Here is a 576716-nt window from a genome sequence, read left to right on the forward strand (position 1 = left end):
GGTGTTTTAGTGAAATTGCATTGAATTTATAGATTACTTTTGTCAGTATGGTCATTTTCACAAAATTGATTCTACTTATCCATGAGTATGGGATGTGTTTCCATTTGTTTGTGCCATCTAAGATGATTTCTTTCAGCAGTGTTTCGTAGTTTTCCTTGCAGAGGTCTTTCATCTCCTTGGTTAAGTATATACCTAAGTTTTTTTTTTTTTTCAGCCATTGTAAAAGGGGTTGAGTTATTGTAAAAGGGGTTGAGTTCTTGATTTGATTCTCATCTTGGTCACTATTGGTGTATAGAAGAGCTACTGAATGTGTCCAATAGTTTTGTATCCTGAAACTTTGCTGAATTCATTTATCAGTTCTAGGAACTTTTTTGGAGGAGTCTTCAGGGTTTTCTAGGTATACAATCATATCATCAGCAAACAACAACGGACTGATTTGGATGCCCTTTACTTCTTTCTCTTGTGATTGCTCTGGCTAGGCCTTCCAGTACTATGTTGAATAGAAGTGATGAGAGTGGGCATCCTTGTCTTGTTCCAGTTCTCAGAGAGAATGCTTTAAACTGCTTTTTTCCCTGTTCAGTATAATGTTGGCTGTGGGTTTGTCATAGATGGCTTTTGAGGTGTGTCCCTTGTGTGCCAATTTTGTTGAGGATTTTAATCATAAAGGAATGCTGGATTTTGTCAAATGCTTTTTTTGCATCTATTGGGATGATCATGTGATTTTTTTGTTTCAATTCTGTTTATGAGGTGTATCACATTTATTGACTTGCATATGTTAAACCATCCCTGCATTCCTGGTATGAAACCCACTTGATCATGGTAGATTATCTGTTTGATATATTGTTGGATTCACTTAGCTAATATTTTGTTAAGGATTTCAGCATCTATGTTCATCAGGGATATTGGTCTGTAGTTTTCATTTTTGGTTATGTTCTTTTCTGGTTTTGGTAGTTAGGGTGATACTGGCTTCATAGAATGATTTAGGGAGGATTCTCTCTTTCTCTATCTTGTGGAATAATGTCAGTAGGATTGGGACCAATTCTTTGAATGTCTGATAGAATTCAGCTGGGAATCGCTCTGGTCCTGGACTTTTTTGATTGGTATTTTTTTTATTACCATTTCAATCTTGCTGCTTGTTATTGGTCTATTCAGGGTTTCTAATTATTCCTGATTTAAGCTAGCAGAGTTGTATATTTCCAGAAATTTATCCATCTCCTCTAGGCTTTCTAGTTCATGCATTTAAAGGTGTTCATAGTAGCATTGAGTGATCTTTTGTATTTCTGTGGCATCGGTTGTAATTTATCTTTTCAAAGAACCAGCTTTTTGTTGCATTTGTCTTTTGTATTGTTTTTTGTTTGTTTCAATTGTATTTAATTCTGCTCTGATCTTGGTTGTTTCTTTTCTTCTGCAGGATTTGGGTTTGGTTTGTTCTTGTTTCCCTAGTTCCTTGAGGTGTGACCTTAGGTTGTCTATTTGTGCTCTTTCAGACTTTTTGATGTAGACATTTAAGGCTATGAACTTTCCTCTTAGCATTGCCAGAGGTTTTGATAGGCTGTATCATTATTATCATTCAGTTCAAATATCTTTTAAATTTCCATTTGATTTCATTGTTGACCCAATGATCATTCAGAGGCAGGTTATTTAATTTCCACGTGTTTGCATGGTTTTGAAGGTTCCTTTTGGAGTTGATTTCCAATTTTATTCCCCTGTGGTCTGAGAGAGTACTTGATATAATTTCGAATTTCTTAAATTTATTAAGACTTCCTTTGTGGCCTATCATATGGTCTATTTTGGAGAAAGTTCCTTGTGCTGATGAACAGAGTGTATATTCTGTGGTTGTTGGGTAAATGTTCTGTCAATATCTGTTAAGTTCATTTGTTCTAGGGTATAGTTTAAATCCATTGTTAGAATATAGCAGAGATCTACCAAGAACTTTAAAACTAACAGCCATGGTTTCTTTCTTAAATTGAGTGGCAAATAGTTGGAAATTTGGTTTACAGTTACTTTTTAAATCTTATAAATTTTCTTTTTAAAATCATCAACATATAATAAAAATAAATACTTAAAACTAACAGTCTTGCAGTAACCACCAAGATTTGAGGCAGCTGGAGCTTCATCTATCAGTCAAGACTCTTTAGGTTGCAGATGAACAACAGCAAAAACAGGTTTGAGCAAAACAGGAATGTACTGGCTCAAATAAACGTAAAATCTAGGGCCTCAGCCATAGCTCAATGGGAAGGAATGTGAGGGAAGAGCATGGCCAAGCTATGCCACCTGATCCTGACATCTCTGAGCTCTACTTCCTCTTGGTGTTGGACCCATTCTGGGATGGCTTTCCTCCTGGGTTGGCCTGATGGCTGTAGGGATGCCATTATCATATTTTCTAGGTTCAGGCCTTCAAGCATCATAGAAAATAAAACTTGTCTCTTATCCAGTAGTCCTGGCACATGTTTTTACTGTCACATTGGCTCATTTTGGATTATATGACCATTGTTGACCAGCACTAGTCAGAGGTATATAGTGTTCGGATTGACTGGAACTAAACCATGTGTTTACTCCTTGAGCTGGAAATGGAATTAGCTCCATTAGATGTGCATAAGCAGGAGTGGAGAAGAGACAAATAGCCAGAAAAAAATAAAGATTATTTTGCCAAAAGAAGGCAAATCCAGTCTAGGTGGCCAAAATTAAAAACCAAACCAACTGCAGAATCTAAGTCATTCCCTCAGTGAGGTAGACCAGAAAGCTTAATCCAATTTAATTGAAATCAGGAGAAATGTCCTTGAAGGTGAGTACCTGTCTATGCCTGGGCTCCCAGAAAACTGAGCCTGAAGCAGAGGCTTTCATGCTTTTAATTTACAGGGAACTCCACAGAATAAAAGGGTAAGGAGAATGTAGCAAGGAAGGAGAGAGAGAGACAGTACAAAAGTCACTGATGCAACATCATCATTAAGTGTGACATGCTGCTCTGCCTTTGAGGACCATCCACCAAGAAGTGCTATAAATTGGCCCCATTCTTTACTAGTTAAGGTCTACCCCACAAGTTACTGATGCATGGTGCTGAGCAGAGAAACCCTGAACTGAGAAGCAAGAGGCAGTTAGCATAGGCATAAGGTGGGATGCTTCCAGGTTGTGACTGTGTGTGTTTGTAACCCTACAGAGCTGGTTACTGCAATACCAGATGAAACAAAAAGCAGGTGAGACAGGTTGCATCCAATGCTGTGCCTTGGGTAGGGAGACTCATGGGAGCAGAATCCATGACAAGTCCTTGCTCTTACTCCGTTGTATTCTTCATAGTGTTGGCAGCCAAGAGTACAATTCCCATCACATCAGTACTACAACAGGGCTTCCTCTGTCTTGCCTCAGAGGCTTCAGACCTCCATTGATCCAGTTGTTGTTTCTCAAAAACTGTCCAGAGGCAGCACTGTCTAGCAGACCATCAAAGATCAGGTAGGAAGAGTCTGTTCTCTAAGTAAGGAGTCTTCAAGCCCCAGGACACAGACCAGTACTAGTCCGTGGCCTGTTAGGAACTGGGGTGCACAGCAGGAGGTGAGCAGTGAGCCAGCAAGTGAAGCTTCCTCTGTATTAACAGCCACTCCCCATCGCTCGCATTACTGCCTGAGCTCTGCCTCCTGTCAGATTAGCAACAGCATTAGATTCTCATAGGAACATGAACCCTATTATGAACTGCACACGTGAGAAATCTAGGTTGCATTCTCCTTATGAGAATCTAATGCCTGATGATCTCTCACTGTCTCCCATCACCCCCAGATGGGACTGTCTAGTTGCAGGAAAACAAGCTCAGAGTTCTTGCTGATTCTACATTATGGTGAATTTTATAATTATTTTATTCTATATTTAACAATATAGTAATAATAGAAATAAAGGCACAATAAATGTAATGTGCTTGAATCATCTCGAAACCATCTGCTCTAAGGTACATTGCTGATTTGTCTGGTGACTTGCTAGATTGACTGCCTGATTCCTGGGGAAAATTTCAGCGTATAATCAATATCAAGTCAGGGGTTTTTGTTCAGTCTCACTTTTACCCAAGTCCAGCAACTATAAGCAAAAGTGGACACCTAGGGAGAGCTCAAGGCTGCCGTGAGAATGATAAACAGATGAAAGACATTGGGGATGACTTGACTCAAGGCAGCAGAGAGGACTTCTAGAGTACGCGGATTGCATATCGTCAGGCGAATAGTATTCAGAGTAAAAGGACTGTTTTCTTGTTGTGTGAAGTGTTACAGCTCCTTGAAGGTTAACTTTTCATGTAGCATTCTGCACTGCTCTGATGCATAATTGGTTTCTGGGAGGTCAGCAGTGCCTCATGAAAAAGCCCATTTGAAAAAAATCAATCTCAAACATTAAAGTGGAAATAGTTCCATGCTTAGCTACAGAAACTACAGAAACATATTTCATTGATGAAAAGCTTTTAAAAATAATATAGACCTTCATTTCCTAATCCATAAAATGAGAGGATTGGATTTGGTGATCTCAAAGGTCACTGGTTTTCCTTTGTCTCCATTGCTAGGAAGCTGAAACTTCTGTTGCTACAGATTTTAAAGAGGAGTTTGAGGTTTGGGTTTCTCTCTCTCTCTCTCTTTTGTTGTATCCGATTCATCTTTTCAGCCATGTTAACAGCTTTGTTATATATGGATCTCTGGGCTTATGGTGAGCCATGATCACCATATGGTGAGCCATGATCTATGCTTGGTGAGCATAGATAACCAAGATTCCTTTTGTCACTAATTCTCTGATCCTAATAATGACACCATACTTGTTTTTCCCATTTGAAAAATATAAGCATTAATTCCTGCAGCTCTCTTTACCCAGCTGTTGAAACTTGGGTAAAGCATTCGATGTAAGTAGCAGTGGTGATAGACTCCCAGATGTCCTGTGTTCTCAGAGCTTGGCCTTTGACCATGACAACCTTAGGATGCCCCAGTGTCCCAGCTTTCATCATTACCCTGGCTCCCTCCTCAAACACACACTCCATCTCTTCCATCCTTCACTGAGGTGTAGTCACAGAATTAAGTCATCATATATGGCTCCTACACTCTACCTCCTACCTCAGTGGCACAAAGACATTGGATATACCTGAGGCTGTCTTCACCCAGGTCATTTCATGCCTCTTGGGGTGCCCAGAAGACTTGGCACCAGCACATGGAAAGAAGACCTTGTGACTGCTGGGCCCCTTACCAGGTGGTCTCTCTACATTTCAAAGCTGATCTCTTGAGTATGGAGGTGAGAGGTGCAAAGAGGTGTCCCTCAGCCCAGGTTCTTCTCTTTTCCTTTCCTGTGCCCCTTCCTTTGCTGCTGTGCCAATTAAATTATTGGCAGCCACAAATGTGAACTCTCTTTGTAATATCCTGTTTTAGTTGCAGCTCTTGAATTTCCCTTTGTTTGCTTTTTCTTTTGCTTTTATCTCTTCTCTCGTTTAATCAAGTGCCTCTTCCCTTCAGAAATAGCTTACAGGCTATTTTATATTCTACAGTGTAGGTCCAGATTTTTAAATAGAGGGAAATGACTTTCATACAATCTTTTTTCAGCTCATTGTGGTGGTCTAGAAAAAAATAGGTAAAGCTGTGACTTATCACACATATAAATCCTGGGCTTGCACCTTTCAGAGTTGGTTATTGATCTTTGTGAAATGTATGGTGTGGAGGCTCCACATTAATGCACCTTTCCTTCTCGTCACTTCAGGCGGAAAAATCCATTCCTGACTGCAGTGGTGAAGTGGATGCATGGAATCCCCAGCAAGGTCCTGGCAGGCAAGTCCTTGTTGGCCCCGATAAATCGATGATGGTGGCGGGAGACTCACTCCCTCCACGGGCTCCGCATAAGCCAGAGCACGCAGTGGCAGACAAAGGAGGGTGAAACCAGCATGTGTGTGCCTCTCATAAATGCTTTCCCTATGTTCATAAATTGTCATTTAATTTTAATAACAACCAATTAGAAGATGATTGTGAAACCATTAAACAGATGAATAAACTGAGGCTACCAGAGATTATGTCTTTCCCCAGGCTATACTGCTGGTGAGTAATCAAGCCAGGATTACTACCCAGATTTGTCCGACTGCAATACTCATATTCTTTTTACCAGGCACCATGCAAAATGGTGTGCATGTATTTTCTCATTTAATCATGATAAAAATCCTCAAAGATGGATATTAGCATCTCGGATTTACAAATAAAGAAACTGAAGCTTTGCAGAGTTCATTAACTTGCCTGAGTTCTTGCTGTTATGAAGTGGCAGAGGGCACTCCAACCCAATCTCACTCCAGAGTCCACATTTGTAATTACCCCACCAAACAGCCACAGCACTTGATCCCCAAGAGGGTGGCATGAAATGCTCAACGCCTTATGTTCAGAGCAGGCAGATTTTGACTTCAGTAGGCAAGATCTCTCAGACTTCTGTTTGGCTTCCATCAATATGTACTTAAGCCCCAGGGAGCTTCCCCAGACAAACTATGTGCTGCTCTCCCCAAGACAGGTGCATTTGCTCAGCACACCCATTTCCATCAGCACTTTTTTTTTTTTTTTTTTTTGAGTTTACTGCTCAGTTGGGGCAGCTGCACCATCAGCAACCCATCTGGCAAAAGCTGCAGCCCACTTATCTGTAAAGGATGCACCAGGAGGGCTTGACAAAAGGGAGCAGCTTTGCTACCAGCAGCAGGATCCCATTTGGAAACAGAAGCAGGGGGCCTGGAGTCCTGCAGTCACTACTCTGCAGGCCCAGCCAACCCTGGCAGCAGGAGCCAGTTGCTATGGGACAACTCTGTTAACTTTCGTGCATAAGAACTGCTTACCAGAGTCTCAGCTGTCCCCACCTCCCTTCAAACAAAACAGTGTCAGCAGAACCCCTGTCCTACAGAAAACAAACAAACAAACAAAAACCCTATGGAGTCAGAACTCACTAGGAAAACAGTAAACCAAACTAAACCAAAAGCAAAACAAACTCAAACTTCATCATAGAAAAATGGCTTACACCCTGGGTTCTGCAACTGGGGTCTGTAGCATGTACTCCTAGTGCTTCAGAATTTCTATTTTAGGAATGAATCCTTTCTTCTTGATATTCTGGCATCCTCCTTAAAACTGTTGAACTCTCCCTTGGGTTTATTTAGTTATTTTTCAAAAAAGCAAGTGGGGAAGCATTAAGTTTGTCACTGGAGGAAGCGTAATGCTGGGAACGAGGGAACTGGTTTCACGGTGGGTGGCTTTGACATGGCAGCTCTTCCAGAGCTCTAGCCCAGAGGCTGGATGGCCAGCAACAGCTGCACCTTTGATAGCAAAGGAGCTGCCTTGAAGAGGGGCTCAGAAACCTTAGTGCACTTCAGGAAGAAGCCTGGGGAACTGTGAAGCACACCTCACCTTGAAGTCTTCCCAAGGTGGTAAAAAGGTATTACTTTTAAGATGGGCTCCCAGCAGTCCTTCTTTACATGGATCAGGACTCCACCTACAGTTCTGGCCAGATGGAAGCCATCCCTGGTGTGAGAAGGCAGCAATTGCTCATCACAGCAGAAAGGAGCGAGCAATGGTGAGATTGAAAGGGAACAAGTGCAGAGTGAGGAAGTAATGTCTACAGGGCATTTGAGGACTGAGGCACAGGCTCTGGGCTCAGAAGTTTTAGGGAATGGCAGCTGCCAAATGCTAGCATTAACTGAGGAAAAGAATGCATTCCTGGGAGGCCGAGGCAGGAGGATCACCTGAGGTCAGGGGTTCGAGACCAGCCTGACCAACATGGCGAAACCCTGTCTCTACTAAAAATACCAAACTTAGCTGGGCATGGTGGTGGGCACCTGTAATCCCAACTACTCGGGAGGCTGAGGCAAGATAATTGCTTGAACCCGAGAGGTGGAAGTTGCAGCGAGCCATGATCATGCCATTGCACTCCAGCCTCGGCAACAGAGCAAGACTCCATCTCAAAAAAAAAAAAAAAAAAAAAAAGAATGCATTCCAAAGCATGCTATGCTTTGGTCCTAGGGTAAAACCTGCATTTATGGAAAGTATCTTATCCCCTGATGCACTAGTTATTGCTCCAAGACCCAAAGAAACTTGACTGATAACCAAACGGGAGAGAAAAAGGAATAAAAACTTGGAATGTTACCATTTGGGAACAGAAGAGTAACATCTTGACAGTCTGTTCTCCACAGGGAAATACTGAGATATATCACAGAAGGTCATGTTTATTCCAGGATTAACAATCATAAAAGTTAGAGATACCCCTGAAATACATAAGGCTTATAACCTCGAAACTGAGAAAAGTGTTCTTTGTTTACTAATGTCTAATAATTCCACTTCTCCCAGGGGATTAGATGTATGAAGTTACGTTTGCTTCAGTCAATTGAGAATGGCGGAAGTGATTCTATGCCATTAAGTCATAAAAAGTCAAACAGTTTCCACCAGATTCAATTAGGGGCCTCCCTCTCAGAACCCAGAAACTCCACTAAGAGATGCTCCAGCCACATGGAGATGCCATGTGCAGATATTTTAAGTCTTCAAGTAATGCTAGCCTACGTAACAGATATGTGAAGAAAGAAGGCCTGAGTGTATTCCAGATCCCAGCTATTTAAGTCATCCTAGCTAAGGCCTCATTGAGCAAGGACCATGAGTGATTTGCCATGAAAATTTAGGATAGGAATCTGGATGGGCATGGTGGCTCATTCCCATAATTCCAGTGCTTTGGGAGGCCAAGGCAGGAGGATCCCTTGAGGCCAGGAGTTTGTGGCCAGCCTGGGCAACATACTGACACCTCCTCTCCACAAAGAAATAAAAAATTAGCTGGGCACGGTGGTGCATGCCTGTAGTCCTAGCTACTTGGGAGACAGAGGAAGGAGGATTTCTTTAGTCCAGGAGGTTGAGGCTGCAATGAGCTATGATTGTGCCACCACACTCTAGCCTGAGTGACAGAGTGAGACCCTGACTAAAAAAAAAAAAAAGAAACAAAGCAAAACAAAAAACCTCCCAAAACAAAAATAGCACAAGTATGAAATGGTGTACAGTAACCATCTATGTATTTGTTATCTAGGATTTGCTGTTTGTTTAATGTACAAAAATTAAAGGGATCTATTATTCATCTTGGTAAGTATGATACAGTTATTTTTGTGTTTTCTATTTTTTGCATTATGAATATAATTCCAAGATAAATATGATGAAATGTGAAATAGTGTTCTTAGGTAACACTATTTTTATTTTTCTAAGTGCCACATATTGTTCTAACACTTTGAACATTAAGTAGTTTAATCCTCACATTCTCATAAGTTATTTTTATCCTCATTTTACAAAAAAAAATAGAAACTGAGGCATAAAGTGGTTAAGCAGCTTTTCAAAAAATGATGCATGGTAGATAGCAAAGCTGAGATTTTAACCTAGACATTACCCATGTCTAGACCCCTATGTTTTGTTGACTTTGTGACTGTCACAATGGCACATTAAAAATGCTAATCATCTGTGGTCTCATAAAACAAATGCCATTCTGCCAGCAGGTGACAGTTTGGAAATGACGCAGGACTATGTGGAGTCCTTTTCATCCCTCATCACCACCCTCTGAATTAGGAGAACTGATAGATAGTTCACATGTTTCAGGAAGTCATTTAAAAATATTAAATAGGATGGTCAACTCAGACAGTAGAGAGGCTGGTCAGAAAGTGTAGCTCAAGTCTTCCTGCAGAGCAGTTGGGCTCAGATAGAATCGAGGGACAGAGTTCTTCCTAGAAGAAAACCATTTCTTTCCAGTCCTGAAATAAGTCCCATCTGCAGCTTCCACTTCCTATGGGCATTTATGTCTTCAAGATCACATCTTCCATTATCTCCCCAGCTCCCCATGCAATCATAGGTGAGAGAACCGCTTCCTAGGTCTCCAGCTTCATAGTTTTTTTCTGAGAAGTTGATTTTTTGGGTACATTTAAAAAATCTGTATATGTCTTTTTTTGGATAAGTACCATGTGAAAATGGGAAAATAAAAATCAAATCACAAATCAGAAGAACTAACTTGTGGTTTTGGTTCTGGGCGTAACTAGCAGAATGACTTTAAACTTACCATTTCCCTTCGGTGGGCCTATGTTTGCTCATCTATAATATGAAGATTCATCCCATTAATTCGAGCAGAAAACATTTTTAAAGTGTCTCTTGTGTGCCAAACACAATAAAAGGCACTGGGGAAATGATGGGGGAAGACTCAGTCCTGATCTCCGCACAGCTTAGAGGGTATTTGTTTTTCTACAGTAGGATACTGCACATAACATAACTGACATCAGTGCAATGATATAGATATTTTTTTTGGTGGGGGAAAGGGCATATAAGAATTTGGGATAGATAATCCCCAAAGTTCTTTTATTTAGGTATAATTTTCAAAATAGTTAACAAAGAGTAAGGGAATGCATTGCCAAGTCCAAAACTACGCACGAGTATCATGCACCAGCTAACTATTGACCTTGCCTCTAAAGTTATAGCAAACACTGCTTTTTGCCTCATTTCTTCTTTGCTAACAATGCTTAGTTTTGTTCAAGTGGAAATGTGCCAGGTCCCAGGAGATGAACTGTGGTTATTCTCAGTTGAGCCTCTGGATAGCATCTCCTCTATGAATGATTGATCTAGGGGTAATATTGGCTCAATTCAGACCAGTGAAATGTAAGATAATGTATGCTGGAGAGCTTCCAGGAAAGATTTTTCTTTCAGATGAAATGAGAGGGTCACAAGAGGAACCCTCTCTCACTTGCTGTTTTGTTCACTTCTTCCTCTCTCCGAGAGCCCTGGTCACTCTCCTATTTCCTACCCTTGGGCAAAGTCATATGAAGATTTTATATCCAGTGTTGAAGTAGTCACTTGGCAACCCCAAAGAGAATGGCAAGAAAATCTCAGACATATCCACCAGCTCTGACTTGGAGGTGCTGTACCCATTTAGAATCCAAATGCCTATAGATTTATTATTAAGTAAAAATATATATCACATGGCTTAAACCACTCAGTCAAATTTTCTATTATTTGCTGCTAAATACATTCCTAACTCATGCAGTGGTATAATATTTTCTGGCACTGAACTTCCTATTTATGAACAAGAGAAACTTGTGTAAAGTGAAGACTCTAATTTTATCTTTTAGACATACCTAGCTCAGAGGTTCCTCTAGGCTGGGATATTTGGAAGGTTTAGCTTTTTAAATCAATCAATCCAAGAGAACTCCCTCTTCCCTTCTAGGTCTGCCCCATTTTCCCCAGGACTGCTCCAGTGGCATGGTTCTTTGATGCTGTGTGAAAAGGTCATGTCAACAAAGGCCTCTTTGTTCCTAGGTGGGAATTCCAGGCTCTGCAAGGGACAAATATGGCATACTACATTTAGACATAGGTTCTTTTCCCCTTCAGCCTGTCACATTTCTGTCCTATTCTGACCCTTGTGGAGAAGAGATTGCTTAAAATAATATCTTTTTGTAAGTTATGCTAAGAAATGGTAAATATCCTACAAATAATTGTTTTTATGTTTGCTTTACTTCAGAAAGTAAAAGATCCATAACTTACATGCTAAGCCCAACTCACATCAGATCTAGACCCATTCTCTTCAGGATTTTGGGTTGACAGAGATAGGGGAAGCAATGCAACTGTGCTTGAATTACCTGAAATACAAAGCTCAGGGTTTTAAAATGGTAAATGTAGATTCAGTAGGTCCCAGTGGATAAGGAATCTGAACTACAGTTTAAACATAATAGGGAACTCTTACAGGAACAAAATGTCTCTGAGGTTAGGGAATGCAGGGGATTATGGCAAGTTTAGAGGTTGCACATGGTGTAAAAGTCATGAAACTTAAGTAGCTACTTGCTCTGGAGCGATATTTTTGGAAGATTGGAAACTGCTGAGAAAGCATGTGTTAAATTATTGACCACCTGGCAGAAAAAAGATGGAAGGACTCCCAGCTTTTGATGAGGTTAGAAATATTTTTGCATCATTGAAGAGAGGAGGATGTCATGAGGGGAGATACATTTTGCAAGGCTTGAGCAAGTACTGGTGGGAATCTCATAAACCTCAGCTCTGCCACTCCGCTTCATGCATTTTGAGAGGTCTAAAGGATTCACCCTGTTATTTCGATTCATTCAGATGGCAGAGAACAAAAGTTGCCCACAATCAGAGAAACAAACAGCAAGGGGAACCAGGACCAGCAAGAGAAGCAAAAAATATTGTACAGAAGCAAATGTATAAGTTTCTTCAAAAACAAGTAAAGTGTGAACTTCTTGGCTGGGCGCGGTGGCTCATGCTTGTAATCCTAGCACTTTGGGAGGCCAAGACAGGCAGATTGTGTGAGCTCAGGAGTTCAAGACCAGCCTGGGCAACATGGTGAAACCTATCTGTATTAAAATACAAAAGAAATTAGCCAGGTGTGGCAGCGTGCGCCTGTAGTCCCAGCTACTGAGGAGGCTGAGGCAGAATTGCTTGAACCCTGGAGGTGGAGGTTGCAGCCAGCTGAGATCGCACCACTGCACTCCAGCCTGGGCAGCAGAGTGAGACTCCATCTCAAAAAAAAAAAAAAAAAAAAGAGTGAACTTCTTAGGCAGATTCCTGGAGTCTCCTTTGTCAAGGGAGGCCCCATCTCTACTTCTAGAGAGGGAAAAAGCACTTGTGAAAGATGACACTGTGGAAAAATTTGGAGGTACAAGTGTAATTAGACAAATGGCTGGGACCTCACCGTAGAACCAGTCAAGCCTCAAGAAGCTCTTGGTGCTATTCTACATGTCTGCCCAAGCCTACTCCATCAGGGGGATTTCAGTGCCTTCTCCATGAGGTTAGTGGACTCACCTAAAACAGGGAGAGTTATGCCCAGCAGAGCTGGAGAGCAAGTATCAGGTATTTACATACCCCAGTTAGCTGTGAATGACACTGAGTCCACATTCAGCTACCACAGCTAATGGGACCTCAGTGATCTGAGCCTAGAAACATACCTTAGCTGGCTCCCTCCCTTCAAACATTTTCTTTTCTTTCTTTTTTTTTTTTTTTCTGAGATGGAGTCCCGCTCTTTCACCCAGGCTGGAGTGCAGTGGCGCGATCTTGGCCCAGTGCAACCTTCCACCTCCCAGGTTCAAGAGATTCTCCTGCCTCAGCCTCCTGAGTAGCTGGGATTATAGGCGCATGCCACCACGCCCTGCTAATTTTTGAATTTTTAGTAGAGATGGGGTTTCACCATATTGGTCAGGCTGGTCTCAAACTCCCGACCTCATGATCTGCCCACCTCGGCATCCCAAAGTGCTAGGATTACAGGCATGAGCCACCGGGCTGGCCTTCGTACACTTTCATACAGATATTTCTCCTAATAAAATTCTTGCATGTTTAACCTGTCTTGGCATCTGTTTCTCGGAGAACCTGGACTAATGCAAGAGTTTTCTAGATCATGAATTTTCAATGTGGGTGACATCACCACATTGATGAGGTATGGGGATAAAAATTGGTTCTTGGGTGCACAAGAAAACTATGATATTATAATAGTTTGTGTCCCTCTAAAGGGCCATTGTACAAAAACAGATATACTACATATCTGGTATTAAAATTTTATGGGGTTGGGTGGGAGAGATATATCTAAAAAGACTCCTTGTGGGGACATAATTTTAAAAGGTTGAGAAACTCTTCAAAATGAATAATTCTGCCTGAGAGCAGTGGTTTCAGAGCTTGCATTAAAAATGTCTCTATGAATTCCTCATAGTCAAGCCATATGTGAACATGCCTCTCTGATTGTGAGGTGTGGATTAAAGGACCCAGAACAGATGAACTAGGACTGATTAATACACCCTGCCCCAAACTTAGGAGGTTTTAGATACTCAGTAAGAAGCCAGTGGTTCTCAACTTTAGCCCTAAGAAGTAAGAACTTCCCCATATGCTTATTGCTCCATCATGCCTGGACGTATCCCGGGGCAACACTCTGGAGATCTCTTCCTTGATAGCACAACTTTAAGTCTGTAACAATTATTACCTGGATAGCCAAGAGCACCTTGAAAAACTGTTGGAAGGTATTGCTTGATGGATCTCTTGAAATTCTTTACATTTTGTGATGAGGTATTGACAGTTTATTTCCTAAATACCTTAAAATGACATTTCTATAGCAAACAGCCTTTGAAGATGGAAATAGTGTCTCCCTCCAAGGAAGAGGGAATATCTGTTTCCTGACCAGGATAGTAAAGATAATGGAACCTCCAGATCAGAGGTTGGGCATGTTTGCTAGGAGCCTCCTTATAAGATTCGGGGTTGACTAAACTTGGGACTCTTTAGACTCTTCATGGTCCTTAACAAAAGCATGACCAGGGAGGAATCTTGTCCTTCCTCAGTGAGGAAGTAGCAAACCAGGCAAGAAGATGAAGGGAATGACTGACATCCAAGATTGGGGATTCGATGGTGCTTTTTCTTTGAGAGAGACTGGTACTCATTTTCCTGCAACATCAGGGGAGAGTAAATCACTTCCCATTGACCTTAACCTAGATGCCCTAGAATCCAAGCTTGCAAAACCCAGTTGATGCAGTCAGAATGAGAATGTGGTGAAGATGTAGCATAGTCTCTGCTCCACATTCCATGTGACTAGACGCTTAGGGTGCTCTGATGCAGCCATTCCTTCCACTCAGCTCTATCTAACAACTAGTGGAAGAAGAAGCAGAACCCCATTGTTCTGAAGATGGAAAAACTATACAGGACAACAGAGTGGCAAGGTCACCTCCATGCCCTTCACTGCATGACATCATCATCTGAGTGAAAGTTTCTTTTAGTTTTATAACATATTAGAGCTATTCTAAGAGAAAATCAATAAACAAAAGAAAGTCCACTCTATCTTGTAGATGCTTCATGCTAAAGAATGTGTGTCTATTCTTCACATAGAACTAGGAGTTGTGGGAGAATAATGGTTTTATGGTGAAAGGGAGAGTATGAAAAAAAAAAAGAGGTAGTAATGGGATGCCTATCCCAATGAACTTCCTAGAAATCCAAAGGGAAAAAAAAGGAAATTACAAAGAAACTTATACTGGACTGTAAAACTGTTCATGATAAGCCACTATATAATTATTCTATGATACTATATGTAATATATATTATATATAATATTACTATAATTTTTACTAAAATTTATTGAGGACCTACTATATTCCAGTCACTGTTTAAAATGCCCTATTAACTCAATTAACTTTCTCAGCAGCACTCTGAGATAGGACCATTATTATTTCCATTTTATACATGGAAAAATGAAGTCACAAAGACAATAGTAACGTGACAAAAGTTACAGAGTTAATAAGCTCCAATCCAGCCGCCTCATTTCCAAAGTCCGCACTCTTGACTTCTCTAACGCTCTACAGCTTCTCTAATATTCTATTTCTCCCTCCCAGATACTCCCAGGCCTCCTTCTATCCCAGGCCCCAAAACTGTCAGCAGAGGAGTGTTCTGATAATTTTTAAAAACTCTTAAAGATAATACTGAATCTCATTAAACTTTTCTTGATTTTATGGGGAATCCCAAATACCCTGTCATGGTTCAGTTAAACTTCACAGATAATTCAGTTGTTCTGGACGTTGTGCCTGCAAACCAAGACAGCTGTGCATGTGACCTTCGTGCCTGCTTATATGGCAATTTCTCTTGCCTTCCTTTTAATTAAGTTGGTTGGTATAATTTTTTGTTGTTCTGATAAGTGAGGCAGTGTTATGTGAGATGCTAACATTAGGGGAAGCTGGGTGAAAGGTATATGAGAAGTCTTGTACTATCTTATTTCTCTGCTGTAAATCTAAAAGCATTTCAAAATAAAAAGTTAAAAAGTAAATGGTAGAGGACGTAAAGCCTGGTGACTCCTACTGTGAATCTTCAGGCACACCATGGCTCTGCCACTAATTATTCTATGACCTTGCTTTTCCTTTTGGAGCCTCAGATTCCTCATCTGCAGGAAGCTGTCAGGATGACAACAGTTATATATGATCATTTTGTGAGGATTAGATTAAGTAATGAATATTATGATTTTAGCAGACTACCTAGTAAGTGTTCAAAAAATTATAGCTCTAGCTATCATTATTATTACTGTAAATAGAGGCCTGTATCTGAATCCATGGAAGACTTCAGAGAATTTATAAAAACCCTAAAGCTCCACATAAAATTGCCTACGTAGGCTGATGTGCACTGGGCAAAAAGCCTATAGATTCCATTAGATTATCAAAGAGGACCCTTCCAAAGTGATCTGAAGAACTCTTGGTTTACAATATCCCTGATGAACATAGATACAAAAATCCTCAACAAAATACCAGCAAACAGAATCCAACAGTATATCAAGAAGATAAAACACAATGACCAGATGCATTTTATTCCAGGAATGCAAGGATGGTTCAACATATGGAAATCAATAAATGTGATTCATCACATAAACTGACTTAAGGACAAAAATCTTATAATCATCTCAACAGATGCAGAAAAAGCATTTGATAAAATTCAGCATCTCTTCATGATAAAAACTCTCAGTAAACTAAGCATAGAAGGAACATACTTCAAAATAAAAAGGCCGTATATAACAAACCCACAGCCAACATCATACTGAATGGAGAAAAGTTGAAAGCATTCCACCTACGAACTAGAACAAGACAAAGATGCCCACTTTTGCCACTCCTATTCAACATAATACTGGAATTCCTAGACAGAACAATCAGGCAAGAGAAAGAAATGAAAAGCATCCAAATTGAAAAATTGGAAGTCAAATTATCTCTGTTCACTGACAGTATGATCTTATACCTAGAAAACCCTAAAGTAAGCTTGTCTATCCCGTGACCCATGGGCCATATGTGGCCCAGGACAGCTTTGAATGAGGCCCGATATAAATGTGTAAATTTTTTTAAGACATTATGAGATTTATGCATGGACTTTTTTTTAAAGCTCATCAGCTATGGTTGGTGTTATTGTATTTTATATGTGTCCCAAGACAATTCTTTTTCCAGTGTGGCCCAGGGAAACCAAAAGATTGGACATACCTGCCCTAAAGATTCCTCAAAGTTTCAGGATACAAAATCAACATACAAAAGTCAGTAGCATTTATACACACCAATAACAATCAAGCTGAGAACCAAATCAAGAAGTCAATCCCACTTACAGTAGCTACAAAAAAAGAAAGAAAAAAAAAACTAGGAATACATTTAACCGAGAAGATGAAAGATCTCTACAAGGAAAACAATAAAATATTGATGAAAGAAATTGTAGATGACAAAAACAAATGGAAGAACATCCCTTGCTCATGGATTGGGAGAATTAATATCATTAAAATGACCACACTACCCAAAGCAATCTGCAGATTTAATACAATTCCTATACACATACTTCCATGTTTCACAGAATTAGAAAAAACAATTCTAAAATTCATATGGAACCAGAAAAGAGCAGAAATAGCTAAAGCAATCCTAAGTAAAAAGAACAAAGCTAGAGGAATCACATTAACTGACTTCAAATTATACTACAAGGCTATAATAGTCAAAAGAGCATGGCACTGGTATGAAAGTAGACATAGAGATCAATGGAACAGAATAGTGAACCCAGAAGTAAAGCCACATATCTACAGCCAATTGATCTTTGGCAAAGTCAACCAAAACATACACTAAGGAAAGGGCACCCTTTTCAACAAATAGTGCTTGGAAAATTGGATTGCTATATGCAGAAGACCCCTATCTCTCACCACATAAAAAGTCATCTCAAGATAGATTAAAGAGTTAAATGTAAGACCTAAAACTATAAAAGTACTGGAAGAAAACCTCGGGAAAACTGTTTTGGACATTGGTCTAGGCAAAAAACTTATGACTAAGACTTCAAAAGCACAAGCCGAAAAAGCAAAAATAGACAAATGAGACTTTATCAAACCAAAAAGCTTCTGCACAGCAAAGGAAATAGCCAACAGAGTGAACTGCCTGTCAGAATAGGAGAGAGTATTTGCAAACTATAGATCTGACAGGCGATCGATATCCAGAAATTACAACGAATTCAAACAACTCAACAACAACAAAAAATAACCCCACTAAAAAGTGGGTAAAGGACATGAATAGTCATTTTCAAAAGAAGACATACAAATGACCAATAAGCATATGAAAAATGCTTAACATCACGAGTCATCACAGCAATGCAAATTAGAACCACAATGAAATATCATCTTGGACAAGTGAGTATGGCTATTACTAAAATATCAAAACATAACTTGTTGAGGACAAAAGGAAATTTTTATATATTGTTGGTAGGAATGTAAATTGGTACAACTTCTATGAAAAACAGTATGGAGAGTTTTCAAAAAACTATAAAGAAAATTACCATTCAATCCAGCAATCCCACTATTGGGTATCTATCCAAAGGAAAGGAAATCATTATATTAAAATGATACCTGCACTCATATGTTTATCACAGCACTACTTACAGTAGCAAAGATATGGAATCAAATTAAGTATCAATCAACGGATGATTAAAGAAAGTGTGTTTTATATATATACTGGAATAATATTCAGCCATTAAAAGAATGAAATTACGCTTTTTTGCAGCAACATGGATAGAACTGGAGGCAATTGTCTTAGGTGAAATAACTCAGAAACAAAGTCAAATACCGCATGTTCTCACTTATAAGTGGAAGCTAAATAATGTGTATACATGAACATGGAGCATGAAATAACAGTCACTGGAGCTTCAGAAGGGTGGGTGAGTGAAAGGAGAGTGAGGGATGAGAAATTACTTAATGGGTATACTGTACGTTATGCAGGTGACGGTTACACTGAAAACCCAGACTTTACCACTGCACAAAACTATGCTTGTACCCCTTGATTTTATTCCCATAAAAATCAAATTAAAAAACAGAACTCTTGGTCTAAAAGAAGAGCTTTGAAGAATCTAAGGAGAAAAATGAGGGACTTCTCTCCAAAGTATATTTTGTGTTTTGGTTTTGTGTGTGTTTATGCAAGTTTATGTTTGCTCAGCGACTGTGCTGCTCAAGTTTTTTCTACATATAGATTTATTTTTCCCCTAGGACAGGTTTTGCCTGAAGAAGTAGGACAGAGCATAGGATTTCCAAAAGTGAAGGCGTACACATACAAGGGTCACCTCCTCAGGGAAGACTGACTGAACCTTCTGAAGGAGCCACTCCCGTCACCCTCATTCTTCCTGCTTTACCCTTCTTAGTGATATTTATCACTGCTGGGCATACCTACCTGTGCATTTATGACAGTCTGTCTCCCCACTAGCCTGTGAGCACCAGGAGGGCAGGGATATGGGAATTTTTTTTGTTCATTGCTCCATGCTCAGCTACTAGAACACAGCCAGGCATTCCCAGACACTCGGTAAATATTAATGCAGGAAATTGAGCTGGCAGTGTGGGGATTGCAGGGAGAAGGGCTTCAGCGAAGTAAAGCTGGGAGCAGCGCAGCTCCACCTGGCTCTTTGAATTGTCTGCAGGAAGCTGGGCCTGCCCATCTCTCTGCTCAGATTCCACTCTGGGGCGCATCTAACACTGTCTTTTCCCCTCTCAGCTTGCATGAGGCCCTCCAGGACGTGGAGGACCACCAAGGGGCTCCTTCCAGCACTGCCTTTCCCATCAGTATTTCTAAGAGATGCTCTGCTTTTGTAAAGCTAAGACCACAGAGGGATGTTGTTATGGGCAAAATTATCCCCCCCGGCAAATCCATAAATTCATATCCTGAAGCCCTAGCCCCCAGTACAGAATGTGACTCTATTGGGACACAGTGTTTTAAAAGAAGTTATTAACTTCAAATAATGTCATTAGGGTAAGCCCTAATCCAATATGACCGGTGTCTTTATAAGAAAAAGAGATTAGGACATAGACACATAGAGGAAAGGTCATGAGAGAACACAGTGAGAAGGCAGCCATCTAAAAAGTGAGGAGAGGAACCCCAGAGGAAATCAAACCCACTGACACCTTGATCTTGGACTTGGAGTCTCAAGAACCATGAGCGAGTAAATGTCTGTTGTTTATGCCATCCCATGTGTGGTATTTTGCTATGGCAGCCCTATAAAACAAATAGAGGTGTTTATCAGTATTTAGGATGTAACCTTAGGCTTCTGTTGAGAGTTGAGCCCTTCAGACAAAAAGATGGAAGTTCTTGTCTTCCCTCATGTGGTGTGGGCAGTGGTTCTCCAAGTGCAGTGCTCAGACCAGTAACATTGGCATCAACTGTGAATTTATTAGAAATGGAAATTCACAGGTCCTAACCCAGACCTAGTAAATCAAAATATCTGGGGATGGAGCCCAGAATCCTGTGCTTTAAAGAGCCACCCCCAACCTGCTCCACATGTGAAAGTGTGAGGATCACTGGTGAAGAAGCTGTTGAGCATGAGTTTCATTTCCAGGAATTTGCCTCAACCATTTTACTTGTCACAGTCCTTTTCAAGGTCTGCAAGAGTAAAATAGTGAAAAGAGTGTTGTTATTTGTGGCTTCCCTTGAAAATAAGGATGCAGGGCTCTCTAATGTTGAAGAAAGACAATGAATTCACCGAGGAGTACAATTTTATTTATCTATGTAGATATATAAGTAATTGGCCTGAGGAACCACACTGCTGGTAATTCAGTCAAGAGAATCAATCACAATTAGTGTTTTCCTAAAGGAAATCAATAAAAAATTGAGCAGAATATTTCAGAAACCTCTGGTACTCCAAACCTTTTCTAGCTGCAGGACTCTCAATGGGTCTCATTGCTCAAAGACACTTCTACATTCCTTTGCCAAGGAATATGAACTCAAGTTTGAGGCTTCATAGTCTTTTACCACTTTCTGGATGGGCAATTTTAAGGAATGATTATGCTGATAAATTTTGTAATTCCTGGGAAGATGAAAGGCCAGTGCAGCTTTCTGGCAAAGCTTTGCAAACAGTGAAGTTTGAAAAGGAATACTGAGGTTTCCAAAGTCAGTAAATTCACAGGACCTTGTTTCATTCTATGCCCGCTCACTGTGCATATGCACAAATGGGCTGTGTCTCCCAAGGAGCTTGACAGCTTTGCTTCTACTGCTCATGGGTGGCAGAAAAGGCTGGTCTCTTTTTCAGACCAAAAGGCAAGTAAAGTCCACACCTTCTCCCTCTCTGGTTTCCTGGACAATTCTGAACATTTCACTCCCAGGATTTCAACCACCACCTGCACCAAATACCAATCCATATCTTCAGCTGTGACTTTCCTGATCCATTTTATTAATCAGTTCTGGTGGTCTCAATATGAATATCCTGTGAACTATTCAGATTCCATATGTCTTGGGCTTCAGAATCATTAGTAGCTACAACACGTTCATAATTTCAAAGCCAAGCGGCTCATTCTGTTTACCACTTCATATCTTTTTACTCTCTCAAGGCATTGATCTTGGGAGGTTTTAAGTCTCTCTTCACTCTTCAGTCCTCATTTATCCCCTAGCCCAGCTTAAAGTTATCGCTTGCTTCGTTGTCTTCAACTGCCTTGACCCATTATCCCATTGTCATCATCAACCTATCTTTTGTTAAAGTCAACTCTCCTCCACTCAATACCTGCACCATGTAGATGAACCTGGTCAGAGAGCAAACCCCAAATCACGCAAACTGGTCTCACATTCAATGTATGAGCACAAAACTCAATGTGCCCCTTAGTAATCACATTACATTTTATTCCTTCCCTTTCCAAGATGACTGCTTCATTTCTTCTGTCTCTTCTAACATCCAGCACTCCCTCCTTTGTCATGCTCAGTTGATGACTGCTTCCCATTTCACTGATGAAATAGAAACAATCGGAGAGAATTTCCATAATCTCCTGCCAGCTGCTACTCGTCTAGCTCTGTCTATGCCCTTATGCCATGCCCTCTTTCCTACTAAGGGTAAACTTGCCTATTCCTAAATAAGCCTAAGTGAGTGCATGATCCCACTCCCTTTTACCTACTCAGAGACATGTGTCTAGAAATTATCCCCTCTCTATGCATCATCCAATGCTCTCGCTCTTCTGGGGGTCATTCCTATGTTCTTATAAACATATTATTATTTCTCCATGTCAAGAACAAAAGAGGCTGGGAGTGGTGGCTCACATCTGTAATCCCAACACTTTGGGAGGCTGAGGTGGGAGGATTGCTTGAGGCCAGGAGTTTGAGACCAGCCTGGGTGACATGGCAAGACCCCATCTCTACAATAGATACAAAATTAGCCTGGCATGGTGGTGCACACCTATAGTCCCAACTGCTCAGGAGGCTGAGATGGGTGAATGACCTGAGCCCAGGAGATCGAGGCTGCAGTGAGCTATGGTGGCATCTCTGTACTCCAGCCTGATGACAGAGTGAGATCTTGTCTAAAAAAAAAAAAACAAAAAAAGAAAAACAAGGAAGGAAGGAAAGGAAGGGAAGGAAGGAGGGAGGGAGGGAAGGAAGGAGGGAGAGACAGAGGAAGGGAGGAAGGAAGGAAGGAAGGAAGGAGGGAAGGAAGGAGGGAAGGAAGGAAGGAAGGAAAGGGAAGGGAAGGAAAGGGAAGGGAAGGGAAGGAAGGAACGAGGGAGAGAGGGAGGGAGGGAGGGCTACTTCCTGCCCAGGCCATTCTCTCTTCTGCAGGTGTGGGTTCCAATGTGACCCACTTCTGACTCTGTCAGTATTCCCTATCCCTGCTCCTGATTTCTTCTTTTTCATAGCCGTCGCCTTAACACACACTCTATATTTGACTTATTTTTCTTTTTAATCATCTACGTCCCTCCACTAGGCTGTAAACTACAGGATGACAAAGGTTTTGTCTGTTTTTTTCATTGCTGGCTGTTCAATATCTAATCTAGTGCCTGGCATGTCATGGACAATTAATAAATGTGAACACATAATTTTAAAATAAACAATATATTAAATGATAGAGGAGAGGTCTGGAGGGGTAGAAGTGCACCTGGCCTAGCTAGCTCCCTCCTGGCTGGTTGGGCAGTACTGAGACAACATCTGAGCCCCTTGTCGGCTGAGTGCCCCCAACCTGCCTTCTTGGCAACACACCCTTTCTTGGTGGGAACAGAGTGAAACTTAGAAACTTGGACTTTTGCAGCCACACAAGCAAAGAGCAGTTGTAGGCTTGAAAAGGCAGTATCTGCTTTAAGAAGCTGGGCCTATTTCCTCTGGCTCACCTACGCACCAGCTATGCCAGCAAAGCTGATAAGATTAGAGACAATCACCCCATCCCTGCCTTCCCTATCCCTCTCATAGGGAAAAATGGAAAGATAAGGGTGGCATTTTAGATTTCCCTGAAAAGATTTTAGGAGAGAGAAAAATGGTTGGTCTGAGGTCAGGGTCGGTGATTTCACTTGTTAGGTGGGGAGTGAGGCAGCTTCTGGCAAGTGAGTGGTGGAACCCTTGTGTGTCATTTTTCCCCAGTGATGCCTTATGGGATGGGGGTGGCATAACATTGCACTTGAAATGAAATGTCTGTAGAACTCAAATTGTAGGATTATAAGGCTAAAGTGAATTGTTTTCCATCTGGTACCACCAAGCAATGCCTAGCCAATGAAGAGGATGGGAAAGAGAAAGAAGAGAACATTCAGTTTCCCAAAAGAGGATTCCAAACCACTCCATGGGAACAGTCAGGCAGGCAGCAAGGCAGCAGTGTGGCCAGGAGTCATCACATCGTGGGGTTCAGAGCAAGTGAATCACAGGCAAACCCAGAGGGCCCTGAGCTGCATGCAGCTGTTCACAATGCCTGGGCATTACTTGCAGCTCAGTCTACTGATTTTAAAGGGCTAGGCAAGGAGAGACACCTGGCACACAGTGTGGATAGAAATGCACTCCTGCCTGTCTTCCCCGCCTCATCTCTCCTTTTTTCTTCTTGGCACTGAATGTGAGTTCTCTGGTGCCAACAAAACAATAGTTTTAAGAAAATCAAGTTAAGAAGCTCTATGGGAGCAGAAGGTCCTCTGAGTCACACCATGCAGATAGCTTTCCTCATGCTGATGCGTGGAGTTGGCTGTGCCCAACAGCTGTGCTCAGTTTTTTAGAAGCCCTGGAACTCATTGAATCCCAGGACACCCCAGTGGATCTCATTTCATGCTCATAACAAGGGCAATAATTTGACCTTAATGAATGAAGATTTGGCTCCACATATCATCAGGAGCTGTGGAGGGAGCATAATTTCCCAAATCTATCAGCTACTGAATGAAAAGAGACCCGTTTCACAGTTGAGGATCAATCCATCACATGTCGGCTATTCAGGCTGCAATAAAGAAGGAGAAAAGATGGATGTCAATGTAAAATAACCTGTGAATTTTGACATCCTTGGCCAATGACCATGTGGAATAGTGTCCTGGTAGGCAGTCATTGTCTTCAACAGCCACTGTATTCAGCACAAGAGCCTGAAATTGAAAGACTTCACAACCTTTTCAAAGAAAGCCCACTTACCTGTTTGCTGCCCCATCTGAAGATAAACGAAATGCTTTCATGCTAAGAGGTGGCACATGCCTCCTTGCACCCAACTCACCATTGCCTGTGCTAGGTCACCTGCAGGAAGGTAGGTAAAGACCTGTGATCACAGCCTCACCCTCTTCTTTTCTTCTAATTCATGGACTCTATATTTAGTGATAGGATTTCCAAACTAGCCTTGGACATCATCTGAAATTGAGTATGGAGACTTCCTTCTCTGATTATACCACACCCCCACCCCCCCGCAAAGATTGACAGTGATTGTCTCTGGGAGCTGAGACTATGGTTGATTTGTACTTTTATTTCTTTGTATTTCTCTGGATATCCCAAATTTCCCAATAAGAAGGGTAGACTCTTTTTGTAATTAAACAAAACTATTAACTTTTAAAAGAAGGGTGGGGGGATAAAAGAGAAAATGAGGAATTTCTTCTCAATGAAAAGAGAAAAGTTGACAAGATATAACCACAGTTGACAGAAGAAAGCCTAACAATCTAAAGGCGACAGACCAGGTTCAATGCCAGCTTCTCACACACAACTGTGGTCTTTTCATTCCTGCATTGTCTTGCAGCTCTGTGAAGCACAGTAGCTCCTGCTTTCTTTTAGTCACTCTATCGAGGGAGGACAGAAAGCAGGTAGAGATGGACAGCGAGTAGAAAGTGGAATCTTGATAGTTCTGTTCAGCCCCTTGGTCCCCATTACAGACATGCATCCTCCTGCCACAGGAGGGGATTGGGGCCTGCTGATGGGTGCACCAGTTCCTGAAGGAAAGCTGTCTGCCAGGAGCACTGCACTGGTGTCTCCATTTCCTGCCTTGCTTGTCTCCCAGGTGCATAGACAACACCCACACTGCCCAGACCTGTAGCTTCCCTGTCTGTTTAAACAAGTTGATGTTTCTTGGTTGAATTTTAACCCAAACTCCTTCTCAGCATTGAAAACTTCCTACAGGTGCAAACCCTCCTAGTATCACCCGCAGGCTCCTGTACCTGAGGAAAATGAGCTTCCCTTCTCAAATTCTGATTTTAGGCAGAAGGCAAATCCCTGGGCATGGGTTTACAAGCCCTTCCCTATCCATCTGCAGTTTAGAATTTCAGTTTTACTTCAACTCCACTCACCTGACATTTCAATTTTCCAGATGAGTAACAGCTGCCTGACTTCACCGTGTGCTTTTATGCCTCTATCTTTGCTGCTGTTTTTTTCCCTTGTGTCAAGAATACAGCTCCTTTAAGTTGTTATCCATTTGGAAAATTTTGATGCATCCATCTATAGCCAATGTTCTCAGATCTCTCCCAGATCCGAGGAGCAACCCGTCCCATCTGATTGTTTATTTGCCTTATCATATTTCTAGACTTTGTGATTCACACACAGAAATTGTGCATTCATCTCTGTGTTCTCAGTAGCCACATAGCAGCTATTCTCTAAGTGTTTGATGAAGAAATAAATGCTTTCTTTCACCAAGCTTTATCATGCTCTGCGATTATTCATCCAAGCCCAATCACAGTGGAATCTGTTTGCTTGTTTTCAATGTATTCCTCTGTGGCTGGACTATTTTGGTTTTTCTTTTTTGTTTTATTTAAGGGAGCAAATAATTATAAATTTAAACAAACAAAATATGCAGGTGAGTATATACCATTCCATCAACGAACAAGTATATATTGAACCCTCATTTTGAGGCTAGCTTTGCATTGGGTCCTGGGAAGACATATTTCTTGTTAGGCAAGAAAGAGAAGGAGCATATTGTCTGAGACAAAGCTGAAAAGATGGATATGTATTTATTTTGGTTAATTAAGATTAGTAAGGTGAATATGATTCACATTGCATTTCAGTAGTGCCTGTCTATACATGCATTAATTCAGAGATAAACGATATCAGTGTGCATAGGAATACTAGGAGAAGGCCGAATGAAGAAAATGAGCAGTAGTTGCTCCTTGATGTGTCAAGCGTTGCACACACATATGTGTGCAAAAATGTGTGTGTCTACACTTCAGAAAGAGAGGAAGCCTTTATTTTCTCTATGTAATGCTGCCTTTAACACATGGGGCCATCTCATGCTCAACAAATTTATTCACTTTCAGCAGGGTTTCTCAGCTTCAGCACTACTGACACTGGGATGGGATAATTCCGTGTGGTGGGGGTTGTCCTGTGTGTTTAGAATATTTAGCAGGATCCATGATCTCCACCTACTATATGTCAGAGCATCCTTCCCTCCCCCAGCCCCATCATGTCAATCAATATTTTCTCCAAACATTGCCAATTATCTTCTGTGAACAAAATTCTCTAAGGTCCAGTTTTGGCAAACGTGCTTTTCAGACTGGCTTTGGAGGAGTATTCTTAATTTTTTGTTAGGATTCTTGCAGGGGAGGGGAGGGAGAAAAAAAAGGGAGAGAGGTGAGGGAGAGAGAGAGAGAACACCACAGGCTAACAAGAAGATAATTCCTAAAGAGTTGGTGCTTTTGTTTTGTAAATAGCTAGCATTGGGAAAATGAAGAAAACACACTATTCATTGTCTATTTCCTAGTGTTTATTACTCATCCAAGATGAACCAATAATACTCTAGAGTGATATTAAAATCGTACCCAAGGCCATTGAGTATGACTTTGAATTAAGCTTTGGAAATATTCCTAGCAACACATTTAATTAACTAGGATACTTGGTTGATATTAAATCCACATCAACTAATATTAAAAACATATATATTGAGGCTTAACAGCTTCAGGAGAGCTCAGGATCTGATTGTGATGTTGTTCATCTCAATGTACAGGTTCATTGAATCTTTCCAAATGGAGCACTGGGGACTAGAACATTATCACTGATTTGGAGAGCAAAGTGGGGAAAATTAAGTTCTTGTGTAACAATGTTTATATTCTAAGCAATGTTTATAACGAGCTATACAAACAGGTTGGGAGAACTTGCTCCATTGATGGCAATATCTTTCCTCTACCTCAAAATGCTTGAGTTTCAAAAGCAAAATTAGAACAAGCAAAGGGGTAAAATGACCATGGGGTGCTACTCTCCTTATTTAGAGGATGAAATCTTGCCCCTCTAGCAATGTCAACTTCAATGTCCATGATTTTCACGAAGGTTATCCTTTTTTTTTTTTTGATCTGGGCTTGGAAGAAGAAAAACAGACCAGTATCTAAAAGCAATTTGTTCCCACCTATCTAAGATGGGGTAGGCATCTGATAACAGGATTGGGGAGATTATCCAGTCAGGGAAGATGCTGGTAGATTAAAAAAATGGCAGAAAGAGTTTCCCTTAATGTTTCGTCCAACAAATGTGTTAATTATCAGTATATATAATCTGATCTATAAAATCCAAATTTTATGGAGTCAACCCTCTTACTTATTCCATATATAAGTCATCAGCTGCTTATTAATAGTTTCTTGTGTGTCAGTTTTGTGTTCCAGGAATATTAAAATATTCCTAAAGACTAAATTAGGAAAGGGAGCAGAGCTGGTGAAGAAGCAAATTTCAGCTCCCAAATTCCTACCTGAGCCCCATGCTCCTTCAGGAATCTGTTGTCCTGATCCTGGAGAATATCCATGGACTTGCCATGCTCGCCAACATGAGGCCCCATGGTGGGTGCTGGGATCTCACTTTTGAGCCCATGTGTCATTAAGCACCCATTTCTTAGCCTGTGCCCACTTGCCAGAGCCCAAAAATGTCAAAATAGCAAAACCTTGATGCCAGCCTCAACATCACCCCACCAGCACTCTCTTCCTCTTCTCCTGTGGGTGCCTGCCAGGATGTTTTCCTAGACATGCACCACTCCTACCACTCTGACAAGCTACAATTATTTTTTTAAAAATACAACAGTGCCTGTGGGTTTTTCCTCCTGGTTAAAAGGGACAGCGAGATTTTGTATCAATAAATTCCTATAAACCTGCATTTTTTTTTTCCTGAGTGAGGTTGCTACTTCACTCCTCATCAATCAGTGTTTCAACTCAGCCGACCCTGGATGGGATCAATATGGCTACGTGCAAGTTTGGCTGCTCCACCGAAGTACACAAGTATCTTTGTGCTTGCCTGCTAATCAGAAGAGAGGGCCTGGATGGGTGGATGGGATCTAGTCTTATTCTTTTCATTTAAAAAAATAAAATATAACGGTTCCAATACTTTGCACTCAGGGTAACTTACTGTTGCTAGAGACCATGATGACAAAAAAGCAGAGAAGGGTAAAGGCAATCCGAAAACATGGAGGCATATTAAAGGCATTTAACAATGTGTTATTATTTTTTTAATTGCCAATCTCACATCTTAATAAACAAGACAATATCCTGAGTGTGGCTGTATTTGTTCTCCGGAGAAAAATGACCAATAGGATATATATAAATAAGTAGAGATATACAAGAGGGATATACCATGAGAATTGATTCATGTGATTATGAGGGCCAAGAAGTCCCACAACATGCCATCAGCAAGGTGGAGAATCAGGGAGGCCAGTGCTGTAAGTCAGGCCAGGTTCAAAGACCTGAGAACCAGAGGAGCCAGTGGTGTCATTGTCAGTTCAAGGCAGAAAGCCTGAGGGACTGGAGGCCTACTGGAGTAAAGACCCAAGAACCTGCAGCTCTCATATCCAACGACAGCAGGTGCATGTCCCAAAGAGACAGTGAATTTGCCTTTCCTCTGCCTTTTCTTTCTATCCAGGCTCTCAATGGATTGGATCATGCCTGCCCACAGTGGGGTCAGATCTTCTTTACTCAGTCTATTGATTCAAATGTTAACCTCTTCCAGAAACAGCCTCACAGACATACCCAGAAACACTGTTTTATCAGCTGAGTGTCTCTTAATCCAGTCAAGTTAACACATAAAATTACCCATCACAGTGGGATTCTGAGAGGTTCCTGTCCACTTTAAGATCTAGTTTTGGCTGAGACTTGCCTCTCTTGCTTATTTCTTTAACCTGATGCACTTTTTGAAACCTTTGAATAAAAATAAAAGTAGCCACTGTATCAAGTACCTGACAGCTCTGGTCTCCTGACTCAAATCTTGGTAAATAATGATGCCCTCAATCTTTGTCCCTAAGACTGTCATCTCCCCATAGTTCTAGGGTTGAGCAGCGTACCTTCAGGCACATCTGACAAAAAGTGCGAACGGCGACTGATGGTGGAACAGTGATCATAGGTGGGAACGGCTCACCACAGAGCTCTAGGAGCGCTCAGGTAGTGTCTCTGCTCTTTCTCTGCCAATCTTTCGTTTTCCTGCTCCAAAAAATATTACGCCAATGCATGACCTTCAGAAGTCCAAACTTCTGACTAACTGAAAGCTCTGGGGTAGCATGTCTTGATTGCATCTTGACAAGATTTACTGCGGGGGGGAGAAGTTGTCTTAACATTGGCTACAAGCAATGCTGCTATGGAGGCAGAGTTCCCTGCACTAGGGTCCGAGCTTCCATCTCTCACTGGAAAGAACCTGAGGACTTTCACAATGAAAGTTGATGTGTATGTGACAGGCACAACTATATCTGTTTCCTCTCTTCTCTCTTAATTAATTACATCTCACAGGCATACACATTTGAGAAATGTATATATAAGTGAATATAAATACAGAGATTAAAAGCTACCATCCAAAGAGGTGTTTAGAGTTATGTATGTACTCGTTATAACACCTATTAGTTAAAACTAAGAAAAGTCCATTAAAAGCTAAGTTCCTTTCACAGAGTGACCAGATTTGAGCTTGAGTTTCGTCAAGGCAGCACAGCACAGCGCTCTGATTTGCCATGGCATTTCGCTTCTGACCACTTGCTGTATTGAGTATTTCCCCAGGCAAAGGGGCACACACCTTAGTAACTGGGCTGGAGTCTCACATCTGCCCAGTAGCACATTTGCAAAAGAAGATTAGCTCCAAATAGGTCTCCCTGGCTCTTTGGGGGTCATGGGGCTTCTCCCAGGTACTTGTAACCATCCTGTCCTATGTGGCATGGCTGTCCTACACCCTCCACCATTGCTCCAGGTGAGGCCAGGGTGAATCTCCAGTCTTCACAGTAACATTCTCTCCTGCTGCTGATGGGCAAATTTCCTGCTTTGTGGTGGCTCTGTAGGTTCCCTGGGTACTGACCAGTTTACAGATCAGAACTGCCTTGAGCTCTCGGCCTGTGAAACAGACTTTAATGGTGTCATCTGTTCTGTTTTGTCAAAGCCTCCTCTCTTTGCTCCTGCTCCTGCTTTCACTCTTGTTTCCCTTAGGGTGATTTTCTTGCCATTAAGCTTCTCAGTGAATGCTGAGGGGTTTCTCCTGGGTGGCCACCAAAAAACCCTCTTAAGTCTAGCCTCAACGCCCTTCTGTAGGCCCCATGAGACTTAGCTCCCTTGCCTTCTGTAGCTCTGGTCAGGGTGGGTTATTGTTGTCCACCTACATGCATGTCTCCCCCAAACTACAACCATGAGCTCCTGGAAAGTTGAGTCTCATTCATTCCTATGTGTGGATTTGTGTCTCCTACCAAGGGCATGATATTTCCACTTGGGATAACAGATAGACCTTCCAAACATAGCACCTACAAAATGAGGCTCCTGCCTTTCGCCTCAAGCCTCTTCCTTCCCAAATGTTCTTCAACTCAGTAAACAAAAATCCTGTTCTCTAGTTGCTCAGGTCAAAAACTGGGGACCATCTCTGATTCCTCTTTTTTCTTATAACCCATATTTAGTTCAACAGCAAATCCTGTTAGCTCAGCCTTCAAGATACACACAGTATGTGAACACATTTCACAGCCTCCACTGTTTGGACTAGGTTTAGTCCAAGCCACCTCCGTTTCTTGCCTGTACAATTTTCAGAGCCTCCTAAGGGGGACACGGCTTGCTTGCCTGTCTGTCATCTATAATCCATGCAGCAGGGGGCAGTGGGCTGAATGGAGGCCTCTGAAAACACACGTCCATGTCCTAACCCTCAGAACCTATGAATGTGATTTAGTTTGGAAAAGGGGTCTTTGTAGATGGGATTATGCTAAGGATCCAAAGATGGATTATCATGGTGGGCCCTAATCTCAATGACAAGTGTTTTATAAAAGACACCCAGAGGAGAGACATGGGGAGAAGCAAAGAAGATAATGAAGACAGAGGCAGAGATTGGAGTGATGTAGCCTCAAGAAAGATCAACAGCCACCAGAAGGAATTAAGGAATGTCCCCTAGTGTCTCCAGGAAAGGACTAGCTCTGCTATTATCTAGATTTCAGACTTCTGGCCTCAAGCACTGTAAGAGTATACATTCCTGTTGTTTTAAATCACCCAGTGTTGGAATTTGTTATGGTGGCCCTAGAAAACTAAACACAGCCCAAAGCACTCTTCAGGGTGTTACACCCTGTATGTCCCTCCAGGGTTCTCTGTCCCACCCTTGAAGGTACATTCCCCCAGCTTCCTAGAGAAAGCTGAGACAAGTCCTTCTTTAAGAGAGCCCAGTAAGCATCCTAGCCTCACAGGGAGGTACTTCCTACCCCTTTCCAAAAGCAGCATCAGCAGCGTCCTGAGCACCAGGTGAGTATCAGCTGTTCAAGAGAATCCCCAGGGCAACAATGGCGGGTCAGACAGTGGCAAGACCAACCCCAGATGTTTCGGAGGCATTGCTGGTGGATGAAGGACTGCAAGGGGAAGGGCAGCGAGCATTAGTCGTGCCGGCAGGATGCCCCAGGGCCTCTGAGAACCTGTCCTTGAAGAAGGCAGTGATGGTCCACCCAGTGATTCTGCTTTGTGGATTCTCATACTGCTGCAGGGACACCTTGAAGAAGGCAGTGATGGTCAACCCAGTGATTCTGCTTTGTGGATTCTCATACTGCTGCAGGGACACCTTGAAGATTTGCCCTCAGCCTTGCATGGACCAGAGAATTAAAAGAATGAGGAATTTCCCACCTGCCTGGCTCTCTCCATTTGCAGAGGCCTGAACTTTATGTTATTTTACTGGAAACTAACAACTACCCAGGAAAAGTGATAGAAACATCCCCCTGCCCATTTTGTTTTAATCTTATAGATGAGAAAACAGAAATAGAAGAAAATGACTTCCCTGAGGTTGAACTGTCAGTAAGAGGTCAAGCCAGAGCTTAAACCTGGCATCTAGAGCATTTCCACATTTTTAAAAGTTGTCTCAAACATGCCTCAAACTTATTTCTTCAAGCCTATACCAGGCTTTGTTTTCTAATAGGAAAATATAACCAAACAGCTTGAGATATTCAGAGTCTGTCTGAAATTTTGTTCTTGCTGTTATCCTGGGCTAATTAAAAATTTAGTATTAAAAAGGAAATGTCCTTATTAAGTTTCCTTTTGACATTCCATAAGAAATCCTAAGTACTCTACTTGGAAAAGACGCTACTGATTTTCACAGTCAATGCATCAGGACACATATATTTGGCCCAATCAGGAGACTTTTCACCGTGAATTTGATTGCACTGTTTTGCTGGTCAATCTAGTAGTGGATACATTAAGAAGGAAAGATTATAAGAGAAATATCACATGCAAATCATGTGTAACTCTTAGGAAGGTATACACAATCAGGCCGGTTGTGGTGCCTCACTCCTGTAATCCCAGCACTTTGGGAGGCCGAGGCAGGTGGATCACTTGAGGTCAGGAGTTCAAGACCAGCCTGACCAACATGGTAAAACCCCATCTCTACTAAAAATACAAAAATCAGTCAGGTGTCGTGGTGGGCACCTGTCATCCCAGCTACTTGGGAGAGGTTGTAGTGAACTGAGATCACACCACTGCACTCCAGCCTGGGTGACAGAGCGAGACTCTATCTAAAAAAAAAAAAAAAAAAAAAAAAAAAAAAAAGTATACACAATCAAACTTGCTCTAAGTTTTTGTCTTTTTTGTTGGCTTCCAAACAGAGTATGGAGGGAGGGAGGGCAAGGAACTAACCTGATGAAATTCTTCTATGTTCTGGTCTTAGTGCTTGGAGGCTAAGTGCTTGTGGTCTTCATACAGTCATTTTATTTAATTTTCCCACATTCTACTTCGTTGGGTTATTTATTTGTTTATTTTGCATATAAAAAGAAACAGATATGAAGAGGTTAAATATCTTACCCAAAGTCACCCAGCTTACAAATGACCAAGAATTATTTTGTTTGTTTGTATGGTTATTTTTTGAGACAGAGTCTTGCTGTGTCACCCAGGCTGGAGTGCAATGGCACGATCTCAGCTCACTGAAACCTCTGACTCAGGGAATCAAGTGATTCTCCTGCCTCAGCCCTCCGAGTAACTGGGACTACAGGCACACGCCACCATGCCCAACTAATTTTTGTATTTTTAGTAGAGATAGGGTCTCACCATGTTGGCCAGGCTAGTCTCGAAATCCTGACCTCAGGTGATCTGCCCACCTCCGCCTCCCAAAGTGCTGGATGAGAGATGTGAGCCACTGCACCTAGCCAAGAACGTTTTAAGATAAGCCATCATCACAGATTGTTTCCCCGCACCTTGGGTGCAGCACGTGTGTGCTATGGAACACTGTGGGAAAATGAGAGTTCCTCCTGAGGATTCCCATGAAGATCTTTTATACAGAAGGCATTTTTTTTTTTTCACAGATTGGGCAACCTGTCTTATTGAGTAAACAGCAGCAGCATCTGATGTTGAGTAATGTCTGGGAGAAGGGAGAATGTGACAGCTTCCTTAACATCATTACTAGCAGAGTTCTTAATTAACCTACCGATAAAGTCAATAATGGAGATCCCTGTTGTTTTAGAAATGAAGCCTATTTGATTACTTCTTCCTCTGGGACATTTTGGCCATTTGCGCTCCTGGAAGTTTGGTTCAGAATTCTAAGACTGCCCTCTAGCCAACTGTACTTTTAAAATGGCCCTTTCTGGTGCTTCCATAGCTTACCAAACTTTTTGCATGTATTAATGCAGTCAACCTTTGTGACAATTTTAAGGCACACAAAAATATGTTAATTTTCCATATTAGTAAACAGAGATTCAGAGAATTTGAGCACCATGCATAGAAATACAAAAATAGTAAAGACAATTTGAGCACCTTGCACAGAATTGCACAAATGGTAGAGAGTAGAAGCAGGATTTGAATTGATGTCTTGGACCCCCATTCTGGTCCCCTTTCCTGTTCTTATCCACCAAATGCCTTGGGCTTCCAACTATGATAGAGGCTATTGGAATGTAGCCGCGGTGTTCTCTAGATACCATATCTAGCTTTCCAAGAAGAAACTGAGGGTGAGCAAACATCTTATGGTGCCAAGGTTCGCACAAGAGCTTGCTACATATCCACATCCTCATCATTCTTGAACCTTTCTTTACTCATAGCCAAGTTAAATGACTCTAAAGCTATTGGATGCTATTTTTTTCTATAAATGTTCAACAGAAAGACATGCTGGCTGTGAAACAGGAACTCAGATGTTTGCTTTTGAGTTTTCATCAGATGGCATCCAGGACCTTGGGAACACAGAATACTGTCTCATACTTTCCTACTTACCACATATTTGCTCCTTTCTACGTATTTGTCTATTAAGTCTATTTTATCAAGAAGGAACCAGAATCACGAAGCTAAGGACTAAGAGCTCCACCTCCACGTTGAAAAGTAGCTTTCCCATCAAATGGGAATAGCTTCCTCTCAAAGGTTGAATAGTACAGCACTTAAAAAAGACTTCCAGCTGGTTACATTTAAGGGACTGGAAAAAAGGCTGCTCCCAGAATATCTACTGGCTGGAACCCGTGATGTATTTTTGTTTGATATTGAATTGGAAACATTCTCTCTTGTGCTCTATTCCTGCCCCTCGAAATTGGGTCCTATGGCTCGCAGGCATGAAAGCCTCGGTGGCACCCAGAGCTGCCATAAAGGCTGCAGGAGCTCTCAGCTCTCATTATCGCGGCAGCGCTAAGAGGGTCTCCCACTCAGACTCATGCCTGAGGATGTGCACACAGGACCAAAGGCTGTCTTCCGACATTATTTTGCAGTCACAAACTCTTTCCCAAGAAGAGGTTGTGAAAATGGGCAAGAGCAGGCCCTCTAGAGCAGGGGAAGCAGGCTCAAGTCTGTCTTCAATATCTCTTAGGATTTGTCACCTCTGACCACCCAGCATGCTGCAAGCTGTCCTGGGCTCCGTCACGTGGCCCTGTGTCTTCTCTTGAATGCCACCCCAACTACTTCGGGATCATTTTCTCCTTCTTCTCTCTCCCCTGCCAACCCCTGCTCCTCTTCCTTTACCACCCTCTCCTTCTCCTTCTCCTCCTCCTCTTTCTCCTTCCCCTCCTCTTCCTTCCTCTTCTCCCTGTCCTCCTCCTTCTCCTTCCCCCCTTCCTCTTCTCCTTCTCCTCTTCCTTCTCCTTCTCCCTCTTCTCCTCCTCCTTTCCTTCCTCCTCCTTCCTCTTCTCCCTCTCCTCCTTCTCCTCCATCTCCTCCTTCTTCTCCTTATCCTTCTTCTCTTCTTCCTTCTCCTTCTCCTCCTCCTTCCTCTTCTCCCTCTCCTCCTTCTCCTCCATCTCCTCCTTCTTCTCCTTATCCTTCTTCTCTTCTTCCTTCTCCTTCTCCTCCTCCTCCATCTTCCTCTCCTCTTTCTCTTCATTTTCTCCTCCTCCCTCTTCTGTTTCTCCTTCTCTCTCTCCCCTTTCTCTCTCCCTCTCCCTCTCCTCCTCTTTCTCCTTCTTTCTTCCCCTCCTCTTTCTCTTATTTTCCTGATGTTAGACTTTGTCAGGCTTTTAGTCTCTGCTTTTAAAATCTCTGCTTTTCTAAGTCTCCTCTTCTCAAAAACTATTGAAGTAGTTTTTGAGGAGTGCTCTGTTCCATCCCAAATATAACTCCTTCTCACAGTGTCTCATATTCAAAAGGTAAAACAAATAGAAATGTTCTGTGGTGCAGTTTTGCTGTTAGATCTCCTTGCTGACTCATTTCTTCATGTGTATCTGAGCCTTACTTCGGCAGTAACCATAGTTATGTGTTTATCTGTGGAGATGACTCCAAAATTGGAATGTCTCACCCTGACCTCCGGTGTCAGCTTCAATATGGAAAGTTAAGCCACCTCCTGAACATTCTGAATTCTTTGTCATGCTTTTAACATTCACCATCATTGAGGGAACAGTGGTAGTCATACATCTCACAGGAATTCCTTGCAACCAAGCAGGGATTAACTGGCTCTGATAGCAAACAAAGACTGGTGGTATCCAGTCAAGAAAGAAAAACTAACCATCTCTGGAGAAGGACCAAGATCTCAAATCACTTTCTCTAGAGCTGTCACAAACACAAATCCACCCCACACTAGCATCCACGGTTAAGGGATTTGATTTACTTGGGGCCAGAGGATTAAGTGGCAGCAGCTCTTGTTATCAGGAAGATACCAGCATGATAAATCAAGGAGGAAAACCTAAATGAGGCAGACAAAGCCAGAAGCAAGGTGCAGCCCTGGGGAAAAAAGGCAACAAGAACTTGACAAAGTGTCCATTGAAGTCTAACTTGGTCTCAGAAATTACTTCTAGACCCAGTGCTGACCTGCAATAGGAACATCAAATTCCAATGCGACGAAGAAAGTAAGTCAGGTGAACAGGGCCCTCAAAGTGTCAAAGAGATGTAGGGATGTAGGTTGGGCCCTGGGACTAGCAGACTATGGAAAAGCCTCCTCCTCACTTGCAAGAAAGAGCTCCTGAAGAGCTTGATGTTTGTGTTCTCAGTAGTACAGAAATTAGACAAGGCTGAGTCTGTGAGATGCAGGCCTTTTGTGCCTTTGGCCAAGGAAGGCAGGGACAGGGTTCAGGGTGAGCAATGACTGATGGAAGTCTCACCTGCTTGAACTGGACATCTTTCTCCAATACTCCTCCCATGTTGATAAGTCTCTGCTGCTATTTTCTCAGACATCGCATCTGAAAGCTTTGCTAGATTTGACTTTTTCTACCTTTCACTCTGTCTTATCTATGCCATTATTAAGTCCTAATTAGACCTGTGTTTGATCATTAGTGACATTTTCATTATTTTCAAGAATTGGTAGCCATGTTGGTTAAGCAGTTTCCATTTCAATGAATCCATTATCCACCCCAGTTTCTCCCCATCGGTCTATCCTGCATGGTACCAGAATAATTTTTCAAAAATCTAAAAATCCTTATTTTTTAGTCATACCATTCCCCTCTTCAACAGTTCTCAAGGACCTGGCATTATCTACAGAATAAAGTGTAAATCCTCTAATTTAGCATGGAACCACTGCATGATCTGGTCCCAGCCCATTTTTTTTCTCACCTTACCTTTTACTCAGTCTTAACGAAACTGTTTCCATGGAGACAAGACTACCTCTTGTACCAACTCCTGCTAGCTTTCTTCTTGCAGCCTCTGCCCATGTTGCTCCCATTGCTCGGACGGTGTTCCCCACCTTTCCTCTCCCTCATCACTGCTCCCACCAGCCTGGCTTCACTTGTTAAAATCCTGCTCAATTACAAAAAAGAGCTAATGCATGCTGGGCTTAAAACCTAGGTGATGGGTTGATAGGTGCAGCAAACTGCCACAGCACATGTTTACCTATGTAACAAACCTGTACATCCTGCACATGTACCCTGGAATTAAAAAATAAAATAAAATAAAAGGCCGGGTGCAGTGGCTCATGCCCGTAATCCCAGCACTTTCGGAGGCCGAGGTGGGAGGATCACTTGAGGTCAGGAGTTCAAGACCAGCGGATGGAGAAACACCGTCTCTACTCAAAAAAATACAAAATTAGCCAGGTGTGGTGGCACATGCCTGTAATCCCAGCTACTTGGGAGGCTGAGGCAGGAGAATTGCTTGAACCTGGGAGGTGGAGGTTATGGTGAGCCGAGATCATGCCATTGCACTCCAGCCCAGACAACAAGACCGAAACTCTGTCTCAAAAATAAAATAAAACAAAAATAAAAAGTAAAATCCCGTTCAACTCTTCTCTCAACTTCCTTTGAATCTCAGCCATCCAGGAGTTTTCTTAGTATTTCCCGCCTATTCCACTATTTTGGTGGTTTTTTTTTTTTTTTTAATATAGCTGCTCCTCTAGTTAGTTATTCTTAAATGTTTTTCCCGCTACATTCTAGTAGATAAGTACCACTGGGGATACTACCTCGTGTTTATTGATTTTTACCAGAGCACCTAGCTCCCTGGTAGGTGTTCAACTTTTTTCAATGAATAAATGTTTTTCTTTTTAACACTGAGGTCTGCAAACTGTCATGGCTGCTATTCCACTTAATGCATTCAATGCAGTGATAAGTTCTACTTTTCTAATACATAGAACCTACTTTGAGCTGCATTCCATCTAGTGGGAATGGGTTGGTATGGATCCATTTACATTCATTCATGAGGTTTCCCCTGTGACCAATAAAGGGGATTTGCATGATAGCATCCCAAAGTCATAACTTCTGAAAAGGTTTTTGCTTCTATAGAGCTAGCTGAACATAATGGACTTTGAACCCACAACCTTGGCCTTTTTAACAGAATGAATTTAACCCTCAGAGGGACATGGGTCCTGATTGACTTCAGTTTGGTTCAGTTCTTTTCATTGTAAATGATTCCAATTTCAGACATGCCCACAGATGTACTCATTACGGGAGACATCCCTTCTCTCCTCCTACCCCATCCCTGTATTATTACATTCCCCTTAACAGTTGAGCCTCAAGCCTCCTATAGACCCTTGAGGGTACAGGGCTAAGGCTGGGCCATGAAAACCCAATGGCAGCAAAATCTTTGAGGAAGGGAAATGAATAACGCTTTTTTCTCTGTTTTAGTTTTGAGCAAATTCAGCAGTTAGGCAAATAGAAATAGCTGCCAAATATAACCATTTTACTGGTAAAGTCTATATGGAAATACATGATTTTTATATATGGGCAGCTAGTCTTCTTTTTTTGAGATGGAGTCTCGCTCTGTCACCCAGGCTGGAGTGCAGTGGTGTGACCTCTGCTCACTGCAACCTCCACCTCCCAGGTTCAAGCAATTCTCCTGCCACAAGTTCACTTCACCGTGCGCCAAGCTAATTTCTTGTATTTTTGGTAGAGACCAGGTTTCACCATCTTGGCCAGGCTGGTCTCAAACTCCTGACCTCAGATGATCTAGCAACCTCAGCCTCCCAAAGTGCTGGGATTACAGGCGTGAGCCATTGCCCCCAGCCTAGGCAGACTTTCATGCCTGTTAAGTGCCAGGACCAGACTGGACTAGGGTAGCCCTCAGTGCCTGAGCCGCATCCGATGCCCTGCTATGACAGAGACCATCCTTGGAGGTGAACTGTGGAATATGGCAGGAGATGAAACAAGCAAGGTGGTTCCTTTTCCCCAAATTTCCCAATCAAATTAGTCACTCCACTTTCCCTACGAGACAGGAAGTGAAGGAGCAGGAATGTTTTACTCCCTGAGCTTTCCTACCTGGGAGGAAACATCGGAAGTGGGAAGGAAACCCCACACTCCACAACAACGGATACCCTTATGCCAGACCTGAACTGAAAGCGTCCACCCATCTTATCCCCACTGAAGTTCAGAACACTTCCAAGTTACTTTTTTCTCATCTCTCCAGCAATCGGTTATTCACCTAATTAAGGTCAGAGCAATATTTAATTTAGGACTGGAAGTTTCAAGAGAACATGTATGCTAGATTCAAAAACAGGGTCTGGATAAAAGCATGAGTAATTCAACAGCTCCATTCCAACTTCTGGAAAGAAGCTTATGCAAACATGACAATAGCTCAGTGAGGTCACTTGGCGTTTGAGCCACACAGCAGAACCGCACACGTGTGAGAAGCAGCTGGAGGTCTGAGAGCACTAATTCTGAGGGGCTGGTGCTATGGCAACTTGCTAAGTCTGCTCCAAGCTGTGGCTTGGAATTTTCTTTTTCTTTCTTTTCTTTTTTCTTTTCTTTTTTTTTTTTTTTTTTTTTTTGAGATTGGGTTTTGCCCTGTCACCCAGGCTGCAGTGTAGTGGTGTAATCATAGCTTACTGCAGCCTTAACCTCCCAGGTTCCAGCAGTCCTCCCACCTAAGACTCCTGAGTAGCTGGGACTGCAGGTGTGCACCACCATGCCCAGCTAGTTTTATAATTATTTGTGTGTGTGTGTGTAGAGATGGGGGTCTCACTATGTCTCCTGGATTGGTCTCCAATTCCTGGCCTCAAACAATCCTCCCACTTCAGCTTCCCAAAGTGCTGGAATTACAGGTATGAACCACTGCACTCAATCTTTTTTTTTTTTCCTTTTTTTTTTTTTTTTGAGGCTGGAGTTGCAGTAGTGCAATTATGGCTCACTGAAGCCTTGAACTCCGGGGCTCAAGCAATCCTCCCACCACAGCCAACTGTGCAGCTGGGACGCATACCACCATACCCAGGTAGTGTCTTGTTGTTGTTGTTGTTGTTGTTTCTTTTCTTTTTTTTTTTTTTTTGAGATGGAGCTTCCCTCTTGTTGCCCAGGCTGGAGGGCTGGAGTGCAATGGCATGATCTCAGCTCACTGCAGCCTTCACCTCCTAGGTTCAGGTGATTCTCTCGCCTCAGCCTCCTGAGTAGCTGAGATTACAGGCACCTGCCACCATGTCTGGCTAATTTTTTGTATTTTTAGTAGAGACGGGGTTTCACCATGTTTGCCAGGCTGGTCTTGAACTCTACTTTTTTGTAGAGACAGGATCTCCTTGCCTCAAGCAATCCTCCCACCTTAACTTCCCAATGTGGTAGGATTATAGGCATGAGCCACGGTACCTGGCCTAAGCAAGGATATTAAATTGATCTAAAGGCTAAACTTTCCCAAATTAATTGCAAAACATAGGAAATGGAGCACCTATTCATTTCTTATCAAATCTGTATTTGTTTGTTTTCAATTATCTGTGTGTCTATATGTTCTGGGACTGATGTGCAGCTTCCTATTCTTAGAGATTGAGCCCCTTCTAGGTGCCAGTCACTGTGCTGGGACTTATCTATATTAACTCATTCAATCCTCACAGGAAAAGTTTTGAAATATGAGGAAAACAGTTCCCAAGATAGCAACATTAAAGAATTTCCTCCAGGTCACGGGGCCAATATGCATTTGAGCTAGGATTTGAGGCAAGGTCTTAGTGGTTTCCAAACCCATTTTTTCCCACCATGTTAGATCAAAAAACCCAGAGTCTAATAGAAAGAGGTTGGCCATTTGAGTCCCACCTTGCTGTGAATGCAATGAATAACCCACGGTGCACTACTGCCTGCTCCAGTCCTGTGTCCTTATCTGTAAAGTGTCTGTCACTCTGGGCTGTTGCAAAGACTAAAGGAAACCCCTTGTGAGGAAGCATCATGTCGACTGTAAGGAAGCCCAGGAGGGAGCAGGACTCTGCTCCAGGAGACTGAATCTGCAGGGCTCTGACCTGGGCTCCCTAATGGTCTGTCCCCTCACTCCTGTGTGTCCCCAGCTCCTTCTAGCTCTTCATTCTCTCTCTTTCTCCTTCCAGTATTGGCCAAACAGGTGGGGACAGACGTTTGACATAGTCTTGACCTGTAGAGACAGAGCGTGGAGGCAAAGACCTTTTTTTGTGTGTGTGTAGAGGTGGGGGTCTCACTATGTCTCACTGATTTCGCTTTTCTTTGGAGCATGTGCAATGTGGGTGGAGGGAGGTCAGCGGAGGAAATGACTCAGGGAGATACGATACCTGGGGTGATGAATTCACTCCCCTCATGTGGATAAATCAAACACAAAACCACTCCTGACTCGGGTGTTGGTCAAGTTAATCCCACGCTTGCCTTTCTCTTGGTTTGTGGATGCATTTCCTTGGATTAATTCCTTTTCCAGTTGAGTCTCTAATAACATGTTTCTGATATTAAAAGCCCAGGAGAAAAATAATTCCCTTCAAAGGGAAAAAAGGATCACGTGCAATAATAAGTATAAAATGCTAGGAAATTCAACAACAAAGTGCCTACCAAAAAGAGCCAGGAAATAAACATTATCCAGGGAGAGACTGGTGACCCCCCTGAGAGGAGGCCAAGGCACTGAATATGATACAAAATGGGTTGTAGGGCAGATGGCATGGGAGTTCCCAGCACGATGGGCTAAACTGCAAAGACAAGGCTATGGCTTGAAAACCTCAAAGTGAGAAAGCTCTTAAATACCCGAAGTTGACTTCCCTGCCTACTTGGTGGGATGAGGGCTGTGAGTCCGTAATAAACTGGTGTTTTAATTTACAAAATGAAATATTTATCATTGCACATTTTGTGCGATATTCCTTGCACCCCTGAGTTTGAGAACTGAAAACCAGAAGAGAGACTCACAATGATTTTAAAATAGAAATCAATCTATATGAAAATAGTTGCATTTTCCAATATGGGAAGAACAACTATCTTTACGTTAATAAAGGGTAGGATAGAACTAAATTGCTTTAAGACTGAAAATTCTCAAATATGGGTTATAAGCAAAGCAGGTACTGGGTGCAGCTGTTGGACTTTCTTCCAGGATTTTCAGATTTTTTATTTGTTTAGCATGAACAAATTCTGCCCAGGAAATAAGTTCACTCAGTGTTTTCTAACCCCAGATTCAGGCAGCATAATGGAGTAAAAAGGCCTCTGAGATGCAGAAAAGAGACCTGGGCTCAATGAGAAGCTCTGACTGAAGGGCCTGTGTCCAGACACTGGGGCCACATTTCCCCATCAGCACATGAGAAGTTTGGATTAATTCACTCTCAAGCAACTGTACCTTGAGGCAGGCCGAGGGTAGGGGTCATGCCAGTGCAAGGAAAATTTTATCACTGGCATTGTTTAGAATTACCTATGCATGGGTAATAAAAAGCAGACTTTTATTCCTTTTTCTGTTGTTTTTAAGTTCTTTTCAGATAATGCATCCATTTATTGTCCACAGTCGGGGAAGCTCAGACCATTCTCTCCATCCCAACTTTGTTCCCCGTGCACCCAGTTCCTGAAATCTATGGCTCTTCTTTTTCTCATCCACATCTAAAGGCATCTTCCATTCTTCTCCTGTTATTTTTCTGTAGGGCTGGGAATAATAACAAACCAGGACTGCATCGGGTTACCAGGAAGGAGATGATCTTGCAGATTGTTAGGGAAAAACGCAGGATGAGCCTGCCAAATCGTGAGTGTCACTGATGGATGTAAAATACTCCATGACTTTGATAATGGGAAGAAATGGCTTGATGCGAACTCTAACTGCCAGCCCAGCAGAGGGAGTGACAGCTGATCCATTAGGCCTTCTAGTTTCCAGGCACGTAAGTTCTCATTGATCCCCTGTGGCTTATTCAGAATCTGGCTTGAAGTATTAATTTGCAACCTGCTAAGAGCCTTGTGGACTTGGATAAACACAGATAAATACCAGTCAGCTCATTTAAAAATGCTCTTTCCCTTGTTTTGTTGATTTCCTTCCGATGGGTATAGTATTTCAAAGAACTCTGAAGTTGCTGTTTTCATTCCTTATGCATGACTTTTATTAGCACTGCTGGCCATGAAAGCCCCTGGATGCTGAGAGGCAGTGACTTGAATTCTAGCTACAGAGGCTTCAGAGAATGGGGAGTGATGTGCCCGAGGACAGAAACCCTCAGAAGTGGACAACCTCATGTCAACTGCAACCCCCACTCATCTTTGCTATGACCCACCCTAGAGCTTAGAAACTGTATGTGCAAGGCTCACTGTTTACAGTGGGGAACAAGAAGAAGGATTGAAAAAGGGGCAGGAAAAATCAAAACCCACTCTCAACACTAACCTCCATTCTAGCTATTCATTTCTGCTTCCTTTTTAATCTTTTGGATAGTTCAACATTTTTGGTTTGGGAGTCTTATTCACCTTCCAGGTAAGCTTAACTCATCTCTCTGTTGTTCAATCCAAACTTCTTACCTTTTTTATTTTCCCCACAGTCCTGAAGTTAACTTCCCTTTAGCCATCCACCTGAGATGGTGGATGATATGACCCTGAGATGGGTCATATCAGGATTTCAAATCCCCATCACATCCCTTGGCAGTGACCTCAGAGCCCAAGGCAAACTCACACACGGAGAGGTTAGAGATCATTGCTGAGCCTGTGAAGCCAGGAGCCTATGCGTGAACTGGGGAATGTGAACAAGAGGGGATGAAGAATGGAGGATGGAAGATAAAGGAAACCATTTAGGAGACAGCATTGGCTCTTATCCTGTAAAAGAAGGCTGACCTAGAGTGGGGCCTTGGAGCACCAGGAAATTTCATGGGCTGAGGCTGAGCAAAGAATTATGATGTTCTCCAGGCTGGTGTGGTTTGGAGAACCAGCAGTTGTCTGGGGGAAGATTCTACAGGCAAAGTCTCTTTAAACAGGGTAGCATCCATATTTAATAAGTTTTTATTGAATTTCCATGATGTGCAGGGCCCCATGCTGGGCACCATGTTGAACATGACAGACAAGGTCACTATTCTCATGGAGCTTACATTTCAGTGAAGAAGACAGACAATTTCACAAGCAGCTACAAATGTGACACATGTTACCGAACAGAAGATACAAAAGACTGTTGGAGCATCTAATGTTGGAAGAACATCTTGACCTTATCAGAAAAACAGTAATAAACTTCAGAATGTCTCACCAGTGAAAGCGTGGGTCCAATAACCAAAGGATTTGAACATCAACGCATCACACAGTCTAACAGTGCCAGAGGTCAGGATGGCTTTGACTAACAGATAGCCCTGTCTGGATTGGCCTTGTCCACATTCAAGGTGTTACCTGCATGGTATGCAATCTCTACCTAGGATACCTTGGCCTGATACCAGTATGTTCCCACTCCCAAGGTGCACTTGCATCTGATTCATCTCAGAGCAATATCCTCCTAAGGGTAGATGCTGCAGGAAATCAAACATCTACAAATAATTTTTTAAAAAATCAATATTAACCATGTTTGCAGTGTTATGTATTTTTGAACTAAGTGTTCCATTATTCCACATAGATTATTCAGAGAGGACAGAGTGATAACACTGTTGACTCTATTCTTTTCTTTTTTTTTTTTTTAAGTATTTATTGATCATTCTTGGGTGTTTCTCGGAGACGGAACACCTGTCCTATGGCAGGGTCATAGGACAATAGTGGAGGCAAGGTCAGCAGATAAACATGTGAACAAGGGTCTCTGGTTTTCCTAGGCAGAGGACTCTGCCGCCTTCCGCAGTATTTGTGTCCCTGGGAACTTGAGATTAGGGAGTGGTGATGACTCTTAAGCAGCATGCTGCCTTCAAGCATCTGTTTAACAAAGCACATCTTGCACCGCCCTTAATCCATTTAACCCTGAGTGGACACAGCGCATGTTTCAGAGAGCACAGGGGTTGGGGGTAAGGATATAGATTAACAGCATCCCAAGGCAGAAGAATTTTTCCTAGTACAGAACAAAATGGAGTCTCCCATGTCTACTTCTTTCTACACAGACACAGCAATAATCTGATTTATCTTTCTTTTCTCCACATTTCCCCCTTTTCTATTCGACAAAACCGCCATCGTCATCATGGCCCATTCTCAATGAGCTGTTAGGTACACCTCCCAGACAGGGTGGCGGCCGGGCAGAGGGGCCCCTCACTTCCAAGATGGGGAGGCCGGGCAGAGGCGCACCCCACCTCCCTCCCGGATGGGATGGCTGGCCGGGCGGGGGCTGCCCCCCACCTCCTGGACGGGGCGGCTGCCAGGCAGAGACGCTCCTCACTTCCCAGATGGGGCGGCTGCCAGGCAGAGGGGCTCCTCACTTCTCAGACGGGGCGGCCGGGCAGAGACGCTCCTCACCTCCCAGATGGGGTGGCGGTTGGGCAGAGACACTCCTCAGCTCCCAGACGGGGTCGCGGCCGGGCAGAGGCACTCCTCACATCCCAGATGGGGCGGCGGGGCAGAGGCGCTCCCCACATCTCAGACGATGGGCGGCCAGGCAGAGACGCTCCTCACTTCCTAGATGGGATGGAGGCCGGGAAGAGACGCTCCTCACTTTCCAGACTGGGCAGCCAGGCAGAGGGGCTCCTCACATCCCAGACGATGGGCGGCCAGGCAGAGATGCTCCTCACTTCCCAGACAGGGTGGCAGCTGGGCAGAGGCTGCAATCTCGGCACTTTGGGAGGCCAAGGCAGGCGGCTGGGAGGTGGAGGTTGTAGCGAGCCGAGATCACGCCACTGCACTCCAGCCTGGGCAACATTGAGCACTGAGTGAGCGAGACTCTGTCTGCAATCCCAGCACCTCGGGAGGCCGAGGCTGGCAGATCACTCGCAGTTAGGAGCTGGAGACCAGCCCAGCCAACACGGCGAAACCCCGTCTCCACCAAAAAAATACGAAAACCAGTCAGGCATGGCGGCGGGCGCCTGCCATCCCAGGCACTCGGCAGGCTGAGGCAGGAGAATCAGGCAGGGAGGTTGCAGTGAGCGGAGATGGCAGCAGTACAGTCCAGCCTCGGCTCGGCATCAGAGGGAGACCGTGGAGAGAGAGGGAGAGGGAGGCAGTGGAGGGAGAGGGAGATGAGGGAGAGGGAAATGAGGGAGAGGGAAATGGGAGAGGGAGAGGGAGAGGGCGACTCTATTCTTTTCACAGAATCATACACTATCATGGCTCAAGGGGTCTTTAGAAAGGATTTAGCCTGATGGTTCTCCTCTGGGTCAGGGTTTCTTCATCTCAGTGTCTGCCAAAGATTGTTCAAAGTTCATACCCTGTCTATGCTGTACCCCAATTCTGATACATTTGGGTTGGAGTTGGTGCAGGAGGCTCACATGCTATTTAGAATATGATCCCGCATAGATTCTGGTGCATTTTGTGAAGTTTCCCCCACAATTACTTTTTGCAATGATGGGGATATCTCAGGTCTGCAATCAGGAGCTACTGAGCACTTCAAATGTGGCTAGTGCAAATTAGGAGGCTAAAGTTAAGTGTATTTAATTAAAATTAATTTATAGCTACACGTGGCTACTGGTTACTCTATTGAACAATACAGATCTAAAGGATACACACTAGACAAATAAATGCTAGGCACCAGATCTATGGCTAAAGCAAATTAAGTTAAATAAACTCGTAATGTCAGTATATCCTGCTGCTTGAGATCGAACAGATAATTCAAACAGCAAGAACAGGGGAGCTAGGAAATTCTATTCGTTTTGAGGGCAAGCCATAGACCCTAATTGCTCTGGCCCCTATTTAGGGAGAAGGAGCAGTGAAAAGAAAATATGCATTGGGCCTAAGGATATATTTTTGATATAAAAGAGGAAACACATTGTATCATCTAGTACAGGACACAAAAAAATATATTTTGAAAGCTGTTGCTTAAATTCTCAATCTTAAGAATGGGAACACTTTATAAAAGGAAAGTTGAAAGATTAGCTGTTGAGACACAAGTTGAGATGAAAAAAACCTGAGAATCAGAAAGAGATATAAAAAGTTGTTAGGTAAAATAAGGAAAGATTATAGACAATTGAAATGCAATCATAGAACTGCAATCTGCTTTAGAAGTCCCCAAAGACAAAATCAATACTGCAAAAAATCAAAGGAGTAATCTAGAGCAGGAGCCTTAAAAGTTCCACTTGACTGTAGATAAAAAGGCAAACAGATGCAGACAACCAAAGTTAAGATGAATAAATTGAACAAAAGCAATAATAAAATATATAACCAGAAAAAAAGCATTTATAAATATAACGTCAGACCCAAGGCACAGATTTTAAAAGGTCACTAAAAGGAAGTAAAATGAGTGAGAAGAAGCAAATAGCCAGGTGTGTGTGTATGTGCACGTGTGTGTGTGTGTGTGTATTTAAACAAGGTCTTGCTCTGTCACCCAGGTTGGAGTGTAGTAGTCCTGTCATACCTCACTGCAGCCTCAACATCCTGGGTTTGAGCAATCCTCCACCTTAGCCTCCTGAGTATCTGGTACTACAGGCACTCACCACCATGCCTGGCTAATATTTTAAATTTTTTTCTAGAGACGGGGTTTTGTTATGTTGCCCAGGCTGGCCTCAAACTCCTGGGCTCAAGAGATCCTCCTGCCTCAGCCTCTCAAAGTGCTGGGATTATAGGCACGAGCCATTGTGCCCAGCCAAGCCAGACATATCTTAATACAAGTTTTGCATCTCAGTAGTCAGTCAAAAACTCCAAGAGTTTTCAGATAAACCTATCTCTCTTCTACCAAACCCAAAGAAAAAGTAGAGGAAATATGGCAGAATAGCAAATGTCAATATTTCTGTATCGTGCCCCAGTGCCATACTCAATGGGCAATGCCTATGGGTAAAAGCACAGAGCTTGCTCTCATCTTCAATCTCTTACTGGTTATAAAGAACAGGATCTTTCTTAAAAATGGTAAAGTTACTTTTAAAATAATAAGATAATAAGGTAACTAAAATACTAATATGTTTGAAAGGATGTCAATTTTTTTCTCAGTATTCAACATTCCATCAATAAGATCATTTTTTTCTTATTAAAATAAAGGACAGTATAGCCTCACCAGCATTTTTTTTTCACAGACTATGCAAGGTAATCACATCTTGAACCCTTCATAAAACTACATTTTTAACAATATTCACAAATTGGTCTAAAATGGGCTATCATTTTTCATATTTGTATCTTTTATGATGGCTAAAACTGTTAAACTTTTATGTAACGTGATAAAATTAGATCAGAAAATTGTTCAGGTCAAATCCTTCATTTTATATCTTGCTTAGAATCTGGACTGTGATTTGCACCAAGTAGGAACTTAATAATAATTTTAATATCCCCTAAAACTTTCATTTTCCAAGTAATGATGCACTGCATGACATTAGATTTTGTTTATTTTTAAGCATCTCTTTTCTGGAGAATCTTCTGAATTTGTAAGTTCAAGTACAGCAGCTCCCTGGGAATAACAGTAATTGCTCAGCACTGATTTAAACTATTTCCATGATTTTTCCTATTCTCTTTCATCTTACAGACCCTACATCTTAAACCTCACTCCATGGTAATGAGCAGAGCCAGGCCTGGGCAGTTCTTCCCAAGACCATTTATTTATACCAATGCAAAGTGGGGAAGAACAAGTTATTCTGCCCGGGCTGCCCACAGTCAGCTTCTTCTCTCATCCCCATGAAGACAAGCTGCCTGTTGTGTGAGACGAGCAGAGCAGACTAGTGATGAAGAAAGGTTGAGAAGGTGCAGGCCCAGTTTCCTGGGCCCTACCTAGAATTTCTTCTTTTCAGTCCTGAAGCCCATTGAGTTCTCTTTTTGGTTCTGCTGAATTCTATAACTGCCACCTGCTACTAAAAGAGACCTGGTTAATAATTACAAAAATAAATAAAATTGAAAAAAATCATACATAAATGTAGATTTTAAGCTTATCGTTTGTTAGAAACAGGTGCCTATTATTACAATTACTTAATTTGCCATTGAAATCTATTCTCCTAAGCAGCTACCAATAACCTTTTATATTGTTTAATAATTGTCCGTTTGTATGCACTTATCTCTTGGTAATCTATTTCTGTGTAACAAACTATTCCAAAACGGAGTGGCTTAACATAGCCATTTTATTCTTTCTCACAATGAAATGGATCAGGATATCAGGCAGGGCTTGCCGAGAGAATCCTTTGCTCCATGTGGGGTCCACTGGCTCACTTGTGGTATTCAGCTGGTGATAGGTCTATCTGGTAAGTTCAGGCAGTTTCACTCACATTTCTGCACTTAGTGGGGAGGGCTGGGAGGCTGTGTTCTGCTGGGAGCCTCTTCCTTTTTATGCAGCTTCACAGTCTCTCTATGGTCTCTCCAACAGAGTGATCAGACTTATTATTTGTGGCTCAGAGTTCTGTCAAAGAAAGGCACTGGGAATTGCCAATCTATAAGGCCTGAAACTGGCACCATATCATGTCTGCCATGTTCTAGTGGTCAAAGCCTCAAAAAGAGGGGACACCAATCCCACCTATTGGTGGGAGGAATGTCAATGAATTTATGACCATGTTTTATCCACTGTACACAGTATTTTGTGAGCATCTTGAAAGCAAGAAATATGCCTTATTGATCTTTGCATTCCCACGTCAAAAAATCCAGCCAGAAATACAGTGATGAAAGATGGAGAAGGAGAAGGACACTCAGAATCTGGATTCTTGGGTTATCTTTTTTTTAAGAGACAGAGTCTCACTCTGTCTCCCACACTGGAGTGCAGTGGCACCATCATAGCTCACTGCAGCCTCAAACTCCTGGGCTCAAGAAATCTTCCTGCCTGAGCCTCCCAAGTAGCTGGAAATTCAGCTATGCAAGAATCTGGATTTTTTAAGACATCCTTGAGCAGCTCTACTATTCCTCAATTACTCACCTCTCAACTTCTTGCTACATGAAAAAAAAAACTGTGTTTAAAATATTGTTAATACAATATCAGACTGGACTTATACTTCTCTTGTTTATCAGATCTCAGAACACAATTCAGCAATGTTCACATTAGGGTTTTCTTGAAAGGGAATAAGGGGATGAGACAATTTTGACCTAAATCATACTGATTTCTTAAATTCAGATAAGATAAAATTAAATGATACTCGATTTTCTAACTTTAAAATTTAAGAACTATAGTTTTAAATATATTCTTCAAAAAACTTAAAGGTAACCATTAAACAATTGAAATTTTATTTAAATTACAGATTTCTAGAGAAAAAAAGAAGAAACATAGTGCCTATAACAGAGTACAAAAGAAAAGGAAGGTAACACGCAAAAACACAAAGCAAAATGACTTAAGACTAAATGTTCTAGGAATGCCAAAGTCTATAACAGCTTAGTTTTTCTGGTAAATGACAAAGACTCTCAGCAAGGATTAAAACAAAAACGAAAATACAATGAAACCAAGTAATATACTTTTACAGGGGACACATCTAAAATAAAATGACACAGGAAGCTAAAAGTTGGGGAAACTGAGAAAAGATAAATCAAAGTAAAATTTAATAAAAGAAGGATGGGGTCATCTTAATAATGGAAAATAAGGCATAAAGTATTAATCAAAGCAGAAGTTTAGTTCATAACGTTAGAAATATTATTCATGGCCAGGCGCGGTGGCTCATGCCTGTAATCCTAGCACTTTGGGAGGATAAGGCGGGTGGATCATGAGGTCAAGAGATCGAGACCATCCTGGCCAACATGGTGAAACCCCATCTCTACTAAAAATAAAAAAATTGGCTGGGTGTGATGGCGTGCACCTGTAGTCCCAGCTACTCAGGAGGCTGAGGCAGAGGTTGCAGTGAGCCGAGATCACGTCACTGCACTTCAGCCTGGTGACAGAGTGAGACTCCGTCTCAAAAAAAAAAAAAAAAGAAAAGAAAAAGAAATATTATTCATAACATACATATAATAGTTGTGACACTTATGACCGAATCATTCTGAAATACTTTTGGTGAGAATATAATGGTACTAAGCACTTTTTACAAATACTATTTGATGGAATCCTCACAACTGTATTTTTTAAATTATTATACTTTAAGTTCTGGGATACATGTGCAGAAGGTGAAGGTTTGTTACATAGGTATACTTGTGCCATGGTGGTTTGCTGCACCCATCAACCCGTCATCTACATTAGATATTTCTCCTAATGCTATCCCTCTCCTTGCCCCCTACCCCCTGACAGGCCCTTGTGTGTGATATTCCCCTCCCTGTACCCATGTGTTCTCATTGTTCAACTCCCACTTATAAGTGAGAACATGCAGTGTTTGGTTTTCTGTTCCTGTGTTAGTTTGCTGAGAATGATGGTTTTCAGCTTCATCCATGTCCCTGCAAAGGACATGAACTCATTGTTTTTTATGGCTGCATAGTATTCTATGGTGTATATGTGCCACATTTTCTGTATCCAGTGTAACACTGATGGGCATTTGGGTTGGTTCCAAGTCTTTGCTATTGTGAATAGTGCTGCAATAAATATATGTGTGCATGTGTCTTCATAGTAGAATGATTTATAATCCTTTGGGTATATACCCAGTAATGGGATTGCTGGGTCAAATACTATTTCTAGTTCTAGATCCTTGAGGAATTGCCACACTGTCTTCCACAATGACTGAACTAATTTACACCCCCACCAACAGTGTAAAAGCGTTCCTATTTCCCCACATCCTCTCCAACATCTGTTGCTTCCTGACTTTTTAATGATTGCCATTCTAACTGGCGTGAGATGGTATCTCATTGTGGTTTTGATTTGCAATTCTCTAATGACCATGGATGATGAGCTTTTTTTTTCATACGTTTGTTGTTTGCATAAGAAATGTCTTCTTTGGAGAAGTATCTGTTCATATCCTTTGCCAACTTTTTGATGAGGTTGTTTGATTTTTTATTGTATATTTGTTCAAGTTTCTTGTAGATTCTGGATATTAGCCCTTTGTCAAATGGATAGATTGCAAAAAATTTCTCCCATTTTGTAGGTTGCCTGTTCACTCTGATGATAGTTTCTTTTGCTGTGCAGAAGCTCTTTAGTTTAATTAGATCCCATTTGTCAATTTTGGCTTCTGTTGCAATTGCTTTTTGTGTTTTAGTCATAAAGTCTTTGCCCATGCCTATGTCCTGAATGGTATTGCCTAGGTTTTCCTCTAGGGTTTTTATGGTTTTAGGTCTTATGTTTCAATCTTTAATCCATCTTGAGTTAATTTTTGTATAGGTATAAGGCAGGGGTCCAGTTTCAGTTTTCTGCCTATGGCTAGCCAGTTTTCCCAACACCATTTATTAAATAGGGAATCCTTTCCCCGTTGCTTGTTTTTGTCAGGTTTGTCAAAGATCAGATGGTTGTAGATGTGTGGTGTTATTTCTGAGGCCTCTGTTCTGTTCCATTGCTCTATATGCCTGTTTTGGTACCAGTACTATGCTGTTTTGGTTACTGTAGCCTTGTAGTGTAGTTTGAAGTCAGGTAGCATGATGCCTCCAGCTTTGTTCTTATATGGGCTTTTTTTTGGTTCCATATGAAATTTAAAGCAGTTTCTTCTAATTCTGTGAAGAAAGTCAATGGTAGCTTGATGGGAATAGCATTGAATTTACATATTACTTTGGGTAGTGTGACCATTTTCGCAATATTGATTCTTCCTATCTATGAGCATGGAATATTTTTCCATTTGTTTCTGTCCTCTCTTATTTCCTTGAGCAGTGGTTTATACTTCTTCTTGCACATCCCTTGTAAGCTGTATTTCTAGGTATTTTATTCTCTTTGTAGAAACTGTGAATGAGAGTTGACTCATGATTTGGCCCTCTGTCTATTATTGGTGCATAGGAATGCTTGTGATTTTTACACATTGATTTTGTATCCTGAGACTTTGCTGAAGTTGCTTATCAGCTTAAGGAGTTTTTGGGCTAAGACAATGGGGTTTTCTAAATATACAACCATGTCATCTGCAAAAAGACATAATTTGACTTCCTCTTTTCCTAATTGGATACGCTTTTTTTCTTTCTCTTGCATGATTGCCCTGGCCAGAACTTCCAATACTATGTTGAATAGGAGTGATGAGAGAGGGCATCCTTGTCTTGTGCCGGTTTTCAAACACAATGCTTCCAGGTTTGCACATTCAGCATGATATTGGCCATGGGTTTGTCATAAATAGCTCTTATTATTTTGAGATATGTTCCATCAACACCTAGTTTACTGAGTGTTTTTCACATGAAGGGGTGTTGAATTCTATCAAAGGCCTTTTCTGCATCTATTGAGATAATCATGTGGTTTTTGCCATTGGTTCTGTTTATGTGATGGATTACATTTATTTATTTGTGTATGTTGAACCAGTCTTGCATCCCAGGAATGAAGCTGACTTGATCATGGTGGATAAGCTTTTTAATGTACTGCTGGATTCAGTTTGCCAGTATTTCATTGAGGATTTTCATATCAATGTTCATCAGGGATATTGGCCTGAAATTTTCTTTTTTTGTTGTGTTTCTGCCAGGTTTGGTATCAGGATGATGCTGACCTCATAAAATGAGTTATGGAGGAGTCCCTCTTTTTCTATCTTTTGGAATCGTTTAAGAAGGAATGGTACCACCTCCTCTTTTTACCTCTGGTAGAATTCAGCTGTGAATCCTTCTGGTCCTGGGCTTTTCTTGGTTGGTAGACTATTAATTACTGCGTCAATTTCAGAACTTGTTTTTGGTCTATTCAGGGATTAGACTTCTTCCTGATTTAGTCTTGGGAGGGTGTATGTTTCCAGGAATTTATTCATTTCTTCTAGATTTTCTAGTTTATTTGCATAGAGGTGTTTATAATATTCTCTGATGGTAGTTTGTATTTCTGTGGGATCAGTGGTGATCTCACCTTTATCATTTTTTATTGTGTCTATTTGATTCTTCTCTCTTTTCTTCTTTGTTTGTCTGGCTAGTGGTCTATCTATTTTATTAACAGTTTCAAAAAACCAGCTCCTGGAGTCATTGATTTTTTGAAGGGGTTTTTCATGTCTCTATCTCCTTCAGTTCTGCTTGATCCTAGTTACTTCTTATCTTCTGCTAGCTTTTGAATTTGTTTGCTCTTGCTTCTCTAGTTCTTTTAATTGTGATGTTAGGGTGTTGATTTTAGATCTTTCCCACTTTCTCTTGTGGGCATTTAGTGCTATAAATTTCCCTCTAAACACTGCTTTAGCTGTGTCCCAGAGATTCTGGTTGTGTCTTTGTTCTCATTGGCTTCAAATAACTTATTTATTTCTGCCTTAATTTCATTTTTTTACCCAGTAGTCATTCAGGAGCAGGTTGTTCAGTTTCCATGTAGTTGTGTGGTTTTGAGTGAGTTTCTTAATCCTGAGTTCTAATTTGATTGCACTGTGGTCTGAGAGACAGTTTGTTATGATTTCCGTTCTTTTTCATTTGATGAAGAGTGTTTTACTTTCAATTATGTGGTCAATCTTAGAATAAGTGCTATGTGGTGCTGAGAAGAATGTATATTCTGTTGATTTGGAGTGGAGAGTTCTGTAGATGTCTATTAGGTCTGCTTGGTCCAGAGCTGAGTTCAATTACTGGATATCCCTGTTAATTTTCTGTCTCATTGATCTGTCCAATATTGACAGTGGGATATTAAAGTCTCCCACTATTATTGTGTGGGAGTCTAAATCTCTTTGTAGGTCTATAAGAACTTGCTTTATGTATCTGGGTGCTCCTGTGTTGGGTGCATATATATTTGGGATAGTTAGCTCTTCTTGTTGCATTGATCCCTTTACCATTATGTAATGCCCTTCTTTGTCTTGTTAGATCTTTGTTGGTTTAACGTCTGTTTTAACAGAGACTAGGATTACAACCCCTGCTTTTTTTTTTTTTTTTTTTTTTTGCTTTCCATTTGCTTGGTAAATCTTCCTCCATCCCTTTATTTAGAGCCTATGTGTGTCTTTGCATGTGAGATGAGTTTCCTGAATATGTGTGTCTTTGCATGTGAGATGAATTTCCTGAATACAGCACACTGATGGGTCTTGACTCTTTATCCAATTTGCCAGTCTGTGTCTTTTAATTGGGGGCATTTAGCCCATTTACATTTAAGGTTAATACTGTTATGTGTGAATTTGATCCTGTCATTATGATGCTAGCTGGTTATTTTGCCCATTAGTTGATGCAGTTTCTTCATAGTGTCAATGGTCTTTACATTTTGCTTTGTTTTTGCAGTGGCTGGTACCATTTTTTCCTTTCCATATTTAGTGCTTCCTTCAGGAGCTCTTGTAAGGCAGGCCTGGTGGTGACAAAATCCCTTAGCATTTGCTTGTCTTTGAAGGATTTTATTTCTCCTTCCCTTATGAAGCTTAGTTTGGCTGGAATGAAATTCTGGGTTGAAAATTCTTTTCTTTAAGAATGTTGAATATTGGTCCCCACTTTCTTCTGGCTTGTAGGCTTTCTTCTTTTATTTATTTATTTTTTTGAGGTGGAGTCCCGCTCTGTTGTCCAGGCTGGAGTGCAGTGGCGTGATCTCGGCTCACTGCAAACTCCGCCTCCCAGGTTCACGCCATTCTCCTTCCTCAGCCTTCCTAGTAGCTGGGACTACAGGCGCCCGCCACCACACCCAGCTAATTTTTTATATTTTTAGTAGAGACAGGATTTCACCACATTAGCCAGGATGGTCTCAATCTCCTGACCTCGTGATCTGCCTGCCTCGGCCTCCCAAAGGGCTGAGATTACAGGTGTGAGCCACCACACCCAGCCCTGGCTTGTAGGTTTTCTGCAGAGAGATCCGCTGTTAGTCTGATGAGCTTCCCTTTGTGGGTAACTCAACCTTTCTCTCTGGCTGCCCTTAACATGTTTTTCCTTCATTTCAACCTTGGTGAATCTGATGATTATGTGTCTTGGGGTTGCTCTTCTCGAGGAGTATCTTTGTGGTGTTCTCTGTATTTCCTGAATTTGAATATTACCCTGTCTTGCTAGGTTGGGGAAGTTCTCCTGGATAATATCCTGAAATGTGTTTTCCAACTTGATTCCTTTATCCCCGTCACTTTCAGGTACACCAATCAAATGTAGGTATGGTCTTTTCACACAGTCCCATATTTCTTGGAGGCTTTGTTTGTTCCTTTCGATTCTTTTTTCTCTAATCTTGTCTTCATGTTTTATTTCATTGAGTTGATCTGCAATCTCTGATATCCTTTCATCCACTTGATTGATTTGGCTGTTGATACTTGCGTATGTTTCATGAAGGTCTCGTTCTGTGTTTTTCAGCTCCATCAGTTCACTTATGTTCTTCACTAAACTGTTTATTCTAGTTAGCAATTCCTCTAACCTTTTATCAAGGTCCTTAGCTTTCTTGCATTGGCTTAGAACATGCTCCTTTAGCTTGAAGGAATTTGTTATTACCTACCTTATGAAGCCTATTTCTGTCCATTTGTTCAACTCATTCTTCATCTAGTTTTGTTCTCTTGCTGGCAAGGAGTTGTGATCTTTTGGAGGAGAAGAGGTATTCTGGTTTTTGGCATGAATTTTCAGCCTTTTTGCTCTGGTTTTTCCTCATCTTCATGGATTTATCTTCCTTTGGTCTCTGCCATTGGTGACCTTCGGATGGAGTTTTTGCATGGTCGTCCTTTTTGTTGATGTTGATGCTATTGTTTTCTGTTTGTTAGTTTTCCTTCTAACAGTCAGGCTCCTCTGCTGCAGGTCTGCTGGAGTTTGCTGGGGTTCCACTCCTGACCCTGTTTGCCTAGGTATCACCAGCGGAGGCAGCAGAAAAAAAGATTGCTGCCTGCTCCTTCCTCTGGAAGCTTTGTCCCAGAGGGGCACCCACCAAATGTCAGCTGGAGTTCTCCTCTATGACGTGTCTGTTGACCCCTGCTGGGAGGTGTCTTCCCGTCAGGAGGCACAGGGGTCAGGGACCCACTTAAGGAGGCAGTCTGTCCCTTAGCAGAGCTCCAGTGCTGTGCTGGGAGATCTGCTGCTCTCTTCAGAGCCAGCAAGCAGGAACATTTAAGTCTGCTGAAGCTGCAGCTACAGCCGCCCCTTTCCCCAGGTGCTCTGTCCCAGGGAGATGGGAGTTTTATCTATAAGCCCCTGACTGGGGCTGCTGCCTTTCTTTCAGAGATGCCCTACCCAGAGAGGAGGACTCTAGAGAAGCACTCTGGCTACAGAGGCTTTGTGGAGCTGTGGTGGGCTCTTCCTAGTCTGAACTTCCTAGTGGCTTTGTTTACACTGTGAGGGGAAAACTGCCTACTTAAGCCTCAGTGATGGCAGACACTCCTCCCCCCACCAAGCTGGAGCCTCCCAGGTTGATTTCAGACTGCTGTGCTAGCAGTGAGAATTTCAAGTTAGTGGATCTTAGCTTGCTGGGCTCTGTGGGGATGGGATCTGCTGAGCTAGACCGCTTGGCTCACTGGCTTCAGCCTCCTTTCCAGGGGAGTGAACAGTTCTGTCTCACTGGTGTTCCAGGTGCCACTGGGGTATGAAAAAAACCTCCTGCAGCTAGCTCAGTGTCTGCCCAAATGGCTGCCCAGTTTTGAAACCCAGGGCCCTGGTGGCGTAGGCACCAGAGGGAAGCTCCTTGTCTGCAGGCTGTGAAGACTGTGGGAAAAGTGTAGTGTCTGGGCCAGTGTGCTCAATTCTTCATGGCACAATCCTTCACAGCCTCCCTTGGCTAGGGGATGGAGTTCCCTGACCCTTTGTGCTTCCTGGGCGAGGCAATGCCCCACCCTGCTTCAGCTTGTCCTCCATGGGCTGCACCCACTGTCTAACCAGTCCCAATGAGATGAGCCAGGTACCTCAGTTGGAAATGCAGAAATCACCCACCTTCTGCATTGATCTCACTGGGAGCTGCAGACTGGAGCTGTTCCTATTTGGCCATCTTGTCCCGGAATGGTTCTACAACTGTATTTTGAAAGAGGTATTATTATTCCTAAATTATAGATGAGGAAATAAGACATCTGGTCTTAGATCTTAGATGACTGCACAGAGGTGAAGCTTTGGAAATGCAAATGGCAGATAAGAAAAAGCATGGGCTGAGCTGGTGTCATTCTTTAAATTCTGTCAAAAACAAAAGAATTGGCAGGAATAAAGTTAAGAGCTGGCCTTCGTTCAGATGGCTGTTAGGGAGAATTCCCTCCCTTCCTCCAAATTCCATGGTGGAATGGTAACAGAGATTCTCAGGATGCCCAGGAGACCCAGGATATGGTGTGGTGGAGGGTGGGGTTAGGCAGCTAGAGCTCAGCATATGCCCACAGGAAGAGTGTTTATGTGGGGAAGGAGGAATGGCTGGGAGTTGATGGAGGGGAATTGCTGTTCTAACCTCCTACCTTCTCACTGGTTCCAGGACAGGGCCCAGCTCTGTTCATGAGAACAATTCCAGGGATACTCAAGTAGCCAAGCACTGGCAGCATTCTGGGTACCTCCTAGTACCAGTTGGTGGGCTCCTGGCCCCAGACAGGGCAGTGTGAGACAGCTTTGCACACTCTTTGAACAGCTAACAAATAGCTCAGGGCCAATTTTTTGCTGGGTACAACTCAGCTACTAAAACTTTCCTGCTTCCTGACTTTTAAATAGTAATTTGCAGAGGGATAAGTAAGGATACACACAAGAAAAAAGAGCGTCTGATGAGGTTGCCACCAAAATATGCGGTCTTTTGTTCATACAATGTAGCCCAGGCATGATCTTTGTTGGTTCTGTTAGTTGAATTGTTACATTTGAACTTAGTATTGAAGTGTTTCACAAATATCATAAAACTCAGCAGGCCCAATAAATACCAGAGGAGAAGGTGTGGAATACACCAACACAAAGGGATGTTTTATTAGGATTAAAAAAAGTTAAGTTAACTCAGAAAAAATAATTAAAAGTGGATATTTTTGGCATGACAGATACTTCGTGTGCTTATGGAAATGAACCATTGGACTGTTGCAATGATTCTGGAGGTCAGAGAAAATTGTGCAACATGCAAAGCATGCAGTATGGCAGCAATGACCAGGAAAATTTATGAATAAGAAAAGGACCAAATGGAGCTCAGGAGATGGGTGGGAGTTTTTGCAGGACTCAGCGAAATGGAATGGCTACATTCCGTGAGCCCATGGTAGTACGTTGGTTTAAAGACAATGTGAATGGAATAGCTCACCTGTTACATTTCTAGGATCTTCAGTATTTTTACAGTGTGTACAAACTGCTGTACTTCATAAAAAGAAAGTCTGATATAATGTGCAGGTAAGCAAGAAGAAGTATCTACTGATATATTTGTGAAAGGGTACTCTCACCTTCTTTTGGAAATATAAACTGAGGTTGCAGATTAAACCATCATTGGTTAAGGATAACAAACATTTTGGAGACTAGTATATTCTTTGGGGTTTTTTTTTGTGGGGGAGGGGTGGGGAGGGCTTGGGTCATGAGTTCTCAAACCTTAGGGACACATAAAGCATTCTCGGGGCCTGACCCAGGTAGAGGGATGCTGAGCTGTGATATGAGCCCTTTGTCACCTAGACCCCAACTCGAGTTTGAGAAGCACCAAGTATCATATTTACAAAGTGACCTTACAACCCAGAGTCTGGCCCTAATCCTGCACTAGCAGCTGGGACTTCAGGCAAGTTATCTACCTTTCTTTGACTCCTTTTAGTCAGCTGTAAAATGGTACACTCCAAGGACATTGGAATCTGAAGGGAGCAGTGATGTTGCAAGGGTCTGTCCTTAGAGAAGGACGTTTGGGGAGCTGGTTCCACTCTGGGCACCCCTGTTCTAGGTGGGGCTTGCTTTTTCTATTTGGCTCAGCCTCTTGGCACCGCTAATAAAGTTATGACTTTGTTCTTTTTATTTTTTTTGTGCATGCCTGTGAATAAGACTTTCGTTCTCTCTGATTCATTTTTAAGAGACTCTGACCAAATTCAATAGGCATGTCTCAGTTATGATTTTGTTAATTACTTCTTACCATCTATCACTTGCATTACACATCTGATGGCCTTCATATTTCCAACACAGCAATTACTTCAACAAATGGGTGGAAATAACCAGTTTTCTCCTGTCTCTCACAGAAGTCATTTTCACTCACTTTTAGAGGATTAATGAGGTCTAATTTTCTTTTGCCAAAGTTACTATGATTAGCAGACTTTCCTCATTGAAGGAGTCCATGGATGATCTATAGCTTTCTACAAATGTATGAAGAACAAACTCATTGTTCCAGCCCATAGAGTGATTTGATTTCATTTATTTCTCAAGATCTGAGGTGGATTTTTTCTGAAGGAAAAGGGTAGATATTCCAAAAGTGGTTTAAAACCTTTAGATCCTTCAGAGTATTGGCTGACTCATGTTGATGGCTTGAACCAGCCTGGCATATTTCATAAACTACCAGAGGAAATTAACATGACAAGTTATTTTTTGGTGAAGAGCAGAACACATTGGCCTTTAATCAAATAGACAGCACTTTCATCTATGTTTTTGAGAGCTTCACATTACTTTAGCACAGCCTCTCAGTACAATAAGCAAATTACATTTTTCTATGCACATAAACTCGAATACCAATGATGTGATTAGCAATTGCACTTCTTTTATATGTATATATATATATATATTTTATTATACTTTAAGTTCTAGGGTACATGTGCACAACGTGCAGGTTTGTTACATATGTATACATGTGCCATGTTGGTGTGCTGCACCCATTAACTCGTCATTTACATTAGGTGTATCTCCTAATGCTATCCCTCCCCACTCCCCACCACCCTACAACAGGCCCTGGTGTGTGTGTGATGTTCCTCTTCCTGTGTCCAAGTGTTCCCATTGTTCAATTCCCACCTATGAGTGAGAACATGTGGTGTTTGGTTTTTTGTCCTTGCGATAGTTTGCTGAGAATGACGGTTTCCAGCTTCATCCATGTCCCTACAAAGGACATGAACTCATCATTTTTTATGGCTTCATAGTATTCCAAGCAACTGCACTTCTAATTAGAACTTTAAGTCTGTGACAAGCACGGGTTTCTCCTTAACCTAAGAGAACGTTTCTATACTGTATTTTTAGCTTCTGAAATGCATTGAAACTAAATCTGCAATAGTGTGACTTGTGCCCACAATATAGCCCTTCCTTTTGGTGTTAATTTGAGAGTAGATCAAAGAGCCTATGTTAACACCGTCAATGCAGAAAAATGACAAGTCTCAATCATTTTAGGACATTTATTTGCCAAAGTTAAGGAGGCACATCAGGGAGACAGGTCTATTCCTTTCTCCGAAGATGATTTTGAGGGCTCCAAATTTAAAGGGGAAATGTGTGGCATATGAAGTACAGAGTTTTCAAGTAGGAGGGGGTAGGGAAAAATAGGCCCTCCTGCCTTTGTCTGGCTTAGTGAATCTGCATTTTTTTTTTTTTTTTTTGAGATGGAATCTCGCTCTGTTGCCCAGGCTGGAATGTAGTGGCGCGATCTCAGCTTACTGCAACTTCTGCCTCCTGGGTTCAAGCGTGAATTTGCATTTTTTTTTTTTTTTTTTACATAAGATACCATGAACAAAATAGGTCAGGGAAACAATCAGATATGTATTTGTGTCTGGTGGGCCAGGGCAACTGCACCTGCAAAGGTAAGCTATCAATTTCTATTACCATAGTAAAATTTTAATAGAAACAAATTAGGGCAAATATCTTGCAGCTCACTGGAATTTCCTTGTAGACAAAATATGGCGGAGGCACGTAGCTTTTCATCTTGTAGCCATCTTATTTAGGAACCAAAAGGGGGAGGCAGGTTTGGCCACCCAGTTCCCAGCTCAACTTTTCCCTTTGGCTTAATGAGTTTGGGGAGTTTTTTCACAACATTTACATGCAGCCTATATCCACCTGCCTCTCTTGGCTGCAGTCTCTGTTCTCCAAATTCTCTAAGCCAATATCTTGTGAGGGCATTATTCAGCAGCAGCTTCAGGCCCACTGAGCCAGATCCTGTATTACCCATATAATCCCTGCATCTCAGCAGCTGAATGCCATGGCTAACCTGACCATTCTGGCCATGATGGACTGGAACAGAAATCAGATATTTATCCTATCACAAGCAGCTATGGGTGGAGAAAACTGAAATAAAGTTAGAGTAGCAACCAACAATCAGGCAGAACTTTGTGGGTGCTTGGGGAGCTGATTCTGCTCTTGCTGCCCCTGTTCTAGGTTTGTCTACTTGGCTCTGCCTCTTGGCACCTCCAATGAGGTGCTTTTTTCTGGATTCTGTTCTTTCTTCTGGCTTCTAACTCTCTGCCTCGTCACTGCATGTGTGCCCTCTCCTGGCTTTCACTCTTGCTCAGCCCCTTCTCAGTCCAGGGATGGCAGGTTGTAGCCACCTGCTGCCTCCTCCAGATTCATCCAACTTGGGTCCTGTTTTTGATGCAGTCCCTAAAGCACCAGCTGAAAGCCAAGGCAAACCCCCGGCAGCTCACCTCCTGTCCTGACCAGCTCTTGATGTGTGTTTTACTCAGATGGCTACATTCTAGTCTCTCTCTTTCCAGCCTCTTGGCAACATTTGCCTGGCCATGTGGTCCTTTTCCCTTATCCACATTCAGATTGTGCTCCACTGGATGGGAACACTCCCAAATCCCACCAGAGTTTGCAAGCTTGTTTTGGAAATCACTCAATGGTCCTTCATGCAATTCTTGCTGTCACGAGTCCTTGCCGTTTGGTCAGTCTCCTTAGTTTCCGTCCAGATTCAGCTGTATGTTTGTTTCTGCTGATGTATGATGTTCAGGTCTCTGGGTATCTCACTTGGGAAGGCATTCAAGATGTGACAAGTCTCATTATTCCAAGGCAGTGCTTCATGACAATAGATTTCCACTGAAGATTGGCAATGATCAGTAACCAGAAGGTTCCCTCAGCATCTCCTTTCCTGAAAGGTCTTGTTCAGAGAAAGTATGTACACTTGAGGCAGAAAGTTAACATCAAACAGAGTGAGTTGGCCAACCCTCTCAGTTTGTTTTGCAGAGAAGTCAGGGCTTGATTTGATGGTTTTTCTGATATATCCAGAGAATAGGTAGGAGGATGAGCTGGAATGACTGACCAAAACAAATACCTTATGGATCATCTCACACCAATCCTACATTTGTTTGTTTGTTTTGTTTTGTTTTGTTTTTTGAGATGGAGTCTCGCTCTGTTGTTCAGGTTGGAGTGCAGTGGCACGATCTCTGCTCACTGCAACCTCTGCCTCCAAGGTTCAAGCAATTCTCCTGCCTCAGCCTCCAGAGCAGCTGGGACTACAGGCACATGCCACCACATCCAGCTAATTATTATATTTTTAGTAGAGATGTGGTTTCACTATGTTAGCCAGGCTGTTCTTGAACTCCTGACCTCTTGATCCACCTGCCCCAGTCTCCCAAAATGTTGGGATTACAGGCGTGAGCCACCGTACCCAGCCCAATCTTACATTTTATAGACTAGAAAGGTAAGGCTTAGAGAAGGTCTTTCCCAGAGTCTCAGAGTTGGTGGCAGAAATGAAACTAGAACTCTGGTGCCTGAGCTTTTTGTAAACAATGGCGGGAGGTCAGGGAGATACCTTGAAGGTCACCTCCAGGCATCACGCAAACTGTTGGCCTGTCCCCCGTCTAGGTGACACAAGAAAGGTAAGTTTTCAACTTATCTTCTTTATATGAGTATCAAGTGGAATGTCTAAAGAAATGTCAGAAAACTCACACTTTTCCTTCTTCCTGAAGCCCTGGTTTTGCCTGAATTCTACTTTCCCATCCTCCTTATTTTCCTATCCTCTCCCACCGCAATCTAGAACCTTTGCTGAGCTACAACAGTTTTGCAGAAGCCAGCCCTCTCCTCCCTGCCAGGAAGGAGCCAGTCCTCTCCCCTACCCAGGAAGTAGAACTCACATAGTGCCTTAATATCCCTCGGGAACATTATCATCATTTGATATGCCAATGTGACAATGGGCAGTTTGCCAATCTTGTCATTTTAGAAGCAAATTGGCTTAAGTAATTACCTAAAACATCCCCTTCCAAGGGATGTTTTTTACTCCACATAGGGGACAATATCTGTCATTTCCAACTGTGAGAAACAGAAAATATTTTCCCTACTAAGTGAAATGAGGGATGTTTTTGAGGCCTTTGCGGGCCTTCTGTTTAAATAAAGCTCTTTTTTAACATAAAAATTCAGTGCACACTCACAGGATCTCAGTGTTTTCAAATATTCAATTTAAACTCCCTGTTATTTACATTCTCCATCCTAACAACCATTATTATACCAGAGTTTTTCCCTGCAGTGAGCATTCATCCATTGCGGGGCTGGTTTATTACCGGAGCAATTCTCTTCACTGTGCTGTGTTCCAAAGCCCTATCCCCATTGTTCCCTTTCTCCCATCCAGCACCAAGTGGGTGTTCTCCACAACAGCAGACAAAGATTTCACATTTTTCAATAGTGGGTAGATTTAAATGGAATTGATCGGAAGGGACGGGAGCCTGGAAGCCACCCCGGCACTGTGCTCGGGGATGGAGAAGGCTCCATTTCCCTCGCCCTGCTCCCAATTGCAGCTTCTGATGTGAGAAGAGACAGCCCCAGCCTCTTCTGTTTCTCATACAGACATTTGTTAGCATGCCTCCAACCAGGCTAAGGGATGCTGCCTCATTTTTCAAAGAGCTCTCTGGCATGTACTGTTTCTCTCTGGCTCAGGGGCCAGGAGGTAGAAGAAGAACATTCTGTTTGGGCTGTACTCACAGAGGCCAGTGGTGATGACTGACTCCTATTAATGATTAGTGGCTACACATCTGTGGGTTTTTTTATTTTGTTTTTTTTTATTTTGTTTTCAATCGATACATAATAGTTGTACATATTTATGGGATACAGTGTGGTGTTTTGATACACGTGTACATTGTGTAAAAATCAAATCAGGGAAATTAGCATATCCATCACCTCAAACATTTATCATTTCTTTGTGGTGAGAATATTTAACAGTCCCCTCTTCTAGCTATTTTGAAACATCCAATACAAAATTGTTAACCATAGTCACCTTAATGTAGATAGAACACCAGGACTTATTCCTCCTGTCTAGCTGTGACTGTGCACCCACTGACTAATCTCTCCCTATTCCCCCTTCCTCTGACCATCTCCATACTCTGGTAACCATCATTCTACTCTGTATTTCTATGAGGTTAAATTCTTTAAATTCCACATGTAAATGAGATCCTATGGGGTATTTTTGTTTCTGTGCCTGGCTTATTGCACATAACAAAACATCCTCTGGGTTCATCCATGTTGTTGCAAATGACAGAATTTCATTCTTTTTTATGGCTGAAGAGTATTCCATTATGTACATATGGACATACCTCAGATATACTGTCAGTTCATTCCAGACCATCACAATAAAGCAAGTCACACTTTTTTTGGTTTCTGAGTGCATATAAAAGTTATGTTTGCACTATACTGTGGTCTATTAAGTGTGCCACAACATTATGTCTAAACAAATATACATATCTTAATTAAAAATACTTCATTACTAAAAAATGCTGACACAAAGACACAAAGTGAGCACATGCTATTGGAAAAAAATGGTGCTGATAGACTTGCTCTACACAGGGTTGACACAAACCTTTAATTTATAAAAATCACAGTATCTGCAAAGTACAATAAAGTGAAGTGCAATACAATGAGGTATGCCTGTATATCACATGGTTTTTCATCCATTCATTCATTGATAGACATTTAGGTTGATTCCTTCTCTTGGCTACTGTGGATAGTGCTGCAGTAAATAGGGGTACAGGCATCTCTTTGACATATAATTTCAAATCCTTTGAGTATATAGTCAGTAATGGGATGGCTGGGTCATATTTCAAATCTTTTGAGTATATTATATAGTCAGTAATGGGATGGCTGGGTCATATGGTAATTCTATTTTTAATTTTTTGAGGATCCTACATACTGTTTACCATAATGGCTGTACTAATTTACATTCCTAGCAGCAGTATATAAGCGTTCCCCTTTCTCCACATCCACACCGGCATTTGTTATTTTTTGTCTTTTTATGATAGTCATTCTAACTACAGTGAGATGACATTTTATTGTGGTTTTGACTTGTATTTCCCTAGTATTTAATGGTATTGAACATTTTTTCATGTACTTGTTAGCCATCTGTAAGTCTTCTTTTAAGAGCTATCTATCCAGGCATTGTGCCCTTTTTTTTTTTTTTTTTTTTTTTTTTTTTGAGATGGAGTCTTGCTCTGTTGCCTAGGCTGGAGTGCAGTGGCATGATCTCGGCTCACTGCAAGCTCCACCTCCTGGGTTCATGCCATTCTCCTGCCTCAGCCTCCCGAGTAGCTGGGACCACAGGCGCCCGCCACCATGCCCAGCTAATTTTTTCTATTTTGTAGTAGAGACGGGGTTTCATCGTGTTAACCAGGATGGTCTCAATCTCCTCACCTCGTGATCCACCCGCCTCGGCCTCCCAAAGTGCTGGGATTACAGGCGTGAGCCACCATGCCTGGCCTGTGCCCATTTTTAAATTACATTGTTTTTCTGCTATTGAGTTGTTTGAGTTCTTTATATATTCTGAATATTAGCTTCTTGTTAGAGCATAGTTTGCAAATATTTTCTCCTATTTTGTAGGTTGTATTTTCATCTTCAGTAGTTGATTGTTTTATTTGCTGTGCAAAAGATTTTTAGTTTGATGTAATCCCATTTGTCAATGTTCACCTTTATGACTGTACTTTTGGGGTCTTATGCAAAAAATCTTTGCCTATACCAGTATCATGATGTGTTTCCTCTGTGTTTGCTTCTAATTGTTTTATCATTCCAGGCCCTATATTTAACTCTTAATTAATTTTGACTTGATGTTTGTGTATTGTGAGAAAAAAGGGGTCTACCTTCATTATTCTGCATATGAATATCAAATTTTTCTAGCACTATTTATTAAAGACAATATTCTTTCTCTATTGTGTGTTTTTGGCATCTTTGTCAAAAATCAGTTGGCTGTAAGTGTGTGGATTTATTTCTGGGTTCTCTATTCTGTTGCATTGATCTATGTGTCAATTTTTATGCCAATTCCATGCTGTTTTGATTACTATAGCTTTGTAGTATATTTTGAAGTCAGGTAGTGACTTCATATTGCTGTGAAAAATGTCATTGGTATTGTGATAGGGATTGCATTGAATCTGTAGATTGCTTTGGGTAGTATGAACATTTTAACAATATTAATACTTTTAATCAATGAGTGTGGGCTATCGTTCCATTAAGTTGTGTCTTTTCAATTTCTTTTGCCAATGTTTTATAGTTTTAGTGTAGAAATCTTTCATCTCCTTAGTTAAACTTACATCTATGTATTTTTTTGTAACTATTGCAAATAGGATTGTTTTCTTGTTTCCTCCTTTAGATAGTTCGCTATTAAGGTATAAAATGCTACTGCTTTTTCTATGTCGATTTTGTATCCTGCAACTTTACTGAATTTGTGTATCAGTTTTGAATTTTTTAGTGGAGTCTTTAGCATTTCATATATATATATATATATGTAGTGTTTTCTATATAGATATACAATATTATGTCATCTGCCAACGGGGACAATTTAACTTCTTTCTTTCCAATTTGGATGTCCTTTATTTCTCTTACCAAATTGCTCTGGCAAGGACTTCCAGTACTATCTTGAATAAGAGTAGTGAGGGTTGGCATCCTTGTCTTGTTTCAGATTTTAGAGAAAAAGATTTCAACATTTTTCCATTCAGTGTGATATTAGCTGTGGGTTTGTCATATATGACCTTAATTGTGTTGAGATACATTCCTTCTATGTCTAATTTGTTCAGCGTTTTATTGACACTTCATAACTATATATATTTATGGGGTACAGTGTGATATTTCAATACATCTATACATTGTGTAATCATCAAATGAGAATAATTAACACATCCATCATCTCATACATTTATAATTTCTTTGTGGTAAGAACATTCAGAATCCTCTTTTCCAGATATTTTGAAATATGCAATAAATTATTGTTAACTGTATTCACCCTGCTGTGAAACAGAACACCATAGAACCATGTGCATGGTTCTGACAACACATAGGCTGCAGAATACTCTGTCACTGTGGCTGGGATGAGAACTTTCCTTCTGCTCCCTGTAACCTACATATTGATTTGATCTTGAAGTCAATGTTCTTTTTTTAAATTGTTTTAATTATTTAAATTGCTTTACATATTTGGTTACAGAACTAAGGCAGCTCTGTCACTGTAAACTGAAACCAGGGACATATTGGACAATTGCACATCCGCAATAATGAAAAGTAAATGAGTCAGAAACCATATTATATGAGAGGCCAGTGGAGATGGCATCAGAGTAAAAGCTAAGGGCACAGGGTAAAATCCAGAAATGCCCTGGACACATTTGGGAGTTGATGCTAGTGTAATATTCCAGACAAAATCATTGCAAATTTCATTTACTGACGCAGGCAGCATCAGTGCTATCCTCGTGTGCTCTTTTCAAATTCACTTTTCTGAGTTGTTTTAATTCACATTCTTAAATACTGAAATTAACTTAAAGCAGGCTGTACTACTTTGTTATAATCTATGGCAGTAAAAATGCACAGTCACTTTCTTTAATAGTCCATTGATTTCAAATATACAGGGCAGTAACTGGGACCATTAGATCCATCTCCCCCTAGTTTTACCTTAAAAAGTTGGGGCTGGAGAAATAAAAGTAACTTGCTTTACAAAGTCCCAAGTTTCTCTACTGGGAGAACATGGCTAAAACCACTGTCTCCTAAATTTCAGTTCCCTTTTTGTGACTGCATTTTGATGCTTCCAATTCATAGGCAGAGTTTCAAATTACATTCATTTTTAATTCTGTGAACAATTTATTTAATCCATTCAGATACCTGAACCAGTGAAGCTGGTTTTTTTATAAAAAAGTGTGCAGACCATATAAACTCATGCCTCCACTCTTTTTCTCTACTTGTTGGACTGTCAGTGTCCTGTCCACAGTTGATGAGAAGACTCCTAGCATGAAAAAGGTTGGAAGCTTAGTAATTGCTGGCATAAAAGAGCTGACCAGAACAGAACTCACCTCTGCAGGGGAAAAATAGTAGCACACCTCATCAAGATTGAGGGGGCTGGTGAAATAAACACAACTTCCATTTAGGGACCAGGCTCCATGAAAAGGGACCTAAGAGTAGAGTGCTAGACAGAGCAGTCATCACTTGGGGCACATGTTGAGGACTGTACAAGGAGACCAAAGCCAGATAAGTGAATACGTAGCAGTGTGAATAGCACAGGAACCCCAGGTTCTAGGTAGAAGGGCAACAGTGTATTCCCAGACCTCTCTCATTGCCAAGCAGGGCTCTCATTGGCTCAGGGACTTCCTAAACCTATCATGCTTCGCACAGAACTAAGCAGAAATAAGTAGGCTCCAACCCACGGGAATTCACTGTCCACCCCCAATCATGAGGATTCTGTCTACACACCAACCACATGCTTGCTTCTCTGGTATTCATGACGTGAAGAACTCCTTGAATCATAGGGCAAATTTCTGAACAAAGACAGCATTCTAATCAGTCAACAGTAAAAAAAAATCAGGGTGTCAAGCTGCAGACATATTTGGAAGACTGGGTTGTTGGAGCTTCATGTCCGTTTGTAGTGAGCCAACTTTCTGGAATTTGGGGCTAACATGTAGAAAGCTGATTTACGCCGTGAGTTAGGCTCAAACTCACTGAGTTTATGACTCAGCAATGTCTGTCTGACATTTATTACCACTCAAACAGACTGGCGGTCATAAATCCAGCTTCATGTTTAGTTAAATGGCTCCTATCATGAGCAAAAGAACAAAGGGGAGACATCCACAGCTGTGTTATTCATTCTGCACCTCACTAAAGAACAGGAAAGAATGTCAAAATAAATAGGCCGTGCTGTAGTCGATTTATATTTATATGCATATATGCATGTACGCTGCATACAAATACTATATAAGAACATATGTTGAACTCTGCTCTTCCTGTGGGAAAATGTTGCGAAGCAGCATGTCTTTTCCTTCTGTGCTGGAGTAAAATTGATCTCAGGCCCTCCTCGCCAGCTGCTCCCAGACACCAAGAGATAGTAGCTTACATAAAGAGGTAGGAGAAGGGCTTGTAACTGGCCCATCTCCTTACTTGAATATTCTTCAGCCACATGCAAGGGTGAGGTCCTCATACTGATTAAAAGCCTGACTGGCTGCTGGCAGAGAGGCATGAGGCTTGAGGGGCAGGAGGGGATGCTGGCAGAGATACATGAGTGAAGATGAGGGGGAGGAGAAAACAGGTGCCTTTTGGGAACTTACACTGACAACTTCTGGAACACTTTGAGTTTTACCTTTCTGGGGACTATTTGCTACAAGAGTTATACTAGAGCTGATCCTCTCCTTCATAAGGTTCTATTTCATGGCATATTTTTAACAACTAGAATGTTCAAAATAAGGGAGACGGATAACATGGTCTCAAAGATATCTTCCAGCTCTCCATTCAATGGTTCTGTATTAGACTGCACAGTTATTAGCTAGTTTGATGGTGGAGAAGAGAAGAAGAAATGCATGTAGTAAGTTTGTTTCCTCTTTACGACTCAAGAAGAAATTCTATTATCCCCACTTTAGATATTAGGTAACTGAAGCTTGCCCGAGATCTCAAGACCAATGAATGGCAGAATCATATTCTAAATACAGGTTTTCAAACTCCTGTACCATTTCCTCTACAAGAACATTCTTTGAAGCTTTATATTCAATAATTAATTACTTAATATGTAAATATATGATAAACATAATATAATGATCCTTTTACTACTTGTTATAAACTGGATAACTAGAGTTTAGCACAGAAATGGGTTTTATTATTGGTTTTTCCATTTTAGGGGTACCCATCTCAATTCTCAGAAAAAGTTGGCTAAAGAAGATAATTTCAAAAGAAAAAGGATATATTTGCCTCAAATCGCAGCAATAAGTCAGAGAGTATCAGTCATTTCCTACAAGTGGGGGCTGTATTCCTTCTTGCACTGCACATCTACAGACAAGAGACCCTAAAGTAATGAAGATGTGTTACTAAGTATAAATGGAGAAAGACTGAGTCAATTCCACATAGAGAAAGGTTCGCCATGCATAAGGAAGATGGGCAGTTTTTGAACCCACGAGTGACTAGAAAAATAAAAGCTCAAGCACTTAGTTCATTTACAATTCAACACTATCAAAGAAATAAATGTTTTTTACAAATCCCCAGGGGGAACATCATTTTATTACATACCCCCATAGGGGGCTTTTAAAGGGTACTTGATCAGGTTTCATCACAATTAAACTCTCTACACCTAAAGGACACCAAAACATGGTAGCTTATATAAAGATGTAGGAGATGGGCTTGTAATTGGCCTTCAATTAAGTGGTAAAGAAGGGGATAATGAAGAAAGAAGCTTATAGAAATATAACTAGTTGAACGTGGAAACCTGTTGGCTTTCAAAAAAATACGTCTCCAAAATGGCAAATATCTTCCATATACCGATTGTATTGTCATGTTACCAGTCACCTTTTTAATAGCAACGTGCTCTGGTTAAACCAAAGAGTGGTGGAAAAAAGGACTAAACACCCCAACGTTCTGAAAATGGGGTCCTTAGAGCCAACCAATATGAAAGCCACCAAGTGGATCTAACAAGTGACAAGAAGAATTGATTCACAAGAAGGATGACAAACTTAAACCATGTATGGATGGCCCTAAAGCCAACAGTGGATGCCCTCCAAATGGGGACAGCTGAGGGTAGGAGCTGTGGTTTCGCTGCAGGGTGTGCTGACTCTGAGGCTCTGAGGATAAGGGCTGCTGTAGAATGCCTTCCTTGCATAGTGACTGCCCGTGATTCCATTATTCTCAAAATCAGCCAAAAATATTATAATTTTGAAAAATAGAGAAATATTCCGGCTTCTCTGCTTACACATATCTAGTATTAATGAGTTCCTTGGAACTAATATCAGGGACACAAATCATATCCCCTGATTATGAGATTCTTAGAGACTATTTACAGTCAGAGTAGTGGATTAATGGGATATGAGGTTGACTCAGCATGGTAACTCTTTGAATTATCAACAGTAAAATCATTAGCACTAATGTTATTCACCCTGATTAACACCCCATCCAACAATAAAGACAATTTCAAGAAATATGAGAATTTTAAAAAATTGATCTCAAAGTAGACCCCTTGGCCACTGACTTGGTAACCCCAAGGAAAACTCATATTGTTAATTTTGGATGGTCTTAGTGTCAGACACTTAATTGAGCAACAATTCAAGTGGAAAATGTGCTGAGAATTCTCAAAAGAGAGCTGTGAGTAAGGATGCAAAAGGGAATCCATTATTGTGTGTACCTTTTCTCATTTTTCTTTAATTAAAAAAATAAAATGTACCAGTCAGATGTGCTACATCATACATTACCTCAACTCTCTGAAGTTGGAGCATCCTTACCTCTCACTGAACCTACTGACCCCCTGAAGGATGAGGGAACTTTAGCCTGGATTTCAAACAACCACCGTTAACTCAAGTATGACACTGTACAATAGTTTCACGGTATCCCAGAAACAATGTAACCCGCTATGGGTGGCTGGTGGTGGGAGGCAGGTAAAATTGGATTTTTTTTCCTTTGCTCATGTAATTTGAAGATTATAGAATGTAGTTTTTAAAGGTCAGAACGAATTGCTAATTAAGTGGAGGCATTTGAAATTAGCAAATAAAACTGCTACTCAGAATAGTGACTAAGGAGTAATTAATCATAAGGGGAAAATGGCAGTACAGTTCAGCCAGCAGTAAAATCATCTTTTAACTAGTTACCATAGAGCCTTCAGATGGTGTTACTAAGAAACTGTTAGATATTAATTTAATTTTTTTCTCTTTAGGCTACATCATTTAAAAAAATAGTACTCAATATTTTTCTATGAAGACACAAATCAAGTTGGTCTGCACAGTCTCTCTTGCAGGTATTTAGAAATATGTGGACTAGCTATGATTTCCCTTTACCTTTCACTCAACATGGGAATGAAGTAAGGATTACATTATCATAGTCTTCACTTTAAATCCTGTCTACTTTTTATATAACTCATTGATGAATCTTGGCATTTTAATTATTAGAACACAGAATTACTTAATATACTCCTCAAACCAATGCTGAGACTCTCTCCTTCCCTTCTTTTAAAATACTTTTTTAGTTTCTTTGTTTGTTTGTTTTGAGACAGAGTCTTGCTCTGTCACACAGGCTGAAGTACAATGGCGCAACGTCGGTTCACTGCAACCTCCGCATCCTGGATTCAAGCAATTCTCCTGCCTCTGCCTCTGGAGCAGCTGGGATTACAGGCATGCACCACTACAGCCAGTTAGTTTTTGTATTTTTAGTAGAGATGGGGTTTCACCATGTTGATCATGCTAGTCTTGAACTCCTGACCTCAAGAGATCTGCCAGCCTCAGCCTCCCAAAGTACGGGGATTACAGGCGTGAGCCACTGCGCCCAGTCAAAAATGCCTTCTAAAAACATTTTGGTTTGGTTTCCAGGTGCTTTTTGTTTCCCTAGGTGCTATATCTGCCAGTCTTGGGTTAGATGCTCTCAACCCATGCTAGGATTCCATTTCACATCAAAATTTTTATATCTTAAATTTAAAGCCAAATTTACAAACATGAATATTACAATCAAATATTCAGACAGTTGATTTGACATGCACATCTTAAACTAGAAAACAAATTAAGGCAGGATTTATACAGAGATCCATATTTTTAAGCACTTGATGTTTATTAATTAGCGAATCCACACCAGAATCCTATGAGGTAGCCTAGCTTGTCTTTATTATAAATAAATTAGGTAGAAGCCAGAAAAAAAAAAAGGCTATCTTCACAAAAATATGTTGATTGGACCCTCCTTATTCTGGTCACAAAAGAAAAACAGTTCCTCATATAAGTGGGCCAAGTGAACAATGAATATTTTGTTTGGATGGAATATAGAGAGAGTATAGTTATTTTATAGCTATAAAATAACTACACTGGCAGTATAGTTATTTAACTGGCAGTTTAAAAAGGTAATTTTCTTAGTGGGGCTTTAATATTCTTTGTTCACACTGACCCATCAGAAATTTCCGACTCAAAATATCAGCTTTGGAAGAGTTAGGATGCCCCCACACTCCACCCCCAGCCCCAACCAGAAGGCTCAAATTTTCCTATGGGACTTTTAGTATTTTTCATGTATCTTAAATTTTTCATCCTTTGGTCTGGTTGACCTAATAAACTCATGTCAATATAAAAGTGTAAAGACTCTTTCAGTTCCAATTTATGCTTATATATGTCATCTAACAGGCAAGTGAAACACAAATCCTATTTGTCTTTGTAGTCAAGCAATTGTGGATGAGAGTTTTATTGCTACCTTTATCAGCCAAAGGAATCACTGTAGTCCCCTCTACTTAGCAGATTACTTTATGACTATATTTATTAGTTCACTGGGCTTTGGAGACTAAATTTAACGAAGACCTATTAATTTGAGTTTCACTACCGTGGCGTTTGTGGCCTCTGGCACAGGTGCTAGCCTGAAGCTTACCTCTGTACTGACGGAGAAAAACTTTTTGCAAAGTAAATTAACTGCATGACCAAGACTATAGGAGTGTTTTATCTTCTTAAGAAGACAATTTCAACCACGTAACCACTAACCTTTTAAATACAAATAATTTTACTCTGATATAGTATAAGGAGTCCATTAAGCTTGTGTGTTATGTTAATTTTGAATAATTTTTCCCCCACTGCAGCAAAACTTTAAATGGGCAGTATTTGGTTAGTTTAGTTAACATTATTATAAAAACTCTGGAATAGTAAAAATACTGTAAATATTGATAATTTGAATAGCTTCACTCTTTCAAACATATGGGTTCTCTCCTAGGTCCTTTTAATTAACACTTTACAGAAAATCACTTGACTCATGTTCTCAGCTTGCCCGGAGTCTCTGCTGGGACCACGTGTCAGCAGCTCCGGGTGGACTGGACGTAAGACAGGGACACACCTGGGTTTGTGTGGGTCTCTTTCCTCTCCTTCAGAATTGATTTGGTTATTTGAAAATATTTACCTTCCATCCCACTCCCATCCACTCATAAAAAAATGGGAAGGTAAGATATGACTTAGCTGAACAAACATAACCACAGCAAACCAAACAGAAAAGACAACCACAAACAGCTAGCTTCCCAAGTAGGAATCTTTCCATTCCAGAATTCCCAAAATGTAAACAACATTAGCAGCCCCTTCCTGCCTAAAACTAAATATGTCATCTCCAGGGTACACTAGAATGATAATTTCCATTATCTGCATGGGCAAAAATAAAGAAATTTGAAAACAAACAAACACACAAAACCTCTGGCAGGGTATTCACTTGCATTTGACAGGTTGCCAAGGAGCAATGGTATTTAGATGAGGAATTCTGAAATAATCTGATTATTATGGCCGGAAGATTATCTATAAAGGGTTTGGCATAGCCTCTCTGTAAAGTAAAAGAAATCTATGTTCATAGACTTTTCTATATTAGGTTATTTTAAACACACACACACACACACACACACACACACACACACACACACGGCACTTTAGGGCATAAGCTCACTCACTAAACCCAAACAGAAACAGTGTTTTGTTGTTGTTGCTGTTTTTACTTGGACAATGCTTATTTTACAGCGGAATTGACAAATAAAGCCTTATTTTACACATCCGAAGAAACACCATCACAGGAGGTTTGTAGGTCGGCTGTGTGCTTTCCAAAACAGCAAAATAGATTCTTCCCATCCAACCCCCTTTCCTCTTGGAGAGTAGGGTGTGGCTCGTGAGGCTTCGTCTCTCTGCAGGCACAGAAACTGGCAGACCTGGTCCCTCCTGAGCGGGCCCTGCTCAAGGGAATGGTGCCAGATTTTGAACACAGGGAAACAGGCTCCTTCATAACAACACTGTGCATTTCTGTGTCATTTTGTTTATTGCTCACTGAGTTGTTGCCACCTAAGCTCTTGGTGGAAAACAGTGGGTGTCCAGAAATTGCAGACACAAGAAGATGGATTGCCTATGGTCCTTAGGGACACAGGGCAGCCCCAGCCAGATCCCAGCTGGTCCATGCAGGGCATCGTCAGTAGAAGCTCAACGTCCCACTTCGTAACCAGGCTACAAGACACCAAGTCCGGTCACCATGGAAAAGAATTAAACCTAGAGAAAGAGCCTCATGATCTGCACTCAGACGCTCCCCATCAGAAAGGAACTGTTTTCCTTATCGGTCATGCTCTTTCCAGAGTGACTGAGTCTTGGCTCAGCAGTAGGACTTCAGTGAGAAACAGAAGAAATAGGGGACCCCGCCTAGCCCAAGGCCGCCATTTCTTCAGAATTTTCTCACTTCTTTCCAAACGATCAGTATCCCCCAATTAAAGCCCACAGTTCAGGCCAAACATCATAAAAAAAAATACTTGTTTATTTCCATCTCATTCTGGGGTTTATAATTCTTCTTTTGGATGCTTTTGGGGAAAAAAATTCACCAAGGTCAAGGGCTGTGAAGACGTTTTTGCCTAAGAAGATCATCATGCAGGCAGACTAATTCTTTTCCTAAGCTATTATTTGGCAACTTGCAAGGAGGACTTGGCTTAACCTTGAGAAACTGTTCTTTGAATGATCAGGAAAAAAGATGAGAATTCTTCCTTTATTTACTCCCTTCGTCTTCATTGTTCAGATGGTAAACCTGGCTCCTGTGCTTGGAGAACGGAGAACGACTGGTATTTATTTGTCCATTTGGTATTTTCCACTAATAGTGATCTGTTCCAGTTCTGTGCATGTCACCCTCAACTGTGTCCAACATGATGAGAAAAGAATGTATATTTCTGGATAGAGGTGGTTTACATCACACTCATTGAGGATTTAACAGAATAATTATGCTCTGAGGAAATCTAGAATAAATTGGAAATTTAAATTTTTCCATTTTCAGTTTGAATAATGCTCCAACTGTTTGCTATAGGATTATAATTTAGAACATGTGCTAAATATGTTATCAGGAAAGAATTTAAAAATCCATCCAAATATCATAACTTACCCCAAAATTAAAAAAAGGAAAAAGAAAAAAGAAACCTCATTCATTTCCAAAAATCAAGATCAGTCGTATGTGAATCTGTGAATCCTTGTAAGAAATGTTTATTGTTCAAGAAAGAAGCCTTCTCTGGTGGTTGATAAGCAATTCTCCACGGCAGAGAAATGCTGATGTTTTGTTCTTATCTCTTGATTGATGCTTTCACTACTTATTCTTCAGGCTATAAGACAGAAGGAAACACAGTGTTACCTTCTTTCATAATTACAAATTCCAACACCTCTTTCTCCCCGCACCCCCTGTCTCCCTTCTACTTCTCATATTACCTTAACCATCAAATTCAAATGCATCTGAATTTGTAAAGTTAATCTTTCAGGTTCTAAATAACCTGTATATATAATATCTCCATTACTAATGCCATCTCCACATACGTACAAGAAAATGTATAGCTCTACATTGTCAATCCAGACACTAAATTCATTCCAAATGTTTTTAAATAAAAGTAATGAATTGATTTTTATTTATGGCATGCTGCATACACCCATCTTTAAGTTTCAGGTATAACTACATGCAGAACCCTCTTGTTGAAAGTGGAGAGCAACATTACAGTGGCTAAATTTCAAATTAATATAAGCCTCGTTGTCCACTCATTCAGAATTTTCTCTGTTAGATGAATAGAAAAAAAAAATTGTTTCTGGGCCAGGTGCAGTGGCTCATGCCTGTAATCCCAACACTTTGGGAGGTGGAGGTGGGCAGATCACGAGGTCAGGATATCAAGACTATCCTGGCCAACATGGTGAAACCCCGTCTCTACTAAAAATACAAAAATTAGCTGGGCATGGTAGCGTGCCTGTAGTCCCAGCTACTCAGGAGGCTGAAGCAGGAGAATCTCTTGAACCTGATGCAGTGAGCTGAGATCGTGCCACTGCACTCCAGCTTGGCAACAGAGGGAGACTCCATCTCAAAAAAAAAAAAAAAAAAAAAAAAAAAATTCTTTCTGGCCTTACTTGCAAAAAGTATTGATTTAATCAAATTGAGAGCCAATTTTTGAAGGATTTTTAGTTTTGTTTTTTTCTTTATGACAACAAGATACTACCTCTTACCACATGCCTACTACGAGTCATGAATTTTACATTTACTTTACATTTTAATTTAATCCACAGACCACTTTTACTATGTGTGCCATTTCCACCCCTTTTAAAGGTGAGAACACTGAGGTTTCACTTGGCTAAATTAATGGCACAAGATCAAACAGCTGTTAAGCGGTGGAACTTGAACCCTGGAAAAACTCATAAGCAGGAGGTGAGAGAGCTTGTTGACATCTTCTGCCGGGGATTTCTCGCATGCTGCTGAAGAAGTGCTCCAGCTGAAAGGAAGCTGCTGGAAAAGCATCTTCTACTGGTGGCTGTTTCCCTTAAAGAATATTTTAGAGGGAAGGGTGGCAAAAGTGTTAGAGCAGGTTAGACTCTTTTCACAGGTTTTCCCATCTTCCTTCGCTAAGGTCCAAATGTCTCACTGGCAGTCTGGTAAATGAAAATTCAAAAGCTACAAAAGAAAATTCTATCACTCACCTAGAAACACAGAGCATATGTTGAAATTTCATTTTCCAAAAACAGTGCTGTCATAGAATATTCTTAGGATCTGAATAAGAATTTGAACATTGTTGGTATAATGTAGACTAAAAAAATTGAGACTATATGCATATTTTTAAAAATAGCTTTGAAATGTTTGAAATTTTGCCTTAGCATGACCCTGGTAGCTATAGCCACTTTTTAGTAGTTGTTATAAAAATTAAAATCCTGTTTTAGAATCTCATACTCTGCTACCATCCGGTCATGACCTAAAGAAATTCAACAGTCCTTGTCATCTTCAAAAATTAATGTGACATAAGGGTTGAAAGTTCTCACTGAGCAAATAAGTATAATTTCATTTTTATAAACTGCAAAGATGAACACTTTTGAGATTAAAAAGAGTTTGAAGGACAGCATCTTCACGTAAGAGTAAGAAGACCAAATATTCACAGCTAAACAGTCTTTAGTCATGATTACATAGTTAGAGAAAATCAGATGAAAGGGTTTTTTTTTAAACTTATAGTAAAAGTGGTATATTAAGAACTTAATCCCATAATGAGGAAAAATATCACACTCTTCCTTTTTATAGTCATTGTAATTATTCAGATCCTTTCTGAATACATAGAAATAATGACAAATTAAAATGTCTTTCAGTTCCCTATAGCTTTTGTAATTATTCATCCATTACTGTTATTTTTGCTGGAAAGGCTACTTCATATTTTAGTCAGCATCCCATTTGATACAAAAGAACACGGAAAATTTCACTGCTATTAATAAACATGCAGCCATCCAATCCAAGAAGAAAATTCTTTTTCATCTGAGAGATAAGCTGCATAATTCATGTATTTTCAGAAATTTCTTTAAATAGAAAATTGAAGAAAGGCATAGGGAAAAAAATTCATCACATAGCTTCCATTTGTGGCGAAGGGCAGTCTTTGTTCTCGGACAGCCTTAAATATGATTCCATCTGAAGAGAGAATTTCAATTGCGCCATATACATACCAATCATACTCAGATAGCTCATCTTCTTTTTGACATATATGAAACCACAAACATGAAAACATGGCCTCAGTTTCACATTTGCACATTTGCTACCTTTTTTTTTTTTTTTTTTTTTTTTTGAGACTGAGTCATGCTTTGTCGCCCAGGCTGGAGTGCAGTGGCACAATCTCAGCTCACTGCAACCTCTGCCTCCCAGGTTCAAGCAATTCTCCTGCTTCAGCCTCCCAAGTAGCTGGGATTACAGCCACGTGCTACCACACCTGGCTAATTTTTGTATTTTTAGTAGATACAGGGTTTTGCCATGTTGGCCATGCTGGTCTCAAACTCCTGACCTCAGATGATCCACCCAACTCAGCCTCCCAAAGCGCTGGGATTACAGGTGTGAGCCACCGCGTTCGGCCCACATTTGCTACCTTTCTAAAACTAATGTAACTGAGTGTTAATAGGGACTTTTCATGGGGTCTCAGGAAGCAGTTAGAAAAATGTTGGGCAATTTGGAATGGGTACCTCTGCCTTCCCAAAAGAGAAGTGTCCCTGTCAGGGAATGTGGCGCGACATAGAACTTCTGTGATGTTCAGCCCCTATTGAAGTCTGGGCCACACGGGGCATGTGGCAGCCTTCTAGCACAAGCCAGATGAGAATCACATCTGTAGGAACAGCCATGTCCAAAAGCTTCCACTTCTTCCACCACTAGTCTTTCCCCTTATTCTCATCCTGAAGGTCCAGGATAGGGGGATTCTCTGACCTGGTTTTGAGACAGAAATTTAAGATAGACTAGTAACAACCATTGAAAATGGTCTCACCTTGGCCAGGTGTGGTGGCTCACGCCTGTAATCCCAGCACTTTGGGAGGCCGAGGCAGGCGGATCATGAGGTCAAGAGATCGAGACCATCCTGGCCAACATGGTGAAACCCTGTCTCTACTAAAAATACAAAAATTAGCTGGGCATGGTGGCATGCTCCTGTAGTCCTAGCTATTTGGGAGGCTGAGGCAGGAGAATTGCTTGAACCCAGGAGGCAGAAGTTGCAGTGAGCTGAGATTTTGCCACTGCACTCCAGCCTGGTGACTGAGCAAGACTCTGTCTCAAAAAAAAAAAAAAAAATGACCAGATATGTACACAATCTTCCTGAGATATTAACAATATGGAGGAAGAATGAAGAAAGCACTTTGACCATGTGAGTTTGAAGGTGGTAGCTAGAGAAATATATAATGATTAATTGGTCCCACACTGAATGTAAACTATTCAATAAGCCAGTGAAAAAACAGAGCAGAACATCCTTAGCCATCATGAAGCTTAATTTCTGATAGCCAGGTAGCAAGCTTATAGTGACAAGGAAAAGGCAGTCATGGGCCATGGTTTACATGAAATGATACGGCCAGAGTTTGTTAGGAGAGGAGGAGTCATGTCTAAGGCATTTTTCACAAAAATGTTGCTGAACAGTCATGACTTGGAACTTGTTCAGCCTATTGCCTGAGAACTGAATGACATCCAAGGACGTAACACTTTGGGCCCATAAATTAAAATAGTGCAGTGATAAACCAAATGAAGTTATATTTCCAAAATTGAACATTTCCTAATTTCTATTCTTGTATTTCCTAACTTGGCCAATAAATATTCAAGACAAAAGTGCAGCATTTTCCCTAGCCAGTTCCTTTTTCTCCATCAGCCCATAATCAATCAATCCCAAATCTTATTGGTCTCCTACTTCTCTCTTAAATGTCCCATTTCCTCTGCATCCCCTGCCCCATGTCCTACTCCTGGTCTGTGGCATTGCACTAGTTTTCTATCTGGGATGTTTGCAGTCAGCTCTGCAGCCTCATCACACTGGTGTTGCAATGCCTCACTGGGTTCCCAGCACCTTCTGAGAAAATAAAAATGTCTTAATATGACACATAAAGGTCACTGTAATGTCACTGGCATCTTCTTCTCCATTCCTGTCTTTTACTCATTATTCCTTGCGATTACTCCACCTATCTGGATCACAGAAAATCAGGTGAGGCTCCTCTACGTGCTGGCTCTCACATGTTGCCATGGTTGGTGCGGGCAGTTCCTTCTGCTTGGAAACTCATCTCCCACCTCTCTGCTTGCCCAGCCTCTCCTATCCCCCTTGGTGGAAACCTGCTTCTTCCAGATCGTGTTTCCTGAATTTACCCTGACACAACAAAATGTATTTGGAATATTTTGAGCAACCACCTGGGAGTGGAGAACAAAACTTTAAGAAAATGCCCAAGCTACAGAAGGAAACTGCTGTGCTTAAGACAAGGGGCACAAGGTGTCTTGCTTCTGAAAAGGGTGAATGGCAGGGGGATGAGGGGGTTTGGAGAAAAAAAAAGAGAAGAGAAAGAGAATATGAGAGAAGGGGAAGAGGCCTAGAGAGAATAGAATCAGGAAGATGGCTTTGTTCTCTGCATGGTGATAGCTCTGTATGACAACCAAATCTTCAATACAGTCATCTAGACAAATAAAATACTTCCAAAGTGGTAATTTTTATTGGAAGCCTATGTAGTCTGATTGATATGGGGAGTGGGAAAAAGAAGCACTCAAATATACAGGGGAGAAAGATGAAGAGAGATCATTAAGATGTTGGGAATCAAAAGTGGAGGCAGGACTTTGGACCCTAACAGGTTATAGACTTTGTTGGGTAGTCCTAAGCCCATTCAGGACGACTGAAAGTAGAATGGGGTTCAGTTGACACCTCTGAGATCTGATGAACATAACAATTTATCCAAAACCTTCTTGAAAAAAACAAATCACAAATGTTTTAACCCATGGAATAAAGAAATAATTTAAGAAAACTCAGGCTAATTCAGAGAAAAGTCAGGTATTGGGAACATTCAAGAAATTGGGAACATTCGAAAGTATAGCACTTTTAAAATGAATTCAGCTCTTCTGCTTCCTAATACATATACACTAGCAAAATTGATAAGAACGATTTGTAATTGACTTACCAAAACACCTAAGAAAACAAGCCTCCTCTGCTTATATAGAATTTGCATTGTTTATATGCAAATGACCACTCCTGATGTGCTTCAGAACAGTTTATTCCCTTAAGAAGGCAAATATTTCTTTATAATCTTGTTTACACTATTCATTTGCTTTGCAAAACGTTTTTCATAAAATCACAAATTAATGAAATGTTAGAGCCAGAAGGGATCCCAGAGATTATCTAGGGAGGTCGAACATCATCATTTTACAGATGAGGAAACTTGCTGGAACTCCTAATACACACACATCCTCCTCATTCCTGAGATCCACAACATCACAACCTGACCTCCATTATTTGGGTGACTCCATTCCCTTCTACTTTGGGGGTTCTGGCTACAGCTGAGGCAGAGCAAGGGGTCTGCAAAGTGCTAGGCTTTGGGCATCATCAGGACCGTGTAACCAAAAAATAAAATTCTAAGAAACCCTCCCCATAACCATTAGAATGGACTTCCTGCTCAGCCAGGGCTCTTTTAAAATTTAACCTAAGAAACTGTTTCAGGCCATGATGGAAAATGGGGGTCGGACTTGCCTCATTATACCTCTCCAGCAGGAACATCAATACAGACTTTAAGTCTGATGAGAAACACTTTGCAACCTATTTTCTCGGGAGCCTACTATCTGAAGGCTTCCTCTGCAGATAAAAACTTGTGTCTCTGCAACCCTTTGTTTTAACCCAGACATTCCTTTCTGTTAATCCCAGGTCTTTAGACAAACTCAACCAATTGTCAACCAAAAAATGTTTACATTTACCTATAGCCTGGAAGCCTCCAAACCCCGCTTCTAGTTGTCCCACCTTTCTGGACCAAACCAATGTACTTTTAAAATGTATTTGATTGATGTCTCTTGCCTCCCTAAAATGTGTATAAAGCCAAGCTACCCCCCCACCACCTTAAGCACATGTTCTCAGGACCTTCTGAAGGCTGCATCGTGGGCCATAGTAACTCATATTTGGCTAAGAATACATCTATTTAAATATTTTACAGAGTTTAACTCTTTTTGTCGATGACAACATATTAGCCTCCTCATCTGAAGTGAGAGAGTTCAGTACCCCTCTTCCATTCACTTACAGAACTCGAAATCTGGTTAATCCTTGTTTGTTTCCAACCCCTAGCTCCTGCATTCTCTCCCCTAATCTTTCCTGACTCCCCTTTTCCTCTCGCCCCTTTCTAATTAGAACTTTCTTTTATTGTTTCCTTTATTGCATTTTTCTTTCTCTTTTTTTTTTTTTTTTTTTTTTTTGAGACAGAGTCTTCCTTTGTCACCCAGGCTGGAGTGGTGCAGTGGCACCATCTCAGCTCACTGCAACCTCTGCCTCCTGGGTTCGAGCGATTCTCCTGCCTCAGCTTCCCAAGTAGCTGGGATTACAGGCACCCGCCACCACACCTGGCTAATTTTTGTAGTTTTAGTACAGACAGGGGTTCACCATGTTAGCCAGGCTGGTCTTGATCTCCTGACCTCGTGATCCACCCGCCTCGGCCTCCCAAAGTGCTGGGATTACAGGGATGAGCCACCACAACCGGCCTTTTATTGCATTTTTCTAAGTGCTTTTCTTTATTGTTTCAATAGCCATGTCACATTGCAATATTTTATGTACTGTCTGCGTCCTCTTCAAGGAAGCCTGGGGACTGTGTCTCTCTATTTGTGTATTTTCAATGCTTGCTACACATTAAAGGCCTGACACACATTAAAATGTAATCTTTTGTAAATAAACACATGAGGAAAATCAGAAAAGGAATCACTTGGCACATTGGGAAGAAGCCTCACTACCAGATCCTCACATTTCTCCTTGACTGTCCTATCCTGGGCAAGTCCATTCCCATCCTGCATTTTCAGATAAGAAAAACAATTAGGTGTTGAAAGCATCTATATCTCTATTCTTATCTCCTCCTACTATTCTTGTAATGTATTCAAAGGGCTTGTGATTGAAAGTTAGGTTTTAAACTTGATTTTAAACTTCCATACCAATTGTTACTAGTTGGATGTTCATGTACATGGTTATTAATTTCATTTAGCCTCAGTTTATTCATCTATAAAACAAAGACATCGATAATATCTTCCTCCTAGGAATGTCATGAAGATTAAATGATATAATGTAGATGAATGTGACCAGTAACCACTAAACATTTAGAAATGCTTGTTTCCTTACTCTTAGTTACTTGAAAGAAAAATTTCTGATGTAGCTCTTGTACAATAGAGTTTGTCAGGTCTTTTTTCCAAGTTCTTGAGGTGGAGGTCTAAGCCCTTGGGATTTCCCAAATGATAGCAGTATCTTTGTAATTCATGGTGGAACTTGACAGCTTATGCTAATGAGGTGACTCATAGTGAGTCCCTAGATAGATTCAGGATGAAGTCTGGCCATGCTGGAAAGATAAACTGTGTGATCAGAGGGTTGAGGCCAAATAATAGTAGCCCAACCTTTAGGGAGGAGAGGCTGGACAATGAGTTCAGTCACATGACCAATACTTCAGTCATACCTAAATAATGAAAGCATAATAAAACTCTGGACACCAAAGCTCAGTTGAGTGAACACATCAGCGTGATGAGGGAGTATTGTGTCTTGATAAGACAGCTGAGTGCAAAGAGGTTCCTAGGAAAACTCCAACCAGCCTGTGCACTGGGGTGGAGCCTCAGGAAGTTGGCACCCTTTGCAGTGGACAAGGAGCCTGGCCCCTCCTCTTCCTGTGTGGAACCTGGGATTCAAGCTGCGGGCAGGAAGCGCACCAGCAGGGACTCTGGCTTGTGAAGGGTCCCTCCTTCCCTTTTTTCCCTTTTCACCCAATAAAATCCTGTCTTACTCACCTTTTAAATTGTCTGCAAGCCTAAATTTTTGTGGCCATGTGACAAGGACCCCATCTTTAGCTGAACTAAAGAAAAGTCCCACAACCCTGATTTCATAAGAAGAGGACAAACAAGCTCCAAATTTGGGACCCTCCTAGACCTTCTTATATACATCTTGTCATTTGGTTGGTCCTGATTTGTAGCCTTCATAATAAAACTGTAATTGCAAGTCTAGCTCTCTCCCGAGTTCTGACATTCCTTCTAGGTATTAAACCTGAAGGAGTAATGGGAACCCCAAATTTGTAGCCAATTGGTCAGAAGTGCAGGCATCCTGGGACCCTCAGAGCTTGCAGCTGACATCTGAAGTGAGGGCGGTCTTGCTGAAGTCTGTGCCCTTAAGTTGTGAAGTCTGCACTAACTCTAGGTAGTTAGCGTCAGAATTGCATTGCAATATTGCAGTAGCAAACCTCTCTGATTCTGATTCTGTTTCTGTTTTTTAGTATACAGAGCTCCATCCCACTCCATGTTGGCAGGCACAGAGAGCATCCAAGATGCCAGGCCAGGAATTTCTCTGCAGGGGAGCATATGGCAGATGCAGTTCAATAGGTGCCCAAGAGTGAGGTTTACTATCAAATGCCCAACTTCAAATTCCAGTTCTGGCACGTAGTAGCTCTGTAGCTCTTGCCTCAGTTTCCTGAACTATAAAATGGGTATAATATAATAACACACAGACCTCACAGGGCTGCTTTGAAGATTAAATGAATTAATATATGGAAGTATTACATACCTGGTACATATGGAGCAACAAATAAATGTGATCTATTATTTATTATTTATTATTATTTATTTGCTACATGAGCCTCGGTTTTAGGCTAAGTCAATTACTAAGTTATATAATTGGCAGAAACAGAGACGGGGGACTGAAGTCAGATATACCTTCTAGAAGCCAAGAGTAGCCCTGGTTTTACCTGTTCAAGGGCAAGCAAAGGATCATGGGACGTGGTGGGATGTGGCAAAAAGATGGTAGAAGTGGGGGAATGTTAATATTTGATTTCACAATTCTCCCCTCAACAAAGGGTATAATGGTCTAATCTACACTGCCCACTTAGGTACCCAGTAGCCATGTGTGGCTATTTAAATATAAAATAATTAAAATTAAATACAATTTAAAATTCAGTTCCTCAGTCACACTAGCCACTTTCAAGTATTAGCAATCGAGTCTGGCCAGTGGCTACTGTGTTGTAAAGTAGATATAAAACATGTCGCTCACCACAGAACATTCCACTGGACAGTTCTGGGCTAGTGTCACTGAAAGTGTCTGAAATCAGATATGTTTTGAAATGCAAATCAATCCGCTGATTTTTCCCAAATAGAAAATAAAATGAAAAAAATAACAGGTGAATATGAGAGAGAAACGAGCCACTGCTATGTTGTAATAATTTGTGTCTCTCTCTCAAACACTGCAGTACCTCGAAGTGCAGGGAGCAGGGGAAGGGAAAATGTTGGACTCCCCTTTAGCTCATGAGCACGTCTCCGGGAGTACACATTCTGTGAAAATCTAGAGTCCCACAGTGCCAGCAATTACTACTATGCTCAGGTCAGCCACTGGCAGGAGTGGAAAGTTACTCTCCAAAGCTGGCCCTTGGGCAGAGTGGGACTGAAGGATAGAGAGGCAGAGCAGCAGGTGCAAGGGATGAGTTGGCAGAAGTATGTTTTGTTGGGGGGAGGAATGTGTGGTGGAGAGGCCGGAGGGGAGGGAAGGACTGGGAACAGAAGCGGTGAAGTTTGAAAAGAAGCACTGTATGTGGTAGGTTGCTGAGAAGGAGTAGTGTGGAATGGGATGCAGCCCTGCTTGCAGAAGGAACATGCCAGGCTGAGATGGAGAAAAAGAAGTTGGGAAGCTGATGGAGAAGACCAGGGAGGCTGTACTCATGTGTGGGCCACTGAGGGGTCAGGGAGGACCCTGGTACAAGGGCTGGCCTATGAGAGGTAGAAAAAGCAGTAATATGATCATCCGATTTTTAATTTAATTTTGTTTTATTTATTTATTTATTTATTTATTTTTAGAGACAGGATCTCACTTTGTCACCCAGGCTGGAGTGCAGTGATGTGATCATAGCTCACTGCAGTCTCAAACTCCTGGGCTCAAGTGATCCTCCCACCTCAGGCTCTGGAGTAGCTGGGACTACACGTACATGCCACCACTCCCAGCTAATTGTTTTATTTTTTGTAGATACGGTGTGGCACTATGTTGCCCAGGCTGGTCTCCAACTCCTGGCCTCAACTGATCCACCCGCTTCTGCCTCTCAAAGTGCTGGAATTATACGCATGAACCAGTGTGCCTGACCTCATACAATTTTTACAACAAAGTATTTGATAATAATTATACTATCGGGACAACGCTGAAACAACATTATGTAATAGAATAAGTGAACTGTGGAAAAGAATGAAATGACGATCAATCAACACAATGGATTTATCACTAAATGGCTGCATTAGAAATGTCACTTCATCTCCACAAGCCTCAATTTCTTCATCTATTCAATGAAGAATTGGACCAGGCCATTCCCTAAGTTCCTTTCACCTCCACCAGGCTGAATGCCTGTGGCCTGGCCAACGTCATTGCAGCAGAGATGGGCTCACGCCTCTAACGTCACTCAGCTCCAAGTTCAGCAGTTTCTGTCAGTCCTGTCTAAAATGATCACAAACTCCAAAATGACAAATCCACAGATAGAGTGAATTCTATGCTAACTTTTTTTTTTTTTTCTCCTTCAGGCTCAGAGTTTATGTGCCAACCAGCACCCAGCTACAAACACAGCCAAACCTTTCAGCAGACGTCCATATCCATTACTGAAAGCTGTCAGCACATTCTGCAGACAGGGCCAAACTGTAACTTATAAACGTGCTGATAGGCCACGGAAGAGGATAGAGAAAGCCAGCACATGCTTGCGGAGGCTCTGGGAGACTGTGGTCTGATGTGGCAACCCCCAGGGCATCCAGGTCTGGACGAATACAAAGCAAAGCCCATACTGCAAAGGCAGTGATGGGTGTAGCATCTGCTGTAGTCAAACTCAATGTTGTAGAACAGTTCAGCCACGTCTGGGAATTATCTTAGTCAAAATCCACCCTGATCCCCCACCCCAAATAACGATATACTCCAAATTGTTCCAGCAGGACATCGAGGATATGGAATGGGACACAGTGCTGTGGAGTGTGGTCCTGCTGGTGCCACTCAGCACCGTCTAAATCATGGAACCTAGAGCAGATGACTTCACCTCTATGAGCCTCAGTTCCCTAATCTCTAAATTAAGAAGACACTGGCCGTATAGGCCTTTGGTGAGGAATAAATGAGTGAAAGGAAGCCCTTTATAAATGGTAAAGTAGTCGTAAAGCTATTCAGGTAGAAATCATTAGAATTATAACTTTATATCATCATATGACCTTACCACCCCTTAAAGACTATTTTATACATTTTAACTGAGATAAGGTAGAGGGAACAACATTAGCCAACCAAAGCATTATCGATGATTTGCTTATATGATAAATACTATCATCATGGACTTCCAAGTGTCCAGGGAATTGAATTTAATATATTGAAGCTATTGGAAACAAGACATGTCAAGCTGGGTGTTGGAAATTTCACCCTATGCAGTCAAAAACTGCAAAAAATGTTGAAGCCAGTGGTGGAGAGGGAAGGACAGTCAGGGAAGGGGATGCCACAGGGAGGTGCACATGTGTGGGAGGAGCCAACTGAGTCTATTTTCAACCTCACAACTCTGCCCTGGCCAGCACTAATGAACTTAGTGATTGAGCTGGGATTTTCAAGCAAAGGGCTGAAGGTGCCATCTGGCTTTTTTGTGCTGCTTATAGTAAACTGTAAGAGTGATAAATTGAAGGAAGAATTGTTAAACATGAAGGAACCAAGACCTGATAATTTTGAAAAGTCTCAATCTCTCTGGACAGCAAAATATGCTAGAATTAAGAAATGGCTTTTGAGTACTTTCAGGAAAACGTGGTATAGACATATAGCCACAGGTAAGACTGCATAACTACTGGTTAAGACTTCAAAAAGATCAAAGGATCAGCGTGTTATTCTGTCTCACAAGGAGCCTTTTAAAGAGATGAAAGGTGTGTCTTACCGATTGTCTCAATGGAACAGTCGGACGACTAGGAAGCATCAAGACATGATCTCTCAGGCTTCTGAGCAGACCCCAAAGGTGGAGAAGGGCTTTTCTTGGAGAGAATTGTGGGTATAACTTTTTTTCTATACAGTAAACTCAAATAAGATTCACAGAAATCCCACAATATTTTTTAGTTAATGTCACCAGCAGAAACACTGTCGTTTTGTACCAAAAGTAGCAGAGACAGTGCAAAATGAAAAAAAGGTTAGTAGACCCCAGGAATTCTAATGGGAAGTAGCAAGTCAAGTAAACTAATCAGTTACAAACAAGCTCTAGTTTTCATGAAAAGGGATGACTCAGAGGATGGACCAAGGTAGCAGCTTCTGAAATTGCTTTCAAAGGTCCCTGAATCCTGGGATCCATGTCCTGGTATAATCCCCTCTCCTTGAGTGTAGGCTGGGTCTGATGACCAGTTTCTAACAAATAGCATATGAATCGTATTATTTCCAAGATTAGGTTATAAAATACTGTGTTTTCCATCTTGTTCCTCTTTTGCCCTCTTGCTTGTTTACTGTGATCATTGTGAGTTGCTGTATGTTGTGAGCTTCTCATGCCTAGAGATGCCTCTGGCCTGGAGTTCAACAGGAACTGAGACCCTCATTCCAACAACCCACAAGGAACCAAATCTTTGTGGATTTTTTCAAGCAACCGCGCGAGTGAGGTTGAGAGCAGACTCCCCCCTAGTTGAGCCTTAAGATGATGATGGCCTTGATTGAAGCCTCAGGAGAAGCTCAGAACTAGAGACCAGAACCCAGTTACACTATGCTAGGCCATTCCTGAATTCTGGACCCATAGGAACTGTGAGATAATAAATGTTGTTGTTTGAAGCCACTAAGTTTTTGAGTGATTTGATAAGCAACAATTGATAACTAATAGTCAGTGTTATGGTAGAATTATGCTCCCCCCAAAAATTATATGTTGAAGTCCTAACACTCAGTGTCTCAGAATGCAACCTTATTTGGAAATAATCATTGTAGATATAATTAGTTAAGATGAATGGTACTAGAGTAGGGTGACTCCTAACCCAATATGACTGGTGTCCTTATGAAAAGGACAAATTTGGGCATAGAAGAGCATGTACAAGAAGAAAGCCATGTGAAGACTGGAGTTCTGCTGCCACAAGCCAAAGGTCTACCAGAAGTCAGGAGAAAGGCCTCAACAGACCCTTCTCTTGCACCTTCAGAGGGAGCACAACCTTGCTTATGCCTTGATCTTGAGCTTCTAGCCTCCAGAATTGCGAGAGAACCCATTTCTGTTGTTTACGTCACTCATTTTTGGTACTTTGTTATGGCAGCCCTAGGAATTGAGACAGTCAATAAAAAGGAAGAAAGGTGTGATACCAAGCAGGAAAAAGTAACCAAGGAACAATTTGCTCTAATCCTAGCAGTCCTCTGAAATGCTGACCCCCTCACCCTGAAGCCCAGTAAAAAAAAAAAAAAAAGTCTATGTGTTTATCCCTATTCAAACACCATCAGCATCAGGCTGTTCTGATCACAAAGGAAGTTATGGAGCCAGTGTAATGAGTGTCCCAGGTGGGCAGGTCTCTCCTTCACACAGCCCACAAAAGTAAGAGTAGCTGGAGGAAAACAACGCAAAGCAAACCACAAGGCACAGTAAAAAGAAAAGCAAATTTAAGAAAATCCACATGAATCTCATCTTCAATATGAATTTTCTTTTTAAAAAAGAGGAAGGAAAATTTGACTCCCTCCTGTGTAAATTAATTTACAGCACTAGCTGACCTATTTAAAGAAACCACAGGGTGAATCACTTGAACAAAAAAAAAAAAAAAAAAAAAAAAGAAAATCATCTTCAAATGCATCCCTTACATAACTCTAGGTTCTATGGAGACGTACCAGAGCTCAATTCTGAATGTGACTGAGTGGGATTCGAGGTGTTAGGATCCATCATTTCTCAAACTCTATATTCACTTTCAATTAATAGACAAAAAGAAATTGATTATGGAAAATTTGGGGCTGAAAAACAGTCACTCTGATTAAAATTCATGCTGACTGCTCTCATCCAATGCAGGCAAGTCCTGGTGGGAAGAAAATCCTTTTTGTTGACTTTGTTAATACTCAAGAAGAAAGACAGAAGAAATGAATTACATTCCAGTGGTCCTCACAGGAAAGTGCCAGTTCCTGAGGCAGCATAATTATCTGCTTCCAGCTGATGACCTCTCCTCCCTGGTGACAGACACAGAAAGGGAAGGGAGAAAGGCCCTCCAGAGCTCGGTGTGAGCTGCGAATGCCAGGAAATCACTCTGCTCCTAACCAGTTGCTGTAGAAATGTAGTTTATGTGCGGTACATAAAGCTGCGATGGATTGTGGCTCCTACTGCCTCTGCCAGTTCCTCTGAACATAGATTCAGACACATCCCACCACCAGCGCCTGATCTTAGTAGAGTAGATTTTTAGAAGAATTGAACATAAACACACACACTCACGCACACACACAGAGCAAACTTTCATGGCAACAATATGGAAATGCAATCATGATAAAGAGTGACATTTCTTAAGGTGCATCATTTGCAATATTTTGATTAACTCCCATTTCGGAATGGCAAAGCAGCTTATGTTAATAAACAGAGAACTCCAATTAGACATCTGTGCATGCAATCTAAATGGAACTCTTGGCGGGCTTGCGTGTGTCACCAGTTTTCCCACAGTCTGTGTGCGGGCAACCCAGCCTGGGAGCCAGGAAGAAGGTGTTCAGTGATCTCATGAATGGCTGCTGGGGTTAGCCTGCAAATCCCGCTGTTTTGTTGATGGTGTTTGTTTCCTCTCTAGACCTCTGACATGGGTCTCTCACAATCTGACTCCCTGATCTAAAATCCAGAGTTTTGAAAGCAGCAGCTCGCTGTTAAGAAGCCTCATCTTCATTCTATGAAAGCATTTCACTGTTTGGAAATGAAGGAAGCCACAGCACGAAGGGTAGGGCATGGACCTTGGGGCCAGACAGATTTGAATTTGAATTTTAACCTTGCAATTTATGAATCATGTGACTTGGGCAAATTACTTAAGCTTTCTCACCCCAATCCCTTTACACATGAATGGGAATGTTAATATTTACCCCTCACACAGATTTAGAGCTGGGCACTCTTTTATTTTATTTTTTAAAAATTATACTTTAAGTTCTGGGTGCATGTGCAGAACGTGCAGGTTTGTTACATTACACATGCCACGGTGGTTTGCTGCACCCATCAACCTGTCATCTACATTAGGTATTTCTCTTAATCACTTTTAATATGCCGAAAATACAGCAGAAAATCAAAGTGGCAAAAACCCACACTTTATATTTAATATGGAGAGACTCACGATGAATGAAAATAAATACATTATATAGGACATTGGAAAATGATAAGGGCTGTGAAGAAAAATAAAGCAGGAGAAGCATTATGAAGGATGTGGAAGCAGGAATTTGCAATTTTAAGTAGGGTGATCTGGGACGGCCTCACTGGGAAATGACCATTTGGCATGTGGTTGTCAGGGGAAGAGCTGGCAGAAGGACTAGCAAGTGCAAAGCTCTGAAGCCAGAGTTCCACGGAGGTCTTCAAGGGGCACCTAAGAAATCCATGTGGCTGGAGCCCAGGGAAGAAGGGTAAGAAGTTGGAAGGAATGCAAAGAGATAATCAAACATTTAGGTGTAGGAAGGACCCTTCAGGCCATGACACAAGATCACACTTTTATGCTGAACAAGATGGAAAACCATTTGTTTATTTTGAACCACAGAGTGGGTGGTTTGATCATTAAAGATTTAGTGCATTAAAAGAAGATTAAAAAAAAAACAGAGAAGGAGGAGGAGGAAGAGGAAGGATATAAAGCATATAGCTATCTCCTGGCATAGATAGGTGATTTTTAAAATGCTATTTTGAAAGCTTCTTCACATTCCACAGAATCACAACAATCTTTCATTCTCTTCTTCATTCCCCCAAGACTGTGATTTATGCATAGAAGTTTTGTTGGAAATGTTTATGTTGCCTGAATTAATGTCATGAAATTTAAACAATAGAAATGAAATTTAAAGCCAAAGTATGTTATTTTCTTAGAGATTCTGATGATTTCTGTGGGTGAGTTCTGCATGGCTAAGTCAAGAAAGTCAGATAATGTCTCACCATCGCTCATAAGAGGTCCAGAGATAAGGGGGTTCTTGAACAATGTGTGCAGATTCACTCCACACATCTGCTTGAAATGCAGTAATAGAGTCTTAAAACAAAACAAAACAAAACAATAAAAGAGAGAAAGACAAAGACAGGAATGAGGCTGATAGAATTCTTTGTCCATTTGGTGAAAAACTTGTTTTGGAATCTTGTGATCTTGTAGGCATTACATCAATTTATGGCCGTTCTTCTCTTTACTGACTTCTGCTAAGCTGACAAAGGTCAAAGGAGATGCCAAGATTCAAGAGAAGCAAGCTAACCAATACCCTTTGCTATGGTCTAAATGTCTGTACTCCCACCCACAGAATTCATATGTTGAAACGTAATCCCCAGGTGAATAATATTAAGAGGTGGAGCCTTTGGGAGGTGATGAGGTCATGAGGCCTCCACCCTCATAAATATGGGGGCCTTATAAACCAGGCTTAAAGGAACGCTTTTGCCCCTTCTGCCATGTAAGGACCCAACAAGAAGCTGCCATCTATAAGGAATGGGCCCTCACCAGACACTGAACCTGTTGCCACCTTGAACTTGGACTTCCCAGCCTCCAGAACCATGAGAGATACATTTCTGTTCTTTATAAATTACCCAGTCTGAGGTATTTTGTTACAGCAGCTAGAACAGACTAAGACACCCTCCCTTTACAAGATTTGTGGTTGTTGACTGACTCCACTAGGGTTGCTAAAAATGGCTCCTGAGAAAGAAAGGCTTACAACTCCCAAGTTTGCATTTCAAGCCTTGAATTATCTTTTGGCTGCTGGATAAATCAGTATCTGAGAGACCTAAAATGCTTCACTGTCCAAATCTTAACTAGTTTTCCCCCAAACCAGTGTCACTTCATGCAATCTTTTGATGAGGGAATGGCTCCTATCTAGTGTCCAAGCCAGAAACCAGGTAATCAGAGATTCCTCACACACAACTGGTGATCCAGTGATGTTAATTCTACTTTTCAAATACTTTTTTAGCTTCCACATTTCCACTGTCACTGCTATAGTTCAAAATATACTCTGTTCCAACTCATCTCCCTGCTTCTTATCACATCTTCTAATATGTCCACTAACTGATTTATTTGAAGGAAAAAAAAAACTAATTGAGTCCTTCCCTACCTAAAATTTGCCAATTTCTCTTCATTGCCTAAATTCCTTAGATTTATACACTAGACTCTGATCTGACTACTGATCATATCAGAGTCTAATGTACTGAGCATTTCTCTGACGTTATTTCTCAATATTCTCTCTTTTTGTCTTCTTGTTTCTCCAACCAAAGGGCACCTTATAATCCTGCCATATTGAGCTTGTCATTCTCCTAAAACGCACCAAACTGCTTTAAACAAATTCTTTGCCAATTTCCCTCTCAGCCTGGAGTACCAACTCAGGGTGACTGTGGTAGCCCTGAGAGTGTGTCCCACAGAACTTTCCCTACGGGGAGCAGTCAATCAAGGTTCCAATTCCTGAGTTGTGATGGGTTCTCTTGGGCCATTCCCAGACCATGAATGCAGCAGGGATTTTAAAGCAGACCCCTCCTGGAAACCAGAGGGCTCCTCTGAAGAGAAACATTGGCTCCATCTCCCAAAGGCCCTGCTTTCTGAGATTGCACAGTGTCCAGGATGCTTCCACCTGACCATCCTTCCCTCTGTCTTCCACAAAGGCTTAGAATAGTGGTCTAACAGCTCTCCCAGTTCCTCCTAGATCCTGCCACATTTCTCTCACAGGTGTTTTCCATAATAAAATTCCTGCATGTTGAATTCTGTCTTGGAATCTGCTTCTCAGAGGAACAGGTCACACACTAACACAATGACCATCTGTCAAGGCCTACTGATATGGTTTGGCTCTGTGTCTCCACCCAAATCTCACCTTGAATTGTAATCCTCATATTCCCCACATGTCAAGGGTGGGACCAGCTGAAGGTCATTGGATCATGAGGGTGGTTTCCCTCATGCTGTTCTCGTGACAGTGAGTGAGTCTCACGAGATCTGATGGTTTTATAAGCATCTGGCATTTCCCCTGCTTGGGGCCACTCCATCCTGCTGCCCTGTGAGGAAGGCGCCTGCTTCCCCTTTGCCTTCCACCATGATTGTAAGTTTCCTGAGGCCTCCCCAGCAATGCAGAATTATGAGTCAATTCAACCTCTTTCCTTTATAAATGACCCAGTTTCAAGTATTTCTTCACAGCAGCATGAGAACAGACTAATATACCTACTTTTTAGTCGACAGGTTTCTCCTCTGGAAAATAGCTTATCTCCTGCAGGTAAAACAATATATAATAGGAGAATATCATATAGACTTTAACTATATAACAGAACCACTAATATTAGGTTTGTACATTTTCATGTCCCTACTGTATCCCACCTGAAATGCCATTGTATCTCCTATTATGCTTCATTTGTTTATTACAGTGATGTTGTCTCATACAACATCTCTGTATCCACAAAAGTGAGCAGAGTGGCTGGCCTACAATCCATAATCGTTCTTTAGTGACTAGGAAAGTACTTAGAACATAGTAGATAATAAATACATGCTAAAAGAGTTAATGTTTATAGAATTAATGAATGAATTAATGTTTACTGAATACATGGATGAATGAATGGCACACAAGCCTGGGGGACAGGGGTAGAAATCAAAGAACCCAGAAAAACATAAGGGCAAAAGAGAAAATATTTTCTTTCCTTGAAGGAAGTACAGAAAATGAGTAAATTCTAATCAGTAAGGATCATGAGAAAGATATCACGTTGTTCTATTAAACTTTCAATTAAATATATCATCATCAATCAAGGCTTTAACATTTTGCAATTGTGTTATGCTTGACTATTGTAGTGGTTACATGGTTATTAGTTTTCATACAGTAGACGATGTATGAGTGTAGTCTGGATGATCAAGAAAGGTAGATGATTTGTGTTGGGGAAGATTCAACCATACCTCTGAGTGGGACAGATCTGAATTTGCAGGACAAACTCCAAAAAGAAAATCACCACTCTCACTTTAAACATTGCTACAATAAACTTCTGTTGTTGAGACCAAGGTATTTTTCATGAAACAAGATGGGCTCGCTGCTTACCTAATACTAGTCTCTCACTTAGGTAGATGCTATATTTTAAGAAATGTGATTTAATCCATGATATATCTGCACTTGTAATTTCTCATTTTCAGAAATGAAAGTTGTGGCATGATAAAGTTTGAAAACTTAGATTCAAATCTCAGTTTTTCTCCTTGCAGTGTGACCTTGAATAAGACACATAAGCTCCCAGAGCACTAATTTCTTATCAAAGAAGAAGAGTACTAAAACTTCCCATACAGGGTGTGTGAGGATTGAATGAGATTATCAATGTGCACGCCTTAAGAACTGTGTCTGACACACAATCGCCGCTCAACAAATGCCGGCTGAATCAGCAGCCAGGGCCAGAATGGCATCTAATGCATTTTAAATGTCTGAGATGAATTTACAACATGGTATGTCTTCAGGATTAAAATCTACTTGGAAAGATTTCTCATAATAGCCCTCTCTTCTCTTGCTGGACCCATTTACTCTTTGGTCACTATTCCCAACTCCAGTTCTGAGTGAGCTCTCTTTTGCAGGTTTTGAGAAATGTCCCCAATGTACTTCCCACTCTTTAGGTCATCTTGCCACCAATCAAGCTGCTACTATGCTTTTCACAGGGCTTAGTCCACCTTCAGGTCTCACAGTTAGCCCTCCCTAAACACACGCAGTCATAAAGCTATGCTCTGAGCACCAAATTCTGCATCTTTTCCCCAGTTGGTCCCCTTCCCTTATTCCTACTATCCAAGTCTTTATGTCCTCTCCCTCTTTCTCATACCAAAATCTGTGTACTGCAAAGGACTGGATAAGCCATTTGTGTTAGGGAGACTTCAATACATTTAACTAACATTTACTGAACTCCTACTTGTGCCAGGCATTGTGTTCTGTTTTGCCAGAGACATTATATTTTAAAGGAGACAGTGTATGAAAACACATATATAAACATAAGCCAAACTCTACTGGGAGAACTTGAGACCCAGGGAGATGAGTGGAGAAGGATGAGTCTCCTATATTAAGTGTGTCATCAGCACAGGCAACCACACACTTTGCAGATGACCAAAAGGCCACAAGGGGCCTCTTTAACTTTGACTATAGCACAATGTAGTAGTGTTAAAAATACATCCACAGATTATTTCACACTCTTCCCTTCAAGAGGAGGAGCCTAATCTTCACCCCACCTCCCGTCGCTGTGGCTGAACTTAACTTGCTTCTAACAAATAGAAAAAAATGTAGTTGCCACTTATGCCCAGTGTTCCATTATTGGAAAGCTAAGCACGTGGGAGTTATTTATATCCTGCTGCTCAAGGTCATCACCAAGGACTGATTGTAAAAATTCAAAAAATTGTAACCTCAGGCATAAATGGGTTAATGGTGTGTGACTTTGGAGATATGGTCATAAAATGAACTGTGTCCACTCCTTATTCTTTCTCTTGGACTGGCCACCCTGGAAAATGTTAGCTTCCATCCTAGGAGGAAAGAGCCATGGAACAGAGGCCTCCTGCCCACAGCCGTGTGAGTGCAACACCTTGGAAGCAAATCCTGCAGCCCCACTCAAACCTTCAGATGACTGTAGCCCCAGACTACATTCTGACATCATTCCTGATTCACAGTAACTATGAGGCAATAAATATTTGTTGTTTCAAGCTACCGAGTTTTCAGGTAATTTCTTATACAGCCCTGGATGGCTAATAGAAAACTTGAACATTCTGATGTTTTGAAGTTCATTAAAAGTAGAGGGTGGCATACTGCATTTCAGCTAGCTTCTGAATTTCTTGTGCCATCAGCTTTGAGACCTAAAAATGCCAAAAAAATTTTTCAACACTATGGTTGACTGTCATCCCAGGATAGGAATGTCTATCTGGGCAACAGGTGGCTGTGAGGACCAAAATAGTCGCACCTTGCATCCAGACAGAATTTCATGCCTGATATCATTTCATCCTTACAATAATTCCACTGGAGAAGTAGGAAAAATTACTATTCTCCATTGTATAGATGATACTAAGTGATCACCTAAGGTTGCATAGATAATGAATGATATGGATGGCATGAGAATTCAGAATTCCTGAATTTCAAACCAACATGATTCCATCTCTATTACACTTTCTAGATCAATCTCTTCCTAAACCAAAGACTGTTAAATGATAGGGAGAGGAAAGAAAGAAATTTACCAATTATTCATTCTGTGCCAAGGAGCACACCAGGTACTTTATATTTATTTCATTTAATCATCACATCCAATGATACAGCTCTTGATAACATCAGTTTACAGATGAGGACTCTCAAGGGTGAAAGAAATTAACAAGAGCATTTTCATGGCCACTCATGCCACTTAAGGGTACAGGTATTATACATATACATGTCTTGTCATGTCATACCATATCATATCATAGCATATCAAAGTCACCACAGTCTGGTTTCAGTATTTCTGTCCCTTTTTAGTTTTTGTAGTTATAAGCTGACACGTTATAAGGTGAGATTATCCCTAAGTACTTTTTTGGGGGTCACTTAAAGTTTTTTGTGTTTGGGTAAAAAGCAAGGATAGAACAGATTTCAAATACAACCTCAATCAAACCACCACCTTCAAGATTACCACCAACTTCTGCTTCTGCTTTTGATAACTACAAACCAACCATTGTTTTTTTAAGACAAACAAAAATTAACTAAAGAGTTAATTAAGTTAATTAGTTAATTAACTACTAATTGGTTAATTAACTAAGTTAATTGGTTAATTAACTAAGTACTTAATTAACTAAGTACTGGGAATACACTGGTGAAAAAACTAGATATAAACTTCTGTCCTCACAGAATTTGTCTGAAAATGTTAAGCAATCATAAACATGTGGAAATCAAGCAAAAACCTTTGGGAAAAATGTCATTCTGTCTCATACCACTTTCTCATTCATCCCAGTTGGGTCATCAATAGCATTTTTATCTATGAATAAAATATTTAAAATATCCGTATTGGTCTTTCATCAACTACTTCTCAAATACTTCTTTTTTCATTTCTAAATTTAATTGATGCATAGTATTTTACATATTTATGGAGTATAAGTGATATATTGTTACACACATAGAATGTGTGAAGATCAAGCCAGCATATTTGGGATATCTATCACCTTGAGTATTTATCATTTCTATGTGTTGGTAATATTTAAAGTCCTCTACTCTAGCCACTTTGAAATAAACAACACATTGTTGCTAACTATAGTCACCTTACTGTTATCAGATACCAGAATTTATTTCTTCTATCTGACTGTATTTTGTGTCCATTAATCAGTTTCTCTTAATTCCACCTCCTCACCTATACCCACACCCACACATCCTTCCCAGCCTCTGGTATCTATCATTCTACTCTCTATCTCCATGAGATTAACTTTTATACCTCCTACACATGAGTGATAACATGTGATGTTTGCCTTTCTGTGCCTGGCTTATTTTACTTAACATAATGAGTTCCATCAATGTTGCTGCAAATGGCATGATTTCATTCTTTTTATATGGCCAAATAATATTCCATTGTGTATATACTACATTTTCTTTATCCTTTCATCCATTGATGGACACTTAGGTTAATTCCATATATTTGCGATTGCAAATACTGCCACAATAAACATGTGAGTGCAGGTATCCCTTGGATATACTGATGTATTTTCCTTTGGATGAACATGCAGTAGTGAGATTTCTAGATCATATGGTAGTTCTATTTTTAGTTTACAAATACTTCTTAATCACCATCTCAGATATACTCCACAGTCTTCAATATTAACAACCACCATCACGAAAATAACAGGTAACATTTAGTAAAAGCTTGCTCAGGCTAAGCACTTGTCCTCAGATTTGTGATAATGATCTTCAATTCTCATAGTCCCATGAAACAGGAAGTGGAATTCCCATTTTGTAAATAAAGAAACTGAAACTCACAGAGGATAAGCTACTTTCCCAATGTCACACAGCTAATGAGTTGTAGTGGCAACGCATAACTACAATGTCAGAGTCCATACTGTCTCTTTTACGGTCTCTACTCCTCTTGTGACTGATCATTCCTTTGTCACTGATGAGATTGATCATTTACAGCATGAATTCCCCCAGCCTCCTTCACTAGATGAATAATAGACTATGGTCTCTTCTATTCTTCCCCAAATCTCAGAGTGGGTCCCTCCTCCTACTCACAGACAGGATTCTCCCATTCTATTTAACACTTAACACACTGCAATTTGTTTTCTCTCCCAACCACTCAACCAACTGCCTTGGCTAAGGTCATCAAAACAGCCCACTTCTAGAATATGCAGATGGTATTTGGACTTTATCTTACCATATTTCTCCCTTGCGTTTGACTGCCAACGGTCCCCCACCTTAAAACTCTGCCCTCTATTCTGAGATACCAGTCACATGGTTCTCCTACTTCTATAGCAATTCCTTTTTCATCTCCTTCCTCCCACACTTACATTTTGTTGTTTTTTAGGGTTTATCCTTGCTTGCCTCTCTCCTTACCCTATATCCTTTTTTCTACCTAGCACCCATGCTCATGGTTTTAACTACCACTAGATGAGAATTCTCAAATCTTGTATTTCCACCCTTATCTTATTGTGTGCTTCTCCCAACACTCTTGTTCAGTTTTTTACTTAAAAAGTTCTTCTTAATAATTCATAGACTTCTCAAATTTAACATGAATACAATTCAACTCATGATTTTTCTCATTCTCTCAAACTAGCATTTCCTCCTTTATTGGAGTGATACCTCCATCATCAATCCAATTTTTCAATATGAAATCTGGGATTGTTTTATACAACTGTCTTTTACTCATCCCTCTCTCCAACTTAACAGTGTTGTTAATGTCTTAGATAAATCTCTTGTCCCTTTTTCCACCCAGTCCTACAACCACTCTCCTGAGTAAGAAGCACATCACATCCTGCCTGGACTACCTAAATAGTTTCTTAAATGTTATTTCTGTTCCTAGATTTTTCCTTCTTAAACCAACTTCCCACTTGCTGAATTAAAATCACTTCCATGTGACTGCACCACCTGTAGAATACTTTAATTGATACAAAATATTTTACGTATCTATGGGGTACATGTGAGTATTTTGTTAGATGTGTAAAATGTGTAATGATCAGGTCAGAGTACTTGGGATATCTATCACCTTGAGTTTTTATCATTTCTATTTGTTAGGACTACTTAAGTCCTTTCTTCTAGCTGCTTTGAAATATAGAACACATTGTTGCTAACCGTAGTCACTCTCCTTTGCTAATGAGTATTAGGGCTTATTTGTTTTATCTAACTGGATGTTAGTACCCACTAACCAACTCTCTTTAACCCCTACTCCCACCTACAAACCCTTCTCAGACACTGATACCTATCATTCTACCCTCTACCTCCATGAGATCAATTTTTTTTAGCTCCCATACATGAGTGAGAACATGAGGCATCAGTATTTCTGTGCCTGTCTGATCTCACTTAACGTAATGACCTCAAGTTTCACCCAAAGGAAAAGAAATGTATATTTCAAAAGGATACCTGCACTCTCATGTTTATTGCAACACTATTTACAATAGCAATGATACGGAATCAACCTAAATGTCCATTGACCAATGAATATATGGTATATATACACAATAGAATACTCTTCAGCCATAAAAAGAATATAATAGTTAATTTAAAATACCATTTAGGTTCTTAATCTAGCTCCTACTCCTACTCTAGCTCCTACCTCCTGCTAATGTCTCAGGCTTACTTCTTTCCTCTCTGCATTCCAGGGTTTTTTCTAGTACTATTTTAAAGATTTGTAGTTCCCTGAAGATATCATGCAAGTGTCCGTCTTAAACATATAAATCAGCCTTTACTTATGGTCCTGAACCAACCTCTTTACTCTTCCTGTATATCTGTCCATTCTTCAACAACTCAAGTCAAGTACCAGCTCTTCAAGTTCTCCTCACAGGTGAGGTTGGTAGCCCCTCTTTTATATTCCCATAGCACTCTCTGCTTTTTCTTAACAAGGCATTTCCCATCTTATAATAACATCCCCTCTCTCTGGCTGTCTCTTCCCAACATTAGAGTGCAGTGCCTGCCCTCTGGGTGCTGGTCCCTTCTAAACCCTGGAGATGCAGCTGTGAACAAGACCCAGAAAAGCCATACACCTCTGCAGCTTTTACTCTATTTGTAAAAGAAGAGATAGATAAATAGATGATAGATGGATAGATGAATGGATGGATGGATAGATTGATTGATTGATAGATTGATATGATAAAGAGATGGGAATATAATGGGGGTTAACTGCTAGATAGAGACAAAATAGGATGATGTGACAGAGAACACTGAGGTGAAATTTGAGCTGAGCTTGGGTTGACAAGAAGGGGCTAGTCATGTGATGAATGGGGGCAGTGCACAACAGAAAGCAATTCCACCTAGAGCAGGAAACGCCAGTTAGGCAGGAAAAAGTCTGGCTACTTGAAAATCAGAAAGAAGGCCAGCCAGGCTGCCATGGGTGTGGTGGGGAGGAGAGATTTGCCTGAGCCAAGGCAGGGAGGTAGGTTGATATTGGATTACACAGGGCTCTGGGAGCCAGCACGAAGAGTCCGAATCCTCTTCTGAGTACAATGGGAAGCTGTCAGTGGATTGCCAGCAGAGGGGACTATGATCTGGATGATATTTTCCAATGTTCACTCTGGCTGCTGTGAGGAATGGCACATAGAAAGGCAAATGTCCCCGCAGGGAGCTAGTTAGGAAGCTGTCGTGGGCAGCCCATCAAAGAGAGAGACTGGAGGCTTGGACAAGGGACTAGCAGGGGAAAGGGAGAAAAGGGGGCAAATGTGAGGCGTGTGGAGGTGGAGTCACAGAACTGGCTTATGGACAGATGTGGAAATGGAGGGGAAGGAAGGAACTGCCATAATCTTCAAGATTTCTGCCTTGAGAAACTGGATAAAAATAGTGTTATTTAGAAATAAGGGGAGATTTGGGGAGAAGGAGGTAGAAGATCATTGGCTGACATCAAGTATTCTCTTTATGACCATGTGAAGTTTGAGGTGCCTGCTGCACATCTAAATTGAGAGTCTTGAGTCCCATGTGAGAACTAAAAATAAAATCCTAAGGCCCCCAACTGACAGAATGGGCTCCCCCTTCTTGGCCGAGGGGACCCCAGAGATCCCAGCCACGACAGGATGAGAGGTCAGATATGCCTCATTAGGCCCACGCCCTTTTGTGTTTTAGACACGACAGCCAACCAACATTAATCTTAAAAGAGAGGCCATAAGACTGACAGAACAGACTCTTTGTGGCAATAAGATACCAAATCATAAACAGGACCTAAGGCCATGCCAGAAAAGGGTTAAGCCTTGCACCCCTGCACTTAAAGAATAAACTAATAAACTATGTTTTAACTGCCACAGGTTTGTCTTTTTCTTCAGCAGCTAACAAGCACTGGCTTTGAGACAAGCAGTTTTGAAACAATTGCAGCTCGCCCACCACCAGACACTGACTAACTGAGTCCTCCTGTTCTACAACCATAACTATAGCTTTGATTGCACAATAGACTGGTCTGTAACTTTCTTCTGATAAAAGACCACTGACTGTGAACTGGTTCTGGCTGGCTTTACAGAGGCTGTGCACTGAGTGCCTTCATGTCCCTGCTTCACCTCTTCACATACAGGGCCTAATTATAATACACTTAAATGTTAAGTCTCCACCTCAAAGGGAACATGGGATACATGTAACATGCATGTTTGTTCCGTATGCATGCATCATACTGAACCCCTTCATGAATATGCATTCCTTCTCCTAACATAACCTAACCCCTTCATGAATATTCATACCTTCTCCTATAACCTGTTAAATATGTGTACTTGGCCAACTTGTTTAGCACAAATCCTTGTGCCTCCCTCCCCTCCTGTGAAGTGCCTGCTTTTTGGCCTCTGCTAGAGACAATGCTTCCCAACCTGTCAGAATGCCCATCTTATAGGTTGTAACTCCTTATAAAAAATAAAGTCTCCCTTCAAAATTTATAAATGATATAATTTTTCAGTTGACTCAGTGGATAGGGCAGAGTTGTAGATATAGAACTGAAGGCACACACACACAAATACACACAACCACACAAACAAACACAAAAACACACAAACACACATGCGAATACACATAATTACAGAAACACACAGATATACACAACCACATAAGTACACACAAATACAAACACACATGTTTGTGAAATTAGATTAGAGCTTTTCCTGAGTATGTTAATAGAAAAAAATAGATGACCCAGAAATAATCCCTATGGCCCCTTTGGGATCAAACTTATGCGATAATCTTCCTCAGGCAGAAACCACAGAGGAGATAATGGGGCTGGGCAAAGACTCCATGTCAGGTGTAATTTTTGTGCATTTTTGCTCACTGAGGTCTGTCCCACTCTCCCACTAATTCCTGTCCTAATGACAGTTTGTCCATGGCTTCCTGCCACTGTCAATATCTGTGGCTCTAATACACTTCTAGCTCAAGCTAGTCACACAGTGCCAAGCGATTTCCTTTTGAATTATCTTCCATAATCTTGTCAAACATATATATATATATATATATATATATATATATATATATATATATATATATAAAATTTGACCAAGGGAAATTGTACATTTTATCTTAACTCATTGTCCTGAACAAATTATGTAAATAATAACACCGCCAATTATAGACAGTCTATTTTCCATTAAAGCTCTGTAGTAAATTCCTATGCCACAGTACCAGCAGAAATATATTTTTTCATTTTATTCATCAATGCTTTTTCTTGGAAAACAAATAATCATATCTTTCCCCTCAAAGTAACCTCAGAATGCAGATGGAGCTATGAATTCTCCAGGTGATATTTCAATGCTTTAGCATCCTGGGTACAAGTCATCCTAGATATATATTAAACATTTACTGTGAAAGTTTTGAGATTCAAAATGGAGTCACTTGTGTCTTGTGTCACTTGTTGTCAAACTCTGGCAAAATAAAGACAGAGAAGATCATGGTGGGAGGGCTGTCCTAATACGATTTGCCTGATAATATGAATGATCACAAGGACAGCCAGCCACTTATGCAAAAACACTTGCCTGACACACTATTTCACAAACTCAATCCAAAGAAACAGCTGCTATGACTTTGAGACTACAAGTTTTACCTAGCAATGCCCCCACTGTCACTCACCAGAGCTTGCCAGATCCTGAAAGACATCGCCAGCCAATGAACTTTCAAAATAACCTGTATAATCTACTCTTTCCCCAATTAAACCCTAACCTTTTCCTCTGTTCTCTGGACATGCAGGAGGCCACCCTGGTCTTTATGTATGTCTCGCATTGCAATCCTACTTCTTGTATATTAGTCCCCAAAAAACCCTTTTACTTAGTAGAGATTTACCTCTCCATATTTTCTATGTTGGCACTACACATATGATTCTAGAATATTTTCATTAAAATAATACAGTTCTGTTTAAAGAAAAGATGGTCTTTGATTTATAAGTTTTTCTGTGTACTGTGCAAAGAGATTCAGTGTCATTTGTTAATAAAATAAGCTCATTTTTCTGACAAAAATGGAAACATCTTAAGTTACTATATCTTTTTTTTTTCAAAGAAGGACAAGAAAACTCAGCACTTTTAATGCTGTGGTCTTTCATTTGACATTTAACTATCCTGCTGTGTAGTGTTAGTTGGCAGCTTTAGAGGGTACTCTGGTGGTTTTACAGTGTACTAACATGGCCAGCCTGCACAGCGTTCTTATAATTCCCTTAGCTATATGTTTCTGGTTTTCACTCTCAGAAGGTCAGGGCTCACAGCTTCCACATGTAAGCACCAGGTTCTCCTGCAGAACTACCACTTTATTGAGGTTGAAGGTGGAGAGAACTAACTCAGGTTTCAGTCTGTCCTTAGAGGTCCCAGCTGGTGCTCAGGGTATGAGTAGCACTTTCTCTTCCCCACCCAAAATCTCTCCTCCAACAGCCTGTCTTCCAGGCTCCAAGCACCAGCATTAGAGAGGGTGCTGAACCAGCTCTCACAAAGGCTCAGTGCAAGCTTGTTCAACCCCCAGCCCACAGGCTGCATGCGGCTCAGGATGGCTTTGAATGTGGCCCAATACAAATTCGTAAACTTTCTCAAAACATTATGAGAGTTTTTTGCAATTTTTTTAGCTCATCAGCTATCATTAGTGTTCGCGTATTTTATGTATGGCCCAAGACAATTTTTCTTCTTCCAATCTGGCCCAGGGAAGCTAAAAGATTGGACACCCCTGGTAAGGTCTAATCCCTGTTATAAATCCAGTGTGAGTGTATGTCTGTGTGTAAGAGAGAAAAAGAGAGGGAGACAGACACACACCTCCTAGTGGTCTTGCTTCTCTGACTGAAGTCAGTCAGGTGCAATGCCTAGGGCACGGTTCTTTCTCTCTGCACCTTTCTCTACTTTGGACGATACGTCTTCTCCCTGGCTTTAACTTGTACCCATTTAGCTGACTCCCAAATGTCCATTCAAAGTCTGGTTCAAGTCTTCATATCAGGTCTGCTTTCCAAGAACCCGTAGGACATTCCTGCTCAGTCAAAGCACCATTCCATCAAAAGCACTGTATCTAAAACTTAACTCCCTCACTCCCGGCCAGATTCTGTCAGAATTTCTCCCATCTCCTAAGCTGAAGACAGGTAGGCACCTTAGGCCATCCTCTCAGAAATCCCATCATCAATGATTATCAATGGTTCCTCAGAGTTCTAGGGATCAGCAGGGGCCAGGGAGGAAGTTCACTGGGTAGCACTTTTGACCCAACATGTCTAATTCCAAAAAAGACTACTTTTATGAAATTCCACCGGCTACTTATTTTAAGAGAGGGTTCTGCTGTTTAATTTGAGTTCTTATGCAAACCCCTTCCCCTATGCATGGCAAACAGCTACACACCACCCTCCATTCTCCTGGGTGCTGTCATCAATGGGGCTGCTGGGGCACCCTCCCTCATACAGGGGCACACTGGTAAGGAACTCCCCTTCTTTCTTTCTACCCCAGCCATTGTGGTAATCATGGTCTAGAAACTTCTACAAAACTCCCCAGGCAAACAATGACAACCCCTCCTGATTGACAAGCCATCTGTCAATCCTCTTTCTACTTGACTCTTTCTGGCATTTAATCAGTTTGTTCTACACCTTCCTTCTTGAAATGTTTTTTTCTCCCTTGACTTCTGAAGCACTAATCTGTCCTGTTCTCCTACTTAGAAAAGAAATACAAAATGTATCATTATGAGAAAAAGTGTTGACTTCTCTTCCTTTGTCACGACGTGTGTGTGCACACATGTGTGCAGTGTAAACATATGTGTGTTTATTCCTCAAGTTCCTCTTACTCTACACACTCACCTTGAGTGAACTCGTCTACTCCCATATCAGACACTTCAACCAGCTCCTGTGACCCTAAGCATCCTGAATCTGAATCTTCAGACCTCATTTGTTTCTTGAACTCCAGAGCCATAAACCTCAATGCCCACCGGCATCTTCATCTGAATGTTCTTAGGCCCCTCAAACTCATCCATCTCAAACTGAATTCATTCTCATTCCCCAGCCCAGGTTCATCTCATCCAGGCAGCTTTCTCTCATTACTCATGTCTGCATCATCTCTCCCTTCTCTCAAGTCCTTACATGGTATATAAAGTCAGTCTCAAATATATTAGCATTTAAATGTTCTTTGATTATTTTCATCTATTAATTTGGTCTCCTCAGTTAAACAATAGGTTTACTGCAGGCAGGAATCACACTGTTTGCTGGTGCTATATCCTTGCGATATCTGACACTTAGCTAGACACAGAGTAAATACACAGAGCTGAACTGAATCTCTCTCAAGTATTAGGTCTCTAGCAAAAGTGGAACATGCTAGGAAACCATAAATATATCTGCTGTCTAAATCCAAAGGTAACAGATGCAATTCATCTTCTTTGAGCACTACTAGTAGAAGAAACAATTTTGAAATGAAAAGACAGATAAGAACATGAAATGTTCTGAACTAGACTTTAAAATTTGAATTACAATGATGTCTTATGAAATTATTCCACATGCATGATTCTGCTTGACTTGATAAGGTATCTCTCTCCACCTCCAGCTCTCTTTTTAGACCCATGAATTTTGTGACAGAGGGTAAAGGACATGATTTATTTGACCACAGTGGCTCTGTCCTTAAAGGTAGCTGTTCCTTGACTCTGAAAACTAGTCCAGAAACTGGGGTGATGCTGGTAGGCTGTGAGGGAGCAGGAGGGCCTCTTAGTTTCCTCCAGCCCCTACCCTTGCTCCCCATGGCAGGTCTCCTACAGGGGAAACCAATGAGTTTCCACCCAGTGGCTGAGGAAAGGGATGTCGTTTCACTTTCTCATCCCAGGCTCCCTCAGATTGTCAGAGATCACACATCTAATCTCCACCAGCCTTTTCTGAATAAATATGATCATGAAATTACTTATTCTTGGTCTGTCCTCCAAAAAGAAAAAATACATGAATGAGGTCAAGTAGTTCCAGAATACTTGAAATATTTGCCTTATGAACACTAAGCTGGAGAACGCAAAGAAATCCTCATGGAGAAAGCTACCATGGTAAGGGAGTCCAGGAATGTGTTCATGTAGAAGACAATATTTAACTCACTGAGTTTTGTATTGATCACTTCTCTTTTTATAAGTCGAGAGTATATTGAAGCAGGTGTTATTTCTACAGGATTGCCTAACCCTGGACCCTGAAAGGCCAAGATTTTCCTTGCTGGTGCCAGCTTCCTCTTTCTGCCTTCTCTCCCCCTGTCAATGACACTCTATATTTCAGTCTCGGGCCACCCCCCTCTAAACTTCTCACAGATAAGATTTTAGTATTTGTCATTTGCACATCTCACTGTGCAATTATCCCTGCCTGCAAAGTAGACAAAAGTAAAGTTTTCCTCTGTGGAAAAAATGTTGACAGTTACCTAGCAGGTGTGTATAGGGGAGAAGATATCACTTTGAGAAAAGGAAGCAATTTATTGAAATCACATCATAAGGCAGGGCCACTGTTGCAGCCTGTTCCATTGTCTCATGGGAATGGAGAAATTACTCACATTAGTAGAGTACATTTTGGAATGATATTCATGATATTCATTGATTTTAGTCATTCAAATTATGTGTTGGCCTCAACCCTAATTAAACAGTTGAGAAAAGAAAGACCATTAATTGTTGAGCATCCATTGTGGGCACAGGATGAGATATTTTAATCAGAAGACACAGGAATAATCTTACTTCAAGGTTAAAAGAAAAATTACCTGCACGGATAGTAAAAAATCTGCTTTAGAACATTAAAGCAGTTCTTGTTAACAAAATCTGACATCCAGTCTTACTCTTTTATCTGTACACTGTCTTATTGGAGCTGCTCATTTGCTACCAATTCCTTAAATGACACTAGAGCAAGTGTTATTAGGGAGAAAGAATAACCAAAGTAATTTTCAACAGAGATTGGACAGATTGATGTCTCTAATCATCATTCTTTGATCACAAATGTCATTTGTTCTTAACTTAAGTTTTAAACCCTGGTTTCTTCCCTTACTTAATAGCAATGAAATATTCTATCAGGTGTTACAAAATTTAAATCCTCATATATAAGTGATGAGGGCTTTTCAGAGAATGCCCAGAAAATATGAGTTTCTAAGTGACAAAAGTAATTTCCTTGGGTAAGTCCTTAGAAGTCAAAGCTTCTATATCAACTCATTCAACACAACAGCAAGTGCTGGTTTGGTGCCACCATCTTTTTTTTTTTTTTTTTTTTTTTTTTGAGATGAAGTTTTGTTCTTGTTGCCCTGGCTGGAGTGCAGTGGGGCGATCACTGCAACCCCCGCCTCCTAGATTCAAGCAATTCTCCTGCCTAAGGCTCATGAGTAACTGGGGTTACAGACATCCGCCACCACACCCAGCTAATTTTTTGTATTTTTAGTACAGATGGGATTTCACCATGTTGGCCAGGCTGGTCTCGAACTCCTGTCTTCAGGTGATCTACCCTCCTCGGCCTACCAAAGTGCTGGGATTACAGGTGTGAACCACCATGCCTGGTCATTGCCACCATCTTTTTCATATCTGGCATCCCTCCTAGATCCTAAGCCTGCCTTCTTTCCCAACTCAGGTTCTCAGGTTCCAGGCTACCTTTTTTTTTTTTTTTAATAAGAGCTCCCCAGAGAACCTACATTGCCGGTGATAACTTGAGCTTGGAAGAACTGCAGGTCCATGTTGGTGCCCAGTCACCCAACACCACACTCCTGACAGCTGCTAATAGGACTCCATGACCTTCACCACTGTGAAGGCCCCCAGCACTCTCTTCTGTGATTTCAATGAGTTCAAGAATTAGGGTGACTTTTCTGGAATCATAGCGCTTTAGGGTTTAGGCGTTTTAAAAATTACCTGAGCATTTTAAGGACAAGAAATCAATTTATTTACTTGTCATTTACTATGTGATTCAGAGCCTAGCACAGAGTGGGTGGGTCACTTAATAAATATTTGCTAAACTATTGACCAAATCAAGGAAAGTTCTGATGTTCCTCCACCATGACACACTATCTCACTGAAAACCTCCAGATCGTGAGTGAACCAGATTTCATCCACAGAAATAAACTCTCTAGATTCACTCCAGAAATATCACTTGCATGCTCCAAAAGGTTGACTAGTTATTTTATACTGGGTTTCTTTAGAGTAACTTGGAAATGAAAGCTGCCTCTCCAATGTGCACATAGAATGAAGAGCATTGACCAGATCTTTTTTTAACTTGTGCTGATGTTTTCCGGACATGTGGGTGTGAGAGAACCTGACCTCCTTCCTATTACCTTTAGAAGGGGTGCAGCAGAGGGTGGTCATTCAATTTCCAGGCTGGGATGACTTTCTCAAATTACACTGTGACCTGATCTCTCCTTTCCATGGGAGGTGCATTTTTACTTTCAGGACTCTCACGGGATGTGGAATACAGAAATGATGACATCTGGTTCCAAGACTAAGAAATAGAAAACTGTATGACTTCCAAACCTTCTGGTATGGAGGATACTGAAAAATCTGAAGCTCCCCCCTACTCAGTTGCCTTGAATAGGAATTATACTGACCAAAAGCTAGATTTAAAATGAGAAACTTTAACATACCCAGTTAGACCCACCTACACAGAGACTTAAAGTGTCCATTCCAATACAGATACTAAGGGACAACTAGATGCTAATTTAGTAAGCTATCTGGCCATGACATCTGAGTTATCTAGTAAGCTTATGTCATTTAGCAGTGGAAAGTTGTCAGAAAACAGAATGTATTATTTGAACTTTATCCATGTCCCAGGAAATAAAACCAGAGGTCTGAAACTCATCTATTTAAGGCATTTATAAGATCTTTTTGTTAGAATAGAAATCAGTTCAGTGGTGATGGTTTTAGAAATCAAAAAGAGTAAAGTGCACATGTTATCCTGTTGGGTGTCTTTAGAAGGAAAGGCACTTACATAAGGAAGAGAAAAGACAGATATATCTCTGGAGAGTACAATAGCACCAGAGGCTGTAGATAGAACTTTGAACTAATTGTGTCCTAGAGCTTGAAATATCACCAACATTTCTGAAAGCGAACTTTATAGATTTTGATTTGTATTTGACTACTCGGCATGAAATGGACTGAGATTTTTCTGTTACTCTAAAAGCTAAAGAAAAACGCATGGTTCCTATTTGCTGTTAAGGACTATTGCAGGTAATACATATTACTATTGATATTTATATAAGTTTATATTCTGAAGGAGGTATAGATTCTGGTTACATCTGGCTATTCTTAACACAATATAGAACAGTCTAGATAACATTAACTCAAAAAAGAAGAAAAGCCAGGCATGGTGGCTCCACTACTGTAATCCCAGCACTCTGGGAGGCTCCAGCGGGCAGGTCACCTGAGGTCAGGAGTTCGAGACCAACCTCACCAACATGGTGAAACCCTGTCCCTACTAAAAATACAAATATTAGCTACTCCAGAGGCTGAAGCAGGGGAATCACTTGAACCCCCCCGGGAGGCGGAGGTTGCAGTGAGCCAAGATCATGCCACTGCACTCCAGCCTGGGGGACAGAGCAAGACTGTCTCAAAAAAAAAAAAAAAAAGAACAAAAAAAAAAACCCAAAACTCTTTAAAATGTTTATCACTAAATAATTACCTAAATAACAGTGTTTAACACTTAAAGAGATGTCTCTGTCATGCATAGACATCATTTGTTTTTTGAAAAAATCCTTCCAACTCTGGAAAATATAGCATTTATCAAATGTCATCACTCAGATTTAATCAGTGAATATGGAGATTAGCCAGAATATACTATCAGTGGTAGCATAAAGATTCCTGAGTAGGCAGTGTATATATGTTTAATAATAAAATGAAAAATGCAAATGGGAAGAAAAATAACCTTCCTAAAATCAAAATGGTAAAGAAATTCCACGTAGAGAATCCCACAGACCACTGGGAGAATGATTTAGGAAATTCATCCAGGAAAATAGTTTCATTTATTTTATTTATTGTCAAGGTTAATACTCCATGGTCTCCAGAGAATAATGTGCTAATTGTACATGACTGACAAGATGAACTTGGTCATTTTGTCAAACAGCTAGAGGAAGTGGGAGTCTGAGTGGGTAATGGCCACATATAATTGAGAGCATTCAGGAAACATTTCTTCCGAGAGTGCAGGACTGAATATCAAGCTTGAAACTGTTGTATAAAACGAGGCAGAAGACCACAAGAAACTCAGAATGAGAATCATCTTTCGAGACCTTTCCTGGATCAATTCTTCTATCCTGCAGCTTCACTGAGATCCACTGGGGTTCTAAACCCTGAGCAGGCCGGAACTTTGGGAGAATCCAGAAACCCCAACCTTGGGCAAGAAACTAGCCATGCAAGGAAAAATTCTGGGCATTTTCTTAATTTTGGGATAGAAGTATTGAGGGTTACACCTCAACATTCATCTACCCGTTCCTCAGGGCCCATTTAGTACTTATTATTATTATTGTTGTTGTTTTTGTTCTTAAAACTCAATCCTCACTATAGTCAGTTTGGGTAGGTACTTTTTATAACTATTACATTTCACAGATATGGAAACTAAGCCATAATGAGGTATTTAAGTATCTGTTCAGAAGGTCACAGAATTAGTAGATAGGTTCAGGACTGAACCCAGCCAGTCTCATTGCCAATACACATTACTGCACCCAGTCCACAATAACCTTTCTTGATGGCTCCAGGCAGATGCAATTACTTCTTCCCCTGAATTCTACCCATGTTTTGCACCTCTTTTACTCACCATATCATATGTTGACATTAACTGTAATCACTACTTGTTGCATCCCCTCAACTAGATTATTAATTGTTAAAAGGTACAATCATCTCTATAATCACTTTGCATTGCCCCTAGGGCCTGTTTTAATGTCCCAAACACAGTCAGTACTCAACGGATTTTGATTATGGGATTAAATTAAATGGGATGGGGGAGCTGATTTGTCTAATAATTCACACCACCACTCCAGCTACAAAATGAAAATCCCAGCCAAAATGAGCTCTTATCCTCCACCCCAAAGAGAAGTGATAAATAACTGATTCAGGAACACAATCGAGGGCATGTCCATTCCCAACTTACCTTCTCTCCCTACTTCCCCAGCAAAATCTAATTAAATGAAGTGACATTTCTCATTTACTTAATTCAATTGCTGGGTATTCCACAATCCACAACTTCTAAGAGATCAGAGAAATGTTGGCTAAACTCAAAATTCTACTAAAGTTTTTGTAAAAATCAATGTCAGCTATAGATAGTCTACAAATGGACATATTTTAATTTCTTATAAAATTTGGTGAAATGAATGAGAAGGCACTACACTAACTTACAGAAGACCCAGAATGAGGGTAAGTCCAGCAGCCTGGGCTGCTCAGAGGAGAAGCCAGGATCTCCTTTAGAACCTTCTTGACTCCCTCTTACCCATCTCTGTTTGCCTGAGAAGTCATTAGAGTTTATGCTCTGTATTCATAGCAGGAAATAAAGTGAAAATAAGCTCCTTTCTTCACTTTCTCCCTGTAAAACCGACTTTATCCCTTCTGCCCCAAGTCATAGCCACCTGAACAGCCCTATTGCCTTTAACGTAAGAACAGGAAAAAGAGGCCTCCACAATGTTGTTCTTTGTAGTAGGCCTAGCTGGACTCAACTGCAGGGTGGGTCAGCTTCTAGGCCACCGTGCAGTAAAGAAGAAAGCACTGGAGAAAAAAGATTTTACAGACAACCTTCTGCCAGCTGGAAAATATAAAAACACTAAAGAAACTTCAGTTAAACTTTAAGGTCATAATATTAGAGATTGTTGGAATTGATTGGAACCTTGACTACTCTGTATTCCAACCCCTCACATGTCAAATGAAGACAGTAAAACTCAGTGAGGGAACTTGTTTTATTCAAATCCACAAAGGAAAAGAAAGAACTAATGATGCATGTAATAATGTGAACAACTCTCAAAAACATTATGTTGAGCAGAAGCAGCCAGACAAAAAAGAAAGCATGCCATATTATTCCATTAAGTTCTAGAATAGACAAGACTAGGCTACAGTGATAGAAATCAGATAATGGTTAGCTGTGATGGGGGTAGGAAACTGGGCAAAAAGGGGTCCAAGAGAACCTTTGGTGGTTATGAAAATGTTCTACATCTTGATTGGGCTGATGGTTGCATGGTGTAGATGACTGTCAAAACCCATCAAATTGTATAACTGAAATCTATGCATAGCATTGTATTCAACTGCAGCTTAATCGGTTTATTTAAAAGTAACTTGTGGGGCCACGTGCAGTGGCTCATGCCTATAATTCCAGCACCGTGGGAGATCGAGGCAGGAGGATTGCTTGAGACAAGGAGTTTGAGACCAGCCCGGGCCACACAGCAAAACCTCGTCTCTACTAAAAATAGAAAAAGTTAGCCAGGTGTGCTGATGTGCACCTGAAGTCCCAGCTACTCCAGAGGCTGAGGTGGGAGGATCATTTAAGTCCAGGAAGTGGAGGTTGCAGTGAGCTGAGATGGAACCACTGCACTCTAGCCTGGGCAACAGAGAGCACCCCTGTCTCCAAAACAACAAAGAACAACAACGACAGAAAAAAAACAAAACAAAACAAAACAAAAAAACCTTGTGAAGTTTTTAAAGCCACTCAGGATCTCAGGATTTGAGAGACAGGGCTGACCCTGGGACTCTGGCCATCTGCTTCCCAGGCCAGGTCTATAAGGCTCCACCACAGGCCAGGTCTATAAGGCTCCACCACTCTCCTTCCAGTTCTTTTCTTTCTTGATGCAAATAAACTTCTCAGAACCACATCGGGTAATGACCTTGCACCCGTGGAGATTGGTACTGGAGGACTAATCTGAAGCAGCATCGTAAGAGCATGAGAGGTATTCCGTGGGGTTCACAATTAAAGCTGAGACATTAAATCATCAGCTCGGAACCACTCTGGAGGCAATCATGACTCATGCAAATTTCAAGCAAGACAAAATAATGATTATAGGTCCCCCAAGAAGGAAGCAGGGAGGAAATGAATGAGCTAAACAATATTAGGTGTCATCGGTAATTCTAGAAGTGATATGAAAGAATGAACATGCTCCCCATTTAGTTCTTTTCAAGTCTGCAAAACACCTCATCTAGTCACATACTGTAATTATAATGTATCCCTAGGTACAGCCTGTATAGCAAAAGCATGCAAGTACAACTTAGGAAAAATAGAGCTGCTAAAATTGCCTATGTATTAGTGCTATAGATATAGAGAGATATAAACAGTCTTTTTTGGCATCTCTGAAATTCTCTCTGAAAGCTACTGCCTTTTCCATGTGAGAAGTTAGAGCCTGTTTCTTCTGAGGCCTTCCTCATAGAATGGAGGGCTCTTAACAATAGTGGATTTCAATGTTCTACCAATTAAAGACAGGGCTAGGTAGAAAGCAGCCTTTGGCCCAAAGGCTGTGACACAGCCTCATTCCTGTCGTTGTCACAGTGACGCTGATTACCCAGATAGTCCTTAGCTAGAAAGACTTGATGACACACCACAAGTCTTACTTTCAGGGAGAAGAGGTATTTTTTACATTCAGAATTATAAAATCGGGCAAGCAAAGAATTAGCCATGGGTTCCAGATTTCACTCTTTATTCAGAGCTTTACTATCAGCTTACAAATGATTATCAGCTGAAGAGAAATAACTTTACATTCTTTGGAAAAGGATAGCTCTATTTTCAATATTTTCTTATGGCCTCTTATCTCAAAACTTTACTGGTGATACATATTTTGTATTTTTCAGAAAAAAAATGCTTTCTCATGAAAAGCACAATATCGAAGTCTCAGGTTTCTTGGTTATTGGGGTTCTTGGTTAATATCAGTAAACTACATTGAAAATTCTACAAAGAATATTAATATGTTTAACTTTGGAAATCCATGCATGACTTATGATTTGTTTGATTGTTTTCAAAGAGAACATCTTCTCAGGCTTTTAAGCTGCTTTTATTTTTTTATTAAATATAAAAGGTTCTTTGTGGTTCACGTATCTTACAAAAGTGTCTTATTTATTACTGTGCGACCCTCAGCTAACTCACTAGTATGCTGAATGTGGGAAGCGAATTCCAAAATATTGAAAACAAAGATACTCCATCCCTGAAAATGAGTCTGAACATTCATTCAAGTACTTCCCAAATAAATGAGTATAATGGGGAAATAAATAATACGAGGCTTTTGTCATGAGGATTCACACCAGTTAGAAAAAAACCTCAGAGAAACAAATGGATATCATGCGTTAAGGCCTCTTCTCAAAGGATGAAGCAGATTTAGAAATTACTATTAATTTTTGGTCAGTCTGATTTATTATCTTAGACACTTGTATCTCATTTTCAACCAACTGAAGTATCAAAGTAAGTAATGACAACTTTCATATCCTTTATTTCTAGGTAACATCATGTCCTGAGGCCTGGAGTGTTCCCTAAGCTCAAATTTAAGTATATTAATGGGGAATTGTTCATTAGTCTATGGTACATACTCACAGTGCCTTTACATTTTATTTTAATCATTTGTACTAATTGACAGACTATATCCCCTGGAAGCTCTGAAAAATCTACTAATAGGCAATTGCTTTAAATATTGCCATGAGCATTTGCATTTCCAAACCTTTAATCTCATCAGATAGTTAATATTTCTCCTGTTGTTTAACAATGGAGAGAAATTTGACTGCCATTATGCTGTTTACAGCTTTTCCCAAAAAATGTAAAAGACCGTGTCTGTGTTACTACCAGCAAAGAGCAATCTGACAATTACAGTTTGATTAGTTATCATAATAGTAGTAGTAATAAGGGCATATGACCTGACTTTTGCCTCTGCTAACAATTACTTTTAGGGCCTTGGAAAAGTCATTTAACTTCTCTGAGACTCAATTTTCTAACCTACAACCTGAAGATAAGAACATCTGGCCAACTACAAGAATGCTGTGCATTTTAGATATGTTAGTACTTTCAGAACAATAAAATTTGTTGCTGTACTCCAGAGGCTCACAAGTTACACTCCAGTTATCCATGGTGGCATCATCTCTATCATCATCATCACCAGGGCAGGCATTGTAAGCAGTGGCTTAGTAAAATGTGTCTAAAGGGTTGCCTAAAATGTATCACAATGTGGGTAGTTTACAGCAGAAAATCATTCTCTCCATAAGAGAAGAATTAGTCACAACCTTTGGAGTCCAGAAGTGTGAAATCAAGGTGTCAGCTTCATCACTCTCTCTCCAAAGGCTCTAGGAGTGAATCCTTCCTTGACTCTTCCAGTTCCTGGTGATTCCTTGGTTTGTGGAAACATAACTCCAATTTCTGCCTTCATCAGCACTTAGCCTTCTTCTCTGTGTATCCAAATCTCCCTTTCCTTTCTCTTTTAAAGTCACCAGGCATTGGATTTAAGGCTTACTATAGATTTAGGATGATTTCATCTTGAGAATCTTAACTGATAACATCTGCAAAGACCCTATTTACATCTAAGGCCATATTCTGAGGCTCTGAGGGGATCCTGAATTTTGGAAAGACATTATTCAACCCACTATACATACAAAGTGCTAGCTCCAATAAAATGGCAAAGGCTATCTGGAAATCTGTTTTGAGAACAATTTTAAAGCTATAGTTAGGATGAGCTGGAAAGAGTGCCAGGATCATGAGCAAGGGCATGGAAAGTGGACCCATATTTGTCGTGTTCTTGTCATCACTAATCACTAATCCATGAAGGAACTTAAGATTGAGAAAAGATTTGTCAGTGTACAAGGCCACTGAGTGGCAAAGTCACAAAAGGATTAAAATCTCCTAACTCACAATTCAGTGCTCTTTACACCACACAGTTTAATAATCTTTTTTCTTACCAACACTTCTTTAGATATTATTATTAAAAATATAAATCTGATACCTCTATAATCACTGGCACCTGAATACTTACGTTTATTTAATTGGTCAGATTGCAATAGTTAAGTACATTTGGCTGACTTACATTTTCAACTATGGTAGAGTTAAGTATTATCACACTAACCTTCCATCTGAAAACAAAATAAAATCTGGATATTATTAAATTTAAAGGAAAAAATATTTGAAATCCTTAAAAGCTTTGAAGAGTTAGTGTAATTGATGTTGGTGTACACTAATATCAGAAAGGGTATACTTTAAGGAAAAAATACTATTAGGGAAAAAGAAAAACATTTGATAATGAATAAAAGTTGATACAAAGGGCCAAATGAATGGAAATAAATTGTTAAAATTTACATTTGTAAGTATCTAATAATATACTTTGACTATATAAAACCAAAAAATATACAGAAAAAGGGATACATAGGCAAATCCATATTTATAGTTAAAGGTTTTCAACTGCCTGTTTCTCCTGGGTAGAATATGCAGACAGAATATAAGTAAGGAGACAACAGCAAGATGGCTGACTAGTGGTGCCTGACATTTGTTCCTCCCACAAAAAAAGAACCAAAATAAAAAATAAACAACTAAAATTTGATTGGAGTGTCTGAAAGAGAGTGTTGATGTACAGCAAAAAATTGGCAAAATCCTTGTGGAACGCAAAAGTCCAGCATAGAGAGGGGAATGAGGCACCCACCTCTGCTACCCTGTCTTCTCCATCACGTTTGACTCAGAGCCAAGAAGGACTTTCCCATGTGGAGAAAAGATAGGCAGAAGTACCCTCACCAGCCCACATTGTCACTGCAGACACCTGTAGTTCTTACTACAGGGGAATCCCAAAGTCTTCACAAGTCCTGAGCCCAGTTTGAGGAGATGCTTAGAATTCTTGTGGCTACATTACTCCAAAAGTAGGAGCCCACATTGTTTACTGATCATAACCCCATGATCTAAGCTGCTGCAGCATGGCATTATTTTGAAATCAAAGTCACTGCTGGAGTGTGACCTGTTCTGGGGAAGCTGATAGCCACTGTGCTTTTCTAGACTTGGGACTCTGCTGTTGTTTCACCAAGCTCACATGAGTGGCTGCAACATGACCACCCTGGCTGCTCAAGGCTGAGGCTCAGAAATGGCCATGACTCTAATTTTGCAGAGCAAGGAAGTCAACCCCAGGCTGTCCAAGCCAAACAGCTCAGCAAACCTGCCCCCAGATAGTCTTCCCTAGCACCACTGGCTGGAGAAACAGCCTGTCAGACATGTCCCTGAATTGCTGAGCCACTGTATGCTATGCGCCCAGCCAGAGAAACACACTTGTGGACCCACCCCAAGTAGATACAGCCCTGAGAAGCCCAAGCCACCAAACCCCTATGCCTTGGGCTAGAGAAACAGCTTGAAAGCTTCATCCCAAGAGAATCAGTCTCAGAGCCAGCTGACCCACCAAGTGTATGGCCATGTCCCCAGACTGAGAACCAGCTCACTAAGCTCACCTTCAGCAAAGCCACACCACTGCCACCACAAACTCCCACAGCTGAGGCCACTGAGGCATTTACAACATCACTACTGTTAATTACAGCTGGAGAAACTATACAGAGACCATACTACTGTGTTTACCTAGAATCAAAGTCAGTACACTCTATTCTACTGAGACTCTGGGATCCATCTACAGGAAAAAGTCTTTTCTATGAAAGCTATTCCATAAAATTGGAAGAGGTGACTATTCTACTGAATGCACAGTTATCAATGTAGAGACATAAAAAACATGAAAAGTGAAGGAAACATGACACCTCCAAAGGATCATAATTCCTCAGTAATAAAGGCATAAAAAAGGAAATTACAAAATGCCAGAAAAGGAATTCAAAATAGAAATATTAAGGAAATTCAGTGAGATACAAGAGAACACAGATAGACAATTCAACAAAATTGGAAAAACAAGTCATTATCAGAATGGAAATTCAACAAAAAGTTAGATATCTCAAAAAAGATAACCAAACAAATCTTGGCAATGACAAATTCAATGAATAAAATAAAAAGTACCATCAAGAACGTAAAAAAAAAACAGACTAGCTCAAGCAGAAGAAATAATTTCTAAGCTTGAATATACACCTTTTGAAATAACTTAGGCAGACAAAATAGAAAAATAATAAAGAATAAAAAAGATGAAGAAAGCCTAAAAACATATAGGAAACCATAACACAAATACTTGTGTTATGGGAGTTCAAGAAGGAGTAGAGATGGGAAAATGTGTAGAAAACTTATTTAATGAAATAACAGCTAAAAATTTATCAAACCTACTGAGATACATAAACATCCAGATAAACACAGCTCAAAGTTCCCAAGTAGATTAAACCCAAAAAGGTCCTCTCTGAGGCACATTACAGTCAAACTGTCAAAAGTCAAAGACAAAGAGAGAATTCTAAAAACAACAAGAGAAAAGCATCAGGTCACATGTAAGGGAATCTCCATCAGACTAACAACCGATTTATTAGCAGAAACCTCACAGGCCAGGAGAGAATGGGATGACATATTTGAAGGGCTGAAAGAAAAAAAAAAAAAACTGTCAGTCAAGAATACTATTACCTGGAAGGCTATTCTTCAGAAATGAAGTTCCTAAACAAGCAAAAACTGAAGAAATTAATCATCACCAGACCAGCCTCACAAAAAACGTTTAAGGAAGTCCTACCTCTAGAAATAAAAGAAGAATAACTACCATTATAAAAATATGTGAAAGTATCTCACTGGTGGGACAGATAAACAAAAGAGAAAGGTAAAGGAATCAAACCTTATCACTACGAAAAACCATCAAACTGCAAAGATAAACAATAAATCCAAAATCTAAAAATATAACTACCATATGATCCAGTAATTCCACTACTGGGTATGTATCCAAAGGAAAGAAATTCAGTGTATTTAAGAAATGGTGGCTGGGTGTGGTGGCTCACACCTGTAATCCCAGCACTTTGGGAGGCTGAGGCGGGCAGATCACCTGAGGTCAGGAGTTCAAGACCAGCCTGGCCAACATGGTGAAACCCTGTACCTACTAAAAATACAAAAATTAGCCAGGCATGATGGTGGATGCCTGTAATCTCAGCTACCTGGGAAGCTGAGACAGGAGAATCGCTTGAACACAGGAGGCAGAAGTTGCAGTGAGCCGAGACTGTGCCATTGCACTCCAGCCTGGGGAACAAGAGTGAAACTCCATCTCAAAAAAGAAAAAAAAGAGATGTCTGTGCTCCCATTTCTGTTGTAGCAGTATTCACAAGAGCCAAAATATGGAATCAACCTAAGTGTCCATCAATAGATGAATGGATAGGGAAAATGTCATCTATATAAAGACATATAATACTATTCAGCCATTAAAAAGAATGAACTCTTTCTATTCATGGAAGCATGGATAAGCCAGGAGGACATTATGTTAAGTGAAATAGCCTGGCACAAAAAGAAGATCCACATCTTCTCACTCATATGAAAGCTAAAAGAGCTGACCTCATAGAAGTAGAGTCAAATCGTGGTTACTAGAGGCTGAGAAGAATAGTGGGAGAGGGGAGAGGAAAATATTGGTTAATAGATACAAAATTCCATCTAGATAAAAGAAACAAGTTTTAGTGTTCTACAAAAATGTATTGCATATTTGCAAATAGCTAGAAGAGAGGATTGTAAATGTTCCCAATATAAAGAAATGATAAATGTTTGAGGTGATGAATTTGCTAATTATAAATATATATCAAAATATCACACTAGGTCCCATAAATATGTACAATTATGTATCAATTATAAACAATAATAGATTTTAATTATTATTTAATTTAGTAATTAATTTTAACAAAGAAATTATTAAATAATCAAATTTATTCTAGTATCCCAAAACAATAAATTCTTAGGAATAAATCTAAATAAAGATGTTTAAGACCTCTACAAAGAACTCTACAAAACACTATTGAAAGAATTAAAGAAGATATAAACAAACGCTGGTATATACCATGATTATGGATTAGAAAACTCAGTATTTTGAAGGATTTTTTGAGGAAGTTGACAAGCTGATTCTAAAAATTATAGGGAAATGCAAAGAGGAAAGAACAGTGAAGACAGTCTTGAATAAGAAGATACAATTAGAAGATTTACACTATCAGATATCAAGACACTATAAAACTATAGGAAATAAGTAATGTGACACTAGCATAAAAAAAGAAATATAACACTGAGACAGAATATAGAGACAGACACACACGTACACATATATGTAAATCACCTGATTTACAAAAAAAGTCTATGATGGTCTTTTCAGTAAATAGTATTGGATTAATTGGTATCTGTATGGAAAAAAATCATGAAACTTAATCTCTCCCTCACACTATGCATAAAATTAACACTAGGTGGATCAAAGACCTATATTTGTAAGGAAAACAACATAATATCATAGGAGATTATCTTATCGACCTCAGGATAAGCAGAGAATTCTTAAATAGCACTCAAAAAAATTTAACCATAAAAAAAGACTGATAAATTAGACTTCCTTAAAAATTAGACACTTCTACAACTTACTAAAAAAATTTGATTTTTATAAACAGACAAAAGAATTGAACAAACATTTATCATTTATTCTCTCTCTCCTCTCTCTCTCTCAATCTCAATCTCGATCACAAGCATGCCCGCACATGATATGCAAATTAGGTCTAACGGCAGATAAAACAGGCATGTGAAACAGGACAGTGTAATTATTTTCTTCACAAAGAAAGCAGCTTTGTTCTTTTGAGTTAGAAATGAATAACATCTTATTTATAGGAAAGAAGGCAGCACTATAAGAGATGTTCCCTTCTGAAGTCTTGTGTATTTAAATCACTTCAAGGAAGTGGAACCCTCTTTTCAAAATGCACATACTACTCTCTATTGGCTCCCATTCCAAGCCTAAGTTTGTGGTAACTGAATGACACGGAGTAAGTAGAGACATAAGTCAGACACCACTGTGATCAGTGCTGGCTCTGCCATCTGCTTTCAGGGCGATAGTGGGCAAGTCACTTAACCTCTCTAAGCATTAGTTTTCTCATGTAAGATAACAGGTCAATAATATTAATATTTATCTCAAGGGTAGTTAAGGGAATTAAATGAGATAATAGATGTGAAAATACCTAGCACAGATTCTAGCCCATGAAGTTATATATGTACAGAACAGAGAAGAGAGACATTTTTCTGAATCTGGAGGTACTCTCTGTATTAGTTATTTAAATAATTCGTACCATTTAAAGTCATTGTTTATCTTTTTCTATGTATTGAGTGATGAATACATGCTCCCAAAAAGTTATCTTTTATTGTTGCAGGTATTTGTGTGTCTGTCTGCACATCAGATACAGGTTAATTCAAATGTGTATGGTGCCTGTAACAAAATGTTACTTAGAGAAATGATGAAAACAGCTTGGGGGGATGAGCAGTATCCGATAATTAATACAAGAACTCTAGTATTCCATAACAAATCAAGGAAAATCTTCTTTTTGAAGAATTATTCCAATAAGAGTCCTCTGGGCGGACCAGAGTAATGCAAGCCATGGAACTGGCTTTGACTCACAAGGCAGAATATTGAGAAGAAAACTGAGAGTCAGTAACTAACTTTGGGTTTAAATTTTCTCACCTGAGCTAGACTCCCTGTGATGTACATCTTTACAATATCTTTGCAAAACAATTTCTTTGCTTGTAATGCTCCATTTCATACTCCTGCTTAGAAAATTGTTACTCATCTTTTGAAATCACATATTCATTTAATCAAAAAAGTGTATAAAGACCCTAAAATATATCTGATGCTGTGCTAGGAAACAAGGATATTGTATTGAGCAAAATCAGACCATGACCTCATCCTTATGCACCAACCTCTGCACTAGTGTCCCCTAAAGCTTGCCCTGGATTGCTCCCTCCCCCATGCTTAAAGCTCCGGGTGCACACGTGGCATTAGAGAACAATCTATGGGTTTACGCAGCTATTTTCTCAGCCTGGCAGGGGGAAGAGGAAGGACTCGATGTATTCATCTTTTTTTTCTTTTTTTTTTTGAGACGAAGTCCTGCTCTGTCACCCAGGCTGGAGTGCAGTGGCCTGATCTTGGTTCACTGCAATCTCCACCTCCCGAGTTCAAGAGATTCTCCTGCCTCAGCCTCCTGAGTAGCTGGGACTACAGGCACGTGCCACCACGCCTGGCTCATTTTTTGTATTTTTAGTAGAGACGGGGCTTCACCGTGTTGGCCAGGATGGTCTCTATCTGCTGACCTCCTGATCCGCCCACCTCAGCCTCCCAAAATGCTGGGACTACAGGCATGAGCCACCGCGCCCGGCCTATTCGTCTTTTCTTCCCTAGTGCACAGCTTGAAGTATGAGACATAGTGGGCTCTCGACAAATGTTTGTTAAATTAACATTCATAATTCATGAGGTCTTGATACAGTCCAATCTGTTAAATGATCCTCCTAATGAATATTAGAGAAATGAAAATAATTATGCTCAGGAAAATTACATCTTTTTGAGACATTCTTTGCTTTTTTCATATTTTATTAGCATTTTATTAACAGTCCTAGCAGCTGGTTTAAAAATGTCCAGTGGTTTTTAAAGAGCTGCATAGTATAAATATAGGTGAAATGGTGCCTGGTGAGACTTTCTCAGTTTAAAATTATGGGAATATTTGAAAAAAATGGAATAAGTTTCCATTCACTTGGAAATAGTGAATGTCATTGTATATAAATGTCATTGTATAATAGTGAATAGTCATTGTATATAAATGACTTAATATCCTGGGGGATTTGTTATGTTTCTATAATAATCAACAATATTCATCCAGAAAGGGAAAGTGGTAGAAGACATTCATAGAATTTGTCATCAAAGTTTGGTACATCCTACAAATAAGAATAATATTATTGATTTTAAAACACTTAGCATAGATTTTAATATGTCCTAATTTCATAAAAGTATGCTAAACTGTCCTTGAAAAAATGAAAAAGAGATTCTTATTACTCATGCCAAATAAAGGGAAGAAGCCATTCTTCAAGTAAGCATAAATATCATGCTAACTTTGAAGCAAAAGAGATGTAATTTCCACTCTACTTATTTAGAAATAGATGAAATGTTGAGCCTTTAGTCATCTTACTAAAAATTACATCGAAGAAACTGAAGAGTGAAAGCACAAAAGTACCTACTTGGTCTGGTGTTTAGATCCTTTCAGATGGGCATGATACTGTTCTATTGAGTTTAGGGAGACACTGCAGATGGTACATCTGTAATTGCGCCTCAGACCTGTGGACAACAGACAGACCTGGTTAGCTGCATCCAGTCATCAACCACCTGAAATGAATCTTAGCATCTCCAGAAGTTCAGGGACACAGTGTCAGAGATAACTCCTGATCTACCCCACCAACACTTCAACCCTTCCTTGCAGAGCACAGCCAACAGGTCTCTTAGCAGAAGTGTAATTATGAATATGTTAGAAGCAGCTTATTTCATTTCTGGAAGGCTTAAATTATTAGAGCATCCTTCTTTGAATTGAGGTAAGGTGTTCCTGGGCGTTTTAGACTCAAACAGAGATGCATTCTATTTTTCTCTAGATCATATAGACATAATACACTGTCATCTCTGCAGTGAAACTTGAGACTCCAGAGAAAAACTCTATCCTAATTCCTTTCCACTCTACTCCAATGACAGCAATGAAAATTCAACTTTAGACATCACTCATTTAGGTGTTTCTTCTAGGATTATTTTATAAAATGTAAATACCAGGAGGAGAATAATACATCAATCTGGTTCATGTGAAGTCTTACTTTCCACCAGAATTTAGAAGGCAATCTATTCATTCACTTTTTCATTCATTTAATTAATTCACTAATACAGTATCAACTTTGGGCCAGGTACTAGGGATTCCAAGATGGATAAGATGCTCTTTGCTTTCAGAAGTTTAGTAAAAATCTTGACTGATCTAGAGCCAATTTATGTTAGAAAACAGCTTTAACCAAATAGCCTTAAACATTTGCCACAGAGCTGAGACCCATAATGAAACATATTCCTTCAGCTAGTATGTCCCTTCAGAATAGACAGAAAAGTAAAGTTGGTCATGATCTGAAACTTTGGATTTTAATTCTGACTCAAGTCATTTCTAGTTTTGTGATCTGGAGGAAGTCATGAAATTTCTAGCCTCAGTTTCTCCATCTACAAGAGGAAGACAAGGCTGATCACACCACCAGGTGTTGTAAGAACTAGGTGAATAAGATATTACAATGGCCCATAATCCCAATGATTTGGGAGGCCGAGGCAGGAGGATAGCTTAAAGCCAGGAGTTCAAGACCAACCTGGGCCACATAGCAATATCTGGTCCCAAAAAAAAATATTTTTAAAAGTCAGGCATGGTGGCACACACCTGTAGTCCTAGCTACTCAGGAGGCTGAGAGCCCAGTTCAAGATCACAGTGAGGTATGACAGTGCTACTGCCTGCCTGGATGACAGCCTGGATGACAGAGTGAGGCCTTGTCTCAAAAAAAAAAAAAGTGACATATATATACAACAATGTTTAGCAAATGAGTACAAAATTCTGTTCTAGCATTGTAAATGCCAGGACTGAAAGCTGTAGCATTTGTTTTTATCAATGCATAGTATTTAATTTTAACAGGCAAAGTTATTCCTCTTTTCCTGAAAAGAAAATAATGCACTATGCTGGGACAGCTTAGCAAATTACTACCTGGGTAAATTTATGCAAATTATTTGACCCTTCTGGACTTCTGTTTTCTTACAGTATTGTGGGGAGGGCTGAGTGAGATCTGGCATGTATGTGAGAGTGCCCAGCACATAACAAGTGATCAATATGGGCTTGCTATTTTTACTATTTTGAAGAGATGTTAACATGGAAACACTTTCTGTTTGAGTGTCCAGTTGAAGCCCTACTGGGAAGTGCTAGACACAGATGATAACTATACCCACATTACCAAAATGAGGTAAGAGAGCATCAGTGCAGAACGTCCAGGGGAAGTGGTCACGAACCTGTGCTGACCACTCACCACCAGTATGAAGAAGAGACTGAAGAAGAAAGAAAGAAATGGGTAGAGACTTTCTTAAGAGAGAGCTATATTGTACCATGAGATCCATGTGGGACCGTGGAGTTCTCCCTCACCTTAAGCCTGTGGAGAAGGGATTGCACAGAACTACCTAGAGGGCTTGAGGAGTACCTTCTTGTTACTTGGGAAGTGGTAGATTGGACTCTGTCATCACCTGCAAGATCCAAATGGCTAGAGACTGTGGTTTGTTATCTTCTCTGGTGGCAAAGTATAAAAGGTGACAGAATTGGGCATGGCCTGTGTTCTCAGAGCTTGTCAGAAGAAAGGATATATGAAAGCTTCTCACAGACTGTGTGTACCCTGTATGAAAGAAGCTGATTTGATGACTTCTTAGATACTACCCAAAAGGGCTGCCTGAAGTTGAGGGCAATGATACTTCAGCAAAAAGATGCTGGAAGTGTTCACCTGGCTAATCTAGGTGCTTAAAGTGATACCAGAGGAGCTACTTAGCCCGTATTAAGTAATGACAAGTCCCTGAAAAAGTCATGAAATTGTAAACCAAAAGGTATCTGAGACAGGTCTCAATCAATTTCAATTTAGATAATTTATTTTGCCAAATTTAAGGACGCATCTCTGACACAGCCTCAGGAGGTCCTGAGGACATGTGCCCAAAGTGGTCAGGGTACAGCTTGCTCCTGTGCATTTTAGGGAGCCACGAGGCATCAATCAATATGTGTAAGATGTACCTTGTTTGGTTTGGTAAGGTGGGACAACTTGAGGCGGGGACTTCCAGGTCATGAGTAGACAAGAGACAAAAGGTTGCATTCTTTTGATCCCTTGATCGGCCTCCCACTAAATACAGAATTTAGTCTGGCTCAGCGAATGTGCATTTTTACATCAACAATAGGGTAGAGGAAACAATCATATATGCATTTGTCTCAGGTGAGCCTCAGATGGATGACTTTGAATTCTGTCTGCCCTTCGTCCACGAGGAATTTCCGTGAAGGCAAGTTGTGAGGGAGGTGTGTAGCTTTTGAAATTTGTAGCTATCATATTTAGGAAGAAAATGGGAGGCAGGTTTCCCAGCTTGACATTTCGCTTGGCTTAGTGATTTTGGGGTCCTGAGTTTATTTTCCTTTCACAAAAGCATCCTGAGGAGAATCAATTCGCACTTCCTGCCCAGTCAAGCAGTATCCATGCTAGCTTTGCACAGGACCTACCAAGTAAACTTCCATTTCCCTTGCTAGTCTTCCACCTGTGTCCCTCAGCCCTGGAGGAGCCGGAGCAATGTACTGAGGTCAAAGAAGAAAAGCAAAAGCTCCAGGCAGAACAAAGAGAGAAGCCTCCCACACCCTCTTTTCCCGTGTTAAGTAGACAGCGCCAAGCAGGACTGAGCCGGAAGAGGGGACAATTAACTTTTAATAAATTTTGGAAATATTTAAAAATTACTGCTCTATCATGGATATATTAATTAAGGAATACAGAATTTATGTATTTACAAGTAGCAAAGGACTCTACTACTTAAAAATAAGTGAAAATTCGTGAAACTTGCCCTAGATTCTATCTAAAAGCTTGGAAAGAATAACCCCACAAAGACAATTTGAATGAGCTAATGGAGGAAAGAAATAAAGTTTTTTATTTTTTTTTTTTGACATGGAGTCTCGCTCTGTCACCCAGGCTGGAGTGCAAGTGACATGATCTCAGCTCACTGCAACCTCCGCCTCCCGAGTTCAAGCAATTCTCCTGCCTCAGCCTCCCAAGTAGCTGGGATTACAGGCAAGTGTCACCATGCCCGGCTAGTTTTTATATTTTTAGTAGAGACGGAGTTTCACCATGTTGGCCAGGCTGGTCTCAAACGCCAGATCTCAAGTGATCCACCCACCTTGGCCTCCCAAAGTGCTGGGATTACAGGCGTGAGCCACTGCACCAGGCCTAAAGTTACTTTCCGATTGCATCAAATCCAATGAGTCCTGCTCCCTGAATGTCAGTGTCCTTAGAACTGCCCACATCTACAATCTGAACAAAGAGTAGAGTTTCCTGGAGGCGTTCACATTCTTATGGCCAAGTGAGCATTTCAGAGAGACCTCTTTGAAATGTATATAGTAAGCTAGGTGGGTTGGCATGAGAGCTAGCTTTGTTTTTGTTTTTGTTTCAATCACATAATCAGGTACTGACTCACCTGATTGTTCAATTAATAGTCCATTTAATTATGAGAAAAGAACAATGAAACCACAAATATCTGGGATGTTCTTAGGAAGCAGCCTAAGAGACTGACAACTTTTCAGGTACAAACTGCCAGTTCAGAGATAAAACAGATAAATGTTGAAACCTATTTTCTCAAGCAGTGACTCCCAAAGGTCAGAGTGTGGATGCATCCTCCAGTGATCATGAGAAAGTCTAGATTCCCAGGCAAAACTTCGGGAGATTCTGATACTCTAAGCTTTGGTTTGGGGCTTGGAAATGTACAAGAAGTTTCAGATCATAACCCCCAATCTCACCATACACCTGCACTTTACAAAGAATACTCCCATAAAAATCATACTCCTTTTGGGAACTTAAATTTGTCAGAACAATACTGGACCTTTAAAAAAAAGCTATTCCATAAAAAAGTGCTATAGTTATACTGACTTTCCATTTCACAGGGATTCATGATTCAGTAAGATTACTACGGTCCCCAAACCCAGAGGCTATAACTTATCACCACTAGTGTGTGAGTTTTTAAATGCTTATCCAGGTCTGACCCATTCTCCTCTTCTATGCATGGAATCAGAATACTAAAACCAGCTTCAGGGTTTATTCCTTCCAGAGTTCTCCATTAATCTTGTCATAATAAATATTAACTACTATTTATATGGGTCTTCTTCAGGCTACAGGCTAATCAAAGTTCTCATAACAAATAGAGGCTCAGCTTGCAATAGGCATAAATATTTATGTTTAAAAATGGGCATTTTTAAGAACTCCAACAAATCTAAAACATATTCTGATCTGTTGCTTTCCATAACAGTTCTCACGCTCTGCAGCCAGAGGCATGGGCAGGAAATATTTGGCACTTTATTGCGATGCAAACTACAGGGATTATAAATTGGAAAGGCAGTGCATATAAACAAGAACAAAGACAGAGAAGGGGCAGAGGAGTCCTCCCCCACGCATGACACAGTGTCCTTGGTGGGAACTGTGCTTTATTAATGCACAGTTGAAATCCTAATTACTTTGGTATTATATGAGTCTTCTTTTCCTTAGAGAACCAGAACATCTTATTAAACCAAAAAATGCTAACTTCCTTGTTCAATTCATTTTCAGCGCAACACCATATTAAGAGTATCCTAAAATTTCTGCCGACCTAAAGGCTATTTCTGCAGGATTGCCTAATATGTGTTAGAAAAACATAGTTCCTACCTGCAAGGACCTGTCAGACAATCCAGTTGGAGACAGAAAACAGATATAGAAGTAGCAACAGTTCAAGATAGACCATTAAAAGTATTACAATGAGGATGAAGTGAAATGTTATAGGAGCTAGAGGAGAGGAGATTGTTTCTAACTCAGAGGATCTGGAAAAGCTCCTTGAAGATGCATCACTTTTGTATTTATATTTCCTAGCACAGTGTTTGTTAAACATATGGTCCTGGAGACTTCAGCAGCACATGACTACTCAATATGTCTTTTCAAGTCTAGCAAAGCTAGAAGTCCCTATGACTTCAATTGTATCCATTCTACGTTAGAGACATATCATTGAGCCTTTATTACTGTGTGAGATATTTTGCTGAATGCTATGAATATGGGAGAGAATAAGACAGAGTACATTTTCTTATAGAGCTAATCAGGGAAAAAGACAAGAAACAAGTAAACAAATTAAAAAATATAATTAAAGGTTGTGAAAGTGTTGCACAGGATATAAGCAGGATCATGAGGGAGAAAGTAAGTGGGAAGAAGAGTGATTTGGGATAGTATGGTCAACAGAGTTCTCGGAGAAGTGTGAAATGGAACCAGACAATGCTGATTAGCCTGAGACGTGAGGAGGAGGGTAAAGAGCTATCCAGGGGTAGCAAGCAGCAAGCATAGAGGCCCAGAGTGGAAATGGGCCTGAACTGCTCAAGGAACAAAAAGTGATAAAAGAAAAAAAAAAAAAAGGAAAAACAAACAGAAAACACCTGTTCACTCAGAATTCTATTTCTAGCAAAAATTTCTGTCAAAATTGAAGGTAGGCTAAGAATATTCTCAATGAACAAAAATAAAATGAATAGTTTGTCAGCAAACCAGTACTACAGAAATGCTATATAGAGGTCTTCTGGTGGAGGGGAAATGCAACCACACTCAGACTATGGGGAAAAAAAAGAAAAATCTCAGAAATTATTAATATGTGGGTATCTATCTTTTAAAATTCCTCTTGATTTATTTGAAAGAAGCAAACAATTTAAGCAAAAATTAAAACACTGTATTGTGTATTATGCTGTTTATAATGTACAGGCATGTAAAATCTATGACAACAGCAGCTCAAGAATGGCTCGGAGTAGAACAATATTGTTGAAAGACTATTATATTTTATATGAAATGGAGCAGTGATAATTTAAGGTTGTATACTGTAATCTCTTAGAGCAACAAATAAGCAAATACAAAGAAAGAAAGCTAAAAAATATAGAGAAAATAAAATGGAATAATAAAAAGTATTAGATTAAGCCAAAATAAGGCAGAAAAGAAGGAATAGCAAAACAGAAAATGGAAGAAACAAATAGAAAACAGATAGCAAAATTATGGAGCTAAAGTCAACCATATTAATAATCACATTACATATAAATGAATTAAATAGTCAAAAGGCCAAAACTATCAGACTAGACAAAAAGGAAGATCAAATATACACTGAATTCAAAGGATGCACTTCAAACACTTATAGGTTGAAAGTAAAAGGATAGAAAAAGACATCCTATGAAAATAAGTTTAAGAAAGTAGAAGTGTCTGTATTAATATTAGACAAAATAGATGTCATGACAAGATGTTTTTACCAGAGATTAAGAAAATATTTTATAATGATAAAAGAAGAAATTCATCAGGAGAACCTAATAGTTCTAAATACAATTTAGCCAATAGCAAAGCTTAAGAATGCCTTCCAATGCACATCAATAATAACATTGACTATATATTTAAATGTAAAAACCAAAACTATAAAAACATAAAAACAAGAAATATCTTCTAGAAAAATATAAAATAATATCTTCATGAAATTAGAACAGGCACAGATTTCTTAGGAAACAAAAAGTATTGACTCTTACAAAGTGACAAATTAGATTTTATAAAAAGCAAAAGCTTCTGTCTGTAAAAGAGACCATCAGGAAAACAAAAAGATAAGACAGTGCCAGGGGAAAAATATTTGTAACACATGTATCTGATACAGAACTTGTATCCAGAATATATAATTAACTCCTACAACTCAATAATAAAAATACAATCTAATTTTTTTAAAGGGCAAAATCATATATTACATGTATCATAAAAGAAGACATAGAAATGACCAATAAGCACATGAAAAGGTGCTCAACATCATGTGTCATCAGGAAAATACTAATTAAAAGAACAATTAAATACTATTGCATACCCACCATGAATGCTAACATCAAATTAAAACAATACCAGATGTAAATGACCATATGGAACAACTAGAATTTGACACATTCTTGAGGGGATTGCAAAATGGAACAAATAATTTGGAAAATGGATTGATAGTACTTAACAAAGTTAAACATATATCTACCTTATGACAAGAAATGTCTAGCAGTAGAAATTCTACTCCTAGATATTTACCTAAAAGGAGCAAATACTTAGTGTTAAAAAAAGATTTTTACAAGAACGTTTCTAGCAACTTTATTCACAATAGCCAAAACCTCAAAACAACCCCAATGCCCATCAACACAAGAATCGATCGTAACACTCAAAGAAATATTTACGTATGATCTGCATTATAATGTTCACTAAAGCTGGAACTATTTTGAAAGATGACTAATAATACAAAGGTAGAAACAATAAGGTCTTTGTTTTTGAGTAATTTCTTTCTTTTCCACTTCTGATACATCCATTAATCAAACTGTCTTGTACATGGATTTGTCATCTTTGAGCAGAAGGAAAATAGCTAATACTGATATATGCCATATATAAGCACGGATGTGCTCACTTTACCCATTTTCCCATTTACTCATTTACTCTTTGCAACACTCTGGGGGTAGATACTATTGTTATACCGATTTAACAGAGAGGAAACTGAGGTATGCAGACTTACTCAAAACCATCTAGCTAGTGGGAGACAGAGATGGGTTTTGAACCCACACATTCCGGCTGTAGAGTCTATACTCCTCCCACTGTGAATATTGCCTCCTATGACATGGACTAGAAGTAGAATCAAGGAAGTATGAAAAGCTCTTTCAATATCATCTGGTCCGGTATTCTCATATCTGCCCACCTGACAAGTGAGAATCATGTAGGAGTTGTTAAAAACACAAATTCCAGCCTTATCCTAGATGATTATGATTCAGTAAATCTACATTGGTACCTAGAAATCTATATATTTTTAAAGCTTAAAGGATTGAAGAAACCATTGGTCCCTCCGAACTCCATAGGGTTTGTAGGAATTTGTTAAATCGTTGACAAGCAGAATTGATTTTTGTAACTGCGCTAATACCATTGGTGCCATGAAACATCTTACACTTAGAAACCTTCCTTCCTTCTTCCTTCTTCCTTTCCTTTCCTTTCTTTCTTTCTTTCCTTTCTTTTTTATTTCCTTCCCTTCCTTTCTTCTTTCTTTCCTTTCCTCCTCTCTCTCCCTTCCCCTTCCCCTTCCCCTTCCCTTCTCTTCCCCTCTTCCTCCCTCCCTCCCTCCCTCCCTCCCTCCCTCCCTTCCTTCCTTCCCTTCCTTTTTAGATGAGGACTTGCTCTGCACCCAGGATAGAATACAGTGGCATGATTGTAGTTCACCGCAGCCTCGAACTCCAGGGCTCAAGCATGACTCCTCCCTCAGCCTCCTTAGTATTCTGCTGGGACCACAGGCATGCACTACCATGCCTTGCTAATTTTTTTTTATTTTTTATTTTTGTTGAAACAGAGTCTTTCTTTGTTGTCCAGGCAGGTCTCAAACTCCTGGGCTCAAGCAATCCTTCCACCTTAGCCTCCCAAAGTGCTGGGATTACAGATGTGAGCCACCATATCTGGCCTAAATACTTTCTTAAATACAGCTGAATTCTATCCACTGGCCTAAATTCTGCATTGTGTGGGTCCCTAGCATAAGTGTATTCTCATCTCTTTAAATACATCAAATACTTGAGAGTTATCATCTCCCCTAAGGTTTTGTTTACCAGGCTGAAAGTCAAACGGCTCTTTTACAGTGTTCTCATTGGAATATGCATTCAAGCTTCCTGCATCACCTCCAGGCCATTTTAGACGGCACGTCCTCTTTGTTGATAATTTTCTTAAACTACAACTGTCAAACTGAGGGCCAAGTCCCTACTATGGTCTCATCAGTGCAAAGTAGAGAAGGACAGTCACAGATCTTGTACACTATTACTTCTATCAATACTTTTAAAGCTTTCAGTATAAGTGTGTGTGTGTGTGAGCCTTGAGACACAAATCAATAGTCATATTGAACCTGCTATCGATCAATTCCCTTAAGACTTTTCTACACACATTTCTGCTAAGCCACATCTTTATTTTCTCTTTCTGCTTGATTACTTAGATATTAACGTTTGTCCCCATTAGGCTCCATCTCAATGAGTTCTACCTATTCCTCTAGGGATAGCAAATATAATTCAGCTCATGTGTCAATTATGATTGGCTGGTAGTAACTGTCTAGAGTGCTCTGAAAACACTATGAGGCTTCACCCCAGCTGATAGGGAGAGGTTTCTATCATCTATTAGCCTCATCTGTTTGCGGTGAGGGGTGGGGTGCTAGTGGCTGACTCTTCATGTCTGTGTCTTTCAAGCTCCAGCCTATCAACATATATTGTAGAAAATTCAGGGCAAGGAAGGTGCTGGTGGACCAGGGAGTCATTAACACTTAGGTGGCATCTAAAACCACAGGGATGGTCAGATCATGTATGAAGGTGGTGTAGGTAAAGAGAAGGAGGTTCCAGAGTGTGAAAGAGCAGTTAGTACAGTGACACTTGGTGTGGAATCATTGCTAATCTGCTGTCTCACCTTCATGCATGGGGCAAGGCCAAGCCCATAGGTACCTCCAGCTCCCACTGCATCTCCACCCTCAAGGTTGCTGAATCCTGGGCCAGATGTGTGTGCAGGAACCAGGTGCAAGGACCCAATCTATCCTGCAGGTCGGTCACCCATGTGACTGAGGCTGGGGACACTAAGACAGAGTCACAGCCTCCAGTTTGTCCTCCTGGGCTCCAGTTTCCGCCTCCCCACCCCAGTACCATTTCTCTTTGCTCCTTCCTGCCTCACCTCCCTTATTCTTCTAGCAGGCCCATCAAAAGATGCAGAAAAAACAGCCTTACAAAGACTGCCTCACCAACTCCCATAATTGCATGAGGTCTAATCCTTATCATAAAGGTCTTATTCTGTATCATTCGTAGTGGTTTATTCTTCTCATCAAACCCTGGTATGGAATTTGGTGGTATCAAGGAAGCCAAGAGAAGAAAGCTTTCCTAAGAGGATGAAAGGGTTGTTATTATCACAGATAATCCTCAAAACCACCTTACGAATACTATGAGCTCTTTTTACAGATGAGAAAACCACGGTTCAAAGACATTAAAGTCAGAACTAGTAAGCAGAAAAGCCAGATCTGAAAATATTTATTTCCTATTTCAAAATTAATTACCTTAATGACTGCACTAGGTCTTTTATGGAAAAAAAAATAGAGGGAGGGAAAATAGAAGAACCCTGTTTCTTTTGTTTGTTTGTTTTAAAACACCTAATTTTGAAACTGTTATGTGAAATAGATGAAGCATGGCTGCTCTAGTTGAAATGGGGGGTAGGGGTGTGGAACATCAGTTAGTTTCCCATCAAATTTTAAGCACAGCTCTTAGGGTGTCCCAAGTAAGGAACCTCAGGTACAAACCCATTGGGAAATCACAACAGTTTGCCATGCCATTCCCATAAGGATAATATTAGGAATGGGGGCACATCCAATCTTACACTTGCACAGTGAAAACAGCTCTTCCCTCTGAGTTCAATCTAAGAAAACTCACCAATATCAGGGTTTGACACAGCCCTAGTTAAAGAGCCTGTATTACTCTATTACTCCATACTACCGTCATTCCAAAGTACAGGATGTTTAAATGTTTAGCCTTCTGAATTCATCTCACTGCCTGCAGGCATAGACTGCAGGGTACCAAACAGTCGATTAAACAAAGAACACACAATTTCTAAAACAATTCTTTCTCTATTTAAATAGTATATATGCAAAGCTTTGAAAATTTAATTGGGAAGCAAATGGCTTTGCATCTTCAAAAGTTGTTTCCAAACAAACGAAATCTAAAGCTAGGGAATAAATTTATTCTCAGTCATTAAAAGACAATTTTAGCCATGTTGGATGCCTGACCCAAGAAAGGGCTGGAAAACTGTCACCCTACAGTGAAGATTCAGATGGGACACAGTAGATCATTCTAAATATTTAAAGAGCTTGTTTATTGGAAGATGGTTTAGATGTATTCTATACAGCAGAGGGAAGATGATAGATTTTAACACTTGAGCAAATCATCTTCAGACAACCTTGATTTTGGTCTTGGAGATGGTCACTATGGCAAACTGCAAGAAACCTAAGGAATTAAGCTGTTTTTTTGTTTTGTTTTTTTGTGCTCTGAATTGAACGTTAAGAAAACATAAATAAATAGATCTACTCTGAAGCAATCTATTCCTTTGAAGTGTACTCAAAGTGACTTTTAACCACATATTAAATAACAATACATGGGAGAAATATCTTTTTGTTGGTCTGGGTTTTGATGTGATGCAAATGAAAATTCATAGATACGAAATGTGTTTTTTCTTTCCTTCCCATGCCGGTGCCATAGATCTCGTCGGATATAGGGAAGCACTAACACAGCAGGGCAATTTTTTATGTACAGTGTTTTCATAAAATTCGTTTTTCTAGAACACAATTGTTAATTCAGCTTCCTTTATGCCTGAAGTGGATTGGGCTTCTAACATGGATTTGTGGATTATGGTATCAAGATACACAGTGGGTTGGATTAAAGCTCAAACAGTTGCTTGTTACTATCTGGGGTGGTAGAAAGCGGTATGTATGCAGGGCACAATGAACAAGTCTAGAGGCACGCTTCTTCCCTTCCCTCTGCTTTGCCGTGGCATCTCTTCCAGGCTATTTCTCATTTCTTCCCAAATATTGGGGATTGTTGACCTCTATGATTTCCCTGAGTAAGCATCAATAGTGATAGGTGACAACTGTCGAAGGATTGTGATACTTGCCTTTTAGCTACATCAGCTGAAAGTCCTAATGTGTCTTCACCAACCTCCACTTTAGAGCTTTACCTGCCACCTGGCCAATGAAAGGGCCCAGGGAAGTGGATGCAGCATTGGTGGTGATTTTCCAGACTCAACCAGGACTCGACGTTGAGTCGTTAAAAGAAGATGCTAATTGTCAATATCTCCTGTTAACATGTTTTATTAAAACCAGATTACACTCTTTCTCTCTTACCCTCTCTGCCATTCACATACAAGCCAGCTGTTGGGTACCTGCGTCTAATCTTCGGTGTCCTTCTAGCTCTTAGATCTTCATTCTCCCCTGCTTGGAGACACATCGCTTACAGCAGGTCTTTATCTTTTTTCAGCAGCCAGACTGCCAAATGTTGGGTTAAGTCCTGGTTGTCTGCTGCATCCCTGCAGTATTGGCCTTTTAAATGAGAAAGTCTTCAACACCAGAAGAAAACACCTTTAAAGATGAAATTTCAGGTGTGGCCAGTTAGGTTGGAGAGAGTTTCATAGACAGTGGCCCCCGAGGCACCAAAGCCAGATGGCTGCTTGCTTCTCCTTTCCCCTCCACCAGCCTGACACTGACACCCTGACACCTGACAGCCCCACTGCCACTTTCATGGAAGATTTTCTGTGGGACACATGACAGGGGGCCTCCCAGTTTAATACAGTTATCTCAGTGGCCTTATCTATTTATAGAAACATACCTGACCTCAATTGATTTACAAGGTAACAGAGAATAACAGAACTCACAAATTATAGATAAGAGAAAGTGTTGATATGTAGAAAACGAAAACATTCTATAAAGCCTAGAAATGACTCTAACTCAAAAATTTCCAAATATATTGAGGCCTGAAGAGACAGAAGAAATGAAGGAATAACATACCTACAGATCATTTTCATTGAGAGGAGCTCCCTAATTTCTCCTTTTTCATTCTATATGTGTTTGTAACCTTTATGTGTCTCTGTTTCCTAAAATGGAGATAATAATTGTACCTACTCAAAGAGTTAATATGAAAATTAAATGAGTTAATATAGGCAAACAACTTTGAAAAAGCCCAAACAGCTCAATCAGTGTAAACTATGATTATTTTTAATCAGGATGGTTCTTTGCTTTGGACAAAAATAAAGACCTAACTCGTGAGTGGGACATTTTGTAACAATTTAATATTCTGGAAGGAACACTCATTTTTGGCATCCTCAGGCATGTTCAAATTATTCTGGCAGGCTGCCTTCTCTACAGATGCTATTTATACCCATCTTTTTTGACAGGTCAAATGCTTCCTTATATACTAATCATCCTATATTTTCTTGGCATATATTTGAATGGAAAATTATCTCGAGTCTTCGTTCTTAAACATTTTTTGAAAACATGGAAGATACAACATTACACGAACATCTTCTAAGAAAGCTGTTGACACAGTGGATCTCAATATATTTTCCCTGCTTTGTTCTTAAATTGAGTGATTGAGGTTATTAAATGGGTAATTAGTTAAGTTCATAAACCAGATAAAAAGAAAAAGCAAAGGATATATTGAAAATCGTGTAATTGCACGTTTTTTATTTTTAAGGAGAGCACTCCAGGATCCATCTGAAGCCTTGCTTTTCCTTTCTATCAACAACCTCTGCGAACAATGCCATTTGTGCTCTAGGGTTGTTTTGAACTCTGAGGAGGCAGTGGCTTTGGGGAGAGTAGCAATACCTTTCCAACTGTTCAGACTGATCTCCCAGTAGACTTTGAAGCACCCAAATAGAAAAAGTATACACACATACATACACACACGTGTATAAATGTATACAAACACACACACACACACATATATATGTGTGTATATATGTATACACACCACACAGTGATATGTTGCTTTATGATAGGGATATGTTCTGAGAAATGCATGATAAGGGAATTTTGTTGTGTGAACATCAGAGTGTACTTACATAAACCTACATGGTATAGCTTACCTACATGGTATAGCTTACCTACACACTTAGGCTATAAGGTATGGCCTATTGCTCTTAGGCTACAAACCTATACAGATGCTACTGTAGTGAAATCTGTAGGCCATTATTACGCAATGGTAAGTATTTGTGTATCTAAACATACCTAAGCACAGAAAAGGTACAGTAAAAATATAGCATAAAAATAAGAATGGTACACTTGTATAGGGCACTTCTCATGAATGGAGCTTACAAGACTGGAAGTTGCTTAGGGTGAGTCAGTGAGTGAGTGGTAAGTATTTATGTAAAAAGTACTATAAAACCACAATGTAAGGCTGGGCACGGTGGCTCACTCCTGTAATCCCAGCACTTTGGGAGGCCGAGGCAGGCAGATCACCTAAGGTCAGGAGTTCAAGACCAGCCTGGCCAACATGGTGAAACCCGTCTCTACTAAAAATACAAAAATTAGCCAGGCATGGTGGTGGGCGCCTGTAATCCCAGCTACTAAGGAGGTTGAGGCAGGAGAATCACTTGAACCCAGGAGGGGGAGGTTGCAGTGTTGCAGTGAGCCAAGATTGTGCCATTGCAGTCCAGTCTGGGCGACAAGACCAAAATTCTGTCTCAAAAAAAAAGCAAAAAAAAAAACAAAAAAAACCCCACAATATAAGATAAGAAATAGTACATTGTATGGGGCACCTACTGTAATTGAAGCTTGCAGGTCTAGAAGTTGCTCTGGGTGAGTCAGTAAGTGAGTGATGAGTGAATGGGAAGGCCTAGGACATCACTGTACACTACTGCAGACTTTATAAACACTGTACGCTTAGGCTACGCTAAATTTATAAAAACTATTTTTTCTTCAATAATAAATCAACTTTAGCTTACTTTAATTTTCTTCATAAACTTTATTTTTTGACTCTTGTAATAACAGCTTAAAACACAAATGCATTGCACAGCTGTACAAAAACATTTTATTTCTTTATATTCTTATTCTATAAGATTTTCTATTTTTGAAATTTTTGATTTTTAAAAAATTTATAAACTTTTTTGTGTGAAAAATGAGGGCATAAACACGCACATCAGCCTCGGCCTACATGAGGTCAGGATCATCAGGACATCACTAGGTGACAGGAATTTTTCAGCTCCATTATAATTTTGTGAGAACACCATCATATATGTGATTCGTTGTTGACAAAACCTTGTTATGTGGTGCATGACTGTATATGTCTATATTCATTCAGTCCTCACTATTATCTACAGATTCATATTTGTGAATTTGTCTACTTGCTAAAATGTATTTGTAACCCCCAAATCAATAGAGTAGCCCATGTGCAAGTAGCCCGCTGAGGCTGAATGAGACAACCTCCGTCTCCCTGTTCCAACTCTCCCACAGAGAGGATGAAGGCCATAGGCACAGCATAGGGCAGTGCATGGAGTTCTAGCTCTGGGGCCAGTTGACTGGGATTTGAATCTCAACTCCCGCTCCTGCTAATAAGGTGGCTCCAGGAAACTCACTTATGGCTTCCGAGCCTCATTTCCTCTTTTGTAAGTAAAGAAAATCCAGAATGAGTTGTTTTTAGGAATTAAGGTTATAATCTATGTGAGATATGGGGATGGATGGATGGATGGATAAATAGATGTACATATTTCTTGTAGGAGCAATGTTTTCAGTATTGGCTTATTCAGTGTCTCAGGGCAAGATGACTATAGAAGATAACTACTATGAATAAGGAGAATTTAGTGCATGTATACACTCAACACGAAAGGTCAAGACAATGTGAGGACTTGCAGGCCACTTGATGACTTTGGCTTTTGATCAGAGTCATTGGACTGGAATATTATGAATAGGATTAATCTAACTCTTGTGTTGATAATTGTCTAGTGGAGGTGAAAAAGCAGAAGGAGAGAGACTGGTGTGCAGGCCAGTTGCAATAACTCAGATTGGAAAATTGGGCCTGGGCTTGCTGCTTCCCCTGTCTGATCCTGGATCTGTGCGGGGGTCACCCTCAGCTCCTTCTGGGCTTCCTTCGAATGTCACCTTTGTGAAGCCTTTCTTGAGTGCTCCAGCTAAACTGCAAATCTCAACCCCAGGCCCTGTTTTATCTTATCCTTCTCCACAGCATTTAGCAATAGGTAATATATTACATATTTTACTTTTTAATTTTTTTCTGAAATGCTGCATTGAATCTAACATTCAAAAGGCAGATTTTTCTTTTGTCTTTTGGTAACTCATATCTCTGAGTTCAGAGGAGTGCTTGATACATATAGGTGCTCAAAAAATGTTTTCATGGATGAATAGATGAACAAATGAAATGAATAAACATTAAAAGGTAATGTGGATAAATTGAACTCTGAAGGAATGTTTAATCTTTAGAGAAGTATCCAAATGATTCTTTTTCTTTAACCTGGATGGAAAAATTTATCAAGCTATTATTTGAATTTCATGACAATTTAAAACCAATGCTTATGGATGAGAGAGGAACATTTAAGAGTAACTATAATGTGTCTCTTCATCCCATCAAGACAGTAATATGCCTTTTCCAAAAGGGGATGTTTGAAGGGGCAAAGACTATGTGCATTTTTAAAGCTCCCTGAATTTTGTTTTATAGGATTATACCACAATTCAGAAAAAAGAGCACATTTAATTTAATGTTTCTTTTTCATACGTCAATATGTGAGTGATATGCTTTCTTTGAACATGAAAGTAATGCACAATGTGTATATATATATTTTGTTTGTTTGTTTGCTTTTTACTTTAAGTTCCAGGATACATGTGCAGAACGTGCAGGTTTGTTACATAGGTATGCATATGCCATGGTGGTTTACTGCACCTATCAATCCACCATCTAGGTTTAAGCCCCACATGCATTAGATATTTGTCCTAATGCTCTCGCTTCCCTCACCCCCACCCCCTGACAGGCCCCAGTGTGTGTTGTTCCCCACCCTGTGTCCCTGTATTCTCATTGTTCAACTGTCACTTATGAGTGAGAACATGTGGTGTTTGGTCTTCTGTTCCTGTGTTAGTTTGCTGAGAATGATGGTTTCCAGTTTCATCCATTTCCCTGCAAAGGACATGATCTCCTTCTTTTTATATAGCTGCATAGTATTCCATGGTGTATGTGTGCCATATTTTCTTTATCCAATCTATCATTGATGGGTATTTGGGTTGGTTCCAAGTCTTTGCTCTTGTGAATAGTGCTGCAATAAACATACGTTGCACAATGTATATTTTTAAAGTGTATAATGAATTTATTTTGGAATTCTATGTCAACATGCATAAGAAAATAAATAAAATATTAGTCCTAGAATTCAATGAGATAAAGTCCCAACAGCTAGAAAGTACTTCCTTAATGTTCCAAATGCAGTTTTTAGATATAGTTATCACCATAGATTTGGATTGTTACGGGGTTTTCCTGATCAGCCAGTACGAATGTCTGCTATTTAATGAATTATTACAATTTGGGGTGGTGGAGGAGGAGTTTGACTGCAAAATAGTTAATTCAATAAGAGAAATAGACACAGACAAATCAATCATAAGTTTTAAATATAAGATTTTCTGAACTCTTAAATGCCTGACATTGACCTTTAGTCTAATGTCTGACATTGACCTCTATTCTAAAATACTTCACAATTGAAATCTTAAGGTACTACACATTCCCTTATTGTAATTTCTCTCTCCTCCATCTCTCTGTTTTCCTCATTACACTTTAGTCATCTAACACTCTGCCCTCCTATACTACTTGGTTATAGGCCCCTGGGGAATAAGAAATGTCTGATTCATTTATATAGTTCCAACATAGGATCTGACACATAGTAGGTATTCAATTTTGATCTATAATTTAGGTTAATTAGTAGGAATCTCATTGTCAAATACATCACACATATGTACACACACATACATATGTATACACAACACATATATATGTGTGTGTATATATATGTGTGTGTGTGTGTGTAGACATAAACGTTTTTCCATACTGACTTCCAGAAAGTTGAAGAGCTATATTTCCCAGGTAAAATTGGAAAACTTGACCAAAGAAGGGGTTTTTTAGTATTTAAGGGGTCTTCTCCATGAAAAGTTAAGTTTCTCCTCCCTTTGGTAAAAATAGAGGAACACATTACCTGATGAAATACCATCTTAAGGAAATGTCAGCTTCCCTTCAACCTGACAGCTAAAGTTTAACAAGAGCTGCGGAAGCAGATGGCCTTGCTGTCCTACGTGTGGCTTTCTCCCCCAGGGCTATGCCTAAAGGCAGGTGGGAGAGTGGGCTGAAGACATCTGGATGGGAGACACACGAGGGAGGGGTCTGCCTGAACATATGCTGTGTAAGGAGAGTGGTGGGAGGCATAGGGGGGCCCCTGCCCCTCCTCCCAGTGAGTCCTCGGTTCCCAGCACCGGTCCCTTCTGTTATCTTTCCTTACCACGCACAGTGCCTGAGTCACCCTTTGGGTTCCTTAGACTGATTATCTCCTTTCATCAAGCAGAGTGTGGGACTCCCCTTGGTCCTGATCTACTCGAGCTAGCACAGTCTCATGTGTTGCCATGCTTGCATGTCCCTGTTCGAACTAAAAACTGCTTCAAAGCAACAATGCCATCTCAAGACAGGCATCTTTCTATCTAACCCCACCTGCAAGAGCGCTGCTCCCTGTGCTGCTCACTAAATGGCTGTTTAATTAAACATGTGTGTGTATACATGTATTGGGGCTATTTACTGGACTGCAGAGGACGGAGAAAGGTGTTTTTTTGTTTGTTTGTTTGTTTTTGTTTGTTTGTTTTTGCTTTACTTCCATAAACTGGATATCCCAATCTGCAACGTCTCCAACACCCATTATTCCTCCCAGGACAAAAGTCAGCAGATAAGCAAAGCAAAATATCTCTTGCATTCAGATATTCTGTTATTCTAACCTCCATTCTGGCATGAGCCATGCTGACTGTACCAAGATAAAAATGGGCAAACTAAAGCATTCCTACACCACTTCATACAGGGTGTGGGCAGGCTCCTGCCTGGGTTCCAGCCCACATAGCCTTCTTACTCCTTCTCTGCTGAGCCTACCTTCCCTTCACCACATGCTCAGCCTCGCCTTTGACAGTCTCTGGGCTGTCCTAATCTCAAGAAGAGGAAGTGAGGAAGTTCTAATTCTATGCCCCAGGACAGAGCAGTGAGTCACACTTGCTATAATCTGATCTTGCTAGGGTGTCACAGTCCTAATAACAGGCCTTCTGAAGGGCTCCAAGGGTCTAGAGTGCCAAACTCCAGTTCCTCCATGAGTATGCAGATCAGATTCCTGACTTAGTCCTGATACCAGGACCTTTGTCCAGGAGAAGCACTCATTTCCTCATGTCAGCCCACACTGCCATCCCCATCCCTTCCCAGCTGTCCACAGACAGACTAGCAAGCTGCTGCATCCTTCTCTTAATTAATAGGAACCCACTGGGCAGAAAATAAGCAACTTTTGTCCCTCTATCCCAATGGGTTAGGAAAAACATCTGCTGTTCCATCCACACCTGAACTCTTAACTGCCAGGCATATGTCATAGACTGACAGCAAGCAGTATAAGACTCACCTCCATCCCATCAACTTGAAAATGAGACTCACTTTTAGCACCCCATTGCTTGAATATTTTCAGCTGTTGAAAGAAAACAATGTAAGGGATTCAAATAGAAATGAAAAACTTTATTCAGTTGATGCATCATCAGGAACACTGGAGACCAGGTGATTCCTGGTAGTGGAAACAGGGTCAGGATTTTACAGGGTAGGGGAAAGTCCAGTATGTGTCTTTGTAATTTTGACCTAGGCAGCATTTTTTTTTCCACTTTAACAGAAACTGCAGTCCAGGGTACTAATAACCATCAAAATAATCTTTTGAAATAAGGGATTTATTTTGGTTTAAAAGGTCTTCAAAGTTCCCAGGTAAAGAGGCTGATAGCCAAAAGAAGGAAGGAAGGAAGGAGGAAAGGAAGGAAGGAAGGAAGAAAGGAAAGAAAGAAAGAAAGAGAAAGAAAGAAAGAAAGAAAGAAAGAAAGAAGGAGAAAGAAAGAAAGAAAAGAAAGAAAGAAAGAGGGAGAAAGGGGAAGGGGGAGTGAGAAAAAGCAAGCAAGCAAGCAAGCAAGCAAGCAAGCAAGCAAGCAAGCAGGCAGGCAGGCAGGCAAAGGTAGAAGGCAAGGGAGAGACTAGGGACCCTATAAGTCGTGTTTTATTCCTCTTACATCGTCAATGCTTCTCAAAATATCTTATCTTTGGTACAGGCAACAGATGTTTTTGTTTTTATTGACTTTTAATTTTTTCAGTAGGGTTTTGGGGAACAGGTGGTTTTTGGTTACATGAATAAATTCTTTAGTGGTGGTTTCTGAAATTTTGGTGCACCCATCACCCAATAAGTGTACACTCTACCCAATGTGTATTCTCCTTCTCCCCCTTCTGCCCTTTCCCTTGAGTCTCCAAAGTACACTGTATCATTCTTATGCCTTTGTGTCCTCATAGCCTAGCTCTCACTTAGGAGTGAGAACGTATGATGCTTGGTTTTCAATTCCTGAATTACTTCACTTAGAATAATGGCCTGCAATTCCATCCAGGTTGCTGCGAATGCCATTATTTTGTTCTTTTTTATGGCTGAGTAGTATTATGTGTGTGTATACATATATATCACGTTTTCTTTATCCACTCGATTGATAGGCACTTGGGCTAGTTCCGTATTTTTGCAAGTGTGAATTGTGCTACTATAAACATGCATGTGCAAGAATCTTTTTCGTATAATAACTTCTTTTCCTCTGGGTAGATTCCCAAGCAGTGGGAATGCTGGCTGGATCAAATGGTAGATCTACTTTTAATTCTTTAAGGAATCTCCACACTGTTGCTCCATAATGGTTGTATTAGTTTACATTCACACCAAACGGTGTAAAAGTGTTCCCTTTTCACCACATCCATGCCAATCACTATTTTTTTTTAAATTTTTTGATTATGGCCATTCTTACAGGAGTAAAGTGATATTGCTTTGTAGTTTTGATTTGCATTTCTCTGATAATTAGTGATGTTGAGCATTTTTCATACGTTTTTTGGCCATTTTTATGTCTTCTTTTGAGAATTGTCTATTTATGTCCTTAGCCCACTTTTTGATGATGGGATTATTTGGGGTTTTTTGTGTTTTTGTTTTTGTTATGCTTTGTTTTGTTTTTTGCTGATTTGTTTGAGTTCCTTGTAGATTCTGGACATTAGTCCTTCGTCAGATGCATACTGTGTGAAGATTTTCTCTCACTCTGTGGGTTGTCTGTTTACTCTGCTGATTATTTCTTTAGCTGTGCAGAAGTTTTTAGTTTAATTAAGTACCATCCATTTATCTTTGTTTTTGTCACATTTGCTTTTGGGTTCTTGGTCATGAACTCTTTGTCCAAGCCAATGTCTGGAAGAGTTTATCTCATGTTATCTTCTAGAATTGTTATGGTTTCAGGTCTTAGATTTAAGTCTTTGATCCATCTTGAGTGAAATTTTGTACTACTCAAGTACAAAATTGTGAGAGCTGAGGATCCAGTTTTATTCTTCTACACATGTCTTGCCAATTATCCCAGCACCATTTGTTGAATAGAGTGTCCTTTTCCCACTTCATGTTTTTGTTTGCTTTGACAAAGATCAGTTGGCTGTGAATATTTGGCTTTATTTCTGAGTTCTCTATTCTGTTCCATTGGTCTATGTGCCTATTTTTACACCAGTACCATTCTGTTTTGGTGACCATAGTCTTATATTATACTTTGAAGTCAGGTAATGTGATGTCTCCAGATTTGTTCTTTTTGCTTAGTCTTACTTTGGCTATGCGGACTCTTTTTTTGGTTCTGTATGAGTTTTAGGATTGCTTTTTCCAGTTCTGTGAAGAATGATGATGGTATTTTGAAGGAAATTACATTGAATTTGTAGATTGCTTTTGCCAGTAATGTCATTTTCACAATACTGATTCTACCTATTCGTGAGCATGGGATAGGTGTTTCCATTTGTTTGTGTTGTCTATAATTTCTTTCAGCAGTGTTTTGTTTGTTTATTTGTTTGTTTTGTTTTGTTTTGAGATGGAGTCTCACTCTGTTGCCCAGGCTGGAGTGCAGTGGTGCAATCTTGGCTCACTGCTAGCTCCACCTCCAGAGTTCACGCCATTCTCCTGCCTCAGCCTCCCGAGTAGCTGGGACTACAGGTGCCCGCCACCATGCCCAGCTAATTTTTTTGTATTTTTAGTAGAGATGGGGTTTCACTGTGTTAGCCAGGATGGCCTCAATCTCCTGATCTTGTGATCTGCCCGCCTCGGCCTCTCAATCAGCAGTGTTTTGTAGTTTTCCTTGTAGATGTCTTTCATCTCCTTGATTAGGTATATTTCTAAGTATTTTAATTAATTTTTTTGCAGCTATTCTGAAAGGCATTGAGTTATTGATTTGATTCTCAGCTTGGTTGCTTTTGGCGTATAGCAGTGCTACTGATTTGTGTACATTGATTTTGTATCCTGAAACTTTACTGAATTCATTTATCAGATCTAGGAGCTTTTGGATGAGTCTTCAGGGTTTTCTAGGTATACAATCCTATCGTCAGTGAACAGTGACAGTTTGACTTCCTCTTTACTAATTTGGTTGCCCTTTATTTCTTTATCTTGTCTCACTGCTCTGGCTAGGACTTCTAGTACTATGTTAAATAGAAGTGGTGAAAGTGGGCATCCTTGTCTTGTTCCAGTTCCCAGGGAGAATGCTTTCGACTTTTCCTCATTCAGTATAATGTTGGCTGTGGGTTTGTCATGGATGACTTTTATTACCTTAAGGTATGTCCCTTCTATGCTGATTTTGCTGAGGGTTTTGATCATAAAGTGATGCTGGATTTTGTCAAATGCTTTTTCTGTATCTATTGAGATGATCATATGATTTTTGTTTTTACTTCTGTTTATCTGCTGTATCACATTTATTAGCTTGCATATGTCAAACCATCTCTGCATTCCAGGTATGAAACTCACTTGATCATGGTGGATAATTTTTTTGATATGCTGTTGGATTTGGTTTGCTAGTATTTTTTTGAGGATTTTTGCATCTATTTTCAACAGAGATATTAATCCGTAGTTTTTGTTGTTGTTGTTATGTCCTTTCTTGGCTTTGCTATCAGGGTGATACTGGCCTCATAGAATGATTTAGAAAGGATTTCCTCCTTCTCTATCTTTTGGAGTAGTGTCAATAAGATTGGTATCAATTCTTCTATGCATGTCTAATAGAATTCAGCTGTGAATCCATCTGGTCTTGGACATATCTTTGTTGGCAATTTGTTTATTACCACTTCAGGCTCACTGCTTGTCATTGGTCTGTTCAGAGTATAATTTCTTACTTGTTTAATCTAGGAGGGCACATTTGTATGCATAAATGTGCTCATAGTAGCCCTGAATAATCTTTTGTATTTCTGTGGTATCAGTTGTGATATCTCCCGTTTTGTTTCTAATTAAGCTTCTTTGGAACTTCTCTCTTATTTTCTTGGTTAATCTTACTAATGCTTTATCAATTTTGCCTTTTCAAACAACCAGCTTTTTGTTTCATTTATCTTTTGTATTGTTTTCCGTTTGTTTCAATTTCATTTAGTTCTGTGCTGACCTTTGTTATTTCTTTTCTTTGCTGGGTTTGGGTTTGGTTTGTTCTTGTTTCTCTAGTTCCTTGAGGTGTGACCTTAGATTGTCTATTGGTGCTCTTTCAGACTTTTTGATGTAGGCATTTAATGCTAGAAACTTTCCTCTTAGCACCACTTTTGCTGTATCCCAGAGGTTTTGATATGTTGTGTCACTATTATCACTCAGTTTAAAAATTTTTTTAATTTTTATCTTGATTTCACTGTGAACTCAATGATCATTCAGGAGCAGGCTATTTAATTTTCATGTATTTGTATGGTTTTGAGAGTTCCTTTTGGAATTAATTTCCAATTTTATTCCACAGTGGCCTGAGAGAGTACTTATAATTTTGATTTTCCTCAATTTATTTAGACTTGTATGGTGTATCTTGGAGAATGTTCCATGTGCTGATGAACAGAACATATATTCTACAGTTGTTGGGTAGAATGTTCTGTAAATATCTGTTAAGTCCATTTGTTCTAGGGTATAGTTTAAATCCACTGTTTCTTTGTTGACTTTCTGTCTTGATAACCTGTCAAGTGCTGTCAGTGGAGTATTGAAATTTCCCATTATTATTGTGTTGCTGTCTATCTCATTTCTTAGATCTAGTAGTAATTGTTTTGTAGATTTAGGAGCTCCAGTGTTAGGTGCATATATAGCATACATATTAAGGATTGTGATATTTTCCTGTTGGACTAGTCCTTTTATCATTATACAATGTCCCTCTTTGTCTTTTTAAACTGTTTTTGCTTTAAAGCCTGTTTTGTCTGATATAAGAATAACTACTTCTGTCACTTTTGGTGTCCATTTGCATGGAATATCTTTTTCCACCCCTTTACCTTAAGTTTATGTGAGTCCTTATGTGTTCGATTAGTCTCTTGAAGACAGTGGATACTTGGTTGGTGAATTCTTACTCATTCCACCATTCTGTATTTTTTAGTGGAGCATTTAAGCCATTTACATTCAACATTAGTATTGAGATGAGAGGTACTATTCTCTTCATCATGCTAGTTGTTTCCTGAATACTTTTTTCCTTTATTGTTTTATTGTTTTATAGGTCTTGTGAAATTTGTTTTAAGGAGGTTCTATTCTGGTGTATTTTGAGGATTTATTTCAAGATTTAAAGCTCCTTTTAGCAGTTCTTATAGAGCTGGCTTGGTAGTGGTGAATTCTTTCAGCATTTGTTTGTCTGAAAAAAAATGTATCTCCTCTTCATTTATGAAGCTTAGTTTCACTGGATATAAAATTCTTGGTTGATAATTATTTTGTTTAAGGAGGCTAAAGATAGGACCCCAGTGCCTTCTGGCATGCAGGGTTTCTGCTGAAAAATCTGCTGTTAATCTATTAGGTTTTCCTTCACAGATTCCCCAATGTTTTTGCCTCATGACTCTCAGGATTCTTTCATTCGTCTTGACTTTAGATAACCTGATGACTATGTGCCTAAGTGATTATCTTTTTGCAATGAATTTCCCGGATGTTGTTTGAGCTTCTTGTATTTGAATATCTAGATCTCTGGCAAGGCCAGGGAAGTGTTCCTTGATTATTTCAGGGAAGTGTTGCTTGATTATTCCCTCAAATATGTTTCCCAAACTTTTAGATTTCTCTTCTTCATAGGGAACACCAATAATTCTTATGTTTGGTCATCTAATATAATCCCAGACTTCTTGGAGGCTTTGTTCATTTTTTTAAAAATCCTTTTTTCTTTGTCTTTGTTGGATTGGGTTAATTTGAAAACTTTGTCTTCAAGCTCAGAAGTTCTTTCTTCTACTTGTTCAATTCTATTGTTGAGAGTTTCCAGTGTATTTTACATTTTTCCAACTGTGTCCTTTATTTCCAGAAGGTGTGATTGTTTTTTATTTATGCTTTCTATTTCTCTGAAGATTTTTTCTTCATATCTTGTATCTTTTTTTTTTTTTTTTTTTTGAGATGGAGTCTCACTCTGTTGCCCAGGCTGGAGTGCAGTGGCGCGATCTCGGCTCACTGCAAGCTCCGCCTCCCGGGTTCACGCCATTCTCCTGCCTCAGCCTCCCAAGTAGCTGGGACTACAGGCACCCGCCGCCACACCTGGCTAATTTTTTGTATTTTTAAATACACGGTGAGACGGGGTTTCACCGTGTTAGCCAGGATGGTCTCGATCTCCTGACCTCGTGATCTGCCCACTCAGCCTCCCAAAGTACTGGGATTACAGGCATGAGCCACAGTGCCTGGCCTATATCTTGTATCCTTTTAAAAATTATTTCTTTGACTTGGTATTCACCTTTCTCTGGTGCCTCCCTGAGTATCTTAATAATTGACCTTCTGAATCATTTTTCTGGCAATTCAGAGATTTTTTCTTGGCTTGGATCCAAGCCAAGTGTGACTTCTTGGGGGTGTTAAAGCACCTTGTTTAGTCATATTACCAGAATTGTTTTTCTGGTTCCTTCTCATTTGGGTGGACTATGTCCGAGGGAAGATCTCCAGTTCAAGGGGTGCTATTCAGATTCTTTTTTCCCACAGAGTGCTCCCTTGATGTGGTGCTCTCCCCATTTCCCTAGTGATGTGACTTTCTGAGAGCCAAACTGCAGTGATTGTTATTTCTCTCCTAGATATAGTCACCCAGCAGAGCTACTGGGCTCTGGGCTAGTACTGGGGTGTGTCTGCAGAGTCCTGGGATGTGATTTCTCTTCAGGTCTCTCAGCCATGGATACCAGCACCTGCTCCAGTGGAGGTAGCAGGGGAGTGAAGTGGATTTTGTGGGGGTCCTTGGTTGTATTTTTTTTAGTGTGTTGGTCTTATGTTGGTTGGCCTTCAGCCAGGAGGTGACTCTTTCAAGAGAGCATCAGTTATGGTAGTATAGGGAGGATACAAGCTTGCCCTAGGGTTGTCTGGATAAGTATTCGGGTTTCTCAGGCAGTGGGCAGGGCCATGAAGTTCCCAAGAAATTATGTCCTTTGTCTTTGGCTATCAGGGAGGGTAAAGAAAGACCATCAGATGGGGGCAGGATTAGGCATGTCTGAGCTCAGACTCTTCTTGGGCAGGGCTTGCTGTAGCTGCTGTTGGAGATGAAGTGTGTTTCTCAAGCCCATGGGAGTTATGTTCCTAGGGGAAATATGGCTGCCTCTGCTGCATCATCCAGGTCAATGGAAAATGGGGGAAAGCTGGCAGTGACAGGCCTCACTCAGCTTCCACACAGCCAGAAAGGCCAGTCTCATTCCCACTGTGGCCCCCCAACAGCACTGAGTTTATTTCCAGGCAGCCAGTGAGCAGGGCTGAGAATAAGTCCCATGCTACAAGCCTCCCTGCTGAGAAAGCAGGTGGGGTTTTCAGGTTTCATTCCTCCCCACCTGCCACGGTTTTTGTGCTGGTATCTTTGCTCCATCCCCCAGATTCTGTCCAGGAAACTTCGTGTTCAGTCAGAATTGTTACAGAGTTCGGCTGGAAGTTTCCTTCTCCCTGATGTCCTTCCTCAGCTCCACTGGTAGTCCTCCCCAAGGATCCCTGTGAGACAAAGTCAGAAATGGCCTCCCTGGGGACTGAGAGTGCCCACAGCGTTCTTCCTGCTGCTTCCTTTACCCCTATATTTCACTCGGCTCTCTCAATTTGTCTCAGCTCTAGGTAAGATTAAATCCTCCCATGATCTGGACCATCAGTTTCCCCAGTGAGGATGTGTGTTCAGGGGCAGACTTTCCCCCTTTCACACTTCAGGCACTCACAGTTTTTCAGCTGTCTCATGGTGGCAAGTTGTTACCTTCAAAGGGTCTGTGGATTCTCTTGGCTTTCCTGGTATGTTCCTGCGGTAGTTCTTGGAGTGAAAGTTCACAATGTGAGTGTCCACACACTGCTTTGTCGGTCCGAGTGGGAGCTGCAAGTTAGTCCTGCCTCCTATCTGCCATTTTCTGTCATCAGCAACTTTTAATTTTCAATACATTGCAGACCATACTTTTGCAAAATTCTATAAAAAGTAAATTAGTAGGAAAATATAATAAAAACAAAAGCTTATAAAATGTAAGACCCAAATTTTATCATCAGATTCAACAGAATTAATATTACTCTATAAAGTATGGGAAAAAGTCTCTGAATGATTACTCTTGATGTCTATACTTGTGTCTTTGCAGATGAGTGAAAATCAGTTCTCAGACCAGCATTGGTCTATGAGCTACTGTTTCAATCCACTGGAGTTTCTTCATTGCCTCCAGACCTCAAAAACAGGCTCCCTCTACCCATTGTACCCTGGTGCACTCCACCACTTCACCTTGAGCATCCTGAGGGCTGGCAGTATGTTTCTCTGGATAGCAACATGATGACTACTGCCTGAAGGCTCTCCATTTTCTCCCTTTCAATAAGAATTTACTTGTAAAACCCACAGTTAGGCTCTAATATTGGCCAAGCTGTCTTACCATCAGTCATTTGAACTTAGCCAAAGCCCATATATGCCTCATATGACAAAATAGTAAGGTACGATTTTTTTTTTCTGGATTCTTCCCAATTTTCTTCTTACCTATTCTCACTTTCTTGATTTCTTGATGGAAAACTGATCCAGGGCTCTTTGCTGTATCACTGCTGTAAATTCTTATAGCTTTGAACCTTGGCTTTCCCCCAGTTTTAAGTCCTGTTGTTTACTTAGTTTCTTTTGAGGAGATACTCTGTGTTCCACCTGAGCCCACACAACCGCAGTGCAGCAAGGATGCAAGTCACGGAATTTGCTGTCAGTGAATGGACATTGCACCAGATTCAGGTCTCAGCCCTTTATTCTGTCCTGATATAAAACAGTGCCAAGGTAAGACAGCATCTTTGATCTTTACAATTGTTAGAAGACTAAATAAATGTCCTGCAATTATAACAGATTCTAATTGGTGAATGCTACATAGTTTATTTCAATAATATAAACAAATAAAAATATCCTCTGATAATTCCAATCTTTGAAAACAAACAAAACTACAAAGAATCCACAAATAGGTCCCCATTGAGTACCAAATCCGGAATGTGAAAAGCTTTCGTTTATATAATACATCCAGGAAATAATAGATAAATCATTTGTAGAGACACCCATCAATCAACTTAAAGAAGACCCAAACAAATTTTTTGTATGCACAAAGAACACCTGGGTGTATACTTACCTTTTATCATAGATCAAACCAATAAAACTTTGCAAGCATATCATGCCTTAGGTAGACACAATATTACAAAGCAAATATGGGTTGCGTGAGGGAGCTATGCAGGGTTGGCAATTCATTCCATGAGGAGGTATCCAAAGACAATCTAACAAAAATTTCCTAATCAAGTGGATGATCAACCAAATTCTATATATATATATATATATATATATATTTTTTTTTTTTTTTTCATTTCATTTGTCTGGGAAGCATGATTGTCAGTGGAACCACTTAAGGGAAAATGAGTCATCTGCTTCATTTGGATGAAAGCAGGAACAATTTCTTTCATAAATAGCATGAATACAATTTAATTCGGTTATCTTCTCTGCTTGGGAAAAGCGCCGGGGTTTCACATAGAAATAGGCATTTGATGTTTGTACATTTGTCATGTTTTCCTTGAGACTGTAAAAAAAAAGAGATGATGCCTCATGCCCTCTTGATTCTTTGGGCATATCTTTGATTCCGATGTGCTCTATAAACAGCAAAAAGGGGAATAAGAGATAGGCCATAGAAAAAATGGAAAATAAAAGGCTATATGTCAAATCCGGGGTAGTCCTAGACTAAATTTTCTCCTATTCTCAGACTTAAAAACCAGATTTGCCCTTTTGCATTTTTTTTTTGGTTTGTCTTAGCTCATCACTATATAACTAATACACAATTATCATCTCCAAAAAGACCCGAGTGGCATCTGCGAGTTCTGAGAACAGCGGTCTGTGCTTAACTGAAAAGTTCCTTTTGCAAATGCAAAAGTTGTGGAAATTTCTCCTATTGAGAGTCACTTGAAAGTAGTTTTAATGGACTATGTAATAGCTTATTTGACTTTGCTCTTTCATTTTAGCATAAAAGCATAAATATTCCATTCAAATGTGGAAAATCTATTCAGGGCAAAAATACAGGTCTAGCATATCAGCTACAGCATTATTTAGGTTGTGGTCCATTTAAACTACATCAATGTGTCATCATTAATTGTTTCTGCCCGGAACTTTTACATATTATCTGTAGAATATATCTGATCTCAGAAACTCACTTTTTTTTTTTTTTTTAAGATGGAGTCTCGCTCTGTCACCCAGTGGTGCGATCTCTGCTCACTGCAAGCTCCGCCTCCCAGGTTCACACCATTCTCCTGCCTCAGCCTCCCCAGCGGCTGGGAATATAGGCGCACGCCGCCACGCCCGGCTAATTTTTTGTATTTTTAGTAGAGATGGGGTTTCACTGTGTTAGCCAGGATGGTCTCGATCTCCTGACCTGGTGATCCACCCACCTCAGCCTCCCAAAGTGCTGGGATTACAGGCGTGAGCCACTGCACCCAGCCAGAAACTCACATTTTAATTTATTGTCTGGTGCACGTAATCACATTTAGAAAAACATTATCCTGTCCTACATCATATCAATGTAGGATTTCCTTCTAGAGAAAATGTTTGTCTCATGTTCATTATTCTGAACACTAGTAAGGGAGATCGGTAAAAATGAAAAGTAAAGTTTTGAATGTTCAAATAGTTTCTTAACAGAGGTCAAAAATAAATTTTACTATCATCTATTTTCATTTCACAGAAAAAATGTAGTACTAAACTGAAAGATTTAGGGTCTGGAAACTACAGAGCTGATTTTCCAGCAAGAATTTTTGTGAACAGACCCCCACTGTCATTGTTGAAAGGCTGGAGTAGGCCAGCACACGGGAGGAGCATGGGCATTGGGATGGGACAAACCTGAGACTCCAGTTGCAGCAGCATTACCTACTGTCATGACACTGGGGCCCATTTTCCTGCTTTGTAAGAATGAAGATAATACCTTTCACTTCACAGAGTTATACAGGATCAACAAAGGAGGCCACGTACATAAGGTACCCAGCACAGTTCATTATATATTATGAATACTCAATCAATGCTCATTCATATCCTCTGTCTTCTTTCTCTTAGAACTGTGTGCATGCTAAATCATATCTGCTACTGCTCTGGGGCAATAGTACAGACCCCAGGACCATTTTGTGTGTCAATACAAATAATGAGCAGGAAATGCAGGTTCTATGCCATATAAGCTACTAGTGACAACCACAGAAAATTTCTAAGTTGTCCATAGCACTGGCAACCCTTCCAAATTTCCTTTATGGACCCTGGCTTCCCATGCACACACAGTATCCATTCCTTAAAAGTGTGTATTCCTCAAGTTCCTGTGCTTTGTTTGCTTTTCTTCTTGCTCTTATCTTGTCACTGATTTTATCCACTCATAGGCTTCTGTCATGACCTTGTGTTTATGATCTGAAGTCCATATGTTTGTCCTGGTTTTCCTGCTAAGTTCCAGACTCGTATATCCAACGAATACCTGATATCTTCACCTGAGTTACCTCAAACTCAACATGACCAAAGCATCTGTGCTACCTCATCCTACGCAATCCCCTCCCCTACCTCCCTAAAAACATGTTCCGTATATTTTGTATACTTTATTCAATGGATTTCTACCCAGTCATTCTGTTTTTTGGTTTTTGCTTTTTGTTTTTTTTGAGACGAAGTCTTGCTCTTGTCCCCCAGGCTGGAGTGCAATGACGTGATCTCGGCTCACTGCAACCTCCGCCTGCCAGGTTCAAGGGATTCTCCTGCCTCAGCCTCCTAAGTAGCTGGGATTACAGGTGCCCGCCACCACGGATGGCTAATTTTTGTATTTTTAGTAGACACGGGGTTTCACCATGTTGGCTAGGCTGGTCTCAAACTCCTGACCTCGTGATCTGCCCACCTCAGCCTCCCAAAGTGCTGGGATTACAGGCGTGAGCCACTGCGACCAGCCTCTATCCAGTCATTCTCTAAACTTGAAATCTTTCACCTACCCTTTTTCTTTCTTTCTTTCTTTCTTTCTTTTTTTTTTTTTGAGATGGAGTCTCACTCTGTCACTCAGGCTGGAGTACAGCAGTGGGATCTTGGCTCACTGAAATTTCCAGCTCCTGGGTTCAAGCAATCCTCCTGACTCAGTCATTTGAGTAGCTGGGATTACAGGTGACTGCCACCATGCCCGGCTAATATTTTTTGTAATTTTAGTAGATGGGGTTTCACCATGATGGTCTGGCTGGTCTCACACTCCTGACTTCAAGTGATCTGCCCATCTCGGCCTCCTAAAGTGCTGGGATTGCAAGCGTGAGCCACCATGCCCAGCCTCACCTGCCCATTCAAATTGGTGAAATACACTTTGCCCTTTGTCCAACATTTGTATATTTACTACTTTATTCAGGTTTGGATTTTCCTTCCCTCCTGTCTTCTTCCCAGCTCACACATGCTCCCTACTTCTTATCTGCTTCTGTCTTAAATGCAAATCTTATCTGTCATCTTGGATTTCCTCAGCTAGCCTGCTTCCTGGACTTAATGACACCACCAGAGGACAGTAAGTCACTTGCCCTGAAAGTGCCAGGCCAGGGGCATGCCCTGAGTTTCCAGCTCCTTCCACAGTTTCTGAACTTGAGGGAATCACTGCACCGGAGGGCGTGGAATCAGCATCCAAGCCAGCCTCCAAAGGACTTGGATGACTCAAGCTGGAAGTGTGGGAGAGTTGGCTTTCCATGGGGTCAATTTTGCCCCATAGAAAATCATAAGAGCTGAGATAAGCCTGAACAAAAGAATGCCCCTGATTCCTCCCTCCTATGGGCTGCTTTAAAGCAAATGTCCTTGACATGGAGAGTCCATAAGTGTCCCACATACTGAGTGACAACCTTGCTGGGTCACCTTCTGTGTCATCTTGCAGCTCATCATGAAGCCGTAGCCAGCACAGTCATGGGTCACTTTTTATTGCTTCGCGTCTTTCTTTGAACCCCCTATGTTTTTTCCTCACTTTTGCTGCCCTGGGTTTGCACCTTGCAAAGGAAGTGTCAGCATTTTAATCTTTGCCTCAAGCTCTCTTTTCTAGGAAGCCCAGGACTAAGAACAATTCTAAAAAGGATTGAATGCAACGTTAAATAAAATCCTCTTTACAATAACATAAAATCCTTGGCTCATTTACCTTTTTCTGGTTCAAGTATGAAGGGAAAATAAAAAATAAATAGTTATTAGTTTAAAAGCTTGTCAGAAGAATGTATATTCTGTTGATTTGGGGTGGAGAGTTCTGTAGATGTCTATTAGGTCTGCTTGGTGCAGAGCTGAGTTCAATTCCTGGATATCCTTGTTAACTTTCTGTCTCGTTGATCTGTCTAATGTTGACAGTGGGGTGTTAAAGTCTCCCATTATTATTGTGTGGGAGTCTAAGTCTCTTTGTAAGTCTCCAAGCACTTGCTTTATGAATCTGGGTGCTCCTGTACTGGGTGCATATATATTTAGGATAGTTAGCTCTTCTTGTTGAATTGTTGCCTTTACCATTATGTAATGGCCTTGTTTGTCTCTTTTGATCTTTGTTTGTTTAAAGACTGTTTTATCAGAGACTAGCATTGCAACCCGTGCTGTTTTTTGTTTTCCATTTGCTTGGTAGATCTTCCTCCATCCCTTTATTTTGAGCCTATGTGTGTCTCTGCAGTGAGATGGGTTTCCCGAATACAGCACACTGATGGGTCTTGACTCTTTATCCAATTTGCCAGTCTGTGTCTTTTAATTGGAGCATTTAGCCCATTTACATTTAAGGTTAATATTGTTATGTGTGAGTTTGATCCTGTCATTATGATGTTAGCCGGTTATTTTGCTTGTTAGTTGATGCAGTTTCTTCCCAGCATTGATGGTCTTTACATTTTGGCATGTTTTTGCAGTGGTTGGTACCAGTTGTTCCTTTCCATGTTTAGTGTTTCCTTCAGGAGCTCTTTTAGGGCAGGCCTGGTGGTGACAAAATCTCTCAGCATTTGCTTGTCTATAAAGTATTTTATTTCTCCTTCACTTATGAAGCTTAGTTTGGCTGGATATGAAATTCTGGGTTGAAAATTCTTTTCTTTCAGAATGTTGAATATTGGCCCCCACTCTCTTCTGGCTTGTAGAGTTTCTGCTGAGAGATCCACTGTTAGTCTGATGGGCTTCCCTTTGTGAGTAACCCAACCTTTCTCTCTGGCTGCCCTTAAGATTTTTTACCTCATTTCAACTTTGGTGAATCTGACAATTATGTGTCTTGGAGTTGCTCTTCTCGAGGAGTATCTTTGTGGCATTCTCCATATTTCCTGAATTTGAATGTTGGCCTGCCTTGCTAGGTTGGGGAAGTTCTCCTAGATGATATCCTGCAGAGTGTTTTCCAACTTGGTTCCATTCTCCCCATCACTGTCAAGTACACCAATCAGACATGGATTTGGTCTTTTCACATAGTCCCATATTTCCTGGAGGCTTTCTTCGTTTCTTTTTACTCTTTTTTTCTCTAAACTTCTCTTCTCACTTCATTTCATTCATTTGATCTTCAATCACTGATACCCTTTCTTGAAGTTGATCTAATCGGATACTGAAGCTTGTGCATTCATCAAGTAGTTCTCGTGCCATGGTTTTCAGCTCCATCAGGTCATTTAAGGACTTCTCTACACTGGTTATTCTAGTTAGCTATTCGTCTAATCTTTTTTCAACGTTTTTAGAAAGCAATGACAACAAAAGCCAAAATTGACAAATGGGATCTAATTAAACTAAAGAGCTTCTGCACAGCAAAAGAAACTACCATCAGAGTGAACAGGCAACCTACAGAATGAGAGAAAATTTTTGCAATCTACTCATCTGAAAAAGGGCTAATATCCAGAATCTACAATGAACTCAAACAAATTTACAAGAAAAAAGCAAACAACCCCATCAAAAAGTGGGTGAAGGATATGAACAGACACTTTTCAAAAGAAGACATTTATGCAGTCAACAGACACATGAAAAAATGCTGATCATCACAAGCCATCAGAGAAATGCAAATCCAAACCACAATGAGATACCATCTCACACCAGTTAGAATGGCGATCATTAAAAAGTCAGGAAACAACAGGTGCTGGAGAGGATGTGGAGAAATAGGAACACTTTTACACTGTTGATGGGACTATAAACTAGTTCAACCATTGTGGAAGACAGTGTGGTGAGTCCTCAAGGATCTAGAACTAGAAATACCATTTAACCCAGCCATCCCATTACTGGGTATACACCCAAAGGATTATAAATCATGCTGCTATAAAGATACATGCACACATATGTTTATTGTGGCACTATTCACAATAGCAAAGAATTGGAACCAACCCAAATGCCCATCAATGATAGACTGGATTAAGAAAATGTGGCACATATACACCATGAAATACTATGCAGCCATAAAAAAGGATGAGTTCATGTCCTTTGGAGGGACATGGATGAAGCTGGAAATCATCATTCTGAGCAAACTATCACAAGGACAGAAAACCAAACACCGCATATTCTAACTCATAGGTGGGAATTGAACAATGAGAACACTTGGACACAGGAAGGGGAACATCACACACCGGGGCCTGCCATGGGTTGGGGGGAGAGGGGAGGGATAGCATTAGGAGATATACCTAATGCTAAATGACGAGTTAATGGGTGCAGCACACCAACATGGCACATGTACACATATGTAACAAGCCTGCATGTTGTGCACATGTACCCTAGAACTTAAAGTATATATATAAAAAAAAGCTTGTTAGAGCAGAACTACAGTAATTTTACAAAACTTGGTTTTAGGTTTTCTAATAGCCAGAGTGAAGAAGGACACATAATCATTCTCACTCATGAAGAAATAATTGGAAGTAAATTTATCAAGAAAAAATATCTCAGCTATGACTAGACCCTGAGCTTTGAGAAGAATTTATCATGATGTCACAATGTGATATCGTGACATGGTGTGATGATGATCTTTACACAAGGGTCTTAAAGCAAAGTAAAGGATCATATTCTTTATATTATATATTGTTAACAAAAAGTGTAAAAATACAGAGTACTTCCCATGTAGCTTTTTCTTGCACTAGAATTTAGGGAAAGGCAAAAGAAAGATGTTGGAACATTGGTTGCAACTTTGATGTACATAAGAAGTTTCTTAAAAATACACATTTCGGGGTCCCTCCAGACCTACCAATCAGTGCCCCAAGGCTAGGGCCTATGCAGGTATATTTTAGACAAGAAGAACCTAATGCACACCAAAGTTTGAACACTGGCAATTTCCAACAGTTTCACCTAAACGTAATACAGAAAGTTGTTGCAATTTTAGTAGCAGAGGCAGCTTCTAAGAGAGCATTCTAAACATCATCTTGGAATGCTGAAACGCTATGCAAGCAGACACAATTGTTTGGGTTTCAGGAAGCATAAAATATATATAAAGCTAAAATGAGATAGAAAATTATGGATCAGTTGAATATTCTTTGAGCAAATATCTGTAAATGCCCTCTTTGGTTACAATGCCCTAGTTAAATAAACAGCATAGCGTATGAAATTCAGGCTGCTTAAAAGTTGAAGCATGGTCCCTGCATCAAAGCTTACAATAAAATCCAGAAGAAGAGCCACACAACAAAAGATGATAGCATTTTACGAAGGGCAAGATGATGTACAATAAACTGTGCCCACAGAAACAAACGGTTTACTGAATATGCTCTCTGCTGAGGTAGCCCAAGATACATGCAATGTTTTGCTTTTTCAAAATGAAAAATTTCCTCCCACAGATAGTTTTGTTACAGACAATTGGTGTGAGATGGAAATAAAATAAATAAGGCACACAGCACAGATCAGACCACTGGAATATTCTCTCAAATTCTACCACACTCTCTACCTTTAGAAGGTGTGATGGAGACTAGCTGGATGTGTGAGTTGGACTCATCATTGCTTTCTGTACGTTAATCTCTAGGCACCAGATTTCCACCACTGGTGTGCATGTTTTAACAAGGTAACCAACCCTAGGAAGAGCACCATCTTAATACGACTTTTCAGACTCAATATTTAGAGGAACTTTAAAATATCAGTCCACTTATAACAAAGAGAAAACAAATTCTTTGTCCTGGCATGACCAGGACAAAACAACACGAGGCAGCCTGTTCTTCTGTAGTGGGGTGTCCCAGAGGACCCACTGGTATTTATCTTCCACATCCCTGCTCTACAGAACTAAACGCTCACAAACAATTCTGTCAGAGGGGCTGGGGAAACAGTGAGTATTAATAATACTCCTTGACACCAGATATATTTCATGGTGTCTAACTGATGCTGCAGATTTAAAAAATACAACGGTTGTTTAAATATCTTTTAAGAGGATGCAGTTTGTATTGACAGAAAATCAGGTACTATTTAGTACAAGGTTTTTAATCATCTTTTGATACCTTTAAATCCAAGCTACCAATTCATTTGTTTAATGTAAAAATTGAAACTATGTAGTCATTTTTATACAGTATACTACAGTTTTTCTACCACTAGAAAAAAAAAAAAAAGAAATGACTGGTTTCCCAGGTCAGATCCATACAGAAGATGGAAAGTGGGAGGAGAGCAAGAGTCTGGCTCCCTCAGGACAGCACTGCAGGCACCTGAAAAGCAGTTTCCTGCCCAACCCTCTCCTTGCTCCTGCTCAAATGGCATCTTGGTTTGGGTTTCCCCAGAAGCGATGGATTCAAGGAATCGAGTGCAAAAACTTTCTTCTAGAAGCAATTCCAGGAAACACTAATGGGGAGTGGGAAAATTAGACAGGTAAGTTTAAGTGTCTAGTGAAGGGTTTGCAGTCCATGAATAAAGCTGAATCATACTGGGAACTCTGGGAGCGAGTGTAAAGGAGTTAATGTTTTGGAGTAGTCTCACCTGAGAGGTGAGGGAGTGGGTCAGTAACCAATTCCTGACGCATCATTGGTGATTGGTTGCTAGGAGAAGGGGCAGAACTATTAATTCCCTGATGCTTTCAGCTGGCCACAGGGACATCAAAGTGGGCTCTAGTGACCAGAGAAAGCCCTCAGACAAAGAAACGTTGGTGGCCACAATGCTGAATTGAGTCCACGTGCACTAAAGGATTGTGGGTAGAAAATATGGGTGGGGCTCCAACAGGATCAGCCCCTTTTATGCCCATTCCAACTGTCTGCAGTCTGTCCAGCTCAGAAAGATGACTTGGAGATTTTTTTTTAAATGTTTAAAAAATAATAATAAAGGCACAGATTCTTTGTATCTCTATACATGAGTAGGGCACACTTGGTGCCTTCATCAGATATGCTGTGCTGGGGTGGGATTCACACTGGAATCAGAGATTGTCTTTAAGGCGGACACTAATGGGGAAACCGTTGAGTCCGGATGGGAAATGCAGGAAAGGGCTCTGCACTGCACTGTTGGCAAGCAGGCAGAGAGCAGCGGCAGAACCTGATTCTCTGACACAGAACAGGGAGACAAGACAGGCATGCAGGGGCAAGGCCCAGGTAGGCAGGCACTGGAGAGCACCAGAGAGGGCAGCAGCATTTAGGGAAGAGCTCATGCCAGCCAGCAATTGTATTTCATCATTTCTTAGCATCAGCTATGCACCATGACATTTAAATCAGAGGCTCTGAAGGTGATTCAGGCTTTTCGACAATCCCCTGAGTAAGGAAGTGTGACCTGGGAAGAGAGTGTGAAGGGACCCGTGCAGACCAGGCCCACCATAAACAGCCAAAATGCATGCCCTTTAACTGTGGGTCAATAATGTCTTTTTCAGACTTAAAGCACAACCCATTATCAGTGGCCCAAGACACTTCAATTTAGTTTCTTTGAGTGAATCACTTACAACAAGGAAAATGCACAGTAGAAACATTCAGCTCCATAAATGCTAGGATCTCAGCCAAACAAAATCTTAGCATTTGCAGAGTGCTTGACATGAAAAATAAATCTAGATTTTTCTCACTAGCCGTGTAGGGTTCTCAGAGATCCTGAAATAGGAGAGTATCTCAGCTTACTTAGGAATGCAGCAGGTTATTGCTATAGGGTATGCGTACTGACCACCTTGTAAGAATTTTACCTCTGCCACTGTGGATCCTGAAGAATCACAACAGAGGCTAACTATAATGTGAGAAATAAAAGTATGGGCATTTAGAACAACAGAGAGTTGATGCTGGAGCAAAGGTTGATGTGGGAAATGTCAGAAGACGCTTTCTTCCACCCTTCCCCAAAGCGCGGCAGGGCTAGTGACCTCAGGCCACAGGACAAGGACACAGTGAGATCATTTTTCCCCAGAGCTAGTGATCTGTTAACCTGATTAATATTACTTTTATTCCTCTGTAAAAGAACATTTTTGTAGCTGAGGATCATTCCTGAGGAATCCCATTTAATAGCAAACCAAAGATTTTGTTCAAAGGGAAGAGAGACCATTGTCAGATTTTGAGATGCTCTCGATGTAAAAATTCATCATATGTTATTATGACACAAATTATCCAATTAACAATTCTTCACTCCCATCACTTGTTTTACAAATGTTATTATTAAGCTCTTGATCAGGTCATTTGGTTTCCTATTGCTGCTACTTGAGAAATTCCATAACAAATGGCCCTGTTAGGTTGTAATTCTGCAGTTACAGTGCTTAACACAACCTCTCTGAGAACTGGCTCAAAAATGTTGATGAAGATCTGTTTATATTTTAGTGGTATTCTCAGGCAAGCCTTGTTGTGGCTCAAGCTCCTTTCAAGTCTGTGCTTTACATTTATTTTTCAGCAGAAGCATTTGATTATATATCCCCTATTGCTTATTCATTTCCAATGCATCTTAGGAAACTAGTAAAGTCTTGATGGACTTATTTATATTCTAATATTAGCAACATTTCTGTTCCACAAAATTGAGGCTTGAGTTGCTTTATTAGAGAAGTGGCATCCACTATTTCTGGTCTCTGCCCTTCTAGCCTAACAAGAGTGAGTACCATGAAGAACATGGGCTCAGTGAAGGCAGAACACTGTCCTTAAAATCTCAGCCCTACCAGCGAGGGAGTGGATCATCTCGGAAAAGTTACTTTTTGCCAGACACAGTGCTGATGCAAGTGAAACAGGCCAGCACACAACAGGGCCACCTGTCCAGGAAAACTCACCAGGTGGACAGATGGGAAGATGTTAAAATACTTAGGTGAGACCAGAACTTAGACCACTGAGGGATGACTACAGATGCAAGAGTCTGAAGACAATCCCCAACTAGTACTCAAATCTGGAGGGAAATGACTGAGAGTAGGATACAGTTCCATCAGCTGGTGCTAATGAGCCCAAAATGATCAGGTCTGAGCAGCTGATAATTTGCAAAGATCCAGGGGTTCTGAAATTGGAACAGATAATAAGGGCAGGGCAAAGCTGAGAGATGGTAGAAATGTGGGAGCAGGCAAGGCTGGGAATTTCAAGCGCAAAGTTAGAGTTGAAGGAACAAGTAACAATACTGACATGATTTGATATCATTAAGCTAATGGCACTGACTCCTGAGACCCTGCCTTGGGCATGCTCAGTATCACAATTTTTGGTTTTGAAGGTTGCTGGGAAATGGATTGGGGAATCAGGAAAATATTGCACATTTCCTCTTTGGATTTTTCTCTTTGTGAAATGAATGACTTGGACCAGATCTGTAAGAGCCACTCAGGGTCTAAGATTTAATATTCTAGTGATTCTTTGATACCATCTATGAATTGTTCAAGGCAAGTTAAATCACATTTTGAAAAAGCTTACCCACCTATGGTTTTCCTATTTCAGTTGTGGCAGAACTAACAGCAGTTATGGGGTGATGGAATTTATTAAAAAGGCACTATCAATATTGAGTCTTTCATTTAGTTTTAGTAAAAATAGACATTCCATTTCAATTCACCATAAGAACATTTATTATATGCTTAATAGTAATAGTCAATTCCAAGTATTTTACATGTTTACATCACACATTCCCAATACATGAAAGCACAACGGAAAGTACAAGGGTATTTTTAATTGAAAAATGACCTGGTAATTCTTTTCACTAACCAATTACTATGGCTTATGTTTCATATGTTTAAATTATAAGATAAACAAAATAGCTTATTCCAGATATTTGGGGTTTATACTTTACTTGTATCTGCCCAAAGAGAACAGTAGAGAGCTTGAATATGTGTGGGTGGCTTGTGACTTAATGATACAGGAAAAGACCCTTGCCCCAAATGCCTGCCTTCTCCAACACTTAAGGGGAGGCCCCTCTGAGGCCAGGGTTTTGTATTTCCAAGAACCTGGCATAACACAGAGTTACGGAGAAAAAAGAACACTGGCAGAATTAGCTCTGCCCTAAACCATGTTACCAACTGGGTGAAGTTGCACAAATCTCTTCCCTTTTCTGGGTTTTATGTTTCATTTGCTAAAGAGGGGATTATCTTAGTTTGTTTGTACTGCTATCAAGGAATACCTGAGGCTAGGTTGTTTATAAAGAAAAGAGGTTTATTTGGCTCATCATTCTGCAGGCTGTGCAAGAACCATGGCATCAGCATCTGCTCCTGGTGAGGCCTCAGGAAGCTTCCACTCATGGCGGAAGAGGAAGGGGAGCTGGTGTGTCACATGGTGACAGCAAGATGCCAGGCTCTTTTTAAGAATCAATTCTCACTAGAACTAACAGAGCAAGACCTTACTCATTACCATGAAGACAGTACATGTCATTCATGAGGGATCCACCCCCATGACCCAAACACCTCCCACCAGGTCCGACCTCCAACACTGGGGATCAAATTTCAACATGAGATTTGGAGGGACAAATATCCAAAGTATATCAGGAATTTAAGGCCAACTCAAGTGTTGTGAGTCCAAAAGGTTAGATAGTAGTTACACTTCATTTGGCAAACCTTTATCACCTCTTTCCTCCATGTCAGAATCTGTATTAAGTACTGGGGACACCAAGACAAGAAAAAGTATCCAAGACATTAAGAAGGCTTCTGTCTTGTTGGAGGAATAATAAGGACAGTGCAAAGCCCTGAGCAAAATGAAGATGGAAAAATGGCAGTGTGGATGCTAAGAGGACAGAGGGAAAGTCACTAGATGTAACAGAAGAAGCCCAGCTAGAGAATAGCATGGTCATCTGAGTTCCTGGCTTCATGGCAGACACTAGGATGATGTGGTGTAGAATATGGCATAGAATGCAGATTCTGGAGCCTACTCTAGGCAAACACTGTAAGCATTCTTCTTTGATTCTGGAAAACAAGAATAATATTTTCCTTGCAGGGTAAGTGTGAAGATTGAAAAGAGAGAATGCATGAGAAAATACTAGCAAATGCCCAGCATAACTATGGTAGCTATATTCAGTTTTACTGATATCCAAGTTACTCACAAGAGAAGCCAAGAAGTGAGAAGACACATTTTGCAATTTTGCCTTAGTTGGGCCTGCTTAGCCTTGCTGGAAGAAGTGGTGATCTCTAGCCTGTGAACCTCCAAGTCTGTCTTGCCTATGACTATCAGAAATGACCATGTGTACAAGAAACTGAATCAAACGTTCCAGCAACAACCAGAGGGTGAGAGTTCTCTTGGTTGTTGGAAATCTGTCACACAGGGCATGAGAGACAAAGTTATCCTAGAAACCACAGGGCCCCTGAAAGGCTACATAGGCCTAAGATGAAATAAAGGATCCCTTCCTTCTCCACAGAAATAGCAGAGTGTCCATCAGCCCCATTTAAGCCAATACAGTGCTGAATTGCCTTATTCTAGCAGAAGACACTTTCTGTGACTAGTGGCCCTTTGTCCCTGGATCCTACAGGCATTTGAAGCTTATGAGAAACATCAATTTTCTTGGCTTGCTTCACTGGTCTATACCTGTGGAGGAGTGCCTGGGCCTACTAATTCCAGGTCATACTGTTTTTCTTGCCTGTGCTTCTAGTATTCTGCAATTTCCTCTGCTGGTGAATTGCAAGGGTATGTGTATGTGTCTGCTATGGACTGGATTATGTGCCCCCAAAATTCATATGTTGAAGCCCTAAACCCCAATGCTAATGCAACTATATTTGGAGATAGTCTTTAGGAGGTAATTAAGGTCAAGTGAGATCGCAAGGGTAGAGCTTCAATCGGATAGAAATGGTGGCCCTATAAGATGACAAAAAGAGATTTCTCTCTCACTCTCTCTGCACACACACTGAGGAAAGATCATGTGAGGTTCAGCGAGAGGGCAGTGGTCTGCAACTAGGATGAGAACTCTCACCAGAACCAGACCCTGACGGCATGCTGATCTTTGGAATTCCAGACTCCAGGACTGTCAGAAAATAAAGATCAGTTGTTTAAGCTACTCAGTCTATGTATTTTGCTACAGCAGCCCAAACTAAGATAATGTCCACCTTCCTTTCCAAATTATTAGCTCCTTAAGGATGGAAACAATAATTTGTTTGCCTTGTTGCTCCAGCCTATAGTGTCTGACACATCTTTAATCCTTAAGAAATATTTGTTAAATAAAGGAATATTTTGTTGGATGCTTAGTCATGACTATATTTCAAAGTGTTTCTAAATTCTTCCCAGATCTCAGTACATATCCTCTTCCTGCCTAGGACTAAAGGATTCCCTCTTAACTGGAAAACTTCAATATTCTACACAGTTGCTGAAGAGGTAAAGCAAAAAGAGCTGGTCAAGCCTAGTTTTCAGTCAGTCAGTCAACAAATACGTACTCTGCACTTCCCACAGCCAGGCACTGATCCAGCCACTGAGAATGCTGCCTTAAAGACAATGGACAGAGTTCATGCCCCAAGGAGCTTAGCATGTGATGGATGGTGCCAGACATAAAACATGTCAAAATATTGGATAATTTCAAATAATGCTAAGGACTATGAAGAAGTGGAATTAAGGTGATGTGGTAAAAGGAGGGGGCGGTGCTCCTTATCCAGAATGTTGAGAAGGCTCTCTGAAAAAGCGACATTTGAGTTGCAACCTGAACAATGAGCGGGTGGTAGCCATATGAAGGCCTGGGGAAGAAAATGCCAAGCACTGAGACTAACAAATCCCAAGGCTCTGAAAGGGAACAGCCTGATGCATCCAGAGGACAGCAAGAAAATCAGCAGCTGGTACTTAAAAAATGAGAGGAAGAACGGAGGGAAGGCAGCAAGCAAGGGACAGGGAGGCAGGAAGGAGCTAGATAGTGTGAGTCTTACACACCCTAAGAACCGGTTCCAATTCTATTCCAGTTATAATGGGAAGCCACTGGAGATATTTGAGCAGAGGCATGTGATCATCTAATTTATGCTTTAGAAATATGACTCTGTCAGGCAGGAGAGGAAGAATATTTAGGAGGCTGTGGCCACAGTCAGGGAGAAGGTTGAAGGGGCTTAGGGTGGTTGCGATAGAAGTGGGGAAAAATGGCCAAATTGTGGGTCTATTTGGGAGAAGAGAATACTGGGTTTATAGATTAAACATGACATTAGAGGGAAAGAAAGGAATTGATCATGACTTACACAGCTTTTGGCAAAAGTAATTGTGTGGATGTGGTACCATTTACAGCAACAAGGTGGGAGGTAGGGATGGGAGAGATGGGGAGGAGATCACTGACTCTGAGAAAGTTAAGGTTGAGATATTTAGTAGACACCAGGCACAGATGTAGAGCAAGGAGGTGGGTACATCAGTCAAGCATTTAAGGGAGAGGTTGGAGCCAGGTAAGTAAATTTGTTAGTCATCTGCATAAAGACCAGACTGGGGGGCTGGGTTCGGTGACTCATGCCTGTAATCCCAGCACTTTGGGAGGCCAAGGCAGGTGGATCACCTGAGGTCGGGAGTTTGAGATCAGCCTGACCAACATGGAGAAACCCATCTCTACTAAAAATACAAAATCAGCCTGGTGTGGTGGCACATGCTTGTAATCCCAGCTACTCGGGAGGCTGAGGCAGGAGAATCGTTTGAACCCGGGAGGTGGAGGTTGCAGTGAGCTGAGATTGCGCCATTGCACTCCAGCCTGGGCAATAAGAGCAAAACTCTGCCTCAGAAAAAAAAAAAAAAAAGACTGGATTGGAAGTCTTGGGGGTAAATAAGAGCATGAGGGAGATGTATACAAAGAAAAGAGCAGATGACTAAGGAGAAATCCCTGAGGCACTTCCTTCCCTGGAATCAAGTACGAAAGAGGAGCTGCCAATGTGCCCTGGAAGTGCAGCTAGTGAGGAGAAAACCAGGTAAGTGTGGCATCTCAGAAACCAATAGGAAATAAGAGTGTTTCTAGCTTAGTAAGATGAGGGTTCTGACAACATAGGAATTCATGGTTCCACTCTCTAGAAACAGCAGCACTAGAAGAGACTTTAGACCTCATGCTTAAAGGAAGAAACCAATAAAGGAAAAATTCCTAAACATATAAAACTCTTCTGTGTTAGGGCCCAGGGTAGACTCTAGGCTGCTAACTGCCAGCCCCAGATTCTGGACCTGTCTCACCTGCCTCCATGCCATGGTCAGCAAACACGCACGATGTCTGGGGACTTAGCAAAGTTGGTTAGTTAGGAATCTTTTTGTGATATCCCCCTGTAGCCATAACATTGAGAAACAGACTAGATCTTTATCCTGCTGGTGTGAAGTCAGGCCTCTGTGACCAAATAAAAATGCCCATGGATCTTTAGAGAAGACAAAGCAACACTGGGATTGCTAATGTGAGATGTTGGATGGACAGGCACCAGTTATGATGGAGCTAGGGAGGGAGGCTGGAGGTGGCCATTGACAGCTGCACACAGAGAAGCTACAGTTTACTGAGTTTGGAGTTTGGGTAAAAGAAGGAGAGAATGGGAAGCTATGGGATTATACATTTGATGAACTAAATATCCAAACCCAAATTTAGGACATATGACTCTAAAGCTTCTCCTAATAACCCTGCTCTGAATGATCCATGCCCTTTATGGGTCTCCCTGATAATTCTGTTTGTAAAATTGCATGGCCATCATCTATCTTTGCTCATTCCCTCCCTGAACTGTGCCTGGCCTAGCAGATACTCAGCAAATGATTATTGAACCAATCAATATTCAGTCAACTAGTAGGTTGGGATATTTGAAGTCAGTTTGTCCTTGAAAATCTGAGATTTGTATTCAGGCTAAGAATGTTGCTGTGGAATGTTCTATTAGAGAGGCTGAGATTTTCAAGGGCACTAAGCACACTAAGAATGTATCATCACATTATATAACTGGAACATTTTAGAACCAAATATATCTGTAGCGTAGCCAGGCATGAGAATCTAATGCTTAAGCAAAAGACAAGTACACACACACAAACACACACATACACACAAACGTGTATATACATATATGTGTTCATGTGCGTATATATAAATATACACACACAGAGAAAATATTTACTGTTTTACTGTCTTTGTGGATGAAGAAAATATATGTATTCCTAAAATATTCAATAACACTTATTAACAATATCATAATTCAACCTATGATTTGAATTATAATTTTTCTACCATTTAAAATTTTTCAACCATGTATAAGCAGGGAATACAATTAAAACATCTTATGCCTGTGAGATTTAAATACTTTCTAGATGGTTTTTCATATTTGAGTTATTTCAGCTTGCTTATTCAGATTTTAAATCCATTGAGAGAAGTATCTTTTTTTCTTACATAGCAATGAACATTCCCAATGTTCAACAAATAGGTATATTAATAAGGCTTTCCAACTGATATAGCCCTATTTCTTAGAGAATCCTTTGAGGGGATGGGGCGGGAGGGAAAGATAAGTCCATAGTTGTGAAGGCAGGAGCCTGAGGGATTTAAGGCTTGAAGATCATGATTTTGTCTCTGTAGTGAGAGGGGAGGCCACCTGCTGCAAGGGAATGTGGTGGAGTTAGAAAGAGACTTCAAACAAGCTTTGAAATGTCTGCTCACAGAGAAGAGGAGAAAAGTGTTCTGTAGGGACACACAGAAGAGCTAGAGTCTAATTTAAGAGTTAAGGGAGGATTTTGTTAACTTATCAAGATTTTCTCCATTGGAGTCTCAACATCTCGATCATAGCATGCCTCACAGTTAAAGTCTGCCTGAGAGGGTATAAACTCAAGAGGGCTGGAGACCCAAGGGTACAAAGAAGAGATTTATTGAAGATAGAGAGACATATTGATGTCTAGGCTAAATAAGAAATGAGATGAAGACAGGAAAGCGTTGATAAGACGGTAATATATGGATCAAAGGACTAAAAAGATTGTTAACACTGAATAATATTTTGGAAGACTTACTGTGCACCAAGCATCGCGTTAAGCATTTAATATACATTCTTTCATTTTGTCTTCATAATAACCTTATGAAGTGTGTGTTATGATTATCTCTATTCTAGGCTCAGAGAAGTTAAATAAATTATCCAAGGTCATACTGCTAATAACATAATGAAAATAGGAAGCCTCGGCGCTCCCATCCATTTTATTATAAGACCACATGGAGAATGGCTATTATGGAATTAAGAAACTTGTAAGTGTAGAAAGCTGTGGTCGAGGTGTGAAATTTTGTGTGGAAAGGAGGGAAGGAGGAATTGGTGGAGGGGTTGACAAGATGATGTAAAGGTTGGTAGCTGGATGGCATCATCCTCAAAGGACATGATTACTAACTTGGAGCAGAGAGGGGGAAATTCTGAAATGGCATAAAGTAGAAGGATTTTTACTTCCAACATCACTTCTGGGTCCTTTTAGGCTTAGACAGGATGAAAATAAGGAGTATCCACTAGAGAAAAATGCCAACATACATCTCTACTATACAGAATCACTTCTATTAGAATCTAACTACATAGATGTAAAGAGACACCATACAATGGAAATGAAGATTGCGTTTCTATGAAACATCACATGTAGATATATTTAATGTTTGCTTGGGAAAATCCTGCCCTCGAGCTTTCTTTTCTTTTTTTTTTTTTTTTAAATGTCTTTATTCTTTGTTCATCCCTTCGCCCTCTTTATTTTCTTTTTGGGACTCCTAGTAGTTTACTTAATGTTATACTTCCATGATTTGACCTCTGTCTTATTTTTTCCCTTCTTTTATTTCCATCAGCCTCTTTTATTTCTGCATTTTAAGATAGTCCCTTACATTTATTTAGTGAGTAAAAAATTGATTTGTCCATTTTTAGTGCATCTGGATTTTTATTTCATAAAAGATATTGTTTTATTTTGAGGTTATTAATTTCAGGCTTTGTTTTTTTCTTTCATCCCCTGGACATATTTTCTCATTTTCTTCTGAGTTTTTTTCCCCATGCCTTTCTTATTGGGAAATTTTTTTTGACTTTGCCTGCAATGGAGTTTTTTTTTTTAATTTTATTATTATTATACTTTAAGTTTTAGGGTACATGTGCACAACATGCAGGTTTGTTACATATGTATACATGTGCCATGTTGGTGTGCTGCACCCATTAACTCGTCATTTAGCATTACGTATATCTCCTAATGCTATCCCTCCCCCTTCCCCCCACCCCATAACAGGCCCCGGTGTGTGATGTTCCCCTTCCTGTGTCCAAGTGTTCTCATTGTTCAATTCCCACCTATGAGTGAGAACATGCGGTGTTTGGTTTTTTGTCCTTGAGACAGTTTGCTGAGAATGATGGTTTCCAGTTTCATCCATGTCCCTACAAAGGACATGAACTCATCATTTTTTATGGCTGCATAGTATTCCATGGTGTACATGTGCCACATTTTCTTAATCCAGTCTATCATTGTTGGACATTTGGGTTGGTTCCAAGTCTTTGCTATTGTGAATAGTGCCGCTATAAACATACGTGTGCATGTGTCTTTATAGCAGCATGATTTATAATCCTTTAGGTATATATCCAGTAATGGGATGGCTGGGTCAAATGGTATTTCTAGTTCTAGATCCCTGAGGAATCGCCACACTGACTTTCACAATGGTTCCTTTTCAATTTTAATTCTATCTCCCCTCAGAAAACTTACTTTCAATCCCTATTCAGTAATTTTCTGCTCCACAGGGCAGGTTCTATATTACTTATGCTGGTTCCTCTACCTGAAATGTCCAACCCTCAACAGTATTTATCCAAATTCTCTCTTGTTTGGACCAAATTCCATCTTCTGCAAGTTTTCTTTTCTTCTTTAAACAGAAGTATGTGTTAACTGGTATAAGAAATCCACAGTACTTTTATTTGTATACTTCAAATGTCTCTCCTGCCTATAGACGTGTCCACAGTTAGAAAACAATAACTCACCTTCATTGGAAACACATTTCCCAGCAGGCTTAGAATTGGTGCCTTTAGTGGATTATCTTCTCTAGACCTCATATATATCGTATGTGGAAGATACCTGCTATCAGTTCCACTTCATAAACGAAGAAACTGAGGGTCAAAGAGGTCGCTTTACTTTCCTAGACTCACACAACCAAACCGTGGGGAACTTAGAATTTAAGCATGGACATCATCATGCTGACGATTAGTCTTGTGTTCAATCCTAGGAAGTGGGAAGTATTTGGCAGTGGTTGACTGGTGGGAAAATGGGAATACAAGTGGTATATGTACCATATGCACACAAACCAATTACATATTAAACATATGTAATTAAACATATTACAGCAGCATCGCTAAAACCCCAGTCACAGTTAATGCATACATGTGCACAAATTTATGCATCCATGACATATGAGCACTCTATGTAACTCTGAACATTTGGACTTTAGTTTCTAAAGTGTATTGCGTAGCTATTATAGGGTGGTACTGGACAACAGAAACAAAATAAGAGTCACATGTGTAATTTTAAATTTTCTAGATGCCATAGTCAAAAGTAAAACAAAATAAGTAAAATTAATTTTAGTAATATGTTTTACCTAATGCATCCAGATACTATCACTACAACTTGTAATCAATATGAAAATATTAATTAGAAATGCACATTTTTTTTTTCATGGCAAGTGTTGAAAATCTGGCGTGTCCTTTACACTTACGGTTTCTTTTCATTCAGACTAGCCACATTTCAAGTGCTCAGTAGCAACATGTGGCTCTTGGCTATCATATTAGATCACACTGTAATGGAATATGAGAGGTGGGAGGTGGGAAGGCTTATAGGCATGATCTACTTTATTTTTTTGTTTGTTTGTTTGTTTTTTTAAGACAGAGTCTCACTCTCTCGCCCAGGCTGGAGTGCTGAGGCGAGATTTCGGCTCACTGCAACCTCTGCAATTCTCCTGCCTCAGCCTCCCGACTAGTTGGGACTACAGGTGCAAATCACCACACCCAGCTAATTTTTGTATTTTTAGTAGAGATGGAATTTCACCATGTTGGCCAGGCTGGTCTCAAACTCCTGACCTCAGGTGATCCACCCACCTCGGCCTCCCAAGGTGCTGGGATTACAAACTTGAGCCACCGCACCAGGCCAGAATTATCTACTTTGATGCCATTATTTTACAGAGTAGACACTAAGGCTTAGAAAAGCTGAGCAACTTGTTAAATTCTACTCAGTTCTAATGCGAGATATATGCAGTTCCCTGTTCTGGCCTGTTCCTGCCTATTGTTCCATGTTTTAATAGAGGGATCAGGAGACGGGGGGGATAGAAGTTAAATCACATTCTTTAATACTTTTTGACATAGAAGCAACATAATGGTACCATGTGATATCCACTCTCATTTTGCAAAACAGGAAATTGAGAAAGAGAAATGGAGTTAGGCATTTAGAGAGAGTTTTACGCTCTTAAGCCATTGGATGGGAAACCTGATTTCTGGTAGGAGAGCTATGCTGTAAAAGGTGACTGAACACAAGACTAAGCTGGAATCTTACCCTGAGATATGGCAATCCATTTTTCATTTCAAGATGAATCCTCCCACTTCAAATACTCAGACGAAACCTCTCAAGTCAATATTGCCCTGCAGACATCTTGTGCCTATGCATAAGGGCTAAGTGATTTCTTTCTCTGGAACTAGGTTTCTGCTCAAATCCAGTTTTTTTTTTCCAAGTGAAACAACCACAGGGAGCCATTCCTGCCTGGTCCAACTGGTGAAGCAGAGCCAAAAATGTTTGTGATTCTATTTATAGCTGTCTAGTGGTTGAACAGACTGGGCTGAGAATTCCTGGGGTGAAGTATTTGGTGCCTGAGGTCTGGAATGCCAGTTTTACACAGCTTGTTTTTAGATGCAAGGATTTCCATAAAAACAAGGCCAGGCACATAGAACTTTTTCAGGAGCGAAGGGCAAGAAAATGTTTTTAAAAAGGGGAATAATCCTAGCAAAATAGTTTTATAGATTTTTTTTTTGGAAAGCCATGCCATTTTCTCCCCTCCTTATTACTAGTTGGTAATGTGCAAAACAATGCTATCTCAAAAATAAGAAAATAGTAAAAGAGAACATATGCCCCTGTTGTGGGTTAAATAGGGACTCCCAGAGGATATGTCCTTTCAGGACCTCAGATGTAATTAAAGTAGGGATCTTGAGGTGAGATCATCCTGGAGGAGGGTGGGCCCTAAATCCAAAGATTAACGTGTTTATGAAAGACTGAGACAAAGAGAAGAAGGCCCTGTAAAGCTGAGCACAGATTGGAGTTTTGTAGCTGTGAGCCAAGGAAAGCCAGGAGAAGCAAGGAAGGATGAGTCTCTAGAGCCTGCAGAGGGAGCACAGCCCTGCCAACACCTGGATTTCTGAAGTCTGCCCTACAAACTGTGAGATAATCAATTTCTTTTGTTTTAAGCTACGCAGCTGTGGCAGTTTGTTATGGCAACCTTAGCAAAAGAATGCAACCATGTGAAACCTCACCACCATAACTCATCAAAACTGTGATTCTCCTTTCTGTATTTCTCACATGTACACAGATGTGATGTAGTGGTGTTGTGGGTTAGATTTCATTTTAATTTCAGTTAAAGGGGAGGGAGATTACTACTTATTGAGCTTGTTCAATGTCCCAGACACAACAAGGACTCACTGTCATGGACTTGTCCTCTTTTGCCTTTCTGTGGATGGTTTTCATCCTCCTTGTCCCAAGAATCTTCCAGGGCTGGGAGGGTAGGTTTGGATGACGAGAAGATTACAATTCATTACAGAAGAAATGCGAGGAAAAAATTAACATTAATTTTTTGACTTTCAAGACCTAATTGTACAGTAGTAATGCCATAGCCATGGGAGCTCAGCTGTTGTCTAGAATGTAAATTTTTCAAAATCCCTTTGTTTTTCCTGTTATTAACCCCACATTCATCCCTCTCAAATCTATACTTTTGAGCTGACCAAAAACCAAGCCTGAGCAATTCAACTCATAGAGTTCTCCCAGGGCAGAAACACCTCTTCTGTCCCCGATAAGTGGGAAACCCGTTAAGTGGGAAAGTGACACATGCGATGTGATGGCAGAGAGAGGATATGATGTAGGGAAAACAGGTATTTAACCACTGGGACCCTCGGCAGTGTGAAGTATTGAGGGACAAGGGGTGACCAGAAGATGGGGAGATATTTGGGCAGAAGTACAGTTAGTGAGGGTAGCACATAAAAGGTCTGTCCTCGCTCCATGGCCATCTCAGAGCTACCCTGCACCAACCTGGAATGTAACAACATCAAGGTAATGTGAGGCTAGTGTGAGCAAGCCATGAGGTTGAGCTTTTTCAAGCTTCCCTAATAGTGTAGAGAAGGACCAGAAGCATGTTTGAGTCTGACTGGGAGCTTCTCAAAGGGGACTGGCTAAGTGGGAATGAGATGATTCTACAGGAATAGCTTTAGAACAGCTCATCAGGCAAGGATAAATAGTTGTCACAGGCAGAGTCTCAAGATGTCCACTACATCTGCAGGGGCAGACGTGAGTCCATGTAAGCCAGGAGCACCATGAAGTTCTGCCCGTTTTCGGAAAGCAGCTTAGCTATGAGTTACCTCAGCGACAACTCCAAATGCCACCAGGAAATAGCAACCAGGCAGCTGAGTGACATCTCCTGGGAAGTCAGCAGTGATGAAGGACACACTGAGTCCAAGGACCTCCCCTGGACCCTGAGGTCACATGAACCACTGCTGTCCACATGCACCCAAGCACATTTTTGAAGAAGTGGTTGGGAAGGTAGAAATGAATGAAAAGTAAAGGGGCAAAAACATTATCTTAAAAAAAAGTTATGGAGAGGAGCAAAACAAAAGGTATGGGCAAATTGGCAAATATCTGAGAGATGGAGAATTCTCTAAAAGATTGTTTAAACATCAGACACAACGGAGCTTTAAACAGCATTGGACTGAATGAAGTTAATTTCATCCTGGTCCACAAGTAGGTAGAGGTTCCTGAAAAAGACCCTGTAAGTCTAGACAAAGAACCTGATTCCTCTGTGCATCTAAGCATGATGTGAATGAATCTGAGGCTTTTATTACTTCAGTTTGTCCCCATAAAAGAGCTAGAGAGAAATATTTTCTATTTGCACTCAACTCTAAAAAATCATTTTTTACAACACAGAACACTCCTATAACACCAATCCCACAGAAAGATTATTTCCACATCCTTTATTTCACCCAGAAATTTAAATGTAAGCCAAAGCAATAATGTCATGCATCAAGCAGTTATCCTACATGTAATTAAGAGGCTCCAGAAGTTTTAAGTCTATATGCAAGGAGCTGGGCAAGGAATGCACGCTGTTTGCTGGTAGAGGTTTCCTTTCTTGAGGAATCATTTACCATGTTGATCTTAAGACCAATTACCTTCTTTGCACTGATGATACCTTATCACTTTACAAAAAAACAAGCAAACGCCAATAATCTCATACAACTCGCTTGTGTATAAAAGCGTCTAAAGAATGGAGCCATCCATACAGTTACAGAAAAGATACTGATGCGTGATTTATTTTGCAATCTAGCTTCCTGCAGACTCTGATGAGGCCATTACACACATGCCTTCAGCACCTTGCACTTCATTTGCAGTATATTAATTTGTACATATTTATAGGGGTTTTGTAGCAATATTTCTGGAATCCAATTATATTGTCTCCATTCTGTCTCCCCATTTAGGTGATGAGAGATCTTTTTAAAGGCAAAGACAGCAATTTCCTGGGGATCTATGAGTACACTGTTCAACTACAGTACAGGTAACTGAATTCCAAAAAAATCTGGTAAACAACAGTGTTCCAGGTTTTGTCTCCCAAACCTGTACAAAGCAATTTCATTTATGTGATTTCTGAGAGGATCACTTAGCCAAGGCATCGAAATATAAAAGATGGCTTAGGGAATGATTTTCAGTGAGTCTTAGTCATTGCTTCCGCTAGGGGCCTTAATACGAGTGGGTAGGATAACTAGGGGAAATTATGTCCTTGTTACCTTTTATCTGCCTCTCTGCCTCTCATTCTCTCCCTAACAATCCCCTGTTGCCTCTTAAGAACACCCCACCACACACAGACATACACTCACACCTCAAAGTGCTGTCACTTGCATCTTTGCAAAGAGCACCCCGACCCCACCATACGCAGATACACTCTCACACACATTTCAGTCCCAACCTCAGGCATACTTCTGTTCCAAGATGCCCATCCTCTGATGCAAGTAATCAAAACTTCTATTCCCTGGTATTAGAGGTACAATAAATATGTATTTTAAGTATTTCTCAGTGAGGGCGTGGTGGCAATGTCTCAGACAGAGCACCAGACTTAAACATAGAAGTCCGAGGTTTAAATTGCTGCTTTTTGATTTATTAATTCTGCACCTCTGAAAAATTACTCTACATCCGCAATGATCTTGTCTTTAACTTTGGTGTCACAGCCATGAAAAGGCTCCTAAAAAATATTTGCTATTGTAAGGTAAATGACTAATAGACATGGTCTTTGTGGATGTGATCTGAAAGGCAACATTTTAAAAGGACAGCTTTTAAAAGTCAAACTGTAACCTAATTAGTAAAAGTTGGAGAGGGGAAAAGATTTCTGAGTTCTGGAACAGTTTGGGGGCCTCTATTACCACCTTCAAGAAAAAGTAGCAGTGGCTCAGATTCATTTCAAGGTTAGAGACGTTTAAGTTTCCTATCCGACTGTTGTAAGGTGTGTTGTGCAGAACTGTGAACAAGTCTAGCAATCAAAATTCAAGATATTCCCCCAAAGAGCCTGCAATGATTCATACATGCCTCTCAATATTCAATTGCTTTTTAATTCAGTGGACGTGAGAAAATGTCTTAGAAATGTGAGATTGCGTAAGCACACATACACAAATACATACACACACACAGTGTGCAGCCCTTTTCGTCTTGAGAAACTGGCTTGCACTCACAAAATGGACTGCAATTGAAAAACTGACTTCGCTGAGCAGTAGGGGTTGAAGTATGGCGCACAAAAGCTTTCAGTTTGGAAAAATCCACATCTCTGACATCGAGCCAAAGAGTTGCCTCAAGTTGTGCACATATCCATCACGTTTTTTAGCCAGTGCTCAATTTATTCTGACAAACCCAATCAACATAGCCTTTACAGTGGAGTTTTTTTGGTGTTCAGAAGGTCAGCTTCAAATGCCTCCACATTTCTACAGCTGCTTCCATTATTCTTTCAGGAAAACAAATAACAACTTAGAAAAGGAGGATAATGTGCTGTGCTGCTAGAGCCTCAGGGGCTATCAGAGGAGAGAAACAGGGTGACAATCACCACTGACAGAGCCTAGGAGAGCTTGTAATTAAAAGGTGGAGCTTTGAGTACCAAAGAGAAACCACTGACAATGGATCCTCTGCAGGGAAGAGTTTGTCTTAGATGATCAAGTAGCAGCCTAATGGGGAACATTTGGAGCATTGAGGAATCTTTAATCTTTAATGAGGGACTGGGGCCCCAGGATCAATTTTAATTCCACCAAATTCATGAGACACAATTGCCAACTTTTCAAATGAAAACTTTTTATCTTTTTAAAGAACACCTCCCTCCAGAGGGAGTCACAATACCTATTTCTGATCTGAGAGCTGCCGAATGCAAAACTAGGTATCTTTAAAAAGTAATTGCTTCTTTAGCTGAGACTTGAAGGTGTAGTTCCTGGGAAAAAATAATCACCTTGAAAAGTTCCAAAAAGAAGATGAGAGTCTGAGTCCTAAATATAAAAAATAATGAAATAGATTAAAAAAAAAAAACTCTGCGATTCCCATTCCCATGTGGGCACACAGAAGTCCTGAAATGTCTTCTCTGTCTTGAAACCACATTTCTCAGTCAAATTGCAAACGTTAGAGAAGTGGTCCGAGGGAATGCCACAGTAATACAATCAAAATAAAATAACATAAAATTATTTTCAAATCATTCTCAGAATGGAAGCAATTTTAGAAACACAATAAAAGTCAACAGTTAACATGGGAATTGCTGAGCACCAAATCAGAATTATTGACAGTGAGGCTGACTCAAACTTGAAGAGGCTGACATCCCAGCAAATGTGGGATTTCTAAAGTCAAGTCTCTGAATCAACCAAGGTCTGGACAAAGTGACTTCAACCAAGGCATTAATAGGTAATTCCTTCAAGTTGTGCACCTACCACTCCTTGTCTCCCCAGAAAGAGAGAGAGGGAGATTAAGGGGATTCAATTAGAGAATAATTAAGATTAATTTTAGAAACATAAATTCCCCAATGCCATGTTAAAATAGTTACTAGGTGGGTCATTTGCTGCAATAGAAGCTACAGAATAGAAAGAGGCACTAAGGCAATTCAGACCATGATGACAACTTGGACAAATGACTGCATTTAAGAACACCTGGGAAAACCACACACGTGACTCAGGTGGAGCTGTCCTTCCTGGACCCACCTTGCTACTAAGCACTGATCCCTAGGAGGCTAGTGAGTACAATAGTATATACCACGTGCTATATTTTAAGAGGTATTGGGAAGACTTTTATGCCAACCTACAAAATGGAATACTATTTAGTCTTTCAAAAGAAAGAAAAATAGTCATTTTCAACAACATGGATGAATCTAGAGAACATTATGCAAAGTGAACTAGGCCAGACACAGGGAGACAAATGCCACATGATGTCACTCATATGTGGAATCTCAAATAGTTGAATTCATAGCAAAAGAGAGTAGAATCGTGGTTATCAGAGGTCGAAGCAAGATCAGTAAATGGATAAAGAGGAGACATTGGTCAAAGGGTACACCATTTCAGTTAGAGAGGAGGAAGAGGTTCTGGTGATCTATTGTACAATATAGTGACTATAGTTAATAATCATGTATTGTATATTTCAAAATGGTGAAAAGAGTAGATTTTGAATGTTCCCACCCCAAGGAAATGATAAATATGTGAGGTAATAGATATGCTAACTGGCCTGATTTGATCATTCCACAATGGGTGCATGTATCAAAACATCACCTTGTACTCCAAAATATATGCAATTATGATTTGTCAATTAAAGATAAAGTTAAAACAATAGACACATCTTACATTTGTCTTTAATTTATACTCATTTAATGAGAGATAGAGTCTTTCATTCCACAGTTCAAGTAAGGGTTAAAAGCCACCTCTGCTAGGAGAGGAAATCCACTGAGTCTCTTCTACAATAAAGCACCCATTTATCAGACTCTGAGACTATCTATGTTTGTTATAAGGAACAGTGTTCAGAGAATCAATGGCAACCAAGAAGACAAGTACCACAAGAGTGACTCTGAGGCTAGAAAAGGCATCAGAGGAAACAGGTGCATTCATGAAAGTCAAATTTCACCCACTTCTCAATTTTAAATCTGTCAGGCTGTGCCTGCATGTGAAGGCCTCAGAAAAAGTTTCTGATCCTATGGAGAAAATGGAACACAAACCAGAGGCTCTGCAATGATTATATCCACTATTTGGATTTCTTTTAAATAGAGAATCCTGTGTAAATGTACAAGGTAATAAGTATGGGGAATAAAAAATGATAATGAAGAGAATGCACATTATAAATATTAAGTCAACAGAAAAGCTTTTGTGAGTTTACGATAGTTGCAATCAGTCTAATACATAACTGTTAAGTGATGATACCATTATGGAATAAGTGTTCTTAGTCACAGTAGCCTTGCTGCACTCCCATACTACCCTCTGTGCTGGCGGACTGCAGGATGCCCCTCCAGCTAACCTTCGGCCAGGTCCATGGCCAGGTGTCTGACTCTGCTGCTTCTGGGGCTGACCTGGCAATGGGAGGGACATATGCTGCAGACAGGAGCCTGGAGAAACATGGACCGGCCACTCTTCAGAAGGAATTCTTGCATTCAGCTTTGCTGTTTTTTTTTTAGCTTTTTAAATTTCTTATCTATCACTGCTTTTCACAATTTTTAATCTAGTTATGAAAATTGGGGATATAAAGACTGTGCTCCAGTAAAGTTTCCCAGGGGTTTTTGAATGAGATTGGAGATGGTCTGTGAAATGGCAAAGCCTGGCTGGGGCTGATGTGCCCAGGTAGACTCCGAGACCCTTAGCCGACATCGGGATCTCCAGCTACCTAGCGCTCCAGCCTAGTGGAGAGTCTTGAGCTTTGGAATTACTACAACTCTTGGCCATGAAGGATATTTTCCTAACAATTCTTCATAAAGTTAGAATAGAAAGACAAAAATCTCATTTTTCTTGGGGTCAAAGTAAAGTTGGATTTTTCCAAAATAACTTTTCTACAAAAAATAAAGGGGGCAGAAGGGAAAGTGGGTGACAGAAGGCAAGAACACACACACACACACTCAAGAACACACACAATGAAGTTACAGAGAACCTGTATCTGAGTTCCTGCCTGCTGGCTCTAACCCTCATATCTTTAAGGGTGAATACATGTCTCAAACTAACAAAATTAAGTCCTTTTGTTACACACACACACACACACACATTCTTTGTATATATTCTATTGTACATTATTATACAGTGGAAAGATCTAGGAGAGAACACAAAGTGTGGAGATAACTTTTTAAAAAGGGTAAAAAAACTAACCCAAATAACTCCCTTGTCTGGTCCTCTCTCATTCTATTATATCCATCTTTCTTTTTTAAAATTTTATGTACGTATTTATGTATGCATGTATTTTTTTTGAGACATGGGTCTCACTCTGTCACCCTGTGCAGTGGTGAGATCATAGTTCACTGTAGCCTCAAACCCCTGGGTTCAAGTAATCCTCCCACCTCAGCCTCCTGGATAGCTTGGACTACAGGTGTGCACCACCAAGCCTGACTAAGTTTTCTTGTTTCTTGTAGAGATGAAGTCTCCCTAAGCTGTCCAGGTTGGTCTTGAACTCCTGGGCCCAAGCAATCCTCCTGCCTCAGCCTCCTAAAATGTTGAGATTACAGGTGTGAACCACAGAACTAACCCCTTATATCTGTCTTAATGTTCTGGATGACTTTGCAGAGGATGTGAAGGCTAGAATGGTAGCTCAGCAGAATCCAATAGGTCCATTTATTTAGCGATACTTGAAAAGGCACAGTTGCCAGTGGCTCCATCTTGATTGCACAGAGGCACTCTCATGATTCCACAGGTCACCTCTCTGCATTGTTCTCATCACAAATGCAGCACAAGCAGTGTCTGCTAATGAACAGACTAACAAAAAACATTTTTTGATATCTAGGTTTGGTTTGCCAAGTAATTTCAAAGATGTATCAGAAACTTGCCTTGATAGTTCTGGAAAGTTCTGGGAAGATCTTGGGATAGTTCCAGAAAAAAAGAAAAAAAGGTTTTTGTCAACTTAGCTCCCTTTACTTAAAAAAAAGTATAGAGGCCAGGCATGGTGGCTCATGCCTGTAATCCCAGCACTTTGGGAAGTCGAGGTGGTGGATCACCTGAGGTCAGGAGTTCAAGAGCAGCCTGGCCAACATGGTGAAACTCCATCTCTACTAAAAATACAAAAATTAGCGGGGCATGGTGGTGCATTCCTGTAGTCGCAGCTACTCGGGAGGCTGAGGAAGGAGAATTGCTTGAACCTGCAAGGTGGAAGTTGCAGTGGGCCGAGATTGCACCACTGCACTCCAGCCTGGTTGATGGGGGAGACTCTATCTCAAAAAAAAAAAAAGAAAGAAAAAAGAAAAAAAAAAGATAGACTATACAGCAGCAGCAACTACAATAGAACAGGGTTCACAGGACTTGCATAAGAATTCATCAACTTTACAAACCAAATTTCCTAAACAGTTAAAAGAATGACTAAAGCTAGCTTAATCACAGTAAGAATTATTTTGTAAATATGTGTCAAATATTTCCAATATCTCTATAGATCTGTGTCAAGGCAGCAGATAAAATAATCTATCTGTGGATAAAAGTGTAGCAAAGGTGCTAACTGGGCACATTGCTAAATGAGCAAAATTACCACTAAAAGCCTTTTAAAAGAAAAGAGAAGATGGCTGAGGCTTTGATGTCACAATATAATGGAAAAAAAAGTCAAACTTTATGTGGAAAAAACATTTACATTTATTTTGGTTAGGTGACTTTCCAAATCTTGTTAGACAAATGGGAATGAAAGAAAAGCTCAGATTTTTTTTGCGCACTTTAAACATCTCAAGAATTTGTACAGAAAAGAATTATTCTAAAAAACAGTGTTTTAGTGATTTTATTCTTTTATTTTTTAAGCTACTGTATTGAAGTAGGATTGGCATACTAAAAGCTGTAAATATTTCATGTACACAACTTGATGCATTTGGAGCTAAATGTACACCTTTGAAACCATCATCACAATCTGTGCTCTTACCCATTCATCACCTCTGTGTTTCCTCTGCCCTCTTTATTTATTCTTATTATTTTAATTGTGATAAAAGCATTTAACATAAGATCTGCCTTCTTAGCAAATTTTTAAGTATACAATACAGTATTTTTAAGTATACAATACAGTATTTTTAAGTTTAGGCACTCTGCCTATTAGATCTCTAGGATTTATTAGTCAAAGGATATAAGGTTTCAGTTATTCTTTTTTTAAATGACTTTACAAATGTTGGGATCATGAACAAGCAGCCTGGGCAACAAAGCGAGAATCTGTCTAAAATAATGATAATAATAAAATAAATAAAAATAAAGTGAACTCATTTCCTCTCTCTAAAATGGCCTTATACTCTTTATTTGATTGAAATTTAAACTTTTAAAGATATTTAAACCTGAAAAAGTTGGCAGGTCATTAAGGTTGTCAAATTTACCAAATAAAAATACAGGATGCTCGATTAAATTTGAATTTTGGATAAATAACAAACAGATTTTTAGTATAAGTATGTCCCAAATACCTGCATACTTATTGTACTCAGGTTAAAAGAGTTGTTATCTGAAATTCAAATTCAATTAGTCATCTGGTACTTTATCTGATAAACTTAGAGGTCATAAAAAAATTCATACCTGCACCAAATGGTGCACTGCTCTAGTGGGTGAACATTCAATAATATAGGGTATCCAACAAAAGTTATGCTAGGTTATCAAGGGCAAAGAGTAGGAAAAATAATTAAACATTTAGTCTTCCTAATTATTGTGGCTGAGAGGGACATCACACATACACAGTCAATGTGGCTACCAGGAGACTAGAGAAGTCAAATACTTCAGACCATTTGGCTGTCCCAGTTTTCTCACTGGGTCAAATAGGGTCATCCCTTTAAGACAATACATCATTAACTCTATCTAGTACCAAGGTAAAGATTGTTTTCAAACCTAACACACAAGTATGTTCTTCCTTCATAAGAACAACCTGGCAAAGTTGTGGCAAGTTTAGCCTCTTCCCTAGAAAAGCTATCTGCTAGAGGAGGGCTATTAATATTCTCTCCATTTCTCCATCCCCAGGATATGTGAGCTATGTCAAGAGGACTGGAGGGAATGTGTACAATATACTACCAGATTTAGAGGAGGAGCACAGCTGTGCATATGTTCAGAAGGAACAGAGATCATTTCCATTCTAGCAGCTCTGGAAACCTCACATATAAGCCATATTTCATGAGACCAAAATGACTGTCCCAGTTTCCCTAGGGAAGATATTTAAAAGATACCCAAGTTTTCTCTGAGTAAAAAAAGGGTATGAGTAGGCAAAGTCAAACCTTATCTACTTGTCCCTGTGTTAGATTCTTCATGAGTGTATAACTCTTGGGATGAAACTGGAGAAGTTTTGGAATTTGAAGATACCATGGAGGCCATGTTCTATTCTGAACTATGAGGTGCAGGTGTAAATTCCTTCGCAGCTTTAGAATTCCTGTACATTTCTCCATGGCTGCCTTCCCAGTATGTTTAACCAAGCACATGTCTGTGCCCACACACTAGATAAGAACTGATCCCAAGCAGTCGAGAAGCTTTCATCTGCCTTTTGTTTCCACGGTGGCAATGAAGAACAAAGAAAGCCAGGAACTCTGCCTAACTATGAGTAACCACAGATGATCTTCAGTAACTGTTCTCATCTTTCAATTGCGGAGGAGATGTCTCATACTGAAGCATGCTTTGCCTACAAAAATAAATACGTATTTAACACTTGGAAAACCATATGTCTTTAGAAATATGTCAGTGACCACTACATCCAAAGCTAGCATGGTGGGGAATATCCCATGGATAATTTATTGAGTCACTAAATAAATACTTCTTTAGTGCATATCAAGTGACAGATATTGTGCTAAATGTTAATCATACAATGATGAAACAAAGATACGAGGTCTCTGCCATCACAAACTCCGTCCAGAGGGAAGAGACAGTAAAATGGTAATTACTGCCCATTGCGATGAGTGCTGCAATTGTACAGAGCCCGGTGGAGAGAGGAAGCGAGCCCAGCCTGGAAGCATTCTGTAGAAAACTCCCCAAAAGATGCTCATTTAAGGAAAAAGTTGAAAATTGAGTAGAAATCTACAAAGTGAAGTAAGAGTGTGCATGTGTGTGTCTGTGTGTGTGCAAAAAAAAAAAAAAAAGGAGTAAGGTCAGTGTTCCAGGAAAAAAAAACTATGCAAAGGCTCATAAGAAATGAAAATAATTTTAGTAAGGATGCAGTTTAAACCAAGGTTGAGAATTTTTAACAGGTGAAGTTGGAGAGGAAATAGAAACCAGAAACCAGATCCCAAAAACATTTCCAGCAATATTAAGTTTAAACTTTCTCCTGAGGACAATACTGAGATTATGAAGGTTTTTAAACCAGGGTAATGGCATAATGAGATTTGTATTTTATAAAAATCTCTATAGTTGCCAAGTAGAAAATAGGTTGAAGAGGGAAACCATTTAGGACACTCTAAGCTTATAGTAGAGGAATGGATAAGCTTAAAGGTATAGATGCCATTTTAAACAAATATTTGAAGGGAAAGAATTTGATTAGATGGAATAAAAAAGAGAAAATCATTTAACCTAAGCAAGCAACCTAGCACCCAAATCTTGGTTTCTAATATCATTCTCCAGAAAAAAAGGACTGGAACTCCTTTCAGAAATGGTTATTTCTAGGACTGAGGCAGGAAATTTACAAAATGAGCCTTGAGCATCTTGTTGTGCTGCAAAATAAGGAAGTACAGAAAAAACCACACACACCCACACACACAATGATTTGAGTATATCAAAGGCACATGGGAGGCAACAAAAAGAGCTCCCAATAGCAAAATCTAGAGCAATTTGAACAATAAAATAATCACAGTAGAATTAGATTATAATATAAACTATAAAATAAATATATCCATGAGTTTATTCAAATATAAATGACTGAATAAACAAAGAGGATAGATAAACCTCACATGCAGAATTATTTTGAATAATTTATGTAGATACTCCACCTTCAAGGAGGTGAAATATAACTCCTCACTCCTTAAGGCTGGGGTGTGCATAATGAATTCCTTCCAAAGAGTACAGGATGACTAAGAGTGACCAAGATGATCAAGAGCCAGGTGACCAAAGTCAACATCAGCAGCAATAAATCATGGTAATAGTATGCACACTTGATATGATGTGATAAAAATGGGACTTTCCCTCTGTGGTCTTTCTCTCAAAAACACATATCCCAGTCTAACCCTGAGAGAAACATCAGGAAAATTCCAGTCGAGGAGCATTCTCCAAAATATCTGACCAGTGCTTTCAAAACTATTAAATCGCCAAAAACAAGGAAAGCCTATGAAACTGTCACAGCCAAGAGGAGGAGTCTAAAAATAGGTGATGAATAAATTTAATATGTATTCTATATGGGATTCTGAAACAGAAAAAGGACACTCAGTAAAAATTAAGGAAATCTGAATGAACTATGGACTTTAGTTAATAATAATGTAAAATATTCGCTCATTAATTGTGACAAATGTGAGATGTTAATAACAGGAGAAGCTGGTTGTGGCATATATAAAAACTGTGCTATCTTCACCATGTTTCAGTAAATCTAAAACTATTCTAAAATAAAATGTTTACTTAGAAGATAAATAAGACATGGATAGGAATGAAAATTTTAAGTTATTGAGATAAGAAAGAACCTAACTTTACTAAGCAAGCAGTATTTGAGGGCAGAATTAAGGTTTTAGGAAAAACCATGACATAATCAATATTGTGTTTAAGGAAGTTTTGTTTGATGGATTAGAGAGAAGAATATATAAAACTAAATAGAACACACAGAAAATATAGGTCCATTGCAGTGATGGTCTTTATTTGAATAAACATTTGTAAAAATGGAGAAGAAAATATCTATAGAAGAGAAACTTTATGTCCAGCCATATTGTTGCCTGGGGAAAAGAATTCTTAGCCTAAAAACTGGAGCACCTTAGGATGAAAGTATTCAAGGAAATGCCTGATTGAGATATAACTGAAATGCTTCAAGTTTGGATGTAACATCTCCAACACTGGCTGAGATTCATACAGAGAGGTGAGCTAAATACAACTGAGTGACAATTCATGGCAGGTGCAATTTTCATATGAGATACAAATGCATTAAAACCAAAATTATCTTTGAATAAACTTAAATCATCCATAAAGTATAGTATTCACAGTTGTATGTATATAACCATATACAGTAATATGTATATATAATGTATATAGCAATGTAACAACAATACAACAAAGTGATACACAGATAATACATTTATTTACCACTAGAATCATAATCTCCTTATTGTGAGTTATTCACACCATAATAGATAAGCATCTCCTTTGTAATAATTTCACACAAAGAAGTGTCTCCATTATAAACTACTAATATATAGGTCCTAATATATATTATAAACCATTAATATATAGAAATCAGTGAGGACTGGTTTTGTTGTGTTTTCAATTTTATATATTCTGAAAATTTTTGCTTTTTAAGTGTTTAATTCACTTATAATTAATGTAACTACTAAGATGATTAAATTTAGGATTTCCAATTTCACTACTTGTTTTCTGTTTATCTCATCTATTTTTTGCTTCTCTGTTCCTCTCTTCGTGCTTTTTTTATGTAATTTAATTTTTTAGACTATCATTTTTATTTATCAGTTACCTTTTTAGCTATGTTTCTTTGTATTTCATGGTGGTTTCTCTAAGTATTATTGTAAACATACTTTAACTTTCTATTCTACTTAGAATTAATATTGTATCACTTTCCATAAAGTATAAAAACCTTACAGTCTTATTCTTTATGTGATAGTTGTCAATTTTATTAATATTTAATCAACTTTATAGTCGATTATATAGTTGACAGTGTAATTTATATTAACCAATTTAAAATAAGTATCCATTTAATAAATTGTATTTATTTTTGTCAATTTAATTTAATTTGTCTAGAGGCAAATAAGGACATTTCATTATGATAATACAGTCAGTTCATCAGCTATAAACATATATGTACCTAAGAATAGAGCCCCAAAAGTACATAAAGCAAAAGCTGATAGAATTTAAAGGAGAAATAGATCATTCAACTGTAATAGTTAGAGACTTCACTACTCCACTTTCAATACGGACAGAACAATTAGCAAAAGATCAACAAGAAATGAAAGGCTTGAACAACATGATAAACCAAGTAAACCTTAGAGACATCTGTAGAACACTTCACTAGTCAAAAACAGTATACATATTTTTCTCAAGTGCACATGAATCATTCTTTAGAACAAATCATATGTTTGGCCATAAAACATGTCTTAATAAATTGAAATGGATTAAAATCAGATAAGTATATTCTTTAACCATAATGGAACAAAATTAGAAATCAGTAAAAAAAAGAAATTTGAGAGTCTGGGGGGAGGAGCCAAGATGGCCAAATAGGAACAGCTCCGGTCTACAGCTCCCAGCGTGAGCGACACAGAAGACGGGTGATTTCTGCATTTCCATCTGAGGTACCAGGTTCATCTCACTAGGGAGTGCCAGACAGTGGGCGCAGGTCAGTCGGTGTGCCCACCGTGCGCGAGCCGAAGCAGGGCACAGCATTGCCTCACTTGGGAAGCGCAAGGGGTCAGGGAGTTACCTTTCCGAGTCAAAGAAAGGGGTGACAGACAGCACCAGGAAAATCGGGTCACTCCTACCCGAATACTGCGCTTTTCCGACGGGCTTAAAAAATGGCACACCATGAGATTATATCCCGCACCTGGCTCGGAGGGTCCTACGCCCACAGAGCCTCGCTGATTGCTAGCACAGCAGTCTGAGATCAAACTGCAAGGCGGCAGTGAGGCTGGGGGAGGGGCGCCCGCCATTGCCCAGGCTTGATTAGGTAAACAAAGCAGCTGGGAAGCTCGAACTGGGTGGAGCCCACCACAGCTCAAGGAGGCCTGCCTGCCTCTGTAGGCTCCACCTCTGGGGGCAGGGCACAGACAAACAAAAAGACAGCAGTAACTTCTGCAGACTTAAATGTCCCTGTCTGACAGCTTTGAAGAGAGCAGTGGTTTTCCCAGCACACAGCTGGAGATCTGAGAACGGGCAGACTGCCTCCTCAAGTGGGTCCCTGACCCCTGACCCCTGAGCAGCCTAACTGGGAGGCACTCCCAGCAGGGGCACACTGACACCTCACAAAGAAGAGTATTCCAACAGACCTGCAGCTGAGGGTCCTGTCTGTTAGAAGGAAAACTAACAAACAGAAAGGACATCCACACCAAAAACCCATCTGTACATCACCATCATCAAAGACCAAAAGTACATAAAACCACAAAGATGGGGAAAAAAACAGAACAGAAAAACTGGAAACTCTGAAAAGCAGAGTGCCTCTCCTCTGCCAAAGGAACGCAGTTCCTCACCAGCAACAGAAAAAAGCTGGATGGATAATGACTTTGACGAGCTGAGAGAAGGCGGCTTCGGATGATCAAATTACTCTGAGCTACGGGAGGACATTCAAACCAAAGGCAAAGAAATTGAAAATTTGAAAAAAATTTAGAAGAATGCATAACTAGAATAACCAATACAGAGAAGTGCTTAAAGGAGCTGATGGAGCTGAAAACCAAGGCTCGAGAACTATGTGAAGAATGCAGAAGCCTCAGGAGCCGATGTGATCAAATGGAAGAAAGGGTATCAGCAATGGAAGATGAAATGAATGAAATGAAGCGAGAAGGGAAGTTTAGAGAAAAAAGAATAAAAAGAAATGAGCAAAGCCGCCAAGAAATATGGGACTATGTGAAAAGACCAAATCTACATCTGATTGGTGTACCTGAAAGTGATGGGGAAAATGGAACCAAGTTGGAAAACATGCTGCAGGATATTATCCAGGAGAACTTCCCCAATCTAGCAAGGCAGGCCAACGTTCAGATTCAGGAAATACAGAGAACGCCACAAAGATACTCCTCGAGAAGAGCAACTCCAAGACACATAATTGTCAGATTCACCAAAGTTGAAATGAAGGAAAAAATGTTAAGGGCAGCCAGAGAGAAAGGTCGGGTTACCCTCAAAGGGAAGCCCATCAGACTAACAGCGGATCTCTCGGCAGAAACCCTACAAGCCAGAAGAGAGTGGGGGCCAATATTCGACATTCTTAAAGAAAAGAATTTTCAACCCAGAATTTCATATCCAGCCAAACTAAGCTTCATAAGTGAAGGGGAAATAAAATACTTTACAGACAAGCAAATGCTGAGAGATTTTGTCACCACCAGGCCTGCCCTAAAAGAGCTCCTGAAGGAAGCGCTAAACATGGAAAGGAACAACCAGTACCAGCCACTGCAAAATCATGCCAAAATGTAAAGACCATTGAGACTAGGAAGAAACTCCATCAACTAACGAGGAAAATAACCAGCTAACATCATAATGACAGGATCAAATTCACACATAACAATATTAACTTTAAATGTAAATGGACTAAATGCTCCAATTAAAAGACACAGACTGGCAAATTGGATAAAGAGTCAAGACCCATCAGTGTGCTGTATTCAGGAAACCCATCTCACGTGCAGAGACACACATAGGCTCAAAATAAAAGGATGGAGGAAGATCTTCCAAGAAAATGGAAAACAAAAAAAGGCAGGGGTTGCCATCCTAGTCTCTGATAAAAGAGACTTTAAACCAACAAAGATCAAAAGAGACAAAGAAGGCCATTACATAATGGTAAAGGGATCAATTCAACAAGAAGAGCTAACTATCCTAAATATATATGCACCCAATACAGGAGCACCAAGATTCATAAAGCAAGTCCTGAGTGACCTACAAAGAGACTTAGACTCCCACGCATTAATAATGGGAGACTTTAACACCCCACTGTCAACATTAGACAGATCAACGAGACCTAAAGTCAACAAGGATACCCAGGAATTGAACTCAGCTCTGCACCAAGCAGACCTAATAGACATCTACAGAACTCTCCACCCCATATCAACAGAATATACATTTTTTTCAGCACCACACCACACCTATTCCAAAATTGACCACATACTTGGAAGTAAAGCTCTCCTCAGCAAATGTAAAAGAACAGAAATTATAACAAACTATCTCTCAGACCACAGTGCAATCAAACTAGAACTCAGGATTAAGAATCTCACTCAAAACCACTCAACTACATGGAAACTGAACAACCTGCTCCTGAATGACTACTGGGTACATAACGAAATGAAGGTGGAAATAAAGATGTTCTTTGAAACCAACGAGAACAAAGACACCACATACCAGAATCTCTGGGATGCATTCATAGCAGTGTGTAGAGGGAAATTTATAGCACTAAATGCCCACAGGAGAAAGCAGGAAAGATCCAAAATTGACACCCTAACATCACAATTAAAAGAACTAGAAAAGCAAGAGCAAACACATTCAAAAGCTAGCAGAAGGCAAGAAATAACTAAAATCAGAGCAGAACTGAAGGAAATGGAGACCCAAAAAACCCTTCAAAAAATTAATGAATCCAGGAGCTGGTTTTTTGAAAGGATCAACAAAATTGATAGACCGCTAGCAAGACTAATACAGAGAAAAAGAGAGAAGAATCAAATAGATGCAATAAAAAATGATAAAGGGGATATCACCACCAATCCCACAGAAATACAAACTACCATCAGAGAATACTACAAACACCTCTACGCAAATAAACTAGAAAATCTAGAAGAAATGGATAAATTCCTGGACACATACACTCTCCCAAGACTAAACCAGGAAGAAGTTGAATCTCTGAATAGACCAATAACAGGATCTGAAATTGTGGCAATAATCAATAGTTTACCAACCAAAAAGAGTCCAGGACCAGATGGATTCACAGCCAAATTCTACCAGAGGTACAAGGAGGAACTGGTACCATTCCTTCTGAAATTATTCCAATCAATTAAAGAGGGAATCCTCCCTAACTCATTTTATGAGGCCAGCATCATTCTGATACCAAAGCCAGGCAGAGACACAACAAAAAAAGAGAATTTTAGACCAATATCCTTGATGAACATTGATGCAAAAATCCTCAATAAAATACTGGCAAAACGAATCCAACAGCACATCAAAAAGCTTATCCACCATGATCAAGTGGGCTTCATCCCTGGGATGCAAGGCTGGTTCAATATACGCAAATCAATAAATGTAATCCAGCATATAAACAGAGCCAAAGACAAAAACCACATCATTATCTCAATAGATGCAGAAAAAGCCTTTGACAAAATTCAACAGCGCTTCATGCTAAAAACTCTCAATAAATTAGGTATTGATGGGACGTATTTCAAAATAATAAGAGCTATCTATGACAAACCCACAGCCAATATACTGAATGGGCAAAAACTGGAAGCATTCCCTTTGAAAACTGGCACAAGACAGGGATGCCCTCTCTCACCACTCCTATTCAACATATTGTTGGAAGCTCTGGCCAGGGCAATTAGGCAGGAGAAGGAAATAAAGGGTATTCAATTAGGAAAAGAGGAAGTCAAATTGTCCCCGTTTGCAGACGACATGATTGTATATCTAGAAAACCCCATTGTCTCAGCCCAAAATTTCCTTAAGCTGATAAGCAACTTCAGTCAAGTCTCAGGATACAAAATCAATGTACAAAAATCACAAGCATTCTTATACACCAACAACAGACAAACAGAGAGCCAAATCATGAGTGAACTCCCATTCACAATTGCTTTAAAGAGAATAAAATACCTAGGAATGCAACTTACAAGGGATGTGAAGGACCTCTTCAAGGAGAACTACAAACCACTGCTCAAGGAAATAAAAGAGGATACAAACAAATGGAAGAACATTCCATGCTCATGGGTAGGAAGAATCAATATCGTGAAAATGGCCATACTGCCCAAGGTAATTTACAGATTCAATGCCATCCCCATCAAGCTACCAATGCCTTTCTTCACAGAATTGGAAAAAACTACTTTAAAGTTCATATGGAACCAAAAAAGAGCCAGCATCGCCAAGTCAATCCTAAGCCAAAAGAACAAAGCTGGAGGCATCACGCTACCTGACTTCAAACTATACTACAAGGCTACAGTAACCATAACAGCATGTTTGGTACTGGTACCAAAACAGAGATATAGATCAATGGAACAGAACAGAGCCCTCAGAAATAATGCCACATATCTACAACTATCTGATCTTTGACAAACCTGAGAAAAACAAGCAATGGGGAAAGGATTCCCTATTTAATAAATGGTGCTGGGAAACCTGGCTAGCCATATGTAGAAAGCTGAAAGTGGATCCCTTCCTTACACCTTATACAAAAATCAATTCAAGATGGATTAAAGACTTAAACGTTAGACCTAAAACCATAAAAACCCTAGAAGAAAACCTAGGCAATACCATTCAGGACATAGGCATGGGCAAGGACTTCATGTCTAAAACACCAAAAGCAATGGCAACAAAAGCTAAAATTGACAAATGGGATCTAATTAAACTAAAGAGCTTCTGCACAGCAAAAGAAACTACCATCAGAGTGAACAGGCAACCTACAAAATGGGAGAAAATGTTTGCAACCTACTCATCTGACAAAAGGCTAATATCCAGAATCTACAATGAACTCAAACAAATTTACAAGAAAAAAACAAACAACCCCATCAAAAAGTGGGTGAAGGACATGAGCAGACACTTCTCAAAAGAAGACATTTATGCAGCCAAAAAACACATGAAAAAATGCTCACCATCACTGGCCATCAGAGAAATGCAAATCAAAACCACAATGAGATACCATCTCACACCAGTTAGAATGGCAATCATTAAAATGTCAGGAAACAACAGGTGCTGGAGAGGATGTGGAGAAATAGGAACACTTTTACACTGTTGGTGGGACTGTAAACTAGTTCAACCATTGTGGAAGTCAGTGTGGCGATTCCTCAGGGATCTAGAACTGGAAATACCATTTGACCCAGCCATCCCATTACTGGGTATATACCCAAAGGACTATAAATCATGCTGCTATAAAGACACATGCACACGTATGTTTATAGCGGCATTATTTACGATAGCAAAGACTTGGAACCAACCCAAATGTCCAACAATGATAGACTGGATTAAGAAAATGTGGCACATGTACACCATGGAGTACTATGCAGCCATAAAAAATGATGAGTTCATGTCCTTTGTAGGGACATGGATGAAATTGGAAATCATCTTTCTCAGTAAACTATCACAAGAACAAAAAACCAAACACCACATATTCTCACTTATAGGTGGGAATTGAACAATGAGATCACATGGACACAGGAAGGGGAATATCACACTCTGGGGACTGTTGTGGGGTGGGGGGAGGGGGGAGGGATAGCACTGGGAGACATACCTAATGCGAGATGACGAATTAGTGGGTGCAGCGCACCAGCATGGCACATGTATACATATGTAACTAACCTGCACAATATGCACATGTACCCTAAAACTTAAAGTATAATAATAATAATAAAAAAAGAAATTTGAGAAATCCAAAAATAAGTAGAAATTAAACCACACACTCTTAAATAACCAATAGATCAAGTTACAAATAAAAATGGACAGCAAAAAATCTACTGAGATAAATGAAAATGAAAACAATATATCCAAACTTACAGGATGCAGCAAAAGGAGTACTTGAAGGGAAATTTATAACTATAAATAAAACATTTAAAAACATAAGAAAGATCTCAATTCAATAACTAAACTTCTATCTTAAAAACTAGAAATAGAGCAAAATACTCATGAAAAAACTCAGTGAAAGCAGCAGGAAGGAAATAATACATTAGAATAGAAGAAGATGAAATAGATTATAGAAAAACAATAATGGAAGTCAACAAAACTGAAAGTTGGTTATTTGAAAAGATCAACAAAACTGATAAATATCTAGCTAAATTGACAAGAAAGAGATAACTCACAAATTACTAAACTAAAAAATGAGAGAGAGGACATCACTAATGATCTTACTAATGATCTTACAGAAATAGAAAGGATTGTTAGTTAATACTATGGAAAATTGCATGCCAATAAATAAGACAACCTACTTAAAACAGATAAATTCATAGAAGAAAGAAACTACCAAAACTGACTCAGGAAAAAATAGAATTTGTGAGTAGACTTATAACAAGTAGAGACACTGACTTAGAAATCAAAAATATTTCATACAAAAAAAGAGTCAGACTGGATGGCTTCATTGGTGAATTCTACTATTTTAAGAAAAGTTAACACCAATCCTTTACAAAGTCTTTCTAAAAACAGGAAAAGAGGAAATGCTTCCCAACTCACTCTATAAGCTGCTGTCATATAAATGAGCCAAAGATGGCCCCTGTATGTTGGCCCTAGGTTGGTTCCTCCTTCATAGCAGGCTGAGATCTGTTAGCCCAAAATCCACCAGAACCAAACTCAAATTTTTATGCATTCATTTGTATTAAATAGAGCCATGTAAGCAGATTTTTGTCACATTGAGCCTGCCTGTTTTGCATACCCTGTGAAACTGTGCTCAACATCTGCTAGTCATAGGCAAAATAAATCTTGTAGCTATAAAAGATGCAAAGCCACCACTGCCTTCATGGCTCTCTAGCCCAGACACTCCCTGCCATGCTGCTGAGCACCATTACCTATACAGTCAAGTCCCCTCTCTGATTATCTTCTCCTTTAGAAGTTTCCTGAACCTCCTCCTGTTCTGGGTAGTGGTCCTCACACTGTAGCCTGTGAAATGCATGCAATGAGGCACTTCCCTTGCATACAAGCCTATCAAAGCATCACATACATAAAGCTCATGTGTGCTGCTGGTCATATCTTTTTCATTGTTTAACCCTGAAATTTCACAAATTCACTATAGGTCTGTATTACCCTGATACCAACACCATATAAAGTCATCACACAAAAAAAGAAAACTACAGACCAACATTTCTAATAAAAATAGACATCAAAATTCTCAACAAAATGCTAGCAAACTAAATCCAGAAACCTAAAAATGATAATACAGTATAACCAAGTGGAAGTTACACCAGGAATGCAAGGTTGGTTTAACGTATGAAAATCAATAAATGTAATTCATGGAATAAATTAAATAAAAGATAAAAATCGCCTGATCATCTCAATGGATAAAGAAAAGGCATTTGACACAGCACAACACCCTTTCATGCTGAAAACACTCAACAAACTATAATAGAAAATTCCTCCTGATAAAGAGCATTTATGAAAAAATCCACAGCTGACATCATACTTCATAGTGATAATTAAAAGCTTCCTCCCTAAGATCAGAAATAAGACAAGTATGCCCATGCTTGCCACTTCTATTCAAGATTGTGCTGGAGGTTCTGGCCAGTACCGTTAGGAAAGAAACTTAAATAAAAGGCATCCATATTGGAAAAGAAGTAGTAAAACTCTCTATTGGGAGATAACATGATGTTGTATTTAGAAAATCCTAAGGAATACCTACACACGCACACACACACACAGCACATAAAACCATTAGAGCTAGGAAATACATTCTGCAAGGTTGCAAGATACAAGATTTATATTTAAAATACAATTATATTTCTACATATTTACAATGAGCAATCCAAAAATAAAATTAAGATAACAATTCCACTTGCAATTGTGTAAAAAAATTAGGAATAAGTTTAACAAAACACATGCAAGACTTACACACTGAAACCTATAACATATTGTTGAAAGAAAATCTAAATAAATGAAAAGTCATTTTGTGTTCATAAATTGGAAGGCTTAATATTGCTGAAATGGCAATATTCCTCAAAATTATCTACAGAGTCAACACAATCCCTACCAAAATCCTAGCTGCCTTTTTGGAGAAATTGACAATGTGGCTCTCAAATTCATATGAAAATTTTAAAAAACCCAAAACACCAAAAAAGTCTGGAAAAAAAAAAAGAACAAAATTGGAGAACTGACACTTTTTGAGTTTAAAACTTACTACAATGCTACAGTAATCAAGATTGTGCGGTGTTGCAGAAAAAAAAAAGACATATGAATTAATGGAATAGAATTGATAGGCCAGAAATAGACCCATACATTTATGGTCCATTGAGTTTCAGCAAAGGTGCCATGACAATGCAATAAGAGAAGTCGTTTCAACAAATGGTACCATTACAACTAAATTCCACATGCAAAAGAATAAAGTTGGATTCTTACTTCAAATCACATACAAAAATTAAGCCAAAATGAATCAAAGACATAAATGTAAGAAGTAAAACTATGAAACTCTTAGAATAAAATTTTGATGTAAATCTTTGTGACAATTAGATTAGGCAATATTTCCTTCAATGTGATAAAAAAATGCAAACAACAACAACAGAAAATATATAGAAATGGAACTTAATTAAAATTTAAAATGTCTGTGCTTCAAATGCTATGGTTAAATTGAAAGATTGTCCACAGAATGAGAGACAAAATTGAAAATCATATATCTGATAAGAATCCAGTATCCAGACTACATAAAAATCTATTACAACTCAACAATAAAAGGCAAATAACTCAATTAAAGACTAAGTAAAGGATATGAATAGGTATTTCTCCCAGAAGAACTACAAATGTTCAATAAACACATGAAAAGACACAATCTCATTAGCCATCAGGAAAAAAGTAAATCAAAGCCACAGTGACTTACTACATCATATTCTAGGATAGGCAGAATAAAGAAGGTAGATAATAGTAAGTGTTGACAAAGATGTATACGAATTGGAACACTTATACATTGCTAGTGGGAATGTAAAATGGTGCAATCACTTTTGCAAACACTTTGCAATTACTTAATAAGTTAAATATAGGGTTATCATATGACCCAGCAATTCTACTCCTAGGCATATATTCAAGAGAACTGATAGCATATATCCACACAAAAACTTTTCCATGAATGTACCTAGCAGTATTATTCATAAGTCAAAATATAGAAACAACTTAATGTCCACCAATGAATAAACAAAAAGTGTATCCACATAATAAAATATCATTAAATAATAAAAATGAATGATGTACTGATACATGCTACAAAATAAATGACCCTTAAACACATTATGCTAAATATCTGAAGTGAAGAATGTCGAGACTACCTTGATTTGATCATTACAGGCAGCATGCATATATCAAAAAAAACCTCTACCCCATAAATATGTACAACTATTATGTATCAATAAAAAAGGGACACAAAAGGCACATATTTTACATTTACATTTATATAAAATGTCCAAAATAGGCAAGCCCACAGAGATAAAACCTAGACTAGTGGTTGCTTGGGGCTATGGTGAGAGAATAACAGGAAATGGTGAAATACCCTAAAATTAATTTTGTTCACAGTTGCACAATCTCATGAATATACTAAAAACCAGTGAAATGTATACTTCAAAATGGTAAATGTTATGGTGTGTGAATTATGTCTCAGTATTTATTTATTATTTATTTACTTATTTTGAGACAGGTTCTGGCTCTCTCGCTCAAGCTGGAGTGCAATGATGCAATCTCGGCTCACTGCAACTTCTACCTCCCAGGCTCAAACCATCCTCCCACCTCAGTTTCCCAAGTAGCTGGGTATGTCTCAGTTTCTTAAAGGAGTCATAAAAATCGTATGTATTTTAAAGAAATTAAGAACAAAGAAAGCGTGTTATGCTAATACACGTATTTATCATTCCTGGTCATTTTCCATCTTTTTTGAAGATCTGATTTTTCATCTGGTATTTCATTATAGCCTGAAGAACTTCTTTCAGCATTTCCAGTAGTACAGATGTGCTGGCAACAAATTCTTTAGTTTTTGTTGATTTAAAAATGTCATTATTACACCTTTATTCTTGAAGAATGTTTTCACTGATTAACAGGCTTTTTTTTTTCTTACAGTACTTTAAAGAGTTTTACTCAATCCTGGATTTAATTTTTTGTTTTAATGAGAAATCAGTTATCATTCATATTGTTGCTGACATCTATATAATGTGTAATTCTTCTCTGACTGCTTTCAAGATTTCCTCTTTCTCCTTGGTCTTCAGCAATTTGACCATTATGTACAGTAAGTTCTCACTTAATGTTGTCAATATGTTCTTAGAAATTGTGACTTTAATGAGACAATGTATAAAGAAATGATTTTTTTCTCATCAACAAAATAAAGTTGAACAAAATGATCTTCTTCGAGGACTTGCTGTAGGGCTTTCACTTAAAGTCTCAGTTTCCAAGAACTTATTGAAGACGTTAAGTGAGGAATTAATGTATGTAATAATTTTAGGTGTAGTTTTCTTTATATTTATCTTACTTAGGATTCATGAGCTTCTTAAACATGCAAATGTGTTTCTTTCACATATGAAAGACTTTTGACATTGTCCCACACACAGTGTTTTAATTTTTAAAAATATTTTTCTCTGTGTTCTTGAGATTAGGTAGCACCTATTTAATTTCAAGTTCATTCTCTTTAAATCCAATTCATGTTATAAACTCCATGTATATTTTTCACTTTGAATATTTTATTTTTCAGATTCTCTTGGCTCTTTTTGTTTCTATTGCTGATTAATGTTCTATTCCCTAACTCACTGTGAGTATACTTTCCTTTATATCCTTGAGCATAATTATAATAGCTACTTTTAAATCCTTGCATTCTATTAGCTGGATTATCTCAGTATTAGTCTCTATTGATTGCTTGTTCTCTTGAGCATGAGTCACATTTCCTAGTTCCTCCTATGCATATTAATTTAAGACTGCATCTGAATATTATGAATGATACATTGTATAAACTTTGGATTCTGTTATATTCCTCCAGAACATTGATTTTGAAAGCTGGCAGCAAACTTAGGTGAAGTCAAACTCCAAATTCTGTTCCCCTGTGATGTGTGTGTGGTAGCGGTGGTGTGGGAATTGGGATGGGGCATGGGGGGTTGGGAGGTGTGTGTGAAGCAGCTGAAATTGCTGCTCAGTACTTTTAGCTTGAGCTAAGATGTCTGGCGTTGGCTCCATTGGTACATTGTTTACTTATCCAGGACAGGTTTAGGCAGCGTTAGACACATACACACACACACACACACACACACACACACACACACAAAACTCTGATTTTTCCCTTTCTTGAATTTTTTGCTCTACTTTCCAGTGCTATGGTTCCCCAGAGCTCTCTCCTCTGGTCTTCAAGCCAGTAAGACTGTGGGTTTTTACCTATATTCCAGCCAGCCAGCTTGCTGCTGACTGGATCAGCCCTGAGGAAAATAGCCACAAAAACTGGAAAACTCACTCAATGTTCTTTCCTTATTCCAAATGTTCACCTCCCTCCAGTTTCTGCCTGGTTTTGATTGCTCCCCATTGTCTTCAAGTAGATGATTTTTATATTTTCTCCAGAGTTTACAAATATTATCAGTAGAAGGGTTGGTCTGATTACTCTAGCATTAGTAGAAATGGATCCCCAAGACGTGGTTGCAGCAGTAGTGACTTCCATTCACATGGTAACCACACTTGGAAAATATGAGTGACAATTAGAAACAACATATATGATCAGGAATCATGGGTGGGTACATGAGTGTGTGCATGTGCTGCAGATGCCAAGACCACTGACGACTCCACTAAAGAACCTTTACATCTAAAAGCTGAAAATATAAAACTCCTAAGTGTGCACTTTAAAGTGAAGGAGGTTATGAAACGGAAATGAGATGAGGGCAGGAGTCAATAAATTTAGTAGACATTGCCCCTTGAGGGTAGAGAGCAAGTTTTAGGCATGAGGGGGTGCGTTAAGACACCTCCAAAGTTCCTCATATGTTGTTTTGCTTAGGGCCACAAGTCAACATACAGTTTGTCCAGACTCAAGCCAAATCATAATAAAAAGCTTTTTGCTATGAACATATAGCTGCCTTGAGTCCTTGCATTGCCCCTGGATGCAGAAGTCCAGGGGTGGTCAAACAGAATGGAGAGGGGACAAAATAAACCTTTTTTTGTGGTCCCAGGGTAGGGTCAGTGCATCATTAAACATAAGCTTGAACAATCTGATATTTCACATATTCTGGAGGTGCAATTATTCACAATCCAAGTTCACAGACTCACAATTTAATGTTTCTCTGTGGTACAGACTGACCTAGAAGGAAACTAGATGGACAACAATGCTAAAAGAGATCACCTATCCCAACACCTTCATTTCTGAGAGGAGACTGAGGCCCAGAGAGATGAAGCAACTCATCAAGGTCTCACAGTTACTCAGTAGGAAAAGCAGGACTCAGATTTAGGGCTTATGACCCTGAATCCACTACGCTGTACCTTACTGATTCACTAGGACTTTGTAAAACTATACTTCCTGCAATAGGGTTTATATTGAGTGACAGATGCCTTTCTTTTACATACAACTGCAAAAGAAATCAGGACTCTTATTTACAAAACAGCAATCCTTGATAACTCACTGCAAATCATTTAACAGTTTGCCAGCGGGTATCTGTGAAAAGCTGTGCTACCATGCCACTGGCCCATTAGCTATTTCAGTAAACATATTATTTGTCATACTTTGTAAAAATAGGTTCCAAATTCAAGTTATTGCATATTTTTGTTTATTATTCGGGTCTAGGAACCCATTTATCTAATGTAGACATCATACTCACCTTCTAAATAAAAGATCTGTTTCGGTAAGTAACATTTCTATTGGCAGCAAACCACCAGCCGCAATATTTGTAAAGAAATCTTTAGTTGTGTATTTTTAAGTTGAAGTGGCTTTTTCAAGATTTTAAAGGAAGTTTTCCTATTCTTACAGTAAAGATATGCAAATCATTTGAGGATCTAAAAAGCATCCTTCAAATAATGTTAGATTGCTTGCATTGCCTGCTAGCTTAGAAGTTTCCTGAAGGAAAGAACCATCCCTTTTTCATTATTGTATCTTCAGTACTGGGTATAGTGCCCGTTACATAATAACCACCTAATAGGCATTTGTTGAGTGACTCATGGATGGACAAATGAAGAGCTCTTTCTCTAAGGTGACTCCACTGTAGCAAAGCACCATAGAATTTAATTTCTCCATTTTCAGGTAGCAGTTTTGGTCCTGGGTATAGAGTCATACAAAGGTTTCAGATGCAATTTATCAGGACATCTGCTGTTTCCTCCCTTACCTCAACCTCAACTATAAAATCCCCATTTTCTTGGGGAAACATTCACATAAGATGATAATGGCCAGCAGCAGAATCTATTTGAAAAGCAAATTGTAGAGTATTGAATGAGCTCAGCTTTTGTTCATTTCTTTCTTTACCTTATCTCTATGCTTTTATATACACAAAACATACCAGACATCTTCAGGTAAAAAGCTCTTCACAGTATTTTATTTGCCTCGGAAATCACAATGATATGGACTTTTAAAAGAGAAAGCATGTCTTTTTTTAGATATCAGGACAATGGCATCTTGGTATTCCAGGGTTTATCACATGCCTGTTAAACAGTAGGTGCTTATTAAATATTACTCAAAATGAGATAGTAAACAGATACATCAATAAGTATGTTCTACTTGGAGTAAATCTGGCTTTTTTTTTTTTTTTTGATACAGAGTCTTGCTCTGTTGCCCAGGCCAGAGTGCAGTGGCACAATCATGGCTCACTGCAACCTCCGCCTCCCAGGTTCAAGCGTTTCTTTTGTCTCAGCCTCCTGACTAGCTGGGACTATAGACATGCACACTACACCCGGCTAATTTTTGTATTTTTTGTAGAAATGGGGTTTCACCATGTTGGCCAGGCTGGTCTCGAACTCGACCCCAGGCAATCCACCTGCCTTGCCCTGCCAAAGTGCTGGGATTACCGGCCAGCCATCATGCCCAGCCAGTGTTTATTAAATATTAGTCAAAATGAGGTAGTAAACAAATACATCAATAGGTATGTTCTACTTCGAGTAAACCTGACATTTGTTTCTTATACCATAATCTCAGTTCACAATCAGTTAGAGAATCCCATCTACTGGGATTAGGTCCATCTGCAGCAGCTTTAAAATAAAAGACACTTAAGGCTACTTTTTTCTATGGAGTTAAAGTTATAATTTTAGAAACAAACAAAATAGTTTCCCATTTGTTCTAGGACAGGTTCCTCCTGATTTTGCATCTTTTCACAAGGATCTCTTGTTTTGTCAAATGAAAGTGGGCCACAAAAAAGCCCACAGCTTTTTAGAGGCAGCATAATGGATACATCTTCCTAGAACCTTATGAAACCACTATGCTGAGCTCCTGCAAAATACTACACCCGTTCTTGAGCTTAAACTAAACAATAGAGATATTTAGTCAACACCCAGGAAGGGAGGGTCTTAGAGCACTGAGGAGAAAAATGAATTGGTTAGCAGTTTCACATGATATTGTCAGCTTCTTCAATGTAGCCAAAATTGGTAACTAAAGAACAGGTTAATTTTTTTGTTTGTTTGTTTTGAGACAGGGTCTCACTCTGTCACCCAGGCTGGAGTGCAGTGGTGCAATCATGACTCACTGTAATCTCTGCCTCACAGGCTCAAGTGATTCTCCCAGTTCAACCTCCTGTGTAGCTGGGACCACAGGTGTGCATCACCATGCTTGGCTAATTTTTTTTTATTTTTTATAGAGATGGGGCTTTACTATGTTGCCCAGGTTGCTCTCGAATTCCCGTGCTCAAGCAATCCTCCCACCTTGGCCTCCCAAATTGCTGGGATTCTAAGCATAAGCCACCACACCCGGCCCAGGTAAGTACTTTGGATATGAGTAGGGGTGTTTTGTTGTTGCTTTTGCTCTTTTCTTGGTCAACATCTAATAACAGAGAACAGTATTTCCATATTTCAAATACAGGGCTGTTTCCAATGTAGTAGCTGACTCTAATATTTAAAATCCGGATAGGTTTCTAATTTCCTGCTTGAGTTTGCCCACAGTGCATAAATGGACGCAGTAGTGCAAAAATGATTTCATTTTAGAAGCCAAGCTCTCATCTCTTTTGGAACCTAGTCAGTGATGATGGAAGAGTTAACCAAGCGTCTTTAGAGAGTGTTCCATTTATTAGCTTCATTAATAACAATAACAGGCAAAACCCATCCCAGCTGAAGGAAGAATGCCCCTACAGTATGTAAACACACGACTGAGAATGTTCATCAATTACATTTCTTGTTGGATTTGAGACTGAACAGAAATCTAAATTATTACTCATGTTACTCATTACATTTCTGTTTTTCCTATTGGAGTTCCCAATAGGAAACGTTGACCTTGCCAAGGTGTCTTTGAGAATTCTAATGTACAGGCTCATTTTCATTTTGCTAACTGGGAGAGCACTCTGAATAGTGCACCAAGAAATATATCTTTCACTTGTTCCACTTTTCCCCCTTGACCTCTGCCTTGGTCTCCTCCAGGCCCTCAGCAGGCCTCTGCATGAATTCGATTTGGTCTCCTGGCTTTCAGAATCTCCTCATTCCAATGATCACATCTTCTACTGACAAGTATTCATCTCTCTACTCAAAAACACATCAGTGGCCACCAAATACAGTTCCGCTTTGCCTGACATGCAAGGCCATTTACAATTTGGTTCCAATCTGTCTTCTCAGCCTTCTCTTACCTTCATCGAACCCAAGGTCCCATCTGACCTGAATGCTAGTTATGATCACCCTTCCCCATCTCTCTGGCCTGTAGTCATGCTGATCTCTCCACTCTAGGGAAACTAGCCACCAACTTCTACATAGCTCAATGCTAACTTCAAGTTGGAAGTCGTTTTTTCTGTGTTCTCCATTCCCAAAGCATTGTGGTTGGAGGGCTCCCAAGCTTTTTTTTCACATTTTGTGTTATGTTTATTTCAATAAAGATATTATCTTCTCCCCCTCCCTTCCTCAGACTTCAAACCCTTTGAGATTAGAGGATGAGTCACATTCCCTTATAAATTCAAGCACAGGGCCTCTCACATAACAGGAACTTAGTGTGTTTGAATAAGTGAATGAATGAATGAATGACAAAATAAGAGAACCAAAATTATCTCTTCTATATCACACTATTTTCCCACTTCATTCCTACCCCAATAATATGACAGGAACATGAGCCATTTAAGCAGTTTAATTATCTAATCCAAAATGTGGGCTCTGAAGATCAGAGTGAGTCTACATAGAATAGCTGAGGTGTCAAAACACATTAAAAATAATAATGCAAAAATAACCAGGTGTAATCTAAGCTGAGTATTTTCTCTGGCACCTCTTCACTAACATTTAATTTAGAATTGTGTTCTATAATTATCGTATCTGTTTAAAGGTCCTATTTTCTGCTGATTCTTAACTAGATACAATACATACAGCTTTCAGAGATTGAAAATATTAGTATAAAGAGAACTAATGCTTTTATTTTAATTGATTAAATGTAATCAAAGTACATATTATTTGACACTAGTTTCTGTCAAGTATTCAGTACTTGAAAATGTTGAATCATCGGTTTGAGACCCATAATTCTGACTGTACCACAGACAGTGGAGAATGTGGAGTGTAGTTTTTCCACTGGGTGACAGGAGGGAGACCGATCCTCCAGGACTTCTATCAGCAACACCTTATTTTGGGTACTGTGGGTGATATGAAGAAGTTCTAACAAATAGAATGTGTGGAAGTGGTGCTCAGAGACCTTCAAGTGTAATAGAAAGGGGAGCTTCCTCCAGATGCTGCCTTGGGTCACTCACTCTGTAGGAAGCCAGCGAACACAACACCAGTACATTCAAAACCCCAAGGAGAGGCCCACAAGGAGACAAAGGCCTCTCACCAATAAGCCAGTTGTGTGAGAGGTGTGTGAGAGGCCTCTCACCAATAAGCCAGCTGCCTTTTCTCTCTTCTACTTAGCTTTTTAAATGTACACACTGCTCTCTTCTTGGTGCATAGCTATTCAGATTTTGACAAAACCATAAAGCCAGGTTGCCACCACCATGATCCAAGTATAATTTCCATTATGCTTCCAATACCCCATTATCATCCATCTGTCCTGCCCTCTGCAATGCCTGGCAACCACTAACCTATTACCCAGAATGCAATGAGCTGGCTTTAGGAGTAGACACTCCAGCCTCGTTCAAGCTTTCAGATGACAGCAGCCCTGGTTGATGTCTCTGTTACAATATTATGAAGAACCTCAAGGCAGAATCACTGAGCCAAGCCACTCCCAAATCCCCTCATGGAAACTGTGAGAGATGTCGTTGTAAGCCACTAAGTTTGGAGGTAATTATTGCACAGCAATAGTTGCATTGGTTACCTTATAAAACTTTTTAAAAATAATTATTGCTATTGATATTTACCTAGAATGTCTTTCCTTTGATTGGTCTTGGAGCAGACCCACAGCCTGAGTGCCCATGCACAGGTAACTTGGGTACCTGAAGGTAGAAAAGTGTCACCACATTGACATGACTAAGGTGTCCACTGCCTGAGATGTGGACAAAGGCCATGCCAAGGTTAAGTGGAAGAAAATATGAAGCAGTTAATCCTCTGTCACTTGAAAGCTCACAGCAGAAATAATTCAAAACGTAAAGCCCTAGCCAGGCGTGCTGGTGGGCACCTGTAATTCCAACTACTCAGGAGTCTGAGGCAGGAGAATCACTTGAACCTGAGAGGTGGAGGTTGCAGTGAGCTGAGACTGCGCCACTGCACTCCAGGCTGGGTGACAGAGCAAGACTGTCTCAAAAAAACAAACAACAACAAACACACACACACACACACACACACACACACACACACACACACACACACAAAACAAAAAATGTAAAGCCCTCTCAACCACCAGGTTCTGCTTATCTTGAGGCAAATCTGTTCCTCTGTCGCACATACTACTTTCATGATTTGAAATCCTAGATAAGCTGCCTGCATCCTCTTGCAATCCATCCCCATTTCCACACAGAGAGGCAGCAGCTGCATTACAGGGGGAGCTATTGTACATTCTAGGGGCCTCTCCAGCAGTATGTCTTCTCTTTCTAGAACTTTGCCTCTCTCACCCAGGCCCCCATGAATAGTGACTACAGTTCTTTGCATGGCTATATTCACTCCAGCTGAGATGAAGTCATGAATGTGAGGGAAAGTCCTTTGTTAAAGGTACATAATGCGTGTTGCAAATAATCCATTCCCAGAAAACTCAGAGTTGGCTGTGCTTATTCTATACTTCAGTTCAAAGCAAGTTTTCTACACGAAAAATATTCAAGTCTCCCAAACTCAACTGTTTAAACAAAAGAGTTAATTACTCAGGATTCTGGGTGGTCAATGATGAATCACCAGAAACTGTGACACCCTCAGTGAGGAGCCATGGGTCTAGCCCTAACTTAGAACGGGACAGTCACTTCACGTCTCTGGGCCTCAGAATCATTCTCTGTAAAAAGAAGGGATATAATTCAATGATATTGACTGTCTTTTCCAGCACAGCTCAGCTTACGGTTCTTGGAAACATTATTAAATTTTTTAATGAATTCTTTTGTTCTGTGTCTTCAGATGAGAATTACAATAGAATAGTCTTGTTTCCTCTGCAACAATAAAATAACTGTGCATTTTTCCATCCTAAAGTATTTAAAAGAATACATGATAAAGGTCTGCAAAATGAATATTCTATCTTAACCTAGCCATAATTTTATAATTTACATGGCCACTGTTTCTAAGTAAGAAACTGCCTTCTATCTGTGTTTTATACTGGCAAGAAGAATTTAATCTATAAAGAAAACCTCTAAAGTACTTTCAGACCATCGAACTTTATAATTCCATAACTCAATAACTTCCTTTGTTTTCTACATTACATTACATATTCAGGAAGATAAGACTTTTTTCTTATTAATTTAAAACTTGGAAGTAGAGACAGGTATCATCTTTTTCTGGAACAAATAACACTAGAGTTGAGTCAGCAATCAAGTTATGCATATTCATAACCATCTAGGCCAACCTCATTTATAATTCTTTGTTAATCTACAAAAATAATTTTATTTTTAAAAATTTGATTTGCTACTTGAAGCAAAGGCAAGAATAACACAATTTCACAGGGTTCCCAATGATTAATGTGAAAATTAAAAAAATACAAAAGGAGGAAATTATTTGCACCATTAAAGTATACACTAATAACAAGTAGAAAGTTATGTGGAAGTCACAGGAATCAAGGCCAATGAACAAAATTCAATTTCATTTTCTATATATCAGCAACACATAAAAATAAAACACACAAAATAAAGTTTCAAAAATACAATACAATGTATACTAGGGTTAAACAACACAAAATTTAGTTGACTTTCAAACAACACAAGTTTGAACCGCATGGGTCTATTTATACACACATTTTTTTCAATCAATATATCGGAAAAATATCTGGAGATTTGCAACAATATGAGAAAGAGAACCACAAAGCCTAGAAATATCAAAAAATTAATAAAAATTAGGTATGTCATGAATGCCTAAAATATATGTAGATACTAGTCTATTTTACATTTACTATTATAAAATACACACAAATCTATTATTAAAAGTTGAAAGTTATCAAAACTTTCACACATATACACAGACTGCACGCATGGCGCCATTTGTAGTCAAAAGAAATGTAAAGAAATGTAAAGATGCAGTATTAAATCATAGCTGCGTAAAGTTAAGGTGGTAAACACTGGCCTGCAATAATTTCTTTTTTTTTTTTAATTTTTTTATTTTTATTTTTTTTTTGAGACAGAGTCTCGCTCTGTCGCCTAGGCTGGAGTGCAGTGGGGCAATCTCTGCTCACTGCAAGCTCTGCCTCCTAGGTTCACGCCATTCTCCTGACTCAGCCTCCTGAGTAGCTGGGACTATAGGCGCCCGCCACCACGCCCGACTAATTTTTGTATTTTTAGTAGAGACAGGGTTTCACAGTGTTAATCAGGATGGTCTCGATCTCCTGACCTCGTGATCCACCCACCTCGGCCTCCCAAAGTGCTGGGATTACAGGTGTGAGCCACCGTGCCCGGCCCTGTCCTGCAATAATTTCATAACCATCTCCTGTTGCAATGAGCGCAAGTATTGTGAGGATTCACTTACAATGCCATGTGATGCTAATCATCTCCACGTAAGCAGTTTGTCTCCCCAGTAAATTGTGTACTGCAGTAAAAAGTGATCTCTCGAGGTTCTCATGTGTTTTTCATCATGTTTAATGCAATGCTGGAAACCTTGAATAACACCATGGGATCTATACTAAGTGTAACTCGTGATGCTGGAAGTGCTCTTAAGAAGCACAGGAAACTCATGACTACAAGAACAAGTTGAATGGTTTGATATGTACTATGGATGGAGATCTTCAGATTGGTTGCCTGCCACTTCAAGATAAATGAATCCAGCATAAGGTCCATTATTTAAAAAAAAAATAAACAACAACAAAAAAAAAAACAAGAAAAAGAAATTTATGAAGTTGTTGCTATAGCTACATCAGCAGGCATAAAAACCTTGAACTTTATGAGAAATACTTTTGCCCTCGTATTGAAAATGCAGCTTTTATGTGAGTGCAGGATTGCTATAGGAAAGGCATACCTAATATGATTCGAGAAAAAGTGAATTCATTGTATGACAACTTAAAGCAAAAAGAAGGTGAAGGATCTAAAGCTGTAGAAGTTAATACCAGCAAGGGAAGGTTCGATAATAGGAGGAGCAGCTTCTGCCAACAAAGAAGCAGCAGAAGAGTTCCCAGGAATCATTAAGAAAACTATTGAGGAGTGGCTGGGCGCAGTGGCTCATGTCTGCAATCCCAGCACTTTGGAAGGTCGAGGCAGGCAGATCACTTGAGGTCAGGATTGGAATCAGCCTGGCCAACATTGGGAAACCCCATCTCTACTAAAAATACAAAAATTAACCAGGCATGGTGGCACGCACCTGTAGTCCCAGCTACTCCAGAGGCTGAGGCAGGAGAATTGCTTGAACCCAGGAGGCGGAGGTTGCAGTGAGCCAAGATAGCGCCACTGCACTCTAGCCTGGTGACAGAGCAAGACTTTGTCTCAAAAAAAAAAAAGAAAAAAGAAAAAAAAAGAAAATAATCCTCCTGAATGGGCTTTTAATGCAGAAAAAATTGCCCTATTCTAGGGAAAAAAATGCCACTAAGGACACTTATTACTAAGGAAGAGAGGCAAGCACCAGGGTTTAAGGCAGGAAGGGATAGGCTAACTCTACTGTTTTGTGCAAATGCAGTCAGGTTTATGATCAGGAATGCCCTTATCTATAAAGCTGCTACCCACCTTCCCCACCAGCTTTGAAAGGAAAATATAAACACCAGCTGCCAGTCTTTTGGCTGTACAAGAAGCCCTGGACAACAACAACCATTTTTCTGGATTGGCTCCATCGATGCTTTGTCCCTGAAATTAGGAAGTACCTTGCCAGTAAGGAACTGCCTTTTAAAGTGTTTTTTTTTTTTAATATTGGACAATGCCCTTGACTACCCAGAACCCCATAAATTCAACATTGAAGATGTCAAAGTGGTTTACCCCTGACTAAACACAATGTATATAATTTAGCCCATAGGTCAGGGGGGTCAGGAACTTTAAGGCTCATTACACACAGTACTCTATGGACAGGACTGTGGACACTATGGAAGAGAACTCTGATAGAGAAAACATTATGAAAGTTTGGAATCTAAGGCCTAACAGACACTACACCAGAGGAATTAACAGAAGACAACTTGATGGAAGTGAGTGCATCTGAGCCAGTGACAGATAATGAGGAAGAAGACATTGAAGAAGCAGTGCCAGAAAACAAGTCGATGTTAGACAATCTGGCAGAAGCGGTCCAATGATTCAAGACTGCTTTTTGACTTCTTTTATGACATGGGCCCTTATATGATACAGATACTGAAATAAAAGCAAGCAATGGAGGGACTGGTACTGTAGACAAACATTTTTAGAGAAATAAAAAAGCAAAAAAGTCAAATAAATGATGATGTATTTCATAAAGTTACACCGAGAGTGCCTGACTGTCTGCCTCTCCTTCCACCTTTTCCACCGCTTTTGCCTCTGCCACCCCTGAGAAGCAGAACCAACCCCTCCTCTTCATCCTACTCCACCTACTCAACATGAAGATGATGAGTACTTCCACTTAACATATAGTAAATATATTTTCTCTTCCTGATGATTTTCTTAATAACATTTTATTTATGTTACTTTATTGTAAAATTACAGTATAAAGTATGTATAACCCACAAAATATGTGTTAATCAACTATGTTATTGGTAAGGCTTCCAGTCAACAGTAGGCTATTAGTAGTTAAGTTTTTGAGGAGTCAAAAGTTATTTGCAGATTTTCAACCGTGTAGGGGGTTGGTGCCCCTGATCCTTGTGTTGTTCAAGAGTCAATTGTACTTGGCGACACATTTAACAAATGATGTGCAAAACCTTTACACTGAAAACTACAAAACATTGCCTATACAACCTAAACATAAATGAATAGAGAGATACAGGATGTTCATGGATTGGAAGACTCAATACTTTGAAGAATTTAAATAAATTATTCCCAAATTGGTCTATAGACTGAATTCAATCCCATTCAACATTCCAACAAAGCTTATATGCAAGATTGATTCTAAAATTTATATAGACATTTAAAGGATTTAGAACAGCCAAATAATCTTGAGAAAGAAGAAGAAAGTTGGAGAACTTGCACTACCTCATTTCGATACTTCTAGAATGCTGAAAAATCATTACAGTGTGGTGCTGGTATAAAGACAAAGAGATCCATGGAACAGAATAAATTGTCCAGATATAGACTCACACAATCAAAAGATGTTCAATAAAGGTCATTCACGGCAATTCAATGAGGAAAAGTAAATATTTTCTGCAACTTTCTGTAACAACTGTGTAAATATATAAAAATGAAATAAATTTTAACCTTTACTTCATACTGTACACAAAAATTAATTTCAGATACATCATAATCCTACATGTAAAAGTTAAAACTATGAAATTTGTAGAAGAAAACATACAAGAATATCTTGGTACAGGCAAAGAGTTTTTTAGGTAAGACACAAAAAGCAATGATTATAAAAGAATAAAAAAGTTAAGTTAGCCTCCCAAAATTTAAAAATGCCTGCTCATTGAAAGGCTTAAGAAAATTAATAGCCAAGTCACAAACTAGGAGAAAATATTCATAATGCATATATTCAACAAAGAATGTGAATCCATATGTGAAAGCCTTCTACCTCATCTCATTAATAAAAGGCAAAAAACAAATTTTTAAAAATAGATAAAAGACATAAACAGACACTTCACAAAGGAAGATACACAAATGACCAATAAGCACATTTAAAAAGTACTTGACGGCAGGGTGTGGTGGCTCACACCTGTAATCCCAGCACTTTGGGAGGCCAAGGTGGGCAGATCATGAGGTCAAGAGATCAAGACCATCCTGACCAACATGGTGAAACCCCGTCTCTACTAAAAATACGAAAATTAGCTGGGCGTGGTGGCATGCACCTGTAGTCCCAGCTACTTGGGAGGCTGAGGCAGGAGAATCTCTTGAACCTGGGAGGCAGAGGTTGCAGTGAGCTGAGATGGTGCCACTGCACTCCAGCCTGGCAACAGAGCAAGACTCCGTCTCAAAAAAAAAAAAAAGTACTTGACATCATTAGTCAATATGGAAATATGAATTAAAGGCATCATGAAATACCCTCCTATATGCACTAAAATGGCTAAAATTTAAAAGACTGACATGAACAGATGTTGGTGAGGCTATGGAATTTTTATGTGTTGGCTTTTTGAAGTGCAAAATAATGCAACTCTTTTAGATTTTGGCAGTTTCTTCTATAGTTAAAAATACATGCAACTTATGACCCAGCAATCCTATGCCTATTTACCAAGAGAAGTAAAACATATGTTGACCAAAAAAAGTCTTGTGCCGTAATGTTCATGAAAGCTTTATCTAAAATAGCACCAAAATAATCCAAAGGTCATCAATGAATAGAGTGGATAGACAAACTGTGGTATTTTTGCATATAGAATACTACTCAGTAATAAAAAAGGTACTACTTTGCTTTATATGCTATAAATGGATAAATTTCATAAACAATGTGCGATCCAAAATAAGCCAGACACACAAGAAATACATATTTTATGATTCCACTTATGTGGAGTTTTAGAACAAGCAAAACTAATCTATGATGAAAAAATGAGAAAAGTGGTTCTCTGGAATGGAGGGTTGGAGTTGACATGGGAATTTTCCCATGATAGAAAAGTTATGTATCTTAATAGGGCTGTGGGTTACACAGGTGTTTGCACTGTCAAAACTCATAGAACTGTAACATGTAATATCTCTGCATTTCACTATACAAATAATATGCATCATTTTAAAAAATTAAAACAAAATTAGAAATAGTTTCTTATAAAAAATATTAAATCAGAATCCTTCTAGAAATGAAAATGATTGCCATGTTAAGAATGTAAGATTTCAAGTGATTTTGTTTTAGGGCATTCTCTGTTCATTCATTCATTCATTCAGAAACTATTGAGTAACTATTATGTGTCTGCCACTACTCTAGGTGTTTTGAACATACAAATGAGCAAACCAGACATAAATGCCTGCTTTTAAGATGCTAATAATCTATAAAGTAAGTAGAGAGAAAGAAAATACAAAAAAAAGTAAGTAAACAAGGCGGTGTTTAAAAATGTGAGAAGTGCTATGAGAGAAAGAGAAAAAGCCTACCATCCTGTTATATTGCTATATCATGCTTCAGCTGCCTGATACCATTTTATTAAAATCATAGATATGCCTATATTTATGGATTAGCATTTTTGCCTTTATTAATTGATTGATCATACATTAGAAGCATTCCAGGAATAGAGGCGGGTGTGTGTGGCATGTGTGTGTGTTTCAAAGTGCTGGGTTACCATAGTTGCTTTATTCTTAAGCTTTTGCAATATTTAATGCTTGAATAAATATCTATCAGGATATCACCTGGAGCGTGTGGAAAGGTTGGTTTCAAGGGCATTGTGCTCAATGCTAATCGCATTCCATGGGCTACTGAGTCACAGTCACATTGAGTTATCGAGTCAAAGCAGCCCTTTTGTCTTCTGTATGAAAGAGAAGCTGCTCAAATGTTACAGAATTCAGACACCAAAGTCATTAAGATGTAGTTGTACATAAAAGATGCAGCACTGATAATTCAAAATAGACAGGAAGAATGTGCTCTAGGAATAATTTTTCTTCAAGTCATAATATCTGGCACCAAACATAAATAAAGTCCTATTTTTCTCCTTCACCGCCCAGCCGGGAAGGAGTCACTGAGACAACTTGTTATCTGCCAGTAACACAGGCATTGCAGGTAGGCCTTCAGCTATGGAGAGACCCTGCCTATTGTTTTAACAAGACATAGACTGAAAACATGTGAAATCCTCCATCAAAAAGCAGTAGTACCATTGACTCAACAGCTTCTGCAATGAGTTTATCCAACATACTGAAATAGGAAGCCCCAAGTTGCTTTTCTGTAGCTAGAACACATACACATAAATAAAGTGTTATTAATATTTGCTCTTTTTTTGTTGTTTTTAATCAGGTCTTTTGGAAAAAATCAATCTCGAATCAAGCTCTATGTACGTAGCCATGGATCTCCAACTTTAAATCTATGCTGCAGTATAAGATTCTTCCATGATGACTTCTTAGCTGTCTCTAGCTTGTTTCCTGACCTTTGCCCATGCATATGTGATTCTGCTCACATGGAATGCCTTCTGACCTTCTAAAATGCCACCCACTTTTCCAGTTCCAAATCAAGTATATTCCCTTGGTGAGATCTTCTGCAACCAACATATTGAGAAGTGACCTGTCCCTCCTCTCAACTCATTGTAGCATGACCTTTTATATTACTTATTTTGTCTAGAAATGTTCCAAGTCATTTTCTGTTATAATTATCCCCCTTACAGGTTCACAGCCAGATTACGGTAATTAGAATTGTAGGCTCTGTAGGCAGAACCCTGTTTAAACCCAGGTTGCTGTCTCCAAATTGATTTGCAAATGTTGTTATCTATAGCTTACAGCCGTTATGAATGACCTGCCCACAAAAGCTCATCAAACTTACACCAAATCTGAAGTATAGTATCAATAGCACCCCTTGCAGAATTATTTTTATTTTTCTGAGATAAATGCATTTTCTCAGAAAATATAATATGCAATTTTGCTGTACTTCTATGCTGCCAACATCGAGCTGATCAAAAGTATGTAGGCGATCAAAAATGCTTAAATGGTTGCTGGTGATAAAATATTCTATTTAGTCCCACAAATTGGTTGATGGCTTCCTAAGGAATCCACAGAAGTAATCCTCATGCTATGTTTTCCAAATTCAGCAGCTTCTGTGAAACCTCACAGGAACTTCAAATGATACATGGTTTCTAGCTGTCAAGAAAACCCTGTCTGGGGCAGGGGCATGGTGCGGAGGAGACAGGTGTTGACTACATAGTGCCACACAGCACTGCCTTGCCGTGATTTCCTGGAGATTTTATTGAAGGGGCTTGGGCTTGCTTCAAGTCATTAAATTGAGTCAATTTGTTGCTTTGTTTTGGCTAAATTTATAAAAGCACAAAAGTTTAAGGTAAGATAATACCATTTGGCCTTTTTAGCATCTTTTTTTTTTTTTTTTTTTTTTTTAATTTTTGAGACAGAGTCTCACTCTGTTACCCAGGCTGGAGTGCAATGGCGAAATCTCGGCTCACTGCAATTTCTGCCTCCCGGGTTCAAGCGATTCTCCTGCCTCAGCCTCCCAAGTAGCTGGGATTATAGGTGCGCACTGCCACAGCCGGTTAATTTTTGTATTTTAATACAGACGGGGTTTCACCATATTGGCCAGGCTGGTGTTGAACTCCTGACCTCAAGCAATCCGCCCGCCTCAGCCTCCCATTCAGCATCTTTTTTTTCTTTTTTAAACACTGCTACTCTACAAAAGCATTTGTTAAAGAAGGCAGTTAAAGATAAAGCAGAAGGAAAACAATCTGGTTCATGAATGTGCCTTTGGTCTGAAAAGCAGTCAATAAAAATATGGAAATTAACACTTTGAAACAAAGGAGATTATAAAAATTAAACTAAAGCAAGCCTTCTGCTCATTTCCTTTCTTGTCCATTTCTTTTGGGTGAGCCTCACTTTTTCCTTAATAATTAAAGCAAGAAGAAGAATCATTCCGATTTGTGAAAGCCCCATCTTTTCTCTGAAAGCCCAGTTTTGTGGCAGAAGTGAGAAGAGCTGCCCTTACCTCTCAGTTCCCCCATATCCAGGGTTGTCCCCAGTTGTTCTAACAAAGCAACTCTTGCCGCATTCTTTTTGTGTTTCTTGCCATCATAATGTTGCTGGGCCATCAGAGGGTTATTAAACCAGGCTGCACAGAGCCCACAGTATCTGTCTGAATCTCTTCTTTGATAGGGAGATGCGACCGCCGGAGCAGTGTCCATCCGTGGGGGCTTAAGTGGGCTCAGGGGTGTTGCTGTGAAAGGAAACAACCAGAGAACCACAGCCACGTTAGTCCAACACTGAGTCCACTCTTCCTCAATACCCGAAGACCAAAAGTCTCCAGTTCACTCTAGAGCTTAAACATCCCCAAGAGTTCATTGACAGCAGGAAAATTAGCCCTGCCAGCTTTCATTTTTGAGTTGGGACACAAATAAAAATTCTTAATGTATTGAGATCAGAGTTTGTGTATTGTTATACCAAAATCTGATAATTCAGGAGACCATCCCTTAGGGGAAAAATAAGATTTTAAAAAATAAGTTCTCAGTTATTCCCACTGTGGCTCTCAGGAGCTATGGACAATAGCTCTAAGTATTTGGCTGCCTGGAGTAGCTTTGAAAACATGGTTATTGAAGGCCTTTCCCACTCACTTTTAAAATGCATTCTGCTCTAACATTGGCATTTAGAGAAAAAAAAAAGGTAGTAAAATACAGGGGACAAGCTCAATGAGCCAGGTAAAACTTGAGCAGTAACTTAATTTTTCTAGCATCACTAATAATGCAATAAGCCTATTGTAATTGCCTTCAATTATTTTTGTGTGTGCATAACACTAAAAATAAATATTGGATAAAATGCAACTAAATAAATAAATTCTTAGAGGTAAGGGAGTGATCTATCAGTCAAAATAAAGCTAATACTTGAAGTAAACATTGGACAATCATGACTCAAAAGATTCCGAATGAATGAATTGGAAGTTTGTGTGCTATAAATGTAATTAACCAATAAATAAAGGATTTGGCTAAGTGGTAGAAACTGATCTTTTGGTGACATGGGTTGTATTAATTGAGGAAGTCATGCTAATTTTATTGTCAGCTGCTTCAGTTTATTGTAATAGGCTGTTTTCAACCTCTACCTGCTCACGTTGATGCTGAAATAACAATGTTTTTCTAAAAACCAAAAGAAAAATACTATAGATCAGGTGTACTTATCCAAACAGAATAGACATGTATCACTATTTTGAGATTTCATTGTTCCACCTATTAAATTAACACATTTTATTGTGAGCTTAGGATTATTTCTGGTCCAGAAAACAAACAAACAAAAAAGAGCCTAACTTGCAGGAGCTTACTAATGGAAAGTAAAAATAACTTTTCTATGTATTACAACATACAAGTTGCTTCCATCCTTACAAGGACTATGACTTGGCCTTTTATCCCATTTCTCAGATGATAGATTGATTTCAGAAATGCCAGTGGCTTACTGAAGGTGAGATATCTAGTGATGGGAAAAACAGGACTAAAATGAAATCTGGAATTCCCAAAGTCAATGTTCCCTTCAATACCTTCCCAAGGATCCTTTTCATACTTCTTAATAAGCTAAGGGACATTTTTTCTAGATCCATCATCTTTCTATTTCATATAGGATTTCATTAAATTTTGGAAAAAATATTCCGATCCAAATATTTTGGAGAAGAAATCAATATGTAAATTCTCACATGGGCCATTAGTCCTAAAGCAGTATAGCAGCATCCTGTGTGTGTTCTTGGTCTCTGAGATGTGGGATGCAGCTGGCAAAACCACGAGCATTAGGGTTGTCGTTCCAAGGAAAAGCTGAGGTCCGAGACCTCAATAACAAGTTAAGGAGCCAATTAACCAACTCCCCAAGCTTTCAGGTAACTTTTAGGTGGACTTTTTGTTTGATTAAATAACTTATATAGAAACAAATACTTGTTAAGTGACATTTTAATTCAAGTAATGCCTGTATCATAACAGTATGTCTAAGAAGCTCTTTTTTCTTTATCCAGAGATTTCATCATATCGAGAAGTTTTAGCTAGTTTAGATTAAACTTAATGGTGTTATTTCTACAGGGACTCACAAACAGTACGCCCCTTAAAAGCCTCATTGTGGGATTTGGTCATGTATCACCATGTAGAAATAAAGCTCAAATGTGGGCCATTCCAGCAGCCACCCAGTATCATTCTGCTATGACTTAGAAATAAAAGCTACAAATATGCAGTTGACCTGGATGTGAAAAGATCTCTATCCACTTTTCTGAAGGTAATTGAATCTCACTTTCAAAGCTTCCCAAATCCTTATCAATTTCTGAGGATTTATAGCTAGCTATTGTTTTTGATGGCAATGGAAAACATATCAAATGTCCACAATATGAATAAATGTTGACTCTTGAAGCATAATTTATTTTTCTTTAAAGTAAGCCCTATAAAACATTTTAGTCGATTTTATCAACTGATACCTTCTACACCATATCCTGGTAGGAGTGAGGCACAATAGAATATTCATCAAATAAGATAATCTTATCTTGCACATAAGGAAGTAATTTGATGTAGCTTCTCCCTCTGAATAATTCCACTATCTTGTGTATAGTCTGAAAGTTTAAAGGGTTTTTTTTTTTTTTTTGCTTCCGTTGTAACTGTCTTCACTCATTTCAACCCAGCTTATATTCCTTTAGTGCCTATAAAAGCAGGCAAAGGCAGTAGCATAAAAACAGCCTTGAATCAAAGACAGAACTCTGGTTGGGTGGGACTCCACCATCAGTGAGCTGTGTGACCTTTGGCAAATTTCTAATGTCCCTGGTTTCCTCAAGGTAAAAATTCAGACTCACCATCTCTTTTAAAATTAACATACTTTGCAGCTAACCCATAGGGTGTGGACAGAACAAATTGTGGAAGCTCTGTCCCTTCTACAGCTTTCATTCAATACCAAATATAGAAATTATGTGGGAGGAGAGCAGTTTCCAGGTTTTAATGATAAATCTGTGTGTGTACATGAACCCTAACACTTACATGCTTTGGCAGAGTGTATTATTCCAATAAAATGAATGAAGAATGGGGCAAAGATTATCTTTTGGTTTAAAAACATGCTTTAAAAAACACTTTAGTTGACATGTAGTTAATTTCTATTTTGATTTCATAGTTTGTTTTTATTCTAATTGCAAAAAATATTAACTAAATATTTACTTTACCTGCCCTTTATATAGATTCAACCAAAAGTCAATTAATCGAAACCAGTAATTTCAACATTAAACTCACCAGGCTTTAAAAGTTTCTGTGTCCAGACTGTGCCCCAGATCAATTGTATCAAAAACTCTGGGGGTGGGAAGCAAGCATCAGGATGTTTTTAAAACCTCCCTCCTCCCACAGCCTGATTCGTGTTTCCAAAGCACGGCCAATGTTGAGAACAAATGATCTAAATATTGCCACATTTTCTTTGAAAATAACTATAAAATGAAGCTTTCTTAGATCTTCACATAAAAGAAAGAAGCATAATACATCCAACAGCAATGGAGCTAGTTTTGCTGTAGGCAATAGCCAAAATGTCATATCATCCATGAGACAGAAAGAAATAATTACTTGCCTTTTTAAAACCCCAATTAATTTTCCCATTTCACCATAACATAAAAGAATCTCTAAAATAGTAGCTAACATTATAAATTAATATTGGTAAAGTTAGATGGAAATTCTGATTCCTTTCCCCATGAAGAAACTCAAGAGAACATTAAGCTATTATCCCACCAGGCTTTGCCCAAGGCCATGACCAGAATGGTGTGCTGACCTGTACCAGGCTCTCCACATAGCCATGCACCTGTCCCACAAGATGCTACTGAATCCCATATGCTTTGTGGGGCCTTAACAACCTAAGCAAGAAGTAGTTCTCCCTCCTCTAAGCTTATAAAGCATTTACTCACTGCACAATTCATTTGGCATTTCTTAAATACCACCTTGTAACCTTAGCTGTGTGAATGCGCATCTGTGTGTATGTGTAAGGGAAATTGGAACGGAAGCTCCCATTAGACACTTTTGCATTGGCTCTCTTCTAGTACATTTTCACAATCCCTGTTTCAATTCATAAAAATGCAAAAACCCCTGAAACTCAAGTTTTTTCAGATTCATTTATTACCAAAACCTGACCTGAAGTCTCATGAGATTATTTATAGTCTTTACATTTGGTATAAATGTACATACATATTGCAATAGAATTATTAATATCTTTGGTCATGGACTGCTGTCCTATCTCCATATAAACACAGTGTATGGTATCTGTGCCTTATTATACATCCCAAATCCTACAATTTCTGATCTGCAAAATACAATCAGCCCCAAATATTTTCAACAAAAGATCATGGATCTGTGGTTGATTCAGAGTCAGTAAAATCAATGCGAGCCCTCTAAGGCTTGAGCTAATTGAAGCAAGTCAGTTTTCAACACTTGATTTCTAAGAATCACCTCATCATGGAATGAATTTCAACATCACTCTTAGTACCTTGTGCAAGGTTTGTCAAGGAGTATGTTATCAGCTGCTGTCACCTGTTGGATATGTTGTCTTGAGTAATAATATAAAATAATATGTATATTCATCTTATATTTATTTATTCCATGCATAATAATCATAGTTGATTTAAGGATAAAAATATTTCCACAGCTCCTGTGTGTGTCTCTATGTTAGTCTGTTCTCACCCTACTAATAAAGACATACCTGAGACTGGGTAATTTACAAAGGAAAGAGGTTTAGTTAACTCATAGTTCCACAGGGCTGGAGAGGCTTCAGGAAACTTACAATCATGGCAGAAGTGGAAGAAAACACGTCCTTCTTCACATGGCAGCAGGAAGGAGAAATGCCAAGCAAAGGACGGGAAGGCCCCTTATAAAGCCATCAGATCTTGTGAGAACTCACTCACTATCACTAGAACAACAGTGTGGGGGTAACCACCCTCATGATTCAATTACTTCCCACTGGGTCCCCGCTCCCATGACAAATGGAGATTATGAGAGCTACAATTCAAGATGAGATTTGGGTGGGGACACAGCCAAACCATATCAGTCTCTATCAGAAAATTTCCTCATTCTGTAATTGGCTACATTGTCTAATTGTCTAACATATTCTACAACCTAACTCTTCATGGCGCCAGCACTTTGCATGCAACAGACACATAGTGTAAATTCCAAGCCTTTTGATGAATAAATGAATGAATGAATAAATAAAATGTTCTTTACACTATGAGAAAGTAAAGAAATATGGTAACCAAGAGTTTTCTTGTTTCTTCCAGATTGTGTCATTTAGAGCTTAGGTAGCTAAGTCCTGTGCCAGTCAATATAAATATAAGCCAGTACCTGACAAGGTCCTGGTGGCTAAATTGAAGAAAGGTAACATGTCAAAGTATACATACATATCACAGTCTCTCTCCTTCTTTTGGATTCAACTAAATATATTAAAAGCCATTATTCCCCCAAACTTATATTTTCTGGGGTGGCCTATATCTGTAAGTTGAAGAGAGTGCACATCCTTCTGGAAAATTTACTTTCAAACAGGAAACCTTTTACTCTGACTTGTTTATCCTGGCATCCAAACCCTAACTCCAGCTTTCAGTATGGCCCCAACCATCCTAGCTTTCCTGGGACTGAGAGGGTTTCCCAGGACCTGCGGTTTTTGGGGCTAAAACAAGGAAAGTCCTAGGCAAACTGAAATTGGTCACCCCAGCTTCGGAGGACAGACTGGATTTAACATCATCCTGGGAAATTAGTAAAGACTTTGGGAACAACTGTTCCAGAGATGAGAGCAGGTGTTTCAACCGAGAAGACAAGATTCACGGACAGATCTCAAAGCTCTGTCAGACCACCAGGTGAGCGTCATTAGCTGGGGAAGAGGGTGACACCGTCAGCAGTGAGATAAATTCCTACCTGCCTGTCTGCCTTCTAGGCCCTTCCAGTTTGCCAAGGAGCCACAGGGTTCTCTGCCATTCAAGCTGACAACATACACTCCTCTCTCTCTCTCTCTATCTCTACATGTTTAATGCACACATACACACACACACACATACACTTTCTCTCTCTCTCTACATCCCCCATCAAGCTCCCTCCCCAAGCCCCTGGCTCTTTATTTTCTTCCTTCCTTCTTTTCTCCTCTTTTCTCTCCCTTTTCTCTCATGCTTAATGCTTTCTAGGCTTTAGGATAGCGAAGTTTAATTCATTCTCACAAGGGATGTGGGGGCTTTTGATATAGAGAAATAAAGCCAGAATTTATTCATTTTAAAGTATGTGGTTTCTCTCACCTAAGCCATTCTTATCCACAACAATAATTCTTCCCAGTTGTGTGATATTATGCAGTTTATTATGTCTGTTCCTTGTGTTTTCTTAAGTTACTCAGAGATTTTGTCTGGTCAATAAGGCAGCTTGAAACCCAGCGAGATGAACCCACTAGTGTAGAGTCCCTTGATTAATAAGCAGCAGAGGAAGTGGTAAAGACCAGATCTCTGGACTCTAAGACCAGCCCCATATTTCAATGTCAACTCGTTTCCAATAATGCCTACAGAGCAATAGGCCAAATAAACAAACAGATTAATTCTAGAATCAAAACACATTTCCTAGGCTTCAACATCTGCTCTCAGTGGCGATTATTTGGAAATGTGCATTTTTTCTAAAAAACACTTTTTCTGATTTCCAGTCCCTATGATAAACTGCCTTTATTTTTTTCCTACCCTAAATCAAATTAATGATAGCAGTATTTCTTCAGCAAATATCACTGTTTTTTGCAAATGCTACCAACAGTAAAGTTAGATTAGATCATTCAGTGAGTGGCTTAAGAGGCAGCTGTCAGTGTCATTCTGTAGTGCTGTCACCACACAGTCCAGCCTCCTCTTCAGGGAAGCACCTCACCTCCGTGCCCACCACAAAGTCAGGCCTCATACTTAGATTTATTTTGCATCTCTGGCAGAGGCGTGGGCCTCTTGTGTAGATAGTAGATGCTCAATGAACATGTGATAAATACATGAAGAAAAGTACTGGTGACTTTTAATATCAACTTTGGGGGAATTTTCATGTTTTGATAAATATTATAGCTAAACATTAAATATTTGATAGTTTCATTAAACTTATTTTACAGGGTTAAAGAAACAAGTTAGATACTCTTAATAGATGATAGATTAAATAAATTTTAGTCATCTATACTCTGAAAGACATGCAGAAATTAAAAAAAGGTATGTTTTAGAAAAGTATTTAGATACCTGGGGACATGTTCAGAACAGGATGTAAACTAAAAGATGTGGTTTATATGTATAATATCAACAAAATCACTTATACACATAGCTGCAAAACTTTATATAACTATAACTACTACTATTACTATATATATGTATAAAACAATGTAGACTAGAAGGCTATAGATAAAAATCTTAGTAATAGGTGTTTCTGAGTTGTGGAATATGGGTGATCTGCTTTGTACTCATGGATATATACTCCCCTATGTAGATGGAAGACATTTTTATTTTACCATTTATATATAGGCCACATTTAATATTACCTTGTTTTAGTACAAAGTCTAAAAAACACTGCTTAGGGAACTTGTGGTGCCACAACCCAGTCTTAAATCTCAGAAGATTTTATTTGCAATGCTTTATTACTAATTTATTGTAGAGTTGAGGTAAAATGAGTTGGAGGAAGGCTGGCCCAGTCAGAACATAATGTGAAAGTACCAGCTTCCCTGATTTCTCTAAAAGATCCTGAGAAAAGCAGTTGTCCCACTGTTATCACAGATCCAAATATGGCTCTAATTGTTTAGATAAAAAGAAGTATGTGTCTTCTCACATGATATGTCTGGATGCGAATTCTGCTACCCAGCACCATGAGATAGAAAAATCCACATGCTATTTATTTTATACCACAAAGGAAATTAAAAAGCACTATAATATATCCGATGTTTCAAAATACATGCCATTTCACATTTCCTGAGAATGAACGAAAATGAAGATGACTTAAGGGGACTGTCCAATTCAATTATGCATCAACCTTCTAAGTATAATCAGCCTATTAACAGAAGTTGCTTCTTTACCCACACTGCATTCATATATCGTCAGTCTTCATTAAGAGAGTATTCATAGACCATTGAGTTTCATTAATATAGAATAATTCCCTCTAGTTTCAGTCACTTGAATAAGTTCTAAATATTGTAAGTATGCTTGTTTTCTGCAGAATTTTAATCTTTGAAAATACGCCATTAAATAGAACTTTAGAGGGGATAAAAGTCCTTTTATGACTTTCTTGTGTTTCTTGGCAAAAGAATCCAAAGGCTGTAATATTGCACATTCTTTGCCTTGAAATCAAGAGGCCAGAATCTAAGGTCCATGAGGCAAGGATTTTTATCCTTTGTTTACTGATAGATTCCAGGTACCTAGAACTGGGCTTGGCACATAATAGGTGTTAAATAAACCCTTCTTGAATGAAGGGAGCAGCTTATTCTCCATAGTGTAACTTACATAAGAGAAGAAATCACTTCTCTTACATAAACTGCTGTACTTGAGGACATCCTGCAGGTATAACAATGAATGCCGGAATCAATGATAGCATCCACTCTGTCCAGATGGATCTGAAAATCAGTTATTTCCCTGTAGTATACTCATGGTATTAAATCTTCAAACACTACTCAGTCAAGGTGCTACACTCCCTGAGTTCATTATTAAAATGTCCGGTTATGGCCACAGTTCTCAAACTCTGTGCAGAGCTGTCCTATGATGACACAATGAACTAAGTCATAAGAAATCTGTAAGGTATTTTAACATTTTGAGGAAAGCCTCATAACATCTGTTGGACACCACAGGGACCATTAGCTTAAGGTAGCTCACAGTTTCAACTTAGATGCTACATTCCTTTTAATTATTTTGATTTCTGTGAAACTGGGTTTTTGGATACTGCTGTGTATGACCAGTCAATCAAATCATTCACTGAGAAACAAGAAACACAGGTGACAAGGTCCAATTTGGTTTTAAAGTTATGCAGTACCCACCAGGCAAACACATTCATTAGTGTAGTTATTTAAGAAGGAAACAAAAATGTTATGAATTTTTTTTCAATTTGTGGGTATAATTATTTCAGACCAGGCACAGTGGCTCACGCTTGTAATTCCAGAACTTCAGGAGGCGGAAATGGGTGGATCACTCAAGCCCAGGAGTTTGGAACCATCCTGGGCAACATGGCAAAACCCAGTCTCTACAAAAAATACAAAAATTAGATGGGTATGGTGGCATGCGCCTGTAGTCCCAGCTACACAGGGAGGGGCTTAGATGGGAGGATTGCTTGATCCCATAAGGTCAAGGCTGCAGTGAGCCATATTTGTGCCACTGCATTCTAGCCTGGGACCAGAGGAGATCCCGACTTAGAAAAAAAAAAAAAATCAGATGGCTACTAAATTATTAGGACATAAGTACTTAAGTTGTTTGGACCTAGCTATTTAATAAACTTACCTATTAGGCATTTCTTTCGACCTAAGGGAATAGCAAAAGAAAAAGAAGAGTACAGAGACATTAAGACTGTGGTAAAATTTCAGAAACTCTAAGAGTTATGACTTCACGCATTGCTTAGCAAGAATCAATGATCTGCTAACTGGGCACTGCTAGAAACCATGATGGCCTTTCGTCGTAAACCTCAAACCCCACATTTAACACGGAGTTCCAAAAGGACAACGTGGGCTTCCCTGACAGGAACTGGTTGAGCCACTGGCACTCCCAATGCCCACTGCAGGTGCCGCTCTTGGAGTACTGAGCTGGAGGCACCCCCTGGATCACTGGCAGTATCCTATAGGAGCTACAGGACTGGTGCACTGACACCTGGGAACTGAAACCAGCTTTGGTTCTTTTAATTCTACCAGTCTTCCCCAGACACCTAATCCATACCCCGTGCTCAGGGTTGGGGAATGATTTACTTATCCGGCAGCATTAGCTATTCAACTAGAGAGCCAGCTTCCTGGATCATTTCTTATATCCTTATGAATATTTATAGAGAATTCAAAGATGAGGAAAGTGATCAGTGCCAGAGGCACAGCAGAGAGAAAGTGCAGGCTAAGTTTAGAGGAAGAGAGGCAAAGAGGGTGGCCTTTTGTCCTGGGCTAGAATAGAGCTGTGACTTTAGAATGAATTTACGGAAGTTGGTGCTGTTCCATTCTGTGAGTGGAATGCCTGTGTCTATAACCGCTCTTCAGCTACCACCCCCACCCCTGAAAAAAGGGACCTCATGGTTTCTCTATTGAACCTCCATTTTGAGTTGCCTTAAGCATATATCCCTAAAAATAACATTGGTCTTAATAACCCATGGTTTGCAAGCTATGAAAATTGGCTGCGTTTTGTATTTAAATGATGAATATTAGTTATGCATATATTTTGCATGTATCACTTTGAATTTAATCTAGAAATAAAGCACTTTATCTCAACTGCCATTTGGGAACTACTGTTCTGAGTCAGTCTATGAAATCAAAAGCAACTCTAGAATTCTTGAGATCAGATGTAAGGTAGATGGGGCTACTCTGCTCCATCATGTCAAGTCCCTCCCATCACCAAGATTGAAAGAATTCAGAGTATTAAATGTAAAAGCAAGAAGGTACCCTAGTCCCTGAGGGCTTGAAGACCACACCCCTACACCACTGCTTCTCCAATTGAGCAATGAGGCTGATGAACAAAGGAGCACTGCAAAGGAGGAAGTCGGTTTTAGGGTACATAAGACTTGCAGACAAAAGTTGGAAAATCCTTAAGCAAATTCAGTCCCTAGGGGAGCAGAAGCCTACTTAGAGCCTGAATTATTCTGCTGTGTCACCCACAATTATTAATTTAACTATGGCTTGGTCAAAAATTGCATACTTCATTATTGCCATGCAGACACAGATGGAAGGGAGCACATGAGACAAAATATGAATGATTTATTTTGAGGGATTTTTTTTAGGACAAGTGTATCATTAACAGCCAGTGAGGATGTAGCTGCTTTAAAACCTGCTGCTCCAAGTGTGCACCACCCACCAAGACCATTCAAAGCACTAGGTAGCTGATTAAAGAAGCCCATCTCAGGCCCCAACCTGGACCACAGGATAAGAATCTGCATTTTGCAAGAGGCTTGAGTGACTCATATGCAAATTAAATTAGGAAAGCACTGGATTAGGTTCCTGTCAGAATCACCTTGGGGATGTTTAGACACTCAAAGACTCCAGACCCACTTAGGCCATGAGCTCAGAATGGCTTGGGGTGGGGCCCAGCCACGATAGATGTTAAAGCTTTGCAGGTACCTCCAATGGGCAGACAGGACTGGGAACCCTCAGACTGGAGCAACAGAGTAGGGATGGGCTTCACTTGCACCTCAGCCATACCAAATATTCATATAGTCATGTTTCATTCATTCAACTATGTTCTGGCACTGTGCCCTGCCTTAGGTATAGAGAGCCATCCATGACCTCAAGGAGCTTAAAGTCTGAAATAGACATATTTTGAACTAATTTTACAGGACTATTTTATTAAGATGTATTAATTCTACAGAAGTCTATGTACTTAAAAAAAAAATCACAGGCGAGGCACGATGGCTCACACCTGTAATCCCAGCACTTTGGGAGGCTGAGGTGGGAAGACTGCTTGAAACCAGGAGTTCAAGACCAGCCTGGACAACATAGTGAGACTGCACCCCCAGCTAATTGGGAGGCTGAGGTAGGAGGAAATCTTGAGCCCAGGAATTCAAAGCTTGAGTGAGCTATGATCACTCCACTGTACTCCAACCTGGGTAATAGAGTGAGACCCCAGTCTCAATGAAAAAAAATTAAAAATTAGCCTGGCATAGTGATGCACGTCTGTAGTCCCTGCTACTCGGGAGTCTGAGGTGAGAGATTCCTTTGACCCCAGGAAGCTGCAGTGAGCCGTGGTTGCGCCACTGCATTCCAGCTTGGGCAACAGAGTGAGTCCCTGTCTCTACAAATTAAAAAAAAAGTAATAACAATTTTTAAAAATCATAAGAGCAACAGGTACAAAGAAAATAATATCATGAAATATCATTTTGAAATAAAACCAAAACTAGATTCAAATCACAACTCTGGTGGGTTATTTTACCTAGTGAGAATGTTTCCTAAAATAAAATGGGGCCAGTGGTTCAATTTCACAACCTTGTTGTGAGGATTGAAAGTGTCTGTTTGACAAAAGTTACTTTGCAGGCATCTTGACCACAGAGAAAACTAAGACTAGAACCCAGATCCCCTAACTGCTGCCCTGTGTTCTTTCCTCAATCCCACATTGCTGGGCTGTGAAGAACATGAGGCGAGAAAAGCAGTTGGTAAGAGTGAGTCAGAAAAGTTAGTGCAGTGGTGGTGGCATGTTCCTGTAGCTGGTCGTAAGTTTGCTGACACTCCAGCAGTCAGAGATTCCTTCAAAGCTATCTACGATGTTTTACAGAATAATAGAAAGTATATATAAGAGGCAGAGAGATGATATGAGGAAGAAAAGTATATGATGCAGCATAAAGGATGTGGAATTACTTAGCCAGAAGACGGGGCACTGAAGTACAACTTAATGACACTTGAGACACATAGAAGGTGACAGAATTTGGGCTGATGGCCAGCTGTTTCCCAAAGCTGCTGAAAAACAGTTTTGAAACACAGAAGAGAGGGAGCTTAAGGGAGCTGATCCCTGATGTGAAGGCATGCTGACTGTCCTGAGGAGGGCGGTTCTGGGAGGTTGGTAGAATTAAGGATTATTAATACCTGATGGGGGAGGGAGAGATATTGGGTAAAGCATACCAGCCAATGAGAAAGAGTTAAATAGAATCTTATTGGAAACAGAAAACATGTTGGTGATTCAAGATTCATGAACTTCTAGGTAGAAGTCATTCTATACCCTACACTCTGGATGAAATATTTTTTTTAAAGCACAATTTTTGAATATTAAATCATCAGGTTTCATCAATTGTATGGACCTCTTTCTCTCTGACTTACTTTGACTACAAATAAAACCTCCCTTTGTGTCAAAAAGGATGGACTAAATGTTCATTTACCACATATACTACAGTGAATCCTTCCCTCACCTTCTCATCAGCATTCTTGATATATTAGTTTTGCTAACTGAAAATGAAAGGCTAGGCATTAAGATTTCATCTGCTCTGTAGAGTGAAATGCAAAATGAAGATGCTAATGATTAGCAGTTTCCACTAATCAGGAAATAATCACAGCAAGAATTCACGGGTAGGCCTTCAACCCATCTCCTGCTTCTCAGTTAAGTGATCTCAACAAGTGGCAAGAGAGCAGCAATCCTTCCTTCAGATGACTGAGGACCCTTAGCTTCCATAGACTTACTGATTTCTAAGTCTTGAGGATTGCACTCAGAATGCCCAGATCATCTCTTCAGCCAGTACCACGACCAAGACAAATTGCTGCCTCCAAAAAGAGTTGCAAAAACTTCGTTGCTTAGTCCTTCAATGCAACTGAGCAACACCACCACCACCACAACAAATTTAATAAAATAAAATAGGCCGGGGGGCGGTGGCTCATGCCTGTAATCCCAGCACTTTGAGAGGCCCAGACAGGTGGATCACAAGGTCAGGAGTTCAAGACCAGCCTGACCAACATGGTGAAATCCCATCTCTACTAAAAATACAAAAATTAGCTGAGTGTATTGGCATGCACCTGTAATCCCAGCTGCTCGGGAGGCTGAGGCAGGAGAATTGCTTGAACCCAGGAAGCAGAGGTTGCAGAGAACTGAGATGGCACCACTGCACTCCAGCCTGGGTGACAGGGCAAGACTCCATTTCAAAAATAAAAATAAAAATAAAAACAAAATAAAATAAAATAAACTTTGTTGGGCCCCTTTAATCTCCCATTTGCAATTCATGGTACCTCAAGATGGCCAAAATACGCTTACAAACCTTAGGTGGATTTATGATTAGAGCCATAAACTACTGAGTGCTCAACAAACAATAGAAGAAAATCACTTAGCAGGAAATCCTACACAAGAGAAACAACTTCTCTGAAGGCTGGTAAAGTGAGGAAAATATATTAAATTTCATATTTCTGTTTTCAGTAAGTGAACATGCTAGGTGTCTGTGTCATGTGACAATTTACATAGCAGAGTAACCTATCGAGAAATTAGAAATTATTTTCTTATAGGCTCACTTCATTAAAATGAGAGGAATTTTTGCATTCCATTCCAAAAACGTAGCTAGGCTCTGAAGTCTGGTTTTCCCCACCTCTGGGAGAGGATGAGCAAATGGATTTGTGTTGAGTTGTCTGAGAGGCAAAGGGATCTGAATGTCAAAGAGGAGTATGCCTGGTGTCAAGAAAGTAATTGGCTTCTTGGGGACTAGGAAAAAAGGGAGTTGTAACTGTTGATAGAGACCGGAGCAGCTTAAAAACAGTGTGTCCAACGTGGTGGGACCTCCCTAGGAATGCCTCCCATGGGGCCTTGGTCTTCTTTTCCATGGTCTAGGTTGAAACGGAGGAGACTTGGCCCATGAAGAAAACAGATGATTAAAATACACTTCTGAGGGAGCCCCAGGGCTGGACCTCCAGCTTGTGGAGGCTGAGAACACAAGAGCATCCTGGGTGAGATCATCAAGTAGCCAGAGTCCACAGGTGGAGACTTCTCTGAGCCCTCTGAGTGGCACTAAAGAGGGAGAGGGAGGATACCCCAGTGAATGGCTGGGGCCGGTCTTCTCACCAACCTTCAGGGTCAGAGAACAGAAGTAATTTACATGAATTTAGAAAATATTTTAAAATGTTATGTTAATCGCACTCAAATGCCATGCAGTAATTTGCACCTATTGCATCTGATTCTTAAAGAAACCAATCTGAGCATTAAGTGAGAATTTTGAGGCTGATATTTAAAATGTATAGATATTTCAAAGAATGGGAATATAGTTTGGGACATTTACTACCCATTATTTCAGGTGTGATGCTTACTTTATGAGTGTCTTCTCAATTTCATAGACTAGACACTTTTAGGGTTCTTATCTTTAATAGATGATTCAGGAGTTGTTGCCAGAAAATCTTTTGCTTGTAGTTTTTTTTTTTTTGAATAGTAATGTGTTTTGCGTATGGATTTCAAGTCCTGACCATGTCTCCTGTTGACAGTTTCAGAGTATGCACAGGAAATTGATTATTTTATTGTTCTACTATTTTCCTTTATAGAAGTATGTCAAAGAATATTTTCTGAAACAAAGGTATAACCACATCATAAAAGATGCTGAGATCATCAACTGTCTTATACCACTATGTGATCACTCAAAAGAGAAAATCGAGTTTATGGTATTGAAAAGGATTGTGAAAATCACCTAGGCAGTAGGCTCCTTGTTAAAATCTTTAGTTTTATCCAATCACTGATCTTTTGTTTCATTAGTCATCAACTATAAAACAAAAACCACAGCAGTCTTAATCTAATCATTGCCCCAAGCTTGCTATGACCCAGCGCAGAAAAATTATGGCCAAAAGAATTCAGCTTACCTCACATTGCTAATGGATTTAAATCCTACTCGCTGTAGGATAGGCATGGACTAACAGGCATGGTTTCTCCCGCCAGTGACACCAGGGAAGCATTACTGCAAGAGAAGTGTCTTTGCTGTCAGCCACTTGTATCACCTTGGGTAAATGGTTTCACCCCTCTGGGCTTCAGTTTTCTCACAAGGTATCTGAGATGGCTAAAATAACGATCACTAAGCCCCTTCCAGCTCTGCAATTCTGTGAATCTATTACTTACATTTATAAGCTTAGAAAAGCCAAAACATCAACTGGAACAAATGCACTGATCTAGAGATGATGCCTCAGAACATGCCAGCTTTCCTAATTTAAAAGAAGATGCACCACTATTAAGATCTGCTTGTTTGACAAACTATTGTTTGCATCTATTAAAGCAAGCATCTAGACAGATTATGCCACACAAACCAAATAACCTGATTCAGATGAAATAACTGCTATGGTGTATGAAATCTTATATGCAAATATGAGGTGCTGATTGAACCTAGAGTGCATGTATTATTCAAAATTTGAATTTATGTAACTTTCAAGCAGATATAGACTACCCTGATCTTTACTTATTCAACAGAGAACTTAAATAAGCAATTCTGTGTCTGGCATGGAAATTTATGTAAAAGTTCTGAAGCTCTGTCTCTCTAATTTTCAACAGGAAATAAGGAAAAAAAGAAGAGAACCAATAAGATTTTAGAAGAGGAATATACAATAAACACACTTACAATACATGCAATGAATGAGATCATTGCTTATCTGTTGCTTTTCTTACATTGTTTACTGTTCCTGCAAATAAGAAATACTTGATTTAAAGTGTATAAATATCTGTCTTTGTTGCTACCAATCCACTTAGTGAGAGCCTTGGATTTTGAAATGTTCTATTCAGTAGACCAGCAAATACCAGTAAATCACTTTATAAAACATTATGTATTGCTAGAAATGAAAAAAGGTAGGTTTGACTTACAATTCTGTATCTTACAATGTAACATCAGGCAAGTTACTCAGCCTGCAGGGTCTCAGTTTCCTCCTCAGTAAATTGGATACAATAATACTGTAAATGTCATGCTTTTTATGAAGATTAGGTCAAACAATGCATGTGTTGTATCTGTATAATATCTTTACAATTACAATTATCAGTTATGATTACTGATTTCATTATTAAGCTAGATTCAGTCTATTCGACTATATATAGTTTTACCACACCCATAATCTTTTAAATATTACATATTCTTATTTAATTGTTGAGAAATAAACAGATTTTTGAAATTTTTTTATATAAATGCAATGAATACAAAGTACTTTTGCTATGAATATAGTCCATTCTTGTTATTCATGATAGTTATGTTTTACAAAGTTACCAGGAACACTGAAATAGCAAATACTGAATATTTGCTCCTAGGAGAAATTCAGGGTTAGGTTCCTAGGAACTTGTGGTTACAAGGTTTTGATCAATCAATATACAACCTTGATGTATGTGTGTTTCTGCTTAAATGTGTCTGATTTAATATAAATGTTTGATTCATTAACTTTAAACTCACCACCAATGGCACTGTAACTCATGTCAGAGCAAAGCTTATTTTCTCAGTAAGGTTCATCACAGCCTTATTGTACTTAGGAATATTAGATAGCACTTCAGCACTGCTCTTGGGGGCCATTTTAAATGGCAAAGTCACCAACAAAAGACACAAAATGTGCAAAACACGTGACACTAAATAGACTGCAAAAAAAAAAAAGAGAGAGAGAGAGACTTGTTTACAGAATGAGAGCTGAAACAAGAAGGCAGAATGTCACCGTGTTCAACCTCAGCTGGGAATGTGCACTTGGCATGACTCACATTTTTCACAATTCCACACATGTCTGGGAATAACCCCAAAAGTGCCAGGAGAATTAATTTGGAGTTACAAATAAATCATAGTGGATTCATAAATACAGAATCCTCAAACAATGAGAATCAGTTGTGTGTATGCTTACACTTGCATGTATTTACATACAATAATATATCCATTCCACACTGAATTGTGTGGCAGACACTATAGTAAGTATTTTACTTATATCTTCTGCCTTACTATAGTAATTCTGTAATGTGTTTCTGTCACTTTACCTTTAACAAATTGAGGGCTGAACAGTTAAAACCACCTGTGAATGTTCCCATGGATATAAGCAGAATTTAAAACTGGGTCTGACTTCACAGCCTCTGTTTGTGGCCTCTGGTATTTGGTATATCACCTATTTTACAAAGAAAGGAGTTTTGTAAGATCAAGCAAGTGGACAGGGACGATACATTCCTGTTAAATTGGAAAACCACTGTTTTTTACCATCATACTTGACTAAAATTTAAATAACCAAGGTAACTAAATTTGAAAATAAAACTATAGACACCTAACTGCCTATTATTATTCTAATGTATGCTTCCAATTTTTACACATCGAACAAGTATTAATTAAATACCTACTATGTGCCCAGAGGTACAGTCATGAACAGAGGCGGTAATAACTGTGGTCCCTGCAGAGCACACCTCAGAATGGTTCTCTGTCCATCCAGCCTTGTTACTGAAGACACACATAACCCTAGGGCCACTTCAAACTCTGAAGGGTCAAAAATGAAAGAAAGGTTATTGCTAAATTTGATGTCATTACCTGTCAAACTAATGATGTCTGGGAATTATATGAAAGATTGCACTCATATCCATTTTTACTGTGAATGATAGATGTGTTCATAAAAGCTTATAACTGAAACAATAACTTTAAGGGATAATGTAGCCACCAGGATAGATTAGACTCTCCTGTAATACCAGACAACTGCAAAGTATCACAATAAAGGCTTATTTCTTGTTCGTGCAAAGTCTAATGCAGTTGAATGGCTCTCTTCCATCTTGTAGCCAGGTCTTAACACACAATCAATTGCAAGTCTGGGGCAGATAAAAAGCAAATGGGTGTCTGATAAGCAAAGTCTCTGCTATAGACACAGATGAATGTTCTTATTAATGCTGGATAGAACCTAACCATTCCAATTATGCATAATCTTAAAAATCACTTTGATGAATGGTGGAAAATGGAGAATAACTATAGTTTAAGGATTTTTTTCCATACGTCAGATTTCCTCTCATTCATATTTTCTCCAAAAGTAAGTTTCTAAAGAGAACAGTTAAATGATGTTTTCTTCAGGATTTTGAATGAGATCTTGCTGATATGGATTTATCATTAAAAAAAAGAGGTTGGGGGAGGAGAATCACCAGCTGGCAGGCACTGAATCAGGGCCTATGATCTTTGCCAGTTGCCAGCAGTTAACTGGAGTTTGCTCATATACCAGGTTAGTGTCCCCTCAAATTTATGTCCCCCTAGAAGCTCAGAATGTCAATGTTTTTGGAAATAGGTTTTTTGCAACTGTAACTAGTTAAGCTAAAATGAGATCATATTGGATTAAAGTGTGCCCTAAACCCAATGACTGGGGTCTTTTTTCTTGTTTTCCCTAAGACAGGATTTCACTCTGTCACCCAGGCTGGGGTGCAGTGGTGCAACCTCAGCTCACTGCAGCATCAACCTCCCAGGCTGAATCGATCCTCCCACCTCAGCCTCCCAAGGAGCTTGGACTATAGGCATGTGCCATCATGCCTGGCTAATTTTTATTTTTTTGTAGGGAAAGGGTCTCACTACATTGCCCAGGCTGGTATCAAATTCCTGGGCTCAAGCAATCCTCCAGCCTCAGCCTCCCAGAGTGTTGGAATTACAGGTATGAGCCTGCTCTCAGTCACATCCTTTTCATCAATCTCTATCCCAGGCACCTCCCCAGCTCCTGACTGGTGCACAGCCTGGAAGACTGCTTTCATTTTATACAGACACTCACCCTAGCACCTGTTGTGAGTTTCTGTATAAAAAACCCTTTGCCTCCTTGATGCATGTTCCTCAAAATCATCCAGTCTCTAGATCAAGAGTCAAACTTTGTATGTAAAGAACCACATAGCAAATATTTTAGGCTTTGTGACCTGGATCATCCCTGTTATAACAACTCACTTCTGCCATTGCAGCATAAAAGCAGCCACAGACAATATGTAAATGAATGAGTGTTATTCCAGCGGCTCTGCCAAGCATTTCAGAAATTCTAGTAAACATGCACCCATCTGGAGAAGGCGACTCAAGTTGCAACTCATTCTGCAGGAGACCCAGAAGATGCTTGATCAAAGTGCAGCTGGAGGGGGTGGAAAGGTAGTGATTCACAGATCCCAACTGCTCACCCTCATCAGATGAAGTAGCTGGCAGAAGCAATGAGTTGTGGTTCAATTATTCCAACACAGAAATCACCCCAGTTCAAGAGCCTGTTATTCACGGGGGTGGGGGCAGCATACCTGAGCAGAATTGTTTCTCTTACATCTTGATTCAGTTGACTGGATTTTCTGTGTTCCTTTTTTTTTCCTTTTGTTTTTATTATAGAAGCAATTTCAAGCCAGCTTGGTTAATTAGGCAGAGCGGTTCCTAGAGGAGCACAAGGCAGCCACCACGTGGAAGGTGAAGCCCTGGAGAAGGTGCTGCTGGGTGTGGCTGCAGGCAGTAAGGGAGGATGGCCATCCAGACTCCATTCAGGGAGCTGTACTTGATAATTCAGGAGGCCATAGTGTGGGTTTTCTTTTCCAGTGCCTCCTGGTCTTTCTCCTGTACTTGCAGTAACTTGAGACCAAGCCTCCACCTTATACTCTAAGGCTAGAATTCAGGTTCCTGTTTTGTTTTCTACGCTTGGTCTCCAGCCCAGCATGCTTGTATTAAATGGTGGTGTCCTGCCATGGTCTTCTCAGCCTATCCTTTCCTAGAACCCAGGACTGCAGCAGGCCTTGCTACCATCTGCCAGGCTTTCCCAACACCAGCACACTGCTGGTTCATCTGCATGCTCCCTGGGCCCAGAGCCTCCGATGCTGGTACCATCCTCCTATCAGGCCTTCAACCCTTAAACTGGGACACCCCCACAATGCCTACTTCTGCTGTTGGGACTCAAAACAATATCTCAAAATGAAGACCTGAGCAGCAGCCTCAGAAGTGAAGTTTTTCTCTGACATTCTCCTACCCTCCTGTCTCCCAGTCCCATTCTCCCCCAAGGATAGCCTGGAAACCTGCTTCTCCAAGGCAGATCTTAGAAACCAGAACCCCCTTTTCCCCAAAGCCAGCCATAAAACCTAAAAACTATTGATCTAACTTCCCCTCATTCCCCTCCCCTTTCTGTGTAAAAACTGACCATAAAGAAATTATCTGATTGACCTTGCTGGAGAGTAGGACATGAGACCCCCTTTCCAGAGAGGGTCCTGCTCCACACCCAGAAGGAAGGAGTGCTGCTCAGAGAGGCCAAGAAGAATCTAGACAGACAGGCTTTGCTGGGTGTCCCCACTCTGTCCAATAGCATTGGATCGTTCCCTTTTTGTGCAATCATATTTCTACAAGGTTGCCCTTACTTTGTTGAAGTAACCATAAAAATGACCAATTTCTACTGCATTCGGGTCTTCATTCTGAAGGCACTCGTGTACACACATTGCATACATTTGCATGTCTTTTCTCCTATTAACCAATCTGCCTCATGTCTGACTACTTGCTCCCTCTAGTAGGAGGCCTTGCTTTCTCTGCTCCCTGCCAACAGCTGGGTTGACACCAACCCAAGCCAGGAGCCAGTTTAGCTTCCTAGGCCCTCTGATCTGTCTGGTGCTGCCACTTTCCAAGATCCTTTCTGCTCAAAGCAGCGGCAGAGGGGAATGGATGGGAGGGCACGCTGCAGAAGGGGGTATAAGCTGGGTGTGAAGGGGGAGCTGGCGCAAGGCAGGCCCAACCTGAGCCATAGCTTTCGGTGCACCACACCCTATTCGTTCCCTTCTTGCCTATCCAGCAACCTGGTTTCTGCAACAGGGAAGGCTGAGCTAGTCCCATGAACAGCCAAGACTAAGCCATTAAGTAAAGGCTGTACTTCGCTTTTTCCTTTTCCTTTGGAATATATTGATGACGGCTAACAAATTACACTCGAGTTCTATTTCCCAGATCTGAGGGTGTTTGAATTCAGGAAAACAATTGGATGCTTGGTTGTCTTGAAGCTGTATTTAAATTCACAAAGAACTGGTTTTGCCATGTGGCAATTTTTTTTTTTTTTTTTTTTTGCAGAAAGAATAACTCTCCCATTTGCTAATTGATGTGATAAGCAAACACACACCTTCTCCTCTTCCATCATTACCTCCAAAATTTAATTTAACAGTAATATTCTGCTTCAGCAGAGAGAACAAATGGACTGGTTATTAATTCATGGAAAACAGGTAAAAATTTTCCAGTGACTGTTTTTTTGAGGTGTCTATTTTAAGAGATTTGATGGGGAGTAGGTTACAAGGTGAATATGCAACATTTAAGGGAGCAAGAATCAGGAGTTTCAATTGACTGGCTGCTTGTCAAAGGCTGAAACACAACCTGTGCCCCCAAACATACTGAGCTTGTCTCCAGATTTCATGTGTTTTGCAGCCTCATCCTATGCCTGAATGTCACAGCCACCTTTATAAAAACAATGTTGTTTAGTTAAACTAAATAGAAAAATACAGTAAAATGATTCCTTGTGATTCTCTAGGTAAAAGAATACATTTTTTCTTAAGAAAAACAGTGGTAAGGATAAAAGCAAAGCATTGTTTTAGGCTCTCTCCAGTTTGCAAAATGGCATTTACAAAATAATTACACCTACAGTTTATGCATGATTCATTAGACAGCAGATAAAATGTACTGCTAAATTTTAATCGCATGGAAAGAGTAGGCACCATGAAATATGCCCCCAACTTCTCTGGATTCTAACCTGTCTGGTCACATTTCTGCCACAACATAAATCTTGTCCAAATAGTTTATCTTGATTAAATTATAACAGTGTTTTAGTTTCATGATGTGATAGACCTCTGAAGAATTTATTTTAGCTAAGCAATTAGAAGGTCAAATCATCGGTTATCAATATTTAAGGTTTTACTTGTGAAAGTTAATAGGCTTGAATCACAGGATCTCCTGCAAGATGAATCACAGGATCCCCTGCAAAGATGATGAGAATGTCATCTCAGAAAAAAAAAAAATAAATCAGTTCTTGGCACACTAAAGTAGTTTTAAAGATTACAGTTTTCCTTTCTTTTCCTCCCACTCTCCCCTGCCAAGGTAAAAAAAACGATGATGTCCTGCATTATAGACATTGGTAGGGGACCTCTCTATTACACATGACACAGCATGCATGATCCACACTAATTGCAAATGGAATCTAGAAAACAGAATAGATATCACATCTTATATAATACACAGTAGGCATGATAGACAATGCACACAGCTCTTCAGCAGTTGCAAGCTGCTGCATTACTTCATCGAAAGGAACTAGGGTGATAGAATGAGCACCTGAAATGGTATTTAGGGGTCTTAGGACAGCCAGGTCTGCTGAGGTCAGCCACCCATCCCTTTAGGCTTTGAGTGACGTCCACCATTAGGCTCTGGTTCTGGCAACTGCGTCTGAAGGAGGAGCATGATCCGCATGACAGGCCAGCACTTGGTTTTCAGGGTCTCCCCACGATCACTGTTCCTGCACGTACCTGTGGTCTTTAATGGGGTCTTCTCTCCTAGCAAGAGTTTTAACCTCTTGGCGTGGATTTTGCCTTGATAATGGGAATCGGCCACCACCGCTGAAGTGAATGACATGTTGCAGAGTGTGCAGCACTTGTTCTTATCCACCATGTCGGCATCACTTCCCTGCGCGGGGAGAAAGAAAGGCCACGTGTGAGAGAAACCCATTCCATTCTTTTACAAATGAGACTTACCGAGACGAACTAGTGTATTGAAATATCTAGTCTTTGTTCTGCAAGCTCTCTCTCTTTTTGCTTTGCTTTCTACTCTCTTCTTTAAAAAAATTTTTTTTATTATACTTTAAGTTCTGGGATACATGTGCAGAAAGTGCAGGTTTGTTACATAGGTATACACGTGCCATGGTGGTTTGCTGCACCCACCTACCTGTCATCTACATTAGGTATTTCTCCTAATGCTATCCCTCCCCTAGCCCCCTCACCCCCTGACAGGCCCCGGTGCAATCTCTTTTTCTTCATGATAATCATCATCAAAACTTACTCAGTGACTGACTTTGACATACAGTTAGTAGCTATTAATGCCAGATACTGGGATTTCAGGACAAATTTGTAGAGATGAGTTATCCAAATAAAAACAGGGCCCACAATTAAGAGAGGGCACATTGAGCCTGGCATGGTGAAGGAAAGCAGTCTCTAATTGGACCCATTATACTCATTAAAGTCTGTAAAATATCAGAGTTCAGATAGCCTGAATTATTTAGCAGAAATTATCATTTGTTATTCCACTCTGCTTTTGACCAATTTTAGCCTCACCAGGATACATGGCCATGATGTTCAAGATTTTTAGAGATTTCTTTAAGGAATTGAGTGTTTTTCATAATTAACTCGATTCTGTATCATAAAGCTATGATGACTGTGCTGGCTGGATTTTCTGGGAGAGTTTGCGTAATTTTCCTTTTTTTCAGGAAAGGTGATTCATTAAATGCTGCACAAAATGCTTAAATCCAGCTGGATTTTTATTCTTTTGTAAGACTTAATGAAAATGAATCATAATTCAGAAAAAAATAAATCCTTGGTCAGACCATGTGACCTGCTATTGTGCTCGCAGGTCATCAATTACCTATACTTATGAAGGGAAGGAGTAATCCATTGCTTCCCCTCCTGCTTAGTTAGAAATGGAGGGTAGAACAGACTTTTAAATAAGAAGTTAATCTATTCCTTAATGGTGCAGCAACAGCCAAACATCTCTTTGTTAAAGAGCAAGCTGGAATGAGTATATGGCCCCACAATGGCCACTTCTCTTATTCCTAGTGAGCCCAGAGAGTACAATTTAAAATTGGATGGTGAGGAGGATGAGGGTCGCAACTGGTTGGAGGAAAGGAATTACATATTTTATCTGCGTAGTAATAAGATGTCCAGACTGCTAGAGAGAGTGTTGCCTTGCAAATTATGTGGTAGTTAGGAAATGAACTCCTTCCTCCTTAAGACATTATTCTGTAATATCTCTGATAATTAGCATTTCATCCTTGGAAGGAAGGGGTTGTGTGTGTGTCCCAGGAGCAGGAGGCTGGCCTGAAGTTCAGGGAGAGACTTCAAACATTGGGGCTAGGATGGAGGTTGTCAGTGAGTGGAAATGACCACTGGAGAGAGGAGGGGCTTTCCCAATAGGTCCTCTCCTGCTAGGAAATCTAGTAGCCCTGAGGCTGTGCTCATTGGCAATACTCTTGCTGAGGGTTTAAAGCCAAAGTGCTTTCAGTTTTCTCCATAGAGAAAAAAACAAAATAGTACGAATACTTTTAGTTCTGTGTGGAATACTATGGAAATGAAATGGACCTGGAGGTAAGGGGCAGGGTTGGCTTCCTGGCTCCCCTGAGCTACCTACCTCCTCAGTCAAGCCTAGGAGACAGGATGGAAACCAGGGAGATGGCATATACCAGGATCACCAGGAAGAGGCAAATCAGGGAGTTCCTGAAGGGTTCCAGCCCATTAAATGAGGAGTAGATTATGCAAGAGGAATGAGAGACCAAACTTGGTGCCTCTTTACTACATGCTGGAGGATATGTATTAGTCTCACTTTTTAAAATTTGTGTACATTTGAGGGATACAAGTGCAGTTTTGTGACACAGATATATTGCAGAACGGTGAAGTCTGGGCTATTAGCATAACAAAGAACTAAAAATAGAACTACCATGTGATCCAGAAATCCCACTAATGGGTATCTACCCAAAGGAAAAAAAATCATTGTGTTAAAAAGATAACTTCACTCTTATGTTTATTGCAGCACTATTCACAATAGCAAATATATTGAATCAACGTAAGTGTCCATCAATAGACGATTGGATAAAGAAAATGTAAATGCACACACACACACACACAAACACCATGGAATACTACTCAGCCATAAAAAAGAATGAAATCAAGTCTTACCCTTTTTTAAAAAGGAAGATTATAAGGGTGAAAGTGAGTGTTTGAATTATACCATTTTTTTAACTACTTACGCATAACATAGGTCAAAGCGTGTAATTTTTTAAAATTAGGAACAAGTTCATAAGCCAGAGCTTAATTCTCAGTCTTAGAATCTGTGTATCTGTTCATCTGTGCATTCTCTTTAGAATCTATGCATCTGTTCCACCACTTCCAGTGAAAACTCCAGCCATGCCTGGCCTTTCTTCCTGAAGCTCTAACCGGTAGAAATGTCTAAAGAAAGTCTAGAGGCCCAGACATAGAGGCCAGCATCACCATACAAAATGACTGAGAACTAGTTTCCAGGGCAAAGAGTTGCCCTTAATGAATGAAAAATGGATTTATGGTATTTATTTACCCAACACATTTTTAAGGACCTACTAATTGTGTTAGGTGCTGTGGTAGATGAATATGACTCCATGCCCTGTTATCAAGGAGGCTGGCATCAGGAGAATTGGAGAAGTAGACAGAAAATAAGGGGAAGTATTATAATCAAAGAACTAGAGTCTCATATTGGACTCACATACTCCTAATTGTAAGATTTAAAAAAAAAACATTAATGTAAATCAGGACTGTGTGGGTTTTCATCTTTAAGCCTTCTTAAAGGAAATGCTGGAATGCCCTTTTGAATCACTTCGTGTCTAATTCAGTCGTACCAGAATCTGTCTTCCTGGCTCATCACTTCCTTGAGGGGAAGCTGCTGCTTTTTTTTTTTTTTTTTTTTTTTTTTTGGCTACAGAGTCTTGCTCTGTCACTCAGGCTGGAGTGCAGTGGTGCCATCATAGCTCATTATAGCCTGGAACTCCTTAGGTTCAAGCAATCCTTTCACCTCAACCTCCAGAGTAGCTAGGATCACAGGCACATGCCACTACACCTGGATAATACTTTTTTATTGTTTGTAGAGAGAGAATGTCTACAACCTGTTTTCCGGGCTGGCCTCGAACTCCTAGGCTCAAGCAATGCTCCTGCTTTGGCCTCCCAAAGTGCTGGGATTGTAGGAGTGAGCCACTGTACCAGCCTGAAACTCCCTCTGGCTCCCTCTACTGTCTGGGAGAAGTGAGAACCAGCCTTTGGGTCTCCTGGGTGCCTTGTACATTCTTCTTCTACAGAACATGGAATTATTGCACTTACTTGTTTTCATATTTGTCCGCCTCATGAGATGGCAAAACTTCTTTAAGGTCTAGGAAACTGTCTCATTGATAGTGAGGAGCCAGCACCTAGCACCACATTTACCACACTGGAGGACCTTCAAATGTGTACTGAATGAATGGAGCAGAGGGTTCGTTTGTGGGATTAGTAACTTGTATGACATAAAAGTCAAAAGAAGAGACAGGTAACATAGGGAGGTCTATGGCAACCCACCATTTTTCCAACTGACAGAAAGATGGCCAGGTAAAGAACCAGAGGTGACAACAATTTATAAACCAACTTGAGGGTTCAGTAGGGAAATATGTTAGTTTCACAATGGTAGTTTTAATATATATTCCTAGATTTCTGCTCTCCTGAGCAATCTCATTATCATGTAGAAAAATAAAAAATAATAGAAGAGGAAAACCAATTCTTATACAATAATGTATCATGGGATATAGTTATGCCATAGTTGTAAAAGAGGGACCAGGCAATTTTAGGTACCTGACAATAGAGGGGCTGTGAGGCCCTCAAAAGTTAGGCAGCCTTTCATGCCAACAGTACACACTTAGTGAGATACTTTACAAAAGGGGCCAGTTATTCACATAGTGCAATTCTAACTGCCACTAACACTAACTGCTCTAATGACACTGGTGGATACACAACTATGCAGAATTTTTTTTTTTTTTTTTTTTTTTTTTTTTTTGAGATGGAGTCTCACTCTGCCTCCCAGGCTGGAGTGCATTGTCACGATCTCGGCTCACTGCAACCTCCACCTCCTCGGTTCCAGTGATTCTCCCATCTCAGCCTCCTGAGTAGCTGGGATTACAGGTGCACACCCTATGCCTGGCTAATTTTTTGTATTTTTAGTAGAGATGGGGTTTCACCATGTTGGCCAAGCTGGTCTCGAACTCCTGACCTGAAGTGATCTGTCCACCTTGGCCTCCCAAAGTGCTGGGATTACAGGCATCAGCCACCACCGCCCAGCCCACTATGCAGAATTTTAACTGCATATTCTTAGCCATCAAAATCCCAAATTAATGGCTCTTTGCAACTCTAGATTATATCATCTGCTATGGTTTGAATATGTTGGAAACTTAATCCCCAATGCAACAGTGTTGAGAGATGGGACCTTTAAGAAGGCTGAGCCCCCATGAATGGATTAATGCTGTTATGGAGAGATGGGTTTTGTTATCAAGAGAGTGGGATTGCTGTAAAAGCAAGTTCAACCCTCACTTGCTTTCGGTCACCGTGTGATGCCCTCCACCACGTTATGACACAGCAAGAAAATCCTCACCAGATCCAACCCCTCAATCTTGGACTTCCCAGCCTCTAGAACCATGAGCTGAATACATTTATGTTCATTATGAATTACTCAGGCTGTGGTGTTCTGTTACAGTAGCACAAAAAGAATTAAGACATCACTTTCATTAGAGTATCTTGCTGCATCCAGAGCAAGGTTGATATATAGCCCAGGGTAGAAACTCCATACAGTTTGATTAATTGACCTCAATGAATATATTTAAAGTTTCTGGCTTAAAGATTATCTTTAAAATATGAGTTTCAAACTGGAGGCAAAAATTCAGTCAGACTTTTTAAATGCAACGTCCACATTGCTGAAAGAAATAAAAAGAATGTTTGTGGAGTAACCTAAGGCTGTTCAGTCAAAGCATTTTGCAAAGTTAAAAAGTTTTCAGAAGAATTCAGTCAGGATGGAAAACCTCACTGACTGGCTAGAAATTTAATCCCCAAACACCTTTCCCTTTTGTTATAAAGATTTCTTTAATTTAATTCAGATGATTGTCCTCATTCTCTTTTGCTTTAGGTGAAGGTAGAAAGCCTAAGAGGGAGGCATGCACTTTCAGAATGGCAGAGTGAGGAGTTTGGTGAAACTCTTTATGGAGAAAACACACGAGTTAGCTAAGCTTCACTCAGGCATGCGTCATAGTGCTGCTGGCCTTGAGTTCAATGTGAATCAATCACTAGTACTTACATCCAGAAGGAGAGAGAGAAAATTCACTGGTCTGTATGTGAGACCACTCCAGAAAATGCTAAAGAAACACGCATAGAGAGTAATGGAGCGATGGAAAAAAGTTGTCTAAATTTGTGAATTCCGGAGATAACAATCGATAAAAAAGCATAGTGGATAGCATTGTTGTGAGGCTAAAAAGCAAAGAAATTTACTACATATATATATATATATATATATATATATATACACACACACACACAATAAGGTGCCTCTAAACAGAAACACACACAAAACAAGGTTACATATGGATGGATTGACAAAAATATTGTGACCAGAGGTCTCCCAGACCTAATCCTGAATTTTACCTAGGAGCAGTGGCTCAGCATTTGCTAATTCAGTGTTGATGACAACTTTATAGAACATAACTACTGTGGAAAATGAGAATTGAATGTATTTCATTCAAGAGAAATAAAAATATATGTCCACATAAAAACTTTTACATGAGTTTTTATAGCTACATCATTCCTAATAGCCCAAAGTGGAAACAGCCCAAATGTCTGCCAACTGCAGAGGGAGTAAATAAAATGTGGTATGTCCATACAATGGCATGGTATTTGCAACCAAAAGATTAAAGAACTGATACAGGCTATAACATGGATGAATCTTGAAAACATTATGCTAAATAAAAGAAGCCAATCCATCACAAAAGACCACATAATGTATGACTCTGTTTACGTGATATTTCCAGAATAAAATCTATAAATACAGAGAGTGAATTAGTGATTGTCTAGGAATCAGAGGGCAGTGGGGGAGCAGGGAGGAGGGAGATGGGAGGGGAAATGAGGAGTGATTGCTAATGAGTAAAGAGTTTCCAAGGTTACTGTAGATCTGGCAGTCACACGGCTCTGTGAATATACCTAAAACCCTTGAATTTTATACTTTAAAAATAGGTGAGTTTTGTGACATATGAATTGTATGTCAATATTCTGTTCTAGAGGAAAAGTCTAAAAGATTCATTTAAATGATTTCAAAAGCCCAAAGATAATGTTGAAATTTGAAGCTTAAGTTGTTGTTTTTTCTCTTTTCTAGGCATCCTCTTCTTGTAGGTGAAACTCTTTCAGGAAGCGAATCATAATAAGAAGTAGTTTGTTCATGTTGGCTCCCATGTAGTATATGGAATTTCTTTGAGCACTGGCTAGACATTCTAAGATCCTGATCACTGGTGTTGATTTTGGCAAAAGACATTCTGTGGCTATAATGAAACTCCACTTGCAGCTGCTACTAAGCTACACCTGAAGGCAACAGTCATCTGATACCTTCTGCTAGACGCAGAAATAACTGCACCTCTCAGCACATACCCTGTAGTAAGATAGAATGTCCAATAAATGCCACTATTTCCAGTGTTATGCATGTTGCTCCTTATATTCTGGTACTTAACTTTGGAGAAAAGCAGAATGCAGAAAATGATGTCTCTTCTCTCCCACTTTACTGGGATCAAAAGGCCTGGAAGTCACATTTCCTGATTGACTACAGGGTCCTGGGTAACGTTGTCTCCCACTGTTCTCTCTCATGCACCCCGTTCCACTCCATTTGGGTCAAGCTGTTCTCTCTCCTCCTGACCTGTTTAAGTCACATCCAGATATTAAGGTCCATTTTCTCCAAGAGTTATTTCAAGACGTCTGCAAATTTCATCCACATCTTCCTTCCTGACCTCTCCCAGTCCTTAACATCCTTGCCATACATTTTGATTTGGTCCTGCCCTTTAATTGCTTTATTCGCATTTTGTTTTTGTTTTAGAATTGGCTTTCTAAAAACATCTTAAAGGCAGAAAATTTATAAGAACTTTAGAAGTTATCCTCCCATCATAGCCAGTGCCTGACGCAGGTCTGGATTTATAAAACAGACTTGATAAACATGAACTAAATAGTTGAACGACTTGACATGGCCATTCATTAACCATTTCTAACTTGGTCACTTAACTCTGTTTTCCACCTAATGTACTATCTCCCTCGCTTTCTTACCAATATGACTGCTTTGTCTCAGAAAAAGGCCAATTGGCATAAAGTGGCATCATACTCTGTACTGAAATGGATATAATTGGAATGACATGTTATTGTGTCAGTTTGTCCACATACAAAGGATGTGTCCTATGGCTAGAAGGTGGGTGATGTTCAGAGTCCCATGGGGAAGCTGTAGTGTCTACAGGAAGGATGGCATGAACTAGACAGATATATGCCCTGCTGTTTGGATACAAACCACACATTCTGTGGATGAAAACTCCCAATTTCCATAGTATTGGGGGAAATGGTAATTTTTGACAATAAAGGAAAGACAGAATGAAGATTTCTACTGAAGACAGTTGAAGAATTTCGTTTGCCTTTGGAATTTGGATGGCTTTAGTTTGTTTTTTCAGTCATTGAAGAAATATTTAAACAGATGGTCACATTAGTTGCAAGACCCCAAAAGGGAGAAATTAGCCAGAGTTCCTGAGAGAGGACAACTATGTAAGTTAGATAAGCCCCACTAACCAAGAGAAGTGGCTAAGAAAACACTGCAAATGAATAGAGGGGCCCGAGAGAGCAAAGGTGGGATGAGAGGCAGGTGGGAAGATCACAGCACTTATTTCACAGTCTAGAATTAGATGACTTAGATATTTAAATGGGCTTATTTACTATCTGTCTCTGACCACTATTCAATATTGTACACTCAGTATCTACAGCAGCATCGTCCAATAGAAATACAGTACAAGCTGTAAATGAGGCCACATTTAAATATTCTAAATGACATATCTTTGAAAAAAAGAACCAAAAAAATTAATTTCAAAAAACACTTTTTCAAATTTATTTTTTAATTGACAGATAAAATTCTATGCATTTGAAGCACATATACATTGTGGAATGGTTAAATCTAGCTAATTAACATATGTATTGCCTCACATAGCAATAATTTTTGTGGCAAGAGCACTTAACACCAACTGTCTTGGCATTTTTCAGTAATATAATCTATCATCATTAGCTATAGTCACCATGCTGTACAATAGCTCTCTTAAACTTATTTCTTCTTTCCTCTCAGGATGTATTCAACATAAAAATTATTAATGAGGTATTTTATATTCTTTTTCTCATACTAACACTTCCAAATCAAGTGTATATTTCACACTGATAGCACATCTCAATTCAGACTATCTGCATTTCAAGTGTTCGATAGCACTTTTGAGTGAGTGGCTACTGCATTACACCATGTAGCTCCAGAACTGAGTATTTATTTATTTATTTATTTATTTATTTATTTATTATTGGTTGTTTTTTTTTTGAGACAGAGTCTCGCTCTGTCACCCAGGCAACGGTGATGCGATCTCAGCTCACTGCGAACTCAGCCTCCCAGATTCAAGCGATTCTCCTGCCTCAGCCTCCTGAGTAGCTGGGACTACAGGCATGTACCACCATGTGCAACTAATTTTTTGTATTTGTTTAGTAGAGACGGGGTTTCACCGTGTTAGACAGGATGGTCTCAATCTCCTGACCCCGTGATCCACCCACCTCGGCCTCCCAAAGTGCTGGGATTACAGGCGTGAGCCACTGCGCCCAGCCAGAACTGAGTAATTATTAAATATCAGTTGAACTTAAAAATGAATGAATAAATGAGGTGTCAGTGGATAAATACATAAATAAATTCCCAATTTTAACAGATCAAGAAAATGAAGCTCAGAGGGTTTAAATAAATTCTTCAATATGTCATCTTTTCAGAAAGCGGTGGGACTGATTTTTGAATTTTTGGCCGAATTCATGGACACACTGGCATCTTAGGTCAGTCTTCTTGTCGAAAACTCTCAACCACGCTTTACTACCCCAAAATAAATTCCCTATCATGACATTTAAATTCCACTAACATCTAACACTCAACACACTTTTATAGTCTTTTCCTCCACGGGAGCTTTTCAGACATAATATGCTCCAAGCAAATTGATTTTTTTCAAGGTTAGGAACACCAAGCAGCCAAGCAGCCTGCCAAGAAAATGGCTCAGAATCCCAGCACTAAAATCCTCTGCTCCTCATCTCCCGGCTGCCTGTTTTTGTTGGATGCTGCAGGTAAGTGAAGATTCAGTCCCACTGAAAGGTCTCACTTTCGAATCTGGTGGGGAGCACACCTCTCCCCCACTAGACTAAGCTCCTTCCCTATCTATCTTTCTATCTCTGCCCTGGCACATAGTAACTTAAAAACTCATTGAATGATGAGTGTATGAAGAAAAACTAAACAGTTGATTCAACTCTTGCTCTCCTCCAGCTACGTTAAGGATATGTCTACCTGTCTTTGTTCACATGGTTCACTCCAACTAGAAATGCCCCATCTCTCTATATGCAAGGGCCACTCAGATGCAGTCTCCTTCATTAGGCTTCCCCGGGACATCCCAACACAAAGACAGCTGATGCTTCCTCACTCCCGCAGAACTTCATTCAGGCCTGCCCCCCGACCCTCCCACCCCCATCTGACAGCACTAAGCATATATCTTATTGTCTGTCATTGAAACTCAATTATTTGGGCTGAAAAGGTGTCATCTCTAACCCCCAGCACAGTGTTTTATGTAATGTGGTACTAAAAAATAGAATATTAAGTTTAAAAGAGCAGATTCAGATTCAAAAGATACTTGATGAAGCTTTGGCTGTAAGTGTATTGGATGTCACTTATAATTATTAAACATGAAATTCCTCCTCTGTCACATGGGGAGTAAAACCTACCCTATCTGTCTATTCATAAAAAGATAATGCATTGTATGGAAACACGCTTTGTAATCCAGAAAATACTATTCAAAAATATTTGTATGTAAGTCAAATATCTTTGTGTGTGAGTATGTATACGTGTGTGCATACATATATATAATAAGTATATGTGTGTATATAAAGTATGTGTATGTATGTCTGTGTGTATATACATGTAATCAAATGGTTTAAAAGAATAGATACATATTATCTCACTTCATTTACTTCATGAAATTTACTTATATTTGATGTTTTTTCACTTATTTAGTGGTGTATATGTTCAATACCATTCTTTTCCTATTATATGTCTTGAGGGTAGAAACTCTGTTTTGTTCATAGCTATATCCTTGGTGTCTATAATAGGACCTGCCATAGACCATTTAGTAAATATCTATTGATTGATGAAAACTACGTACATACAAAATAAAATGAGATTTCTCAGAAAATGTTGGCAGCAGTGGTATCGTTTTTTTAAATCTCTCTAAATTCCCAAATAAAAATAGAACTAGAAAGGCAAATAAAAAACTCACAGATAATATTTATTACAAAACTAGGTGACATGGTTGTTCTCATGAACCTCAAAAATAAGTGAATGGAAATAAACCAGTAATAGCACAAAATCTGCATGCTATCAGCATCTGTGCAGGGAAATAGAGTGAGGCAATGAGAGCTCTGCTGGACCTGGAGCCAGAGGAACCCCTCAATAGCAGCAGGTATTCACAGAAAGCCTGGCAGCCCTGTGTGAGAACAGCAGCTGGCATCAGGAGCGCATGTCCCATCCCCACAGCAGATTGTAAGAGAGGTCTGTGGAGAGCCTGGAGGGGCAGACACAGCCTAGACCTGCAAATTTTCTGTACAACCCACCAGAACTTTTTTCAGACCACAGCTTCATACTGAGGAGAAACTGCTGAGAGTAGAATTAAAACTGAGGACAAAAACAATGGAGACAAAGCAAAGAAAAGGTTCAGACAAATGTGGGGGAGAGTGGAGCTAATACACTTCCGTAAACAAACCATTCTGTTCTTAAACACTACGCTACACTACACACACACACATACACACTCTCTCTCTCTCTCTCTCTCTCTCTCAAAGAAGCTCTGTTAAGTTAGGAAAGCAATCTTGATTTTTTTTTTTTTTGAGAGTGAGTCTTGCTCTGTCACTCATGCTGCAGGGCAGTGAGTGGCGCAATCTCAGCTCACTGCAACCTCCGCCACCCAGGTTCAAGTGATTCTTCTGCATTAGCCTCCCGAGTAGCTGGAATCACAGGTGCGCACCACCACGACAGCTAATTTTTGTATTTTTAGTAGAGATGGGCTTTCACCATGTTGGCCAGGCTAGTCTCAAGCTCTCGACCTCAGGTAATCCACCCACCTCGGCCTCCCAAAGTGCTGGGATTACAGGCATAATCCCAGCAAACAAACCAAAACAAAACAAACTATAAATTGAGAAAACTCTCCTACAATTAAAATTAAAGGAAGTATATGCAGTCATCCTTCAGTATCCATGGGGAATTGGTTCCAGGACCCCCTACAGTTGTCAAAGTCTGCAAATGCTCAAGTCCTTGAAAGAAAATGTCAGTGTTTGCATATAACCTACATGCATCTTCCTGTAGACTTTAAATCATCCCTGCATTACTTATAGTACCTAAGAGAATATAAATGCTATGCTAATAGTTATACTGTATCTTTTATTTGTATTTTTTTATTGTTGTATTATTTTTATTTCATTTTATCAAATATTTTTGACCTGCAGTTGGTTGAATCCATGAATGTGGAGCCCACGGATATGGAGGGCCAACTGTATTGAAAGAGCCTCATGTATACCCCTAAATGTCAACCCAAAACAATCAACACAAAAAAATTTTTCAGTAAAATTACTAAACCGTATAGAAAGATATTTTTAAATTACCTGAGCCTTTAAGAAAAAGATGGAAGGAAAACAAAATTAGATTATCATCAGACATTTCAACTGCAATGTTTTACTTCAAAAACAAATGATGTAACATATTTTAGACTTGCAAAATAATGTGTGACAAATTTTGTATATCCAGCAAAGCTGACATATAAGTATAAAGGCCCCAGTGAGAAAACAGGCCAGAACTCAGGGAAGCTTGTTCTCATGAGCTGTCTCTGATGTGCCTACTAGAATGTAAGATTGATTTTAATAACCAAAATGACTATGGAGACATTGATATAAGAATTGGTGGTAGTTGAGCTGGGCGTGGTGGCTCATGCCTGTAATCCCAGCACTCTGGGAGGCTGAGGCTGGTAGATCACGAGGTCAGGAGTTTGAGACCAGTCTGGCCAACATAGTGAAACTCTGTCTCTACTAAAAATAAAAAAAATTAGCCGGGTGTGGTGGTGCTCGCCTGTAATCTCAGCTACTGGGAAGGCTGAGGCAGGAGAATCTCGTGAACCCCGGAGGTGGAGGTGGCAGTGAGCCGAGATCGTGCCATTGCACTCCAGCCTGGGCAACAGTCTGAGACCCAGTCTCAAAAAAAAAAAAAAAACTGATGGTAGTCTGAGATATATACATATAGATATATAAATAGATATAATTAAGATAAATAGAACCAATGGGGATAAAGTACAGTGTATAATGGCTGTGAACTCAGATACCATAGATACAGCATATTTAAAGATGGGGAGACACTGGGGAGAATATGTGCTGCAATAAAGAGATTTAATTTCTCAGTTAATTATACTGGTGCTGTAGCATCAATATTGTTATTCACGGGATATGTGCAATATTATTGGATAAAGTATATCAATAATTATGGAATATTCTAATTCATCGTTTCCTGCGTCTTTGTGAACCAACATACTCAGTGTAGAAAAAGAGTGAGCAGATGGCATACAGGCGAGTATCAAACCCTGTAATTGTGATTTGAATTGGAAATGTTAGTATAAACCCTTGAGATATCATATAAACATATATGTTTCTTAATTCTAACCAGTGAAGAGGCCTTAAAAACAATGACAAACTCTACAAAATTTCCCTAGCACTCAAAAACCCTAGCAATCTTGAAGTGCCATTGCCACAAAAAGAAACCCAGCCTTTTGTGGGGGGAAAAAAAAAGACTAATTCTAAGAAGTGTGCCACATGATCCTGGAATATCTTGCCATGCTAGACAACATGAAAGCTAGGAATGACTACTACAGTCATGACACAAGGACTCAAAGGCAACCTTGAAGCAAATGAGACAATTGGATCTTTAAAAAGATCAAGACTTTTCTTTTTTTTTTGAGACACAGTCTCACTCTGCCGCCAGGCTGGAGTGCAGTCGCGCGATCTCGGCTCACTGCAACCTCCACCTCCCGGGTTCAAGGGATTCTCCTGCCTCAGCTTCCTGAGTAGCTGGGACTACAGGCATGTGCCACCACACCCAGAAAATTTTTTTTTGTATTTTTAGTAGAGACGGGGTTTCACCATGTTGGCTAGGATGGTCTCGATCTCTCGACCTCGTGATCCACCCAGTTTGGCCTCCCAAAGTACTGGGATTACAGGCATGAGCCACTGTGTGCGGCCAAGACTTTTCAAATAGCTCCAAATACATGAATTCATAGTAATATTTCCTAAAAACCTGTTTGTTCACTTTGTAGAATGATAGGGAACCAGTTCTTTAATTAGACACTGATAAAAGAAAAGAATGAAGTATTTTTTCTGCTTTTCCTAAAAGCACAGAGTATCAAAGAATAAATGAGGAAAATCACTTGTTATAAAAGTATTCCAATTAATCAATGAAAAAAATAGAAGAAAACAGCTTTGCAACCTCCAATGAATTAATGGATCTAGGCATTGGGCATCAGCAGCGGCTAACATCACAAAAAGAGAGACAATCAGATATCATCTGCCTCTTAATGAAAGAACTCAACACCATTTATAGTCTTGCCAAATGTATCAACCCCAAATCCAATCAAGTCTCTGGAACCATCTGCCAATTTTCAGAGGACAGAAAGGACAGAGGAAAGTGTTGAATGGGGATCACAAGTACACAATCAGCAAAACCTATACTTTAGAAAACTCTTTAGGTCAAATGCCCCCAGGTTCTTTTATAGGTAAATGGCAAAGAATAAAAGATGAAAAAGAAACCTGCAGACTAAAATAGATGTAAAAAGTATGTCAAGATTTTAAAAATTGGGCAAGATTAAACTATGCTCATTAGAGGGGTACATTAGTGATAAAATTTTACAAAAACTCAAGAAAGTGATTCTGGAAAAGTCAGGATAGTGGTTACTTCTGTGGAAAAGAGAGAGTCAACCTTGGTAGGAGACAATGGGAAAAGCTTCTGGAATGATTGGCAAAGATCTATTTCACAACCTGGGTAGTGGTTATAATAGTGTTTACTTTAGGACTCATTAAGGGATACATCTGTTTTCTAAATTTTGTATGTGGGTTTTATTTTCTAATAAAAGGTTTATAAAAGATGAATTCCAGATTAAAATGTACCTGGTTAGCAGCCCTAGATGTCTCCCTAACTATAACTTTTAAATATTGACGAAGATAGAAAAGGATGAAGCGCACACTAAAAATTAATTTGATAGACCACCTGATGCCAGAATCTAAAGTGAATTTCTACCTGCTGTAAGGCATAAGGAGTTCAATTGAGATAAGCCATAAAACTCAAATCATAATAGGATTTCTCTCATAAGGCAGTCTTGAGAATTAAATGAGTTTGTATGTGGAAAGTACTTAGAATGGTGCCTAACCTAGAGAGCAAAAACTATATTTAAGAATAAGCTACTGTTTTTATTAAAAACCAACCAACCCAGAGTTGTGTCCCATAAAAGAGAAACCTCTGAAACAAAGATAAGGCATGGAGGATATCTCCACTGCGTCCCCCAGACTCAGATTTGTACTAACAAAATCGCTGACCTGTTATCCTGTACCATGGGCTTCTGCTGTTTCCATTCTTTCTTTAGCACATGCTATCACATCAATAAATAAAACACACATTGTTTCGCCATCTTTCTACATCCATTCTGTGACATCCATGCCTACTAAGCAGTCAGGATGGGGAAGGCAATTAGTACATTGCATGCTGGTGAATGCAGCTCCCCATCTTACCCACAAACAGACAGGCTACATGGGCAGACAGGGAAGCTCCAATAGCGCCATATCCTGAAATCAAGGTTTTCACAGAAGGCCCTGTCTCCTAATGTTGGGAAACCAGGTAGCAAGGAGCAGGAAAAGATGGCACCTGGAGGAACAGAGCTTTGCTAGCTGAAGAACTTCCAGAAATTGGGAATTGCCCCAGAAGCAGTGCATATCAAATCACATCTCATAATGGCACTAAAGAAAGGGACTAAAGAATTTGCCAATTGAATTAGCCAACAGCAATAATGTCTTCCCATATGTATTTGCAAAACTGATGCAAGTTTGAACACTGGAGGTTGGAACAAAATGATTCTGAATTTCTTCTTCAAGAAAAATACGGATACTAAATAATTAAGATAATTTTGAAAATCAAAAATGAGAAGCGGTTGTAGTCTGAAATGTGAAAAACATATTATAAAACTCTAATAATTTTTAAAGTTGGTTTCTGCTACAGAAAGGCACAAGTTAATAAAACAGTCAGAGCCAAAACAACAAAATAACACATTCAAATTAGTATGTAATAAAGGAAATGTCAAGTCAGGGAGGAAAAGGACATTATTCAATAAATGGAATTGAAGGACTGAATAACAATTTGGGGAAAATAATGAAACCATAAAGTCACTAGGAGAAATAAATAGAAATACTCATACAGTCTTAGGATGAGTTAAACTTTTTAAGCCTTACATTGAAAACAGTTCAAAACATAAAATATATGCATATCCTATTTCATATAAATGTTCTGTATATCAAGAAATAACACGAAGCCAAGATCAAGGTAAGGTAATGGTAGAAAAAAAAACAACATGAAGGTATTTAAAAGCAAATGGCAAAAAAATATTAACCATACATATTTTTAAATGCTTATCTATATAAAGAACACTTGCAAAGTGTTAAAAGAAAGCTAGTTAACACCCCACCAGTTAAGCAAACGACATAAACTAAAAATGGATAAAAAGAAATATACGTATCCAGGCCAGGCGCAGTGGCTCTTGTCCCTAATCCCAGCACTTTGGGAGGCAGAGGCAGGTAGATCACTTGCAGTCAGGAGTTCGAGACCAGCCTGACCAACATGGTGAAACCTGGCGTCTACTAAAAACACAAAAATTAGCCTGGTGTGGTGGCAGTTCCCTGTAATCCCAGCTACTTGAGAGGCTGAGGCAGGAGAATCACTTGAACCCAGGAGGTGGAGGTTGCAGTGAGCCAAGATCCCACCACTGCACTCCAGCCTGGGCAACAAAAGGGAGACTCCATCTCAAAAACAAAACCAAAAAAAAAAAAAAGAAAAAGAAAAAAAGAAAAGAAAAGAAATATACATATCCAATTTTAAAAAAATATAAAAAAGATCAATTTTACCAGTGACCTAAGGAACATAAAATTATTTAATGAGTTACCATTTTTTACTCATAAAAATTGGAATATTTTTGAAAAATAATGTCTTATTGTCAAAGGTGCAAAGAAATCAGCATTAGAAATCTCTGCTTAGAGAAACAGTCTTTTCGATAGTGATTTGAGAATGTGGATCAAACACCTTAAAGGTACATTCTTCTTGACCCAGAAAGTTAATTTCTGGAAATTTATTCTAGGAAAATTATCAGGATTTGAGCAAATACATACAAGGCTGATTGCTAAGGTGCCGATTATAACAGCAAAATAAGCAGAAACTTACAATACTGAAGTTAATAGAGGATAATATTTGAACAAACTGTTGTGTATTCATTATTAAATTCATGTTTAATTAACTATGGTATAGTCATATATTGATACAATGGGAAAAAGCTATTATTGGAAACAGCTATTAAAAATCATGATATAGAAAAATATGCCATGGAATATGGAATATAATTTATGATGTATTGTTGAGCTCATTCATTTGACATCTTAAAGCAGCTTTTTATGGGGTGTCAACCCTCCACCAGGCACTGTCCTGGGGACAGTGCAGAATGCAATCCATTGATGCCTTTTGTCATGGAGTTTATATTCTAGCTGGAGAAGCTGACCATAGTTGACAAGTAAGTAAAATGTAGAATACATATTATGTTAGTTAGTCATGCTTTCTAAGGAGGAAAGAAATGAAATAAGTTTACAGGAAGAAGTGTGTGAAATAGGCCGGGGGCAGTGGCTCACGCCTGTAATCCCAGCACTTTGGGAGGCCAAGGCTGGCGGATCATGAGGTCAGGATATTGAGACCATCCTGGCCAACATGGTGAAACCCCATCTCTACTAAAAATACAAAAATTAGCCAGGCGTGGTGGCACGCACCTGTAATCCCAGCTACTTGGGAGGCTGAGGGAGGAGAATGGCTTGAACTCAGGAGTTGGAGGTTGCAGTGAGCCGAGATCGCTCCACTGCACTCCAGCCTGGCGACAGAGGGAGACTCCGTCTCAAAAAAAAAAAAAAAGTGTGTGAAATGTTAAAGGGGTCCAAGAAGACTTCGCTATGGAAGCGACTTTTGAATAAAGGCCAGAAAGAAGTGAGGAACTGGGGAACAGCATTCGAAGTAGAAGGAACAGTGAGTAGAGAGGCCTTGAGCATGAGGTGAGCAGCATGTGCACAGATTAGCAAAGGAAACCAGCCAAACGAGAGGAGAGGGAGTAAGAGGCGATGAGCTCAGGCAGTGATGGGGAAATGATGACTACCAAACAGAGCCTTGTAGCTGATTATAAAGACGTAGCTGGTACCCAGAGTGAGAGGCAAAGCCATAGAGAGGCAACAACAGCCATGATCTACATAGTACCCAGAAAGAAGATTTGCACATGTGTGAAAGAGCAAGAGTAAAAACAAAACCCGAAAGGCAAGCCTCTAAATATTAAAAAGGTGATATATATATACATCTGATTATGCAAAATTATTTTTTTCTTTGTCCTTTTATAGGGTTAACAGATGAAAGGGGAGAGAGAGTGTGTGCTTTACAAGATAAGGTCTCCTTTCGCTCTTTGGAAGGAAGCCCAGACATGCATGGGGCAGATCTACAGAGATGTCTCTAGTTGGCACTGCCACCAGCGTGGCCCACCTCACTAATCTGGGTCCCTTCGTTCAGCAGGTTCCCCTGTGGGTCCATTTACATGCCATGTGGACTTCCAAACAACCTGCAACCCTGACAACAGCCAGGCCCTCCAAGTCATGGAGAAAAACTGCTAAGGCATCAAGACGAATGTTTTCTGCCCAAGCCTATAAGCGCCTGTGGTTTTATAACTTTATCACCCCAAGTGCTACCTCAGGTCCTCAGTTCTGTAGAGAAGCCAATCAGAGACAGACACTTGTCCTCCAATTTCCACTGCTATCTTTATCACTCAGCACAGAGGAAAAGAAAAGGATCAGACCTAAAGAAAAGATATAACTTTAATGGAGGGCTTTATAGGGGAAAAGATTTCAAATCTCAACTCTATTCATGGTACTCAGAAAAGAAAGTCTGGATTCTCAAAATGTGGTACCCGGATTTGCAGCATCAGTGTCACCTGAGAGCTTGCTGGAAATGCAAATGCCCAGGGCCCCTCGCCAGACCTGCTGCGTCAGAAATATGGGAAGGGGATCAAGCCCTCGGAGAGAGTCAGCCCCATGCTAAAGAATGCCACAAATCCACTACAGGAGGTGTTTCCTTGGACTCTTCCTCCCTTTACTTAAGAGAGAGTCAGTTTGGGCCACGCACAGTGGCTCATGCCTGTAATCCCAGCAATTTGGGAGGCCGAGGCAGGCAGATCACCTGAGGTCAGGAGTATGAGATCAGCCTGGCCAAGATGGCGAAACCCCATCTCAACTAAAAATACAAAAATTAGCTGGGTGTGGTGGTGCATGCCTGTAATTCCAGCTACTTGGGAGGCTGAGGCAGGAGAATCGCTTGAACCTGGGAGGTGGAGGCTGTGGTGAACTGAGATCGTGCCACTGCACACCAGCCTGGGCGACAGAACTAGACTGTCTCAAAAATAAATAAAAATAAATAAGAGAGAGTCAGTTTGATTAGGGTCCAAATGTCTCGCCCTCTAGCAGGAGATCTTCATTACTACTCTGTGCTCCACGGAGGTTTCTAAAAGCAAGTCTCCTTGAGATATCAACACCGACCTAGGCCTTTTTACTTTGTTAGCTGGTCAGACTGAGCTGGAGCTTTGTCATTAGCAGTTTCTCCAGGAAGCCCATGGGTATCACGTGGACCTGCCTTTTCTCCTCCTGTTCCCTGGACGCTAGCATACCTATCATTGTGAAACTGTGTCACTGGAAAGTTAATCTCTCTGGATATAAAACTCCGTCCTCCTATGAAAAGCTCTGAGCACTTGATTTTAACAAAGAGAAGAGCTGAAACATGTTGTATCTCGTCTATAATCCTGTAATTTTATCTTTGATTGCTCAGTAATACCATCTTTTCCCAGTAGGGTGAAGTCATCCTTTTGCTTATCAAACCTTGCACACAATGAAGGTCCTTAAGTCCCAATTTGAAGGACCCAGATGGAAAGTATTCTGAGATTTGCACTCACCATTTAATAAGTAGTTGGTCTCTGATACAGATTGTACAGAAAGGTCAAAACAAATCACATATTTATTAGCTTTTCTGTGTTAGTTCCATCAAGAAATATCTTCTAATACAAAATACTCAAAATAAAGCATTCAGGCAGGGTACAGTGGCTCACGCCTGTAATCCCAGCACTTTGGGAGGTCCAGGCAGGAGGATTGCTTGAGGCCAGGAGTTTGAGACCAGCCTTGGCAACACAGTGATACTCCATCTCTACAAAATAAGAATAAAAAATAACTAGCCAGGTGTGGTGGTGCACGCCTCTAGTCCCAGCTACTGGGTAGGCTGAGGCAAGAGGATCCCTTGAGCCCAGGAGTTCAAGGCTGCTGTGAGCTGTAATTATACCACTGCACTCCAGCCTGGGTGACAGAGCAAGACTCTGTCTCTAAAAAGCAGACAAAAAAATTAATTTAAAATCATAAATAAATAAAAACAAAATAAAGCATTCAGTAAAAATGTACATTTCTTGAAAAAATACATAAACTTAAAACTTCAAAGAATCTGTCAATAGAGACCTACTTTACTAAAGTTATGGTGACTCTGGATGGTGTTTCTTTTTATTTTTAATAAATTTTTAATTATGAATAATTTTAAATTTGCAGAAAGTACAGTAAGTTCCCACATACTGTTCTCTGTTTCCCCTCCTGTTAACGTCTTACATAACTGTGATACATTCATCAAAACTGAGAAATTAACTTTGATAGCTTACTATTAACAAAACTCCAGACTTTATACAGATTTCACTAGTTTGTCCACTCATGTTCTTTTTCTGTTTCAGGATCCAATCCAGGATACCACGCTGCATTTAGCATTTTGTTTTTCCGTTCTCTTTTACTTCTTCCTGCCAACTTCTGGATTAGAACCTCGTATAGATAGCCACTTATAAATAGCTGTTAATTACCCAACACAGCATCCTGCACTTCATAACTGGTAGCAATTCTGCCCAAAAATAAAGCAATCCACAGGGCAGTGACCAGTCTGCGTCAGCAGTGTCACCAGCCTGCCATGGAGGTTAGGCTAGCTCTACTCAGACCCCAGCATCCTCTTAAGTAGGCCTGGGTTAGAGGAAGAAATCTGCTTTGGGCCCAAATGAACTGGACAATCTAGCCAAGCTTACTGATCCCATCCTTGAAGATAGAAGTAAGCCAGTTTGTTCTGTGGGAAACTCCTTATAACAATACTTGCAGGATGACTGGAGTGTCAAATGATTTAGGAAACTGCAATTATGATTTTTTTTTTAATTTCCAGTTTATTCAAAGGCAACAGTAGAAAGAAAGTCTGGGCAAAGGTGGAGGAAAAACATAAATCACCCATGACCCTTGGGTAGGATTCTCTGGAGAACAGCTACTGCACAATTACCTGCTCACCCAGCCTCCTTCTTCCTTCCCTCATCCAGTTCGTCTCCATGACAGTGACACAGAGACACACACAGAGAGAAAAGCAAGCAAAAAATTTGTAGCACAAAGTAAAATGTGCAAACAGCCCATCTAAACCATAGTTCTCATGCCTGCTCTATAGATAAGGGTTCTGGGGGCACAAGATAATGACTTCCAAAGTGGAAGCAATTATCTCTCATACTCTTGTGGATTCAAGTTCCAATTTCTGATGACATTCTTCCTCTAAATTTCTGACATATATACACTTTCCAAGGTTCCCCTGTGGCACTGACCTGGAATCCCAGGAATCCTTAGAAATGAGAGGAAACTAAATGATCAAGTCCAATTCTTGGAGGCAACTTCAAAATACTGCTCACTCAGATGAGAACCAGATGGGGCCTAGAAATCAGCCCGAGGGCTCCCTTTAAATGCATTACCCCAAACTGATGTTTTCTTCTCTCTCTTTTGGTAATTAAGAAGTTGACATATGAGTTGTTAAGACTTTGAGGCCAGGTGTGATGACTCATACCTGTAACCCCAGCACTTTGGGAGGCTGAGACGGCGAATTATGAGGTCAGGAGTTCAAGACCAGCCTGGCCAACATAGTAAAACCCTGTCTCTACTAAAAATACACAAAAAAATTACCCAGGCGTGGTGGCAGGCGCCTGTAGTCCCAGCTACTTGGGGGCTGAGGCAAGATAATTGCTTGAACCTTGGGGTCGGAGGTTGCAGTGAGCTGAGATCGTGCCATCCAGCCTTGGTGTCATGCAAGATTCTGTCTCAAAACATAAATAAATAAATAAATAAATAAATAAATAGACTTTAATGAAGGTAAATTAGAGAAAGCAGGGAGAAATATTCAGCAACAGTGACTGACAGGCAGCGAGTTCGTGGAGAAGGCACTCAAGGCCCTTTTTTTTGTTACTTGTTTTTTGTTTTTTTTGAGACAGAGTCACCCAGGCTGGAGTGCAGTGGTGCAATCTCAACTCACTGCAACCTCCGCCTCCTGGGTTCAAGTGATTCTCGTGCCTCAGGCTACAGAGTAGCAGTGACAACAGGTGCCCACCACCACACCCTGCTAATTTTTATATTTTTTAGTAGAGATGAGGTTTTGCCATGTTGGACAGGCTGGTCTTGAACTCCTGATCTCAGGTGATCTGCCCCCCCTCAGCCTCCCAAAGTGCTGGGATTACAGGCATGAGCCACCGTGCCCGGCCCATTCAAAGCCTTTTAATGTGCTTGCTCTCCCTGGAGGCAAAGGGCACAGACCCCACACTCCTCATGCTTCTCCAAGGTGAGTCCTGTCTGGATGTTAAGATATGTAGACAATTCCACCATGCCCTCTGAAGTAGGACCCAGTGACCATCTACTTAATTCTCTGCCTCCCATGAACCTAGGTCAACAATGGACTTGCCTCTCCCTAATTGCAAAGTAATAATGAATGTCTGCAGCTGAATATTCTTATCAACTTTTGGGGCATGTTATTTAGTCTCAGAAATTTGTTTGAAAACATCAACATGGTCATGATTCATGATCTAAATAAAAGCAATTCCATTCAGGTGATTGTTGTCACTATTGATCTTATTAACCAGCACTATTATTGAGTATGAATGTAAAGGGTGTTAGCAGACCATTCAGAGTAGGTGTTCCCAACTTAATAAAATCTACACTTGGTTTTCTAGAACTCTTTATTGTGGCTCTGGATGAATGCAGGTATTAGTCTGTGGTCAGAAGGACTTGCATTATCCCCTCCTCCTTGCTGTAATCATCCATCTGACTTACAGGACAAGGCAGACAGGAAGTGTGGCATCAATGCCCAGCTAGATCACAGGCCAGATAAAATATCAGCATGCCTGGGTAGAATCTTTTTTTTTTTTTTTTTTTTTTTTTTTGAGATGGAGTCTTGCTCTGTCACCCAGGCTGGAGTGCAGTGGCATGATTTTGGCTCACTGCAACCTCTGCCTTCTGGATTCAAGCAATTCTCCTGCCTCGGCCTCCCAAGTAGCTGAGATTACAGGTACCCACACCATGATCAGCTAATTTTTGTATTTCTCTAGAGACTGGGTTTCACCATGTTAGCCAGGCTGGTCTTGAACTCCTGACCTCAAGTAATCCGCCCACCTCAGCCTCCCAAAATGCTGGGATTACAGGCATGAGCCACCATGCCCAGCCAGATAGACTCTTTTAGAAGCCCTGTTTCCTTTTAGCACAATCTGAGTAAGGTGGGAGGGAGGGAAGGGGGGGAAATAGAGGCTCAGAGGCAGAGTAGTCAATGTCATGAGAAAGCTATTTTTAAGCTTTAAGGTGACACTGAGGGTGGAGGTTTCCTACACCTTATATAGCTTTGTCTTAAAGCCAGGCCATGCGACTGTAATTTAGAGCTATTAGCCAGAAGCATCTTAGTAGGGAGGGAATTCGTATTTATAACCAGATAAGTACTGTATACAATTGGATCACACACATCTTGAAGCCACTTCCCCAGCTTTATTATGCTTGCAATGATTTTTTTGTAGACTCTCTGCATTTCTTTACAAAGAGCCCTAAGTGTGTCCTTAAGTAAATTGCCATCAAATATGATAAAGTCACATTCACATTACTCTCAAAAAGCCTAATATTTCTGCTCTTTTTTCTTTGATGCATAAAAATAAAGCTATCTAATGAAATCCCAAAGGAAAAAGCTGCACATACACCACCAACAAACACCCTCCCTGCTCACAGTCAGGAGGAGGAACCTGCGGGGATTGTAGCAGGCTGCACGAAGCACCTCCAGAATGGTTTGACTCTACCGGGGGAAGGAGACAGAGGTGGAATCAGACACCGGGTGATAAGTGCTCACATACATCTCCACCTGTGAGCGTCCACATGCATACTCAGAAGTTAGTCCTCAACATCACCAACATACAAATTCTCAACACAAGAATGGCTCATGTACAAGAAAAGGTTTTCCAAAGCATGTGAGGCCCCTACCCACTGGGACCATGCCATTTCTTCCCACCCCATTGTAACTGGAATTGCATCTTCACTTGGGGAGAAGACAGGGATGTGAAAATGTCTTCTCAATGCAGCAACAGAGGTGTCACTTGTTTTAAAAGTGAGAAACTAACCAGTGCTTAGAACTGTAACCCCCAGAGCATTGCCTATGAATACCAAGGACCTAGAAGTCTCCTCAGGCAGGGAAGAAAGGGATAGGAGAATGAGTATCTACATTTAGAGCCCAAAATATACCTTCTAATAGAAATCATGCTCTAAAGATTGGGTAGGACTGGGCACGGTGGCTCACGCCTGTAATCCCAACACTTTGGGAGGCCAAGGTGGGCAGATCACCTGAGGTCAGGAGTTTGACACCAGCCTGGCCTACATGGTGAAACCCCGTCTCTACCAAAAATACAAAAATTAGCTCGGCATGGTGGCAGGCACCTGTAATCCCAGCTGCTGGGGAAGCTGAGGCAGGAGAATGGCTTAAACCCCAGAAACAGAGGTTGCAGTGAGCTGAGATTGCACCACTGCACTCCAGCCTGGGTGACACAGCAAGATTCCATCTCAAAAAAAAAAAAAAAAAAAAAAAAGATTGGGTATTAATTAAATTAAAAGAAAGCCAAAAGTTTCTTTTAATTCTCTAAATTAATTCTAAATTAATGAGGATTGGTGGAATCTAACCAGATTTAGGAATCTAACCAGATTTTATATTATTCCTGTGGGGTAAAACTGTTTCATACTCTAGGTAACATATTTATAAATCAACCATTGGAACACAATACATTTGTCCTTTGGTGACTAATGAGGAGGGCCAGGGGATAGATTTTTGCCCTTTGTCTTGGAGAAAGGTGCTGCTGGTGGAGAGGGGGACTGTGCCCCCTGCCCCTGTGTGGGTAGTGAGAGCCAGCAGAAAGGGGCCACTTCCTGAAAATGCCACATGTGAAAATGCACCCTGGTTCCACCCTCCCGAGTCCCTATGTGCAAAATTGCTTCCCCAAGTCTTCCTGGTACACATCCCTTCACTTGCTCCCAGCCAAGGCTCTTCCCCAAAGATCCAGATAAGCAACTCTGCTTAGTTTATGTGAGGTTTTTTTTTTTTCTTTTCTTGTCCTTTGGGCTTGTTCTTCCCACTGCACTTAGATTTCTCTGCACAAAAGACATTCCCCAGTGTTCTCATTGTTTTCAGTTCTCTGCCCAGCAAAGCAGCCCTGGGATAAGAACCACAAGAAAAGGGGTAGGTAGACCTCATTCTGGGACTTTACTTGGTAATAAAATCCAAAATTGGATGGGGAAAAAGGGATGGCAACACCATTGGAAAAGCCAGATGTGGTCTCTATGGTGGACCAAAGTCACATAGGAAGTCCAGATGTGAAATCATTCTCTAAGCTGTCAGATTTGGAGCTTATTGGCTTTCGGTCCAGTAGTGTGTTCTGACAGCCTTGCAAAGAACGTTTGACTTTGTTTCAACCTGTTTTATAAATAAATACATCATTGGACAATGTCTGAAGATGACATCTAGCTTTTCAGTGGTCTGACTCATACTTACAGATATGTATTGATCATCTACTATATGCCAGGCATTGAGGAGACAATGATGAATAATTCCAATCTTCAGAAGTTTGCAGTGAAAGAAGGAGAATGACACATCACTGGGTCAGTCAACCTCAATGCACTGTGATGGGATCTACAGTAGACAAGGGGAAGCACAGAAGAGACAATAACTTTCCCTAAGAGCACTGGGGCCTTCACAGAGGAAGAAGCATTTGAACTGAGTCTTGAAGGATGCACAGGACTTGGCCAAGCCTATGTGAGATGTGGAGATGAGAAAGGAGATGGCATCATCTGGAAAAGGGAAAGAAATGCAGAGCAGGAGATGAAGTGGATAGGGAGGCAGGATCCAGGCCAAAAGAAGGTTCCAGACCTAGCTGGGATGATACCTTTAGCTCCCCACACTCACTGCAGAATATTTTTACTAACTGAAGGATTGGAACTCAGCATTATACTTCTTGTTTAACCTGTCTATATTTTCCATTAATAGTGCTAAAATTATGACTCCTTTTCCATCACTACATGACTTGCAAGTAAACCACTTTGCTATGGAACGCCTGCCTAGTTAGTTGCAAACTGCGGGAAGTGCCATCAGGAGGGAAGTCATCAAGAATTCCTAGGCATTAGAGTTGTGCTTCCTGAGACACCTGTAAGTGTGTTTATTCCTGCTAAGTCATCTGGCATCAACTTAAAAGCATAGGTTTTTCAATTAATTGTAAAGTGGCAGTCAGGCTGTGGGGAGTGACCGGATGAAAGAGTTAGAGGGATTCAGGTCTCCTCCATTCCCCAAAAGGCAGAAAGGACCTAATTAGAAACAAAGCTAATGTAACGTCTTTCCTGAGGGGCCTTCCTCAGGGGGGATATCTTTTGTTCTATTTTCATTTTTGTATGTATTAGTATTAATCAGAGTCCACTAAAGTCCTGGATAAAAATGTCTCGAGATGGCATGTATTCATGTGAAGCATGTATACTTCTATTTGGAATGGGCTTCAAAGCCCAATGTTGCTTGAAAACAAAATGCTTAGTCTAAGATGCATGTGCTTTGCGGATCCTCTGCAGCTGTCACAGAGGAATCAAGTGATTCTCTGGGATGCTTTCACTCTGGGGCTTATGTACACTAAATATCTCCTTTAAAGTCATGATTTCCAGGAGGCTGAGGCAGGAGAATCGCTTGAACCTGGGGGGCAGAGGTTGCAATGAGCCAAGATCGTGCCACTGCATTCCAGCCTGGTGTCAGAGTGAGACTCTGCCTCAAAAAAAAAAGAAAAAAAGAAAAAACAATCATGATTTCATGTCAGCCTACTTTCAGAGACAGCATTGCATTTAAAGAAACAGGGGAATGAGAAGTAAGAGATGGGCTTTGTAAAATTGATAATAGTATTCTAAAGATGAGCTGTGCACATTTGCATAATTTTTATCATCAGACCAGCTAAGCCAGGATGCTCCAATTTCCATTCTGCTTTTCCTGTCTTATTTATTTCTCAACAGATACTCATCACTGGCATTTTCCTAAATCAATCATACCTGATTTCCATTACCCCTTGTTGTTTTTGACAGAGGTTTATTAGATCTCAGAGTATGCTGGCTAAATATGACAGGCTGGCACTTTCAGAATTAAAGACTTTTCCATTTCCCTAATTAGAACAGCATCCTTGCACAGACTGCCCAGATGCACCTGCCTTTATGAAAACTCTGAAGTCGGAACATGTTGCCTTTTATTTGGTCAAAGATATTTTGTGTTAAAACAGACAGATCAGAGTAAACCTGGTTCAAATGCATTTTTCTCATTCATTTGGTGGCATCAAGATCATGGGCTTTTCTAGACAAATAGTTTCAGAGGAGTGTAGCCAAACATTGGTTATTCAGTAACTGATTAAGTACAATGTCTATGATGTAAATCTCTTGTTCTCAATTTTCTCTCTCCTGACTTTTGGCCTTTCTGCCGCCTTACTGCAAAATGGTTATTCTACCAGAGGGCAGATAATGCAAGAAAAAGGAGGGAAAGTGGAGCCAGGTAAGTAATCTCATAGCTGTTCCGTGTCCCCATCAACCTAGATTATCTATAGTTGGACTGAATGTAATTTAGGTCAGAAGTCAGCAAACCACACAACCCAAACCATAGTCAGCAAACCCACAACACAAACCTAGCCCACTGCCTGCTTTTTGTAAATATAGTTTTATTGGCACACAGCCATGCTCACTCACTTATGTAGTCTCAGTGGCTGCTTTTGTACTATAACAGCAGAGTTGAGGAGTGGCAACAGAAACAATACGGCCGGCAGAGTCTAAAATACTTACTTTCTGGCTCTTCACAGAAGAACTTTGCCAACTCTCTTGGGGGCTTGGGCTAATGCGTTCCGCTTCTTAGAGCATAGTTTGACTAAGGTAAAGGTCTCACATCCTCTAGTTCATAAGCCTGGATTTCATACTGGCCACACACAGGAACATTGTAAATGTTAAAACCACCCTAAGTCATCGGAGAGGTACAAGAAGATATTTCGGAAGGATACTTTCAAGTACAAGTACAAGAAAACCCTAAACCAACTGGCTTGAGGAAATTATTTTCTCATACAACAAAGGGAGAGGGAATTTAGCTCTGGAGTCCTTTTAGTTAGTGGTTTGGAGGTCTAATAAACACTCAGGTTCTTTTTTATCTCTTTGGCTGCTATCTTTGGCCTGCCTGGTTTGTGCTTCTGCCTAACTCTCCATATAGTCCTGTGATGGCTGCCAGAGTTCTCGTCATCTCAGGCAGATACAACAGTGTCCACAAGCAACAGAACAATCATCTTCCCTCGTGTCTATTTCTAAGGTTGAGGAAAATCATTCCTGGAACTTCCACTCCCCACCTCAGTTGGCTTCTGCATTTCAGTAGCCAGAATAGCACCACCGATCCATGGATTAAACCAATGACTGACAAGGAGGCAAAGGCCACAGCTTAATCCAACCACGATGCCACCCGTGGTGCTAAGTGGATGTATTTCTCCTGTGAAGCTTATAGATTAGCTGAAATGAGTGGATACTTGAACAAAATTGGAGATCTGCCAGAAGGAAAAAGGAGAAGAGGGTGGATATTGAGTAGGCAGCCAAGAATGTCTACTACAGAGTGGCATGAATCCCATTTCCTTATCAGAAGAATAATTCAAAAGGTGTGTCCAATTACAGATGAACAAGTTATAATCCATGTATAAAGTATAGAACTTTTATATACAGTAGAGAACACCTTCTATTTTAGACATGAAATAATTTTATGAACTATCACTATGAACATTTTATCTCTCTCGATCTTAAGAGGTTAAGACAAGATAAAAATCCCTTCAAGGTCTGAGATACAAAAATCATTATTAATTCAAAACCTAAAATAAAGGAATTTTAAGTATTTGAATAACATTTTATTTATTTTTTATAAGCTGAATTTTTATGCAAAGAATATGAGCTAGCCTTTAAAAAATAATGAAATACCAAAAGCAAAAATAGGTAGTTATGAGATTAGTGCTAGGAAATAAAGATAGAAAAATATTAAAGACAAGGGGAGCATGCAGAAACGCAAATCATGTGTTCCTGGAGAGTTAAGAGCTGCCTAAGAATTACTCTCTGTGATTTGAAACAAGAAGGGAAACACACGAAATTATAAAACTGACAATGTCCTTAAGATAAAATTACAATAATGGTTTAGGCATAGCTTTGCTTGATATTAAAACTTAAGATAAATTTCACTCACATTTCATCATAAATATTATTCTTAGCATCAAGGATTTAAAGTCTGGTATATTAGTTAAAGTGATGCTAACCACTGAAACAAACAAACTCTAATACTTCCGTACCTTAACACAGTATAAATTTTTTTCTTGTTCATGTAACATCCTGTGCTGGTGGCAAAAATGTTTCCATCTTGTGGGTCCATACTGCATTCAGCTACAGCAGTTTCCCAACCTGAGCATCACTGGTATTTCAGAACATATGATGCTTTGTTGTGGAGGGCCATTGTGTGCCATTGTAGGATGCTGAGAAGCACCACTGACCACTACTAACTAGACACCAGAGGCACAACAATCAAAAATGCCTCCTACTGCTGCCAAATGTCTCCTGGGAGACAAAATTGCCTCTGGTTGAGAACCACTGAGTTGGAGGATGGGGAAAGAGAGAGTCGGGAAGGCACATCTGGTTTCATTAAAATGTAATTTACACATGCACACACAAATGCTTGGATCTTAAGTGCTGAGTTCAATGAGTTTTGACAACTGTTACACCTGTGTAATAACCATTCAGAACAAGACGCCAACCATTTTTTTTCTACCTAGAATGTTGTCTAGTGCTCATGTGTAGTCAACCCGCCATTCCCCGCAGGCAACCACTTCCTGATTTTTCTCACCATAGACTGGTTTTGTCTATTACTGGACTTCATACGAATCGAATTATACAGTATGGTCTCTTTTGTGTTTGGCTTCTAGCACACAATGTTTTGAAACTTATCCATGTTTTGCCAGAATCAGTAGTTCTTTCCTTCCCATTGAGGAACAGTATTCTAATGCATGAATACATCATGAATTTGTTTCTTTGTTCAACCGTTTTACATTTTCTTTTTAAACAGTTTGACCTAAAAGCGATGCATTTCACTTCTGTTCACATTCCACTGGTGAGAACTAGTATCATGACCCATCTAATTGTAAGGAGGGCTAGGAAATGATGTCTTTAGTAGGGAAGACACTTGTCAGCAACAATTCTGTACTCTAGGAGGTACGGTACAAATCTTTTGGAGGACAGTTAATTATCTCTGTCATATCAAGTATCCAAATGGGAGGTCTGTGTATTGTGCTGACCTTTAAGCTAGAAGAGCTAAGTAAAAGCTGTGGGGGTATTCATGCTACATATATAGTATGTTTTGAAATCCAGTCTAAAGCATTATTATTCATTTACACATTTTACTGTTAACCATGTTAAACAGCAAAGCAACATCATATTTCAAGTAGTTATACACATGTTCTAAGTAGATACTAAATAATCAACCAATATCCAAAGCAACAAATAATTTTTAGTTAATGCATATTAGTGCTTTCTTTGTATACTTCTTTCTCTCTTTCTTTCTTTCTTTTTTTTTTTTTTTTGAGAAGGAGTCTCGTTCTGTCACTAGGCTGGAGTGCAGTGGCACAATCTTGGCCCACTACAACCTCCACCTCCCGGGTTCAAGTAAATGATTCTCCTGCCTCAGCCTCCTGAGTGAGACTACAGGCACATGCCACCACACCCAGCTAATTTTTGTATTTTGAGGAGAGATGGAGTTTCACCACGTTGGCAAGGATGGTCTCAATCTCTTGACCTTGTGATCCGCCTGCCTTGGCCTCCCAAAGTGCTGGGATTAAAGGCCCGCTTGGGCATATATTTCTTTCTTGAAGCCTCAGTATTTAAAAAAACAAAATTATTTGGCATTGATTAAAACATGGTTGATCAGGCATAAACAATATATTTGAGTAACCATAATTATGTTTAAAATCTTCAGACCTATGATTCACACAAGGCTTCACTTGAATTTCATATGTGAGTACATTATGTTTTAATCTAAACTAAAAAGAAAACAGATAATCCATAATAATAGAAATGTAAATGAAACATTTATCACAATTACCCATGAATGGAAGCCCATAGTCATGAATTCATGAATATTTTTACAGTAAAATTTTTCCCAGTCCCTTTAAATGTTGGCACCCTAAAAACACATTGTGAAAAGTCATCTTTCCTGCTTCAATAATGCTGAAAGATGAAAGAGACCAGCATTCTTTGCTTTACTTTTACTAATGATTTCACATATATGAGAACATGATAAAAATACATAACAGGAAAACTGTGATTGAAGATGAATTGATTTAAATCTATCCCTCATTTGGAAATATGAGCATGTCTGTTGGGATTCCAACATACAAAAATAGAAATGTTATTTATAAATGTGCATGAATGTGCCATCCTATGATGATCCTTTTTTATTTGCCTAATCTAACACATTCACAATACTTTATTCCTCTAAATTTGTACTCATTCTATGTTCTGTGTATGTACTCATTCTATGTTCTGTGTATGTACTCATTCTATGTTCTGTGTATGTAGGTTCTGAAGGTGTTCCCAACCCATGTTGCCCCAAAGGATTCAGATCTAAGTGTGTGTCTGAGTGGGATTGACATAGCCTGGTGGGGATTTCAGAAGGCTCTAAGGAAACCCCAGGGAAACAACTCCCCTCAAAGAAGGGCAAACAAATCTGGCTCAAAGAAAAAGAGCCCAAGAAAGGATTCTGGGAAGATCATGGGAGTAGGAAATTCCTGGAATCTGTTTCCCCATCTAGAAAGCAGTCACACTTATGGAGTCTATCTAATGTAACTGTTTTGGAACTCTGGAGTCCATTGAAGGCTTGCAACTTCCAAGAGCAGGCTTGAACAGTAAACTGCAGTGAATTTTAGTCAATTTCAGCTCCTTGCACAGTAGCAGCTACTCATCTCCCAGCCACAGCCCCATAGCAGGCTACTGTGTATGGATGGGTTCCTGGAGCAACCTACACAGAGTTGCAGGAGCCAGGGTGGGCAAAAAGAACCCTGGCCTTCAAATATCAGGGATCTGAACCCTAATCACTGATCACTGCTTCTGATCACAGAGGTGCAAAGAGCTGGGGGGACACTATTGTTGCACCTCCCAATTTGTTGCAGGCCCCACTTCCCCTGGTTGGAGTGCGTTCCAGGGGATTTATAGGACTGGTACCCATTCCCTTCCCTTGTATTTTTCTTTTTCGGGAGCCAGCCAGGAAAGACTGGAACATTCCACAGTAACTGCATATGGTGGCGGGGGGGGGGGGGGGGGGGCGGGAATTAGAAAATGACTGCACATGCCCAGTAAAAGGCACAGGCTCAGAAAAGACCTGAGAAGACTTTAAATTCATACTTCAGGTTGATCCTTGGCACAGAGACAGCCTACAATGATCAGACAGAGAGAGAGAGAGAGAAACAGACAAAAACAATAACAAGAAACAGCAAACCTAAGGGAAGAAGAAGAATCATTTCCAGAGTTACTACCTTATTAGACTCAAATTATCAACAAAAAGGAAAAAAGTCACAAGACATACAAAGAAACAGAGAAGTACATTCCATTCAAAGGAAAAACAGTAAATCAGTAAATCAGCAGAAACTGCCCCTGAAGAGCACCTGATGGCAAATCTATGAGACAAACACTTGAAAACAGCTGTCGTAAAGCTGATCAAAGACTACAGGGAAGACACGGAAAAAGTCAAGAAAATGATTTATGAATAAAGTCGAAATAAGAATTAGAGATATTCGCACACACACGTTCACAGCAGCTTGACTCACAACAGCTAACAGGTGGAAGCAATTCAGTGTCCATGGATGGATGATTGGATAAACAAAATGTGATGTATACATATAATGGAATAGTATCTAGCCTTTCAAAAGAAGGAAATTCTGACAAATGCTGCAACATGGATGAAACTTGTGGACATTATGCTAAGTGAAACAAGTCACTCATGAAAAGGCAAATACTGTGTGATTCCACTTACATGAGGTACCTATGGGAGTCAGAGACAGGAAGTAGAATGGTGATTGCCAGGGGCTGGGAGGAGGGGAATCAGGGAGTTATTGTTTAATGGGTATAGAGTTTCAGTTTTATCAGATGGAGAGAGTTCTAGAGACAGACAGTGATGATGTTTGCACAACACTGTGAATGTATTTAATACCAATGAACTGTATGCTTAAAATGCCTAAGACGGTAAATTTTATATATACATGTGTTACCCCAATTTTTAAAAATTGGGACAAAAAGAAAAAAAGACAAAGGGACCTTAGAAGAGTGCCTACAACGGGAAGGTCAGACCCTGCAGCAGGTACTGGCAGGCAGCCAGCTCCAGCAAGAAAGAGATGCCAGCCTAGGCACACACTTGGCACCAGAAAGAGCTGGAGCCAGCACAATGAGGTGCCAGGGTCTGCAGCCTTAGGAACCCAAGTAGAAAAGAGGCATCTGGCATCTGTACAGTCGGGCAGCAGTGAGCAGGGCCCAAGCCATTGGGCTGGATTCATATCCAGGACTCTTCTCCCTGGCAGGAACAGGCACCTGCTCCAGAGTGGCAGCTAAATTACCAAGATGCCACAGGGGCAGAGGAGGAAGGACAGTCTATAGCTATCCAAAATATCCACAGGTCCATGAGGGCAGGATAAGCCTTGGAGCAAGCATGACTGATACTGGTGTCCAGCGTTATGGGGTAGGCCTTCATCATCTCTTCCCAAAAAGGCCCTGAGGCCTGGATGCCCCAGTGGCCTCAACTGTGGGAAGAGGAAAAAGGCAGACACTGGGAACCAGGGACATCTGGCAGACCTGGGCTGAGCAAGACCTTTTTTTTTTTTTTTTTTTTTTTTGAGTTGGGGGTTTAGCACTGTTGCTCAGGCTGGAATGCAGTGGCATGATCATAGCTTACTGCATCTTCGAATTCCTGGGCTCAAGCGAATTCCTCTCACCTCACCCTGCCAAGTAGCTGGGTTGACAGGCACAGGCCACCACACCAAGCTAATTTTTAATTTTCATTTTCTTAGAGGTCTTGCTATGTTGCCCAGGCTGGTCTTGAAATCCTGGCCTCAAGCAATCCTGCCTCCTGAGTAGCTGGGCTTACAAGCAAAACCCAACATGTTTGGCTGACCTCCATACTTTTAACTTAAAAATCTGAGCACAGTTAAAGGGAGCTGACATCCTTTTTAAGAGCCCTGAATTCATCTTTGCAAGCAGACAATTATTGCAGGGGGTTCAGTGAATAGAACAGACCCATTCTTGGTCTTTCATTAAGTTTGTCATTGTCTTTGCAAAAATCAAAAATCTGGTATATTTCATTTCCAAGCTTAAAATGCCTTGAAACTCTATTATGTTCTACATTTTAAAAAGTCAGAGAGAGGGTAACTGCATCTAATTTGCAATGCATGCCTAGTCACAATGTTAATTCACAGGACTTGTGTTAATATTATTATATACTTCAAAGTGAATCTTGTGTATTCTACAGAATTAACTAGAGTTGTTTGGGGGCCTGTTAACAAGTTGCTGAAATGCAGAAGCTTTTGGATTTGTTGAGCAGTCATAGCCTATTACAAGTTGTGTCAAGACAATTTCAGGGACAGGCCAACGAGAATCGCTGTTCTTGGTGGAGCCTTAGGCACTGCTTTCAGATTTCATTAAGAATGACATATGCAGGGATTTCAGATAACTATTATAGGTGGGATCCAGTTTAAGAAATACTGGTTGTGAAAGGCAGCCTTAGAACAGGTCTAAATTAGCAGGAATGAAGAGTTTTCTATTACTCAACAACTCTCGTTCATTCATTCAACAAATGTTTCCTGAGCCTTGCCATGAATCCCCATGGTATTCCAGGAATACTCTGAGTAAGACACATCCTTGCCCTGAAGGTGCTGACACCTTGGTGGTAGATATTAATAATTAGCTACATCCAGAAGTGATCTGTAAAAACAAGATACTATGAACACTAAAATGGTGGAGACACTATTTCCAGCAAGAAATTCAAGGAGAGTTCCACAAGGAAGGTAGTTCCTAGGTAAGACTCAAAGATAGCAGGATTTTAACCATTAGTGGTTGCAAGTAGGAAAGATGAACAATGCTTAACAGAATGAGGATAGCAAGCTACAAGGAATGCACTGGACATGGCAGTTATTTCTCAATAGGCACACGTTTGGCATTTTAGATGGGACTAGTCTTACTTACGAAATATTGCTCTCCAAATTGCAGGACACTTGGCATGGCTGGCCTCTCCTGCTAAGTACCTGTAACACCCCACTGCAACAATAAAAAACACCCTGGCACGTTCTTAAATGGCACTTAAGAGGAGTTACAAGCCCCAGTTTTAAGATGCAGTGTGTGAAATATGTAATGTATCATCGGCACCTGCGTGTGAACCACAATTGATTTCGTGAGACTCTACAAAATAAAAGAAAACAAAGTCTGGAAGATTTGGGTGTAAATTTAGATGATTTCCTTGTGAAGAGACTGCCCTGTGCCCTAGGTGAAAGATTCTGGAGATGGAAAAGTACAACCGAGCGGAGAGAGAGAGAGTAGAAGTAGCCTGTCGGCATGCTCTAACATTCTGGAAGACTCTGGTAATCACCCGTCTCTCATTAGAAAACATTCCCCAGTCTGTTCTCCCAACTCTCTGTAGAAACCATCTCCAGGTTTAAAATGAATGTCAAAGGGAAAGTAGGAGTCACCTTACATTTAACAGCAACTATTCCAGAACGCCACCATCCCATAATATGACTTAAGGCTGTTTTCAAGGTTACTGGAGGCCAACCTTGAAAATCTCCTAAAGAAAAAATTATATGATTGGAATTGTCCCCAATTTAAAAAATCTCTAAAGACATTAATGCAGAAATTAAATATTTTGCAATAATGCCCTCTTGCTTGAAATAAAATAAAATTAGAATCTACTGGGACCTAAAGATTACAGAGCCTGTTGAGTTTGCTGTTTGCTATTTCAAACCCTTTGTTGTGGGAATGCCTATGTCTAGATGACTAAAATGGCTGGTGTGAGACACAGCTGACTCAGCTTTTTACTGACTGAGCATGTGACAGTTTGAATTGCCCACCAAATCTGATGCTCTAGGCAGAAACTCTGCCTTATCATTGCTCAGAACTCCAAATTTAATATATAAAATCAAAACAGTCAACTTGTATAAATGAAGCAATAAGGAGGAATCTTTGGTAGTAATACATCTGCAAAGTAAGACATGAGATACCCATTACTTAAGCACAGTGCTTAGCATATATTTGGAGTTTAATAAGTATTTGTTGAATAGAGGAATAAAAGACATGACTTTAGTCACATAGGAAATTTAAATTATATTATACTCAATATTTTCTCTTTATAGGACAAGGCAATGTTCTATACGTTTTGTAAGGATTTCCATCCTTATAAAAAGAGCACTATTCAGTTTTTGTGCTCATAGAGTCATAGTCAGTTATCTGAAAAATATACTTACTTAGAATAGTCCATTTTCAGACAGTGCCAGATTTTTTTTAAGAGCATTACTAAAATAAAGGATATGAGTTAGAAACTGGATCTAAAAAATATTTGAGAGCTGGTTTCAGGAATTTAACCCATCATAAAGCTTGAGGAAACAGGTTTTGTGTTATAGCCACTTTTTCAACTGTCCTCTCAGAAGGGACATTCCTATAGCTGGCAATCACAATTTGCTAAGCATGGTGTTCAGTGTATTCAATAGTCTCTGTAAAGCAGTGAGTTCAGTGTCTCACTATTAAGACACTGTAAACAAAGACATATGGACGTTTAACTGCAGGACCCATCACAACACTCAGAGTCCCAGAACAGCATGTCTGGATGGGCGCTTGGGAAGCATCTTCCTTTTCCAGAGAAAGAAACAGGCACGGGGAGTGGGAGTGACTTGTCCCAGGGCACACAGTAAATTGGTAGCTGAGATGAAGCTGGAAATTAGATCTTTCAAATTCAGTCTTCTTAGAAGCTAAGAATCCAAGATGGATTATTTAGGAATGCAGATAAGACAAGTAAATGTCTCAGTAGATGCAGTAATGCCACAGTGCAGAGCGGGAAAAACACTGTATAAAGTCCACCAATGCTATTCAGACCTACAGCCCATCAGTGGGGATCAGGAAGACTCTGACCAACTTCACCTTATCTCCTAGGAATCTTTCAACCACAATGGCCTCAGGAACATGGAGAAGGACTGAGTCCAGGCAAACACATCAAGCTGGTAAAAATGATGACAACTCCTCTAACCTTTCCTGACTGCTGCAAACAGCTCACCAGGAAAATGTACAGGAGGTGGAGGAGGGACCCTGTTGGCCACATTATACCAATATCAAGGAACAAATGTCAGTCAGGCAATGGCAGATATTACCCAGAACTCTTGCTTTCCTGGAATGCTATTTTTACATCTTTCAGCAGTAAGGTCTAGCTCACAGTCTCAAGTGGCATCTCATGATTCTCATTCATTCAGTGAATATTTACAGAACACCCACTATAAGAAAAGTACCATATAAGCACTTGGAGGTACAAAATGAAGAGGCATCATGGCTGCCCAGAAGGCACGCAGAGCCAAACTAAAGAAAGCAGAAAAACCAGTCACCAAAATTCTTGGAAGCATTGCACAAATACATAACAAAAGGAGTTAAGGGAGGCAGTCCACAAGAATAAGGAGTGACTGGAGGTAATAGTATGAGCAGAGGAAGGCTCGTGAAGTAATGGGTTTTGCAATTGAGAACAGTCCTCTGGCAGTCTGTGAGGATGGGCAGGAGTGAAGCAAAGCAGGATGTGAAAACCAGTGAGGGGCAGGTGGAGGAAACAGAGATGAGGGGCTAAGCAGCTAACAACAGAGACGAGGTACTCATGGACTGAAAATAGGGGTAAAAGTGAGATAGACTCCAGCCTAGCTGGCTGGGCAGGCTCATTGACCAAGATTGGAAATACAGGGAATAGAGGTATCTCTGACTGGACATAAGCAGTGCCTAAGCAACTTCCAGATGGAAAGATCTATAAAGCATTTGGGCACGGAGGTCCAGAAGTAAGCAGGAGGTCTGAAGGTCAACAGGCTGGGTGGTGATTGAAGCCACTGCAGCAAATAAAACAACACAGAGAGCACATTTAGAGCAGGCTTGTCCAACCCGTGGCCCAGGACAGCTTTGAATGTGGCCCAACACAAATTTGTAAACTTTCTTAAAACATTATGAGATTTTTTTTGCGATTTTTTTTTTAGCTCGTCAGCTATCATTAGTGTTAGTGTAGTTTATGTGTGGTCCAAGACAACTCTTCTTCTTCCAATGTGATCCAAGGAAACCAAAAGATTGGACACCCCCGATTTAAGGAGAAGAGGGATGGGAGGCAAGGATGAGATCTCCGGGTGGGTCAGAATTTGAAAGAAGAGCAATGGAAGGCAAGCCAGCCACAGAGAATGAAGTGGTCAGAAATAGAAGGAAAAGGAGGAGGAAGAAAAGTCATTGAATCCAAGAGGAAAAAAATGAAGTGTTGTTTTAAATAATACTTGAATAATTGTTGGTATCATATGCTCAAGAGCAGGTGAGAAAAGAACTAAAAAGGCCTACTGGCACGGTCATTAGCAAGTCATCAGTAACCTTGGCCAATGTTTCAGAGGTGCCCGTAGCCATGTGAGCAGGACGTAAATGAGATGAGAAGCCTGCGTAAACTTGCTCAAGGAGAGGAAGTGGAGTTGAGAGGAAGTCTGTTTATGTATACATATAGTGGAAAATCGCATAAAATATCAGGTCTGAATTTTCAAATCATATGAGGCAAGTTATTTAATCTGTCTTATCCTTTGCTTATTTTTTTTTTAATGAAGAGAATAATAGTACCTACATCAAAGAGTTCCATGAAGCAATGCATGGGAAGCACTGAGCCTAGAGTCTGGTCCACTGCAGGCACTTGGTCATGTTAGTGATTAATATGACTGCCATTGTTCTTATTACAGCTAAGATATTGAGGATGCTGGCAAAAGACTGGTCTAAGGGAGAGCTGCGAAAAGAGAAGCAAAGAAGTCAGTATTGGATGGGTTGGAAAGAAAAGCAGGAAGGGATGGCGGATATGGATGAGGTAAAGAATGAGTCCCAAGAATCAGGAGTTGGAGAATTAGACGAGTAGGAGGTTCTGACTAGAAGTTTATATATTGCATTTTAATACAGAAGAGGTACCAGGTGTTAATAAAGGAATAAGAGTCAAACTGGGGAGTTGGATTGCAGTGGAGACAAAGAGAATTCATGCATTGTTAAGAAACAAACATTTCTTGAGAAAATGACTCTGCTTTGTTTGGGAAGCTGGAGACACGCCTTGAACAAAGTTCAGACCCTGCCACAGAGCTCTGAGTTTAGAAGGCAGGATACCTTGTCCCCATGGGAGGTGAAAGTTGTGCAAGGCGGTGGCTGGACAGCAGGAAGGCTATTAACTCAGGGATCAAAGAGCATAAAGGCTAAAACAGCTTACAGCAAAAGGAGAACTATCAGGATGATATCTGTGGATAAAATGAATCTTAAAGTACAGGGGATGGTTTTGCACTGAGTAAAAGCATGCAAGCAGCAAGGAAGAAGTAGGAATGTGCTAACACTGCCTGTTGTCCCCCCAGCAAGGGGCAGCCAATAGCCTCCACTCCTACAGATGGCGGCAGGAAAGTCCTTGCACGAAGAGAGGGAACCAAGTGTTCAGTTACTGAGAGGAGGGGGAGGCTGTGCTCTGTGAAAAGGTTGAGTATAAAAGGCTGCGGCCCCTGTCGACATTTAATCTGTTAGACACTGGCACAAGCGTCTAGGTGCTTTCCAGGACCTGTAAAACAGACTTTCAAAAAATGGCTCCAAAATATGAAAAGAAAATCACAAAAATTGCTATTGCTAAATGTTTAATTAAATGTACACAAAACGTATCGTGTGTCAACTTCATTAATCGTGAAATTTAGTGCTCATAAAAATTTCATTACATTTAGAAAACAATTTGTATGTTAGATTTTCCCTCTTTACTAGAACCCCTGAGTAAGCACACTGGTTGTCAAGAAATTGCATTCAGTTGTAAATTAAATTAGTTTCTCAAAACCAAGGATTTAAAAAACAAAATTAAATAATTTTTTCAAGTTTTTATAATGAAAATGCATTTAATGTGGAACGTGGGTGGATGTTAATACATTTGATACAGCATTTGAGAAGCTTCCAGGAGCCTCCGAAAAGCTCTTAACTCAGTCACATAGGCAAAAGAATACCCAAAAGGAGTCATGGCAACAGAAGAAACCTTAGCTTCTCATCAAGGAGCAAATTAGACCCTTTTCGTAACTTTAACGCTGTTTCCAGCTCAGGGATTCTTAACCTATGGGTGCCTTGGATGCCCTTAGCAGCCTGTTGAAGCCTAAAAACCCCTTTTCAAAATAACATATTTCTTTTGAAATCTCCCCCTCCTGAGAGAAGAGAATATTAAAGTGTGTAAGACACTGATAGTAGATGACAAGCTTGATTCTGGAAATTCTTTAATTTGGGATTGTAAAAGGTAATACAGTGATCTATTTGAGTTCCAGCAGTACAACTGACACAGGAAGAAAAGAGCTGACATAAGCTACTTACTCACTATGTGCCCACTTAAACTCTTTACCTATCAGGGTTTTTGTTTGTTTGTTTGTTTTACTTTAAGTTCTGGGATATATGTGCAGAACGTGCAGGTTTGTTACATAGGTATACCTGTGCCGTGGTGTTCTGCTGCACCCATCAACCCGTCGTGTAGGTTTTAAGCCCAGCATGCATTAGGTGTTTGTCCTAATGCTCTCCCTCCCTTTGCCTCCCACCCGCCGACAGGCCCCGGTGTATGATATTCCCTCCCTGTGTCCACATGTTCTCATTATTCAGCTCCCACTTATGAGTGAGAACATGCGGTGTTTGGTTGTCTGTTCCTGTGTTAGTTTGCTGACAATGATGGTTTCCAGCTTCGTCCATGTCCCTGAAAAGACATGAACTCATTCTTTTTATGGCTGTTTAGTATTCCATGGTGTATATGTTGCCACATTTTCTTTATCCAGTCTACCATTGATGGGCGTTTGGGTTGGTTCCAAGTCTTTGCTATTGTAAATAGTGCTGCAATAAACATTCATGTGCATGTGTCTTTAGAGTAGAATGATTTATATTCCTTTGGGTATACACCCAGTAATGGCATTGCTGGGTCAAATGGTATTTCTGGTATTTCTTGAGGAATTGCCACACTGTCTTCCACAATGGTTGAACTAATTTACACTCCCACCAACATACAAAAGTGTTCCTATTTCTCCAAATCCTCTCCAGCATCTGTTGCTTCCTGCCTTTTTAATGATTGCCATTCTAACTGACGTGAGATGGTATCTCATTGTGGTTTTGATTTGCACAAAATAACATTTTTAAATGCATAAAGCAAAACGCACAGGGTCACAATCTATTGAAATGCAACCATCAAAATATGTAATGCTTGTGTGATAAAAGATACAATAACAATATGCTTCTTTATAAAATAACAAAATCTAGTTTCAATTCATAGTAGTGATATTTTAAGATATCTTCAACAACAGTAATGTGATTTTAAAATATCGGTTTTTATTGGTGTCAGAAACTGCTAGTATTACTGTTAGTTGTTACTCACATTTATAATTGAAAGAAATATTAACTTTCAAGAGATTGGTGCATATAAAGATGCAATTTTTCCCATCTAAGTTCACAGACCTCTAGGACTGTGCACACAGCAGTTTATGGAGCCTTGTGAAAAATCTGTGTGCTCTAACTCCTTACACATAAAACGAACGAACTGGGGGCTGGTGTTGAAGGACTGAGATGCTGCAGCAGAAATGTGTGAACTGATTTTATAGGAACCTCAAATTCAAAGGTGTTCCCTCCAATTTTCATTTCCTCCCTCTAATCTACTTTATACATTCTTGAAGAATCTATTTCAATAGGTGTTATCTCCTTTAGCAAAAATTCATTTGAACAGCACTAACCTTTGATAAATGCACACACACACACACACACACACGCACACACAGCTATCTCAAAGTTAGAAGACAATTTCACAAACTTGGAAATAAACACAAAGAATAAAATGTAAAAGTCAATAATTAAAGAGAAATAACAATGGAAAATTTGGAAAAGGTTGTGAAGGTTTAAAAAAGACATTGGCTGGGCATGGTGGCTTATGTCTGTAATCCTAGCACTTTGGGGGGCCGAGGAGGGTGGATCACCTGAGGTCAGGAGTCCAAGACCAGCCCTGCTAACATGGCGAAACCCCATCTCTACTAAAAAAATACAAAGATTAGCCAGGCGTGGTGGCATGCACCTATAATCCAAGCTAATGGGGAGGCTGAGGTAGGAGAATCGCTTGAACCTAGGGGGCAGAGGTTGCAGTGAGCCTAAATTGCGCTACTTCACTCCAGTCTGGACGAGAGAGCGGAAGTCTGTCTCAAAAAAAAAAAAAAGACATAAACATAGGAAATGATGATCTTGCTAGTGATTAAATCTGTATTAATGAAAGAAATTGCATTTTTGCCTATCAAATTTATAAAGATTAAAAAGATTAGTAATATCCAGTATTATTATATTAACAATATCGTTTGTGAAGACGAGGTAAAGTGGAGACTTTCATATATCGGTGCTGGGAATATCAATGACTCCCATCTTTCTGCAGGGCAGCAAGGGCAGCCTGGCTACACAGCTCAAAGGCTGTGAAATGTGCATTGCATTGAATTGTGGCAATGCCAAGTGTCGGACTGTCTCTAGGTAAGTTCCTGTACCAGTGGACAAAAATAATAGCGAAAAGTTGGAAACAACATAAATTTTCAATTGTAAGAGATTGGTTAAATATATTAGAAAATATCCATCAATATAACACCAAACAAGAAAGCATTAAAAATAAAACATATGTATTGAAATAGAAATCTGACTAAACTATTTTAGTATATAAAAAGTAGAATACCCAGGTATGATGGCTTACGCCTGTAATCCCAATACTTTGAGAGGCTGAGGCGGGCAGATCACTTGAGGCCAGGAGTTTGAGACCAGCCTGGACAACATGGCAAAACTCTGTCTCTACTAAAAATACAAAAAAAACAAAAAACAAAAAACAAAAAACCAAGCTGGGTGTGGTTGCACCTGACTGTAGTCCCCAGCTACTCAAGAGGCTAAGGTGGGATCTCAGGAGGTAGAGGTTGCAGTGAGCCGTGATCGTACCACCGCACTCCAGCCTGGGTGACAGAGTGAGACCCTGTCTCGAAAAAAAAGTAGAATACAGAATATTACTGATAATGTAACCCCAATTCTGCCTAAAAAACCATATATATATAATATAGAAATATAGTTTCTATATGTGGTTTATATATATAAATATATATCACTTGTATATAAATATATGTGTATAAATATATATATATATTTGCAGATACATAAAAGTAAAGAAATCTGAAAGGATCAATCTATATCCCACTGTTAACAGTGATGTGTCTTAGGAGAGGGATTTTAATTTTCAACTAAAATAAATAAACAATATTTAAAAAATAATAATTGGGGGCCAGTGTTGAAGGACTGAGATGCTGCAGCAGAAATGTACAAACTGATTTCATAGGGACCTCAAATTCAAAGTTGCCTCCCTCCAATTTTCATTTCCTCCCTCTAATCTACTTCATACATTCTTGAAGAATCTATTTCAGTGGGTGTTATCTCCTTTAGCAAAAATTCATGTGAACAGCAACAACCTTTGATAAATGTGCACGCATGCACACACACACACACACAAACACACACACAAACAGCCGTCTCAAAGTTAGAAGACAATTTCACAAACTGGGGAAAAAGCACAAAGAATAAAATGTAGAAGTCAATAATTAAGGAGAAATAACAATGGAAAATTTGGAAAAGGTTGTGAAAGCTTAAAAAAGACATTGTCCCAGCACGGTGGCTAATGCCCGTAATGCTAGCACTTTAGGAGGCTGAGGCAAGTGGGTCAACTGAGGTCAGGAGTTCAAGACCAGCCTGGCCAACATGGTGAAACCCCATCTCTACTAAAAAAAAAAAAAAATACAAAAATTATCCAGGCATGGTGGCAGGCACCTATAATCCCAGCTACAATATTAAAAAACAATCATTGTACATCATTTTATAATCAGAAAAGAAAATAAATACATTTATTTATTTTCTGTGTTGGCCAAAGGCTGACCTCTCTGAAAGAAGCCTTTGAATAATTGAGGTCTTTCCCTACTCAGGAAGAATTTAGGGCTTTAAAACATTTATTTGATTGCATCGTTTCAGTGAACACCTGAGAGCAGTGACCTGGGATGACAGCTGAACAGGGAGCTTCCTTCCTGATTATTCTCTAATGGGCTCAAGAAATCGGGAGGAGCCCCAGACAGCGGATTGGAGGTTCTCCTGACTGAGTTGTCCACCAAACACTTCCCCAGGGCCAGGATGTCAGCTTCGCAAGGGACGTTCTGCACTGACAGAGGTCTGGCTAAAACCCAGGGGCTGTTCTCTCATTTGGTCCTTCATTTATTCATCCTACACTCACTGAGTGCCTACAACGCACAAGGACTTGAAGCATGAGTGACGCAGGAGGACCACAGCGGACTAATAGAATCCCATTGATCCTGGCTCCTCTCAGAGAGTTGGAAGCCCTGGGTACACAGGACACACACATACACCGCAAAACAGAATTGGGATAGCAGCATGGGCAGGGAGCGGCCGATTCCGGCGTGAAGCCACAGATCATGGTGGTCATGGGGACTGGGGCACGGGGAAGGAGCGGCCGATTCTGGCTGTGGAGCCACAGATCACGGTGGCCTTCGTGGTACAGGTGCTGTTTGAGCAGATCCGTGAGTGAGGAATGGGCTTCTCCAGAAAAAGGAAGAGGAGAGCATATGTCCATTTCTGGAAGGGTGAACAGCTTTGAAAAAATATGGCTAGAATGAATGCTCCCAGGAGCAAGGAGTATCAGGTTTGACATGATTATGGTTCACCTCAGTGAATGTCCAGCACTGAGCCCAGAAAGATAGAGACTAGAATGAGATAATACAGGCCTGTGAAGGGCCTCTTTATGACAAGTCCCCTCCGTGGGACCTTGGATTCTCCAACCCAACCTGTTAAGATGTTTCTTCCTCCTGGGAAGCAGAAGAGACTGCTTCACAGATCATGACTACTGTCTTGGATTCTTAATCCAGATGAATCCAGGGAGTCCGTGTCCCTAGCCAGCAGAAGTCAAAGGCCAGTCTGCTCCTGCTAGGGGTGAAGATGGGGTAGGGAGATGGAGCCGAGGCCAGGTGGCAAGACACATCTGCAGGTGTCCACCTGGCTTAGTCATCACGCTGGCTTCCTTTTATATTTCTAGAAAATATTAGGAACACCCTGCTCTTCAGCATCTTAAATAAGGGCATCTTAAATAAATATTAAGAAATGTGATAATATTTACCCAAGGGCTCACCATTTCTGTCCTAAGCAAAAGAATACATCAAGTTGAAGCCTTCACCCCACTTCCAGCACCCTCCTCACTGCAGCCTCCTGGAGCTGCTCAGCCGTAACCCACAGAGTTCCTCCCCATTGAATGATTAAGCAACACCCACCCCAGGTGTTAGGTTCTTTTGGGTAGTTTGAGACTTGCATCTTCACAAAGAGGCATAAAATGATAGACCCCCACCTTCGGCTAGGAATGAAGAAAGAGTAAAATGTTTTAGCTGGTCTCTTCTCTTGCTATCCTGCAATTTTCAACTAACGTCAAACAAAAATAACAAGTAAGGCAGGCAAGCTCTAGTTCGGCAGCCCTTAGAAGGGACAATAGGTGCTTTGAGAAATTTAGGCTTTAGGAGAAAATGCACCAGCAAAGATGTATAGAGAGGATGGGCCCAAGTTCAGATCCTTACATAAGAAAGGCAATTCTGTTAGCACAATTTCTAGGCTGAATAGAAGAAAACAGACTTGGAACAAGGGTCAGAAGGCAGAGGCATGAAGCCAAGGGGGAGTTGATAAAAGCGTGATCTCACTCTGAAACCACAGGAAGGGACAAAGATGAAGCCAGCAGTGGCAGGCAGGGCCGACTCACAGCATCTGGATGTGGTGAGCTAGCAGGTCAAATATAATTCAATCGTTTCTAGCCTGGGTGAAGGGAAGAAGGGAAGAAGTTGGTGTTATTAATCAAATTCTAAAAGGAAATTTAAAAGAGGAAGCAGGTTTGGAGAGAAAGGAAAGATAAGTCCTCTGAGGTGTGATTACTCTAGACTGAAAGCACCCCAAAGTCTACAATTGTGTGACCCTAGGGTTCTATTTCGAAGGTATTTAAAAGCAAACTACAAGCAAGTAATTCAAGTAAAAGAGGCAGGTTCAGAACATCCTCCCCACACTCAGAAAACTGCATTTTCCAGAACAGAGACAGTTTTATTGTTGTTTCAGGTGTAGTTCTCTGAGCAAAACAATAGACTTAGGCTTATCAATCCTTTACACCTTAATATAAATGAGTTTGCAAGGTCCTTTCCCAAGCCAAGGATCTGGAAATAGGGTGAAGATCCTGTTAGAAATTCAAGCACAATGGCTCTGAGAGAGAATAAGTGCTGAAAGAGGATGGCAGATGGCACATTCCTTAACTTAGGACAATGTTCAGAGCCAGATCTGCCAGGCAATATTCCCCCATATCCAGCCAGAGGATGGATTTCTCCTATGCCTATCTCTAAGATCATCAAAATCACTGTGAAGGTGAGAAAATAGGGACATTTGGTGTTTTATATTGCTCATCACTCAATTCCTCTCTTGAGGAAACAAAAATGGTCCACTCAATATATATGTTATTGAACATACAGTAATAAAATGCACATGATTTTTATTTCATCCTCTAGCACTAATTTGTTAGTACTCAGCTAAGCATCCCTTAGCTTCCCTGACACAACACACTCCTAGTTTTCCTCCTACCTGCCTGTTTCTTCCAGGTCTCCTTGGTGGTCTCACCATCTTCGCAGCCAGTAGGTTTCCCGGCTCACTTTTCTCCTCTCCTCAAGCTTTCTTGGTAGACGTTCTCAACTGCAGAGCTCACACACTAATTTAACTCTCCCACCCAAATTTCTCCTCTGAGCTCCGCAGAGGAACTGCCACTCCTGGTTAACATCTCTTTCTTTCTTCCCACCTTCCTTCCCTCCTTCCCTCCCTCCCTCCCTCCCTCCCTCCCTTCCTTCCTTCCTTTCTTTCTTTTCTTTCTTTCTCCCTTTCCTTTCCTTTCCTTTCCTTTCCTTTCCTTTCCTATCCTTTCCTTTCCTTTCCTTTGCTTTGCTTTCCTTTCCTTTCCTTCCCTTTCTTTCCTTTCTTTCTCTTTTTTTTTGACAGTCTCGCTCTCTTGCCGAGGCTGGAGTGCAATGGCGCAATCTCACCTCACTGCAACCTCTGCCTCCTGGGTTCAAGCAATTCTCCTGCCTCAGCTTCCCAAGTAGTTAGGACTATAGGCGCATATCACCACACCCAGTTAATTTTTGTATTTTTAGTAGAGACATGTTTCACCATGCTGGCCAGGCTGGTCTCAAACTCCTGACCTCTGCCCACCTCGGCCTCCCAAAGTGCTGGGATTACAGGCATGAGCCACCATGCCCGGCCCAGTTTTACTACTAATAGTGCCCTTTCACTTTTAGAAGTGTCATGTTTGGATGATAAATGATATTGTCACTCCTTCCCTAAAAACCGCACATGGTCTGGCTCCTACCATATTGGTCATGCTAGCCTTTTCTATGACGACATCCTGCTTTGTTCTGCACTAGCCTCACTTGCCTTCTTTCCGTTTCTCCCCAAACTTTCATAATGCTGTCCCTCTTCCTGGAATGCTCTTCCTTAACCTTCTTACCCAGTAAAAGCCTGTGCACCCTTCAGATGCCACTCAGAATCACTGCTGCAGAAAACTTCCCTCATTCCGAGGCTGGTGATCTCTCCCCACGTGCTCTCCCAGGGACCGCGACCCTTCATCCATAGCACTTATGAGAGCTGCCACTTTCAATGGAGGGCAGGGACCCTTCCCGGCTGTGCTCACTACTTATGCTATGCCAGAATACGCACGAAACTTGGATTAATGGTTTATAAAAATGGATAATGATTTCATGATAAAATAAAAGAATTACTTGAAATTATCAACAATCCACTGATCTGTTTGGTTTATTAAATCATGGTATTGGTTTCCAAGGAGCTTTTAAATCACATGCTATTAAAATTAGAAAGGAACAATTGATCATTTATTGCAGAGGAGGAAATAATGCAGGGAAGTTACATGACTCGCCCATGATCTCCCAGCCTTTCTGGAAGTCCAAGTGAAATGCACACAGGAGTATAGATTTCTGTTTTATTTCTAGGTGGCAAGACTCCATTGAAAAGCCATATAAACCCTTCCAGGCTCAGATATTCTTTGGTTATGATTCAGTTTTACTTTTCCCTCGATAGCACTCTATTTCTTCCCTTTCTCCCTCCCTTCTTTCTCTTTCCCCCTTTTTTTGCATCATCAGCCATGATAGCAAAAAACTCATGCCCAGGAGTATGTCATAAAGCATACAGAAAAAAAAACAACAACACATAAAAATGCAAAGTATGTATGGTAAGAGAGGTGGGAGGAGGGACACACTGAAGATCCCTAATTCTTGGTGTTCAAGACATTGCAGGCCACAATTCCATCTTGAATTTTTTCATCCCCCATTACAGTAGGGGATATAATAGATAATGAGAAACCAAACAAACTAATTTGTTAATTCTAGGATGTGACATCATGACCATTCATTTCTGGGGTTGCTAATGCCAACCAGTGACCTTCTAGGATTACATACAGATGAAATGTGAAGAGGAAATTTAATAAGAAAAGGTCAATCATCACTCAATGTACCAATGAAACAAGATTTTTTTCTTTTACAATAAAATATCAAAAATTTTAAACGACCAACATCGTGTCTTATGATACATACTCAGTGCTTATAGACAAAGCTATAATGACTATTTAAAATTATATGGAGGATAATATTTGCTGAGCTCTGGAGTATTTAAAGTCATAAACACTCTTTTAAAGGTCAGCTGTAAAACCGAGATAATAACTTTGAAGGAAAATGCCTTTTTCCATCAGGAATTCATAATAAAAATAATCTTTTCCACATGATTTTTCTTTTAACTATGCTTGGCACAAAGACAAAACTAATAGACGAATTATACATGATTACAAAACTATTTTGCTATACGGAGTCACAGATCAAAAGGAATGGTTCCTGTTGCAGGCAGGTAATGGCCTTGTACCATGTTCAGTCACATATGCTGCTGTAGAGCATTTCAATGGGGCTTTGAGAATAACACGCTCAAATAGCTGCATTTTTAATATCTATTAAAGTCACTGTGCCATGACTGAATAACACCACCCATAAGCAGAAGGGAGGGGAATACAACCAGCTGCTCCATGCACACAGTTCAGGGCTGTGTGTGCTGTCATCTAGAGCTGTTCAAAATATCTTAACTCTCTTCTGGCTAGACTTAAATATTGGGGCTGGATCATAGCCAAGTAATGACAAGTTGTGTTCCTCCAAGCAAAGCCCCAATGTGCAAATGCCAACACCATATTTTTTTACTCTTTGTATTCGTTTAGCTTCTTTAAAACAAGAATGGTATTGAACACAGTAATATTTTCTCTCTGTTTTTCTAATTCATCGACAATTACTTAGGGCTTTTATTTTTTTTAAGAAATGCATCTCTAAGCAGCACTTGATCTTGGAATACAGACCCACTAGCTCATTCTAATCAGTCTTTTTTTGTTGATTTCTCTTACTCCCTATCAGATATGGTTTGGCTGTGTCCCCATCTAAATCTCAACTTGAACTGTGGCTCCCATAATTCCCATGCATTGTGGGAGGGACCCAGTGGGAGATAATAATTATGGAGGCTGTTTCCCCAGTGCTGTTCTTGAGGAAGTCTCATGAGATCTGATGGTTTTATAAGGGGTAACCCCTTTCACTTGATTCTCACTGTCTCTTGTCTGCCACCATGTAAGACGTGCCCTTCATCTTCTACCATGATTGTGAGGCCTCCCCAGCCATATAGAACTGTGAGTCCATTAAACCTCTTCCCTTTATAAATTACCCAGTCTTGGGTATGTCTTTATTAGCAGCATGAGAACAGACTAATACACTATCAACTATCCAATCAGAAAGAGGTTCAGGATCATCTGGTCCACTGGAAAGGAGAAGGAGGTAATAGTTAATGAGCACCTGTCTCTCACCACATCCTGTACTCCTTGCTTTAAGCTTAGATTATCATATTTATTCTTTAAAATTTTTAGATGAAGAAACTAAACCTAATAAAAATTAAGGAAATTGACTGAGGTCATTCAGCTAGCAGGAACTGGAGGCCCGACTTGACCCCAGGGGAGTTTTCAAAGCCTATGCCCTCTCTTTTACATGATGCTGAATTAGTGGCATCACATTATCTGACCCCTCAGATTTTCAACAAGTCTGCAAGCCACCAACTCTCAGCAGGCACCTGGGAAAAAAGAACAAAGTTAGGATGACCCTGTGAACACTGCTCCACCCACTGCAGGCTTTGAGGGGAAGAATTCCTTGAGCTACTCTCACAAAAAATGTTCTACAGGAACCTGGGACTACTAAGGTCACTTATGCATGAAATGGTTGAGGCAGGAGTGAGTGAAAGTTATGTTCTTAAAAATAAAGAAATGCAATGCATCAAAGGCGGCCACAGGGAGGTGACAAGATAAAAAAGGTGCTAGATTTAGGTGACCTCACTTTTGATCTTATCTCTACTTCCACTGCCCTCTGCCCCTTCCTAAGATCATTTGCAAAATGCACACAGTAATGCTTACATGATAGAATTTTCTGAAAATTATGTAAGATAACATATGCAGATTTCTCAATGCAGCCTGTGACACAGGGCAGGTGCACAGTAGGGGTTTGCCAGACCTAAGTCCAAAAAGACAATTTACTGCAAATTAGTAGAACTCAGTACATCACTCCTATTTTTAAATGTATTTTCTGCAAGGTTTTCTGGTGTTGATCAGGAGACATTCATCATTGTCTCAGCATGACCTGCACCAAATCCAGGTCACATGAAGTTATAAATGTATCTTGTATTTTAATGTCACAACCCTTGGCTGATTCTAAGGCAAAAAGAAAAAATATATATATATACTCTTAAAAGAACACATGAACCCAAACAAAGCCAAACAGTCACAAGCCAGAATGTAGTGAAGGAAACAGACTTCTTCGTTCTGCAAGAATAATATTTTAGGCATGGGGAATGCCCAGAGGTTACTAAAGAGAAACAGAATGGTCACAGGGGGTCACCTAATGGGAAGACAGCAAGCGTGATTTATGAGAGCCATATGAGAGTGAAGACTCACGGTGCTATGTAGGACAAAGGAAGGCAAAGAGGCAAGATCCTCCCAGATCCCTCCCTGTACCCCAGCAAGAGATGAAGACAAATGGACCCAGACATAGAAGGAAAGGAATTTTATTAAAAGTGAATGATACAAATTTTCAGGAAAGAGTTGAGATTCATGAGAAAAATAAACTTATGTTTTGTGGGACTCTAGCATGTTAACCAAAGAAATCCATCTATCAGGGGAAAAATGGGGTCAGGAAAGATATACTGGAGAATCAGACACCTGAAAAAAAGAAACAGAGCAGAAAGGAAAGAGAATACTGAAGAACCCAGCTGCCACACCCAGGTGGGCCATCAGACCATGTCTGGAGATTCCTGGCCACCCCAGTGGGGCCCCCCAGAAACAAACACCAGCATTGGAAATTAACCTTGCAGAACTGAAGTTAGAGAGTGATTGTGATATAAAATAATCACTCTTTTTTGCAGTCTGTTGCCACCAGAATTCTTTTATTCAAACTACCCTAAACAAAAATAGATTTGGGCTCATTTTCAAGGGCCCATTTAGTGTGTCAAAGGAAAGACACTGCTAAAGGATGTGGCATATAATCTTCCATGACAAAGGGTCATGCAATATGTATGATCAATCCTTTCACCCCTGAGGCACAGCCATAATGTCTTCCAGATAAGAACTTCCTGAGGAACACACTCCTTCTCTCTTATGGCTGAAATATGGATTGAATCTGGGAAGGACATTGACCTCTGCTAGCTGCAAATCAACTTTATTAAGCCACTCTTGCATTGCTGTAAATAAATACCTGAGACTGGGTAATTTATAAGAAAACAGATTTAATTGGCTCATGGTTCTGCAGGCTTTACAGGAAGCATGGTGCCAGCATCTGCTTCTGGTGAGGCCTCAGGAAGCTACCAGTCATGGCAGAAGGGGAAGTAGGTGTCTCACATGGCAGGAGTGGGAGCAAGAGATGTGGGGAGTAGGTGCCACACACTTAACAATCAGATCTCATAAGAACTCACTCACTCTCATGAGGACTGCACCAAGGGGATGGTGCAGTCCTCATGATAAACCATTAATTAGATAAACCATTCTAAACCACCCACAAGAAATCCATCCCCATGATCCGATCGCCTCCCACCAGGTCCCACTTCCGACACTGGGAATTACATTTCAACCTGAGATCTGGGTGGGGCAAATAACCAAACTATAACATCAACCCCTGCACTAACGGGCCTGATGTGAAATAAGGTCAAGCTTAGGGTAGCGATGACCAAGAGAGACAGCCAGTAAGAGGGCGGTTACAGAAGAAGAGGATGACTTCAATAGGTGTATAATGAAAACCAGATGCAATTCTGTTGCTCTGTAAGACTTTCTATACAAATGACAGGTTTTAATTAAAATAATTTTTAAAATTAAAATTGTTTCAAAGAAAAACAATAGGGCAGTATTATGAAAATATGAACATCAACCCCCCCTGTGCAAAATGCTGAGGATGCAAAGATGCATAAGGAAAGACCCCTGTCCTCCTAAAGTCTAACGCTGTGATCTCTGGGTCTTCCCATCTCTGCCTTTTAAATTTAAGGAAGAACAGGGTGGACCCTCCGGGAGTTACTGGGACTGAGATCCCAAGACCACACCTGAGTTCTACCAGCTGTTTAAGTAACCCCAGTCCTCCTACTGGAAGCACATATCAAATCACTGCTGACTTCTGCATTCCCCCAGGAAGCCATCCAGACAACCTTCTGCTGCCCTACTTTGTGACACCAGGGTGCCCTCTCACTTGGCACCTATCTGGAACCCAGCCCACTCTCCTGGCTTTGGGCATCAGCACAACTGCAGGGTGCCTCTAGCCTCTGTCCCTGTGTCCCTCTGCCACTGGGCTTGCCCTGACTTCTCCTCCTTCCCCCTACTCCTCTTGTCATCAGAGAAGGAGAAAGCCTTGGCTTAAAGGAAGCTCTGAGAACAAGAGTTTGCCCAGTCCCTTCTACCAGGCTGCCCACTACCCCCTTGGCTGGAAGCAAACTGCATCTTCATGCAACTTCACTCCTGCTCCACATGAAGAACCTGGAATAACCTGGAGAAAGGGTTTTTCCTCACATCCTCCCTGCTTCTCAGGTCCTCCCACTCTCTGCAGTCATGGCCTTAAAGATCAGCATCCCTGTGACCGCGGGACAGGACAGCAATGTTCCAATTCCCAGCCTGGAAGTCATTTGGAAACCTCCTTTGGTCTTACACTAATTATCCCATTCATCTATTTTTACCTACTCAGGTATCCTCCAAATCTATCAATGTCTCATTTTTCACTTCTGCCATCAGCCTCATCCAAGGCCACACTGATTCAGTGGACTCTTGCAAGGCTGATACTCGACAGCTCCCCTCAGCTCTTCTTCCCTGAGTCCACTCTGCATCTCCCATCACTACCTGCTTCTGTCTCCAGACACCAGCCGTGCTCATGCTGGCTGTCTTCTTCTTTTTTTTTAATTGTACTTTAAGTTCTGGGATACATAGGCAGAACGTGCAGGTTTGTTACATAGGTATAAATGTGCCATAGTGGTTTGCTGCACCTATCAACCCATCATCTAGGTTTTAAGCCCCGTATGCATTAGGTATTTGTCCTAATGCTCTCCCTCCCCTTGCCCCCCACCCCCCAACAGGTCCCGGTGTGTGACGTTCCCCTCCCTGTGTCCATGTGTTCTCATTGTTCAACTCCCAATTATGAGTGAGAACATGCAGTGTTTGTTTTTCTGTTCCTGTGTTAGTTTGCTGAGAATGATGGTTTCCAGCTTCATCCATGTCCCTGCAAAGAACATGAACTCATTCTTTTTTATGACTTCCTTCTTACTCCTTCCAAAGACCACGTTCTCTCAGACCTTAGGGCCTTTGCACATCCTACTTACTCTACCTGGAATTATCACACCGCACCCTTCCCCACCATCACTGCAAAACATATATCTCTGTGCTTAGTTAATCACTAATCAACTTCCAGACACAGCTCAAGCATCATGTATTCAGGAAAGCCCTTCTCTGATTCCAAAGCCCTTGTGGAGTTCTTTATTCTAAGCTTTCCACTATGTTTCTTTATTTAAATATTTGTACGATTTTTAAAAATTAACATCCATTCCCCCCCACCACTATCCTTGTAAGTTCTGTAAACAGAAACTGCATCTGTTTCATTCACTGTTGAATTCCCAGCAATCAGCACACTGCCTGACTCTTGGTAGGCAAGCAATTAATATTTTCTGAATGAAAAAATAAATGATTGAAGATCACAGGATAATACAGACCTCAGGTTCTAGAGCCAAACAGTATTGAGTTTGAATCTTGGCTGTATCACCTACAAGGTGTGTAACTTTGGATAAGATTCTTGACTTAAGCTCCTTCCACATGTTTTTCACCAGAGGTGACAAAGATTCTTACTCATATTTATAAAGTTCACATGAAATTTCTATCAAGTATTTAGCATAGGGCCTGACACATTAAATAGGTTTAGGCCGGGCACAGTGGCTCACGCTTGTAATCCCAGTGTTTTGGGAGACCGAGGTGGGCAGAGATAGAGACCATCCTGGCCAACATGGTGAAACTCCATCTCTACTAAAAATACAAAAATTAGCTGGGCATGGTGGCGCATGCCTGTAGTCTCAGCTACTCGGGAGGCTGAGGAAGGAGAATTGATTGAACCCGGGAGGCAGAAGTTGCAGTGCGCCGAGATCGCGCCACTGCACTCCAGCCTGGCAACAGAGCAAGACTCCATCTCAAAAAAAAAAAAAAAAAAAGAAAAAAGGTTTAACAAATGGCATGCAAACAAACAAGAGAGTATATGCAATGATATGTTAAGAACAAAGCAGTGGAGTTAGAGTACAGGAGGGGGCTACCAGGCTTTCCAATGATCAAAGACCCATGGCACTATCTCCACCAGGGAAAACAATTATTTCCACAGCTGTCTTTCCAATGAATCCTTCTTTCCTCTCCTCTGTATCAGATTCTAGGCAGAAGTTATAACTATGATACATATCTCAGTATAAATGAGTTTCAGAAGCAGAGTCCCAAGCTAGAGAATTGGTCTCAGGCCGAGAAAATCATGTGTAGCTGAAGCAATATGCCATATGTTTCCACCAATGACGAGTTCTACTATTTTTTTTCATTTAAATTATTATTTGTGTATTTGTACCTGTATAACAAAAAATTTTTATTCCACCTGGGGGTATAGTTTGGTGAGGTGATTTGTATTGACAAGAAAGAACATATTAAATCTGGGCTGTCCTAGAAAACTCAGAAATTTGGGTTACCATAATTTGGCTTGGAGGACAGATGGCATAAAACGACCAGGTGGGCTGACTGTTGCCTGTAATCCTAGCACTTTGAGAGGCCAAGACCGGAAGAATCGTTTGAGGCCAGAGGTTCGAGACCAGCCTGGGCAACATAGTGAGACCTTGTATCAACTAAAAAATTTTTTTAAATTTAAAAATTAGCTGGTTGCCGTGATGCATGCCTGTGGTCTGCCTAATTTGGAGACTCAGGTGGGAGGATCACTTGAGATCATGAGCTACGATTATGCTATTGCATTCCATCCAGCCTGAGCAACAGAGAGTGACCCTATCTTGAAAGAAGGAAAAGAAAGAAAAGAAGGAAAGAGAGAGAAAAGAAAAGAAGAAAGAAACAGAAATAAGCTGTCCTCATTGTTTCCACATCATATGTTCACAAATTTCAAACTTTTCTCTGAAAAGAAACAAAGCCAAATAGCAACAATGCAAATGGAAACTCAGGGGTTTGAAATGATGCTTCTCTCTTAGGTGAAACTTTCAACCTAACAGCCACAAACTGAAAGTCTGATAAGGAAGAGAAGAAAGGCACCTTTAGAGTTTCAATGGGCAGCAAACATCTTCCGTAAAGGGTCACAGTAAATATCTTAGGCCTTCTGGGATATACCATCCCTGTTGCAACTACTCAGTTCTCCCCTTGTGGCATGAAAGCAGCTGTGGATAACATGTAAAGGGATGTGTGTGGCTGTGTTCCAATAAGACTTTCTATTTATGAATATTAATATTTGAATTTCCTGTAATTTTTTTTGAGACAGGGTCCCACTCTGTCACCCAGGCTGGAGTGCAATGGCCCGATCTCGGCTCACTGCAACCTCCGCCTCCCGGCTTCAAGCAATTCTCCCACCTCAGCCTCCCGGGAAGCTGGGACTACAGGCACGCACCACCATGCCCGGCTAATTTTTGTATTTTTTGTAGAGACAGGGTTTCTCCATGTTGTCCACTCTGGTCTCAAACACCTGGACTCAAGCAATCTGCCCGCCTTGGCCTCCCAAAATGCTGGGATTACGGGTGCGAACCACTGCACCCAGCCTGAATTTCATGTAATTTTTATGTGCCATGATATACCCTTCTTCTTTTGATTTTTTTCAAACATTAAAATTTTTTAAAATTATTCCTAGCTTACAGACCACACAAAAACAGGCAGTGGCTGAATTTGGCCAGTGGTTATTTTCTGACTCCTGACTTGAGCCAGTGAGGCACATTAGTAAATACTAAATCGCATCTATTGATTTTCTAATTGCCCTTCAGGTCTTCCAGGTGGGAACAGCAGGCCTGTCCTAACTGGACTATAGAAGCTGCAAATTACCCTGAAGAGACCCAAATGAAGGGAACCCATACACATTGATCCTCTCCTTGGGAACTTAAACATTATTGCTTCACTCTCCTCCCACCAGGTGTACTTTGAGTGGGGAAAGATAAAAAGCATCTGGATGCTTAAAGTTACTTTCATGCCTCTGGCATACAAAGCAGACTCTCAAACATCAAGTTCTGTGTATTTGTCTTAAAAAACACAAAGAAAAGTCCAAAGTCTGTGTTCCATTCTGCCACCAGGCTTGTGGAGAAAGGTGCTCCAGGAGACTGTAGGTGCTGGCAGCCCCGGGCAGTGTAGACGAATACAGCTTCCATGGAGAAACACAGCAACACTTATCAAAATTATAAATGCACACATGTTTTCACCCAGCAATTTCATGTCTAGGAAATGTTCTTTTACATATATATATATATATATATATATATATATATATATATATATACACACACACACACACACTTGTATACCTGAAAAAGAGATACACACATTTATTCATCATGGCATTCTTTGTAATAGCAACTGATAGGAAAAACCCAAATATCCGTAAGTAGGGGACTACATAAATTATGGGATATCTTTACAATGAAATACTCAGCATCTGTTCGGGTTTATGTTTATAAGAGTGTGTGTGTATGTGTACTGGATTCTTATTATTTGTGGTAGTTCTGTTCTATAAAGTTGCTATGAACACTGAATTAGCAAATACTGAACCATTGCTCTTAAATACAAGATTAGCTTCCTGTGAGCCTCTGTTTATAACATTTTCAACTGATCAATATGTAACCTCATTTTATGTATGTTTCTGTTAAAAGACACATTATTTGATATACATTGGTGATTTGTTAGCACTGAGCTCACGGCCAGCATTAGCCGTGAAGCAATGTCACTCAGCCTGAAGCACTGTCACTCAGCACTGTCACTCAGCCTGAAGGAAGCTTATTTAATGCATGTCTTTTCTCCCTGAGGCACCTTACAGCCCTCTCGTGTTTTGGAACGCAGGGCAGCACTTCAGCGTTGTGTTTGGAGGCCATTTTAAACAGTGAAATCGACAACAAAAAGCACAAAAAGGTAACAAGCATGGCTCTAAACAGACCGTGAGAAGGACACTTGTTCATAGTATGGAAGCCGAAGCAGGAAGGCAGAGTCTTACTTGGTTTGACCTCAGCTGGAAACATGCACTTTGGGTGACTCAAACTTTTCACTACCCTGCCCATGGCTGTGAATGACTACAAATGTGTGCCAGTACTGATGGGAGGTTACAAGTAAAGTTCAATGAGTAGGCGAATCTGCTCATATGGAATCCACAAATAACGAGCATCCGCTGTACACACATACACACACACGCACACAAACACGCTTTACCTCATGTCAAATGACCTCCAAGATGTGTAAAAATACAAAAAATTAGCCAGGCATGATGGCACGTGCCTGTAGTCCCAACTACTTGGGAGGCTGAGGCAGGAGAATCACTTGAACCTGGAGGGCGGAGATTGCAGTAAGCCAAGATTGCGCCACTGCACTCCAGGCTGGGCAACAGAGCAAGACCCCATCTCAAAAAAAAAATAAAAAGAAAAAAGAAAAGGTAAAATGGTACATATACTGTACCATACTTTATGTAAAATATAGGAAAATAATATCTTTATTTATGTATACATCAAATATCCTTGGAAGGGCAATGAATTACCTCTCACGATGGTTAATATTGGGTGTCAACTTGATCGGATTGAAGGATCCAAAGTATTGTTCCTGGGTGTGTCTGTGAGGTGTTGCCAAAGGAGGTTAACATTTGAGTCAGTGGACTGGGAGAGGCAGACCCACCCTCAGTCTGGGTGGGCACCATCTAATCAAGGCTGCCAGTGTGGCCAGAATAAAAGCAGACAAAAGAAAATGAGAAGACTAGACTGGCTGAGTCTCCCAGCCTAGTCTTTCTCCCATGCTGGATCCTTCCTGCCCTAGAACATCAGACTCCAAGTTCTCCAGCTTTGGGACTCCTGGACCTTCGACCACAGACTGAAGGCTGCACTGTCGGCTTCTCTACTTTTGAGGTCTCGGGACTCGGACTGGCTTCTTTTTTCCTCAGCTTGCAGGCGGCCTATTGTTGGATCTCACCTTGTGATCGTGTGAGTCAATATTCCTTAATAAGCTCCTGTTTATATATACATCTATCCTATTAGTTCTGTCCCTCTAGAGGACCCTAATACTCCTCTGAACAACTGAAGGACAGAAATGGGAGGAAGACTTCATTGTATTCCCTTTCTCTTCTTGTCATGAAGCCAGTCCCTCCACAGTCACCACTCCACATCAGTCGTAAGAGAAAGTTGGTAGACTCAGTGAAATGACAATCTGTAATGTTTTTTCATTAGTCACCATGACTCTTTTCAAATGTATGTTATCATTATCCCTTTCAAAAAATAAACAGAGCAACAATTCCTGTGTTGACATATTAAAGAACTATGGCACTGTCATCACCAGATTTTAGTTATTAAGGACCCTCAACCATTCCTTCCCTGAATATAGATTTTCTGTAAATGACAATGTCTAATTTAAAATTCTGTCTGTGGTCTTTTCCATTTGTGTGAACAGCACACAAAAAAATTACTTATTATGAAAAAAATACTAAATAGAAAGAAGAAGAAAAGCTGAATACCTGGTGGTCTCTAGAAGGAAGCAAAGAAAAATGGATCTTGGGAATAAATAGGATTTTGACCCTTGAGAGTTGGATGGTGACAGTGCTCCCTAGCATAAGCGTGCAGCAAAGCAGAGACACAGACTTGCTAATGCCACAGAGAGAACTGTCTCTACTGGTTAAAGACAGAACAACGGAAAGGACGCTAGACATTCAAAGAAAATGAAGCAGAGAATCAGTAATGCTTTCTAATCACCTACTGGAGAAAAGAAACATGCATAACACTATTGCAATCATAATTGTATTACATCAGCCCTTTGGAATGGTATCTGAGAAAAGCCAGTCTAGGCCAGGTGCAGTGGATCACGCCTGTAATCCTAGCCCTTTGGAGGCCGAGGTGGGCAGATCATGAGGTCAGGAGTTCGAGACCAGCCTGACCAACATCATGAAACCCCGTCTCTACTAAAATTACAAAAATTGGCAGGGCATGGAGGTGCGTGCCTGTAATCCCAGATACTCAGGAGGCTGAGGCAGGAGAATCACTTGAACCTGGGAGATGGAGATTGCAGTGAGCCGAGGCTGGGCCACTGCACTCCAGCCTAGGCAACAGAGAGAGACTCCATCTCAAAAAAAAAAAAAAAAAAGGGAAAAGTCAGTCTAGAATCTATGGTTGCTAAATTCCTATATTGAAGACCTAATCCCCAGTGCGATCATATGTAAAGGTCATAAGATAGTATTACCCTTGAGAGATGACTAGGTCATGGGAGTGGAGCCCTCATGAATGGGATTAGTACCCTCGTAAAAAGAGACACAAAGAGGTGATCTCTCTTGCTATCCCATATGCCACCTGAACTGCCATAAGATGTTCATCTGCAAAGCAGGATGAGAACCCTCACCAGAAACTGAATCGGCTGACAACTTGATCTCAGACTCCCCAGAACTGTGAGAATTACCTTTCTGATGTTTAAGCCACCTAGGCTGTGGGATTTTGTTATAGCAGCACAGGCCAACTAAAACAAGGGTCGACTGTCTTGGTCGCGCCCCACCCACATGACAATGTTGAACTTCAGCTGAAGTCCTGGAAAAACATGAGCTCCTGCTTCTGGAAAACAGGAAGTTTCTTTTAAATCTCCCATCCTTTTCTGTTCCAGGAAAGGGCTTGCTGCAAAGACCAACCTTTCCCCAAAAGACATAGATAAGATGTGTGGATGATCATCTTATTTACCTATTGACAAGGCCAGACACAAACTCTCCCAATTCCCATTCTTCAGCTCATAAATAATTAACTGAACTATCTGTCCCCACTAACAAATCTGGACAAAATGCCCACTAACGCAGCCTGACCAAACTTTGGTCAGTCTTCTCTGCTTTCCCACGGTCCCTGAACTTTGTCCCACTCTTATGCTTGTGCGAGCACTGAGAGCTTATGCAAGAATGCAGACAAGACACCACTACTGCCAACAGCCTTTCCCTATAATCGACTGACTACATATGCAGAGAAACATTCCTGTTTAGTTGCTCACTCACAGTACCTACTCCCTTGACTCTCCAACACCCAGCTCCTTCTAGCCATGCTTTACTTCTCCAAGTGGTTGGGACATTCCCCCTATTGCAATAGACTTCCATATATGATCAGTCCTTACCTAAGTGCTGATTTTTTTCTTTTATTTGACCCTTTGGAAACATCTGTAAGTTGGCATACACTTGCTTCTGCAAATCTTTCACCTGCCCTCAGGCACCGAGCCCCTCCTACTGGCCAACCCAGTCTCCATCCCTCCCCAAACATACCCCAGGCTCCAGCCCTGCTTCGCAGCACCCTCACCAGAACCAGATTGGGGGTAGGAGAGCTAAGCAGCATCTTGGGTCACCTAACTAAAAGCAGTACAAAATCTGCACTGAAAGAAGTCAGAAAAAACAAAATGCCTGTTAAGCCAAGTTTCCACTGACTAACTCTGAATGGTTCTTGCTTCTGGCAAAGCTGACTTGTTTCATGGTCGAGGCAACATTCTGACCGCAAAGATCTTTCTCTCTCTCTCTCTCTCTCTCTCTCTGTCACACTCTCTCTCTCTCTCTCTGTCATGCTCTCTCTCTCTCTGTCGCGGTCTCTCTCTCTCTCTCTCTCTCTTTCTCGTGCTTTTGCACCATGCACCTGCAAGTTGCACAGAGCTACAGCAGATTTCATCACCAACCTGGGGCTTGGCCAACGTAGAATTGACAGTTACGGTCAGCTACAATCCTGAACCCGATACTGCATGTGGTTTCCTAAAAATGAAGGATTTGTGTTACCTACATTATAAACCTTTAATTATCCTCCCAAGAAATTGCTAGTTCGGAAATTAACAAAAGGAGGCTGAAGAAGAGAAAAGAAGGAAGAAAGAAAGGTGAGGGTGGGCTGGGGCAGTGGGGGGAGGCATAATTTGCTATAACAAAAGGCAATAAAGGGAAATTTTAAACATATGTCATATAGTACTTCATAATTATATCCACAAACATAATCTCTATCTTGGCCAAATGTGTGTAACTATAGCTATCCACAAGAGATCCAATTCCAAACAAGTTTTAATGTTATAACTGGGTTATGGACTTGATTCCTTATTTTGAATATAAAACAACTATATGTATTGCTAATTTTTCAAAGGGGCTTTCTAAATAAATATTGAATGAAAGTCAGTTTGAAGGGCCCCTGCAAGTCTCTGCCTAACCAGGTCTCCCACAGGCCTTCCTCACTGTTGCCTCTAAGGCTTTGCACAGCAGGCAGCTCCACCAAGAACAGGCGCCCCGTCATGGTACAAATCTTTCAGAGCCTTCTAAAGCTTCTGCCTTGGGGAAGCCATTGTTAAGCACTCCAGCTTCCATCAAAAAATCACTTCTCTGATCATCAACTTCATTAGAGGCAGGGCCACACAAATTAGCCCTTGATTGTTTTTAAATTGCTTTCTGTATGACTTTTCTCTCCAACTACCTGATGAACTCCATATTTCATTCTTTTTTTTGTGTCCTTTACAGTATGCGGCTCTGTACTCTGTACATAGTAGAAGCTCAGTAGAAATTGGCTGATTGATTAATTAATTATGAAAGGGCCCATAGATCAGGAGATAATCCACAAGAAAGAAGAAAAAATTCCACGACAGAATACTTGACACACACTTTACAATTTATCATGCACCTTCACAAACATGATTTTATCTTGAGTCCCTTAACAACTCTGAGAGACAGTCAGGACAGCAATTATATTGCTTGATTATAACCATGGTAATTGAGTTTTAGAAAGTCTAAAGCAAAGTTGTGAAACTCATGCGTAGCAGAACTGGGGATAGAATCTCCACTTCTAACTCTCAATGCTGGGTACTATTTAAGCTGGAAGCCAAAACACACAGCACTTGTTGGTAAACGCATCTGTCTTTGAGAACTGACCACGAAGTCAGCAGCAGACCACTTGAGAAGACAAGGGGACATTTGACAAAGTAAATGTCAACGTTACGCACAATGTCCCACCATCCCAACCTCGACTCCTGCCTCTGCCATAGTACTAAGTGAATAATGTCCCCCTCCAAATGCATATCAACCTAGGACATGCAATGTTATTTGGAAATGGGGTCTTGCACATGTACGTAGTTAAGAAGATGTCATGTTGGATTATATTGGGCCATAAATCCAGTTATTGGTGTCCTTATAAGAAGGAGAGAGAACACACAGAGATACACACAGAGAAGAAGGCCAGGTGTGGTGGTTCATGCCTGTAATACCAACACTTTGAGAAGCTGAGGTGGGAGGATCACTCAAAGCCAGGAGTTCAAGACCAACCTGGGAAACAGCAAGATCCCATCTCTACAAGTTTTTTTTTTTTTAATTAGCCAGGTGTGGTGGTGCATGCCTGCAATCCCAACTACTTGGGAGGCTAAGTCTGGAGGATCCCTTGAGCCTGGGAGTTCGAGGCTGCAATGAGCTATAATCATGCCACTGCATTCCAGCCTGGGAAACAGAGCAAGACCCCATCTCTAAAAATAAAAAAAACAAAAATGGAAAGATAGAAGAGGCAGAGGTTTGTGTGGTACAGTTGCAAATCCAGCAACCACCAGCATCTATGAGATAGGCAAGGAAGAGTTTCTCAGTCAGACTTTCCAGAGGAAGGCCCTGCCCATGCCTCAATTTCACACTTATAGCCGCCAGAACGCCAGAGAATAAATGCTCTTTGTTGAAGCCACCCAGTTTGTGGCAATTTGTTACAGCAGCCTTAGGTAGTCAACAGTGCTAGAACTTCATACTCAAGAAATGCCTCTGACTTTGTTTCCCTGAAGACATTACCAATGCTGACTGCACACTCAAAAGGGCCTTTTCCCACTCTTTTTTATTTAGCTCACCCAAATCTATCCTTTAAGAAGTGGTTCAGTGTCACTTTCCCCAGGAAACCTTATCTAGCCCCATCCTATCAGGAGAGGCCAGGGACCCTTCACCATGCCCAGGCATATGTCTATGGTAGCACTTATCACGCTGCATTGAGATACAGGGTCTACACATCTGACTTCCCCACTAGATCCTGATCTGTGTTGGGGAAGGTGTCCATGTCCCCCAGCACTTTGCAGATGCTCATTATCGTCTTACGATGGGATGTTGTGGAGCTAGTTTACAGTATCAGAGTAAATCTCCTTTTGTTTTCTACTTTTCCAGCCATGTCTCTGTCAAGTACTAGCTGGGTGATCACAGTCAATTACTTAATCTCTCTGTTTGCTTCTCTGCTAAGTGGGGACAGTGACAACTCCTGCCTTCTCCAGGGCTTGTGAAGATGAAAGATCACTCATATATATAAAGCATTTAGAACATGTGTGGAAAGTGCATGATAAAAGCCAGCCACTATTTTTACCCTGCCCAGAACAACAGTGCTCCCTGGCTCCAGACCCCATAACAGTTACAAGGCCGAAAAATAAGACACCACTTCAAGATATGTGGGAAAAGACTAGGAATAGCATTTAGGGAAGCAGGATTTTAATCTCAGGTCTGACCACTTTGGTCAAGTCATGGTACTTCTTTATTTTCACCTTTGTAATAAGAAGGGTTTAGATTAGATTGATTCTTCCCCATCTAGACTCTAGGATGTTTAGGGACTTGTAAAAGTGACACTCAGCTTCTCAAGCTATGCAGAATATTTCAGATCTGAAGGAAAGCATGTATATTGAGAGTAATAACACTGATGACACTAACCAAATGCCAAGCTTCTCTATGTTTAGAGGGAATTATCTTAACCCCACATAAAAATACTGTTTACTTAAAACTGACTTGCGATTTTGGTCAGCAGTTACATTTTGCAAAAATCAAAGTATCACACACACACACAAAAAAACCCAGGTAAAACTAAATCACCTTTTTTACTTAAAAATGCTGTTTCCCATACAGATCATTTTTTCCCAAAGCATCTGAACCATGGGTGTGAAGATAATAAAAGGGTGAAAAACGGAGACTCTCAATGGACTGCGTGAACACTGAAGTCCTTTCTGTCTCTAACGCTGGAGGGATTACTGAAAATTTCTCTAAGGCAATTGACCATAACAATTTATTTCTCACTTAATTTTACTCTGTGGCCCCAAGGGAAAAATGTCTTCCAGGGGGAAAAAATGTAAGATCCGAGTAAGGATTCTAAAGATAAAAGCATGTGAAGAGAAAATTTAAACAGCTGACAATGTCAAAACAGAAGATAGAAATGAATTTGGGTGTTTAAAACAACAACAGCAAAAGCCAAATGGCCTGAAGTAGAAATGGCAACAATAGACCTTAGAAGTATAATAGGCCCTTCACTGCGTTTGTAAGTAAATTTCGAGTTCCTACGAATGGGGTGGGAGCAGGGTTCATACATGGTCAGGGTGTGGGAAATCAGGAACACATTTTCTCTGTTTACAGAAGCCATACACTGGTGGTATTCAGGGCAGATGTGAATGCTCTTCTCAATCAGTTAACACTGGGATGCAAACCTCTCACAGCCCCCGGGAGCACAGAATCTGAGTAGGAAGTGAGGTGAGTAGAATAAAGTGTTATTATATCCTTCTGAGAATACAGCGTGCTAGTGGAGAGAGTATCAGTAATAATAATACATGCAGAAAGTGCTTTGAAAACAAAATGCTAAATAAATATGACTTATGTCAGTTGGGCCTTATGAAAAATCTATACCTTCGATATGATTATTATTATTATTTTTAGAGACAGTGTCTCACTCTGTTGCCCAGACTGGAGTGCAGTGGCACAATCATAGCTCACTGCAGCCTCTGATTCCTAAACTCAAGCAATCCTCCAGCCTCAGCCTCCTGAGGAGCGGGGGCTATAGGTATGTACCACCATGCCTGGCTAATTAAAAAAAGAAAATTGTAGACACAGGGTCTCACTATCTTGTCCAAGCTGGTTTTGAACTCCTGGCCTCAAGTGTTCCTCTTGCCAGCATCCCAAAGTTCCGGGTTTACAGGTGTGAGCCACTGCACCCACTCACCCAGAACGGCAGTCATCCCTGGCCCCGGACCCAGCAATGGCTTCAATGCCCAAAAATAAGACATCATTTCTTATTCTCCAGACAACGTCCTTATATATTCAGTCTCTCAATTCTTAGGTATAAGCCTGTACAAAAGAAAGTTGATTCATATAATTACCAATATACACTCTTAAAGCCCCTGAGAAGTATTGGGGGTGACTTCCACGCTGTGTCCAATAGATCAAAATGCATAGCGGAAAGTATATATTCACCTACAAATGTACACACAGTGTAACAAAAGCATCAACTATCACTCTCAAAAAGTAAGATGATTTTATTGCTTTTTCTGTTTACTGGTTTGCTTTTATATTATGCTCAATAAATTATAGAAAAATGATTTGATAAATAAATCATTGGTAGATCAAGGTTTTTCAAAACCCAGGAAACAGCAGAGAAAAAAGTTTTCCACGGGGACTTTGATAAAGAATGCAAACAGATGCTTCTTGCTCTGAAATCCAAACATCTTTCCCACTGTAAACTGTCCTTGCGGTTATTGGCAGCACCAGAGCTTGATTAAAGGGGATTGTGCACCTGACCAGAGTGGCAAGGACCATCTTGAGTCTGTACAAATACAACACTAGCTTGAGTGCAGTCATCTCTGTTTGCCACTTTAAGCTTTTTGCCACTTTAAGCTAATTGTCAAGTGGCCGTGAACCCCATTGTCTCTGACCATTAGCATAAGACACTAAATTATATGAAGGGATTCAGATCTGATTGCTGGATAATTTCAAGAAGTAAAAAACGAATTCTATTCTTTCTGCTAATAGATACTCTCCCAATGGGAAGCACAATTCCAGTAGCCATAGAGTTCGGAGGTTACATAAAAGCTGGTGTAGGCCAACTCTCCCATGGCTTAATAAGTTTTTCTGAGAGGAATGTGCCTACGAAATTGGTATCCTCCTCCCTCCCTCCTGCGGCCTCCATCTGGTAAAATCCATTCATGCCCCCAAGCTCCAGCTCAAATGCCAACTCTTCAGGAGCACCTTCCCTGACCAGAGCCCCTTGGCATGATCCGCTTGCCTTTTGTCTCCATGTTTCTTTGTGCAGGATGTTAATAAACACTTATGCTGTGATATTATAGCCACTCTTTATACAATGTCAATCTCCCATACTACATTATGAATTTCTTTAAGGCAACACTGCGTCTTATTTAGCTGTTTTGTCAGTGCCTGCATGTGATGCTTGGCAAGTCACAGTACGCCTCCTATCTACCACTTCATTTAATGTTCACCATAGTCCAGTGAGGAAAGTAAAATATGATGATTATGGCCTGCCTGACTGAGAAAACTGGGCCTTCAAGAGATCAATTATTTGCCCAGGGTCCTAACGCTAAGGGCTAAAAAAAACTAGACTCAGTCCCGGCTCTTAGCAGCTTGCAAAGTTTTCAAGACATCTTTTGCTTCCAATAAGCTCTAAAGGCTGCTTCAACAAGGTAGTAAAGACAGATCTGCAGTGTTCCAGATTAGTCTGTGTATGAACAGCTCATTTTGTGACACCAAGAGGCATGCTTAGAATTTGTTAAAAACACCAGCCCTGATGCTCACAACCTCTGCTCATAGGCAGTTCTCTTGCTCCCTCTTTTTATCCCCTGTGAAAAATACACAAGTGAAGGTTTTGTAAAGTTTCTTCAATGATCATGTATTAATTTTTAATGAGAAAAGAAAACCGTCATCTACATGGCAGCAGAAAGAAAACAAGATCACAAGCACACGGATGGTGTGGGGTATAAATTCTACGCCTGCAGCCTCCTCTTAACTCAAAGGGCGAGGAATTTCTGTGTTTAATCCACAGTGTTTATCAGGAGGAGCCTCTGCAGCTGGTGGATATGAATATTCTACTCATTAGGAAAAGTAACGCCTGCTGGGAGGAAGGAATATTTATTTCATCAGCCTTTGCCTTGGCCTGGCTGAAATAAGCCCTTTGCTCTGACTTGACTCCCTCAAAGCGACTTTATAATTGTCACTTGTCTTCCCAAGCAAATGTTCCTTCAGAGAGAGGGATCAAGAAGCCTGGGTATTTTTATTTGCAAAATATGCACACTCTTCATTATAAATTAACAAACAAGACATTCTGTTTTATACACCAGAGGAAAAATAAAGTATGTAAAAAGTGAAGTATCTAATATTTCTGACAGATTTGCCCCTGAGGTCCTGTCTTCTTAATACTTCATCATGTTGTGGTCCTGCTTCCCCTTACCCAGCCTTGCTCTCTGCCCCACAACCTCTGTGTATTCTCACTGTTTATGGTCCCAGTGCAATGTCATCAAAAACTCCTCCAATACTATATGGGCAAGTTCTGGCAGGAAAATAAAAAAACCTCGATATATATCATAGTACCTGTAATATTTAGTGAGAACTATTTCTACTCACTCAGCTTTTCTATGAATCTGGACTAGACTACAATTCCTACACCTGCAAAGTTCTCAGTACACAGAACAAATCATCTGAGGATATCACGTGGTACCAGATACTCACATTTTCTGACCGGAGCCTCTTGGCAGGACACCCTCCATCCCTGGGGTGAAGCATGTAATACAGTCGGACTTTGCTTGCATGTTTTCGACTCTGGGAAGGAAAAGCATAAGCAGACACTGTAAAAAATAAGCCATTTCAAAACCTTTGAAACCTAGCCAGTGCCCGCAAATGCAAAAAGAAATGTATTTTCAGTAGAAGACACTTCTGCATACTCCTGTGAGGGATGTAGGATGTAGTTTCAGATAGGTTAAGTGGCTTGCCCCAAGTTCTAAAGCCAATGTAATTTCAGGATGAGAAAACACAGTAATGAAGAAGGTGAAGGCATTGAAATCATGTAGCCTAGGGTGGATAATATACTATATTTAGTTTTCCTCAAAAATAAAAACAAATAAGCAAAGGAAATAACATAAGCATTAATTGTGATAAGAAGAGGCACAGTGATCTCTCTCACTACTGCTGCCCTGCCCTCAGGGTCTGGGGACAATGCCTCCTTGGGAGCCTGGTACACCTCACCCCCAGTAGAAGCCTTTTCTCACGGCTCTCCCACACACAGACTTCATTAATAAGCTATCAAAAGGGATGGGATTCTCTAAGGTCAGATATCATGAGCAAACTAAAGAGAATTGTATGTCAGTCTGCGGACTGACCACAGCCTAAGCTACCTGCCAGCAGATGATGCAGTTGAGCAAATAAAGACTCATTTTCTTTGGAATTAGCAGGATTGTTGATTTCTGGCTATACTGACTGGTCCATGCCCAGCATGGAGAAACTGATGCCTTCTTTGTTCCCTATTTCCTCTTCTTTGCTCAACTGAGAGTTTCATCCCGGATTCCCATCACGTTTAAAGAATACAGTTAGAACTTCAAGTTTCTACCTGAGGCAGGATGGCAGAGTGAAAAGAACACTAAGAGTCATCACACATTCAGAATCTGGGTTCCAGCTCTACCACTTCCTAGCTGTGTGATATTAGGCCAGTCTCTTATTGGAATGTGTTTATATCAGAATGAGTCACATTTTCTCCATGTACAAAATGAATACCACAATATTTGCTAGGGTGTCATAAGAATCAAATGAGACATTGCATATGAAAAATTGCAATCTGCATAATATTAAACATTTTTCACTCTTGACTGCATCACCTCTCGAATCTATTGTTCCCTAATTCCAATCCCCCTTCCCTTTCCTTTACTCAGAGGTTATTTCCTTCTTTTCCAGGCTTTTGTTCCACTATGACTTTATTTACAGTTGCATCCTAGCCCATCTCCTGGATGGTGGTTTACTTTTATGAATCAGCCGTGAAGGCAAAGTGATTTTCAGAGAACACATAGAAAGGTGCATCTTGTTTACAGGATAGATTGTAAATCCTTCCTGTCCATTTTCCTCATTCATCACTTTCTTAATTCCTATATTCTGTCTAGAGCAACAAGACCAAGCTTCTAGACAATCCCTGAACACTTTTAAGGCCTTTAAATGGGTTTAAAAGTGCCAATGAAACATGAAAAATTTTTACAAATGTGTAAAAGTACTGAAATGTGACTTAGAAATATATTGTCAACACTTATAGCACCATTTCTAGGTTACATAGTAGGTTTTAATCCAAGGTCATCTGGAGTTTTTTTTGTTTGTTTGTTTGTTTGTTTTTGTCTAGAAGATTTTTTAAGAGAAACAGACATGTAGATGTATGTCAGATGAGTCAACATTATTTTGCGGCTTCTACATGTTTTTGAAAATGACAATGCAGGCTTATATTTTTCTCTTTGCAAATAAATTTGCAGCTTACTAACATCTGTACATATTTTCTGCCATTTTGCTGAGGGTATTTTAGAGGTAAGGAAGGAGTCATGGTTATATTGGGACTACTACTACAGTCAAAAGAATAAAAAGGAACATTTAACCTGCAAGATGCTGAATGTGGACAGAACCTGAGCTGGTGATAAAGCACGCAGACGATAATGGGTGGAAAAATAAGTGGGAACAATGTGAGCTCAAATGTGGCTGAAGTGGATTTTCAATTTTACATTTGTTACCATAGAGGAACTTCTTTTCACATTCCCTGCATTATCAATCTCCTAAAGCTCTGGATTTCCAGAGAATGAAATTATGGCAAAACTGGAAATCTCATCATGCGGCCTGGTTTGTGGCTGTTTTTTTTTTTCCTCTTAATCTAAAGTATTCCATTTCTTTTAAAAAGACCTTCTAGTAAAGGCAGAGTTCACTGAGATATTTAATTACAGCTAGACAAACTAGTCAGAACCCATTGGCTGAAAAGGAAAGGAAAATAAATGCCAAGCTCTGATATGAAGCCATTAGTGATGTGAGATGTTGGGATTTGAGGCTTATTAGTGATTTTGATCAGTACAGGCCTGTTTTCCTCCCTCGGGGCCCCCCACCTCCAGTTTTGGCAGGAAAAGGAATGGCTACACCGCAAGCAGTGCCCTTGCCTAGGGTTTCCTGTGAGGAAAATCAGAGCTTTGGCAAATAACCACCTGATTCTGGAACGATGGCGGAGGCATCCTAGTTCATTATTTAGCAGCATTCCTTTTCCCTGGGCACCTTTTTTCCCTCTCTTTGCTTTCCCCAGGGTGCCTGGACCAGATTCATTGCCTTCCCTGCCCACAACTTCCAGCAGGAAGTGAAAATCTGTAGACTTCTCAGGGGGACGAGTGTGGAGTCACATTCCCAATTAGCCTGACTCAAATCCAAAGCTGTTTCCAAATTACGTTGGTTGACAAAGGGAAAGAGGTTCCCTGCAGATCGTTCCTGGGGTTTCTACAGCTTGCCCTGCCTCCAACCTAGGCCTGTGGCACCTGAGGATGGAGACCTGCCAGGGAGCCCCCTCCTTCCTTCCTCCCTCCCTCCTTCCCTCCCTCCCTCCCTTTCTTCCTCCCTTTCTTTCTTTCTCTCTCACTTTTTTTTTGTGTGTGTGTGACAGAGTCTCATTCTGTTGCCCAGGCTGGAGTGCAATGGCACAATCTCAGCTCACTGCAACCTCCACCTCCCAGGTTCAAGCGATTATCCTGCCTCAGCCTCCCCAGTAGCTGGGATTATAGGAGCGTGCCACCACGCCTGGCTAGTTTTTGTATTTTTAGTAGAGACAGGGTTTCACCATGTTGGCCAGGCTGGTCTCTAACTCATGGCCTCAAGTGAGCCGCCCACCTCAGCCATCCTTTCCTTTCTTCCTGGCTTTCTCACCTCTCTCTCTAAATGAGACTCTCTGAGACACTTACAGTGTCTTCCTCTAAATGGCTCCTCTCTACCCTGTACCTACTAGAAATTCTATGAGATTTGGCACAGTAATCTCACTCCTTTCAATTTATTCTAAAAAACAAACAAATGAACAAAAACTTTCCTACAACAAGAAAGTTAAAATTAATTGAAACAAAGATATCCATTGCCGCATTACCTAAATAGGAACAAAAAATTAGGGAGACAATTGCAGATTTAACAACAGAAGGCTGATAAAGCAGCCGTGGCATGCCCTGTGTTAAAGGGAGAATTGCGGGGGGGGGAAGAAACTTTATATATATACACACACACTCACATATATATAAAGGTTTTTAAATGTATATTTTATATATACATATATATGTACCTACATATATAATGAATGTTGAAAGAAAAATACTAAACTCAAAACTGCACAGATACTATGATTACAATTACACAAAAGTGCTTAAGTAGATAATACAGGTAGAAAAGAAAAAGAAAAAAAACCCATGATTCATTAGGATATGGGGAGTATGATTGGTTTTTATTTTTTATTTTTATAACAAATTTGCCTATAACATAAATATAATAATAATAATTTTGCAATGCTTAAGCCATTTTGATTTCACATTATGTATACTTTTTACCCACAATTATTGTAATTAGTAAAAAGCATCACTGATCAGAAATGCTGTTAATGTATACTGGTATAATTGTCCACATTTTCATCAACCCTTGTTAATGTCTTATTAACATTCAAAATGCATTTCTGTTTCATTGGAGTACTTGGTATTAGATGAGCCTTCTTAACCCAAGAGCAATATATGCTACTTCCAATTTTAAAACTTCATTTTAGTACATACATATGCCAGGGTACATAAGTGTCACTTTCACTTTCTGTGTATAAATAGAGACTAGAGGATGGCTGGGCCTAAGCTATACGCACAACTACACTGTGAAGGACTGGAGGAAAAGCTACATCTGAAACTGGCTCTTACGTCATCCAAATAAACACAAGCAAAAACACATCCTTATTACTTTTTCCCAAGATTTATTAGTACCAAAATTTCCACTGCTTTTAAGAGTCTGAAAAGACAGGCAAACTGCCAAGTGAAAAGAACTTTAAGGAGAATACTTAATACTCACTTGTTAAATGTATATATTACAGAGTTTCAGGGGGAAAAAAAGAACCATTACATTAAGGGAAAAGACATGAAAAAGAATTAACAATCTCTTCCAATTACACTGAGAGTCAATCCCAGGATCTTTTTTGCATTAATATTTGCATTTTGAGCAAAACTCATTTATTTCATTCAAACCACATCAACTTTAAGCTTCCCAGATCAACCAGAAATTACCAACTCTTCCATTTTAATTAAAGCCTTTACCCCCGATCCTAGGCATTGTGCGGGGACAGACCTATCTGAAGATTAGTTTCTTTTGCTGAAACAATCTCTTGGCACTCAAGGAAATAGCCTAAAATGGAAATTCAGGCCAGCCTTCTCTTTGGGGGAATAAAGAACAAGACAAACCTCTATTTCAGATGTATTGCTGTGAAAGAAGGAGGTGAAACACATAGAAATACAATGGCTTTTTGCCTCACCTAAATAACCATCTTCCATTATCACACATGCCTCAAAAAAATTCACAACTCAAATTTACTTCCAGCAGGGCTACCGATTTCTGGTATCATAAAACGTGGCGATAACAAAGCAACCTTGTATTTGCATAATGCTTCAGGCAGTCTTCAAAGTCCTTCCACGTTCATCATCTTATTTCATCCCCGAATCACAGTTGTGAGGCTGGCAGGAGAGGTGTTATCTCAAATAAGCTTTAAGATCCATTTCTGATTTCCTAAATAAGTCTTCCACCATCTTATTTCATCAGAAGGATCTAATTATACCTCTTCTAGAAACCAGCTAAAATAAGCCGAGGACCTCAATAAAACAGGAAAACCTGGAACAAAGAGTGATTCTCACGTGCCACCACATTTGAGGTCATTCCGGGGAGAAGAGGAGCCAATAGGGAAAGGACAGCAAACACCAAACATCTAGAACACTGGGGTTCCTGCAAAACAACCGGCTGATGCGAGATGAGGGACTCCATCACACAGGATGAAACGAAAGGGCATCCTGGCAGAACCCCAGGAAGCATCCCTTCACTGAGGGTCCCAGGGATGAGCCCTGGAAAAGGTGCAGCATGGTCTCACTAGGAGGCAGGGTTAAATGCAGACAAGACAAATAGAAAACCACAAGTGCTGGGGATTCCCTCTAACGAATGGAACTCTTTTCCAAATGGATGTATCTTCTCTTATTTGTCAGGGGAAGAACATTGGGCACAGAAACTCCCTGTACCTAGAGTGAATGATGGGTCAACTAAAACTCTAGGAAGAGAAAGCTGGTCCCTAAAGGAAGGCTTCTCCAACATAGGGAAGGAAGAAGTCAAACTCCTCTGCTGGAAGACCCCGAGGTGCCAGGTCCCAGACCTCCTGCCCAGGCCACTGGGCTACTGAAATGGTCTTTAATTGAGTCCTAGTGCTAAAATCAAATCAGAAGATTCTAAAAGGCTTTAGGTAGATGTTGGAAAGATCCAAGGCCAACCACACATAGCAGGGAAACATGGCTGGCCTTAATAACCTTCTGCTCTGCCAAAGATTGGTGGCATCTATAAAAAAAAAAAACTGAAAAAAATATGAAAGAAGGCTTTTGAGAAACTCTCAAGGAAATTAAGGAATTGTTTGCAAAATATTTACTACAATAAGTAGAAGTTTTAAATGGCACTTTTTTGTCATTTAATTCAAGAAAATATCAACAGGGTAAAAGCTGAAAGATGAGATAAGACAACAGATTGAGATAAGGTATTAGGGTCTGAGTTAATGCAGAACGGAAATTTAAAACATCATAGCTTAATCGTGAAGGTCTTTCACTTTAATAGCAGAATCAACACAGGAGATCTATGTAGAAGTCAAGATAGAGACAATTTCTAGAATGCTTAGAATAAAAAGTAAAATGAGAAAAAAAAGAAACTAAAGATCTTATACATGAAAAAACAGAACAAATGTAATATGGCTTTAATGGCAGAATAAACAGACAAATACATGGAATATAATGAAAAGTCCCAAAATAGAGTCAATAATTTGGGACTAAAAGAAAACTAGGAAAATATATTTAACCTTGTGATGGGAAAGTTTTCTAAGCAAAGAAAGAAAAAAATGCAGGACTGATGGACCTGGCTACAAATTTGAAATACGTATGTGTAAGAAGAAACCCACAAAGTAGGAAAAATATTTGCAGCTTGTAAAAGAAAATGGCTTTACTATCTTTGAGATCAGAAGTGTCCTCACAAATTTATTCAGAAAGAAACAACATTAAAATAGACAAAGGATAGAAATAGGAATTGTAGAAATACTAATAGTTAAAAGACTTACAAAAAGAAATTCATCCAAGTGCTACCTTACAACTGTTTAATTTAAAAAATGTGTTTCTCCCATCAAATTGGCAAGGATTTACAAAATATATATATCCATATTGGTGAAGATGCAGAAAAAGCTAGCACTTGTGTACATAGATAATAGGCATGTAAATTGATACAAGCTTCCTGGATGGAAATTTTGCAATATATATCCAAAGCAAAAACTTGTTTGAGTCAACAATCCTACTTCTTTGAATTTATTCTAAGGAAGCAATCAGAGACATGTATTTCCATTTATTTATAGTAGTAAACATGGGAAAATAAGTTAAATGCCCTAAAACAAGAGGGACAAATATTGTAATATATCCATATAATAGATACCAAAGAGCCACTGGCAAGCATAATAATACTATTCAATGACATAGAAATATATATATGAAATAAATATTAAAAGGCAGTTTCTAATCAGAATGTAAATTTTTAAACAAAAATGTATATGCATCTGTATGCATATACAAGGCAAAGATCTAGGAAGAAACGTACAAAAGGATTAGCATTGTTTATATGGATTACAAGTGACTTTAAGTTTTCTTATTAATGCTTTTTGGAAATTTTAGATTACTTAGAAGATCAAATCATTCCAATAATCAGATGGAAAAATCATCATTTTAAAGATTCATTCTAACACTGATGATTTATCATTCTAATAGTCCTGCCTTAAGATGAGGAATATATGTCCCAGAAAGACCAAGAGATTTTCTCAAGATCCCACAACTTACAGGTTCTCAGTGAACAGAGATTATATCTGTTGGTTTCACTGTTGTATCCCCAAAATCTATCACAATGCCTGACACATGGCCGGTGCTCAATAAAGATTTGTCATTTCAGTGATTGAGCATGTGAAGGAAAGAATAAGTTAACCTCGGAACAAGAACCCAAGACCCTTGAAGAATTAAGACCATTGTGTAAAAGTGTCGTGTACATTTGAATCATGTTGTTACAGATCCCGTTGCATTCAAAAAATGAAATTGAAAGCCTCACACATCTACTTCCATCTCTAAACTCCATGGCTGCAGTACAGGTCAGAGAGGAGCAAGGGAGCCCGCAGACCAGAGATAGTCCTAAGCGGCATTGCCCACAGGCATTTGACAGAGTGCACGGTGGAGGAAACGTCTCAGCAGGTGAGCTGATGAAGGCTGCAGTTGAAGCATAAGCTCTGAAGAAACTGAGGGTTTGCTGCAACTGGTGCAAAAGTGGAGATTCAGGGTGGCAGCTGTCTTGCTGCAGAGTCCACAGCTCAAACAGAGGCAGTGTGTTGAGGAAGAGAGGTTTGGGACAAGGCAGAGTTAACTCCTCTACTGTTTCCAAGAGTCAGGGATCCACTAGATACTAGCTTGGTAAAGTGTCCTTTGACCTGTGATCAGATATGCAGGCTTCTGTGGCTGAAGGTGCCATGCCTTAGCTTTTAATTATAGGATCGTGGACATTTGTTTTATTCTGGACTGAATTGTGTTGCAGCCCTCATGCCCAGTGTGACTGTATCTGGAAGCAGGGTCTGTCAGGAGGTAATTAAGGTTAGGTGAAGTCACAAGGGTGGGGCCCTAACTGATAGGACTGGTGTCTTTATATGAAGGGGAAGAGACATCAGAGATTGTGCTCTCTGTCCATGTGCACAGAGAAAAGGCCATGTGAGGATACAGCAAGAAGGCGGCTGTCTACATGCCAGGAGAGAGCCATCGCCAGAAACCAACCCTGCTGGCACCTTGATCATGGACTTCTAGCCTCCAAAACAGCAAAAAAATAAATATCTGTTGGTTAAGCCCCCAAATCTGGTATCTTGTTATGACACAGCCTAGGCTGACTAATACATATGCCATCCATCTACACTAGATGTTCTCCTGGGGTCTTTCTTCTTCTACACAGCAATCAGTTCAATTTCCAAAAGCAAAAAGGGTAGTCCCAATGTTTCTAGAATTAGGTCACTTCGTTTCTTCCAAAATATGCTTAAAACAGCATTTAAAGTGAGGAACACTTACCATAAAAAGTATTAGGAAAAAGCAAATTTTTGCTGGAGAAAAAAATCATGTACGGTGGGATGTGCAGTGCCCGTGATTGTGGAATCATGTTTGTAATCATCTACGTGGCTGTCTGCCTACACAAGTGACTACATCAATGTGTTACAATTTTAAATAAAAGTCCTGCAACTCAAAAAATTAAATTACCACCAAAGCCTGGAGGAACAGTTTTCTGTGGTGTTCAGTACAGAGCTAAATATGTCTCTATGATGTCTGTGCATTTTAAACAGAGTCACATGAGAAATAAAAGAACACAGGCTCATCTAGGCCTCTCTTTTGCAGTTTGGGGAAAAAAGCACTATTTCCCCAGAAAGCCCTTGAAGAGAAGTTAAAGGTAGGGATAAGAGAAAAAATAAAGCCAATGTGATCAGTATTAAAGTCAGAGAAGACTGGGTAATGTGAAGTAACAAAGTTAACAAATCCTTCTGAAATGTGGAATCTTAAACAACATGAGCCAATCCTGAGCTACAGTTTCTGATGTCTCAGGTTTCTTCTATAAAATTTGTGGCTGGACTAAGAACAATTATAGCACTTTGTAAAAATAGCACTGTGTGGAGTCCAAAAATTAACCTCACCACTGGCAAGAGCAAGGACTAGTGTGATAGCCACCGATTTCTTTCTTTTTTTTTTTTTGTAAAGTCATGAGTTTATTGCGTATGTAACAAAATGAACCTGACCTCCTGGGTCCAGCCTGCTGTACAATCACTGTTTGTTTTGTGTTTCCAGCTGGTTCCATAACCACATTAAATAGAACTAGTATTTCATTAAATACTTTTGATTTTGACATAAAACAGAACATTAGTGTACAACTTTCACAAAATAAATCAGTGATGAAAACAATGGGAAGGATAACAGGGATAGCAGCAATACTTAAAAACAAGATATTACAAAATAAATTTAAAAATACATTATAAAGTGGTTGAGAATCAAAAATAAACAAATTTTTAAAATCCACACTATGTTTTGGGAAGGTTGCCGTGCAGCACACACCTGGCTGCAGATGGGCGGGGAGAGGGGACATTTTGTCTGCAGAAGGCCTTTCCTGACATCTCAGACTGAGTGACAACCTAATCTGAATTCAGACCATAAGGCTGAACAAGCTTAGGGGTTGCAATTCCATCTGGTGGGAGATTCTCTTTTCTTGAGAGAGCCCTTTTCCTGTTGCCCCGGGCCTCCCAGGCAGCCTCAGCTCTTCCTACCGAAAGCACTGGTGGAGTGGTGTTAGCTACATCCCTGAGTGTTGGCTGATGGCCACTGGTGAGGGCAAGCCTGAAAAGCAGGGCCCCTGAAGCATCTGGGCAGAGGGGCGGAGGGCATGGCTGGATCACCTGGGATCACTGAGAGGGGCCACAGAGAGATCACATGTGAATGGATAGCCACTGATTTCGAGTGAGGTTTAGTCTGCGGGAAAAAACAACGGACAAGTGTCCCCACCCTTATGTGAATGACGAGGCAGGCAGGGCAGTCTCTCAGACAACCCCAATAAGGTCAACAGCTGCAACAAGGCTCCCAGGAGCTCCCCCAACGTACTCTGATCACCTCATTATTCTGTATAACATTTTTATATTAGATTATCTTTTTACCCTATTACTTTATACTTTGTAGCATGTATCATTAATTATTCTCAAATTGAACTCTGTTATTTTGAGTGAATCTTCTATTTCTCTTGATCCAACCCCACAACACACCTTTAAATATTCTGCACAGGGCTGTTGCTCTTTAAATACTCGTTAACTATTTAAGTAGCTAGGTAAATCGGATTACAGTAAACACAACTTAAACGAAACTCACTTTAAACAGAGCAATAATAGAAGAAAAAGTCGGATTAACTAAACAAACAAAATAGTAGAGTATTTGCTGAACAAAGGGATTCTCCATCTCTCATCAAATTATATTTTAAAAGTCAAATTCCTAGGGTGCACTTAAAATGTGACTTTATTTTTGAAGATTTTGTATCCACATTATTTTCAAAAAATACTTCTAGGAATACATAACATTTATAACCTGAAAAAAGTGATCAGAGAATTCTATAAAGAACATTTCTCAGTGTAAAATAATGTGCACAGAACAGCCTATCTGTCGCTCCCATCTCTACACTAATGTTGCCCTCCCCACCCTTGAGTCAGTTTTTTGCACAGAAAATTACTCAGTGGAAGAGGGGCAGGGATGAAAATTCTCTCACCAATGCAGCTGGGGCCAGCTATAATACTGTAGAAAAATAGGTAAGCAGCTTTGTTTCACCTAATGACGGGAAAACAGAATTTTTTTCTTTTGAATCCCATCTTTCTGAGTCCCCAAACAGAGTTAAGTACTCCAAAGCATATTTGATTATTCCACCAGTATTTGTTTTATTTAATCCAACTTTATAGGCCTTAGGGGAAGCAGGCGCATGCTGCCAGCTGCAATTCCATTATCACCTGCAGCTCAACCCCCACCTGCTTTTCAATTTTTCTATTTGCTTACTCAAAGACCCAGATTTTAGTCTGTTTGCAGGTTGCTTTCAATTGATGGCATGATGAAAGAATTTCTGAAATATGTAATCCATCATCTCTAGCCATGTTGTTGAGTAGAAGATTTTTTGAGTTGCAGGACTTTTATTTTAAATTGTAATGCATCCTCAACTCAACCACCTGGCTAGAGAAGCTGGATTATATATTTTGGAAATATATTATCTGTATTTAATCAGTACTAATATGGTTTGGCTGTGTCACCACCCAAATTTCATCTTGAATTGTGGCTCCCATAATTCCCATAATTCATGTTATGGGAGGGACCTGGTGGGAGATAATTGAATCATGGGTGCAGTTTCCCCAAATACTGTTCTTGTGGTAGTGAATAAGTCTCACAAGATCTGATGGTTTAATAAGGGAAAACCTCTTTTGCTTGGCTTTCATTCTCTCTTGCCTGCCACCATGTAAGACATGCTTTTTGCCTTCCACCATGATTGCGAGGCCTCCCCAACCACGTAGAACCTCTTTTTCTTTATAAATTACCCAGTCTCAGGAATGTCTTTATCAGCAGGGTGAAAACTGAACTAATGCAAGTACCCATCCGCCAAGAAACGCCCAGAGCTCTATGTCATGCCTCTCCCTCAACTAGAAGGACCAGAGAGGAGCCAGAGAGAAACACAGGCAGAGGTTTACATTTCTAGAGGTGAGGGCACGCAAAGCACCCACTCCTGGGGAGAGCTGAGAGGGGACTGCCAGAAGTCAAACTGCAAGAGTCCTTTCCTTTCCATTCTCTCTCAGTTTGATGCCTGGATCACCTATTCAGAATCACAGGGAGTTTTTTAAAAGGCAGTTTCCTGACTGAATAATAAGAATTACTAGGGATAGAGTTTGGGGCATTAGATGTTTCACCAGCTCCCCCAGTGCTTCCTAGGAAAATGGATTTTTAAAAATCGCGGCTTTCCTTTCCTCTCCTTTCAACTCTCCCATCTCTCCCTGGTGGCTGCCAAGCCCAGATTGGCAGGAAAAGAAACCAGACTGAGTGAGCTGTCTTCTGGCTTCAGCTGGATAGCACCTTAGTGAGAGGCAAAATCAGGGAGAAATAGTCTCAAGGCCAACCCGCCGGCAACCTGAAAACAGCAGACTGAGAGATGTGGAGCATAAAGGAAGCCCACTTTTGGCAGGGGCACTGCTCTAATGCCTTCCAGCTCTCAACCTCTTCAACTGCCAGTTTTCATTTCTCAGAATCTTATCTTTCCCTCCCCTCCCAACTTTTTTTCTCCTCTTCCTAACCACCTTCACAACCTTGCCCTTTAGCTATCCGAACACCCTACTGAAACTCAGTACAGATGCTCCTTGACTCACGATGGGATTTCTCCCCATAAGCCTGCGGTAAACTGAAATTGAAATGCATCACCTAAATTGAAATGCATTTGACACACCTAACCTACCCGACACCATAGCTTAGCCTGGCCTACCTTACACAAGCTCAGAACACTTACATTAGCCTACAGCTGGCAAAAATCATCTACTACAAAGCCTGTTTCATAATATAGCGTTGACGATCTCATGTGAATTATTAAATACTGTACTGAAGTATGGCTTCTACAGAAGGTGAATCGTTTTCTCATAAAGTCGAACAACTGTTAAGTTGAAACATTGTAAGTTGGGGACTGTCTGTACTTCCAGAAAGAACCATTATCTTTCCTCCTATATCAAATCCCTTGCTCAATGTTCCTGTTTTAGTCCAGAGCACCGACATTCTTGTAGGCAACGAGCACAAAACCAAGTGAAACCAAAATATTGGAATATATGAACCAAGAATTTTAAATAAGAAAGACAAATATATTTAAGAAGTTGAGAAGATATTACCAATATGAAGCAAAAACATGAAATCATAAAAAATATAAAGCAGACATATTGGGTAGTAGGAATATATACCATGGCCAAGTAAGATTTATTGGTTTAATAGATGAAAACCCATTAATGCAATGTACCACATTTATAGAAGGAAAGGCAAAAACCCTAAGATCATCTCAATAGAGCCAGAAAAAGCTTTGAACAAAATCTAACACCCTCTCATGACAAAAACACTCAACAACTAGGAATAGCAATGAAGTTTCCCAACCTGATAGGGCCATCTGTGAAAAGCCCTACCAGCAAACTTCATGGTGGATCAGAAGCTTTCCCCCTAAGATGAGGAGCAAGACAAGAACATCCCTTTTTGCCGCTTCCATTTGACATTGTAGCAGAGGTTCACAACAGGACAATTAAGTGACAAATCGTGGGGGTGAGGAGGGTGAGGGAAGCATCTAAACTGGAAAGAAGAAATAAAACTCTCTCTACTTGCAGATGACATAATCCTAACTGATCCACCAAAAATTATAATTAATAAACTAATTCAGCCAGGTTGCAAGAAGCAAGATCAAAATACAAAAACCAATTGCATTTCTAAACACTAACAATTAACAATCTAAAAATGAAATTAAACAACTTCATTTACAATAGCATAAAAAAAAAAACTACTTAGGAACGAGCTGATTCTAAAACTCACATGGACTCAGATTAGCCAAAACAATCTTGCAATGAACAAAGTTGGAGAGCTCACACTCCCCAGTTCAAAACTTACTATAAAGCTACAGTAATCAAGACAGGGTGGTACTGGCATAAAGATGGATATATAGATCAATGGAATAGAATTAAAAATCCATAAATAAATCCTTCCATTGGTGGTTAATGGATTTTTGACAACCATGCCAGCACAATTCAACAAATAATGATGGGACAATTAAATATATGCAAAACAGTGGAGTTGGACTCCTACCTCCTACCATATATGGAAGTTAACTCAAAATGTATTGTAGACCTTGATGTAACAGCCAAAACTATAAAAGCCTTTGAATATTTGTAACTTTGAGTTAAACAATGGCTTCTTAGATGTGACACCAAAAGCACATGTGACAAGAAAAATAAATAAATTGGATGTCATCAAAATTTTTAAATGTTGTGCTTCAAAGACACTGGTGGCTCACGCCTGTAATCCCAGCATTTTGGGAGGCTGAGGCGGGTGGATCTCGAGGTCAGGAGTTCAAGACCAGCCTGGCCAATATGGTGAAACCCCGTCTCTACTAAAAAGATAAAAATTAGCTGGGCATGGTGGCGGGTGCCTGTAGTCCCAGCTGCTTGAAAGGCTGAGGCAGGAGAATCACTTGAACCCAGGAGGCGGAGGTTGCAGTGAGCAGAGATCATGCCACTGCATTCCAGCCTGGTGATAGAGCAAGACTCCGTCTTGAAAACAAGCAAACAAACAAACAAACAAAAACAAAAAGAAAGTGAAAAGACAACACACAGAATGGGAGAAATACTTTCAAATCATATATCTGTTAAGGGACTTTTATCCCAAATGTGTAAACAATTTTTTCGACTTAATTATAAAAAGACAAATATCTCAATTAAAATCATGGGCAAAGGACTTAGTTAAAGAAAACCAGAGCTGGGCAGATGTTAAAGTGGTAAAGATAGATTTCATTCAAAAACTATTGCAAGAAGGGAAGAAATGCTCCAGCATGGAACTGGGCTTGATTCCAAATACAATCAGAACAAGTGGGGATTTATAGTCAAGGCGCGAGTTGTGAGGCTTGAGGGGAGGTATTGGTTCTCCAGAAGAGATATACAAATGGTCAATAAGTTGATGAAAAGATACTCACCATCACTGGTCATTGGTAAAATATTCACCATCATTGGTCACTGGAAAAATAGGTCCTTGGAATATCACTTCACACATGCTAGGGTGGCTATCAGAAAGACAGACAATAACAAGTGTTCCCCAAGGAGGTGGAGAAATTGAGACCTTACACACTCCTGGTGGGAACATAAAATGGTGTGGCCACTTTGGCAAACAGTTTGGCAGTTCGTGAAGAAGTGAGAGTTACCATATGACTCTGAAATTTCACTCATAGGTGTACGCTCATGAGAACTGAAAAACATATTCACACAAAAACTTGTCCATGACTGTAGTAGCATTATTCATAATAATCAGTATGTGGAAATAATTCATATATCCATCAACTGATGAATGGATTTTAAAACTGCAGTATATCCTATGATAAATATCATTCAGCTATAGAAAGGAATGACACTCTCATACATGCTGCAACATGGATATGCCTTGAAATATTACACTACGTGATGGAAGTCAGAAACAAGGGGCACACATGATATGATTCTACACATGAAAATATCCAGAATAAGCAAATCTACTGAGACTGAAAATAGATTAATGGTTGCTAGGGGCTTTGCAAAGGGGAGAATAGGCACAGAGTTTGTTTAATACTACTAACCTATGCTGCTAGTGAGTTTAGGGGTTTTGGAGGACGTGGTGTAAATGTTCTGGAAGCAGTGGTGGTGATCCATGCAAAACTCCACCAAATAACCAACAATCACCAAACTATACACTTAAAATGGTAAACTTCATAGTATTTATATCAAAATAAAGCTGTTATTTAAAAATTAAAGTTATAAAAACTACTATAAATAACTACATAAACATAAGAGATGCATATCTAGGAAACATGATAAAAAATCCCAAGAATAAAAAAGAACTTGAAAAAAATCTCAAGTATTAAAGACATTGAGGCCAGGCACAGTGACTCACGCTTGTAATCCCAGCACTTTGGAAGGCCGAGGTGGGCGGATCACCTGAGGTCAGGAGTTTGAGACCAGCCTGGCCAACATGGTGAAACCCCGTCTCTACTAAAAATACAAAAATTAGCTGGGCGTGGTGGCAGGTGCCTGTAATCCCAGCTACTTGGGAGGTTGAGGCAGGAGAATTGCTTGAACCCGTAAGGCGGAGGTTGCAGTGAGCAGAGAAGGCACCACTGCACTCCAGCCTTGGCAACAAGAGCGAAACTCCGTCTCAAAAAATAATAATAACTGAAATGATCACCAACCACTTCCTCTCTTCTCTACCACCACCACCACCACTAACACCACCAACAATATTTTTTAGAGGTTCAAATGCCCAGATCATTTTATGAGGTTGATAGGTCCATTGCTTTTAAATGTTGATGCCAAAACCCTTAAGTAAAACTGAATACAACATTGTGTTTTTTTTAAATAATATATCATGATCAATCATGGATTAATTAGTAACGCAAACATAGCACAACATTAAAAAATCAATATTATTCACCACATTAATAGACTAACAGAAGAAAAACTACATATCTAAATCAATGCAGAAAAATCATTTGACAAAATCCGGCACCTATTTATAATATTTTAAAAATTCAAGTAGCTAGGGAAAGATAGGGCTGTTCTTCTCTCCATACAGGTTATATGAAAAATCTATAACAACCATTATACTTAATACGGAAATATTGATAGCATTCTTTTAAAGACTAGAAACAAGAAAAATATGGCCACTATCACTACTGCTGCCGAATATAGCACTGGAGTTCCCTGCCAAGAAAGAAAGAGATCTAAGAATAGGAAGGGAAGAGCTAAAACGTATTGTTTGCAAATAATAACAAACATTTATCTAGAAAATTTGGCAGAATCCATACATAGACCCTTAAAACTCAGAGTTCCATCAGTTTGATGGACGTGAAGACACACTGCCCCGATCCCCATTCAACAGAGAATCATTACCCCTGCTCCTGCGGTTTGACAGACCCCAGCCTTTTCAGGGATCCCCTGAGCTGCAGAGAGCTGCCTTGCCTAAGGTCAAATCCATCCCAGGGTGTGATGATAAAAGTACATAAGTCAGTAAATAATAAGAGAGGTGGCTTGCATAGACTGAGTTGAAAAACATATTATGAACTTTTAACATTCTGCATTCTGAGGTTAAATAATATTTAACTTGTACAAGTACACACTGTATAGAGCCAGGATTTGAACCCAGGCTTTCTGACTTCAGAGACTAAAGTCTTAACTCCAGTGCTGGACTGCAGGATACGTTTTCCTAGCACCCAAGATCACGCATTGCATGATCATGCTTCTAAGCATTTGCTGATTCTCACCCCAGTTCCTGGGATACACATATGCCTCCCTTTGATATACTAGACTATGTATATGTAAACAGACCCTTCAATGTCTATTGCAAGACTGACCCGTCTCTGAAATCTTCTCCTGTATCTCCAGAACACTAATTTCATCCTATACTGACCTCTCACAGCTCTCATTGTCTTGGCCACATAGTTTAGCCCTTTCTGATTTTCATTTCGGCAATTCATAAAAGACAGATTAATAACTGCCCAGCTTGTCTCATGTGGTTCCAAACCACAACCCTTTGGCAAAGAACAATGCATGTTAGATCTTCTGTATTCTAACAAGGTACAATGTACTGTAGGTGTCCAAAAAACGCTCCTTGGTTTGAAATGATTACCTCTGGTATATTAATTAGTCTCACTGTCTCAGACTGAAGTTAAAGCAAAAGAAACAGAAGTGTCTGTCAAACTCAGTTCTGCTTGTCTTTCTCAAACACATGGTCAGGATTCTATAATTTCTTCCTGACCCTCATCATTTTTGACAATCTAATTTTGATTCAGTCTCTTCACAAAAGTCAGCCTACAGATAAATATGCACATATAAAGTTAGTCCAAAACTACTGAGAAGTGTTTAACCAGTGTAATCATGCATTCAGGCTGGACATTTTCTCATCCAGGAAAAATAATAAAGTCTTCATCCTAACGTTATTGGGCACCACATTATGCAGTACCATGCATAACCCTTTCCCTCCCACCATCTGCTCTTAGCTAGATTTCAAATAAGCCTGGCCCACTTTTTTTTTACCTGCTAACTAATTTGCTGTTTCATAGAAATGTACTAAGATTCTGAAAACTGGTTAATAAGGGTGGAAAATGATGACCTTTATTTTTTTTTAAAGGAGAGAGGGTTTAGCTGCCTTCAGCTCCTCGACAGCCCACTGCAGTTGTTTCTGACTTCCATGACAAAATACAACAGCCAAGGGGAGGCTGTGGCTGCGGATTCCTTTCTTCCTTGCTGAATTAGGAAGCCAGAAGAAATTTGTGCCTTAAACAGAACCATCTGTTCTCTTCTGCACAGCCCTTTCTTCTGGACTTCAACAAGGGGGTGATGTGTTGATTCTAAGTCACATTTCAATCCAATTTCTGGTATTTCTAATCTTACTCCTCTCTGCTGAGAGTGAATTTACAAAATTGGGCCAAAGTGAGAAAGGAAATTGACAAAGGTTTGAGTCCTATTAATATTCATAGGTTTTTTTTACTAGATTAAACCAATTCTACCAAAAAAAGAAAAACAAGTTATGCTATATTTCAGCTATGAGAAAAGTTGAACGGTTATGAATTATAGAAGGTAAATAGTACACAGAAGTACATGACATTCATTCATTCATTCATTCATTCATTCTTCAAACCTCTGATGCATACCATATACAAACAAGGGTCAAAATATACCTGCTTAAGTAATCTGGAATGTGAAGTATTTTGGTTGAGTTATTGCTACCAAAACAAAGAACAGCCAGCATGCACGTTCTGGTTATTCTCTTGTGAAATCTCAGCATCTCCTTCTGTGAACATCCGTTCATTAACCATCCTCATTCAGTCCTTGTGCCTCCCAACTTACGGGTCAGAATTCACACAGCCACCTTCTTCAGTGTGACATCTTCTTTTGGCTTAGTATGTCTAATGAAATTCCCCTTCCTCAAGAATTCTGGACCCTAGGATAGATGGGAACAAACAGACTGTGCTTACAGAAGAAAATTGGGATTGCATTTCACTGAAGGCTGTTCTAGGTCCACAAAGAGTAACTAGAATGTAATTTTGGATTCAGTTAACAAGATTAAAACAGAACAGACAGAGTCTGTCTCTGAATATAAAGATAGGTAACATTCCAAAACTGGTTTCACCCGAGAAATTTTTTCAATAAACACCAAGAGTGGTACATAAATTAATTGTAAAATGCTGACTAATATATGTTTCCTTAACTGTAAAATGTAAAGATAGAGCATGAGAATTTCAAGTGTCCCAATCAATTTTAACACTCCGTATTCATTATATGGAGACTTTGAAATGCCATCCCAAATTTACAGCACTAAATGCTTATAATAGAAAAGAAGAAAGATCTGAAATCAATGACCTCAGCTTGCACCTTATAAAACTAGAAAAAGAACAGTACGGCAGTCTTCTTTTATAGAATAGGTTCCAAGACCCGCAGTGCGTGCCTGAAACTACAGATAGTGCCAATCCCCATGGCTGTCAATCAGAACATGTTCTGTCCATGTCATCCATCAATAAATTTAACGCCTTTCCATCTTAACTAAGCACTTATCACACACTGTGGTCATAACTTTTGTTGTTTGAAATGAGACAGCAAAAGTAACAAAAATTTCTTTTTCTTCACAATTTCATGGATGGAAGATTTATTCTTGTGTAAATCTTAGCAACCTCAGCATACAATTTTTGTCCTTATTAAGTTGAGAACTTTCATGTTTTCACTTAAAGGAAACACTTTACAGCTTCTCTTTGGCGTATCTGAGTTGCCAGCACCACTACTTTTGTGTTTTGGAGCCATTATTAAGTCAAGTAAGGGTGACTTGGACGCAAGCATGGTGAGGCCTCATCAGTGGATCTGACAACCCATGAGGTCTACAAGTGTGACTCACAGGCAGAGAGCACCCACAGTGCAGAGACACTGGGCAAAGGGAGGATTCACAGCCAGGGCGGGATGAAGCTGGATGGTGTGAGGTTTCATGTGCTGCTCAGGAAAGAATGCAACTTAAACCTTATGAATTGTTCATTTCTGGAATTTTCCTTGTAATGTTTTCAGACCATGGTTGGCTGAGGGTAATTGAAACTGTGGAAAGCAAAACCATGGATAAGGAGGACTACTATAAATTAATCCTCATGAAAGCAGAAGAAAGGAAAAAATATAAGTATTAGAGTGGAAATCAAGAAAACAAAAATAGAAATACAAAAGAGAAAATCAATGAAAGCAAAAGCTGGTTCTCTGAGATCAGTAAAACTGATAAATCTCTAGTCAGACCAGTGGGGAAACAAATAGAGAAAAGACACTAATCATGAATATCAGGAATGAGAGATAAAAAAACATGACTCCTTCTACATATATTAAAATAATAATCAGGTAATATTATAAATGACTCTGCCAATTAATTCTACAACTTAGATGAAATGAGCAAATTACCTGAAAAAACAAACTACCAAAGCTTACTTAAGAATAAATAGGCTGGGCACGGTGGCTCACACCTGTAATCCCAGCATTTTGGGAGGCCGGGGCAGGTGGATCACGAGGTCAGGAGATCGAGATCATCCTGGCTAACATGGCAAAACCCCGTCTCTACTAAAAAATACCAAAAATTAGCCAGGCGTGGTGGTGGGTGCCTGTAGTCCCAGCTACTCGGGAGGCTGAGGCAGAAGAATGGCGTGAACCCAGTAGGCAGAGCTTGCAGTGAGCTGAGATTGCACCACTGCACAATCTCAGCTGGGTGACAGAAATTAAATTTGTGGTTAAAATCTTTTCACAAAGGAAACATCACATTTGAATGGTTTCACTAAGAAATTCTACCAAACATTAACAAAAAAAAAAAACACCAATTGTACACCAACTCTTCCCAAAATTGAAAAAGAGGGAATACTTTCCAACTCATTCTGATGCCAGTAATATTCTGATATCAAAAACAAGGACATTACAAGGAAAAAAAAACACACAAACTGATATCATTCATGAACATAGATATAAGAATTCTTAACAAATTTTTAGCAAATCAAATATAAGGACATATACAATGAATAACACATCGTGACCAAGGGACATTTGTCCCAGGAATCCAAGGTAGATTTAACATTTAAAAATCAATTAATAGAATTTATCATATCTACAGAAAGAGAGAGAGAAAGGGAGGGAGGGAGGGAGGAAGGAAAGGAGGGAGGGAGGGAAGGAAGGAAGGAGAAGGGAAAGGAAGGGAAGGGAGGGAAGGGAGTGAGGGAGGGAGGAGAGAGGGAAGGCAAAGAAGGGAGAAGAATACTCACATCAACATTGCAACTGTGGAATAGATGCCAAAAAAAAGCATGTGAGAAACTCAAACATAAACTGATTTAAAAAAGAAAACTTTCAGCAAACTAGGAATAGCAGGAAACTTCCTCACCCCTGTAAAAGGCACCTATGAAAACCTATGGCTAGCGTTGTACTTAATGGTGAAAGACTGAATGTTTTTTCCAAGATGAATTAGGCAAAGGTGTCTACTGTCACCCTTTCTATATGCAATATTGTACTGGGAAGTTCTAGCCAGCATGATAAGGCAAGAAAAAGAAATTCAGTGCATCAAAATTGCAAAATGAAAGACTGAATATGCAAATGGACAATGGTCAGACCATATATAAAAACAAAAATTAGATAGCACAACAGGGTGACTAGAGTCAACAATAATTTATTATACATTTTAAAATAACTAGGAGAGTATAATTGGACTGTTTGTAACACAAAGAAAAGACAAATTCATGAGGAGATGAAGACCCCATTTACCCTGATGTAATTACTATGCATTGTATACCTGTATCAAAATATCTCATGTACCCCATAAATATACATACCTACTGTGTACCCACAAAAATTAAAAATTAAAAACAAATAGTACTCTGACCCACAAACTGTAGCAATCAGCCTGGGAAGCCAACCTACTATCTGCAGTAATGAGTCCAGGAAGGCAAACTACTGTGTAGCAGACAGCCCAGAAAGCCAAACAATAACTCCTGTAGCAATCAGCACAGAACAGCCAGAATATAATGAGTAATTGACAGCTTTTCTCATATTGCTCCCACTTCCAACTTAGAACCAACTGGAAAAAAAGCCAAATATCCACCCCAAACCAGTCATGTACACTGCCCCACTTCTAGTTAACCCACCTAAAGCTTCCCCATGCCAATCACTTCCAGTCAAGGCATACATGATTCCCTCTCTTTTCCACCATGAAGCTTCCCCACTCCCCTGCCTGCCTTTGAGTCTCTGTTAAACACAAATGATTGTGGCTGACTTTCTTGCTATAGCAAGCTCTGAATAAATACCCTTTGTTTGTTTTCATTTGGATGGTCTTCATTTATTTCCACAAAATAAAGAAAAAAACCTGTTTTTATTCTCAAACAACATGATTGTAGCAGTAGAAAATACAGAATCTATTTTAAAAGCTTCTAGATCTAATTGGTAGCTAACAATGGTTTTAAAAGCTTCTAGATCTAATTAGTAGGTTAGCAATGTTTCAGGATACAAGATTGATATCTAAAACCAATTGCATTGCTACATACTAGCAACACAAAATTAGAAATTGATATTTTTAAAAAGATGGATCTCATTCTGTCACCCGGAATGAATGCAGTGGTGTGATCATAGAGAATTTAAATTTTAAAGAATAACATTTATAATTTAATTGTTTAAATACCATTTATAATACTATCAGAAATATGAAATATTTGGGGATAAATCTGACAAAATATGTGCAAGACCTATACACTAAAAAATACAAAACATTGTTGAGAGAAATTGAAAACAAAAAAATTGAGAGATATATTAATACTATGGATTAAAGACTCGATATTGTTAAGATGTCAATTATCTGACAAGTTACTTACAGATTCCATGCAATTCCAATGAAAACCTCTGTAGCCATTTTTTGTAGAATTTGACAAACAGATTCTACAATGCATTTGAACATGCAAAGCACTTAGAATTGCCAAAACAACCGTGAAAGCAAAGAACAGAGATAGAGGACTTACACTACCTGCTTCAAGATTATCAAAAAGCTATGGTAATCAAGACAGTGTGGTATTACTATCAATATACACCAACAGATTAATGAAAACAGAACACAGTGGCCAGAAAGAGATTCACATTTATATGGTCAATTGATTTTGAAAAAGAAGCAAAGGTAATTCAATGGAGAAAGGCTGCTCTTTCCAATAAAAGATGCTGAAGCAACTGGATATCCATAAGCAAAAGAATTAACTTTGATCTATATCAGCACCGTATTAAAAATTAACTCAAGATGGATTATAAATCTAACTGTGTAACCTAAAATAATAAAACTTCTAGAAAAAATATCCAGAACCCACTCAGGGAACAGATGTTCAGAAGGGACTGGAGGAGCATGGGATGGCATCCAGAGAGTGCAGGGGAGCACAGATGTGACCAGGTTCCAAAATCATGATGGAATAAGAGGTAACATGGAAGCGCTCCTAGGAGCTCCAAAGTACTTAAGCCTGGGAAATCCCGCTTCCAAAGCAGAGGGTTATAGTTTGAAAACAGATAACCACAGAAACTACACTGAGAGAGTAATGTACAATTTACAAAGTGATTTCATGTATACTATGAATAGCCCATCTCCTCTGATCCTCCAAAAACCCTAAGGCTCAGAGAGGCTGAGCAACCAGCCAAGGTCACACAGGTCCTTTGCCCTGGCTCATGGCTGAGTTGGGTCATCTTCTGCTCTTGTAGTTCCCCACACCCACATCCAGCATTCTGCAATATAAGCTTGTTGAGGTCAGGGAATAGTCTGAATTGCTCACTGCTAAATCTCCAGAACTCAGAACGTAGATTTTTTTAAATAATAGCTATTGACCAACTACTGACTCTAAGACCAGCACACTTTTCACTACACTGAGCAGCATATTCTGCCATGTTTTGTCTTAGCCTGAGAAATCGAAGCTCTCCCTTATAGCCCACAGACAAGGAAGCTATAGGAGGCCAGCCCTGTGCCCTGGTGTCCACTGGCTTGTCAATAAATTGGATAGCTATGAGCACCAGCTAACTTCATCAGGAGGGCCGCTGCACAGCAGAGGGGCCATAACTCCGTGTCCGGGTGGGTTGCTTCAAAATCCACCAGTGTTGCTATCCACCCACAGCATGCAATGAGTTCACCTCTTTCTGGGATTAAAAAGACTAAAACTAGCTATGGGGTTGAAACTAGTCTGACTGGACTTTGAGGCAGAAAATACTTTTACATTAATTTTGTATTTCCTTACCTACAAAAAAATCCTATGTTTCACTTTCAATATTCTACATTTCTGTATGTGAGCTATATACTGTGAGCATATGCTGTGTTGAACCATATGAAACTACTATTTTTGTATGTGAAAAAAGGATTAAATATTGGCAGTTTCATATGGTTCAACCTTATTTCTTTTATAAACTGACAAAAGTCTTGTTTTATTTTTAAAAAGGAGACTATAAATAGTTATATATTCCCTGAATTGGCCACTTTCCCTTCTCAAGTTCAGTAATACTAATATAATGATAAGATTAAAAATCTTGCCATTAGCAACCAAGATATCCTTCAATAGATTAGTAGGTAAACCATGGCACATCCATACAATGGAATAGTATTCAGGAAGGAAGGAAGGAAGGAAGGAAGGAAGGAAGGAAGGGACAGAGGGAGGGAGGGAGGGAAGGGGAGGAGAGGGGAGGGGAGGGAGGAAAGGAAGGAAAGGAATGAAAGGAAGGGAGGGAGGAAGTGAAGGAAGGAAGGAAGGAAAGGGGAGGGGAGGAGAGGGGAGGAGAGGGGAGGAGAGGGGAGGGGAGGGGAAGGAAGGAGAGGGTAGAGGAGGAGAGGGGAGAAGAGGAGAGGAGGAGAGGGGAGAGGAGGAGAAGGGAGGGGAGGAGAGGGGAGGGGAGGAGAGGGGAGGGGAGGAGAGGGGAGGGGAGGGGAGGGGAGGAGGTGGGGAGGGGAGGAGGGGAAGGGGAGGGGACTGGAGGGGAAGAGAGGGGAGGAAAAGAAAATAACTAAGCAATCAGGCCATGAAAAGACATAAAGAAAACTTAAATGCATATTACTAAGTACTAGAAGTCAATCTGAAGAGGCTGCATCCTATATGATACTAGCTATATAATGTTCTAAATAATGGAAAACTATGGACATGGCAAAAAGATCAGTGGTTGCCTGAGGGGTGTGGGGATGGTGAATAGGCAGAGCACACAGGATTTTTCAGCTGGGGAAACTGCTCTGTATGATACTGTGATGGTGGATACATATTATGTACTTGTCAACACTCATCAAAGATATAACACAAAGAGTGAGCCCTGAGTGCAACAGTGGGCTTTGGGTGATAATGATGTGTCCATGTGGGCTCATTAATTGCAGCAAATGTGCCATACTAATGCAAGATATTAATAACAGAGAGAAACCGTGGTGAGAGGGGGTACATGGATACTTTCACTCAATTTTTTATAAACCTAAAACTGAGCACAAAAATAAGTCTGTGAATTTAAAAATACAGAAACAAAAAACAAACAAACAAAACCCTACTTTGCCTTTCATTGCCAGGTAAGAAGACTGAAGGACAGTTGAGAGAAGGCACAGAATAGGCCGTGTGCCCCTGGAGGGGGAATGCCATCTTTCGCTGTCCACACAAGGAGGAAGACAAGTTCCAGAGCCACGCTCCATCGATTTTCCAATCGGGCAAGGGCTGACCTTTCTTTCCTAATAGCATGATTTAACAACAGCCTTGAAATCCTTTTGCGAATTTGCTGCTTCCTTTCAAGCGTTACAAATTTTCCATTTGGGGGTGTTTCTAAAGCTCTCGTGATGTTTAATCTCATCTCCAAGTCATGCCGAAAAGTCCAACACTTGCAAATATTTCCAAGTAAAATGAATTGCTCACGACAAGTAATGTCCCCAATGTTTTCAAACCTGCTGGTCTGTGAGGACCAGAGCCACTGATTTGTATCTATGTCGTTTGTCTAAGCCCTGAGGTTTCTCAAGGTTGAGGGGTCCCCTGAGGTGTGACATCTGTAATTACAATCCATCTGAATTCCGCTTGTCACCTTCTTCAGGAAAAGTGTGACGGACTCGCCCCTCCTTGGGATCTCTTAGTAGAAGCACATATTTGTGTATTTTCTGCCCCAGATCTGTACACTCCTCAAGGACATATGCAAGCTCCCTTCTGTGGAAAACAAAGCATGTTTATTTCTCCCCACCCCCTGGTATTCTCATTCAGTTAAGCAGAATGTCCACTTTCACCAAAGAGAATTTCCCTTGCAATTAGTTCTCTGCCAGCTGCCTTAGGAGACATCAAAAGGCAATTTTTTTATGTTTTTTGGAAATTTTTGAACTCAAACATAAATATCATTTAATCAAATGCACTGATGCATTAGTGTTGATGCATAATGTGGTGCAGAACTCGGATAACAAGCCTCACTTTCTTACAGGGTAAGACGCTTTTAGGAAGAACTGACCTCATGCACATGGATGAGAAATAGCTTGTTGGCACCATAAGGGACTCCATGGGCATTTGGAGGCATCAGAATCTCCCCTGACTCAGACATGGAGTTACCCAACACACCATATAGCACTATGTGTCTTGGTTCTGACTACTCATTGAAACCTAGGGCACCCAGAAAGGAAACACACTACATTGCATTTCACAAAGCCTTTCTCCAGCCAGATGACTCCAGGAACTCTCTACAGAATAGCCCACAGTCCTGCTTCTCTATCAGCCTTCTTCTGGGGGAGTTTACTTGGGCTTGGTGTTGCCTCCCTGTCTTAGGGATGGGGGAAAGACAACTACAGAAGAAATGCAGCCCAACAGCAGAGCACGTGGCCTGGCGCAGGAAACCGCAGGGCAGCGTGGTCTGGGTTTTAGCTCATTGATGCTGTGAGACACACACAGTCCCGCTGCCTTTCTAACTCTCCTTTCCCCAATGGACACAGGTATTCCCAGGTCAGGCATGTCCCTCCCCTGTGGATCAGTTTTCTCCTCTCTGGGTCTTTGTCTCAGCTGGGGACACAAACGGCCAGCTGTCATCGTCAAGGGGTTGTGCTTTTGTGTGGCAATGATTGCGTTCATGTGAAGACAAGGGCTTACAGGTGGGGGGGGTGGGCATTGGGCAAAAGTGGCAAATGGAATCTCATTTTCCTGACAGCAGAGGAGGACTAGATGGCCCTGGAAGCTCAGAAGAGGGAGGGTGACAGATGCAGAAACACTCTGTCTTAGCTTAGGAACCTAAGACAAAGCCTCAGAAGTCCTCTCTGCACCTTTATTTCTCCACTTACCAATGTCTCATCAGCAATGCTATTCTATGGTCCTGGCATTATGGTATAACTCCCCAGACCCTAGTCTAATCACACATCTACTCTGGACTTAGCCCTTACCTTGAAAGCCCTAACCTTGAGTCCATGTTTATAGCCAAGCATCCGATCATTGCAGCTGATTTGGGGGCAAACCTCCAAGAGCAGTTGTGGCCAATGGTTTGCACACTCACGTGAAACACCCATGCAAAGAGGCCCTGGCACACCTGACTCCTAAAGACACAAATACAAACCTCACGAGGTCTGTCCATCAGGCAGCCAAGGACACGAATTAAAAGCTGTAAGGGATCCTTATGAATACCATGATCACCAGACCATGAGACTGTTTTTTAGTGCAATTTCTGGCCAAAATAGTTAACTCCAGAATTTACAGTTACAGAAATTCAATTCAGAGCCTAGGCTGTCCCTAGGCTGAGAGGAGAATTTAGTATCACACCTGCTTCCTCCCTGGGGGCTCCTTTTATGTTTTGACTGGCTGTACTGATGCATCAGTTGGGAAACTGCTCTCATCAGTGGAGTGGAGTATTGATTTAAAGGTCTGAGACTCAGGAACTCAGGATATAAACTTTCAATCCCCAGATTTATTTTATACAATCCGTTGCATTAATGTTGCATATAAAAATTTCTCCATACTTTATAATAAACATTTTCCGTTCTGCAAATTGCAAACTGATGACATTCTTGAGCATCCAAAGGGATGTTTTATATTCCATTCACTACCACCACAAGTATCATAGCATTTAGCCAAGACACTGCCTAGACCAGTTTTGGTCCCTTCCTGTTACAAAATGAACCTGAAAAGCAAAAGAAGTGCTTAAAATATATCATCACAGCTTCTTAATTTTCCACACTTTCTTCTTTGTTCTTCTTTCCCACTTTCTTCTCACTCTTCAATAGGAACTCTGGTGTGTATTCTCTATCTCTGAATGAAGAGATAGAGAATAGCAACTCTGGTCTGTGAAGCCCCTCCTCAGAACAACCCAGCTCTCCCCCTCTGGCTGACTCTCAGGGGCTGACGCAGCTACAAAGAAAGGGGACGTTTCCGCTCCATATTTAACCGGCCTTGAAAGCCTGTATATCAACAGATACCCAGTGTGCATCCACAGCGCCCATGCACCTAACAGCAGGCTCCAAGAGGCTCCCCAGGGAGAGGAAACCGGCCCCACCGTTGTCTGCTCTGCTTAAACATGACACTCACCTCAAGGCATATCGCCTGCCATGCCACATTTTCCTTCCCGATAAATGACCCTGGCATGATTTACTCAGATCAGTACTGAAAAATGAAAACAAAAAACATTGATATTTCATGTCAGGGTGCTTCTTTTTGTGTATTTAGCAGAGGAGGAGAAAAGCACTTGAGGAAGGGAGAGAGCAAGTGCTGAAGTCAGCAACTCGCCAAGTGGCTGTCTGCTAACCAGAACCCTTGAATCTCACCCAGCTCTTTATCACTGTCTCTGTGGTATTTAAAGAAAAGAAAGAAAGAAAGAAAAACTTTCAAAACTGCAGACCTACAGTTCTCCCTTAAATGCACTAGTTAGAATGGTATCTCTTTCCCTCCCCGGCCCCGCCCCGCACAGCTGCTGCAGAGACTGGAGAGGTGAAGGTGCCTGGAATTGCAAGTCTGAAACATTTTTCACAGTATTCCCTTTTGTTTCTTCATCAGATCTAGTCTGGAATTCTTTCCCCTTTCAGTCAGAGGTCACCTTGTTTTCTCTCTTTCTTCTGGGTGTCAGGGAAACCGCATGAAGTCCCAGAACACACAGCCACCTGCTGTGCTCGGAGATCTTATCTCCTTCCCAGGGCAGGATCCATGCAGCACAAGGCCTTCCAGCCCCATAACTGGCTAACTGGCCCCTCCTTAGCCAGTTCGCCTGATCTTCACCTCCAGGGGCCACAGGCAGGGAATCACCCCTGGTTAGCTTCCCAGACTCACTCCCCTCACTCTGTGCTCCAGCAAAGCTACACTGCACACCATTTCCATGCACTCAGAGCTCTGAGCTTTTGTGCCATCCACCTGGAGTGTCCTTTTCCCCTTGTCTAACCACTGAACCCTCATTCACTCTGCAGATCCCACCTCACAGTGCCTCTGTGAATCCGGGCCTGTCCACCACACCACATCCTACTCCACTAGCCACTAACACCAAAAAAAGCACCAGCACCTGTCTGAGCAGTGTGCCTCTGCCAGTGCACTTAGGGCCACTTGAGTGATATGACACTTGTGCCTCACACATTGATCTCTGGCCTCAAGGAGCTCCACGCCATTACCCAGACAGTGCCAAAATTACTGCCCATCCTGCGTGCTGGGCCCCAGGCTCAGTGCTTGGCACATTCTAAGAGCCCAATACATCCTTACTGAATTAAAGAGACCACAATTGAACTCAACTGCATTGTCACCTGTCCTTTAACCTCAGACAGTGAAGGGGAGGGGGAGGGAGTGACAAGACTAAGGACGGTGGTATTTGGAGAATTTGCAAAATAACAGGGCCCAGATATGGTAGCTGTGCACATTACAGGACTTCCATGAGCTGCAATTTCCTCTAAGGAACAGCATGCAAAATTGAGATATCTACCACTTGAGAGGTCATCGGAAGAAAGAAATGTCAGGATGCACAGAAAGATTGGTACAGCACTCGGTCCTCAGTAAATGGAAATGTTGCCACCAGTAAGCTTATCAGGCAGGGGATCTGTCGACAGGTCACAGCCTCCTCACCTGCAGCATCCCCCATTTTGAGGTAGCTGTGTTGAACATTAGAACATGCACTAGGACAGGCAGCCTTTGGATATGGGGCAAGACCTTGAATTCCAAGTCAGAACCCTCTAAGGAGTGAGCCAGGCAATTAAGCCAGGGCACTGAGGGGCTGGCAGGTAAGGCAAGGTCCTAGGGAGGCAGTATCAGGTGTCCATGCCCTTCACTCTTCTCCAGGGTCTTCACTGCTCCACCAGGCACAGCCCAGCTTCCTAGCAGGGGAAGCAAGAGGGCACAGTATGTCGCCAAAGAACCGGGGGCAGGGGGAACCTCTACTTCAGGCTAAGCGGTCAGGCTCCTCACTGGCTTTTTCCTGCATCCCCTTGTGATCTAGGAAAGTCTTCAAAGAACTGGAAATCCACACACAAACCAGAGCAGATATGCTCAGGGACCTGATCTGCAAGTTAATGATCCGCACACATCTCGGAAAGAACTTTCTGATGTTCTCTTCCTCCTCCCCTGGCAAACATTTATCAAGCTCCACAGTAGAATGTGTTCTTGCTGACTGGCATCGCTCTGTTCCAAGGTCCCAATGCCAGGCTCTTTAATGTATGACAACCCACAGCGGGCAGGACATCTTATTTTTCAAGCCCCGCTTGCAGGCTTTATGAGAAAAGACGTTGCTGAAAAGCAGAAAAGAACACTAGAAACCAATAAACACCTCTTACTCCCTGACTGATTCCACCGTGAAGAGCTGCCTTGAGTTTCCATATGCTGCATAAATCCACCCCACTTTAGAGCCACAGAGGTCCCTGCTGATGCTCCTGGTAGTCCTGATCACTTTCAACTTCTGTTGGCTCTGACAGAAGAAAACTTCATTGACAAAGTGGGTAATTCTTACCTGCTTTCCCAGAGCAGCACTCGGCTGAGATTAATTTCCCTTTGCCTTTATTGCTATTGCTACTATTTCTCAACATTACTTCCTAGGGCTTCGACCTAGACCGACACAGGGTTCTATCAGTAAATAAAACGATGGTTAAACCTGAAGGCAGTTTTAACAGCATACAGACTTTCCTCCGCCTCTCTTCTCTACTCCAAGTTTTTGAACTGTGTTTCTAGCCATTGGAAGGGGCTTTTTTCAGGCCAGTCCCCTCAGTTGGGACATATTCCCAGCTGGCCTTACCTTTAGCATCCTGCCTAGCTTCTCTCTTGCTGTGTCTGTCTGTGTGTCCATTTCCATCTTGATAAATAGATAGAAGGATAGATGGCTGGCTGGCTGGATGGATGGATGGATGGATGGATGGATGGATGGATGGATGGATGAATAGAGAGAGAGAGAGACAGAGAGAAGGATAGATGGGTGGATGGATAGATAGATAGATAGATAGATAGATAGATAGATAGATAGATAGAGACAGAGAGAGAGAGAGACAGATATATATCCAAAACTATATTTAGATATCAATGATGTTTAGATAGTTTAAAAATATTTCTGTTCCTGTCCGTCTGTCTCTCTCTCTCTTTCCCTTTCCGTTCTAATATGTGTAGACAGAGACAGACAAAAGCAAAGACAGAAAAAGAAAGACTAAGGTTTTTTCTTTATTCCAAATTTAAAGATTTGTGCCTCTTTACATTGGAGTTTTATCCTGAGGGCTCTGAGGGCTCTCTGAAGGGTTTTCCATTTGAATGCACAAAATAAAGGCAGATATTTTAAAAATTTAAAACAATTTTAAAAATGTAAAGGAAAATAAAGAAGGTCAGAAATTCAGATCTGCATAAAGTCAGGAAGAGCATGGATGAGGGTAAAATAAAAGAATTTTTTTTCTAATTGATCTAACAGATAACAATTTGTTCAAAATAATAATAGCAACAATGTATTCAATTGTATAAGTATGTATAAGTGAAATGAATGAAAGCAATAAAACAAGGGAAAGGAGAAAGGGATTAGGACCATTTTGATATTATGAGATACACCAACCATGAAGGGGTATAGTGCTATTTGAAAGTAGACTTGGATTAGTTGTAAGTGAATATTATGAACTGTAGTCCAGGCAATAAAAAGAGTAAAAAATAAGAATAACTAATATGTTAATAAAGGAGAGAAAATGGAATCATATAAAATGCTCAATAGAAACCAGTGCAAAATAAAAACAGAAACAAAAAGCAAGGGCAACAGATAGAAAACAGTAACAAATATATTAGATATTAATCTAACTACAGTCATTTGCTGCATGACAGCATTGGAGTCAATGATGGACCACACGCCCAAGAAAAGTTATCAAGGATAAAAAGAGGAATTATGTAATGATAAAGGGCTAATTCTCCAAGAAGACATAACAATCCTTAAAGTGTATAGACCTAATAACAAGGCGTCAAAACACATGAGGTAAAAACTGATAGAACTTCAAGGAGAAATAAACGAAGCTCTTACTATGCTTGGGCACTTCACCACATCTCTATCCAAAATGGACAAAGCCAAAAAGCAGAAACTAATAAGAACATAAGCACAACACCATTAATCAATGGAATATAATGGATATCTATAGACTATCTCATCCAACAACAGCAGAATACACATTCTCAAACTTATTTAGAACATGCATCAAAATAAGCCACATTCTGGCTTTAAAACACCCCTTAACAAATTTAAAATAATAAAAATCATAATAGAAATAATAGAAATCACTATCAGTTCTCAAACCACAGTGGAATTAACCTGGAAATCAATAACAGAAAGATAGTTTAAAAATCCCAAAATACTAGGAGATTAAACAATACACTTCTGAATAACACATGGGTCAAAAAAAATCTCAAGAAACACTTTAAGATATTTTGAAACAAATGAGAATAAAAACACAACTTAAAATTTGTGAGATGCAGTAAAGCAGTGTTTAAAGCAAAATTCATGGCATTGAATGCATACATTAGAAAAGAGGAAAAAATTAAAATCAATCACATAAGGTTTTAACTCAGAAAACTACAAAGAGAAGAAAAAAATTAAGTTCAAAGCAAGCAGATGAAAATAAACAAAATTAGAAACAGAAAATTATAGAGAAAATTATCACAACCAAATGCCCATTCTTTGAAAACATGAAATCAATAAGCCTCAAGCAAAGCTAAGAACAAAAAAGAGATGACACAAATTACTAATATCAGAAATTAAAAAGGGAACATTACTACAGGTCTCATGAACATTAAGGCAATAATTTAAAAATGCCATGAAAAATTCTATGTCCAAAAATTTAATAACCTAGATGAAATGGGACCAATTTCTTAAAAGACACAATCTGACAAAAGTCACACAAGAAGAAATAATGTTAATAGGCCTATATATATTAGAGAAATTGAATTAATAATGGCCTTCCAAAACAGAAAGCACCAGACCTAAATGGGTTCACTAATGACTTCTACCAAATATTTTAGGAAAAATTATACCAATTCTCTATGGTGTCTTTCAGATGATACTTTCTTAAAAATATATATATTCGGTGGGGTGCGGTGGCTCACGCCTGTAATCCCAGCACTCTGGGAGACCGAGGCAGGCAGATCATCTGAGGTCAGGAGTTCGAGTCAAGCATGGCCAACATGGTGAAACCCTGTCTCTACTAAAAAATACAAAAAATTAACTGGGTGAGGTGGTGCACACCTGTAATCCCAGCTACTCAGGAGGCTGAGGCAGGAGAATCACTTGAATCCAGGAGGCAGAGGTGGCAGTGGGCTGAGATCGCACCATTGAACTCCAGCCTGGGCAACAAGAGCGAAACTCCGTCTTAAAAAAATAATAATAACAATTTCAATAATTCCATAAGCTGCTTTTTAACTCATTCTATGAGGCCAGCATTACTCTAGTACCCAAATCAGAAAACAGTATTATAAGAAAAAGAAAACTACAGACCAATATCTCCTATGAACATAGATGCAAAATTTTCCAACTAAATATTAGCAAATCAATCCAACAACGTACAAAATAAATGATACACCACAACCAAGTGAGATTTGAGGTATGCTAGACTGGTTCAACATTTAAAAATCAAGTAATGTAATCCGTTGCATCAACAGGATAAAGAGAAAAAAAAATCGCATGATCTATTAAAAGATGCAGAAAAAACATTTGACAAAATCCAACACCCATTCATGTTATGAACTTTCAGTAAAATAGGAATAGAGAAACATTTTCTCAATATTATAAAGAACATCTACAAGAAACCTTCAGCTAATGTCATACATGACAGTGAGGAATTCAAATCTTTCTTGCTAAGATCAGAAAAAGACAAGAATGTCTCCTCTCACCACTGCTTTTCAGCATCATACTGAAAGTCCTAGCTAATGCAATAAGGAAAGAAAAGGAAATAAAAGGTATACCTTTTGGGAAGAAAGAAATAAAACTATCCTTCTTCACAAATGACATGATTGTTTTTATAAAAGATCTCAAAGAATCAATAAAATGGCCCCTAGAATTCATAGGTGATTATAGCAAAGTCACAGAACGCAAGGCTAGTACATAAAAGTCTATTATTTTTCTATAACCAACAGCAAGTGAAATTTGAAATCAAAATACAATACTATGAATGTTAGCACACAAAAACTTATTTATAAATATAACTATGTATAAGATCTATATAAGAAAAGCTGTACAATTTTGACGAAGAAAATCAAAGATGAACTAAATAAGTAGAGAGATATTCCATGTTCATGGATAGAAAGACTCAAGATTGTCAAGGCATCAGTTCTTCCCAATTTATTCTATAGATTCAATTCAATCCCAATCAAAATCTGAAAAAGTTATTTTGTGGATAACTTTGAATCAATTTAGAAATTGATTCTACAGTTTAGATGGAGAGGCAAAAAACCAAAATAGCCAACTTAATATTGAAAAAGAAGAACAGTCAGAGGACTGACACTATCTGACTTCAAGATTTGCTATAAATCTACAGTAATAAAGACAGTTTGGTATTGGTAAAAGAATAGACAAATTGATCAATGGAACAAAATCGAAAGCCCAGAAATAGACCCACATAAATAGAGTCAATTGATCTTTGATAAATGAGCAAAGGTAACACAATGAAGAAAAGAGTATGCTCAACAAATGGTGCTAGAACAACTGGACATCCACATACAAAACAAAAATGAATCTAGACATAGACCTTATATTCTCCACAAAAAGGAACACAAAATGAGCCACAGACCTAAATTTAAAATATACAACTATGGAATTTCTAGAAGATAATACAGGAAAATATCTAGATGACCTTGGGACCAGTGATAATTTTTAGTTGCAACACCGTAGGCATGATCTATAAAAGAAAAAATTGACAAGTTGGGCTTTAATAAAATTAAAAATTTCTATTCTGTGAAAAACATTGTTGAGAAAATGAAAAGGCAGCCAAAGATTGAGATAAAATATTTGCAAAATATTTCTACTTTTGTCTTAATTCCCTACCCAAAAGATAAAGGACTGTTATCCAAAATATGCAAAGAACTCTTAAAACTCAACAAGAACACAACCCCACTAAAAAATGGGCCAAAGACCTTAAGAGACACCTCACCAAAGAAGGTACACAGCTGGCAAATAAGCATATGAAAAGATGCTCCATATCAGACGTCATCAGGGAACTGCAAATTAAAATAACAATGAGATACCACTACGTTTTACAATGGCCAAAATCCAGAACACTGACAATAGTATTGGATGTGGAGCATCAGGAGCTCTCATCATTGCTGGTGGAGATGTAAAATGGTACAGCCACTTTGGAAGACAATTTGGCAGTTTCTTACAAAACTAACCATACTCTTTCCATATAATCCAGAAATCACACTCGTTGGTATATACCCAAAGGAGTGAAAAACTCATGCCCACAAAAAAAGCCTGCACACGAATATTTATAGCAACTTTATTCATAATTGCCAAAACTTGGAAGCAACCAAGAGGCCCTTCAGTAGATGAAGGTATAAGCTGTGGGACATCCAAACAATGGACTATTATTCATCACTAAAAAGAAATGAACTATCAACCCATGAAAAGACATGAAGGAAACTTAAATGCAGCTTGCATTTACTACATTTCAGAAGCTAATCTGAAAAGGCTGCATAATGTATGATTCCAACTATATGACATTCTAGAAAAGGCAAAACTATGGACACAGTAAAAAGATCAGTGGTTGCCAGGAATTAGTGGGGAGCAAGGGATGAACAGACAGAACACAATGGATTCTTAGGGAAATACAGTTACTCTGTATGATACTATAATCCTAGACACAAATCATTATACATTTGTCCAAACCCATAGAATATGTAACACCAAAAGTGAACCCTGAGGTAAACTATGGACTCTGAGTGATAATGATGTAAGTCAATGTAGGTTCATTACTTTTAACAATGCACCTCTATGGTGGGTGATGTTGATAATAGGGGAGGCTGTGCATGTGTGGGGCAGGGGATACATGAGAAATCTTTATACCTTTCAGTCAATGTTGCTGTGAACTAAAACTGTCCTAAAAAAAAGGAAGTCCATTTTGAAAACACAACCACAACATATCTGGGAAATGGATAAATCAGTCAATCTATCTATCTAATGATCATCTTCATAATCTTAATTGTTGGTTGACTGACTTTGGAGATTATTGGCACAAAAGCAATTTTAAAATATTAAGACCAGGCCAGGAGCGGTGGCTTACTCCTGTAATCCTAGCACTTTGGGAGGCCAAGGTGGGCAGATCACCTGAGTCGGGAGTTTGAGACCAGCCTGACCAACATGGAGAAACCCTGTCTCTCTGCTAAAAATACAAAATTAGCTGGGTGTGGTGGCGCATACCTATAATCCCAGCTACTTGGGAGGCTGAGGCAGGAGAATTGCTTGAACCCGGGAGGTAGAGGTTGCAGTGAGCCAAGATCAGGCCATTGCACTCCAGCCTGGGTGACAGAGTGAGACTCTGTCTTAAAAAAATAATAATAATAAAATAAAATATTAAGACCAAAAAGGAGTAACTGAGTAGTAGGCTCAGATATAATATCATTTAAACCAATATTTCTCAAGTGTAAGCAAAAAAAAAAAATTCTAGAGCTTCTGCACAGCAAAACAAACTACCATCAGAGTGAACAGGCAACCTACAAAATGGGAGAAAATTTTCGCAACCTACTCATCTGACAAAGGGCTAATATCCAGAATCCACAATGAACTCAAACAAATTTACAAGAAAAACACAAACAACCCCATCAAAAAGTGGGTGAAGGACATGAGCAGACACTTCTCAAAAGAAGACATTTATGCAGCCAAAAAACACATGAAAAAATGCTCACCATCACTGGCCATCAGAGAAATGCAAATCAAAACCACAATGAGATACCATCTCACACCAGTTAGAATGGCAATCATTAAAAAGTCAGGAAACAACAGGTGCTGGAGAGGATGTGGAGAAATAGGAACACTTTTACACTGTTGGTGGGACTGTAAACTAGTTCAACCATTGTGGAAGTCAGTGTGGTGATTCCTCAGGGATCTAGAAATGGAAATACCATTTGACCCAGCCATCCCATTACTGGGTATATACCCAAAGGATTATAAATCATGCTGCTATAAAGACACATGCACACATATGTTTATTGCGGCATTATTCACAATAGCAAAGACTTGGAACCAACCCAAATGTCCAACAATGATAGACTGGATTAAGAAAATGTGGCACATATACACCATGGAATACTATGCAGCCATAAAAAATGATGAGTTCATGTCCTTTGTAGGGACATGGATGAAATTGGAAATCATCATTCTCAGTAAACTATCGCAAGAACAAAAAACCAAACACCACATATTCTCACTCATAGGTGGGAAGTGAACAATGAGATCACATGGACACAGGAAGGGGAACATCACACTCTGGGGACTGTTGTGGGGTGGGGGAGGGGGGAGGGATAGCATTAGGAGATATACCTAATGCGAGATGAGGAGTTAGTGGGTGCAGTGCACCAGCATGGCACATGTATACATATGTAACTAACCTGCACATTATGCACATGTACCCTAAAACTTAAAGTATAATAATAAAAAAAAAGTTTTCACAAGAACAAAATTCTCAAAGATCTGATGAACCTTGTCTGAGAAAAAATAACAATAATCTCACCTTATTCTAGAAAAAATATATCTTAATTCTTATCACGAAAAAGGGGAACATTTCATCTTTATACCTGGTAAAATACATGCATTAAGAATTATTTAAAAACCAAAACGGTAAAGGTCAAAAAGAATTTGTAGAATGTCAAAGTTATACCCAGTTTGAGAAACAGCATTCACAACTTTTTGCATGTGGGCAGTTCGATCCACAGTGTGTGAATACTCACTGGGGCACTTGGAGTTTCAAACGTCTAAACCTCTATGGAAGCAAACACTAAGCATCACATCAGAGTTTTCCTTTGGTTCTTTCTCTCTTTCTTTCTTTTTAATTCAGGCCATTAGCAATGACTTTATTTCTTAATGACATGGATGTGCAGCTCCTCATGATCACACATATGAAAAATGTCCAAATACAGAAAAGCAATGCTTCCTAAAGTTTGGCTTTGGGCAGCCTTCATTCTCAGACAAGTGCTGCCATAAACAGAGCTTTGCTCTGTATACGAAACAACCACAATTCCTTTTTAATTATTAAATATATTATGTATACAGAGCTACTCTACTAAAAAACACAGGCAGTTCTTTATATTATTTTCACATTTCATTGAATAGAGAATAAGTCAAGTTGTATTTTCTTTCTCACCAAGTCATCCTAAATCTCTGTGATGGACGGCACATATTTATGCATCTGTAATGCTACATACACCCTTCTCATTTGTATGGATGTCATTTCTGCTTCTGTCTTAATTCCCTACCCAAAATGAGTGCAAGATTTTTGATGTGTTTTTTTAAAATCTAGAATCCCCATAGAGGAGAAAATAGAAGCTATTATGGTACAATTACACAGTGTAGATGTTCAAAAATATGTTGGGATAATAAATGCAGGCACACATCACAGTTGTTTATCACCAGGCTCCAAACTTAGAAGAAAACGCTCAGAAATAGCTGCAAGTCACCCACCTTTAGGATCTTATGCTATTTGGCTGACCTAAATATAAGAACATTAACCAGTGTATCTTTCTGTGTACCACTGTCAGAAAAACAAGCAGAAGGAACTTGCAGTTTCCCAGAGTGAATATGCCCAGAGAGCAAGATAAAACTCTCTTGGGCAGGGGGAGGTAGTGGGGTGAGGACAAAAACAACAACAAAAAAAGTCAGCCAGGCGCAGTGGCTTATGCCTGTTATCTCAGCACTTTGGGAGGCTAAGGCAGGGTGGATCACCTGAGGTCAGGAGTTCAAAACCAGCTTGGTCAACATGGCGAAACCTCGTCTCTGCTAAAAATACAAAAATTAGCCGGACATGGTGGTGGACGCCTGTAGTCCCAGATACTCAGGAGGCTGAGGCAGGAGAATCTCTAAGAACACCAGGAGGCGGAGGTTGCAGTGAGCTGAGATTGTGCCACTGTACTCCAGCCTGGGTGACAGAGCGAGACTCTGTCTCAAACAAAACAAAACAAAAGTCCCTCTTGAATTCTGGAGTCAAGTCTAAGTGGCTACGGATGATCTAAGTGTTCCAAGTCCTCAAAGATGAAAGAAATAACCCTGGATCTTACAAGTCGGCATGGCTCTTTATTTTTATGAAACAGAGTATGTACCTCTCTGCCACATTCACATTTTAGCTACAGGATTGCTTTTCTGAGCAAACACATTTTGGTCTTTCAGGTGCTAATATAGTAAATATTATCTCTTATTCCTTTACTGAGAAAACATTTCATGAAAAATTCTAAATGCCATAGAGACACAGTGACATCATTAATTTCAAAACTTTGTTTCCTCCTCAACAGGATTAGAAAATTGATTAGTCCATAATTGGCATCACCAATATCAATTATCTCAGCAATGCCAAAGAATTCCAAAGACATTTAGGTTCTTAAAATACTAGAGGCAAGGCATACTGTGCTTTTTCAGTGCCTTCAGCAAATTCAGCATTTGATTTTTATAATTATTTCTTCAAACATGGTCTTGCCTTCCCAGTGCACATAGTGTCAAAGAAAACTGACTTGATTAATTCTGTGCACAGTGACACAATCAGATTGAAACACTTTTTAAATAGGAAAAATGCATTATCATATAGCTTATTATTATATGGATTTTGATAGGGTACAGGTCAAATTATGTCTCTGGATCATCATAATTATATAGATTGAAAAGCAGACACGAGGCAATAACAGCCCACAAGGCAGAGGTTAAACAGGTCACTAGCAAAATAAAAAGGATACACTATAATACTTTCCTTTCCCTTCATTTAAGAAAATAATTTTTTTTCTTTAGATCAAAGGAGACTACTATGAGAACACCTGAAACAATAAAGGTTTCAATAAAGAATGTTACAGCACTTTGCAAAGAAAATGTGGTAATGAAAATGCAGCTTAAGGGTGAAATTGGGGAAAAAAAGCATATTTTGGCTTTTTATTACAGGATATTTAAGAGACAGCTTGGCAATAAATATTAACATCTTTCTAATGGTTGGCAATGCAGTAGTATAAAGCTGAAAACTCACCTTGACTTATTGACACAGCTAGTTTTAAGTTACATTGCTCATTCCCAGAGGAACTGCACCACACTGCAAAAAAAAAAAAAGTGCTGAGCTTCACTCAATAAATGGAGGTAGGTGTGAGCTCCCGTTACATGGTCACATTAGACATCTTCACTCAGGGGAGGCAACAAGAAAGAGAGGGAAAGAGCAGGCAAATCAGTGAAGAGGAAGAAAAAAAAAAAGAAATGTGAAGAAGGAAAAAGAGGATGTCAGAGAAAATCTCCAATAAGATGCCAACTATCCTGGATGCCAACTAATTTTAAAAACTCGCCTCTGGTAAGATGCTTATCCTGGATGCCAACTATTTAAAAAAAAAAAAAACAAAACTATTCCCGAACTCTTTCTATGTTGAGACACAGAAAGGATAAAAAGTAATTAAAGGCATTTGGTAGAATGATTTACTTTCCTTTGGGTATATACCCAGTACTAGGACTGCTGGGTCGATTATTCTGTCAAAAAGACACATACACTAGTATGTTCACTGCAGCACTATTTACAAAAGCAAAGACATGGAATCAACCTAAGTACCCATCAATGGTGCATTGGATAAAGGAAGTGTGGTACATACACAGCATGGAAAGCCACAAAAAAGAAAAAATTATGTCCTTTGCAGAAACATGAATGTTGCTGAAGGCCATAATCTTAAATTAATTAATGCCGGAACAGAAAACCAAATACTTCATGTTCTCACTTATAAGTGGGAGCTAAACACTGAGTACACATGGACATAAAGATGGGAACAACAGACACTGCTGACTACTGGAGAAGGGAGGGAGAGGGTCATGGGTTGAAAACCTACCTATTGGGTTCTATGCTCACTACCTGGGGTATGGGAATATACTCATGTAACAAACCTGTACATGTATCCTCAGAATCTCAAATACTTCTTGATATTATTTATAAAAAAAGAAAAGAAATTAAAGGCATGGCTTTTGTTCTCAACATGATTACAATTTAGTTAAAAGACTAATGATTAAACCTTGACAAAATAATGGAAAGAAAAAACATAGTTTTAAGAATCAAATCACACAACAATTATGTGTGTTCTCATGGTTTATATGTTTATTAAGTTACCTTTCTCTGAAATTTTAATATAGAAATTGGTTTAAAATTGAATAGATAGATAGATACCCCTGCTTTAAGATAAGATGACTTGATACTATAAAAATATTGTTGCTGGGTGCAGTGGATCACACCTGTAATCCTAGCACCTTGAGAGGCTGAGGTGGGCAGATCATTTGAAGTCAGGAGTTCAAGACCAGCCTGGCCAACATGGTGAAACCCCATCTCTACTAAAAATACAAAAATTAGCTGAGCGTGGTGGCGGGCACCTGTAATTCCAGCTACTTGGGAGGCTAAGGCACAAGAATCACTTGAACCAGGAGGCAGAGGTTGTAGTGAGCCAAGATCACACCACTGCACTCCAGCCTGTGTGACAAGAGCTAAACTCCGTCTTAAAACAAACAAACAAAATATATATATACACACACATGCACAAACATGCACACACATACATATATGTGTATATATGTATGTATATAATATATATGCATGTGTGTGTATGTATATATTCATTGTCTTTAAATTAATTCTTAAACATGAAGAAATTCCAATCAAGATTTCCAATGGATTTGCGGACTTCTTCAAGTATTCACATGGATTCAAAAGCATACACTAAACAAATAGCTAAGTCAACTCTACAATAAAAGAAGATAGATACGTGATTTGTCCCTCTCAGATATTAAAGCACAGTAACTAAATACAGTAAAGACTGACCAAGATCAAGAAAATTAAATTCATAAAGCAGAAGAAAAGGATCTGATTCAGACTCATGCACATGTGGGAATTAACACACAGCAAAGTGATACCCCAAATTACAGGGAAAGAACGAATTGTAAATGGTGGTAGGAAAACTGGCTCCCCATATGGAAGAAAATCAAAATGGATTTCTACCTTATGCAATATTTAAAGGTAAGCTCCAAACAGAGTTAAAAATATGAATATGAAAAATGGAAGTGTCAGATTAATTATAGTATACTTAATATTTTTTTATCTAATAGTGGAAAGGGCTTCTTAAACAAACTGTAGAGCAAAATGTTTACTAAATTGATCACATAAAATGGAAAAGCTTAAAACTAACAAAGGGCACCATGAACAGATATAACAGGAAGATGACAGAATGGGAGAAGATAGTTACAATGTATAAATTCAACAAGGAATATAGGAGGAAATAAAAAGAATACAAGTACACCAATAAAAAAATGGGCAAACGATACTAATAGAAATCATTTAAAAATGAAATCATTTAAAAAGTATGTTTAAAAGTTGTTCAAGCTTTATAATAATTAAGGAAATACAATTTAAATTAACAATAATATATATCAAATATTGACTAGATTAGGAAAAAACGTGAAAGCTGAATAAAGCCAATGATTGGCAGATATGTAGAGATCTGGGAACCCTCATGTACAATTGGTTGGAGAGTAGAGCAAGGCTGAGTCCAATTCAGTAATAATATACCTTATGGTGGCTGTATATTCATCTGTTCCATGAAAGGGTTGAATGTACTAAGTGGCCCCCAAATGCTGAAGGAGCCAAAAAAGAACAGGGGAGACAAATTCAGTTTGGAGGTAAAGTGTGTTTTACTGGAGGAACTTACAGACAGAAGCATGGTCTTGGGTGGTTGTAAGACGGGTGGATCTTCACAACTGTGACCCCCAGACCCAGGGCTGGGTATATTTCCATAGGGAAAGGGGATACATGATCTGTGCAAGACAATTAAAGGCATCCTCCGGAACAGGCAAATGTCACAGCCTGTAATGTGTGCCATAACATCAAGGTTGACAGCACTACACACAGGAGATAAAATAGCAATCAGGAGGCATTCACAAGACTGGGGTAATCGGAAGCCAACGTGGTGGATTTGCATCTAAGGTGGAGTCACTTTTGTCTCCACACGGTCTCAGAGAAAACCCCCAAGGTTCCTTAGGGAATCTGTTAAGATGTTTGTCACAGCATTGCTTGTGTTAGTAAGGCATTGGAGGCAAACTAACTACCCATCCCTGAAGGAATGGGAAAGTTAAAAGGTAATAGATGCTCATTATGGAGTATTAGACAGCAGTTAGAAGCCATAGATTACATGTAAATGCAGGAACATGGATGGCTTTTGGAAACATACTGCCAAATGAATAGCAAGATAAGAATGAGATTCACACCCCAATGTCATATAATAACATGTTAAAAATACATGCCGGACCAGGCACAGTGGCTCATGCCTGTAATCCCAGCACTTCGGGAGGCTGAGCTGGGCAGATCACCTGAGGTCAGGAGTTCGAGACCAGCCTGGTCAACATGATGAAATCCCGTCTCTACTAAAAATACAAAAATTAGCCAGGCGTGGCGGTGCGCACCTGTAATCCCAGCTACTCAGGAGGCTGAGGCAGGAGAATTGCTTGAATTTGGACGGCAGAGGTTGCAGTGAGCTGAGATTGCACCACTGCATTCCAGCCTGGGTGACAGAGTGAGACTCCATCTCTAAAAACAAAATAAAATAAAAATACATGCCTACATACACTGTGCCTGATGATATCCTCCCAAAGAGTACACAATGGAAAGAGAAGGACTGGAGTGACTTTGAAGTGGAGAAACCTGACGGTCACTCTCTCAGCCAGGTGATCAAGGTCAACACCAACATTGATAAGTCATGTCGATAGCACGTACTCTTGATGTGACATGATGAGAAGGACACTTTAACCTCTGTGGTCTTATTCTCCAAGGACACATAACTCCAATCTCATTATAAGAGAAACATCAAACGTATCTCGGCTGAGGGCCATCCTGCCAAATACTTGAGCAGTAATCTTCAAAATTGTCAAGGTCATCCAAAACGAGGAAAACCTGAGAAACTGTTATAGTCTAGAGCAGCCTACGGAGACATGATGCAAAATATAACATGGAATCCTGGGTGGGACCCTGGGACAGAAAAAGACACGACAGAGAAACTAAGGAAATATGAACAAAGATTGGACTTGACACTTTAAAATATAGGATATAGGTCAGGTGCGGTGGCTCATGCCTGTAATCCCAGCACTTTGGGAGGCCGAGGCGGGCGGATCACCTGAGGTCAGGAGTTTGAGACCAGCCTGGCCAACATAGTGAAACCCTGTCTCTATTAAAAATACAAAAAATTAGCTGGGTGTGGTGGCAGGTGCCTGTAATCCTGGCTACTCAGGAGGCTGAGGCAGGAGAATCACTTGGAACCTGGGAGGTGAAGGTTGCAGTGAGCCGAGATTGTGCCACTGCACTCCAGCCTGGGCGACAAGAGCAAAACTCCATCTCAAAAATAAAATAAAATTAAATAAAATTTAATTTAATTTAATTTAATTTAAAAAATAAAAAATATATATATGTTATATAATAGTAATAATGTATTAATACTGGTTCATTAGCTGTGACAAATGTACCATAGCAATGTAAGATGTTAACAATAGGGGGAACAAAGTATGTCTGGGTACACAAAAATATTCCATACTTTATAACCTTCTTGTAAATCTAAAACTATTCTAAAATTTAAAAATTATGTAAAAAAAATCCATGCCCACAAAGCCATGCATACTTTAAAGAACATATATAAATAAAAGTCATATCAAACCTCATGAATTAGTTGCCCATGAGGGCATAGGGAGGGGATGGGTATGAGAAAAGGGTTAAAAACAAAGAAGATCCCCAACCTCGTGTTACAGAAGAAGAAATTAAAATCAGGAAGGGTAAAGTGATTTAGCTAAGACTGTTCCTACAACATAGGCTTTCTGACCCTGGGTACAGCAAAAGCTGTTTTCATAGCTAAGACCTGCTCTGCCTGCTCTAAGGATAAACTAAGAGTGAATTCACTCCAGGGGTAGAAGAAGGAAAATTCAGTAGATGAATACAAAGGAAGCATGAACCTTTCCATGAAGTGGGAAAGGAAGATGTGGCTTTGAGTCTTTAAAGCAAGTGATGGCTTGCCAAAGGGCTCGCCGTAAGGTTATACACGGGAGCTGGCTTTAGGGCCAGAGACCCAGTGAGTCAGACAAAAGGTATTATCTAGGGCCAAACCTGAAGAAGCTAAATTTCCAGAAGACGTACTGACAAGTTGATAGCTCCATGGAATTAATGAAAAACATCAATGGGAAGGATTTCTTGTACCAGAAGGCAGGGAAATTTCCTAAATCAGAACAAAGTTGGGGAATGGCATAGCCAGGCCTGTAGAGAGGCTCAGAAGAGGAATATTTGGCAGAGATAGAAAACAGTTTTGTTCTCTTTTTCCTATTTTCTTAATAAAACTTAAAAACTTTAAAAGGACTCTAAGAGCCTTTCCTGCAATTGGAATAGTGACAGCAAAGGTGATCCCAGAGGTCGGGGAGCAGGGGGCTGGGGACGGGGTGGAGAGGAGTCACGGGAGCAGAGATGTGAAGATGGCCTGAGCACCTCCTGAACAGGTGCAGTTACGCATTCGTAGGATCCTCTGAGAAAGTGATAGCATTTGAAGTTAGAAAAGTTCCACTCAAAATTAAATCATCTTAGTATAGAAGCCGGAGGAAACTAATTAAATTCTCAAATCACAGCAAACAAGAGCAGGCTGTTCTCAACACCTCCAAGTATCAGAAGAGATTTAGGCAAAGACACATGGTTTTGCTCCACACTCAAGCCCACCTACTTTGGGGATTCCCCGTCCTGTTAATATCTTTTTGAAACAATAAACAAGCCCAGATGGCTGAATTACTTGGGGGTCAGGAATGCATATGTTTTCAAGTGAATACTGGGAATAGAAAAGCTGAAAGAAAAATTGTCACAGTCAATAACCAATCATTACAGGTCGAGATCTGGAAAGCAACTGATATGTGCATCACTACACAAGTATTCACAAGGAGAAAGTCTTTTTCTACCAGAGTTTTATCAAGGCTACCAAGGAGTTATCAGGCAATTCAATAAGTGCTTTACAAGTTATGATACAATCATAAAATGAAAATCTATGCCACAATTAAGACAAATGAAACTAAGATTATAGCATGTTACCATTTCTGAAAAATATATAAAAGGAAAAATTAAGTTGCATCTATATGCATAGAATATTTCAAAGAAAATTGGAAAGTGGTTTCATCTGAGAATTAGGTAGCTAAGAACTAGGAATAGGTGGGAGACTTTTCACATACTATACTTTTCATAGTTTTTGAATTGTGAATTTGCTGCCTCTTCAAAAAAATGAATGAATAAAATGTTAAAATAACAAATATTCGCATATTTATACTCAACCATTTTGCTCAAAGACTTCAAGAACAAATACCAAAATATATCTACATCTAATACCATCAGATAAAATAAATGAGTGATACATATTTAAAATAAAACAGGAGGGGCCAGGCTCGGCAGCTCACGCCTGTAATCCCAGCACTTTGGGAGGCCAAGGCAGGCAGATCACTTGAGGTCAGGAGTTCAAAACCAGCCTGGCCAACATGGTGAAACCCCGTCTCTATTAAAAATACAAAAATTAGCCGGGTGTGGTGGTGTGTGCCTGTAATCCCAGCCACTCGAGTGGCTGATGCAGGAGAATCTCTTGAATCCAGGAGGTGGAGGTTGCAGTGAGCTGAGATCATGCCAATGCACTCCAGTGTGGGCAACAGAGCAAGACTCCATCCAAAAATAAAAATAAAATAAAATAAAACAGGGGAAATAAAATAACAATCAGAGGTAAGTCAAGCACAAGAAATGTGTACACAGCATCCTGTTTGGTTGCTGGATGTGGCCATGAATTTGGTGTCAAAAGCAAATCAAAAAACAGAGTCAAGGGTCTACATTGAGCTGCCACTCAAAAGAGGAATGGCTTTTCTTGTAGAGGAGAGCAAAGGAAAATTTCTCTCAAACATCCATCTAAATAAGACCCTGGGATACCACAGGCAGTGTCCTCAACCACAGGGCACAGCTGAGGAGACCCCCAGGAGAGTCCTGTCCTTCCATCTCCACGCAGAAGGTGGGATGGTTCGGGCTATTTAGCAGTGAGGCACAGAGCTCAGGACCTAGGAGACAGCTGGCCCCAAAAAGTGGGCACAAGAGAAATGCTATAGGTCAGACATGCCACTTGGCACACAGGCTCCAAGTTCCAACTAGAAAACCTCTTGCGCTTGATCAACTAAGTCAGGGGAAATGAAGAGAAAAGTCTAAGTCAATAGCTTGTTATTCTTTTGCCTTTTAGACAAACTGCATGTTGTTTGCTTCCATTTCCTCCCCGGCACTGTAATAAAATGGGCATCAGCTTCACGGCAGCTCCCAAACACTTGGTTTCAACAGTTGTTTCATTCATTTGCCAAAACCACTCCCTTTGGGAATCACAGTCTTTCCTCTCCTTCTCTTTCTTTTTCACCCCAACATCCCCAATGCAGGTCCTAATCACATTTCCTCCAGCATCACACATACACAGTGCACAGAGACAATACTATGTGTTCACCAAACCAGTTTCATTTTCCTCCTGGGCACCCGGCAAAGTGACATGCCCCAGCCTCTCTACAGTAAGAAGAAAACATGCGATTGAGTTCTGGTCCATGGAACCTGGGAGATATGATATTGCCACTTCCAGGGCTGTCCTCTAAAATGTCCTGTGCAGTCACCCACAATCCCCATCAGTTCCCCAGATACCAGTTGGATTTTGATACTCAGGGCAATGTCAGAAGCCTCTGCCAGCCCGAGTTCTAAATAATTTTGTGGCCCAAAATCCCCCTCCACTAACCTATAATGACTATAATGTAAGGAAGAAAGAATTTTTTTTTTTTTATTTCTAAGATGCTGAAAGTGTTTGTTGCCAGAATTAGCCTACCTTGTCTAACGTAGATATTGGGGTTATCCTGAAACAAACAAACAAAAAACCCTAAAAATATGACATTGGCTTGGCAGGTGGGTAGTAAATGGGGATGGTTAGGATATTGTAGATCTAGGTTATATGGTAGCAAAATACTGGCAAAACTTGCCTACAATACTCTGGAAGGCACACTATCTGCCTACGGAGCTTACAGTTGTAGGAAAACCAGAGGGTTCTATTCTAGGACTTCTAGGACATGGATAGAGTTCTAGAAAAATTGGAAGAGGATGAAGAATACTTTGATATATGTTATTTTGTTACTATATTCATTACTAATTGTCTATATTAGTGTTTGGTCAAGATTTTCAAGAAAAAAAAGTCAGAATGCAACTGACCCATTAGCAGATAGAAGTCATATGAAAGAGAGACAATCCATAAATTTGGGACATAGAGAATTGGAAAGACCATTTGCCAATTGCTTCTAGACATCCAACCATGAGAGACGGCATTTTTAAACTCATTGAGTGTTGGAGACCCAGGGAAACTTCTCAGTTGAGCATGTGACTCAGGCCTTTGGCAAAAATCAAATGAAGGGCATAGCCTTTCCACTTGCTTTTTTTTAGATAATCTCAAGACACCCACCATTAAATTGGAAAAAAGAAAGACAATGCTTCCTCAAAGGGGTAAGGAAGCATTAAAATAAACAAGCAGTCTTGAAATTGTATCTAGGAGAGAATTATTTTGTTACTGATACATGGAACTTTCTAAAAAATAAATCAGAAGCCTTTTTACATTATTAAAAGAATAATATTACTAAAGACATTATGACACTAAATTAGAAACACTTTTAATATTCTGCAAGCCTTAAATCAGTCTCAGGAAGGAAGTAGACTATGAATGCTGGCAGTCCCTAGGAGGAGAGAAGACCCAAGATCCATTTCTGATGTGGCCAGGAGAATAATGGACAGGAAAGAACTCCAGGGGTCAGTGCCAGGGGTCATTGGGAAAATGAAAAAGAAAAGTCTATCCTGCAGAGGAAGATCAGATTCTATTCTGGGAACTTGCCCCACTTTATGGAAAGGGAAAAGTCACAGTGTCGCCCTGCAGGATACTAGGTTTGCTGTGGACCAGCGATTTCTCTTTGTCTTCATTCTTCTTTTTTCTGGGTGAGAAATGTCACTGTTATCGTCACCATTGAAAAGTGTAGGGGAAAGTGGTAATATTTCTCTTTTGCTCATAGGTCACTGGACCAAGGGGAGCCACATTCCCACTCAACAGGGAGGCCCACTCCTGGAGATCCTGAAATGTGAGCTGAACACAGTGATTGGGAAGAACTTGAGGTCACTCCTGTTAAGAGGGGATGTGTGTGTTCCATGTTAGGGAAAGAATGCGATGGATAGTTGGTGGCCAGAAGGGTAGACCATGATAGAGATGGTGCTATGTGTTTGTTAAATCCATTTCCTTTTACCCACACATTTAAATTGCATTTTCCAACTTCTCCTGCAGGTAGGTGGGCTATGTGACTGAGTGCTAGCCAATGGGATATGGTCTGACTCCTAAAATCCACTAAGTGACATTAACTGCTGTCTGCAAATGAGAACTCAGGCTACAGAGCATACCCTACCCATGTCCCCTTAATCAGTGAGCATGAAGCACATCATCTAACAACTGCTCTTAGCCGTGTGCATATTGCCCTGAGTTGGGTGTGCTCTTCAGCCTATTGTCTACTTCATTATAGCCTCTTACCAGCAATTCACTTTATGTTCCAGTGAACTATTTTGACTAATAATGACTGATAAAATGTAAGATGCCCATGCTGGCCCTGCTGGAATAAAACAAAAGGAAAATATAAAAGTAGTTAGAAATCTTACAGAAGATTAAGAATCTTCAATAAAATGGACAAGGAAACAGAAGTTGTACATTAACAGGAAATCAGGGATAAGCCACCACACACCAATCATCCAAAAAGATCTTCCATATGGAATAATTGTATTTATCATATCAGAAGTATTATCTGTGTAGTAAGTCCTAGGATATTACGAAGATATTACCCTGGACAAATGTACCAATAACTGTACTAACATCATCTGGGAGAAATTAAGCACTCACGATGCCAAGACATTCAAAAATACTGAAACAGTGATTCTTAATGTGTAGTGCAAAGAAGGCATCCTCCCAGGCATCCTGCCATAAAGACTTTTCCTAGTCTTTACCCAGTTAGCACTTGCATCTCCTTGAACACTTCACCTGCATTACCCAGGGTAGGTGTGGGCCTAGCAGGCCCTGACAGTACTCAAGTCCGGTTGGGGCAGTGCTGGGTGGTGCTGACAGGCTACAGTCACACAGCCTGATCTAAAACCCACAACTCTCACGCATCAGAAGGAAGTCATTTAGCCCGCATGCTTACTTCGGGCTATTAGAAAAAAGAAAAAGCAAAGGTAACAAGAAGAAGGTATGAGAGTCTATGGGAGAAAAGGCAACAAAGGCATTAGTAGCTCTGGAAAGTCATGAAACTTTAATCAGCACATTTTAAGAATCTTAATTTTCACCTTTTTATCACTACCCACAGAACACTTACACCTGATCTCCAACCTGACTTACAGAAGATAGAAAATGCCCTTCCAGCTATTCCCCTGGATTAAATAGAAGCTAGCCAAGGCCAAAGTTCTGTTGGAAGTCAATCAGAACAGCAGAAACAGAAAAAATATATATGTTTTGGCATGTCTCTGTAGGTCCAATATGCCTGCTGCTACCATGATGAGTGAACAATACTAGATTCTGCCATTCCCAGGTGGGCTAAAAGGGCTCTTTCACCAGTACTGATATTCATCAAGATTCAGAGATGTTTGAAAACTTTCCCACTGGCTTGAAGAAATGCCTTTGCCATAACTATAAAACTATCACCCATAACCCATATCTTGACATTGGGGTCTCAAGTACAGACCAATGCTCAATGTATTAATACGTCATCCCTTCTTCTGGTGCAGAAACCTAGGCCTTCATCAAAACTGTCCCACCCCTCCCCTCCTCCAGTCTCCCCCACCTTCAGCCCCCAGCCTGTGCATCCCCTGTCAGTGTCAGTAAATGACAGCCAGGAGCAAAGCTCTACAGGGGGGAGCACGGGAGGTATGGCAAGAATGCACAAAAACACTCAGCACATGGCTCCCACTTGCCCTCAGGAAGCTTGCAGTCCTCTTGGGAGGGACGAGGATGCCTAACCACTGATTTCATGAGACATGTGGCACAGCAACACAAGGGTTATTAGGATTCACAGGAAGGGACAAGCAACTGGGCTGGTGCATGTATGGCTGGCTTGATGGGATCTGCCCAGCAAGAGTTCTTCCCGCTCTCTTAGGTCTACTCAGTACCTTCTTCCTTTGGCTGTGTGTGTGTTTATGAATTCCTTTATTAATATATATGTATATATTCTAAATATATATTTTAATACATAGAGAACATATAGCGAATATATATGTTTTCATATGTTCATTCATATATATATATATATATATATATATATATATATATATATATGGAGAGAGAAAGTCCTTACTTAACATCATCCATAGGTTCTTGGAAACTGAACCTTTAAGTGAAACCAGGTCTAGCAGGTCCTCAAGTAACATCATTTCATTCAATGTAATTTCAGTATAACATTGAAGAGGGAAAAAAATTGGTTCCATTATACACCATTTCACTTAAAGTCATAGTTTACAAAAACCCATGCATAACATTATGGACTTTCCATGTGTGTGTGTATATCCGAATATATGTGTGTGTGTGTGTGGGCGGGTGTGTATGTGTGTATGTGTGTGTATGTGTGTGCATTTATGTGAGTATTGGTGTGTATCTGTGGATGTGTATTTATGTGTGTATGTGTGTGCAGGTGTGGGTCTTTAGGTGTGTATATGTGTATGTGTGTGTTTATGTGTGTGTTTGTGTGTGTGTACGTGTGTGGGTGTGTAGAGGTGTTTGTGTGTATGTGTGTGAAAGTGTGTGTATAGTGTGTGCTTATGTGTGTATTTGTGTGTGGGGGTCTGGGGGTGTATGTGTGTTTATGTGTATGTGTGTATATTGTGTATGTGTGTATTGGTGTGTATGTGCATGTGTTTATGTGTGCATTTGTGTGTGTATGCGTGTATGTGTTTGAGTGTGTTTTGGTGTTTATGTGTGTATCTGTATGTGGGAGTGCATATATGTGTGTATGTGTGTGTATGTGTGTGGGAGTGTCTGGGGCATGTGTGTGTATGTGTGTATATGTGTGTGTGTCTATGTGTATGTTTATGTGTGTATGGGTATGTGTGTATGTCTGTGTATGTGTTTATGTGTGCATTTGTGCATATGCATGTAGGTGTGTTTACGTGTGTGTGTGTGTGTATGTGCATATGTGTGGGGATTGTCAGGGGTGTATGCATGTGTGTATATGTGTATGTGTGTATGCGTGTGTGTGGGTGTGTTGGGGTGGGTGTATTTACGTGTGCATATAATTGTGTGTATGTGTGTGTTTATGTGTCTGTGTTTATGTGTGGGGGTGTGTTTGTGTGTTTATGTGTGTATGTGTGTGCTTTTATGTATGTGTGTATGTGGGTGTTGATGTGTGTATGTGTGTGGGTGTGTTTAACTGTGTGTGTGTATGTGTGTATGTCAGGGTGTGGGTGTTTATGTATGTCTTTATGTGGGTGTATGTGTGTGTGTGTTTATGTGTGCATTTGTGTGCATGTGGGTGTTTGTGTGTTTGTGTGTATATGTGTTTGTGTGTGGGGTGTGTGTGTATCTGTGTGTGTTTATTTGTGTATGTGTGGGGGTTGGGGTGTATGTGTGTTTATGTATATGTATGTGTGTATATGTGTATGTGTATGTGTGTATGTGTGAGTGTGTGTTGGGGTGTGTGTGTGTATGTGTGTGTATAAACACATGTGTATGTGTGTGTTTATGTGTGGAGGTGTGTTTGTGTGTTTATGTGTGTGTATGTGTAGGTGTGTGTATATGTGTGTGTATGTGTTTTGTTTTGTTTTGTTTTTAGACGGAGTCTCGCTCTGTCGACCAGGCCGGAGTGCAGTGGTGCAATCTTGGCTCACTGCAAGCTCTGCCTCCCAGGTTCACGCCATTCTCCTGCCTCAGCCTCCCGAGTAGCTGGGACTACAGGCGCCCGCCACCACACCCAGCTAATTTTTTGTATTTTTAGTAGAGACGGGGTTTCACCATGTTAGCCAGGATAGTCTCGATCTCCTGACCTCATGATCTTCCCCACCTTGGCCTCCCAAAGTGCTAGGATTATAGGTGTGAGCCACTGTGCCAGGCCATGTGTGTATGTTTATGTGTGTGTTTATGTATTTGTGGATGTGGGTGTGTGTGGGTGTTTATGTATGTGTTTATGTGGGTGTGTGTGTGTGTTTATGTGTGCATTTGTGTGTATGTGGGTGTTTGTGTGTTTGTGTGTGTTTATGTTGGGGGGCTGTGTGTATCTGTGTGTGTTTATGTGTGTGTGGGGTGATGGGGTGTATGTGTGTATATGTGTATGTGTGTATGTGTGGGTGTGTGTGTTGGGGTGTGTGTATGTGTGTGTATAAACACATACGTATGTGTATGTTTACGTGTGTGTGTTTATGTGCGGGGATGTGTTTGTGTTTGTGTGTATGTGTATATGGGTGTGTTTATGTGTGTGTATAAACACGTGTATGTGTGTGTTTATGTATGGGTGTGTGTATGTGTATATGTGTTTATGGGTGTGTCTGTGTGTGTATATATGTGTGGGTGTGTGTATGTGTGTGTTTATGTGTGTATGTGCGTATGTTTATGTGTGTGTTTGTGTGTGTTTATGTGTGCATTTGTGTGTATGTGTTTATGTGTGTGTTTGTGTGTATGTGTGTGTTTATGTGTGTGGGTGTGTGTAGGAAGTGGGGGGCATATGTGTGTGTCTGTGTGTATGTGTGTATATGTGTGTGCGGGTTTATGTGTGTGTATGTGTGGGTGTGTTGCGGGTGGGTGTATGTGTGTATGTGTGTGGGGGGAGTATGTATGTGTGTGTATGTGTATGTATGTGTGGGTGTGGGTGTGTGTGTTGGGGGTTTGGGGATGGGTGTGTGTGTATGTGTATGGGGGGAGTGTGTATGTGTGTACACACACATATATCATCTTTCTGCCCTGTACTTTTTTCTTTTTCCCACGTTGCAGAAAACCACTCCTTCATTCATACAAGCAACTCTTTCCCTTTGCAGGAAATTATTCTTTAGTCACTTGAAACTGCAGCAAACCACACAAATGACCTCCCTGGGAAACTGTTTTTTACCCCCGTAACGCTTAGGCCCTTTCCTTTGAAAGCTTTCTCTTCCTTCTGTGTCTGTGTCTACTTGTTCTGTTGACTCAGACTATTCGTCCAGTGAATAGAGACAACATCTAATTATATTTCCTACTGAAACGTTAATGTGTTCTTAACGCTTAGCAAGTAAGAAAAATAATAATGCCTCTATGTTCCCTATTTTTTTTCACCTGAGGACTTCATATGCAAAAAGAGATTTTTAAAGCATAGCATGTAAAGGTTTGGTTGGTTAGACATATATTAGGTTTTTCTGTCCTCTCGTGCAAAGGTTCAGCCTTTTAAAAGGGGTGTGCAGCTATTAGGCATTAACCCATCTGTTTTGTTTTGCTCTCCTACTTTGGAAGATTAACACACTCGTCTCACAGCAAAAGTCATACCAAAAGCCATTCTCTTCCCCAACAATATGCCCTGACCACCACCAACTATCTCTCATTTAGAAATATTCAGTTATAGAGTTATGCTGCCAAATGCTTAAGAGCCTCACAGATTCCAAACTCTTCTTTCCTTGATATCCTGACCCCATCCTTTCCTAACACAATGATGCCAGGGTAGCCCTCTCAATACTCCTTAAAGATATATAACAAGATTTTTCTCATTCCACTCGCCCCTAAACTTAACCCATTTGTGGAGGCATGGATAAATCATGACATTCTCCAACAAGTCTTTCTTGGCCATAATAGCTCTAAATGATGCTTCCCTCTTTTAAAGTGTAATATGCAAATATCTACAAAGTTAACAGCACGATGTAATGTACAACAGGACGCCAAGTGGGAAAAAGAACTAACACTTTCTTCGTATCAAATTCCGTCAGTAGCTCCTTAAAAGCAGACAGCAGAATTCTACAGATCATGTGCTTGGAATCGTACAGGTATTTTTGCCACACTGAACTACGGGTGACTTTTTCTCTCGATGAAGTTTATGAGCTTCTCAGGGACAAGGATCATTTCTCATATAGGTTCAGAATCCCCTGCAATAACTAACCCTAATATTGCTGGATATACAGAAAATACGCAGTGGATTCTCACTGATTTGCCCCATAAGGAAGCTGAGAAAACTATCAGGTTGAACTGAAAAATGAAATCATACTAAAACAGTAAATCAGTAATAGGGCATGGAGACTAAGTGTGACAACAATTTCAATGAATTGAATGGAATTTCGATCTCCTAGAGACCCACTCCATAAGTCACTTCAGCAGGGAAGGTGTCTCTGGAGGGAAGGGGCAGATTGATAGAATATCAGTTTTCAAATGGCCTTAGAGATCATCTGATGCAAGCCATCTTCTTAGAGAGAAAGAAAGTGCTGGAGAAACCTCAACCAAAGCTGAGGAGGCCTGAAATTGATATAAGGTATCCTCAGTCCTGACTGTGCCCTTTTCACATGCTCAGCAGCTTTGCGGCAAGAATGCACAGCTCTTTCTCACTGTAGGAAGGGCCTTACCTCTGCCTGGAAGAAGGGAGGGAAATATCATTCAGAGTTCCCATCCACAATTAATGGGAATGCATTTAATGTTATCTCGATGATGTGTAACACTGTTAATTGCAGATCTGTTGTAATTGCTTTATTTTCTCTATGTCATCTAGCTACATCCAACAAACACTAACACATTCTCTAAACAATTAGATTGTGCAACAGCGAGGGTACAGTGTGTTAACAGGAAAACGTGCAACATGTGCGATCAAATAACTAAACACTTCATTGAGCAGCTGAATTTTTTCTTCCTTTAAACAATTTTTCATTGTTTTCAATGTTCTGACGTTACTTTTCTAGTCAGGCAGTGTGGGGCAGGGTCACCAGTGCACTTTTTTCACACACCCACCCCCTCCACGAACCCTCACTGAACACCTGTCATGGGCAGGCACTATTCCAGCAATTACGAAAGATCAAATGAATAAAACTCTGTTTCTGTCCCCATTAATCTAGTAAGATGATTACAAATGAACACAAAAAGTCTAATAAAGGAAGAACATAAAGTACTAATAGGAGGCTATGGAATTTCAGAGCAGGGACAAATTCCCCCATTTCCTTAACTGGGGAAAACATACTAATAAAACAATCTGGCCGGACACTGTGGCTCCCACCTGTAACCTCAGCACTTTGGGAGGCCAAGGTGAGCAGATAACGAGGTCAGGAGATCGAGACCATCCTGGCTAACACAGTAAAACCCCGTCTCTACTAAAAATACAAAAAATTAGCCAGGTGTGGTGTCACGCGCCTATAGTCCCAGCTACTGGGGAGGCTGAGGCAGGAGAATCACTTGAACCCTGGAGCAGGAGGTTGCAGTGAGCTGAGATCGTGCCACCACACTCCAGCCTGGGTGACAGAGTGAGACTCCATCACACACAAATATACATATATATACACATATGCATATATATACATATATATACACATATGCATATATATACATATATACACACACACACGTGTGTGTGTGTGCGTGTGTGTGTTTATGAAGCCATAGCCACAGAAATTTGTAAGTCCTTAATTTCAAACGATAGACTTTTTTAGATAATTCTTTAAAGCTCAAATTGATTTCTAACACTTGGTTGCCTTTTAACAATGACTATACGAATTTTTTCACAGGTGCTGATTTTAAAAGTTTTCGTCAAACATTTGCTTTCATCAAAACATTGCTGCAAAGGAGTTAATGATGAATAAGCATATAACTTTGCATATTTGATAGACTTCACAGCTTCCAAAGCATTTTCACAGGTACAATTTCGATAGATCTCATTTGGTCACCACAAAATCCTGAGGAGTATGCAGGGCCCATTGACTGTCTTTCTGGGTGCATATGTGTGTGTGTTATTATAGTTATTTTTATTGTGCACAGAGGAATCTGAGGCCCAGAGGAGTTTGAGGAATGATAGTGACAACTGGCATTTGTCAGACTTGTCAGACAAAAAGAAAATTGCTGGCTAAGCCTTCCAATATAAAATTACTTACAAGTTCTTACACTTGGAAACTCATGTTCTTAGCAAGACCCAGTCTCTACTAAAAATAAAAGTAAAAAATTAGCTGAGTGCTGTGGCATGTGCCTGTAGTCCCAGCTGCTCAGGAGGCTGAGGTGGGAGGATCGCTTGAGCCCAGGAGGTGGAGGCTGCAGTGAGCTATGCTCGTGCCACAGCACTCCAGCCTGGATGACTGAGTGAGACCCTGTCTCAAAAAGAAAGAAGAAAGAAAGAAAGTAAGAAAGAAAAGAAAAGAAAGAAATTCATGTTCCTACTAGTATATGTTCTTTTGAAAGCAGAACATGCCCTAGTAGCACTCAGCATCTTGGGATGCTGCAGCACTCCAGCCTGGATGACTGAGTGAGACGCTATCTCAGAAAGAAAGAAAGGAAGAAAAAAAGAAAGGAAGAAAGGAAGGAAGGAAGGAAGGGAAGGAAAGAAAGAAAGGAAAGAAAGAAAGGAAAGAAAAAGAAAGAAAGAAAAGAAAGAAAGAAAGAAAGAAAGAAAGAAAGAAAGAAAGAAAGAAAGAAAGAAAAGAAAGAAATTCATGTTCCTACTAGTATATGTTCTTTTGAAAACAGAACATGCCCTAGTAGCTCTCAGCATCCTGGGATCTCCCAGTTCTCTTTACTCAATCCACAGCACCTCATTCCTTCCTCATCCTCGGACACAGGCCAACGTCTCTCCTCTCATCCTCTGCTCCCAATAGAGGATCAAAAAGTGGTCTGTTGCTCCCCGATTGTAAACAGCCAGTGCCACTAATTTATGACTTTGAAGAGTATTTGCACTTTAAAACTTGGTTATAACTCTGCAGAAGGCATCTTGATTGTGATAAGCACATGTTGGGTATTGGCCATCAGGTGGAAGCAATTTTCAGGGAGGAAGTGGCCCACGGCTGCTTCATTACTTGCTGCTGTCTTTCCCTACAGTGTTTAACAAAGGTCTTCTGAGCTTATCTTCGGGGTCATAGGTGGAGACAGGAGCTGGCACAATGCATTGCACCCTGGATCCCTGAAAGGAACTTTGTAGATGCACAGTGACAGATTTAACAAGTAGAGAAAGCCCAAGCAGAGTCTCCGGGGGCTGAGATACAAATTTTAAAAAAAGGATCTGGGAAGCAGCCAGAGTCTGACAATGACATCCCCAACCCTCACTCCCAACCCCACACATATACACTTGTCCTGGCCTTGACCTCAGACTGTACAGACTCAAGTCCTGTGGTTCTTCAAATGTGCCCCAAGTCCAGAAGGAGGATCCTGGAGTCCTACAACAATGACCCGGGCTGCTCCCTCCTACATTTGCAAACAGAGTGGGAAACGCTGTCCTTACCTCGTAGTGGGCCACACGCTGCGATTCGGAGATCAGCTGTGCACTGCACACCTTGCAGTAACTGTCTGTGAATAAATCCTGATCAATATCGGAGGACTTCATCAGGCTACAAGAGAATCAACAGAAAAGAAAAATGAGTCCACTGCTTTGATGTTTATGCAAGATATTAACCGTATGAAAAGCCAGGATCACAGTAACAGGTCTGACAATGGTGACAGAGGGGTGGATCTCCCTACACTCTTGACGTTATCATATCGATTAACCATAATATGTGCATAGGTTATAGTTTTCTCACAAATGCCCAACAGAGTTGCTATACCCTAAAAAATAGAAATCCAGCTATAGTTTTTCTGTTGAACAAGCCAGACTTATATCTAATGCCTTGTCAAGAGTTTATGTGAGGGCAGGGCACCGTGGTTCACGCCTGTAGTCCCAGTGTTTTGGGAGGCCGAGGTGGGAGCATCACTTGAGGCCAAGAGTTTGAGACCAGCATGGGCAACATAGAGAGATTCTGTCTCTACAAAAATAAAAATTCTTAAAAAGGATTTATGTGAGATATTTTTGCATGTTATATATATTTATATGTTAATGAAATGTTGTAAGCACCTAATATATCCAACAATAGAAAGTGGGTTAAATGAACTTTGATATATCATCACACTAGAAAACTATGTGGCTTCCAAATCCAAATTCAGATAAATTATTCTTTCAGGGAACATTAGGAAAAGGTTTACCATTAACAAAAGAGATTTTTAAGTACATATAGCATTATACAAAATTTGTTTTAAAATATGTATAGATGCATTAAAAAACATTCCAGGAAATTATAACATAATTTTAATAGCACTTATCTTTGGGAAATGATAGAAAATTGCTTTTGCAATTTTCTTCATTTTTAAATTTTTCTTCAACAATCACATATTACTTTTGTAGTCGAGGAAGAAGTTAGCTTTGTCTGGAGCCTTTAAGGGGTATAAAATCTACTTTAGAGTTAAATAGTTGCACTTAGAAAATTAAAAAATAAAATCAGACTAAACTATAACTTTCCTTGTAACCCCATACTTTGCAACACGGGGAGACCTCACTATTCAAGCTGACTCTTCTCCATTTAGGGTGGTTGAATTCATAAAGGCCACCTCCACCACCGCACACCCCAAATGATCCCACAAAGTAAATAAACATATTCTCAAATTCCAAACCCGGAATCAAAATGCAGCCAAGGATCTCAAGCTTCTGAAAGCGATCTGTCGGAAACGGATCTTATGGCAGCTGAAGGATCTCATGTTACCACCCTGGAAACACACCCCAGTGCATCCGATTCCTTCACCCAGCCCACAAACTCCACTTGTTTCACCTCCTACCTGCCAAGCAAGAAGTAAAGACCATGGCAGACAGCATGCTGTATGAAGAGGCAAAAGAATCTCAGACAACAGCAATATGGTAGGCACTTTGGACTTTATCTTATTCCACCACCATCATCTTACCTATAAGACAGTCCAAAGTTACATTGCTAGTCATTTGCATAGCCAAAAATATGGCCTCGCTTGCATGATTCCAATTTCCACAAGCTAGATCCATCCTAGGTCTGATGCTACCACATGGCATTGGATGAGTCACTCAATGCTCCATACCTCAGTTTCCCCCATATAAAAATTGAGATAATAATATTTACCATGCCTTCTAAGAAAGTGATAGTGAAGATCACAGGGAGAAATATATGAGAAAGTGCTATATGAACCGTAAAACTCTCTGCATTTGAAAGGGATCAGTAGTATATTTTTAATAACATCCTGATGTTGGCAAGATGTTGGCCAAGTCCTGAACAATGCAACAGTGAACTGTGTAAAGTAAAGTGAACTGTGGTTCACTTTAGGTGATTTTTGAAATGATCTAAATAACCAGGCCACATTCATAAAGTATCTGCCTGAAATAAAAGGATGTCTGCCTCAACTACTCCAATCTCACGTTCTGTCCTTGGCCCTGGCTCTAGTGGCTCATTCAGGGCATTTGTATTCAGCAATTCAAAAGGATTCACAGTTTCTGCTCCTAAGAGACAATAATGCCTGTGGTTTTTCAATGCCCCCAGCAAGCAATAGTTATGCCAGGTACCACTGTGTCTCATGGTTGATATGGGCCTGTTATTTCAAGAAGGACCACACCTGGCAGGTGGCCCAATTGGCCTGGAGTCTAGCACCTGCTGTGCCTGCAGGTTCACCTCCTCCCCCACAAGGCAACCTGTTCCAGAGAGGCCAGAAGCTCTAGTTGTTAAGTTTTTCTTAGGTTGAATTAAAATCTGTCCCACCGTAGTTTTCATTCAGTGATTCTGTCATTAGGTACAACATGGCACCACACCAGTCTCCATTTTTTCATGAGATATCCTCCCTCGAGTGTCTGAAGATAACACTCTTCTATCACTTCCAAGTCCTACCCAGCCTCATCATCTTGCCCTGAGTCTATTTCATTATAGTCCATCTTCAAAAGCAAGACCAAGAACAGAATGCGGGCACTCCGGAGATGGTCTACCTGAGGCAAAGGATTGCCAATTCCAGTGCCAACCCACAATATCATAGTCATTTGTAATGGTCTCTATTCATGTCCCAGAATGTAAATGAAGAAAAGATGTTTTGATGATGAAGAACTGGAGTACAACATTTTGAAATGTCTAATGGGAAAAGAAAACTTACTAAGGTATATTTTTTAAGCCAAGCTCCTATAAGTGGTTGTGTTTAAATATTATCGTGTTCCCTGCTATTTCTAATAAAGAAGCACACAAAAATAGATTCACGGGTGACCTGGTTAATAGGAATCTCCAAACTCACTGCACACTCCTTCCTCATTATACAACCAACTGCAAAAATCAAACACTGTGAAAGGATATTCAAGGTACGTGTCGGACCAAGCAGGCCCGTAGGAGTCTGAGTCTCGGTAAAGCAGCTGTGCAACAGAAATAGCTTTAAAGGCAGAATATAAAATGTGTATACTAAAAAAAAATTCAAGGGAAGAGAAAATATCTTGGCTTTTTCCACTGTTTTATATAAGAATATTGATTTGAACAAGTCCATATGCAATTTTTTAAAAGGCAATAAGGACCCCTCTGAAATCGATGACACCTGAGTGGAATATCTGAACAAGTCACATTCCAGTGGGAGGCAATTAGTGGACAAGCGTCAGCCTGTTTTGTACATGAGGGCTTTCCCTCCAGAAAAAGAGAGCGCAGTCCATGTAGGTCACTTTAGACAACCAGAGGGTCCGATTTATCATGCAGAGACTGGAATTCCCAAGAAGGGAGGATGTCACTTGCTCCCCTCCCCTGGTTTGTTTAGAAGAGGATTTTAGCTTCACTGGCCTTCACTGTCTTCACCAAGACAGCTGGTAAGAAAAAGGAAAAAAAAAAAAAAGATTTCCAGTTTTTTAGCCTTGTCCATGGTCCTGAGGAGCCCATGCTGTACTCCAGCAACTGGAGTAGAGACAGAGCCACTGATCACTTACTGGTCAGTCCAATCTGTCCCATCAGATCCAGTGTCTAGTGACCTGCCCCTGGAAACATTCGTATTGTGCTGTGCCATGAGGCCTTGGGACATTCTGAGGAGGGATACAAGAGTAGGGGAAGACAGGAATTTGATTTCCTGGGTCTGAAACAGATCTGAAAGAAAGCACCATCTGTACTCCCAGGCCCAGCACATTGCAAAGGCACATTGCAAAGGCAGGCACACTGCCAAGCAACCACTGGAGGATCTGAATGACCTCTCATCACTCTGCAGTACTCACAGAGGTTGGCACTATCTGCAATGGAGGTAAGAGGCCTCCACCCGATGTGGACGCAGTACTAGAGCAGGGAGTCTGGTCACATTCTCACGTGCTGTCTGGGGGTCTGAGTTCCTACAGATCCATGTGTATAGCAGTGATGGTGTGAGGCTCAGAGGTGCATCTAGGTATCAGGAATAAAGGAAGCATCGAGGAGGAGTGCTTTTATTGATTCTATAATGGTTTGGGGAAATCTAGCATGAGTGAGGCTCAGAGATAACAGAGGCACAACCCCTGTCTTCCAAATCTTGCTGAGCTACTGAGTAAGAAGAGACATACACACACCAACACCTAAGGCACAGGCAACTAATTCCAACAGAACTTGGGGGATGGAAAGTGATATAGGATTTGAGAAGACAGAAAGGATTATCAAGAATCTCTTCAAGAAAGTTCTACTAGGGTTGAAAATTTGAGGATGGATAGGATTAGAGTGGAGAGAAATGAGTTCCAACAAAGAAGCTAATTCTTTTCCCTGGCACAGAGAAAAATCTTACTACCACGAAGCATGAGAAGATAATAGGAGGGACATAGGTGGGGCTAATTTGGAATAATTTAACATAAGGGGGAAGGCGGAAAAATGAAAGGAAGAGAATCTCAAAACCTAGATGGAAGAAAAAGAGGCTGGGGGAGAAAAGCCAGGTCCCGAAATGTTTCTTAAGGTGCAAGAAATGGCCTTTTTTAGGATCCTCAGAGGCAGATATGAAACCTTCCTTTCTGCTTCTTTCTGCTTCTCAAGAACAGATTGAAGGAATGAATGCAGGCTAAAATTCCAGAGAGACCTGGGGCTTCATGGAAAAGAGTCATATTCTTTTTAAATTTTTATTTTAGGTTCAGGGGGTACAGGTGCTTGTTTGTTACATATGTATACTGCATAATGGTGGGGACAGTACAGCTATCCTTCAAATATTAAACATTATACCCAGTAGGTAATGGTATAACCCTCACCCCCTCTTCCACTCTTTCCCGCTTTTGGAGTCCCCAGTGTCCTTCTCTCCACCTTTATGTCTACGTGTACCCATTGTTTAGCTCCCACTTATAAGTGAGAGCATGCAATATTTGATTTTCTGCTTCTGAGTTAGTTCACTTAAATGGTGTCCTCTACCTCTACCCTTATTGCTGCAAAGGACACTATTTCATTCTTTTTGTGGTTGTGTGGTATTCCATGGTATATATGTACCAGATTTTCTTTATCCAATCAACCATTGGTGGACACTTAAGTTAGCTGCATGACTTTGCTATTGTAAATAATGCTGCAATGAACATGTAAGTGCAGGTGTCTTTTGGGGTATCTGTGCAGAGGAAACAAAAGCATTCTGTTAAAAAGATTAATATTCTTCATTCCATTCCATTTCTGATGGTGCTGAAATAACTTCTGACTCAGAGAGCCCAAAACCCATGCAGGGCTCTTCAGAGGGAAAGACATTGGTTCAAATCCAGGTGTGGTTGCTTGCCAACTAGGTTGTTCAGCAACTTACACAGCCTCACTGAGCCCTGGTTTCCTTAGTTGTAAAATAGGAGGAAAATTCTCACAGGGTTATTGTGAGGATTAGAAATAATGTAGATAAACCATCTAGCACAGACTGTGGCATAGCAGAGACACACAAAAAGGGGATATTACCATCATTATCATTAATATTATTAATTTTGTATTATCATTATTCTTATTTTCAGAGGAATGCTGTAAATATTTAAGAAGAGAAATAAATAGAACCACATGAAAGGCTAAGAGGGAAGATAACATAGTCGGTGTATTGAAATCATAGCTTTTATTGCTATTATAGTCTTTCTCTTTTGTACCAACAATACCATCCACAAAGATGGCTCGTTTCCACTGAAATGCAGCTGCCCACTCCTCCTGCCAGCTGAAACTCAGGCCTGTGAAGACCCCGTACTGCATAAACATTTAAAAATCTATTTTTGTTGTCACAAGGTGCTGACCCTGACGGACGGAGAAGTTTGATGAGAACTTTGTCTTACCCTCTCGTCCTCCCACAAGTGCTCACCTCCCATGACCTGCTTCCCAGGGGGATGCAAAGGGAGAAGCATGTCATTCAAAATATGGCAGAGGGCCAGGGACTCCAGCAAACAGAACCCACAGCACTCACTGTGGCAGTCCCCAGGCGGCCACAGCCATCAGGGCCCCAGGGTGGCATCTCCTCCAGCCCAGTCCCTTGAGGAGAGAAGCTCTTGGCTTGGTGTTCCCCACCAGGTGAGCATCCTTCTGTTACAGATTTGGGCTATTTCCCTATAAAGCTTCTCTAGAATATCTAATAACCTACTTTCCACCCATACTATCCCTCACTGGCCCTTTAAAGATAGAATTTAAGACTCATGGACACTTCAACTAAAGAGCAGCTCTTGCCTTTAAGGTAGGATTTCTGAATTTCCAAACTGCCACTCCGTGTGACTGTGCAAGCTCTCCAGTATCAGGGATTGTGACTACTCTAACAATGATCCCAACAGGACCTGGCCCCTTGTGAGAGCTCCTGACCCAGAAGGAATAAAGATTTCACTGAAGTACTTCCCCTGAGCCAGGCCTTGTGCTGAGGGCTTTATATAAATCATCCGATTTAATTCCCTCAAAGAGCTGTGTAGACTTGTCAGCTTCATTGTCTAAATGAGAAGACTCGGGGTTAGCAATTAAGTAACTCACCCAGAGGTCACTCAGCTCCTAAGTGGCACTCAGTTTTCCAAGCCAGGGCTGACCCCTGTGCCCACGGCCTTCACCCCTACCCTGGGCCTCTGTCCTCAGCACTGGGCATGCCCTTCAGTTTGTCCCCTGCCACCTCCAGCTCGCGACCACCATAAAAATTCATAAAAGGAAAGCCAAGGACAGACATTCAGTGCAGAATTAATATGCTGGGGCCTGAAGAGCCTCGACTGTCCAGGTAGAGCCTTGGAAGCTTTTTCTGACCTCAGTGCTCAGACTCTCTTTTCTGTGTTTGCCTGAACTGAGCTGGGACGGGCTAACATCTGCCTGGACATTCTAGTTCTGCTTCTGCCTGCACAACCACGATTCTGCACCTCTGCAACCTTACTCGCCCTCAGTAGATCCAGGACCTACTGCTGCCCTCCAACGTGGCCTGACACCTCGAAAAGCCGCTGTGCCCTCTGCTGAGTCCTGCTGGCCCTTCTCCAGCCAGTCTGGGACCTTCCACCAGATGATGCCCCCTGCTCACCCATGCCACCACCAAACAGCCTGGCCCCGAGCCCAGCTGCCCTTGGCAGTGCTGACCAGCTCACCAGCTCCCAGAACCCAAGGCAGAGAGGCTGAACTTTTCTCTCCTTCAATTTTGACAAACTCCACAGCCGACTAAAAATGCTACCAATTAAGATGAACTATGACCTGGTTATGAATGTGAAACAGACAGGAGGCCTTCCACTGTTGTTTAAACTCAGCCAATTTTAAAATTATTCCTCTCAAAAAAGCAATTGAACTTGTTTCTACTTTGATTTATTAAAACAAAGGAGAGGGGCTAAGACTCTGCTCAGAAGGGAGGGAAGTATGGGAGCGAGGGCTGACTTGTTTCCATACTTGGTTTGCCCTTTTGTTATAATTTTGAGTTTTTATTCCCTGAACCTTAAACCCATATTTGGTACTTTGGTGGCTGTTGCCTGACGTTTGCTCCCTTTCCCCTGCCACTGTCCTTCTGTGGAAAGAAAAAACTCCTTGCTCTCTAGGCTGTCTACCAACAATGGGAAAAAGATTCAGGAGGCAAGCGGGTGGTTTTCATGATCATCTCTGCCATGCCTGCCAGTGCAGGAGCCTCAGAGGATGGGCTGGAAGCAGGGTCTGTCCTGTCCCCATCACACCTCTCTCCATGTGAAGGTGGTAATGCAGTGCTGGTTGCCGTGGCAGCAGACAAAGCAGATTTAGAGGGGAAAAAAAACAGAAACAAGAAAAGTACTCTAGAAATGAAATCATCTGGCTGGGCGTGGTGGCTCACACCTGTAATCCCAGCACTATGAGAGGCTGAGGTGGGCAGATTATGAGGTCAGGAGTTCGAGACCAGCCTGATCAACATGGTGAAACCCCATCTCTATTAAAAATACAAAAATTAGCCAGGTGTGGTGGTGCGCGCCTGTAATCCCAGCTACTCTGGAGGCTGAGGCAGGAGAATCACTTGAACCCGGCAGGCAGAGGTTGCAGTGAACCGAGATCATACCACTACACTCCAGCAAAAAAAAAAAAAAAAAAAAAAAAAAATGACATGAAATCATCATGGTCTTCCATAAAATCATGCCAGAGAAAGGGAACAGCAGGCAGCTAGGGTGCAGCGCAGGGGAAGACGTCTGACCCCCACTCCCGGGACCACCAGCTCCAGCACACACTTTTCTTTCATTCACACACCACCTGGGTCGACAGGCAGGAGAATCCCCCATGCAGCATCTGAGAGCAGGGTGAAGGTCAAGTACACAGCCAGCTTGAAGGACCCTTTCAATTCCCTGTTTCACAGGATAAGGATCTTTCTTCTGGTCTGAGGCTGTCTTTCCCATTCCTGATGTTGCTCAGATAAAGGAATCTGGCAGTCTAGGTAGCTTACCGTACATCACCCAGATGCAGGTGCAAGCTCTGCTTTCCAGCCTGAGCTTTGTTTAAAAAGAGAGAGAGGGAGAGGGAGAGAAAACTCCCCACACCACTGCCTTCTCCTGCCTGGCGTTGCCAGGAGCTGCATCGCTGACTCACACCACTTGAATAATTGCCTTTTAATGGCACCATTTTCTTCACCTATAAAACCAGGTTCTTTGATTCCTGACTCAGAGGCATCGGCCACTGCTGGGCACAAGCACCTCACCCCAGCCGCGGGCCGTGGAACCAGAGCTGTCAGTCTCACATGGCACAGGCTGGCCTGATGACATCTGGGAAGCAGAGCAGCAAAGGCAGCCCCAGCCTGCAGGGCGGTTCTCTGGTCCAACCTCCAAGGGCAGGCACACGCAACTGATTCTTTGCCACCTCTCCTCTCTCTGATCCCTTGTCCTTTGTTTGCGTGGACAAGTCTGAATTGTAGACTCCAGGGGGCATGAGCAGAGCAGGTGCTGACCAGCCCAGACCAAGACTTCAGATTTTCACTGTAAATTCTATGCAAATCCCACAGATTTTCTATGTGATTCACCAAATGGCCTCTGCTTAAGTCCTGGACATACAACATCACTTGGATTCTCTCTTTATTCATGAAACGAATTTTTATTGAGCATTTACTATACGGCTGGTGCTGCTATAAGCACTCAGTCTGCAGCAGGGAACAAGGTTCTGATCTCACGGGAAAGGTTCACATTCTGGGATCCAGCACACACCACCCTCCATAAACACAGACAGACTTCCCACCTGCTTCAACACATAAATAGAATGAATATTCATGCCAGCTGGAAGACAATGGCTCTGGCAGGCCCACGTGTCATCCTTCTGGAACATCTCCTTAGCCTGTAGGTCCTTGCTAAGGCTCCAGTACTGTACCTTTGCCTCCACCTAACAGGGAGACCAGGGATCTGAGTACCAGAGGCAGGTGGGGACTAGCAGAGACTCTGCAAGGCAAGAGCCATTCTATCTGGCTTTCCAAAGGTACCCTGCAGTGGCAGCTTTGGGGAGAGCCCAAGGTGTCAGGCGGTAATGCGCAGCAAGCCCAAATGCACCCAGCTGATGGGTCCGGGCAGCATGATGGAGCGCAGATGTCAGGGAAAGTGCGGATGTTTTTGTAGAGCACTAATGGATAAACTCCAGCACCTTCTCCAGTCACAGCGGGCCCAAAGCATCTGCTTTCTCTTTCTGCACTTTCAGAGGGATGAAAGTGAGTGACAGGTGGAGAGCTTGGATTTTCAACTAGTTTGCCACTTCAAGTCAGACCAAAAACAGAGCCCATATCATGGGGGAAAGCCAGAGGCAGAGAGAAACAGAAAAGATCACTAGCCTGCAAAGAGAAGCAGGGAGAGGAGGAGAAAATATGAGGGAATAAAACATGCTCCTTATGTTTCCTGTCGCTCATTCCATCACACCAAAGGGCTGTGCACCCAGGCGGAAAAGCCACTCACATTTTAAAGAATAGGCTCCTACCCTCCCCCCACTCAACGGAGAAAAGCCTACGTGGGTCCCCCCACTTTACTATGTATTGGCTACCTGAGTGAAGCAAGTACCTGCTCCAGACAGGTGGATTTTCTTAACAAGCTGAACGACTACAGGACACTTCCTTTCAATGTGAATGCATGCCTTCAAAAATACAGTTTCTAAATAAGTATTCCATTACTGTAACTTGTTTACATGATTTATCTTCACAAGACTGCCCCTACAAAACCAGACAGATTGAGGGCAGATTTAAATGCAGCAATGGCATTCAGGGCCCAGGGAAGCAGAGTTCTGCACCTGTATTCAACTGCAGAGGAAGGCACCGACGAGACAGACCAAGCTGCTGCAGGGAAAACTATTATTTTTATTTGAATCCATACTCCGAGGTTGCTGCAAGTGCTGTCAGTCAGCCAGCAGACATTCTAGTTCCCTTCTCCTCTACCGCATATTAACTTGACTGGGCTTCTCCGAGGAATTCTAACTGCTCGGTGCTGATTTGTCTCCTGACCTTCCTAAACTCAGTGAAAATGTAGAGTCCATGTAAAAGTATCTAGAGTGGCCAAGACAGGAAGATACAGGAATTTAAATGTTGCAAAGGCAGAGGAAGGGACTCACTATCCAGTTGCTCCCTACAAATCTCTACACAGCAGCCTCCCCCGTCCATGAAATCTTTCCATTAGAACTTCCTTTCAGATTTCAGAGCTGGTTTGAGATCTTGTGACACCCCCTACTTTGGGATGCAGTAAGAAATCGGGAAAATAATGATTGGTTTGGGAATTCAGCCACTATGGGAAATTAACCATAGAAAGGTTATTGTATGTGTATTAGGATCATCAACAAACAATGGGGAGATTGATGAAACTTAAAATATCTGGCCACATCAAGAGTTGAAGAAGGTGTGAAAATGTATACAGGAATTTTTATACATTTTCACAGGAGGATAAGCTGAAAGTTAAGCATCATCTCATCAAGCTGAACAACCCAGCAACTGCACTCCTAATTTCAGGCAAGAAAAAATCTTGCTCACGTACAACACAAGGCATGTAAGAGATGATGATAGTAGCATTGTTCAAATAGCAAAGCCTGTAATCAGCCCAAAAGCACACCTACAGAAGAGTGGATGAATAAACTGAGGTACAGTCACAGCAACAAACCAGAATACAGAATACAGAATCATAGCAATCTAATATTTACATGAAGAATTTGAATCAGAAGATCACATCTACAAGATCCTTTTTATAAAGTCAAAAACAACTGAAATGAAAATATAGACATCTTGGGCCTACATGTAGAAAAGATACAACTCTAAAAATGTTTGGCAGAGAAATGAGGACAAGATTCAGGATGATGCTTGCCTTAGGTTGGGGAGACAGAAGGGATGAGAGAGAAACACATGGACAGATGTAAGCGGTTGCCAGATCTCAGCTTTGCTTTAGAAGATGTTGTACGGGTGCTCATTCTGTTATTAACGATGGTAACTGATGTTAGTGATAGTGAGATGATGATGATAGGTAGATAAATAGATAGAAACATAGGTAGATAGAAACTAGATAGATGATGGATTGATTGACAGAAATATAGATACATACATAGACAAATAATGGCTGGATAGATACCATGTACACAATAATGATGAGAGACAATTTTCTAGAAATGAATCTTCCACACCCTCTGCAATAGAGACATTGTTTTTTTCATTTCTCCTGGCCACAAAAGATCAGACTGAATTTCTCAGCCTCCTTTGCAGTTACTGCACCACATAATTGAGTTCTAGCTGATGAAATGTGCACAAAAATGATGGACACAGTTCCAGGCCTGGCCCTTAAAAACCTGCTGTTTGATCTAACCTCCTCTCCTTCTGCAGGCTGGACGTTGCAGTCCTGGTCAACTTTGGAAGCCACATGGTAAAGAAGGCAGGGTCTCTGAAAGTCTTGGTTCCTGGATGACTGTGTGGAGCAGAACCCCCTTTCCCCAACCCCTGGTGCCCATTGGACTTTTGTGTCAATGGGAACTAAACCTCTAAGGCACTAAGCCACTATGATTCCAGGATTTATCCAGCATGACCTTAACTAACTCTACTTGAACCTGAGTCACTTGGCACGGCTGGGGAAAAAGAATACACAAAGTGCACTTTTTACCCAGTGAAACCTCTTATGTGCTTTGTAGGGGAGCATTGGAAAAAGCCAGAGATATTCAAGGGTCTGAGAGTCCAGAGACCAAACCTAATCTCTTGTCTCTCCAGCTCAGCTCTCTGGGTCATGGCACTAAACAGTGCAGACCTCACTGAGAATGCTCATTCAGGTCAGTACCGCTCGATTTCTCATTTGAACAGAGTGTGGCTTCTGGGGGCTAAAATCAAGCAACTCGTGGGAAAGCAGGGTATCATCGCAGGACAAGGCGTGTGTCCTGGTACACGGGCTGGGAGCATCTTTACAGATGCGCCAACCAGGAGAATGTTCTCAGGTACCAGTGGCACCTGCCAAGAAGTCTGCTCTGTTTCTCTCTGGTTTGGAACAGACCCATGCTCCTCACCCCTGGCACATTGGTGTTGGTGCCTTGCAGAATCTGCTTTGCCATCTTGTGAGGGGCAAACGGAGCAGATGGCCCTGACCACTGGGATGCCAGGTAATGAGCAAGTGCCACACATCGAAGTCGCAGGGTCTTGTCACCTCGCCAGAGATGACAGAGAGCTGGGCCATCTGGCAACAGCCCTGATGCTGGGGAGGAGGCACACATCTCATCACTCCACCTCTTAATGTAGTTACACTGTCAAATTCTTCCCTCAAATCCGTTCTTCACGCCTTTTAGCTGAGGTGAGCAGCAGTTGGCCAGTTTCCAGGAAATGAGACTGCATTGATATAGATTCATTCCCTGGCTGGGAAGTTCCTGGCTCTGGGGACAGCACGGAAGCATCACTGTGAGCTGGTGATGCCCTTCTTTTGTTTATTTTTTTATTTCCTGAGACAGTGTCTTGCTCTCTTACCCAGCCTGGAGTGCAGTGGCATGATCATGGCTCACTGTAGCCTCAACCTCCTGGGCTCAAGCAAACCTCCTGCCTCAGCTTCCAGAGTAGCTGGGACTACAAGTGTGTGCCACCATGCCCAGCTAACTTTTTGATTTTTTTAAGATGGGGTCTCACTATATTGCCCAGGCTGGGGGTGATACCCTTCTAATGCACTCCTCACTCTCCTCGTCAGCTCTGCTTAAGCCTGGCAGTGAACTATTGGTGTCTTCAACCATCCTGCCCACCTACCGTGGCCAGACTGACTCTCAGTCAATGCCACCAGCCCTGCCCCTCCTAACACCCTCTCACGCTTGCCAGGTGGGGGAAAGAAGACCAGCATCAGGGAAGAGCTGGAAGGAAACAAAAGACATGAACAGTTAGGTGGGCAGTGAAGGAAGGATTTGGAAGGTGAAGAGGCCAAAATAAAGGGGCGGGACATGAAGGCAATTGGAACTGAGTGGCTTAGAGAGAATGAGGTCACATTAATGATGGAGATAAGAATGAAAACATCACAGCACCAGAAAGGGCCATAGGGACCATCTAATCTCACCCTTTCACATTCCCAAATAATATGGAAAAGACACCCTGGAAAGTGATGAAACTTATCCAAATGTACCCTGTACATAAAAGGCAAAATGGAGATCTCTAACTCCTGAAATAATGTTCTTTCCCTGCAGCTCACTGCCTCGTCCAGAATATTTACTACCTTCCTTTGAAGAATCACCTTGGGAAGGCAGAAATCAAAAACACCTTTTTAAGCTTTGGAGAAACAAGCCCTCTGTGACTCTGACCAGCAGAAGCAATGGTGCAGAGATGCCTAAAAAGACTACCTTCCAGGTCAGATCCCCAGAGGCTGGCGAGACGAAAGCAAGGGCCAGCGACAGGCAGCTGTGCTCAGGTGTGCCTTGCCTCTTCTGCCACCCTCCAGAAACTTACAAGTAAGCATTTTGTCTAGAATGGCAAAGCCCAGAGGTTTGTGAGACGTGAAGATGTTAAGGTCAAATTGGAAAGTACATTTAAGTACAGATTCCACCTCAAACTGAGTGCTAGCTACAATCCCACCACCAGCTATCTACCCAAAGGAAAAGAAATCAATATACCAAAAAGATACCTGCACTTGTATGTTTATTACAGCACTAGTCATGACAGTGAATCGACCTAAATGTCTATCAATGAATGAATTGATAAAGAAAATGTGGTTTACCATAGAATACTATGCAGTCATAAAAAGAATGAAATCACACCTTTTGCAGCAACATGAATGGATTGGAGGTCGATATCTTAAGTGAAACATGCCAGGCACAGAAAGTCAAAAGCCAGGCGTGTTCTCACTCATAAGTAGGTGCTAAAAAATGTATAACACATGGACATAGAGTGTGGAATGAAAGACAATGAAGTCTTGGAAGAGTGAGGGGGTGGATGATGAGAAATTAGTTAATGAATGATGGCTAACCTAAAAGCTCTGATGTTACCACTGCACATTCTATGCATGTAACAAAACTGTGCATGTACCCCATACATTTGTATGAATTTTAAAAGGCAATTCCTGTTATAAGCAGTAATTCCTATTTCCCACCAAACAAAACTAAGTGGTGATCCTCCCAAGTCAGTGGGCTGTGAGATGCTTACTGATGGAGTGGCCTGGACTCACATAAAAATAAGTACTTGGAAATCTTGTGGTGGACAAGGGAGATGCATGGCTGAGGTGCCCTTTCAAGGAAGAAATGCTTGCCTCTATTTGCTGAGAATACAGTTGGCACTCAGCCTTCAGCAGCCTGTCCCTTCAGGAACGGCTTGCTTCAGAGAGCCATGCCCCCAAAATCACACTCCTCCAGGGTACCCACGGCTACTAACTGACAGCTGCATAGGTGAAAAAGCCCAGTCACTGCAACACAACATGGACCAACCCTGACGGGCCTTTTCAGCTCCATGACTCCCCATGCAGTTGGCTGAGGCTACTGTACCTGCACCAAAGCCCAGTTTCTCCCTCTTTCCAATCCTGCTTCTGCTCTTCCCTCCACAAATATCCCTCCCAAGAGCCACCCGGTAGGCACCCTGAGCACTAAACTCTGCAAAGTCTGTTCCCTGGCAAACCCTGACTGTGGCATTTCTTCTCACTCACCTCCCTATGAAGCAGAGCTCACACAGCCCTACTGTGGACCTCACCTCATTAGACACTGGCAACCTGCTACATCCGTTAGTCAGAGAGCAGATCCATTCCCAAAGATTCAGAACTCCTCCAGGAGTCCAGAAACGTATTGTCTGAGTAGCATTTATGCAGTACTAGGCAAGGCATTGTTTCTGGTGACGCTGTATTCTGAGATAGGTTCAATACTGCTTAATCATATGCAAAAGAGAGAAATAAGCTAGTGCCGAATTCTGGTTCCCATTCTTTTGATCTCAGTCCCCAATGTAGTTACAGTTACTATAGTACCATCTGATTTGAACCGATGATTCTAAGTTCCATAATGTCAAAGAAGTCATATTTCAATAACACTTCCTACCCACTGCTAAAAATATTGTTTCTTCCCACACAGCTATTCCTAATGAGATATTACAAGCCACCTGGCACCCGGGGGAGTTCTTCGGCTAATTTTCTGTGGAGCCCCACATAATGGAAACTGTGTACAATAGAACCCTGTTGGATTCTGGCGTCAGGGGCAAAAAGAAGAGCAACATCACAGGCTACTTAGTCCTATAGGAACAATGGTCCTTGGCAACATCATTCGATCTGCAGCACGACTCCAGGGTGAAACGTAGTACAGTCTAAAGTGTTTTGCGGTGAACCCTCCAAATGAGGAGCTGGCCCCAGTGGCAGTTGCACTCTCCCCAGGACCTCAGCCTACCCCTCAGTTTCTGATAAGAGCCAGTTTGAAACCTGAGTAACTGCTAACTCCTACTGGATGTAAATGCATCTGGGACCAGGCAAGGCCTCCAGCTCAGCTGCATGACCAATCAATCCCAGCCACTCCAGAGGCCCGCCCCCCTGCCACCAACAAATGTGCCTGCTCCCTGTCCCTTCCACGTCTTGTTAAATGCTAGACTGTGTTCTCTCCTCTGCATCTGTCATGTGCTAAGCATTGCCTCTCTGAGACATCCCCCTACTCCTCTTACCCAAGCTGGGTCAGTGCCCCCTCCCCAGGCTCCCAGGCTCCCTGTGCACCCCCATAGGTGTGCACGCCCGACAGGTGTCGTACACCCCTGCAATGCTGTGCTTGGCTGCCTGCTCTTCCTCTAGACTGTGAGCCCCTTAGAGGCAAAAAGTATCTCTCTTCTCTGTACTCAGTACCCAGCACCATTCTAAGCACTTTAGCCCGATAATAATAAACTGATAAAATAACAAGATAAAATGCACTGGGAATGGAGTAATAAAAGTAAAATGCACTAGTGTAATCTATTGCTTCTCAGTAGAACTCCCTGTTTCTATTTTGAGTCTTACCCTGAACATTGTTAAGAAGAGTCCAGAGGGTGGTCCTAAAGAGAGCACCTGCAGGATGCACTTCTGCACTCTCCTGGGGCAGAACAGTCTCCAGGAAGAGCCTGGCAGCACGTGCCCACAGGTGTAGACATTCCAGTGTCTAGAGCCAAGGGAGGAGCTCCACTCTCTGGTTAGAAAATGATGCCTCTGTGATCAGAAACAGGTCTGGGTAGAAAGTATTAGGTCTTCCCTCCCCCAAGCCCCACAAGGCCCTCCTATAGGTGAGGCACCTGAACATGCAGGTGATGCCAAGAAAAAGAAGCAAGTGTGGCTCCTGGGGGCAGCAATGGTGGTCCCCCAAGGGACTAAGCAAGTGCATCAACTGCCCCTCTTCCCACCAAGTGCACCTCTGTTCTGAGCTATACCCTCCCATGGCCTCATCCACTATTCAGACCACAGTGAACTTGCAGAAACAGGGCAGCGATTCAAGCCCACGTGTCCGGACTCCAAATCTGGGGGTCTTTCCAGGGCTTTTAAATCAAATTGTTGGCTTAGCATTTCCTTCAAGGGTCTTGTAATCCTTATTAAAGCACTCCAGTTATCTTCCAGTTATCTTTCTTTCTTTTCAATTGCTGAAAGGAGAAATAATTTGTGGCCCTGACAGAATTCTAGATTTCACAGTCAGAAAAGTCAAAGCCGATTCTAGGCTGCAGTCCACCCAGCCTTGCACAGTGCCTGCCTGCACTCTTCCATTTGATTTGGGGGTCAAGAGAAAGCAGTGATTTACAAGTCATCCTCACCTGCCAGTGACATAGAAAGTCCATGAACAATTAGGCACTTCTCATCACTTAATTCCACTTTAAATTTCTGCAAGAAGAAGGTAATAATGATGGAGCTGTGACACGGCTGGTCCTTGTCTGGTCTTTAGTCAACCGGAGTCCTACAGGGTATTATAAAATACATTTAGTTTTTAAGATGGAGTTTCACTCTTGTTGCCAAGGCTGGAGTGCAATGGCGCGATCTCTGCTTACTGCAATCTCCGCCCCCGGGGTTCAAGCGATTCTCCTGCCTCAGCCTCCGGAGTAGCTGGGATTACAGGTGCCCACCACCATGCCTGGCTAATTTTTTGTATTTTTAGTAAAGATGGGGTTTCACCATGTTGGCTAGGCTGGTCTCGAACTCCAGACCTCAGGTGATCTACCCACCTCAGCCTCCCAAAGTGCTGGGATTACAGGCATAAACCACTGTCCCCGGCCTAAAACACATTTTTTAAATGACTTCTCCAAAGCATCTGTAGCTCTGAAATGCAAGCCCCTGACAGAGAGGCAAGGCCAAGAAGCAATTTTGGTTTCCTTCTACCCATCTCTTCTAAATGGAGCAAAACTGTATCAAAGTCTCTCATTGCTAGGACCTTGTTTATAAATATGAATCAAGTCCTTCATTCTAACACATTTCATTTGGGCAACCTCTCCAGTCACTGCTCGACCCCACAGCCCCATGACAAAGGCCCCAGATGTACAACTGACCAAGTGCTGGCTGGATCAGAGACCCAGCAGGAGCTCATGGGGCCCTGTGTCCAGCTCACTCCTAGGTGGCGTTTGTATGTTGCAAGATGGGTCAGAACTGGAAGGGAGCTGAGGAAGAGACCCATAAGATCCTGCTTTTACAGGGGACAGAATGCTTCCCAGGAGAGTGGACACTTCCTCTTCCCACTGGACTAAAATCTCTTCTCTGGTCTTTCTAAAGCAGCAGCAGCAAGCCCTAATATTTTGGGCTTTTATCTCCAGGTTCTTAGCACTTTTCCAGCCTTCAACACTCACAGTGGTTACTCCACAGAAGTGCAATATTGACTCAACAGCTGCCAGCTCTAGGATCTCAAGGAGACTCAAGAATCACACCTGAGACTGCTCCTTGTCTACTCTCTGCAGAATGTGTGCATGCAAGTCATCACTACATCCTGGTGGCATGAGATGGCAGAAGCTATCAGAGAAATGAAAATCAGTTGAGTGGGTTTGATGCCAGCCTTGAGTTTTGGCTGATTGGGCAATTGGGGCATGACAGGAAAATAAATCCAGCAAGAAAGTGCACACATTTTTAAGATCAGTCCCTTCTGTCTTTCCCCTCAATTTTATAGGCTATGTACACAGTGCACCTAGAAAACAGAGACTCACATAACTGGAAATGGAACAATTCAGCAAAAGTCCAACTGATAGACCCTGGGCTTCTTCTTTAGCCCAGCCTGGAGCACCCTGGAAAGTGCCCAATGATTCCACCAGCCGACCTAACCGCTGAAGAGTGACAGGAGAAGAGAATATTGTTTTTTTCTAAAGAAAGGAGGTAAATAAAATAATAATTTACCACATGTGATAGGTAATTTTATGTGTCAACTTGACTGGGCTAAGGGATGCCCAGATAGCTGGTAAAACAGTATTTCTGGGTATGTCAATGATGGTGTTCCCAGAAGAGATTAGTGTTTGAATTGCGTAGACTGAGCAGAGATCACCTCCACCAATGAGGATGGGCATCACCCAATTGTTGAGGGCTAGAATGGGACAAAAAGGCAGAGAAGGGTGAGTTTGCTCTTTCTCTCCTTGAGCTGAGACATCCATCTTCTCTGGCCCCTGGGATATGGGTGCTCCAGATTGTCAGTCCTTCAGATTCAAGCTGAATTACATGACTAGCTTTCCTGGTTCTCCAGCTTGCAACTGTCAGAATGCAGGCCTTCCCTTGGCCTCCATTATCATGTGAGCTGATTCCTGAAATAAATCTCATATATGTATATATACTCTTTCTCTCTCTTCTCTCTCTCTGCATGCTCTCTCTCATTCTGTGTGTGTGTGTGTGTCTGTGTGTGTGTGTGTTCTGTTTTTCTGGAGATCCCTGGCTAATACACCTTGCATTAGCAATAAACTTTCCAGCATTCCAAAGTGATCCCACATTCATCATATTTTAAACTCACCTGGGGTAGTAAAAGTGTCTTTCTTACATCTGGCAGATGAAGAAACTGAGGCCTCAAGAAATTAAGTGACTTGCATAATGTCACATGGACTGTGACAGAATCAGGGTAAGAACTCAGGCACCTATTGATTGCATTGGTGGGAGCTCAAATAATAAGATTCTTCCAGCAAGGATGGTCCACTGGGTGACCTCACCACCATAAACTGCACATACTCATGCACCAGAAAGACAAAAGCAAGATACTGAATTCCCTGGTCCACCAAAGATTCAGTTCCCGTTAACATGACTGCAGGTGCTGAGCGAGTCTCTGGGTAGAATATCAATCACCAATAAATATCGCATCTACAGCTCTTACAACTTCACCTTTCAGTGAGCGCAGTTCCTCCACTTTCATGCAACTTGGATGTCCTCCCGAACGAAGTGTGTGGATGCCCTGGGTCTCTTCCCAGATCAATATGGGCAAGCAGCTCCAAAAAGAAAAAAAATGTAGGCATCTTCATTATTATTTTCAAAAGCCTTGCTTCTCTAGAGAAAACGCTCTTATTTCAAGATTTGACAGTCTGTTGATTGCCCACAGAAGAGGACAAAAAGTTAGAAGTTATTAATGGGTATCTCCAGGCAATTAAAAACACGCTGCCCTCAGATTCTGGTCTCTCCCAGACACTGTGTGCCAGTTGACAATTTTTCTGCTTCTGAAAAATAATGCGGCTTTTGCTGAAGTTGGTAAAATGGTCTATCAATAGGCAGATTATAGCAGCCTTCTGAAAAAAAAAATAACAGTGTCCTGTAATCTAACTACAGGCGAGACAGGGGCTTATGTTCAGGCAAGATAGTCCTGACACAGTGAGAACCCCAAGAGACCACTGGGAAGACACAGTGAAAACCTGTGTTTGCTGTCCCAAGGAATTGCAAAAAAAGAAAATTTTTTAGAAGCCTGCTATGAAATGTTTCAACCTCACTAGTTCAATACACTTAGTAGTTAAAAAAAAAAAGAGAGAGAGAGACTAAGGGTGGAGGGGGCAGGGAGGGTGAAAAATGTACTTAACAATGATAGAGCCAAGCATCAATTAGGACCGGCCCCAAAAGACAACAAGATGTCAAGAGGAGAACCAGCCAACTGACAGATGGCCCTCCAGCAGAGAGGAAGCAGGACTTCTCCTAATCTGTGAATCCTGGAATTCGAAGGTTTGGACTTCAGCCTCTTTTAAACTCCAGAGAGAGCATCTCTACCACAGCCTTCCCAAGGTATTAGGAGAGACAGCAGCTGGATCTGTCAAACTTTCACTAAACAGTCTGCAGACCAGCCAGCCCCAGCTGAGACCGGGAGATAGCAACTATTTGTACACCTTCTTCCAAACGCACCACCCCGCTCCCTACCAAAATAAATAAATAAATATACTTGGCGGTGTTTCTTTTCTTATATATAACCTTTTACATCTCTCTCTCTCCCTGATCCATGATCCATTCCACCATGGCCCCTATCATCCCACTCAACCCAATCCCCAGCCCACAAGGAAGCCAGATTCTCCCATTTCCATAAATTCTTCTGGGACACACAGGGAGAGCAAAGGCGCAGAGCTCAGGGCTGGGACAGCAGAGCTCTGGTCCGCAGAGGGAGAGGGTGTCCTGGGCAAGGCTGAAGCTGCCGCGGAGCTGCCTGGCTCTGGATTCCATAATTAAAGTCACTGGGTGTTTGATCACCTCCTCGATGCAGAGTAATTAAAATCATTGCGCTGTTTGTTTTTCATTTCCTTTGATAAATGGTGAAAACTGCTAACGAGCCACGGCAGCGTCGTTCCACCTCACTCCCCCTTGGCGTCCCCGTTTCCAGGAGCATCCTGCATCTTTCCAGGTTGAGACTGACTCAGGAACTGCAGGAGCAGGGCTGGGCATTGCCAAAGAGTGGGGACTTGGCAGGGCAGACCCGCACAGCTGCTGCAAACGTGTATGAGGCTCACCTCTCAGAGAGAGCTGCTACCGTCCGTTCCAATGTTTAACGGCAGGAGGAGTTCAGGTAGGTCATCATTTTATAGGGAACACTAAAAGCATAATTCAGGCTGTTCTGTATGGCTTTTAAACACACACACCCTTCCCAATCCCTTATAAAAAAGGAGTGGGGAATGCCAGGCACAGTGGCTCATGCCTGTAATCCTAGCACTTTGGGAGGCCAAGGCGGGCAGATCATTTGAGGTCAGGAGTTCGAGACCAGCCTAGCCAACACGGTGAAATCCCATCTCTACTATAAATAGAAAAACTAGCAGTCTGGTGGCGTGTGCCTGTAATCCCAGCTACTCAGGAGGCTGAGGCAGGAGAATCGCTTGAACCGGGGAGGCACAGGTTGCAGTGAGTCAAGATTGTGCCACTGCACTCCAGCCTGGGCAACAAAGAAAGATTCCATCTAAAAAAAAAAAAAAAAAAAAAAAAAACTGGGGGAAATCCAGTCACCTTGGAGAAAATAGCCTCTGTAAGTTTCAGCCTCTCCCTCTAAAAAATGCGTAGAGTCATATTTGCTGTTGATTACACTAAGGTGTTAATGAGAATTAAACAACGTGTTACCCAGGAAAGCACTCCTCAAACCACAATGTCTACATGATGTCAGGAAGTTGCTGGCATTGTTCTTGCCTCCTTGCAACTCAAGAGTGGAGAAGCAGAGAGCTTGGCTGTTTCCCAAAGCAACTTAAGCCTCCCTAGTTTAAGCCAGGTGCGCTGAGGAAGAACAGGGAAGGGGAGGACGTGGGAAGGCAATGGGCGTTCCTGGGAAATTTCCGCTTCTTCCTCTGCAGCATGTCAGGTATGCACTGAGACCTCATTATCATGGCCCTTAGGCTTGAGGCAGCCAGCAGAGCTTGCAGATCACAGACTGCTTTCCCAAGGAACTCCTTCCCCCCTAAATTTCACGTTCCCTATAATTGGGCTGTGAGGGAAATGAAGGCACCTGCAGAGGTGACTTCTGTCCCAGGAGTCTTCCCTGGCATCCCCTCTCTGTGGCAGCTGAAGTCCGTCCACCAGTGCAAGCCAGCCCTGCTTAATCAAACCGATGTCTGCAGGGCTCCAACAGAAAACCCTGAGGTCAGCCTTTCTTTGCCTCCAGAGAGTGCTAACCTACCCACAGATTATGTGAAATCATTTTGAAAGCACACATGATGTGTCCTCTAATTTTAAGTTCCAGGCTTTTTCTCAGACCCACAGGGACCAGGCTGCCTTCTGGCAGTGGGCAATGTTGTAAATGAGGAGCGGTTTATCTGCTGGAACACTAGATTTTGTCTCCCCTTCTGTCTACCTGCTCCTTGTGTCATCCACTGTCCTGGGAAAAAGATGTTAATAACCCAAACAAAGGAAAACGAAACCCAACAGCCTAGAGAAACAAAAGGAGAGGGCTTCCAATGGTGGAAAGTAATAACTGTTGAAGAGAAATGATTGTCCCAAAGCAACACCAGCCCATAAGAAAGAACACAAGCCTATGGGTGACACATCTGCCCTCGATGTGGAAGTCAGACTTTCCACTGTAGGACTCCACCCGTTGTCCATCACATCTGATTTTTAGTGTGATGATTCTCAGGAACACAATAAAATGTTTGAATTAAGGATTCTACCAACACCATCACTGAAAAAACATAGTGATTTTCTTCTGTTGTTTGGAAGAATCTGAACCTCTTGGAGAAAAGTGGGAGGTGGCCTGGGCATGAGTCAGGCAGCTGAGGAGGAAAAAGCACAGGCTCTGGGGACACAGGCAGCAAGCTGTGAATGCTGACTTCACCATTCGCTAGTCATATAAATTTGGGGAAATCATTTAATCTCCAAGCCTCAGTTGACTCATCTGTAAAACAGGGATAATAATAACCACATCATAACACTGTTACAAGGAGAAAAAAATATAAAAAGTACCCAATGGTTCTTGGTGCATAGTAGGAATTAAATAAATGGTCGCTACTATTATATTACTCTTGGTAATACCAGTACTGTTACTCAGGAATTGGGGGTGGTTGTATAATTCTTTATTCATTTCCTTCTTTAATTCAAAAATCCGTCCATTGTGGTTCCTGGTTCCACAAAAACAAAGTCGGCACCTACATCATTCTAGCCACCCCCAAATGACCTGCTTTGGAAATGACTCCAGACTCAGCAGCAAGGAGCTCTCCAAGGTCCCCTGCAGGTCACCGCTCTGTGTCCTGACAGATGGCGAGCCATGCGGGAGGACAAGCTGCTGTCAGGCTGGAGGTGCCATCCCATCCCATGCCATCCCATCCCATGCTGGCATCAGAAGTTCCCGGGTCAGGCCTGCACAGCTGCCTAGAGACAGCCAGGAACCCAGCCTGCAAATCTAGGAACAAAGCTGGGGGCCAAGGGGCGTGGGAGGAATTGACAAAGCCTGTTAGCCTCTTCCCTGGCTCTGCACTGGCCTCAGGCCACTCTCAACACACAATTGCCCTGTTTTCATCATCTTTAAACCAAACAAACACAGCCAGGCACTCCACAGAAAAACAGGCTTCCCTTCTGCCTTTCTGAGTCCTTTCATTATTTACTCGTAACATATTTATAAGTAATGACATTTCCCCACCCACCTCTCTCCCACAGATCCAGGAAGAAAGAGTAACTTAAAATGCTAGAAGCCTCCCAAGAGAAAGAGATAAAAGATGTTCTATTTAAATCTCTTGGGTCCCCAAAACTTGCAAAATGATTTCCCAGGGATGCCACCTGTCCCCTGAAGAACACACACCTGCCTGGATTCTCAGATGTTCTCTTGTACCTCCGTCACCCACAACATATCCCCAAGAAAAGGGTGGGGAGAGAAGACAACTTACCCAGATGGCATCACTCACTCTGTTCTCTCCATGTCCACAGCACCAAGACGGGAGAGAGGGATCAACATGATCTTTTATTATGTGCGTGTGTGTGTCTCATTCATGAGGATCTCCTTCCGTGTCTAGATCAGTGGTTGGCACAGAGTAGATATGTGACCACTATCTGCTCAATAACATAGCAGTTTATGTGCCTGGATATCTAAAGGGGCTCAAACCTCACTTGAGCCCAAAGAGTTCAACCAAATGCCATCAGCAAGTGTGCTGCCCCGGAGGCTTCCCCACCTAGTACCTGGCACAACCATTCACCCCGCTGCTCAGAATGGAAACCTGGGATCGCTCCTCATCCACTCCCTTTTCTTCCCACCCATCTGATCTATGAGCAGGACATGTCGCTTCGACCTCTGCAGTCCATGCTGAATCTGACAGTATGTTACCGTCCTCAGGCAGCACACCCAGGTCCTAAGCTGCCACTGTCTCTCACCTGGAGGACACCTGCCCTTCCTGCCTTCATCCAGACATCTCACAATCCATTCTTCATGCGGTCAATCAGATCCCGGCCCTCCCTTGCTTCAAGCCTGGAAATGCTGCCTAGGCAATGAAAATAAACTCCAAAGCCCTCCGCTGGCCTGTGAACCCCACCCAATCTGCACCCTGCTAGCCTCCCCCGCCACTCACTGCCCTCCTTCCACACTAGCCTTCCCCTCATCGACTGTGGAGCAAGCACAGATGTGGAATGTCCCTACAGCGAGCCCCCATCTGCACGGCCCAGGCCTCCCCTGCCAACATCATTCTACTCTCCTTTCTCTGCTTCACAGGGCGGATCACTGCAGACAGTCATGGAAAGTCTCTGTTTATGTGTTTTTGTCTAACTTCCGCCCCCCAAAATGTAAGCTTTGTGGGGTAGAGATCTCTTCTATCTTATGGATAGCTGTATCCCCACTGACAGGCACACAATAGGCACTTAGAAAACATTTGTGGGCTGGCTAAATGAAGTGCTTTATCTAGAGCTGTCTCCAGTCTCTGAGTTCTTTCTCACTAAATTTAGTTTCGCACACTCGTGCATTTACAGATCACATGGGGTGGGATTAAACTCCCCAGAGACATTACGTAAACCCTCACCTTATGCCTCTCCTTACAGTCCGGCAGTTACACATGTAAACATTCTCCTCAGGCAGAATATTCTAGGTCAGCACTTCTCAAGTTTTTTATTCTCAGAACGCTTTTATGCACTTAAAAATCATTGAGATTTCAAAAGGGCTTTTGTCTATGTGCGGCATATCTATCATTATTTACTGTGTTCAAAGTTAAAACTGAGAAATGTTTAAAATCTTTATTAACTCATTTTAAAATAAAAATAAACCATTACATGTTAATATATGTAATATATGTCTATAAGTTAACTATATTTTGGCCGGACATGGTGGCTTACATCTGTAATCCCAGCACTTTGGGAGACCGAGGTAGGCAGATCACGTGAGGTCAGGATTTCGAGACCAGCCTGGCAAACATGGTGAAACCCTGTCTCTGCTAAAAATATAAAACTTAGCTGGGTGTGGTGGCGCATTGCCCGTAATCCCAGCTACTAGGGAGGCTAAGGCTGGAGAATCGCTTGAACCCAGGAGGCGGAGATTGCAGTGAGCCGAGATTGCGCCATTGCTCTCCAGCCTGGGTGATAAGAGCGAAATTACATCTCAAAAAAAGGAAACAAACAAACAAAAAAAAACTTAACTATATTTTAAATGCAATGTAGTATCCTAGGTTGAATCCTGGAACACATAAAGGATATATAATAGAAAAACTAATTCAAATAAAATCTACTGTCTAGTTAATAGTTGTGTACTAATGTTAATTTCCTAGTTTTCACAAGTGTACCATAGTCAGGTAAGATGTTAACATTGGGGAAAACCGAGTGAAGGGTTTATAAATACTCTTTGAACTATGCTTGCAACATTTTATTTTTAATTTTTAATTGACACATAATAATTGCACATATGTATGGAGTACCTAGTGACACTGTGATACATACAATGTACGGTGACCAGATCAGGGTAATTACCATATATACATATCTCAAACATTTATCATTTCTTTGTGTTGGGAACATTTAATGTCCTCCCTTATAGCTGTTTGAAGCTATACAATATATTATTGCTAACTACAGTCTTCCTATAGTTGTAGGATGTTAAATCAACAGAACTTCCTATAGAACACCCTATAGAACACCAGAACTTGTTCCTCCTATCTAGCTGCAATTTTTTATTTATTTTATTTTATTTTTTGAGATGGGGTCTCACTCTGTTGCCCAGGCTGGAGTGGAGTGGCACAATCTCGGCTCACTGCAGCCTCCGCCTCCAGGGTTCAAGTGATTTTCATGCCTCAGCCTCCCAAGTAGCTGGGACTACAGGCGCCTGACTAATTTTTGTGTTTTTTGGTAGAGACGGGGTTTCATCATGTTGGCCAGGCTAGTCTTGAACTCCTGACCTCAAGTGATCCACTTGCCTTGGCCTCCCAAAATGCTGGGATTACAGGCCTAGCTATAATTTTGTGTCCTTTAACAAATCTCTCCCTATCCCCCAGCCCCACTGCCCCTCCCAGCCTCTAGTACCCTCTGTTCTACTTTATATTTCTATGATATTGACTTTTGTTTAGCTTCCTGCAACTTTACTTTAAATATAAAATTATTTTAAAATAAAAGGTTCATTTTAAAAAGCTGTATTTTTAGAAAAATTGTGAGAAGAGGGACATGGTTTTTACATTTTTGCAAATCCCTTGTATGTCTGCCTTATTAAACGATAGCTGGATTTTCTTATCTGCATCTGTATTCAATCTGTTGTGATATACTGTCTTAGTTGAAGTATGTGAAGAGAATCCAGCTTCACACAGATATATAGTTGGAAAAGGGAAGCTTTAATAGCCTTATCAGGTAGTTATGAATGTTTTTTGTTTGTTTTTTCACCAAAACTTGACAAGGGATAGCTCCTTAAAGGTTACTTGCAATAGGCAATATGAAACCATACCAATGAACTTTTTGTACTCCATTATAAAACTTCTTTTGGTGTATCTTGCACTTCAGAGAGATCCTTTACCCACCCATGATTTTGTAACATCATGCATTGGTAAAACTGTTCAGAGTTATGTAGATCTTCCAAATTTTGATACATTTCATTATATAATACCCAAAAAGAACACTCATTAATATCAACCATTTCATCAGAAAAGCCTATAAGATTTGGGAAGCTGTCAAGTTCATCATGATGGAATTTTCCAAACTTTAACACAATTCTAATTTTTGCTTGAGTGATTGAATTTTATCATGGGCAAAAAAAAAATGTGGTCAGTTATGTTCCTTGAAATGGCAGGCTCATTTCACGCCATTTTAAGAAAACGCCTCCCAAATATTTAAGTCTGAATAGCCATGGTTTGTCTACCAGTCATTTTTTTTCAGGTAAAAATGACATCCCATGAAAATGGCTCTAGGTCATTTCACAACTCAAACAATTGCATTAAGTGTTTTCCCCAAGACAATCTTTGTACTTTGGTAGGAGGCAGAAGTCCTTTATGTATGCTTCTCATTTTGCAACTCAGAATATTAAAAAGATGTGTTTTCAAGGTTGACATTTAATACAATTAATAATTTGTGGGCTGGGTGCAGTGGCTCACGCCTGTAATCCCAGCACTTTGGGAGGCCGAGCCAGGTGAACCATGAGGTCAGGAGTTCGAGACCAGCCTGGCCAACATGTGAAACCCCATCTCTACTAAAAATACAAAAAACTTAGCTGGGTGTGGTGGCAGGCGCCTGTAATACCAGCTGCTCAGGAGGTTATGGCAGGAGAAACTCTTGAACCCGGGAGGAAGAGGTTGCAGTGAGCCAATATTTTGCCACTGCACTCCAGCCCGAGTGACAGTGCAAGACTCTGTCTCAAAAAAATAAATAAATAAAATAAATAATTTCTACCACTTCAGCAAGGACATTCCTAAGTAAAACTGGCAGTCTTTGTTTGTTTTTGGTTTCTTTTTACTGTGGGTGTGAGGCAGTTGCACTGATTTTCAGTGATTTGGTGCCATTGTCTTGATTTGGATGAAGGCACCCACAGTTTCACCCATTTTGCTTTTACCTCATCAGTCTAAGCTTCAACACAGTGAAAAAGGCAAATAATGTTTTAACATCGTTAAGCAAGTAGTTTTGACCCCAGAGAACCTGTGAAAGTGTCTGTATTTGTCTGTATGATGCTATAAAGGAATACCTGTGGCTGGGTAATTTATAAAGAAAAGAGGTTGATTTGGCTCATGTTTCTGCAGGCTGTACAGGAAGCATGGTGCCAGCATCTGCTTCTAGTGAGGCTTCAGGACACTTTTACTCATGGAAGAAGGTGAAGGGGGAGCAGTGAGTCACGTGACCAGAGAAGGAGCAAGACAGAGAGGAGGAGGAGCCAGTCTCTTTTTAACAAACAGATTTCATGTTAACTCATTACCATGAAGAGAGTGCCCCCATGACCCAAACACTTCCCACCAGGCACCACCTCCAATACCGGAGATCATATTTCAACACAAGATTTGGAGGGGACGCATAGTAAACTATATCAGAGTCTTAGGAAACCTGAGTGGTCTACGGACCTTATGTTCTGAACCACCATTCTGGATGACTTTCCAGTGAGATACTCCAAAATGAAAACATGTATTGAGCACTGACTTTATGTAGACACAATTTGAAATTCCTACAGAGAGTGAAGCTAGGACAGCACAAAGGAAATGAAGACCAAAACACTTCCCTTTAAAATATAGTTATGCAAATAGCAGATTGGTAAAACAGCTCTGAGGAATATAAGAGAACCTCAGTGATGACAAAATGGAGGTTGTGGTAAGAATTCTAAGTGCTGAAAGCATGCAGACTGTGGACCTCAGGGAGTCCAATGCATCAGGCAGAAGGGATTCCAGGAGTCCAGTCTTTCGGCAGAGTTAGCTCAGGCTTGTGGGTTTCTTCTTCCACCTCACTCCTGAGAATGGTCCCCTGACCTACGAGGATCCCAAAGACCAAGGTCTCAGCCCACAGCCTGCAGGTGGAGCTGGCATGGATAAGGCAAAAGGATGGCAGGGAGGACAGGTGCACACAGCTCCTGGCAGTTAAAACAGTACGGAAGGGAAAGGCAAAAGCCCCTGCCTGGGTACCGGTAGTGGTCAATTTCTGCATTTGGAAAAGAAAGGAGGAGAAATACTGCGAGATACCCTAAAGGGCTAATTATAAAAGGGCTAATTATTTTTTAAAGGACTCAATTTTTTAAAGGGCTAATTATTGTTTTCACACACACACACACACGCAGAAAAACAACAAAAATTGATTTAATGAAAGATCAAAATCCAAGGACAGGTAGGGCATTTTTGAGATGAAGTTTATGCCAAATGCATAGTGTACACCAACAATATCTGAAACTCCCACAGCTAATTTGAACACAGTGGCATTCACGGGTTTTTGCAATCCCCCGCTGTTTGTGTTCATTTCAAATGACACTAGACTTCAAAAATTGGCCACCTGCCCACTTAACTTAGGCTCTTTGTAAACGGTGTGTCCAGACCAGGAGCCATTTGAGCCTGTATTATTTTTCTGACAAGCTGTGGTTTTACCCTGCAGAGCTAGAACATCCTGCATCCTAATGGAGCCCACTGGAGCCCATCAGAGGTGGTTATGGGCTTTTCTGCTGCCTGCTTTTGGCCCTAGTGCCAAATGACTCAAAACCTCTCTGGCTCTCTGTTGCTAGGCTCAGATGATTCCAAGCAGAGGGCCCAAGACATCTTTAACAGAGATAAAAACTGTCTCCCTCCACAAAACTCCACAGGTTCTGTAGGAGTAGAGAACCAAAGTGTTCCACTAGGTAGCCAATGCCCCTGAATCAAATCCAAACCAGGTCTCATGGAAACTGGGGCATTTTCCCAAGCAGAATTGACCAGTGACAAATCTTGGTGACAGTAAAATTTGTCCTTCAGTCCTACACAAGACCTACAGGTAGCTCTGTTCCACCAGCATTTGGTGTTGTCATTCTGTTCACCAAAACTTTTTTTTCTTTTTTTGAGACAGGGTTGCTCTGTTACCCAGGCTGGAGTACAGTAGTGTGATCATGGCTCACTGCAGCCTCAACTTCCTGGGCTCAAGCAATCTTCTCACCTCAGCCTCCTGAGTAGCTGGGACTACAGGTGCATGCAACCATCCCTAGCTACTTTTTGTTTTTTATTTTTTTATTTTTTTGTAGAGATGGGGTCTTGCTATGTTGCCCAGGCTGGTCTCCAACTCCTGAGCTCAAGCGATCCACCCACCTCCACCTCCCAAAGTGCTGGGATTACCGGCATGAGCAGCCACACCCAGCCACCACCACAACTTTTTAAAGTGGGATACAATTTAGTTATCCCTTCCACAAGACCCTCCCCCCAGTAGGGAATAGTACATGGGCCCCAGTAAATCTTGGTTCACACAGGCCCACAGGACAGGCAGAGGGGATGTACAATGAAGTTTAAATCATGCGGCTACTGATCTCTGCATTTGTGTTTGTCTTAACTCTCTAAATAGATGGTGAGCTTTTCTAAGGGGGAACCATTAGGAAAGATGAGAGCGCCAAAGGAATTTAGAGGTACTAAGTAGAGGAGAAAGAGTGCACTGCTAGATTGGGTGTCCTGAGAAGGTTTCATGGAGGAAGTGAAATTCAGGGGCCAGCGCAAAGATGGGAAGGGTTGGAAAAAGAAAGCAAAAGGAAGAGAGAACTCCAGGTAAGGGAGGACAGCATGGGCAAAGATGTGGACAGAGAAATTTGCACAGGATGGTCTGTGTACCACTTGGCAGGAGTACAGGTTAAAGCATGGAGGTAAATGGAGCTAATGTGAGAAAAGTAGCTTGAGGCCATAATATAAAGGAAATTGAATGTCAGACATCTGGGCACTGCAGAATCAAAGGTGATTATGACTACAGGCAGGTGGTAGCATAAAGCCAGGAGACATCAACCCTGAAGACCTCTTCAAGGATGAATCCTGGAGCATGTTGTCATAAAGGATGTCATATTTCCCCAGGTGACATTGGGAGATGGGCGGGCATCCCCTTTCCAGGGACAGGGAAGAGCATTTTGCATTCAGGGGCTGGAAGGGAAGGTGAAGGAGATGTGGGATGCTCTACACATGGCTGGCACCAGGTCAGGGAGATCTGGTCAGTAGGTGGTTTCCAGCATAGACTCCAAAGAGCACAGGAGTCCCGTGGATGAACCCCAGAGTCTGCCACTGGAAAGGGATTGCAAATGGGGATGGGGGAGAAGCTGGCCTCATCCATTTTTTAACCAGGCAAGCTCTGCTGTGAAGAAAGTGTTCTCCACTAAAGTCATAAATAATTAAAGGTTTGAAAATCCTGATATTGGTGTTAGTTATTACAGATTTTCAGCAGCAAAAGATCGAGATGATCAGGAAGCTACCTGGGCAATACCAGGAGCCTGGTTACCTGGAGGGAGGCAGGCAAGTGAAGAGACCACTGCCTAGTTCAGACAAGTTGATTAAGACTGGGTTACAAAAAAGTATATAAGACTGGGTTACAACTGTAGGCCAAAAAAAAGGAAAGAAAAACATGGATCTATAGTCCCAGCTACTCAGGAGGCTGAGGCAGAAGGATCGTTTGAGTCAGGAGGTGAAGGCTGCAGTGAGCTATGGTCATGCCTGAGAATAGCCGCTGCACTCCAGCCCAGGCAACATAGCAAGACCCTGTCTCTTAAAAAAAAACAAAAAACAAAAACAAACAGAAAAGATGGGTCTAAGAGACAATGTCAAGAAATGATTCTCTGGGACTTGATGGTTAATTTTACATGAAGGACCACAATGGAATTCCACTACACATTTGTTAGAATGATTGCAATTAAAAAGGCTGACAATACATAGTGCTGGGGAGGAGGCAGAGTCCCTTGAATTCTCATGCACTGTAGGTGAAAGGAAAAAATGTTTCATCCACTTTGGAAAACTGTTTAGAAACTTTTTGCTAATATGAAATATATATCTACCCTATCACTCAACGATTTCACTTCTAGAAGTTTATCCAAGAGAAATAAAAACATATGTCCCCAAAAAGGCTCATATAAGAATATACATTGAAACTTTGCAGAAAAACTGGAAATATCCCATATGCACATCAACAGAACATGAATAACCACACTTTGGTATATGTATACACTGGAACAATTAAAAAATCAGCAACACAAGGAATGAACTACAAATATAAGGGACAATCTCAAAAAACATTATTATTGAAGCAAAAGAAGCCAGACATTACAATGTGCATACTGTATGATCCATTTATATGAAGTTGAAGGGCAGACGAGACCACCCTATAGGAGAGAAATAAGAACAATGATTGCCTCTGGGGAATGGGAGTTATTGACCAGAAAGGGGTGATGGAAAGGTTGTATATTTTATTTGGGTGGAGGGAACACAAGGTAAACATTTGTCAAAGCTCACTGAGCTCTACACTTAAGATCTATGCGTTTTATCGTATGCTTTAAAATAGACCTCAATACTTTTTTCACATGAGAAGACATGAAAACGAGAATGTCAAAGTGACTCAAGAGCTCCAACAGACAGACCGGAAGAAGAAATTTGCCACTAATGAAACAGGGAAATCAATGGGGGTGAGGTGGTGCTCATTTTCACCTTTTATGAAACACTCTTTATACTTTGCAACATTGTTTTTGTCTTTTGCCTCCTATTAGACCACAAGCTCCCTGAAGTCCCCTTAGTACAAGGCCATGTGCAAAACAGATCCTCAGTAACTGGAAGCTGGCTTGGAATTGAGATCTGGTGGTAATTTTCCTCTTCCTTCTGGATCCTAAGATTGACAGGTTTAATAAGCAAGTATATGGATGCATTAATGAATAATGTCAGGCTAAAGTGCTACACTGGCTGAGAAGATGGCTTCATTTCTTTGGGTCTTAGAGAGATTCAATGCCTTGACCCAGAGGAATGACTAACTGGAAAAATTTTAGGCTCCATGGAAGATCAGTCACAGAGCTAGGGTGAAAAAAGGTTCCCATGTCCCTCGGTTCACAGGGCTCATTCCGCCAATGAAGAGCCCACCTCAGTCTTCAAGGTACTAGCAAGGTCCTCTCATTAGAGATTTCTTCTCCCTACTCCTCTCCTCTTCTCCACCGTGCTCATCTTCCTGCCCCTGGTCCTCCATATCAACATGATCAAATACAGGAAATCTGTCCATGCTCATTTGTACACGGGTCTTTGCCATTCCCTGGGAGACAAAAGGGGACCGTGCAGAACAGCCATGTTTACGATCCATGGTGAAGCATGTCCTGTCATCCTCTCAACATTAGGATGCACTTTGTTTGCACCTAACTAAACTGAGGAGACTCCAGAAACCCAAGGAAAGCCTCTGCCATCACCCTTGAGGAGCAAATAAACACTATGTAAATGCTGTTTCTTCCCCAGCTGGACCAGGGCTGCTGGCGCCTGCCTTTCCGGTCCTGACCTCAGCAACTTCAGAAGGATTGTGCGTTCCTGGGAAATTAGATTTATGCAAAATACCCAGTGAAGTCCTGTGCCTTCAAGGTGCCGTGATTCCCCCTGCCTCAGAAGCTGCAGAGGAGCCATCCCAGGTAGCTCTCCCTTGCAGGAATGCTGTCCCCACCCTTGTCAGCTGGTGAAGAGGCTGCTCAGGTGACACAAATTCACAAAATGAAAGGCAATGCTCCTTCCTTTGCTTCTGCCCTTTTTCCACCCTCCTCCCCTGACAGGAGTGCATGTATGGAAACCCAAATCTTCAATCCCTCAAAATCCCTGCCGGTGGCAGTAGAAGTGTCTAGCAACACACACACACACACACACACGCACACACACACACACACCCCTTAAGGATTCTGAGTTAATTATCGTACAAGGGGAATTACAGGCCCAGCTATTGCCTTCAGTGGGCTTTTAACATAAGCAAGACAACCCCAATTAAGGACAGAAGCTCCAGGTAAGAGGCAGTTTCTCCTCTACAAGTCTATACATGTCCCATCAAATGTCAAAGCAAATGCTGTGTGTGCACGTGAGAGATGCACTAATTGCCAATGGGCGGTGAAGAATGTAAATTACCCTGCAGTATAACCAAGCTTCTAAAAGAGCCCTTGATGACTATGAGCAGCCAAGTTAGGTCATGAGGGGTGAGTGGAAAAAAAAAAGGCAGGAGAGGTCACAGAAGTTTCTGTTTTGGTGTAACGAGATCAGAAGAGCAATTTCTGCAGCACCTCCCGGATCTACTTTCCAGTCTTACTACCCAAGCAACTTTAAAATAGAGAGAAAGATGTCGAGGTTAGGCTGAAGGAAGAGATTGTTAACTCTACTGAATGAAAAGTAACAAATTTGTATGTAATATGGTCTAGAAAAGGATTCCGTGTGGCCAGACCCATTAAGGACTAATCCCAGCTCTGAGAGCTGTGCCTGGAGCAAGACACAGATCTTTTCAGCCTCAGTTTCCACATCTGAAAATATGGAGAATAATATTTGCTTATATAGAGTCAGCGTTCAGTAATGACACCTGCCACAAAAGGCTGTTTTGTAGATATCTCCCAATTAAAAAGAAAATGATGATGGTTCTCATGGCTTTTACAGCCTGAGGGGAGGTTGGGACCATGAGATGAGCAGAGGCCAAGCTGGGACCATGAGATGAGCAGAGGCCAAGCTGGACCCAGATAGGATCCAGTATTTATCAAGGTCATTGCCACACTCTGTCCGCAAGATTTACAGGCATAATTAACGTATTGATTAAAACAGACAATTTTTCACTTTATTTATCCAATATCATCTTAGGTCCTTCAGAGAATATAATATTCCTTTTCACCATGATATTGTTACATTGGACAACAGCAATATTCCTTCCTATGAGCTTCCAGGCCCACACATGAAGCTCTGTGAAGAGCCACAGGGTGAGAATAGCACCCAGCCATAGATCTGTGTGTTTGCCACCTTGGACCTTAGGATAATAGCTCCCAAATCTTTTCAGTCTATGGAGAATTTTGGCAGAGAACACAGACCACATACTACATGTCTCTCACTTGACTGGGAAGAGCTTCTGGCTTTACCCAAAATGGTCCACAGATGTTCATGAGCGACCCCTTGTCTGTTTGAAATGGGAGAAGCAGCAAGCATGGCTCTGCCTGGTCATCCTGGAGTCTGCAGTCTGGAGGTGGAGAGCTACATGCAGTGCAATCGGACCAATGACTGACCAGGGGAAGCATCTGGCCCTATGTGAGCCCTTAGGAGGCTGTTGCACCCACCATCGGGAAGGCCAAGAAAAGCTTCCCAGGAGAAGTGGTGGGAGACAGACCCAAAAAAGGAGCAGATCTCAAGGTCAATGTCACTTCCTCAAGGAAGCCTGTGCTGACCACCCCTCCTAATCTAAATTCAGAGCTTCTGACACTCTCTTACAGTCCCTGTTCTTTCTCTTACTGATCATTATCGGTATTTACATATTCATAGTTCATGCTTCCTCCTCGATTAGTCTGAAACTCTGCTAGGGCCGGGGGGACCCTGTCTCTTTTGTTTAGCAGCACTTGGTCCAGTACCTGGCACATGCTAAGTGCTCGGTAGGTATGAATTAGATGAATCATGACTGAGAAGACTCTCCTGAAAGAACAGCCTGTGTACAGCTACAACCATCTGATCTTTGACAAACCTGACAAAAACAAGCAATGGGGAAAGATTCCCTGTTCAATAAATGGTGCTGCGAAAACTGGCTAGCCATATGTAGAAAGCTGAAACTGGATCCCTTCCTTACACCTTATACAAAAATTAATTCAAGATGGATTAAAGACTTAAATGTTAGACCTAAAACCATAAAAACCCTAGAAGAAAACCTAGGCAATACCATTCAGGACATAGGCATGGGCAAGGATTTCGTGTCTAAAACACCAAAAGCAATGGCAACAAAAGCCAAAATTGACAAATGGCATCCAATTAAAGAGCTTCTGCACAGCAAAAGAAACTACTATCAGAGTGAACAGGCAGCCTACAGAATGGGAGAAAGTTTTTGCAATCTACTCATCTGACAAAGGGCTAATATCCAGAATCTACAAAGGACTCAAACAAATTTACAAGAAAAAAACAAACAACCCCATCAACAAGTGGGCAAAGGATATGAACAGACACTTCTCAGAAGAAGACATTTATGCAGCCATAAAGCACATGAAAAAATGCTCATCATCACTGGCCATCAGAGAAATGCAAATCAAAACCACAATGAGATACCATCTCACACCAGTTAGAATGGCAATCATTAAAAAGTCAGGAAACAACAGGTGCTGGAGAGGATGTGGAGAAATAGGAACACTTTTATACTGTTGGTGGGACTGTAAACTAGTTCAACCATTGTGGAAGACAGTCTGGCAATTCCTCCAGGATCTAGAACTAGAAATACCATTTGACCCAGCCATCCCATTACTGGGTATATACCCAAAGGATTATAAATCATGCTGCTATAAAGACACACGCACATGTATGTTTAATGCGGCACTATACACAGTAGCAAAGACTTGGAACCAACCCAAATGTCCATCAATGATAGACTGGATTAAGAAAATTTGGCACATATACACCATGGAATACTATGCAGCCATAAAAAAGGATGAGTTCATGTCCTTTGTAGGGACATGGATGAAGCTGGAAACCAAACACCGCATGTTCTCACTCATAGGTGGGAATTGAACAATGAGAACACTTGGACACAGGAAGGGGAACATCACACACCGGGGCCTGTCATGCGGTGGGGGGAGGGGGAGGGCTAGCATTAGGAGATATACCTAATGTAAATGATGAGTTAATGGGTGCAGCACACCGTCATGGCACATGTATACATATGTAACAAACCTGCACGTTGTGCACATGTACCCTAGAACTTAAACATAATTTAAAAAAAGAAAGAAAGAAAGAACAGCCTGTGCAAAGGACTAACGGTTGGAAGCAGGTGATGCAGCCAGTGCAAAGAAAAATCCATTCTGGTGAAGCAGAGGTCATCTGAGGGTGAGGAGAGTGGCAAGACCCGAGGCTGGAATAGCAAGCAGTGAGCAAGCCACGCAGCACCACGGAAGCCTTGCTGAAAGGGTCTGGGTGTGATCCCAAGGATGGCGCGGACCTCAGAAGAGCTTTAAGTAGGGGAGTGAGGTGATCTGATTTGTATTACTGTTGCTACAATGTGAAAAATGCTCAGAAAGGAGAAAAAAAAAACTGGTAAAAGCATGTAGATTAAACCATGTGAAGGATTATGGAGGGCTGTTCCAGAAATTGAGGAGAATTTGGAGAGTGGAGGTACAAAGGAAATCAGTATGAAGTGGAATCTGCATGTCTTAGGCATCCTTTGATGAGGTAGCTAAAGGGAGAAGGAGAATCAAGAACTACCCTCTGGCACGTGGTGTGAACCGTGGTGCCTTTCACTGGGGCAGAGAAGAACACAAGAGGAGGTGGAAGTGGAGGCTGTGAGAAGAGCTGTAGATGATGGGTTCAGTTCACAACCAGCTAAGTTGAAAGTTCCTATGCAGCTTCCAGTAGAAATGTCCAGTACTAATTGCTTGGACCCCAGCAAAGCAGCTCATAGCAAGATCTAGACAAGGGGTAGAGAGTTTTAAAAATCCATATAAGGACAGTCATTGATGAGGGGAATACACAAAATTACCCTCAAAATTAATTAGAATAGTTAACTTTCATGAGATACCAATTATGGAAGACCTTGTGAAAATCATTATGTCAGAAACCAAAGTAAAGCCATCTATCACCACTACTCATGCTCTACTATTCATATTTTACACACACAAGTTTATTACAACACTTACCTATATCAAAATAATTATCACACATTATTTCAATTAGATCATAAAGTCCTAGAAAATGGGAATGTATTTTTGTCCATATTTATCTCTGTATCTCCTGTGCCTCACATGGTGTCCAACATAGGGAAGGTACTCAGTCACCGTGTGCACTGCATGGAATCTGATTCCCGGATTAAATAACTTTCTTAATTCTTTTCCCAATTAATGAATGCACCTGACCTGTGCTTGGATGGACATAAACCAGAGGTGGGTGTTCCCGGGTTCCGGAAATCTGGCCCATTTCATCTTGGAGCAGAAAGAAAGGCATTTGCCAATCTGCCTGAGCCACGAAAATCAGCAGGAAATGACCTCGCCTGGGATTCCTCTTTCCTTGAGAGTTTCCTGTTCTCCTCTTACTATGCTGGATGTACACCCTCAGATCTGATATTAATATGTCACTAGAACTTTGCATAAATGAAAGCATTTGTATTTTAAAAGCAGTTGGAGAGAAGTTGAGAAAAGTGGGTCTCTAATGCTGGGGTGTCATGCAAGATGGTCTGAGGATGACAGGTGACCAGGATGGCACACCTCAGGTCCTCCCTATGTAGGTGGGAAAAGATGATTCTGGCAGCTAATGCAATGTGGTAGCAGGGACAAAAAAGTCAGGCATCACACATACCCTGTGTGGCCTGGGTACTCACCCCAGTTGTGGCAGTGATGAGCTGGTGATGACATCATGACCCCAGGTCATAAAGGTGCCACAGTGTCTCCATTTTAAATTCTTTGTCTCAGTGATGACAGTTGGGTTGTGACCTACCCCAGTGACTGGTATTTTTATGCACTGTGATGGTATAACTTTAAGTTCAGCAAAAACATAGAGACAGCCTCTAGCATGTGAGGAGATGGCTGTAAAAAGTCTAGCAAATTATATTTCCCAAAACCTGAACTATATGTCATAACATTTCAAAAATTGAAAATGTACTGAAGCTGATTTGGATATAAAATTCCAATATTTATGAGGTACGAAGTTCCTAAAAATATAAAATTCAGAAAGCTTTTATTGAAATGCTTACTGAAATTCTTCCTCTATTTAGGAAGTCAGCTTTTTAAATAAAAGGGTGACATTGCACACAGCCCAGAATTTTACTCAATGAATTCTATGCAAGGTCAAGCAAAAATGTGAAATTAAATCATACTGGCAAATTTTGATGCAAGATTCCCTTTAAACGTATGCTTTTTGCACGGACATATCTCAGCAAAAGTGAGGGCTGAAAGAATCAACCTTTTGCTGCATTCACACATTCTCAACGGCTCGTAGCAAGAGTGACAAATGCCACTTATTCTCTCGCTTCGGAGTATCACACAATGTTTTGCCTTACAAAGTCCAAGACAAAAAGGAAGACATGAAAGCAAAATACAAGGTGCAAATACAAGCCACGACTGATATCCCTCTGAAAATGTCACCTTCCAGAAAAAAGAAATCTTCCCCCAATTCAGCCTGCATCACCACTGCAGCCTGTGCTAGGCCGTGCAGATCTGGGCCATGGAGAGGAGTTGGAAATGACCAATGGCAGAGGGATCTTCCAGGCAGGATGTGGCTTCAGCCTCTGGGAAACCCTATGAGTGAGCCCAGGCCTCTCTGCTCCTGAACCCTCAGAGGATGGACAATGACCATCAACATCCATCTGCCATCTGTGCCATGCTGCACAGCCAGCTGGGGGATTGAAATACACGGTCTGCTCTCCCCAGCAACCGTGGTGGGAGGGATTATGCCTTTTATATTCTACTGGCACTCAGAAGAAAACTGGAATTTAGAATGTTGGTTACCTGCAATCACACAGCCTCAGTTTCTAAAGCTGGGACTCGAACCTGGACTTTTAGACTCCGTCTTCTGCTGTTTTCACTGTACTACGCAGAATGTGGAGAAGTTTGGGCCCTAAGAGACATTCTTTTTTCCCCCCGCCATTTGCTAAACAGCAATCTGATCGTCCCAACCAATTTTTAGATTTTAGAAGGCCAAACCAACTAACTTTCCAGCTGCTCAAAAGAAGAGAGCTACGATGCAAGAGACTGGATTCGACAAAGCCTCGGCCCCAGGAGTGCCCTCTGTGTGCCAAGTGCCAAACAAGCTTAGTGCTTCTGAATGTCTCCTGGCTGAAAGCAGGGATCAACAATTCTGTTTAACAGCCTTCCTAGAACAAGGCATTCCGAAAATACACTATCACCAACCCTGACCTTCAAGGGCCCCTAGAAAGAAAGTGATTCCTTAAAGTTCTTTCACTTGAATTTGTATCTATCGCTAAACCAGGGATGATGGCTGCAGCTGCACTCCTTTGCTTTAGTTCTATATCTTGTCTTTCTGGTTTTAAGAATTGGTGGGCTCAAGAGGACTTAGGGCTATGGGCACAAGGGTTCTGCATACAATGCTGGTGCCCCAGGGCTGGCACTGGGACGCCCCAAATACCCCATTGTGAGCAGAAACATTTCCGCTAATAGCTGGTGGATGTGCGCTCTGAGCCCACTGGCACCCCAGGCACGTTTCCAACAAACAATGTGGCACACATAGGAATTCATCCGAACCAAGCAAAAATCACTTAGCTTAATAACGCTGCCCTGATTTAATTTTAACTTTTCATAAAGCATGAAAGATGAGTGGGGTGTGCTTGGTGTTTTATAGATTACTGATGAGACTGGGCTCACATCTGGCTGTTTTATCTTTTTTTCCCCCTAAGTTCCTAAAAGAAGAGGGTTAGGAAAGGAAGTTGATGAATAATTAAGAGGAGGGCAACACCTGCAAAATGTGCAACCAAATGCAAGGGGGAGTTTTTGCTTCTCTCTGGTGTGTAAATAGCTGGCAAGCACCCGGGGAGTCCTCGAGTAAGAAATTCAGTGCTGTGTATGTGGATATCCAACAGGATACACATATAAACATGCATACACACACATGCATATGCATGCATGCAACATGTGAACATATTTATACACATACATATGGCATACAAATCCCCCTAATCTACATTTAGACAGCACTCAGAGGGCACAGTGAGCTCAATGGCTAGCCACAGAATGACTAAGATCTGCAAGAGCTAGACTGGTCTAGATGCTCTAACTAAGTCATCCTTAACTCTTCTCTTTCTTCTTCTCTAACTTCAAAATGTATCCATCTCTTTTCACCATCTCTACAGCCTCCACCATTGGAAGGCAACATCGCCTCTAGCCGATGTTATTACAATGGATTTCCCCCTAGACCTTCTGCACCTGCATCTTATCCCCTAGGCAGGCGTGTGCAATCTTTTGGCTTTCTTGGGCCACATTGGAAGAATTGTCTTGGGGCACACAAAAAATACACTAACACTAATGGTAGCTGATGAGCTAAAAGAAATATATATATATATAAAATAATATTCTAAGAAAGTTTAAGCATTTGTGTTGGGCCACATTCTAAGCCATCCTGGGCCACGTGCAGCTGGTGGGTTGCAGGTTGGACAAGCTTGCCGTAGCGTCTGTTTTCAAAGTGATCCTGGTGAACAGAAGTCAGATTATGATTCCTTTGCTCAGGCCTCCCCAGTGGCTTCTCAGTTTTCTCAGAGTAAAAGCCAAAATCCTTGGAGTAGCTGCAGGGTCCTGCATGATCTGCACCCTCCACCCTCTGCCTCTTCGTCCAAACCATTAACTCTCTGTCCTCATTCCTCCACTCCAGCCATACCAGCCTCCTTGCTGCCTCTTACATATAGCAGCACACTCTGCCTTGAGGCCACTGGATTTGGCATTTCCTGTCCCTGGAAGTCTCCTTCTCAGATGTTCACACAGCTCAATCTCTTTCACTTCCTTTGAGTCTTTGTTCAGTTGCCACCTAACCACCATCTGTAGGATTCCATTCCTCTTCTGCAAACCTTCCCCCAGACTTCCCAATCCCTCTTCTTACTCTGTTATTTTCCCACTCTGCATTTATTATCTCATAAAATACTATAGAATGCAGTAAACCACCATGGAACACATTTGCTTATGTAACAAACCTGCATGGCCTGCACATATATCCCGGAACCTAAAATAAAATACAAAAAAAAAAAAAAATTAAAGAATTTGCCTAATTATTTTTCTGGTTGTCTCCACTTAGCAGACTGTAAGTTCCATGATGGCAAGGATTTCTGTCCTTAACTGTACCCCAGAGGCAAGAATATATTAACACAAATATATTAACAAATACATTATGGACATATATATGATATATAAATAACACATATCCATAATATATTTGTTGAGTGCAGAATGAACAAATGTTTTGCTCTGGTTTGCAAGTGTATTTACATGGAAAAAAAGCCATTTAGGTTTCCATTTATAAATCTCCTGTATTCAAAATAATAAAATTAGACAAAATCAAGAGGACCACAGGATATCAGGAGACAGAGTGCTGTGCGGGCCACAGCAGCTTGGAAACCTACATTATATAAGGAAAACAAGCCATTCTCCTCTGTGCCTGCAGCTCCTTGCAGCTCCAGGACTCTGCCTGCAGGAGCAGCTAAGCCCTGCTACAGAACCACAGGGGAGGAAGTAAACCTGGCACCCCACCTATGTCTGCACTGTCTGAGGGCTTATCCCAGCAGTTTCTCAGGATACAACATCTCACTACCCTAGGACCAGGGTCAAGAAAGTCCACCCACCACAGACTGCACTTGGGCACCAAGGAGGGCTCAGTGGCAGCCAATACAAGAAAACAATAGGAAAGAAAATGAGTGGGTTGGAATTATTAAGGCAGAAGAGGGTCCAAGGTCACCTGACCTGTCTACTCTCTTCTCCCATCTTCAAGCAAAGATTATCACAAATCCCCCCTGTTCCTAAAGCTGACTGGGTGATCTCTAATGCTGCATTCTTGCCTTAACAGGCTTTTGAGAAGTGCCTGCCCGTGCCTCTCCACTGCCTGGCTGCCACCAAAAGCAGGCACACCAGCCAGCCTCCCTGACTTCAACTCCGCTTGTCTAGTTCATACTGCACACCCCCGCCAGAGGATTCACAATCTTTAAACACCATCACTGCATGTGGTGTCCCTATTTTAAAATCAGCAGTATTGCCCATTATACCAAACTGCAGTGCCCCTTCCTGACCTCACAGTCCTGCAGGGATGGGCTGCACTTTCTCTACCTGTCCAACCCTGTTTGCTATGAATCCCCCAACCTGAGCCCACTGGTTTAGACACTGTTCTTCATTCCCTCCCATTTCCCATGTCTGGGCTTGTTTTCTCCTCTATTCACTTATGTTTGTATTACTCCCTTTACCTGGAAAGCCCATCCTTTAGACATATAAATATGAGCCATGCTTCTAGAAGATCCAGACAACCTTCATCTTCATCAAGAAACTCTACTCATCTTATGAAACTTTACACCACCTCGAGTCTGCATAACACCACTGTCTTACAGAATATTAGTTGAGATCCCCAGCGAACATTTACCAATTGGCTGGTGTCTATTTCCCTTACACTGATATCTAAGGGGAGTTTTGTTTTGTTTTGTTTTTGTTTTCTGCCCACAAGAAAGGAACATAATGCTGGGCTTTGGTGTCGGACAGATCTAGACTAAAACCTCCAGCCTGCCAGGCACTATGGCTGGATTTGGCTAACACATGTAATTTCTCTCAGTCTCAACTGCATTATCTAGAAAAGAAGAATAAGAATATCTACATCACAAGATTACTAGAAGAACAAAAGGGGAAAAGGAGATAATCTTGAAGCTCTATTAGGGCAGGGATTTTACCACGTCCACCTGAGTGCCCAGGACAGTAACTGACACTTAGTCCTTCACAATCACGAGAAAATGTGAGTGAATCATGTGCATACAATTCCTCGAACAATACCCAGTGTTATATCCTCAAAAAGCAGCTATTCCTGACAGTCTTATTCTTAGGCAACTGAAGGACGATGCATGACCACTCAGTGAAGAGTTCCACACACCTGAGCACCATTAGCAGGGCACCGATCCGCCTTCTCTCCTCCTGGCTGAGACAGCATGGACTTCTGGGTTCTTTCATACTGTGCTTGTCCCCTGATCTTTTCTTTACCATCCTTGGGCATGTTTCCAATTTTCCACATGTTGGGGCTCAGGACACACCACCCCAAAATATGATAGCAGGAGACCAGAATATGCCACCCCAAAATACACTTCTATAGCATATTTTGGGCTGGTTATTCTAGGAAACTGCAGACACAGGAGTAGCTCTGAAAAGATGTCCTTTTGTAAAATAAATGTACATCTATAAAGGAAATCTGATTAGTGAATGTATCTGTACCAGGAAAAGGGCTGCTCCAGACAACTTTTATTCCCTAAGAGACTTTTTACCTGCACAGCAAGACAGCCTTTGTTCATCATGCATTTCCTCCCCTCGCCCTCCAGTGGCTGGTTGTGGCCTCCCCTGGAGGCTCTGGCCCCTCTTCCTTTCTGTAGCCCAGGACTCTGTATCAGCTTCAATCATCTGACCCTTCCTCAAGTCTCATATTTGGTGGGACTCCTATGTGTATGCATGTAATTAAAATGTTTTTTCTCCTGTTAGTCTGTCTTACGTCAGTTTAATTTGTAGCCCAACTAAAGAACCTGGGAGGGCAGAGAGAAGCCATTTTTCCCTCCCCTATACACACAGCTTAAAAATTAAGAAGTCTGATTAATTCTAGAAGAGAAGATTATCCTTCCCTAGAAGTGAATTATTTATTCCAGTTGCATCTTTCTTGTGTTGCTAAAGCCCTCAGTATGTTTCTTTCCTTATGTGTCCTATGTCCTCGTACAAGACTGAGAATGGATTCATAGAGCCCGAGAATATTTCTGGCACCAACATGTCCCTCAAACACCAGGCACATGATAGAGGCTGAAAAACATAATTGCTGAGTAACTGAATAAAAAGAGACAATTGACTCAATAAAGCCATTTTATAACTGTGGACCTTAACAATTCAAGGCAGAAATGGGTCTGCATTGAGATTTTGCAAATAAAGCAGAGATTCCCTTACCAGGCTAAAGAAGAGGATGCTGGAGCCACAATGTCAGCAGCTGTTGTGTCCTGGGTCACTTGCCCATTTTGCACAGTGGTATGAGTGCATGTACATCACTCTTCTCTCTCTTTACCAGCTCCCTTATTTGTAAAGCAAGCCCCATAACCTCTTCAGTGACCTTCAAGGGAAGTTGCTTGACGAATGAGACCATTCACTTGAGACATTCTCCATCCCCAAAGGAAAGGGCTACTCTATGGGAAGATACATGACTCCACTGCCCATTCATTCAGGTAAAGACAGAGCTTGTGCCTTCCTGCCCCACAGAGACATCAGGCACTAGTTTCTCTTTTACAAGAGTTGCTACAACATTTGCTTAAATATGCTACAGGGCAAATAAAGAGGCCCAAGAAGAGAAGATTAGTACAATTCTATGAGTGCACAATGTCCAAAGACTCCTTTCCACTTTTCATTTCACCTTCCCCTCCTCTTCCTATAAAGCTAAATCTTTCTTTTCTCTTTCCTCCCTACTCCATCCCTACCCACTCTCAAGTCCAAAGGGATGTGGAGAAAATAGACACAATAAGGCTGAACTTCAGGCACCAGAAAAAAAGACAGCCATGTTTCTCTAACTTCATATCCAGAAATACCAAAAGCATAAAGTTGCAATATACAAGGAATTCTCAAAATCTCCACTGAGCTGCAGAGAAGGCTGGGGCAGAAGGGAAGCAAGGGAGTAGTGGGAAGAGGCAGGGAAAAAAGAGATTCCCAACCAGGACATGGAGCAATGAAGGGTACCATTGCCAATAGTGAGTTTGGTCTTCCCAAGAGGAATAAGACAACCCACCCGCTAGCTAGCCCAGGACAGCACTGAGGTGTGGACTCATCCTTCATCGACAGCATGCACAATTTCCCTTTCAGCACTTCCTCTGCAGGGAAGTCTGTCTCTTCCACCACGTGGCTCATTCCCTCATGCTCTTTTCTCCTCTATAAAAATGCGCTCTCAGGAAAGGATTTGACAAACTACCTCCTGATGAGTTAAAATGAGTTTCCACTCCTAAATATACTGGTTTTTCAGCTCAGATTAAAGCTTAATGTGAAAGAAATTCATCTCAAATTTTAGACTTTCAGGGAAAAACATGGGACTTGATTTCAAAGTAGAAGAGGATATCTGAAATCAGGGCCAACTGACAAATTCAGAAGTTCTGGCAGCTGCAGCCATCAGCCACAGGGGAGGGAGTTTCTGCTTGGAAGTGAAGAGCACCTTCCAGGACCTCTGAGGTTGCACTGACTGAGGAGCTGCTCAAGCAGCTTCTCCACTCCCATCACATCCACCGTATTCACAAGTGTACATAGCCACACACATATGCATGCACACACGCACACACTGAGCAGGCAAGCCTCTGCTCCAGGCAGAAACAGCATCCCACAAGGAAGAAGTCTGAAGGGGGCATCCCACAGAGCACCACCAAAAGCTGCCCAGCCCTCCAGGTGCCAGTGGAAACATCCTTCCTTCAGACCCAAGTCATATCACAGGATGTGGCTGTTGCTAAGTAACAGTGGCTCCCCCTCCCTGTAGGCCTCGGGGTCCCCAGTACCACCCCCCAACCCTGGAGAAGGAGAGTAAACAAGCTGGGAAATGCCACCAGTGTGCTCTCAAAGCTCCTGTCCTGGGCAGGCAGGCACCTGTCCTCTCTGCCTTAGTGAGCTGTTGGGGGTAAGGGGTGGGCCTTAGGGGGCCAGGGGGATTGCCAAGGGTGGCACAGTGGATCAAAGGTGCTGGTGACAGCAGAGTACTCCTTCCAGCAGTCCCTCACTCCACACCCCCTCAGATAATGCCCGAAGTAAGCTGTCTGCAACATTCTGGGTGCTTAGAATTATAAGACAATTGTCAAAAAGACAACACTGGATTTGAACTCGGGGGGATGGTTGATGCCAATTGGGGTAGGGGGTGGAGGGGCCCAAAGGAGATTTTGCTTGTCTTTAGTTTTTGTTTTTAGTTTTTGTCAGCTGTTTTGGAATTTAAAGGGAAAGAAGTGCTATTCCACACAGCCCTTAACAAAACACAGACCACTAGAGCCGTCAGCAGGGTTCGGTCAGCTCAACCCTCTGTGGACCAGCACAGCAGAAACCATGGCCTCCAGGATTCTAAATAATCAGGACTTGTCAGTACCAATAAGCCTCAGTCTCTGAAGCCCCAAGAGGTTAAAAAAAAATTATCCATGCAAGGTGACAGAGAGATTTAGATGAAGAATCCTTGGGAGGAACAAAGGGGGCAACTGCAGCTTTGAGGGATGTGTTGCCTTCAGCCCATCTGAGAAGCCCCCTGTGTCACCTGATTGGCAACCCAAGTCCCAAATCAGCATTCCTTGGATGCACTGCCACATGTGCACAGAAAAGATAATGCTAATGTTGCTTCTTATTTGTTTTTCTGGCTACAAAAATGCCCACTTATCAGGATTTAATGGCTCTCAGAAATAAAGCTATTTTAAAACATTATACAAAATGCAAATGAGTCACCGAAAGCTGTTGCCATGACCTTTCCTGTGGCAGGGCAGATGTTTCCAAATCAACGACAGCCTTCTGTGATGGCCCCACTCAGTGCAGGGATTCCCTGACTTGGCCGTGGAATGCTCATCCCTCACCCTGGCTTTGGGGAGTGAAAGACCCCAAAATGGTGCATGGGTCCCTTGTTTTACAGAGGAGTCTCTGTGACCTTACTAGGCAAGATGGCTTCTCCTTCAAGAGGTTGATTCCTCAGTCTACCCATCTCTGATGACAAAGCTAGGTCATCCAGCAACAAAGGAGCCCCCACACCTGCCTGCCATGCTCTGCCCATGGAAGATCTAGATTCACAGGATCTGGTCAAACAAGGTCACCCCACAAAGTAGTCCCAGAGGATCTTAAAATGGTTTCACTTCATCAGCGGTTAGGACATGTGACCTTTTGGAGAACGTCCGTCCTCCTCACTATTTTTAACTTCTATTGTTTTTGATGATGTAAATTCCATTCAGACAACCTGAGCGTTCCACCCTGGGATGGTGGTGAGAGGGGGTGAGGACCTTAATTAACATTAACAGAGTAAGCCCGGCGTGCATGATCCTGTTCAACTCTCACCACAAACCTACTGCTCCCATTTGAGATTAGGGAAAAGGGAAGATGATGAGTGACTCTGTGGGATTTGAGCTGCATTTTCTCCTATCAGAGGTCCTTTCCGCCAGGAGCACACACTCAAGCACACACTCATCTTGCTGCTTCTTTTCTGTAACTTCCGCCCCAGACACTACTCCCTATAAAACACTCAGACCTGTTGTCAGCATTTTCACATTTCCCCAGATTTGAGAATCCAAAACCAGGAGCCATCCGAGATGCTTTCCTTTCCCTCATTTCCCAAAGTCTCCTCTGTCTCCCTCAGGCCCTTCATCCATGCAATGGACAGTCTTACCTCTCTGGGAGGCAGTAATAATGATGTGATTAAGGGTGTGGATGGTGAAATCAAAAGCCCAGACTTACACCGTGGTTAAGTGAGACCTCGGGCAGCTTACTCAAATCTGTGCCTCAGTTTCCCTCACATATGGGATGAATTCATAACAATACCTACTTCATAGAGTGGTCATGGAAATTAACTGAGGAAAGGACCTAGCTCTTAATATCAGGTTAGTGCAAAAGTAACTGCAGTTTTTGCCATCATTACCATTGTAGAGTAGTTTCAAGACTCAAAAGTAACTGAGGTGAAGAAAGGTACCAATACCTCCCCAACTGGCCTCCACCATTTAATGCCCTAATCCAGGTCATCATCCCTTCTCACCTGGACTGTTGCAAAAAGCCTTTAGCCTGTCTGACTCCAGAATTCTATCCTCCAATCTCACTTTCATGACACTCTAGAGACCCAGTCACTAATTTCCATCATTCTTCATCCTAAAAACTTTATCTACCCAGTGCTTATTGGATAAAGTCCAGACTTCTGTCATGACCTGCAAGGCTTTTGGTGACTGGTCCCTGCCTCCAAGGGTGTCCCTCCTACCAGGCTGCTCCCATCAACCTGGAAAGGCCTCTCCATTTCATCTTCAAGGACACTCCACATCCTTCTCTACACAACTCAACCACCATCTCCTCTAGAAAGCACCTCCAGGTCCACTGGGTAACTGACCGCTTCCTCTTCCAGAATCCAACTCTCCCGGTTACTGTTCATGCTCCTGCCTCTTCCAATAAACTATGTGTTAAAGGGAGGGACAGGGTGTCAGGCCCTTGTGTGTCCCGCCATGCCTGACACAGTGGCCGGCACTGAGCAGATGATCTCTAAGCACCTGTGGAGTACAGTCTCCTCTTGCATCGACTTGGTCATGGTCAGGTTCAATGTCAATAAGTCCCCATCACTGGTACAGCCCCGCTAGGATTGTTGTAACTAAGCAGCCCCTTGTCTTAGCCTAGGTATGCTTTCCCCCATCTCTCTATCAACGAAGTGGGATTCTGACCAGAAGCCTCTGAAGTCCAGGTCCCATGCAATGCTAAACACACCCACCCACCCCCACCCCCACTGTGGCCTCCCCAGAATCCAAAAGGAACATTTAATTTTTAATGCATTCATACTCTGCTAGCACACCAATTAACACCAATTAATCATCTTCATTAGGGAGAGAAAAGATTAGAAAGAGATTTTTGCCAACAAAATATTCTGTGCCGATATCCAGCGTTCCAGGTGCTCATGAGATTAACCCACTCAAGATGAAATCCTCATCAAACCCATCCTGCTCCCCTGGAGACTCAGCACTGAACCTCTGGATGGTGTCAAAAAAGCGCAAATGTCCAGTCAGGGAAGCAGCCAGACACAGAGCTCCAACCACAGCAACCATCCTGAAATTCACGAATGCCCTCCCATGGCAGGGATGCTTTGCAATCATAACAGCCTCTGAAATAGGCATCCATCAATTATTATTCCTGAGTCCCCAAAGAGGCAGCAAAGATGAATCGTGCAGCAAACCCACTCTAAGGAGCTTCCAGTCCAACGGGGACCAACTCAACCCTCTTCATTCATCAGCCGCCCTCCTTGCAGCTTTCTTTATCTCTGGTCTGGCAACTCCAACCTTCCAGTTGTTCAGGCCAAATTTCTTGCAGTCATTCTCGATTCTGTGCCTTCTCCCCTGTCTCACAATCTACTCATCAAAAATAAAATTCAAAATACACACAGAACGGGGCCACCTTCTCATCACCTCCACCCGGTCAGGCCACCTGGATGACTAAAGTACAGCTTCTTGACTGCCCCCCTGCCCCGTGCCTGCTTCCATTCTTCATGACCTTTAGTCTGTTCTAAACACAGCACCCAGAGGGACTCTTTTGCAGAGCAAATCGCATCATATTGCTCTTCTATTCAAAATCATCTGATGGCTTCTTGTCTCCTTCAGTCCTTAAAACAGCCTAGCAGGCCCTATGTGGGTGTTCCCACTATGACTTCTCTTGCTCATTCCCTACCTCTCTTCCCATTTTCCATCCTTGTATAATAATACTGGCCTCCTTCTTCCTTGAATACATCAGGCACAGTTCCACCCCAGGGCCTTTGCACAGATGCCCCCCCTCCAGGAGGCTGCTTAAAGGCCTCCTTATTTAAAGTTGCAACCCAGTGCCTTCCCAATCTCAGCACTCCCAACCCCATTCTCCTGCTCTCTTTTTCTATTGTTCATGACAGTTATCACAAGCCAGGTGCAGTGGCTCACACCTGTAATCCCAGCAACTGGGAAGCTGAGATAGGGAAACTTCTTGAGCCCAGCAGTTCAAGACTAGCCTGGGCAACATAGTGAGACCCTATCTCTCTGGAATTTTTTTTTTAAATTAGCCAGGTGTGATGGTGTGCACCTGTAGTCCCAACTCCAGCTGCTCAGGAAGCTGAACGGGGAGAATTGCTTGATCCAGGGAGTTCCAGGCTGCAGTGAGCTATGATTGAACCATTACACTTCAGCCTGGGCAACAGAGCAAAACCCTGTCTCAAAAAAAATTATTATCTCTAACATTGTATATAATTTACTTATGTTATTTCTATTATCCATTATATGTGTTCCGTGGTTAAAATGTAAGCTCAATGAGAATAGAAGTCTTTGATTTGTTCATTGATTTACCCAAAGTACAGAGAATAATACCTAATACCTAGTAGGTTCCCAATCAATATTTTACTAGTAAATAGTAAGAATAATCAAGAACACTACATATGAATGACTATGAGCATCTGTTAGAGCCAGGGATGGGAGGGAGAGAATGTCAAGAAAGGTCGCATAAAGGATATGATATTTGAACAAAACTTTGGAGGATGAATAGGTTTGAACCTGTAGAGTTGACAGGAGAGTAGTCAGGTGGAGGGGGTCAGTGCTTTACAGAGGTCCTCTAGAGAAGAGTGGGTTCAATTAGGCACAGAGTGGCAATGGGCAGGCTGAGGGTGAGAAATAGTTTGAGAAGAATAGACTGGAGCCATAGCCTTGATGGCCAGGGACAGGACTGTGTTGATGGAAGCTGCTAGGGATATTGTAATGAGCTGGAGGTATTGGTCTCCTTTTAGCGACTTCTGTTTTATAAAAACACTAACTGGGACTATTTTTCAAAACACCATCAACCTTTACAGATTGATGGCCGGGAGGGCTAAGGCTGTTCTCCTTTCCACCCACACCTCCCATGCCCAGCCTGCTAGGAGCCTTTGCTCAGGTCATCTTCTCAGCCAGGGCACCTTTTACTTCTTAAAGACTAAGAAGGCCCTGGTTCAACCCCCTCCTTGCACTTGCAACCTGCTCTGGCCACCTATCAGGGTCACCCACTTCTGCAAGCTCACAGCACCCTGCTGACCCCACTGAACCCTTCCTTGTTCTCTAAACATTTGATTGTTCTGCCACCTCATTCTCTGCAATTTGTGGGTAGGGTCAATCCATGCCTTGGGCCTCTTTCGTGGCTTAAGTTCTGAGCACTCAGCACCCCAGTGAATGCCTGCTGTGCCCAGTGCTCCTCCAGAGGCAGAACTGGTGCCACCCAGCATTGCACCCATACTGGCCACACCCGTCACGTCCAGCTGTGGAGATCAGCACTGGGCATTCTTTTGCAGAGAAGAACCTCCTGGCAAGAGTTAACTTTGGGGCTCACCTGAAGATGGTGGGTGGTGGCTATTTAGTGGGTTCTGAAGAAAGTGTTTGTTTTGGTTAACAAATGGATATAATGTATACTGGGAGTAAATGTCAGCATTCACCTTAACCCTTTCCTACTTCCCCAGTGGAATGATCCACCTGCCTCGAATCTCACAGTTGGGTCTCTGGCACACCCAGAGAAGAGCAGTCCCTAAACTACACGCATGCATCTTTCCCTTGCTTCCCCTTCTCTCTCACCCACAGGTGAAAATTATGAAAATTCTGCTTTATACTTAGAATGTGTTTCTCTGTAGCCCTCCCAGGGCAGGTAAGCATACCCAATTTAAGCACAATTTATTGATGGTTACACTTTTGCACCTGGATGGTTTCTGGCTATTGGAATTTATTTTAGTAGTTTTATCTGAACAGTGGCCCAAGCCCTTTCCTAATTATAACTCTTGGTCTGAGCTGATTGGACTGCAGCAAGCGTGGTTTCAGACATGGCTTATTTTAGTAAACAACATCAAAGAAGGCAGTGATGGCTGGATTCAGAATTCAATGGAAGAAAAATGCCTCTCCCTCTTCCAATTTTCCTACTGATTTCCAGTCTGTAGCACATGGCGCACTCCAGAATGTCAGGGAAGGGCAGGTGAAAGCCCCCCCAAAATGCACATATGCTGGCCAGTTCTCCACGGGCTGTATTTGTTGGTACCTCACCCAGGAACTGTCCAATATAACCCCTGCAACATCTGGAGAAGGCATTCAGACATCCAGGGACAAAGCTAGATGCTTGCCTCTCTGTCTATTCCTGGCCTTCACAGTTCTAGCTCTCCCTGGTGGATCTCTGGCTTCCTCCTGGGCAAACATGATTGACCCCTTGAGTCCCTGCCCACGTGTCCCCTCCCATAGTACACATACAAACTCTTGTCCAGATGTGTGTGCTCAAATCAAATGTACCACTGGACTGCATCTTGCCTTTACCGAGGACCAACCCCCCAGGTGTGGTGACTGCAGGTTTAAGACAAGCGCATGTTGAGGGGGAGACAACAGACGAGCTGATAAGCTTGTTGTTGTTACAGGGGAATTGGTTGAAAAGAAAGAGTTAATAAGCATGGGTGCAAAAGGAACTGACAGTCAATACAGCATATTGGTGCTTGCAGCCACCCCCCTACCATCTTGGCAACAAAAATACCAGTTATTGCCTACGGGATTTCCAAATTGGAAAGAACAGTGGGAAAGCAGGCTAGAGTGTGTGTGGGGTGTGGTATCTTCATGGGCCATGGGGGTGGTGGGTGTGTGAACTGACAGAGTCAGCGCTTCAGCCCCAGGGCACCGCCAAGCCCAGGATGGAAGCTGAAATGCAACTGAGGTCATGCTACTCCCCCAGGAAGTACAAGTTCTGCCCACAGTGCCCGGGCCGGTCAGGCAGTAAGACAATGGAGGAGGTCATTGGTCCACCCTTCTGTGCATCCATCTGGCCCAGGACCCAACCCCCCTGAGACTTTCCTTGTAGGTGTCCACGATTGTGTTGAATTAGAAGAGTTCTGTACCAAGGGGAGGCCAACAAGTGATGTGGGAATGGGAAAGACGACGGATATGTCATGGCCTTGAAAATGGCTATTAACCCACTAGACCAAGGGTGGCGACAGGCTGTTCTCCACCAGCACCACAGAAGAGGAAATGGGCTTAGCTATAGTAAAGGGATTGGGCTTGTAGAATTAAATCTGAAAATAATGTGAATTGTGGAACTCACTCCTTAGTGAGAGCAGGGGGAGAGAAATACAGTTGACCTTTGAACAGGTTTGAACTGCAATGACCCGCTTATTTTCTTATTTTCTTCTGTCCCTGCCCCTCCTGAGACAGCAAGACCAACCCCTCCTATGCCTCCTCAACACGAAGACAATGAAGATGAAGACCTTTATGATAATCCCTTCACTTAATGAATAGTAAATATAAATAGTATATACATTTTCTTTTTCTTATGATCTTTTGTTTGTTTTTGAGACAGGGTTTCACTCTGTGGCCCAGGCTGGAATGCTTTGTGGCATGATCATAGCTCCATAGCCTCCTGGGCTCAAGTGATCCTCCTACCTCAGCTTCCCCAGTAGATGGAACTATAGGCAGGCGCCACCATGCCTGGATACTTTTTTAAAACATTTTTGTAGAGATGAGGTCTCGCTGTGTTGCTCAGACTGGTCTCGAGCTCCTGGGCTCAAGAAATCCTACCACCTCAGCCTCCAAAGTGCTGGGGTTATAGGCATGAGCCACTGCACCCAGCCTGCTTATGATCTTCATAGTATTTTCTTTTCTCTAGCTTACTTTATAATAAGAAAACAGTATATAATACACAGAACATACAAAATATGTGTGATTTGACTGTTGATGTTATTGGTAAGGCTTCTGATCAGTAGTAGGCTATTAGTAGTTAAGTTTCTGGGAAGTCAAAATTTATTCATGGATTTTCGACTGTGCAAGGGGTTGGCACCCTTAACCCCTTCATTGTTCACAGATGGACTGTATTACGAATCTGGCAGCCTGGGATGGTTTAAGGAAAGTTATTCCCAGAGGGAGAAGCATTACCTAAAAGACTCTTGTTACAGGGTGAATTGTATCCTCTCTGAATTCACATGTTAATATCCTAGCCTCCACTCCTTCAGAATGCAACTTTATTTAGAAAGAAGGTCTTAACCCAGGTGTCAAATTAAAACGAGACCATTAGGGTGGGCTGTAATCTAAAATGACTTATGTTCTTATAAAAATGGAAATCTGGACACAGTGACAGACACGCATAGAGGGAAGATGCGGTGAAGACCCACAGGGAGGAGATGGCCGTCTACAAGCCAAGAACGGTGGTCAGGGGCAGATCCTTCCCTCACAGCCCTCAGAAGGACCCAGCCCTGCAGGCACCTTGACCTTGAACTTCCAGCCTTCAGAACTGGAGACAATAAATTTCTGTTGTTGAAACACCCTGGTATGTGGTACTTCATTACCACTGCACTAGTAACTAATACAATAGTTAACGATCCTCTGTATGGCTGTGAAGTCCCCAGGAATACATGAAAGGTATCTTCTTATGTTTCATCCCCAGGAAGCCTGGAACGATTGGCTGCTGACAAAGGTGCCCTCTTGCTGAACTCTGCCCTCTGAAGACAGGAGCTAATTTAATTCAGCACCATGCCTGGACATAGTACGTACTTAGGCAAGTCATTTTGTTCTCCATTGTTGAAAAGCTTTTTAACTCCTTTTTTATTTAAATGCTAAAAAAATGAAAGAAACAAAACCACAGATGTGTTTGAACACATTCAAAATTTTTACTTCTGTTTAGACATGGAACTATAAACATATGCGTGTGTGTGTGTGTAGAGGGAAACAGAGACAGAGAGAGACGGAGTAGGGAGACAGAGAAAGACGGAGAGAGTTTTCTCCCAAGACTTTCAGTGGGTGGCAGAGAAAAAAATCAGCATCACACCAGCATTATAGCTGCTTTAGCTGCTGTTTGGAACTATTTATAGAGCTGGCCACGGTCATGTCAGATCTTTAAAAGAAGCAAAACACCTGGGCGCATTCCAAAAGCAGGGAGAGGGAACCCAAGTCCCGACGCACTGAACAGTGGAAAGCTGCATCCATACAGAAGTCATAATTTACATTTGCTAAACCGAACCTGGAGCCTCCGAGGATTTTAGGGAGCTCATTCTGGCACCCAGTGTAATGAAAGAATAACACAATAGCCACTGAATTTTCAAGCCTTAAAAAAGCTCTACAATGAATGAATGAATGGCTTCCAATGGCAGAAAACATATAGCGGCTCCTCAGCAAAGGGCCTCCAAGTGGCCAGTGGTCAACCATCAATCATGAAAGCCAGTATCATTGAACGGAAGTCGAGGGGTGGCCTGAAACATTTCAGAAGGGGCAAAGTTAGGGCCAAAACCTGTCCCCCCGGTCCTCACTTGAAGTCAGGTGGCTCCCCCTCCTTGCCCCATCTCACAGATGATGGTGTTAAGAATGAATTAAACAAAAATATTTAAACTTATAGAACACTTGGGACATCTGCACTAAAAGAAAAAAAACACTATTTCTACAATATTTCACAGATCTAAAGCAAGTGTGTCCTACTTTCAGTAAAACCAATACATTTAAAAATTCTGATTTGAAACCAGATATATCAGAAGTAAGTTGTCCAACTTAGAAAAATGAGTTCACTCCACACAGGCCAAGGCCTCTATTTTATACTCAGCAGGGAATGTCTAGCACATAGCCCAAGACCTGACATGCTACATATCCTCAAAAGATATTTGTTGTATAAGAAAATTATCTCTGTTAAGTAGCCCGTTCCCCTGGTGCACTCAAAGTACCACAGAATTTACAAACATTTCCTTCCCATGGCACCGTTCTCGCCACGCAAGGTGCGGCAGGTGAGAGAAACCAGAGATGCAGCTCTGGCCTCGGAGGACTGTTTCCTGGGAGATGCCCCCTCCTCTGGGCCCATCGCCTCTGCTGAGTGTTTTTCCAGCATCCCAGGCATCTCCAGCCCCATGTTCTATTAGCATTGAGTGGGCAGGGCTGCTTTTTTGTTTTAAGAAACTGCTTCCTGGCTTTCCAATGACAATCCTAAAGAAGAGAGGGCAGCTGATTTCCATTCTGGCTGTGGCTTTGCTGCTGACTAGCACTTGGGGAGTCTACCCTGTCTGTGGCTTCCTGGAAGCTAATGAAGTTCAGGGCAGCATGCAAACGAGGACAGGCAATGCAGTGTGCCTGATGCTGTCTCCACAGCACACCCATGTCTACCTCTTTGTTCCAAAATATTTGTTTCAGCCGAGTATGGTGGTGCATACCTACAATCCCAACACTTTGGGAGGCCAAGACGGGAGGATCACCTGACCCTAGGAGTTCAAGACCATCCTGGGCAATGTGGCCAGACCCGAGCTCTACAAAAAATTTAAAAAATTAGCCAGGCATGGTGGCTCTCACCTGTAGTCCCAGCTACTCAGGAGGCTGAGGCAGAGGGAGCCCTTGAACCCAGGAGTTCCAGTCTGCAGTGAGCTGTGATCACACCACTGCACTCCAGCCTGGGCAACAAAGTGAGAGACCCTGTCTCTTAAAAAATAAAAATGAAATAAACGTTTGTTTCCATCCCCAAAACATTTGTTATTTCCATGTGAATCAGGGAGGAGTAAACAACGGTTCCACACAAAGCCTTCTGATGGGCTTCTAGGAAATCCATGCCAGGACGGATCCATAGTAAAACACTCACTTCCTAAAAAGGGGAACGACTCAGAGGCAACTGGGTCTCATTTTCTTTCTGTAATTTTTATTATTTGTGTTATAAAAATGAATAAAGACTCACTGTAAAATATTTGAAAACCGCAAAAAAATATATAAAGAAGAAAACAAAAATCATCCATCATCTTACCATCCAGAGAGAATCTCTATTAGCATTTTGGCGTATTTTATTTACATTTATGCACATAGACATATTCCATTAGCCAGTTTGAAGATATTTCACTTTCAGCTTTATGAGCATTGTCTCGCATCATTAACCTGCTTCAAATAATTTTATATGGTAGCCTAATACTCCATTGTATGGATGTACCGAACTAGTTTACTTAACTAGTTCTCCACTGCTGGGGAGGTTGATTCCAGTTTTTGAGGAAGATAGATAGTACTGCAGTGAACGATTTTGTGCACGCATATTTCCCCACATTTCTGATTATTTCCCTAGGATAGGAACCTAGAACTAAATCAAAAGGTGCAGAAATCCGGCCAGGCGTGGTGGCCCACACCTATAATCCCAGCACTTTGGAAGGCCAAGACGGGTGGATTACCTGAGGTCAGGAGTTCAAGACAAGCCTGGCCCACATGGTGAAACCCCATTTCTACTAAAAATACAAAAAATTAGCCGAGCGTCATGGCACATGCCTGTAATCCCAGCTACTCGGGAGGCTGAGGCAGGAGAATCACTCGAACCTGGGAGGCAGAGGTTGCAGTGAACTGAGATCATGACATTGCACTCCAGCTTGGGCAACAAGAGCAAAACTCCATCTCAAAAAAAAAAAAAAGTACAGAAATCCTAAAAAATCACACTTTCCAGAAAGAGGGCACCAATTACAGTTCCTTACTGTATCTCTGTGACACTGAGCAATGTCATCTTTAACCTTCAATAATTTTATAGCTGGAAAATGGCAACTCATTTCCATTCTAATTAACATTTTTATTATTGTTATTGTTGGAATTCTTATTGGTGATAAGTGTTTGGCTTGAATCATCTCCCTTCACCACAAAATGCCTATGAGGTAGGCCATGTTGTCCTCATTCTGAGAGGAAGAAACGAGGTACAACCAAGTAACTTGCAGAAAGCCAAACCTCTAACTTCAGAGCCGGGACTCCACGCTTGGCTCCAAAGCTACCCACCTGACTATGATACTATGCTAATTACTCAGGGAGTTAAACATCCTTCCATGTATTTTTAGCTGTTATATTTCTCTTTCTCTGAACTATAGTAAATTTATTTTCTGTGTGGAAAACACCCCCCAGAATGTTGAATGTTTTGACACTCTACGCTTGTGCCGAGATTCACACATCACCCCCTAACTCCTCCTCAGCTCAGCCCAACCCAAACAACCGCCCAACTCCCCACACCATTAAGTATGACACAGCATCTTCCCTGTAGGTTAAGAAACATTTAAACTGGTTTCGTCTAACCTCTCTTGAGACTACTTAGAATGTTCTGGAATTTATGTAAGCCTTGATTGAAAAATACCAGTTCACTGGCTGGGCATGGTTGCTGATGCACTGTAATCTCAGTGCTTTGAGAGGCCGAACTGGGAGGATCGTTTGAGGCCAGGAGTTCAAGATCAGCCTGAGTAACATAGTGAGTCCCCATCTCTACAAAAATTTGTAGAAACAAAAAAATATTAGCCACGCATGGTGGTGCACACCTGTGGTCCCAGCTACTGGGGAGGCTGAGGCAGGAGAATCACCTGAGCCCAGGAGGTCGAGGTTGCAGTGAGCTGTGAGACACCACTGCACTCCAGCCTGGGCAACAGAGCAAGACTCTGTCAAAAGAAAGAAAGAGAGAGAGAGAGAGAAAGGAAGAAAAGAAGAAAGAGAGAAAGAAAGAGAGAAAGAAAGAAAGAAAGAAAGAAAGAAAGAAAGAAAGAAAGAAAGAAAGAAAGAAAGGGAAGAGAGAGAGAGAGACAGACAGAAAGAAACGAGAAAGAAAGAAAGAAAGAAAGAAAGAAAGAAAGAAAGAAAGAAAGAAAGAAAAAGAAAGAAAGAAAGAAAAGAGAGAGAGAAAGAAAGAATAATATCAGTTCCTTGTCAAAGCAGCAATACTTAGGAGCAACTGTATGGGGACTGATAACATGGATCAGCTTGAAAAAACAGCTCTCCCGAAAGCCCATGCTATCAGAACACCCATTCTTTTCCTTGTAGGAGGTGCAGCGCGAAGTTGATTGTATTTTTTCCATACAGAGATGGGAATAGCTCGGCCCAACAGCTCCCAAGACAATGTAGTGTTTAAGTGCACAGTCAGGCCAGCCACTCTCCATCACCGCCACTCCTCAGAAGCCTGAGGACACATGCCACCACCCTCCCCTGTAGCGCGCAGAATCACCTGGAAGGATGAGAGCCCCAGAAAGCCTGCACAGGGCCTAATTAAAGGACACCCTTTCACCCAACATCAATCCCTGCACCAACAGCTGAAGGAAAGGTGAGGAGGGAGGGCATTTCTTTCCTTTGAAATCACCTGCTTGTCCAGGAGTTCATGCCGCAGAAAAGTTCTGCAGAATCATAAACCAGCCTTGTGGCTGCCTCGGAGCTCATTCTGCAACTCACAGCTGATCATTCACTTGATTCAGCTCAGGTTAGAGAGATGGATAGGGTTTTCCCACAAATCACTTGATTAGCATGAGAAATCTATGTTTCTGCTGTTCCAAGCGTTGCAGGAATTTTGGGTTCCCTTTAAATCTGTCTCAATATTATGGTTCTAGAAGCTTTCAGAGTTTCCTTTCCAGGATTTATTTTTCTGAAGGTGCTACCCTGGCAATGCTACCTTGTCCTGTCCGGTGTCTTTCTTCCAAAGAACGTTCTTGTCCGGTGTCTTTCTTCCAAAGAACGCAAAAACCCTGGCCAGCAATATTTGGAAGGAAGTGCTGGAGCTGTGAAAGTCGGACACAGGTATTGTAGCTTTCTTACTTACCAACCCAGAAGCTCTGCAGCAAGCAGCAGCACAGGTTACCCATGACCTGGCCACCCCAGACCCCTGGCCTGGCACACCCGGAGAGAGAACCCCTACATGCCTGCTGCCACCACCACCACCAGCAGCGGCTTTTATCACTTGCCATAAATCCTGGAACACTTTGTATGTTACAGGCAATACGCTAGACGCTTGGCACCTGCACTCCATCTAATCCCCCCCCCATGAGACAGGTACCAGGTGTTTCAGAGCTGGGGACACTGGGACTTTGAGCAGCCTCCTGGACTATTTGAGAGAAATCTGTGGAGTTACCTTGGATTAGATCAACTTCGGTTCGCTATAGCTCTGTGCTCCCACGTTCTCTATTTCATCCCAAAAAGACCACCGGGAGTCAGATGTGAAGAAAAGATGGGTGAGTTCTCTTCCCTGCTTAATCCTGAGCCACAAACTCCTTATTGCCGTTATCACTCTGGCACTCAACCTTGCCGTCTAAGTGAACCCAGTGTGCTGGACCCTTTGCAACAGGAAGAGTTCCCTCTCAGAGAAATTGACAGACCCAGGGCCAATTGCACATCATGAGGCCAAAGCCATTCCGGGCTGTGCTGATGGTGCACTGACATAAACAGGTCCCTTGGCACCCTTGCTGAGGCTCCCTGAGCAAATGCTGTGTGTCCCTTCAGCCTCAGTTCCCACCCTCAGTCCAGGGCAGAGCAGTCTCCACAAAAAGTCATTCTCCAGGTATGTGACCTTGGACGGTTCTCTTTTCCAAAACCCCAAGGCAGTTTCCTTCCTGACAAGCCACATGTTCCCTAGTCTGTTTTCCTATTTCTTTTCCTGTAGACATGGAAATAGAACCATTAGGTGTTCCATTTCCTCATGGTTCACACCAGCATTTCCCTCTTCCCAGACTACCTGGAATGTGGAACCCCTCTCCAGGAAGTCTCTTCCTCTCCTTGCCTCCCTTTCTCCCTCCTGGATGTCTGAGAGGAAGACAGCAAAGGATTCAGCTCCCACCTTCTGAGATCCACCCTCCCATTCAAATCACACAACCGTAGGTAAGTCCCTTCTCTCTCCAAGACAGTTTCTTAAGGTAAAAGTTAGAGAAGGTGGCCTTCCTCTCACTGCCTCCTCCCTCATAGGAAGATACTTTTAAAAACAAAGCAAGAGATCTCGAAAGCAAAAAGCTTTAGGAGGACAGAAAAAAGTGCCCTGATCTCCCCTAACTCCCCCTGAGCCCAGGCCAATGGACTCTTTATTGCCACCTGTCTGACTTCTGAGGAGGGTTATTACTCACTCTGGGCAACAACTCTTGTTTCTTTTCAATTCAATCCTATGAGAGCTACCTCCGCAGCAGCTCCAGGCCTGTAGGAATCTATGAGACTGTTTTTGAGGATCTCGATCCATGCCCTCATCCTGGCCTTATTAATTCAGTCATAACTCTCCAGAGCTCACAGAGCCCCTTTCGCAGTGAAAAGCTCAAGTGATAGCATCGGCAGAAACCTTTTAATTTTGATTTAGAGACGCAGCACAACTCTCTGTCATTGTCTGGCATCCCTCTCGCTCCGTGTGCAGGGAGCATTTGTCTCCACGACCCGCTGGACTGAGGTCCTCGCTGTCCTGTCTCGAAGCTTGTGATCCACCATGCTACTCTCTGAGAAAAATGAAGGCATCCAAGAGGGTCCCCCACCCCGCCTCACCCACCCCATCACATGGCCTCTGGCTACGGACTCCTCTTCCCCTGAGAGCTGTCAAAGAGGCCAGGCCTCACTCCCTCACCCACTCAAGGCCATTCTCACCTCCGCCCCCACCCATCATCTTTGTGCCCTGCCCACTGGCCCATTTCCATCCAATACAAACATCCCGCTACTTTTCCCATTTTTAAATAACCAACACTAGCTTTGACCCCATGTATCCCTAGAGTTGACATTTCATTTTTTTTTTTTTGCACAGCTTTACAGCTCCACTCCTCCATGAAGCTGTTTGCATGCACTATCTCCAATGCCTCTCCTTGAACTCACTCCAAAGAGCCTCTCACCTCATCCTCCACCAAAGTGCTTTCATCAGCTCATCCATGGCCTCTACACTGCTCACGTGCAATTTTCAGTCCTCATCTTACTTCTTATGCCAGCAGGATTTGACCCAGCAGATCACTACTTTCTTCTGCAAAAATGCTTTGCTTAGTTTCTGAAGCAACCTCCTCTCCTGGTCCACCCCAATCTCCAGGCTGCTCCTGCTTCAGTCCCCATTGCTGGTTCCTCTCCAGTGTCCTGGATCCAAGGTCAGCAAACCTATGGCCTATGGGTGGGTTTCCGGCTTTGTAAATAAAGTTTTATTGGAATACAGCCATGCTCCTTCATTTATATGTCCTCTATAGCTGCTTCTGTGCTGCAGCAGCAATGCTGAGTAGCTGCAGTAAACACTGTGCAGCCTGCAAAGCCTAAAATATCTACTATCTGGCTCTTTAATAAAGAGTTTGCAAACCCCATCCTAGATCTATAAATACTGCCATTCTCAGGATCCGCCTTTCTACGTCCTGTCTGTCTACACTCACTCCCTAGGTGATCTCACAGACACCATGAAACTCTGATCACTCCCAGGGTTGTCTAGCTTAGAGCTCATCTCTGAACTCCAGACCAAAACACAACTATCTAGTGGGCATTTCACTAGAGCTCCAGCAACCCCCCAAAAAAACTCGTTTCCTCCCTCTCTACTCCTCACAATTTCTAATTTGCTCCTTCTACAGTCTTTCCCACCATCTCAGGCCAAAAGCCTTGGAATCATCCTCGAACCCTCTGGTCTCTCAAACCCCACCTTCAACCCATCAGCAAATCCTGCCAGCTCTCCCTTCAAAATACATCCAGGATCTGCCCTCTCCCTCTCCCTCCCCGCTGTTACCATCCGACCCGAGCCATCTCCCTTCTTGCCAGGACCAGTGCCTCCGAGGGTGCCTCTGCCTCCACACAGCCCCACTCCACTGTACTGTCAACATAGCAACCAGAGTAACCTATTTATTCATTTTTTACATTTTTATTTATTCATGTATTTATTTTAAGATGAGTCTTGCTCTGTCACCCAGGCTGGAGTGCAGTGGCACAGTCATAGCTCACTGCAGCCTCGAACTCCTGGCCTCAAGTGATCCTCCTGAGCAATCGTTTTAAATCATGGACTGTGTTACTCCTCAGCTCAAAACTCCCAGTGGTTCAAGGAAGCGCACCCTGTCCTCGCTGCTATTCCTGGCACCCCAAGTGTCTCCAGCTTCAGGGTCTTCTTGGGCTGGACTGCCCGTCCCCCAGATACCCACGGGGACCATCCCTCGCTGCCTTCAGGTCTCTGCCTAAGTGGCATGTATAAGTGAGACCCTCTCACTCCCTGTTCCCCCTGTGGGGCTTCACGTTTCTCCCTTGCACTCATTGGCCCTTCCACAGGTTTGCTTATGTGTTTGCCGTCCATCTCCCCCACTTGAATCTAAGCTCTGAGAGGCTGGGAACTGGGTCAGTTTTGTCCATTCTGAATCCTCTAAGTTTAGATGTGTACCTACCAATTCCCAACATTCTGAGCACTGAATAAAAGAACACATAGCATGTCAAAAGCTCATATCTCCTATTAAGGAAACTGAAGGATGGGAAAGAGAAGCACATTGTTTGCCTCATGGAGAAATCAAAGAACAGAGCCATGGCTCAGAGCTCACACAACCCCAGAGCCAGGGTGTCCCTTGCTAAAGAGACTGAAGCCAAACAGTCCCCAGAGACAAAGGGGACAGATCAGGGAATGCCCTGCTGGCATCCTTCTTCAGGCCCCTGGGGATCAGAAGGGGCAAATGCAGAAGCAGCTTCTCTGGAGGCAGACAGAGCAATGCCCCAAATGCTTCCTTCCCTCACTCCTCCAGGCCTCCAGAGTCATGCAGCTTGGAGTCCTGGCTGCAGCCCAGGAAGGGTGAGTGGACAGTGCAGCACAGCAGACGGCGCACAGGCTTGGAGTCGCCCACTCAGGACAAGTGTCACCTTGGTGAGTCTTGGTTTTCTCATCTGTAAAACCAGGGTGATGACCAAATGCTTAAACATCTGAAAACAGTGGGCAGGCAGCCTTAGGTTCTTTTTCTTTCTTTCTGGTTTGTGTCTTATCACACCAAAAGTCTACCTCTAACTTTAAAAGAGATTACGCACAGGCTTGTTGCTGTGCCGTGAGCTGCTCCCGAATTTCTGAACATCCCTCCTGGGTTCTCCAACAACTCCCCACTCTGCTCCCTTTTTTTTCCTTTTTATTTTTCTTGGTGTCTCATAACTTCTCCTTTCTCTTCCCACATTCCGAAAATCCTCCTATCCTAACCTTGCTACATGAATGGTAACTGCTTGAACACTTGTGATTGGAATGACTGATTTAAAAAGCCAGTTTTGAGGTAGGGCGCAGTGGCTCACGCCTATAATCCCAGCACTTTGGGAGGCCAAGGCGGGCAGATCAAGAGGTCAGGAGATCGAGACCAACCTGGCTAACATGGTGAAACCCCGTCTCTACTAAAAATACAAAAAATTAACCTGGCGTGGTGGCGGGCGCCTGTAGTCCCAGCTACTTGGGAGGCTGAGGTGGGAGAATGGCGTGAACCCAGGAGGCGGAGCTTGCAGTGAGTGGAGATCATGCCACTGCACTCCAGCCTGGGTGACAGAGCAAGACTCCGTCTCAAAAAAAAAAAAAAAAAAAAAGCCGGTTTTGGCCAGGCACGGTGGCTCACGCCTATAATCCTGTAATCCCAACACTTTGGGAGCCTGAGGAGGGTGGATCACCTGAGGTTGGGAGTTCAAGACCAGCCTGGCCAACATGGTGAAACCCCATCCCTACTAAAAATACAAAAATTAGCCAGGCATCATGGTGGGCACCTGTAATCCCAGCTACTCGGGAGGCTGAGACAAGAGAATTGCTTGAACCCAGGAGGCAGAGGTTGCAGTGAGCTGAGATTGTACCACTGCACTCCAGCCTGAGCGACATAGCGAGACTTCATCTCAGAAAAAAAAAAAAAAAAGTATGTTTTCTGATTTGTAAAATAGTGGTTTGGTATAGGAAATTTGGAAAATACAAAAAAAAAGTTTAAAGAAATCAGAAGTCATGTGTTTCCCAAAGCATGGTAAGAACTGGCAGGCGAGCAACCCTCCCAGTCTTCCTTTCTCTCTTCCTGCAACCCCGCAGAGCAATTGCATTCTCAACAGGAACAAAACCCAGAGACAGGGCAGAGGGGAAAGAACAGGTATGAGACCCCTCAACCCACTTCCCCTGCCTCTCGGCCCCCCCTCCCTTCGGTCCTCTCACAGCCATGTTATCGCAGGTGTAATAAACAGGAGAGACTTCTGAGACAGATCCTGGAATGCTGGGGCACCTCTTGCCATTGTCCCCTCCCATCCCCTCGTGGAGCCAATCTGCCCCTGAGGAGCCACACAAAGTTCACGCCAGGTCTCAGCTCCAGATCTCCGCTTGTCCCCAGCACAACCCTCCTGCCTCCCATGAGGCCCTCATCCTTCAATGCTCAGGGCTTGGGACCCTCTGCCTCCATGAATCCTGTGAGTCCGTGTTCACCCTCAGCACTATCCACTTTTCTCAGCACCTACACTCTACCTCAGCTGAATACACCCTTGGACCCAAAGTCATCTCTTACTCTTAACTCCTTCAGCATCGGCCAGGGCCGAACAGAGTGCTACTCCACACCCCTCCTTTTCCAGAAACATCAGGTAGGCCAGCAGGAAGCCCTTCTCCATGACAGGTAGGGCTGTATTTGCAGACAGAAAATCTAGCTCATTCCATGCCTGGCTATTATGCCTGCTGCCCTTACAAACTAAGGAGAGTGGCTTTGCCTTTCCAAGTATCGATTTCCCCCTCTGCAAAATGGGGATGCCAGCACCTTCCCCACCCACCTCTGAGGCTTGTAAATACAAAACACCACACAATGAGTTATTATTAAAATAAACAGAGCAGCAAACAGCCATGCAGCCTCCACCACTCCTCTTTGTCATGCCCTACCTTCAGGCAGGCCTGTCCACTTTTCCCAATTAGCCTGTGAACGGTCCAAAGGCATGCCCATCAGAGCTGTCACCTGCTTAGAGAAGGTGCCCCAGAGCCCCCAGGTGGCCCTGGCACCCATCACAGAGCCAGCCAGCTGTGACTTTCACCCTGTGGAGACTGTCTCAGGCTGCCCAGAGTTTCTGCAACAAAGGAAACCACAGCAGGGAGCAAACACATTCTGGAAAAGCATTAACAAATGCGACACTCCATCAGGAGGAGACCCAGAGGGCCACCTCGGGGGGACCCGCAGCACCCAAAGTCCCTGCTGTAAATGGAATAGCTGCCACACATGCATTTGGTCTTAATTAATAAGTGGATTAAGCCAAAGGCATGGCTTCTGGGAAGGAAGGATGACAGGAAGAAAGGGTGGCTTCACACCTTCTTGCAGAAATCTACCACCCCCTTCTAGAGCACACGGAACCCCCAGAGTAGCCCATTCTGAAAAGAGCATGGTGTGGGGCAGTAAAGTTTCTTGTTTTCATACCTAACAAAACCACTCACTGACTTTGTGACCCTGACCAAGACAGCCTTTTGCTCGGAGCCTCAACTTCTCTGCTTGTGAAATGAGCAGATATATGTGATGCACCCCTTGAAATGCTAAGACAGGCCTGACCACTGCAGGTGACAGGGCCCGGAGGTGGGAATGCAGCGAAGAGGAATGAACAAGGATATTCCCTGCACAGGGATCTTGCACACTTCACATCTGGCTGCAGCAGAGGTCCAGCCCTTACTGACGAAGCAGGCGGCACTTGCCGCATTTCACGTGAGCGTTTATCTTCTCCCACCAAATGGACTCAGGATACAGGCATTTCACATCTTAGTGAACAGCATCGCACCCAGCTTTGCTACATGGATAGTCACTACTTGAACATTTGTGGTTGGAATGACTGATTTAGAAAGCATGTTGTCTAATTTGTAAAATAACATGTTTACTGGAGGAAATTTGGATAGCACAAAAAAGTTTAAAGAAATCAAAAGTCATATGTTTCCCAAAATGCAGTGATAACCACCATGAAAATTTTGATAATATAATATTCTGCTCTAGTTCTCAGGACTACATACACCTTTTGTTTTAATTGCAATTATACTCTATTTACTTTTAAGTCTTTACTTACTTAATATATATTATTAGCATTTTCCCATATTCTTATGTATTATTCAATGTAATTTTAATAGTTTTCTTGATTTCCATTTTATGGAGGAACCATAATATATTTAATTAATGCCTCCATGCAATGTTTGCTGTAATGAATAATGCTGAAAGGAATATTCTTAATTAGAACTATTTTGCACATCTCTATTTCCTTAGGATAAACTCCTAGAAGAGGAATTGCTGACTGGTTCAAAGGGTATATTTTTTTGAGACACATCTCCTATGTTTCCAAATTATCTCATTTCACATATCCACCAGCTAAGTCTAAAAATGTCCATTTCCCAGCAACACTGGATATTACATGATCATTTTTAATTTCTGCTAATCTGTTAAATGGATAACGATAACTTGTTTTAATTTCACATTTTTGTTATTAGTGAGGAGAGACACTTTTCTTTTACATATTTTTCTTACTTCTTTTGTTACGTGAACTGTCTATTCCCATTCTTTGCTCACTTCTCTATCAGGGAAAGGCTGATTTTTAAAAACACTTTTTGAAAAAGAGAATGAATCCACAAACCCCTTGAAAGATCCCATTCCCCACGTCTCACGAACACCTCCACTGAAGCATTAATTTAAATGTCCAGTGTGGATCCTTCTCCTATAGTTTAAACCCATTTCCTCCCATCCCATCTTCAGAGGGAACACTGCTCTCTCTTTCACCTAACACTATGACCTTTCTTTGTCACCTGTCAGCTTCTCCTCCCGGGGATGAATAATTCCTTTTCATTTTTCCCTGATCTAGTGTAACTTATGAAGTCAAAGTATCGGCTTCTGATGCTGCCCTCCTCCCCCTCCCCATTGCCACTGTCTTCCTGCGGGCCCTCGCCATTTCTCACCTGGACAGCAGCAAATTACTTCTGAACTGGCCTCTCTCCTTTGCGCCCCTCTCAAACCTCACCTCCACTCTTCATTTCACAACTGCTGGACCATTTTTCCTAGATGCAAATGTGAGCATGTCATTTCCTGCCTGACAGTTTTCGCTCCTTCATTTGGCAGTGGCCCCTCCCTCCCTACCTGGTGGGCACCCACAACCCTACCTCCCCTTGCCCCCAAAACATGCCTTGTATGGGCAGATTCAGCAACATCCACATCTCACCGACACATTGTGCCAATCATGCGCTGGATGGAGTTTTGCCACCATGGCTCCCTCTTTCTTACCCTCCTCCCATCCACCTGATGGTACCTATTCAAGCCTCAGGTCCCATTCAGGTGTTCCTCACTCCCAGAGGCTCCTCTGCCCACCCCAAATAAGGAGAATCATGGTGTACCCTACACCCAGATGCACTCTATCCACCTAATACACCTGACTATATTCCAGTAATGTCTGCGGCATCAAAATCCAGGGCAGGGGCTGGATGCGGCAGTGTGTGCTTGTAATCCCAGAGCTTTGGGAGCTAAGGTGGGAGGATTGCTTGAGGCCAGGAGTTCGAGGCTACAGTAAACCATAATTGCACCATTGCACTCCAGCCTGGGCAACAGAGTGGGGAGAGGAGAGGAGAGGAGAGGAGAAGACTTGAGAGGAGAGCAAGGGGGAAGGGGGAAGGGGGAAGGGGGAAGGGGGAAGGGGGAGGGGGGAGGGGGGAGGGGGAAGGGGAGGGGGAGGGGGAAGGGGAGGGGGGAGGGGGAAGGGGAGGGGGAGGGGGAAGGGGAAATTGAAGACAGTGTGGTGATCTCAGTGAACATCATTGTGAGTGGTAAGGACACATGGTGGTCACCGGGTTGGCCACCCTGCCTGGTGTATCCCTTGGGTTCTCTCCATGGGCCATGTGGGCTGCTCTGCCCTCTGCAGATGGGCACTGTGGTCCCTGGGTTTCCTCCCTTTCTGGGCTGACCCACCGCTCTTCCCGCATCTGCACCTTCCCAAGTTTGAGCCTGTCTCACACCTTGGGCTCCCTGCCTGGCCCACCAGCCCCTGGCGTTCCCTGGGCCCTCTGCCCCTGAGGCTTCTCCACGCCTTGTCTCAGCCAATCCCTGGAAGGGCACCCTGCCCTGCTGCCTGAGGGGCTGATGGTCTCGCTGGGCCAGTTGCTGCAGGAGAAAAAACCCCTCTTCCTTCTGGTAGATCCCCTAGTGCCTACCTCCGTGCTGGGCACAAAGGCCCAGGATGCCTTTGTTAGCACAGGGACACCCTGGCCAGCCAGGGGCATGGAAGGGTTGCGCCTCCCCACACTCACTGCCGACCCTGCGCTGTCCTCTTGATGCCTAGCTCATCACTAACTGGGGTGCTTTCTTCTTTCTTCTCAGGGCTACACACAGAATGGTTTTATTTTGTGGTGCTCAGTTCACCAATTTATCTTGCTTCCTACTTGGCTCAAACCAACACAAAGCAAAACCCTCCACAGCTGGTCACAGCCTCATTCTCAAAACTGAGACTTCCCGACTTCACTGACAGCCTGCCTTTGGGTCCGGAGCTAGGCCACCATGTGTGTGGCGGTGCGCACTCTCCACTGGGCCACCACTCCACCCTCCCTGAACGCCCTCACATGGTATGTTTCATCCCGTTCCATAAGGTAACAGGAGATTTGTCTTACCTAGAGTGATCCCATGCTATGGGCCCATCTTATTTCATTTATCCAATGAGAAGTTTGCAGAGATATCTAAAGTCTTTCTTCCCTTCATAAGATTCAGATTAAGTATCTCATTGCCCCAATGTCTCTCTTCTCATCCTCTTCTGGTCTACCCATCCCCTCCTCTCAGCTCTGGTTTCTAGAACACATTCCCGCCACCCTGGCCTCACAGCCACACTCAGGAGCCCCCCCAGGGATGGGTCTGCAGCCCCTCCCAGCCACTCAACCAGAACTAAAGAGTCATCGGCATAAACAGGGAAGCTGGAGTGGAGTGCATGGTGTTAGTAACAGGCACTCAATAAATATTGCTTAACCACAGGTGTTCCTGTCTTTGCCATTTGGTTACAGAGAAATTAGGAGCCTAGAGAAAACAAATGGTCTATTCAATTTGGAAACAAGAAGAAAATGAACTACAAAGCAAATAACACTGACTTGGGAGATGGAGGACCTGGATTCTGGTCCTCCCTCTGCTATCAGCTCGCTGTGTGACAACGCCAAGGCCTGTTACCTCTCTGGGCATCATCTGCCACATCTGGAAGTGAAAGATTAGACTTAATGAATGATTCCCATGCAATAGACAGAATCTGCCAGTCCAGGTGGCAGCTGGTGCAGGGCAGGGGAAGGGTCTCCAGGCTCAGGGAAATAGGTAGGGGCTCTCATCAGCAGAGGGCACAGATGCCTGCACTCCATGGCCCTTGCCTTCCCCTCCTCACAGATCTGTGGCTCCTCCCTCAGCTAAAAGCCCCTGCTTATCCGTTTCCTAAAGATCATCACAGAGGCTCAACAACCTTCCCTTTTTAACATCTCTTGCTGATGGAAAATTCTTCCTCATACCTAATCTAAGTCCATCTGCTGCAATTTCTGTCTATTTTCTCTAGTTCAATCCTTGCTGGAGATGGAGAACAGCTGGTCGCCATCCTCCATATAACATCCCCTCCTAAACCAAAATCAGTTGTTACATCAGCCCTCATCCTGTGCTTCTTCTGTTACAACATCTTCCGAGCTGCCCTCATGGATTCCAGCTCTGAAAGCATCGCTGATCACCATGGCCCGCACGAGAGGATGCTCTGCAGGCTCCGAGAGCTTCCAGAGCTGTAGCATCTGCAGTGGGATGTAGGGCTCTGTGGCAAAATCAAGAGAGAAGGTTGGAGCGGAAAGGAGCCTGTGAGAACGTAGTCCTGACCCCTGGCTCTATATCTAAGGGGACTAAAAGTCAGAAAAGGCACATAAGCACATGCCCAAGTTCAAATCTGAGGGATCTAGCTCAAGTGCCAGAGCCCAGATAGTAAGATCACAAAGCCCTGGGACACTGCAGCATGTTTTCAGCATGGGTCAGAGCAGGACCAGCCAGAGCTAAAAAGCGAAGGCCGCCGTTCCCCACTCTGCTCCCCATCCAAACTCAGTCTGCCTCTGCCCAATCCCACTAGCAGCTGCCTGGAATTTAACTGTGCACATCTTTTGTTTTCTTTCCAACTTTTTAATTTTAGGTCCGGGGGTACATGTGCAGGTTTGTTATAATGGATAAATTGCACGTGGCAGGGGTTTGGTGTACAGATAGATTATTTCATCACCCAGGTAGTAAGCATAGTACCTGATAGGCAGGTTTTTGATTCTTACCCTCGTCCCACCCTCCACCCTCAGGTAGGCCCCTATTGTTCCCCTCTTCGTGTCCACGTGTACTCAATGCTTAGCTCCCACTTATAAGTGAGAACATACACACATCTTTGATTTCCTTTAAGAATGTAAATACCTCTGTAAGTAGCAACACTATTAACTGTTCACACCTTAGTATGAATGAGTAGATTTGATCCTTTCCAACTATTAACAGATTTAGGGGTGAGAACAAAGAGCAAAGAAACTGAGAGCACAGCAGGCAAATTTCCCTGCATGCTAATGTTTCCAAGGTCAGCTCTGTGCATGGGGCTGCAGCAGGCGCAGGCCTCAGGACAGTGGCACAGTGAGGGCTTGCGGCTGGTGGGACTCTCCAGGTGTCAGACAGGACTGTGCTTCGAAGCATCTGCCCTGTCTGCCTCATGCAGGTCAGCTGCACCACTCCAGGTGCTCTGGTGAGGTCTGCATAGAACTGAACTTGGGGACAGGATTACCTCATTGCTCCCCTAGGGTAGGCTCCTATCACATTCCACAATTCCTGATGTCCCCTGGTTAACTGTTTCAGGAGTGAGGTGCACAAAACATCTACAATTAGATCTCCACCCTGGGGCCCCCTGAAATGACAGGAAGGAAGAAACAAAAAGTAACCAGGAAAGAGAGGTAACCCTACATGTCAGATTAAGATTACCCAGGTACCCGCTTCAGTGTGAAATAGCTCCCAAGGGGGAATGGAGGAAGGGAGGAAGGGGCACGAGCATGGGAAGGAGAGTGAGTCGGATGAACGATTTACTCATAATTTGGGCTATGAAATTTTCCTAAATGAAAGATGAAGAGGGAAAATAGCAGAGTGTGGTGAATACATTTCAGGGTCTAGGTTTCAAAACAGCCTTCACCCCACCTTGAATACATGGAAATAGCGTGCTCCAACCTCTTCAACTTTCTGAGGTGTTCCAGAGTGTTTCAAATCTCCAGACACACCTTCCCCTAGGACAGGAAGGGAATTCACACATCCACAGAAAAAAAAAAAAAACAAGACATTGTAAAAGCGTTTACCAAAACAGCGAACACAATAGGCGTGCTTATTAGAGTTCCCCAAAACCACAAAATTAAATTTTAAAGCAGAAGGCAAAAAGGCTCTTCTCTGATAAAAATTTTAATATGTTTTCAGTCTTATTTCAGGGGACAATTTTCTTTAACAGAAAAATCAGCACAAAATGACAAGATCAAAGTAGGTTGGCAAAAAGATTACTTACTGATATGTTTATGATGAAAAGGGATAACAGAAGGATGACAGGGATGGAGGGACAGAGGGGTAAGGAGAGGACTTTTATTTGCCAGGTAACTCACGCAGGGCTTGGAAAAGGAGAAAGACACAACCCCTTCCCACCACAGTGGTTAAAAGAGAGAGAGATCCAGTTTGGCCAGTTGGGAAGAGGAGAAAACGCTGGGTCTGTGGATAGTGCTTATCCAGGGTCCTGGCCAAAGCCATCATGTTTGATGAAATGACAAGTAACACATTTAATTTCCTAGGCATCCATCGGTCCTTGCATACACAAACAGGCACGCAGCTTCACAAGGAGTTAATTAGCCTAACACCAGCAATTAAATTCTCCAAACTGGATCGCAGCAGAGGCGCTGGGTCCTGGGTTTCACACCTCACCCCATCCAAGGTGAAGCTGTGATGAGGGTGTTTTGCACTTTGTCAATTATTTTTCAGCTCCTAGGATCCTTTTTTTGGTCTAAAGTTGTTATTTTAATGATCTCTGTTCCGAATGGGGAAATACAAGAAAGAGGATTGAGGAGGAGGCAGAGGGAAGGAAAGCGAGCGCTCCAGCGTGTCCCACTTGTACTTTCCAAGGCCCCCTCCGCCCCCTCCCCCCACACTGCCTCTTCCCTCTGTGCATGAGTCACCCTTCAGGAGCTGTTTCAAATGCCTTACTTTTAATGTTTCCTATCACGATAGAAATCCAACAGATTGGCATCAATTAAAGGGAACCCCCAGTTTTGCAATCCTCAAACTCAAAAGCATTTTCTGGTTTCCTTACTGCCTTCATGAAAACCAAGGTGCTCTCATGCAAGATCCCCCACGTGCTGGGGGCTGCCCCTCCTGGGCTCCCTGGGGGTCACGTGCCCTGGAGAGGCCACAGAGGACGACGTCCATGACTAACCATGCCCACCGGCTGGGAAAAGTTCAGCTTCCGCTCCAGGCCCCCCAAACACAAAAGGATTATAATTGGCAGGGCTGCAAAATTGTTTTGTTTACTGTCGGATAGGATGTACAGAAGAGAACGCTGATGGTATTTTGACACCCCCCCCCAAAAAAAAAGTGGGCAGGCATTTTCTTTAACCATTGTGAATAGAGTTTCAATAATCACAGTTCCCACCCAAAATAGCTGCCTACAGGAGGTGGAGGAGAATCTGTTGTGGTGGTTAAAGAAAATAAGAATTAAAAAGTGGAAGGGATTTGTGGAGCTGGAGAATCAAGACTGTCATCTGCATCTCTGTGGAAGGGTGCCCTGAGGAAGAGGTGTCACTGGAGAATCCCTCCCAGAACATGCAGTCTTGTCAGGACTGGGAATCGAACTCCCCAGCTGCGGGTTTAACGGAAATCAGAGGGATGAAAATCATCTAAACTCTTCAATGCCCCTAGGACTTGGAAGATCACCCCCAGACTATCAGCTTCAGAGTATCCCGCAGGTAGGCAGCGCACCTGGTGAAGTGCGGTGGGCACACAAGCAGAAGCTGCCTTCGCAGAAGAGGAAGAAAGTTCGAGACCAAGCACATCGCCTGCTTCCCCATGGGTCCCTGCTTCCTAGTGACTCACCTACCTAATATCTCCCTTTAGCAGAAGCCAAAGGCGGAGGAGGCAGGGGGAGAAAGGAGTTTCCCAAGGGTCTCAGAGCAAGAGAGGCCCCTGAGGTCTCGCGATTTAGAATGCTCAAGGGTGCTTCTGGGCTGAACCAGCTGCCTGCCGGGGTGAGCTGTTTTACTTCAAGAGCAGTTAGCAGAAGCAGTGTGGATGGTGACTTCAGCACCACCTCTGCCACAAATGCACCTGTGCACCAAAACAACCTGCGCACCTACACGGAGCCACCCCCTCCACCAGCCTCCACCTCCCAGAGCTGCGGGGATGCTCCGGGCCAGGCACCCCTTCTGGGGACAAGGGTGTAAGCTTCACACGGTACCAAACCGAACTCTCTATCCCGTTTTTTGGCTTTTTCTTTTTTTTTTTTTTAAGGACACCCCAAGCCTGGAAAGTCTTCCAGAGTTTTCGGGAGCTAATTAATTATGTGATTTCCTCTCCTCTGAGAACTGTTTTGCTGGCGTGTCACCAAGTTGTCACGTAGGTGCCCACCAGGTCACACAGAATAGCCCATCCTCACCCACCCACCCCAGGGAATGTCTCCTTCCACCAAATAAAATGAACTGAGACAGGCAGGAAGGAGGCAGAAGTTTGAGGAAGGACTCCAGTTGAAGGTCACAATAGTTTGGGGAAGGCAGATCAAGGTAATACGAAGGGGACAGACCCTATAGCGGAAAACACAAACAACCAATCACGTTTCTCGGAACCAGCCTATCCATGATGGGTGCACCAGGAAACAGCACACCCTGGGATCCAACTTCTTTCACCCAGCACACCCGAATCTCCACCCCAGCCCTGCAGACACCCTAGCCCGAGACCAGACCTATTTAGACAGACCTGAGCGCAGCTAATTAGGAGTAGTAAACAAGCCCATTTCTTGCCAGCGCAGAAGTTTCCCAAATTGTCCGCTTGTTTTCCTCCCAACAAAAGACAGTGATTTCCCACCTTTATCACATTTCCTCCCAGAAACTTTTCTTTCTGCAATCCCTCCACCTAGGCTAAACTGCAAAGCCACTGGCAATGGAGACGCAGGCGCTGCACCCCCGGGACGCAGGCAGAGGTACCTTTTCCGCGAAGCAGAGGGGCCGCCGGTGCCCAGAGGCCAGCTGCCCTGCCGAGCAGTAGAGCGAAGCTGTGGGCTGGAGCACGCTGAGGATTACGCGTTCCTGTCTCTGCGACCAGACCTTTCGGCAGCTCGGACCAACTGTGCTAGCGATGCACTTAGCAATTATCTGCTGGCGCCGACGCCCCGCCCTCTGCTCTTGCGATTGGCTCTCCAGTCCCGGGCAGGACTGCATTGGTTTCAGCCGACCTCACTCATTGCTTTGGCTCCTACTATTATCTAAGCCATCAAAGGAAATAATTCCATGTTTCATTGACAACCTGTAAGGCTCTCCTCCAGCCCAATGTGGGGGCAGGACCGGGAGGCCAGTGGAGAGAGGGGAGATGAGTAGGAAAATGTGGGGGAGCGGGGTAGGGGAAGGAGGTGGAGGGGAGAGGAAAAGAAGGAGAAGGTGTGGGGGGTAGGAGGGTAGGAGGGAGAGAGAGAGAGAGATGGAGCTATCAAGCAATCAGATTCTTGCTCTAGCATTTTAACTTCCACAAAACAGAGCCCATAGCAACAATTTTCTGGCTTTATTTTCCCCCTAACTGGTAAATGTTGCTGAGGGCAGAGAGAATAATAACTATAGGGTGTCTGCCGGCATGAGACACACTCTAGAAAGCCGAGCAAGGTTGAAGGCTGAAGGAATGGAGTAATGCTTTTCACAGGGCCACCCTGGAGGACATGTGAAGGACATGGCAGATTGCTTGGGGAGCATGGTAGGTGCATACCTGGAGTTTATCTATCAGTACTTTATCTCACAGTCCCCCTCATCCCCCAACCTGAGGAGACAATTTTCCTTTGCACCCTGTCCAAAGAGTCTCAGAAGAGCTATTCTTAAAATCCATAAAACTCTGGACTTTCTCACTGTTCTCACTGGGAGGTCCAGAAAGCCAAGCATTCTAGAGCGAATGATTCTGCTGGGACCCTCACTTTGGTTTATTCTGACATGGCTTAAATTAATCGCTTAGACTTTCATCAACAACCTACGCACGTGAAGAGAGAACATACCCATCAAAGGGTGGGAACAGCTTAAACACCTTTCCTTGTTCACCAAGAAATCATAAAGTCTCACCCTAGTTAAAATGGCTTTTATCCAAAAGACAGGCAATAACAAATGCTGGCAAGGATGTGAAGAAAAGAGAATGAACCCTCCTACATTGCTGGTGAGAATGTGAATTAATGCAGCCACTATGGAGAACAGTATCGGGGTTTCTCAAAAAACTAAATATAGCGCTACCATCTGATCCAGCAATCCCACTGCTAGGTATATACCCCCAAAAAAGAAATCAGTATCTTGAAGAGATACCTGCACTGCCATGTTTATTGCAGCTCTATTCACAATAGACAAGATCTGGAAGCAATGTAAGTGTCCATTAACAGATAAATTAGATGAAGAAAATGTGGTACATATGCACAATGGAGTACTATTCAGCCATAAAAAAGAATGAGATCCTATCATTTACAACACCATGGATGGAACTGGAGGAAATTCTGTTAAATGAAATAAAACAGGCATGGAAAGACAAACTTCACATGTTTTCATTCATTTGTGAGAGCTAAAAATTAAAACAATTGAACTCATGGACAGAGAGAATAGAATGATGGTTACCAGAGGCTAGGAAGGGGCGGGGGTGGAATGGTTACTAGGTACAAAAATAGAGTTAGATAGAATGAATAAGATCTGGTATTTGACAGCACAACAGGGTTATTACAGTCAGCAAAACATATTGTACATTTTAAAATAACTGAAAGAGTACAATTGGATTGTTTGTAAGAAAAGGAAATGTTAAATGCTTGAGGTGCCAGATACCCCATTTACCCTAATGTGATTTTTACACATTGCATGCCTGTATCAAAATATCTCATGTACCCCATAAATATATACACCTTCTATGTACCCATAAAATTAAAAATTTTTTAAAATTAAGAAGAAATCATAAAGCACAAATTTTGACCTTCCCCTCTCCTTAATGTATTTGTCGCCATATGGAAAAGACATCACTTGGCAGCTAAATTTTCTTAACTAGGTAAAATATTTATTATTAATGTTTCTAAAATGAAAGAGCTTTCATAAATCAATAAGTAAAAGACCTATAACCCAATTCAAAAATGGCAAAGGATAAAATGGGCTGAATTTTTTAAGAGAGAATTATAAAAGCGTCTTTTAAAGAAAGCTTTTAAAATATCAAATTTCAGATGATCCAGAAACTAACCCTTCAGCCTTCTTATCCTAGGATCTCCATGACTTTGGTGAGGCTATGGTCCCAGTCCTGCCCTGGCCTCCCCTGGGGCCTTGAACGACTGTAGTCCTGATCTTCAGCTGTGTCCTCTGCAGCAAATGGCAGGTGCCCCACTGCCTTGTATGGTGACTTTCTATTTCACGCATACATGCCTGGCTTCCCTAAATACATTTCAAGCCCTGTAAAGACAGAGATGGTATCATGCATATTTTTATCACTCCACAGATAGCACCTAGCACTCAATAAGTGGGCTGACTACTAAAACCCAATTCAAAGCATCCAGGGTGCACAGCCCTAAGCCTCATGCGATCCTCATTCCACTGCAATTACTCTTCCAGCAGAGCAGAGTGTGGAGGGGGCCCACTCTGGAGTCCAAGAGCTAAAAATTCAGGACTAACCTCTGTGAAATGCCTATGAAATGCGGCAGCTCCAGAGTCACTCGAAGCTCTCTGTGTTCTCTCTGGAAAATGAGGCAGGTCTTCACCCAGTACCTTCCTCCTCCCTCAAGCATTTGAAGGAAATGAAAGGATGTGGGATGCACATTTTACTTGTAAGGCATGACCTCAAAAAATGAAGTCCTTTCCATAATGGCTTTCCAAATATCAGCATGAGTAGAAGACAGTGACCGTATATTAGGAATTCAAAACTAGGGCAAGGGATGTAGCAAAATATTTGTTTTCTATTTCATTCTTTTGTCTAGGTGAAATCACACAAAGGCACAATAATGAAACTAAACTTAGCTATACATTTGAAATTGACACTGTCCTAGAAAATCTGGTGTGTTCAGTCATGGTGTAAAAACCATAAATAACACTTTTATTATTTAAGCAGTATGATTTTTACTTTTGAGTGAAAGTAGGCTTCAGCTTTGTGCCTTCATACTATCTCTTTTTCCGCCCCCCTTAAGAAAATAAGAGAAATAAACTAAATTATAAGAACTCTCTTGAGTATCTATCAAAGGTTTAGTTGTCCCTGAAGGAAAAGGAAAACATTTCAAGTGATTTTCTAAAATGCTTTGTCTAAAACAGCATGTCCTTACATGTACTTTTTGCCTTTTGAAGATGAGAGAGAGAGAAAGAAAGAGAGCAAGCCGCAAACAGTTGTTTATGTCAGTGTCTTTTAAACTGCCTGGTCATAAAATATTCTCTTTGAGAGAAGGATGCTCCCTTTGTGTCCCATAGATCAACCGCTTAATTCTGAGAGTTAGAGAATGAATATTAAATATGCAGATTCCACTGGTACTTGCATTAGTATTAAATATCAGCTCCATACAATTTAAATTCACTGGGGTATGAAATGTACCAAATTCCATTTTGTGGGCCATACTCGGCAAAGCAGTCCATTTTGATTTAACAGTTTCAGGACATTAATGGTCAGAAAGGCTTTTGGGGGTTCCTGTTCCATTTTGAGTAATTAGGGAAAGAATGTGGGTTTCTTTATTAAAACACAAATTAGATAGCAGCCGCCAGAACCTCCATCATTCTTGTGGGTAACCACTTGCTACAACAAATTACCATGACCTAGTGTGGGAGGCTGGAGAAATCTTGCATTTACTTGTCCGTGTATGCCATTTTCTCAGTTATCATTTATTTATGCCAAATTCTGTTTCTAAAAGGGAGAAGAGGAGAATAAATCTAGGCAATGCCAAGAAAGAGGAAAATGTGTGAAAACAAGAAAAAAAAGAGGGTGACTTTCAACACTACATCTTTGCTTATTGACTTCAGCCCTACAATACCATTTCAATGAAAACATAATATTAGCAGGATTTCTTGAACCTAGCATTGGAAGAATGAAAGGTTGTTCAGAAAACTTCTCCCAGCACAGTCTCCTAAGTAGAGAAACTTGGAAGAACATTTTCATAGCTTTCTGTTCTAGCTGATAGCTGTTGTGAAATCAAACTCCCTCCCCCTCCACCCACACCCCTACTCCCACCATGAAAATCAAACCTGTGGAGCCAGTGACATTTTGACAAAGCATAAGAGGAGACTGTGGCTGCCAGGAGGGTGTCAGTCAACATGAACCATTCTTAATGATTTCATTAATTATTAATGAGTCTTTAGAAAGTTGGTATTAGAATATACAGGCTTCATGAGGTTTAAAAACAGTAAGGATATTTTATTATTTAACATACCCTGATGAATAAAGCAGGTGATTTTGTTTCTTTAAATCACAATCATATTTATTAGTGAGCCAGAGTTGTAAATAATCTGAAAAAGAGAAAGAGGAAGACAGAGACAGAGACAGATGGAGAGGTAGAGAAAGACTTGCAAAGCTAGATTGCCCACCTAAATTCTGTTTCGCTTCAGTTAAATTCTTCATAAGAAATATGCAGCTAAAAGATGTCATGAAATATTGTCCAGCGATGCAACAATTGACAGGGGTAGGGGAGCTGAATTAAGAAGGTCAGCTTGCCTTCTGTGAGGCTGGCAGGCCACGTGTAGTGTGAAGCACCCTTCTAGAATAAAGGTCTGCACACATGGAGACAGCTGTTGGACCCCTGCCAGCCAGGACCCACGTTCTAACATAGCTGCTTTCTTGAAAGAACCCATTGAACATGTGTTTACAACACCTGCCACACACCATTTCCTCATTTATAAAGCAGAGTGATCGTTGTTTCTAAGGCTGTTGAGAGAATGATGGCAAATAAACCTACAAAAGAAGACGCAGATGTCCTGCCCTTGATGTTAAGCCTAGTGACAATAGCAGGAATGTCTTGGCATGGGTCAATATTCTTGTGATGCATAGCCACTTGGCTGTCCTAGACCAGATGTTACATCCGCTCTTGGGGTGGGACCTGAAGATACTCAGAGGGGCAGGAAAGCTGCTCTGGACATAGGGGCACAGCTGCGGGAAATTGTTGCCTAAGGAAATTCTCAAACTGTTCCACTGATTTATGCTGCTCTGGAAGAGAGGACCTGCGAATGTGAAGGTGTCATCCAAGTGATCTGCCACAAGCCAGAATTTCTTCAAATGTGCGTGCTTTATTATTCAAATCATGTGGACTTTCTATGCTACTCCAAAATGTATCAACTTTGATATATGAGTTAAAGAAATGATTTGGGCTCGGTGCAGTGGCTCACACCTGTAATCCCAGCACTTTGGGAGGCCGAGGGACCAGCCTGGCCGACATGGTGAAATCCCGTCTCTACAAAAAATATAAAAATTAGCCTGGCGTCATGGCACACACCTGTAGTCCCAGCTACTCAGGAGGCTGAGGCAGGAGAATCCCTTGAACCCAGGAGCCGGAGGTTGCAGTGAGACGAGATCACTCCATTGCACTACAGCCTGGGTGACAGAGCAAGACTCCAACCAAAAAAAAAAAAATTTCTTGTTTCCATGGCGCAGACCCTTCCAGCCCCTTCCTTATGCAAATGTGCGTGCAGGCACACACCTATGTGGACACGCTGCGCACATTCTTTGCTGCTGCCTGCTTTGATTGGTCTGTGGTCCCCTTCATTCCATTTTGCTATATTTTGACTCAGTTAGTACCCAGACCTGAATTGACCAGCCGAGACTCCACCACTGCACTCCAGCCTGGGCAACAGAGTGAGACTCTGTCTCAATCAGTCAATTAATCAATAGATTTGCCCCAAATATTTGTGTAGCACTGACTTTCCAGAAACACACTCCGTATTGAAGGAGGCTGGGGTTTAAGCATCCCAAGCCTAACGCCCCTAGTTTGCCCTCAGCCTGGCTTCCGGAGATGGGTGAGATCTGTCTCCATCCCATCTGCCTAACCTTATTCTACTCTCATCTTCACATACCCCAATTTAATCACGGCCTTCCCATGAATCTGCACATTCTGACCTCCTGACCTTCTCATGGCTGCCTCAGTTTCTCCCTCCCACCTTGCCTTCTCGTGTGAGATTGCAGTCATCCTTGAAGGCCCAGCCCACATCTCCCCTTCCCTCACTACTCCTGTCTGCCCAGCCCTTTCAATTGTACACTGCACCACAGAATTTAAAATGAATCACATTCTTGTTTGTATTTTCATTATTGTTTCCATAGGAACCACCCCCACCCCCCACCCCTGCAATCCACAATGATGCCCACAGCAGTTAGAATTCTCCTAGACAAACACGTATAGAAATCCCAGCACTGGAGAGTTGATGAGAAAGTGGGCAGATCGGCTCTATTCACAGCTGGGGGAAACTGACCACTTTAACAAAAGGAAGAATGCTCAGGTAACGTCTAGCCCAAAGGTCGCTCAGGAATGTTCAAAGCACTCAGGAGAGAGTGAAGTATCCCATCTTTGGGACACACAAGTCCCACTCAGCATCCATTGAAAGCGAAGCACCAAAAGCATTGAGATGGTGGCAGGACCTCATTTTCCCTCTTCTCTATTCCCTTACTCTTTCTCCAGCACAGAAGAAGCCTTGGTAAGTAAGGCCTGGGCAGTTGTGCTTTAGCAAAGACTGCATGTACATTACCCAGGAAAAGTATTAATGACAAACACAAGCAAGGAGACACTGGTCTGCCGTGAAGCTGTATTTGGAGGAAGCACTTTCTATCTCAGTGTTGCAGGGCAGGTATATTTGCCCTCTTTGAAATAAACGAGGAGTCCTGGGGGTGGGTGAGGTTGGGGTAGAAAAACTGAAGGGAGGTGAGAAATGAATTGAAGTGGAAGGCAAGAAAGGGAAGGAACTCCTGGTTGCTCAACAGAAGTGGTTACTGTTAAGATGGAACGAGTTGGTCACTGTTAAGATGGAAAGGTGATTGATGGAAAAAGCAAACCAACATTTTTGAAGACTCCTCTGTACTCCTCATGTTCAGGACGGGCTCATACTAGAAGTCTTCTCTGACCAGTGATGAGCTGTACCTCTTTCCAATCACTGCAGCACAGCCAACTGGTTACATTATAAGGTGACTGGGGTAAATAATTGATATTATGGTGATACCCAAAATTATTAAGGAAAAATGAGATTATTCTAATGTATAGTCACTTCAAGACAGCATCACACGTTTAGAAAAGACAGATCTCAAGAATAACTCTTTCTACAAGAGTTTACTATACAATAGTTGCCTTTAATAGAAGGTAGCTACAATAGAAACTACCTTAATCATCTATTTACTTCAAAGTTTAAAAAATACAAAATGCTTAGGACAAATACCTAATGCATGAAGGGCTTAAAACCTAGATGACAGGTTGATAGGTGCAGCAAACCACCATGGCACATGTGTACCTATGTAACAAACCTGCACATTCTGCACATGTATCCCAGAACTTAAAATAAAATTTAAAAAAAATACAAAATGTTGTGAAGTGGAAATTAACTACACATCCCAGTCACGGGCTTTGGTTACCTTAATGTTTAGTTTGGTTTAGACTTAGAGAAAAACACTTTTATTCCTCCCATTCAGATCTGCTTAGAAGCACTCCCCAGCATCTGAACCATCTCTTCCAAGCTATTCCCCCAGAAGACAGGAAGACTGGGCAGTTTCCTCTGTAACAGCTCCCAGAACTGCAGCTTCCAGTGGTTTCTCCCCACCATTGCCCCTCTTGGTTTGCTGGTAGAGTGCTGAGCCTTTTATTCTATGTCTTTGCCAAAGGTTTTGAACAACCTTTCTCAAACAGGAGCTGATAAGATTCTGATAGGTTCTCCCCATTTCCCTCTCTCCACCAAACAAAAAAACAAAACCTCTTTTCTTCTTCTTAATGAGAGTTGCTTCTATTTTAACAGCTAGTTTATAAGAAATGAGGTCTCACTGTGTTGCCCAGGCTGGACCTCTCAGCTCAAGCAATCCTCCCATCTCATTAGCTCCCAAGTAGCTTGGACTATAGGTGCAGGCCACCACGTGGCTATTTTTTAAAATTTTGTGTAGAGATGGGCTCTCGCTATGTTGACCAGGGTAGACTTGAACTCTTGGGCTCAGGGGATCTGCACACCTTGGTCTCCCAAAGTGCTGGGGTTATAGGTCTGAGCCAGAAACACTTTTTTTTTTTACTTCACTTTATCATTATAAAAAGGAGGAGGAGGGGCTGTTTTAAACAAGGTCTCTTCCCACGTGTAAAAAGTAGGGAATGCCCAATTATGACCAACTGCCTATGCTGATTTTTGAGCCAGTGAGAAGAAAGGGGACATGAAAATCTCATCTCTAGTCTTACTGGAGGGAATGCAACTCCACCTCTTCACCTAGATTTCCTAGGGGGGAAAAAACAGAACAGCAAATACTTAATTTTTTTTAAAGATTTTAGGCTAAAAGTTATTTATGAGACCAGTATGACATACAGTCATAGCATAATGACTACAGAACACATTACTGATTTTTCTCAGGAGTTGGGTTGTGGGGGATTATTCTCAGGTAACCTCAGCAAATGACTCCTTAGTGCGGAAATTCATTAAAATTACTCCCATTTCTAATCAGGGAGGGTTGTCTGAGGGGGGCCAAGGATCAAGAAAGTGACAGATGAGAAAGAAAAGAATGATGGTGCCAACATTTCGACTTAAATCTTCTTAACATCAGTTTTACAAAATGTCTGAGTGACGGAGTTTCAGAATCCAACTCTGCCTTTTAGCTATTAAAGAACTGTTAAGAAGGGCTTAGACTTCCAGAGGAAAGCTTTGAAATTGACACAAGCTCCTTAAAAAAGTCTCCACAGCCCAAGATACTGAAGGGCTGGAAAAGGACGGAGCTGCCAACATATTTAGAGCCACTGCTGTGCATAGGGCTGGCCTTGAATCTTTTTTCCAACTTCCGAGGCACTGCTAGGCTTCTGTGATTTACAGGGTCTAGGAACCATTGTTCTCTTCATGATTCTTCCTCCTTGGTGCCACTGAGGGTGGCATTTGTGCAAGGAAATATGGTTCTTCTGCCCTTGTAGTGGGCACAGTGGAATGGCCTGGTCTGCAGGAATAAGAGCACAAATGTGGATTCATGAGTGGAAGTTTTAATAAAGCTTATAGTGAGTTTCACAGGAAGTCCTAGCTGGAATTCACCATCCTGACTGGTTAAGAAAATATTTTCTGAGGTTATGAAGTAATCACAGATCTTCCTGGAGACTGGGCTTGGAAAATATGTCTGGACTCCTCATCCTGACGCTGAAGGTCTTGAGTGGTAGATAAACAAAAGTTCGTCAAAGAGCCCTGGCCAATAGAACATTCTGAGTCCCAAGAAGATCAGCAAAAAGTGTTTTTCAAGAGGTATGAGGGGCTAGGCCTGGTGGCTCATGCCTGTAATCCCAGCACTTTGGGAGACCAACGCAGACAGATTACCTGAGGTCAGGAGTTTGAGACCAGCCTGACCAACATGGTGAAATCCTGTGTCTACTAAAAATACAAAAATTAGCCGGGCATGGTGGTGGGCACCTATAATCCCAGCTACTTGGGAGGCTGAGGCAGGAGAATCATTTGAACCTGGGAGAGGAAAGTTGCAGTGAGCCAAGATTGTGCCACTGCACTCCAGCCTGGGCAATAGAGTGGCATGCAGTCTCAAAAAAAAAAAAAAAAAAAAAAAAAAGGGATGAGGATGTAAGTGGGAGGATCTAAGCAAGCAGCTTCTTGATGTGACCAGAGCACAGGGGCTGGTGCACACTAGGGCTCCATAAATATTAATATTTATTGAAGAATGAATGAATGAATGAATGAATTGTATCATTGACTTAAACCTTGGCCCATGTAGCATGACCTTTCATTTCCAAGTATGTTCCCAGGAAGGATTTTCTTTCTTGACGTCACATTTAAAGACTAGGAATGTCTCCTAAACATCACATCTTTGTAAGTTTCTATACACACAAGCAACTCTACACAAAGCTACCCTCAACTTTTCCAACTTATCTCCTCAAACATCTCCACCAAATGTTGAGGGGTCTCTAACCTAGCCTGCAACTACCTCAGGATGGTGGGATATATGTCATTAACAGAAGACCTGCTTAATGTTTTAACTTGAGTTGCTCTGGGAGATGCACTTCACCTCATCGCTGCTTGTTTATTTCTGATCACTGCTAAGGCCACTGGTGTTTATGAGAGATTAGTGAAGAGTTCTAGTTTTAGAGAAGAGTTCTGAGATATATGAGTGTGCTTGCATTCATCGTCTGAAACTACCGTTACAAAATACCACAGACCAAGTGCAGACTGAGTGGCTTAAACAAAGGAAACTTATTTTTGCACAGCTCTGGAGGCTGAAAGTCCTAGATCAAGGTCTCTCAGGGTCAGGCTCTGGTGAGGGCTCTTTTCCCAGCTCATACATGACAGTTTTCTGGCTGTGTCCTCACATGGAGGGGAGAGAGGAAGCTCTTTGGTGTCTTTTCTTATGAGGGCACTAATCCCGTTGATTAGTTGGTGTTTCTTCATATTAGGACACTAATCCTGTGGAATCAGGGTGGGCCCTATCCTTATGGCTTCATTGAACCTTAACCACTTCCATAAAGGCCCTATTTCCAAATACAGTCACATGGGCAGGCGAGTTAGGGCTTCCAACATAAATATGGGTAGGGGAGGGATACAATTTAGTCCATGAGAGTGTTCCCTCACCTCATTAAAATAGTTTGAGTCTAGGCCAGGCACGGTGGCTCATGCCTGTAATCCCAGCACTTTGGGAGGCTGAGGTGGGCAGATCACCTGAGGCCAGGAGTTCGAGACCAGCCTAGCCAACATGGAGAAACCCTATCTCTACTAAAAATACAAAATTAGCCGGGCGTGGTGGCACATGCTTGTAATCCCAGCTACTTGGGAGACTGAGGCAGGAGAATTGCTTGAACCTGGGAGGCGGAGGTTGCAGTGAGCAGAGATTGTGCCATTGCACTCCAGCCTGGGCAACAAGAGCGAAACTCCATCTCAAAAAATATATATATATATATCTAATTCTCCATGAAGATGAAAAAATGGAAAGGATGAGATTCCAACATCTTTTACCTTCCAAATTGTGATTGTTCTTGGTTTCCGTAAACTGTCTTTTCTTTCCTTTTATTTTGCCTCTCCTTTTTCTTGTCACTGTTGTTGCCATTAAGTTCACTAATTTTCTTTATTTTTTTTGAGATGGGAGTCTCGCTCTGTCACCCAGGTTGGAGTGCAGTGGCGCGATCTCGGCTCACTGCAAGCTCTGCCTCCTGGGTTCACACCATTCTCCTGCCTCAGCCACCCGAGTGGGACTACAGGCGCCCGCCGCCACGCCCGGCTAATTTTTTTTTTTTTTTTTTTTTTTTTTTTTTTTTTTTTTTTGTATTTTTAGTAGAGTCGGGGCTTCACCATGTTCGTCAGGACGGTCTCAAACTCCTGAACTTGTGATCCGCCCGCCTCGGCCTCTCAAAGTGCTGGGATTACAGGCGTGAGCCACCGCGCCGGCCCAAGTTCACTAATTTTCAACGTTTGAACATTAAAAACAAAGCGTGGGACATAAGCCTGACTGTAGGTTGCAATAGATGGTATCCTGCACTATTGGCAACCTCCCCTCCTGCCTGCTATATTCCTGCCTTTCAGAGCCTCCAACTGCATCTTCAGTCTTTAGAGCCCCCTCCAGAATCCCGGTCTGCACACTTCTCCTTAAATTCCTCCTCCTGTTCGTGGCATGCTCTGTCATTCCAAGTCCTACAGCCTGTTCCCCCTTGTCGCATGAACAGACACACTCTGAAGGCAGAGAGATCTCTTCCACTGGGAGATCTCTGGAGGAGAGTCTTATAGAAAGTGGTGCTCAATAAATGCTTCAAGGAAGAATGGCACTTCTAACATAATTGCCGTTTTCGTAGCATAGCAGGATGGAAGAAAAGACTAGTGTACCGATATTTGGCTCATTCTTTTTCATCTGGCAAGTGCTGGATCAGGAGTCAGCAGATCTGGCGTTAATTCTCACCTATGTCCTTTTCTACCCAGAGCTTCTCTAAGCTTCAGCTTCCATGACTTTAAAAGGTAATCAGCACCTATCTTACAACACTATTAAGGAGGGTTACTACATTAGATAATGTAGCTAAATTCATCAACACAGTGCTAGACATACCATAATTCTCAATAAATGTATTTTGAATTTGAATAATGTTACATGAGAGTAATGCATTACTTCCTGTTAATTTATATATCAAAGAGTGCCAAACCATTCACTGCTTTTCAGGTGAACTTTCCTTCACTGAAGTGCATTGCTACGAAGTATATTATAGTTTCTTCTTTATGAATTTTAAAATAATTCCTCTTAAGACTGTTACTTGAAAGGACTTTTGGAGGCCAAAGATGATAGTGATTTTTTATTTGTTAGGTATTACTTAGTGAAAAAATTATCAATCCTTTTAAACATGAACATTAATTCAAAAGAGACCATTCAGAAACGATGTATGAGGGACATTAAACAATAAATACAACTCAGTTCTTTTATCGAACTCATGTTAAGCTGACCTGATTTTATTCTCCCAAATATTAGAGTAGAAAATTCTTTCAAATGAGTTTATAAATTACTTTTCTACTCAAGAATCTTTAAGATCTGGATACTGACTTGAGCATTATAGGGACATGTGTCAGTTTAGCATCAATAGTTTTTAAAATACTATGTAATATAAACTATTTAATACAACTAGTGTTTTGAAGAAAACTCCTTAAGAATGCATTAATAAACAAGAATGCCTTGAAAACTTTTATTAATAATCAAAATAAAATAAAAAAAATATACCACAAATTAGAGACAACAAAATACGCCTAGAGTAAATTAGTGTTTAATTAAAATAATACCAGAAATTAATAAATTTGGAAACTAAAACTGGAAGAATTAATTACTAAATTATGACGCTTTGACTAAAGCAGACACTGAAATTAATAAATTGCTAACTCACCCAATCAAGTAAAAGAGAGAAGCACAATTATTCAACATAAGAGAAAATAAAATGGAAATAACCTCAAATATATGATGTTTTAAAATATGCATACATTGTGGAATGGCTAAATTGAACTAATCAGCATATGTGTTCCCTCATGCAAGCATTTTTTTTTGTCATGAGAACACTTACTTACCTACTCTCCTAGTGATTTTCAAGTATTCAATACATCGTTATTAACTGTAGTCACCACGTTGTACAATAGATGTCTTGAACTTCTTCCTCCTAACTGAAATTTTGTATACGTTGACCAACATTTCTCCAACCACCAACCAGCAATTCTTCTTGATAAAAATTTTTAATGATATAGGAATAAAAGTTTACTTAATAAAAAATGTAGAACTCACATATGTATATTTGTGTATATCCATGTATAGAGATCACCACAAAAGCCAGATAAATGTAGAAATATAGCAACTATTCTCATTCACATCAGAAACAAAATAGGTATATCTATTGCAACCGTTTTTACTTAACATTGTTCTGGAGACACCAGCCTATATAATTATATGAAAGAAAAACGAGGTATGGATTTGGGGAGAAAAGAAGTACAACTATTATTATCTGCACATAATATTATTGTATACTTGGAAAGCATAAGAGAATAGTTACAAAGAGTACAAATAAGAAAATTGATAAAGATGACTGGGTATGTAATTAATATATCAAACTAAATACTTTTTATATAAACAAAAATAGAAATTGTTTGGGAGATATAATGAAAGTATAGTAACAATAAAGTAAAATACCTAGAAAATATATTAAAAATGTGTAACATCTATGTAATTAAAACTTCAAAATGCAATTGACAGACATAAAAGAACAATTTAATGAATAAAATGAGTGCCATGTTCTTTAAGAGAAATATACAGCATCATAAAGATGTCAATTATCCCTAAATTCATCTTAAAAGTAATGTAACCCACAGTGTTTGGGGAGGAAGAGGGGCAAAGTGACAAACTGATTTTATTTTTCATAATAAACAAATAAGCAAGAAGAGTGAGAAATTTTTTTTTTAAGTAGAACCCCAACAACTATTAAAATACGCTGTAAACTATAGGAGTTAAAATAACGTAGTGTTTCTTGACTAAGCAGACCAATTAATGGCTTCAAATAGAAAGGGCAGAAGTAGACGCAAATTCATGTAATAAAGATAGCATTTCAAATGAGTAAACGTGGATTGTTTTATAAATAATATTGGAACAGCTGTTTAAACATCTGCAAAAATAAAGCTATATTCTTTAGTGCATATTTTACATAAAATAAAGTTTAGATATATTAAAAGTTGAAATACAATAATGGAACTATTAAAAGTACTCAAAGTATACCATAAGAAGATTTCATATTATAGTTTTTAAAGTGTCTAAGTATGACACAAAATCCAAACACAAATAAAGAGAAAGGTCCACATATTTGATCACAACAATAAAAAAAGCTTCTGCAAAGTTAATGGGGTGTGGGATCAGAAGACAAGTAACAAAAGGGATAAAATATTTACACGTTACTGTGGCCTTGTAGTATAGTTTGAAGTCAGGTAGCGTGATGCCTCCAGCTTTGTTCTTTTTGTTTAGGATTGACTTGGCGATGTGGGCTCTTCTTTGGTTCCATATGAACTTTAGCTTTTTCCAATTCTGTGAAGAAAGTCATTGGTAGCTTGATGGGGATGGCGTTGAATCTATAAATTACCTGGGGCAGTATGGCCATTTTCACGATATTGATTCTTCCTACCCATGAACATGGAATTTTCTTCCATTTGTTTGTATCCTCTTTTATTTCATTGAGCAGTGGTTTGTAGTTCTCCTTGAAGAGGTCCTTCACATCCCTTGTAAGTTGGATTCCTAGGTATTTTATTCTCTTTGAAGCAATTGTGAATGGGAGTTCGCTCATGATTTGGCTCTCTGTTTGTCTGTTATTAGTGTATAAGAAAGCTTGTAATTTTTGTACATTGATTTTGTATCCTGAGACTTTGCTGAAGTTGCTTATCAGCTTAAGGAGATTTGTGGAAGTCACTGTGGCGATTCCTCAGGGATCTAGAACTGGAAATACCATTTGACCCAGCCATCCCATTACTGGGTATATACCCAAAGGATTATAAATCATGCTGCTATAAAGACACATGCACACGTATGTTTATAGTAGCACTATTCACAATAGCAAAGACTTGGAACCAACCTAAATGTCCAACAACGATAGACTGGATTAAGAAAATGTGGCACATATACACCATGGAATAATATGCAGCCATAAAAAATGATGAGTTCATGTCCTCTGTAGGGACATGGATGAAACTGGAAACCATCATTCTCAGCAAACTATCTCAAGGACAGAAAACCAAACACTGCATGTTCTCACTCATAGGTGGAAATTGAACAATGAGAACACATGGACACAGGAAGGGGAACATCACACATTGGGGACTGTTGTGGGGTGGGGGGAGGGGGGAGGGATAGCATTAGGAGATATACCCAATGCTAAATGACGAGTTAATGGGTGCAGCACACCAACATGGCACACGTATACATATGTAACAAACCTGCACGTTGTGCACATGTACCCTAAAACTTAAAGTATAATAACAATAAAATAAAAATAAAAATAAAATATTTACACTTAATAGAGCAGATAAACAGCTGATTTCTATGATTTATGAAGATTTCTTATAAATCAGTAAGGGAAAAGACCAGTAACCAGCAGGTAAATGAGCAAAAGAAACAGCATATTTTTTCCTGTGAAAACTCTTAAACATATAAAAAAATACTCAACTCCAAATGCAGATTTTAAAAAAATACAATCAGATTTTTTCACCCATCACAATTTCACTTAGCCTAAACATTTAAAAAGATAAACAGCTTGATAATGCTGTATGTTGGCTGTAGTGTGGGCAAACAGGCCCTCCATATTTTGCTAGTGGTATAGAAAGTTGGCAATATCGAAAAAATGTAAGACGTGTCCCCTTTGTCCCCATGATTTCATTTCTAGGAATTTATATTACAGTTATATTCCCACATGTGTGAAATGATGTATGTACAAAGATATTTATCACAGCATTGTTTGAAATAGCAAAAAAGAGGACATGACCCAAATGTATTAAATAAATTATAGTACTTCCAGACAATGCAAGACTATGCAGCCATTTAAGAAGAAAAGAAGCCACTCAGTAGAGCCTGATATGTCAGCAGTCCCTAAGGTGCATTGCTAAATAATAAAAGCAAGATGAAGAATGCCATGAATAGAGTGTTAACAGCTGTGTAAGAACAGAAAAAGAAAGAGCAGTGCGCATTTGCAAATGTGCGTGTGCATGCCTGGAATACCTTGGAAGGGCACGCGAGGCTCATCAGCAGTGGGTGAGTCCCACCAGGAAGGGGTGCTGCCCAGTCGGAGCCAGGGTGAGATCCAGATGCTTTCCTAAGTCTAGAGCTTTTGTAACTTTCTGATTTTGTATCATCTGTACAAATTGTTTTAAAGAACAAAACACTGGGCACAGTGGCTCATGCCTGTAATCCCAACACTTTGGGAGGCTGAGGCAGGAGGATCTCTCGGGTCCAGGAGTTCGAGAGCAGCCTGGGCAAGATGGTGAGATCCCCATCTCTACAAAAAAAATATAAAATTTAGTTGGGTATGGTGGTGCATGCCTGTGGTCCCAGCTACTCAGGAGGCTGAGGTGGGAAAATTGCTTGTGCCTGAGAGGTGGAGGCTGCAATGAGCCAAGATCGCACCACTGCACTCCAGCCTGGATGACCCTGTCTCAAAAATAAATAAATAAATAAAATAACGTTTAAAGTCCTTGACTTTATTCTTTTCTTTAACGAGACCTTACTGTTTACAGCTAATCAAAAAAAGAGTGTTCAACATAGGGAGAGAGTAAGGTTTTGAAGTCAGATAGTATTAAAGAGGAATGGTAATAAACTAGGAAAGCAAATGTTCTCCACCTTTTCTGTTTTCTCATCCGCACATCCACACAACTACTCAAAAAATAATATTTACTGAAAAATACATGATTTTAATATTTTTATGGCTGAATAGTATTCTGCTGTGTATACATACTACATTTCCTTTATCCAATCATCCTTTGATGAACGCTTAGGTCAATTCCCTGATTTTGCTGTTGTGAATAGTGCTGCAATAAACCTGGAAGTGCAGGTATCTCTTTGATACAATGACTTCTTTTCCTTTGGGTCAATACCCAGTAGTGGGATTGCTGGGTTGAATGGTAGTTCTATTTTCAGTTCCTTGAGAAATCTCCATACTGTTTTCAATGGAGGTTGGGCTAATTTACATTCCCACCAACAGTGTATAAGCATTCCCTTTTCTCCACTTCCTCACCAACGTCTGTTATTTTTTGTCTTTTTAGTAATAGCCATTCTGACTGGTTGCCTTTTGCAGTAGCAAGAATGTAACTGGAGGCCATTATCTTAAGTAAAACAGCTCAGAAACAGAAAGTCAAATACCATATGTTCTCACTAATGAGAAGTAGCTAAATGATGTGTACACATGGGCATAGAGTGTGGAATGACAGACAGTGGAGATGAGAAAGGGTAGGGTGGTGAGAGGGACGTGGAGATGGGAAGTTACCTAATAGGTACAATGTGCATTACTCGGGTGACAGTTACCCTGAAAGCCCAGACTTCACAGCTAGTCAATATGTCCATGTATTGGTAACCCTTAAACTTATACAAATAAAAAAATATTTAATGGGTTTTATGCACAACAACTATATCTCTGTGAGCATAGGGAGGTCACCCCTACTCTTCCAGCCTCAGTTCCTGCACTTTTATAATGAGATCTTTGGAGCAGATGTTCTCCAAGGTCCCTTTTAGCTCCAGAATTCTATAAAACATCACTTTGATCTTTCCCTAAGGTCACTTTATTAACTTACTTCAACATTAGCCCACAAATTGGGGTTTACCAGCTGCTTAGTATTGCTTGAAGCTTCCTCTTCATTTAAATAAAGTGGTTCCCTTACCAACCTTTCTCTTAAAGCCAAGTTGATGATACAAACATATTCAATTTGTGTGTTCCTTTTTTAGTTCCCAAAGCTTGTATTTATATACACCCCGATTTAGACCATTTTCTGTTTTCTAAAAGCCAGTATTCTTTCTTGTTCAAACTATGCCTAACCAAAATATGGTAATCTTTATGGCTAAGCTGGAGGTATAATGTGTTTTCCTCTCATAGGATTTTTTAAAAGACAAGACAGTGCTCAGGAAAGAACGTTCCATTTGCTGTTAACTTCAGAGATTTGCAGAAGAGTCCTCTGCCCTGCTTTTCTGAAAGGCACCTGGGGTTCAGGACAAGCTTCTCTTGTAGACCCGGGTGCATTGCTTGCCAGAGAGATCTCTGAAAGGGGGTTCTGCTTTCCAGGGAACTATTTAGCCAATATGCATTACCCAGCTCCTCAACCTTTTTATATGATTCCTGCCTGATGCTGCCTTTTGGTGATTTCTGGTAAAGCATCAGCACCTTATCATCTGCTTTAGTGACCAGCTTGGGAGAGTAACGTTAAGTCACGACCAAAATATGTCTTGGTGGAGCATGAACAAAGTATAGATTTTTTGTGGGGGAAAAAAGGTGTTACTTAGTTTCAAATTGCCATTCAATGATTTGTTAGTAGATTTAGTGACATTGTATACATTTCTCAGGCTGTTAGACTCTCTGTTTTTTAATCCATAAAATAAGAGTAATAATAGCTACCTTACAAGGTTTTTGTGAAGATTATAAGAAATACATAAAATGTATAATATATATAATAATATAATATGAAACGTTACATATAGTATGTATCATAAGTTATCTTTTTTGTTGTTTGTTTTTATTTTTTGAGATAGAGTCTCACTCTGTGGCCCAGGCTGGAGTGCAGTGGCACGATCTTGGCTCACTGCAACCTCCGTCTCCCAGGTTCAAGCGATTCTCCTGCCTCAGCCTCCTGAGTAGCTGGGACTGCAGGTGCCCACCACCACACCCAGCTAATTTTTGTATTTTTAGTAGAGACGGGGTTTCACCATGTTGGCCAGGCTGGTCTCAAGCTCCTGACCTCAAGTAATCCACCCACCTCGACCTCCCAAACTGCTGAGATTACAGGCATGAGCCACCGTGCCCAGCCAATATGTATCATAAGTTATCTATTACATAATATATATTAGTGTAGGGACTAAAATCACAAGATTTTACACTTGACCATTCTGCACCTCTGTTCCCATTCAGTAAAATAGGCATTGTAATAGGTCCTAACTTAACAGTGTTATTGGAAGGGTTAAGTGAGTGAACACATATAAAGCATTTACATACTAGCTGGTAAAAAGCTCCACAAATATTGTCGCCATATGGCAAGGTCCCCTTTATGACATCAGCCCTCGATTCATCATGGGCATTGTGTCATTCATTTTCTCAGTGATGATCAAGAAGCACAGATGCAGATGTCTGGTGGCATTTCAGGGGTGCTACAGGAATGGAGCCCCTGCAATATGCCGAGAAGAAACAACGTGTAGCCTGCAAGTTCCTCATCTTTCAGAGAGAGCAACAGGAGCGTGGTCTCTTCCTGCTCTCTCAGCTGAGATGGTCTCAATGCCTGGCCTCTTATTTTCAAAATATGGTGTGGGCCTCCTTTAGAGAAGAGGAGGTACTGATGGTTATTGAACCAAACTGGGGCTCACTGGCCTTGTGCAGCAAAGCCAAACACTGATGCTGGGCCTGCAGGGAGAGAAAGCGAGGCATTTATTATGGGGCACCAAGCAAGGAGGATCGGGCAGCTCATGCTTAAGACTAGAGCTCTCAGATGGGTTACAGGTAAGGGCTTTGAAAGGCAGGGAGGCAGAGGGTACAGGTAAAGTCCTAAGTCAGTACTTGGAGGCTATACATTGGTTTGACCCAAAAACAGACCTCGAAGCGGGGGCAGGTCATAGGTGGATGCAAAGCTTTTCTGGTTCACAATTGGTTAAGGAATCAAAGTTTTGTCTAAAAATTTGGGATCAGCAGAAAAACAATGTTAGCTCTGGCTCCTGGGTGTGACCTCCTCCAGGCCCCTTAGGAAGAAATTTAGAACGCAGAACAGCGGTCAGAGCTCAGTCCTTAGTTTCTCCTTATCTGAGGTCTGTGTGTCAGCGGATCTATTGAGAAGGGGGTCCCGGTTTGTGAAAAACAACCCAGGGACACATGCTAAGATGTTACCTTCAGTTTCCACAGGAACCAAACATCTCCTGCCTCCCACGTCCTTGGCTGCTGCCTTAGGCTACTATTACCTTATTGCTTATCAAGTTGCTGATTTACTTCTCGAGGCTAGCTGGGTGCCTGGAATTTCCCTTGAAGGAACTCAAGATTTTTCTTTATTTCCATGCTTGGGGGCCCCCACAGGTCCCTAAGGCGGGGCTTGGGGGGTGGGGGTCCTTCCTCTGTCTCACAATGTGATAGGGTGATGAAGGTGCTGGACTCAGATGGGAAGACACAGGTTCCAGCAGCAAGGCAGATACTTGACTAATGCCTGGCTCTCTGCCTCCTCACCTGTTTAATGACAGTTTATTTTCAGAGTAAATACAAAACACAATTCCCCAATAATCTTACTTTTGGATGTAATTTTCAGATCTTCTCCTGGGAGTGGGACAGGGGAGCAAGAGAAAATAAAAAGAACAGAGAGTGGGGAGGGGCAAAGATGTCAATGAGAGCTTCACAGAGGATCTTTCTTCTGGGCACAAGAAAAGAATCACATCCATCCTGGGGAAACTCCTGTGAAGTTCATTCAAACTGCGGTATTGCCTAATCAGCATCTCTGAGAAAAAAACACAGTGGAAGGACCTCCAGGCACACATTAGAGTGTCCAGGCTTCATGGCTGCGGCACCTGCACGTTTGAGAGCAAACAGCTCACTCCAAAGCATTGACTCAGCAGCCACAGCAAATGGGCATTCTGCTTAAAAAGAAAAACACCTGTTTGTATATAGCAGTCATGCTGTGTCAAGAAGGGGAAGATGAACAGGAGCAGAGGTGGGCAGAGCGTGTTGCCGAGTGGTTCCCAGCACACAGCTCCAGATGTGGCCAGGAGCTCTTTACTGCCTAAAAGTTTTAGAGCATTTGGGGAAGGCTTTTCAACTCAATTAGCATTTAATAGTCCTGATGTTCAATCCCAGGGATCAGATGTGAAGTTACTAAAGCCATTGCCATGAGGCTAGAGTAGCCAGTTGTGTTTGAAATGTCAGTGCCTTTCCCCTGACACTACCTTCTCCCTCCTGGCAGTCCCGCCCAACTTGAGGTCCTGATATTTAGTAACATTTCCCAAGGGCAGGTGGTCATCCTTCAGTCTTGAAAGCAGGGCCCTTGAAGAAGCCATGGAGTCAACTCAAGCTTTACTCTATACCTGGGAAAGCAAGCCAGTGTCAGAGAGTCGAGAGCAGGCTGGGGACCTGGGCACCACAAACGGGTGAATCCCAAAACAAGGGAGTGCCTTCTCCCATAAGGTCAGGGGGTTCTAACTGACCTAGTTGTCTAGCTAACGAAGTGAGCAAACTCCCAAAAAGCACTGAAAGTAGTTGCCTCTATATGATGGGATTATGGTTGAAATTTGTTTCCTTTTTTTATGTTTTCAGTATTTTCTGAATTCCTTACATTGAGAATAAGTTATTTTATAAACAGAACAAATTGCACGTCATTTATATACTAAAACCCACATAATCCTTTTCCAGCTGAACACCTCCCGAGCAGATGGCATCAGAGAGAAGCTGGATGTTTTTCCTCAAATGGATTAAGAAAGCAGAAGCTTCTGCCAGGGGTAACAATGCCACTTGTGGGCACCACTGATTTTTAAAGCACTCCACATTCATTAGCTCATGGAGCCTTCGCAGCATCCCTGGAAGGCAAGACGTTGGTAGGTATTATTCCCATTTCAGAGAGGAGAAACAGGGTCAGAGAGCCACCTCATTCTGTCATCAAAAGGGTCACTACTGAAATCTGGAGCACTCACTTGGAGCTCAAGTTTCCCTGCACAAGAGCTGCATGGCACTAGGACATTTCTCATCTGCAACACACACCCATGCCCACAAACCCTTGTATACATAAGCCCACAGCTTGCATGTGCCCAGCCATCTGAGTCTGGGACTTTCGTAGGAGTCAAAATGGAATTGTGCAACTCCAACCATGATGCTGGATGCTCCTCTCTGCCTCATCTTGTTTTCCTTCCAAGGTGGGGAAAGTGTGGTGGTCAGTAGAACTGGGGCTTTCTCATCTTCGGATGGTCAGGGGCAAAGACCCTGGGTGAGCCGCCCGGCCATGAGCTGTTCATTGCATCTGTCGCATAACATTTTTAAAAGACTGTGTGTCTTATAGAATCAGGAGCTCAGGCTCGTATCTGGACAAATAAGAGAATGCCTCCCCACGAGAGCCCTCTTCTCTGTAGGCTGTATCTTTTTCTAATCACTTTGGCAGGTGAAAGTGTTTTTTTTCCTCTAAATGAGTCAGATGGGCTGGGAATGTGTAACTTGGAAAAGAAGATGCTCTCATACCTGTACATAAAGAAGACAGACTGCCAGTTACCTCAGCCTTACCACCTGTGCTGGGCACCCGTTCAGAGCTCCTGAATGATTCCATTAGTGGGGAATTATTAGTTGATAGGTATGAATTAGTTAACTAATAAAACTCTATGCTATGCCAGCCAAAGACTAATTAATAGTGTCTCAAAAGACATGTATTTTGCTCATTTTTAAATTTTTGTGCAGGTGGGGTCCTTTTCAACTCTGACCCGAGTTAGAAGTTATTTTTCTCACCTAAATGCTCAGAATATAAATCTCAGCCTCAAGAGAATGTGAGCAACAGATGAGACACAAACAGACCCAAGAAAGAGAAAAAAGGAGAGAGCTAGAAAACCGAATCAAGAGGCAAAAAACAGACATTTTGCAGAGAGCATTAAGGGCAAACCAGTATTTCAATGTCATTGAAGGTAACACTACTTAAAACAGAGCTATGAGCTACTATAACTACAGGGACTGGAAGTCTCTGTAATTAGTAAATATGTTGCATGCATCACCCCAACATAGAATCACCTGAGATAAGTAGGGGGATGAGATACTAAAGATCAACAGAGCCTGAATTTTGAATGAGGGGAACTCTGAACTAGGCAAGATCGGAGATTATTGCACAGGACACAATGCTTAAAGTCCAGCCAACCTTGTGAAAAAGAACAGAAGGTTAACACTAGAACTTTCGTAAAAATATCTTAGGTTTTTTTCAATTAATCCTTTTGTTATCTTGGTAAAAAGTGGGGAGGAGGCCGGGTGCAGTGGCTCACATCTTAACCCTAGCACTTTGGGAGGTCGAGGCAGGAGGATCATTTGAGGTCAGGAGTTCAAGACCAGCCTGGCCAACATGGCAAAACCCCGTCTCTACTAAAAATACAAAAAAATTAGCTGGGCGTGGTAGCATGTGCCTGTAATCCCAGCTACTCGGGAGGCTGAAGCAGGAGAATCACTTGAACCAGGGAGACAGAGATTGCAGTGATCCGAGATCGTGCCACTGCACTCCAGCCTGGGTGACAGAGCAAGACTCAGTCTTGAAAAAAACAGTGAGGAGGAACAACTTTAGTAATTGTTATGATCAATATCTGGACTAGGTGTGTCTCATTGGCAACTGCAGATAATGATATCATAAACCATCCACTGAGTATCATAATACGCTGGTCACTGTGCAGGATGCTTTAAAAATATTGAAGTGGATCTTCTCAGCATCATGTGACATAGGCATGATGACTTCCATCTTACAGAACGGTACACTGGGGCTCAGAGAGAAGATGTGATTCACTATTGTAAACAAAATACAGAAAAATGCAAAGGAAAAAAATGCCCCTGTAATAATATACCTGATGTTTTTTGATAACTTTTTCTGTACTTGTATTATCAAATGTCAACAAAATTGAAATGCTTCATCCAGCATCTTGTGCCCTGCTTTTTCACTGTTTCCTTCCATCATTAAATATTCTTTGAGAAAATCTTTTTTTTCTTTTGAGATGGAGTCTCGCTCTGTTGCCCAGGCTGGAGTGCAGAGGCACGATCTCAGCTCACTGCAACCTCTGCCTCCCAATTTAAAGCACTTCTCCTGCCTCAGCCTCCTGAGTAGCTGGGACTACAGGTGCATGCCACCACCCTCTGCTAATTTTTTCTATTTTTAGTAGAGACGAGGTTTCACCATGTTCACCAGGATGGTCTCAATCTCCTGACCTCGTGATCCGCCCGCCTTGGCCTCCCAAAGTGCTGGAATTACAGGCGTGAGCCACCGTGCCCAGCCCTGAGAAAACCATTTTTAATGAATAAATTGTTTTCCATTCTTTAGTTGTATCATCAGTAATTTAACCAACCTCCTATGTGGGACATTTGGGTAGCTTCTAATATTTTTTCCATTACACTAATGGCTGAGATGAATATTCTCGAACATAAATCTTGTACATAAATTTGATTATTGCCTAGGATAAAGTCTTAAAACTAAAATTACTGGCTCAAAGTGTATGAACACTTCAAGGCTGTTCATACATAAATTGCCAAATAACCCTCCAGAAAGTTTGCACCAATGTATATCCCCATCAGCAGCAGTGGGTGAGGGGTGAGAACACCCATTTCTCCACATCCTCTGCAGTAAATTTCCACCAATGAGATAAGCAAAAACTTTCCATGCTTATAACTTGCATTTCTTTGATGGCTGTGGGGTCCATGTCTTTCCTTGTTTGTTGGGCATCAGCTCCGGCTCTATTGTGAATGTCCTATCATGTTCTTCCTGTTTGTCCATCACTATGATTGGGGATGCTGGAATTTAGGACCCCAAGGAGGCTCTGCCTGACCTTTTCAGCATTTAGCGTTGTTCCACTTGTGGTGAGGATGAGGCAGAGTTCATTCTCCATGAAAGAAAGACAGTTGCTTCCTCGATACTTAGCAAACGTCATTCCTATCAGCAACTGACCTGAAGCTGGAGGCAGTGGCTAATCCATTGAATCATGGTGGCGCTGTGGGCATTGTCAGGTCCCTAGTTTAGAAATGCATCAGGAGCCAGGGCTGGAACTTTAGGACTACAGGATTCTGCAAAACGTGTGATGTCTCAGAGACATGACCTTCCTCCTGCCTCCACTTGAGGACTGAATCAGGCTGTGTTGCATGGAGCACAGCTGCGCCTCTGTTCTCCCAGGACGGGGCCTGAAAGCCCAGCATGGTAGCAGAGTCCCTGCAGCTGGTGAAGATGCCCTCTGGGTGACCCTGAGGCACAGTAGGAGGAGAGAAGGGTGGCAGTCCTCACACTTCTGGAGAGGGAGCAGTTCTCCTGGAAACGCTGCAGCAGCCCCCGGAGGAATGAACACAAACCACACAGCCGCCTGCCATGAACTTGATCTCAGTGGTTGGAATTCATCCCTCTTTTCTGCAATTCCTCCACCTTTGCCTTTCCCATGCCTTTCTCCATTGGGAAGCAGTCTGGTCTAGCTTGAAAGTCAGTGGACCAAGTTTGGAGCATCCAGGACAGGTTAAACCCCTTTTAGCTGTTATGAGTGAATGAACAATGACACAGCTCCTTTCTAGTATTTTTCATGGTATTTTGAAACAATGTATGCAGCTGCTTCCTTCATACAACCACAGACTCTTGTTTTGTTTGTTTGTTTGTTTGTTTGTTTGAGACAGGGTCTCGCTCTGTTGCCCCAGCTGGAATGCTGTGGCACGATCTCGGCTCACTGCAACTTCTGCCTCCCAGTTTCAAGCAATTCCCCTGCCTCAGCCTCCTGAGTAGCTGAGTACAGGTGCACCCCACCACACAACTGCAGACTCTTTGAAAACATTTATGCCACCCCTTGTATGCCTGGCACATAGTAGGATAAATGCTTCTTGAAGGCATGAATGAGCCAAAGCATATTTCCACCACAGAAACCCTAATTTGAGCTCATCTTTGTAGCAGCTCTTCCCTTAGGAGCCATGTAGAATGCAGCAGGACTCTCAACCATTCCCCATTGCCACTCGTGCTAGACGGAGCATTCCTCATCGCATTGCTCTGCGTGGGCCGGGGGCGGCCAGATTAACGCTGTGTGACAGCTGCCCCCCCCACCCCAGGACTCGCAGAATAGCGAAATGTCTGTCTCCCCAGCTTGATGCTGCTGGGAACAACACTTCCCGGAAAAGGAGAAAGATCTAACTAGTGTATACCTGTGTACACCTTTGTTTATGTTATACAGATAATGACAAGCTCTGTTGGAACAAAGTCACCTTAAATTCACACAACTCTTGGTGCCAGACCCTGACAGCAGCTGAAGTGGGTGTTTGCAATAGTCACCTGCCTCAAACCAAACCCTAGTCTGAATCAGAAATACATTCTGTAGCAAGAAATAGGTTGTTGTCACACTTTAATTGCGTGTTTTGTTGAGGGGGTGGGTAGCACCCCAGAGCTTAAGTACTCTGGGAAGAAGCCCCACAGCACCCATGGAGCAGAACAGAGGGCAGGTGGCTGGTGGGTCTCTGGGGCAGGACCTCCAGTGCTCATCCCCACCGGCAGCAAAGCGGTCTCCAATCAGTGGGACAGAGACCTCAGCCTCCCAGTGTGCTCCAGCACTTCTGGACACCCAGAGAGCTCTAGCCTTACTGAATAATTGAATTTCCCATCGGAAAGAGGCTCGGCTCTCTCCTCACACAAACATTAGGGCTTCTGAATATTTCAGGATTTCTGGGTTGGGTAGGGTCACTCGCTTGCCCCTTTGGATAATATAAAGCCAACATCAGTGGCTTTGGGCACAGCCTTGTACAGAACCGCAAAGACAGAAAGTCTCTGCGTGTGCCCTTCCTCCCCTCTGTGCCATTTTCTGCTGTATTCAATAACCTGTCTGCTTTGTGAGCAGTGATTGAGCACCTGCTGCGAGTGAGGTTCTGTGGTCTCCACCAAGAAGAGCCGGCTCAGGGAGGAGGTTGTGAAAAGATGGGTGCCGGGATTCTCGCCTGGGCCTGCCTGCTCTCAGTAATAGACTGCTCCCTGCTGTGTTGATGGGCCTCCATGAATGTGACCACTCAGGCACCCTACCCTCGTCTTCCTGGGTCCTTTGTTTTTCAGGATTTAAAAATTTTAAAAAAAATTTTTTTGGTAGAGATGGGGGGGGTCTCACTATGTTGCCCAGGTGGGTCTTGAACTCCTAGCCTCCAGCAATTCTTCCATCTCAGCCTCCCAGAGCACTAAGATCACAGGCATGAGCCTTTGCACCCAGCCTGGGGCTTTTGCTATTGGCTTCCACACAGCCCCATTAACACTGGGGAAGCCTGTGGGACCACTTTTTCTTCAGGCTGTTACTGGGGCCCAAGAAAGCTCAGATTAGTGCAAAGCAAGCTCTGTAAATATCTCACATCACCAAGTTTGATAATTTCACCTTCTCCCTAACTCCATCCATATGCCCCCCAACACATACATTTGTTTTCCCCAGGAAGAGCCTCCAAGACAATGTTGAAAAGTTGGCCCTGCAGCCAGCTTCAGCAGGGCAGTCCTGCATAGCTGCCACTTCTACCGAGGACCACCCTCTCCAGGTTCCACGCAAGCTCATGGTGGCTGCTCCAGCCCAGCAGAGCCACTTCCTGGGAGTCACCACCCACTTGCATCTTACTGTGGCTCTTCTTCTGTGTCCCCCAGTCATCTGCCTACACAGAGAGAGCACAGCCACTGAAGCCTGAGACTCACGAAAGACGCCTGTGCTTTGAGGGGCTGCAGGGGGCTGCTTCCCAGGCAAACTTCATTGCAGAATTCTGATGTCCCTGTCTGCTTCCCACTCAGGGAGTTAATGGGACTCCACAACAGGACTCCCAGAAGTTCTCCCTGCCTGCATGTGATGGTAAATTTCATGTGTCACCTTGACTGGGCTGAGGGATGCCCGGATAGCTGGTAAAATGTTATTTCTGGGTATGTCTGTGAGGGTGTTTCTGGATGAGATTAGCATTTGAATCAGTAGGTTGAGTAAAGATCCAATCCCTTGAGAGCCCTGTAGAACAAAAAGGCAAGGGAAGAGCAGATTACTCTTTGTCTTCTTGAACTGAAACTTCCATCTTCTCCTCCCTGACACGTTGGTACTCCTGGTTTCTGGACCTTCAGATTCCAGGACTTACAAAGTCTGCCACCCAATCCAGTTCTCAGGCCTCCAGACTGGACTGGGAAGCACGCCAGCAGCCAACCTTGTTCTCGAATCTTTGGACTCAGACTGAATTACAGCACCGGCTTCCCCAGCTTTTCAGCGTGCGGATGACAGATCGCAGGACTACTCAGCCTCCATGATCATATCAGCCAATTCCCACAATACATCCCCTCATATATATACGTATATATGTATGATATGTACATATACCTCCATGTCAGATATAGAACTCCTATTGGTTCTGTTCCTCTGAAGCACCCTGACTAATGTACTGGCCTCTCTAGTGCTGGTTCCATCAGAGAGGATCATGTAGACTCCCTGTCTCATCTGCTGCAGTCACCTATTTAGAGAAACCCCTCACATCCCCCTGGAAGACACAGACTAAACCTCCTGGGACAAGGCCTGGAGAGAGGGGCTCTGCACATGGTCAAAGCACATCCGTCTCTCTCTCCCTGCCCCTAAGTTTGGAGAGTAGGACTCAGATCATGACTCAACAGCAAAATTCATGTTGCCTCATCTCTCAAACCACCAAATGATATGAGGGGAGGGATGTATGTGAGCCTGTAAAGATCCCTACTTCCTCTCCAATCAGTTTCGTGGCTCTGGATATATTTCTTAAACAGTCACCCTCACTTCCTTGGCGTCAGGTACACACACCAGGGACCCCCAAGGCATGGTTTCTTCATTCTTACTACCCTCAGTTCCACTCCAGCTACCGTGTTAGCTGATAGCAGGAAATCTCGGGAATTTCCAAGGGCTCATTTTTTTAGAGACAGGCTGGAGTGCAGTGTGCAATCATAGTTCACTGCAGCCTCCAACTCCTGGACTCAAGCAATCCTCCCACTTAAGCCTCCTGATTAGTTGGGACTACAGGCATGTAGTCCCATTTGCCATGGGACCACATTTATCATGCCTGGCTAATTTTTATTTTTTTTTTGTAAAAAGGAGTCCCCCTATATTGTCCAGGCTGGTTTCCTACTCCTGGTCTCAAACTATCCTCCTTCCTTGGCTTCCCAAAGTTCTGGGATGATAAACATGAGGCACCATGCCTGGCTTTCCAAGGGCTCTTGAATACAGAAAAATCTCTAAGAGTCAAAGTGATTGTATGGGTCCATTTACATGCTGCTGATAAAGAACATACCGGAGACTGAGCAATGTACCAAAGAAAGAGGTTTATTGGACTTACAGTTCCATGTGGCTGGGGAGGACTCACAACCTTGGTGGAAAGTGAAAGGCATGTCACACATGGCAGTGACAAGAGAGAGAATGAGAGCCAAGAGAAACGGGTTTCCCCTTATTAAGCCATTGGATCTCGTGAGACTTATTCACTATCATGAGAACAGCACAGGAGAGACCTACCCCCATAATTGAATCACCTGCCACCGGGTTCCTCCCACGACATGTGGGAATTGTGGGAGTTACAATTCAAGATGAGATTTGGGCAGGGACACAGTCAAACCATACAATTGACTTAGCTCTAGTGATAAAATTATAGGTAGCCCTATTTAGGGCTAGAGAACTTATGAAGCATTCCCTTACATCTCACCACATGGACAGCTGACTCTAGCTGAAACACCCCCATCTGAAACGCCACACTAGGCTGACTCTAACTGACCAGTTTGGTTCTCTTAAGGGTGCTTTCAATATTGTGAATCTTGCTGTCTCTCCTGGCTAAAGATATAGGCTTAACGATAAAGCTACACCAAGACCATCAGGCTATCACACCCATTGATCTACATCTTCCTCCCTTCTTCCTTCCCACTTTGGAAGCTATAGCAAAACACATTTCAATTCCCACTTTAAAGTGCAATCACCAGCCTCTAAATAATTAATCTTGTGTCAATAGGAGGGCATGCAATCTCCACACACACCTATGGTGGTCAATCTGCCCAGTGAAGGGGAGAAGCAAGTTTTTCCTATGGGGTTTCCTTGGAGCTTCAGAGACTGAAGTTTAGGGAATGATGGGAAATTTAGGGAATGTATGTGTTTGGAAGTGACAAGGGGAGACTTCTTCTGTAGGGGAGGAGGTAGGGAGCCCCTCAGTGCTATTCCTAGGTAGCAAGTTGTAGTAACAATTGGCATCACAACCCATCACCACCATGAAACATTAATATACCAAAATTATCTCCATACCCCTTTCCCAACATTAAAATTTTAATATTTAACTTTGTGTACTGTTTTTACAGAAGAGTGCTGAGTGATAGATTTGAAATTGGACCCCTGACATCATGAATAGCAGAAGTTAATATCTAATGCAGCCAAAATGCTGCACAGCTTCCTGGAACCCTTAGCACTAAAGACCACCATGCACTGAGGAGCCACCTGCAGCTCTCCACACCATGAAGTGCATATGTACCCCTCCTCTCCGCATCTCGCATGACCCAGCACATGGTGCTAAACTGACTGAGCAAGAAGCATCCAGAGCCTCTTCTGCTGGATGCATGGAACACACTCCCAAGAGATGCAGCCCAAGATAGGACTCTATGGTCAATGAAATGGAATGGGAAATGCTGCACAGTGTACCCCCTTTCTAAGGATCCACGATGTTTATTTTTGTTATTTTTGTTGTTGTTGTTAGTGAAACCTCTTAACCTTCAGGAAAATCATCCCTGTTTTTTGCAAACTTTCTAACATTTCCCCATGAAGAATTTTTTTTTTTCCATGAAATGGAATTTTACTCTTCTCGCCCAGGCTGGAGAGCTCACTGCAAACTCTGCCTCCTGGGTTCAAGCAATTCTCCTGCCTCAGCCTCCTCAGTAGCTGGGATTACAGGCACCCACCCCCACACCCAGCTAATTTTTTTGTATTTTCAGTAGAGACTGGGTTTCGCCATGTTGGCCAGGCTGGTCTGGAGCTCCTGATCTCAGGTGATCTGCCCGTCTCAGCCTCCCAAAGTGCTGAGATTACAGGGGTGAGCCACCGTGCCCGCCACATAATGACATTTTTATTAGTATCTTGCAGACTTGCATTCCACAAAACACACTTGGAAAAGGCTTTTCCAGAATGGTATAGGATGGTGTCTGCGACCATAGTTCTTCTGCAAATGTAGCAGTGAACTTTGCATGACTGGTTCTAGCACGTTTAATTAAAGCCAAGGGCATGATTCTCAAAATGCAATCCAAGGAAGGTAATTATGTAAGAAAACAAATGAATATCTTTCAAGAAATTTGCCTTCTGATGGTCTGCTAAGATCATAGATCTCAGAGTGCTTACAGGGGTGGATGGGATGTGGGACTTTGGACAGTCACCCCTAGATGGCACTTCTCTCACCACATAATGTGGGTACTAAATGGGCAACAATTCTAGGTGAGACTCTCAGAAGGAAAACAAGAGAACCGTTATCTTACATTGATAATTGAGGATAGGATCCAGATGCCTTGGAATCCAGAAAAGCAAATGGCGCAGATGCCATATGAGAAGTATGATCCATCTTCGTATCTGAATGGTGGTCTCTACCCTCCTCAAGGATGGGAGGCATGAAATGGTTCGGTTGCAGCCACACCAGGCTTTGGCAAGAGGTGGAAGCCATGTTTAGCCCTCCTGACTCTCCTCATTGTCACCCCATTCAGTTATTACTCACCCTACCAACTACCCAAAGACCTCAGCTTTGCTCGAATATTTTGAACTGAGTTATGGGCTGGCTGTTTTAATATATCAGAATTATTTTATTGCCTGTTTTGTCTTCTTTTTCACAAATATTTAGTGCAGAGCTTTTAGATGCATATACTGCATGCTGATGCAGTCTGGGTTTTCAGTGTACCCATCATCCAAACAGTGAACATGGTACTCAGTAGGTAATTTTTCAGTCTTCACTCTATTGTTTTGTTTTTATTAAATTGATGGAAGTCTGAAACCATGAGTAATCGGGAGCTAGAAAGGAAAGAGAAGGAAAACAGACAAAATGTGGGTGAGGTACACCCTCCTGCACACTTGCTATTTTTGCTTAAAACTATTTTTTCCAGTAGTCGAACCATAAATATTGGGATGATTATAATGATGGTGGTGGCTGGGTTTTAACTGAGTTCCTGCTCTGTGCTATGTACATGCCTGTCTTTAGCATGTTTTCTAAATTCCCCTGCTGGCTCCTTCTCATTTTTCTGACTTCTAAACACTGGAGTATTCCACAGACCTTTTCTCTTCTCTATCCTAATGCATTCCTTATGATCTCATGCAGTCCCAAGATCTAAAAAATTACCTACAAATTGGTGATTCCCAACTTTATATCCCAGCCCCAGTCTCTCCCCTAGGCTCAGACTCTCACATCCACCTGCCTACTCAACACCTCCATTTGGATGTTTAATAGGCACCTGCAACTTAACATGCCTCAAGCCAAACGTTTGATCTCAGCCCCCGCCACAATGGAAACAGTCTCCTTCCAGCAGATTCTTCATCTTAGTTCATGACAACTCCATTTTACTAGCTGCTCAGGACAAAGCCTTGAAGGCATTCTTTGTGTCTCACAATACACACACTCCACATCCATCCATCAGGAAGTCTTTTAGTTTCTAAATGCCAAATATATCCAGATCCTGACTATTTCTTAACACCATCACTACTTCCATAATCCAAGCTATCACCATCTCTCACCTGAAGATGCAGCAGCCTCCCAACTGGTCTTCCTCCTTCCCCAACAACAGTTTTAAAATCTTCTTTCCACTCAGCAGCCAGAGTGATGCTTCTAAAATGTATGTCAAGCCACGTTATTTCTCTGCTCAAAGCCTCCAATGACTGTCCATTTCCCTTAAAGTAATTATGCAAGGCCCACATGACCTGACTTCCCTGTACACACACACACACACACACACACACACACAAAATCTCTCTACCCTCTTCTCTACTTTCTCCTCATTCCCTCTACTCTAGACACACAGAGTGTCCTAGTCCATTCTGGTTGCTATAACAGAATACCATGTTTGGGAGGCTGAGGCAGGTGGATCACGAAGTCAAGAGATCAAGACCATCCTGGCCAATATGGTGAAACCCCATCTCTACTAAAAATACAAAAATTAGCTGGGTGTGGTGGTGCATGCCTGTAGTCCCAGCTACTCAGGAGACTGAGGCAGGAGAATTGCTTGAACCTGGGAGGTGGAGGTTGCAGTGAGCCAAGATCGCACCACTGCATTCCAGCCTGGTGACAGAGCAAGACTCTGTCTCAAAAAAACAAACAAAACAAAACAAAACAAAACAAAAGAATACCAAAGAATACCATGGACCAGGTGGCATATGAACAAAAAAAGTTATTTCTTTTATTTATTTCTGGAGGCTGGGAAGTCCAAGATCAAGGTTTCTGTAGATTCAGTGTCTGGTGAGGGCCTGCCTTCGGGTTCATAGATGGTTGGCTTTTCACTGTAACTGTACAGGGCAGAAGGGGCAAGGGATCTCTCTGGAGTTTCCTTTATAAGGGCACTAATCCTACTCCTAGTCACCCCCCAAAAGCCCCGCCTCTTCATGTCATCACCTGGAGAGTTGGGATTTCCCTGCATGCGTCTGAGAGGACATAAACCCCTGGTCCTCACACTGAGGGTGTCCATGCTCTCTGAACGCACCAGGCGCTCTTCCACTTGGCATCTTTGACCTTGCTCTTGCCTGTGCCTGGACATCTACATGGAACCTCACTTTCTTCCAGTTTCTGTTCAAGTATCACCCATCAGAGATAATTTCCTTGCCCATTCTTAAAAGATAAAAAAAACCCTTCCCATGAACACACACACACACATCACTGTCACTCTCAATCTACTTACCCTGTTTATTTTTCTTCATAATATTATTACCACCGGATACATCATATATTTATTTATTGAGTTTTTCACCCTCTCACATTAGAATATAAACATGCTATGGCCAGGTATGGTGACTCATCCCTGTAACCCCAATACTTTGGGAGGCCAAGGTGGGAGAATCATTTGAGCCCAGAGATTGAGACCATCCTGGGCAACATAAGGAGACTCTACAAAAAATAAAACAAAATAATTAGCCAGGCATGGTGGCACACCTGTAGTCCCAGCTACTTGGAAGGCTGAGGTAGGAGGATTGATTGAGCCTGGCAGTTGGAGGCTGCAGTGAGCTATGGTAGCACCACTGCTCTCCAGCCTGGACAACAGAGTAAGACCCTGCCTCAAAAACAAACAAACAAAAAATCCTAAGAGGAGAGACTTTATATTTTGTTCACTGCTTTACTTTTAGCACCTAGAATACATTTTAGTGTGGATTTACATATATTCATATTGTTCATTAAATAAATGAGTGCAGATATCATGCTCCAGCTTTACAAATGAAGACGCAGAAACTCTAGAAGTGAATCACCTGCCAAACACCAGGAAGTGGTGGAGCCAGGATTTGAACCTACGTTTCTCAGGCCCCACAGGCACAGCCCTTTCCACTGTATCCTTATCCAGTCCCCATCGGGCCCCGCATGCACCATGCTCACAATAATAAGACACCCCGTGCCCACCTCCCTTCTCTTGCCTTTGGGAACAAGCAGCTGTAAGGGCTGCTGTGGGAAATGGAGAAGCAGGTGCCACAGGCAGAGGAGAAAGCCCGGCTGTCTGAGGTTTGTGTGTGCCGTGCACCCTGCCTCCTCGGTCTCTCGTCATCAGACTTCAGGAATATCTGCAGCTGGCATGGATTCCAGAACCACACCCCCACCCCCGCCGCCCCTGCAAGAGGAAAAGCAGGCGCTCAGAGGAGTCTGGGCTTCCCGCAGCCCTTCCGCGGCACCTCCTGTGGGCCTGCTCGCCATGCACGCTGTTCAGGCTTCTGTACTAATTATGAGACGTGGAAAAGAGCAGGAAATCCATCTCCCTAATGCAACTCAGCTTACGACGTTTTCCACCTCAGCGATTCCATCCCTGCTCTGCCAGCTCGGCGGTCCCATGAGATTCCCCATGCCTTCCGTGAGAGCAGAGCGCCCCGGGCATAGCCTGTGCCCAGAGGTGCAGGCCGCAGCGGGAACGCCCCTGATTGAGAGCTGCACCAGGCCCACCCCAGCAGCCCCCACGTGGCTGCCCCCGAGGCTGGGGCTGGGAAGAAGTAAGGGCAGCGGGGAGAAGGCTCTTGAGAAGCTTGCTAGGGCCTCCTGCCGTCTCCCCGAGGAGCACGGGCTTTCCCCAGGTCTCTCCCAAGAGCAGCAGCCGACCCGCTCTGCACACTCAGGATCAGCCCCGGAGAAGTCAAGCTGCTTCCCTTGTTCTCTGCCTCCCAGGCTCTTTCCTGAGGCCATGGGAGATTTCATCAGAAGAATATCAGTCTATTGATATGGGTGCCGGCAGCCTTTCTCAACAGAATACCAAAGCTACAGCTCCTCTGTCCCCTGGCTGCCTCCGGGACTCTCCCGTCCTTGCCTCTGTTGACTGAGCTGTGGGCTGAGCTTTAATGTTTCAGGGCCTTCACTTGGTGGACGAGGGTGTATGTCCGAGAGACAAGGAGAAGGGAAAGAAACACAGTCAGGCCTCCAGCAGCGCAGCCATGGTTGCTACTTAGGAAACTTCATTCCTCCCCCTTCCCGCACGGTTCCATACCCCGAGGAGATTCAACTCGCGCGTCCGGCTGTCTTCCGTGTCACACACCGATCTGAGCGCCTGGGGAAGGTTGACAGCCTGGGTCCTGGCACCACTGCTGCTACTGCGACTGCAGATTCCATCATAGCATCTCTTCTGATGCCTCCTCTCTCCTCCATCAGCCACTGTCCGTGTGCTGCCCCACTTGTAAGCCCGTGAGTCCTAAATGATTCTGCAGGATAGTAAATGGTGTTGTGTGTAGGAGGAGATTTGAAGGGTAAGCGGGACTGTAACACAAAATAGAAAAAGCTGAGTTTGGTAAAGATGAGCGGGTTCTTTACCGCAGAACTTCTCAGAGCCTTTAAATATACATGCAGATTGTGAATTCCCCAGAGGAAAATAGAGTAGTCATGTTCCCCTAACTTATTTTACAAGAGAGTGCATTTTTCAAGGCACTTTTCGTTGACTAGGGCTTCTGAGCCCTATTTCATGAAACATCACTGCAGGCACTTGGCAGCCACTGACAACACAAAAATTGGCAGGAGGCATGGGGGGGATTGGGAAATGCCGGTAGCACCTCTCTTCTGGTGAGACAGAGAATCCCGCATTCAGAAGAGCAAGACACCGGGCCCTTACAGTCCCCCTTCCAACACTGGTCTACCCTCTTGAAGGAGTTGCATGCGTGTGTGTGTGTACCTGTGTGTGTGCCTGTGTATGCATGCGTGTGTGCATGTGTGTGTAGACAGAAAGAACGAGGGAGATGAAGGATGCACGCTGCTCATGAGGGTGTGTGACGTGGGCACCAGAGAGGACAGAGAACAGCAAAAAGAGGAGAGAGGAGCTGGAGAAACAGCAGAGGAGGCAGTGACTTTCTGAGAGGTACCTGGAAACGCCCCCCACTCTCCCTTCACATCCTAAGTCCTTTAGAAGAGTGGGGAGAGGAAATCAGAAGAGAGCAGAAGAAAATGATTGAAGGTTTCTCCTAAAGTTAAACAGTTTTCTTCCTTCATTCTGTAAAGCGAGTGTGAGGAACGGAAGGAAGCATTTCCACACTTTTTTGTTCCTCTCTGCCTTTACTGATCGTCTAGCATGGGTCTAGTCTTGAGTCAGGGCCTGCGAGGAATGAAAGTATGGACCTAGTTGCTGCTTTCAAAGAGCTGGCAACGTTGTTGGAATGACAAGACCACACAAGGGAGAACAATTAGAGAACAAGAAGAAACTTAATCAAGAACAGAAAGGGAGGGTGCTGACTGCTAGCAGAGGGAAGGCAGTGTGCACGGAGGTGGGAGGAAGGGCGTCTCAGAGGACACCAAGGAAGACGCTAGGAAGAGAAGGCATTCCCTGTGGAATCACATCACAGAGGCTCCCTCAGGGCCTCCGTCTGTCCAAAGCAAGGTCGTTGGGAGTGGGCCACATCCACCTGGAGGCAGCAGGGTATGGTGAGAAGACAGGAACAGAGCTGGGCAGATCTGCTGGGTCATCTTGGGCCTTAGCAGGAGGTTGGAGGGACGGTGACAGCTTAGGCCACATCCCCTACAGGCACCCTTGGGCCTAGTAGGCAGAGGGGCTACAGCCATGTATTGGTAGCACAAGGCGATGGTCAGAAGGTCAACCATGTGACCCTCATCTTTTTTCCATCTGCCTAATGGGAATGTTATGGAATGAATTGTGCCTCCTACCCCAAAGCGTATATGTTGAAGTCTTAACCCCCAGTACCTGTGAATGTCACTTTATTTAAAGATAGGGGCTCCAAGTTAAAATGAGGTCATTAGGGTGAGTCCTAATCCAATGACAGCCATTGTTCTCATAAGAGGAGGTTAGAACACAGATACATGCAGAGGAAAGACCCCGTGAAGACACGGGGAGAAGACAGCCATCTGCAAGCCAAACAGAGAGGTCACAAAAGAAACCGAACCTGCAGGTCGGTTTCCTTGATCCCGGACCTCCAGCCTCCAGAACTGTAGGAAAACGTCTACTGTTTCAGTCCCCAACACTATAGTGCTTTTTTATGGAGAGGGATCGAATGCCAGGCAGAGGGGGTTGGAGTAAGGTGGTGTAGACAACAAAAGAGAAGGCAGCAGGGGCTGAGAGCCCACTTAGACCAAATAGTTCAGGCTTCTAGGATGCAGTGTACTCATTTTTAAAATGTAGGGAAGGATTTCTTACCCCATGTAGCCTCCATAAGAATGAAATGAACAAAATGACACCAGAGAAGCTCTGCCTGCACTCAAGGAGGGGCGGTCTCCCACTGTCCCTGGTCCTGGAGGGAGGGTGGAGGCCAACACATACAGACTGGAGTCTCGTTTCACACAAGGAGGCACCACAGTTTGTTGGCAGAATGTTTGCCTGGATGCCATATTTCTCAAACGGTGGTTTAGCACAAATTAAATCATTCCTGACTCAGGAAAGACGTGGTCTTGAAGCCGGGAGTAGAGTGTGAGGCAGTCTCAGCGGTGAAGACCCCAGGGGAGTGGGAGCAGGGGGTCAAGTGGTTATCAGGGCTCTGGGACTGCCAAGGACGACAAAGCAAGTGGAGACTCTGAGCAGTTATTGATGCTTGGGACATGAAGACGAAAGCAGGAGACCAGAAGTTAAAAGGAGTTGCCAGGAAAAAAAAAAAAGAAACTGAAAAATGTCACTTTCATGAAAACTGAAAGAGGAAAGAGTTTATTTAAGGAGCGGGAGTTTTAAATCCTACAGAGACAACAGAGAGAATGAGAATGAGAGCAAGAAAGGCTGAGAGGCTGCCATCAGAAGTCATTCAGGGCTGGGCACAGTGGTTCATGCCTGTAATCCCAGCACTTTGGGAGGCTGAGGCAGGAAAGATCACTTGAGCCCAGGAGTTGGAGACCAGCCTGGGCAACACAGGGAGACCATGTCTCTACAAAATAAAAAGAAGGAAGGAAAGAAGGAAGGAAGGAAGGAAGGAAGGAAGGAAGGAAGGAAGGAAGGAAGGGAGGGGAAAGGAAGGAAGGAAGGGAGAGAAAGAAAAGAAGAGAAAAGAAAAGAAGCCACAACTGGGACCCACGGGGAGGCAGCTTCTGGCAGGTAGGGAGTCAGGAGGAACCTACTTGGGCTTGGAGAGTCCATGACCATGCATTAGTAGAGGCTGAGAGAACTGACCTCATTTTGAAGGAGGGTGGCTTAGGTGTTACTGAACAAAAGAAAGCATTGTTTCAGGGGAGATGTGAGCCTTTGTATTGGTGAGAAGGAGAAGAGCTAGTAGCTTGAGAGGGAGCGAACCCAAAAAGAAAAAAGATGGCAGCCAAGGTAAAGTCCCAAGGTAGAAAAGAAAGGATGGAATCTGACTTGTGCAGGAAAGGAGCCCTTCATTCTCTGCACACAAGGAAAGGAAGATACATGTAGTGGGCGAGGAAGGAAATCCTGAAGGAGACATCACAGAAGCAGAAGAAGCCTCCACCTTTTAGATTCAGTCAGAAGGCTGGGTCATTTCCTGAGGGCTGGGGTGGGATGAAGCAGTGGAGACTCTGAGGAGAGTGAAGTGTTTTAACAAGGTTGCTATGGGAAAGGCAAAAGGGACATGAGGAATAAATTTCTTGACTTAGTATCCTGATTTAGGTGCAAATAGTATTTAAGAGGTGGTCCCCAGAAGTGTGGTGAAGAATAGAGAACTGAGTCAGGCAAGGGAGGAAAGCTACTCAAGGGAACTTTATTGGGTGGAGTGCTGCTCTAGGACATGGAGTTCACTCCCTCTTGGAGACCCTTGTGAAACTGGGCAAAACACACCTCAGAGTTGTCTCACCAAGGGACCAGAAGGCCAGGGTACTTATGCAGCCACTTTCTCCCCTCACAGTTGAAAGTGCCCCCTGGTGGTGGTAAATTCCTTGCACTTCAGGCCTCCCCAGTGCTCCTATGGCCAGAGAAATCCCTCAGCCAGACACCTGGAGCTGATGAAAGAAGCTGTGGTAGTCAGAATTCTAAAGGTGGCTCCATGATACCCCTCCCAGTGCACACACCATGTATAATCCATCCATCCCCCTGAGTGTGGCCTGGACCATGACTGTGATGGGATAGCTTTCCTGTGATTTTGTTATATGGCAGGAGAAATAAGGTTTGTAATCAGTTGACTTTGAGTTCACCAAAAGGAAGACTACCCTGGGCAGTGCTGACCTCATCAGATGAGCTGAGAAAGAGACAAGAAGCAGCAGTAGACACTTTCCTGGAGGTGTGACATGGAGCGGGCCACAGGGCAAGGTCCTGAGGGCAGTCTGTGGGAGCTTAGAGTGACCCCAGCCAACAGCCAGCAGGAAAATGGGAACCTCAGTCTTAAAACAGGAAACTGGGTTCTGCCAATTACAAGAAAGTGTGGAAGAGGACCCAAGGCCTGAGATGAGATTGCAATCCCAGGTGACACTGTGACATCAGCCTGAGACCCTGAGCAGGCGACCCAGCTAAGTCATCCAGAATCCTCACTGACCCACAGAAGCTATGAGGTAATTTGTTGTGCAGCAATGAAAAATGAATCCAGGCCAGGCACGGTGGCTCATGCCTGTAACCCCAGCACTTTGGGAGGCGGAGGCGGGTGGATCACCTGAGGTCAAGGGTTCGAGACCAGCCTGGCCAACATGGTAAAACCCGTCTCTACTAAAAATACAAAAAATTGGCTGGGCGTGGTGGCAGGCGCCTGTAATACCAGCTAATCGGGAGGCTGAGGCAGGAGAATTACTTGAAGCCGGGAGGCGGAGGTTGCAGTGAGCCAAGATAGCGCCACTGCACTCTTGCCTGGGCGACAAGAGGGAAACTCCATCAAGAAAGAAAGAAAGAAAAGAAAGAAAGTAGAGAAAAACAAAGGAAGGAAGGAAGGAAGGAGGGAGGGAGGGAGGGAGAGAGGGAGGGAGGGAGGGAGGGAGGGAAGGAAAACAAAAACAAATCCAGAAGACACAAGTGTCCACCAAAGCTAAAGGTGACGTTCAAGATGGATGAAGCATGGCAGCTTCCTTCCTCATCCTGAGGACATCGTTAGGCCCAGAGCTTCAAATCCAAATTCCAGCAAAGGAAGAGGCAGAGGCAGGGAGAGTCCTCTCTCTTCCGGCCCTGCAGGGATCAGCCAGCCTGTTTGGAGGATGCTAACACTATGTGCTGGGCCACTGGGCTGTGTGGCCTGGAGGCTAGAGCAGGCAGGCAATCAGAGCTGGAGGCCCTGCAGGCTTGTTGATGCGGATGTACTGGGACTGCCATGGTTTCCAGGCACCAGGCGGGAAATTTGCTTCTCCATCACTCCTAGAGTTCTCCCATTACATTTTGGAGCCTCAGGCATCATGATGAAGAGCATGGAGTTTACTCTCCTCTTTGCAGATAGACATGCTGCATTTTCCTCCTAGAACACAGATTATCCCCTATGCAGCTTGGGTTTCTCTGCCGTCACCTTTCCTGCTCCTCAGCAAAGTAGAAGGTAAAGCCAACAAAGGCGATTTTTACAACCAGACCAAGAAAAGGTACTTTAAATTTGATACAACTCCACATTTAGATGTCTGGGATCCCCTGCCTGGCTAGATTCTGGGCTTAATCAGTTTGAAGTGCAGCACTGAACACATTATCATGGACTTTTCTCACCTAATTGAGACTGTTGCTCTTAATGCAAAAGTTCTGAGGAAGATTAACAGTCAGAAGGTTAGCCAGAGGCATTATACTTTATCAGGCTGTGCCTTAAGGTGGCCATAACAAAGTTCAGATGTGTCTGAGTCTGTTTTAAAGTTAATAAATTAAATTGCATTGGTTCATCTAAGGATGAACACATATTTGGGGAAGAATCCATAATCACCAAATTCACAAGGGACTGGGTAGTAATCCCTCAATGGGAGATGTGGGCCCAGCAGGATGGCCCATTCAGGTCATTGCCCAGGTTTAATTTTTGGTAGGTAGGTTCTGCCCTAAAATAAAATTAAATATCTTGCTCAGCAAATACCTTCTGAGTCTTTACTTATGCACAAGGCGCCATGCCAGATGCTGTGGTGAGGGCAGCGATAAGTTATATATGGGTCATGCCCTCGAGAAGCTTCCCTGCACATAAATACAACATGGATGAGAACGTGCTATAGGAGGATGCAGATGACTTGCTAAGGGAGCACAGAAGAGGGAAAGATCCTTCCAGCAGGGAGTGTGGGGAGTAGGGAGAGAATCAGAACCTCCCTTTGTTCTTGGCAGCATTCAAGCTGAGTCTAGAATGAAGTCAAAAGGTTTGTAAGGAATATGATACAGGGGGGCCATTCCAAGGAGAACATAGGTGAGCAAAGACATGGAGGTTGGAAAATGAGGAAGTCTTGTGTGCAGTGGAGGGAAGACATGCTAGAACTATGAAGGAGTACCAGATTCTGCCTCACAGTCACCAAACAAATGGAACATAGAACTCTTTTTTCTTTCTTTCTTTCTTTTGAGACGGAGTCTCGCTCTGCCACTGAGGCTGGAGTGCAGTGGCGCAATCTCGGCTTACTGCAACCTCCACCTCCCAGGTTCAAGAAATTCTCCTGCCTCAGCCTCCAGAGTGGCTAGGATTACAGATAAGTGCCACCATATCCAGCTAATTTTTGTATTTTTAGTGGAGACGGGGTTTCACCATGTTGACCAGGCTGGTTTTAAATGGCTAGCCTCAAGTGATCCTCCCACCTTGGCCTCCCAAACTGCTGGGATTACAGGCATGAGTCACCTCACCCAGAGAGAGCAGAGAACTTTTAAGGGAAGTGTCCATGGAGAAATGAAACCTTGATGAAGTTGCTTTTTCCAGGGTGTGGAGCCTTCTGTCTACATAATCTGTTCTAGCCACTTGAAATTGCATCTTCCATGGGTAAACCAAAAAGTATTTGAGACAGATCTCAATCAATTTAGACGTTTCTTTCGCCAAGGTTGAAGACCAGGACCTGTGACACAGACTCAGAGGGTCCTGAGAACACGTGCCCAAGGTAGTTGGGTTGCAGCTTGGTTTTATACATTTTAGGGAGACATAAGTTACTGGAAAATATATAAATTAGTACATGCAATGTATACATTGGTGTGGCCAAGAAAGGTGGGACATCTTGAAGCAGGGGGACTTCCTGGTTACAGGTGGATTCAAAGATTTCCTGATTGACAATTGGTTGAAAGAGTGAAGCTCTGCCTGAAAAGTTGAAGTCAGCTTGAGTTAAGGTAAGAGGGGTTGTGGAAGCCAAGGTTCTTGTCAGGTAGATGAAGCCTCCGGGTAGCAGGCTTCAGAAAGATGTGAATATCTCTTATTGGACCTTAAAAAGTGTCAGACTCTCCAGAAAGGATCTAGTAAGGGAAGGAGATTCTCTGCAGACTGTAAATTTCCCCCACAAGAGACAGCTTTGCAGGGCCATTTCGAAATATGTCAAAGAAATATATTTGGGGGTAAAATACTTTTATTTCCTTCACGGCCTGCTATCTGTCATGTGATGCTGTACCAGAGTCAGGTTAAAATTTGGTATCCTATTGCTACAGAGTCTGCTTCATCAGTCTTAGGATCTCTGTTATGGTGTTAAGGCTGGTAAGTTGAGTCTCAACTCCAAAGGAGGGAGGCTATGATGAGCATGTCTGATCCCCACTTTCCATCATGGCTGCTTTTTTGTTTTGTTTTGTTTTGTTTTGTTTTGTTTTGTTTTTGTTTTTGAGATGGAGTTTCACTCTTACTGCCCAGGCTGGAGTGCAATGGCGCAATCTCCGCTCACTGCAACCTCCACCTCCCAGGTTCATTCTCCTGATTCTCCTGCCTCAGCCTCCTGAGTAGCTGGGATTACAGGTGCCTGCCACCATACCCAGCTAATTTTTTGTATTTTTAGTAGAGATGGGGTTTCACCATGTTGGTCAGGCTGGTCTCAAACTCTTGACCTCAGGTGATCCACCCGCCTCAGCCTCCCAAAGTGCTGGGATTACAGGCATGGGCCACCATGCCCGCCTCCCCCCACAACCATTATGGCTTTAACTAGTTTTTTAGGTTTCTTTGGGATCCCATTGGCCAACATGGGGGTCCATTCTGTCTGTCAGAGGCCTTAGAATTTTATTTTTGGTCTACACATGTATTGTGGGAACACCCTGACATGCCTCAGCCTTCTCTGTTTGGGTCCCTTGTTCTTTTTTTCTTTTTCTTTTTTTTTTTTTTTTACGGAGTTTCTCATGACCCAGGCTGGAGTGCAGTGGTGCAATCTCAGCTCACTGCAGCATCCACCTCCCGGGTTCAAGTGATTCTCCTGCCTCAGCCTCTCAAGTAGCTGGGATTACAGGATTACAGGTGCCCATACCACGCCCAGCTAATTTTCATATTTTCAGTGGAGACGGGGTTTCACCATGTTGGCCAGGCTGGTCTCAAACTCCTGACCTCAGGGGATCCGCCCGCCTCAGCTCCCAAAGTGCTGGGAGGGTCCCTTGTTCTTTATCAGTCATTCAAGTCTTCTGCCATTTTGTGACATGGTGATGGTGTCTTACAGCCCATTAGATTGTAGCTTATCTCGCATGAGTTATTCTGTGCATCAGAGGCCTCTGACAGCCTTCTATAGAGCACCCTTGACTCTGCAGTAAGGGCCAAGGGACCCTCTAGTCTTCTCAGCAACATAGAGACAAATTATTCCTCAGAGTGGATATTCTTCTCAGATGGCTGTCCTCCTCTGCCTCTGGCAGGATTTAATTTGCTTCCATTGCAGAGGGTGGCATTTCCTTGCCTCTATCCTCAGGGTGAAGTCGACCTGGGCTTCCATACACCCCACTGACTGCAGGGGTACTGGAGCGAAGACAGGCCTTCGGTGAACTAAATGTGGCAATCTGGCTTCTGGGGCCAGTCAAGGAAGGTCCTGTGAGTCTGTACCTCACAGAGCCAGAAATAAGAAATGGCAGAGGATATGTCCACATCACTAATGTCCAGAGTTCCAGAAAGGGCCCACAATCAAACAGAACCAGCTTCAAATCCCAGCTCTACACTTAACAACTGTGTCACTCGGCATGCAACTTATTCCAAGCCTCAGTCTTCTTCTGCTTAAAGCAGGGAAAAATATTGTGCTTACCTCCCAGGGTTGTTATACGGACTAGCGGATGAAGTCTGTTTGGCAGCCGTTGCGGCGCCTGACCTGTTAATGAAGCTCGATTGATGTTAGCCATCACGAACGTAAACCAAGGACGCATGCTTGGGCAATATCAGAAAACTTGCAGCTGGTGAGAGGAGCAACAGTCTATACCCCTAAGCAGGCAAACAGACCTGGATCAATTGCCAGCAAGCTGACCCCTTTGTTTCTGAGGTGATGGCCTTGTTTCCTTCCTGTCCCTCCCTCATTCTTGCAATTGACTGTGCTTTGTGATTAGGCAGTACCCACAGCAGTCAGAGAGCCCAAAGAACTCTCCGATGCTCCATGTAGCTTTCCAATTGATAACTTCTGCACTGGTGACCTGCCCTGGGGCCAGAGAGACCCAAGCTCTTGGCCACCTGAGGCACAGAGAGGAAAGATACTCAGTTCAACTGTGATTGGTGGTGTTTGAAATGCTTGTCCCCAGTGCCATAAAGAAATAGCACTTGAACGTAAATTTAATTTACTCAGCAAGGCCATTTTTATACTTTCTGCAGAAAAGGTACACTCGCCAGCGGTTTTGCCACGAGAGTACACCGAACAAAGGAGTCAGGGTCATTTATATCCTGATGCATCCACCCTACTGCTGTGTCCAGTTTTCATTGGCTGGAACGGGACCTTACATTTTGTATTTGTCCTGATTGGCTAGCAACTTAGAACTTTTTAAAAGAGGCACAGGTAGTGGAGAACAAAGGAAGGAGGAAGTAACTTGTGGAATGCTGAGAAAGGTAAAAACACCTTTAAATAAGGAAGAGGAACAGGCTATGACCTAATGCTTGCTTGGACCAGTATAAGTATGCTAAGGCAAATATTTAGGCTAAACTGTAGGAGCTAAGAACATAAAGTACATTGATTTCTTTATCACGGCTAGCAGATACTTAAGAATGTTAGCACAGGTCTTTGAATAAATTTTGCTTCTAAGAGAAGTTACTATTTATTCCTAATTAAATGGGGAGGAAAGTCTTTGAAGAGGAACTTTTACTTTATTTTTTACAATGGTAAAATGCACGATGGAAGCTTGGGCTTGTAAACTTCCAGAGACAGCGGAAACAGGGATGCACTGGTGAAAGCTCCAACCAGCTTGTGTGAGTTTAAGAATTATGCTAGCCTCTTAACATCCTGTTTGTAGCTTGAAATTGGCCAGGGGGAGATTGTTGACACCACAGAAGTCAGCAAACTTTACAAATCAACGTCCTCCGCTTCCATCCCTGTTAAACATTTATCAACACACCCCTAGGCGGGCCCTTTCTCACTTCCCTCGCCTGCCTCACTTACTCTTAACTATTGCCCTCACACTACGTACCCCACCCCCAGACAGCCCAGCAAAATCTTAAGCAGTTCAGAAATAAACTGCCAGAGACGGCCAATGAGAAACAGCTTGAGCTGCAGCGAGAGTGCCCTTGAGAGCAGATGCAGAGACTCTAGAGCTTGGTCTCTCCTTCTCTCTGCTCCTCAGAAGGGAGTTAGTCGGCAGATATTCAGGTACAAGAACTCTTTGCTGCCTGTTAGAGGTGAAAGATCTCCGTGCCAGTTCTCTGAGGGGCAGGTGGATGAAAGAGGAAAACCCCATAGGGTCACAGGGACTTCTCAATGTCAACCCAAAGCACAGAAGTGCCCATAGAGGGGGCTCATGAGGACAAGCCTGTGAGGCACACAGAAAAGAAAAATAATTGTCAGCAAGGACCAGTGAGTTTAGCAGAGGCCAAGTCTGTCTTTCCCCTTGCAGGAGCTGAGGGGAAGCCAGGGAAGCGGCGGCCTCAAGGCTGAGAGGGGATGCACTCCCCACCCCCACCACATGGACAGCTTCAACCTGCGACCTCAGGGCTCCCCAGAGCAGCAGCAACCCTAACCCCTGAGATGAGCCCCACCATCCACCGGGGGCATGCACCTCTGTCTCCTTCCTCTGTCCCCAGAAAGGAGCTCTTCCCACTGCAAGTGAAGGGGAAGCCGCTCCCTGAACACCATCCTTGTGTGTATCTAGCGCTTTTGCTCCTACAGTATTTAAGATCCACATCAACTTTTTTATCCATCTCATCCCTCACTTCTCAGGCAAGTTTGGAGACCTTACTACGTTCTCCTTCTCCTTCGGGTGGTTGGAGACCGCGGTAAAGCATCGGGTACCTCCTGTACCTCAAGGGTTTTGCTGCTCCCTGCTCAAAAGCCAGAGTCTGCCATATGGCCTGCCAGCTCCTCTGTCACACTTTCTGAGCTGTTCAGAGTCTAATCACACCTTTAATACCCAGCCTTACGTCCAGCAGCTTCTCCTTCACCTGAGCTTTCTGCTCACTGTTCTGCAGACACAAGGCTTCTCCCTCCCACCCTGCTGGGCTCCTGCTGTTTCTGCAACCTGGATGACTCTTTCCTTCCTTTAGCGCATCAAGAAATTCCTCTTCATCCAAACTCAGCCCAGATTCTCTATCTTCCAGGCAGCCATGTGTCCCCTAATCTAACCCCCACATCTTCTCCCTTCTGTCTCTATTCTACTTTGACCAGTAACTTATGACTTAGGTCTTAGCTCTTCTTTAAATGTTCTCCCCAGCTGAACGGCAAGCTCCCTAAAGACAGACTCTGCATCTGAACACTGTTCTCTGTGTTCTCCACAGTGCTTAGCATAACGCTGGTATCCATTAGGTGCTTAATAAATACCTTGCTTGGTTGGAATTATTAGGGGCTTCTGTCTATAATATTGAGTCTTTTTCTTACTGGGTCCTATCTCAGCTATAGTAATAGTGTTTGCAAGACATTCTTATCACTGAGTAATACATGGATACATTAATTGTATTCATAACAATAATTGCTCCAATTTATTGAACCATTATTCTGTGCTCAAAACAGCAAAGCATTTTACAAGCATTATCTAATTTACCTCTAAGATCAGAACTATCATAATCCCCATTTCACACATGAGGAAACTGAGAAACAAAGAGGATGTGACTTCTCCAAGCAAACAGGCCAGAGCTCAAGGTCTTCAGCGTTGCTTTATTCTGCTGTTGCCAGGAGCCCTGCACACATTCTGTGGAGAACAGTCTAAAGTGCAGTGAATAGCATTAGCCACCAACTGTTCATGCAAATCAGCATGGCAAAATAGGCGAATTTCCAGCTAACTAGGTGAAATAAGCATAAGCATTTATACCTACTCTCCTGAAATAGTAGTAATATCATAAGAAAGTAATAAAAGAGGAGTAAATCTACAAAGACAATGAGAAGAGAATAATTTATAGCAGCAGAGGCAGCAAGATTCCAGAAGTCAAATGGCGGGTGAAAGAGCGGTGCACCCCCACACAGGCCAGGGAGGCTGGGCAGCTCGCCGCTCACTGCAGGACCCTGGGAGGCCCAGAATGAAAGCATTGAGTTCCGAGGGAAAGTGGGGCAAGAGAAGAGACTAAAAAGAGACCTGTCTGAAAGCTTTCATACAGAGTAGTCAGGCTCCTAAATCCCCTCCCCATACCCTGCACAGCCAAGGAATGGCCCTTCCTTGGCCCTGCAGGATGAACCTCAGAAAAGGGCCCCTGAGGCCCACAGGCAGACATGGGCCAGCTGCCAGGCTGAAGAGAGGGGCTGAATGATCTCTGTCTACAGAACAAAGACACCTTCATCCTCCTTCACTCCTCACCATCCTCTTCCAGTCCCAGTCCCCAAATGCCAGTGGCCAGACAGGAGATGGGAAAATATTCAAGAAACAGAATTCTATGCTAACAAACAGAAAGTCCTGAGTATATGTACAGATACAGTTGAGTGTCTCTCAAGGGAAAAGCCAGTTTTCAGCCCCACCACCCTACCGTGAAGTCCAGAATCAGTGCCCTGTTGCAATCAGAGAGCCTCACATCAACCCTTGAGTCCTTAATAATTTCAAAATGTAAACAGACAGCAAAGTATCAACAGATTTTTTTAAGGAAAGAATCTAATATGAAGATCAAAACAAATTATTTTTTAAATCAGGGAACAGAGATTATACGAAGAACAGAAAAGAAGTTCCAAAGACTATCAATATCTTTAGAGAGATACAAAAAAGAAATGACACCATGAAATGAGAACAGAGGGCCCCAATAGCAAAATGGGAGCAATTAGAGAATAAGAAACTCTATTAAAAAATGAAATAATAAAATTATGAACATCAAACATTGTTTAATCAATAAAAGAGTTAATAAAGTCAAGGAACTATTCCAGAAAATACTTTAAAAATGGAAGAAGTAGAAGGGGAGGAGGAAGAGGAGGAACAAACAGATGAGCTATGGAGAGGCAAGGAGGAAAATTCAATGAGCAATTCAGGGAGACCAAGAGTTAACTAATAGAAGTCCCATAGAGAAGAGAAAAAAATGAATAAGATGATACTAACAAAGAAATAATATGGAAAAATTCCTATCTGGGCAGATTAAAAGGGCCTATTTAATAACCAATGCAATGAATTTTAAAAGGTTCACAGCAAAGAACCTTAACATGAAACTTTACAACATGTGGATAAAAATAATAATCAAAATAAAGTAGGAAAGAGAGGAAGGAAGGAAAGAAGGAAGGAAGGAAGGGAGGAAGGAAGGAAGGTAGGTTACATGCAATGAACTAGGGATATGAATGACATTGGATTTCTCAAGAATTTCATCAGATGTTAGAAGGCTGTGGGACAATTTCTTTAAAGTTCTGAGGGGAAAAATAACTTTTAGTTCAGAATTAAATACTTAACCTGTCAACCAAATTTGAAGGTAGATTTGTTTCTATCTCTCATGCACTATTTTCTAGAAGCTACCAGAAGATGAGTTGCAGCAATAAACACGTGCATACATACCAATAAACAGATAGATGGGGGGAGTGAGCCAAGAAAGAAGAAGACTGGATGCAGGAAATGAGTGACACATCAGAGAAACAGGGGAGAGAAGTCCCAGAAGGACAGCCATGTCCCATGTGCCATAACTAGAGAAGGGACAGAAAAACAGAAAGCTTCAGGGGGAAGATATCCAGGAAAAAAAGGAGAACTCATAATAATAACTTTTAGAAACCATAGTGGTTCTGCTTCTCTGATAAAATTCTTACCTATGCTAAACTAAGCACATGAAAAGCATGTCTAGCTCCAGGAAAAACAAAACAAAAGTTTATACAAGAAAAAAATTTGTACATTGGATGGGTTAGCAGTCAACAATATTTGCATAAGCCAAATAATGGAATAATCAACTATTAACTTATCCAAAGCATGTGCTATAACTGTACTGAGAAGATTGAAAGGGAAGTATATGCCTGCAGGTGGGAAGAATAAGAATGCTGAATCCTTATCCAAGTTTATTCCCACCTCTGGGCCTTTGCACTAGCAGGTGCCTCTGCCTAGAACTCCCTTCCCCAGACAGGACGAGGCCCACTCACTCATCTCATTCAAGTCCCTGTTTAAATGTCTCTTCTTTTGTCCAATGTATCAGCAATAATGATCCCCCAAACTGTAGCACTCTTATCATCCTACTCTGCTTTATTTTTCTTCAAAACATTTTCTAACAGATATATGTAACTTATAGACTATTGCTTGCCACCTTGGAGATTTTTAATAAATACTAGTTGAATAAAGTCATGGATGAATTACCATGACAGAAAATCAATAATTAATGTCTGTCTTAGCTTGAGTTTCTCCTGAAGCAGACCCAGAGACAAGAATTAATGCAAAATCTTATTTGAAGGGATTGCCAGGGCCTGAGGGAGAGAGGGAATGGGGAGTTATTGTTTAATGGATACTGAGTTTCAGTTGGAGATGATGAAAAGTGCTGGAGATGGATGTTGGTGATGGTTGCACAACAATGTGAAGGTACTTAATGCCACCCAACTGTACACTTAAAATGATTAAGATGATAAATGTTCTGTGCATTTTACTACAATAAAAGGTATTTTTAAAAAGCTTACTTGGGAGATACAGAAAACACCATAGAGGAGTGGAGAGAGTGACAGGCAGGGAAGCCACCAATAATGGTGCATGATCAACCAGAAACCCCTTGAGGAGACTATGTCTCAATCCCTCAGAGAAGCTCCGGAGAATGGTGCAGCACCTGCCTGAGTTAGCCCACAACAAGGGCGAGGGAGTGGGGGGATTTATACACCAAGCCCTGCCAGGTTGGATCTGCTTTTGAGGAAATTGCCTGACATTTCATGCCCGCTCCTGTGCACAGGTGAGCAGTCTTTGAAGAAAATTCTCCGGCAAAGAGATGAAGATATTGCCAGCTAGAAGAAGGCAAGCTGCACTGAGGGATAAGGTCCAAGGGACCAGGTGGGACCCTGGCAGGTCAACTGCAATGCCTGAAACTGATGACCCAAAGGATTGTGGTGAGCATATGTTACTTAGAAACATGGAGTTCAATACCTCAAGACCCAGCTGGAAGAATTCACAGCAGTTGCATTTAGGGAGCAGGACTGAGGAATGGGAAAGGGATGACTACATTTTGTTATAATTTTGTCCTAATGTTTCAAAGTATTATTTCACTTTACCAGGATAAAGTGGTATATAATTTGGATAAATTACCAGGAAATCATCCCATGCTGACTTGATTCTAATTTTTCATGGGAAAATATTATAAAATGATTAACCAGCTTGTGGAAAAAGGAACTCAGTGAATGTTAATTGAAGAGAACTGAAACCAAACACCTTGGAAGCCAGTAATCAGTTGTATTCAATTCTAAAAGCTTTTTGTTAAGCTCCTACTATGTTCTAGACACGGTGCCTCATGTTGCAAGATGAAGAGATAAGAACCTTGTAATGAGTTGAATAGTGTCCTCCCAAAATTCATGTGTATGCAAAACCTCAGAAGGTGACATTATTTGAAAATGGAGTCTTTGCATTTGTAACTAGTTAAGATGAGGTTGCCATGGATTAAGGTGGCCCCTAAATTCAATGACTGGTATCTGTATGAGAAGGCCATGTGAAGACACAGAAAGAAGGTGGAGGCAGAGATGTAAGTGATGCATTACAAGTCATAAAACACCAAGGATTGTCAGCAACCACTAAAGCATGGGAGAAAGGCAAGGAATGAGTCCTTCCCTAGAGCCTTCAAAGGGAGCACGGCCCTGCAGATGCCTTGATTTTAGACTTCTGGCCTCTAAAACAGTGAGGGAATAAGTTTCTGTTGTGTTAAGCCACAAGTTTGTGGTAATTTTTTATGTCAGTCCTGGCAAACTAACATAAACCTGTTCTTACAAGTTTGAGTCAGGGGACAAGTGGCCTTGGACCAAGGAGATGTGTCCTTCCCCCTCTGTTTCTCCTCTCTGCTGGTCAGAAGGCAAACCTAACAGGCTGAGCTAGAATAGCCATTGTGGACCAGGAAGTGGAAGCTGTGCATTAAGGGAAGTGGATGAACAAGGTAAGCCCCCCATCTCCCTGGGCCAGGGAAGCCATGTTGACCAGGCACTGCCGACTTGCACATGACTTCTATGTGGAAATAAACACTGACACTGTGTAAGCTACTGTCTTTTTTGATTTGCTGTCTCTTACTGCTGAATATAATCCTCATTCAGATCTGGAGTCAGATTCATAAATGAAAATACAAAATTCAGTGTGGTCAATAACATGATGGAAACAAGCCATGGTCACAAAGAAATGAAAGATCAACTTAACCTGGGAGATTAGGGAAGGCTTCTCAGGAAAGGCAACAGTAGCCAGATTTAAGAGCATGAGAAGGAGATTGCCAGGCAGCCTGGATATGGGATGATAGGTAGGCATTTCAAAGAGGGACCCCACTTACAGACATGGATGGGGGAGTAAGAGTGCAGTGCTTGGGACCACGTACATGGAGAAAGTATAAGGTGAGAGGAAGTTAATGATGAAGAGGGAGGCAAAGGCAGGGTGATAAAGTCTTAGAATGCATCTTATGTCGTGAAGAAGAGCCATAAACAGGTGTGCAACACGGACGCAATGTTAGCAATTAGCATTTTAAAAAGAACACTTAGGCTTGCAAGGAACAACAAAAGAGTCAAAAAGATCAGGTAAAAGGTATTGCAGCAGTTGCTCAGTTTGATGATGACAAACGTCAAAATGAGTGCAAACACATCTATCTACCTTTCGATATATTTTACAAAACTGAAATAAAAATGCAAGGCAAACTAGTTGGTCAATTGTCATTTGTGTCATTTCCAAAATGACACTGATGTCTATGTGTCATTTCCAAAGTATTCTTTGAATAATAAAACCAACACTTTCTCTAGCAAAAGAAAAAAAAAAGGAAAAAGGAAAAAAAAAGACTAGGTGCGATGGCTCATGCCTGTAATCCTAGCACTTTGGGACGCCGAGGTGGGTGGATTGCTTGAGCCCAGAAATTCGAGACCAGCCTGGGCAACATGGTGAGACCCCATCTCTACTAAAAATACAAAAACTGAGGTGGGTGGAGCACCTGAGCCTGGGGAAATCGAGGCTGCAGTGAGCCATGATCATGCCACTGCACTCCAGTCTGGATGACAGAGTGACACCCCATCAAAAAAAAAAAAAAAAGTGCAGAGGCACTGGGGACATACAGGAAGAAACAAATGTATTTATTTATTTATTTGGAGATGAGGTCTCATTCCGCACCGCTGCAGGCCAGCCTGGAAGACAGAGCAAGACCTTGTCTCTAAATAAATCAATAAATAAATAAATAAATAAATAGGAAGTCAAATTTATTGGCTATGGGATATGAGAGAGTGGAGTCCAGGATGACTTCACTTTTCTGGCGTGGAGTATGAACAGACAAATCATTACCTACCACGTTGAAATACATGGCGGAAGGAGCAGGTTCAGAGGTGAATGACAGAACGTTAATCATCAGTTCACCTCCAAACTCATCCTTGTGAAATCTGAAAACCACTGCTCCCGTTCTGGAGGGGTCCCCACCAGGCTCTACCAACAGGGGCCGCTAGAGGGTAACGGAAGGCTGGAGGAGGAGAGGACGCACCTTTCCCCTCCACAGTGCCAGCAATGGTTCATTCTCCAGGCCGCAGCAGAAGATGCTGAAGTTTCAGCCCCAAGAATCAGCCCCCTGTATCCCTTCAGAAATAGCAGCACCAGCCGGTCAGGGTCCCTCCTCAGAGGCCTGAGTCCCAGCTCTGTGGCTTCTGCTGAGTTTTCACCCCCAGCTGGCTGTGCCCTCTGCAGAGTCTGAGTCTCAGCTCTCCCCAGCTCTGCTCAAACTTTCTGGGTTCCATTAGCAGCAATCTCTTCCTTCATTCACCCTGCGGTGCTGCAGTAGCTGCTTCCTCTGGTTATCTGAGTGCTTATTCTCTGCTTTTCCATTCATTCTAATAAATACTACATCTTGACTGGTATAGTTGCTAGTACCCAGGTGGTCTCAGGAAATAGACTTTCCCCAAAGATGGGATTCTGTGATTGGTTTGCTCGCTTCTCTGGGTCTCCTGGGAAGCATCCATGTGGAGCCACCCAGGAGGAGTCTGGAGTTGGGAAGGGAAGTGCAGCTGGAGATGAATATCTGTGCACCCTCAGCATATGGGTCATATTAATCCCTCGGGAAGCGTAGGAAGTGAGAAGAAAAAGGGCTGAAGGTGGAGCCCTTAGGAACCCCAAGTTTAGGGGGCAGATAGAAGAACCCATGGTTGGGGGCAGAATACGACACAATGATCTGAAAATCAGGGGAACCACCGTTAAAGCACAATGTTTCCTCCCCCAAGAGAGGAAAGTTTTGGGAAGGAAGCGGCTTATACAAAAGCTAAGATAATGACTAAAAAGCCGACAGTGGACTCAGCAGTACAGCCACTCACGACCTTGATGAAGGTCCTTCTAGGGGAGTGGGGGAGACAGAGGTCATGGGAGAAGCATGAGGAATAAATAGAAATAAGCCAAGGTAATCAGACTATCAGCTAGAGGGCCAGAGAGTGTTTCTATTTTTACATGAGGGAGACTTGAGCCCCTTTATCAGCTGTGAGAAGGCTCCAATAGAAAGTGAGATTGAGGTGCAGAGACGGGAGGTGGAAAAAATGAGGTGAGCTGGGAGTACATAGAAGGATGAGCCTGCAGCAGACTCATCTTCTCTGAGGCTACTCGTTCAGACAGCAAGTATTTCAGCCTCTAAGATGTAATGTACACTGTTCTAGATCCTGGGGATAGCAGTAAATAAAAAGAGATAAAAATCAGAGGCTAGAAGTGTGGTATCAACGAGGGGCTTAGGGTGTGAAATCTACAGCAAAATTCCATCCAATTTCTTGGGGAGGGAGGCGGTAGGTTTAGGCAGCTGGCTCTGGCTTTATCTACTTTTTCCCTGAAGTGGCTGGCAGGTTGTATTCTGAACAGGGTAGGGATACTACCCATTCCCTGTGACTTGATGGTTGCTCCCCAAGTCAAGGATGTTTCACTTACCTTGAGGTCACCTACCTTAGAAAGAGAAGCAGAGAGAGTAACTTGCTTGCTCCAATCCCCTTGGTATCGCGCGGGGTTCCACAGCCTGTGGAGATGGTGCTGGCTATTCTTGTGATTTTATAACGCATGCCAGCTTTCTTTCTTCAGATTTCCAGCCATGGGGTCTAGTGGACTCTCCCTCCCACTAGATGCTGTCAATGTAATCATAACTGATGGTTATAAATACTAAGATGACACCCCCAGCCATGTCTTCAAGGAAGGCAACAACTAAAGCATGGATTTAAAGGCCAAAAGGAGTATTAGAAGACTCACGCAGCACTGGCTGTCAGGATTTCGAGGCTGTATTATTAGAATAACCCTTCACTCCTTCTGTGGCTCCAATCCCTCCCCCTTGCAATCCATTTGCCACACGTCCCATGTGCCACGTACAAACCTGGCATGAGAGACTCGGTCCCTGCCCGCCTCTCCAGCAGGCTCCCTCGGGAACACCTGCTACATGGGTATGCTGATTTCTGGCCGAAATATTCCTTTCCTTTGTTCTTTGGCCAATTTTTACTCAACCTTTAAAACTTAACCCAAGTGTCACCCTCCCTAGTGATCATAATAATAGAACGTATCCCTAATTGATCCTCTCTACTTTAGGCTGGGCACATTGCAAACAAATCTTCAATCCTGGCAACAATTTTGCCTGACAAATATGGAAGCAGGACTGAATGAAACTTTATCTCTCACCAACCACTTAGAGAAATCTAGCGTTAAATAAAACACGGGTCCTAGCATCAGAATCACTTGGGGACTTGTTAAACTGTAGATTCCTGGATCCCACACATGTCCACAGATCACAGATTCCTTGATTGATTTGGTCATGGACTTGTTATATTTGTCAAAGTAGGAAGTTTGGAAATTTTAACTCAGGGCCAGAAAGGAAGGGAGTGTTCAAAGCATTATAAAGCCAGCGTTATTTGTTCATAAGAAATAAAATCAAAGCTACAATTTTAACAGGCATAAACGTTAGTCCCTCAAGTTGTGTGTAAGAAACACCAATTTATTTATTATCTTTAAAATCTAAGTTTAAAGCTCATCTCTCTGGGATGACAACAAAGTCCCTCTCAGTTTTTTCTCCCACCCCATCCCTCAGCCAGCTGAGGTCCATGTGGTACCCAGGAAACAGAACAGCCACCAATTCCCATGGTGAGTGCTGGCATCCACGTTGTCCTTAGTTGCAGGAGACCCTTGAAGATTGGCGTCTTCCCCTTCCACAGGTCGTTGGGGCATGGGAATCTTTGCTGAGGCTGAAAATGCCCCTGTCTTCTGAGATGCTGCCCTTCCCCCAGGGAGCTGCCAGGGCTGGAGGTGCAGGTTCCTGCTGCTTGCATTTCCTCCAATCATGTCCCCTTCCCCAGTCACAGAGAAGGCTGTATGTTCTCTCTCCTTTCTCTCCCTTACCTATCCACATATAATCTACATAATGAGCTTAGACCTCGGAGAAAACAAAAGTCTGGGACAAAATCCTAGTGGGAGATGTCCAGCGTCCAGAGTTCACCCTTCCCTCCCTCCTCTGGAAATCTGCCAGACACTGAGACCAGAGTGTACTGTCACGCATCAGCAGATGGGTGGAGGAGAAGAGATGTGGACTACCTCGCAATGCCAGCGACCACAGGCCTTGCAAGACATAAGAAGAAACTGAAAAAAAAAATTCTTGAAAATGTATGATTTCTATAGAGAAGGGTGACAGATCCCATGATAAAGGAAGAGAAGAAAGAAATAAAGGGTAAGGATTCTGGAATGAGAAAAGGATGGAGGAATCCATATCATGCAAAGAATGGCTATAAATAACAACAGAAAGCAAACAATCAGGAGAAAACTAAGCAAAACACTTAAGTGCTTGATGGAAGAAGAAACACAAATAACCCATTAGGATGTAAAAAAAAATACTCAACAGGATAATGCAAATTAACACCATAGTGGGGTGCTCATGCATATGCACCATACTGGCCAAAATGTAAAACTCTGGTCATATCAAATGTTGGCAAGAATGCAGAGAAATGAGAATTATTTTACACTCCTTATAGAAGCAGAAATTGTTACAACTACCTGGAAAACAATTTGACATTCTTTAGGAAATCTGAAGATGTGAATACGTATAACCCAGCAATTTCATTTTGAGGCATTTAGAGCAGGTACTTAGCGTGTGGTCCATGAACTCCTCGGGGTCCCTGAGACCCTCTAGGAGGTTCCACAAGTCAAAACTATGTTCGTTATCACACTTAGACATAATTTGCTTTTTTCATTCTGTTTACATTACACTATCATGTACGCACAGAAAAAAAAAATTGCCAGTATTACTTAAGAATGTCCTTGAGGCAAGAAAAGGTACTAACTTTATTAAATCTCAACATATTTTTTTTCTGAGACAAAGTCTCACTCTGTTTCCCAGGCTGGAGTGCAGTGGCGCCATCTTGGCTCACTGCAACCCCCATCTCCCGAGTTCAAGAGATTCCCCTGCCTCAGCCTCTCGAGTAGCTGGGATTACAGGTGCTTGCCACCATGCCTGGCTAATTTTTGTATTTTTTAGTAGAGACGGGTTTTCACCATGTTGGCCAGGGTGGTCTTGAACTTCTGACCTCACATGATCTGCCTGCCTCAGCCTCCCAAAGTGCTGGGATTACAGGCATGAGCCACCACACTCAGCCTAAATCTCAACTCTAGATAAACATCTTTTTAACATTCTATGTGATGAAATGGGAAATATACCTGAAACACCTCAGCTGCATATTGAGGCATGAAGTGTGTCTCTCAAAAGCCCTTGTGCCATTGTTTGAATTCTGAGCTGAACTAACCATTGTTGCCAAAGAACACCATTTTTATTTGAAACAAATACTAACAGAAAAACCATATCTATTCAGACTTGACTATCTGACCAACAATTCATCAAAATGGATGAAGTGAGTCTATCACTTTAGGGAAAACTAACATTATTTGTTATTTTTTATTGTCAATGATAAAATTCAATCTTTCAAGCAAAACTTGGAATTTTGAAAAACTTCCCAAAATGTAAAGGCTTTTCTGATGAGATCAGTGGTGATATTAATGAATGCAAACTTTCGGTGTCTTATAAGAAAATGTATCAGTATTTGTGATATCTGCATAAGTCAGTGAACATCCAAATGACACATTCATGATTTTACAAAATAATACATGAATAAAATTTCCACACAAAGGGCAAGAAAGAGCAATAATTTTAATGTAACAGAGGACGGAAAGGTCATTGATACGGTTTCAGATTCCATATTGCAACTAATCTTTAAGAAATTACCATTGGCCAAATTTAGGTATAGTGCCAAAGAAGAAGATTCACAATTATCTGAAAAGGTTCATAAAATACCATTACCTTTTCCAACTACATGTTTGAGTGAGGCCAAACTTTTTTCACATACTTCAACCAAAATAATATGTTACAGTTTGAACATAGAGGCACATATGAAGATCTAGCTGCTTTCTGTTGAAGAGATTTTCAAAAATGTAAAACAATACCCTCTTCATAAATTTTTCTTATTTTGAAAAACAGAATTATTTTTTATGAAAGTATGTTATTTATATCAACATATAATGGGCTTATTGCTATAATTTTTAATTTATTAATTATTTTTTGAACTACAAATAAAAATTATATATATTTATTGCATAAGACATTATATCTTGAAATAAGTATACATTCTAGAATGGCTATAGTTAATTAACATAAGCATTACCTCACACACTTATCATTTCTTGTGGTGAGAACACTTAAAATCTACTCTCAGCAATTTTTTTTTTTTTTTTTGGTCACCCAGGCTAGAGTGCAGTGGCGCGATCTTGGCTCACTGCAACCTCCACCTCCTGGGTTCAAGTGATTCTCCTGCCTCAGCCTCCTGAGTAGCTGGGATTACTGGCACCCATCACCATACCCATCTAATTTTTGTATTTTCATAGAGATGGAGTTTCACTGTTTGCCAGGCTGGTCTTGAACTCCTGACCTCAGGTGATCCACCCACCTCAGCCTCCCAAAGTGCTGGAATTACAGGCATAAGCCACTGTGCCTGGCCTACTCTCAGCAATTTTAAAGAACACATTTTTATTAACGATAGTTACCACATTGTACAATAGAACTCTTAAACTTATTGCTCCTATCTAAATGAAATTTTTTATCCTTTGACTATCTCTCTACTTCCATAACTTTAGCTTTTTTAGATTCCACATGTAAGTGAGGTCATATAGTATTTATCTTTCTGTGCCTGGCTTATTTTACTTAAACATAATGTCCTTAAGGTTCATCCGTGTCATTGCAAATAATAAGATTTTTCTCTTTCTATAAGGCTGAGTGGTATTCCATTGTGTCTGTAATACAACATTTTCTTTATTCATCATTGATGGACACATCAGTTGATTCCATATCTTAGCTATTGTGAATAGTGTTACAATACACATGGAAGCACAGATATCTTTTCAACATACTGATTTCATTGTCTTTGGGTGTATATTCAGTTGTGGGATTGCTGGATCATATGGTATTTCTATTTTTAACTTTTGGAGGAACCTCCACACTGTTTTCCACGAGATGGTTGTGCTAACTGACATTCCCACCAACAGAGTGCAAGGGCTGCCTTTTCTTCACATCCTTGTCAGAACTTATCTTTAATCTTTTTGATAATATCCATTCTAACAGCTGTGATGTGATATCTCATTGTAGTTTTAATTCTCATTTCCCTGATGATAAGTGATGTTGAGCATGTTTTTATATACCTGTAGGCTATTTGTATGTCTTCTTTTGAGAAATGTCTGCTTAGATCCTTGCCCATTTTTTAATCAGGTTGTTTTCTTGCTGTTGAGTTGTTTGAGTTCCTCATGTATTTTGGATATTAACACTTTATCAGATGTATGGTTTGCAAATATTTTCTTTCTCATTTCATAGGCTGTCTCCTCACTTGGTTGATTTTCTTCTTGGCAATGCAAAAGCTTTTTAGTTTTGTGTCATTCCATTTGTCTAATTTCACTTTTGTTGCCTATGATTGGGGGTCATATAAAAATATCATTGCTCAAACCAATGTCATGAAGCTTTCTCTTATGTTTTCTTCTAGTAGTTTTACAGTTTAGGTCTTAAGTTTAGGTTTTTTATTCATCTTGAGTTGGTTTTTGCATGTAGTATGAGATAAGAGTCTAATTTCAGAGCGTGAGCGATGCAGAAGATGGGTGATTTCTGCATTTCCATCTGAGGTACCGGGTTCATCTCACCAGGGAGTGCCAGACAGTGGGCGCAGGTCAGTGGGTGCGCGCACCATGCGCGAGCTGAAGCAGGGCGAGGCATTGCCTCACTTGGGAAGCGCAAGGGGTCAGGGAGTCCCCTTTCTGAGTCAAAGAAAGGGGTGACGGACGGCACCTGGAAAATCGGGTCACTCCCACCCGAATACTGCGCTTTTCCGACGGGCTTAAAAAACGGCGCACCATGAGATTATATCCCGCATCTGGCTCGGAGGGTCCTATGCCCCCGGAGTCTCGCTGATTGCTAGCACAGCAGTCTGAGATCAAACTGCAAGGCGGCAGTGAGGCTGAGGGAGGGGCGTCCGCCATTGCCCAGGCTTGATTAGGTAAACAAAGCAGCCGGGAAGCTCGAACTGGGTGGAACCCACCACAGCTCAAGGAGGCCTGCCTGCCTCTGTAGGCTCTACCTCTGGGGGCAGGGCACACACAAACAAAAAGACAGCAGTAACCTCTGCAGACTTAAATGTCCCTGTCTGACAGCTTTGAAGAGAGCAGTGGTTCTCCCAGCACACAGCTGGAGATCTGAGAACGGGCAGACTGCCTCCTCAAGTGGGTCCCTGACCCCTGACCCCCGAGCAGCCTAACTGGGAGGCATCCCCCAGCAGGGGCACACTGACACCTCACACGGCAGGGTACTCCAACAGACCTGCAGCTGAGGGTCCTCTCTGTTAGAAGGAAAACTAACAAACAGAAAGGACATCCACACCAAAAACCCATCTGTACATCACCATCATCAAAGACCAAAAGTAGATAAAACCACAAAGATAGGGAAAAAACAGAACAGAAAAACTGGAAACTCTAAAAAGCAGAGCGCCTCTCCTCCTCCAAAGGAGCGCAGTTCCCCACCAGCAACGGAACAAAGCTGGATGGAGAATGACTTTGACGAGCTGAGAGAAGAAGGCTTCAGACGATCAAATTACTCTGAGCTACGGGAGGACATTCAAACCAAAGGCAAAGAAGTTGAAAACTTTGAAAAAAATTTAGAAGAATGTATAACTAGAATAACCAATACAGAGAAGTGCTTAAAGGAGCTGATGAAGCTGAAAACCAAGGCTCGAGAACTACGTGAAGAATGCAGAAGCCTCAGGAGCCGATGCAATCAACTGGAAGAAAGGGTATCAGCGATGGAAGATGAAATGAATGAAATGAAGTGAGAAGGGAAGTCTAGAGAAAAAAGAATAAAAAGAAATGAGCAAAGCCTCCAAGAAATATGGGACTATGTGAAAAGACCAAATCTACGTCTGATTGTTGTACCTGAAAGTGATGAGGAGAATGGAACCAAGTTGGAAAACACTCTGCAGGATATTACCCAGCAGAACTTCCCCAATCTAGCAAGGCAGGCCAACGTTCAGATTCAGGAAATACTGAGAATGCCACAAAGATACTCCTCGAGAAGAGCAACTCCAAGACACATAATTGTCAGATTCACCAAAGTTGAAATGAAGGAAAAAATGTTAAGGGCAGCCAGAGAGAAAGGTCGGGTTACCCTCAAAGGGAAGCCCATCAGACTAACAGCGGATCTCTCGGCAGAAACTCTCCAAGCCAGAAGAGAGTGGGGGCCAATATTCAACATTCTTAAAGAAAAGAATTTTCAACCCAGAATTTCATATCCAGCCAAACTAAGCTTCATAAGTGAAGGAGAAATAAAATACTTTACAGATAAGCAAATGCTGAGAGATTTTGTCACCACCAGGCCTGCCTTACAAGAGCTCCTGAAGGAAGCACTAAACATGGAAAGGAACAACCAGTACCAGCCGCTGCAAAATCATGCCAAAATGTAAAGACCATCGAGACTAGGAAGAAACTGCATCAACTAACGAGCAAAATAACCAGCTAACATCATAATGACAGGATCAAATTCACACATAACAATATTAACTTTAAATGTAAATGGACTAAATGCTCCAATTAAAAGACACAGACTGGTAAATTGGATAAAGAGTCAGGACCCATCTGTGTGCTGTATTCAGGAAACCCATCTCACGTGCAGAGACACACATAGGCTCAAAATAAAAGGATGGAGGAAGATCTACCAAGCCAATGGAAAACAAAAAAAGGCAGGGGTTGCAATCCTAGTCTCTGATAAAAGAGACTTTAAACCAACAAAGATCAAAAGAGACAAAGAAGGCCATTACATAATGGTAAAGGGATCAATTCAACAAGAAGAGCTAACTATCCTAAATATATATGCACCCAATACAGGAGCACCAAGATTCATAAAGCAAGTCCTGAGTGACCTACAAAGAGACTTAGACTCCCACACATTAGTAATGGGAGACTTTAACACCCCACTGTCAACATTAGACAGATCAACGAGACAGAAAGTCAACAAGGATACCCAGGAATTGAACTCAGCTCTGCACCAAGCAGACCTAATAGACATCTACAGAACTCTCCACCCCAAATCAACAGAATATACATTTTTTTCAGCACCACACCATACCTATTCCAAAATTGACCACATACTGGGAAGTAAAGCTCTCCTCAGCAAATGTAAAAGAACAGAAATTATAACAAACTATCTCTCAGACCACAGTGCAATCAAACTAGAACTCAGGATTAAGAATCTCACTCAAAACCACTCAACTACATGGAAACTGAACAACCTGCCCCTGAATGACTACTGGGTACATAACGAAATGAAGGCAGAAATAAAGATGTTCTTTGAAACCAACGAGAACAAAGACACAACATACCAGAATCTCTGGGACGTATTCAAAGCAGTGTGTGGAGGGAAATTTATAGCACTAAATGCCCACAAGAGAAAGCAGGAAAGATCCAAAATTGACACCCTTACATCACAATTAAAGAACTAGAAAAGCAAGAGCAAACACATTCAAAAGCTAGCAGAAGGCAAGAAATAACTAAAATCAGAGCAGAACTGAAGGAAATAGAGATACAAAAAACCCTTCAAAAAATTAATGAATCCAGGAGCTGGTTTTTTGAAAGGATCAACAAAATTGATAGACTGCTAGCAAGACTAAAAAAGAAAAAAAGAGAGAAGAATTAAATAGATGCAATAAAAAAAGATAAAGGGGATATCACCACCGATCCCACAGAAATACAAACTACCATCAGGGAATACTACAAACACCTCTACACAAATAAACTAGAAAATCTAGAAGAAATGGATAAATTCCTGGACACGTACACTCTCCCAAGACTAAACCAGGAAGAAGTTGAATCTCTGAATAGACCAATAACAGGAGCTGAAATTGTGGCAATAATCAATAGCTTACCAACCAAAAAGAGTCCAGGACCAGATGGATTCACAGCCGAATTCTACCAGAGGTAAAAGGAGGAACTGGTACCATTCCTTCTGAAATTATTCCAATCAATAGAAAAAGAGGGAATCCTCCCTAACTCATTTCATGAGGCCAGCATCATTCTGATACCAAAGCCAGGCAGAGACACAACAAAAAAAGAGAATTTTAGACCAATATCCTTGATGAACATTGATGCAAAAATCCTCAATAAAATACTGGCAAAACGAATCCAACAGCACATCAAAAAGCTTATCCACCATGATCAAGTGGGCTTCATCCCTGGGATGCAAGGCTGGTTCAATATACGCAAATCAATAAATGTAATCCAGCATATAAACAGAGCCAAAGACAAAAACCACATGATTATCTCAATAGATGCAGAAAAAGCCTTTGACAAAATTCAACAACCCTTCATGCTAAAAACTCTCAATAAATTAGGTATTGATGGGACATATTTCAAAATAATAAGAGCTATCTATGACAAACTCACAGCCAATATCATACTGAATGGGCAAAAACTGGAAGCATTCCCTTTGAAAACTGGCACAAAACAGGGATGCCCTCTCTCACCACTGCTATTCAACATAGTGTTGGAAGTTCTGGCCAGGGCAATTAGGCAGGAGAAGGAAATAAAGGGTATTCGATTAGGAAAACAGGAAGTCAAATTGTCCCTGTTTGCAGACGACATGATTGTATATCTAGAAAACCCCATTGTCTCAGCCCAAAATCTCCTTAAGCTGATAAGCAACTTCAGCAAAGTCTCAGGATACAAAATCAATGTACAAAAATTACAAGCATTCTTATACACCAACAACAGACAAACAGAGAGCCAAATCATGAGTGAACTCCCATTCACAATTGCTTCAAAGAGAATAAAATACCTAGGAATCCACCTTACAAGGGATGTGAAGGACCTCTTCAAGGAGAACTACAAACCACTGCTCAAGGAAATAAAAGAGGATACAAACAAATGGAAGAACATTCCATGCTCATGGGTAGGAAGAATCAATATCGTGAAAATGGCCATACTGCCCAAGGTAATTTATAGATTCAATGCCATCCCCATCAAGCTACCAATGACTTTCTTCACAGAATTGAAAAAAACTACTTTAAAGTTCATATGAAACCAAAAAAGAGCCCGCATCGCCAAGTCAATCCTAAGCCAAAAGAACAAAGCTGGAGGCATCACGCTACCTGACTTCAAACTATACTACAAGGCTACAGTCACCAAAACAGCATGGTACTGGTACCAAAACAGAGATATAGATCAATGGAACAGAACAGAGCCCTTAGAAATAACGCCACATATCTACAACTATCTGATCTTTGACAAACCTGAGAAAAACAAGCAATGGGGAAAGGATTCCCTATTTAATAAATGGTGCTGGGAAAACTGGCTAGCCATATGTAGAAAGCTGAAACTGGATCCCTTCCTTACACCTTATACAAAAATCAATTCAAGATGGATTAAAGACTTAAACGTTAGACCTAAAACCATAAAAACCCTAGAAGAAAACCTAGGCATTACCATTCAGGACATAGGCATGGTCAAGGACTTCATGTCTAAAACACCAAAAGCAATGGCAACAAAAGACAAAATTGACAAATGGGATCTAATTAAACTAAAGAGCTTCTGCACGGCAAAAGAAACTACCATCAGCGTGAACAGGCAACCTACAGAATGGGAGAAAATTTTCGCAACCTACTCATCTGACAAAGGGCTAATATCCAGAATCTACAATGAACTCAAACAAATTTACAAGAAAAAAACAAACAACCCCATCAAAAAGTGGGCAAAGGACATGAACAGACACTTCTCAAAAGAAGACATTCATGCAGCCAAAAAACACATGAAAAAATTCTCATCATCACTGGCCATCAGAGAAATGCAAATCAAAACCACAATGAGATACCATCTCACACCAGTTAGAATGGCAATCATTAAAAAGTCAGGAAACAACAGGTGCTGGAGAGGATGTGGAGAAATAGGAACACTTTTACACTGTTGGTGGGACTATAAACTAGTTCAACCATTGTGGAAGTCAGTGTGGCGATTCCTCGGGGATCTAGAACTGGAAATACCATTTGACCCAGCCATCCCATTACTGGGTATATACCCAAAGGACTATAAATCATGCTGCTATAAAGACACATGCACACATATGTTTATTGCGTCATTATTCACAATAGCAAAGACTTGGAACCAACCCAAATGTCCAACAATGATAAACTGGATTAAGAAAATGTGGCACATATACACCATGGAATACTATGCAGCCATAAAAATGATGAGTTCATGTCCTTTGTAGGGACATGGATGAAATTGGAAATCATCATTCTCAGTAAACTATCGCAAGAACAAAAAACCAAACACCACATATTCTCACTCATAGGTGGGAACTGAACAATGAGATCACATGGACACAGGAAGGGGAATATCACACTCTGGGGACTGTTGTGGGGTGGGGGGAGGGGGGAGGGATAGCGTCAGGAGATACACCTAATGCTAGATGACGAGTTAGTGGGTGCAGTGCACCAGCATGGCACATGTATACATATGTAACTAACCTGCACAATGTGCACATGTACCCTAAAACTTAAAGTATAATAAAAAAAAAGAGTCTAATTTCATTCTTCAGCATGTAGATACCCAGTTCTCCCAGCATACCACTGCTATTTTAAATGAATATATAAATACCTTTAAATGTTCTCAATTTAAATTTTTAATAAAACAAATATAAGTATATACAAACTGTATAATTAAAAAACTCTTTAGAGTTCTCAATAATTTTTTTAAATGAAAAGTGTCCTGAGGTAAAACAATTTAAGAAGCTCTATTGTAGAAAAACCCTTTCTCATGAGCAGCATGAAAAATATACAAGAATATTTATAGCAGTACTGCTAGTAATAGCAAAAACTGGAAACCATTCAGCAGCAGTATGATACACGGAATACAGTATATTCATACAATGGAATACCATATATCAGTGAAAATTAATGATCTAAAACATGCACAACAACAAGGATGAATTTCACTAATATAATGTCAAAGGGAATAAAAGAAAGCAGAAGGAGAACACATCCAGTATAATTACATTTCTATACAACTTAAAAATAATCAAAACTAAAAACAGAAAAAAAATCAAATCTAAATAATCTACATTTAGTTACGCAAAGGGCTGAGACAAGCAGTGGAATGATAGACACAAAATTCAGCATAAAGTTGACCTCTGAAGAATGAATCTCAGGAATGAATTGGGAAATGGTGCATTGGGAACTTCAAAGATAATGCTTCATTTTATTTACTGGGAGTAAGTACATGGCTAGTTGTTCTACTTTTATCCTTCATACTATACACATATTTTATAAATATTTCGTATCTAACCAGTTTTTGTCAAAACAATAAAAATTATATAGACAAATAAAGCTCACACAAAACTAAGTCCACTTTGAAAATGAAGACTAAAGTAGAAAGACTTGCCCTGCTAAATATATTATAAATCCATACTGATAAAAACAATATGGCATATGCAAGGACAAAAACAGTCCAAAGCAGCAAAGACTAAAAATAAGACTACCATATCATCCAGCAATCCCATTGCTAGGTATATACCCAAAAGAAAGGAAATCAGTATATTGAAGAGATAGCTGCACTCCCATGTGTATTGCAGCACTATTCATAATACCAAGGTTTAGAAACAACTTAAGTGTCTGTCAATATATAAATGGATAAAGAAAATGTGGTACATATACACAATAGAGTGCTATTTAGCCATGAAAACAGAATGAGATCCTGTCATTTGCAATGACATGGATAGAACTAGAGAATATTATGTTGAGTGAAATAATCCAGACATGGAAAGACAAATTTTGCATGTTTGCACTTATTTGTGGAAGCTAAAATTTACAGCAATTGAACTCAGGCCAGGCACAGTGGCTCACATCTGTAATCCAGCACTTTGGGAGGCCAAGGCGGGCGGATCACAAGGTCAGGGGTTGGAGACCAGCCTGGCCAATATGGTAAAACCCAGTCTCTACTAAAAATAAAAAATAAAAAAATTAGCCGAGCGTGGTGGCACGTACCTGTAGTCCTCGCTACTCAAGAGGCTGAGGCAGGAAAATCACTTGAATCTGGGAGGCAGAGTTTGCAGTGAGCCGAGATTGCACCACTGCACTGCAGCCTGGTTGACAGAGCAAGACTCCATCTCAAAAAATAAATAAATAAAATAAATAAATGAAACAATTGAACTCATGGAGATAGAGAGTAGAATGATGGATGTACCCCTTACAGAGGCTTGGAAGAATAGTGAGGTTGGCGAGTGAGCATGGTTAATGAGTACAAAAATATAGTTAGAATGAATAAGATCTAGTATTTGATTGCACAACAGGGTGACTGCAGTCAGTAATAATTTATTGTACATTTTAAAATAACTAAAAGCATAATTGGATTGTTTGTAACACAAAGAAAGGATAAATGCATGAGGGTATGGATACCCCATTTACCCTGATGTGATTATTACACATTAAATGCCTGTATCAAAATGTCTCATGTACCCCATAAATATATACACTTGCTATGTACCCACAAAAATTAAAAATTAAGAAAAAAAAAACAGTCCAAAGCCAGGCATGGTGGCTCACACCTGTAATCCCTGCACTTTGAGAGGCTGAGGCATGAGGATCACTTGAGGCCACGAGTTCAGGACAAACCTGGACAACATAGGGAGGCCCTATCTCTACAAAAAAATTTAAAAACTAGCCAGGCATGATGGCATATATCTATAGTTCCAGCTACTCTGGAGGCTGAGGTGAGAGGATCACTAAGTCCGGGAGGCTGAGGCTGCAGTGAGCCATGATCATGCTGCTGCACTCCAGCCTGGGTGGCAGAGCAAGACTCCTCTGCAAAAAAAAAGGTAAAATTTAAAAAATAACAGTCTAAAAGAAGAAAAGAAAACTATGATAGAGTCCTTGTATGTATGGGGCTGAAACCCACAAATTAAACTGAAACTAATTATTAATATATGGTGTTGGGAAAATAGTCTTACTAGATTAAGAAAAATAGAAGATGGCTTCATAGCTGAATTCTGCAAACATTTAAAGAAGAACTAATACCAATTCTTCCAAATTCTTCCAAAAAGTTAAAAGAGTGAGCACTTGGAAACTCTTATTTTATTTTATTTTATTTTATTTTATTTTTTTTATTTTTTTTTATTTTTTGTGACGGAGTCTCACTCTGTTGCCAGGCTGGAGTGCAGTGGCCCAATTTCAGTTCACTGCAACGTCTGCCTCCTGGGTTCAAGTGATTCTCCTGCCTCAGCTTCCTGAGTAGCTGGGACTACAAGCACCTGCCACCATGCCTGGCTAATTTTTGTATTTTTATTAGAGACGGGGTTTCACTATATTGGCCAGGCTGGTCTCAAACTCCTGATTTTGTGATCAGCCCACCTCGGCCTCCCAAGACGCTGGGATTACAGGCATGAGCCCCTGTGCCCAGCCCTCGAAACTCATTTAATGAGGCCAACATTATCCTAATATGAAAGCCAGAGAAAGATACTACAAGGAAAGAAAACTACAGGCCAATATTACTGATGCATATAGATGTAAAAGTCCTCAAAAAATAAACTAGCAAACTTTGTTTACCAGCACATTAAAAGGATCATTCACCATAATCAAGTGCAATTTATCCTTGGGATGCAAGGTTAGGATGTGCAAATTAATAAATTCGATTCACCATATTAACAGAATGAAGGATCAGTCAAAATTCAATATTATTTCATGACCAAAAAAAACTCAATAAATTAAGTATAACAAGAATATTTCTCAACACAATGCAGGCCATATATGACAATCCTCCAGCTAATGTCATACCCAGTGGTGAAAAGCATCATCAAGACAAGGATGCCCACAAGACAGTCTCACTACTGCTGCTCAACATATTACTGGAAGTCCTAGCAAGAGCAATTGGGCAAAAGAAAGTAATAAAAGGAATCCAAATGGAGAAGAATGAAGTGAAATCATCCCTGTTTTCTGAAGACATAATTTTGTATATAGAAAATCCTAAAGACTCCACCAAAAACTGCTAGAACTTATAAACAAATTCAGTAAAGTTGAAGGACACGAAATTTAGTAATAAATATCAGTGGCATTTCTACACACTACAACAAGCTGCCTGAAAAATAAATTAAGAAAACAATCCCATTTACAATTGTATCCAAAAAATTTTAGCCAATGAAGTCAACAATCTATATATGTAAAACTATAACCTTTAATAAAAAGAAATAGGAGATGACACTAATAAATGGAAAGATAGCTCATGTTCATGGACTGGAAGAGTTCGCATAATTAAGTGTTCATACTCCCCCAAACAATCTTCAGATTCGATATAATTCCTATTAAAATTCATTCTTCACAGAAATAGAAAAAAAAATCCTAAAATTTGTGTTGGGACCACAAAAGATTCCAAATAACCAAATCAAGCTTGACTAAACAAACCAACAAAAACAAAGCTAGAAACATCACACTACAGAATTTCATCTATAAGAAAGCCACAGTAATCAAAATAGCATGAAACCGGCATAAAAACAGATATATCAACGAATGGAATAGAATAGGAAGCACAGAAACTCACACAGTCAACTGATTTTTGACAAAGGTGCCAAGAACACACAATGTGGAAAGAAAAATGTCTTCAATAAGTGGGCAAATGAATATCAACAGACAAAAGAATAAAAATGGACCCTATCTAACCTCTTACAAGAATCAACTCAAAATGGTTTAAAGTCTTAAACTTAAGACCTGAAACTATGAAACTACTAGAAGAACACATAGGGGGAAACCTCCATGACATTGGTCTGGACAGTGACTTCTTGAATATGACCCCAAAAGCACAGTCAATAAAAGCAAAAATATATAAATGGGATTGTTTCAAATGAAAAAGCTTCTGTACTGCAAAGGAAAAAAGTAATAGAGTGAAGAGACAACCTACAGATTGGAAAAAAGTATTTGCAAATTACACATCAGATAAGGGGATAAAATCCAAAAAACACAAGAAACTCAGAGTACTCATTAATAAGAAAACAAATAACCCTATTTTTAAAATGGGCAAACAACTTGTATAGACATTTCTCAAAAGAAGACATAGAAATGGCCAACAGATAAATAAAAACATGATTAACATCTCTAATCATCAGAGAAATGCAAATTAAAATCACAATGAGTACCACCTTACACCTGTTACACTGGTTATTATCAAAAAGATGAAAAATAACAAGTGTTAGTGAGAATATGAAAAGAAAGGAACACTTATATGCTGTTGGTGGTATTGTAAATTAATTACCATATGATCCAGCAATCCCACTAATGGATGTATACCCAAAGGAACTGTAATAAGTATATCAAGAGATGTCTGCACTCCCATGTTCACTGCAGCATTATTCACAACAGCCAAGTTATGAAAACCTAAATGTCCATCAATGGATTAATAATTTTTAAATGTGCTATAGATACATGCAATATATTTCTATTCAGCCTTAGAAAAACAGAAAATTCTGTCATTGGCAAAACGTGAATGAACTTAGAAGCATTATGTTGAGTGAAATAGGCCACGCACAGAAAGGCAAATACTGTATGACACTTACATGTGCAATCTAAAACAGTTGAACTCATGCAAGTAGAGAGTAGAATGGTGGTTTCAAGGGCTGGCAGGGTGAGGGTGGGATGGGGAAAGAGCAGACATGGGTCAACAGGTACAACGTTTCAGTTAGATACATATAAAAAGTTGTGGTGATCTACTATTGCATAGCATGGTGACTATGGCCAATAATAGTGTGTTGATTTCAAAATAGCTAATAAAAAATTTTAAATGTTTTCAAATATTAGCCGGGCACAATGGCAGGTGCCTGTAATCCCAGCTACTCGGGAGGCTGAGGCAGGAGAATAGCTTGAACCTGGGCGGCAGAGGTTGCAGTGAGCAGAGAGCATGCCACTGTACTCCAGCCTGGGCGACAGAATGAGACTCCATCTCAAAAAAAAAAAAGAAATCAAATGATGAATATTTGAGATGAAGGATATGCTAATTGGCTTGATTTGATTATTCCCCAATGTATAAATGTGTCAAAACACCACATTGTACCTCATAAATATACGCAAATATTATGTGTCAATGAAAATAAAATAAAACTTTAAAAAAAGACAGAGATATAGAAATGGATCCTTACCTACCTCAGCATCTCACAAAGGACTGCAGATGAATTAAATATCTAAATATGAAAGATAAATATTTACATCTTATTTATAACTTAGGGCTAGAAAAGAACTTCATAGACGAAACCCAAAAAACACAAACCATAAGGTAAAAATTAACGGATTTTATAATCCATTATAAAACTGCTGGATGCATGACATCAAACAGTCATGCAATAAAAGTTGGCTGACAAATAGGAGAATGGGAGAAGATATTTACAACATCTGAAACTGGGAAGGGACCAATATCAAGAATCTTCAAGGAACTCCCACAAATCAAAAAGTCAACAAGAAAAATTGAGAAGATCAAAAGAAAATGGTCAGTGTAAACAAAGCCGCCAGGAAGTTTAGACTGGGCAAAGCCCACTGCAGTGCCACAAAGCCAGGGTAGCCAGACCGACTCTCTAGATTCCTCCTCTCTGGGCAGGGCACCTCTGAAAGAAAGGCAGCAGGCCCAATCAAGGGCTTATAGATAAAACTCCCACCTCCCTGGGACAGAGCACCTGAGGGAGGGGGTGGCTGTGGGCGCAGCTTCAGCAGACTTAAATGTTCCTGCCTGCCAGCTCTGAAGAGAGCAGTGGATCTCCCAGCATAGCCCTGGAGCTCTGCTAAGGGACAGGCTGCCTCCTCAACTGGGTCCCTGACCCCAGAGCCTCCTGATGGGGAGACACCTCCCAGCTGGGGTCAACAGACACCTCATACAGGAGAGCTCCGACTGGCATCTGGCACGAAGCTTCCAGAGGAAGGAGCAGGTAGCAATCTTTGCTGTTCTGAAGCCTCCACTGGTGATACCCAGGCAAACAGGGTCTGGAGTGGACCCCCAGCAAACTCCAGCAGACCTGCAGAAGAGGGGCCTGACTGTTAGAAGGAAAACTAACAAACGGAAAGCAATAGCATCAACATCAAAAAAAAAGGATGACCAAGCAAAAACTCCATCTGAAGGCCACCAACAGCAAAGACCAAAGGTAGATAAATCCATGAAGAGGAGGAGAAACCAGTGCAAACAATCTGAAAATGCTAAAAACAAGAATGCTTCTTCTCTTCCAAAGGATCACAACTCATCGCCAGCAAGGGAACAAAACCAGATGGAGAATGAGTTTGACGAACTGACAGAAGTAGGCTTCAGAAGGTGGGTAATAACAAACTCCTCTGAGCTAAAGCAGCATGTTCTAACCCAATGCAAGGAAGATTAGAACCTTAATAAAAGGTTAGAGGAATTGCTAACTAGAATAACCAGTTTAGAGGAGGACATAATTGACCTGATGGAGCTGAAAAATACAGCACAAGAACTTCATGAAGCATACACAAGTATAAATAGCCGAACCGATCAAGTGGAAGAAAGGATATCAGAGATTGAAGATCAACTTAATGAAATAAAGCATGAAGACAAACTTAGAGAAAACAGAATGGAAAGGAATGAACAAACCTCCAAGAAATATGGGACTATGTGAAAAGACAAAACCTACGTTTCACTGGTGTACCTGAAAGTGACAGGGAGGATGGAACCAAGTTGGAAAACATACTTCAGGATATTTTCCAGGAAAACTTCCCCAACCAAGCAAGACAGGCCAACATTCAAATTCAGGAAATACAGAGAACACCACAAAGATAATCCTCAAGAAGAGCAACCCCAAGACACATAATCTTCAGATTCACCAAAGTTGAAATGAAGGAAAAAATGTTAAGGGCAGCCAGAGAGAAAGGTCGGGTTACCCACAAAGGGAAGCCCATCAGACTAACAGCAAATCTCTCTGCAGGAACCTTACAAGCCAGAAGACAGTGGGGACCAATATTCAACATTCTTAAAGAAAAGAATTTTCAATCCAGAATGTAAAGACCATCGACACTATGAAGAAACTGCATCAACTAATGGGCAAAATAACCAGCTAGCATCATACTGAGAGGATCAAATTTACACATAACAATATTAACCTTAAATGTAAATGGGCTAAATCCCCCAGTTAAAAGGCACAGACTGGCAAATTGGATAGTCAAGACCCATCGGTGTGCTGTATTCGGGAGACTCATTTCACGTGCAAAGACACACATAGGCTGAAAATAAAGGGATGGAGGAATGTTTACAGGCAAATGGAAAGCAAAAAAAAAGCAAGGGTTGCAATCCTAGTCTCTGATAAAACAGACTTTAAACCAACAAAGATCAAAGAAGACAAAGAAAGGCATTACATAATAGTAAAGGGATTAATGCAAGAAGAAGAGCTAACTATCCTAAATATATATGCACCCAACACAGGAGCACCCAGATTCATAAAGCAAGTTCTTAGAGAACTACAAAGAGACTTAGACTCCCACACAATAATAGTTGGAGACTTTAACACCCCACTGTCAATATTAGACAGATCAACGAGACAGAAAATTCACAAGGATATTCAGGACTTGACTCAGCTCTGGACCAAGCAGACCTAATAGATATCTACAGAACTTTCCACACCAAATCAACAAAATATACATTCTTCTCAGCACCACATGGCTCTTATTCTAAAATCAACCACATAATTGAAAGTAAAACACTCCCCAGCAAATGCAATAGAATGGAAATTATAACAAACAGTCTCTCAGACCACAGTACTATCAAATTAGAATTCAGGATTAAGAAACTCACTCAAAACTGCAAAATTACATGAAAACTGAACAACATGGTCCTGAATGACTACTGGGTAAATAACGAAATCAATGCAGAAATAAGTAAGTTATTTGAAACCAATGAGAACAAAGACACAACATCCAAGAATCTCTGGGACACAGCTAAAGCAGTGTTTAGAGGGAAATTTAGAGCACTAAATGCCCACAGGAGAAAGCAGGAAAGATCTAAAATCAACACCCTAACATCGCAATTAAAAGAACTAGAGAAGCAAGAGCAAACAAATTCAAAAAGCTAGCAGAAGACAGGAAATAACTAAGATCAGAGCAGACCTGAAGGAGACAGAAACACAAAAACCCTTCAAAAAATCAATGAATCCAGGAGCTGGCTTTTGAGAAGATTAACAAAAAAGATAGACTGGTAGCCAGACTAATAATGAAGAAAAGAGAGAAGAATCAAATAGACACAATAAAAGCTGATAAAGGGAATATCACCATTAATCCCACAGAAATACAAACTACCATCAGAGAATACTATAAACACCTCTATGCAAATAAAATAGGAAATCTAGAAGAAATGGATAAATTCCTGGACACATACATACAAACTCCCAAGACTAAACCAGGAAGAAGGCGAATCCCTGAATAGACAAAAACCAAGTTCTGAAATTGAGGCAGTAATTAATAGCCTGCCAACCAAAACAAGCCCAGGACCAGATGGATTCACAGGCGAATTCTACCAGAAGTACAAAAAGGAGCTGATACCATTCCTTCTGAAACTACTCCAAACAATAGAAAAAGAGGGACTCCTCCCTAACTCATCTTATGAGGCCAGCATCATCCTGATACCAAAGCCTGGCAGGGACAACACAAAAAAAGAAAACTTCAGGCCAATATACCTGATGAACATTGATGCCAAAATCCTCAATAAAATACTGGCAAACTGAATCCAGCAGCACATCAAAAAGCTTATCCACCATGCTCAAGTCGGCTTCATCCCTGGGATGCAAGGCTGGTTCAACATACACAAATCAATAAATGTAATCCATCACATAAACAGAACCAATGACAAAAACCACATGATTATCTCAATAGATGCAGAAAAGAGCTTTGAAAAAATTCGACACTCTTTCATACTAAAAAACACTCAATAAAGTAGGTATTGATGGAACATATCTCAAAATAATAAGAACTATTTATGACAAACCTATAGCCAATATCATACGGAATGGGCAAAAGCTGGAAGCATTCCTTTGAAAACTGGCACAGGAAAAGGATGCCCTCTCTCACCACTCCTATTCGACATAGTATTGGAAGTTCTGGCCAGGGCAATCAGGCAAGAGAAAGAAATAAAGAATATTCAAATAGGAAGAGAGGAAGCCAAATTGTCTGTGTTTGCAGATGACATTAATGTATATGCAGAAATCTCCATCATCTAAGCCCAAAATCTCCTTAAGCTGATAAGCAACTTCAGCAAAGTCTCAGGATACAAAATCAATGAGCAAAAATCACAAGCATTCCTATACACCAATAATAGACAAACAGAGAGCCAAATCATGAGCAAACTCCCATTCACAATTGCTGCAAAGAGAATAAAATACCTAGGAATACAACTTACAAGGGAAGTGAAGGACCTCTTCAAGAAGAACTACAAACCACTACTCAAGGAAATAAAAGAGGACAAAACAAATGGAAAAACATTCCACACTCATGAATAGGAAGAATCAATATTGTGAAAATGTCCATACTACCCAAAGTAATTTATAGATTCAGTGCTATTCCCATCAAGTTACCATTGACTTCTTCACAGAATTAGAAAAAAAAACTACTTTAAGTTTCATATGGAACCAAAAAAGAGCCTATATAGCCAAGACAATCCTAAGCAAAAAGAACAAAGCTGGATGCATCACGCTACCTGAATTCAAACTATACTACAAGGCTACAGTAACCAAAAGAGCATGGTACTGATACCAAAACAGTTATATAGACAAATGGAACAGAACAGAGGCCTCAGAAATAACACCACACATCTACAACTATCAGATCTTTGACAAAACTGACAAAAACAAGCAATGGGGAAATGATTTCCTATTTAATAAATGGTGTTGGGAAAACTGGCTAGCCATATGCAGGAAACTGAAACTGGACCAATTCCTTACACCTTATACAAAAATTAACTCAAGATGGATTAAAGACTTAAAGTTAAGACCTAAAGTCATAAAAACCCTAGAAGAAAACCTAGGCAATACCATTCAGGACATAGACATGGGCAAAGACTTTATGACTAAACACCAAAAACAATGGCAACAAAAGCCAAAATTGACAAATGGGATATAATTAAACTGAAAAGCTTCTGCACAGCAAAAGAAACTATCATCAGAGTGAACAAGCAACCTACAGAGTGGGGTAACATTTTTGCAATCTATTCATGTGACAAAGGGCTAATATCCAGAATCTACGAGGAACTTAAATAAATTTACAAGAAAAAAACAACCCCATCAAAAAGTGGGTGAAGGATGTGAACAGATGCTTTTCAAAAGAAGACATTTATGCAGCCAACAAACATATGAAAAAATGCTCATCATCACTGGTCATTAGAGAAATGCAAATCAAAACCACAATGAGATACCACCTCACGCCAGTTAGAATGGCAATCATTAAAAAGTCAGGAAACAAGGGATGCTGGAGAGGATGTGGAGAAATAGGAACGCTTTTACACTGTTGATGGGAGTGTAAATTAGTTCAACCATTGTGGAAGATAGTTTGGCAATTCCTCAAGGATCTAGAACCAGAAATACCATTTGACCCAGCAATCCCATTACTGGCTATATACCAAAGGATTATAAATCATTCTACTATAAAGACACATGCACACGTATGTTTACTGCAGCACTGTTCACAATAGCAAAGACTTGGAACCAACCTAAATGCCCATCAATGATAGACTGGATAAAGAAAATGTGGCACATATACACCATAGAATACTATGCAGCCATAAGAAGGAATGAGTTCATGTCCTTTGCAGGGACATGGATGAAGCTGGAAACCACCATTCTCAGCAAACTAACACAGGAACAGAAAACCAAACACCGCATGTTCTCACTCATAATTGGTAGTTAAACAATGAGAACATAAGGGCACAGGGAGGGGAACATCACACAACACCGGGTACTGTTGGGGCGTGAGGGGCAAAGGGAGGGAGGGATACCATTAGGAGAAATATCTAATGTAGATGACGGGTTGATGCGTGCAGCAAACCACTATGGCACATGTGTACCTATGTAACAAACCTGTACATTCTGCACATGTACCCCAGAACTTAAAGTATAATTTTAAAAAAAGAAAATGGTCAATAACTATGAATAGTCATTTCACAGAAGCGAAATCCCAAAAGTACAAGAAGCACTAAAGAGATGCTCAAATTGATTAGTAATTAGAGAAAAATGTATTAAGCAACAATGCTCTATCTTAACGTCTGTCAGCTTGGCAAAAACTTAGAACCCTGGATAACGCGAGTGATTTTTGAGGCTGTGAGAATGTGGGAGTCCTGGCGCAGTGGTGGTAAGGGTGCAGAGAGGTGCAGCCAGTTCTAGGAATCATTCTGTAATAACTCAGAAGAAACATTTAGTTACTCTCTCTGGCCTAAAAATTCTGCTCCTGGGTAAGTATAGTAGAGAAATTCTTCCATAGGTCCCAAAGGGACTCATATGAGGCTGTTTATTGCAGTATTGGTTGTGCTGGAGGGAGGATAAAAGGCAACCTGAGCGTCCTTTCTAGAGGGGAAGGCATAGAATACATGTGGTCGGTGCACAAGGTGTAATGCTCCGCAGCAGTTAGAAGCAAGAGACCAGAAGTACACAGACCAACATGAAGAGAGGCTACAAATATATTGCTGTACTAGAACACAGAAATAACAATTCCATTTATGTACATTAGAATACTTCCACACACTGTTGTAGAAAAAAACAGGTTCTTGTCACACAACCAGGAAAGATTCAGCTCACAGACACTTTGAAGGGTGAGGGGAAATGGAATTTACTGGGCAAAAAGGAAAATAACTCAGCAAAGCGAGAGGTGTTTCTGTTAACAGACCCCCACCTCACAGACTGAATTCCAGGTCTCTACCCAGGAACAGGAGAGGCCAGGCTCCTCCCCTCCTGCAAATGGCGAGAACGTCCTGAGGCTCCACCCCGTCCTCCCAGTGCTCAGGCTGGTGGGAGATTCTCCGGGACCTTCCACCTTATCTTCTTCCTGCACCTATCAACACTATATATAATACATATTCTACAGCAACACAAACCAAGATGAAAGAATACATATCAGGTAGCTTAGAAAGATCTTCTAAGAGAGGGAAGTAAAAGGAAATGAGAATTTAAAAGTCATAAATAACAAAGCATAGCAATAAGAAAGGAGCCTTGCAGAAATAAATGGTAAGATGCCCTGAAACAAATACCACGATTAACTAAATCTTCTGCACCTAAAGTAAGAAAAAAAAAAAAAGTGCAAGAGTTTGAAAATCATAGTGTGACTGCCTGGGGCATTCCCTGAATGCTTGGCCCAGAGGTCTCTCCCGCTGGCACATGGAGAAGAGGCAGAGGAGCTCCTCCAGAGGAACCACCTCTGAATCTCCACCTCTGTCTACTTTTCTATGAAAAGCTGCTTAAACTTTCATAGGGTCTAATCAGCATTTGGATGGGAACAAAAAGAGAAAGATGGCAGATTAGTCAGGATTCTCTAGAGAAACAGAACCACCAGGATATATGTATATAATATGTATTATATATAGTGTGTGTGTTTACAAGGAAATTTTAAAAAGTTTATGGAAAATGCTTATATGAAAACACTATGTCTGCATGGATTTTAATTTTTTATACCAAAATAAACTTGTACTAACTTGTTATAATATGTCTGAACAGGATCTAGTTTGAGGCACTAAGAAGGATGAGACACCAGTTTGAAAATAGCCCCTAATGGAGCAATATGAATTCTACTAAAATTGAACCAAGAAAAAACATCAAATTGATAGTGAAGCTTCAGTGGAAAAATGGTGAAATCACTGATGCTTTACAAAAAATGTATGGGGAGAGTTCCCCAAAGAAATCAGGAATTTCATGTGGATAAATCATTTTAAGAAGTGACAGGACGATGTTGAAGATGAAGCTTGAAGCAGCAGACTATTCACATCAATTTGAAAGGAAAAAATTTATCTTGTTTATGTTCTAATTGAAGAGGACTCATGGTTAACAGCAGAAACAATAGCCAGCACCGTAGACATTTCAACTGCTTCAGCTCACACAATTCTCTGAATAATTAAAGTTGAGCAAACTTTCCTCTTGATGGGTGCCAAAGCTGTTGCGCCAAGATCAGTTGCAGACAGCAGCAGACTTTTCGATGGAAATTTTAGACAAGTGGGATCAAGATCCTCAATCATTGCTTCAAAGAACTGTAGCAGGAGATGAAACATGGCCTTACCAGTATGATCCTGAAGACAAAGAGCAAGCAAACAATGGCTACTGAGAGGTGGCTGTGGTCCAGCCAAAGCAAAAGCAGACCGGCCAAGAGCAAGGAACATGGCAACAGTGTCTTGGCATGCTGAAGGCATTTTGCCTGTTGACTTTCTGCAGGGCTTGCAAGTCACAGTGGCTCATGCCTGTAATCCCAGCACTTTAGGAGGCTGAGGCAGGGAGATCACTTGAGGCCAGGAGTTCAAAACCAGCCTGGGCAATAAAATAAGGCTTCATTGCTACAAAAAAAATTTAAAAGTTAGCCAGGCATGCTGGCACACTCCTGTGGTCCCACCTACATAGGAGTCTGAGGTAGGAGGATTGCTTGGGCTTAGGAGTTGGAGGCTGCAGTGAGCTGTGATAAGTGCCACTGCAATTCAGCCTAAGTGACAGAACGAGACCCTGTCTCAAAAAACAAACCAAAAAAACAACTTTCAGGAGGGCCAAAGAATGGTAACATCCACTTATTGCAAGAGAGTTTTGAGAACGTTAGCCAAAATTTTAACAGAAAAACACCCAGGAAAGCTTCGCCAGATAGTCCTTCGCCACGGCAATGCTCTTGCTCATTCCTTTCAATAAACAAGGAGTTTCAATGGGAAATTATTAGGCATCCACCTTAGAGTACTGATTTGGATCCTTCTTTCTTCTTTTTGTTTCCTAATCTTTAAAAATCTGTAAAAGACAGGCATTTTTCTTCAGTTAATTATGTAAAAAAAAGACTGCATTGACATGGTTACATTCCCAGGACCCTCAGTTCTTTAAGGATGGACTAAATGGCTGGTATCATCACTTTCAAAAGTGTCTTGACCTTGATGGAGCTTATGTTGAGAAACTAAGTTTATATTTTTAGTCTTATATTATAATTCATTTTTACATAAACTTTTTGAAGTCCCCTAGTGTGTGTGTGTGTGTGTCTGTGTCTGTGTGTGTGTGTGTTTGCACATAGAAACAGAGGAAGATGCATTGGATCTATATATATAGAGAGAGAGAAAGAGACATAATCAAGGAATTGGTTCCCACAATTGCGGGGGCTCACAAGTCTGAAATTCACAGGGCAGACTGGAAACTCTTGGGTAGGAGTTGATGCTGCAGTGTGGAGGCAGAATTTCCTCTTTCTTAGGAAAACCTGTTTTGCTTTCATTGGATGAGGCCCACCCACATTATGAAGGACAATCTCCTCTACTTAAAGTCAACTGATTGTCCAAGTTAACCCCATCTGTAAAATACCTTTGCAACCCCTAGATTAGTGTTTGGCTTAATAATGAGATACTATAGAAGTCAATTTGAAACATAAAACCGACCATCACAGACTGTATCCAGAAGGGATACAGATCCAGAATAGTCATCGACAACAAATTCATTATGGAAAATTGAGAGTCTAGGCCTATCTACCCACAAATAGCATCAGGGTAATGCTTTCACCTCTTGTCCCTCCTGGTCTACCACTTCCCCTTCTTATTCCCAGGAATTCTAGAGCTATGCCTTGCCACACAGGATTTTGTATTATCATCTTAATTTTACAAATGAGGAGGTGTTCAGAATGGTTAAGTATCTGAGTAGCTGACCCCAGGCCACTCACTGGTGCTGATATTTTAGCTCCAGTCGGCCTGACCTCTTCCACGAGAGCAAGCCCACTTTCAAACAATACAGACTTCCTAAACCCCTTCTTCTAACCTGTTAGTTGCCTCTCCTTTGAGCTCTCATGATAGCCCATGAAAATCTGAAACCTAACTCTTACCTCTTTATAATTGTCTATTCAATTCCCTGTCTCCCCCACTGAAATCCAAACTCCTGGTCCTCCCTCTGTGTGCATTGCCTCATCTGATTCTGACATATACATGGTATGAGACACACTTGCTCAGTGTTCCCATTTCCAGAAAAGACTGTAAAAAGCAAGAGGTGGAGGGCCTCAGTGTTCACATTTCCATAAGCACCTGCTCTCTCCGGCCATAGCTTATAGATCCCAGCATAGACACCTGACCCAAGCTGGGTCAGCCAAATCATCTTGTGAGAATCTGAAACTTGAATGGAAGGACACAGTAGTGACAGACAATAAAGAGAGCTGGCTTCCTGGCAGCATCTGAGAGAGTTAGCTCTATAAATCCTGTCGCTTGAGATATCAAAGCTGCCCCATCCCTGCCTTCCTGAGGCTTAGTTATTCAGCAATTCTTTCAATTCAGTCTCCTGAAATCATTAGGGTAAAGGTTAAACTGCTAAAACAAAGGGCCCCCAAATGCAATGGCTCAAACAAACTCGATGTTTATTTATTGCAAATAACAGTCCATCGGGACTGCTCGGTTCCATGCAGTCATTTATCGGCCCTGACCGCCAGCAGCTCTGCCTCCTTCAACACTAAGTGCCTGCCAGAGCTGCTCGGGCTGAAATGATTCCAGCCAGAAACAAGGAGGGGAAAAGATGCAGAAGTGAACCTGCAAAGTCTTGGGGGCAAGGCCTGGAAGTGACACCTAAAACTTCTGCTCATGCTCCCTGGAAGGAACTTGAACATCAGCCACACCTAGCTGCACGGGTGGGGCTGGGCCATGTCCTTGGCTGGGCAGCCACACCCTGCTTCAACTCCGTTGCTGTGGAAGAAGGAAGAACAGCTTTGGCTGATGCCAGCAGTCTCCAGCTATGAGACATTTTGAATGAATCTCCCCTCCACCCACCAAATAGTTAAAGTCTATTTCTGTTGCTTACAATCAAAAGAGACTTAGTTAACACAGCAGATGCCCTACACTCCGGATGAACAGAGAGCTCATTGACTGATCATTTAGAATACATCTGTATTTTGGGGACTGGCAGTTCTACACCTGGGGTAGGAGGAATCTGATGGTGTCAGAGATCGACAGAAATGAATCGTAATCCTTCTGGGGCCAGGAAAGAACAGAACTCTTTAGAGTTTCATCAAGTCAAGGCCTGGTACTCAGATGCTGGGGAGATTCTGACCTACAAGGAAAGGCTGCTCTTGGGGACACAGATCCAGGTGGAAGGCGACTCATGCTGAAGCCTTATCAAACTTGCCCAGTACCATCCACAGAGTGGACCATGTGAGGACCCACCGGCACGCTCAGCGGTCCCACTGTCCCACAGGAATGTCCACGTGTAGCTAAGGTATTGGTGCTGGGGCTGTCTCTTTGGAAAGAATCCAAACAGTTCTAGAAGGTAGGGCAGTGCCTAGGTACCCATGAGCACTGCCCTACCCCAGACCAGCCCTAACTCCTACAGACACAGAGCCCTGAAAAACGCTTCCTTGTGCTTTGAGTACTTTTTTTTTTTTTTTTTTGATACAGAGTCTCTCTCTGTCACCCAGGCCTGAGTTCAGTGGCTCAATCTTGGCTCAATGAAACCTCTACCTCCCAGGTTCAAGCAATTCTCCTGCCTCAGCCTCCCAAGTAGCTGGGATTACAGATGCATGCCACCACACCAGGCTAATTTTTGTATTTTTAGTAAAGATGGGGTTTCACCATTTTGGCCGGGCTGGTCTCAAACTCCTGACCTCAAGTGATCTGCCCACCTTGGCCTCCCAAAGTGCTGGGATTACGGGCATGAGCCATCGTGCCCGGCCCTCCTTGTGCTCTCAAAGTGGAGGTTTCCACAGTCATCTGGTGAGCTATTAAGCTGCTTGTGTTAGCTGTTCTTATGTTGCTATAAAGAAATACCTGAGGCTGGGTAATTTATAAAGAAAAGAGGTTTAATTGGCTCACAGTTCTGCATGCTGTACAAGCATGGCGGTGGCACCTGCTTGGCTTCTGGAAAGGCCTCTGGGAGTTTGTACTCATGACAGAAGGTGAAAAGGGAGCCACCACCTCACATGGTGAAAGCGAGAGCAAAAGAGTGCGAGTCGGTGGGCTAGGGGGTGCCAAACACATTTAAACGAGCAGATCGCGCCAGAATTCACTCACTATCATGGAAACAGCACAAAGCCATGGGGGATTTGCCTCCATGACCCAAACACCTACCACTGGGCCCCACCTCCAACACTGGGGATTATATTTCAACATGAGATTTGGGCAGGGAAAAATATCCAAACTATATCACTGCCCCCATATCCCAACTATGACTGAACCCTCCAGGTGCCGAGGGACCCAGAACCCAAGCAGCCTGGGTGGGTCCAGGGATAAACCAATGGTGGCCACATGCCCAGAGGGGCTGCCAGCCTCCTGCTCCCCTCGGGGTCACCGCCTCCTGCCCCTCACTAGCTCCCTTTTGGAAGAAGCACCAGTTAGCTCCTGTCTATGACAAAGGGGGTTGTTCATAGCTCAAATAGTATGGAAGGGGAATTTTCTTAAATTATATACAAGAAAATGAGAAGGAAAAGTTCCATGTGGCCAAAGGAATGTGACTCTGTGGGGAGGTGAGAGGACATTGAAAGGCTTGCTTACTAATTTTCCAGATGTGCATTGCATTTTCTCATTCATCTGCGTTTTCACTTACAGGATCTCATTTGATTCTCAAAGCAACCCTGTGAGGTCAGCCAGGCAGGTGTTTTGATTCCATTATATGAATGAGAAAACCGAAAGTTTTTAATACTATGTTATATTATATTATATTCTTATATTTCTTATGTCAATTTCTTAACTCCAAGCCTGATGACTTTCCCTTTGGAAATAAGACATAGTTGTGAGCACTTACTACATCCTAGGCGTTCTGCCTTCCCTTGAGCTATTGTGTCCAAGCCTCGCATCATCTAAGTCAACTGAATGAGGGAAGTGCTCTTATTATTCCCATTTGACAGGTGAGAAGACGGACTCAGAAACACTGGGAGGAAGATTTCCCACAAACTGATATAAAATCTGAATTTCACAACATTATAATATCTTAAGGCTACTTGATTTCCAGAGGTGATCAAATTTCACCTGTCTTGAGCCAAAAATGGTCATAGGGATTCAAGAAGATTCACCACCTCCCCTGGCTACTCCACAAGGCCCCTCACAGATTCTAAATTTTAATTTCAGGAACCTCTTTCTTTGATAGAGACACAACTATTAAAACCTGGAAAATCCCCCCAAAATTAATCTTCAACAAGGGACTCCAGATTGACCCAAACCACATTCTTCCCAGGTCTACTCAGCAACTCAGGGACACTGTGCACATTTTGCACTAGCAAGAATTCCATAACTCTAAATTAAGTTTAAGGTAAGACAAAGCATGGATCGATTGCTTTCCAAGTGGGATGCTCTCTCCTGGCATCCAGTGATCTCTGCAAGGGGCCCCTGCTTGTGCTTCAACAATGGCAGGAGTGCCAAATTCCAGGTGTATTTCCTGGGACTCAAGCCACATATCCAAGGATTCTCAAACCTGTGAGTGGATTGAGAGCAAACCTCAGGTGGCACATATTCCATTTCCCTTCAGAGAAGTCTAAGTGCTCCTGTCTGAAACCAGGCAGTTCCTTCTGAGCACCTCTTTCAAATAAATCCCTGGTCCCAGTGAACATTAGCCCAGGGTGAATCATTGTCAAGTACCCCAGCCGGGAGAGCACTTTCTACCTTGGAAAGGGAATAAAAAAAAAAAATCTCAAAGATAATAAGAGCTGCCTAAGAAGATGTTTGTTCATTTAGTCCTGCCAGTCACGAGCTTCATTTGTCAGGGTTTTCAATTAGATCCCATCACACACAGTCCCCTCTCCAGTCAGCCCCAGACAACTTTTGTTTGCATTACATGGATGAATAAGGATGGACCTTTGCAGGCTTTCTTACCCTCTCTGCCTCCTGCCCTACCTTTTTCCAGCATGCTGGAATCCTTCTCCCTTACCTGACCATAAAATCTAATTGCTCTTTGTCAAACATCTACCTTGCTTTTCTTTCTTTCTTTTTTAAACAGAGACAGGGTCTCGCAGTGTTGGCCAGGCTGATCTTGAACTACTGGCCTCAAGCAATATTCCTGCCTCACCCTCTCAAAGTGTGGGCATTACAGGTGTGAGCCACCATGCCTGGCCTACGTTGCTTTTCCATGTGACTTTTTTTATAGTGCTCAAAAGAATTTCAATGTCCAAAATAAAACCCCAATTTTTGGAATGCTATTAACAGGGATGTGACACTGTCAACACTCTTGCTGGTAATAACACTGCAATCCCCCTTTTAAGTTTTGCTATTTATGACTGACGCAGAAAAGATGCAGTTTCAGTGTGGACTCCAGTGTGGTTCTGTGTGCCAAACTCATTGGCTGTCCCCTGAAAGGCCCACAGTGGAGAGAGCCAATGTGTTGTGTGCTGAAGATTGCAGCAGCTGGGGAATTTGCTCTTGAAAAACTTCGCTGAAGAATTTAGTACAACGGTGAAGCAATGTTTTGGTTTTGTCACTGTTCAAAATTTGGCAGGACTTAGAGGCTGGAATGTGAAGTTATGGAGATATCATGTAAGATACATTTCCAACCATGATATCTTTTTTTTTTTTTTTGAGATGGAGTCTCGCTCTGTCGCCCAGGCTGAAGTGAAGTGGTGTGATCTCGGCTCACTGCAAACTTCGCCTCCTGGGTTCAAGCAATTCTCCTGCCTCAGCCTCCCAAGTAGCTGGGATTCTGCCACCATGCCGAGCTAATTTTTGTATTTTCAGTAAAGACAGGGTTTCACCATGTGGCCAGGCTGGTCTCGAACTCCTGACGTCAGGTGATCCACCCACCTTGGCCTCCCAAAGTGCTGGGATTATAAGCATGAGCCACTGTGCCTGGCCCATGATACCCATTTCTTGACCATCAGCTGAACAATCCACTTTTGATAATGCCAAATCCACAAGCCCTACATGTCACTTTCACTATGATATCCCTTACAACCTGCAATTCAGAAAAAAAAAGTACTGACCTTCAACTTAGTTTCCCATGGGGTCTGGGTTTTCTTCCCATTCTACCTGCTGATCATTTATAGGAAAGTGGGTAAATCACTTGACCACATTTCAGTGACCCATACGGCTGGAGCAGGACAAAATGAAGGACGGCAAGGTTAGAGGGGCAAGAAACATGATGTACATGTATTCAGTTTTTGAGCTCTTTAAATATCTTGTAAAATATCTGACCTTGCACACGGTAGAGGACCTTGCAGACGGTAGAGGATCTTGCAATTTAATGCAAATCTGTAAATGCTTTTTAAAGAGAAGAATTCTTCTTGCACCATTATTAATTACCTTGAAAATAATGATTCCTAAATTTAGATCCAATATATTGAGTTTTTTTTTTTCCAAGTGGGTTACCAGTAAACATCTTTGGCTTACACCATATTGGGAACAGATGGCTGGATGTCAGACAAAAGGCCTGGACTGAGGTCAGAAGAGCTGCATTCAAGTCCCAGCTCTGCCGCTCTCAAGCCGCGCGGGCTTGAAAGCGTCTTTTTCCTTCCCTTGACCTTGTTTGCCTCAGATGTAGGAAAGCGAGGCGAGGCTATCCATGCTTATAAGGTGTACGGCTTTTAGCGGTGCTGGGTTTTGAGTGCGGACTGTAGTGGACACTCTGGATCCCGTCACTGCCCCTATCTGTGCACTCCACATCTAACAGCCTGCATCTGGGGCTCACTTCTCAGGGCTGCCCTTGGACTACCAGAGCCATTTTGTCCTCAGGCCCAAAGAACTGAAGTGTCCAGGAGTTTATACCCTCTCTCTTCTTAGCTGACACCTAATTTGGGGGTGTTCAGCGCCCTTCCCCGTGTCGGGACAAACTCAGAAGTAATTCCTCCCACAGAGCTCCACTATAGGGTCAGGCTGAGGCTGACACCCTCACCCAGCCTCTTCTTTCCCTATCCAGCTCTCTCACTCTTTTTTTAGTTTCTCCTGGGAAAATTTCCTTAATAAATCCTTGATCTGTTTCTGGAGAACCTGACATAATCACACATTTTCATAGGCAGAGCAAAACAATAATAATAATAGTAGAAGAGCTTTCTTCATCTGAGGTGCTATGTTACTGAAAAGTAAAGAGATTTGTACCTGAAACAAATAGACACAGACTCACAGCACCTAAGAGTCACTGAATCTCTCTGACTGGTGGATGAGATGTTCTTGTCAAGAATCTCATCTAATTTAAAACTCCACTTTCAAAGTGGTCCTGAAAAGACATCTGTGTGTCTTGAGCTTGGTAATCCCAACAAATGGGGGTGGTCGTAAGACATGGTGCATTGGGGTTGAAGTCTGCAGGTTAATCCAGGACAGAAACCGCAGAGAAGGAACAGTGCTCAAAGCCAACCTTCAATGTTGGCTGCATGAACAAAGGGACGTAGCCATGAAGCAGAGTATTACCTGGTTCCTTAACCAAATGCCCAGGCCCAGAGATGCGTTGAGTGTCAAATGGCCTTTCCCTCCTTTGTAGCCTGCACTGCCCTTCCATCTTCCTAGTTCCTTCCTTCCCTCCTGAACAAGTGTGAACAACTATGTGTCAAACATCAGTGAGGCCCAGTGGATATGAAGACCCTGTTCACAAGGGTCTATGGTCCAGGTAGGACCAGCAAGAATGTGCAATGGTGTATTAACCATGGTGTTTTCAATATCTCTGCAAATTATAAGGAGGCTACTGGCTATATCTAGAAAGCTAAAAATGTTCTCCTAGAGAAGTGGACGTTCGAGGTGAGATTTGAAAAATTCCGGCAGGGGACAGGATGCAGGCAGGAAGAGTGGGGCATTCCCTACAGAGGATCCTAAGAGCAAAAGCCAGAAACAGGAAGCTGCAGGAGCTGCCCAAGGGTGACTCACTGCGGCCACAGTGAGCACCTGTTGGGGAGACAAGGTAGGAAGAAAGATATCAGTTAAGATCGGAGAGGGGCCAGGAGCGGTGGCTTACACCTGAAACCCCAACACTCTGGGAGGCTGAGGCAGGAGGATTGCTTGAGCCCAGGAGTTCAAGACCAGCCTGGGTAACATAGCAAGACTCAGTCTCTACAAAAAGTAAAAATAAAAATAATTAGCTAGGCAGGCAGCATGTGCTTGTAGTTCCAGCTACTGGGGAGGCTGAGGCAGGAGGATTGCTTGAACCCAGGAGCTCTAGGCTACAAGGAACCATGGTCAGCCACTGTACTTCATCTGGGGTGACAGAGCAAGACCCTGTCCCTATTGAAAAAAAGAAGAAGAAAAAGGAAAAAAGATTGGAAAAGGAAGCTACAGAGGAAACAACATAATATCCTTCCATGCACGGTAAGGAGTTTGAGCTTTATCCTGTGGGCAGGGAGGAGGGATGGATGGGAATGTCCTTCAAATACCTCCAAGGTCACTTATCTGGCTCCTCATCCCTCAGCCCCCAAACCCAGAAATGGTGGGTGCTCAGGGGGCTGCATACCTTTCCTGGAACTCCCTATTCTTGCCCCACCAATGACACCAGGGGAAGAGTCTGTGAATTTAAACCAGCTTTCAGCTCTGCTGCAGGGCCTTGAAGTTGCTTAATGAATAGGAACGCGATAACCTGTTCTCCACAAAAGGAGGAATTAAGAACTCATTTATATCAGTGACAGGGTAGAAAGAAAACAGCAATCTTACTCTGGCCAGATAATGGAGATACCAACCCCTGCTTTATGGAGTCTTAACTAGATCTCCTCGGTCCTCTTGTTTTTATTTCATGTTTGCCTTTTTAAAAAATTAAGGAAGAACAGCCATGATCTCCCACAACGCGAGTGCATATTTTATGGACAGGACATGGGTAATGAGACTGTGTTCTAACAATTCACGGGGGGTGGGTGAGTAGGGAGGGGAAGGTGGAATTTGTTTTGCCAACGGCACATAAATAATCACTTCTCATAATGAACTCTCATTCTAAAAGCACCACGAGCTACCTAAGGATGAGAAGGACCTGCTGCAGGAATCTCAACCAGAGTGGTTTCCAGGGTGAGGCGGGGAACAAAGGCAGGGAGAACCAGAATCACAATAAACGGTCATGAGAAGAAATTTCATGGGGGTCATTTTCACATTTCATGGCTTTTCCTTTTTGGAGCAAAAATGTGACCAACTCAGGAAATTTAGGAGTGAGACACTGTGATGTTGTGATCTGATGGATGGATGGATGGATAGATGGATGGATGGATAGATAGATAGAATTGATAGGTAGATTGGTAGGTAGGTAGGTAGATAGCTGTAGATTTTCATCTACAGTTCCTGGCTCATAATCCCCATGGCCCTTGTTACAGTCTTTTGCTATAATGTTGGCTGTGTTAGGCCTCAGGAAACAGAATCTCCTGACCTTTCCTGGCCTCCTTTCACCTGTCCCAGGCAGGACTCGAATCTTCCCTCACCTTTCTGATTGTGGGTCTTAAGAGTCTCACCCCAGAGAAGGCCCTGTCCTATATAGTGGGGAAAGGAATGCTGACACCATGAAGATTCCATAGAAACCCAAGAGGACTGAGTTAGGAGCTTTCAAATGGTTGAACACATGGAGGTTCCTGGGGGTGGGGCCCAGGGAAGGCAGGGAGGCTCCGCAACCCTTCCCCCATGCCTCACCCCACACACCTCTTCATCTGTATTTCTCATAATATCCTTTATAATAAACAGATAAGTGTTTCCCTGAGTTCTCTGAGCCACTCCAGCAAATTTGTCAACCCAAAGAGGGAGTCCTGGGCACCCCAGCTTGAAGCTGGTTGGTCAGAAATTCCGGAGGTCTGGGCTTGCGAGCGGTGTCTGGGGTCGGAGGGCATTCTTGGGGACTGAGCCCCCACACTGTGGTGTCTGACACTCTCTCTAGGTAGACAGTGTTGGAGTTGAATTTGAGGAAGCCCAGCTGGTAGCCACCACTTGGTGTGTGTGGGAAAAACCTGCACCTTTGGTCACAGAAGTCTTCTGTGTTGATGATTGTTGTTGGTGTGAAAGTAGAGGAGAAACTCAGTTTGAAAGGTTTTTTCAAAACAGGCACCCAAAAGGGAGCAAGGTGGAAGAGGTAAGTGCCATGCCCGGGACAGATGTCAGCACCAGGAGGTTTGAGTCTGGGTCCTAGCTCTGCTGTTGACTGGCTTGTGACACTGGGCAAGTTAGTTTCTCCGTCGGAGATTTGGTTTATTTGCCAGTAAAACACAGCAAAATTAGATCCAGTGATCCCCTGGCCCCACCCAATTCCCTCAGGCTTTGAGAGTGAGAGAAAAAGTTAACACTCTGGGCAGTCGCAGTGGCTCAAGCCTGTAATCCCAGTGCTTTGGGAGGCCGAGGTGGGTGGATCATCCGAGGTCAGGAGTTTGAGACCAGCCTGGCCAACATGATGAGACCCCATCTCTACTAAAAATACAAAAATTAGCTGGGTGTGGTGGTGCATGCCTGTAGTCCCAGCTACTTGAGAGGTAAGGCAGGAGAATTGGACGAACCCAGGAGGCAGAGGTTGCAGTGAGCCACAATCGCACCACTGCACTCCGGCCTGGCGACAGAGCAAGATTCCATCTAAAAAAAAAAAAAAGTTAACACCCCAGAGTCAATCTAGAGGCGAGGAGGGAGCCCTAGCCCAAGGTGGAAAAAGCATTTCCCCTGAAGGGCTCCACTGGCTTCAGGTGACATCAAAGTAAAGTCAAGAGATTTCATCTAAACTCTCAAAGGCATGTAAGCCAGCCTGGACCAGAGTTCTGCAAATCCCTCCCAGGAGAAATCTAACACTGTAAAGTTGGTTTTGTGCCAGGGAGACTCTAAATAGCAGTTTCAGTTGAGTTTCAGTTTTCTGAAAACAAGCTTGGTGGACTGCTATTCCTCATCAATCCACCCAAGATAAGTACTCACATCTTCCTTCTTGGGCAGCTCCACTCTCTTCGCTCATTGCTCTCCACTGGTTTCCGTGTGCCTCTTCTCCATTTCCATGGGTGTGTGGCTGTGCCAGGGCCATTCGGAGCCAGAGTCCAGCCCAGGCAGCAGACACCACAGCAATAAGGCCTGGGTGACCAGGCTAGGGTCCGACACACAGACGTCAGGATCTGTGGCATTCAGCAAATAGAAAACAAGGTCAGAAAAATAGAGACAAAAATCAAATTGCTGGGCGTGGTGGCTCATGCCTGTAATCCCAGCACTTTGGGAGGCCGAGGTGGGTGGATCACGAGGTCAGGAGATCGAAACCATCCTGGCTAACATGGGGAAACCTCATCTCTACCAAAAATACAAAAAATTAGCTGGGCGTGGTGGCTGGCACCTATAGTCCCAGCTACTCGGGAGGCTGAGGCAGGAGAATGGTGTGAACCTGGGAGGCAGAGCTTGCAGTGAGCCAAGATCGTGCCACTGCACTCCAGCCTGGGTGACAAAGCAAGGCTCTGTATCACAAAAAAAAAAAAAAAAAATCAAGTCATCTTGTCAGAGACGTAAGCTTCCAGATGTTTCCAGAAGGAAATAGCAAACTGCAGCTGATGGGCCAAATCCAGTCCATTGCACACTTTGCAAATACAATTTTATTGGAAAACAGCCACACCCATACATTCATGTATTGTCTGTGGCTGCTTTTGCACTAAAACAGCAGAATAGAGTAGCTGCAACAGGAACCATAAGGCTCATAAAACTCAAATGATTTACCGCCTGGCCCTTTACAGAAACGCTTGCCGACTGGTGGCTTTGAGTGTGATCCAGCATGCGTAAGCCGCTGACCCGCTTTATACAGAGTGGTGGACTCTCCCGGTCTCCCTCCTTGACCCCCAGGCAGAGCTTCCTTCAGGAGGCTGGCACTCTGATCAGGGCAAGTCCAGGCAAAGCAGCAGCCCCAGGCCTCCTCCCCACCCCGACCCCACCCCCGGGAATGGAGATAATGCCCTGCTTCCTCCCAGATCCACGGGAGGCCAGGAAGATGATGGCAAAGGAGAAAGCCACCAGGCCTCTTCAGGAGGAAGGACTGCCAATGAAGCTCTCCCCTGCACTGTGGATAGGGCTCTAGCTCCACTGCTGTGGAAGAATTGGCCCCTTTCCTTTTCTCCATCACTCCCATTGTGCCTGCTGTTTCCCAGGCCTGGCCAGGAGAGGACTTCCGCATCCCTGGGCCTTATTTTAGAAGTCACCCCATGCTCAGCCACCATCTCGGGCATGACCCTTCCCGAAGACAGGACTTTTGTCAACCCGTCATCTTGTTTGATCAACATAGGCACTTGTATTCTCAAAGAAGCCACGTTGATCATGCACTTGCTAAATGGCTGCTAAGCGCCCACCGTGTGCTGGCTGCTGTGCTCAGCACAAGGGAAAGAAAGAGGTAGGACTTAGGCTCTGCCTCTAAGCCTGCTGCCCACAGTCCACCATCCTGCAGCCCCCATCAAATGTCCTGCTGATCCTCCTCAAGCGGGAGTGTCAGAAATCCCTGATCCCAGGACCATGCGATCTATTTAGGATTTTAATTTACAACTATTGCAACTGACTATTGGTAAATTACAACTCTCCTATTGCCAAAAGACTTAAAAGTGGATAGTAAATCTGTTAAGAAATTGCATACCTATATTTACATATTTTCATATTTTTAAAAAGAGTAGATACAGAATCAGTTGCATTGGTTCAAATGTGTGTGAGGGCAACCTCAGGCTTTGGGACATCCTCAGAGATTTGTGGGGAGGAACCCTGATGAGAGCTGCAGAGGCTGTGATGCAGCTCACGGGCATGAATATTCCTGTCCATGAAGGAGTCTGCTCACCAAGCCAGCTCCCATGCAGGCAGTGTGAGGGGGCATAAGTCTCAATGGAATAAGCATTTGGGCAGGCACAGAGCAGAGGGGAAAGGAGAGAGACTGCTATGTGTTAGGTGGTGGAGACGCAGTCAGGATGGGAAGGCCGTTGCCCAGCCTGAGCTATGAATGTTGATTTTTTATTTATTTATTTATTTATTATTTATTTATTTTAGAAATAAGAACCAAATGACAGCCTCCTGATCCTCTCCAGAAAGGTGCCCAAGGTGAGATCTGGATATCCAGGGATTCATCCAGGGACGTGAAGATGAGCCCAGCAAAGGTATGAGAAAGTTTCTCTCTTAGGGAGCTCTTCTTTCTGGCCAGGCCCTAATTGTAACTTATGGAATGTTTCTTTCATAAAAAGAGAAGTCACTGACTGAAATAGCTGCTTTTGCTTGCAAATCTCTGTGAGAATTCTCCAAGGTCTCTTTCCCTTTCTTTGCCCTCTGGGAGCACAGATCAAGTACGCACTAGAAGAATCTATTTGAAGCACTCCCTTCAGCAGGTTAACCAGTTGTTGCATTAGAAATATACCTATAGCAGCAAAACAAAATGTTTGGATTGGGTCTGATGTGATTATTTATTCCAGGAACAAGTCATATGTATGATTCTCACCATTTTAATAATGGGTTGACATCATTTCTGGCTAAATGGAGATTATCCAGCCATTAACTAAAGCTAAGCCGGCGGCTTCCATAGAGGGGCCTTTTCCTCCTGCAGCCTGGGCTCCAGGGAGGAACACCTGGACCTGGCTGCAGGTGCGTGAGCTTCCAGATGGAAACAGACTCTGTCTCTGCATACGAAAAACTCCCTTTACCCATGCTTTTCCTCTGCTCTCACACCAGAAGAACAATCATCAACGCAGAGGAAGATTCCTGTGACTAAATGTGGGGGCAGGGGGTGTTTCCACACACACCAAGCAGTGGACACAAGTTGGGGTCCTCTAATCCAGTTTTGACGCTGTCTACTCAGAGGTAGCATCAGATCCCACAGGCTGGGGGCTCAACTGCCAAGACTGCCCACCCCTCCCTGCTCGCAAGTCCAGGCTTCCGGAACTCCTGGCCGACCTGTTTCGAGTTGGGGTTCCCATGACTCCCTCACTGGGTTGGATTCATTTGCTGGAGTGGCTCACAGAACTCAGGGAGACACTTACTTACATTTACCAGTTTATTATAAAGGATTTTGCAAAGGATACTGATGGAGAGACATGAGGGTGAGGTGTGGGGAAAGGGGTGCGGGTCCTCCATGCCCTCCCTGGGCACCACCATCCAGGAACCTCATATGTTGGGAAGCTTTCCTAACTCAATCCTCCTGGGTTTTTATGCAAGCTTCATGTCATCAGTGTTCCTTCCCTCAGGGTATATAGGATGGAGGCTTCTCAGGGGAGCACTTTAAGACCCACAGTCAGAAAGGCAGGGAAGAGTGAATTCTGCCTTGGGGCAGGTGAAAGGAGGGCGGAGAGAGGTTCTGTTTCCTGAGGCCTAACACAGCCGCCATTACAACAAAAGACTCTAACAAGAGATGTGGGAGTTATTGATCGGGAACAGGGGTGAAAACCCATATATAGGTTAGATAGGTGATACAGATGCAGATGCCGATACAGAGACAGAGACAGATATAGAGATATCATAACATCACATGCTCAAAGAGGTCCTGTGCTCTCTCAGCCCCCCAGGCCTCTGCCTGTGCTATTCCTTCTGCCTGAGGGTCCCCTCCTGACTCCCCCATTTCTCCACACTTTGCCTGGCTTAGGACTCACGCCTTCATTCACAGCTCAGACCTCAGCTCCTCTCTGAGCTCTTCCTGGCCTCCTACAGACAGAGGGATGGGCACACTCTTCTGGACTGGACTGGCCCTTGCCCAAGTCCCCATTAGAGCCTGTAGGTGATTTCTCCCACCAGACCGAGTGGCCCAAGGATGCTGGATCACATCTGTCTTCACATCTTCAACAGGGACATTAGGCAATCAGAAATAAGAGATTTGAGCCCTAGCCGGCAGACGCCTCTTGCATCTGTGGTCACAGGTCTGGGGTTCCTTGCAGGGAAGCCTCCTGGAGCAGGATGGCTGGCAGATCCCTGGGGGTATGTCCCGGGCAGAGCCCAGTCAGGTACACAAGATAGAATCAGGGAAGGCTGCAGTCCTGGGAATGACTTTCCCCTAGGCATGCACTGTCTTCTCCTCATCCTCTCCGCCATTCCACATCATTGCCCCCTTATCTCTCTGCACCCAGATCCCAACAGAGTTAGAATCTGCACTGCAGATCAGGAGCTACTGCTTCCAGTTCCCAACAGAGGGGCTAACTCAGAATCTCAACAACTGTCAGAACCAGAAAGGCTGAAAGATCACCTGGTCCGGGGCTTCCAGCTGTGTTCAGCAGGATGGGGTGGGATAGGATCCTCGGAGTGGGATGGAGATGCCCCTCGAGCCAGCTAGTGTGCACATCTGAGGGGAGGTTCTCAATCAGGGGTCTCTGGGCCACTTCAACCTCTCCCCTTTTGAGAGCAGTTTTAATTTTGATTTGATCTGTAATAGCCATAAAGTTGCCTTCCACATGAAATAACTTTTTAAAAAATTATTAGAGATAAATAAAACGAGACGGAAAACCTCGAGGACTAGAATAAGAAAATGATTTGTCCAAGGTCATAAGATGAGTAAACATCACATCCAGGACTAAACTTAGTAATTTCAGCCCCCCTGCACACTACCCTGTCCCATCAGCCACACTCTGGTAGCAACAACACTGTTTCCAAACCCATTCACACTTCCAGATTCTGGTCAAAGCAAAGTTTCTAGGCAAACACCCAGAGGCATAAGCAGATGGCGGCAGTTTTGTCTCCATGTTTAAGTGGAGCTGACTCTACAGATGAATCCTCCGCATCCAAACATGTGATCACTTAACCACACTGCTGCTGCTCAAGACTCGAGATGTCCTTAACTCTGCAGTCATAGGGAGAATGAGCCAGTGATCCGGGCAGGGCCTGTCTGGAGTGAAGAAGGGGCAGGCAGTTACCCAGGGAGTCAAGGCACTGAAGGTCACCTGGGTCCCATCTACCCCTGGCCATCACCTTCTGCTGTGACACAGAGCCCCCAGTGCCATGGTCCAATGAGGAATCCATCAGGGCTGTACAGGCAGAGCTGGGCTGATGGCCAGGAGATGGCTCTTAAGAAGGGGCCCAGTGTCCGTGCAGTGGGACAGAAGGAGCCTCCTGTTGGTCTGAACATCCAATGATTATGAAAGGAGGGAGTAAGAAGGGCAGGGAAACACAAATTCAAATGCAGTCTGAAACCTGGCATCAAGTGACCATGGCGTTATGATCCCACAGAACTTTACTTAGCAGCTGCCGGACCTAGGAACACAGTCCCCAAGGTTTCAGACTTCTATCCAAAACTAACAAATCCTGTGACTATATAAGCCAGGCCCAACATTATAATGTAGATAGTAGTCTTATCTTTATTTTACAGATGAAGAAACTGAGGCCTAAAAATGTAGGCAGAGTCACTCAGATAGAGCAAACCTAGTTGATGCTCCTTGGGAATGCAGAGAGACACAGCAGAGAACCTGCCGCCATATCACCATCTACTCAATAAAGAGGAACTTTCTGGTGATAGGGATTGGGAATAGGAGGCTGTTGGATTAGAATTTTGAGCCAGGGAACTGTGGCAGGTACTAGGTTGGAAATTGCCCCATCCTATGAAACCGCTTTCAACACACATTCAATCCTTTCGTAAAGGGTTACCGGCCACCCACCATTGACGCCAGGCACACTCCTAGAAATCGGCTGCACAGCAATGAGCACATCTGCCATGGTCTACGCATTCACAGAGAGAAGTCTGGAAGCTTTGTCCTGTGCCTCACACTAGCAACACTCCTAGAGCAGACCTCCAGCTCCCATGTCACGCATGACTACGGTCTCAACAGTGCATCACAATTTCATTTTACTCCCTGCATCTCAATTCTCCCTGAATCCTCTTGCACTCAGACTCCTCTGAGCTCAGTTTGCTGTGTATGCCCCCCTGTGAACCACTAGACCTGAGGCTCTGCCCAACTTCCCTGGGCCGCCCTGACCAGCAGCTGATGGCAAACATGCAGCATGGCCCAGACCGACACAGCCTTGCACCCCATAAGAAGTGCTTTTTGATGTTAGCTGCAGCAGGACCCACACCCCATCCACGTGTGGCTGGCTAATGAAGAAAGGTTATCAAATAGCCAGGATCTACCCACACCCCAGGAGGGACTGAGGTGTTAATATCACTGACCAGTTGTATTCATTCGATCATTCATTCATCAGCAACAAATATTTGTTGATGATGACTATGAGCACTGCTCTAGGTGCTTATTCATCTGTGAGTAAAATAGACAAAGATCTCTGCCTTGCAGAGTTTCAACCTAGGGAAAAGAGAAAAGGAAACAATGAACATAATAAATACACACAAGCATGAGAAAACAGTGATAAGAACTATTGAAAAAAAGAAAAGGTAATGCAGGATAAGGAGCATAGGGGGCGCTATGAATGGGGTGGTCAGGGCAGAGCTGATGTAAAGGGAATTGAGCACACATCTTAAGAAGGTGAGGGGGAGTCCAAGAAGGTACCTGGAGAAGAATGTTCCAGGCAGAGGGAGCAAGAGGAGCAGAGGCCCTCAGCCTGTTTGCAGAGGAGCGGCCGGGCCAGTGTGGTGGAGTGAGCAGGGGAGGGGAGGCAGGAGTAAGAGTAACCAAGAGTCAGATTTCCATGCAAGACCCAGTAAGCTATTGCTCATATTCCATTCTTTTACCCTGGGGCCATCAGAGCCATCAGGTTTTAACTTGTGAAGTGACAGGACATAACAGCCATTGCCCTATAGGGCACAAGGGTCAATAATGATGGTGGCCTGGGCCAGGCGGGTAGCAGTGGAGATGCTGAGAAATTGATTAGCATCTGACTTATTTTGAAGGTACAGCAAGTAGAATTTCCTAATAGATTGATAGCTTAAAGAAAGGGAGGAGTCAATGTTAACATTCAGATTTTTGGCCTGTAAAATTAAATAATTCAAACTTAAAGTGGTTGGAACTTATTTTGAGCCTTGAGAGGAATGTGGCTATGTGGCCTGGGCCCCGCAGCATGAAGTTGCAACTTCTGCTTTTTCCTGTAAAAGATTAGAGAAGGTCTTGTGGCACCAGAGATAAGACCCCCTCAGATCATCACCCCTCCTCACAGAATGTTAAGCAATCTTCCTTGGAATGTAGCAAGCTGTAACCGATCAAGTTGCTATGACATTGTACTGACCTTGCCTGGGAGATATTGCAACACTTTTCAATCTCTCTGTCTCCGCCTGTGTAAGTGAAACCGTAACTTCACTCTGGAATGCTCACCCATTTTCTTGGAGTCTGTGTTTCGCATATGGCTATCCTTAAGATTGGCACTCTAATAAACTGTATAGTTCATCCTATTTTCTGAATCTCATTATTTAAGATTGACAGGCCAGAGCAACTGTAAGGATGGAGTTACCATAAAGAGAGATGGGAAAGGCAGCCAGTGGCACAAGTTTGAAGTGGGAAGATGACAGTGAAGCTTTGTTCACTTGGAGTTTGCCACATTTGTGGGCTACCAAACGAAAACGTGAGAAAGCAATGGAGATATGAGTGTGGGGTCTAACAAAGGGGCGTGAGGCCTGAAGATGGAGGTTGGGAGTCATTGATGTAGAAACTATCATTAAAGTCACTCTACACATAAGATCACTCAACAATAGGTGAGCGTATTGGAGAAAAGGAGAGGTCTACAAGCTGCACCTCAGGGAGGAACTAGCAAAGGAGCCCTTGGGGGAGAGAGGAGTGAGGTAAGAGGAGGAGCCAGCGACTGTGCTGTCCTGGAAAGAGAAAAAAGTGCATCCTGGAGGAGGAGACCATCAGCTGGGTCAAGTGCTGCTGACAGGTGCCGGAAATTGAGAACTGAGAATTGACCGCCGGATTTAACTATGTAGAGGTCACTGGTGACATGAAGAGCCATTTCAGCAGAACTGTGGAGGCACGTCAGCCTGACTGGAGAGGGTTCCAGTGGGAGGAAAGAAGTTTTGTTGCAAAGACAAGCAAACATTTGGAGGGAAATCTAGTAGAAGTGGGATCAAGACACATTTGTTTTTATTGTCTTTTTTATCTTATTTTATTTCTTAATTTTTTATGGTATTTTTGTCAATCTTGCTCCTTCTCTACTTTTTCTTTAAAAGTGAGAAAAATAACAACATGTTTGTTTGCCAATTGAAATAATCTGGGGTAATCGTTTATGAGGGGGAGAGAGGGGAGCACTTCTGGGGCCCTGAGCAGGGTTCCTCACCACATGGGCGTGCACAGGAGTGGGGACAGCTCCTCCATGGTGACAGGCTGGAGGCCGCGAGGGACAGATGTGGTGGCCAGCAGAGTCTTTGGAAGTTTCCTTCCAGCTGCTTCAATTTTCCCATTGAAATAGGATGTGAGAGAAGTTTGGCTGTGTGAGGAGAGAGGAAAATTTTCTTAGATATGTAGAAAACAAGGAAAGTGACTCGATCAGGAAAATATAGCAGGATTGCCTGGAGATGGTGAGGTCCATTGAAGTTCAGAGGTTGCGATTGTCGAATGGGACCAGTTCTCACGATGTGTCTTTTTTTCCCACCTTGAGAAAAGGGTAGGAGCTCTTCACTGCTTGGGGTGGGGGCACCTGAGGCTGGATTTCCTGAGACTCCCTGGGCCTTCGGGTGTCAAACTTTTCATTGCTACTGCCAGGCATTTTACGGGCCAACAATAAAAACCAACTGATGCTGTCACATCGGACCTGCCTAGCTTCTGAATCCCTGTTACTCATTCTCTTGGGTTGAGGATTTGAAAGCAACAGGCTTGGAATTCAAGGAGCTACGTTTGCATCCCTAGGCACAGCACTGTGAGAAAAGGGGCCCTCTATTAGCATTACTCCACAGAAATGGCTTCTGAGGAAAGCCTGTGGAAGCAATATTTGGCAGGGCTCCTTGATCCGTACATCAGCCGGGACTAACTGGCTCATGCCCAGCCAGGAGCCCAAATCCCCAACTCCTGCGGCTGTGCCTCTCTGTTAGTGCAGAGTGGCTGGTTTCCCTGCCTTTACTGTTGGCTTCCAGGCAAATTTCCTCCCAGCTGTCTCTTCCCCTATTTGTGTAATTGACATGAGTCATTTGGGTGATTTCTGCCTTTAATCTGAGAGGGCCTCTGTGGTCATCTGGGTTACACAGCTCAAAATTCCAGGAACAGAACCTCTCCTGTTAGATTTCTGTTAGTGCACAGTGGGTTGTGATCAGGTGAGCAGGTGCCAGGGACCGTGACAATGGCATGAGGGGGACAGGCAGCAGTTGTGAGGGAACTCTGTCATCTTCATTGTACACCTGTTTATCTGCAAGCTCATTGCCTTCGTGTGAGATTTCAAATCAGTATCATGACTGCAAATTGACTTAAGAATTTAAAACATAAAACACAAAACACAAAGAGTGAGAAAAATGCTCACCAAAATATTGTTTTAATGGTAATTATAAGAGTTTTCTGATGTGTGACGTGTTTCGTTGCCTTTTCTAATGTCTTTTTGGCTGGAAGTAAAGAAAGGCTCAGAAGCAGAGACTCCCAGCATCTCCTTAATTTTCTATCTCCTCTGAAATATGACTCCTCTGTATTTTTGTTTAGGAAGCATTTCTAGGAACAATTTTCAGCAATTAGGAAGGAAGCAGCCCGCAGAGCCCTGGCGTCAGGACTCAGGGAAAATATCCTGAGGTCTGGATGAGAGCAGGCACCTGCAACTGTGTGAGCTGGGCAGCGCTCGCTGACACAGAATCTATCCAGACCCTGTTCCTGAACCTCACTTTACAAACACAAAGGAATGATAGAAAAGCCATTCCCAGCTTTCCAAATTACTGAAAAGGCAATATAGAAATATTAACTACAAACAGTGAAGAAAACGATTGTATGGAAGGCTTTCTGCCTGTATCTACCTACATTCAAAAGTTGTTTCTTTCACCTCTCCCTGCCACATCCTCCCCGGAGTTCTAACGTTATTATTATGGCTGGTCCCCGGTAACGAGCTATTAAAAGGGTTAAAGCTTTATTTGTTTGAGTTTCTTTTCCTAAATAGAAAAAGCAATAAACATTACCAGGAATGTATCCTGAGCACACATTCTCTCTAATGCATCAACAAAAGCAATCAATATAAATGACATTTGTCAAGGAACCTAATTCTGTGAACCCACGCCATTCAGGTCCTCTTTTTCCAGGCAAAACCTGCCACCATGTGGAAGACGGTGGCATTGCGGCCGCCTGTCCAAAAATCTGGCTTCCACAAGGACAAAGGGATGTTCTGAGCCAAAACACAAAGTCAAAACACAGCAAAGGGCCCTCAAAATGATGATCAGCAAGGAACCATTCTCAGTCTACTTTCTCAGCTTGCACAATCAAAGGGATATCAAGAATTCGCCGTTTACTTTGGTTGAAAAATCAAGTCCCGGGCTCAGAGTCCCCCTGCTCTAGATAATTCCTCTTGATAAAAGAACCATAGATTATCAGAAGGGAACTTACTGATTACCCGGTTCCTTCTTCTTCTTCTTCTTTTTTTTTTTAACAAACAAAAAGGAAAGGAAAAGCAACAGGATGGTGGGGATGTTTACCACTTCTTGTGCTGTGTTCTCTCTATATATAAGTAATAGACAAAGGAGGTAACGTCTCCGGAGACCCTATCTGGAAGGTAGCAGGGTAGTTCCCTCTGTAGGGGGGCTCTGCCACCGCTGCGATCACCTCCAAGCCCCCTTTCAGATCAGCCAGGAGAGGCACCATAGACAGGCCAGAGTTGTCTCTAAGGAAACGAGGGATGGGCCAGCACAGGCCGTGCAGGACGGAACCCGAGTCCCAAGTGAAAAAGCTGAGGGAAAGGTTCTGCAGGGAACCTGCAGGAAATATGGGAGAACCCTGTGAGGTCAAGTGGGCACACTTCTGCACATGCCTCCCGACCACCTGGCTTGGTGGTCCACTTTTGGGGTGGCTGGCACTCTTCCCGCAGTACAAAGAATCAGGGTGGTGGCCCCGAGACAGCCCTGGTGGATGAGGATCAGATGAAAGAGACACAGTCCCGCTCCTGGTTTCTCAGAGCACCGTCAATTTCCTCTCCTGCAGCGCATGCCAGTGAGAATTATACTTATCTGTTGCTTCCCCATTTGCCCCCGTAGATTATGTGCCTCTTAAAGGAACTGTATCTCTTCCATCTCTGCATCCTCAGAGCCTAACACAGACCCTAATAAATAACAGGCACCTAATAAATGTTAAATAAAAGGGAAAAAAAAAGACAGAGGGAGGAAGGACAAAAGGCCCGAGGGAGGGAGGGAAGCCGAGACTAGACTTATGACTGCTGCAGGAACGTTGCTGATGAATGCAGCAGACCCTCAGGTGATTAATTTTAGAAAGGGTTTGTCCCCAGACACATGACAACAGTTCACCCCACGCTGCTTTCCTTGCCAATCAGCAAGGCAAAACCTCAGGACACTTTCTCTTCCCTGACATAACACCCCTGGTAGGCTGGGCTTTTGTGGTGATTTTGTTCTTTTAATTTTTAACATTATTTTCTAAAAATTTCAAATCTACCAAAAAAAAGAAAAGAAGAGAATAGAAAGGCCAGGCACTGACACACCTGTAATCTCAGCACTTTGTGAGGCTGAGGTGATAGGATAGCTTGAGGCCAGGAGTTCGAGACCAGCCTGGGCAACATGGCAAGACTTCATCTCTACACACTAAGTACAAAAAGTAGCCAGGCATGGTGGCACACACTACTCAGGAGGCTGAGGTGAGAGGATCACTTGAGCCCGGGAGGTCAAGGCTGCAGTGAGCTGAGATCATGCCACTGCACTCCAGAACAGGTAACAGAGAAAGACTCCGTCTCAAAAAAAAAAAAAAAAAAAAAATGCAAAACCACCAGCATGTCATTCATGGAAATCCACCCTTTTATTAGGATCAAGTTTATCCTCCCTGTATTTCTTCTTTGCAAAAATTAGCAAATGTACACACACACACACACACACACACGATTTAGTTTCCCCATGTTTCTTACACAAAAGTTAATAAAACATATGTAACTTTCACATTTTTCTTTTTTCTGCTAATGATATATCTTGAAGAAGACTCAGTGTTCATTCAGAGAAATCTTCCTCATTTCCATGATGGTGTCAACAGTCTCCCATTATGTGGATAAGCCACAGTTTAGTCAACCAGTCTCCTATGGATTGGCTTTTAGTTCATTTCCAACAGTTTGTCATTACAAATAATTCCAGTAATAAATAACTTTATGCATAGCAGATTGTTTTAAACATGTGATGAGTAAAGATACATTTTCAGAGAGAATTCTTAGAAGTGGGGTTGCTGGTCAAAGTGTAAATGCTATTTTCTGTTTGCTCTTTTCCAATTTCCCATCCTAGGACCTGTCCTATTTCGCAGGCTCATCAGCCCTGTATGACAGGGCCGGTTTCCCCACAGCCTTGCCAAAGGTGTGCTCTTAAAAAATCTTTCGCATGTCTGCCAAATCCGTAGGTGACAAATGATATCCCCACGCAGTTTTAATTTGCATTCTTCTTTTTACCGTGAAGTTGTGTATCTTTTATAAGCTTAGAGGTCACTTATTTATGATTTTTGTGAACTCTTTGTTCATTATTTTTCTCATTTTTCTATCGGGATTTTAATCTTTTATTTCCCTCAATTTCTTTTTTTTCTTTTTCTTTTTTTTTTTCGTGTGTGTGTGTGAGAGGGAGAGAAAAAAAAAGAGAAAGAGAGAGAGGTTCGCACTCTGTTGCCCAGGCTGGAGTGCAATGATGCAACCACTGCTCACTGCAGCCTGGAACTCCTGCACTCAAGCAACTCTCCCACCTCAGCCTCCTGAGTAGCTGGGACTACATGTATGTGCCACCACACCCAGCTAACTTTTGTATTTTTTGTAGAGATGGTGTCTTGCTATGTTGCCCAAGCTGGTCTGCTAGCCTCAAGGGATCCTCCCTGCTCAACCTCCCAAAGGGTTGGGATTAGAGGCATAAGCCATCATCCCTGTCCATATGATCCATTTTGAGCTAATTTTTGTCGATGGTGTAAGTAAGGGGTCCAACTTTATTCTTCTGCATGTGGATACCCAATTGCCCTAACCCCGTTTGTTTAAAACACTTTTCTTTCCCCCGCTGAATTATCTTAGCATCCTTGTCAAAACTCAATTGACTATAAATTTATGGATTTATTTCTGAGTCCTCAGTTATTTTCTACTAGTCTATGTTTGTCTTTATGCAAGTACTACACTATGGGTTATTGTAGTTTTGTATAAGTTTAGAAATTTGGATGTGAGTCTTCCAACTATGTTCTTCTTTTTCAAAATTGTTTTGGCTACTCTGGGTTCCTTGCATATCCATATGAACACAAGAATCACCTCATTAATTTCTGCAAATAAGCCAGTGTGTTTTGAGAGGTATGTGTTGAATCTGTAGATCAATTTAGGTAGTATTGCTATCTTAGCAATATTAAGTTTTCCAATCCACAAACACAGGATATCTTTCGGTTTAATTTCTTTTTTCTTTTTTTTTGTTTTGTTTTGTTTTGAGACAGAATCTTGATGTGTCCCCCAGGCTGGAGTGCAGTGGCACAATCTCGGCTCACTGCAAGCTCCGCCTCCCGGGTTCACACCGTTCTCCTGCCTCTGCCTCCCAAGTAGTTGGGACTACAGGCGCCCGCCACCACGCCTGGCTAATTTTTGTTGTATTTTTAGTAGAGACGGGATTTCACCTGTGTTAGCCAGGATGGTCTCAATCTCCTTACCTCGTGATCTGCCTGCCTCTGCCTCCCAAAGTGCTGGGATTACAGGTGTGAGCCACCACGCCCAGCCTTCTATTTAATTTCTTTTAAGAATACTTCCTGATTTTCAATGTACAAGCCTTACACACCTTTTGTAAATTTGTTTCTAAGTATTTTATTATTTTCAATGCAACTGTAAATGAAATAGCTGTCTTAATTTCATTTTCAGATTGTTCACGGTCGGTGTATATAAATACAATTGATTTTTGTATGCTCATGTTATTAGTTTTCTATTGCTGCTGCACAAATTACCACTAACTTGGGGCTTTAAATAATGCAAATGTATTATCTGACAGTTCTACAGGTCAAGGGTCCAATATGGTCTCATTGGTGGCAGAAGGGCTACATTTCTCTCTGGAGGCTGTCAGGGAGAAACTCTTGTTTTACCTTTTTCAGTCTCTGGATTCTTGGTTTATGGTCCCTTCCTCCCTCCACATAAGGTCACACCTTGCCATGTTCCATCACTCTGACCTCCTCCACTGCCTCCATCCTCCACGTGGAAGGACCCTCATCTCTACATTGGATCTCCTGATAATCCAAGGCAATCTCCCTATGTTAAAAATCATCTGATTAGCAGTCTTAATTCAACTCTGCAACCTTCAATCCCCTTGGACATGTAACCTGACATATTCACAGGTTCTGAGATTAGGTCATGGACATCTCTGGGACTGGGGGAGCATCATTCTGCCTATGACATTGATCTTGCATCCTGAAACACTGATGAACACATTTATTAGTGCTAATATTTTTTGTGTATTCCTTAGAAATTTTTGTACAAGATCATATCATCTATAAATAGGTTAGTTTTACTTCTTTTTTTTCAATCTGGATAGATTTTATTTCTTTTTCTTGCCTAATAGCTTTGGCTAGAATTTTCATTACAATATTCAAAAGAGGTGATGAGAGTAGACATCTTTGTCTTGTCCCTGATCATAGGAGAAAAGCATTCCATCTTTCACCTTCAAATATGAGATGAGGCGTGGTTTTTATACAGATGGCCTTTATTTGGTTGTGAAAGTTCCCTTCTTTTCCTAGTTCATTGAGTATTTTCATCCTGAAAATGTGTTGAATTTTGTGAAATAATTTTTCTGTGTCTATTGAGGTGATCAGTGGGATTTGTTCTTTATTCAATATTGATTTATCGTTTTCTGCCATGTTTTTGTCTGGTTACAGTTTCAGGATAATACTGGCCTCATTAAATGAGTTGGAAAGAGTTCTCTCCTCTTTTATTTCTTGGAAGACTTTGTGAATGATTGGTGTCAATTTTTAAAAAAATGTTAGGTAGAATTTTCCAGTAATGCCACCTTGACATGGACTTTTCTTTGCAAAAAGTTTTTAAATTACTAATTCAATCACTTTATTTGTTATAGGTATGTTGGATTCTGTATTCTTTTTTAGGTTAGTTTTGGTCATTTTTGTATTTCTAGAAATTTGTTCATTTACTTCTGGATTATCTAATTTGTTGGCAACAATTGTTCAAACTGTTTGTATGTAATCTTTTTTATTTCTGTAAGGTTGATGGTGATGTTCCTTATTTTTTTTATTTTTTAGAAATTCTACAATTTTGATTTGTAGTTCCCACTTTGTCCTAAATGTGCTTGTATATAAAGTTCTTTGTTTGTTTGTTTGTTTGTTTGTTTGTTTGTTTTAACTGGCAGGCAGAAGGCTCTTCTACACTTTTGATTTTGTTATTCAATTTTGTGGCATTGTGATTAGAGTATGTTATTTATGTTAGTTCTACTTCGTGGTATTTATTGAGGTTTACTTGTGATTTAATATATAGCCAATCCTTGTGAATGTTCTATGTATGCTTGAGAAGAATGTGTATTTCTATAAGTCGTGTCAAGTTTGATGTGGAGCTGTTAGGTCCACCTTATTAAGTTATATCATACCTCAGCTAACATTGTGTCCACATGGTCTGTCTTGGACTAAATGTTAAAGTCTCATGCCAATAGCATGCTTCTATTTCTCCCTGTGTCTCTTGTTGCTGCTTTAAGGGGTTAGTTGCTCTGTTATTTGGCTAGGTATTCAGGACTGACATATCTTTATTGTAAATTGTAGCCTTTAGCATTTTACAGTATACAATTTTTATTTGTTTGTTATTGTGTTGCTGTTCTGCAAGGTTTTTGAGACTAAATTCTACCTTGTCTGATATCAGAATCTCTTGTTTCTGTTTTCTGGAAATGCATTTACTCATCTCTATTTTTAGCCTTTCTGAATCACATTATTTCAGTATGCTTCTTTTATATGGTTGATTTTTGTGTTATGAGCCAGTCAGAATTTTTTTTTTTTTTTTTTTTTTTTTTTTTCCTGAGGCAAGGTCTATCTCTGTCACCCAGGCTGGAGTGCAGTGGCCCAATCTTGGCTCACTGCAGCCTTGACCTACCTGGCTCAAGTGATCCTCCTGCTTCAGCCTCCAAAGTAGCTGGGGCTGCAGGTGCACACCACTACACCCGGCTAATTTTTGTTTTATTTTTAACAGAGACAAAGTCTCGCTGTATTGCCCAGGCTAGTTTCCAACTCCTAAGCTCAACCAATCATCCTGCCTCAGCCTCCCAGAGTGCTAGGATTATAGGCATGAGCCACTGCACCTGGCCTGGAAATTCTTTTTCTTTTAGTAGGGAACATAAATTCATTATATTTATTAACATAGGCAACATATTTCATCTCAACTTTGACATATTTTTAATCATTTATTTACTGGTGCATTTTGTTCTATTTACTCTTTTTGTTTTTCTTTCTTTATGTGGTATGTTTCTTTCATTGTTTTAAATTACTAGGGAAGAGTGGAGTTTTGAAGGTTTGTGTTTTTGTTCTACCATGTTCCCCTATACTAATATCATTTCTAACCAATTTATTTCCTTTTCCTTATTTATTTTTCTACTGTTTGGTTTGTCAGCTTCAAAGGGTATTATTTGACACCTACCTATTAGCATCTAGAAATCAATGAGCTTATTTCCCTTTCCTCTTTCTCTTCACATTTTTAGTTAAATTATTACTTTATTAGAACTCATAATATTTAGTGTTCTTCTATTCTTACAAGTTTATTTATTACAATATTGCTCCTCTATTGTCTTGCCTCTCTTTTGAAGTTAAGAACGCTGACGCCAGCACAATTTTCTTTTCTTTGTAAATGGCTTGGAGGATTGTACTGTGCACTTAAAGGATTTTTTCCTTTGTCTTTAAAGTCAGATTGTTTTATTAAGACAGTTGAGAACATATCAACAGATCTTTGAAATATGAAGATTGTCTTTATTTTCAGAAAGAGTTTTTGTGCCATAGCTTTACATAAATATTAGTTGTTGTTGCTGTTCTTCTATCTCCTTAGTCTGACTCCTCTATTTCAATTACATGTAAGTGAGATTTTCTTTGCCTATTTATTTATAGCTGTTATTGTCTTTGTGATCCCATTTTTACCTCTTATTTTAATTTTATTTTTGTTCTCTTGGGTATTTTCATTGCTTTCTTCAATTTCCCTGTTTTATTTTCAAGTGAATCCATTCTCTCAATGAATCTTGTGATAGAGTTTTTATTTCTGAGATGGTTCTTACTTATCTTTTCTGATAGCAATCCATCATTCATTTCACAAATTTCTGGCTTTTGTCATTTTTGTCTTTAAATTTTTGTCGAGTTAGTCACTTTGGCTTTAGTTTTCTGATCCAAGATATTTGCTTCCAATCTGAGAATTATTCGTAAAGAAGGCGTAGATTGGATGAGGTGTTGACTTACGCTTTCCCCTGGTTTGCGGTGCTTTTGATGGGGAGGGTAGCGTTCATTGTCGTTTCCCATTTTCATCTCACAGTGGCTCTGTATGGAAGTTGTCCTTTGTGCTGCGTTCCTCTAGCGGGTCTAATATTTTCCTGGGTCAGCAATAACAGATGTAGGTGGGCAGGAGGATTTAGGGGACTACATTTCTTAGTTCAAGATTCCACTCATCTTTCACTATAATAAGATGCAGTTTGTTGCTTTTGTTTTAGTACAAATGTCTTTTTTATGGGGAATGATTGGGTGTGTATTTTGATCCTGTGGTGCTCTTTTGTTTCCATAGAAACTTTAATTTATGTCTCTGGATTCCTTCTTTCTCTTTCCCATTAAGCCTCCAAAGAACACCTGCCCTCTCTGAGTTACCAGCCAGAACTGGCGCTTTCCTGAGACCGCCACCTCTGGTCCACTACATGCTTATGCTTCTGCAGCTGCCTCCTCCTCCTCCTCCTCTTCTTCTCCTTCTTCCTTCCTCCTCCTCCTCTTCTTCCTCCTCCTCCTCCTTCTTCTTCTTCCTTTCTTTCTCCTTCCTTCTTCTTCTTCTTCTTCCTTCTTTTTAATTAAAATAGAGACAGGGTCTTGCTAGATTACCCAGGCTGGTCTTGAACTCCTGAGCCCAAGTGATACTCCTGCCTCAGCCTCCCAAACAGTTGGGATTACAGACATGAGCCACTGCCCTGAGAATACTTTTTCTTTTTGATCCTCCAGTAGCTTTTTGTCAAGTTCACACAGCTCACACTTGTTTTCATTTTCCCCACTCATACTCAGAGTGACCTCACTTTTTTTTGTTTTGTTTTGTTTTGTTTTGAGACAGGGTCTCACTGTGTTGCCCAGGCTGGAGTGAAGTCACCTGATCTCAGTTCACTGCAGCCTCTGTCTCCAGGGCTCAAGCAATTCTCATGCCTCAGCCTCCCAAGTAGCTGGGATTACAGGTGCACACCACCAAACCGGCTAATTTTTGTGTTTTTAGTAGAGACGGGGTTTTGCCATGTTTCTCAGCTTGGTCTCAAACTTCTGGGCTCAGGCTATCTGCTTGCCTCGGCCTCCCAAAGTGCTGGTGTTACAAGCATGAGCCACCGTGCCTGGCCGGGTCTCTCATTTCCTAAGAGTAATTTCATCTGAGCTCCTTCCCTGCTGGGGCCCGGGTGCCCTTCCCTCTGCTCTGCAGTGCCCATCTGACTCCACTGTGGAGAGGGTGCCAGCGCTGGCGCTATTGTTTCAGATGTCTGTCCCTTAATTACACCCGCACTGAAGCTTGCACTGTTCGCTGTCGTCTAGTAATGTTGTAGACATGGGTTATAGATACTATGACTTGCTCTCTTTGTTGCTCTATATGGTTTTTGCAGAACATATGGAGAGATTAAAATTTTGGCAGCCACTATGATCCTAAGAGAACTTGGAGGTTCCTCCAACTGCCTTTTTTTAAGTTAACCTTGAAACATTTTTTGTATTTGTATAAATTTAAGGGGTACAAGTGCATTTTTATTCCATGGATATCTTGCATAGGGGTGATGTCTGGGCTGTTAGTGTAGCCATCACTCAAATAGTGCATATTCCACCTATTAAGTAATTTCTCATCCCTCACCCCCCAACTCTTCTGAGTCTAAACGTCTGTCATCCTACAGTCTATCCATGTGTACATGCTATTTAGCGCCCACTCATTAATGAGAACAGGCAGTATCTGACTTTCTGTTTCTAGTTGTTTCACTTAAGATAATGGCCTTCAGTTTTGAGGGCCACATTGCTGCAGAAGACTTGATTTCATTCTTTTTTAGAGCTGAATAGTATTCCGTGGTGTATATATACGTTTTCGTTATCCAATCATTTGTTGATGGACACATAAGTGGATTCCGTGACTTTGCTATTGTGAGCAGTGCTGCAATAAACATATGTGTGCAGGTATCTTTTTGATTTAGTGATTTCTTTTCCTTTGGGTAGATACCCAGTAGAGGGATTGCTGAATCAACTGACTCTCAAGATTCCTTTTTACCTCTTCAAACTTTTTCTGGAATTTCTTAACTTGGCCTCACTCATAAAAATGTGTTGAATGGTTAAAAAATGGAAGCTACATAAAGTGATTGGACTCAGCCATCCCCTAACTTAGGAAGTAGCTGAGAGACACTTTCTGTTTTCAGAACACTTGGAGGGTCCAGAGATCGCATAGGAAGCCCACATCCCCATGTCCTCTTTTTCCTATGTCTTCTCCTGTCCCCCAGTCCCCCCAAAATAATCCTTTACCTCATCACTATAAGGCAGGGCAGGTTCTATTTACATTGGAGTCCAGTGAGAAAATGTTCCACATATAAAATAGTATACTGAGAGTGAGGTCAGAAGATGTAGAGGCCAGCTCCGTTTCTCCCTAACCCCACCTCATCACATGCCCATAGGGAACAACTTACCTTTCTGAACTCAACAATTGTCACTATCACAAATGTAAATGAACTAACTGTCTTTCATTTATGCGGCTTACGTATGAAGCTGGGGTAATTATCTTGCAAAGCTATTTTGAAATATGAGCGTGCCTGAAAAAGTAGAAAATGCCATAAAAATATGAAGTTTTTTTATACAAGCCAGAGACAAACATAGATACCATCCTACCAGGAATTTCAGTAGGATTTGTGGCCAACCCAGATGTAGAGGCCTCTAGACCTTGGCAGTGGAACAAGAGAAGGTGAGGGAATGAGAAAATAATAACCTTTGCTATTGACGTGAACATCATCTGGGAATATCCTGCAAGTACCATAGAGGGGTTTATATTGAGTTTGAATTGCAAAATCCTGAAATAGGTTCATAATAGTTTCCTCTGGCAACAGACAGTTTTGTACTAGGCTATCTGGGGACCAAAGTGAGAGCAAAGGCAGATGCCCTTGGCATCTCTAAGAAGATTTGATTGTTTCTCCCTCCCATCTTTATTTACTGTGAGAGTAGAAAATAGGAATTGGAAAAGTCTCAGCCTCTTCTTTGGTTCTTGGCTTGCTAACCCTTTTCTGAGCTTCAAAACAAATGAGCAACTAGAGTGGCTTTTTATGGAATTCTGAGAAAGAAGTTCTAAAAACTGCTCACGCTCCAGGAGGTGGCTTGAGGATTTTACCCACTCATTTGTTTATGATGTGATTTGCAAAGTGGCCATCAGAAGCCTCTAGCCCTGCCCTCCCTACATGTCTTAAGATCACCAGAGAAGACTCTAGAACCCCTGTACTCCAGAACCACTGACCTAGCAGTTATTAGTTAAGAGTCCCAGGGGAAATAAACCAGCTCCCAATTTATGCTTCATACTTTGAACAAGTCCCCTTTTCTACCATCATCTTAGGGGACTTCGAGGTGAGGATGCATGCTCTGTGTCACATAATAGTGAGATACACTATGTGTATGGTGCTATAGGCTACATGTAAGGTGCGATACACTACATGTATAGAATGCTATACTAAATGTGCCAATCTAGCAGACATTGTTAGTTATCCATCAATTATCCATTTCCCCCTCCTCCTTTCTAAAAGAGTCCTATTTTGTTTCAGTATCTGCCCTGAGTGGTTCAGGAGAAGGAGACCCCATTCCCAAGGCCAGCCTGACTATTCTGAGCCAATGTTGCTTCACGCCATTCCTCCTGGCCCTGATTGGCTTAACAATAGACAGATGACTTAATTCTGGCCAAGGATACATGACAGGAAGTATGCCAGGGTGCTCCTGAGAAGGACCTCTCACCCTCAAGAATGAGACAAAGGAATAAGCACCCTTTTTTTGTTATGCTTGGAGGCAAGGCCTGGAATGGAATGTCCCCAGCGACCATGCCCCAGACTGAGAGTGAAACCAGAGGAGCCCAGAGAACCACAGGGAGGCCCTGCCCCATGTGCCATGCCTGGCTCTGTCTCATCCCAGGCCCCTTGTTATGTGGAAGAATGCATTTTATTTTGTTTAAGTTATTAAGTCAGAATTCTATGTTCCTGCAATACAATAGTGTGAGTCACATAAACAACTTCTACTTTAAAATTTTCACACGCAATAATTCAGACCCACAAAGGATATTTCCACATCCTCACAAAACCCCAAGCATAAAAATGGTTTTATGGAAGGAGAAAAGGGTAGTTTGGATGGACTGAAGATTTTCTCCACAACCCTTCATACAATAAGGTATGCAAATTTTATATGAAAATAAGTGTTCCTGGCTGGGCGTGGTGGCTCACGCCTGTAATTCCAGCACTTTGGGAGACCAAGACAGGAGTATTGCTTGAGCCCAGGAGCTCTAGACCAGCCTGGGCAACATGGCAAATCCCCGGTATGTGGCGTGTGCCTGTGATCCCAGTTACTTGGGAGGCTGAGGTGGGAGGATTGATTAGGTCACGAGGGTGGGGCCCTCTTCAGATGAGTCTGGGAGGTCGAGACTGCAGTGAGACAAGATCATACCACTGCAATCTAGCCTGGGGGACAGAGTGAGACCCTGTCTCAGAAAAAAAAAAAAAAAAAAAAAAAAAACCACAGTGCTCTCCTCTCACTAGGTTATATACTTAACATTTTAATAGAAGCCTTGGCTTAAAAGAGCGTACTCTGAGTGTATCACATTTCAACTCCAAGAAAGCAGAAGCTATACCTTTGACTTGTTCTATAGACTGGCTTCTGAAAAAAGGCTAGACACTAACAGAAGCTATGCAGCCCTTGCCTAGCCCCTGGTGAAAGGGAAATGAAAGTGAGTCTTCATCACAGGCCATTTGGAGTGCCTTTTCTCAAACAGTCACTCAGAGTTTGTCACCAGAACCTAGTATTCCAAACAGCCAACCCAAAGCTATCATCTTGTCAAAGATGAAAATAAGCCAAGACTTCAGGGGTGTTTAACTCCCCAGAATGTCACCAGGAAACCTGTTAATAAAGTAAAAGCCACTGTATTTCAAGGCATTGCCATAAGAGAGAACACCGCCATGACGGAGTCTCAGAAGGGGGCGGAGAGAAGTGAGATATTTTTGTGGCTTTGATGTCTCAGCTCAAGTGGTTAAATTGGGTCATTCAAGGCAGGGGACTGACTGGGAAGATTTTTGATAAAAGACTTTAGATGCAGCAGCCACAGCAAAGCAAGAACCCTGAAGCAGGTCCTGATAAGTAAAATTCTATTTAGTAAGTGCTGTTGTCTAAATGTTTGTGTCCCCACACAATTCATATGTTAAACCCTAATCACCAATGTGATGGTGTTAGGAGAGGGAGCCTTTGGGAGGTGGTTAGGTCATGAGGGAGGGGCCCTCTTCAATGAGAGCAGTGCCCTTATAGGAAGAAACGTAAGACAGCAGCTGTGCCCCTTCTACCACGTGAGATTACAGGTAGGGGCACCATCTTTGTTCCAGGAAGAGGGCTCACCAGGCACCAAATCTGCCGGCACCTTGATCTTGGACTTCCCAGCCTCCAAAACTGTGACAAATACATTTCTGTTGTTTATAAGCCACCCAGTCTACGGTATTCTGTTATAGCAGCCGGAACAAACCAAGACAGTAAGTGAGCCATTTCCCCAGGTGAACAGACAGTTGTCTCCAATAACTGAAGTGTAGGGGCTTCCTGAAAAGAGCACTGAGGTTGTCTACAGGTTTGTAGTGTATTTCCTGGGAAATTTTTCTTGTAACAGATACCTGAGTCATGTTGCCACAAGCGATCTCAGCATTGCCACAGAACATCCTGTGTCTCAGGAAGCAAGAGAGAGGACTCGAACTCAGAGGCAACGGGAGAAAACACATATGCATGTGATCACATTGACTGACATATCCTCCTGCATTCTGTCCAAAAGGTGGCTTTGTTTTCTTTTGTTTTGTTTTTAAGGATGACTTTTGTGTGGCTCTTTAATGAATTCTAACTATATGTAAGACTCAATGCTAAGTGTTTTGTACTAAAACCTGCTCATGCCTATGTGATCTTAGGCAAGTCACAATTTCTTGGAGCCTTCATTTCCTCAGCTAGAAAATATTAATAATGGGCCAGGCACAGTGGCTCATGCCTATAATCCCAGCACTTTGGGAGGCCAAGGTGGGAGGATCACTTGAGGTCAGGAATTTGAGATTAGCCTGGCCAACATAGCAAAACCACATCTCCACTAATATATATATATATATATATATATATATATATATATATATATATGTGTGTGTGTTCAAAAATTAACTTAGCATGGTGGTGCATGCCTGTAGTCCCAGCTACTTGGGAGGCTGAGGCAGGAGAATCACTTGAATCTGGGAGGCGGAGGTTGCAGTGAGCTGAGATCGTGCCACTGCACTCCAGCCTGGGCAATAGAGCAAGACTCCATTTCAAAAAAAAAAAGAAAAAAAAGAAAATGTGAATAATGCATTTCGGAGTTGATATATGGATTAAACTACCCATCTTCCTGAAGAGAGTACTGAGCACCCATCTCAAAAAAAAAAAAAAAAAAAAGACAGAGAGAAAATGTGAATAATGCATCTTGGAGGTGGTATATGGGCTAAACTACCTGATAAATACAAAATGAACTAAATGAACCAAGCATGGTACCTGGAATTGCTCAATAAATTACTTTCTTTCTCTTTCTTCAAGGGAGATTTTGAAAGTTTTGGAGAGGCAAGGCTAATAATTGAAAAGTTAACAGCAAATGTGAGACTCCACAAGACAACAAATCCAAGTGGGTCAAGTAGGCATGACGGGTAATCCACCGTGGAGGTCGTAGGGTGCCCACTGCTAACTTGAGAGACAGTCTTGGTGTTCTCTTCCAGTTCCTATTGAAAAGAGACCAAAATAGCATTTGCTTCCATCCCAAAACTCTCAGGAAAGACAAAAAACAAAAAAAACAAAAAAAAAACTCATTGAATGAAATGTGAGTCAGGTGTCCCTGGAGGAGTAAACCCCAGGTAAAGATGGTGATAAAGCTGTGGGGAGAGGGTGAGGCTTGTATAAAATGCTTTTGTGGGCACTCTAGGCAGTGAGGAGAAAACATCCAATGTGAGACCAGCAACGGGTTTGAAATGAAGAAGGCCAGCTTATGCAGTATAACCATTTCCCAGCACTGGTAAGTATTCATTAAGTAAATGCTACTAAATAATTTAATCCTTACAAAAACACTATTGTAGCAGATAATAATATATTTGTCCCTTTTACAGAAGACAAAACTGAGCCAATGTCAGAAACAGGATTCCACCTTAAGGCATCTAATACCAGAACCTGTGTGTTTTTTTTTTTTTTTTTTAGACAGGGTCTCCTCTGTCACCCAAGCTGGAGTGCAGTGGCTCTATCTTGGCTCACTGAAACTTCTGCCTTCCGGGCTCAAGGGATCCTCCTACCTCAGCCTCCTGAGTAGCTGGAACTACCAGCACGTGCCACTGTGCCCATTTAATTTTTGGTAGAGAGGGAGTCTCACCATGTTGCTCAGGCTGGTTTCCCATGCCTGGACTCAAGCAATCCTCCCGCTTCAGCCTACCAATATGCTGGGATTACAGACATAAGCCACCGGACCCAGCTGAGAACCCGTGTTCTTAACCTTGATATTCATCAGCATATTAATGAACTACATATTTTTCAGTAAAGAGTTCATATATGAGTTTCTTTTTCAGAGATCAGGGAAAAAAAGGTCATATAGATGAACACATAGATAGGTAGTTGAACTTGCCTTACACACTTGTGTTTACCCCCTAATAAAAGAGTTTACTGATATGGCAATATTAAATTCTTTGGAGCAAATGTGGGTATCAAGATGGCTTCTAGATATGTTTCTAAAATGCCACACCCATAGGCGGCTATCACAAAAGGACACTGTCTACTACATGTCTATTTCCATAAAGAAGACAGAAGGATAAATAAGGCACGACCCCTTCTCTGTCAAAACTGACAATCTAGTGGAAGAAATCCAACACATGTACAGGACCAGGCCCTTGGTAACTACTTGCACGGTTGCACAGCACAGATTGCCAGGAGCCTAGGAATCAAGGGAGAGCTGGAACAGCCAGGAGAACTTCAAGCAAGAAGTGAAAACTGCAAGATGTTCAGAATTTGAGACTGCACAGGAACTAAGAGGGGTGTACTGGTATGGGGAACAAGAGTAGAGGGTTTGCTAACAGCAAGGAGGTGTCTAATTTAAGGAGGAGGGGGCTCATGTGTGGGGCTGTTGGTGGGGGCACAATGATAGACTCAGAGGAAGTCTACCCTAAAGTGTCCTGGGACCAGCGGCCTCTGATGTAGCCCCTCTCTAAATGCCCACAAAGACACAGAGGAAGACGAAAACTGAAAAGAACAGTGAACACTAGAACTGATGGCTAATCTATTTCCACAGTCTGGTACAAATTTCCACTGACTATAAAGCAGGTGGAACTGAACTGAAAAACTCTCCATCCACGTGATGTTGGCAGTAACAGAGCAATCTTATCTTTCTTAAAGAAGGTGGTTGAATTCCTCACCTCTATCCCATCACCTGGCCCCTGGCTAGAAAAACACCACACCACCAATTAGCTCTGTATTTATTGCAACAAGCTTTTTTGATGCATACATTACCTCTTTCTATATCCAGTCAAGGGCTATATCATCCAGAAATCATATCAGTAGTAGGAAGAGGCCCTTGAAAGTGGATATGCTGGGAGATATAACCCCCTCAAAGAAAGCATTAAAGGAGAAGCTGGAGGCTTAATGCTCACCTGGGTCACGCATCCTTACAAACAGAGTGTATGTGTGTGTAACGGGGAGTGTGTATGATCTCCGGGCCATAGAAATAAGAGAAATTTTCTCTCATTCTAGGGGAGTAACACTGAAGGAAAGCCTGCAAACACTGTGAAATTTGATGCCCAAAATACAGTTTAACCAGTGCGTATTATAGACAGAGTGGGGCCAACAACAATCTACAAAGCTCATCAGGATAGGTTTATCCCTCTTGTTCGAGTGAAAAAGATGAAAAATACTGGCAAGATATCTAAGTAGGGAAAAATGCTGAGATCAAGGAAAATAGAACTGATGATTTTTTAAAATCCTCTAAAAGTATTTGCTATTTCAACTGAATGAAAATCCTTAGAAAATTAATTTAGTATTTATAAGAGGGAAAGAACAGATTCTGACAAAAGAATGACAGAATTATCTAAATGAGGTGAGGATTTCAAGGAAACGAAAAATGCAAGATCAGGATTAAATGTAGGCAGTGAAGAGCCGAAAAGCCATTGGGAAAGGGGCTGAAAGAGTTACTTGTAAAACAAACCTAAAGAACACCCCAAAATTTAAATACAGAGAACCAAGAACTTCTTTTAAACTTAAACCTAAGATTGTGAATCTAGAGGAAAGGAAAGGAAATTCTCGCCTGAGAAGCACGAGCTTGCAAATGTGCTCGCTGTAGTTCCTGCTCCTCCTTGGATTTGTTTGGTGCCTCTGGCCCCAAGGATGCTTGGCCACTTGCTCAGTGGAGAGCCTTGGCTTTGATGCCTCACCTCCTGACCCCATCACTGCCTCACGTCCCAAGAGGCGAGCGCCACTCCTCCGTTGGTAAGAGTGGGCCAGGCCTCCACAGACCACTGTGACTGAAGCCAGGCAGCTCTCAGCAGCCAGGCCAGATCCCATCTGACCCCAGAAGCCCTGATCCTCATTCCTGCACTTCTGAACCCCAATGGCACACCCTGATTCAGGGGACTGGGTGCGGCTTCCCCAGTGGCTGCTGGAAGAGGCAGCACATCAGGACCTGGAAAGGAGAGAAAGTTAACACCCAAGGAGGAACTCCGAGCAATGAAAGGCAAGAGACTGTAAGGAGCAACAGATCGATTTCTCTCTCATTCTGCACCCAATGATGGTTCCAAGGTGCAGTGGTACCGCAGCAACTCTGGAAGGCGCGCTCATAACCAAGGGAAGAGTGGTGGTTCTAAGGTGCAGTGGTCCCATGGCACCTCTGGAAGACACACTTATAATCAAGGAATGAGAAGCTACAGCCAGCTCTGTCACTCGCCAACTTATATTTGCTTTCTTTCTCTTCTTGCCTTGCCCTCAGCCTTGCCTTCCTGGGATCATACTTTCCATGAGGCTTTAGCATATAAGCTTTATCTCAGGCTCTGTTTTCTAGAAAACCCAGACAAGGAAAAAGACCATGCAGATAAAAGGTTTCACAACAAGGATTAGTGAAAAGAGAGTTTATATAAAAGACAGATGTTTGATTTGTAATTTTTATGCAAATATTAGATAAAGAAAAGGTAAGACAAGATTTCAGTCCGGGAAAAAAAATAAGCGTTTTTAAAAACGTTATGTAAATTGAGGAAAACCCCTTGACTTCATATTTCTCCACAAAAATAAATGCCGAAAGACAGTCTAGCCACTTATACAGACTCCTAAGGGAGAACTTTGTGTCCACAGAATTTTTCAATAGCCCCTGTGTTTTTCACATGTGACTTTTCAGATATTCAGATATATATCTCATATGTATATTTCCTTATATGTTTATTGACAACTAAACTGATGATTCAGTCTAGCCAACCAATAAATGAATTAATATTCACCAATAAATATTTTAACCGATAAATTTTTGCCAATAAACATTCATTTACTGGTGAAAATGAAATTTAGGTGAAAAGGGATTGGCATTCTTTTGTTATCATCAAAAGACCAACTAAAGCAAGATTAGAGAGGCAGCATGGAGAGAAGGCCATATTTGCAAAAAAAAAAAAAAAAAGAATATAGAAAGGAAGGGAGGCTGTTCTATTTGTAGTTTCAACATACGATATGCAGATGGTCTCTTACAATGGTTTGACAAGAGTTTTTGACTTTACAATAGTATGAAAACAATATGCGTTCAATAGAAACTATACTTGCCTTTTTGGGGGGGCAGGGGGAGACAGGGTCTGGCTCTGTTGCCCAGGCTGGAGTGCAGTGGCACAATCTTGGCTCACTGCAACCTCTGCCTTCTGGACTCAAGTGATCTTCCCACCTCAGCCTCCCATGTAGCTGGGACTACAGGCACATGCCACCACACCTGGCTAATTTTTGTATTTTTTATAAAGATGGGGTTTTGCCATGTTGTCCAGGCTCGTCTCCCACTCCCGAGCTCAAGCAATGTGCCCCCCAATGGCATCCCAAAGTGCTGGAATTACAGGCATGAGCCACCACACCCTGCTATACTTTGAATTTTGAATTTTGATCTTTTCCTGGGCTAGCAATATGCTGTAAGATACCCTCATGACACTGGGTAGCAGCAGCAAGCTGGAGCTCTCAGCCAGCCATGCTATCACAAAGATGAACCACTAATACTATGCCTTACAGTGTACTGTATTCATTCAATCACATGAGCCATTTGTGGAATCCTGATAAGATAAGGTAGCAAGGAGGGAACCCCAGGGTAGAGGGGAGCAATTGTTCTGAGAGACAGCTAACCACAAACAACTCCTTAGCACAACATCCTGTTCCCAAATACCTTGCTCTTCATGTAGCCCTAGCACCATAGCCTTATCTGCTTGTAGCCTCTCCAGCATGACCCTATAAACCTTCCCTCCAGCCTCTATGCAGACAGCCCCTTCTCTGCTGTGCTATCCATTGCACTCTGGCAACATATCCTTATACCTTCTCTTATAAATCTGCCTTTCTTTACCCATGACTGTTGGTAAATTCTTTTACTGACTGCAAGGCTGGGCCCAGTCAATCACACCTGCAACAATATTTATTATAAAATGGGCTTTGTGTTAGAAGATTTTGCCCACCTGTAGTCTAATGCAAGTGTTCTGAGAACATGTAAGGTCATCTGGGCTAAGATATGACACTCAGAAGATTAGTTGAGTCAAATGCATGTTTGACCTATGACATTTTCAATTTACAATGGGTATATTGAGACGTAATCCCATCATGAGTTGAAGAACTTCTGTATATTTATGAATCTGTGAAATCTTAGTAGCACAACAGTCTTGGCATAGAAAGTAATCTATATAAAACATTAAAGAAGAGAAGGAACTGTACATGTTTCTCAAAAGGAGAAATGAGGCCCTTTTTTAACTTTTAAGTTCAGGGGTACGTGTGCAGGTTTGTTATCCAGGTAAACTAATGTCATGGGGATTTGTTGTACAGATTATTTCATTACCTAGATACTAAGCATAGTACTCTAGTTATTTTTTCTGCTCCTCTCCCTCTTCCCACCCAACCACCTTCAAGTAGGCCCACCTTCAAGTCTGCTGTTCCTCTCTTTGTTTCTGTGTGCTCTCATCATTTAGCTCCCACTTATACGTGAGAACATGTGGTATTTGATTTCTGTTCCTGCATTGGTATGCTAAGGATAATGGTCATCAGCTCTGTCCATGCTCCTGCAAAGAATATGATCTCATTCTTTTTTATGGCTGCATAGTATTCCATGATGTATGTGTACCACATTTTCTTTATCCAGTCTGCTACCAATGGGCATTAAGGTTCATTTCATGTCTTTGCTATTACGAATAGTGCTGCAATGAACAGACATATGCATGTGTCTTTATAACAGAATGATTTATATTCCTTTGGATATATACCTAGTAATAGGATTGCTGGGTCAAATGGTAGTTCTGTTTTTAGATCTTTGAAGAATCACCACACTGTCTTCCACAATGGTTGAACTAAGTTACACTCTCACCAGCAGTGTATAAGTGTTCCTCACCAGCATCTGTTATTTTCTGACTTTTTAGTAATAGCCATTCTGACTGGTGTGAGATGGTATCTCACTGTGGTTTTGATTTGCATTTCTGTAATGATCAGTGATGTTGAGCATTTTTTTTCTAAAATATTTTATTTATTTATTTATGTATTTATTTTTTTAGTATTTATTGATCATTCTTGGGTGTTTCTCGGAGAGGGGGATTTGGCAGGGTCATAGGACAATAGTGGAGGGAAGGTCAGCAGATAAACAAGTGAACAAGGGTCTCTGGTTTTCCTAGGCAGAGGACCCTGTGGCCTTCCGCAGTGTTTGTGTCCCTGGGTACTTGAGATTAGGGAGTGGTGATGACTCTTAATGAGCATGCTGCCTTCAAGCATCTGTTTAACAAAGCACATCTTGCACCGCCCTTAATCCATTTAACCCTGAGTGGACACAGCACATGTTTCAGAGAGCACGGGGCTGGGGGTAAGGTTATAGATTAACAGCATCCCAAGGCAGAAGAATTTTTCTTAGTACAGAACAAAATGGAGTCTCCTACATCTACTTCCCTCTACACAGACACAGCAACAATCTGATTTCTCTATCTTTTCCCCACATTTCCCCCTTTTCTATTCTACAAAACCGCCATTGTCATCATGGCCCGTTCTCAATGAGCTGTTGGGTACACCTCCCAGATGGGGTGGCTGCCAGGCAGAGGGGCTCCTCACCTCCCAGATGGGGTCGCAGCCAGGCAGAGGCGCTCCTAACATCCCAGACAGGGTGGCGGGGCAGAGGCACTTCCCACATCTCAGACAATGGGCGGCCGGGCAGAGACGCTCCTCACTTCCTAGGCGGGATGGCGGCCGGGAAGAGGCGCTTCTCACTTCCCAGACTGGGCGGCCGGGCAGAGGGGCTTCTCACATCCCAGATGATGGGCAGCCAGGCAGAGACGCTCCTCACTTCCCAGATGGGGTGGTGGCCACGATGTTGAGCATTTTTTCATACGCTTATTGGCTGCATGTACATATTCTTTTGGAAAGTGTCTGCTCATGTCTTTTGCCCACTTTTTAATGGGGTTGTTTGTTTCCTGTAAATTTGTTAAAGTTCCTTATAGATGCTGGATATTAGAGCTTTGTCAGACACATAGTTTGCAAAAATTTTCTCCCATTCTCTAGGTTGTCTGGTACTTTGTTGATAGTTTCTTTTGCTATGAAGAAGCTCTTAAGTTTAATTAGATTCCATTTGTCAATTTTTGCTTTTGTTGCAAATGCTTTTGGCATCCCCCTCATGAAATCTTTGCCAGTTCCTATGTCCAGAATGGTGTTGCTTAGGTTGTCTTCTGAGTTTTTGTAGTTTGGGGTTTTACATTTAAGTCTTTAATCTTCTTGAGTTTATTTTTTTGTATGGCGTAAGGAAGGGGTCCAGTTTCAATCTTCTGCATAATGGCTAGCCAATTATTCCAGCACCATTTATTGAGTAGGGAGTTATTTCTCCATTGCTTCTTTGTGTCAGCTTTATCTAAGATCAGATGGTTATAGATATGTGGCCCTATTTCTGAGCTCTGTACTCTGTTCCATTGGAGACCTTTCTTTTTTAAAGGTAGAGAAATGCTGTGTAAGAGAGAGAATAGAAACCAGGAGTCAAATGACACAAGACTGACTCCATGCTCTACTGCTAATTGTATATGTTTGGGCATGTTGTCTAGCAGAATGAGCATTCATTTCTTTATTTTTAAAATCAAGATAATAATTAAACCTACCTCACAGGTTTATTGCAAGCACAAATTAAATAATGGGTGCTAAAAGCTTTCACAAAATGCTATAGAAATGTAAGAAATTATTATTAATAGAGATTTGTACCTACAAGTTCTCTACCAGAAACTCCTAATAGACTGTTTTTTCTAGGAATGTCCCTGTTGTTACAGCATTTTTTCTTGTCTCTATCTATGAACAAAGAATATGAAGATGAAAAATAAATATCCCTTTCTGATCTTAAAACAGTTCTGGATCTAGCTAAATAAAACCAGCTAGAACTAACAACAAATATTTTCCTGATAGACATAAAACAGCAACTCTTTGGACTGGTTTGCAGGTTATCTGAAGCCTAACCCACCCTATTTTTGCAAACTTATTTTTTATTCATTTCCTATATGAACCACTAAATTCAGTCCTCCTGTCAACCCTCGCCATAGACGCATCCTTACTGACACTGTGGGACTCATTGCAGATGCCACTGCAGCCTGTGATCACCTGCCCCTGTTGCCTCATGACAGCTGCAGCAGCTCACAGTTGTCTGTGGTGGCCTTTGCTGCCATTGCCATTGCTGGCTTCAAGAGTCAAGAGTCCATGAGCTTCCTGCTCCTGTTAACTGGGACAGCAGAATCTCACAGTGACTTCTCTCTGTCTTTCACATTTTCATCTCTTGCCAGTAGATGTCTTAGAAATGTAGTTTTCAGACTTCCAGCCCCTGGAATCTAGAAGAGATTACTAAAGACCATAAATGAAGCCCAAAATGTTTCAGTCCAATACCAACGACCAAGTGTTAAAATTAACATTTGACTAGTGTCAAAATAGGGCTCTCATAGAATGAACTTATGAGATATAGAGTTGGCCTGGAACAGTGTTCAAAAAATTAATTATTACATTCTTATTATGAGAAGTTTTAGTAGTAAATCTTAAAAGTTTAATATTATGCTGCAGAAACAATAATAGTTTGTAAATTGGTGTTCACTTTCAATCAAGGCTGGTGAAAGAAGAAGCTGGATATTTGGGAGTATCTTATTTTGCTGTCACATTTTAATCTTTCTAAATACTTTTCACAATTTGTATTATGTTTGGGTCAAAGATAATTAATCATAATAATCATAGTATATGACTTTAGAGTTTCCATTTCATGAAACTTTGGGTTTACAAAGATGGCAATCTGTCTGGCTTCTCCTTCACAAAATGTGAAAGAATCCCAAATGGTACTTTGTCTTAAAAGAATTCGTGGCCCCCATGAAATTAAGTGAAAAATATTAGATAGAGTTTTTCAAGGTCCTTAAATGTCGTGAATGACACCAATCAATTATATAAAGATTGGAATATCATATAATATCATAGCTATGATTCTATGTTGTATTATTACTTAAATGCTTATAAGCATTGGTTGCCTCAAAAAATATGTAAGCATCCTTCATAGTTATCCATCTAACGTACTATCCCTTAAATTTGTATAATGATCAACATATTTCTTTGTTTATTTAAAAGTTTGAAAGGACTTGATAATTTTCATATCAAATGAACAGCTTTTCATAAGTGATTAATTATTGCAGCATTTGACTGATAGAATACAATGTCAACATATAAAAGACATAAAGAGATTTTGTACTCCAGGTTACATCTACAGTGCTTTTTCTGAAAGTGAATGTTCACACATTAATAATAAATTGAAGTCATATGCCATGTTAATATGAATAACATTCAGTGTGTTGTTGATCTGTGTGATCTCACAGTCATTGATTGCACACAAGTTCAGAGATGGCAGAAATGACACTGCAGTCAGCATGGAGCTCTTCAACTTTCCAAAGGTCCCAGTCAAAGCCAAACAACAGATTTTTGGAAGAATATCAAGGCAGAAGCCAAACTTTGATGTATCATAAGCTATGAGTGAGTTTTATTTTCTGTTTCAGTTCTTTTACTCAAAAACCTCATTTGAGCACATACTTGCCTAGAATTGGCCATACCAAATGAGAGCAGCTTGTTGATGAAGTCAGGGCAATTTCCTCTCCTAAAGAAAAGCGAGGTTCCATTGGAAGAACCTGGCTTCATTTCCAATCCATCAGGCAACTTCCTGGCTGTCCTCAGATCTTTTACACGCACCACTGGCAGCCACAGAATATAAGATATCTAAGCTTCCAGATCACTTGCTCAAGTTTTCAAGCCAGGAAAACTTTCTTGGTAGAATATGCAAACAGCAAGTGTAAAAGACTAAGTGATGTGTCTCTGAAAAACCTCTTGTGAAAATGCCTAAATGTCTCCAAAGATGTTTTCTGTTCCTTTTCTTCTCTTCCCACCATTCACTTAAAAAATTCTCCTTTTAATCACAGGAAGTAATTTGGGGGAAGGCATTTCTCAGAGACATCCACAGAGGAAGGCAAAAGAGGATGTTTTAGATCTGCGGCAGAGAAGCAGTTGAAGTTTATGACCATCACCGTCTCATGTGTACTTGAGGTTTCATATTCTTCCAGTTTCACTCTGAGAGGACCCTCTACTCTCCTGATCTGAGACTGATTAGACACTGACCCATCCTGACCTTGAAGCTGAGCCAAGGGACTTCCTTGAATGGGTATGAAGCCAAAGACTAATTCCCCCTGAATATCCTTCCTTGCCTGGCAGGTCACTCCATGAGGACATCAAAAGCACATTGAGTAAGAAAAGGAAGTCACTAGAGGTTTGGATGGGAGAAGACAGTGAGCTAAATTGCCTTAGTTGGCCAATTGGCCTGTAAGTGAAATCCAGCCAGCTGCCTGGTTTTTTTGTTTGTTTATTTGTTTGTTTTGTATTGATTTTTGGATTTATTGTACTTTAAGTTCTGGGATACATGTGCAGGATGTGCAGGTTTGTTAAATAGTATACATGTGGCATAGTGGTTTGCTGCACCCACCAGCCCATCATCTATATTAGATATTTCTCCTAATGCTATCCCTCCCATAGCCCCCCACCCCCCAACAGGCCCTGGTGTATGGTGTTCCCCTGCCTGTGTTCTGTGTTTTCATTTTTCACTTCCCACTTATGAGTGAGGACATGCGGTGTTTGGTTTTCTCTTCCTGTGTTAGTTTGCTGAGAATGATGATTTCCAGCTTCATCCATGTCCCTGCAAAGGACATGAACTCAACCTATTTATGGCTGCATAGTATTCCATGGTGTATATGTACCACATTTTCTTTATCCAGTCTATCATTGATGGGCATTTGGGTTGGTTCCAAGTCTTTGCTATTGTGAATAGTGCCACAATAAAAATGCATGTGCATGTGTCTTTATAGTAGAATGATTTACAGTCCTTTGGGTATATACCCAGTAATGGGATTGCTGGGTCAAATGGTATTTCTGATTCTAGATCATTGAAGAATCGCCACACTGTCTTCCACAATGGTTGAACTAATTTATACTCCCAACAGTGTAAAAGTGTCCCTATTTCTCTACATCCTCTCCAGAATTTGTTTTTTCCTGACTTTTTAATGATCACCATTCTAACTGCCTCAGATGGTATCTCATTGTAGTTTCGATTTGCATTTCTCTAATGACCAGTGATGATGAGCTTTTTTTATGTTTGTTGGCCACATAAACATCTTCTTTTGAGAAGTGTCTGTTCATATCCTTTGCCCACTTTTTGATGGGATTGTTTGTTTTTCTTGTAAATTTGTTTAAGTTCTTTGTAGATTCTGGATATTAGCCCTTTGTCAGATGAATAGATTGCAAAAATTTTCTCCCATTCTGTAGGTTGCCTGTTCATTCTGATGATAGTTTCTTTTGCTGTGCAGAAGCTCTTTAGTTTAATTAGATCCCATTTGTGAATTTTGGCTTTTATTGCCATTGCTTTTGGTGTTTTAGTCATGAAGTCTTGGCCCATGCCTATGTCTAGAATGGTATTACCTAGGTTTTCTTCTAGGGTTTTTATAGTTTTAGGTCTTATGTTTAAGTATTTAATCCATCTTGAGTTAATTTTTGTATAAGGTGTAAGGAAGAGGTCCAGTTTCAGCTTTCGGCATATGGCTAGCCAGTTTTCCCAACACCGTTTATTCAATAGGGAATCCTTTCCCCATTGCTTCTTTTTGCCAGGTTTGTCAAAGATCAGATGGTTGTAGATGTGTGGCATTATTTCTAAGGCCTCTGTTCTGTTCCATTGGTCTATAAATCTGTTTTGCTACCAATACCATGCTCTTTTGGCTAACTGTAGACTTGTAGTATAGTTTGAAATCAGGTAGCATGATGCCTCCAGCTTCACTCTTTTTGCTTAGGATTGTCTTGGCTATATGGGCTCTTTTTTGGTTCCATATGAAATTTAAAGTTGTTTTTTCTAATTCTGTGAAGAAAGTCACTGGTAGCTTGATTGGGATAGCATTGAATCTATAAATTACTTTGAGTAGTATGTCCATTTTCACAATATTGATTCTTCCTATTCATGAGCATGGAATGTTTTTCCATTTGTTTGCGTCCTCTCTTATTTCCTTGAGCAGTGGTTTGTAGTTCTCCTTGAAGAGGTCCTTCACATCCTTTGTCAGTTTTATCCCTAAGTATTTTATTCTCTTTATAGCAGTTGTGAAAGGGAGTTCACTCGTGATTTGAGTGTTTGTCTATTATTGCTGTATAGGAATGCTTGTGATTTTTGCACATTGATTTTGTATTCTGAGACTTTGCTGAAGTTGCTTATCAGCTTAAGGAGAATTTGGACTGAGACGATGGGGTTTTCTAAATATACAATCATGTCATCTGCAAACAAAGACAATTTGACTTCCTCTCTTCTATTTGAATACCCTATTTGAATTCTTTCTTTTGTCTGATTGCCCTGGCCAGAACTTACAATACTATGTTGAATAGGAGGGGTGAGAGAGGGCATTCTTGTCTTGTGCTGATTTTCAAAGGAAATGCTTCCAGCCTTTGTGCATTCAGTATGATACTGGCTGTGGGTTTGTCATATATAGCTCTTATTTTGAGATACGTTCCATCAATATCTAGTTTATTGAGAGCTTTTAGCATGAAGACGTGTTGAATTTTATCAAAGGCCTGTTCTCCAGCTATTGAGATAATCATGTGTTTTTTGTCATTGGTTCTGTTTATGTGACGGATTACATTTATTGATTTGCATATGTTGAACCAGCCTTGCATCCCAGGGATGAAGCTGACTTGATTGTGATAGATAAGCTTTTTGATGTGCTTCTGGATTCAGTTTGCCAGTATTTTATTGAGGATTTTTGCATCGATGTTCATCAGGTATATTGGCCTGAAATTTTCTTTTTTTGTTGTGTTTCTGCCAGGTTTTGGTATCAGGATGATGCTGGCCTCATGAAATGAGTCAGGGAGGAGTCCCTCTTCTTCTATTGTTTGGAATAGTTTCAGAAGGAATGGTACCATCTCTTGTTTGTACTTCTGGCAGAATTCATCTGTGAATCCTTCTGGTCCTGGGCTTTTTTTGTTTGGTAGGCTATTAATCACTGCCTCAATTTCAGAACTTGTTATTGGTCTATTCAGGGATTTGTCTTCTTCCTGGTTTAGTAGTGGGAAGGTGTATGTTTCCAGGAATTTATCAATGTCTTCTAGATTTTTCTGGTTTATTTGCATAGAGGTGTTTATGGTATTCTCTGATGGTAGTTTGTATTTCTGTGGGATCAGTGGTGATATCCCCTGTATCATTTTTTATTGTGTCTATTTGATTCTTCTCTCTTTTCTTCTTTATTAGTCTGGCTAGCAGTCTATCTATTTTGTTAATCTTTTCAAAAAGCCAGCTGATGGATTCATTGTTTTTTTTGAAGGATTTTTTGTGTCTCTATCCCCTTTAGTTCCACTCTGATCTTAGTTATTTCTTGTCTTCTGTCAGCTTTTGAATTTGTTTGCTCTTGCTTCTCTAGTTCTTTTAATTGTGATGTTAGGGTGTCAATTTCAGATCTTTCCCACTTTCTCCTGTGGGCATTTAGTTTTATAAATTTCCCTCTAAACACTGCTTTAGCTGTGTCCCAGAGATTCTGGTATGTTGTGTCTTTGTTCTCATTGGTTTCAAAGAACTTACTTATTTCTGCCTTAATTTTGTTATTTACCCAGTATTCATTCAGGAGCAGGTTGTTCAGTTTCCACATAGTTGTGCAGTTTTGAGTGAGTTTTTTAATCCCGAGTTCTAATTTGATTGCAGCTGCCTCTTTTTATATGCCCTTTGAACTAAGAATAGTTTTCTTTTGTCCACTTTTAATGGCTGAAAAGTTGTAAATGGTTAAAAAAGAATATTTTATAATGCAAAAATTGTATAAGATTTACATTTTTATGTATTGGTTATTTACAACAAATAAACATCCCCAGGGACAAATAGCCCAATTTTCAAACCAAAGAATCAAACAGTGATTTATTTCCAATATACAGAACCCAGATGCTTGGGAAAATCTCAGTCTTCATAAGCGATCTGAGTATTCATCCACACATCAAGAACTAATGAATAAATACGTCCTGTAATTATAAATGAATCAAGTATAAGTGCTGTAGTGACTTATAAAAGAAACTCACTTTAGGGGTTTACCTTTTTTTGTCATTGTGCTTCTTTTTTTCAATCTGCTGTTTCCATCAACTGTAATGGGAATTACATCGCCCTTCTGGATGGCCTCCTGCTGCAGTGACTGGAAATCATGGCTGTGGCATTTAGTCTGACAATGGAACAAATGTTTGCAGTTGGTACTCGCCAAATAAATCCAGGGCATCTGAGCACTTGATTCAGAGCCCCTCCATTTCTACAGTCTTTCCAATTGAATTATCTAGCTCTATCTGTGTATAGCTACAAGAAATGAGTATAGTGAGAATTTATTTTGTGTCCCATCCAGAAGTTTATTCTAGAAACAGATTATATTTTGAGTCAACTATGAAGTGGCTACTTGCTAAGATAAGCTTTCTATTTGCTGACAATGATTGGCTGCCTCAAGCTGCCTTGAGCTCCCAGTCACTGGAAACTTTTTTTTTTTTTAAGGCTGGATATAACCATTTATCGC

General features: G+C 41.5%; 1 protein-coding gene across 3 annotated transcripts; it reads right to left on the minus strand.

Moving 5' to 3' along the window:
- Positions 1–65196: 65196 nt before the first annotated feature.
- On the minus strand, positions 65197–446676 carry ZMAT4 (zinc finger matrin-type 4). Of its 3 annotated transcripts, XM_055116501.2 has the most exons (7): positions 446357–446653; positions 370945–371050; positions 311976–312065; positions 243037–243193; positions 220021–220248; positions 126725–126821; positions 65197–77697 (listed from the first exon to the last, which is right to left on the minus strand). In XM_055116501.2, the coding sequence occupies exons 2-7, from the start codon at positions 371044–371046 to the stop codon at positions 77682–77684; spliced, it is 690 nt and encodes a 229-aa protein (XP_054972476.1). In that variant the 5' UTR covers positions 371047–371050; positions 446357–446653; the 3' UTR covers positions 65197–77681. The 3 variants fall into 3 exon arrangements, with proteins under 3 accessions (XP_054972476.1, XP_054972477.1, XP_008975191.1); XM_055116502.2 differs by lacking the exon at positions 126725–126821 and having other exon boundaries at positions 446357–446676; XM_008976943.4 differs by lacking the exon at positions 220021–220248 and having other exon boundaries at positions 446357–446674.
- Between the last annotated feature and the right edge of the window lie 130040 nt (positions 446677–576716).

Source organism: Pan paniscus, chromosome 7 (assembly GCF_029289425.2).
Source record: "Pan paniscus chromosome 7, NHGRI_mPanPan1-v2.0_pri, whole genome shotgun sequence".
NCBI classification, from domain to species: Eukaryota; Metazoa; Chordata; class Mammalia; order Primates; family Hominidae; genus Pan; species Pan paniscus.

Excerpts from the sequence above, each read along its gene's own strand:
- ZMAT4 (XM_055116501.2), bottom strand. The coding sequence starts at position 371,046 with ATGAAGTCCTCCGATATTGATCAGGATTTATTCACAGACAGTTACTGC. Across the intron at positions 312,066-370,944 it reads AGCGTGTGGCCCACTACGAG|AGTCGAAAACATGCAAGCAA; the intron begins GTAAGGACAGCG and ends TTTCCTTCCCAG. Across the intron at positions 243,194-311,975 it reads AGAGGCTCCGGTCAGAAAAT|GGAAGTGATGCCGACATGGT; the intron begins GTGAGTATCTGG and ends CTCCCCGCGCAG.